Consider the following 576,716-nt stretch of genomic DNA (forward strand, 5'->3'; position numbering starts at 1 on the left):
AAAGTAGCATCTGTAACAATGGGAACCGTTTGGTCTGTCTTCCTTTGTAACAATAGATGCTGCCATAAATAATAAGTCGCTGTCACTTTTTTAATACTGATCTCTGTAGTGGGAACCCAAAGCGTATAAAGTATTGCCTGATAGATTCCTAGTGTTCAGGGAGAAAGAAAGATGAACTTCTAATGCTTTGGATGGGTGAGTGCTCGGTTTTTAGCTTTTGGTTTATTTGTTTTTAATGAATGAAAGAAAGAGGACCAGAGTCTGAACGAGTCTAAAAATCAAGTGGCCGTAGGCAAGTATGTCTTCCCTCACATGAAGAACCAGTAATACAACAGTGCCTTGCTCAGGAGTTTCAATGGCCAAGGGATGAATATGAAAGTACTTGAGAGTTTGGGGAGATCTCTTAGTGGTCCAGTGCTTGACTTGGTCTCCAGCACCCACCTATAAAGCTACGCATGACAGCATGTACTTGCAATCCTAGTGCTAAGAGGTGAGAACAAAGGGTTCCCTGGGGCTGGATGGCCAACTGCTAGCCTAATCACTGAAATCCAAGTCCCAGTGATAGGCCCATCTCAAGCACTAAGGAGGATGCTCAGAAAGAGCTCTATCCAGGACTGATTTCTGACTTCCACACAGACCCTAACACACATATCTAGACAGTCACCCACACATACAAAGGAGGTAGTTTGGAAGGTCTCAAAGTAAAACACATGAATTTGGAAGTATTATCGCTCTTCCACATTGCTTTTTCTTTTTGTTGAAAGGTATAGCTTAGGTTGGCCCCAACCTCACACTCCTCTGCTTCAGCCTCTGAATTCCAGCCTTGCAGCCACATACCACATGCCATAGCATCATTTCCTTTTAAAATAGAACTGAACAACAGAACCTTAGAAATCTAGACTTTGAAAAATCCAATCTTCGGAAAATAAAGCCAAATTGAGGAGTGTTGAAGACAAAGAGATCAGATCTGAATGTACAAGCTAGAACCAAGTCTAGCCTCAGCTTTTGAAAGGAACAGTCCTACTTCATCAGATCATCATGGAGAGACATGTCTGATGTGCACAGACAAAAATTCACTGGAGTAGTAAAGAGTACCAGGGTCTGACTCAGAGTGGTATCTATTGGAATGAAGAGGGAGACTTGTCGTCAAGAGGTATTCAAAAGATGAAATTGTCTGGAGATGAGACCAAAGGGACACAGGGGTGAAGACAAGGAACTGAGCTAGATTCTGAAATGAGAAACTAAGTTGTACCAGTTGTTTTGTAGAGCACTGAATAGCAGGCTAGAGTAGGAAGTAAGCAGGCGTGCTTTGGGACCACCTGAGCTTGAGATGCTCAAGACACAAATAGAGAAGCCAGTAGGATGCAGGGTGCACCTCTGAAGGTCAAAGGTGAAATAAGGGGAGGTGTGAAGATTTCAACATGGTGTTCAGCCATTTTGAGTGGTGGATGATGCAAGAATATGCTGCTCATGTAGACCAAAGTCAGGAGACTGTACTGTGTGGGTGTGTTGGCTGCAGACTACAGTAGTTTCTCTGCCCTTGTGAACAGAAAGTAGCAAAGACGAGGCATCATGAGTGGAGGTGGCTGGGTCCTACTCTGTGCACAAAACCAAGCAACTTCCTGAACTGACTGGATTGCTTGCCCATTTATGGAGATCCCACCCAGTGTTTCTAGAATCCCTCAATGGGAGCAATCGTGGTACCTCTCTCCTACTGATACCAAAATATAAAGACTGTTGACATCACTCAATTCGTTATTTAGTTTTTGTTTTGTGTTGTTGTTGTTATGAATTTGACAAGAAAGAAACAGATATTTGCTAAAATTATAGACTTGCTGGAGAATCTACCCTGGGACTCAGTACAGACTGAGCAACTGAGCAGCAGTCCAGCAGGACCGAGGACTTGGATTTTAGCAACATCCTGATTTAGTGAATGCATGATAAGAGGCAGATGACTTGACCTCTGACCTTTGATTGTCCTATCTGCAACACAATTTTTAATCACAGGTTCATGCAGTTGTGACATCTTAGAACCCTTTAATTTGCCCAAGTTCACTCAGCTACAGCAAAGAAGAACCAAGCTTCAAATAATATCTCCCAACAGCTCCTCCTTTTCAGGCAAACCTTAGTCCCAGCTAACCAAGAAGACAGAATCCCTGAATTATGGAAAGTTTTTTCAGAAATCCTGAAAATAGCTTGAGGTCTCCATCATGACCTTGCCAGAGCCAGGGTAGAAATTTCTGGGTCAAATGACTTCTTAGTTCACCTCCAGCTTCTGCAGCCGGTGCTTCTGTAACAAGAAGGTAAATCTATTGCCCAATATATAATGCATCACAGTGTCAGACTTTGGGATTATCTGCTGCTTGGGGTTTTCCACACCACTGCTCCCCTTCATTAGTGGGGATAATTGAGAGCTGACTGCAGTTGTTGCCACTGTTGTGATGGGTATTTGAAGCTAGATTCCGGCGAGCAGGAGCTGTGGGCATATTTATCTCCGCTGCAGAAAGTTAATGCAGCACAGCATTAATTACCCTGTCTGAACCTGCTGTTGTCTTCTGTTTTTCTGTGTCATTCTCAGTTGGATAAATTAGTTTCCAAAATTGGAATAGAGCTAATTGTAGGGTGAGTTTAAGGCAGGCTGACTTCTTAGGGACCCAGGAAGAATTGGGTGAGTGAAGAAGTCTACTCAGGAAGCATTGGGGTGACCGAATGGGGGATGGCAAATGTTTCTTCTCTGTTGTTTCCTACCCCATTCTTGCTTACTCAGTGTGCCTCATGCCTAGAAAACATGCACACACATACATGTGTGCATACACATACATGTGTGCATACACACGGGTTTGAGGGGGCACAGAACACAAAGTCTCTGTCTAGTCCAACAGCAGATACTCATGGTAATTCAGATGATGGGAAAACATGGACTAGGGCTTAACAGATTACCCTGCTACAGATTTTGACAAGTTCAGCCTTAGGAGAGGAATGCCAAATTGAAGTGTGTTGAAGACAGCTCAAAATATCAAAGGCATTAGAAATCTTGTCGTAGTCATACACTAATTCACCAGACACCTACTATGTCACATTTCTATGGTAAAAGTTAGGGGAAGTGGCAGTTGGGACGCAATAGGAAATGGGGGGCTTTCTCTAGGCAGGCATCTCATCAGATTATACTTAGTTCTGCATTTCCTTCAGTGGGGTGAATTCCATGGGTGGGGGACAAACATTTTTGCTGTATTATGGAGCAGGATGTCTAGAAGGGCAAAAGTTTCTTCTCCCAAGAGAGCATGTCTGTGTGTATGTAGCCATTCTTGGAGGAGAGTGCTCTGACTTCAGTGTGATTACCCAGTAGTCCTGTTCCACTGGGGAAACACAGAGGCACTTTGTACAGCTCTGCAGATCCCTCATCTATAAACTGATGGGTGCGCGGGCATCTTTCAGACATTATCTTCTGAGCCATTCTCAGTATAAAACATGGAGCAAACCGTGTGCTAGATCATAGGGAAGAGGAAGCACTTGACTGAACAATCTCTTTCAACTTACAAGTTTGAGGGTTTTGTTTTTATTGTCTGAGAATTTTGCACACAGATAATGTTCACCCCTCCCTCATTCGATCCACTCCCAGTTCCTCTCAAACTTCATGGGTTTTGGGTTTTTTTTTGGGGGGGGTCTTTTTTTAGTCTACTGAGTCCTCTCAGCAATGCCAGTATGTGCCTGGATATAGGACCATCTACTGGAGCTTGGGTAGCCTCTGGGGGTGGGGGTTACATCCTTGAAAAACTCTGACTCTCTTCCAGTAGCCATCACTTGCTAATAGCTCCACAGCTAGGGGGTGAGACTGCACACCCACCACCCTGCTCCATGCTGGTATTTTGTCTGGCTTGAGCTTGTGCAAGTCTTGTGTATGCTGCCACACCAGTGTGAGTTCCTGTGTGCAACTGCCTGTTGTGTCCTGGAAGTAACGCTTCATTGTAGTCCCCACCACCCCTGGCTCTTAGATCTTTCTGCCCCCACCCCCTTCTGAGATGATCCTTGAGCTTTGGGAGGAGGGGCTGTCATGTAGGTGCCCCATTTAGAGCTGAGCATCCCACGGTCTCCTGTCCTCTGCACATGAACTTAAGCTTTTTGTCTCTAAAATGAGGCCAGAAGGAGTAGGAGCTGCTTCCAGGGCTGTTGGGTAGATAAAGGTAAGACATGAAGGTGCTTCAAAAAGTCTAAGCATTCTGTGGAATTCTCTTCTCTTAACCCCTTTTTTCTCCAGTACTACCAAGTACTGTGCGAAATACTGTCTGTGAATTATCTCTACTTATCTCAAGAACTTTTTAGGATTAAACAATACTGTACCCGTGATGTGGTTGGAGAAACTGAGGTTCAGCAAGGATAAGTGTCTTGCAACACAGAGCTTACCGAGCTTGCTTTATTGTACCATGCTATTACCCTACAAGGAAATCAGCTTCAAAACCAAGGATGGAGCCACCTCAAGGAATTGAGGCAATTGTTCACACAAGTCTAAGTTCAATTCCCTGCAACTACATAAAAACCTAAGCATGGTGGTTCAAGCCTATAATCACAGAACTGGGGAGGTAGAGATGGGCAGATATCTGAAGCTTTCTGGCCAGCCAATTTGATCTACCCGAAGAGTTCCAGGCCAAGGAGAAATCCCATCTCAAAAACAAAGTGGATTTTACCTGTAGAACAATACTTAAGGTTGACTCGGCCTCCACTGCATGCACACGTATGCACATACACAAAAACAGCATCAACACACACACACACACACACACACACACACAGAAACAACAAAATCTGGTTGTATTCTTATGGGTGTTTAAATTGTCGCCAAAATAATAATAGCCATGAGGAGACAAATGAAAAAAGGAATAACCTAAGGTCATCCATCATGATCTGTCACCTTTCTGTTTCACTCCTGAGCTCTCCTTCCTAAAAGTGTCTCCCAAGCCTGCTGCTAGCCAGGCAGGCCTGACTGTTGTGTCTCTGTCCACAGGAGCCGGAGCCTCTCTATGCGCAGATCAACAGACCTAAGAAATAGCATCAATGTGAGCTCATGGTGGGTGCTTCACGACTGGCTTGGGAATCCACAGTGCAACAGGCTCTCTTGGGCTCTCACCTCACCTCATCCCACAGAAAAAAAAACTCACAATCGCCCAGTGAAACGGCCCGAAGAGGGAACAAAGTGTTTTTTGGCAACCAATGGCAGATACCTATGGCAGCACAACAAAACACAACACAACACAACACCCAACAAAAGTATTTTTAAAAAACCTGAACAAACAGAACGGAACGTTAATTACCAGTCAGGCCGATGCTTAACCAACAAATACCTTGAGCTCTCTCAGCCAGGCCTAAGATGCCCCTGGATTTGAAACTGTTACTGTGTTTTCCTTTTTGCTACCTGTTGGCCACTGTAGAGACCACAGATTGGGAGTGGCAGGCATTGGAGAATCGCAACAAGGTTGGCACTGACTCATTTTAGGCCAAAGCAAGGTATCCTCAGTGACCACAGTGTCATCATTCATAGGCCTTCTGGCTGTGGCAACGTGTGTGTGTGTGTGTGGCATCTCTCCACAGGGCCTGGTCTGCCATCCTGTTTCCCTGTCCTTTCTTTGTCATGTTTGAGAATTAATGGGTGTACAAATTTTTGTATTGCTTTTGACTTTTTTAGGACTGGGTGAAGAAGTCTAAATTGGGGAGGGAAAGCCTCTTATGAAGAGAATTAACTTGAAATCACAAGGCAAGTAAGTGATTGGTGATTTATTATGATCAAGAATGTTGCCAAAATAACTCTTTAGTTGTCCTGCGTGCTGGTGAAGAAAGAAGGCTTTTGGATAGAACCTTCATTCTGGGGGTAGCAAAGGACATCAGATCCCATTGATGAGAAAGATGGAAAATGCATCCGGTTTCCTCAGAAATTCTGAACTCTTGAGTACAATAAAATGATGTCTTTATTTTTCTGATACTTTGCTGCTGGATACTATGCAGACAAGTGTCTTCTCCATGCGCCATTTTCAAAGAAAAGTCATTTGCCAAATAATTCTGGTACAATTCTGGTAATGTGGTTTTGGATCTTAGAATCCAACTTTCTAATGGAAACATAAATGCTCCATGTAACAAACTGATTCTGTGGTCAAATGGTTCATCTCTGTCTCTTTTTGTACATCAGAAAATTCAAATGGGATTTTTTTTTTTTCTAACTTGAAAAGGAAAACCTTACCATTAAACTCTTTAACTATTTAAGGAAAATGGCTTTAAGGAGTTCTAATAAAAAAACCTTTTTTGTAAATATAACTGTCAATAAAGATGCTTTCTAATAATGCCATTACACTGTAGAGAAGGTAGCAGAGGGAGCGTAAGGTGCAGTGGACATGATGGGCGGGACTTGCTTTCTGGTAGGAAGCTAGAGTTCAGAGACAGGCAGGAGCCCTAGCCAATAGCAGCTAGTGAACAGGAGGAGGTGGAGCTCCATAGTCAGTTTTTTGTTTGTTTTGTTTTGTTTTTTTTTGTTTTTTTTTTTTTTTTTTTTGAGAGTCTTCACCCTCCTCTCCTCCCAGCAGAAGGGAAAGGAAGCTCACACGTGAAAGGTCTGACCTTCAGATTTGGGAAGTCGCTCACTTCTCCCACTCCCACGTACTCGCCCATAAGTCACGGGACTGGTTGTACATGAACCAGAAGAATTTTACTTCCTGGTTTTACACATATGGGACAAAGTTCTAGTGTTCATTCCTATGTTTAGCACACAGCTTTCATAAAGAATCTATATATTTTTACCCTATAGAGAATTGTTATACAGGTCAGATGTGTTTTCCTGATTCTCCTATGCAGTTACATGTTGGGTTTAGTGGTTTAAGAAGGAAACCCATAAGAATCATGTGATTGGATCTGGGAGTAATACTCTTATTAAGTTTTAAATTTTGAAAAGTCAAACTTACCCTTATATGGCTGATTGAAATTGGCTGGTAAGCTTTGGCGTTTTCCTATCAATAGGAACTAAACTGAATTTGAAGATGATTGTAAAGTGACTCCTCACACAAAACTCACTCTACAGTGTCAAGTGTTTGTTGTTATTTAGAGTTAACATTTTACACTGGAATATAATTTTCCCATGAACCATATGTCTGTCCCTTAGAAATGACTACCCTCCTGTGGAAATGCTACCCTACTGTAGAAAGTCCCAAGAACTAGACAACAAGAAGGGTTGTCCATTGCCCTCTGAAGCTGCTACCTGCTTATATACAATGCCTCCAGAAACATGGATCCATGCTATGATGAGGGGACACTCTTGTGTGAAGCAGAAATGGGGAGGTATAATGGCCACAACTGGTCCTGAAAGCAGCCCTGCTTCTCTGAAGTGTTGGCAAGATAGGAAACAGCTTCAATGGCTATGGTGTCATGGTGCTGGGTCTGTGTGAGTGGTGTTGTCGCCTCCCTCAGTATGGCTGTCTGACTTTGTCCATCAGTGTCACACCTTTATCCCCATCCTTTGGGTTACCATGACACGAAGGGGACTCTGATGTTGCTGTTTTCAGGTGTCCCAACTGCAGTCATTTTTCTAGCAGGTGGTGACAGCTGAGCCGATTTCCATCCCTCAGTGAGCACGACTGAAGTCACACTGGATCAGAACTTAAGCAAGATGCCCAGATGACACATTAAAATGAGGGTGATAAAGTCAAGATTTTTAAACAGCCATCTATTCATTGGCAGAATGCTGGGTTTTTATCACCTTCCCAAGCACCATTTGGTACCACAGTACCCAGTATCCCAGAAATATAGTGACATGTCTAAACAGGAGCTGAGGTATCAATACCAAAAGAGCACGGGGAGTCTACACAGTTCTGCTTAGATCGATAGGAAGATTCACATGTACAACGCTTACTTCCTCATCTTCCTACTAGCATTAAATTCATCACTTTACATTTTGAAACCAGGGAATCGCCACCTGTCATTCTGTCCCCATTTCCCATAGCTCTTTGATCTTTACATACCACAAGACTTTTTTGATGACTCGTATCCACCCCAGTGTCTACGGAAACCCCATCATGTAATGTACCGGGCACCTTCTTTTAAGAAAATGTTTACTCAGTGGGTTTGGTTCCTTTCAACTTCTGCGTTCTGACACATATTTTTTTAATAAAGATGAGAAAGAGAAAATGACTGTTGCAGTACGTTTCTAGACCTACTTTACCTCAGATGACAGTTTGTTAACATATATGGACACATTATTTTTAACTTTATGTACAATGCATTCAACAGAACAGCAAAATTTTTAGAAATTTTCCATTAATTTCTGTAACACACCATGTAAAACGGTTACAAATAAACACGTTTGAGAACAACAGCTTAGCCTGGTTTTGTTCCACGAGTTTCTAACTAGTCAAGCAAGGGATTCAAAGAGGAACTGGTTTCTGGTATAAAATTTCACCCCACCAAAAAACAACCTCAGTTTACCTGGCTCTGAGTTGGAAAGAGCATGTTTCCCTGATGGTTCATGGTCAGTGGAGTGCTCTGACTTATTCGGATTGATAAAACATAGACTATTTCGAAGAGGCAGGTCTTGTGGGGCTTGAAAAGGGAAAGAAGTCTACGTAAGTGGGGACTGAAAATCTATAGTTACTGGTGCTGCCAAGGAGTTTCCTGTCTTCATCAAAAGTTGCTTGCTCCTAGGGTCTTAAAGAAGGAAGCATTCTTTTCTCTTTTGAGTATTTTACACATGCACATTATTAGAAAATACGAGTCTGAGGAAATGGACAATTTATGTATATTTAAGAACCCAAAAATGCATCTACATATTAATGTGGTAGGTGTGTGTGTGTGTGTGTGCGTGTGTGTGCGTGTGTGTGACTGAATCAGTTTACATATCCAGTAATGAACTAGATTTCAAGTTAGGTGATTGAGATGCCAAACCCCACTTCTGTCTAACAGCGTTTGTGTTGATGATTGCATAAACACAAACCTTCAATCTGTCCTTGTTACACTGGAGGGACTAAACAGATGTTATCACCCACTTTGAGAAAAGGAGAGGGATGGCTTCTATTCCAGCAGAGGAAATTCGGAGGAGACAGAGAAATAGTTTCCACATAGGAAGAAATACTAAATCCTAGGGGAGGAGCTCTAAGGCGTTCCAGCAGTTTCCCTTGGTACTAATACCCATGTACCCTGCTGAGCACCTGGTGTATCAGAGTGGTTTCAAGTGATCACCAAAGCCTTAGGCAAAGAAATTAAGACAAAGAAATTCACAGCTGTGTGGTTGGAAGTGACAGCCTAGAGAGTTTGATGATCGAGTTCCTCTCTATAGCTGATTTCTATTTTTAAAAATACTTGGATAGCCAGTGAATTGATAGCCTTCCACAGGACTTGAAAACACTGGCTTCTGTGTCTCACTGCAAACCTCTAGTTGAGATTTGATAGTAAGCTTGATTTCTAAACATCTCCAGGTTAAAGTAAAAACAAAAGACCATTAAGTGTGCCTATCTAAAGTTGTTAAATAAACACTTGCTTCTTTAATTAGCACCTTAGAAGAGGTGGATGCGCAAAGGGTAGGGTATAAACCTTTCTGCCCAACTAGTTCAAATTGAGCTGAATCCGAGCCCTGAGGACTTACTTTGCCAGCCTAAGTGAATCTTTAAGAAGTGACAAATTAAAAGGTGCCCTATTTAACTGTGAGGCATCTGCCAAAATAAATCAAGCAGACATACCTTCTTTCATTCTGTGCTTGAGAGCAAACCCTTGTTGTTTTGACAGTGAATGTTTTTTGTTTTACCCGAGAGTGACAGTTGGAAAAACGCAAAGAATAAAAATGGGTTTCATTGAAATCAACCTTCAGAGCTTTGAAAGACTTTAAAAGGTGTTTGAATTCAAGGGAAATGTAAGCAATGATGCCTGAAAGATGGGGTGTGTAAGGGCAGTGGCGACAGGTGTGATCAGCTCCAGAACACCCCTGGACCAGTTCTCCTTTTCTGAGCTGCGGTGTGAGTAGTGGGTGACACTGTCTGCTCCTGCTTTCTTCAGGCTTCCCCAATCTCACAGTCTCCTCCTGGACTGAAGCTCAGGTTCTAGAACAGATCTCCATTGGTGGCCCAGGGCCTAGCCAAATAGGCCACACTCTGGGAGGTCTCTTCAGGCAGCTTCAAGCCACCGTGTCCTTCTATAAAATGCTTCCAAGGTGTGGCTATTATATCAGAAAAATCACAGCACGCATTCCTCTTTCTGATTGATACAGAGATTTATTCTATAGTAAAATGCTTGTAGTTTCTTTTAAACAAAGCAGGAAACTCAGTTTTATTTTATTTATTCCTGGTTAGAGCAGTAAGAGCTCTAACCCAGTCCAATGAATATTTAATTCCAAAAGAAAACCCTTGAGCTCTCTTTATCTTCCAAGGTACAGAGATCTGAAGAGGAATCTTTTTGAGCAGGTTTCCTGCTCATCCTCTGCCTGCCAAATGGAATATGTCTAAATGGTCTTGTGCGAAAACAGACACTGGTGACTTGGATCTTTAATCCTCTGAACAGCCTCTTACTACGTCTGTCATTCAATCACCGGTCACCACCTAGAGTGTAGAACCCATTGTGTGGCTGAGAGGCAGAATAAGCAGAGCAGGAGCTGGCATATTGTCAACAGTGAGATGTCAAGCCATCTCTCTTGGTACTGTGCCAGTAACAGCTCTACTGCACCTAGGCTTTGGTGTGGGTAAGGTGATGTCTCTCTCATCTCAGAGAATGGGATCACAACTCAACTAAGAGCTGAGGGTCTTGAGCACAAGTGTCTCAGACAGTGGGTCTCAATCTTCCCAATGCTGCAGCCCTTTAGTAGTTTCTCGGGTTGGGATTCCCCATCCCCAGGGATGATTTTGTTGCTAGTTCATAACTATGTTTGCTACAGTTATAATGTAATTTTTCTGACATGGAGGACCTCACAGGGGTCATGACCCACAAGTTGAAAACCACTAGTCTAGGAAGTTGCTGAGTGGCTGAAACCCTGTTACCTTGTATCTGTCTTGTGCCCTTTGGGATTTTGTGGAAAGAGTAAGAAAGCACCCAAGTGTCCCACAACCATGTTTATCCCTTCAGGATAGAGCACATTATAGCACAAACTAAATAAAGTGGTTAGCCTGTCTTCGGACAGAGGAGAGAAGGCAAAGACATACAAGTTTGTTATCTTCCTATTGGACACCAAGAGGAAGGAAAACCTGAGAAACTGTATCTGAGCAAGCTGTTGTTCTCTGTGGATCATCTCTCTTTTCTCGTCTACGTGGAGGGCGTTGTTGTTACTGCTGAGTCCAGGAGAGTTGTATTCAGATGGTGGGCTCTGAATCCAGAAAACTCTTGCCTTCAATTTTGGCTCCCTGGTCTGCCAAGATGTTCAAGCTCAGACAAGTCACTTAAGCTCTCTAGAATGCACATATAAATTTGAGTGCAGTTATGAAACATAACTTTGATAATTCCACACCTTCAGTAATGCTTAATGTGTGTTTCTTTTGCTGTTATCAAAGAAAGGGTATAAGCGGTGGTGTGCATTTGTACTTAATTCTCCACTTTAAACTCAGGTTCCCCTTTATGCCCATCATCTTAGCACCATAACTGCAAAGGTGCGGAACACAGAGGGATTACTATTTCTCTTTTCTAATCAAAGAAAAAAAAAGAAGTATACACACAAATCTCTGAAATTTTTCACTACCAAAATGTGTCAAGGATTTATTTCCACAGCAAAGAATTATTAAGTGTAAGCTGTTTGCCAGTTCCTGAGATGAGCTCTGAAGATTTAGAATTTTAAAGCAAATGCATACACGACTATCCTAGCCTCAGGACGTTCCAAGCCTGGTAAGAAGAGAATATGTTAGGAGAATCATAACCTAGTCTAAGATTGGTTCTCCCATGAGGGTGTGTGCTAATATCATGGAACTGGTTGAGCTAGGTGCTCATGTATGAGTAGTTGAGTAGGAGGGGATCAGGGGTAGTGGGTAGAAGAGCTTCAACAGAGATGGCAGACCCAGGGTGCATGGAGTGCCTACAGTAGCTAAAAATGAAGCCCCACTTGTGCTGTTGAACAACATGAAGGTTCTCAATTCATATTTCTAAGCTAGGACATCAGAGCATCGATAGAGAGTACACATTACAGCCTTGGCATCTAATCATCAGAAATGCCTTGATTAAACCCAAATCAAACACCTTGGTAAACCATGACTAAACAAAGGTGATTCTTGGGGATGTGATAAGTAAGTCTAAAAAAGTCTGACTGTCAAAGACATCAGAACAATTCACTAACTTCTTCAAGACATTAGAGTCAGGCCTGGCAGTGGCATGCTCATAATCCCAAGTTCTCCAGGGTCAGCCTAGGCTCCAGAGTGAGTTAAATAACTCAGTAACTTCGGAGACTGTGTTTTATCATTGCCAAAAGGAGGGCAAGCTCTGGGGAATAACTCGGTGGTAGAGTGCTTATCTACTTGGTTACCGTGTGCAAGGACCTGAGTTAAATCCTGGGGCTAGAAAAGGTACTAGAAAGTTGAATTATAGTAACATGCTATTAGTCCACTGTCTTATGCTTACTAATGCTGTGATGGAACACCATAATCAAAAGCAAGTTGAAAAGGCTTGATTAGCTTACACTTGCATATCATTGTCCATAATTGAAGGAAGTCAGGACAGGAACTCAAACAGGGCAGGAGTCTTAAGGTAGGAGTTGGTGCAGAGACCATGGAGGGGTGCGGCTTACTGCCTTGTTCTACCTAGGTATACCTACACACAATGAGCTGGGTCCACCCTCATCAGTCACTGATTATTTCTTACAGGGTTATCTACAGCCTCATCTCATAAAGCACTTACTTATTTGAGATTCCCTATTCCTCAGTTGACCTAAAACTAGCCAGTACACACATAAAATATTTACCTCAAACCAGTAGCTAATATGAAAAACCTCTCCAGTGGACAACGGTAAGGATCTCCATTGAAATTAAAGGTCAGAGATTTGTGTGGTGAAGTATACCTTTCATCCAAGTACTTGGGTTTACAAAGGTAGGTGGATCTCTATGAGTTCTGGGCCAGCCTGGGCTACATAGTAAGATCCTGTCTCCAAAACAAAAATTAGAGATCAAAGATGTCGGCTATTATACTATTCATTGGCATTATTCTACAGTTTAAGGTGGTGCAAAAAATATTAACATGGTTAAATAGTATCAACCTATGAAAATTGTAGGTAAAGAACAGCCAAAAGAGTCTCACTGAAGGATGCTGATCTTCACTGGGCTGTAAACAAGCAGTGTGGCACAGCAGAGTATGTAGTCATGGACACCAGGAATGAATCCAGCCTGGGTGGAGTGAAGGGAAACTTGGAAAAAGAAATAAGGAGACATATATGAGCTGAGAGATAATAATTCTTGGTCATAAATGAATGTCACAAGAGTGTTGAAAGATCAGTAGCAGGCCTAAGATGGAACAAATGACCATGCAGTTTATAACACAGTCTCAGATCTCAGCCACAGTGTTCAGACACTGTGTGTTGGAGCTGAGTGGTGTGATAGCACACACAGGAGTATACACACTATGTGCAGCACCAAGGCTGGAGTGAGATCCCAGGACATAGCACAGATGTGCTACATCAGAAGTATACAGCATGAAGCATTTTGGGATCTAGTACATGTTTGAGAATAAATTCTGTTGTAACCCACAATTTAAGAAGCCCGGGTAGTGTGGAGCTGCTGCATTACCTCTGCTTAGTGTGCATTGCTTTGTCTTAGTAAACATAAATGCTAAAGTATTTCAAGCTATAAAATACATGAGTATTAAATATTCATAAATCTGCTCCTGGTTTCTTCACAGGAAACCCACTAATTCACATAGCCCCCCCTTCATTCTTCCAAGTCTACATTTGTGAATGTTTACTTCAGAAATTCTTAGCTCTGTCTCAGGGGTTTACTTTTTAAATAAGTAGCTTTCATGTACTTTGTGCAATCTGATTTTCCTCACTGAGCCATAGATTTTGGGGTGTGTTGGGGAACTCACCTTATATATACACAGTGTGGAGGTGCTACCATGGTCAAGTGCGTCTATCTTCCAGTTTTATTCCTTGTGTGTGAAGTGTCTAGCCTGTGGTAAAGGTAAGTTCTAAATTCCTGCCTGAAAGTTTGAGGCCCATAGACGGTGCACATCAAAGCTGTATCTTTCTTCCATCTGTGCGCCAGGCTGCTGCTGCTTGTTCTACTTACAGTGCTGTTTCCAAAGCAGGAACCATCACTGACCCCACCCCTCTTTTGAGCATCTGTGGACAACCATACAAGTGGCTGGAAACTTCACTAAGGAATAGGTAGTTGAGTCTCTCTCTTCCGACCGGTTTCTCAGCCTCATCCTTTGTTAGTATACTAAATGCCCTGGGCTTTGCCATTGCATGTGAGGTTGGGGTAGCACTAAGTGTAGAGTAGTTCTGCCTTCCTTCTTATAGATATGGGCATGCTTAGTGGTGAGGGCAGAAATGGACCCTGATATCTTTGGGGCCTCTTCCTATCCAAGCTTCCTCTCAGTCTTTACAGATGAGTTCTCATCATTCCACCTTGACCACACCTGTCAAGTGAACATCTCTAGCACACCCTACCATTGGGAAACTAATCTTTTAGGTTGTTGTCTTTGTCTTTTAAATAATGCCTGGTAAAGGATTCCTAACTTCTCTGCTGATTTACTCTGATATCCTAAGGCTTTCCATCTTCTCTGTTTCCTAGACAACAGAGAATTGGGAGTCTAGAATTGCTTCCCAGGCACTCAAACCAGACTGTGGGGAGGGGCAAGAACTAAAATTGCAAGTGGCAGAGCTCCTGAAGCTTCAGAACTAAGATATGACCTGGGCAGGTTCAGATTCACCTAGTCATCCCATGAGACTTGGTGGAATAACTTGTCCAAATGGGGAACTAGCTAGACCGGGGAACGTTTCTCAGGTTTCTTCTCCCTCTGCCGTATGTTCATTGCTTTCAGCACTCTGCTCGGAACTGAGTAGGTTGTGACCACCGGGGTCAGGTTTAGCAACTCTACTCAACCAGCAGGTAGATTTGGAGATGCTGAGTCATCCCAAACTTAGAATGGATCTCCAAAGAGCCAGGGCCTTTATTTCATACCTGGCTGTGACTACCCATCCCTAATAATCAAGTTTTAATTCTACTGAGTAATATCTATTGAGACCAGTGTTTCCTACAACATCAAGCTTGTCTACCCGGAGCTCCAACACAGTTTCTGCAGCAGGGTCTTTTTGTCCCCAGAAGACTTTCCCTATCTTACTGTTCTAAGGGTCTGCATCCCCTGCCTTGTAAATCCACTTGGCTACTTGATGGGAGATACCAAACTCTTTCATCTATTCTGTCGAGCTATGGTTGCTTGCCTATTTACCAGGCCCTGGCATCCCCAAATGCCTACTTCAAGTATCTGTACCTTAGTTAGCTCATAAGTCACTTCTATCATTCAAATTACTCTCTTTCCACAAGGTTCCTCCTTCCCTATCCCTTTTAAATTTGTGTGTGTGTGTGTGTGTGTGTGTGTATGTGTGTTTGGAGTCTGGAGTTACCATAGCTGCATCCTTGGTTTGCTGTTCTCACAGGAAATATGTATATTGTAACGCTGGTTTTATGAAGGTAGAAATTGAAGCTCAAGGGAAACAAACACCATGCTTAGATACATGTGACAGCCAGCCTTTGACCTCTGACTCACAGATTCCAAAGCCCTTGCTCTTTAACTACCCGTGCTTCCAGGAGAAAGAGAGGAATCAAAATACTTTCAGGAAGCTTGGAGTCTCTGTTCTGCCCAGTGAGATTCTTGGCTCATTCCAGATCTGCCTAACCCGAATAGAGAGAGCTGATCTGAGGAGGTGTATTTATGGATAGGATTCACTGTTAATCATGCTACATTATCTCTGTGAAAACATTGGGTTTATACGTGAATAGATAGGTTTCTGATCAAACCCCAAATAGACATTTTTATTTTTTTAAATATCTAAAGATGTATTTTATCCTTCTCTGTACAGAATTCTTATAACTCAATAACAAATAACAGTCAAATATAGTCTTCTAAAACATACTAGATGAAATATACAGACTGCAGAATGTTTGAATGTTGTATTAAGTAACAACAACAGTAAATTGTGGCAAAAGAAAACAAGTACATACATATGCTTGTCCTCTTTCCTTCTCATGACAATACCCATTTTTGACAAATAATTACTTTTCTATAGTAATGTTTTATTTAGTAGTAGTAGTCATAGTAGTATATTTATTATTAATTTTTGTCTCAAAGAAAGGTCAAGAATTTGAAAGCACTAGCTACTCTTGCAGAGGAAAGTTTCCAGTACCATATGATTGCTAATTATTATCTATAATTCCAGTTCTAGGGAATACATCACCAATTTTGGAATAAGTTTTATCAAAACCCAAATAGGCATCCTTAAAAATAAATAGTGGCAAGAAAGCTATGTGTTCTGAGGATGCATCGGGAACAGCAAGGATGTGTTATTCCAAATAATGATGTAATTTTGCTGCACCTTCATCATCTCAAGAAAAAAAGAATGTCTTTACCAGATTCTTCAACAAAAAGATCAACATACCAGATGTGTAAAAAACGTTGGCCCAAGGAGGGGTCTTTAAATGTGCCAGATCCTGTTTATCTGTATGTGTGTTAGCTTCACCAGAGCATGGACAGTGATTGGCCGTGGGGCTGGGCACCTTTGTCAAGGACAATGATTGGCCGTGGGGTTGGGCAACTTCATCAAGGACAATGATTGGCCGTGGGGTTGGGCAACTTCATCAAGGACAATGATTGGCCGTGGGGTTGGGCACCTTTGTCAAGGACAATGATTGGCCGTGGGGTTGGGCAACTTCATCAAGGACAATGATTGGCCGTGGGGTTGGGCACCTTCATCAAGACAGGGAGCTTGGAGCCTCAGAAATATAAAGGAGCCTGGGGATAAAAATGCCAAAAAAATAAATCAGATAAAGTACTACCCCAGCATAAACAGAGAGAGGAAGTGGACAGAAACTATTATCAAGAATACAGAGAGAAGGGTTCAGTGCCAGGGTAAGAGAAGACAGAACAGGGCTCCTGAGAGACCACCGGTGTCTCCATGACGCCCCTCTTTCAAGCTGTTCATCCCACTGGTCCTTGTGTGAGGAATAATAGTATGGTTGACTTCACTACAAAGTTTTGGTGAAGAAACATGACCTATCACTGCACAAAGCACCCCGTTTACCATGAAGGGGGTGAGTTCCACAGGGAGGCACTTGGCTAACCAGGTAGGGCTGAGAGAAAGCCTGGACCAGCTCAGAGAATCTAAAGTTTGCTTGTATGTTTGCTTTTACATACCTGGGCAGCCTTGGAAAAAGTTATCTTCCTCTAAAGAGCCTCAGTTTCTGACAGCAGTGAAGATTCTGGGGATGGGTGTTATGATCTTACAGTGTTATAAAATAGTCCGAGCCTGGGAATAAACGCATTAGTGAATGTGGAATTGGTGTCAGTGGGGCTGTTAACCTCCATCTGAGCAGGAGTGTGTCATACCGGAAAGACACCGATAAAGGGGCTGATCGTGTCCAGATGAACGAGGACAAGGTCTCATTATGGAGGAACGCAGAGGCCGAGGGACACCGGCGACAAGAGCTCAGAATCACATTATAATGGAACATGTCAAAACCATCCCAAAGAGTCCAATGGTGCCAAAGCAGGATGCTGAGGGGCTGTGTCTCAAAGGAGGAGGAAGTTCGAGCACTTGGGTATAAAGAGAGAACGTGGGTTCAGAGAAGAAATGCCATCAAGCAGAGAAGAATGCACACCAACTATCACAGGCCAGAGAATGAAAGAGGATCCACTGGCTTATGGCAAGGAGGGAGATGCCTAGAGGGAAGGGCCAGGGGCGCTGATCCACTACATTCAAGAACAAAAGAAACCTGAAAATGGGCTCCAATCTGGAGAGCTGAAGCTGTAGAGTGAGTCCCAGGGGGATGTAGACACCATCCCTCAGGGTTTCCCAGCCTGAGTATCTGAGTCTCACATCTCCTCATTCATCACCATCCACAAATTCTGCTATTTGACTGTCCTTTCAATAGAAAGACAGCTCTGCCTTATGCTCGTGCCTCAGTTACAGCCCATTGCTGGCTAACTCTCATTTAGGGAACACGGGTTACAAGTAAATCTGTGCACTTTTTAAATGATAGCTTGTGGGAAGAAGTGACTTTCCTAAGACCCCAGAGCTATAGGGTCACAGAGATGGCATCAAGGAAGGCCCAGTCCCTCTATTTATCTGGCTCAAATCTATGATCTTTGTATCTTCTGTGCCTCTGATGCCCCTATGATAAAATGGGAACACCTGCATGTCCCACCTTTCCGTAATATAAGGCTCAGGTTAAATAGCATGCTTCCAGGGCTGTGTGTACCCCAAGACACAGCTGGGAGCTACTCAAGAGGGGAAGTTTCCCAAATATTTCTTCCTCACCATACCCTGGGACTTCATTACCAGCGTCAACTGAGACCTTTATGTTCACCTAAAGAGGCCTTGGCTGAATGTTGCTGGTGAAAGGAGGGATTCTAATTTGTTACCAGTAAAAAGAAGGGAATGCGGAGGTTTGACATAAAGTTCTCATCTTGCCATTATCAAATAATATAATTACTATTTTAATACCATATCTGACTTGTGCTGATTCTTTTCTGGGTACCAGGTATCATAGAGATGGCTCCCACACATCATCCTTAATCCTGACAAAAATCTCAGAGAGGAAGCCTTCCTGTTGCATGAATGAAGAAATGCACCTTGGAGAGTCTGTGGCTCACATCCAAGGTGACACAGGGACCCTCTGCGGCACCCGAGGGCTGATCACCCTGACTTCATACTTTGTCTCTCAGAGCTATGTGACCTTGGGCAGTGCAGACCCCTCATCTGTGACATGGCAGATAATGATAATAATTCATGTTGTGGAAGGACTCTGGGAATAAATAAATCAAAATGAATAAAATAATTCTAACCCAGCTGGACTGCTGTCAGGATTGAATAAGTTGATATGGGAGAGTGCTCGGTAAACGGCAGTGCACCCTACAAATGTTATCATCATCATTATTATTATTCCAAAAAATATGGCTTCTCTCATACAATAAAGCCAACTGTGGCATGTATGTATGGCAACACGCCTCAGAAACAATTTCCATTGTGACAGGTTGCCTCCCTATCATGTTATTAAAAGGTTAAGGAAAATGAACAGTGGAGGATTAAGATTAGATCTTTCACACATGAAACCACAAAATCAATAGAGCCCCCTTAATCTATCTCGTGATATGAAGAAATATACTGAGGTGCCTGGAACAATTACTCAGGAAAATGTCAACAGGTATTGACAGGACGCCTGGCAGGGAGATGACGGCCAAGGTTCGGCCGCTGACTCCCTCGCCTCCTGGCCAAAAGAGACTAGTAATGTTCCAAGAACTTCAGAGGGATGGGAGCTCTGGGAACAGACACTCTGCATTCCACCAAAGTTCTGCATCTGCTTTGTCTGTTTCTGCAACTGGGTCAGAGCTGCATGGGGAAAAAATGAGGCTCCCAGCAGCACCATGGGGAGCAAGTGATGACACTTATTTGTGGTCACTATGGGGCCTTGTTAAAACCTGCTATTAGTGTCCTGATACTGTGATGGTCATTATCACTGTCACTGAGAATTATTTAGCATTTAGAGAATGCTAGCTATTTTCCAGCCACCTGTGGGACTGGAGACTAAGGCTGGAAATAAATATGTGGAGACAGCACAGTAAGGAGGATTGTGGTAAGTGTTTAAGCCAAGTAAGTTCTTAAGTCAATAGTTTAAGATTTAACTAAATCCCAGACTCAAGTCTGGCACTAGGAGACCCTGAGAGAGAATAGCCTTTCATCAACCTTGACAGCCCCATGGTGCACTGTATGTGTGACCTTCTTCCTACACTTGCATATACAGAACAAAAAGCAGCTTCACATGTGGGAAATCTTTCCAAGACCCATAACTTTACATACATTATCTCCAATCCTTATAGCCCCACACAATTCTCCTCCCTTTACAGAGAAAGATCTGAGGATCTGAGAAGTATAGCACCTTGCCTAGAGTCACACACTGGTGGGTGACTAACTTGGTGCAGGTCAGGCTGCTGTGCCTCAGAAGTCCAGTGAGCCACTCTTCAATGTTGCTTATTATAAGCACCAGTCCCCACTGGGAGTGATGTGCACCCATTTCTTTGGAGGCTAAGTCAGAAGGATCGCAAGTCCAAGGCTAGCCTGACTACATAGTGAATTTGAGACCAGCCTAATCTACATAGCAGATCCTTTGTCTTGAGGCAAAGGAGAAGGAGATGGAGATGGAGGAGGAAGTGGAGGAGGAAGAGGATGATGAAGAGGAGGAGGAGGAAGAGGAGGGGAAGGAGGAGGAGGAGGAGAAGAAGAAAGAGAAGGAGAAGGAGAAGAAGAAGAAGAAGAAAAAGAAGAAGAAGAAGAAGAAGAAGAAGAAGAAGAAGAAGAAGAAGAAGAAGAAGAAGAAGAAGAAGAAGAAGAAGAAGAAGAAAAGTAGTAGTAGTAGGAGGAGGAGGAGGAGTAGGAGTAGTAGTAGTAGGAGGAGTAGGAGTAGTAGTAGTAGTAGTAAAGGGAAAATTGCACATCAGAAACTGTAGCTTAGCCAGAAGTACAGGACAGAATTAATTACACAGCTTCTTCCAAATACAGCCAAATAGTGGGACTCTCAGATGTGGAGTGTATCAGCAGCAAGAACTCTAAAAGTAATACAGAAAATGAGCAACTCCTGGAGCTGGCCAGGAAGGACTGGATTTAAAGCTCAAGGTATACACACACACACACACACACACACACACACACACACACACATATGCCTTACTGTCACGGGCCTCAACAGCTCTCTTCCCATTCTCAAGGGCTCAGAGTGTGAGATTTGGAGACGTAGCAACCCAAGCCTTCCGTCTATAAGCTGATTATAATAAGCCAGTGTGGTGTCCAGGCTCTAGCATCTTTGCCCCATGTCGAGAAGGTAGATTCTGATTATCACATACTTTCCAGCTTCTGAAAGAACCCCAGTGATGCTGGCATCAGCACCACAAAACTTTAGCTCATAGAGCCTGGCTCTGAAATGTCCAGGTAATCCTATCAGGACTGATGTTTTGTTACAGAGGTGGAAACCTGTGGTTCAGATGAGATATTGCATTCTTGAAGGTACACACAAGTGGGAGAAACAAGTCTAAACCTAGCCTCTGGGTAAATCCTATGACTCTTCCTCCTACTTACCCCGTGACCCATTTCAACAAATGGAATGTGAGCGATGAGAAAAATCAGTTCAAGTGCATCAAGATACAACTGCTTCTGCTTTGAGCTCTTGGGAGCCCCTGTATTTCTAGGTAAGTTGCCCAACTCGCCTGATGTCCAGAGGGACCTGCAGGGTGGGCTGGCTCCTTGACAAGGGAAAGCCTTGAGAGAACCCAGACTCCATGTGAGCTGTCCTAGCCAACCCTTGACCATCAAGCAGCCAAACCAAGTCAAATGCCCTGTGAGTAGAGAGACATTTGCTTCACTGCAGCCTGGCAGCCATCACACAGAATGGGTGAGGATTCCCACTGTGCTCAGCCTGGAAGCTAGACCAGCAGAACTGTGGCAATAGTGATAAGGTTGAATTTCAAGTCTTTCTGGTTTAGGGTAATTTCATCTGATAACAGGAGCCCTACATAACATCATGACTGCAACCAAAAAGCTTGACCTTTGAACCTTTGTGTTCCTTTGCTCAAGGCTTCGCAAGAACAGACTCTTCATATTTCCCTACCATAGTCCCCAACCAGAAATTGATTTAGAGCTACTAATTTATCATTATAGATATATGCAATATTTTCTCTCCAAAAAAATAAAAAATGAAGGCTCTTTGAATTTAGTGTGAGCCAGGTACAATAGTTCCCGATGTACCTTCCACCTTAGCGTAGAGCTTGGTCCACTGCACAGTGCACATTGAAAAATAATTACTTTTGAATATATAAATGAATCAATGGGAAATCTAGATTTCTATGAAGTTGGGAGCATTTGAAGCACGCAGATTGAAAACTTGTTCATTTGCTGGGCTAAGGAGTTTGAACTTGGTCCTGTAATGAGCGAATGAGCAGATGAACAAAGTGGATTAGGTTTCCCCGTTTACTGCAGCTAATCCACAAAATCAATGCAAATACATAAGCCATCCAGTTGTTTAAAGTCCCCCAGGTAATTAGTTCCATGGCACATTGCCAACTACTGTCCCGGTTTTTTCCTTCTCCCACAGTTGAGCGTTCCTGGAAATATCTGGAATAGAAAATGAGTACTATGAATATTTCTATTGTCTTTAAGTTCGGATGCCTGCACTTACATCGTTCATTTTTATTTACTATTGGTATTATTATCATTAGCGTGTGTGTGTGTGCATGTGTGTGTCTGTGTGTATGTGTGTTTTTGTGTGTGTGCATGTGTGTGTCTGTGTGTATGTGTGTTTGTGTGTGTCTGTGTGTCTGTGTCTGTGTGTATGTGTTTGTGTGTATGTGTGTGTGTATGTGCGTGTGTATGTGTGTGTCTGTGTGTGTGTGTGTGTGTGTGTGTGTGTGTGTGTGTGTGTGTGTACATGCCAGAGGCCAGAAATCAACTCTGTGGAGTCAGTTCTCTCCTTGTACTTTTACATGATTTCCAAAATTTAAACTTGGATTACCAGGCTTGTCTTCCAAAAACTCGCCAGGCTTGCCTTCCAAGACCAGTTCAATTCTCCCATGGTTCCCTACTACCCCTACCTAAAAACAGCACTACTCCACCGCCACTAATGTGATAGTGACTGGGATTCTGGCACACACACCATGGGGGCTGAGTCACACACTGAAGCCATGTTTAAACCTTAGCATTTGCTATCCATGTTAGGGAGAACAGCCATTAATACTTGTGCACACGCAAGAAACCTGTGCACATCAGCACAGAACCAACTACCTATTCTCCTCGTGAGGAGATATACAAAGACAGGACACACAATCCCTCTGTCTATCAACACAGGACAAACAGAACCCTTGGGTGGAAGTGAACCTCTCTAGTAAACAGACACCACCTTTGTGCCCCCCCCCCCCAGAGCTGTCAGGACAGAGATGGCTGTTTCTCAACCAGGGCTTTTCCAGTGAATATTTGCCATGCTGTGAAATGGGAAATGAGAATTAGGGAGGTATGGACTATTGGTTTAGGTGATGCTAGTCAATATAGAAAAATAGAATAAAATGCTCCACAGCCTTGTCTATAGCCTGTTACTATAGGTACATTTCCTTCATTGAAGGCCCCTCCTCTTACATAACTTTCGCTGGTGTCAAGTTAACATAAAACTATCCAGGACATGGCTTACACCAAAACGGGGGAGGGACCATTCCACTGTGGATGGTGCCAGCTCTGGGTTGATGGTCCCGAGCTCTATGAGAAAGCAGTAGAAGTGAACCACAAGAGCAAGCCAGCAAGCAGCACCCGTCCATGGCTTCTGCATCAGTTCCTGCCTCCAGGTTCCTGCCCTGCTTGAGTTCCTGTCCTGACTTTCTTCAGTGATGAACAGTGATGTAGAAGCATAAGCCAAATAAACCCTGTTCTCACAAAAATAAATAAATAAATAAATAAAAATAGATGAAATGGAACCTATCACTTCTCCCTGTTTCTCTGAACAAACTTTGAAGCCAAGGTCGCCCATAACGAACACTAATGGGGGCTGGGAAATGTAGTGGAGCTTGACCGGAAGGGGATGTGGCCTCCACAAACAGCTGTTCTCTTGCCCACACAGGGATGAGACTCTCCTGTACTACCAGGGCTACGATTAGTTTTCCTTTTATTTTTCTCCTTCTTTCTCATTTGGATCTTGTTTTCCCCAGAGTGTCCTCCAGTGAACTTGCTGCGTACTCATCCCACCAACACGTCTTCCAGGAACAATTTTAAGCTACAGAAATGATAATACTCATGCCATGCCTAAGGAGTTGCAATATGCACAGCCACCTCCAGGGATGTAGTTAGCACAGCCAGCCATCTGCTCAGGGCTCTTTAAAAGCAGGTGCCCTGGACCTCAAGGAAAGTCCGTCAGTCAGTCTTGCAGAAATCAGGGTTTTCTCAGACTCAGGCTGAGACTCTGCTGCCCACAGGTTCTGTGTGTGTGTGTGTGTGTGTGTGTGTGTGTTGAAGAAGCAAGCTCATACTGCCCACAACAATACTACTATGACCAGCTGCCCCTCTCAGCCTCTGGGAGTTAATACACCTTCCTTAACAGAGCTACTGTCTCTGTCACAGCGCTTCTGCCTTTGTGCAGAGCTGTGCAGCATCCGAAGCCACTCACAGACAGCATGACATTGCCTCTTTCAGAAACTCACTCAATGCTTATACTCTGTCCTATCTCTGCAGTGCCTCGGGGCTCTGTGCTCCAGTGCTTTTCCCTAATCCATTCTCTGCACTGCAGCAGAAAGACTCTCTATCACAAAGCAAGCTGCCCCTCCCCTCACCGCCCCCCATGTGCAGATGCTCTCCCGGCGCTTAGAATAAAGTCCCTGTCAGCAGTACTACCCATGGGGCCCTGGTGACGATCCCAGCCAACCTTCCCATTTTCATTCCTTTCTACTGATAGCCATGCTGACTCCCCTATGTGGGAGACCTTTGTGTCTCTACCCTGATAACCTCTGTCCCTCCCTGGCTACATGCCCTCCCTCTGGTTTTCTGACTTCTCCTTAACCCTTAAAACCAGCTACCTTCTGAGAATACACTCCCACCCCCAACTACATACATGTTTAGGCACTTGCCCTATGCACAGACTACACCAAGCAGACCTCTGTCTCAGTGCAGCCGCCACAGTCATGGACAAGGCCTATTGCATCTTGAGACCTAGTGACTTGGCACTGTACCCATTGTCTAGTTGGTGCTCAATACGTGACCACTGCTGCCTTATTGCAAGAAGCCTGCATTTGCAACTCAGGTAAGTATTGTTCAGAGGCCATAAGAGATGTGTTCAGGATTTAAATTAATAAATAAATTATAGTGATTAGTCTTGATCAGATTAAGGACAGCCTGGGAGTTTAATAAAACATGCCCTTTGAGTATGTGAGAAGAGGCCTGCCTAGTGATGGTGAGATGGTAAGGGTCATCTGTAGAGATGGTTATGGAGTAGGGGGCATCTCTAGAGATGTCTAGATGCACAGCATCCCATGAGAGGGACTGCCACCAGTGGCCGGATGAAGACATCTCAAAAGTCTGAGGCAGCTCCTTGTGAAAAAGGATGGTGTCTAGGATCCTGAGAAGCAGGAGACACATGCCTCCAGGGGACCAGCCATCTGAACTAAGAGCCTGCCTGCTGTAGGCTGGGAAGGAGACCTCTCAGTAACCTGGAACAGCTCTTTGTAAAAAAACAAAAAAAACAAAAACAAAAACAAAACATAGTTGTTCCCATTTCTCCTGACCTTAGCCCTGGACAATGGTTGCATAGATTTGTGACAACTTTTCAGTTGGGCTTGGTGTGCATAATTATTCTACTATATCTGATTTTCCTACTTTCTCCTTTTGTTCTGGTGGATTCTGTAAAACTAAATTTTCCTTGATGTAATGATTCTTAAACAATTGGAAATTGAGGCACAGGGACACAGCACAACACAGTCCTAATGGCCCAGGTGCGTGCTGTGTGTTCTTCTCTTGGAAACAATGTAATAACTGCACAGTGGTAGTCCCAGATCAATGCTTGACTTGCAAAGAAACTTTGAAGAAGTTATTAGAAAATGAATTAGAGCCAACATTGGCACCCCAAGAAAGAAAAAAAGTTATTGAAGTCATGAAATAAGTTTTGCATAACATTTGAGAGTGGTTCTTGGATAAGAAAATATAGAGTACATGAAATATTATACTAGTAAAACTAAGTCAAAATACTAGAATTCTTAGGAGAGTCATTGTGTGCAATGTACAGGAACAGAAAACTGGAGGAACTACTGAGTTAAGGGTTAACTTGATTCTCTCTGGCCACTGCCTGGCGGATTTGCCCATGTCATTTATCATTAGAGCTTCTGAGGAAAATGCAAGTAGCTGACCTCGGAGCTCTGATCCCTGAAGTACAATAAGTTAAAAGTTAAAGTTTAAATAATTATACATTTACAATTATTATTATCTTGGCTGCAGGTCTAGAAATAAGAGAAGCTTGAAACTTTGGGGAGTAATTGTAATTCTTATTTCTTTATGGAATGTGGTTATTCTTTTGAATTTGATTTGACAATGATTATACAATGTCTTTTTTTTCTACCTGATTTTGGAGTATCAATAAGAGTAGAGCAAGAAAAGGCTAGTGAGTGAGTGAGTGAGCGAGTGAGTGAGCAAGTGAGCGAGAGAGCAAGCAAATGACTGTGTGTGTGTGTGTGTGTATGTGTGTGTGTGTGTGAGAGAGAGAGAGAGAGAAAGAGAGAGAGAGAGAGAGAGAGAGAGAGAGAGAGAGAGAGAGAGAGAGAGCATGAGAAGAGCACGTGAAGAGTGAGTGAAGAGAGAATTCAAGGTGTGTATGGAGAGTGTGTGTATGAGTGAAAGGTGAGTGCATGTGGTGTGTGCAAGATTTGTGTGAGGTGTGTATGAATGCGTGTGAGAGTGAAAGGGGAACGAACAGAGATGTGCATGAGTGTGGGAGTTCCAGAAAAGAATAGCACAAAGAAGAAAGCAGAGTGTGCAAGAGAAGGCAGAGTGTGTGCAGCCTCAAGATGTGGGCGAGAGAGAGAGAGAGAGAGAGAGAGAGAGAGAGAGAGAGAGAGAGACAGAGACAGAGACAGAGACAGAGACAGAGAGAGCAGAGAGAAGAGAGAGTAACTTCCACCCTGTCAGCTTGTACCCAAAAAGTAGTCTGTGTTTATTTAGTATATGCCTTCCAGATATCCCTGCTTCCAGTTGAGAACTCCGACGCTGTGTGGAGGCTGGACCCCGACAGCTAGATGATGAGAGCACTCATGAATTGAGTGTACCACTGGCTTGTTTCACCCATCACAGGATGGCATTAGTTGCAGGTGTTGAAAGATAGGGCTTGGAGTCTTGTTGTGGAAAGTATGTCTTTAGGGGTCTTCCTTGGGGGACGTTATCTTGTTGTGAACTCTTCCTGTATGCTGCATGATCAATCCTCAACTTTCAACAGGTGAAGAATCTTCATCACATGCTTCTGCCAACATTATGTTCTACCCAAATACATGGGACTAGAATATTTAGAAACCATGAGGCAAACTAACTCTCCCTCCTATGACTTCTGTCAGCTGTTTTGGTCACATGGACAAATGAAGCAAGTTGCTGTTGATCGTGTCTTTACCACAGCAATAGAAAACAAAGACACAAACCCAGAAGCTGATTGAACCAACACAATTACCAGCTTTGCCCAAACGTGGTGAGTGGCCCACAGAATCCGGAGCTGACAGCTGGTTCTTGTTTTAAGCTACATGGAGCAGTCGTGTGTTGTGCATTAAAAGATAACAAATGCAAAGTATGTACCAGGAATGCAGCGCTTTTGTGGCAAAACCATAAAACATGGAGTTGACAGTGGACCTGAGTGAAGACTGCAAATATCCATCAGTAGAGGTTGGCAAATGGATTCAGATAGCAATGAATTTTTACGAAGAGTTTTAAGGTTTAGGGACACATGACCCATTTTAAAACTCCTTCCTGATCCGAAATAATAGGTACAGCCCTTAGGACAGCAGCTGGACCAGAGGACTGATGAAGTCTTACCTTTGCACCAGACCTGAAGCAATGTTGACACTCTCTAAGAGCAGAGAGTCTCTGAACATGAAAAGACAGAGTCTGGATGGGGGAAGGGGTCAGAAAAAACCCCTTAGACCTTGTTACAGTGAATATTAAAATATGGGTTATCCCTTTATCGGCCCTTGTGGTCTCACTCCGGGGGCGCTGCTTAGTATGGAGCTGAATGCACAAACTCTGTCACTCAAGAGTTCACCAAGTCACCATCCACCTAGCACAAATTAAGTCCACGGGATCCAGATCACCCTTCTCAAGCTCCATCTTCAATTTTCTCCCCAATCCCTGCTCCTCTTCTGTTTCCCTACCTTTTTCTCGGCCTACCTTTCCACTGTCCAATCATGTATCAACTTAACATAAATCCACACAGCCTAGCAATGAATTTGCTGCCATCCAGCTGTGGAAGCAGCTGTGGAGCTCCAACCTCCAGGCATAGGAGGAATCTCGTGTTTGTTGATTTACTGTTGATTTCAAACAGGATGCTGACTGGGAAGACAATGACATTGCTAAAGATCTAGCAATGGGAATGTTGGCTGTTATCTTTGCAACTGCAGGCTACCTCCCACATGACCTGTATGGAAAGGTATGGGGTGCTATGAGGTTAAAATTCCGGGGGATGTTTTTAGAGGCCAAAGGACATGGGAGGCAGGGATAGGTCAGCTGGGAGGGCCTACTTATCCAAACGATATTGGCATAAAACAACAAGTATTTAACCCCCTGTGGTACCTATTCTGGGCAAGCATAGAGTTGAGAACGCATGATTCATTGCTGTAACTGTAACTTTTAGGTTCCTTCATGGGTGATTGACAGTGAGGAGGTCCAAAGGAGACCTTACTATATAAGGACTTGATCCCTCCCCTTAGTCCTCTTACATGTGCTGTGGTGGGTTTGTTGTTGTTGTTGTTGTTGTTGTTGTTGTTGTTTGTTGTTGTTTGTTGTTGTTTTGTTTTAAGAAAATGCCTGATTGGTCTGTGGGCAAATCTGTGGGGTATTTTCTCATTTAATGATTGGGGGGTACAGCCTACTGTGTTTGGTGCAACTACTGGGCAGGTGGGCTGGGAAGTATGAAAAAAACAAGCTGAGGATTTGGAGTCAAGCCAAGAAGCAATCTAACTCCACAGTGTTTGTTTCTGTCTCTGCCTCCAGGCTCCTGTGTTGAGTTCCTTCCCTGACTTCCCTTCAGGATGGACTGGGATCAGGCTGATTAAGCCAAATAAACCTGTTCCTCCCTCAGTTGCTTTTGGTCATGGTTTCTTTATCGTGGCAATAAAAAACAAACTAATACACGCATGGATGAGAACAGGGATAGTTCTTGGAACTCAATTTTCTGCCTGTTTACCAATGATTAACTATGGTAATCAATTGTGCCAAAGTTCAGGTCAACTGCATCCTTTGGGGATGTTGGGGAGACAGTGCCTTGTGCTTGAGTTAATGATGACTGTAATATAAACAGGTTGGTCTGTGGGAGAGCATGTGCTGCCGAGCTGTGGGCACAGTGAATTTGATCGGACCACTATCTTCTCAAGATGTCCCTCTACCCCTTCTCTAGAACCCCAGTCCAGCCACTGCATCAGACACAGAGAGGTGGCGGGCTGAGAGAGCGCTCCAACATGTATTCAAAAGTAGATGAAGGGTCTCATATTTTAAATATTCAAACATGGAGACAACCTAAAGAATGAATGTCAATGAATGATCTCTGTTTTACAGATAAGACAGCTTTGGAGAAATACGTGATGGTAAAGAACAGCAAATGTTTTTTTCTGTCCCACACTCATGTGTTACAAAGTCACCCCTCCCTCTGAGATTCTTCACCATGTTCCCAGCTCTCACGGCCTCTACCCTTTAAAAAGTTGCAGGTTGACATTGTTGGATGAGTATAATTTGTGATCTGATTTTAAATTTGATTTTCACTTTGCTGAGCCTCCAGTATTCACATTCTATCTTAGCTTTGCACAGACCATGTGGTTATCCTATAGCACTGTGCTCTTTGCCACTGTCTCAAGGTTGTAAAAGATTGGACTGAAATGTGTAAATGCCCACCTCACATCTGGTCACAAACTATCTGGCAGGTTCTTCTTTTCCCTCCTTCCCTCCCTCCCTCTCTTCCTCCCTTCTTTCCTTTGAATGTCATGTGTATACAACCACATATATGCAGAGGTCAGAGGAGGACCCTGGGCACCTCTCCTATCTTTCTTTATCTTATTCCTTCAAGACTGGGTCTCCTGGTCTTGAAGACTGTGCTCCCTAAAGATGCTTGTGACCAAACAGTGGGGTTTTGTTTTGGGATTTCTTTTAAACATGAGTACTGAAGGTTTGAGTTTAGTCTTCCCATTTACACATGTGTCCTTACATACCTAGCCATCTCCCTGGACTATACGAAGCATTTGTAGATGTTTTAAGAAAAGTGGCTGAGTAGATTGTGCTATTTCTAGAATACTTGTGTCTGGTCTTTAAGTTGACTGAACAGGGAGGGTTGGCAGGTTACCTCAGAGCCATCCTGAGCAACAGAAGCTGTGAATGGGGATGCCTATCCTAGGCACAAATAGCAGACTGATGGTGTTCAGCCTGAGAGAAGCAATCAGGGTTTCTACAAACTGGAAAGCAAGGGAAGTGGTGGGTGAAGAGTCTGCTAGCTACTCAGGTATATTATCTGTGGCTCTCAACTGTCTCCAGCATATATTAGAGACAAATGTTGGATTTGCATGAACCAATGTCTGCGAATCTTTACTTCCCAGCAAGGTCAGGGCTGGTCACCCCATCAATAAGACACTATAGAGGTTGTGTCAATGCCCCAATACCTATTTGGATGTTTCCTTAAAAATTACAATCTTTATAACACCTCCTTGCATGACATTGACACACTTAGTATCTCATTTAATCTTCCATCTCCGAGGCATTTGACCAAGAGCAAACAGAGAATATCAGCTGTGTATGGAGAGTATATGCTACCTGGCTGGCAATGTTCAATGTGTTGTGTATAGTTAGATTTACTTATGTTTTATTAACATATACTAATCATGATAATAATGGCTTTCATTACGACATTTTCATGTATATTTTTAATGTATCTCCTATTACATCACCCCCCACTGACTCCTTCAGCTCAGCCCTGGGAGACAGGCACTGTTGTTATCTGTTTTATAGTACATGTTCTGGTAACACAGCTGAGAATTATATAAAAAGAACTTGAACTCAGGTGAAAATTATATAGAAAGAATTCTACCTCAGGTAGATGGGCTCTGGAGCCCTTTTCAGGATTCCTATAAAGCTGGGACTTGGACACAGTCCCATTTGACCTCAGCCCCTTTGCTGAGAACAGAACCTGAGTCTGCATAGCCAGCATGCGCCTGTGCTGACTACTGTACCTATATTAACTTATCTAATCCTGGGCATTTTGGAGAGGCTGTGGTATGGGGCTACCCGAGGTAGGTAAGGCTGCTTGCATAGTTAGCAGTCTCCTCACTGTCCTAGGTTTGCAGAATCACAAGTGAGTACATTCCTGTGTGCAAAGTCGATGGTCCAGGCACTGGCATCTGTTTGCTTTGCTGAGCTGTTTGCCCTGTGGCAACAGAACCAAAAGCAGCAAGAGTGAGCAGGCATTTCATCCATCCTCCAACCACACTGGGTCTCCTGCCACACAAAGAGTATGAAGACAGGGTCTCAGGTTTGGAGGGCACTGGCAAAATTATGTCTTCTTTGTGCTGCCCTGGGAGGTCTCCATTTCCCTGGTTCCAGGTAAGTGGTGGATTCCCCAATCGATCACATGGCAGAAGGCAGAAAGCCACACAATTCTCACCAACTTTTCCACAAGCCTGTGGGCAGAGGAACATCTTTTAAAGCAATTTGTCGGGTGGGGGGAAGGTCTGCCAAAATAAGATCAACAGTTCCTTTTGAACTATATGGAGATACGTGACTGGCCTCAACAAAAGTGCCTGTTAAAGAACTGACATGTTTTAATGTATTCTGTCATGCTGAGAAGAATAGGATACAAGTTTCATAATCGAATAAAGCTTTGGTCTGGCTCCTTATGCAAAAGAAGGGTTGTTATATTCAGCCAGTTTGTGTGAATGATCTTAATCAGTGAGACTACCTTGCTCTACCTGCTCATCAGCCCAAGATCTAGGGTAACTGAGTGAGTAGGTCTCTCAAACTCTCACTTTCTCTTTCTTTCTTTCCCCTGCCCCCTCTGTCACAAATGTTAGTTCCCAAAGAGGGGGAAAAAGAGGATTTATTTCATCAAAGTTTCCGATTACAGGAAGCGAAACAGCTAAAGAAAATAATCTTAGACTAGACTCAAACTTGAGTTCCAAAGAAAGATGTGCCAGAGAGAGTGATCTGCAGACCTTCCTTAAACGGGAGCAGTTCCCACCATGAGACGTTGAAGTGCTCAGGCACCTGGTGCTCATGAGCACTGCTGTGGAAAGAGGGCAAACCGTCTCCACCCCCCCCCCCAAACTGCTCACTCATTAGTGTAAGCAGCACCAGTGTTCCACATGCCTCCTGTTCTGAGCTCTGCACCACACTATTCAGCCTCTGTTGAGCTCCTTCCCTGGGACCAGGATTCTGAGCCTTCACCAGACACTTCAATACTCATCTTTAGAACTAGCATGACCCTCCACTTGGTGAAGAGACTAATTGTGCTGCGGAGAATTCCGATGCATTTGCTTCTGGGCACATAGAACTCTGAAGTACCCAGTGAATTGTACCTGAAGGGGAGGGGCTCATACACCCCTTGCCCCAGAGGGTACAGAGCTGAACAAGCCCCAAACACACACATTCTCGGTGAGTGTGGCCATGTGGGAGCAAATACAGAGACTTGTAAAAGTTGGTGCAGGAACAAATAGCAATCAAGGGAAAGAGGGAGAGAGGGGCCTGTCCTCCCGAGCAGGGGCCCTGGTAAAGGACCAAGGGTGCACCAGGCAGAGGCAACAGTGTGTGCTGATGTAGGAGTTGTAAGAGAGGGGCCTAGCTTGTTCTCCTGGCTCCAGGTACATCTCACTATCATTGAGTAGATAACAACGTGGAGCTGTGAGGAGGAAGATGGTAGGAACAAGTAGCTAGGGGATGCAAACCATATCCTTCAGGCATAGATCTGAAGAGGAGGCGTGACGCAATGGGACATTCGTATTGGCAAGTTCCCTTCAAGGTAGGAGGGGGAGCTCTACCTGGTAAGAAGAGTACAGGCTATGAAACTCATAGTTGTGTCATGTGAGGAAGGGGTAGTCCCTCGTTCCCATTCTTCAGAAGAGCAAACTGATCCCCGGAGGGGAGAAGAGACTGCCTCAGGCTCCATGATCCTCCAGCCCTCCCTGGACTCCTGGTTGGATATTCTAATCTCCACCCATGCTTTCTTTTTCGTTTTTTTTTTTTAATTTAATTTTTTATAGGATAGTCTCTGTATTTACTAAATACAAATATTATTCCCTTTCCCCCCATTCCCATACCCCCTCCCCCTTCACTATCTTTCATGAAGGTGCTCCCTCTCCCAGTCACCCTCTCTACCTCAGTGCCTTGTCATTCCCCTACACTGGGAAAACGTGCCTTCACTGGACCTCTCCTCCCACTGATGACAGACAGTGCTGTCCTCTGCTACATATGCAACTGGAGCCATAGGTCTCTCCATGTGTGCTCAATGGTTGGTGCTTTAGTCCTTGGGAGTTCTGGTCCACCCATGACTTCTATGTACCAATGCTGACCACATGTCTTTGAGGATCACACACAAACATCAAAAAAAAAAAAAAAAAAAAAAATCCTGCTCAGGGGACAAAAAGAGCTGCAACCTCCTTCCTATCACAATGGCTGCCATTCATTCCACTTGCTCGAGTCACACTACCATGGGACCTACTGGCCATTATTGACTGTCACTCTTTTCCAGGCATGGGCCCTCATCCTCACAGTCACTCTATCACTTACAGGTGTAGAGAGAAGGAGACTAAAGACTCTGTGACTCTCATGGCTATTCCAGCCATATGTGTGCAGTGGAGTGATAGTGGGGTGGGGGTGAGGAACTCAAACACCCTCTCTACCTTCTTCCTCTTATTACTGCACCTCTCCTTCCCCCCAACTTGCTGGATATCTAGGATGATTCTCTGAGACACACGTTTGCTACTTTGCGATGTTGCTTAACATTCCATGTCTGCCACAGCAAATGACAGAGAGAAATGGGAAACCTTCCCCCACCCCAGAAACCACCTCCCCGCCAGCAAAGTGGATGTTTCTGTTTGCACGGGGATGCAGCTGCTAAACAAATTGTGTGTGACAGGAAAGTTGTTGTGTCAGGGTATTTCCAGAGAAAACCAAAATATATTGATGTGCCCCGTCCACACAAGCTGAGGACTGGAAATTTACTGCTGACCCAATCCTGCAGTGAGTGATGGGCCCATCTTTATTTTGATCAAAGAAAAGAGAGTAGGAGACCTGGCCCCATAGCGATGTGTCCTAAGGCTGCCACCAACATTCTGTTCACACACACACACACACACACACACACACACACACACGGCATGTCTGTGCCAGCCAGCACTTCCTCAGAAGGGGCATAAAAGGCAGATAGACTAACTTTTTAAAATATTGCTAAGTGTTAGAATATAACGATGCCACAAAGAATCAGTGCCATGAATGCCATGCAAGAGATATTCCAGAAGAGAACATCCAGACGGAAGGAGAGAACTGGGTCCCTTTAGGAATTGATGTGGATGTGGAAGACATGGCTGAGCGGGAGGCAGGTGCAGAACAATAAATACACAAGGTTTCAGAAAGCCCAGGGACATGGAGCTGCACACTGCGAGCATGTATGAAAGCATTTACAGGACACTGGCTGGACACACAACATGCCTGTGATGGCAAACAGACAGAACTGGGGCTGATATAAAACTCCGATGCCCAACTCCTGGAGATAGCTTTTACTTAAAGACCAATTGAGAATGACAAAAGATAGACAGCGGTGGGGGGGGGCAGGGGAGGGTGACAGGGGGAGGGAGAGGGTGGGGAGTGCTGATCAGTTTGAGTCTGAGGCCCTGAGTGATTAACTTTCAGTACTTCCTGTGGCAGTCTTATGGCATGGAGAATCTTGGCTTTGCATTCGTGTCTGTTAATTGCATGTTGGGCTTTCATTATGCAATGTCCATACATGTTCGTAATATACTATGACCGTATGCCCTGCCTCTATTACTCTCTCTTATCTACTCTCCCCATATGGAGGCAGCTCCGCAGAAGCTAAGCCAGCGGGTATGTCCCTGTAGGAATTCCTCAGGGTAGAAGGTACACATAGTGACACGGAAGATGCCCCAGTTGGACCTGTCATCTGTGCAGCTCCATGCCGCTCTCCAATTCAAGTTGGGACTTGACGCTAGTTTTTCTTTTAGATTTGCATTTTGCAGCAGTAATGAGCCCCGCTCACCCAATGTCATTTACAAACATACTGTTTGGTTGGCTGATTATTCTATTATATTGCCACCTCCATAATGGAAATTGGGTGTAAAAATAAGAGATCTGGTGGTTATAGCTACTTCTCTCAAGTCCCTTCTATAAGCTGTCATCTTGTCCATTACTGGGCTCTCAATTTTCAGAGAGGAAAATAATTGTGACTCTTAACAGAGACTGTACACATTACTTATCCACTTGGTCTCTACTGTGGCCCTAAATTGGGTTGATACTTGGGGGAAAAAACAAAACAATACTGTGTAACTGCTTTGTAGTTGAAATAGGAAGAGGGTGCCCCACAGAGCTGTCAAATACACACTTAGGAGAAGCCAAATCACAGACAGGATTGCTTTGTCAAACCCGGGCAAATTAGTAGAGAGGAGCCCATCGGAGGGCTCCTGCTGGTGTGCGGCATCCGGCCTCAGTAACCACTTTCAAGTACCCACCTGAGGTTTCCAGTAGAGTCTCTGACCTTTTGTTAAAGATCCAACTTTACTAGGCAATTGATTTTTGCCAGTCTCCAGGGCAGTCATGGAAATGGTGCTCACAAGTAGTTAATACTGTGCTCCTTTTAGGACTGTTGCCAAGTGAGAATGTGTTGTTAATGACCTTGTTTGGGGTGACATCCTGTGTGCTTGACAGGTAGAAGCTTTGTGATGTTCCCCCTAATGACTTAATCGGAGTGACAGGGATGAAGCATGTCTTGCAGACACTTACGGAGATACTGGTGGGAGGTGACGAGAGTGGATGCAGGATGGTTCTGCTTCCAGACCCCGTGGGGCAAGAGCCAGAGTGCCTACATGCTGCGGATCAGACGGGCCTAACACTTAGGTCCTGGGGCAGGTGTACCCAGCTTCACTACAGTAGGCGTGACATGTCTCTCTGAGCCATTCCAGCATCTGTCCAGCTGACAACACCCAGTGGTTACCTTCTTATCTGTGGGATGTGACGAAAGCGTAAGACAACAGATTGCACAGTGCTTATGACTGACATCCAAGTCCCTCCATACATCTCCATTCCTTTCTTCCCCTCACCTCCTTTATAGATTCAAAAAGGAAGTGCAAGCTACAAGGGATCTTACCATGATGTACACACTCGTGGGAAGGGATAAAAAAGAATCGAGGTGTATCTGCCGTGTCCTAGGTAGGGAAACTGGGGCTTATGCAGATAAAATAACAAGCCCACTCATTCACTTGGCCCTGCTGTGTGTCAGGGACTCAAGGAATAGCCTGCCTTACACTTTAGACGTTTCTGCTGTTGCTTGTCTGCTCTGAAGGTGTGGCTCCTCTGCCCTCCGCCCCATTCCTAAGCTTCACTCACCACCACAGACCCTTCACACCCTGCCCCTCCCCCACTCTGCATCCCTGATTTCCCCTAAAGCGCTTTTCCTTGGTGTGATGGTTTGAAGAAGAATGACCCCATAGGCTTGAAAGTTTGATTGCTTGGCCCCCAGTTGGTGGTGATGTCTGGGTAGTCTTAGGAGGTGTGGCACTGATGGGGCCCAGCTCTGAGCCTCTACTCCAGCTGCCTCATGTCTGCTGCTACCACACTTCCCTACCATAATGGTTTCTTAGTCCTCCAGGAATGTCAGCCATATAAACCCTCCTATACATTGCCTTGACCATGGTGTTTTCTCACAAGAAAAGAAAAGAGCTAATACACTCGGCCTGCTTCTCTCAAAGAAGCATTTCCCTCCCTGGCATGCCCTAACCAGGTCTGTGTCTCTAGCACAGACATTCCTTCTGGGCTTTAGACCAGGGTGAGAACTGTGTCCAACTGACTTTATATAGACATCCCACAGGCACCTGCAGTTTGCCCTGCTTCCACCATCTTCCCCACACCTCTGCCCCCCACGATGTCTGTCCTCCTGTGCCCCACCCCCTTAGCATTCAAGGATACAGCATCAACCTAAATTCTTTCCTTCCTCCCCAGCCCTTCCAGGCATCGACTTGCCAAGCACTTCCCATCTCTTCCATTAAAACACACTCAGTCCGCTACCCTGCCCATGCTACCCTGCCCATGCTACCCTGCCCCTGCTGTAGTTCAGGTTCACATCACACATCACGTGCTAGGACTCCTGCCCCAGCCTCTTTCCTTCTCCCCAATCTCAACCAACTCTACATATCCTCAACCTCAGCCGCGGCCATTGGAACATTGGAACCCACACGAATTAAAATATCGCCTACTGGGAAAAGTTCCCTAGAGCTAAGGTGCAAGACAGTTTCTCTTCTAAGTAGACCCTGTGCCATACCCCCTGAGTACCCTCAGTACTGATATCCTCAGTATCAGTTGTTCTTGGCAAATGTTTCATGGACTTTTAATATAAAGAAGCATCGTCTAGTCCAAACCCTTCCATTTCCAGAGGATTAAAAAAAGAGGCCCTGAGAGGTAGGGAATGAGGTGCTGGGGTTGGATTTCCTGCATATCCAAAGTCCATAAGGATTTGGGGAAGGATCATTTATTGACTATCATTTTTAATTTAGAAACAGCTGCATAAAGGAATGTATCTCAGCCACTATGTGGAAGAGAAAAGGGAAGCTCAGCCAGACTGGAAATCAGAGTTCACAAGCTGCTGAGACACTGTCTTCTAGCTGGAGTTACCACAAGTCCTAATGCCAGGCACTTCCCAGAGACTCAGTACATATTTTTTTTAGATGAATTGACTAGTACTGAAATGATCAACAACTTCCTTGTGCTCCTGTTCTGATCTACATTAATTTGGTGGGTGATGGGGAATGAATGTGATTTTTTTATGATTCTCAACTCTCTTTCTGTGATTTTTCAGAGGTGTGAAGCCAGATTTCTTTGAGACAAATGCAGTCAACGGGAGCCTTGTCAGGAGCAGACCAGTACGGAGTGTGGATGTTATCCCAGCGCCTATTGACTGTGAACTATCCACCTGGTCGTCCTGGACTGCATGTGACCCCTGTCAGAAGAAAAGGGTAAGATACCAGGGTGAGCATTAAATTCATGGGCAGGGGTGGGAGGTAGAGATGACAAGGAAGGTAGAGGTCAACAAGCCTGGCAGAGGTGGTTCCTGGCCACAGTCTGTCCTTTAAGACTCTCCTGTCTCTATGCTTTCAGACAGCAAGCAGGCTTGGTATTACAGTGTTTCCCACACAGATGTCTTAGCAGCTTCCTCTCTGACCTGCTCTTTGCACCCATCACACACAGTATAGCCACATCTCCACTGTCCCAGTATTTCCCCACATGTGCCCTCAGGATCAAGGGCAGACTTCTGTGTCACCTAACCTGGCCCTATCTCTAGGATATGTCAGCTTTTGTATTCGTCCAGATCTTTCACCCCCCTCTCCACCTGTTTGCATTGTTTTCTCAGGTGGCAATGACAGTTCCCAACACATTCACTTTCTACCAGGACTCAGAACCTGAAACCCTGCTCAGGGCAACCTCTTCTGTGAAGCCTTCCCTGACTGCTCATCAGCCCTAGCTCCAGTTAGACAAAGCAACATTTACATGCTTATCTTAGCTGCCCCTACCCTACAACTAGCATACACCATGCTCTGATTTTTGTCACTTACTACCCTCAACAGACAACTTGTAAAGACCTGCAGTTCTGCCTTCAGTGGACACACATGTCACGGGTGCCTCTTACAACTGTCACGATTGATCTCATTCTGCTTCCTGACATCTTTGCAAGGAAAAAGAACATGACTGTCACATATTCTGTTAGGTGGGTAAATGGAGGCTTAGAGAAGTTAAGTAGCTTATTGGAGCCTTCTAGTATCAGAGACAAGCCTTAGATCAGGCTGCAGGGTCCTTACTGACATTTCTGCCTATAGAACTAACTAGTCGCCATGTTGTTTATGCTTCAGTTCCTTGTGGGGAGGGCTGACCCGGGACCCCAGCTCTGAACAAAGCAGATGTGCTGAAAGAGAAAGAGACAGAGAGACAGAGAAACTGAGATAGACAGAGAGACAGAGAGAGACAAAGAGAGAGACAGAGAGACAGAGAGAGACTTAGAGAGAGAGAGAGACAGAGAGAGAGACAGAGAGACAGAGAGAGACAGAGAGAGACTTAGAGAGACAGAGAGTCAGAGAGAGAGAGAAAGAGAGAGAGAGAGAGAGAGAGATAGAGAGAACACAGCTGTCATTCCCTTGGCTCCTTCAGAACCCAGACCTATCATAGCAAAGACTCTGAAGAGGCTGAAGAAGTTGGCCCAGGACAATTACACAGTTAATTGGATCAATGGGGAGATCCAAGCGCTATCATTCTGTTCCCAGAGTAGGCTTTCTTGCTAAAGTTGTCAACATTGATCCAATTATCTGGATAATTGCCTCATCTACACCATAAACCAGAAGGACTGAGCATGAGCCAGCCAGACTGCTCGCTGCAGCTTGCTGTGGACTTCCTCAGCGGGCACCAGCCCTGTCTGCAGGGTGCATGCCTAGGGCTCAGTGAAACCTCTGAACAAAGACCAGGTGTATTTCCTTCAATATGTCCATCCTCCTCAACCCTAGTTTGTCTTGAGAGCCTGGAGCTAGTCTGGGAGACTCTGTGTGTGTATGTGTGTGTGCATGCATACACACACAAACACACACACACACACACACACACACACACACACACACACGGCCTTATTTTTATCCCTTAATTGACTTACAGAATTTGCTTATTTATGGAGTATAGTTTTATAATGTGATACATATATTCACTGTGTAATGATAAAGCCAAGGCAGTTAGCTTTCTCATCATGCAAACATAATTGTTATCTTGTGCTGACATGTAGAGAAGCTTCAACAGAACCCCAACTAGCTACTTTGAACTGGACAATTATTGTGAGCTTATATCTTCTGAATTATAGAGCAATAGAATTCCCCACATATAATGTTTTGATAATCAATACCTGCCTGGGCCCCTTGCCCTGATTAGTCTCTAGTGGCCTCTAGTCGATTCTCCACTTCTGTGATGAACTGTTTCTGCATCTACAAATGAATGAGAACCTCTGATTGGCTTTTTCTACCAAGCTTATTTCCTTAACCCAATGTCCAAAGATCCCATCTTTGTTGCCACAAATAGCTTGTTCACCCTTGATAGATGATCAGAATTCCATTGTCAATCATACCGTTTAAATCTACTCATCTCTTGGTGAACATGTTTGTTGATTCTTATTTTGGCTACGGTGACTCTTATAACTCTACCTGTTACAAAATGTCACCATTTCCTTTGAATCTATGCTCGGTATTAAGACTGCTGGCTCATGTGGTAGATCTATTTCCAGGATTTTTAATTGTTTTATTCTTCCTTCCTTCTCCTCTTCCTCCTGCTTTCGTAGAGTCTGCAGTACTGCCCCTGATGGTTATATTAACCTGCACTCCTATCTGCAGGGTATAAACCTTCCTTCTTTCTACATTTCTGCCATTTGAATATTATCATTGAGACATATTTGTAGAGAACACTTACCTGTCTAAACTCAGATTATTAGAAATTTTCTTTGCTCTTTGAATTTTTTTTATATATCCTGAGGATTAGCCTCTTGACAGATGAATAGTTTGTACATATTATCCTTATTCTTCAGTTTGTTCTTAACACTGTTGACCATTTCCTTGGTTAGACAGAAACTCCCCGATACAATCCAACCGTGTTTGTCTAGCTTGGCTCTTGTTACCTCTACTATTTAAAAATCTTGTTCTCTCTGTGCTTGGGGCTTGAAGTGTTTCCCCAGCGGCTCCTTCCAATAGCCGCATATCTTAAATCTGGGATCTTAAATTAGGCCTTTGACGTATTTTATGTTTTTCCTTTCTTTTCTTTTTTCTTCCTTTCTTTCTTTTTTCTTGGGTGGGTAGGTGGGTTCTTTCTGCATAGATCTGGCTGTCCTGGAACTCACTTTGTAAACTAGGCTGGTCTCCAACTCAAAGATCTGCCTCCCTCTCTTTCCTGAGTGCCAGGATTAAAGCTGTGAGCCATCGCAACCAGAAAGTGGTCTTTTTATATACAGGCCTGTCTAGTGTCAGTCTCCTATACTTGTATGTATATCCAGTGCTCATTTATTTGGGTTCTCTCTCTCTCTCTCTCTCTCTCTTTCTCTCCCACTCTACTCCCCCATGTATGTTCATGTATGTATTAGTGTGTGATATTCAAATGAACTTTATGTGTGCATTCACACAGGAGGAGGCCATTCACCATGCTTCTACCTTTTTGAGATAGGGTTATTTGAAATCACCAAGTGGGCTAGACTGTCTGGCCAGGGATTCCCAGGGTTGTACCTGTTTCTGCCTCCCCAGCCTTGGCACTACAAGCACATACCATCTCACCTGGCTTTTTAAAAGGTTGGTTTCAGGGATTGATCCCAGGTCCTTATGCTTGCAAGATGATCATGGTACTTCCCATATCATCCCCTTGTATACCCAGTTCCCAGCACCACTTCTTTTGAAGTGATGGTCCATACCCAAGTACATGCTTTTTGTGCCTTAGAAAAATCTCCTGGCCATAAGTGTGTGGATTCATCCTGGATTTTCTCTCTGTTCCATTGCTCTGTGTGCATGTGCTCATGTCTACCCCATTCTTTCGTGATCCCACCAGCTCTGTAGCATGCTTGCTTTGCTTTTCTTGCTCAGGATTGTCTCCACTATTCTAGATCTTTTAGGGTTCTATATGAATTTTGTGATCTCCCCATCTATCTTTCACCACTAGCTTCATAAACACGGCACCTCATGCTTTGACAGGGACCATATCAAGTCTCAGGCTACCTTGAGTATGTGAACATTTTAACAATACTTTGTTTAACCAGTGAAAATAAAATAGCTCCTGTCTTCTTAATTTTTCATTAAGATTGAGCCTGTCCCTTTCTACATTAAACTTATTTCTACCTCTCTTATTATTTTGAGGATATTGTAAGTAAGCTTATTTTAAAGCTCTTTTTGACCTGTTCATTTGAAATATACAAAATGCTATTTGATTTTGTATATTCTGCAACCTTACTGTATTTATCAACTCCAGCAGTGTTTTGGTAGAGTCTCTAGAGATATTACATACGTGATCATGCTATTGACAAACAGAATCCTTTTAGCTCTCCTTTCAATTTATCTGCCTTTAGTTTTTCCTCTGCCTTATTACTTTCTCATACACTTCCAGTTCTGAGTCGAATAAACATTCTGCTTTGTCCTAGATTTTTTTTGAATATATACCTCCAGCCATTCCCCATTTAACATGACATTCTCTGTGGGTTTGTCATACATTGTGTGGAGGTTATGTTTCTTCTGTACTTAATTTGCTGGCAGTTTTCTGGTTTAATTTTGGTTTGTTTGTTCCTCAAGGTCTTATTTGCAGGCATGTCTACCTCCTAGGAACAATGAGTCTCCAAGGCCAAGAGGCACAGATGATGGCTGTCTATACTCTTTTTCATGGTTTCCAGAGCCACAGTACAGATGTCACATAAGGAGTAACTGTGTCTTTTGTCACTCTGAAGTGGGGCTACTCTCCTCATTTGCCACAGTCTGTGTACCCAAACTGACTACTAACGTTTGAAAACCACACAAATACAATCACTCCCTTCTGTTACTGCCTCCCTTACCCACCAGCATGGGGCTCCTGGCTGCCTACCTCACTCTGACTCTCTCCACATCTCCACCCTCTCCCTCAAACACTGCTCTCCACCCAGGACAAAGTCATCTCTAGTTTCTGGGGTACAAAGATGCATCCTCCAGTCTCTCTTGGTTTAACTCAAAACCTTCCTCTGCCCAGGCTGCCCTTTTCCTGCCCTGCGTATCTGCCTGATACTCCTCCTCAATGTTTAGGTCTTGGCCTTGATATCCTTACGTGAAGCCAGTTTCTGTCTCTTGCTTTTGCAATGGAGATTTCGCCATGAGCTTACAGAGCACTTTGCACTTGCCCTGCCTTGCTCCGGCTCACCGTGTTGTCACTGCCTGGTGCCTCCTACCATGGGCAACTGCCCTCTGCTTTTGAAGGCGGGATAGGAGAATTGATGATGATTAGAAAACCTACCAACAGGCAAACAAGCAAAAATACCTACCCTTTTAAATATATGATAGATTAATCAATATTTTCAGAATAAATGAACAAGAAGAGAGAAATAGCAATATTGATTCCCAAAACAGTGGGTAATAAAAAAGAAAATACTGACAAGAAATTGGGTACCTACTTTATGTCAGAAAAAAGAACGTGAGCTTGAGATACTATGATGATATATAAGTTAATATGTAATTCATAGTATATAAGTAATATTAACAAATCTATAACATAATTTAAATTCTAAACTGTCCATCTAAGTACTTCATTGCCCCCAGTTCACACATGAGTAAATTTGGATTCCGAAGACTGAGCTACTTGACCAACATACAGTAGGAAGTACCAGCATCAGTTGGAGCTTCAGAGTACATAGTCCTTTATTTATATCACACTGATGCCTTCAGCAATCTGTGACAACATATGAATCACCTACTGGAATAATTAAGCCAAGAGTTAGTTCATTGTTGAACTGACTATCTGAGCTCCTTTATTAATTTTTGATTCCAAGGCCCATGCCTCACACTCAACAAATCTTGGCAGACCGCAGCAGAAACAAAGTAAAGACCCAAGACAAGGCCCCCAACTTCAGGAAACATAAAGCATAATTGGAGAAACATTCAGAAAGCTGCCAGCCTTGCACAGAAACTCAGCGTGTGCTGAAGGAAGCACAAGAACCGGACAAATAGCAATCAGCCAACTGTATGCCTTCTCAGCGCTTACAGCTTGGTTGGTGACCATTTGTATACAGTACCCTTGGCTCCTGCAGACCCAGAGGTCATCATTGGCTTCCTCTGTTTCTGTCTGCTACAGTACAGACATGCCTACTTGCTCCGGCCCTCTCAGTTTTATGGGGACTTGTGTGACGTCTCCGACAAGGAAGTTGAAGACTGTGTTACCAACCGACCCTGCAGAAGTCAAGTACGATGTGAAGGCTTTGTGTGTGCACAGACAGGTATGGATGGGTGTGGGAATGGGAAGAGAAGCTTGAAAGGCAGAATGCAACATGTGGTGCTGGAGGGATAGATATATAGGGTTCATGAAGATTAGGGTTGTAGGACAGGTCAAGAGGATAACTTACTACAAACCTGTGTGATATATATCATGTTTATATATATATATATATATGTATATATATATATATGTGTGTGTGTGTGTGTGTGTGTGTGTGTGTGTGTGTGTGTGTGCATATAGAAAGGAAGTATTATTGTTATTCCTATTTTGCCTTCTAAGAAATTGAAGCTTGTAGAGGTTACATGCCGCAAACCATCCAGCATGTCAGGGGAGGAAATGCTGTGAGGATCTGGAAGGTCAGCTGCAGTTAGTGACATAAGTTAGAGATGTTGGAATCAGAAGTCCCGGGTCAGGTCTAGCCCTGTGCATGATCTAGAACATCTGATTTAACCTTTGGGGATTTTAATTGCATCCACAGAAACTGGGTGCTGCATTAGGTACTTTTCTATTGCTAAGATACCATAACCAAAGCAACTGATAGCAAAAAGAATATAATTGGACTTACAGTGTCAGAGAGTTAGAGTCCATGATGGCAGAGCAGAAACAAAGCAACAGAAACAGCTCACACCTTGATCTGAGAGCAAAAGACATATCTAACTTAAAATGTCAGGAGTCTTTGGAAACCTCAAAGCTGTCCCTCGTGACACACCTTCCCCAACAATGCCACATCTCCTAATCTTTCCTAAACAGTTCCACCAACAGGAGACTAATTTGTCAAGTATCTGAGCTTGGGGAGGGGGGAGCATCCTTATTCAAACACAGCAAGGGTAACGTTAATGACTTACAAGTCAGTCACAAGCATTAGGTAATACCAGAGGTAACGCCTCTCTGTCACGCCTTAGCTCTGCACACAGAGCCCTCGGGTGGAGTGGAGAGGCGTGAACACCATCACTTACCAACATTTACATTTCTGCATCAGCATATCTACCATAAGCTCAACTGTGATGTCGTCAGCTAAGATTGTTGATTTTTTTTTTTTTTTTTTTTTTTTTTTTTTTTTTTTTTTTTTGCAAAGAAAGAAAGTGAATTATGGAAGACAGATGGGAAAATGGGCAGAAGGAAGGGAACAGCAAACAAACAAATGATTATCTACAGCAGAAACAAGTAAAAGCGTGTTTCCCCAACTTACACACTCAGCTCATCCTGGAAAATCTCTGTGTCTCCATTCCTTCACATGTCTGGCATACACAGGGACACTTAGCCCGAAAGGATCTGCTGGGGTGTTCCATTCACCGTACCTGTATGGATTATGGTTCAGAGCTTCCAAAAGATAGACAAGGATTATTAGGGCAATTTCTAGGGCTTATTGCAAATGTAAAATTCCAACCAATAAATCTGAGAGACTTTTTAACAATATACCCAAGGACTCATTATGGCCAGCGTTCCATGGTTTCTCCCAGAGCCGTAATGGCTATTCATGCAGGCTTTAGTTTAAATGCCTTTGTAGGAAACATTTGAAGACCAGGTTGTTATTTTTCTGCCTCTAATAATGGAAGGACATTGGTTAAAACTGACCCGATATGTCTAAGGAGTAGGATCTGTTTTGTGGACTTTATTGCCCCAAGAATTCGCAAATAAGGCAGAAAGTGAAGCCAGTGAGACAAAGCTGTAGAGGAAATAACAGTGATACAGATGATGGTGCTGAAGGTGATGCGGGTTAGGGGAAGGATTCAGGATTAGGCAGGTAAGGTCCCAACTGTGCTGCAAATATATCCTTGCAATGGCTGCTTGGCTCTCAGACACACTAGCCCCAGCCATGACAGGCTTTGCAGAACTTTGCCTGAGTAGGTTCTATTTATATGCCTGTGTCATGTGTCATGGCTGTGATGATGTCTGCACTTCACTGATGAAGGAACTGGGGTCAGGAACTTGGATCACAGCTACAATGCTGGCTCTACTTGGAGAAGCTGTCCACTACCTCTCCCTATGCTCTGCAACAGGAAGAGGGGCCATTCCAGACCATTGTCCTGGCTGTCTATCTGTTCCCTGCTTTTTTTTTGGCATATTGCCTCCCCCCTTCATAGACTGTTCTAGACAATCTTTTCTCGGTGCTTTCAATACTGCTGCACTGAACTCCTAGGGTGTAGGGTGAGAAAATGGGGGTTAACTCTTAGTGTCCTCAGTCAGGCCTGATGCATGAAGGTGTCAGAACAGGCACTGTGGGCCATACGCAAGGCACTAGCCGTGTGCATCCCATCTGCACAGCTGTTGAGTGTGGTCCCCTCTGTCCCAGGGAGGTGTGTGAACCGCAGACTCCTCTGCAATGGAGACAATGACTGTGGAGACCAATCAGACGAAGCCAACTGTAGGAGGATTTACAAAAAATGCCAACAGGAAATGGAGCAGTACTGGGCAATTGGCAGCCTGGCCAGCGGGTGAGTTGCTACAGTCTTGCTGGGTTGATAGGAACCCACAGTGGTAAATGGAATTCGGGAAAATGGACAAGGGGCAGAAAAGGGACAGATGCTTATTCTCCTTTCTGGAAGAGAAAGGCTGTACTGGAAGTAGGTGTCTCCATGTGTTCCCTGAGGTCAGTTCTGTGTTGTTCCAGAAGCACATACTATGAACAGACATGGGCCACAGGAGGGTTGACACTATTATTGTTCAGGGGCTGGGGTGGGCCTTATTCGTAACTCTCACCATTTTCTGTGTCAGTGTATTTCTAAGCATACATCTTGAATCCCATAGACAATTTATGTCATAGGTTCTGGTTGGTTCTATGTCCCTCGTTCCTAGCATCTACAATATTGAAAATAAGGGACTTCTGAGCACTATGTGAAGAGATAGTTCTGTCATTCATGTGTGTCCCAGCTCCTAGGTATGTAAGCACTGGGTCACTCTTCTATGTGGTCAAAGGAGAGAGGTCAGAAATTGTCAAACAGGCCCAATCATTCATCCCAATTTCTTTCCACATTTTGCAGCATCTAAGCCTGCAGAAGGATGAGTGGGTCCATTTCTTTCAGCACGATATGAATCACTGTAAAGAATGCCACTGGAAAGAAATGTGAATAGAATTTGCCTCCTCCCTAGATAAGTGCTAGTCTGTAAAAGTAGCTCATCAGAGAGAGAGACTCTTCATTTGGATGGGAGCTCCTCTCAGGGCCTCCCTAGTAGCCAATTGTACCCACTTCCAGGATAGGAAAACCAAGGCCCTCAACACTTAAATGAGCTCCAGGAATATCACAGTTGAAAAGACACAGAGAGGACATTCAAAGTCAGTAATAGATTCCAAGTAAGCACAGGGAGAGCCACTTGTCTGGAAGAAACAAAGCACACTCACTGGCCGAAGAAGCAGGGGCTAGAGACAGGGTTGTGCAAGTACGTTGGAAATTGTCTGAGATGAAAGAGCTGAGCTGAAGGCACTGGAGAAATGAATCCACGGTTAAGAGCTGCGACTGCTCTTCCAAAAAAAGACCTGGCAACAATTCCCAGCACCCACAAGGTGTCTGAGGGGATCTGATGCCCTCTTCTGGCCTCTGTGCACTGTTCCAGGCATGGGGATGGTACACAGATATACATGTGGGCAAAACATCCATACATATAAAAAATAATAACACACAAGTTTTAAAATGAGGATGTTGTGTTGGTATGAACCAAATTCCCATGCCCTTTGCATGTAGAACCAGGAGTTTTGGGTTTCATTCCATGGGATCTGGTAATTTCCAACGGAGAGGACAAAACTCCAAACCCTAAGCTTCCCACCCTGTCTGTACCTTTTTTTCCAGGATAAATCTGTTCACAAACACGTTTGAGGGCCCAGTTCTCGATCACCGGTATTACGCTGGTGGATGCTCCCCCCACTATATCCTGAACACCAGGTTTAGGAAACCATACAATGTAGAAGGCTACACCCCACAGGTAAGGGACATCTAGGTAAGCTGCAGCAGGTTACGAGGGACCCCTGGCTGGGTACTCTGTAGCCTGCAAGCTGTGCAGCTTTTACACAGCTCTTTCTCTCGGATCCCCAGTGTCTTCTGGTATCAAGTGGGTGGACCCTAACTCAAGACCCTGTACTGATGGTAGGCTGCGTACAGCAATGGAGCAGGAGCTATTGCAGAAGTGATGTTAGCAGATGTCGTTATAGCTAGGCCAGAGACAGAGCTGAGGATCTGGCATCACACAGATGTGCTGACTTGTCTGCTTGCAGTCCTAAATGCTCAGAACCGCTGTTGTCCTGTCTTTATGTTGAAAGTTATAGGCTTCTTCCCTGAAGTAAACCAAGCAGTGAGATAAGGAGGCTAAGTGACATCACAGTACCTGAGGCCACAGGGAGTCCTCTGCTCACTTTAACTGTTGTTCCCATCACTGCCACACCCTTGCTGATCAGGCCAGGCATTGACCTAAATATTTAAGGCTATGAAATGAAGTACCACTGGGGCTGAGAGATGGCTTGATGATTAAGAGTTGCTGCTCTTCCAGATGGCCCAGGTTCAGTTCCCATTCCACATCAGGAGTTCACAGCCATTTCAAGAGGATCTGAAATCTTCTGGGCTTCATGGCTACCTTCCTGTTCAGGGACACATATATACACACTCAAGTGTGCACACGCAGACACACACACCAACATGCACACAAATAAACCTTTAAAAGAAATAAAATGCTACACCCTTATAAGTCTGTACTATGACTCAAATATACTCCCAGACACAACAATTGCAGCGTAAAACATAGAATATACCATTCCACTCTTCCTTCAGGTTCCTCATGCAAAGTAAGGAGAGGTTGACTGAGAAATTCATGGAGATGGTGGTTTCCATCACCAAAGATGCATAGTTCTGAAGGCTGGACAACTGCCTTTCTCCACTTCCCCCTTTTCTGGTCCTTTCTGCAACACTTACTTGCCATCAGCAGGAAGAAACAGCCTAGCTAGGACTAAACAGACCTTCCATCAAGGATCCAGTCCAACCTCTCAACCTCTGCTTCTCAAGGAACCGTTACAGGCGCCAGATCCCAGCACAGGCATCACGTGCAGCTTCCTCTCCTCTTAGCAAAGGCATTTACTGCAGGCTCTGACAGCCTCCTATGTGACAGGGACAACTGCCATCTTCATTTTATACATGGGGAAACTGAGGCCTAGAGAAATCAGTTGTCCCAAGTCATCCACCCAGAAGGAAACAGTACCATTGCACAAGAAGTCTACTCAGGCCAAGTCTCCAATGCCCCCATCCTGTGCTTCGTGACTTTATACAAATTACAAGTGCCCAGATGCTCATGGGAATGGAGGTAGCAATAACTGGTCACAAGGTCCTGCCTCTGACAGGTCACCTATGCGAGGACAATGAGCACTAATGACTCAGCATATACCTCTTCTAAGTTCCCTAAGACAAGTGTGCAAAGCAGTGTGCCTCAGTCTTCACTCTCTTCCTGCCGCCTTGCCCTTTCTTTAGTGTTGCACACACGTCATAGCACCTCCTTCTTGGGTTGATTTGTTCTTTCCATTCTAACTGCCATGTTGTCCCAGAATGTCCACCCCACTCCTTCCTCTCTTGGCTCATGTTAGCAGTGTGCCACAGTTCAGATCAGGAGATAACCCAGTGCCAGAAGGTTCTCTTTCCACACATTCCCAATGTCCTCACTCTTACCTCTTCTGATCCTCCCACTTCTACTCAAACCTCAGTTCCAGACCAATCCACAGCGCTAGACATCCCCATCTCCTGCTTTCCTGCCGACTAGGACCCAAATAAAATCCAGACTCTGAACACGAGTATTGAGTATGTCTGTCTGTCTTCCTGAAACAGTGATCCTAAAGATATAAGCTGTCCCTGATATTTCTGTGTTTCCCGTGTCACTGGCTCAGCTCGTCCATATAATAAGAGCACAGGGAATGTCTGATGATAAGAATTTGAATCAAAACATATTAAAAGCACATTTTTTTCTTTCTATAGACCCAAGGCAAATATGAATTTGCATTTACAGAATACGAGTCATATTTGGATTTCGAACATAATGTGACAGAAAAAGCAACCAGCATGTTTAGCTTCAAGTTTGGTTTTAAAGTGAATGGGATTGCTGAGTTTGGAGTGAAACGAGAAAGCAACGAAGGCAGACATTACATTAGCAGAACCAAACGATTCTCCCACACTGTAAGTACCCGTTTGATGCTTTTATTTATCCATTTAAAAATGATGTCTTCATTGATTCTCTGAGAGTTTCATAAACATATACATTCCCCTTCCCCAACTTTTCCCAGATCCTCCTACCAACCCCTACCCACCCAACTTCAGGTTTTTTCTTGCTCTTGAAAAATAAAATCAGTTCATTGCTTTTCAATGTATGTGTATTATTTTATGCTCATAGCTGAGTCTATATTCCACTTGGTCCAAGTAAACAATAACGTTTTCATAAATCACATCTTAGTTTTACATTGATTTACTTGCCTGTGGAGTGGTATTTTCTTGTTTTTTGGGTTTTGTTGTTGTTGTTGTTGTTGTTGTTTTCTGTTTTTTTTTTTTTTTTTTTTTTTGATAAGCCTTTTCCTTTGGTTTTCAATATACTTATTATGTAGACATGCCTAAATGAAACCTATGAATGTGGAGAGTTTGCAACTCACTGCAACTTGACCTTTGTTTGAGATCAGTGTCTGGAATATAACCCAACTCTTCTTAAGCATCTGGTGGGATTCTTTTTACTTCCCCAACACCTTATCCTGCTTTCTTTGTACCTCTGACCAGTTTCCCATGTGGTTACTAGCCCAGGCTGCCCTGCCTTGTGCTGCCCTGACACACTGTGTGACTCCCATCCTGCCCTTCACATACATGTGCTGCCTCAGGGATGTTCCCCAAAGCTAATCTAACCATTGTGTATTCCTTAGTGACCACGTGGTAAGCACAAAACGATAGGAGCAGTAAGTGATTGGGGTCCTGCGTTCAAGAAATAAGTGATGGGCAGCTTTGAGACTGAATTCTGTGGTAAAGAAGGTGTGTGTGTTTTTTACTAGTTACAAGAATTTTCAACTCAGGAGTGATGTGATAGGAAATTAAGGGGTTATAAGAGAAAAGAGACCAAGACCTAAAGTTTATAATGATTTATATGAAACAAAAAGAAATCTCAAGGGGCTCCAACAGTCCCCCACTACAGATATAGTTACCAGCAGAGAACAGGTGCTCAGCATTAAGTAGTCTGTAACTATCTTCCATCTGTTGAATTTTCTTATGGGCTGGGGCTTGTTGGGGACAGATTTGTTTCCTTCCTCCCTAGACCAGGATGGCACATAACAGGGACTCACCAGCAAGCTGCAGAAATGAAGGACAGAACCAACCACTGGAACATTATAAGGGAAAACAGTGGGCACCATCACATACTGCCTTCTTTCTCCTGGCATTGCCTCCCCAATACAAACAGCCAATTCTACAAAGCTAACATGTGTCATCGAACCTTGGGTCCTAAGACAAACTCTACAAGTTTTTTTTTTTTTTGTACAATTAAATTCATTATCTGAAAAGAATCGGATATCTTTATGGATTACAGTGTAATAATTTACTTCATGTATGTAATATATAATGACCAAATCAGAGTAATTAGCATTTCTGTCTCCTTAAACATCTGTAAGTTTTTGTGTTGGACATCTTCAACTTGTCTCTTGAAGCTCATTTTAAAATATATAACAAATTGTCTTCCCTTCATATTCTCAGCCCAGTGGGAGATGTAAGCCTGTAAGCAATAAATCACTGTTAATCATTTATATCAGCAGCAATGTAACATAACATATATCATGAAGGAAATAGATGAGATGTGTTATACAAGCTTTAAGAAGGAGTGCATACCTGGGACTCCCAGGGTGTGTGTTAAATAAGCAAGAGCTAAATAGGGATTTAAAAGGTAGGTACACTCATGCCCAGAAGAACTCAGAGTCAGAGGATGCACAACCACCACATGCAGGTTAGGGTTGATACACTGTGTGGTTGATGAAGGTGGACAGGCATGAAAAGGAGCACTTCAGTGTCAGGGAAGGGGAAGCTGACACCTCTCAGAGCAGCGGTAGATAGGATGTGAAGGGTATGTGTTTAAAGTAAGAGAGTAGATTGCTTCTGAAGGCAACAGTGGGCACATGCACCCATGTTTGCTTGGTTTGGTTTTGCCTGAAGACCTATTATTATATTATTATTAGAGGTTTAGGATCTTGACTCTGACTAGGGCACCAAAAACAGATTAGCAAGGAAAGGGAGAACACGGGGGAAGTTTTGTAATAATATGTCAACTTGAACAACAGTCAGAGCAAGATGCCCAGAGAATGTCGTTGTGTATTTGTGAGCTGTGGAATACTGTGATGGGAGTGAGTACACTATATATGTCTCAAGGGGATTGACGCAAGGGAAGTTTCTAAAGGTAAACATGAGGAGATTCCAAAAAGAGATCCTTGTCCACAAGGTACCAACAGCATGGTGACTGCATTCTGAATCCAGGCAGTGGCTGGACAAAGGCCCTCAAAGTAGCGTGTTTTAGTGTATGTTTGCTGTGGCTGCCTTCCATGGCAGCCCCTACTGTTAGACAACAGTGAACAAGCACACATTCTTCCTAACTTCCAGGCCTGATGCATTTTTTGCTCACTTACTTTTTTGTTAGGGCTGATACAGCCAACTCCATTTTAATTCTGACAACTTACATAAAGCTGCAGGGAAGAGATAGAACCTAGGAAGTTTGGAAAAGCTGTGAACCAAGTACCCAGTAACTACCTAGGCCATTGCAGTGGGAGGAAAGGAGCTCTGTGCCACTGGACAGGACAGGAATGAAGTGACAGCAGGCCAGGATGCACACTGCAGGATTTTAGTGACAGCGCAATCAAGGCTGCATAGCTCTTCAGCTACAGGACTCGGTTCGAATAGACTGTACCCTCATTTCCTCCATCCTTGCTTCCTCCCATACAAGGACCCCCTTATCTCATGGGTTCTGATACCTAGCTCTCATCTGACAACGCCAGCATCCGGTCTAAACTTCAGGGGACACCAGACTCTGACTGAAAAGGACCAGAGCAAATAAAAAGAGGCTTTACACAATGTTGAGGGAAGGGCCTCTGTTTCAGCCTCACCTCTCTGCCACTGCTGTGTGGCAAAAACTGCAGACGATGTGTAAGTGAATGGGAATGTGTAAGTAGATACGTTCTGCAGGTCATAGTTTGCTGGCTCCTGCCAAGAGTCACCTTCCAAAACACTTTCGGACTTGAACTGTTTGGGATGTCGTTTACAAAGGACACAGGCAAATGGTTAAGGCTTGCAAGTTAGCAAATTGTGCCCCCATCTGAGTGGCCTCTAGTCATCACCTTCATCCTATAGTGCAGGTCTCTGATCCTCTTTCGCTGTCAGCATTTGCTTCTGTAACAAGGTCAGTGCCCATCCAAGCTATGAAGGATGCTGGAATGTTAACGAGCATTGAACTCTTCCCTCAGATATCCTGAAGGAGTCATAAGCGTGATGACTCTAGGCAAAAACAGTGGCTGTAAAGTTCATCTTCCCACTCATAATGGCTAACTGTAAAAGTCTGGTTGTTTTCCATGTTGGTATCTCATTTAGAGAAGCAAGTTTCTGCACGCGCGCTCTGTCCTTGAAGTGGCACGTTACAAGCTGAAGTCCAGAAACCTCATGCTCCATTACGAATTCCTTCAGAGGGTCAAGAGCTTGCCCCTGGAGTATAGCTATGGAGAATACCGAGACCTCCTTCGTGACTTTGGGACCCATTTCATCACTGAAGCCGTGCTTGGGGGCATCTACGAGTACACGCTTATCATGAACAAAGACGCCATGGAGCGAGGAGGTGCGCTACCTGACTGACATGTCTTTCCTGGCTAGAACAGCCGGGATGAATGATAGGAGAGCCTCACACTAATGCTTGGGGGAAGAGTCTTGAACTGTGCTCCCATCCCCCACCCCACTGACCTTGCCGTACCTCCACAGAGGCCCTGGCAGAATCATTATCCTCCACCCTTTGACTAGGCTGTGTCAGTCCTCTCAGCCCAGCTCTCTCTTTGGGTGATACCCCCTCTCCAAATTAACCATATCCAGTTAGATCCAAGCTCATGCGCTAAGTCAGATATGCATCCTGAATCATGGGTTCCCACTATAGTTTTCACATCTCAGAAATGGTTCCACCATCCAGCCAGAAATACAAGCCAAAAGCTTAGGCATGAACTTCAATTACTTCTGTTTCTTTTCTATTCATCAACTTTCTTCAGGCATACCTCAATATTATACTCTGTTTCATTTTTTGAGTATTTGTATATGTATGTATGTATATTATGGTTGGGTTTTTAATTTTTGTACATGTGTGAGTACATGCATGTGTGGACTCATGTACATAATTACACATGTACATGGAAGACTGGAGTTGATGCCAACATCTTGATTGGAGCAGAGTCTCTCAGTCACTCACAGAGCATGTTGATGTAACTAGTTTCCCTACCCAGCTTGCTGTGGGGATTGTCTCTACCATCATGACCTGTGATTGCACACAGGACACCGTGCCCACCTGACCTTCACATGGATTTCTGGGAATCTGAAGTCTGCTCTTAATTTTATAGGACAAGCAGTTTGCCTGCTGAGCCATCTCCCTGGTCCTTATACTATTTTTTACACTTAATCATAAGCTCGTCCTGGGACCAGAGCCCCATTTACTCTGATGAATGTAAATTACAGACAAATCTTGATCTGATTTGATCTTGAGGCAATTGGTCTGATCCAGGAGTATCAAGGTTATGTCCAAATGCTGTCTTTCAACTAGCCCTGGAGCTGACACTCAAGGTGCTGGTCCACAGATGACAGTTTCTATAGTGAGGGGTTACGTTACTGCAGTTCACAGACTAGGTCAATCCCAAACCTCCTCTCCATCTCTCCATCTTGCCTCCAGGCATTCCTGTCTTTTTAAAGGTCTTCAACTACTCATCTAGAGTGTGAATCCTGCTTTTCAGTCCAGTTTTCGGTCTCAGGACCAGGCACTTGTCTAGTTACATGAACTGGTCTGGATCAGTAGATAGGACTTGGGAAAGATTCCAATGTACTTGCAATCGGACATACAATGTAAATGCATGTGTTTAGGACTTGAGTCTACCAAGATCAAAGGCACCTTTCTCCAAAAGAGTTGTTCCAAGGGTTCTTTCTATGATTTCTAAAACTTCTCCCTATAAGCAGCCTAGAGAATCACACAATTAAGAAAAAAATTAATTGATGCCACTATAAAAAGTTTTCCAGAGGACTGCTAAAGAAAGAGAAAATATATACAATTTCCCACATTTTGAACAGTTAGCAAATTTGCATAATCACAGGGGATTTTTTTTCTTTTTTGTAACACTTATTATTTCAGTGAGATTTGTGTTTCAAGGGTTTGGAATTCTCTTGGGGAGGTTATGGTCTATGTTAATAATGCTAGGAAGCCTAGTAGCTAACAACACCTCTTTTCCTCAGCCAGACTTTAGTCAAGATTCAGTTGCTTTTTGGTTGTGGTAGTTTATCACAGCAAAAGTAACCCTAAGAGAATACTGAATAAAGTGTCTGGCTTTTAGAGGATAGCCCTGAACATGTGACACATTTGAAAGATGCAAATGTCTTCATAGGCTTGCAGAAGGAGGCTAGAACAAAATCTTGTGACTGATCTTCACCGGTCTCTGTAATTCCCACTATGTGTCTTGTCTTCAGACTAATGACATGTTCATTTGAACCTCTGATGCCAGGAAGGTTTAAAATTAGAGTCAATCATAGGAAAATGGACAGAGTGAGTTACCTAGTAGGTCATGAGCATCTTTTTTTCTTTCTCCAGATTACACTCTTGACCAGGTTTCGGCCTGTGCTGGAGTAGATTTCCAGATTGGTGGCACCATCTCTAAAGTATACCTCAAATTGGGTGTGTCTGACAAGAAATGCAATGACATTCTGAATGAAATCAAAGGTGAGACAGCTTCCTGTGACTTCCACACTTTCAGTTGCTGTCTCCTCAGCACCAATGGTCCCAGGCTTTCTTTAAGTGTGGGATGTTTCTAGGCATTTCAATGACCATAATAATCTGTTCAGTACATCCACCTACTTCCTACTAGTATAATGAATACATAAGAATGGATGAACTTGAATTCCCATTTTTGCAATGACCACATAGAGTAGATAAAAGGCCAAAAGGCCAATATCAAGTCTGAAACCATAGGACAGAGTGTCCACAGCTACAAATTACATCCTGGGTACTACAGCATCATTGTGCAAATAGTATCACTTTGCTCTAGGGGCTGAGAGTTGGACTGGCTGGATATAGAATGATAGGGGTTAAGGCAAGATAGCAGAAGTTGGGCTTTACCTGAGATAAGGCATGACAAAGAGATTGGGAAATGTGAGTGACATACTACCAGCCACATGGCAGAGGAAACATGGCAGGACAAGATATGGTGGCCTTAGTGCAGACTCAGGGTCTGGGAGCAAAGGTCTGTATGGAGTCTAGTATATGTTGGATAGGAATGAGGCTGGATGGTACTGCTCTGGCCGCAGCTCTTCTGCTCCCTCCCAGTTCCTGCCATGTGAGGTATCCCACAGTAGAAACAGCATCCAGTAAAACACACACACAGGAAGTAGCTGCCGCCCCTAGAGCACACACACTCAAGACTAAGTTGTCTACATTTTTGATTATTTGTTCCTTATGGTGGAAATGAATATATAAAACATAGGTGTTCTTTTAAGATGGCTCGTAGCTTAATCCCCATCCAGGTCCCTGAACAGGACATTGCCAGAATCCACAAAGCTCCACTAATTACAATGCCTCTCTCCATGTCTGCTCAGCTGTTTATGAATCTGTTCTCTCTCACCTATTTACCATCATTTAAATGTCCATCAGGAACCTTCCTTCCTTGTTCTCCTGATTTGTGCTATGCATAACTGGTAAGTTTCCAGTTGCCCCAGACCCTATCACTTCCCGATGGCCAGGACCATGTCTTGTTCTCCTCTGTCTCCCAGACACGTTCACTACAGATCCTCAAGTCACGGTGTCTTAGTTGTTTAGCTGCAGTAAATTCCAAGGCATAAAGAGAGATCCCTCTGATTCCGTGCTCCCCTTTCTGCCCATTCCAGACAGAAATAAGAGGAGCACCATGGTAGAAGACTTGGTCGTTCTTGTGCGAGGAGGGACAAGTGAGTACATCAGCACCTTGGCATACAGGGAGCTGCCAACAGCTGAACTGATGAAGGAATGGGGCGACTCTGTGCAGTACAGCCCAGCAATCATCAAGCTCAAGGTACATGCAGCCATTATACCCACTCCACCTCTGAGCAGAACATGGATTCAGAGGGTCTGCAATAAGCTGTGTATGGGATGGTAGCTCACCAAGGCACAGGTCCCATGCTTCACTTACTTTCATTGTAATAGAAAATAGATGTAAGGTGAACAGGTTAGAATACAGCACCTCGTGCCCCCTAAAGATCCCAAGTTCCTTCCTTGGTCCCCAAGCTACTAAGGGGACCATCTGCTACACTACAAAACGGTACCAGAGGAAAACAAAGAGACTCCTAGGTGAGAGAGGCACTTAGGGAGGGCAGTAGCCAGCAGCATGCATACCCATCTCTTAGAGTAGTGCAAAACATGATGATTACAGTAGCTAACGTTGTTTGGAGTGCCTGCTAAGTTCCCGGCACTCTGCTAGGGCATTAGCAATGTTATCTACAGGGATGCTTTCAGTGGTCTGCAAGTGTAATGTGCTAGACTTCTTTTGTGACAAGTCAAGGGTCAGGAAGGTCATGCCCATCTGTGACTGTTCAAGGAATCTCTTAGGTCTAGACAAGAGAATCTGACCTCTTCCCCCCACCCCCACCCACCGTGGCCTTGGTGAATAGAAAAATAACGATTCTAGCCTCCTGACTCCCACACAAGAAACTTGCAGCTGTAAATAAACTAAACAGATGCTTGTTAAAACAGGACTGTCACACACATCAGCCATGGTAGATCCTTGCCTGTGGGGAAGTCTGCACCGTACCCATAGCATGCCTTACATCACTCTCTTCTTGTTGCTGTCTGGGCTGCCATTGATGGACCAATGTCCAACCCCTGAGAGTTCTATTTGCAGTCAAGAAGGTAAAAATGAGAGGCTGGACCTTAACAGGAGACTCTGCAGTCCCGGACCTGACGATTTTCCAACAGGACCTGTGTTTTGCATCAGATGCATAGCTTCACAGAACAAGGAGGCTGCCATTCAATTCCTGCCACTGTATTTAGTCACTGGTAACAGAGAGCATAGGTACCAACAATCACAGTAGAGATACAGCCAGCCACAGGTTGCAGGCAGCCCCAGAGAAATCCAAGCTTGATTGATACCATGGTGACACCAGATGGCATCACAGCCAGGCGTGAGAGATAACAGGGACTTTAGAGGAAAATAGGTATCTGAATTTTAGCTCTATACTACAGTAACCTATCTGCCATCTGTTAAAACTGAGCCCTAGAAAGGATGGCTTGGTTACCCAGTGAGGAAAAATGTGACTGTCTGGGCTACGGATTGTCACATGAGGCCAAACCACTGGTGTCAAGAAGGGCATGATAGAGGAGTGTATTTTGAGGAGCACAGCAGAAAAGAGGCAGAAGTGCGGGAAGACCTCTGTACACCTCTGTGCATCTGTCACCTGCACAGCAAACACGTCCACCCATCCCTCTGCTTCACGGACTCTCTCTGGTCTCAGAAACAGCTGGCTGCATCCCATTATCTCAGAATAAGGCCTCGCTACAGCGGTAGCTTTCCAGGAGGCTGGAGTGATGGCTGATTTTTCAGGAGAGGAAAGCCCAGTGGATAAACAATTTCTGTGCCACTGCCGGAGTATAATAATGTGTCCTTTGAGAGGAGCGGAGCTGAGATTTCTGCAGATGCAAGGTATGCAACAAGGACCAGCTCGTGCCTTTTCCAGGTAAGCGCAGACAGGAAGAGGTGGTGCCTTGTTAGAAGAAGAGTTAGAGATGACAATGGCTAAATAAAGAGATTTGTTTTAACACAAAAGATGGGAATTATGTTCAAGCTGCAGAAAATGAGCACATGTCTATAAAGCAGAAAAATGGGAGTAAATCTGAGAATGCATTTGCTTTGTGACAGCAATAAAATTCAAGAAAACGAGGAATTTATGAAACAAGAATAGAAGCTGAGCTGTTTAGACACTAATCAGATGAGGGGAAAGTAGCTGGCTGTGGAAGCCGAGAGCTCAGTGGCAGAATTAAAACCCACACTGGAAACCAGAAAGAACAGAATTAACACCGCAGAAAATCGACTCAGTGAGGTGGAAGGTACGATAAAAAATACTCTTATAACACGGAAACAAAAGACAAAGAGATTAAAACGCCGGCAGGAAAGAAACGTGATAGATAGGGTGCAGAAGTGGACATCTAAGATACAAAGACTCCTTCCTCAGCAAACAGTGAGATGAAGTGTGCCCACACATCCATCAGGCGTGGAGTAGAAAATCTGCCCTGTGCCCACAACGCCCAGAGAAGCATGGTGCTGAAACCTAAGCAGAAACAAAAGAGCCGAAAACAAAACAAAACAAGATTGCAACACATCCTGCTGACATGTTTTCCTTTTAGAAACAAATGTATCCCCCAGGAGTAAAAATCAAACACCTAAGTCATTTCGGCATGCAATGTACCAGTGACCCTAGGTCTTTAAAGGAAAAAGCTCCTGGCCTGGTGAAATGTTCCTCAGTGGGTGAACTCCCGAGGGATTTGGAAACAAACAAACAAACAAACAAACAAAAAAAAAAGAGTTGTCATGTTTAGCAGATGAAAATACAGAGTATCCAGTTTTGAAATTCAGATAAGGAAGGAATAATTCTCTTGGTTTAAAGTATCTCCTGTGTATTGCACAGAGCATACTGATGGTTTAATTGCTCCTTATCTGGCATTTGGGTGTACCTGGGTGTCCAGTGTGTAAATGGTAGTCCTAATCACTGGTCTATCATCTTCCTATGTTTCTGATGGGTCAAGGTAGCTAGATGGGACACTTGGACTGAAGCTGATGAAGAAGACATTGGATTGCCAAGGGTAGAAAAAAACTATGAATGTGCTCACAGAGAGGTTAGGAGAACCAAGGTCATGCTGCAGAGAAACAACCAAACCTTAGCATCTTAGTTCAATATGAGTCAATTTCCCAATTACACATGTCCAAGAAGTATTGGGAAGAGAGCTCTGCCCAATATTGTCCTCCCAACATTCAGATAACAGCCGATAACGGCTCTGAAGGTTGCCAGAAGAATTGAGTCAGTCCCTCCATGCTCCTGCTCATCTGTCAGTAGTTGGAATAAGATGCATGGGAAGCCTGAGAACCTGCAGCCCTATCATGCACAAATCTACCTTTGAACACTGTAGCCCTCCATATGAAGACCTGCCTCTGGAGACCTGTGGCCCTACTATCTGCAAACTTTCCTCTAAAAAGATGTATCCCTACCCTGTGCAAGCCTGAGTTTTGAGAAGCTAGAGTTCTGTCACATGTTCCTCTGCCGAGCTGCAGCCCTAGTATGTGTGACCCGGCTTTGGAGTGTCTGCTGCCCTTTCACGTGTAAGCCCACCTTTGAGAGGATATGTCTGAAAGGAGAGTTTAAGTCTTTTGATTTTCTCAAAGCAGAAGAAGTTATAAAATGTGATGTGTTAGCACTGTTCTAGTAAAACCCTGTCAGCAAACTTCTCACTGTACATCCATAACGACTAGAGTTCAAGTCCCTAGAACCCCTACTTTAAAAAGCCATGTGTGATGGGCTGCATTTGTAATCCCAGTGCTGAGAAGGCAGAGACAGGAAGACATCTGGAGCTCTCTAGCCAGCCAGCCAAGCCTAATTAGTGATCTCCAGGCCACTGGGAGACTGCCTCAAAACAACACAAGGCACATGGGTGCTAAACATCACCTAAGGTTGAGCACTGGCCTCCGTGTGCACCAACATGAACACACACACATACACCAGAAAAACAAATATTAGTCAGTAGGTAGATGTCAACATAGCAGAGAGACAGATAGTTCACTACTGATGATAATGATGATGATGATGATGATGATGATGATTTATCACAAATAAGCCCCTTATTGTGTGGGAATATGGCATAATTTAGAAGAAAGATACAATCTCTAAAGAAATGGACACCTGTCAGTTGACTAATAAATTTCCAAACTTTTAAACTCTTTACATACCAATAAAAATAATATCATAACAGTATTATTTTCACCAATGAAATTGACAGTGATTTAAAATCTGTAATGCCCAAAGCATTTTGAGTGCTGAGAGAGACCTTCTGTGAGGTAAGAAGGCTGTGTAGTCTAGGGAGACAGTTTAAATTCAGTATCCCCATACTGTTAAAACTGATAATACCTATTGATCTGGTTTTAATTTTTGTAAATAAATATGTATAGTGACCCATTGGATTGGATACTTGTAGTAGCAAAGGCTGGAAGGGCAGAGGTATCAATCAGAGACTAGACAGTGAACAGAAGCATGAATAAACCCGTCTCCTTGTATCTGAAGCTGCTGTAGTTGTTTTATTGCTGCGGGCTAAGCCACACAGGGAGAGCCTCACATCGTGAGAAGTAAAAGGAGAGATATAAAATTACATTTATAAGCCCACGCGGTATGATTATCCGACTATTCATAAGTCTAAAAATACATACAAATTAATGAACAAGAAAGCACAGTATTAACAATCAAAGCCCACCCTTGGTGGAGGTGAGACCGTCACTAGTTTACTTAACTTCTCTATGCCCCAGTCTTTTCAACTGTAGCAGGAGAAGATGGAGAACCCAGTTCTCAAACTGCTGCCAAGAGCTGGGGGCTGGGGGGCGGGGGGTGGATGTGCAGCACGTACTTTGTCTCCTTGTGGTGGCTAGCTCTCCTAACAATTGTTCGACACACTTAAGAACAACAGGGTGCACAGCAGAGATTTGCCTGCACGATAGATACTCTCCAGCATCCTCTCAAAAATGATGTGGTAAGAAAAAAATTTTCCCAAGGGCAAGTGTGTTAAAGAAGACCCAGTGACCGTTATATTCAAGACTGGGTATCTAAGAGAGAGGTGCAGAAGAGAGAGGTAGAAGAAATGAAGGGAAAGAAGAGGAAGGGGGAAGGAAAAGGGAGAGAGAAAAACAGAGCCATATTAGCATAAGCATATGGGGATGTCCTGAAGCCATGGGGTTTCTGCTTCGCCTAAGAAAGCCATCATCGCATGCAAACTCTGGAGAACATAGGGGTGAAGCTAGTGATGGGAACTCCTGAGACTCTGGTATCAGTAGCCATCCTAAACTAGGCTTTGGACTCCAAAACTGATAGTATCCAGATTTTCATCTTGGAGTTCTTGTTTGTTTGTGCTTTATGGAGTCATGTGACCACCTGGAGCTTTTTCTCACCTGACAGTTATACTAACCATCACCATGTTGTGAGAACAGGCAGAAGCTCCTCAGCTTCCGAGGTGTAGTGTATGTGGAAAGTTTATTCAGATTTGGCTGCCAGCTACCGCTATGTCTTGGTAGAAAACCACCAAGGTGATTAAAGGGGGTCTTTCAAGGAGCTGGGAGCAAAAGCCAAAAGCTGACTATTGAGAAATAGTAACCAAGTGGTGTAAACCAAGCTCCCCACCTCTTACCCTCCCCCATGTGGGACCAGCAGGCTGGTCTCTCTGAAAACAGCCTCTGGATCAATTTCATTGACCACAGACCGGTGAGACAATGGGACCTCCAAGGGGCCTTGCTTTGCCCACTGGAGCGAAGGTCAGCATCAGATGCATTAAGAAATGGAAGCAATTTTCTTCCCACTGGAGGCTTCTATTAGGCATGATTGCCTGCATTTAGACAGACCCTAAACTCTCCAGGGCTGAATTAGGACAGGATCACAAACAAAATCTGGAGAGGAACCAGGCCCTGGAGCTGCATCCCGAAGAGGAACAGAACACAGCAAAGCAGCAGGCGGGCCCTGGTTCTCCTCACTCACAGACCAGAGGGCATCACCACTGTTGCGCATGTGCAGAGTGACCAGCACCTGCAGTTTCCGCTTGTACTTTTCTTTCTTTTCTTTTCTTTCTTTCTTTGTTTGGGTGGGGGAGGTAATTAATTTTTTTCTTTTCATTTTTATTCGATATTCTCTGTATTTACATTTCAAATGTTATCCCCTTTCCCTCCACGCCTATCCCCTCCCCCTCCACTTGCTTCCATGAAGATGCTCCCTCTCTCAACCACCCTCTCCCCCCTCAGCCCCTTGGCATCCCCCTACACTGGGAAAACGAGCCTTCACTGGACCAAAGACCTTTCCTCCCATTGATGCCAGACAATGCTGTCCTCTGCAACATATGCAACTGGAGCCATGGGTCTCTCAATGCAAACTCATTGGTGGTATTTTAGTCCCTGGGAGTTCTGAAGGGTTTGGTTGGTTGATAATATTGTTTTTCCCATTGGGTTGCAAACCCTTTTAGCTCCTTCAGTCCTCTCTCTAGCTCCGTTATTGGGGTCCCCGTGTTTAGTCCGATGGTTAGCTGCAAGCATCCTCAACTGTATCAATATGCCTCTGCCAGAGCCTCTGAGGAGGCATCCATATCTGGCTCCTGCCAGTAAGAACTACTTGGCATCAGCAATAGTGACTGGGTTTAGTGGCTGCATATGGGGTGGATCCCCAGGTGAGGCAGTCTCTGAATGATCTTTTCTTCAATCCTTGCTCCCATATTTTTCCCTGTATTTCCTCCTGTGAGTGTTTTGTTCTCCCTTCTAAGAGGACTGAGGCATACACATTCTGGCCTTCCTTCTTTTGAGCTTTATATGGTCCACTTGTACTTTTCTAACCCCTGCCTGGTCTCCCATACCCACTGCCTCACTCCAACCCTCTTCAGCCAGACATTCTCTTTACCCTTAATGGGAGGCTGTGCCCAAGGCAGAGTGGTCAGATCCAAGCCTCTCTCCCTGCCAGCTTGCTATCAAATCAAAAAAGAAAATGGCAACTTTGTGTGGAAAAGTTTAAGGATTGTAAAGGGATACTTAGAAAGCAGAATATTTTTTAAATGAATAGTGCAGAGACCTCTGAAGGAAGGGACTGTGAGCCATAGGGTGAAACTTCCTGGAGTGAGCTTTTGGATAGATAACATGAGTAACTCCCATAAAACTGGAAGACGACGATTCAGGAACAACAGTCCTAAAATAAGCCAAAGAGCTGCCACAAGATCACCTTAAAGGCACATCAAGACAGATGAGCCCCTTCCTGCCCTGCTCCTCTCTGCTGGTTTGATTGTTACTCTGTGAAACCACACTCCTTGACGCACTGTGGGGCTGGGTCCAGATAAACCTATCATGAATTTAAAATATCAAGGCAGAAATGCATTGGACCCACCCGACCTGTGGAACACAACTTGGCAAAATTGTACAATGGGATTTTAAGCTTCTCATGACCCAGGAGCTGACTGGGCCAGATCCCCTGACACTGGCTGTAGTACAGTACTCTTGACAGAACTTATCACTAGCCTGGGGAGTTCACAATACACTTCAACTAAAAAGGGATCACTTTCTTGCCTTCCTAAGGTTGAGAGATCTCAAGTCTAACCTCAAGTCAGAGACTATCCATAAGCCACTAATTTACACTAGTGTCTGCCTCTGGCTTTGGAAGTCCCTAGGAATAGATTCTCACACCACAGTTATTTTACATTTATGTCTAGTGCTTAGTAGGTATTCCTCGTTAACTGATTTGAGCTTGAGCAGATTAACTTGTGTCATCCAGGTAGGGGAGGCAGAGGGGCGAGCATCTAGCTGCATATTGTATGTAGCATTTTCCCTGTGCTGGGGGTACCTTCCTGCATTCTCCATGCACTGTCCTCTCTGACTGTCCTTGCCCTGTAGCTTTGCTTTGGCCTCTAGGTGATGTGTGTTTTGTCTCCTCTGTCCCAGGCTGAGCCCCTGTATGAGCTTGTGACAGCCACAGACTTTGCATACTCCAGCACAGTGAAACAGAACATAAAGAAAGCACTAGAAGAATTCCAGATGGAAGTCAGCACCTGCCGCTGTGCTCCGTGCAGAGGCAATGGAGTCCCTGTCCTGAAAGGTACCACTTTTCAAAGCCTTGGGGTTCTTTGTGGAAGGCATCATCTGCAGGGATGCTGACTCTGGGGCAACCATTTGCCTACTTTTCCTTCCCAAGAAGTCAGAAAGCTGGCAACAAGGGGAATTCTGCTCTGGTTGTCAGGGTTCCTAGAGCCCAGCCTCAGAGGGCCTCTTGGGTTATAGTAACATTTAGCTGAAGCTTGGAGCTATGGCCATGACTGTCACAGGAAGTAGGGTAGCTCAGCAGCTCAGAGTTTGAGTCTAGGATTGTTGTAGTTTTTCTTGCTTTGCAAGAAATTTAGAGCTAGCAGCTAATGTCTACCAGCTTGTGGAATAGAGGCATGGATAATGTGGAGTCAGATGAGGACATTCTCAAAGTCTGCCCTGAGGAGATATTCTTCACAATAAGATGAGAGATACTCCAAGAGGGCAGATTCCTGACCAGTATAGAGAAGCACTTGCAAAAGTTCAGATCTTACCAAAGGTAGGTGGGGCATGATTCAAATAGTGTGGACCTCCCTAGAGGAACTGAAGCATAGACTAGACTATTACTCGTGACAAGAGATGACTGTCCTCAGGGACTGCTAATGCAGAATCTGATCCTGAACACATATAAGTGTGAGTCAAAGATCAACTGTGGAGCAGTGTTCTCAGTGCTACTATCTAATTCTTATGATGGCAATGAACACTCCTTCATGACGACCCTTCCAGCCCAGGAAAGAAGTAAATCTTGGCCCTGCACCTGCACATTATGTAATACCCACTCACTGTTTCGTTCCCATGTCTACTGATGGAAATTCGGGTGCTTGGGGTTGAGCTCTTGGGTCCTGGTTTCACTCTCTGTCTGTTTTCCTCAGGATCCCGCTGTGAGTGTATCTGCCCTGCTGGCTTCCAAGGTGTAGCCTGTGAGATCACCAATCGAAAAGGTAATGAGTCTTCCAGAGTTGGTTGGGTACATACACTCTGGAAAAATGTCTGAAAAGAACAAGAGCAAGGTAGGGCATGGACTAGGAGCTGTCATGGTGGTGCTCAGGATCTTGCCTGGCTTCTTATCATTTTTACCTTTGAGAATGCAGTATGGTATAGGACTGTTAAGGTGTGATATTCCCAAGCCCTTCCTACATTCTGGTGGAAAGCTTATGTCCTTTTTGTATTATCCAGTCAAAATTCAGAATGTGTATGTGTGTATTTGTGTGCATGCACGTTTGTGCGCATGTACATGCACGTGTGCCCTATGTAGAAATTCCCATAACAGTCACTATCCCCCAGTGGAATTAATCAGTTCCTGTTGAAGATGCTCATAAGATTTTGAAGATACATACACATAATGTTTTTCATGTTTTTTTTTTCTCTCCTCATTCTATAAGTAATGCCATATCCTATTGATTTTGGCACCTTCAGGTGTAGTTGTCTCTCAGTGATAGATAGATAGATAATAGATAGATGATAGATAGATAGATAGATAGATAGATGATAGGTAGATAGATAGATAGATAAGTAGATAGATAGATAGATGATAGACAGACAGTTAGGTAACAAATGAAAGACTAATAAAACTTTAATTCCCACTCTCAAATCCTTTGCCCACTTTGTCATCTAAGAATTGTCAAACTCACGTTTCTCTCTCATCTTTATTCCTTCCCATAACTTTTTTGTGACTTCCTTTAAAAGCAGACTTAACACATCTGATAAAGCCTTAGGCATTCTCTATGTACCTAGTGTACACTGGGCCACTTGGCTGGGTTCTTGAACTCAGCTTGAATTCAGATCTCATTACTGTCATTTAATAGCTCTGACTTGAACAAGACCCTTGACCTCTCTCGTATGTGGAATAGACATGATCCTGTTGACTACTGCACAAACCTGAGTTTATAATGAGGCATATAAATCATTTAAAATGATGGCTGATATACCGGGAAAGAAAAATAAGCACTAATTGTTTTGTTTTGGGTATATTACTAATATTTTATATGTAGAAAATAATTTATTCTTTACAACAATTCCATGAAGACAATACTAGTGATATCCTCACTAAATATAGATGAAGAAGCTGAAGATCAGCCGGTCACCATCGACAGTGAAAGCAGGAAGCCAGGTCCAGGTTAGCAGACATGGCTGACTGCATAGCCTTTAAGCATGCCCTTCTACATCATAGCTGGCTTTGTTATCTCCTCTTTCACCTCACCCAGATCTTGTAAAGTGGCCTCCTCAGAGTGTAGGATCACAAGACCACACTGTTTCCAGTATTTTTGTTTGGAGGAGACCTTAGAAACTGTCCACTTTAGCTATTTAATTGTGAACATATTTATCATGGGGAAACAAATGGTTATTCAGCAGCCTCATCTATGACCAAAGCCAATCCTCAGTAGATAACAAGCATCAAGGAGCAGAGAAGCAATGACAGCCACCTCATTTAAAATACACCACTCTCACAGTAGATAACATAGCTCTCAGGCATGAGAGCCTCTTCAGTATCTTAATGTGTCTAATCGGTAAACCATCCATTCCCCTCCTACACACTCATCATTCTTCCATCCATCTGTCCATGCCTCTGTCCACCCACATACCAATTCACCATCTACCAACCCATCTATCCACCAACATGTTTACCCATCCATCCATCTATACACCTACCCACTCACCCATCTAGTCACATTCATTTATTCATCTAACCACCCTCCCACACACTCTCTTACCACTCATACATGCATCTCTGTGCCCACTCACCTACCCATCTACCCACCCACCCATTCATCCTTCTGCCAGCTGTTGCTTATTTGCAGGAGGCCTTCTGTATTCCAGCCTAGGTGTTGCCATTCAGTGTGGGCAAATCAGATGTAGTTCATGTCATTACAAAGATTGCAATGTAAGAAGAAAGACTGATGCAATGTGAATTACTCCATAAACACATTTAACATTTCTATGCAACAATTGCTGTAAATGCTCTGAGAGCTTAAAATACAGGAAACTGATGAAGAGGTAAGAATCCCAGGCTTCTGTGAAGAAATACAAGTTTACTAAGGTCTGAAGGGCTAGTAGGATTGATGTTACCAATAGAAAGGAAGAAGCACCCTGGGCAAAGTAATTGTAGCATATGAAGATATTCTGTGGTAGGGGAGAATGGAGGAAACACTGACCAGAGGAAAAAACCCTTCTTTAAAAGTGAGACATCAGAGACTCAGATTCCAAAAGCCTGTTGGCTTATTCACCCAATCCTACTCCACCTCCTAGCACAAGAGAGTATAACAAGAACCAATTCACACGCCACTATCCTTCTTTCTTACAGACATCCCCACAGATGGGAAATGGAGTTGCTGGTCTGACTGGTCTCCGTGCTCTGGAGGACACAAAACAAGACAAAGGCAGTGCAACAATCCAGCCCCTCAGAGAGGAGGCAACCCCTGTTCCGGTCCTGCTTCAGAAACACTGAACTGCTGAAGGAGGGAACACACCCAGCAGGTGACCCAGCATGAGCTCTCACACTCAGACTTAGCCAGCTCCCATCCAGGGCCACCACAAAAAGCAATGCCACTCTGCATTAAAGACTTTAATTTGTTCAGTGCATGTTAATTCCAATAAACAGTGTGTTGAGCAAAACCCTAAGTCCTTGCATGGAGAACCTCTCTTTGGCCACGGTGCACTTTTGTTACCCTCACATGGTCCGGGAGCCAAAAACTTTCTTGGTCACCACGTAGTGACAAAGGTACATAATAGGTATTGAATAATGAAGAAGCAAACTGATAAGAAGTTGTTCATCCCTTGGTAAGAACAAAGTCTTCTTCAGTAATAAAGACAGCCAACCTCTGTGCAATGATCTTTATGTGCCACCAAGATATCCCCATGACAACCTTGCAAGACAAATATCTTGAAAACAGGCTGGCAGGGGAGATATTATGACTTGTTCCTGGCCATACAATTAGGAAAGGCCAGAACTTCACTGCAAACAAGGCACTGGAATCTAGGAGGCTCATCTCCTTTTCTGAATGAGCATGTGGTTGGCAAAAACTGTTCATGAAATAAAATGCAGCAAAAGGTTTCATGCATTTGTGTGAGGGTGTGGGAGTGCAGATACGTGTGCATTTGTACATATGTATGTGTTCTTGTACTTTTCATGTTACTGTTCAGCCTCTTCCAGCTGCCTAGTCAGGAGGGTGGCTTTGGGTCCCTTAGCTTCTTTGATGCTGAGTAGAGGAAGCAATGCCTATGGGAAGAGAAATCAAGGAACCAACCTGGACGGTGATCAATAACAGAACATGACTGGGAGCCAAGGAAAAGTAATCAGTCCAGGAGAAAAGATTTACAATGGAAAGAGAAGGCCATAGTGGCTGGAAAACAGGAAGGGGCTCTTGGCTGTGTGGTAGTGTGCACTGCCGTCCCACGTTCCCTCCTCTGAGAGATTGCCTCATTCCACTCAGCTCACTGGGCTTTTGTGTAAATGCTATTTTCGGGGATGAGAACTTGAAGAGGTCAACTGGATGGCTACTGATGTCCAGGCTATCAATATCTCTTATTATTACTTTTTCAAATACTAAGTGGTCAAGCTCCACATTTCCTTATACATTCCTTCTTCGCATTGTTCTGTTTGCCCATGGGCACATCTCCCTGATGGAGGAACTTCCGGTGAGTTTATTCTTGGAATAAATCAAATGTGGAAAAGTAGTTTGCTATGGGTAATTTCGGGGTTATCAGATGTATTTGCATGTTTTTTTTTCAGCCAAGACATCTGCTTTGCATCTGTAGCAACTGGATTTGGTACTGGGTGGGCCCTGAGAGCTGAACACATCCATGGTATTGAAGATTTGCTCTAGCCTGGCCTGGCCAGCTCTCTCCAGCAGAGTCAATGAGAAACTGGGAAGTAGCCGAGGATTCACTGCCGGGGGCAGTGGAAGACAGCAGCACAGCAGCTCTGCCTCTCTGCCTCCCCTGTCCCCTGCAATCCAACTGACGGGTCTGGACCCTTGTTTAGCTTAATATTATTGCTTTGCTGTCTGCTGTTATTTCAACAGGATAATGCAATAATGTTTTATCTCTTTCATTATACGGAGGCAGTATAATTTTCTTGAGTTATAATCTATCTTCTTTTAAGATTCCCCGGAGACAAGGAAGAGCCACTCTGTCTTTGGTTGACGGGAGAGGCTCCCAGGAAGCTGATAGGAACACACTGAAGCGAGCGCCCGCCAAATTAAATTCTGAATCTCAATCACAGCCACCACTTCTAATGGGAAATTTGAGTTGATTGTGGAGATGACAGCCCAGGTTCACATTTATTGCGTTTAGCAGAAATTGTTTATCCTATTAAATGTGGTCTTGAAGGAGAGACAATTGAATTGTGAAGCACCACCGAGTACCCGGGTGCCGCCCAGGCACTGCTAAACTGTGTAATAATTATATTCTTATTTGTGGGCTGAACTTCCCCACGTGGCTCTTTCTGCAAACAAATGCACTTAGGAGGAGGTGAAAACACAGTGTAAGAATTAAACAAAACAAATGCAAACTGTGCTCTTGAAGTCTTGGCAAATGTGGCTCACCCCGGTGTACCTCTGCTGAGCTGGAGTATTTATTCTGCATGCAGAGTTCAAGCAATGTGGTTTAGCAGTGGCCCTGAATTGTGAGTACACGTTCAGCCCAAGGTACTTGTGTGGGAGGGATGTTCACATCCAAGAGGAGGATCTTTAAAATGTCATGAGCGCCTCTTTATGGATAGGAAGCTTTTCAGAGTGACCTTGGGCTAACAGTATCACTTCTGTGGGGATGAAAACTGTTATAATTACATTAACAATAGTAATAATAATAATAGCTGCCAATTAGAGTGTTTGTTTGTGTAGTCTTTGACATGAATTATCCCGTTTAGTTTTTGTATGAGTTTGATGGGGTAGAATTTATGCAAGCAGTAGGTGACAGAGGACGTTTCGGGTGGAAGCCAGATTTCTCACCAAGAGCTGGTGAACTGCAGCAAGAAAGAGGGGATGCAGGCCCAGGACAGAGCTGCTGCTGTCCAGACTACAGAATGCTGGGTGCTGACGGTGCGCACCTTTAATTCCAGCACTCAGGAGGCAGAGGCAGGCAGATCTCTGAGTTCCAGGACATCCGGGGTTACACAGAGAAGTGATATTGTCACTCTCAAGCATTTATAGAGAATCTTTGGGAGAGACTGTGCCTGGTGCAGAAAGCAGCACCCTAGGGGACCTAAGTGCTTTCATGAACTTCTCCCACTTGTCTCACCCTCCACGTGTCAACTGTCTCTCCCTTCAGGCAGTTGTTCCTGTGAGGTACACTACAGTGTCTGTGTAGAATGATTCCAAAGACCTGGAATAAAGCTACAGTCCTCCTCGAAATATTGGAAGGTATCAGAAAGCTTCATGTGGTAGAACATGATGGGAATTTGTAGGTCACTGGGGCCCTCAAAGCACCACCAATCATGACTGGGAACCAAGACAATCCTCTTCTTTAACTTTACAATCTCAGCTGTTTTGGTTACAGTAACAGAAAGCTGGCCCATGAAGAATAGGTGTTTTTCTTTATTGCTGCATCAGCCTATACTTTGCTCACAGTAGCATTCAGCATAGTACTCTTCTATAGACTAAAGACAGTGTCTGGCACTAGGGGGTTGTCAATAAATATCACATATAGTAATGGACTAGTGAAAAGGAATGAGTTGAACCAAGGGAAGGACTGCCCTGTGCTGGTGACTAACTTTCTAGCCTTAGTGACCTGGTGCTAGACAAGACTTCAGGCCCGGAAACCCCAAAGTCAGACAGTTAAGCATAAGTGAAAAGGTCCCTCTCCCTCTCCCCCTCTTCCTCTTCCTCTCCCCCCTCCCCCTCATCCTCTTCCTCCCCACCCCCAGACAGACAGGGTAGCTCAGCTACCTTTAAACTTACTGTGCAGACAAAGATGACCTTGAGTTCTTCCTTGTACCCCCACCTGGAATTACATGTGTGCTCTATCAGACTCCACTCTAGACGAATCTTTTTTAATCTGTGCTGCTGGTGGTGGTGTTCACGTGTTTGTCAGTTTTCGAATCTCTATCGCTCTATTTTTTTTTAATTTTGATAAACTCTGTCATTTTTATCTAGAGCTCCAGTTTTGGCTACACTGGCTGATCATCAAGTCTCTAGAATCCTCCTGTCTCTGTCTCCTTCTGACCAGTGCCAGTGGGTACAGCTGTGTACTGCCATACCCAGCTTTTCTGTGGGTGCTTGTAGTTCAAGTTCACAGTATCTACTAAGCCATCTCTATTTTTCATAGCTGAACTGCCCACATACGACATAACAGCAGCATGTCGGTCTTTAAGGCACCCTGCTCAGTGTTTCCTTTTTGAATAACCTGTCTTCAGTGTTGGCTGGATTCTTACCCTGAGGCTTTCAAATGCTTAGGTGTATGTTCATAGAGACAGAGGCATCATACCTCTTAGGTAAAGACAGAGACATCGAGGAGAGGCTGCATAGTAGAATACTTCTCCGACATGCTCTGAAGGCAGTGCTGATATCTGAGGCTGGTTCCATGGCTGACTGCTCTCTGGTCCTGAGCAAGCTTTGGACAGTAAGAGCCTCTGTCTCCTCACTTGTAAGAAGGGCCTGATTCATTCTCCTTTGGGGCAATGTAGACATCATGTGGAGCTCTAGACCTAGAAGAAACCCTGGGCCCAGTAGGCCCTCTTTACTTAGATAAATCGCTGCCAGGATCATTTTCAAGGATTCTCCAAACACCACAGAGAAACCCATGTTGCTGGTTCTCATTTAAAACTACCTTAAAAACATCTCAGTGTAAAGCCCACTACAACATATGAGAATAAAAGGATATGAAATTGCTTAGCTCTTAGGGAGACCTTAATAAAGGACAAGGAAGGCTTTTCTCTCTCAAGCTCTGCATTATTAAGGGAAATGTAACACCATAATAGCTAATATTTGCAGAGACCATTACCAGTGACAAAGACCTACACATACCTAATCCAGGCCTAATCCTCTCAGTGCCTGCAAGAGACAGATTCATCGTCTGCGTGTGACAGGTGAGAGAACAGCCTCAGAGAGACCGAGTGACTTCCCTGAGACCACAGTGAAGTGGAAACTTAGGGGTTCTTTGGAAGTCGATTGGATGGTGTTTGGCTGGGGCAAACTCATGAAGGAATGTTACTTTAAAGTGGACACAGTGAAAGTCTAAGGCAGACTTATGAAGGGACATTTTGCTGAAGCAGACACAGGAGAGAGGAGAGTCTGCTAAACCAAGAACATGAAAGGACACATGACGAAAGATTCTTTGCTAATGACACACACATACTGGTCTGTCTTACATTGTACAGTTGAGCTGCATTTGTTGGGATACCATACAGAGAACAGAAACAAAACAAAGCAACAACAACAACAACAAAAAAAAAAAACTTCTGGTGGTGTGCTGTAGTTTCTTGCCATTTTCTTGTGCTGAGGTAAGACAGGTATAAATAGGTCTCCACCAAGTGAGGGAGACAGAGCTTGGCTTGCTGGCACAGCTAGCTGTGTAACGCTTGTGGGTTTCTCATCTTTGCTTATCTTTGTTCCCTGAAAGAAGCACAGCCAAGAAGTTCTCCTAGTCTCTCTTGCTGACTCCTGCTGAGGCCGAGGCCTGGCTGTTTCTGCTAGGTCATGTCACCGCTGCTGCTAATCCAACTCTACCAAATTGGACTACTGGTATGTTGGTGAGGCATTTGCGAATGGATTGAGCTGCTGCTTGCTAACCTATGAACTGACCTGACGATCCAGGAAGCACATACAGGAGTTGCTCCAAAGAACCTTACTAATTAGGTTCATATCCTTTCTTCCACTACCTCTGGTGGGTGGTGGGCTCCAAAGCAGCCCGTGCAGTCCAAGTCTGCTGTGGCTGTCCTTCCAGTACATGCGAAGCAGACCCAGATTAGTCTCAGGGAGGTTGCTGATACCCACAGAACAAGGGTGCTTGCTGGCCTGCCATCCCTGCAGCACGGAGATCAAATGGGGGTCTTTGTAATGATCAGAGCATGGAGACTGAAGACCCAAGTTACGTACCTTCTCCTCCCCAGAGTCCCCCATGCATGTGACACAGATGTGACAATTTTATGAGATGGCACATAGAAAGGGAAGGCATCACCCATGAATGCTTGGCATGAGGCAGATACTAAATTGACATCCTATGCTTGGGTGCTATACAAAAAGCACCCTGTCCATTTCCTGCCTCACTTTCCTGCCAACTGCTTTCTTGAGCATGCGTTCCATATCGAGGAAAGAGAGAGGGAAACAGGGTCATGTGTGCAGAGTGGAATTCTTGGAGGATTTTCAGCAGAAGTCAAGTGTCTGGCCTGACACTGAACTGGAAGCAGGAGTAGGCACGGAGCCCGGGCACTCCCATTATCACCCCAGCAGTGGCTACCAGTTATCTGCAGTCCACACCTTGCAGCCCCAGGTGCCCCTCCATCCATCACTGGCCATTGTCTGAGAGCCACTCAGCTTCCCGCAGCGCCTCCTGCCCAGTGACTCCTTGTTAATAATCCGGTTGTTCACATCCTGAAAACGATCTGATTCCAGGCCCCTTTTCATCCCAAACACCACCCATCCATCAACTGCTGGTTGCACATGCCTGGTTAGGAAAATGAGAGTGGGGGAGGGGGGCCAAAGAACAGATAAAACTTCTCAGTGTTATCGCTGAAGAAATAGAATGGATAAATAGATCTGTCAGCCATGTATCATGCCACCTGACAGCCAAGTCTATTTGTTAAAAACAGGTTAGGATGGGAGGATTTATCTCACGCTTTAAGCTGTTAGTACAGGAAGGAGACATATTTTTCTTTATCTCTTCAGGGGAAGGGGGAAATCCCGAGGCCTTGAAAAAGGGAGTTTTCATTTGATTTGATGGACTTTCTTGTACTAAGGTGGAAAAGGGTGAGCGTGCTCTTCAATTTGTGCCTCTGGGATGCTATGGGCTTGGTTGTCCTCTAATGCTTCGTGAAGGTCATGGGAGCCAGGAATCCTGCTCAGTGTCTTACTTTGAAGCTCTTTGTTACAAGTTGTGACAGCCAAACATGAAGGTCATGTTGGTATTGGTCTTTGGTACCATCGAACAAGAGAAAAATGAAGAGGTGCATCTTAGCTGTTGGGGTTCTAAAAAGCAAGAGGACATAAAAGTCCCCATCTTCCATGGCAGTCAATAGATGGGACAGACAGTCAGGTTATAGTGACAGGACTTGGAGCATGTAGAAAGACAGCCACTCCGGGTCATCCTGGAGTCATAGGACTAGCTGGACTGGCTTTCTGGAAAAGGAACCTAAGCCATGCCCAAAGAATGACAGGAGGAGAGGGGATGAGAGGGGACCAGAAGGGAGCTAGAGTCAGAGAAGGACTTGGGAACTAGCCACAGAAGGTTTTGTTCGTTATGTTGAGGAAAGTAGTAGGCTTTGGAAACAATGATTTTAATGGTATCTGAGTACAATGAAGGCACGGGGTGGATGTGGGGGTTATAGGCCTTGGATTAGAGAGCATGATAAGGATGCGGCCATTACAGAGCACAGAAACCCCAGAAAGGCAGCCTGCAAAAGCTATGAGATGCTGTACCCACAACTACCAGAAAGGACCACGACCACACCGAGGCTCACACTCACTCTCACCCGCTTGAGAAGAACACACACCAGCCCAGAGTTAATAGAACACCCGTGAGTGCTAGTTCTGTGGCTTCTAGGTCATTGTGCCTCTGCCGTCCCCCTCCTGTGATAATGTTGCTTTTCTGACTTTCACTGTTTCCCCAGGGCTCAGCTGTCTGTCCAGCTTCCAGCCATCTCCCCTGATTCTTGACTAGACTTTCATAATGCCCCTCTGGGCTTCTTCCCAGTTAGGGACCCACTGCAATGGGTCTCCTCTCTCAGACCCCAAGGCCTTGTACTGATGGGCCTGTGGCTCAGACCCCCAGCATCCAGCAGTGTCCTGTATGCCAGGGATCACTGGAAGTTAGCCTGACATTGGTTTTTCTTTTTTTCTATTTCTCTTTTCTATTAAATTTTCTTTTTATTACCATTTTTTGTTATCATTGGTGTTGTTGTTGCTATTGTTAGACTTGCTGGGGGAAAGGACCACTAGCCAAGGAATTCGGTCATCTCCAATAGCTGGAGGACGCTCTAAACAGATTGCTCTCTGAGTCTTATAGGAGAAATGTAGCCTTGGTGGTTTTATCTATATGTTTAGGTATGAATGTATTGATTACCTTTTTTTTCTTAAAATATTTGATGTGGGTGGTACTGTATTATAAACCATTTTCATATATGCATAGTATATTAAGCATACTCTGACATACCCTCTGCCCTTTCTTACCCTCCCCTGTTTCCTTGGTCCTCATTGTCTCCTAGACAATTTTACTTCTCCACTTACAAAAATTATTGTTTTAATTTGCGTGTATGACCAGCACATGCATGCGGTGTTCACAGAAGTCAGAAGAGAGCCTTAGATCCCTGTGGTGGAGTTAACTCTCTGTAGGTAGATGCTGGGACCCAAACCCCAGTCCTCTGGAAGAGCAGTAAGTACTCCTAACCACTCCAGGCCCTCACGTCTACATTTCTGTCATATATACAAACATGATTTTATGTATCTACGTAAAATCCAGTAACTATCAGTGAGAGGAAAGAACTTGAGACAGACTGAATTTACTTAATATGATTATCTGCTGCCCCATCCACCTTCCCCCCTCCCCCACCAAACCACATAATTTTGTTCTTTAGGGCTCGAAAGTTATTTTCTTCATGTATCCTGCGTTTAGAAACCTAGGTGTGTTCTACAACCCAGCCATTGTAATAACAGCTATAATAACCAATTAGCTTTATTTATATCAAGGAGACCTCTTTCAAGCTTTAGGTCCTTGCAGTATTAAGACAATAAATTTGTATTACTATAAAAAATAAATTTTCTTTGAGGTGATAATAGCTTCTAGTCTAGGCTGGTCTTGAACTTACTATATAGTTGAGCTTTTGTTTCTCCTGCCCCTACCTACCTCCTTATGAGCATTCATGCTCAGTTTATATTATAGTGTAGTGGTATGAGTAAGAGTGGTCGTAATAGCTCCAATATTTGAATGTTTTGGGAGTGGTACTATTTGAAAGGACCAGGAGGTGTGTCCTTGTTAGAGTGGGTGTGGCCTTCTTGGGGTAGGTGTGTCCTTGTTGGAGGCAGTGTATCACTGTGAGTGGGCTTCGGGGTTTCAAAAGCCCTAGCCAAGGCCAGTGACTCTTACTTCCTGTTCCCTGTGGATCCAGATATAGAACTCTCAGCTACCATGCTACCATGCTTCCAGGCTTCCCACCATGGCAATAATGAACTAAACCCTTGAAACTGTAAACAAGCCTCTTTTTTTTTTTTTTTTTTTTTTTTTTTTTGAGTTGCCATGGTCATAGTGCCTCTTCACAGCAATAGAAAACTGACTAAGACATGTAGTATTAAAGATTGAATTTATTACTCCATATGTGCTAGCTTAGCATTCTATTAACTGAGCCCCATTCGCAGCCTAGCCTGCTTGTTTCTGAAGTGATGGGTGGCAGCAGAGCTTGCCTTCCTGGCAGTGAAATGCTGGTTGGTTACTCCAGCATCATCTTCCCATCCCTGTAAGGCACAGAGGCTTTGCTGAGGCATCCCTCACTTCAGCAGTGTGGCTTTTGAAGCCTGCCCTTTCTCCTCGTCTATTTTCTCCCCCTAAAGGTCTGCCGCTCAGGCGAGATCCACTGAATGCGGGATTCTTTAGATCTTCCTTGCAGAGAAGGAAAAGAAGAAAGCCTCTCTCCTTACTGCCTTTCTCTCTGTTGTTAATTTATTTTTCAAAAGACACATCGTCAAGCTAAAGAGTATAACTTTAAGCCATGTGTTTACACCCCACTCCCTATAAAGCCAGAGATTATAGATCTTCTTAACAGACCTAGGGTAACTGTACTGGGGGGGGGGAGATGTTTTGTGTGGGTGAACCACTGCTGATGAAGAAGTAGTAAAAGGTTGCCACAGCTGCTTTAATAGCTAATGCTGCTGGGAAAAGAGTTTTGTGTTTTGCTGGTGGTCTGGACTCACGTGTGACCCTTTAGTGGTTCTCAACCTTTCTCAGGCTCTGACTTTTAACACAATCCCTCCCATTATGGTGACCCCCAACCATATGAATCATAATGTAAATATAATATGCTGGATGATCTGTTATACAATCCCCTAAAGGGGTTGCAGCCCACTGGTTGAGAATTGCTGCTTTAGCCTCTTCCTCCAAACTTCCCATCTTGTTCCCTGCTTTCCAGACCCCTGACAAGGATCCTATGTCATCACATCCTCCCTGCCCTGAGCACCACACACTACCATGTAGAACCCTGCAGTGACAGACAGAATAGAGCGGGGTGGGCTGGGGTGTGGGTTTAGGAGTGGTGAGCAAGAGCTTGAAGTGGTGCATGGAATATCTGGTCCACAACTCTGACCCATGAGACTTGTTTTGCTTAACGGTGGAGTAAACCTCACAAGACAAATCTTTAGAGGTCCTCAGTAAGCCTACATGAAATAGCAAAGATCAAGCTTTCTGCCCCTGGCCCTCAGCGTGCTATACAGCCTTGTGAGCATACAACTCTTTCACTCTGGTGATGTGCAACCTTGCCTGTGCTTGGAATTGCCAAGGGAGTGGTAAGAACTGCTGACGGCTGACTCCAGCCCCTAGTGACTCAGATTTAATTGGTCTGGGATGCAGCTCCTGGACAGGAGGTCTGTGAGATTCCCCGGGTTACTCTCATGTGCAGCCAAGGTTGGGAGCTGTAGAACTTCTCTTTAGAGCAAGAGAGAAAGTCCTTGCTGATTGCCTGCTTACCCTCCCCCACCCAGCCTCCAGTCACATGCTAGCAAGTCGCTGTTAATAATTACCAGCTCATGAATGTAAGCAAAGTATTAACGTAAACAAATTTTAAAGGGGAAAAAGGTATATTCACAAGATAGAAGGCAAAAATGAAGTCTATTCATTCTTTCAGACAGAAGAGCCAAGTTTATTTAGACAAACCTCTGAGCCCCCTTTTAACAATGGAAATAACAATGATGATGATGATAATAATTTGCCATATGAGAGGTACAGGGATGGGTCTCATCAACCCGACTGACATTCTTTGCTTTGTTGCTATTTGGGTTGTTTGTTTGTTTGTTTGTTTGTTTGCTGTTTTTCTCAGTCCCATGCAAGCTCCCCTTTCCCGATGTTCTTTCTCACCATTAAGCTTTGTATCACTCTGAATTTCTTTCTCAAAAGTCTCCTCCGTGTTGATCTGTTAAAAAATCCCTCCAGGTCCAGATAGACGCCGTGCGTGCTGCCCCGATAAATATATAATGTGCGGAGACTGCACTCTCTGACTTGTTCTCCCTCATCAGCATTTGTTGACATTAATAATTTATTCCCAGTGACCCAAGAGCCTCCTCTTTTTCATGTACACAGTTGGCTGTTTCAGCCTTGGTAAATCTGAAGCCAGGGGTAAATCTGGGTTGTTGATTTAGCTTAGTTGTATTAGGTCAACTTGACACATTTTAAAGAGAGAACTTAAAAAAAAAAAAAAAAAAAAACACTAGACTGGCCTCAGAACAAGTCTACAATGTGTGTTTTTTTTTTTAAATTAGTGATTGATGTGGGAGGGCTCAGGTCACTCTGGGTGTTGCCATCCCTGGACAGGTGGTACTGGGTGATACAAGAGAGCAGACTGAGAAAATCATGAGGAGAAAGTCAGTAGGCAGCACCCCTCCATGATCTCTGCTTCAATTCCTGCCTGTAGGTTCCTGCCTTGACTTCCTGCACTGACTTCCCATCATCATAGACTGTGAGAGGGGGCATGCAAGCTGAAATTATCCCCTTTCTCTCCAGTTGCTCTTACTTGTGACGTTTTCTCATATCAATAGAAACCCTGCTTAAGTCACCTGGCAACTGTACCGAACAGGCACATGGTTTAGAGTATGTGGGAACACTAGGCTGGCTCTTCTCAGGAAAGTTAGGGAATGAAGATTGATCTTTACTGATTGACCCTTCCAAGTCCGTCCACAGCTCTGTGAGGCTCACCAGTACAGACCTCACTTATAAACTGGCTCTTGGCCTGTCTGTTTGTCCAGCAACCATTGCTGATGATTCCCTCCAGCAATGCACAGCCTTGGCATCTGAAGATACTGTGCCGAATAAAACCAGCCCAGTTTCTGCTATCAGATATGATTGCTTACCAGGAGAGAGTCATAGGAGATGTTCTGGGGTCTGAATGTTGGGGTCTCTCTAAGTTCTCCACATGGAAGTCCTCACCCAGTGTGGAAAGAGAAAGCTGGATTTTGAGAGATGACAAAGTCATAACGGCAAAGTTCTTGTGAGTAGGACTAGTGTCCTTACTGAAGATGCCCTAGAGACTGCCCCTCTGCCATGTGATAACACAACCAAAGGACACATATAAAATGGAACACAGCCTTTCCAGACCCTAGACATGCTGGAACCTTCATCTTGCAGTTTATGCCTCCAGAATTGTGAGGACCACAGCCAGTTTATTGTTAAGCATCACGAATGGAACATGATAGAAAGGTGGTGCTGAGAGGTAAAGGGTTAAAAACCCTGCCAAGGAGGCAGCTTTGGAGCCAGGCTATTGGTAGAGGCTAAGAATTATGAGGTCAGTCTTAGGAAAAAAAAAAAAAACTATGAGTGTGTGAAGAGAATAATAGCCTTTGTGGGTTTGCATTTACTCTGAGCAGCAATCAGTCCTAATGAGCGCAGGACAGGTAGCAGCATCTACAGATCCTTTCCCAGGCTGCATCCAGAGCTACTTAGCAGACGCGGGTCTGCAGGCTCTTCCCTAGGCACGGGGCACCTCCATTCTGGGGAGCTGGGTTGTTGCACTGTCTCCTCCTCTCCTGGGTACCTCCTCTACACTCTGACCAGGAACTCCAGCAGCTCCAGCGGCCATCAGCTTTGGCTCCTGCAGGAAAACATGCCAGGGGAGGAGGTTAGTGTAAGAGATGGAGATGCAGGGCCAGAGGCCACCTTGTTGCTCCAGAATGATCTACAGTCTTTTCTTGGGGAAATGTCCTGGGAAGCAAACCAAGACCTCTGTGCTTGCAGCCTCATGATGAATTTGAAACTCTGGACAGAGTGAAAATAAGTCACTTGGGAGAGTTCATCTCATGAAATTGGAATCCATGGTTGCATGGAAGATGGACGGCAGAGCAAGGCAAGACGCATACGCTTCTGGGAGAACAATCCCAAGTCATTGGAGGCTGTAAGGAACAGAACCATGGCCATCCTGCATATCTGAGGCTGTAAGGAACAGAACCATGGCCATCCTGCATATCTGAGGCTGTAAGGAACAGGACCATGGCCATCCTGCATATCTGAGGCTGTAAGGAACAGGACCATGGCCATCCTGCATATCTGAGGCTGTAAGGAACAGAACCATGGCCATCCTGCATATCTGAGGCTGTAAGGAACAGAACCATGGCCATCCTGCATATCTGAGGCTGTAAGGAACAGAACTATGGCCATCCTGCATATCTGAGGCTGTAAGGAACAGAACTATAACCATCCTGCATATCTGAGGCTGTAAGGAACAGAGCCATGGCCATCCTGCATATCTGAGGCAGAGGTCTAGTTAGAGATCTCTGTAGCAGATTTCAGAGGTTCTGCTTGTAAGTTTCTAATCCAAACTCTTCAGAGCCTGACAGATTGTCTGTATAGAACTTCCAAATGCTTGCACTGAGTGTGGAGTCTAGACACCAAGTACACAGAACCCCACCCAAGGGCTGCTGGCTCACTTCCCTAGCTGTGCCTCTCCAAGTCCCTCTTACCCCAGGAAAGTTAAGGTTTGGCTGTATGAGAAGCATGAGCTAGTCCAATGGGGACTGTTCATCACTTCCTATCACCATTTCCTTGTCCTAATTAAATCCTCCATGAACTCCACATCTAATTCAGATGAAAGCGGAGCAATTCCATTGAAGCTAGGGTGACTACTGAGCTCACCCTCCTCCCCTGGGGGCGAGTCCTAGCACCCTAGGGCGCCTCAGATCTCACTGTGAACATCATTGGATTAGATTATCTCCAAGTCCCTTCCAGCACTGTAATTATACTCCCTGATGGGGCAGCCACAGCAGGATCCTTAGTCTCTATTTCTCCCACCTCTGCGACTCTGTCCCTGATGGCAAAGGTTTGCTAGGAAAACTCCCAGGGATCCTAATGGGTTTTGGTGGAAGCTGACAGATTTCTCTGCCTTAGATGTCCTTGCCAGTTTAATCGCTGTCAGGCTGAACGTTCCGTAAGGTGGTCACAAGGCCACCTGATGTCCACACACGGCTGGGGCTCCTGGCAATGCTGGCAGTAGCTGAATATAAGGAACTGGATACGGAAGGATTGAGACTTTGAATAAATACAGCTTTTAGACCCCTACTTTCACTCAGATCACTGGAGTCTTGCTCCTCCTCCACAGCCTATAGTATATGCATATGGCTCAGCATGATTCTCATGGAGTCTGGCCTCCACCCTGAGAGGATGTTTAGGTGACCCCTTCTCTCTGCTGTGTGGACTAAGCCTTAGAAAGGGAAATAATTAGAATGGCCAAGCCAAGAATTACACCTGTGTCAGGCCTTGTAGATGGTCCTGCAGACGTTTGTATTTCGATATTCATTCCACGTCCCCAAGGAGGGCTGCCTAGTCACACATACTCAGGTGACTTCATCTGAGCCTTCCCATTTTAATTAGTAAAATAAAGGCGAGAGCTGGTGATTGGGCAGGGGAAGGGAAGGTGGAGAGAGGGTCAGAGGTGAGGGGAAGGGAAAGCAGAAGGGATGGGGAGGAGCACCAAGATGGAGATCGAGAAGGATGAATTAGATCCAGGTGGACTTAATTGGCGTTAAGTAGCTATGAACATTTAAGGATTTTTATAGGTCTTATTTCTTATATACAAAGACAGTTTGTATCCTTGCCTATTGATGTAATCTTATTGTGTAGAGGGTTTGTGGATTGAGAGTTTGGTATATAAACCTGTATGAAAAACTATCCGGCCTTAGAGTCCTGGTTGTGCTGGGTGGGGTGGTAATTCCACCCGGGACAGAGGTAGTAGGGCAGGCAGAGGAAACGGCCAGAGAAGGGAACCGTGCTGAGAATAAGGAATGCACACCTACTGCATGGTAGAAGCTGTGCCCTCGGAGGGAGACTGCAGGGCTGATAAAGAGATAAGCCTTTCCATTTTTAATAATTACTGCAACAGGCCTGACCGAAGTCACGAAGTGGTTATCCCATCCCCACTCCTGTAAGTGATTGTCACTGAGATTGTCTCAGAGTCTCTCTGCTCATTCAGAACAGCCTAACACGGGACAGGCTCAGTAGGGATAGGTAGGTCAAGGCCTTGGGTCCTTGCTTCGGGCTTCCTGGGCTCAGCTCCCTGCTCCTCCATTTTTTAGCCACAAGACCTTTGGCAAATTATCTCACATTGCTCCTGCCTCAGCCTCCTCATTTGTAAAAAGATATGAACAAGAGCGTTTCTCTCATACAGCTCTGTGGGAATAGTTAAGCTCACACACAAGAATGTGCTGCTACGATGCTGGCTTGGAATGAAGAACCATTATTTCTGTCAAGTGGCCTTTGGTCTTGGCAGGAAAGTTGCCTGGCTGCGGGGCCTGCAACCTAGCGTATACCCTGCTGGAGAGCCAAAAGAATCTGTGAGCTCTAGAGCTGGGCTATCTTGGCCCAGAGCATCTTTTCCTCCTCACCCCATGCTGTAATTCACCAATTCCCAAGTAGTTAGACAGTTGCTTCTCCAGCTCCCAAGAGAACTGTACAACAGCATTGAGCCTGGTAGTTGGTGATGTGGTTTTTATTCTCGGTACCAGCATTTCTCAAATTTGGGCCTTCCTTCTCTTTCCTACATCTCTCAGAATTTCTCCCCTGGATAGCAGACAGCTGTCTGAGACTTACACTGTCTGTTCTTGAGCAGAGGAAAAATGGAGAAGTGACCAACCCAGGTACACCCTGTCCATTGCGCATCGAGCATAGAACAGCCTCTTCCTTCTGCTTGGTGGCATGGAATCTGTCATACACCTTCGCTGGCTTAATGCTCAACCCAGCCTATGAGCAGTATACCACTATAATTTCATTTTGCAGCAAGTGCTTACATGAGACTCGGAGACACTGGGCTTCAAAGGCATGTTTGACCTCAGAGCTGTGCTGCCCTGCCTCCTGATTTGAGATGCTCTCTCAGTGAGGGAATGATAACCCGCCATTATCTCATCTTAAAACCAGATCACCAAGGAGATCACCCCCGAATGCTAAGGAAACTGCTGTCTGGGGTTCCTCCCTGTCAAGCCGGGTTACTTTCGGATTCCGACCAACAAGTCTTCATTATGTTGTCCTTCCCTAGTCCAAATCTGTGGCACAGAGACTTTTTGGTGGAACTTCCCTGAGACAATCTTACCATCATCCCACTGTGACTTCCTATAGGTTCATCAGCTTCACTCTATACACGTCATAACAGATCTGAAAGAAAGTCCTTCCTCGTGAAGCCAACATCCTCTGCTCTACTAATCTTAAACTTTGATCTCAGTGGCCATGCAAAGCAAGGCTCAGCCCTTCCCGCACGTCCATTCCCAAGAATCTCATCCTTCCCGTGTGTTCTTAATGCCAACAGTTCGCAGTCGTCCTCGTATAATGTCCCAACTTTGCTTCAGCGACATCTGATGGAGCGCATGGGAGTGAAGGCCCTGGCATGTCTGCCAACCTAGTCCTTTTCTCCAGAGACAGCTGTGTCAGGCTTTGACTCCACTGAGGAGGGCTGCATGCTTTATTTTCTACGTATGGCTGTTTAGCCAGTTGCTCCTACTCCCCCACTCTGTGCTTCCCTGGGAGGTTGCCATGGACACTGTACCTCTGATTGGTCCATCCAGACTTTCCTTGTTCTGTGTACATGCTCTTCCATACAATAGCCAAGTGAAACTGGTTGATGCACTGATTTTACAACCCGTATACTCTGCCTTCATCCTGTGTATCATGTCAAAGTAGCTTTGTATGTCTGGTAATCTGAATGCTTAGGTATTGGGATGTGTATCGATACAGTGGGAGCTTGCCAGGCCTGGCAGCATAGACCTGTAGGTCAGCCTTTTTTGAGAAGCTGAGATGGCAAGTCCCAGGTTCAAGGCCTGCCTAGGCAGCTTAGTGAATGTCCATCTCAAATGAAAAGTAAAAAGAGAGCTGGAGTGTAAATCTGTCATTGAGCAAAGTGTCATAGAGCACTTTGTCCAGGATGCATAAAGCCCCAAGAGGCAGGGAAGGAAGGAGGAAGGGAGGGATAGAGGAAGGGAGGAAGAGAATGTGTATGAGAGAAACTTAAATGGAACTAGTTGAACCCCCCCCCCAAAGAAGTGTTTAAACAGAATTTCCCAGGTGGGTTCATGAAATACCTGGGATTCATATCCAGGGTCCCCCAGTTCATCCTAAAGAAAGAAAGTCTTTATTCTTCATAATAAATTTCTTCCAAAGTGCTGATTAGTAAGTTCATGCCCAAACTATACACTCTCAGATCTTCTTTGCCCCAACTTTGTTTTGAGTAGTAGTTATAATGGTATCCACTGCATACCTCCAACAAAACATCTTCAACTCCCAATTCCCACTTTCTATGAACCAAACCTTATCTAAAAGTTTGGTCTCTCCTGTGAGGCCACAGTAAGATAAAGCCATGTGCATTCACCTGGGGCCTAACCCAATGACTTGTATTTGTTCAAAGAGAGGAAAACAGAGAGAAGGAGGGGAGGGGAGGCGTGTGACTGTGGAGGCAGAGATTGGAGTGATATGTCTACAAACCAAGCAACTCCAAGGTCTGTTGGCAACTACTAGAAGCCAAGGGGGGCACATCCCTAATCTAGAGGCTCCAGAAACAATCTTTGCCATGCTTCTGGAGTGCATTTCAGTCTACAAGTAGATCTGGAAAATGAAGGGTCTTCATATCAGGAAGAAAAATGGAGGAACAATTAAGCATGCAACATGACTATAACACTCTTGGCTGTGGATTTCTAGAACAGCCAATGAGAGTACCAGGAAGAGGTTAGGAACCCCAAAGGTACCTCTGTGTACTGGCCCCTTGAATCCATGTCAGGCTAGGGCAGAGTGGACTGCCTGAGTCTTACCCTCTGTCACCTCCATCACCATGCGCTCACAGGCAGGGCCCTGCCGGCCCATGCTACACTGGCACCGGCAGCTGGTGCCCTCGAGTATGGCTTCCCCATTGTTGAAGCAGGGCCCGCAACGGCAAGCATTAAATTCCATCAGATACTGGTCCAAAGCCCTGCGCAGGTTCTGACGTTTAGCCTCCAGAGGCCCCAGGCTTGTGTGCCGCAGCAGCTGATAGATGGGCTGCATCTGTAGGTACAAGAGAAGCACAGGTTCCCCATGTTGACTCTGCCCACTTTCTCATAGCCCCACAACTAGCCACGAAGCTTCTGGAAGGCTTGCTGTAGAGTGTAGATGCCCAGGTTTCCCTTGTCCTTCAGGATCCTCAGAGCCATTCTATGAATGGGCTCTAAGCATCCCACTCCTAGATGAGTATCCATGTGATACTCATGGGGGATCAAAGTATCCATGTGACTAGCTCAGAACCACACAAGTGTTCAGTGCAAGTACCATTCTGAACATGGTTTCCAATACCTCTGAAATTGATGCTGTCCTAACTTCAGAGAAAGAAGAGCACCTAGAAGCTACCCTAGCTAACTTGCTTGTTTCCTCCAGAACTTGAGGAAGCCAGACGCATGTAATGGGTCGAGTTCTATGCATTCAGGCGTGTTTTCTGGTTTTATCTGCCACCCTTTAACAGAGGCACTGACTAAGGGAGTTCCATTGCCTTTGGTATGTTGGTATGTGGGCGGAGGGGAGTCATTTCCACATGGTGTACTCAGGGTTTCCCAGCCCTGTTCACTGAAATGAATGGCGTGCTGACAGGAGCATGGGGCAGTGTGTATGACAGGCTGTGTGGCAGCACTGTATTCTGCCAGAAACGTCCTTGTGCCGAAAACCAAACCTGTCCAAGCCATTGCTAATAAACGCCCTAGGGGCAAAACAACCTTGGGCTGAGAAGCGGTAGGAAGAGAAGAGGACATTGTTCTCCTGATTCTTTCTGGCTGTGGGATCTTTGTCATGGGACCTATGTACCTCCCTTCTTCATCTGAAAATGGATACCAACACCCACCTTCTGCTTTCTGGTTTTGCTGTGAGGACCCCGGAAGATGAAATGTGGCAAAGCCTCATCACATAGATAAAGAAGTGAAGTGAATACGGATTGCTGCCTAGCAGTGTGGCTGAGAGACTCCTGATCCACCAAACCGGCGCCTGATACCGACTCTAGAATCCTCAGGACCCAAAGTGAGTGTCAGGTAAGAGTGTAAGAGACAGAATAATATACAACACACCATTCTCATTAGAAACACTATTAACAAAAACAGAGAAGAACACTGGGAAGATGGCTGTGTGGGTAAAGGGTTTGCTGAGTAAGCATGAAGATCCAGGTTTGAATCCCTAACACCCAAGCAAAAAGCCAGGCACAGCAGCCAGTTCCTGTAACCCCAGCAGTGACAAGATTATTCTGGGAACTTGTTGGCCAGTTGTCACAAAGATCCAAGTTCTGTGACAGACCCTACCTCAAAAAAATAGGACAAAAACAGTTGGCATTGACCTTTGACCTCCAAACACATTTTTCTGGGATGAGTGTACACACTCATACACACACACACACACACACACACTCACACACACACACGAGGAGGGGGCAGGGATGGAGGGAAGGAGGGATAGAGGAAAGGGGAGAGGGAGAGAGGAGGAGGGAGAGAGGGACAGACTGTTCTTCCTGTCTCATTACTTCTGATTATCTTTGGAACCAGAAAATCATACAATGAAAGTTTTCATCGGTGCTCTCATTTTCCAGGGGAAGAACCTGAGGGCTCAAAGGAGAAGCAATTTGCATATGTCTGATTGAGCCACCATGGGTCAGGCAGAATTCAAGGGCAGGCACTTCACAGAACTTTGACAGGTTCCTGGAAATGTGGATAGAAAGACTCATAGCAAACAGACCTTGGTTACTGGTCAGAGGCCAATTTACAGGCCTTCAGACATGGGAAGCAAGGATTGGTGGAACCTGGGCCAAAAGACATCACTTACTGGAAGGTCAGGAAGTTGGGCCCATTGTTAGGAGATGAGTATGGAACTGGACTGCCAGGGTCCTGTTTAAAGAAGACCCTTATTTTCAGGTAAGGCCAGCCTCACAGGGCACCTTCCTCTTAACTTTAAAGCAGGTGCAACTCAAGTCCCTCCCCTGCCCTCATGACCCTCAGGAAGTGCTCCTGGGGAGGGCTGGCTGTTTGTAGAAGAAGGAAGGATAGAGAAACTGAAATCTTAGAACCTTAGAGCTTAAAATTCATTGGCAATGATTTTATGCCAATTTATAGATAAGTCAGCAGAGTCAGGCAAGGAATGAAGCAGTTTGTCTATGCATGTATAGCTCATACATACTTAACACAGGTATAAAATAAAAAAATAAAACAATATGGCCCATGGATTCACTCACTCTAAGTACCTGCTAGAAATAAATACTTACTGCTGACATCATTTCTACTTTGGATCTTAAATAATTTCTAACTGGCATGCTCATCTGTGTTCTCTCTCTCTCTCTCTCTCTCTCTCTCTCTCTCTCTCCCTCCCTCCCTCCCTCCCTCCCTCCCAGACCCTTCCCCTCCATCCCTCCCTCCCTCTATCCCTCCCTCCCTCTCCCCCCCTCTCTCTCTCCCTCCCTCCCCCTCTCTCTCTCCCTCTCGCTCTCCCTCCCTCCCTCTCCCTCCTTCCATCCCTCCCTCCCTCCCTCCCTCTCCCTCCTTCCATCCCTCCCTCCCTCCCTCTCCCTCCCTCCCTCCTTCTCCCCCCTTTCTCTCTCTCTCTCTCTCTCTCTCTCTCTCTCTCTCTCTCTCTCTCTCTCTCTCTCTCTCTCCATTCTCCTTTTAAAGCATAAGAAAAGCTTCATGATTTAGTGTATTCATTCCTCAGAGGGCTACACCTCTCAGAGTGTGGTGCAGGTTGTGAAGCAATGGCGGATATTAGAGAGTTAATGGTACATTGCTGTCTTTTGCTTTCTTCAGGCTTCTATGCTGGTCCCTTACTGTGGATCTGTTTCCTCATCTAAGACCTCCTGAGTATCTCCTCTCTAACTTTACAGCCTGTCATTCTTTGTTATGTTACACACGGTGAGCTGAAAGTGAAGAAATTGACCCAGATTGCACAAAGACAGGGTGAATAAACCACGTTCCAAACTCTTCCTCTTCTCTCCTTCCCAAACCCCAATCTTTTTGTTCCAACAAGAGTATTAGTCTTTGCATTTCCAACCCTGCCTTCCCCTTGGTACTTTTGCTCAAAGCAAACACAAAGTTCTTATCTTGACTATGAAATTGTGTGTGTGTGTGTGTGTGTATGTGTGTATGTGTGTGTGTGTGTGTGTTCCTGATACCAATTTTACAGTTTTTGCCCAAATCACTAATAGCTTGAATGATAGTGATTTTCAAACCCTATGTGAATTACAGGCGCGTGAAAGTGGTCCCTTACTTATTGGAGAAGAAATAAAATCAAGGTTAATCCATCTGACCTTTGTTTTTCCTCACAGAAAGCACAGTGTTAAAATCCAGTTTTATTTTAGATGTTTTAGGAATATTTATCAGTTTAAATATACAATATCTCTATGCTCACAGACATGTAAAAATGGGCACAGATATGGTATTAATAGGACAGCAATATTATTTTTCTTAAAAGTTTCAAAAACAGCTGTTTTTAAAGAACCATCTTGTATATTAACAAACATAGTTTGACAGATAAAATAATCCAGTTTGTGAGGTTAGGAACAAAGCCAGAGGTTTGTTTGTTTGCTTGCTTGTTTGCTTGTTTTGTTTTTTCCTGACTTCATTGACATGTCAAGTCAGAGGATTCTTACCTGGCGGGGCGGTGGGGAGGTGTGTGCCATGTGGATTACTCAGTGAGATCCCTGGTTTATTCCTCTAGATTCCACTGACCTGGGCCATTGCCTTATTTCTCCTGGGCCACAAAAATACCCTACCCTGTGGCTATGAGTCAGTGTTTTAAGGAAGGTGCTAGGGCAGAGACAAATAAGAACTGAACACATGGTCCAGGAAGCTGAAATCTAGACACTGTTACCTGAAGACTATCTAGACCTAAGCAACTCATTTGTTGTCTCTGGGCTTGATTCCTAATTGGTTCAGTATTTATTGTTTGCTCCTTTAATGAAAACATGGTACTCTGCACAATGGACTATTATTCGGCCATTAAAAAATAAGTTTGCAGGGAGATGGATGAATATGGAAATGGTGATAGTAAGAGAGGTCATTTGTTCCAGAAAGCATGTGCTCCCTCCCATGCAGATTTTAGGCATTAATATAGATATATGTGTATGTGAATAGCTGAGAAGGTGGGTAAAATACAAATGTCTTTAAGGGGATCAAGAGATGTAACACTAGATGTAAGAAAGGGTAATGACAAAAGATACAAAGCTAACTTTAATCTAGTTTTCATGGTGGATGTGTGGATTCAACTCCTATGGATTAAAGGAGCACAAACCACTCTTGTATCACAATAGAATCCACCGTGTGTTCTTCCTTTGAGGGAGCAATTGTGAGCCTCCAGTGTTCTTTTACATTCTGGTGACCATGATCACTATAAGAATTAAACATGATTAGACACTGAGTACATTTGTCACATCGATGCACATAGAAAAAGTGATTTTCCCCCACATTTATTCTGGGGGAGAGGTGTTACAACTTGATATTTTTCTCTTTTCTTCTGTTTAAAACTATATCAAATCATTCTGTCACAGCGTTATTTAACGTGCGAATTATATTGCTGTTCATAAACTTCAGCTTTTAAAGAAATTATAACCTCCTAATTTACCAGATCGATCTTTCAATTAGTTCATGCAAAAGTGTAAGTTGTTGTCTCGTGCCTAATCCTGCAAAGGGTCTGGGCTAGCTGTGGTCAACCAGACCCTGACCAGACAAAAGTTTCTGACCCCAGCTGTCCTGTGAGTCTGGATTAAAGTCATATCTTCTCTGTAGGCAGGTTTGGGCAAGGGCACCAGTTCAGTGTGCCGTTACATTTAATCTTGTTCTTTGATGGTCTCATAATAAGAAATATGAAATGATCTGCTCGGCTTCACTTTCATTTCTTATGGACATAGGGTTTCTTCAACTGCGAAAAGACTTACCTCAAAATCGATAACAACTGGGTTATACTTTAATGATCTCCCCCAGGACCGGTATGCAATGGTACTGCTGCTGTGTGTCAAGACACCGCCCGAGTCAGAACTTCCACCTTGCACCCGAGAAATGATGTCCTCCACTGCCAAGGCCTTCTTAAGTTTGTCTATCAAAAGAATGACAGTATTAGCTTCCCCCCACCCCCAAACCAAAGGGCCAGATGGTAAGTTCTACTGAGGAGATGTTTAGTAGTGTTTATCCGTTCTCCTTAGAGCTACCCTTCTTCTACTGTAGCTGATAACCAGCAGGATGGAATGGTCAGAAACTTCACCTCCTGTGTGTAGAGCAGACATAGAGAGGCCAGCCCAACCCAACATGTATAGTAAATGGTTGGGAAGGTCAATGGTGGTTCATCTACTCATTCATTCATGGGTCAGGGATATACGTGGTACATACTTGCTCTTGTGCTCTCTCCCTCTACCTCTTTACTCTCTCCTTTACTCCCTCTCTCCTTTTCTCTCTTGCTCTTGCTCTATCCCTGCCAAACATTGCAGATTCTCTGACAGATGTTACCATGGTTCTCAGTTCAGATAATGAGAAGAAAGCAGTTTGATGGACTAGTCAGGAAGAATAATTAGTTGCTGACAAAGTAAGCATTTGCCAGGTCAAGGAGAGAGGCTGAGAGGTCATCAGAAATGGGTGATTTGGCTAAATACTGGAGACATAAAAAACCAAATCCATGTGTATAACTTAAGCCAATTCAATATTCACTTTGCTTACTATATTATAAGCTGCTTCCATAATCCTTTCTCTGTCCCTCACCTGAAAAAAAAAACTTGATTTGTATTTGACAGGTGAGTGAGTAAGTGAATGAATGAATGAATAAATGAACACCCAGACTGACATGTTCAAGAAATGCTGACTACTCATGTAAATTCTCACTGGTCATTATTCCTTGAGCTTAACTTGGGAGTCATAATGTCTTCTCCTGAGGGACTTGCCTACTCTCTCTGCACCATATCCTGATGAGATAAGAAGAGATGCTATCCACACTTCCCATTGCACGCCATGTCTTGCTGGGATACTTGTCTAGCCCTTGGAATCTAGGAAGCCTCCTTAGACTGCTGAATGTTTTGAAGATGACTTCAGTGTGGGCAGGCGGACCCAAAATGGACATTATACACAAGTCATGGCTTGGGGGACTTGAAATGGAATCAGCTGGAGGAAGAGGAATATTGTATGAATAGTTTGTCTCAGAACAAGTCTGGCTTCACTCTTGGGAAGACCCAGTAATAAGCACTTGCCAGAGTCGCCATCTCCAGACGCATCACAAGACTCTCCTGATAAACCTCCTTCGACAATTAATTTATTCTCAAACTCCAGGCCAATGGCACCTCCAATGCATTTTTTGACATCTTCCACAGTAATATCTGTAGCAGAAAGACAGAATCAAAGTGCTGGGGTTAGAAAGGACAGCTGCCATGGTGCGATCAGCTCAGGCTAGGAAAAGCTTACTTAGACTTTGCCAGAGGGCTCCCTTGAAATTGTAACGTTTTCTCCTGTGGATGGCCATCCCAACACCTGTAGAAATGGGGTGGGAGAGGGGTGCAGATGGGCACAAGCAGCTCTAGATTCTCCTTGATTTTCCTTTGCCATTCTCCTCTGAGCCTCCATGAAGAATTGTTCTAGTTCATCCGTCTCCGTTCAGCCCTGGCCTTCATCCCATTTTGCACAGAATATCCTTCAGAGTAAATGCCATCTTCCCTCCCTTCACTCTTTCTGAAGTTTATCCAAGCTCCTGTTCAGATAGCATTTACTCCAGGACGTGATTGTGGAACAGAACACTCCCCGCTCTCTTTAGTTGTACGTTACTGGTCATCTTTGTCACTGTTCTCTTTAATCAGTTCAGTCATGTTTTTTTTTTTTTTTTCCCCCAGAAGAAATGGCTGATAAATGAAAGACATTCAAGGAATGAATGTTGTGCTCCTGTGGGAAGGGAATGGAAGGAACCTGACAATTTCCAATCCCAGCCATTGACACCTGGGAACTCTGCAAAAGGCCATGATTGCACTGGCCTCAGTTTCTCATTTGTGGAAAAGAAGGGGGTTGTTCCCCCCCCCCAGGCACGTATCAGTGGAAGCCCTCTGAGACACTAGAAGTAGCAGCTTCTGCACACCTCTGGGGCTGGCAGTGAGTGCCTGGAGGAAAAGATGCTCTGAGTAACCCACTCTGCACCATGTAAAGGACTTCTGCTATTTTTACAGAAGCATTATTTTATTTTTAGTGCATAACTAATTGAGGAAGATTTAATATTTAATTGTTTTAATTTAAGGGGAAAAAGTTTCAAGGGTGATAAACAACAGTGGATGAAAAGAATTCACAGGCAGAAGGCAGAGCGAGTTCTCCAGTGAACAGTGGAGTGCTACCACCCCAGAGTACAGCCCGATGGATCTGGGCCACAGAATTCACAGGCAGAAGGCAGAGCGACTTCTCCAGTGAACAGTGGAGTGCTACCATCCCAGAGTACAGCCCGATGGATCTGGGCCACAGAGAGCAACTGTGCTCCCAAATGGTCTGTAGACCGAGTGCCAGGAAGTGCTTGTTTGCAGGAAAGAATTCTAGCTTGGTTTGAGCCGTGAGATTTGTCTGCAGTAGCTTTGCTTTCTGAGGACCCCAAAATAAGATGCCAGCCAAGACCGTGACTCAGAATCATAGAACCTGAGAGCTAAAGAGCCTCCAGACACCCAGCACACACTTCTAATTTACAGTCAAGATGCCATACTGTCCATGAAGGTTAATTGTCTCGCCTAAGGCCATCCAGCTGAAGTCAGAGAAGCTAGGATTCACATGAATGAGTGAGTGTCTGCCTCAGAAGGCTGTGGCTTCGTCACCATCCCCAGTTGTTGTATCAGACTAAGGCATCCTGTCCTCTGAGAGAAAAATTTAGTAGGCACCTGCTATGTACCGTGCTGGCACTCCGAGTACTGGTAATGTAGCTATCTTGTGTTAAAAGTCTGTGCGTCAGCTGTGAATCTGATTAACCTTATAAGGCTAGTGTGTGTAATGCATGTACCAGCTGAAGCACATCTACATCAGAGAGTTGCTTGTTGGGATGCAGCAGAGCTGATGAGAAGGGTCTCAACAGAAGCTATTGGAGATGCTACAAACAGAGGTCGCCACACGGAGCCCACTGAGGCATCCGAAACAATGAGCTCAGTGCCAGAGAGGAGCTCAAACCTGTATCCAAATGCAGGACCTGAGACTAGTATTGGAAGAAGGGACTCAGATCCAGAGGGATGGGTGTAAAGAGGTAGAGTGGTATAGAGGAGAGAAGAGAGTAGGCTGTGGCGCTGCTGTTGAGAGCCAGTGTGGCTTAGGCTGACAGCCTGATCTATAGACGCCTCTGCCAATGTTCTACATCCATCCCACCGGTTCATGTTCCACAGGAGGCCTGGGTGTGGGGCAGATCAAACTACAATGAGCTTGAAGCGTTTGAATTCTAAGCTTTTGAGCTCACGTCACCTCAGCACACTCAACTGTGGATTAAAAAGGTAGACTCCTGGGCCCCATTTCCTTTCATTCTGAGTGTATATTTATGTGAAATTGGATTTTTTTTTTAAATGCAAGGACCGCAGATGATTCTCAGGTGGTGAACCTGGAACAGGATGGTTCTACAGAAGGTGTCTGGTAGTTTATTCAGTGCACTGAGCCACACACCATCTCAGCCGGTGCCTCTGCTAAGGCCTTAGATGTGGAAACAGTGATCAACCTCATTGTGTCTACTTAGAATCAGACCTGGAAAGGCTGGGGTGGGGCAGGGCGAGGAGGGACTTTCTGGTTAATCATCAGGACTCAGAAACCCTTCAGGTAAATGAATGAACTCTCAGTCTGACAAAACAATGAGACTCCCTTGGAAAAGTTGTGACAGGTTATCCTAGGGACAAAATACCAACCTCACAAGCACCAAGGGAAATGTGGAGAGCTGAGCAGACAGGACCTAAGGTTCTGGGTTACTCCCAGTTTACCAGGGCAATGAAGCCAGAAGAAAACAATAATCAGAAAACAGGTGAGGTTAGCCCATGGTCCTCTCCCAGGTTAGCGGGATCTAGAATCCGATGACAACCCTGAGTAATGGATTTACCCTGGAAACACTGCTTAGCTGTTAATGTTCCTTAGGGAGGAAGGAAATCCTGCAGCTGAAGACACCAGATGGCCCCTAGGACAGTAGGTTGCCTGAAAGAGGCCAGGCTCAGAAGGATGCTTCCCCTTCATGAGGTATCTAAAGCAGTACAACCTGCTCAGTTAAAAGGGCTCTTAAAGGTTTCAGTGTCTGGGAGGATAGGGAAGGGGGAGTTGCTAACCAATAAACATAAAATTCCAGTTATGATATCTCTATACAGCACTGTTCCTGTCATTAATCACACTGCGGTATATAAAACATGCTAAGGGGTGGATGTTCTTGTAACAATAAAGGATTTGTCGTGCATATGTGTGTGTTTGAGTGTGAGTGTATTTATGTGCTATTTCATGTATGTACATAGAGACGATATCAAGGAATTCAGGGAGTCTTCCTAAATCTGTCTTTGAGGGTAGATCTGTCAATCAAACCCAAAGCTGTTTTTTTTTTTTTTTTTTTTGTCCACTTGACACAAGCTAGGGTCATCTAGGAAGAGAGGAAACCTCATTTTTCCTCTTTTTTTCTTTTTAAAATAAATTGAATAAGCAAGTAATTTTTGAGACAGTGTCCTGAAAGTCCCGGTGTAAACCAAGCTATCCCCAGACTCACAGATATACACCAGACTCTGCTTCAGAGTGCTGGGATCAAAGGCATGGCCGCCATGCCTGGCCTAGGAAAGGGAACCTCAGTTGAGCTGTTGCTACCATCAGATGGCCTACAGGCATATCCACAGGTGTTTCCATGATAAACGATTGTAGTGGGAGGGCTCAGCCCACTTTGAGTGGCACCACCACAGGGAAGGTGTTCCTGGGTTATGTAAGAATTCAACCCAGTAGGCAATGGTAAGAGAGTGCTATCCCGCCACAGGCTCCACTTCAGTTCCTGCCTCCAGATTCTCGCCCTGAGCTCCTTCCCTATGGACTGTGATGGAGAAGCGTAAGTCAGGTTGAGTTTGATAGTGGTCAATATCATGCTCAGAACGGCTGACAGACTCCAGAGTGGAAAAGAGGGAATTTCCCCCAGGGCTGCATCTCACTCTAGGCTGGTGAAAAGAAAGGCGGCTTTAAGGAAGGTCTGCTGGGCAGTCCAGGATCTCAAAAAGTATGTCTCTGGCCACCAAGCCTACCATCTGCTTTCCTGTTGGGCACCGCAGCGGCGCAGGTGTGAGAGCTGTCCTCATTCCACAGGGTTCTGCAGTAAAAGTTGGCGGCTTGACTTCTGAGGTTCGAGAACAGAGGCTCTGTCGTTCTTCAGATTAAAGGTATCAAGTGGAAAACAGGTGTGATCCATTATTTATCTCTGCCTGACAAACACCACGTGGGCGACTGTGATCTATCTGCTGTGTTTCTCTGCTACACTGGTTTCCTGCCCAAATGCTCTCTCCAAAGGGAAAAGAGAGTCTTAGTGTCACAGTGGGGAAGACCACTGCTCAGCTTGTGACTGGATTGGCTGAGACACATTGGATAACTCACCTGCCCTAGTCTTGCTTCCATTCGTCTGTTTAAATTCATGTTTGTTGCCAACCGCTGGTGAGTAAGAGGGTGTGCCTTTGCCTCTTTGACTCCTGGTGGCAGATATCCCTCTTCCTTTTCACTGAGCCTCTTCCTGCTCTTCTCTAGCTTTTCCCTACTACCTGGGGATCTCCACGGAACCTCTGTGTTTCTCTCCAGAACTGTATTTAGCACACTCTTGACATTTGTTTTATTTCTTGGTCCATTTGTTTTCTATTAGACCGGAAGTTAGTGTTTGGCTAGGCAAGGTCCAGCATGGAGTGTGGTGTGTTCAACACCCTCAGGAGTGGTCAGGTACCAGCTAGCTCTGCCATTTCTAGACAATACCACTAAAGCATTTGAGGGGCCATATGTATTCTTGAGGAGTTGTGTGTGTCTGGGGGGAGTTGTGTGTACTCCTTTAAAAGGAGATACAAACTAGTGCTTTGTAACGTCATGGGTAAATCTTGGTGTTTTGTGAAGTGTTTTCATTTACCTTATATTATCTCATTCCAACTGTCTTCAGGGAATGGAGGATTCGACCTTAGTATTGAGCTTACTGGAGGAGCGTGAGTCTGGTGCTGAGAAGGTAAAGTCTGAAGCCATTAGCTGGCAGGGTACCTCTAATTCACTTGACCTCTTGGTGCCCCAGTTCTCCTGCCTTGAAGATAACAATAAGAGATTCACTTAACGAGTCTCTGAAAAGATGAATTAGCTGGCGTGCCTTGGCTACTATCGGTGCCTGACTCACTCTGGATTTCATGACTAGCAACCCAAGAATCAGGTTTCTGAAACCTAAGATGTGCTGAGCACATCCACATGTGCCTGTGTCATCATGCCAGTGGTGCTGGGCAGAGAAGCACTCATCGCATGTCATTAGGATCAATGGTGGTCCCCAAATCTAAAACCTAAAAAGGCTGCCCTCCAGTGATGTCCTTATTACACAGGAAACTCAGAGAGTGACGGCCATGCTCTATACTCATAGTGGCAATATTAGGGCTGCATCCCAGCCGTCTGCCTACCTGATGAGAGCTGATCTCTAGAGTCTTTGATTTTGCAATTTAATACTGGCCATGAGAAGGAGCAACATGTGGGAGGCCAGGCTCTGAAGTAGAGACTCCATTACCTGGAATCCCATATTTGTTCAACTTCTGTCTGGACAAGTGCTTGACCTCACCGTGCTTCAGTTTGTCTCCCTAGAAGGTGACTAGAGTACAGTCCCTTCATGAGGCTATGGTGAGATGTTAACAGCTCACAGAAATGTTACTAAAGGCCAAACACTACCTCTTAGTGCTGGTTTGGGAAATGCTGCAGGTTACACTGAGGCTCTGGGTTCCCGAGTCTCAAGATGGAAGATCTTAGGCTGGAGGAGGCAGGTGAATTTGTGATGGATAATGGGTTCTCTGCATCAACAGTTGAGTGGTATAATCTGCTAGGACACAGGTGAGTGAAGACTGTACAAGTAACACCCAGATTACAGATAAGTAAATACCCAGGGAGGATAAACCAAGGTACTCCAAGCCTATGTCTTCGTGTTACATTGCCTGCAAAGCTAAGGGTGTGAAGAATTATGATACCTTATCATTTTTCCCTTTAAGTATGAAGCTACTTTCAATGATATTAGAAGTGGAAATTCAAAAATCAGGACAAAGTCAGAAGGATGGCACTGAGTGACTCTCAATTCCATGTGTATGCAAATGACCTAAGGGGAATGGGGATGGAGCCAAGACACCAGGAATCTGTCAGTCAATCAATACCATCCATCACTGTGAAGTCTGGTTGTCATGGTAACTGGGGATAAAGCCTGGAGCTTGTTAGAATCCAGCTACTGTCTGTTCAGGGTGACTGGTTGGTTAGCCGGCGAGGCAAAAGACCTGCCGGGCCATTCCAGACTGCTTAGCCATGAATATAGAACTCTTCAATATTCTCACCCTCACCCTCCTCACAGTCCAAAGGAGCTGAGACCACCCTTTAGGAAAACACTACAGAGTACAAGGAAAGCTCCAAAGAATGTGTGTCAAGTATAGGATTCTGACCCACCCACCAGTAGCCTTTAACCTCCATTCTTGAGCAGGATTCTGCAGATTTACCAGGAATGGAATCCATCAGGAAAGGGGTACATGCTGTAGAGTGATACATATATATCTATGTCTAAAGGCCGTAGAAACTCTTAATGACAGGCATCCAGCCCAGAAATTGAGAGACAGAATGATTTCTTAGAAGTCCTATATATGCTAGGCAAAACATAAGGTTGAGGATGCATCAGATAGGCAAGGAAGGAATGAAAGGGACTGTAGACTCCCACAGAGAATGTGAGACTGTTCAGGGATGAATGTACATAGCATTACAACCTAGATGGAGATCAAATGGAGTATGGACAAGGCCAATGCTCCGTTATGTGGATGCTGACCATCTTGCCCAGCACCAGGGACCCTCCAGGTGAGTGTCCATCTTCTTATGTCTCTTGCAGCTGGCTATCTTCTCTGGCTTTTGAAGCCAATGATGACTTTATTCCTGATCACTCTTGTCATAACTCTTCCTAACATAACCCAGACACAGGGACAAGGCCTCCTCAACTGAATGTAACATTGAAGTGAGACTGAACACTGGCCTGCTAACATTAACCCTACCATATTTGTTGCCTCGGACACTCACATGGGACTCCATGAAGGTTTGAATGTCTTCAGAGACTGAAAACTGGAAAAAGTTAAAATAAAATGGGTTGGCCGCTCCTTTGTGCTTTGCTTGTGTATGTTTCTACTCCACAATCATGTTATAGGGACCTCAAGATAGCTGCACATTGCTCTAGAGCAGGGATCTGTACCCGTCATCTCTGGGTACCAGAAATCATGGTTACTCAGTGCAGATTTTCAGTCATTGTGGCTGTCCTGGGCCTCCAGATTGCTAACAAGATATTTGGAGATGGCTTAATTTTGGTTTATTCCTCATAGTAAATCCCACTAATAATATATATTTTGTACAAAGTTCTGGATAAATATATACTACTGATTCGGTTTCTTTGGAGAACTCCCAACTAATATACTTCCTGGAGCCTCTCTTATGGCTATTGGTGATTTTCCCTTATTAGTATGGTTTGGTATATATTCATAATCAATAGAGCACAACATATTAAGGCATACTTTTTAATAGTCTTTTGACTGTCCCCAAAAGTAAGAAATACATTTTACATTGGGATCCAGCCTCCACACATTCAAGTAAATAAAGTTTCAGTATTTCGTTATATTTTGAGTGACACATATATTCTCTGCATCCTATCAAACTTAATATGTTGGTTATAATTTAACGCTGATCATGATCATGGTCTACTAAATTTATTTGACAAATTTTTGAATATAGTAGGTTATATTCTGAAGTTTGAAAAACCCGAGGATCCAACATCCTTGAGACACTATAGAATTACTGGTTAAAATCAGTTTTCAAGACTGACACCTGATTCCAATGATACATAAATGTGCATCCTTTGTGATAAATGTAAAACACTGGGGAAATTATTTGGCATACCTGAATATTGGTGCTTTGTAAACTGTATATTTTACTTTACTTTTCACAAATGACTTCCCATTAAGTGAAACAATGAATTTTAAGTTATTAGCCCAATGTCAACCTCTCAGCTGATGCCCAGTAACTGCTGGCTGGCCTTACCATAATGGTGACTGTCTATCAGGATGAATGGAAGACTCTATGGGAAAAAGGATACATATTTGGAAAATATACAAACTCTAACTCAGAAGACCTTGGATCTGCACTGAGTCAAGTTACAGTGTTTACTTAAGCTCTTTGGGCCTCAGCTTTCTCTCTAACAAAAAAAAAAAAAAAAATTAGAGGAAATAATAACACAATTCCTCATGAAACTATTACAGAGATTAATTTGAATACCAGATGTGATTGTATATTTGCTTTACAAATATTAGGTGTTACCACATGTAAATATATTTTATTAAAATCAAATACTTTGGTTGATTCTAGGTACAGTGAATGAAAATTTAAATCATTAGTCACTTTGGGTGGCAACTCATTTGGCTGCCCACAAAGTAAATGATCCATGACTATAATCAGGTGATTATAACAAAGAGAAACCCACTGCCTTCCATGAGCCCCCTGATGAGCGGGAACACTTATTAATCATGTTGGTATCTGGACAGTGCCTCCCATGTTAAGTGTGTTTAACAAATGTTTATTTAATAGAGAGCTAAAGGAATGAATGAATAAGGAAGACAGGAGGGTGGGAGGAAGAGCAAGAGAAGCAATAATTAATTCTACCCTTGTGGCTTGTTCTAAGTTGTATGTTAGTGGTGGTCAGCTGGCCCAAGAACCCTGATGAAAGAGGATGATCAATGAAGGGTCAGATGAACTACACTCTTGCTGGAAGGGCCTTTCCAGGGTCACTGTTATCTGGCATCCATCAGGGGCAGGGATGATGGAGAACACACACTGATTCAGACAGAGTTGTTAACACTTTGAAAGATAGTGATGAGAATCCAAAGTGACCTTGACAAATGGGGAAAACAGACCCTCCCAAACTTGATGAAGCTCTGGAGACAGAAATGAATGACCTTGATTGAAAAACTGGGCAGGTGGGGGAGGAGGCATGATGGCTGAGGCTTCGGGTCTACAGCAGAAACATCAGCCACTATGGGCAGGACATGATGTTAATGATTTCCCTTCTGTTTGAGCAATGTTTCAGTGCTGGCCTGCTGCGGAACCCTGTGATATAGGTCTTCTCGTTATCCCCACTTTACAGATGAGAGAACAGTTAAGATTGCATTCAGAAGCTGGGAGGCTGGGAAGGCTGGGAAGTTGAACGCACATAGTAACAAGGCCACTGCCATGCTCTGACTGTAGTTCATTCCCTGAAGATGAACTCATGGTGAAATTCTATTCTTAGTGTTATCGTGTTGGAATGGGCAGAGGGGGGTCATAAGTGACAGTGGGTGGGTTCATTCTCACTAAAACCAGGTCCTGTCCCTTCTGCATAGCAAGTGACAGTGCAGTGTGAAGACTTACTTATTCCAGGTATTTAAACTCCCGACCTTTAGACCCAGGAGTTCTAAATCGATCTCCAATGAAAGTAACCTTGTCAGATATTCAGTCACAGAACCAGAAAATGGACCAAGACAAACAACAATTCATAACACAAGATAAACATCTGAATTACCCTATTGCAGGTTCTGTGTAAGGTGCTCCACATAGATAATTTTGTTTCGTTTTTAAAACAAATCTGTAGTGCTGGAAAGATGGCTCAGCAGTTCATAGCACTAGCTGCTCTTCTCAGGAACCCACATTCAATTCCCAGCACCCACATGGTGGTTCGCAACCATTTGCAACTCTAGTTCTAGGGGACCTGGAACCCTCACACAGACATACATGCAAGGAAAACAAGAATGCATATAAAATAAAATAAATTATTTTTAGAAAATCTATAAAGTGCACCTGTCATTGTCTTATTTGGAAGTAAAGGGAACCGGGTACAGAAACATTAATGAATTTGTGAGACATGGGGCTGATAAATGGTGAAGACACACACAGCCTGGCAGTCTGACTCAGAGCTGACTTTATTGGAGGAGTTGGTGGTCTAGCTGTTGGTATAGCTGCCTTCCAGATCTGACTTCAAAGCTTTCTGAGTGCTTTCTGGAGTCTGAGCACTACACTAAGTGTTCTCTGCAAATAAGTTCATCATCTTAACCATGAGGGAAAGAATAATATATCCAGATTATAGGTGTAATTGGATTTCAAATGATTAAGTAATCTACCCAGAATGGCATAATTAATGAGTAACTGGTCTCATGATCTTAATGGCTCAATTAAATAATCATATCAGTATCTTGCTGTAAAGGGGGGCACATCTACTGAATGTTTACCATGTTATCATGTACATGAAACCCTTCTTTACTATCATCCCTATTTAGGCTTTGATACTAAGAAAGTCCAGGGAAATCTCGTAGTAATTTTGTCAGAGTCACCTGGAATGGAGATTTCCCATCTGTGTGTTTGACTTCATGTTTAGACTCCTTGCTACCACAGCAGTTCTGTTTCTTAATTCAGATGTCTTCAGTACCTGACTGAGCCCACTTGAAATCACAATCCACAACAGTAACTACTGTTTGGACGATGCTTTACTTATCATAGTGTTTTAGTAACTGTTTGTTGTATTGGTTAATTTTCACATTGTCTACCCTCTCTCTCTTCCTTATTCTTGAGATAGACTCTTGGGATAGATCCATGTGGATCCAAACCTGGCAAAACTTTTGCATCAGTCTTCTGAGTGTCTCTACCACCCACACAAAACTGCATAATAACTTTTTAAAATTACGATGGCATTAATATAATATCTTGGCAAACTGAGCTCAGAGAAGTGGCACTGCTGTTTCTAAGCAGCAGACTCTAGGCAAAAGGTGATGGTGCCCAAAAGTGAGAATTTCATGTTACCACATGTGCTGGCTTTGATGGGCCATGGGAGGCTTTTGCCTTCCTTCTCAGCAAAGCATCACTAGTAATCATTCTCTTTAAGATCCTTGCAAAGCCTTCTTAATATACCCCAAACCCACAGAACTGTCAGTTTGGGAGGCCATTGGTGTGTTAGTTTAACTTCCTACTATATACATAATTTTTCTTATAGACCTCTATCAGCTCCTTAATTGATGAAAAACAGTATGCTTCAAGCTGTATCTGATGGACCACGGTCTCCAAAGCTAAAACAAATGTCATAAGTCCTATCTTCATTAGCTAAAAAGAAGGACTAAATCAGACTTCAGCCACATTGTTCATTCCCAATATCATTTATGGGATATCCATCCACCATAGAACATTCCTCATCTAAGTGTACCTGGGGAGACTGACAGAGCAGAAGCAGGCTAATCAGTAGTAGAAGTAGATACCCAGGGGTGGTGGAGAGAGATTGTGAATACAGGAGAGGTAACCAGGGATGGGTGGGGAAATAGAGAGGAGGCCAAAGGTATTTACAGACCGGGAGTCCTAATATAGGCAACTGTCATGGAAAGGTAAGTGTGGGTTTTAACTCAGTATACCTTGTGTACTTTTCACCAACTAGAACTAAGGAAACCCCTTTCCCAGGATCACTGATGAGCGAGAAAACTCGAAGTTGCCTGAGATGACAACATAATAAATGTTGATCACTTTCTACTTGTCTGTTCTTGGAAGTTGGGGAGTTGATGGAATCTCTGAGTTCAGACGATTGCACAGGGTGATAGGACAAGCTGGAAACACCATGAAAGACTAATACCCTAAGCACGGCTTAATCCAATCAAGATTCATCATCACATGACCCAGATCTGTCATGTTCTGCCTGGACTTAGGAAGAACATCTAAGTGTTCTCCCTGAGTCCACCTTCACTGCTTTCTATCTGTGATCTACACATCAGCAAAACACTCTGTAGTCATATGGGTCAGACATATTGCACCCAGTTGGACACCCATGTCAATACAGATATGCTCCATCCTTCTTTCTATGGTCATGGGGTCTTTGAGGGACTTTCTAGACTCTTAAATGCTTGTTTATTGGTTTTAAATTATATGTATGCATGACTGTATGTGAGGATGTGTGCATAAATACAGGTGCCCAGAGAAGCCGGACATGTCAGATCTCCCTGAAGCAGGACTTATGGGAAGGTTTGAGCTGCCCAACATGGATGTTGAGAAATGGACTCGGGTCTTCTGCAAGAGCAGTATATACTCCTTGGCTTGGCTATCTCTCCTGGCCCCACCTATAAAACCTAAGTCCTTTCCTGTTATTCTTCCCTTTGCTTAAAAGCTTCAGCACACATGCCTTCTTTCTCTCTGAAGCTGCTTATACACCTTCTATTTGCAAGATCTTTCTCAAAGCCACCCACTTAGCCCAGGATACCCTCTCATACTCTAATGTCTCCTCATTATCCTTTACCTCTTAGCATGGTTTGAATTTTATCTCCTTAAAGAGACTATCTCTGAACACCCAGCGCTAAGTGAGTGTTCCTTCAATCCCATCACTCTCGGTTTCTACACTTTCTTGTTGTTATTTTACATTTGGTCCTTATCATAATTTGCAATTTTGTCAGTGTCTTGTTTTTGAGCTTTATGAATTGAACTTATGTTCTATTCAGTGACCCTTCTATTAGACATTCTGGGTAGGGCACATTCATATCTCAAGTAGATGACTTCCATATGGAAATTTTTACTGGGGATGATCAGATAGATAGATAGATAGATAGATAGATAGATAGATAGATAGATAGATAGATAGACAAACAGATCATATATACATACATACATACATACATACATACATACATACATACATGACAGGTAGTAGGAAGATGTGTTGACACATAGAAGATGAATTCAGCACCAGTCATTAAATCCCTGCTATGGTCCATGTACTGTGCTGGGAAATAAATCTGCAGAAAAAAAATGACAAAACAGGAGTACCTACCTATTCTCACATTTCAGAAAGAGGGAGACCATAACCAAGTATACCCATGTGGTAGTGTGTTTGTTAACCCAAACTAGAGTCACTTGGGAAGAGGGAACCTCAAATGAGGACTTGCCTACATAAAGTTAGCATATCTGTGGGGCATTTTCTTAGTTGCTAATTGCCCACTGTGGGCAGTGTCATTCCTGAGCAGGGGGCCTGGGCTGCATAGGGGTAGTTGAGAAAGCCAAGAAGAGCAAGCCCATTAAGCAGTGTTCTTTGTTGGGTATGATTCAGTTCCTGTGTTGGCTTCCCTCAGTGAGAGACTGTGATGTGGAACTGTATGTCGAGTAAGTCCTTTCTCACCACACTACTTTTGGTTATGGCATTTAACACAACAACACAGAAGCTGGCTAGCACAAGGCAACTAAGGAGTAAATAGTGATTTCCAAAATTTAAGATAGGGATACATATCAAAGAGGGTCTTACCTCCCTGGTCAAGATAGGCCTCTCAGAAGTGTTGGCTTTGACACTGAGGCCTAAATAGTAGAAACACTTCTTTGAAAACCTCAGACAAGGGGCAGTTGAGACAAAGGGACAACCAATAAAAAGACCCTGGCTTAAAATGAGCCTTCTACATAGGATTCCATAGAACAGAATAACCAGAAGGCAAGAGAATAAATAAAAGGGGTAAAAAGCCCATTGAACTCCTTCAGGAGGCAGGTCAGAGATTGCAGGAGGTGGCAACAGAGCTGGGAGGTCAGATGTCCACATGTACTTTGGAAGAAAGCCACGAGATCTCACTAGGAGGGAAAGGAATTTTGGATTCACATTAATAAAGACCACCTGGCATACCATACAGACACAGTCAATATATAAATAAAGTCCGTGAGGAAAAGGCAAAGACAGGCCAGGGTAGGAGGCACCTACACAAGGGCTCCAAAAGTGAGCTTATGTCTGTCCAGGAAGGAAGCATCGGAAGGATCGGCCTTACAGAATACGAGAGCATGAATGCAGAGGAAGCAGAAACCCATCAGAGCAGGGTCTGTGAAGTATGCCCTATCTCACGGGAACTGTCTGCAGCAAGAGCACATTCCAGATAAACCAGAATGGAAACCATCTCACTCCTTCTCAAAACCCAGCCCAGTGACAAATGCTGTAAGTGTCAAAGAAGGAAAGAAAAACATATCCAGACCATAAATTCAGGCCACAGCCACAATGATTCCTGCAGTTGGTAGAAAGCTGGCATGTGAAGCCTTTAAGGAAGGTTTAGGATCACAATGGAGTCTTATGTTGCCTCCCCCAAATGCAGTCTTTTCTCAATTTTTTTTTTTTGAAGCATGGTGCCATGCTGTCTTTGGGGAAGAAAGCATTTGATCTAAAGGACATATTAGAGGAAAACAGCCTTGTGCATCCTCTGGGACAAACCCAGAAAGGATCTGAGGCAAGCCCAAGGACAAAGAAGTCCCCATTGCAGAGCAGTATGTTTACTGAAATCTTCCCAAGCCAAGGTCAGTCGTGAGTGTGCACCACCTAGGATGTCTAATGGAAACTGCACTTACTAGAATATAAATTAAAGTTGTTGAGATCAAGAAGGTGAAAAGGGCAGGGACAAAGAAGAAGTAGAGAGAGAAAAAAAGATATACCTAGAGAGAAAGGGAATGTGGGGGCAGGGGGCAGGGTGGGTGGAAGGGAAGGTAGAGGAAAACAGCCAGACATCAGATAGGAGAAAGAGCATTTATGCTGCTGTTTGTCAAAGAGAAAGGAGGTAGAGATGGTTTTGTTCTTTGTAGGTTAATATGTAAATGACATTCTGATTTATTAGCGGTCTCCAGCAGATGAGGTGATGATTAGCACATTTCCATATTTATAGAAAAGCAACACTAACTTTTTGGATTTATAGAAAATCAGCCCTTCACAAATAGCAAATTGTGCTATTATCAACATATGGTTTTCTATAAACAGAGCTGAGGTAATTATCCCGGGACAATTTGTCGGTGGGCTCCTTTTGAATATTAACCACTTTGGAAGCCCATTTCTGTCCTATATTAGTTTAAAGAGGAGGGGGCACCAGATACCCCAGGCAACTCATTAGTAATCCAACACTACAGATAGGAGTCTCAATCACAACAGAAACACTGATGGACCAAGGCCCTGAGGTCAAATCCCTGTAGCCTTGGGCAAAGTAATTCACCTCCCAGGTGAGCCTTGGTGCTCTTGTGGCTAACATTTGTACAACACCATCCTCTATGTGTTGTTACAAAATTAAGTGAGAAGATACACAGCTATGCGGGGAATTTAATACGTGCTCAATAATGCTGATTCTTTGTCATTCCTCTCCCCCTTTTTTTGAATTACTTTAAAAAAAGACTCACATAGATGCTGAAGTTCTTTTTACAACAATCTTATGTGGCTTATTTTGTATTTCAGTATGACAGTGCACATATATTCATCCTTATTTAACTGGAAAAGGTTTCTCAAATCAATGAGTTACCTTTGGTTCCTAACATCTATGATTCTGTTTTATGTTCTCTCTTTTGTTATTGATGTTGTTCGAAGATGTCCTTGTAATCCATGCGCTCATTTTGAGACATGTTACTGCATTGCAACCCACAGTTTTCAAAATAATGGGTAATGGGTACCATTATATCCTGGGCACCAGTATAATAAACATTCAGAAGCATGCCATGCATTATTACCCCAAGAAAGAGCACAAACACAGATGAACAAATTCAAAATGAGCTAGGTTAGACAAGAGTCTGAGTTAATACTCCCTGTCTTGCTTCCTGCCTCGGCTTTGTCTTAGGCCTGTGTGAGCATTAAAGAAGTAAAAGAGCATGAGGCACAAATTCCTTGATTCCACTGATGCTGCTATCTAGAGGGGAAAGAAACACTAATAGATGAAAAATTATTTCAATACTAGAGTTGAAGAAGAGGAGCGGACATCTTAAAACTGGGCATTTAAACTTGGTTTTGCGATAGGGGTGGATCTTACAACCTGTGATCGTTCATGGATAAGGTCAGTGGTTCTGTGTAGGGAGTAGCAGAGTCACATGGGGGGGGCAGCCATGTGAGAATACAGACTACTGAGTAGGGTTTCCTTCAGGGTTGGGTGAGAGCTTGAGAAGCCATCTTTCTGATGTGGTGTGGGTACAGCTGGCTTTGAGCTCACACTGAGAGCCACTGTCATACGGGTTAAATGAAAGTCATGAACTCTGTTGATGGCATGCGAAGGGTTTCAGACAGTATTCTTCACCTTTCAGAATGTTGATCACTTGATCTGTGAAGTATTTATCTGTTGGTGGCAACTGCTAAGGACATTTGGAAGGGCCAATCTAAATTGGTGTCATAAGTAAAACATGAACGTTCAGCCTATCACAGAATGAGGGTGATGGGGAGCGAGGGTAGAAGAGAGAAAGACAAAGTGAGATGACTTTAGGTTATCACTGACTAACCACAAAGCTTTTCACCAAAAACTCCATGGACAAAGCATGTTTTCACATTTTAAATAACAAAACTTCCCAAATGCTTTACTTATGAAGTAATTGTGAGGGTCTGGGAAGAACACAGTTTAGGGAACCAAGCCAGTCTGAGTTCAAGGCACACCCCCCCCCCCCCCCGTGCACTACTTAGTAAGTCATTCTAATGAACCTTGCCTCCCTGGAAAAGGATAACACACTGCCTCAGAGTCAGAATCAGTAGACACTGTAAAAGCAAGCTGTAGTGGTTCGTTTTAACGGTCAACATGACACAGTGTAGAATTACTGGTGAAGTCAAAATAAGAGCTTGTCCAGATCAAGCTAGCCTGAGGGCATGTCTATGAAGAGTCATCGAGATCATTTTAATTGAAAATCGAACACCTGCCCAATGTGGGAAAAACTCTTCCCTTGGCAGGATCTGGAGTTCTCTCTGGGTATATATAAACATTGACTGCATTCATTTCTCCTGACCTTTGACTACACATACAATTTGTCTCATGGTCTCAAGTTCCAGCCACTGTCATTCTCCAGAGTAGACTAGAACCTGAAACTGTGAGATAAATCCTCTGTCACCTGAGTTTCTTTTATTGAGGTCCGGTATCCCAGCAACGACAAATGAAACTAGACACATGTCTTTCTGTGTGTGCTGCCCACTGTGCATGTAGCTCTGGATCTACTTACCATTTTGTTCCATTTTCTCTTTGTCAAGCACCAGAACATATTCATAAATGCCACCCATGGTTCCAGAGGTGATGTAGTGGGTACCGTAATCATTGATGAACTTGGCATACATGCCATAGTTAAACTGCTCTGGGAGCTCCATTAGTGACTGCAGCATTCCTTCATCCAGCACAATATTGTGCCTCCTCATCTTAAAATGTGCAGTCTGAACCTTTGTAGAAACTCTCATAAAGCCATATTTCTTCCAATAGCATCCAAATGAGGCAAAAAAAAAAAAAAAAAAAGAATGCCAAAGGTCAGCGGGTAGTAGTTGAGGGAGACACAAGCTCATCAACACAGGCAATAATATAGTGTTAGGTTTGACAAGCACATCTTAGATACAATGAAAGACTTCTCCCATACATTTCCCTCTGTTCTCTGCCCCACTTGGGTCTTGTTTGTAGTAATTGCACGTGGGTCAGGTACTGAATGGCAAATGTCTGCTAGACAGATGAGCATACGAACCTTCTTATCCATTTTAGTGAGGGGGTATCTTGTTTTAGAAACCTTGTAAGTCAAGTTAAGGGGGTCTGGCTGGTTTTCTTTAACCATTCTATGTGTTTTCCTGTATGTTCTAGATAAGCATGCAAAGACTGGGGGAGGGGCAGAGTGATAGGCATTCTAGTCTCACAGAGCAGCTCTATTCCATTTGTGATGATGAGTCTGTACAAAGGCATAATAAAAAACAAACACGATCACCACTGATCAGACGGTTCCAATTACACAAGCAAATTAAGGTTCAATTACTACTGTACTTTTTAATGCAATTAAGGTAATACGTGTTCGGTGTAGATTACGGGATACTGTGAGACACAGGCTTTATGTTTTAATACCTTTTCATTATACTTGGTTAAATCCTTCATGAATGAAGATGCGTCGGACCAGGATACTGTCGCCTGCACCGTGACAGGACTTTTTGCTGGGCTTATGCCAAAGGTTACGCTATTTGACTGGGACTTGTCCCTCTTTATTTTAGAAAGAAGATCATTTGCATCATCATAAAACTCTGAGGAGATTAAAGTATCTGCCAGGGCCTGAAAAGAGAAAACTAGATATTAGCTTTGTGTGTGATTCTTAACTCATATGCGCCATCAGGATCTTTGCTTTGTAAGATACCTGAAGATTCCTTTCAAAAGCTAATCCATGCATAAGATTGCTCCTCACTGAAATAGATAAAACCCAGCAATTTGTGTTAAGTGGAACTTCTGAAATATTTATTCTCATTCTACACACACACCTGCTTGTTCCTGCATGTAGACAGTTATGTTAAAACATTAATTACGTTCAAAGCACAGATTTTCTTGGGAGCGAGAGGTTGCTCAGTTTTGGTGGGCTGCTTGCTTATACTACAAAGAAATGCAGACATTCAGAGGACTGGGCATTGACTTGGGTGAAAATGGGTCAAAAGCGTCAGGTGGAAAAACCCCAGTAAGTGGGGTTTGGTGCTTCCCACAGTTGCCTGGTTATTTCTCTCCAGGCACTCGACAAGGTTGCATTTCCCAGATGACTTAAGCCAGGCCAGTGTATTACTCTATATATGAGCAATAGAAATATAACTTCAGAGCTTGTGATCCTGAGAGCATGGTCAGAGTGCATCCCCGAGGGTCTGTGATGTTCAGACAGAGGAACAGATACATTAGCCATAAAGACTTCAGAGCCCTGACTACAACTAAACTATCCCATCATGCCTAGCACACGGACCCCAGATCTCTCTTGAAAGTAGAAAAGTGGCATTATCAGTGTCTTTCAGCTTAGCTCCTCAGAGGCCTGATACCCAACAGAGGTGGACCACAGAACTAGAGAAGTAAATATCTTAAAAACAGACCCGAGTCAGCGCCTCCTGTCGGCGCTTTGCTCTTAAGCATCTTGGAATGGGGAATTATGTCTAGAGAACTGCTTATTGCATCTGCCCCTGTAGAAGTGTGCAGATCTATGATCACAACTCAATACACACTGGTGCCAGACAGCTTTAGGACTGAGATTGTATTCCTTTGCGTTTTCTTCCCAATATCTGAAAGGGACACTGTACTGGCTGGTTTTGTGTCAACTTGACACAAGCTGGAGTTATCACAGAGACAGGAGCCTCAGTTGAGGAAATGCCTCCATGAGATCCAGCTGTAAGGCATTTTCTCAACTAGTGATCAAGTGGGAAGGGCCCAGCCCATTGTGGATGGTGCCATCCCTGGGCTGGTAGACCTGGGTTCTATACGAAAGCAGGCTGAGCAAGCCAGGGGAAGCACAGAGAGCAAGCTTTCGGTGAGACTGCAGTATAAACACTTCCCCATGGGTTGAAGGTCAGAAAATGTGTGGTTGAACTGGCTCTGAAACTCAACCATGAGCACTCAATGTTCTGCATGGCTGGGAAGCACAGAGACTGAGAAATGGGGGGGGGACCATGAGCAAAGTGACAGCAGTTCTGATTTGGGGTGTGTGTGTGGGGGGGAACAGGGCTTCTTTGTATAACCCTGGCCATCCTGAACTATCTTGACCTCATAGAGATCCCACGGCCTCTGCCTCCCAAGTGCTAGGATTAATGGTGTGTACCACCACTGCCCAGCTGCAAGAGCACTTTGCAAAAAGCAAAATCATAGTTTAAAAAAAAAATGAAAATGATAGCTATAAACCACTTCTGGTGAAGCATGCAGAGGGGACATATGTCAAAACTCCACCCATCTGTGTCCCACTCCCCACCTCACAGGGAAAAATGGAAGATTAGTTGTTCACAAACTTTTGTCATTAGAATTTGGGGCTGGAGAGATGGCTTGGCAGTTCAGAGCACTGACTGCTCTTCCAGAGGTCCGGAGTTCAATTCCCAGCAACCAGATGGTGGCTCACAACCATCTGTAATGGGATCTGATGTATTCCTCTGGTGTGTCTGAAGACAGCTACAGTGTACTCGTATACATAAGTCTTTTTTTTTTTTAAAGAATTTAACAGAGCCTCATCGTGGAATGATCTGGCTCACTGGTTTGAAAATGGGGCCATGACTGAGCAGGTGGGTTGATGTGTTTGTGCTGCGCCTCTCCTAAACTCACATCTCAATACCCTCAACGCTGAGCCTACATGTGTGCGACAGTGTGGAAGAGTTTGCGGTCATCTCAAGCCCTGTGGGAAATAAAAGCCTTCAGCGCAAGCTATCTCCCCTGACAGGCTGCTTCTGCCATCCCACCCTACACCATCCCCATCAGACTTACTTCAAAGTGGTACTTAAGGAAGTTGTAGGGCTTCCGAAAGTATTTCTCATCATCCCCAAAGTAGAGGCGCTCACAGGCGGGGTCGTATTGGAGCCTTCTCCAGTCTCCATTGTACACAGTTTCACACTGACCTCCATAATACCTAGCATCGTACACACTCTGGGCTTCTTCCTGAGTCAGGATATTGTACCTAAGTGGGAAAGGCAGTCTCCTGGAAAAATCTTTGCAAAGGCAAACAAAATGCAGCATGCCATCCTGTTGATCCATTGGTTTCCAACCCACCTAATGCTGCAACCTTCCTCATGTTGTATGACCCCCCCACCACCATACAATTATCCCTTCGCTACTTCATAACTGTAATTTGCTACTTCCATAAACCGTCGTGAAAATATCTGATATGCAGGACATCTCCTATGCAGCCTCTCTCGACCTACAGATCGAGAACCACATTGCTCTAGAACATAGTCAGCTTGTAGGATGAGAGGTGGTTTTCACCAAGTGTGTTTGGTGGAACCCTCTGGTTCCTTCAAAAAAGCAATGCTAAGTGGGCCTGGGGCCCCAGGTAGCCATTAGCCAAAGTATCTGGGCCAATGTCCTTAGGAGGCAGTTCTTATTAGCTGTTAAGTGAGGAGAAAATATGCACAAATTATTAAGAATCCAAGCACCGGAGCCGGTTAAATTATTGCCAGAGACAGCTGTGTGAGCGCAGGCAAATTATCTCAGCTCTCTGTCCGTCTTTAGTCACTTGTTAAAAGCAGTAAGGAACAGTACTTCCCTCCTAGAATTAGCTATACATAATCCACGTAAAAGTAATATAGACAGGCTTGGCATATATTAGACTGAATAGATATGGTCAGGCCTTGAGGGAGAATGGCCGATTGGCTCATACATATGATTGTTTGGTTCCCAGTTTGTTGAACTGTTTGAGGAAATATTAGGAGGTGTGGCCTTGTTGGAGGAGCTGTGTTACTATTCCAGTCTAGTTCAATCCCCTTCTTGTGGCTCAAGTGTAAGTTCCCAGCTACCACTCCAGCACCATGCCTGCCAGCCTGTTGCTGTGCTCACTGCCATGAGTGGTCATGGCTCTAACCCTCTAAAGCATGAGCCCCAAATGAGACACTTTGTTTTATAAGTGCTTTAGTCATGCTGTTTTAATCATAGATATATAAAATTAACTATGATAGATACCCTCTGCTGCTAATTTTAGTATTATTTCAGAAAAAGGTTCTTATAGTAAAAAGTGAATTTAAATAGCCATATGTGGGTAGAGCTCTAATCCTCAGAACATTCACTGTCTTTGAGGCAGCCTGGAATGACAAATGTGCACAGTATGACTATCAGGGAGACCCCTGGGTAATTTCCAGCTCTGACACTCTAACTAACTGTAACTTTGTCACCAGAGTGTAGACACCAGGGATGATTAAGAGTTCTAAGACTAGACAGAGAAGCCTCTTGTGTAATAAAATAATAAAAGTATTGTTTCTACCTCCCAAATTCTTAAGTAGCCTCTGAGACTCAACTCAAAAGTCATCTTTTGAGTTGCTCTAGATGGTGCTTCTCCCCAACCCCTGAGTTCCTGGCACTCACCTTTGGCACAGCTCATGCACTCTGTGACAGGCACAAAGGCCAAAGAGGAACAAAAGATTAACTGTGGCTGCAATCTGCCACAAAGAATAAGCAGATAATTACATCTTGTCTGACATACCTCATCAATTCAAAGTATGTGACGTCCATCTCCATTTCCTTTCTAAGTCTCTTTCTTATTAATAAAAGTGATGTAATAATAGCCATGGTAAATACCTACTAAACTAGACATTAACACACATTATTGTGACAACTTGGCAAATGCAGGCATTGAAACAAAAGAAGAAAAGAAAGAAAGAAAAAGAGAGAGAAAGAAAGGAAGAAAGAGAGAGAGAGAGAGAGAGAGAGAGAGAGAGAGAGAGAGAGAGAGAGAGAATAGAAGGAATGTGGGAGGGAGAATAATTTGCCTATATATAGTCACAATGGATTTCTCCCCAAGTTGTTTTTGACACTAAATTCGAGATTCTGTGCCTTTATCTCCATCCTGCAGTTTCGATCTGCCTATCCACTGAGCTTGTTTCTGTATGTAGTTTAAAAGTGCAGCCTCTAATACACACCAAATAAGAACTCAGAGCAACAGTGGACCTCAAAATTGTATGTGAACATTAAGCTTACTACATTTGGAAAAGCTCCAGTGGAAATGAAAAAGGATAGTAAGAATTCTACCCTACTGGTATTCATTGCACCACCATTTATAAGAGGGACAATGGCAGTTACGGTTTGAATGGGAAATGTTCTCCACAGATTTGTGTTTGAACACTTATTCCTCAGTTGAAAGAACCTTTTTGAGAGACTGTGAAACTTTTTATGTGGGGAGGTGGCTGGAGAAGTGAGTTGCGGGGTGCAGACTTGGCGGTATGTGGTTCCTCTTCTTGTTTCCCGATCCATCAAGAGATGAGCAAGCAGCCTCGTGGCGTTGCCATCACATCTGTAAGATACTCTCATTGCCCTGGCTCCCCACCATGATGGGCTGTACCATGAACCATGAGCTAAAATTAGTGGCTCCTCCTCTAAGATGGTTCTTGAAAGAATTTGGTCGAAGCTATGAGAAAAAGTAGCTAACACTCCAGGAAAAGATCTTTCAGTGAAAGATAGTTAAATTAAATATTCTATGATTATATTACAAAAGCCAGCAAACATATTTTTATAATGATAGTAAATACATTGATTGGGCTTTGCAGGATATGGGCCTTAACTGCTGTTATTTAACTCTACCATTTTAAGGTAAAAGCTCTGTTCTACTAAAACTTTATTTATAAAGACAACAGGATTTTTGCCTTCACACTGCTGTTAACCCTTATTGCACTACTCCATTGTGTTTTTAAAATGAGATACATAATATATGTTTGAAGAGGAAATCTTCAAATGTTATGTTACAAGTGTTCAACACAACCCATTATTTTTCTTGTTTTTGAAAGGGACAGAACATAAAGTAGAATGGGTAGGAAGTTGGGGGGTCTTGGATGAGTTGGCAGAGGAGAAAGAAACATGATCAAAACATGCCATATGAAAAACATTTAACTAAAAACAGAGAGGTTTTAACAGTATGCATGCACAATCAAATTTACATAACTGCTACCTGCATCTACAAGGCACAATCACAGAGGTTTGTTTCCTAGACAGTATGTGGAATCCATTTTCAAAAGTAATCTGGAAATGCCTGCACTGTATCTTATCAAGGTCAGCTCTAGGGATGGAAGGGACAAAGGATGGAAGGGTGTGGTTCTAGCATAAAGATAGAGCATATGAAGACAACTTCTGCCTCAAATAAACATATATATAGATGCATACATACATATGTATATATAGTATATTTAACAATAAATTAAAAATTGAACTAGAGAATTCTTAAATTAGATTATCAAAAAAAAATCCCTAAGAAATTGAAGAGTACAAAAATTATGTCAAAATGTGAACTGTTTTGAAAATGGCGCCATTTCACTGTTTTTCTGCATTCGGTGTGAGAGACCCACACTATTCAGGAAGTGGATCAGAACTGCTTCCGATCCAGTCACAAGAGTCTGCACTGCAGTCTGCAATGATTTTTGTCAATTGGAGATATTTCTTGCTTCAACATTCCCTGCTTCTACTCTGTTCACCACAGTCACTTTCTAAATCAACAAGAATCCTCTTTGATTGTGTTGTGGCCTAAATTTGTCTCTAAATGCTCATAGGTTGGTGTTCTAAGTCTCAGAATCACACAATGTGACTTCAGCTGAAGACAGATCCCTTAAAGAAGCAATTGAGTTAAAGACACTACAATAAGGCCTTATCCCAGGGAAAGAAGTTAAAGTTAGACATGAATGAGACTCTGAAAACCCAGCCAGATGACAGCTCCTGTGAGCCCAGGAGAATGCCATCAGAAAAAACAGCCCTGCTGTCTTGTATTCTCAGACTTCTAGTTTCTAACGCTGTATGTCACAAAGTACATTTGTTGTTTCAGCCACCCAGGCTAGGGTATTTTGCTATGGCTATCCTAATGAGAAGAAAACAACTGGTTTGAAGAAAAGCACTGGGCTTGGCATTGCACATGTGAGTCTACAGGAACATACAGGATCCAAACCCATCTCGTGAGTGGACTGTGATCTCAAAAACAACTAAGCCTCATGAATAAGAGCTGCCTGACAGAGAGCTCACAATGTCCTGGGGTGGACTGCAACCTGGCAAGGTCATATTGATGTGCTTCAAGACAACCTGGAGTCAGTGAGATGCAAAGACAGGACATACTCTGACAAAGAGCAGAGGATATGGAAAATATGCATCCTAAGCAATCTCTGTCTTCAAGGAGCTGATATTTAAGTTAGAGGACATGGCCAAAAGGCAAAGACAGAGAAGCAGAAAACTAGCAACATCAGACTATTGTTGAGAGCTGGCCTTGAACTGGGACATTGGGAGGCTGAGCTGACTAAGAATTCTGTAAATCCACAGATGGTCCCAATAGTCGTCTCCATCTCTGATGGTTGCTGTGGTGGTCCATATGAAAATGGCTCCCGTTGACTCATAGGAAGTTGCATTATTATAGTGTGGTCTTGTTGGAGTAGGTGTAGCCTTGTTGGAGGAAGTATGCCATTGGGGGTGGGCTTTGAGGTTTCAGAGGCTCAAGCAAGTCCTAGTAACTCCCTCCCTCTCTCTCTCTCTCTCTCTCTCTCTCTCTCTCTCTCTCTCTCTCTCTCTCTCTCTCTCTCTCTCTCCTCTACCTGCAGATCCATGAAGAGTTCTCAGCTATCTCTCCAGCACCATGCCTCCTTGCATGCTGCCATGCTTTTTGTCATGATGATAATGGACTAAACCTCTGAAACTATAAGCCAGCCCAGTTAAATCTTTTCCTTTGTAAGAGTTGCTCTGGTCATGGTGTCTCTTCATAGTAATAAAACACTAAGACAGTTGCAAGTTGGGATAGCAACAGAGGATTTCTGTGAACTGTAGGAGAGGCTATGGTTGTCCAGGCATGTACTATCATCCTATTAGTGATATATTTGGGGTGCTTTAAAATTATCAGATTGATGCCTTAAATATCAGAAATCAATTTTTTTCTAGAGACAAAATCAAGGGCAATTGTTTGGTTTATTGGTTGATTGGTTGGTAAAATTAAGGGTGCTTGTTTGTTTGTTTGGTTGTTTTGGTGTTTGTGTTTTTGAGGTTGGTATCCAGTGAGAGTTTTTGGGCATGCAAGCAGATGCTCTTTTAGTGTCCTTATGTAGATTTTTGTCTGTACAGTTGTGAAAATAGAATATAGTATCTCTTTTTCTGTTGCTATGTATGCCAGTCCTTATAGATAATTCAACCTGAATCACTCCCTCAAATCTCTGTCTACAAGTGTAATCACTTTAGGGTTCTGACATAACTGGAGAGAACCACAGTTCAGTCCACAGCACTAGACAAGAGGCCAACCATATTAGAATATGAATGAAGACATTCCAGAAAGAAGAAACAAAATTGATAAATGCTCAGGAAGACCACATGTAAGGCACATGGACAATTAAGCCTAGATGTAAGGTATATGGTGAAGATATATTAGAATGGAGGCTAATTTCAGTTCAACAGAAGAACTGTGCTCTGGGAAGTAAATCAAACAACAAGGTCAAGAGTCAAGGTTCTGTCTCACCCCAAAGCCCATTTCCTTCACTGTTAACTTGTGTAGAGTACATCATGACCAAGTCTGTTGGACAGGTCAGGTGTATCTGGGGAAAGCTGCCCTTGGAGACATGTAGGGTGACTTCATGGAAGACAATAGCCTTGAAAATGAAAGAAATTGGACTGAGAGGAGAGGGACTGAAGATAGGGATGGAGAACCCTCAGGTACAAAAAGATAGACAGTGTGGGTTATGTCACATTACCAGGACCATGTATGCTCTCCCAGGAGACAAGGGCTACTACTTCCAGGAACCCTTCAGAGGGACCTTCCAGAACAGATTTATTTTGCCTTGTGTCCATATTGAGTGAGGAACCATTTGCCACTCTTAAAACAACCTTAAGATGGCCACTTACCCCAAGGCTGCCCTTTCTGATCCTGGGATTGGTTCATACTGATGGCAGTCATCTTCAGCAACCCTGACGTCATCACAGTCATCCTCATCTGAGCCATCGAGGCAGTCCATATCTCCATTGCATACCAGGTGGCGTTTCAGGCAGCGACCTGAGCGATATGAGGCTGAGGGTGCTTCCTAGACCATATTCCTCAACTCTGTTTGTTAGTCATGGGGCTGGCCTACTTTTGTCCTCCTCGTGTCCTGTCTCTCTGCTTGCACTGATTTTCCGTCCCCCCCAGTTCTCCAATTGTGTGCTGTATCCCTCAGCTCAGGCCCACCCATCTCTCCTTCTCAAATCCACCAATCATCTGAAATGTCAGTCTGCCCACTCCACACTTTTTCTCTGTATCTGTCAAGGGTTCTCATTCTTCCAACTGTCACAGTCTGAATCCTGTAGCCCACCTTGTTCCAGGTTTTCCTGGGGGTTCATTGCTCAACCTCTTTGTTTCTAAAGCCTTCATGTTACAAAGATTCTGGGAAGACTATACGTCCCCAGATTATCATTTTTTTGAACATGCATTTTCCAAATCTCAACCCAAATGCCATTTTAAGGACTGTCCTGAGTCCCCAAAGCATATTTGGGTACTCCCTGCTAGAGAATTACACACAACCCAATGGATATCCCATGATACTAAAATTGACCTCCTGTAGGTCTCTCTTCCAAGTAGATTAGGACTACCTTAAGGTCATGTACATTGTTTTTAATTTGCATGTTAGCAGATGGCACACTGCCTGCGGCATAATATGTACCTAGCAAATGTTTGTTTAATATATGTAATCTATTAATTACTATGAATTACACTTTTCCTAAATTAATAAAAAATATATGTATAAATTAATCAAAACTGCAAGGGCTAGCTCAGCAGTTAAAAATGTGTGTGTTACTCTTGCATAAGACCTAAATTCAATTCTGACCACCCATATCATGTGGTGGCATTTATCATAGAGGCTGTAACTCCAACACCAGAGGATCTGATGCCTTTTTCTGGCCTATATGGGTACGTGTACTAACACATACATGTAGCACTCAATACCACCCTCCTACACATACATACATACACATAGCTTAAAAAATATGATTACTTTTAAATTAATTGACTTAAGATGCAAATTGCTGGGCTCTTTCCTGAACCTCCAGCAGTTAGCAGTTGACATTGTAATCAACTCCCAAGTACTTACTTTGCATAGTATGTTTGCCTAGCGCAGCTGTTGTATTGGCATGCTACTCACCTGTCTCTCTACACTGGAAATCCTGTCCACACTGTGCTTGCTGTAGACAAGGTGTGGGGCTGGAACAGCTGGCCTCATCCCAGATATCACCACTGCAGATGCTTCCTCCATACTTGCTTGGCTGCAAGAGGCTCCGGTATCGGTACTAAAATCAGATTGTGAACCAGACATAGTCATGTCAATCAATCAAGCAAGATCCGTGTAGGCAGGTCTCAGCTCAACATAAGGAACAACTGTTTGATGACTGAAAGCTGCCTTCAGGGCTGTCTTAGAAGGGGACACATGAGCATGCACCGTGGTGTTCAGACAGAGGTGGCACAGTCATCATCTGGAATTCTAAATAGGGATGCAAATGAATGAAAGGCTGGGATAATCACATTCTAAAGGTCTTCTTACATGTCTTCCCATTTTCAACTAGTAGTCAGATGTGTTTATCTTCTCAAGTTCATGAATTTCCCCCTCTGAACAGTCTTCCATGACTTGATCTTGTACCCTTTAATTCCTTTCCCTTCCTTAGCAAGTGCCAAATAAGATGATGACTTAGCATCTGCCTATTTGCCTGCCTTGCCTCCCATCTCTGTGAGGAAATCACAGACTGAGATGTAGCAGTGATAAGAAATGAAGGAAGGACAACCTTAGGTAGCTTCGCATGTTCAGATACACTGATAGAGGCCATTGCTGTTTTGCCTTTGTATGTTTCTTTCTGCAATGGCATCTCCTTTTTTCTTGGTATACATCTATATGATCCAGATAGGGATAGTGTCCTTCCTCCCACCAGTCACAGAGGAAGATGGATAGAGGTGCTCATTTGCAATAACTGTTTCAGGGATTGTTCTTGACAACCTCAGCCAATAATAGTTATCTCTATTGATTCTGCTTTGGGGAAAGTGACAGTTCTAGAAATTATGGGCATCAAATAACTACATACCTACTATGTAGAAAATTATGGAGATTAAAGAGGAGACATCTTTTCAATCCCTGACTCCAGCCTTGACTACATATGAGAAAGTATTTGTTGATATACAGTCAGAAAGGATTTAAAAAAATGCCAGTTTGGAGGTCAGGGGCTTCATGATAAAGTCTTTGTGGAAAATGTACAGAGGTCAGATAATGGTGTAGAAGCAAGAGGCCAAACACTAGGACATTAAGAGAAATGTGAAATCTCATTGCTGCCTTCTAGAAGTTTAGAGTCCATTTGAGATAAAATATGTAACAATACAACTTGTGAAATATGGTAGCATGAAAAGCATCTATGGACTGACTGGCAATGAAATGCTAAGCCCTGTATCATATGTCCTTGACCTTGACTCAGCAAAAGTCCTTCCTCCAAGAATGTTAATAAGTCAGAAAGCAAGTATTTGAGCATCTATGACTTGCTTCCTGAATCTGTGAGTTTGCCCAGATTTAAGTCCCAGCTCTACCTTTCTCAGTGTTCAGCCTCCTGACAGTGGACAATGGTGCCCACCCTCTGCTTGTCTGTGGGAGCCAAACTAAGTACCGTATTCATATAAAGCATTGCTGTGGTAATGCAGGCATTTCTGCAGTGCTTGGGACATGAAAAGCACTTGATTCATGGTGACTCTTAATGCTGTCACCATCCTTTCTGTAGAGTCTGCTCTTGGAGCAATGGTTCGTTTCTGTTCCTCCCGTTTACTATGCCAACATCAAATAATGGAAGCCGTGGGTTGTAGGAAGGTGAGTGTCAATACTCCCTGGGGGACGTCTCTGTGCTGTTGCCTGTGGCTTGTGTCATGAAAACATAGTTTTCTGTTCCATGTAGTAGATAATGTTTCTTTCCATAAATTGGTATCTTTGTTTGGATGACTTTTAAGAGGGTGAGGTTAATAAATGAAACAAAAAATGGTCTTTTAGTTAAATAATTAACAGGATCTAATTTCTTAATGATTACTTCATAGACACATATATCTGTTTAAGGAAATAATTCAATTTTTATATAAACTGTAAGAGGGCCTTCCATGCTACCTAAACAAAACCAAATGGAAAAAAAGGTTTAGTAGGTTATGTAACTGCCACCAAAGGGCATAAGTCTAAATCTGTAAAAAAAAAAAAAAAAAAAAAAATTAACTTCTCTATATTTGTAGAACATTTTGCTGAAAATATTAAAGGTTTTGTGATTACTCTGAGTTTTTTTTTTTTCAGTAGTCCAAAATGTTGTCATACTTTTTAAAAAGAAGGATGTACAAGGAGATCAAAGGCAGACACAAGAAAGGAAGCAATGTGTCTAGAGAGACAGAGGGGAGAGATGCATCCTAAGGCCAAGGACTGTTGGCAACCAGCCGCCATAGCTGAGGAGAAGCATGCGTTCTCCGTTGGAGTCTCCAGAAGGAGGTTGACACTGCACACCTCTGTTGCTTTCCTCTGGCCTCCAGGACCTAGAGGACACATGTCTGATGTGCAAAGCCACCATGTTTGTAGAAATGTATTACTGTTGACTCAGGAGAGTAATACATATCAAGAGACATCTTGGCTCTTTATTTCTAAGCCATCTAGAAATCCTTCCAGATGACCCTCATTAGAGGACAAATGCTGCCTAGGACCCAGAGAAATCCATTGAGCTTCAGTGTATCTGTGTCATAGTGGCTATTTTCCTGTGTTACGATGCAGACCTTTTAATTAGAGAGGCAAAAAAACAAGAGAGGCAGACATAAGACTCATTGCCACCCAGGTACCTGAGGCTTCTAAACACCTATATTCAGATCTAGCTCTGTCTAGAGCCCTAGGTTTATAGTCCTCACTATTTATTTCCCATTGATGCCTAACACACAAATCAGATGGGTGGTTTCCTGAGATGCCCCCAGGTGGCTTACCTTTTTGTCCTGACATGGAAAACAATCTGTCCATTCTGACCAGGTGCTCAACTGACAGGCAACTGCTTCCGGGGTCACAGCTCGCGTGACCCGCCTTAAAGGAGATGTAAGACTGCATCAATTTTAAGATTCAAAACTACAGCAAAAGAGAAACTTGTACACACGTTCCTTCTGGTTAGAGACTTTGTCAGACACGAACAAAGAATATGTGTCATACCCCTATTAAAGGTTGCTATGGTACTGGAGGGGCTAAATAAAGGACTGAGGCAGGCAGTTCACAAGGATGACTAGCCCAGCATGGCTGGAGCTGAACACACCCCTTTCCCAGCAAAGCACTTAGTCTCTCTGCCCTAGCAATACATCCTGGAACTAGAAATGAGCCAAATGTGATTTAGTTATAGACACAGTCAGGAAAACTGTATTCTCAGGATGAACTTTTAGGGAATTATGCATGATTGAAGTTGTGGGATGCAAGACCCACGTCTGTACACAAGATCGAAACTTCTACCTGTCAATCAACAGTTATGAGAATAGAAACCACCAAACCTGCCTCTAGAAAACTGCCTTCCTGAACTTGTAAAAGAAACCATGAGAAGTAACCAACCGGGGGCCCTTGAGCAGTCATGCTGGGCCTGCTACTCCCATGCACTATACCTTCACCGTGCTTATGAATAAAACCCATTGCTACATTGCTAGTTGTGTGCACTTCTGTTCTTTGAACAGGATGCCACGAGCCTAAGATACAGCCAGTCCATACAACAAGCCCTATTGACATGATTCCTTTACAGCTTTATCAATGTCAAATAACTCAAATGATTATCATTTTAGAGTATGAGTCCTCAGACTGACTGAGAAAAAAATTGTATTTCATGAGCCAAAGAAACAGAAACTTCAGTGGTTAGACACAAATTGAGGCCAGGTTCTGTCTTCAAAGACTTAAGGTACTTATCAACAACTCTAAGCTGTTGTCTCATTGGTAGAACACATTAAAAATAGCGTTACCCAGCATAGTCACTGAAAGTACATAAAAATATTTATAAAATGCTTGCTAAAAGTACTGTGTATTGCAGTATTACCTAGACCATTTCATTTGATCTTTATCCAGGAGGTAAATACCAAGTCTATTTTACCAGAGACAGAATCTATGGTTGTATCTAAAATTGAACTTCTCGGCTTCCTAAACTATAAAAACAAAAACAATTGACCTTAAAGTCATGGGGCCCACCTGAGGATGCAGTTTGGTGGCAGTGTTTACCTCTCATGCCCAATCTCTGGCATGCAGAAAAAGCTGCCAGCTCAGGGAACTTGTGATAGCTTCCTGTACTAAATGAGGGCCAGCCTTGATTTACAACTCAGACAACAGCTCTTCCTCCAATCAGCCACCATGCGGCACTGTGAGTTCTTTGTGTTCATTTTCCATTTCCCATAGGATCTGCTCCGATCTATGCTGAGCCCACTGCCCCTGTCCTTGCCCACTGCCCCTGTTCACTGCCTCTGCCCACTGCCCTTGTCCCTGCCCACTGCCCACTGCCCCTGCCCACTGCCCTTGTCCCTGCCCACTGCCCCTGCCTACTGCCCTTGTCCCTGCCCACTGCCCACTGCCCCTGCCCACTGCCCTTGTCCCTGCCCACTGCCCCTGCTACTGCCCACTGCCCCTGCCCACTGCCCACTGCCCCTGCCCACTGCCCACTGCCCACTGCCCCTGCTCCTGCCCAGCCACAGCTTGTAGCTCAGTGATTCCCACTCACTCATCTTGACACCAAATCTTCTGCTCGTTCAATAAGAAGCTCACTGTCATCCCTTTGCTTTCTGTCCAGACTTTATTCTGTGGAGGTCTCTCTGAACTCTCCCCAGAGAACCTGGCTGCTGTCCCTGTCCTCAGCGCTTAGCTATCCTTCAGTGTCATCAGTTCTGGGGGGAGAGGTTTACTGACAACCATACAATTCTCCTGATTTTCAAAATATATGTTCTCAGTGTTTAATTAGCATACTTGCAATATTGGTGAGATTCTTGTGTTCACCAGAGTCTAAGCCCTTGTAATTCAGGTCCCATCTCTACTGCTACTGAATTCCTCTGCCAAGGATAATCCATGGTAGATGTTCAGAAAATACTGAAATGGGAAATAAAAAAGAAAGAGTAGAAGGAAGATGAGGTGGGTAGAGGGATGGAGGGAGGAGGCAGAGAGAGAAGGAGGAGGAAAAAGGCCAGAGAGGGAAGGATAAAAAAAAAAAAGCCAATTTCTGGGTAATGGGCAGTGACATTTTTAGAGATTTGTTTGAACCTGATTCCTAGTTAGAACTAAATTAAATAATCTTGACATCTAGAAATGCTGACAGCTCAAAGTTTGGGCTATGAACCTCTTTTTTTTTTCCTGATATAGTCTCCTAAAATAAAATAATTTTTTTGGAGGAACATGGAGAGGATTTACAGGCCAAAGATTTGGAGGTTGAAGAGGGCTTGCATTAGCCATGCACCTCACTATGAAATTGTCAGGATAATGTCACTGTAAGTCCCCCAGCCTGAGCTGTGATGTCACAATAGATGGAAACAGTAAAACCAGGCAGAGCTGAAAGCAGGATCCCAGACAGCAATGCCACACTGCTGCAGCTTCCAAAGCTTGTGACATGATGTCTAGACAGAGGCACACGGTAATGCTATCACAGAGGCCAGACACTGAAGGAACACCAGGGCCACCATTAAATCACCTCCAGCCAACATGAACAACACTCTCCTGTCATTTTAAGGAATTTTTAAATGTAGTTCATTTTTGATGATTATACAAGTAATGCGGTCACATTAAAGAAAATATAATGACAATTATAAAAATATTATCTCAAATGTTACCACCATTAATATTTTATTATATTTCTTTTCATTCTATTTTCATAATGTAGTTCAGGGCATACTGTATATCATGCTGTATATCTTGATTTTTTTTGCACTTAATGCGGAAGAGATATAAAGTATTTATGATATTATATTGCTTTACTACCTTACAATAATAGGTACTTGAGCCCCATGTTTTTCTGAATTGCAGGTTATTTACTGGCGATATGTCCCATACAATGGAGTGGATGATTTGAAAGTTTGTGACACATATTGCCAAATCCCTTTCCCAGGGAGTTGCATACATTTTTAAATGATGTAATGCTTATGGTTTGGTGTGGTTTGTGCGTCGAAGTTTTCCTCTGGTGGAGACTCCAGTAATGTACTGTTGGGATAATAGGCTGTCCGTGAGACGGGATCTACCGGACAGTGTTACATCACGAAATGCCATCCTTATTAATGGATCACTGCTGGTCTCTCAGTGGCTAGCCCTGTGAACTTGGGTTGCTATGAGTAGCCTAGCCATTCATTCTTCAGCCTCTTGCTTTCTGCTTTAGCATGTGTTCTCTTCCACAATATGTTTCTCCCATGATGCCATCTGCCACGTTGTGGCTGAGCCAGAGGCCATCACCAGAGCCAAGAGATGCCAGCAGTATGCTCTCAAACCTCCAAAAGTGCAAGTGACGCCCTCTTTATTAAGTGCCCAGACACACATCTCTGGCTACAGCAGTGCAAACTGAACCAGTGACAGCTAAGGAGGTTCCAAGAATTCTGTGGCCTATGAAATCTTGGCAAATAGCTTCCACATATCTCTCCCAACTAGCAAGGTTGCTACTCAGTCAGTAAGCAACCTAATCTGGAGTACCAGAACTCAGGAGCACATGAGTGTAGTTTGAGTTTGTTTCTAAGTTGCTTGCTGTTATTATCAAGTTACTCTGAATGACTTAGTTTTCTTCTTCTGTTGAAATGGTGCAAGTCGGATAGCGTTGCTGCACATCTCTCCAAAGTTAATTCTCAGGTGTGCTGGTTTTTAAACTGTGTACCGGGGACAGTGCAGGGGAGAAAAAGTTCCACAGTATACTTCTTCTGAATAAAGTGCCTGCAATGTGCCATCCATGCACATTTTAAACGCCAGATAGTGTTTGGGTTCTGCATCTTGCTTTGTTCATTCCATTATTTTCCCCAAATATTTTGAACTCTGACCATTTACTGGACACATCTGTAAGATTATTATTGAACACACTTGAAGAAACACTAAGATGACAGAAGTTTAGAGTTCAACACCCACACATTTGATCCCAGGGTTCTGCCACTCACAACTGAAAACAGAAAGAACAACTCAGTGAACTTCTGACTGTGGACTGATTATGGATGGAACCCTGCACAGCAACAAAGGACACATAGGTCATATGCCAGTGTCTTCTGTCCTCTCAACTCAGCCATGTATAGACCTCTCCATCCTCATCAGAAACCTGCCCTGTATGGGGCTGTGGACTGAGATACTGTGTGTGTATGTGTGTATGCATGTATGTATACATGTACATAAGTGTGCTTGTAGGTCTGCGAGTATGTACATGTGTATGTAAGGGTGTACATGTGTGTCTGTGTAATTACATGCACATGTGTGTATGTGTGTATATACATGTGTACATAAGTGTGTGCATGTGTGGGGGGTGTGAATGGTTAGTGTGGGTATGTTGTATATGTGTGTCTGTGTATATATGCACACATGTGTGTATGCATATATATATGTGCGTGTGTGTGTGTGTGTATGTACGTAAGTTTGTGCATGTCAGTATGTGTGTGAGGGTGGGAGTGTGGTGTATATGTGTGTGCAGCTGGGTGTATGTGAAGAGTGTGGGTGTGTACATGCACAAGGCAGAGTAAGTATTAGATGTCTTCCCGAGTTGCCATGGACCTAAGTTTTTATTCAAAGTTTCTCACTGAACTTGGCACTCATTGATAGCCTAGCCTGGCTGCCCAGCCAGCCCAGGGATCCACCCATTGTGGCTTAGGGATCACAGTCAAGTTCTGCTGTGCTCTTTTTCACAGGAGGTGCCGGGGATCCAAATGCAGAGCCCCATGCTGTGTGGCAGGCACTTCTCTGACTGAGCTATCTCCCCAGCTCTCCCTTTTGAAAGAAAGTTGGTATGTTAAACAAAATGTTTAAGATTCAGGTGAATATACAACTGGAACGGCTAATGCTTGACCCCAAAATGTAGTCACCTCAGCAACTTAACAAACTAACTAATTAGCTACTAACGAATCATAGGCTAGTAGGTTGGAAAGCCTATCTGATCATAACAAGGGGGTCATCATAATACACAGTAATACACAGCTTCTAGTCAAAGCTTAAAGTCAAAGTCACTGATGATATAATCTTGAGCTAATCCATTCAATTACACAGGAATTATATTGTGAGATGAAGATGTTTTAAATGTGGCTTTGAAACACCTCCATCGCCAACACGCTCTTCACTGCTAAGCCCACTAGAGAGTTTTCCGACTTCACCTGACTCTCTGTGTTAGCCTCTGGAGCTTCCTTCTCCTGACCTGCTCAGTGACACCTTTACTTGCTCCCTCGCTCAATGACCAGTCCTTTGGGCGTCTCTAAGAATAAGAACTCTTCAGGACAAAGCCTTGCCTTTTTTTCCCCTTGATTTTCTTATCCTGAGCTGAGATTTGCATCAGATGCCATCCACGGGAATGCTTTCTAAGTTTAGAGCTCCACCCTGGACTGACTTTTACCCTTCCTCTCTGTTACCAGGTTCCTCCATTGCACATCCCTCTCCTGAACCCAGTACAGAGAACATAATGGTTCTAAGTTTAACATCATCATTTTGACTTTTAACCAACTTCTTTCTTAATTTAACTCCATAATTAGTGGAACCACCAATACATCCAGGTTCTCTGACTGGATTCCTGGCGCTGGCCTTTAATTCCCTTCCTTCTCTCAGCTTCCATTTCTGTCAGTTTTGCCATTAAAATATATCTCACGTTTCCCTCTTCCACCCACCTCAGTACCCACCATGATAATGTAACATCCCCATAATGTCACCAGATCCTTTTATGGCTTTATTTTTCTAATTTCTGTATAGCAAACAGAGTTTTTAAAATGAGAAACCATGCAACATTTCTCATAAGGTTTATTTTACTAGACTAAAATCTAATGCACCTTACCACCATGTCCATGACTCTGTGATACAGCCTCTTCCTACCATTTTCACATTGAATCATGGCACAATTCTCTGCATTCTGGCCTACCTCCTTCAGTCCATGTTCATCACAAACTACTTCCCATGACAGGAGCATAGCACCTGCTGATCTGTCCACATTGCCTTTCTCACATAGCTTCTCCGAACCTTTACATCTCAGTGACATCTCTACAAAAAATGCTACCCAACAAATTTCTCTCTTTCTCTCTGTAAACACATTCTGTTGATTCTTTCATAGAATTCGTCACAATTCTAAGTGAAACCTTGTGCTTACAAGTTTACTGTCTGAGTCCATGACTTGCTTTTCTATTGCTGTGCTAAGACACCGTGACCCACACAATTCCTAGAAGAAAGAGTGTATTAGGCTCACAGTTTCAGTGGGTAAGCCATAGGAATAATGGCAAAGGCCAGGAGCATAGCAGGAGGCAGGCAGGCATAGTGCTGGAGCAGTAGCTCGGTGCTTAACATCATAATCCACAGACATGATGCAGAGATGGAGAACGTCAATGGGAATAAAGTGGGCTTTGAAAAATCTCCAAGCCTGCCGTCAGTGACACAGCTCCTCCCACGGGGCCATACCTTCTAATATTTCCAAGCAGTCTACCAACAGGAGACCAAGTATTCAAATACATGAGCCTAGGGGAACCATTATCACTCACACAACAGCCTGTAAACTACAAGAGGATCCGAATATCATTTGCTTATTTTACTACCTAGCAACTACTATATCTAGGCTATTTATTTACTGAGTAAAGAACAAATGAACGATACAAGTCACATAGAATGCCACACACACTTTCAGTCCTGAGCATGGACCAGGCTTTTCTGCATAATTCATGCCAGTGCTATTGGATGCATTGCTTAGGATTAGTTACTCTGAATATCAGTCTCTGTATTACTGTGACTCACCTTTGAGTCACAGCCACCCAATTATGTATGCTAATTAGAAGACCATATTAATCCCAGTCATCTTGATGACTGTTGAGAACATTCACATGACTCTGGCCCAGACACTTGGGCAAACACATTTTGATACCCATAATGGCAAAATAAAATAAAAAGGAGAATCATGATTGACACTTCCTTGGCATCTACAACATAAGGGGTCTATTAAAGAAGTGATGGTTCCACTGGATGCTTAGGGGAGGTTTGTGCTCCCTCTGGGATTGAGGTCTTCATTAATATTTCTCCAGTCCCCATGACAAATTCTGGTTTTTAAAGGATAGGAGAGAACTCTTTGAATTATCTTAACTCCAACTTAAACTTGCCTACTAAAGCAAGGGCTTATTTTTGAAGAGGTATTTGTTTTATTTTTTATTTTTTTGATGCAAGAGACTGGTGATCTTTCTGGTGGTAATGTTGGTCCAGAGACTAGAAGGCTGACTGTGCTACCCACACATCACTGTGGAATGAGCCAGATTGCTCTGTTCTTCCCTGGTCTTCAATTCAAAGAATAATTTTAAAAAGCAAGTTTAGAAGGATGCAGTGATAACTAAATTCGCCAAAGTTCATGAAATGCCTGGTGAGAAATCTTGTTGCCAAAAATCTGCACCTTTCTCCCTGGCACTTGGGTTTTCTCTGTAACATGAGTTGATTAAACTAAATGTTAAGTCTTGTGTAATTCCATCATCTTCAGAACAAGAATTAAAAAAAATAATTGACAAAAATGCATTATAATAAATGTCAAAGAAAGTTTTACAGATGAAATAATATTAGAAGTCATATACTGAACTGAAGAGATGGCTCAGGGGTTAAGAGCACTGACGGTTCTACCAGAGGTCTGGAGTTCAAATCCCAGCAACCACATGGTGGCTCACAACCACCTGTAATGGGATCCGATGCCCTCTTCTGGCGTGTCTGAAGACAGCTACAGTGTACTCATATACATAAAGTAAATAAATCTTTTTTAAAAGTGATATGCTATCATTTGAACATAGGCTGTGATAAGTTTGTGTTATACATTATAAACCTTACTGAGAAACAACAAAAATAAAGTAGACTAGTTACTCTACCCATTTAAAATTATAAGAAGCTAAATTTAAAAGATGATATCAAAAAGAGAAATGGAAAGAAGATGTAGGACAAATAAGAAATAGAAAAATAACGAACTCAAAACCACCCTCCATCAATAATCACATTCAATGTAAGTAAACTAGTTATTATGACTAAAAGATAGAGATTGAGGATAGAGTAGTAGCTCATTTGAAACAGTGCCTGACTGTCTGTAAAATACCCCAAGTTCAATACATAACTACCAAATAAAAATAAAATAAAGAAATAATGATGATGATGATGATAATTTATAATCAACTAACTCCTTTAAAAAAACAGAAATCATAATTAGGTTAAATCAATAAAGCAAAGTCATCTTTGTCTACATGGTGATACATTTTAAAAATATGGTCATAAAAATTAAAATAAATTATTAGACAGTCATTTGCATTGCAAACACAAGCACTAAGCAAACAAGAATGACTACATTACCATTAAGCAACATAAACTACAAATTAAAAATAATCATCTAAGATAATGAAAGCATTTCTCAGTGCTGAAAGGGATGATCATCAACAAGAGGGTCCTGTGAGGTGGCCCATCTTAATTGTCTGTGGGACTGGGTTCAGGATCACTGAAGACATTGCTGACGCTCACCCTCTGGGTACATCTATGGACATCTTTCCGGGGAGACCCAAGTGAGGAGCAAAGGCTGATCAAAAATGTGTATTAAACCATCCTTATGGGCTAAGGGCCCTGAAAGAATTAAAGGTATAAAAAAAAGAAGCCAGACAAGAGCAGTCATGGTCCTCTCAGCATCCTCTCTGCCCTGCAGTGAACCTCCGCTTCACATACAGCCCTCTCTGAGATGTACTGACACACACCCTACCCCATCCATGTGTGTGAGCTACTAACACACACCCTACCCCATCCATGAGTGAGTGTGTGAGAATGTGCATGCGTGGGTGTATCTGTGTCTGAGTGTGTACATGTGCTTAATGATAGCTTCGAAAGACACATACTTATGGAATTAAAATGGAGATATGCAAAGCCACAAGAACAGTTAAATATTGTCCCCGTCTCTTAGTGATAGAAGAAAGAGCTGAACATTCCACCACAGGCTGCCCGAGTGAACTTGATTTATATGTGTACTGAGCAACATGGAATAGCCAAGAAATCTCAGTAAATAGAAAAATTTCAAATTTTAAATAAGCTTTGAATAAGTTCATAAATAGCACATACCAAAAAAAATGAGTACTTGTATAAAACACGTACTAGAAAATTACTGATCTTACCGCTAATTATAACAGCCTTCCATGGCTTTAAGATTTTATACTTATACAACCCGTTTCTATCAAGATATATAAAAAGCAAATGTTAATCATAAACTTACAAAGTAAACGTGTACCGTTAAACACTTACATGCACATGTGCAGGCACTACACACACACACACACACACACACATACACACACACACACACACACACACACACACACACACACACACACACACACCTTCCATATTAAGGCTCTTGTGGAATTTTATTTGGGGGAAAAACAAGTGCTGTTGCTAAAAATACAACAAAAATTTGAAGTCTCTAATTGATCTGGATAAATCTAGAAGAGCCATGCCAATTGGCACATTATAAATTTCTTCTTTCTGATGGCTGTCAACCATCCAAACCCTGGAGAAACCAACAGTATCAATGGTCCCAGCACCATCCCTGGGAGCAGCTCATGATGAATGCTCACTAAGTGGGGGGCATTGTTCAATTGTTCTAGGAGCTTGCAGGCATTTAATTCCTGCTCTGATTTCCCTTCCCATTTCACAAGTGAGTAAAATGAAGCCCTGAACAGTTACATAATTTGCTCACGATCAAATAACTATTAATAGTAAGTTCCAGCACCGGGATTTGAACCCAGGGGAATGATTTTGTTCTGTAACTTTCTATTTTGAAAACCAACGTCAGATGCACTGGCAGTGAGCTGAATGGTGCCATGATTTCTCCCTCAGCTCTTTGTAAAGCACTGAACTGGATCTCTTCTGCCTTAATGTGAAATTTGCCTCTTCACTGAACTGTCTTGTTTGATAAGTTCATCAAACATCACGACTCTGTTCGTTTTCAGAAAGGATTACAATGATAAGCTTCTATAATTGAGAGTATCTCAGCTGAGATTTTCTTCACCACAGACCTCTTGCCCGTGTCTCCTAATTATTATTAGCAAAGAATTCTATGATGTTTAAAAACTGTATTTGTTTTAAATACAAGCCACAGATTATCTGCTTGTAAAACATGTCTCCCTCTTCTGAACGGTTACTTAAAGGGAATCTCTCTTACTGTAGCATTTAATCCAGGGGCTCTCAACGTTCCTAATGCTTCACCCCTTTAATACAGTTCCTTATGTTGTGGTGACCCCCACTGAAAAAATTTTTGTTTCTATTTCATAACTGTAATTTCACTGCAGTTATAAATCATAATGTTACTCTCTGACATACAGGATATCTAATATGTATCCCCTGTGAAAGGGTCACTTAACCTCTGCAAAGGGGTCAGGACTCACAGGTCCTAATTTAACCACTGATTTAAGCAATAGTGATTCAAAATTAAATCAACTAATAAGAATTTGAATAAAATAACTCTATTCTAAACCTCCGATGTTTGAAAGGCAGAGTGTGCCTAAAGGCTGTCCCAAAGGTTAGAGTAAGGTTCTGCAGAAGTACAATAAAATATTCAGTAGTGAGGTATAGATATATGAAGTCAGGTTGGAAATCTCGGAAAAATAGAATAGGCAAAATGTAAGACCCAGGAGCATGTTACCTCTGCTGTCTCCACAAAGCAAAGGTTTAGAATGACATGACCGCATCTCTTTACAGTGTCTTGCTTTTACACCCAAAAATATTTGCACATATTATCTAAAAATAGCCCCCTCCCAACTAGTGTAAGGTGAAATTTTTTTTTACCATTTTCTCTTTCAGGTAACAAGGAAGAGGTTAACTGTCTCACATCGCTTGAGAAAAATGCTACCTAGTAAATGCCTACTATATGCAGAGGAATTTATTACATCTGCATCAGCTGTTGTAGAAGAGGTATTATGAGTTTCAGTAAAACTGAGAATCGGAGAGATTAAACAACGTTGTCTGCATTACCCAACTGTTGAGTGATAATTGATCAGATTGTTACTAACTGGCTTTTCCTCTGTTCCACTCCTCCACTGAATTAGTAACAATATGAAAAGAGGTTATCTTCCATACCAACACAGCCCACTGCCAACACCACCAGGTCTTAGATCCCCAGCAAAGAACCCTACTTTTGTGAGGACTCGAAGCCCACTTACTGGTTCACCTTCTCTTGTGCAGTTACCCCGGAGTGCCATGCCATCAAAGACAAACCAAAGAAAGCAACTACAAACATCTCATCCAAAAGTCACCATCTAACATCTATGTAAATAAAAGAGAATAGACTACTTTAGAAGCCATAGGCATCTTCAAACTGGAGCCGAAAATGTCTACCAGATGTTTAAAATGGTCAGAAGTCCCTTAGTTTCCATTAAATGTGATTAACTAATAACCAAGGTATTGATTAGCCAAACACCTTCGAAATGGCCCCAAGCCCTTTAACCTTTTTGAAAAATGTCCACATGACTAGGAAAAGGTAATGTTTAACTAAAATCAGTTTCATGAAGAATTTTGTTTTCATAGACACAGGTGCTGTTGCAGGAATCTCAGTGTTTTGTAGTGGATCCTGGTGCTTCTAAAGTCAGATGTGTCTGTTGTTGAAGACAGCAGCAAACCATAAGGCTCATTTGGTACAGAAGCTCAGATAAGGGCATCCAGGGAGGTGCAGAGACGCTAACAGTTACATAGACATTCTGCCATAGATCACCAAACATCTGGAGCCTGAGAATGCATGTGATTCACTGGACTTTCTATTTTCAATACAAACACTGAGTATCATTAAGATCCAGCCTACGTAGGTCTCCAGGGAACCAGATGTTTAAATATACATCTTCAAAACTTCTCTCTGGAATTATAATGGCATATCATAGCCAACACATCTGCACTGAAGATGCCATACCTGGATATAATCTTCCGCTCTTCCAGACATAAAGTAAATCAATTAGAGATGGACAGAAAATAGATGAACAAATAGCCAAATCCATTAAGTACGACTGTGTGATAGGTACTTCGTATGTCTCTTTGTATTTAATCTTCAATCAAGACATCTGCCACGTGAAAATTACTAAGTCCATACTGCCAGGGATGAAGTGAGAGCTCAGATCAGTGAACTAACATCTCAAGGATGTGCAGCTGCCTTTCTATGCTTGGGGAGGGGTAGCTTTGCCTTAGGAGGATTAGCCAGTTGTATCATTACTGATCTCAGTGGGGAAACACACTGACTAGCTTGAATGCCTGAGAAACACACTTCTGATTTGCATGTGGAAACTTCAGAGAGGCATCAAGTAGCAGCTCCTTTCCTCTCCTCGGATGTGTAGGCAAAACTTGGCAGATGTGAGCGCCAGTTCTGAATGCTGGAAGAATCCTAAGACTGCCTCTGCTTCCCACTTCTCTCCAGTTTTGATTCCTAGGTCTTCTCAGCCTCAGTTTTCCCTGTGTATACATCATTTGAAAACATTGTTTTTCTAGAAAAAGAAATCAAGTTGGCCTGTTCTGTGATACAGAGATGGGGATGTCACATCTGGACACCCTTGGATTGCCCAGGGAACGGTATCTGGACCTCACCTTTCTCCCAACTCATGACATCCAATGTATGACAAAGTTCCTATCTCAGACCCCTAGGACTGGAACTCAGGGTCCCCAATCATGTCCATAGATTTCTTTATGGGGAACAGACTCCCGAGCACTGTCTTCTCAAGTAGGGATAACATTAGCCTCCAAAGACCACTTGGAAATTCCCAAGGATGCCTGTGATTGCCCCATGGGGTAGGCATGTGCTACTGGCATCCAGTAGATAGAGCAAGGCTCTTACTAAACATCCCACAATGCATAGAGGTCCCCACTACAGAGAAGCATACATAACCCAAGTGTCAATAATGCCTATGTGAGGTACTACAAGGGTCTGGCCTGCCCTCTTCTTCCCTGAACCTCTGGGTCTCTCTTCTTTTTACATGTATGATGATGGCATGTTCTTTTTAGACCCTCTTCCTCCTGAAGTCTCCCTGGTGACTATTCTCCTTACCACAAATCTCGGTGACCTTCAAATTCCCAGTTGGCCTTTAGTCACCTCTCCCCCAACATCTTCCAACGTTGTCATTTAAATTATATTGTTTTCTCTGTAACGTTCCCTCCTTGCTTTGTCTTCAGTACCATAAACCATTCCAGCCTCTCACTCACACACACTCTGAGTCTCTCAGTGGACTCCTGGTGGGCTTCATTTCCCCTTCCATTCCTTGGCTGAGCTCATCTTCCCTCATTATCTCATTGTTCCCTCAATATAACCTACAAACCCCTTGCCTTCCTCCCACTTTGTCACAGTGGTGACTTTGCTCATCTTGACTCTTCCAATCACAACCACCTTAGCCATCACCCCATCTGCATGACAGGTGGGTCCATCACGGATATCTGTCATATGGATTAAGTTCGAAGTCGTTGCCTTGTTATATCAAACATGGCAACGGTACTCTTAATTTTTCTCCTATCGTTCCCTCTAGTGTGAAGGCTTTCTGAAAAATCAGCCTTACATTAGTGTAAGTTCTGTTTCTGATTCTTCCTTATAATCCCTCCCGTCACTCAGTATTGGATTTTCAACAAGAGCTATTGATCCATGGCTAATCAAGTGATCCATGAAAATAGATGGCTTTTACAATACTTGCATTTATCATTTTTATCTTCAAAATGATTTTATTGTTTTTTTCTGTGTGTGTCTGCATGTGTGAACATGGAGACATGCCACATCACATGTGTGGAGATCAAAGAACAACTTTCATTCTATCTTTCTACCATGGATCCTGGATAGTCAATTCAGGCCTTTCATGGCAAGCTCTTTCACGTACTGAACCATCTTGCCAACTCCTTCTACAGGATTTCGAGTGCTCTCTGAAAGTCAGAATTATAAAGTACATTCTCTATGGCTGCCACCCTCTGGAAGCACAATCCTCACAGAAACCTTCCAATGCCAAGAATATTGACGCAATACTAATTAGTATTAATTCAATTGATGACGAAGACCCCAAGCTTTAGAGGGGGTAAACAGATTGCCTACCATCTCTCACAGAATGAGTCTGAGTCATGGATGTATAATCTTTCTCATTACCAAACCTGAGATTGTTTGGATCTGGCTGTGCAGCTACCACAGGCCATGTCAGGCTGAGGCACCAAGTCAGGAGTCTCACCTCTTACACATTAGCAGAAATGAATATCATTTCTAAGGACAAAAGGGCCAATATAAAACAAATGCAGGTGAAATCAAACAATAGATTCTGGACTGGGTATGGGGGCAAAGTCCTGTAATCCAGGCACTCAAGAAGCTGAGGCAGGAGATTAAAAGTCCAAAGCAAGCCTTGAATATGTAAAGAGATCATACCTTAAAGAAGAAAGCTGAAGGAGATAATGGCATTGTGCTATACCTCCATGAGAAAGTGTGTGTAGAACTCTGGGGTAGTGACACCCATCTGCTCCAAAATTTTCTAAGATAAGTGGAAAATAAAAAACAACGACAACAACAGCAAAACCTGTTAGGTTTGCATATTCAGATTTCACCCTAATTATAGCATCCTGCTGTCAGTGATCGTTGTAAACTGCTATGCTGAGGCAACAGTAAGATGGTAATTCATTTTGAAAATGCATTGCCGCCTGTCTGGTAGAAACACTCTTCACTATAGAAATCAGCCTGTGAGTTATGGCCTCGGAATAGAGCATCCAATGCCCCGTGCTAGCTCATGCACCACCATGACATCTGGGCTTGTGCTTTCTAGGTAACGCTTTAAGAAGTTCTTCACAATTCTAGTGCTGGACCTACAGTTTGCACAATCACATAGGAGATCTGACTCTGCAAACCTAATGTGAAAGGAAGCAGTTCCCTGAGGGTAGAAAGAAAGCAGTATTAGGCCAGAAAGTGCCGCTAACCGGTTACAATCTCCTAGCCTTGGTTTCGTCATTCGGAAAACAGATAAAATAACGCTTTTCTAATAGGACAAGCTTAAACACCAAACAAGGGTATCTGTTTACAACTAGGCAGCTGTTTCTGCTTTGTTGAAACAGTGATTCCCATTCTCGAGTTTTCTTCATTTATATGCATGGGAGATTTTCTTCAAGGGCTCAGTACAGGGAAGACAGCAGAAAGCTCAGGTCTGGTGAGGAAACCATCAGAGGAAGATAGAATGTGAGAAGTTCACACCTACACACCTTGGACTGAGTGTGAGTCTCCTTGGAGGGCAGATGCTACCAGCAAGAGCTGAACTAATGATTCCAAATACAAAACAGGCAGAGAGAGTGAGTTTTCCCCATCTCTGCCTAAGTTCCAACAGCACCATAAGGATTTAAAACTGGGAAGAACTCAGGATGATGAGATCAACTTGGATGTGGCAATCTCCTGATGGCGTCAGCAAATATGCATCTTTGCAGAAACTTACTACTAGGTATTAACATGGATCATCAAGCACACAGCTTTATGTGGGGGTTCACTGGTACAACTGGATTGGGCTCTGTGTGTGTGTGTGTGTGTGTGTGTCTGTCTGTCTGTCTGTCTGTCTTTCTGTCTGTCTGTCTCTCTGTCTGCATGTGTGTGTGTGTGTGTGTGTGTGTGTGTGTGTGTGTGTGTGTGTGTATGTATACCACAGTATTCTAATTTCTCGGTGCAAAAGTCTAAAAGACACCCAACACAGTATCTGGCACAGTCTGCAGATAGAGAATGAACATTGCCTTCCCTACTTCCTCTCCTACCCTTTGTGAGATCCCTTGTCTATTATATCTGTTTTCCTGATTGCCTCATCAGTTCCTGACTGTAGCCAAAGGCATTAGTGGTAGGTTTTCCACTAGAAATGAAGTGGGGCTGGGTTGAGTAATTGGTCTCAATCAAAGGCTGTACAGTGGATGGGCTAATTCGAGCCTACTGCTATCTACCTCCAAGTGAGCTCTGTATTTGCATTTAAGGACGTGGGATGAGGAGTCAATGTCTGGCTCATTACAGTAGAAATTAAAGACCTATTCTCCAGGAAGAGATTCAGCATTCTAAGTGGCTCTGGCCAAATCTGGGTGGTCCTTTGGGAAATCCTCATTGGAAATGAGCAGCAATAAAAAGCCAAGTCAGCTCTGCAGCTGAGCAAATTCTCCCACCCTTGGTCAGATGTCTCCTGTACAGTGCTTCCTCTAAGGATGATGCAGATTGCCTCCTCCCCCTTGTTTGCTCAGAGCCTAGCCACACTTCCTCTCTAAAAGACCCCCAAGGTGGTGGCTTGTCATTTATTCTGCCTGTGGTATTGGTGAGGCAGAGCTGTTCCTGGGTCAGTATGTGACACTCAGTGAGTAAACCAGCTCTACAAATCAAGAGCAGCTTCATCTGTCTCTAATGCAGGCAGAGTGTGTGTGGGAGGGGGCGTGATTAAAACCTATACAGGCTAGAAATGAGTGGTCTGTATGAAGTCACCAAAGGCAGCCAATTGTAAACAATGCCCATCACTCTCTGCCCTCTCTTCCCTCTCACAACGACATGGAATGTGGAGGTGTGGGACATGTGTGCCCACACACAGGTAAATATGCATATTTATGTACATGCACAGCACACGTATTTTACATGTGCAAAAAGGTAAGTTCTGGGCCAATAGTGACAAATGGACTGATCAAAATATGAGGCTTGGAAGACCTGGCCAAGCCAGTTGCCTTCAACTGTCCTGTCATGTTCAGTGCTGCACTACAAGTGACAATTAGTCAGCTACTGCCTTGTCTCCAGCCAGGCTGGAGTTAAACACTGGTGGGCACTAGAGATGAGGAACATAGCTCCTCCTTATCACAAATGTGCCATGGCTGGGAACAACGGCCAAGCTTAGGGTATCTCTGATCAAAGGCATATGTGTAAGTGGGCTTTAGGGGAAACATTGGAAGGGGACTAGGAAATTATTTGGTGTAGCTTTATTCTTTAGACAAAGAAAGAAGATAGAACATTCTAGGCTTATCTCTACACTTTGCTTGTCTACATTTTCAGGATTCTATAATCCTGATCTAATAAAAAAAAATCTCTTTTAAAACTGTTAAACTTGCAGAAGGAATGTATCTATTTCTATCTAATATCACAACACACACACATTTCTAAGCCTTTCAAGTCTCTCTGAATAACTTTATTCAACATTTGTCTTCTCATGAGACACTCTGGACCATCTATAATTTGGCCTTCTTCCCACTCATAAGTCAGGCCGTGTGAAGTGAGAAACAACATCAGATTTGCCCACTGCAAAAAAAAAAAAAAAAAATTGGTCAGTCCCCTTCTTGCCAGTAATGGTTCTGGTTGAATGAATTTCAGCAGCTCCTGGGCAAGTGTTAACGCCATCTACATATGCAATTGCAAGAAGAACAATAACTTGCTGGACTCCCTTTTTGGGCGATGCTCTGGATTTTACATTTTACATCAGCAGCTTCTTTGTAAGATGCTGTGAATCTCTAAGAGAGGGTATAGCAGGAAGGCAGTGTTCAGAACTAAAGACACAAGTATATAGTACCACACTTACAAGGTAAAGCATGCTATACCATACTTGCAAAGTAAAGCATGCTATATCACACTTGCAAAGTAAAGCATGCTATACCATACTTGCAAAGTAAAGCATGCTATATCACCCTTGCAAAGCAAAGGCTACTAGGCTACTAATTTTCTTTGTAACCTTGTGTAAGTCCCTCTTGGAGTCTTGGATATCTTGACTGTAAAATGAGACTAAGGACACCTGCCTCATAGGCCAGGATAACTGAGGAAATGACAGGACAACCCTTGGAAAAGTTCATGACTCAGCCTTCCAAAGGAAAGGATCAGGAAATCAGAACAGGCACAGAGGACTCAGTATAAGTAGATCCACCTCTAAGTCCTGGAGAGTGAGAAAAGGTTCAGATCAGATGTCCATTGCCCTAGTTAGCTTTAACTGTTAACTTGATGCAGCTTGAGGAGGGAGCTGAGGGACTTCCCAGAGCACACCAGCCTGTGGACATGTCTATGGTGGATTGTCTTGATTGTTACTTGATGCATGAAGTCCCAGACCACTGTGGGCAGCACCATTCCCTGGGCAGGGAGTCTGGGGCTGTATAAGGAAACTGCTGAGCGTAACCCTGAATAAACTAGAAAGCATGATTTCTTCATGGTTTCTGCTTCAAGTTCCTGCCCTGATTTCTGTCAACAACTGGACTGTGATGTGGACGGATAAGCCAAATGAACCTTGTCCTTCCCAATGTTGCTTTTTTGTCAGAGTGTTATCACAGCAACAGAATAATACTAGGCCACCCATGAAGTGCTTGCTGATGAAAATCGTCAGGAATTAGTTGTAGAAATCCAGTGTACAAGGGCAGAAAGAAATGTGCAGATATTATCAAGTACTCGTGGTCTTCCTGTAACCTTTGTGATACCTTTAGACAGGAATTCTTAAACCCAATCCAAAGACGAGAAAACTGAGGTTCAAAGCAGTAAAGAAGAAAGAGAATTTAAGACCAGGTTAGACTGACTTCAAAGTCTACCTAAGACTGACCCCTGTTCAGATCATTTCAAAAGTAGGGACATCAGATTTAGATGAAGATACACAGTAAAGACTAAAACAAGAAATTATACATTATACAATTATACGATTATACATCTTGTCAATGCTGCATCAAGGAGGATGAACTTTAGTCATAAATTACAAAGTATCATGTTTCCCCCTTGCAGTGTCCCTACACTGAGAACACAGACTCTGGGAAAGCAAACAGTCAAAGCTGTCAGAGGAAACGAAATCCACAGGTTCAAGGTCCTGATGGAAACTTGAGCTTTTCACACTAATCATAAATAATAAAAGTTCTCACTAAGCTGTTCAAGGAGTTTGCACACTTTGGTCGAAACAACTATTTCTGTTTCATTACCATTTACAAAGATTTAACAAAGGTTGCTAACAGGCTTCATTTCATAAGAAGTCCAACTGAGATTAAAACATTCAAAATGCCCCACTGCTCTTGCGCCGGTCTCTTTGCATGTGGACTCTCTTCACTTGGGCATGTAGCCGGGGCTTCTTTACTGCATGGCAGGTTACCCGCGAAGATGATTCTTCTTCTTTTTTTAATTGGATATATTTTATTTACATTTCAAATGTTCTCTGCTTTCCCGGATTTCCCTCCACATCCCCTATCCCATCACCCCTCCCTTGCTTCACTTCTATGAGAGTGTTCACCCATTCACCTGCCCCCTTCCACCACCACATTCCCCTACACTGCAGCATCCAGCCTTGGCAAGACCAAGGGCTTCTCCTCCCATCGATGCCCAACAAGGCCGTCTGTTGTACTTGAGTCTGGAGGGAGGAGGTATGCCTCTCTCTGCTCCTCCGGGGGAAGGTAGCTCCTCACTGCTGGTTCCAGGGAAGGCTGCCTCTGGTGTGACTCTGCCTGGCCCACAGGAGTTCAGGCTGGGAGGTGTGGGAACGAATCCCAGCGGGGTGCCGCCAGGCCTGTGAACTCTGGCAGGCCAAGACTCAGTCTGGTGCTCAGATTATAGCCCTGCTGGCCAGGGCCATAAACCCCTGCCTGACTGTTAGAAAAGTGCAGAGCCTACGATAAGGCTCTGGGATAAAGCGTTCACAGAGGACAAAGGAGTCAGGACCACAAAGGAGCCAGGACCTAGGAGAAGGTTTCAACGTGTGTCTTTTTTTTCTCGCACCTCTCCCCTTTATTCTGTTCTTTTTAAACAGTCCAGAATCCAGCCACCAGATTCCCATACGTTTGCCTCTAAGATTGGCTATTGTTGTTTTTCTAATGCTACGTGTGTGTGTGTGTGTGTGTGTGTGTGTGTGTGTGTGTGTGTGTGTGTTCGTGCGTGTGTGTGCACGCGCGCAAGGGAGAAACTTAGGGAGTGGCTGATTTGGCTAGAGTCTACGTCACTCTCTCTTGTGGAGGTGGGGTTTGGGGCTTGCCTAGAACCTTGTATATCTGCCCCATGGTGGTGCATCCGGGCAAAGTGGATTTGCAATTGGGAGTTCAGGAAGCACCTGCCGGTTGACAGTCACCTGTCCTCAGGGCTTCAATTGAATTTGACCTTTCACATTTCCAACTTTAGCCATTCAGTCCCACAGCCATCCTCTGTTACATGTGCAGCTGGAGCCATGGGTCCGTCCATGTGTACTCTTTGGGTAGTGGTTTAACCTCCGGGAGCTCTGGTTGGTTGGTATTGTTGTTCTTAAGGTGTTGCAAACCCCTTCAGCTCCTTCAGTTTTTTCTCAAACTCCTCCGTTAAGACCCCGTTCTCAGTTCTAGGGTTGTCTGCAAGCATTTGCTCTGGCAGAACATCAGGCTCCTATCAGCACGCACTTCTTGACATCAGCAATATTGTTTGGTTTGGTGGCTAAAAATGGGCTGGACCTCAGGTGTGGCAGTCTCTGGATGACCTTTCCTTCAGTCTCTGCTCCACATTTTGTCTCTGTTTTTCCTCCGGAGGATATTTTTCCCCTTCTAAGAAGGACTGAAGCATCCACACTTTGGTCTTCTTTCTTTGAACTTCATGTGGTCTGTGAATTATTTCTTGGGTATTCCAAGCTTTTGGGCTAATATTTGCATATCAGTGAGTGTATACCATGGGTGTATTTTTGTGATTGGGTTACCTCCCTCAGGATGATATTTTTCAGATTTTCTATTTGCCTAATTTCATAAACTCATTATTTTTAATAGCTGAGTAGTACTCCATTGTGTAAATGCATTACATTTTCTCTATCCATTCTTCTGTTGAAGGACATTTGGGTTGTTTACAGCTCCTGACTATAAGGCTGCTATAAACATGTGAGAGTATGTGTCCTTGTTCTATGTTCTATCTTTTGGATACATGCCCAGGAGTGGTTTATCTGGGTCCTCACATAGTACTATGTCCAATTTTCTAAGAAACTGCCAGACTGATTTCTAGAGTGGTTGTACCAGCTTGCAATCCCACCAATAATGGCTAAGTGTTCCTCTTTCTTCACATCCTCACCAGCATCTGCTGTCACCTGAGTTTTTTATCTTGTCCATTCTGACTGGTGTGAGATAGAATCGCAGGGTTGTTTTTGATTTGTATTTCCCTGATGACTAAGGATGATGAACATTTCTTTAGGTGCTTCTCAACTATTCTATATTCCTCAGTTGAGAATCATTTATTTAGTTCTGTACTCCATTTTTAATAGTTATTTGATTCTCTAGAGTCTAACTTCTTGAGTTCTTTGTATATATTGAATATTAGCTCTCTATCAAATGTAGGATTGGTAAAGATATTTTTTACAGTCTGTTGGTTTCCCTTTTGTCCTATGGACATTCTCCTTTGCCTTACAGAAGGTTGGCAATTTTAGGATTTTGTCGATTCTTGATATTAGAGCATAAGCCATTAATGTTCTGTTCAGGAAATTTTCTTAAGTGCCGATGTGTTCAAGGCTCTTCCCCACTTTCTCTTCTACTAATTTGAGTGTATCTGGTTTTTATGTCGAGGTCCTAGATTCATTTGGACTTGAGCTTTGTATAGGGTGATAAGTAAGACCAGCACTGTTCATTGAAAAATACTTTTCCCCCCACTGGATGGTTTTAGCTTCTTTGTCAAAGATGAAGTGACCATAGGTGTGTGGGTTCATTTTTGGATCTTCTGTTTCTATTTTGTGAAATAGTTTGGAGAGTATTGGTATTAGGTCTTCTCTAAAGGTCTGATAGAATTCAGCACTAAGGCAGAGCGGTTTGGTTGTTTGTTGGAGGAGCCATCTTACCGTTCTGCTCAATGACTGTAGCGCTTGTTTGAGCATGTACAGCAACGTGTCGGTCCCGGCAAGGGCCTCAAACTTCAACTTTGGCTGAAAGAAAATGGCCCAAATCAAGCAGACTACTAGGAAGTCCACCAATGGGAAAGCCCCACCCTCCACCCCATGCAAACAGCTGGCAACCAAGGCAGCCCAGAAAAGTGTACCCTCTACCAGCAGTGGTGAAGGAACCTCATTGCTACAGGCCCTGGACCATGGCTTTGAGAGAAATTCATCATCATCGACTGAGCTGCTCATTCGGAAGCTGCCTTTCCAGAGGTTGGTGAGGGAGATCGCCCAGGATTTCAAAACAGACTTGAGGTTTCAAAGTGCAGCCATCGATGCCCTTCAGAAGGCTAGCGAAGCATACCTTGTGAAGTTGTTTGAAGATACCAATCTGGGTGCCATCCATGCCAAGAGAGTCACCATCATACCCAAAGACGTCAGTTGGCTCGCCAGATACAGGGGGAGAAAGCTTAAATTGAGGCAGTTTTTACAGCATTTTGTAGTAAATTCTATAAAAGACTTGGGTTTAATTTGTGATTTTTTATAATAAATTGTTTATAATATATTGCATTTGTACATAAGTCATGCCATCTTTCACTCAGGATGAATGGGAAGAGTGATTGTTCACAGACCTTAGTGATGTGAGCACTGTGGCTCAGGAGTGACAAGTTGCTAATATGCAGGGATGGGTGATACTTCCTACTTCTCACACATGTTTCTGTATGTTAATGACTTGTTGGGTAGCTATTAAGATACTAGAATTGATAAATGTGTACAGGGTCCTTTTGCAATAAAACTGGTTATAACTTGAAAATAAAAAAGAATTCTGCACTAAACCTATCTGGTCCTGGGCTCTTTTTTTGTCAGAAGACTTTTGATATCTGCTTCTACTTCTTTAGGGGTTGTGGCACTGTTTACATAGTTTATCTGATCCTGTTTTAACTTTGTTACCTGTTATCTGTCTAGAAAATTGTCCATTTCATCCAGATTTTTCAGGTTTGTTGAGTATAGACTTTTGTAGTAGGATCTAATGTTTTCTTGTATTTCCTCAGTTTCTATTGTTACGTCTCCATTTTCATTTCTGATTTTACTAATTTGAATACTATCTATGTACCCTCTTGTTACTCTGACTAGGGGTTTATCTATCTTGTTGATTTTTCTTCAAAGAACTAACTCCTGGCTTTGTTGATCCTTTGTATAGTTCTTTTTGTTTCTACTTGGTTGATTTCAGCCCTAAGTTTAATTATTTCCTGCCATCTACTGCTCTTGGATGCATTTTGCTTCTCTTTGTTCTCGAGGTTTTAGGTGAACTGTCAAGCTGCTAGTGTGTGCTCTCTCTCCAGTTTCTTATTGAAGGAACTTAGATTTTTGAGTTTTCCTCTTAGCACTGCTTTCATTGTGTCCCATAAATTTGGGTATGTTGTGCCTTCATTTTCATTAAATTCTAAAAAGTCTTTAATTTCTTTCTTTATTTCTTCCTTGAGGAAGTTATCATTGAGTAGAGCATCATTCAGCTTCCATGTGTATGTGGGCTTTTTGTTGTTTTTGTTGTTATTGAAAACCAGTCTTAGTCTATGGTGATCTGATAGGATGCATGAGAGTATTTCAATCTTCTTGTATCTGTTGAGGCCTGTTTTGTGAATGATTATATGGTCAGTTTTGGAGAAGGTACCATGAGGTGCTGAAAAGAAGGTATATTCTTTTGTTTTTGGGTGAAATATTCTATAGATACCTGTTAAACCATTTGGTTCGTAACTTCTGTTAGTTTCACTGTGTCTCTGTTTAGTTTCTATTTTCACGATTTGCCCATTGATGAGAATGGGGTGTTGAAGTCTGTAACTATTATTGTATGAGGTGCAATGTGTGCTTTGAGCTTTAATAAGTTTTCTTTTATGAATGTAGGTACCCTTGCATTTGGAGCATAGATATTCAGAATTGAAATTTCATCTTGGTAGAGTTAAAAAGTGTCCTTCCTTATCTTTTTTGATAACTTTGGTTGAAAATCAATTTTATTCGATATTAGAATGGCTACTCCAGCTTGTTTCTTAGGACCATTTGCTTGGAAAATTGTTTTTTAGCCTTTTATTCTAAGGTAGTGTCTTTGTCACTGAGGCATGTTTCCTGTATGCAGCAAAGTGCTGGGTCCTCCTTACGTATCCAGTCTGTTAGTCTGTGTGTTTTCATTGGGGAATTGAATCTATTGATGTTGAGAAATATTAGAGCCCAGTGATTGTTGTTTCCTGTTTTCTTTTGTTGTTGTTGTTGTTAGAGGTGGAATTATGTTTTTGTGGCTGTCTTCTTTTGGGTTAGCTGAAATAAAATTACTTTCTTGCTTTTTCTAGGGTGTAGTTTCCCTTTTTGTGTTGGAGTTTTCCATCTATCATCCTTTTTAGGGCTGGATTTATGAAAAAATATTGTGTAAATTTGGTTTTGTCATGGAATATCTTGGTTTCTCCATCTATGTTAATTGAGAATTTTGCTGGATACAGTAGCCTGGGCTGGCATTTGTGTTCTCTTAGGATCTGAATGACATCTACTCAGGATCTTCTAGCTTTCATAGTTTCTGTTGAGAAATCTGGTGTGATTCTGATAGGCCTACCTTTGCATGTTATTTGACCTTTTTCCTCACTGCTTTTAATATTATTTCTTTGTTTTATGCATTTCCTATTTTGACTATTATGTGACATGAGAAATTTCTTTTCTGGCCCAAACTATTTGGAGTTTTGTAGGCTTCTTGTATGTTTATGGGCATATCTTTCTTTAGGTTAGGGAAGTTTTCTTCAATAATTTTGTTGAAGATATTTACTGGTCCTTTAAGCTGGGGATCTCCTGGATGATTTGCGTTAAGACCTTTTTGCATTTTTCATTCTTTGACTGTTGTGTCAATGTTTTCTATGGTATCTTCTTTCCCTGAGATTCTCTCTTCCATCTCTTGTATTCTGTTGGTGATGCTTGCATCTATGACTCCTGCCCTCTTTCCTAGGTTTTCTATCTCCAGGGTTGTCTTCCTTTGTGATTTCTTTATTGTTTCTATTTCCATTTTTAGATCCTAGATGGTTTTGTTCAATTCATTCACCTGTTTGCTCCTGTTTTCCTGACATTCTTTAAGGGTTTCGACGTGTTTACCTGTGTTGTTTTGTATTTCCTTAAGGGAGTTATTTATAACCTTCTTAAAGTCCTATAACTCATCATGAGTTGTGATTTTAAATCAGAATTTTGCTTTTCCAGTGTGTTGGGGTATCCAGGACTTGCAGTGTTCTGGTGATGCCATGTGGCCTTGATTTCTGTTGCTTAGGTTTTTGGTCTTGCCTCTTGACATCTGCTTATCTCTGGTGTTAGCTGGTCTTGCTGCTTTTGACAGTGGATTGACTCTCCTGTAAGCCTGTGTGTCAGCACTAGTGGGGGACAAGTTCTCCCCCAGCAGTGTCTGGGTAGCAATAGCTGTGGCATAGGGTCAGCACAGGAAACAGACAGAAACTTGAAGACTTCTGTCCCAGACTGTTCCTCTGTCCCTGTGTCCTGAGGGCTCTGGTTTGGATTCACAGAGCAGAAATGGTGGCCTACCTGTGCTGTCAGGTATTTCAACACTTCTGGGGGACCAGCTCTCTCCCAGCAGGGTCTGGGTATAGAGAGCTGTAGCACAGAGTTAGCTCTGGACACAGGCAAAAACAGGAAGAATCCTGTTCTAGACTGCTCCTCGGTTCCAGTGTCCCGAGTACTCTGGGCAGGTTCCTCTTGGGACAGGAATCTGAGCAGGGGTGGTGGTCTCTCTTGTGCTCTCAGATATGTCAGTGCTTCTGTGAGACCAGCTCTCTCCCAGTGGGGTCTGGATCCAGAGTCGAGAATTCTTCATGTTGTCAACACAGTGGCCAAGCCTGGGGAAAATGTAGATAATACAAGGCATGAGTATATTATTGCTACAAAAGGTGGCTTGGCAGTTAAGAGTATTGGCTGCTCTTCCAGTGGACAGGAGTTCCAGTCCCAGAACCCATATGGTAGCTTACAACTATCTGTAACTCCAGTTCCAGTGGACTCTGGCTTCTGAGGACATTATGTACATGTGATACAGAGACATACATAAAGACAAAAATACACATAAGATAAAAATAAGTAAATCTTTACAAAGGCATGAATACCAAAATGTCGTCTGCATTCACCTTAATGAGCAGTGGATGATAATGATTCAGTGTGTTTAAGGCACTCAGAAAGGTGCCTGGCACTTAGTGTGCTCTGCCTGAATATTAGTAATAGCCAATTACCAATAGTAATTATAGCATGCTGTTAACGGCATTGTGAAATTCCTTGCTGCAAATGCTTTTAATTTACTGACTACAGTTCTGACTCAATCCCAGCACTCACTGTATTATGTAAAATATGCAATTGTGTTTGAGGAACTGAGTTAACCAGAAAATACAAAGATGGATCCTTTTTCCCTCTCTTCCCCTCGTCACATCTTTTTGTTGAATTACTCAACCTGAGTGTCTTCCTTGCTTCTTACTAGAAGTGATATTAGAACCCAAAGAAGAATTACTCATTTTTATAAGAAGAATTGCACTGGGACTCATTTGGAGGGGGACATATGACCTAGCTCTGGCTGGTAAGAAGCCGCAGGAATTTTGCTAGGTATTTTTTTTTAAGATTTATTTATTTAAAATTTTATTTATATCAGTACACTGTGGCTGTCTCCAGACACAACAGAAGGAAACATCGGATCCCATTATAAATGGTTGTGAGCCACCATGTGGTTGCTAAGAATTGAACTCAGGACCTCTGGAAGAGCAGTCACTGCTCTTAACTGCTGAGCCGTCTCTCCGGCCCGCTGGTTACTTCTTAAGAAGATCGCTTTGATGAAACAGACGAGGGGGCAATCTGTGTCTGCTCTCATGCTTCTGGACACTGTTGGATGGAACCTGACATGTGGCAGTGCCCCTCACATACTCTATGACACGGATAGTTCGCTAATCCCAGATAAGAAGAAACAGAACAGTGTAGCCCCGCAAGCCTGTACACTTAAATAAATGTCTGACCCTTCACATGCTTTGAAAGTTGTGATAGTTTGTATATATGCTCAGCCCAGGGAGTGGCACTCTTAGGAGGTGTGGCCCTGTGGGAGCAGATGTGTCACTGTGAATGTGGGCTTTAAGACCTTCATCCTAGCTGCCTAAAAGCCAGTATTCTGCTAGCAGCCTTCAGATGAAGATTAAAAAACAAAGATTCAGCCTGATCACCTCCTAGATTGAGTCCTAATAATGGCTTTGCTTCCGCAGTTTATGCCACAGACACGAGCTCTCCACAACTCAGTGCAGGAGGTCCCTGCACTGGTGTTGGGGCATGATTAGGAGGCAGCCAGTGTTAACAAAAGACCCAAACTTATGCATTATTTTTACCCAGACTGTACAGCTCACAGATCTCCTTTGTGTATTTTTACTCAATTTATTCATAAACTAGAGATGTCATTCATACCTTGCACTTTGCTGAACAATCTCAAATATAATACTTCAGCATCACAAGTCCTACAAAGTAAAAATTATTATTTTATCTTAAGGAGAAGGAAACAGTCTCCTGAGTTACACTCCTACTGTCCCTTGCACTCAAGGACAAGGGTGAGGTTTGAATGAGAACCATGTCCTAGAGCAAAACTCCTACTCGGTCCATGGGCAGTCCGAGGCTCCTATAAGGAAGTCTTGTTGAGCCTCTGCCCTGGACTCTCACAGACAAGCCAGACCCTATTGCTGTCCTCCTGTGAGTATTTCTGCTGTCATTGGCTCTGGATGCAAATGAGCTGTCTTTCTAGTTCACAAGACTGCTGATCCAGAAAGAGCTTTGTCTCGGACACTGTGCTCAAGGAGCCTTATTGGCAGCCCGACCTGATTAATGGCAGGATCCTGCACCTTGAACCCGCATCTTCCAGCAAGCTAGGGTGAGGCTTTGTGGTTTCTGGGAAGTGGTAGAGATGGGAGGCCTATGGAACAAAGGCAAAGGAATTGTGGTTGGAGGGCAGACCACCATGGTACTCTTAAAGCATGATTGCTGAACCCGTTCATTTTCCTCCCTGACATGCCCTCTCCCTCAATCTCGGAGGCTAAAGGCTTAATAAACTAGCTTCTTTCATCTCCTGTCTTTGGGATATCTCAGTTGCCCATCCCAGCCACAGTTGTCAGAAGGGAGCCCTCAGTCGCCCCATATGGAAAGGAAGTGACCGTAGCTTTTGCTGGCCATGTAAGTAGATCCCCAGAGACGCCTCCAGCTAATGCTGTCTAGAGCAGGGATCAGACTGTACGGCTGAGCCTGACAAATCAGAGCTTTATGAGCAAAATAGTTGGGTCTCGTCTTAAATTATGATGTTGTGGCTTGGTTAGATATGCCATAATAAATAATGGGAGGAGTGGCCATCTTGAAATTTCTGCAGTCTGTTCTGCATGGCAAGGTTATGAGACTGACAGCCCTCCCCAGACACATGGCGAGACATTACACTGACAGCTAGCCCCGTGTTTCTATAACAATCTCTTGAACACATGAAGAAATCGAGGCTCAGAAAGAATAGAGTCTGCTTCGCCAGTGGACTGGCCTAGATTTCAATTCAGTTTGATTAAAATCATCACTTCCTAGCTCTATTGTCTATGCTATGGGCAGTGTGGTAGATTCGATCCTTTCTCAGCTCCCCGTGAACCTGTGTCTAGTCTGATCCTATAGAGTCCTTAAGTGCCAAGCAATCACACTGGTTCGTTTCCTTCTCAGTGGTAGGTGTTTGGAAAGAAACACATCTGGTATCAGTGCCAGAGGGATCCGGACAGTGGGATGTCACTGGCTGAGTCAGTTAGATAACTCTCCCTCTGTCTCTGCCTCTGCCTCCTTAGACTTCACTGAGCCTCAGTTTCCTCATCTGTACCTGGGGCATAACAATACTTACTTCTTAGAGGCATTGTAGAGATTGGGGGGAATGAATTCTTAGGAAAATGGCAACATAGTACACAGCCCATAATAAGTCTCGAGTAAACTGGGTATCCTTTTCATGGTGGGTTTAGCCTGAGGAGTTTTCTTCACACACACACACATCTCCTGATGACAAGAGAGAGAGAGAGAGAGAGAGAGAGAGAGAGAGAGAGAGAGAGACTCTGAGGGTCACAGTGGAGCAGCTGCATCCCAACCCCCAAAAGATTCCGTTCCTTTGGCTTCCACTGTGCTAGCCCCTCCATAGGAGAGCAGGCTCTAACAGCTGCTAAGCTTTGCTCACACATTCCCCCTTCACGACTGACTGAACCCTGACACAGGAAAGAAACATTCCGTTGAATCATGTAAATCCCCACTCATCTCCAAATTGGGTGCCGGAGTGCCTCAGGGAAGTGATTTTACAACCTCACTGACTCCAGCCAAGGTAGGCTTCAATTGCTCTTGCAAGATAATTCAGCATCACCCTCTGCCTGGCAACAGAACTGAGCAGGGGCTCCCTCCCTCCTGCCAGAGAGATGCCCCCTTAGGCTCAAGGGGAACAGTGTCTTCCCCCAGCAAGCAGAAAGACCGGACTTAAGCTGCCTTCTGTAGCCTCCGAAGACAGTGCAGGTAGAATCCTCTCCTGAACAAAGGCTCTCAGACAAGCATGGGAGGGGTAGGAACCAGTAGACTGGACTAAGAGGTCAAGATTGCCTGAGATCCCCCCTCACCCCCCAGGATTTCAGAGGTGGGGTTATGCTATGATGGACTGAGTCATCCCCCTGCCTTCGAGCAAGAAAACACTTTCCAGCCTGCAGTGCCCCTGGGGAGAGCCGTTAGTTATCTGTTCTTGTATGGCTGCCTATTTAAAAAATTTATTTTCAAATCTGGGCCTCACAATAGATATTCGAGCCACAGCCAACAGAGCCGCAAGAAACACATAGCCCTGGCCTCTGCTTTGGCTAACACAGCCCTGTCTTCCAGAGCCACCCTGGCTGCCTACTCAGAGGCGGCTTGGGTTCCCAGGATTGCTACGAAAAATCCCTTTTCTCTCACGGTGTTAGAAGCCCAAGTCCCAGGGCAGATATTAGCAAACAGGTCAGGAGTCCTCGAACAAGTGCTGCCATTACACTGTGTCAATTCGTCGGCACGAGGACTTAATAACCAACCACCCGACCTTGATTTCATACCAACATCTCTTATGGCAGATCTTACTGCCCATGTTCCATATTTGCAGAAACAAGTTCAGTCATCAGGAGATTAGTCCAAGGGCACACACGGCTATGTGGAGGAACTGGAACTTTTTGGTTCAGCCATCAGGAATTGTCACTGAAGTTTCTAGGAAAGCCCTCCCCAGCGGAGTTTACTGACGGACTGCCAGCCGTATTAAGGTATCCTTTCCGGGTTCCTTTTGTAGCTCACCTCATGCAGATCCTGAGCCTGGTGGTCCTCTCTTGTTACCAGGTGCTGTGCTGTGTGTGCTGTGTGTGCTGTGTGCTGTGTGTGCTGTGTGTGCTGTGTGCTGTGTGTGCTGTGTGTGCTGTGTGCTGTGTGTGCTGTGCTGTGCTGTGTGTGTTGTGTGTGCTGTGTGTGCTGTGTGTGCTGTGTGTGCTGTGCTGTGCTGTGTGTGCTGTGTGTGCTGTGCTGTGCTGTGTGTGCTGTGTGTGCTGTTCTGTGTGTGCTGTGTGTGCTGTGTGTGCTGTGTGCTGTGTGCTGTGTATGCTGTGCTGTGCTGTGTGTGTTGTGTGTGCTGTGTGTGCTGTGTGTGCTGTGTGTGCTGTGTGTGCTGTGTGTGCTGTGCTGTGCTGTGTGTGCTGTGTGTGCTGTGTGTGCTGTGTGCTGTGTGCTGTGTATGCTGTGCTGTGCTGTGTGTGTTGTGTGTGCTGTGTGTGCTGTGTGTGCTGTGTGTGCTGTGTGTGCTGTGTGTGCTGTGTGTGCTGTGCTGTGCTGTGTGTGCTGTGTGTGCTGTGCTGTGTGTGCTGTGCTGTGTGTGCTGTGCTGTGTGTGCTGTGCTGTGTGTGCTGTGCTGTGTGTGCTGTGCTGTGTGTGATGTTCTGCACTGTGATGTGCTGTGTGTGCTGTGTGTGCTGTGTGTGCTGTGTGTGCTGTGTGTGCTGTGTGTGCTGTGTGTGCTGTGTGTGCTGTGCTGTGTGTGCTGTGTGTGCTGTGCTGTTCTGCACTGTGCTGTGCTGTGTGTGCTGTGCTGTGCTGTGCTGTGCTGTGTGTGCTGTGTGTGCTGTGTGTGTTGTGTGTGCTGTGCTGCGCTGAGCTGAGCTATGGGGCTAACTTTTCTCTTTCCCAGCCTTTGCTTTACACACCCCACTGACACTTCCGGTGTGTTTTGGGATGAATAGTTTCACTAAATTCAAACTCCTACTCCTTGGGTCCTTGCCATATTTCCCTTCCTGTCTGGGTCCTGGTATCTAGACTGGACTGAGCAGACTTTGCAGAGAACTGAGCTATGGGGAGACGTCTAGGGAACGCCGGTCAAGCAAACTGAGCACATATGTTTCCAATTATGCCGCCATCTTTATGAAAAGAATAAAGCTGTGGGTTTGCTCCTTGTCCACTGTGAAGTCCAAATGCATGGCCTACGTGGATCTGTTCCTTCACCAGAGAGAACTCTGTATCCTAACACAGCCCCTGAGCCATCATGAGTAGCAGGTAGCGCCTCTGTCCTGCTAGAGGCTAGGCAACCTTATGATATTGCCACTATCATATAAGTTCTACCCAAAGATGGGCAGCTAGTCAATCTATACGCTGAGGACCCAGGAGAACTCAGTTACTGGTTGCAGAGGGGAGGCTGGCTGTTCAGAAAGTGGCTATTAGGCAGGATGGAGACCCTCAATGACCTGATGTTGGATGCAAACAAAATCAGGCAAAGCAAAAGGCTGAGTAACTGAGGCTCTGAGAAGGACCAAAGGCATCGAAGGAAGCTGATCATGGCCAGCAAAGAGGCAGAGATGTGCCAGTGATAAGCTTCTGGTGAGTTATGCCGACGACTGTGGGCGCTGGGTGCAGATCCAGAAAGCATGGAAGCTGATACCTCTGGAATCCCTGCATGCAGATCCTGGATGGCAGGTCTGGCTACATGTGATACTATTTTAGGACTCCCAGGAGCACCTTCTGTCCCTTATGTCAAGATCATCTGCACCGCCATCCCCTCCAGTGTGCCTCTTCCTGGTGCTACCTGCATAAAACCCTTCATTATAACCAAGGGAATGCTGCCAATGCTCCGGGCTCCATACAGGTGAATGTGTGTAAGGCAGTTGGGTTAGTCGTATCTTATAGACTCTAAACTGAGTTGATGCTATGCGTTTTCTGGGCATTGTCAAAGCAGGGGGACCTGTTTATGTCTTGCTAATGATCAGTTGGAGAGGCTATGAAGCCAGGCTTCACCTTCACTTCCCATGTGTGCCTTTTCTGCCTGTCTTTTCATTGTTTTAACTTACAAGGTTTCACACTTAACACACTGCTCATGAGCTAGAATTTCCTTCTCAAACAAGACAATAGATAAGCATGTACAAAGAAGTAATATAAAAGTTGGAAAATAATTTGTGGAAAATAATTCACCCACAAGGTTCAAAAGGGAGAATGGATAAGAACTGAACCTCCCAGGGAAGTGTGGACAGGAAGTGAGAAAACCAGAGAGATGAGGCCAAACTAGGAAGAACTGGTACCCTTACCACCAGAGGGGGTCCTATCACACCCCAAAGCCAAGGCATGAGGAAGACAAAGACACAGAGACTGCCATGACCAACAGCACAGTAGGAGGAGGCAGGAGAGATGCTGTGACTATTTACCTCACCTTGGAACCTCACAGTGAAGCTTCCCAACTAGAACCAGCCAGACAGCATCCTCCAGGCCCTGCTTCTCCGTAACTCAGCCTTCCTGAACACAGAGAAAGGCGAAGGAAGGTAGAAAGGTAGGGGAGGAAGTTGAAAATATGCTGCTGAGATGAATGTGATGTCTGAGGATTGAACATGGTCAGACACGACGCGAAACCTCACAGCAAACCTGTGTCAGGGCCTTCTCGTTCAACTAGCCCCCTTCCTTCATTCCGGACCTCTGCCTTGACACCCTTGGCCTCTGGACATTTGCAACACGTCTGTCAACTATGCCTAATGCTTCTGTGCTCTGAGTTCCTCAGATTCGAGCTTGTTTAGTCTCTCTGGGCTTCTGTGACAGAAAACCATAGACAAGATGGCTTAAATAAAAACAAAACCATTCTAGAGACCGAGAAATCTACAGTCAAGACACGCCTGTGTCTGAGCAAAAACCAGGTTCTAGATCACAGTCAGCTGGCTTCTCACTGCTGTCATTTAGGACGGGAGGTAGACAGGAGTTGGATCCAGGATGGCCCTATTCTCCTGACCTTACCAAAGCTTGTCCTTCCAGACACAAGCACACTGAGGATTAGACCCAGTATAAGGATTTGAGGTGGGCACTAACAGTGAGATTGATCTAGCAGCTCATCTTTCTCTGCCCATACTATCTGCTCATCACAGGGCCAAGGGCAGCCGCTCGGCCGGCCCATGCGGCTGGGTGAGAGATCTCTGCATGGCCTCATGTCTCTGTCTGGACCTTTCTTCATCATTCATGAGAAAAAGTACTTCTCAGTTCAGCTAAGCATCCAAATTCTCATACCTCTAACTAACAGCAGGCCTTCTTTAGAGCTGAGGGATTTAGGAACAGAACCCCATGCCCAGGTGGGACCACTGTCTATTTGGGACTGCAACGCAAATTCTTAGGCCCCCTAAGCCACAGACTCGGAATCTGTGAAAACGCAGAGGTCTGATATATTTGTAACTATCTTTAGGAAAATGCAAGACCTTCTCCAGGAAGAAAGTTGGTGTTTGTTGAGCTGTGATGGCTACACACACACACACACACACACACACACACACACACACACACACAGACACACTTAGTGGATCTCAGACATATGCTCAATCTGTGAGAGCTGTTGTGCACAGCCTAAAAATCATCTGCCCAGAGTCTCAGTTTAACTGCCTCAGAAGGACAAGGTTCAAGTGACTTTTGCAGTACTCTCCTTACTGCGTGGCTTTGCAGCAGACCCTGTGTCGGGCTTAGGGCCTTCCCGGTAGAACTGACATCTTGTCCTTGATTCTGGACCCCTAATTTGACCCCTAGAATCCTGGAAGTTTGTTACATGTCTTCACCCCCCCCACACACACACACACCCAGGCTTCAAGTCTCTAAGTTCCTCAGAGGCTGTTTACACTGCTGTGGACAGAGGAGGCCACAGACTGGGTTTTGTCTCCAGTGTCCGATTACGTCATGCCCCCACCTAGCAAGGGCATAGCTTGTCCGAGTGACTTGGAAGAAGAGAGGGGAACTTTGAAGACAGTGGCTCCTTGCGTTATAGCAAGCACTCTCCTAAGCATCTGATTTGGGTTTTGAAGGCAGATTTACACAGAAGAACAGTCTTGGTGCAGTTGCCTCCAATTTTCTGTCATCTGAATCATAGCCAAGGAATAAATTGAATCTTTTTCTAACATAGAATATATTACTCTTGAAATAGTAGGAAATGTTGATAATTGCCTTTTATTGGACTCACAAATAATTTATAAGTTGGTCCGATTTAAAAAAAAAAAAAAAAAAAAAAGTATTATAGTTTTATTTCTTTGGTTTCTTCCTTGAGGCAAGTATCAGCCTCTAAAAATAGAACCCGTGTAGAGATGGGCCTAGCGCTCCCCCTGGTGGTCACTATTTAGGATTGCAGGCTCCGTAAATGGACCTGAGGCTGTAAGCTACATTTGAATAATTCCTTTTCCCCTAAGTACACAGAAAGATTTGATTTATTCTTCCCAGCCATGTCTGCGTTGTGGAGTACTTCTCCTTATAAAGTTCATCTGCTTTGAGCGTAAGGAAATGATCTATTCCTCCTATACATTATCAGGCTGAACGTCTCTGAGAGAGTAAGAGCTTCCCTGGTTCTATCAAATGTCGGGGAAGCTGGGAGTTTCTTCTTTGCTATAGAGGATACAGAGGAGTGAAATGCAAGTTGGCTGCCAGAGGATCACGGAGACAAGATATTGAAGGGATGACTCCGTGCTTGTGGGAGGACTGCTGTGGAGAGATGGAGAAAGAGAGAACACTACGGGACCGGAAGCTTAGCGTGGCCGGGGGCAGGATCCCGGGACGCCTTCCCCTGTGGTATCTGCCTTTTTCTAGAGAGATTGATTCCTTGCCTTTCTTGCAGGTAACTAGGTAGGTAACTGACCCACGTGGCAGCTGCAGACAGTGGGCAGAGGCACGAGCTGCAGCACTTCCTGGCCCAACCCTTAAACACCTGCTGATGGCTCCCTCTGTTTCTGTGTCCACACAAATGGCAACGGAATACTCCAAAACATCACAGGGGGAAAGTGGACCCATCTCTTGTTTGGAAAATATTTCTTTTTCATTTTTGAGATTATGATATCGTTTATATCTTCCTCTCTGTATCTTTCTTCCCTCCAAACCCTCCCATATACCCGTCCTTGCTCCTTCAAATTCACAGTATCTTTTTGAAAAATTAATTGTCATACAAACACACACAGGTATGCATACATATGCATATGTATATGTTTATGTGAACGTACATATTCATATAAATGCATAGATACATTCTATAAATGTTACTTTTATATATGTTTTCAGGGCTGACCATTTGGAATTACATAACCAATCAGTGTGTTCTTCCCTGGGGAAGACTGTTTCTTCCTCTCTCAGCATTGTGGAGTTGCTGTGGCTCTTTCTTTAAGGTTCTCCCATCTTTCTCCTGTCTACTTTGACATGTCCATTGTGTCAAATTACGTATCATTACGTGTCTAAGCTCATGCTTAGGCAGTTGTGTTGGTGAGACTTCATGGGTGTGGTTTCTGATATTGCTGGGAGACACAATATCACAGCAAACGCCCCGTTCCCCTGGCTCTTAGACCTTTGGGCCCCCTCTTCCTCAATGATCTCTGAGCCTTGGGGGTGGGAGTTATATCATAGACGTATCCTCTGGGACTAGGTTCCACAACAGCATGGTCTGACAGGTTGTGGTTTTTTGAATTGTTCTCCATTTATCTCGAAGAGACATTTCCTCGGTGAGAGATGAATGTGAAGATAAGGACCAATATGTGTAATGTAGTTAAATTGTGCTAGTTGAGTAAAGTAGCAGTTATGGCCTTTCCTCCAAGACCCATGACTTCACTAGCGCTGGGTGGTTGCAGAGGTTTCTAGTACTAGGCAAAATTTCCTTCTTGTTGGGTAGATCTTAAGTCCAATTAGAGTGTCACTGGTTACTACCTAGGTATACATATCACTCCTGCACTCTTAGGGATAGGACCGTTGTTCTTGTGGCTCTTAAGTGTCATCGCTGGGTGAGACCGTTGGTTTGACTCCTTTTGTAGAAGCTTGCATGGCAGCTTCCAGTATCATGAAAGATAGTCAGGGAGAACTCTCTGAGCTCAGGACTCTTTTAGCACTACCTCGTCTGAAATGCATGGTGGGTTTAGCCATGGGGACTTACCTTCCACCTCTGGGGGTGCAACTAAGGGTAATATCAATAGCCTGTAATGTTCTGAAAGTTTCTCAAACAACTCTGACCGGCACCCCAGAAGAGGGCTTCTCAGGCCTGGTGCTAGGATTTTGTTACATGGTCTCTGACTCCAGGAAGAATTGTCAGCAGAGCAAGAAATCTTCTTTTAAACTGTATAGGTATATTTGCACATGGACTTACTTGTATTGCAGGGACTCTTTGATAGATAGCTAATAGCCTGGTGACTTTTTCTGACATCCTCATAGCTGTTTTACTCTTTATCTTCTATATTTATCTTCCTCCCCTTCCGTAATTAGAGTCCCCATTTTCCCATAAGATTACTTGTACCCTGATAGCTTCCCCCAACTCAACAATGGTCCCTTTCTTCTTTACTAATTTCTACAGTTACTCCAGGAGAATGAGTTCCTCTCTTTCTGAACATTGACCTGGAAGAGCCACCTGGTTCTCAGAAACTGACCTATGGGAGAGCATACTCAAAAGTGTGGTAAGTCTCCAACGGAGACAAGAGCTCTGAGTGGCATTGGAGGAGTCAGATATCCCCACCATCAAAGTGAGTCAAGCCATTCCAGCCCTTGTTTTCTCCACCGAAACTTTCAATGGTGTAGGAAATTCAATGAAACAATGTATGAAAAACATGTATAATGTATTCAAGTTCAGGAAATGTGAGTGTATGTTCTATTGTGTCTTGTGTTGACCATAAAGAATTCTGAAATCATGTTTTGGTTTTAATACAGGGTTTCGGTTGCAAGAAAAGGGATTTCTTGTTTCAATAAGTAAACAAAACAGCTTCTCAAAGCCAGGCAGGCCCAGTGTAGATTAAGCCTTGGGACAGTTTAATCCACTCAAAGTGTCTTCCTAAATTGACTCCCTAAAAGCTGTTACATAGTCTTAACCTGTTTTAAGAGCAGGAGAAACCTTGCCCAGGTGACTTGAATCCAGAGATTCCTCCAATTAGGCTGGCTTAGATGATCCGCTTACTTCTGAACCAATTAGGACTCAAATCAGAAGCCAGGGGCAGAATCGAGTTCTCAAGAAGAATGAGATTACACATTTTTAGAAAGAAGAATTTTTAAAAGATGCTTTTTTAATAGAAGAAACGATAATGTCTTAGTTACTCTTCTATTGGTGACCAAAGCGACTCTTACAAAAGAAAGCATTTACTTGGGAGCTTGCTTCAGTTTCAGAGGTTAGTCCATTGCTATAGTGGCAGAAATCATGGCAACACGCAAGCAGACATGGTGCAAAAGAATCAAATGAGAGTTCTTTGTCCTGATCCATAGGCAAAGAGAGGGAAGGAGAGAGAGAGAGAGAGAGAGAGAGAGAGAGAGAGAGAGAGAGAGAGAGAGAGAGACTTTTGAACTCTCAAAGCCCACTCCAGTGACACACTTCCCCCAAGAAGGCCACACTTCTTAATCCTTCTAATCCTTTAAAATACTGTCACTCCCTGGTGACTAATGAGCCTTTGGGTCCATTATGCAAACCACCTCAGATAAGTAAAAGAAAGGATACTAGAAACAGCTTGGGAGGGCAAGTTGTGGTTTCTTCCAGAAATCTTTTAGTTAACTGGATGGTGTGGTTTACAATGTCCTAACCTCTGACAGTGAGTTTTCAAAAATACCCTCAGGTATTGACTTCTTGAAATATGCTCAGATATTGACTCCCTATCTTGTTTGACAGTGTTGGGCTTTTGAAAAAATTTTTCATAAGAGTAGATTGCTCTTATATTCTGCTTACCTTCCCTCTTGATTTGTGTGTCCTTTGATTTTAGAAGGTATGTGGTGCTTGGTAGACATGAAGGACTGGTGTGCTCTTCCAGGCAAGGATAATCACATGGTACTCAATCACTAGGTAACCAGACCAAATTTTAAGGAGATTCTTTAGATACTCCCAAGAGTATCCTAAATAATTGCACCTGTGAGCAGTCACCTAGAGAGGTGACCTTCATATGCTTCCCAACTGTCTTTGAGACATAGCTCAGATTTTATTTCCTTAGTTTCAACCCCAACGTCAGACTACACTATGCATCTGACTGGGTTCCTGACTCATGTAAGGCTTTCCAAAAGACATTCTAACTCCAAACAAAGGTTTGTCCTCTTGGATAGCATAACTCAGGATAGGAATACGATTGTCTGTGGAGAGGTAGAATGATACTTTGGAATCTGGTATTCAGGATCAATGACAAAAATGTGAATATTCTCAAGAAAGTGTAGACTTTGTTGTTGTTGTTGTTGTTGTTGTTGTTGGATGGGTAATACAGTCATGCCCTGCACTCCTCTCCCACAGCCAGCATGCTCTGAAAACCACCCACTTCCTTTTACCCCCTGCAGGAGAATTTTTCCAACCTAGATGCTTTGAACTCTGAGTACCATTCAAAATCCTACTCAAACACAGACATAAACACACACACACACACACACACACACACACACCAGAAAGCTGTGGCCCAGTCTTCCTCTTTTCTCCATTTCCCCTGGACTCTTCCAAACTGTTTTTCTTTGTGTTCATATGAGCTCCTCTTGAACCTTCTCTCCTGCTTTTCAATCTTGTGTGGGACTATTGTCCCTTTCAATGCTTCCTCAGATGTGCCTGCACTCCAGTCAGACATGCTCAGAACAGTTCTTCATCCCTGCCCAGATCCCTTCAGTCCAGCAGAATGCCTGGTCAGTCACTCCAGGCTCTTTTATCAGATGAGCCTGTCTCTACTTGTTGAGTAGGAGGTACTGCCAAGAGACTGAAAGAGAAGACAAGGGAAAATCTAGGGTATCCTTCTCTGATAAGCCTCAGGAGATACACATGCTAACAGTCATGTGTTTCTGGCTCCCCATGGGTGTTTCCAGATCTCAGACTGATGATACCCCATCCTGTACTGACATCCCCAGGCTAGTGACTTCTTTCAGCCTTTGGTTTTCATGCAGCTCTCAGGGTAGGACCAGTTCTATGTATGAAATTCCCTCTGTCCGATATTAAGAAAACTCTCAGTTCTTGTAATTGCACACTGATGAATAGCTACTCTCCACAGCATCTAGCAGTACCCTAAGAAGTCTGGCTTGATTATAAAGCCAATGAAAGGATAAATCACTATGGTGTTTACCTATAACAGATAAAATTTATATTCCCACCCTCTGAGACCTTTATGGCTGCTCCAAAAATAGCTTTTCTAACTCACTTTTAGAAAAGGTTCCACTTTTTCTAGCTCAGTGCTCTATTCCCAGACCCCTTGTTCAAGTTAACCAGGACTGTGTGGCATCTGCATCCCTGACAGATGGTCAAGACACCGAGTGCAGAGTGGGACCATCAGATTGGAAATGCTTCAGGTCCGCGGAGCCGGGGCTGCTGGCTGGGCTGCAGCCCAGTGTGAAGGGCTGAGTATCCTTCCACTTCCCAGGTCTGATCTGTGACTTTAGCCAGAATGAGGCCAATTTACTGTTATTCCCAGAGCCCAGGGCAATTTTCACATGAAGGGAAGATGCACATTTGTGGCCAAATAAGCAGATTTGGACATTGGACTGGATGCTAAAATGTCCCCCCTGTGCTTGAGGTGGGCATACAGCCAGATGACTGTTTCCATGGTCTGGGCTGATTAAAAGTCAAGCATTTGGAAAGGATCTGGGAATAGCTGGGGGTTTGCATCCCAGCCACTTGAAAACAACCGATGTTTCCTACAGACCTCAAGCTACATTGCCTTTCCTGAGCATGACTGTCAGGGTGGGTGGTGGGCACACCAGAAACAGCGTTCTAGGTAGAGAAGGGAAAGTCAGGCAAATATCTGGAACACAGTGAATCACTGTGAGACTGGGAATGAAGAAATCAACTGCAAAGGCATCTGTAGCCAAGGATGGAACAGCCCCAGAATCCAGTTATGAAGTTATAAAGAGCCTTTGTATGTGTAAAACGCTTTGGACTTCATCCCTTGTATGTGGGGTGATGTACAGAGTCACTATCAGATTTACCTATGGGAAGATCAATCTGGAAAACCCCAGAAAACTTGCTTGATGTGGAATGGGAGACTAGAGGCAGGGGCATCCTGGGTCTAAACACACATCTCCCTGCAGAGGAGACTCACTAAAAAATTGTCTAGTGCAGTGGTCCTCAGCCTTCCTAATGCTGTGACTCTAATACAGTTTTTCATGTTGTGGTGATCCCGCACAATGAAGTTACTTTTATTGCTACTTCATATCTATAATTGTGCTACTTTATAAAATCATAATGTTAATTTCTGATAAGTAGGGTATCTGATACTCCTGTGAAAAGATTGTTTGACCCCCAAAGGGGTCTAGACCCATTTATTGAGAACCGCTGGGGTATTGAGATCTTCTAGAAGCCTAATATCTTCTGAGGTGGATCCTAACTGTAAGTCTCTTGATGACAAGAATTGTATTGACTTTCGGTGGGTAAGAACCAAGTACCAAATACAGGAGTGTGCACAGAGATAGAGCCTTTGTCAGTTACTGCCAAATGGTACACAAAAAATGGCGTTTGGGAAGGTCCAAAGTATCTTCAAGGAAGGTGCATGATCTCTGTGTTGCCTAGAAGCAGGTCAAGGGGTCAGATTTTGGGTTAGATCATGGCCTTGTTGGATTTGACATGTTGGGAATCTGGATACAGGTCACTCACTGTGTCTTCAATACATAGAACAGTACCTACCTAACTCAATACCATGAGCAGGTACCCAAAAATAGGTGTTGAAAAAAACAAACAAGTCAGGAATTCAGGAATGGCCTGAACTTCTTGACCACCTTCTGTGTGGCAGAGGCTGTCAGTCCTCTGTCCCCACCATTCTCCTCTGTCATGCTTGAGGATGCAAGTGGCCTGGAAAGATCTACCCATGGCCTGATGCTGGCTCATTGTCATAAACGGTATCGGTTTGTTCTCGTTCGCATTTCTTGACCTACTCTAGCCCACAGAGAAAATTAGATTAATATTTGTGGAATGCATGAGAACCTGGGGACATTTGGTGTAGGCATGGTCAGGATGTAAGGAGGAGCCAAGAGCAGGGGGGTACCCAGCAAGCAGGCAGATCATGTGCATCAGGGAACTTTCAAGCTTGTTGCTCTTCTGAAGCCTTCCCAATTTCCTCTTCCTCCCCAAGTCCAATCAAACCCTGCTGTTCTTTCATCTGTAAAATGGGGGTTTAGAACATAGCCTACCTAGGTGCTTGCAAACTCTGCATAAGGTAATTCAATGCAACCAATGTTCATATGGGTGATTCAATGCCACGCTGGTTAAAAAAAAACGCCTCTGAATAAGTCACTGGTTTGCACACTGAGTTCCACCTGGCTAATGTCCATGCGGATTGTGCTACCATGGCTAGAAGAAGCAACCCCTGCTCCAGAGACAGTGGAAAACATATCTTAGTGACAGAAGCATACCTGCCATCCAGGGACCCCTTCCTTCCAATAACGAAAGATTTGGAAGAAGAAAAATTTCGTCTTACAATCTAAATAAAGGCCGGCCAATCTGCCTCCTTCAACCTCTCCATTGAGATGGCCAAATCTCAGACAGGCCATGGTGGTGAGGCCTGGCCCCACTGCCCCTCCTCACAAGCCATTGCACTGACTCCTCTCTATGGGGGTCTGGGCTTATGACCACGCTGCTAACACCACTAATAAGTGGAGGCGGGAGGGACATGAACAGAGAAAGGTCACATGATAAATGCCCGGACCACAACTTCTGAAGGCAGAAACCCTGCCTTGCGCCTTTAACTCTCTTAAGGTTTGCTCAGGAGAACTGCTTGTTAATTGCTGTCTTAGAGCTCTTCTTTCTTTAGACTGCCCCATCCTCAGTCCTGTTAGGACTAAGAGTCAAATCTTGTTGGCTTTGTGAAGCCTGCCTCCCTCTCTGGGCAGAGACATAGGTCTCCCCCTGTAAAGTGAGAGGCTGGAGAAATACTGTGTTCCTGCAGGAGTCACCTACTGTGAATGCTTCTTCCTATACCCTTGTAGAATGTCACAGTTGCCACCATGTGGAAGTACAATGTGACTCCATTTTACAGATCAGAAAGCTGAGGAGCAGATAAGATCTCTTGGTCAAAGATGGAGCTTTCCAGTAGTTGAATCTGAAGTGGCCAGAAATCAAATCCATGACAGCAAGACTTTGTCCATGTTACCCACAGAGCCCAGATTGTGTAGCTTTGATTCTGTGCTGTCTAGGGCAAGAATCTCTCCTCTTCTACATTAATGCCCAGACACACTGGGTAGGTCTAGAGACCTTGATCATAGAGCAAGATCTCTGTGAAGATGGGGGCATCCCCCTAACAGGACAATAATGTCATACTTCCTCTAGTCTGATGCACATTAAGCAGTCTTTTGTCACTAGGGTGTCATTATATCTGGCCTTGTCCCCAGCCTCCACTGTATGTCCCTGGCTCTGCCAGCTGGGTGTCTGCTCCTAGTCTTCATGTCCATGTACCTTCTGTAGGAGGCCTTAATGCTTGTCTGCTTATATGATGCCCTGGCACCTTTCCTGGACACAGCAGGCTCTCTCCCTTGGGCACTGAAATCCTTCTCAAAGATGCTGCCAGTGGCTCTCTAAGTGTTTGACACCATCTCCTCCTCAGATCACTGTGAGCTTCTGTGGGGTCATCAGCTGGTTATGCAGTGCCTATGCGCATCTGATGGTATCTCACTGATCAGTCTGCTTCTTAGTGGCCATGTAAAGTAGAGATCTCTTTGTTCTCCAGTTTATATAATAAGATTAAGAACACTGACAAAGACTGAGAAACTGAGTAGCAGGATACATGTAAAGTAACAACCACTGTTATTCAGAGTAGCTCAGATCATGTATGTTAGCATTGCAATCTGATCTTCAATTGATGCCCTGCTCACAGAGTTGGCTAACCCTACCCAAGTCAGGAAATTTTTTCCATTTAGCCTGTGCTAACTCTTGCCACTGACTTGGTTTTCCTACCTGCCCCCTTTCAAAGTTACCATGATTTTATAATGAATATAGGAAAACTGTATCAGTCAGGATAAGAGAGGCTTTGCCACAGTAACAAATTACTCCAGATCCACAGATACACTTAAAACAACACAATTTCATTCACAGCCCAAGCTGGTGCTTAGTTAGCAGATGCCATATCAGGTCTCTTGGCAGCTGATGCTCAGGAATACAGACCCCTCTGGTTCTGTGTCTCCTCCGTCATAACCAGCATGTTACATGATTGCTGCAAAAAGAAAGGAAGGTGGACAATTTAACAGTTCCACAAGTCATATTCACTTCCTTTTACTACACACTATTCCCAAACCTGGTCACATTCTTAAATCTGCTTCCAAGGATGGTTAGAAATACACTCTTCTTCTGGGCCTAAGGCCAGGAGATAAACGTTAGATATGATGAGAACAAAGTGTCCTGTCTCCCCTCCTTATCTGTATTTATAGAATAACCTCCATAGCCCCGATGTGTGAAGAAGACTGGTTGTATCTCAGCATCCTTCATCCAGACTCCTTAGCCCTGGAAAATGACTCACTAATCAGCATTGCAGCCCTGCCAACCTCAAAGGACACGACCCCTTTTATTTAACACTTCATCCCAAATGTGGTGGACCAAAAGCATCTGCTTTTCCACTATCGCAGAGCTGAAGTTAAAATGAAATATCTAACAATAATGGGTTTCATAACACGGTTGCCGGTGACGCATAAAGAACAAATAAAAAAATGCTCCTTTTTTTTTTTCTCGAAATAACTTTTATAGATCTTTAACTCGGATGTTCTTAAACCCCTTCCCTGCACCCACAGTCCAGAAGCCATCTTGCTTCTGCAGCCCAGGGATGCCTGCATGGTCCCGCTACCCATAAAACCTAGGCACAACATTTAAAGTAGAATAACCAGAGGAAAGGGGGTGCGTACGTGCATGCTAGAGAAAAGCCACCCCTACTGTCCCCTCAAAGGGAAAAGCAATGCCACCGCTCAGACAGAATTTTCTAATGCATATGAAGTCAGCTTGCTCTTCAAACCCTGATTTATGAGAACCATTCCAATTTTGATGATTTGAATGCTTGTGTTCTTCCCCAAATTCATGTTGAAGTTTAATATATCTCATGTGGAGACTTTCAGAGGACCTTCTAAAAGAGCTAGCAGGAAACGTGGCTAGGCCTTTTTGCCCTTCTGTCTCCCACCCTATGAGGAGCCAGAGGCATTCATCCTGTGCAAAGCATGCTGTGCTAAAAGCATCATCCTGAAAGCAAAGACTGGGCTCTGAGCAGAAACCTGCTACTGTCTTGATCTCGGAGTTCCCAGCCCCCATGACTATGATCATTAAAGTTGCTCTATTCCTAGATCAGACAGTCTAAGGATTTTTGTTTTAACAGCACAAATGGGCTGAGATATCAATTGACCTATGGATTTTGTGGCAAGACCTGCCATGCCTACATCCTAATAACTCCTGGCTTTTATACATTGCAGTCATGCGGCATGGCTATGCCTTGAAGTCTTGATCTAAGTAAACGAGACCCAAAGAGAGAGAAAGAGAAATTCCCAGCTTGAGTTTTCTAACTAGGGACCCACTTTTCTGGGTGATGGAACATGGGGGTGATTGATATCGGTAATGATTTCATACTTGCCTAGAAGTCAAGTATTCCCCATCTCCTGGCCACAGGGGAATACTCTTTCTTTGATCTCAACAAGACAAGCATATCAGAAAACATCTTAATAATTCATCTGAGCGGCGCATACATAATGTAACTGACATTAGCAGAGGAAGGAAGTTTCTGTAGTAGAAACCAAGGACTACCACATCCCTAGCTCCAGGCAGGACACCTGGTACAAAACAGCTGCTAAAATTCTCCTTAAGTGATCATTAAAAGGAAAGCGTGGGCTGACAATGCATCACCGCAGTGGAGAGCATTCGCTGCTCTTGCAGAGGACCTAGGATCAGGTCTCAGCACCCACACCACCTGTAACTCCAGCTCCCGGGGATCCATTACCCTCTGGCTACCACGGGTACCAGGGTGACAGTGGTTCAAATCCACATATGCAAGAAAAATACTTAGACATACAACATAAGAATAAACAAAGCTTTTAAAAGAGGTTATTTAAAGGAGAGCAGTTTGGCTTGGTCATGCTTGCTTAACATTCTTCTTCAAGGTAAACATTTAAAAGGTATGAATTTGCAGGGGTATGTTGGGAGGACCATGGGTGGAATTGGGAGAGAAATGGAGCAGTAGATACAGTTATATGTCATTGTATATGATGTTTCTCAAAATTAAGGAGAAAGTATATTTTACTGAGCCTTTGAGAATTCCATACAATGTATTCTATACCCTCTCTCTCCCAAAGCTCTTCTGAGGTCTACTCCCAAACCACCCTACCAACCCATCCTCATGTCCTCCTTAAAACAATCACAACAACAATAATCATTGAGTTCTGTCTTAGTCTTACTATTGCTGTGATCTGTGATGACACACAGTGATCAGAAGCAACTTGGAGAGGAAAGGGTTTATTTGGCTTATCCTTCCTCATAATAGTCCATCATTGAAGGGAGCCAGGACTAGAACTCAAACAGGACAGAGAACCTGGAGGCATAAGCTGATACACGGGAGTGCTGATTACTGGCCCCCTATGGCTTTCTTACCCTACTTTTTTTTTTAATTTTACATTTCAGGTATTATCCTCTTTCCCTGTTCCCCCTCTCCTGCCTCCACCCCCTCCTCCTACTTCTATGAGGATGTTCCCCAACCCACCCACCCACACCTCACCATCCTGGCATCCCCCTACACAGGGGAAACAAGCCTTTACAGGACCAAGGGCTTCTCCTCCTATTGATGCCAGACAGTGCCATCCTCTGCTATATATGCAGCTGGAGCCATGGGTCCCTCCATGTGTGCTCTTTGATTAGTCCCCTCTAGGGGGTAGAACCCAAGGTCACCAGACTTGGCTTGGTAACACCCAAAATGGGGTAGGACCTCCCACTTCAATAACTAATTAAGAAAATACCCCACAACTAGATCGTTTTCTCAGTTGAGATCCTTTGTGGCAGATGACTCTAGCCTGAGTCAGGTGCTTTGGATATGAGACCTGCCCCGGAGTATGGTTAACATACAAGAGGTTACATCCTTAAAGAAAATGGTTTTCTTTTCTCAGTGGATGTCAAATTTCAAAAGCTCCTCATCTATGGTTGGGACTTTGTGCCACCCCCATGCTGGGATTTGTCTAGCTTGAGTTTATACAGCTCTTGTGCAGCCCATCATGATCGCCATGGGTTCACATATGTGATTGTCCTGTGGCGTCAAGAAAATAGGTTTTTCAAAGTCATTTATGATCTCTGCCCCTCTTCACAGAGCCCTGGGCTTTGTGGATAAAGGTGTGCTATAGATACCCATTTAGGGCTGAACATTCCACCGTTTCTTCTTATTCTCTGTGCATTGACCATTCTCTTTATTGCCATCTATTAGGAATAATTTTAGTGGGGGAGTAGATGTGACCATATACATTATACACTATGAAATTCTCAAAACTAATGAAAAAAATCATCTTGTTAAATCACACATTATATCATATTAACTAACATAAGTAGAAAATGGGAACACTAAATACTGGACCTTTCTCAAGCAAAGAACAAGCAAGACTTTTATAGGTCTACAGACTTCCAAGATGGTTCTAGGCATTTTATCATTATATATAATTTACAACTAGGCATGTATTGTGTAGTAATCCATTCCACACTTCCGATTGGTTGTCCATTCCTTCCTACGCACCTACCTGCCTGTTCTCTGTAGAACCCTAACCTTCCTTTTTAACCATCTTATTTTATTTGACATCACTCAAGTCTTTTGAGGCCACCATGGAGGGAAGGAAAAACAATTCAGAGGGAGAGGGATATCTGGGAAGAGATGGCTCAGGGGAGTATGGAGACCTGAGTCCGGATCCTTCCTGCTCATGGGAAAAGTCTAATGGTCAAGTGCATGTCTGTGATCCAGTGCTTGCAGGCAGAGACAGGCATATGACAGAGGCTGGCAGGGGCTCCAAGTTCAGTGTGAGTCCCTGTCTCATAAATAAGATAGATAATGACAGATAAAGACACCTGATGTCAACCTCTGGCCTCCACATGCAACTGTTCTCTCACACACGCATACACATGCATGCACACACATACACACACACATGCATGCACATGCACACACATGCATGAACACACACACACACACACACACACACACACACACACACAAGGTAGGGGTCAGCTCATAGAGAAAATGAAAAGGAAGAATCAAACCTGTTTGTTTGTGATCTCACTATCTCGGGGAGAAGAAGGGAAACAACCCTGAAACCCCTGTCATGGAAAATAGAATACAATAGATGTGTGTCACTTGTTATGAGATAGACTTCCAATAAATTTAACTTCCTCTCCTCTTCCCTTCTTTCCCCTTTGAAAGTAGTCGGGACATAAATTATACATAAACAAATTACACGTTCTGCTGAAAGTCCTCAGACATGATTAATGTAACCAATAATAGCGTTAATATTAATAGCAGGCTACTCCGGCAGCAGCATCCTGAATGACAATCAATCTGTGCACCCCAGCCTTGTCGCCACATGACAGATAGCGCTCAAGGCTTACCCAGGGAAGTGGAGAATGCACAGGCTTTCTTCTCACTTTTCCATTAAAAAAAAAAAATCCTCTTTTTACGTTAGGGTATTGTGGATAAGCCATTACTTACAGTACAAAGTGTAAGTAATAGATTTGCCAAGAAGTGAAAACAACAGCGTGATAGGAAACACTAAGATGCTTCAAGTAATATCTGAGGTGGAAAGGTTTGGAACAATCTAGAATGTGCCAGAATACAGTTGTCTGATGCTCACTGCCTGTTGCGTTATTTTTTTCCTGGAAATTCACAAATGAAGGTTTGTTCACTCCAGATAAGCTGAAATCAGGGACCAACGTTATGACTGTGCTCAAGTCTGCCTCAGTGATCCAATGAGTCTGTTGAGCCTACTAACAGGCATAAGCAAGAGGTTCTCTGAAGGATGTAGGTGGCTCCCAAAGAGCTTCACACTGAAAAGTCCCACTATAGTCTGAGTGTGACTCCCCCAAACTGCAAATCTGGAGTCCCGACTTTCATTAACTCTCCTCCTCCTATAGACCTCACAAGCCCACAGGCAGTCTGGACAGAAGGCAGGGAAGAGCTAGAATGTTAGGTAAGGGTCTAAAGACCCTTCCAAATCCCTCTTTCTATGAGGGAAGGTAAACAGGTCTGATATTTTTGTTGCATATTTTTTATTTACATTTCAAATATTATCTTCTTTCTCAGATTCCCCTCCAGAAACCCCCTATCCCACCCCTCCCCTGCTTCTATGAGGGTGCTCCTCCCACCCATTCCTACCACCTCTCACCCTGACATTCCCCTACACTGGGCCATCGAGTTTTGGCAGGACTAAGGGCTTCTTCTTCTACTGATGTCCAACAAGGCCATCCTCTGCTACATATGCAGCTGGAGACATGGATCTGTCCATGTCTACTCTTTGGTTGGTGGTTTAGTCTCTAGAAGCTTTGGTGGGTTGATATTGTTGTTCCTAAGTGGTTGTAAACCACTTCAACTCCTTCAGTTCTTCCTCCAACTCCTCCATTGGGGACCCTGTTCTCAGTTCAGTGGTTGGTTTCGAGCATCTGCCTCTAGATTTGTCAGGCTCTGGCAGAGCCTCTCGGGAGACAGCTATATCAGGGTCAACAGGTCTGATTTTGTCTTTTGTAGATAGTCATCAGCTCTCTGGAGAAGATGGTAATGACCGTTATGCTTCGAGGACAGTGGCCCAAAGAATAGATGGGCCCTTAATGAGGGGAGGTGTGGTGGTTTGAATAAAAATGGCTTCCCCAGACTTGTAGGGAGTGTATTAGGTGTACCCTTGTTGGAGTAGGTGTAGCTTTGTGGAAGAAGTGTTCCACTAGCAGGTGGGCTTTGAGGTCTCAGATGCTCAAGCCAGGTCTAATGGCTGACAGTCTCTTCCTGCTACCTGCAGATCAAGATGTAGAACTCTCAGCTCCTTCTCCAGGACCATGTCTGCCTATGTGTCACCATGCTGCCCACCGTGACAATAAAGCACTGAACCCCTGAACTGTAAGCCAGCCCCAATTAAATGTTTTCCTTTGTAAGCACTCCATGGCCAGGGTGTCTCGTCACTGGAACTGAATTCTGAACTAAGAGAGAGGGCACATCATCGCCCCTATAGGAAAAGCAAACCAAAGATACGAAAAGAAATGTCTAGAAGATTTTGAGCCCAACTTCAGTCTATCTGTGAAGTCCTCTGACCTCCCACTCTCAGAACCTAATTTGGGGAAAACTACTTCAAACTTTTAAGCTCTCAGATCCTGGGGGCTTATTGTTGGTATTTCTTGAAAGTTGAAAGAAAAGACAAACAGGCTGGCTGTGAGGACGGAGTCTGGAGCCAGGCGGTCTGGACTGGAATTTCTGTTCTTCCATTCGCTAAATGTTGCCCAGAGGAGGCAACTTAACTCTTGTGTGTCTCAGTTCTTGGCTAGAGAGTAGAGCTCTTGATAAAGGTAATTACGGAGTGGTCTGCAAGGTCTATGATCCTATTCTCCACAGGCAATAGTCTGAGACATGCATCCAGCCATTTTCCTGCCCCTGATTAACTGGAACTCTGGGGCCATTCCTCCTGGCCCCAGGGCAGATTCTCAGTGCACCAGGTACTTGGTCAGATCACATCTTTCTTGCTTGAATAGTGTTCATTCCTAAGGTACTGTGAGATCTAGTTTTCCTCAGGTCAAAGTTCAAACTTCGCCTCTCCAGTTCCTCACAGTGACTGTACTTGCTCCCTTCCCACTCCCGTGTGAACTGTGCGATTTGCCTTCTGGTAGAGCTGGGCGCCCACTCACTGGGATCTGCTCCCTCACAGGACCGGGGCTCATGAGAATTTGAGATCACTGTGGGTGGGTGTGAGGCATCATTCCCGAAGCTAGGTGGGCGTGGCCTGTGACGTCGCAGCAATTGAAGGTAAGAGGAGAAAGGACAAGAGGAAGGTATATGGGCACTTGCAAAGTCAGCGCCATCCCAGGGTTCAAATGGCCATTAGTCCTGAAGTTGACCTTGTCAACCTTCATTTTAAAGATAAAGAACATCACAGAGGGACTTGCGGACCCTCTCCAGGCAGGCCGTTAGTGGGAAACGTATTTCCCCTCTTATGATAATAGGACAATACATAGTGCCCAGCATAAGTCTCCTTTTGTCTGTTTACCTTGTAATGTTTTTATTATTTATAATATCTAATGCAATGTAAATGGTAGATGACACATTATTAAAGAAATAATGCCAAAAAAAAAAAGTCCATACACATTTTGTTCAGACGGAACCCTCCGGTCCTATTTCCACAGCCCCTTTCCCACTAGACCCTTCTGTCCCTGTAATGTCCTCCCCTATCATCGACCAAATGTTCCTTTGGCCTCACTGAAGTCATAGTGTTTACCATCAAGAGATCAGTGAGTGGGGCAAGTGCCATGCCCCTGTGGTTAAAAGCACTTGCTTCTACAAAGGACCCGGGTTTGGTTGCCAGCACCCACATGGTGGCTTCCGATGGTCTGTAACTGCAGTTCCAGTGGATAAAACAAACAAACCAGCACCCTCTTCTGGCTCTGCAGGCACTGCAGACATGTACTGCACACAAATACATGGAGGCAAGATGCACACAGAAGGATTAATTAATTTAAAAGTTATACAATATATTGTTATAGTCTTTCCCCTCCCCCACTCCTCCCGGTTCCCGCCATTTCTACTTGCCCAACGTCATATTCTTTCTCTCTCTTAAAACCCAAATCAACAGATGAGCTGGTAATGAAATGGGATACACATACATGGTGGAAATGTATTCAGTTTTAAAGCAAAACCAAGTTATACAATTCACAGGAAAACGGGTAGAACAAAAAAACAAAACAAAACAAAAAAAAAAAAAAAAAACAAAAAAAAACATTATATCGGTAACCCAGGCTTAGAAAGAAAAACACCACCTCCTTGCTCAGATGCAGATCCTAGCTTTTAAATGTTAACAACAATTAGACAGTAGTTAGTACAGAAAAGGTCAGGAAATTCAAAAGGAGGCCAAGGGATGAAGGAGGCCAAGCCTAATTCTTACACCTACTGGCAAAATAGTCCCCACTCCCAAGAGTTACCAATGAAGGTGCCTAGTATACGCTAGGACTCACCAGTCTGACTAGCTCAGAGCCAAACCAAAGGAAACTAAGGGACTCAGGATCTAGGTGGGTTGTTGAGGAATCCTGAAGCCCTGCTTAATCCTCTGCTGTGTGGACTGTCCTGACGCCACCAGGGGGCGCCCCTGCGTTGGGACCAATGAGATGTTGGAGTCCCAAAGGCCCCTCGGGCTCAGAGCACTGAATTATACCTGAATATAGAGGACCAGAGTGCAGAGAAAAAAACATCATAAGCGACCCTTGGCCTTGAGGAAAGACAAGATGCTGACTGTGAGCAGTGCTGAGCAAAACGAAAGTCCTGCAGTCGGTCACCTGTTAGGGGATAAACAAGCAGGTACATCCTAGCTACTCTCCTCAGCTCCTGTCAACACAGGGGAATCATGTTTTTAAGACTTTGAAAGCATGGTGGTGCATGCCTTAAATCACAGCACTAGAAGGCATAGGCAAGTGGATCTCTGAGTTTGAGTCCAACCTGGTCTACACAGTGAGTCCACGGTACATAGAGAGAAAACAACAACAATAATGATTTGGTTGGAGGCCACTCCAAGTTGTATGGTGAGTTTGAAGGCAGCTTGTGTGGGAGACCCTGCACCAAACACCAAACAAACAAACAAAACCAGATTTTTTTAGTCCATAAATGCAATAAAACTAAGCAGGCTGTATATAAATCAGAGGACAAGTCATTCACCCAGCCCACCTCCAATCTCCATGACAGCTGGGAGATCCGCCCCCTCCCCAAATCTAGGAACTGAAGTTTGGGTTTCCAGCTAGGACCAGCTCTGGCAGGAAACAGGCAAAGAAATCAGAACCCGAAGTCATCCTCAGTCAATCAGAGCGTCTTTCCTTCAGCATCCTACCAGAGTCACCCCCAAGCTAGATAAAGCCACCTCTCTCCAAGCTCCAGTTCGTGCCCAGATAAAAGGAGGAGTATGCCAGGGCTACGTGTACGAGTTAAAGGGATTCACGCATCCAAACACCGGGACCACACCCGTCTTTAAAACAGGTGTCGTTTATTTCTGCTTCCTCTCACAACCCCATTAAACGCACCGGCCTGCTTAGCCACGCAGAAGAGCTTTCTTTTCTTGGGAGCCCTGAGCAGCTTTTGTGAAATTAAGTAGCCATCAGCATGGGGCGGAGTTGGACGAGGGTATCACTAACGAAGTTCACAGTGTCCTACGCCGTTCAGTTTAATTTTAGGGATAAGATGTACTCGGCTCCCAGAAACTCCCCCCAGATGGGATATGATGGGAGGCGCAAAGCGGAAACCCTTGCAAAGGGAGTGATGGCAAGGAAGCCTTGGGAGCAGCCGGCAAAGGCACACCATCCCCCTACCCCAGCGAGGCCGGTCCAGCCTGGAGGATGGAGGCCCGCCCACTCCCAGCCCCGAGGGAGGGAGGAGCCACAGTCCAGGTGGAGCAGGTGAAGAGCCCGCTCTCCAGCTTGTCCGGGACAGGGGAAGTGACTGCAAGCTGGCGGGCGGAGGTGAGAGCACTGTTGGCCCCAGGATCCAGCTCTGGGAAGCTGGCATTGTGTCCCAGTCGCTGCCTCGGATGACTACAATGGAAGAGGTAAGGCACCCGTTTGCCTGTGGGCTGTCACTTTGCAAACTTTAGTTCCTTCCGAAGGAGGAAGCCCTAGGGAAAGAGCTGCCGGACCAAGCGTGTGTCAGGTGTCCGGCTATGAAACTGGCAGTTGGCCTTGCTCCGGCAGCCTGTGTCCTGTGACTCTACAGAACCCCAGGCGCTCTCTGTATAACCCAGGCCACAGTTCAAGTGCCTGTCACTTCGTTGTTGACTTTCTTTCTCTATCGGGCCTCTGTGGTGGCAGATGGGTGTCCAGGTTCAAGGACAGAGCATGACTCCGGGAAAAGGTGGCCTCGTGGTTAAGTGGTACGCCCTGTGGCGGTTTTACATCGCTGTTCCCCATTAACTCTGTGGGCTGGGGCAAAAGGGCTAGTGCCCTCGAACCTTAGGGATCTCACTTCTGTGAGACTGAAGATACTGAAACAAACAGTGCAGGCTTAGGATGGCCCCAGAGACAGAGGCTGGAGCGTTGAAAGCCAGTCTGAGTCGCACAGGGGGACCCTGGCGATTTTGGGGTTTGACAAAGCAATACTTTGAATGGCTGAATGCTGTTGGCCTATTTTCAGATTTTTCCTGGCTAACCCCATCTTCTCTAGTCCTCGCCCTGCTGTTCTGTTAGTGGCTTGCATCTCACAGATGCATATAAGCATGTTGTACCATGTCTCTATTAAATGTTTGGAAGCAAGTTATTTACTCCTGAAATTGTGTTACTTCCCACCCAGATGTTTGGTTTACAGTCAGGTTGGCCCACTTCTCTGTGGCTAGGCAAGGACGGCTCTGGAGTCTTAAAGGAACACTTGTATCTGGGGCATTACTCCATTCCCTTAGTTGTGTTTTGGACAAGGGGAGCCAAGGAGCTTATTGTGCTACTGTGTTTAGAAACGTGTTCTTTTAGTGGGATGGGGGAAATTGTTTTTATTTAGAAAAAGTCTTACTTTACAGCCTAGGCTGGCCTCAACCTTTCAAATGCTTAAATTATAGGCATGTATCACCATGTATCACTCTGTTGGTCAACTTTTGGGACCATCTTCCAGGTTGGTAACTTGCCAGGCTGAACTGATCCTTATGGATTCAGAAAAAAAAAAGGAAAACCATTTACATTCTTCCCTCTCTGGCTGTCCAGGATCCGAACTGCCCATCTCTATTTCTGCTTATCAACCTGATGGAACAAAGACCTGGAGGTCGTTGTCCCTGGGGTTTTTAGGTGAGGAAGCTGAAGGACAGTCCATTACTACTACATGGTACGGTACCATCAGTGAGAGCAGGGCTAGGGCCTAGGCTCAGGCTGGGAAATCATAGCTCCTGGGTGCCAGCTCCAAGCCAGGCAGCATGAGCAAGGATTAATTACTCCAGAAGACAGACAGAACGGACAAAAAGTACAAAGGGACATATTTGCTTCCTAGTAACATTTTACAGGACAAGGAAAAACACAGTCTTTCTCTGCTCAGAAAGATGGGGGGAGGAAGAAAATTGGATAGTTTCTCATCCGGAAAGGGTCTGTCTATTGTTTTAAAAAGCCTACCAAATATTCTTTTATATAATAGAGACATTTTGAGCACGTCCTTTGTATGGTCAATTCCTTTTTGGTGTGCATGCATACAGCTAAGAACCAAATAGTCCAAAATCTCTGTGTTAGCCAGGCACACTGGCACGTGTGTGTAATTGCAGCACCAGGAAGGCTGAGGCAGATCAAAAGTTCGAGGCCAGACTAGGCCATGTAGCTGTAGAAAACACATTCATGAAGCTTTGTATACCAGTAAGAAGGAGAAGGAAACAAATGCCAAGGGGTAAATGGCAGCTAATGCAAGGCAGACATTCAGAGCAGACAAGGGTCTAAGGCCGTGAGGCAGCAGAGGACACTACCATTTTAAGGTGCACTGTCAAAGGTCGCTTTAAGGAGGAAACTGAACACACAGAAACTTTAGGTTAGAGAGTGGTTGTGTGGATGCTTTGAGGGAAAGGTTCTGTTGCAAGGACCTAAGCTGCTCTGATGAAAAGCTAACAGCCAAGTGTAAACTAAAGAAGCAGAGGAAGCCAGGGGGTGAATGCTCACATCAGAAAGGGTGCAGAGTCCTCAGAACAAAGCTGGCTTTGCCTAATGATGGTGAGTAGCTACATGGTACCATCTGGCTTTCATTTCCTAAGAATCAGGTGACTATAGTGTGGAAACTGGGTGGCCAGAAGTGTGAGAGCATCAGCTGGCTGCCCTGGTACAGGGAAGGTACGTGGGTCTACAGAGACGTGGCGCAGACCAGGTTTAGCAGGGATGGTGGTTAGAAGAGTCAGATTCTGGGTCTTTGACTTTGGATGATTGGACTAACAATGTTTTGGCTTTATGAGGCTCTCATTTGGTAAAAACTACTTTGAGCTGTGAATTTCCATCTTTTCCTGGATCAGCCATGTGCGATGCTATACAGGTAAATGAATATTCTGTGTTCTCTGTTGCTAAGCAATGAGTTTTAGTAGGTTGGGTGTATCAACTGCATTTTTAGCTTACAATATGGTATTCTCTATTTACCATGGAATTGTTATGCCATTATCCTGTGATAAGTCAAGGTGCATCTGTTTGTTAAGGGTAGAGTCATCATGGTCTACCAACTAGAGCAGGGAGGAAGGGAGGAAGAGGACTGCTGATGACCCAAAGGCATAAAGGCTGAATTTAAGGAAGGATGGAGCCAGCGATCTTTAGAGATGACTTAATGCTGAGCAGGTTAGAAGGAGACCAGGAGTCAGTTTTAGACATGGGATGATTGAAGGACTAATTCTACAGAGGAATACTCAGCTTCTGAGTTCACTGGGGAGGTTGGAGCAGAGAATAATCAGAATAATATCTACATAAAAACAGTGCTGACAATGTGTAGGTGTTTACAACGGTGTTAAAACTGACCTCACATTCTCCAACATTCTCCTCAAGAGGTGAAAGCAGACTCCCTATACTGTATCTGGGCGAAACTGCAGGCTGCCTTGAACATTGCAGGTTGCCACATTTAGCACTGTGGGACATCACAGACCCCCTAAGAAGCATGCTATTCCCAACTTGTTTTGAGAACTGATCTTAAAGCCCCGAGCTAGGTCAGCAGCCTTTGCCCCTGCAGCTCTCAAGCTGAAAATAACCTCATGCACACTCTGACCTAGTTCTGGATGAGCCTAGCTTGCTAGCTTACCTGAGAGGCTACTCTGGGACCCCGAAGGCCACACCAGCACCAGGCAAACCCCACAGACTGGCTTTCATTAACACCCTGTGGAGAGGAAACTCACCCACTGAGCCATGTCAACATTCTCCTCCTTCACAGTTGGGAGATGCAGAAGGTGGGCTTTATGCTCATTTTGGTCCTTCTCCTTTCTGTTGGTTTTGGTTCTGCATTAGTAGGTATAAAAACAACTGAATACCTTTAGTTTTTTCCAATTATTAAAAGAAAAGTTATTTTTATCTAGGCATAGTCGTACACGCCTCTAATCCTAGCCTTTAGAAAGCTGAGGCAGGAGGACTGTAAATTTAAGACCAGCCTGTACTACATAGTGAGATTCTGTCTTAAAAAAAAAAAAAAAAGTTAGGGCTGAACATGCTGCCCCACGACTTTAATCTCAGAACTCTGCAGACCAAGAATGGAGATCTCTGAGCTCAAGGCCAGCCTTTCTACATAGCAGTTCCAGACCATTCAGGGTTACATAGTAAGACCCCAACAACAGCCAAAGTTCTTTCTTATAGATATTGTTTGGAGGACTTCTGTGAGAGTGCGTTTTGAGCTGGCTCAGGTAAAGGGCTTGCTGGGCAGGCATGGGAACCTAAACTCAGCCCGCAGCGCCCTTGTCAAAACGGCAGGCATTGTATACTTACAATTCTCAAACCGGAAAGGTGGAGGCTGGAGGATCCCTGGGCTGGATGGACAGTATTCTGGCAGAATCAGTGAGCTCCAGGTTCAGTGAGGGAGCCCGCCTCAAAAACCAAGATGGTGGCTCCTCAGAGGCCACACCTGAGGCTGACCTCTGTCTCCACACACATATGCAAATATGTACACATACACACAAACATGTGCATATACATGCATCTCTCACACACACACACACACACACACACACACACACACACACACATGCACACACACACACAAACGCACTCCAGAGTGCATGTTGGGGACTTCTTTACAGATCCTTATACTGTAAGGCTGCTAAGTCCTTTTTCAAATGCAGAGTTAAGTGGTATCCCAGCCTGTGCTCTTGGCCAGGTGTGTTTTTACTTCGGTCCAGTCTTGGAAAGAAAGAATCAGAGCATTTTTTAGTTAGAGCTTACCAGTCAAGGTGTCACCAAACGGGGCTTAAATGTTTGATGGATAAGTCTGAACCATATTAAGAACCAAACCACACTGAGTTCACCTCTGCCCATTGGCAGCCAAGTGATTTGAGCAAGTGCTGGAGTTGAGAAATCTCTCAAAGTCCAACCAGTTCAACAGCTCCCGTTTTACAAGGAAATTTGAGTCCTGGGGGCAGAAAAGTGGCAGTGGTTTTGAAACTAACCATCCAGTCTCTGCAGCCTGGATATCCCGCTGTTACTCATGTTGAGTTGGGAGATCTGCTTCTTAGGCCCAGCTGTCGTCATCTCATGGGCCTTGAACAGGCATCTTCCATGGGCCAGGCCCCGCATTAGCATCTGAGAGGGACCTGCCTTACATGATGTCTAGTGTCTCAGCCTTTCAGAAGAATGTTAAAAAAAACAAATGGTAGAAAGCAGGATAATGAAGAATGTCCCAGCCTCAATGACAACAGTGCGGCTGGCACCTAGCCCAGCATGGGGACTCATCTGGGGGGCTGCTGTCTGTGCAGAGTGTCAAAGGACTGGGTAGCAATGTATCATAGGAAGGGGAAATGAAGAGTGGGGGAGGGGTGGAGGGCAGAAGACCAAGGCTCAGAGATACACAATATGATAGGTTGAGTCGGGGGACACTCTTGAAGCTGTTACTGGAGTGGAAATATTTTCTAATATTATAAGTTGCCATAATGTAATACTAAGATTTAGAAAGGACAGGGGTTAAAACGCCCTTGGCAATAACCATGGTTTACTCTGAAAACTGAAGGAGCCACTGGGTTGGAGTAGGGGAGCTTTTATTTTAAAATTCCTGGTTGAGCTGCGTGTCCTGTGGTGGTCCTGAAACTGTGAGCTATTGCCAAGATCACCTTTGGCTAATTTGAATAGAACTGAGGCATGAATGCCTATGAAACACAGCTTAGCAGTGCTTCAAGAGAAGTTCTTGGGTTTCTTACCTAAATAATCTTACGTGTAAGGAAAAAGTCCTAAGGGAGCATCTGTTGTTACATCACAGAGGTGCCAGATGTTTTCTGTCTGCATTTTTTCTCCAGTCACAATGATTCATCCATCTGCAATGATAGACTCTGGTCCATGATTTTTAAGTTTGGCAACTCCATGGATGTGTTATGAGGGAAAAGAAACCACCCAGTAAAACACCAAATAAAAGGCTGGGCAGCTCACGTCTGTCTTGGCTAAAGGCTGCAGGAAGCATCCTCTTGGACTGTTTTGCTTGGGCCTTGCTGGTGAAACAGGAAGTGACCTGCCTCAGTGCCTCATATCCATCCCCCACCCTTATTACTGCTTCAAAGAGAAGAGTCAAATCCCCCTCCTCCACATCATTCACCTACATTTCTCCTGAGAGAAATGCTCCCAGCAGGCAATGTGGGCCACTCGGCTGCTGCATGCCAGCCGCCCTTGATGCCTGTGATGGGCACGGAGCCCATGACTGTGAGCCCAGCAGACAAGGCTGCAGTCTTAGTGCCCACACAGTATCCTCCTACTTCACCCACTGTCCCAGGGCTATCCCTGTTTCAGCCTAGTGTTTCTGTGAGCATCCACAGCCAGAGGCATGACCTCTTGCTGGTGTGACTCAAATCAGACCCTGCTTTGCCAAGAACTGGTCCTCCTCTCCTTGCAAGACCCCAAGCTCTTTGTAGTAGTCGACTATGTGTATCCAAGTGTAGACTATGAGGTCTCATTGACCAAGGCACTGTCTTGTAAGAGACAGGAAAGCTTGCCTCTTAAAGGCACAGCTCCTGAGGCAGCCTGACTGTTTTGTCCCTAGCTCTGACAAATGCCAGTTTCTCCGTTTTGGGTAAGATATTTAATTTCTCAGGGCCTCAGGTGCTCCATTTGTAAAGGAGAGGAAAATAATACCTGCTGCTTGGCATTCCACAGAGGCTTAAATATATTCATTTGAATAAGAAACTTAGACCAGCCCTCTGGCCTCAAAGGGCAGATAATGCTATGTCTGACATAACAGTAACTTACAGGAGGAATACGTGGCAGCTGTGGTTGGATTGTGTCTGTCTTACACCAAAGGCCCTGCCCGAGATGCTTGGAGACCATAGGTGTTATTCGGAGGGTCTTTACAGAATAATCAAGTTGAATTGAGGCCATAAGAGTCAGTTTTAATCCAGCATGAATGATATCCTCAGAAAAGAGGGCTTAAAAAGGGGGTGTGCAGAGGATAGAAAGTGAGGTGGGAACACCCTGTGAACACCAAGACCACCATCAGGCTCCAAGCTGAGTGAAAGACCTACAATCTCCAAGAGGGAACTGACCCTACCTGCATCTTGAACATGAACATTTACCTTCCAGAACCATCAGATAACAAATTTCTCTTGTTTAAGCCACAACTTAGAGGCATTTAATCATGGATGCCCCAGTGAAGGTCTGCAAGAACCCATAGGCACATGTTTACAAGAAAGTTGATGTTAATATTCAAGGAGATTTGGTTTTTTGTTTTGTTTTTGTTTTACTTGGGGTGATGTTTCATTTCACTGTTTGGACCCACTCCAAAACAGCAGCTATGCTTAGCTCTTCAGAAGGGACTTGAAGGGACTGGACAGACACACGGTTGGCATCAAAGTTGGTGTTCCGCCCAGTCAACAAATCCCTGGAAAGGTTTTCAAAGATTAGTTAAACTAGCACTCCATTTGGTAGGACTCACTAAATACAGACATGTTGTATGGACTGTACTTTAGAAATATGGAGCAACTTTGCAACCTGACTATGGGAAGACTTCAAATGTCTCCTTTCTCTCGTAGCTTGACTATTTTACTATTATTTTTCCATTCCACGGATAGGGCAAGATCCTGGTGCAAACTAAAACTGTTTAACTCATTGTGATTCTTCTGTGGTGTTTACATTTAATTTATACACTCTCTCTCTCTCTCTCTTTCTCTCTCTCTCTCTCTCTCACACACACACACACACACACACACACAGAGAGAGAGAGAGAGAGAGAGAGAGAGAGAGAGAGAGAGAGAGAGAGAGACTGTTCCATGCTACAAGAGTGTGGAGGTCAGAGGACAATTAACTAGGAAGAGTTAACTCTCTTCTACAACTAACTAGGAAGAGTTAACTCTCTTCTACAACTAACTAGGAAGAGTTAACTCTCTTCTACGATGTGGATCCTAGGAATCAAAGGCAGGTGATCAAGCTGGACAGAACTTGCCTCTCCCACTAAGCCTTCCTAATCCTGCAGCCTTTTAACACAGTTCCTTGTGTTGTGGTCACCTCCCATTATAAAATTATGTCATTGCTACTTCGTAATCATAATTGCTACTGTTATGACTCATAATGTAAATATCTGAAATGTGACACCGAGGGGTCACGACCCACGGGTTGAGAACCACTGCACAAAGACATCTTGCTGGCCTTCTGGTTGCAATTCTTGTTGTCCCTTTCATCATGATGATAGTGGGTGCTTATGGGACAGAGGACTAAAATGTTAGGTTGGGACCCACTATGCACTTGCTATTTGTCCCCAGACAAGTGGGTTCTCTTCTCTGACTTTAATTTTTCTCACCCGTTTGGGTGTATAGTAACGTCTGTCAATATTGTAAAGATTACATTCTGAACAGTATATTTCAATAAACAGGAAAATTAAGATGTTCTACTTATAGTTGTTGAGATTGTCCAGCTCTCCAGCCGTAGAATTGTAGGAGAACCACCACTTACCAGTGGTACAATCTGTTTCCAAGTCCTGCATGCCCCACCCCCACATCTTTGGTGAAGTAGTCCGTAAAAATAGTCAAAAATCAACCATGGCTGGAGGCAAGAGGGGAGAAAGGAGCTGAGAGGCGAGGGTTGTTTCTAAACTATTTTGAGGACTGGATTTTTATTAATCCAGTATCATTTATAAAGTTTTAAAGGACAAATAGAGGGAGACATGCCAGCTTCAAATGTCCTTTAAAACCAAAGTACCCACAGTTGTGCTCTTTCCTGTTTGGTGGGTGGTTGTTATGGTTCATTATTGTTGTTTTGAGTGATAAGGATTGAACCTAGTACTTTGTGTTTGCTACTCCACCAACCCATTCTGTTTTCTCTTCTCTTCTTTCCTTTTCTTTTCCTTTCTTTTCTCTTTTCAAAGACAGAATCTCATCAATGTTTCATTGCCCAGGCTGGCCTTGAACTTACTCTGTCGTCCTCCTGCCATAGTCTCCCAAGGAGCTGGTCTCATAGGCCTGTGCCACCAGAGTGAGCAATGATGCTGTTCTGAGTGTGTGGACTCCATGAACTGGGACTTTCCTGTCTTGTATGGTATGAGTAAAGAGCATGAGGCTGGTAGTCTCAGGACTTTTCCAATTTGATGTCTTCCTTTCATGCCTGGATACATGACAGTGAATTACTTGATGCTTTCCCCTCTGTGGCCTTTGGCTTCATTGCTTGTGAGAGAGGAGTTGAACGTGGAGAGCAGACAGCTAAGAGCATGTAGCAGCGGAACTGTCTGTAACATCTGAGTGATGTTGGGGGCTGCTGAAGAGTCTGGTACATGAGATATAGCACTGACCTAAAGACTTTAAATAAGAAGTATTCTCCCATGCAGCTGATGTGGTGTCACAGAGATTTTCACACCATCACCTTTGGTTCATACAAAGAATTATTTAGATTACCTTCAGGCTATGTGTATAAGTTACATATGATATATACATAAATCTCATATTTAGATTTAATATTATAATACATATATAGAAGATTCCAAACTTAAAAAGAAGTATAAGATCCAATGCACTACTGGGCCTACACATTTTGAATAAAGGATATTTATGTCTTCTGCCTTTGATCTTCAGGTCATAGACCAAGAACCCCAAGGTCTGGGGCTCTGCCCCTCATAAACTGATTACCCCAGTAGACGTGTGTTCTGTATTCTTGATTCTCCTCGCCACTCACCACAATTCCGTGCTTAGTGACTATTTTAATGAGTAATGTCCTGGGAAGGATGGAAGACATTTATAGAGCACCGTCTGGTCCTTTCGGACACGATTTAATTCAAACTTCACCAACCCTACAAGAAAGACTCTGTCTCCATTTTGCAGACAAGAAAATGGTTCACTGGGTTGCTTGGTTTGGTTCAAAGTCTCATGGACAAAGATCCAGGGAGCCAACCTTTGAACCATGGGCCCTACTTAAAGTCTGGATGCTCGGCAGACTAGGTCACCACTTTTTGAGTTTATTATCTGGAAAAGCACAGCGACATTAGCTTATGTACTGCAGTTTTAATTTTCCATTTGGAGTAGAATCTGATGTTTACTATGATGCTTGGACTTAGTCATGGGCTAAACTGAATCTAGAATCAACCTACTGGGCATGCCTGTGAGTGTTGCTTTAAATGTGAATTTCCTTCTATCAGTTTTGTTCCTCTAGAGAACACCAATTAGCACATTTACCAAGAAATTAAATAGCCATCACTGTCAGCTTCTCCACGAGCCAGAAATTCTTCCATGCAGTCAGGTGTACAGTTTCTGAGTGTCAATCATTAGTCACAGAGGAAATAGAGACTCTGACCTGTCCATCCTTTCAGAGAGAAGTTTCTGGAAAATCCTAGGACCAAACCTGTCTCTTTAAGGTTCCCATATCTGTCTGGATAGGCATACTCAATCAAAGACATGTGTGGCCTGTAAATCTTTAATATGTTCTAAATGTCCAGGTATCACTACTCCTAACTTTTAATAAAAAAAGAAAGGCTCTGAGGATTAAGAGACATCTTGAGGCATGGAACTTCAACTTGAAGTTCTGGGGACCTCACTTATGCTCCCAGCCTACACTGTAGCATCTCTAGGTAGCACTGGGTCTTTTTCACCCCATTGTGGCAGCAGGGAATGGCAGTCAGTAGGGTTCCTTCTTATGCACCCTGTTCTTTATCACATTTCTTAGTTATGATAGAACATGGGATTTCATGGTCAATGTCCCCAGTGGTGACTCTTGAAGTTAAATATTCTCTCCTAAACAGGATCTGATGAAACTATATCAACTGGGAAGATGGGAATCAGCTGGGAAGAGTGTGGGAGAATCATACACCACCAGGTAGTGATGAACATCTACATCCATTCATGGTCCAAGGACTTAGCTGGAACGTGCTCAGACAGCTATGGCTATACATTCAGTTCAACTCTTTTAGGTAGAAACTGTTAATGGGCCAATATTCTGTGAGATCTATTGTTGTCCTGTTACTGTGAAGACACATCTTTTCTGAAAGAAATTTGAGAAACAGTGGGACTTTCTTGGCCATTTCCCTGCTTGTGTGTAGTCAACACTGCTTTTATTTTTCCGTAGAGACTCACAGGCAAGTTGTGCCCTTGTATTTATATGTTAGTGTGTTGAGATGTTTCTCCTTCAGATATGACTGTCCTTTCTGCATTGTTGCAGGGACTATGGAAAAAAGGAACCTTTGTAGGATGCCTCCAAGTGTCTTCTCTTCGGGATGGGCTGTAACTCAGTGGTAGATAGAGCATTTGTCAAGCATTGTTTTTAAAGATTTATTTATTTATTACATATGAGTACACTGTAGCTATCTTCAGACACACCAGAAGAGAGCATCAGATCCCATTACAGATGGTTGTGAGCCACCATGTGGTTGCTGGGACTTGAACTCAGGACCTCTGGAAGAGCAGTCGGTGCTCTAAACCACCAAGCCATCTCTCTAGCACTTGTCAAGCATTTTTGAGGCCCCGTTTTTCATCCCCAGCTCCACAAAAGTGAACACCCCTCAGTCCCTGTGTCTGATCGCCAGTTCAATATCCCACTGGCTGTGCGGTCTTCAGCCTACTATTCAACTTCTCTGAGCTTCTCTACCCAGTTCTTGACACTGCCCCGACTCTCCTGAGCTCATAGGTTTCTATAGAACACTTAAAATGGTACCTGATGCCATGAACGGGATGGTGGCATTAGCTGATTATGACTGCACACTGTGAAGGAAGGCGCTCACAGATTACAGGAAAGCAGCCGTGGTGAATAAAGGGATAAACACACATGATATTGAAGACCTTGTAGGATCAAACAGGGTCAAGAGACGGAGAGAATAGAAGAAGACTTTAAGTGGAAACCTAAAAGAGCAAATGAATGAGACAGCCAGAGACCTGTATGATGTCCTAGTTGTGGTAGACGGGTCACTGGGCATAGTTAAAAATGGGATAGGGAGTTCCTTAGAGGCTAAACAGTTGCTTAACATATACAGGACCATGAGTTGGGATGGGAGAAGGGAAGAGATGGGAATCGTTCTCTTTTTTTAATGCAGACTGTGAGCTGGATCCACTGGATACAAATCTTCCCCTGGCTGCTTGCCCTTGGAGGCCCCATCCATTGCTTTATGCTTTACTTGCTTTATCTATATATATTACAAAATCTACGTCATAATAATGGAGCTCACTGTATAGATATTTTTTAAAAAGAAAACTGATCTTTAGATAGAAAGATCTTAGCATATTATCTAACACCTGTTATTGCTTTGATGCTGGCTGTTAGTAATAAAGTGCATGTGACCCCTACATTTTCTGGAGTAGGGTGTGGTAGAACTTGTTGGCTTGAAGCATCACAGAAGAAGGCACAACAATGGTGTTCTTGACTGTGATTGACTATGGGAGGGATCCAAAGGAACTATATTACAGAAAGAGCATAAACTACAGCCACAGAGCAGAGCCACATGGCCAAGCTGCTTGAGGCTTTTCAGGTTAAGCTTCTCTTCTGTTGAATGAAATTGATAACATGTCACATGCCTTCTTTTAGATGGAGATCAAATAACATCAGTGAGGAAAGGGTTTTATGAATTATGACACAAGATATAAACAGAAGGAAATTATGGCAAGACATGATGTGTAGACTAGATAAATACCTGGGGTAGGTTGAAGGCAAGACCTATCTCCAGCTCTCTCCTACTCCATTACATCTTAGAATATTAGTTATTTATCTCGTTGCCTTGACAAGTACCTGACAAAAGTAACTAAAAAGAAAGCTGTCTTTTGTCTTTGGGCTTACACTTCCAGAGAACAGAATACAGTCTAAGATGAAGGTGTGATAGGAACTGGGAAGGGACAAGAGGCTGCTAGACACATTGTGTTCAAACAGCATTAAACATAGTAACCAATACTTGTATTCTGCTTTCTTTCCTCCTTTGTTTTGGCCCAGGACCACAGTGCATGTAATGGTACCTCTCACATCTAATATATATCCTGCCTAGCTTCTGTCAACAAGACATGGTCTAGTCATCTGAGAAGGAAGTCCATTGAGGAACTGCCTAGATTCTTCAGTGAATTGGAGAAAAGAGGATTGGACTATGGACATGTCTATAAGGAGTTGTCTGGATTTTTGATTGATGTAGAATGGCCCAGCCCAATGTGCATAACACTGTGCATGGTCAGAACAGGCAGCCTTGGGCTATGTAAAGAAGTGAATTAATCATGGACTTGCTAGTGTGCCAGAAAAGTGTTCCTCCATGTTTCCTACTTCAAATTCCTGTTGCATTCCTTCCCAGAAGTCCTTCGATGACCTGTAACCTGTAAACTGAAGGAAACCATTGCTTCCCCTACATAGCTTTTGGTCAGAGTACTTTATCAAAGCAACAGAGATAAAGTAGCCAAGGGTGTATCTTCCTACCTCAGTTAACTTAATCTAGATAATCCCCCAGAGACCTGCCTGGAGATATGTTCCTCAGGTGACTCTGCATTCTATCAAGGTGATAATCTTAGCCCTCACTCTCGGTACTGAATCTGGCTGGGCTCATAAAGGCCTGTTTTCAAGTTAGTGAGCCCAAGTATAAGTTAAGTAGGGACATTTAAGGGTCAATGTGAAACGTCTATAGAGGAAATTTTATCATATAACCTAGCCTCCAACTAGGAAGATTTTTGAAAGGAAGAAGACAACTATCCCTAATTAATCTCAGGACCCTGTAGGAATCCTTTTGGAAAGAAATGGGGAAAGATAGCAACAGCCTTTCCATCAAGCAACTAGAGATTTTATGAAAAGTTGCAAAAGTAGTTTTGAGTGCCTCTGTGGCTTGTGGAGTTTGAGCAAGCACACGTTAAATTCCGTGTGACTGTCTGACCTTAGAGTGATTAAACAGGTTTTCCTCTTTCCTCCTTCATTTTTTCCCTTCTCGCCACAAGTTTGTCCAAAGTTGCCCTGTGTTCATCTCTTTAGCACACCTCTCATGATCTCTAGTTGCCATTTTAACAGCCCCTGTCCTGGGAAAGTCTTGTTACTCTGTCAATTTTTTAGTGCTATGGCCAGTGATGCTCAGTACCGGATGTCCCTTTGGTCTCTCAGCAACACCCATCTTCTCTTCAAATTCTATCGGAGTCATGTGACAAGTGCTGCCAATGGGATGTGAGTGGCAGTGACATTCTGGACACCAGCAGGTGGCTATGAGTCTCTTTGCCCTTCTGAACCTGCCCTAGGTGCTGAGATGTAACCTACTGAGTGGCAGATCCCTGAGTGAGTGTAAAGATACGTTGGGCATGTAAAGAATAGTTCTTCTACATATGTTGGGCATGTAAATAATAGTCCTTTAACATATGTTGGGCATGTAGAAGAGAGAGGGCTGGAGTGGAGGAACCTTGGGTTAATCCAGTGAGATCTGGAATCTGCTTGATTATAACAAACCTATCCTAACCACTGACCACCACGTTTTCAAAAACGCAAGAGGATTTGTTTCCTATTGATGGTGTGACAAGTGGGGTCACAGGGCTACACACCTGCTGTCGATAGAGACAAATCTGTTCCCCTGCCTTTTTCATCTTAGAAACCACTTGCTGTCATTGTTTGGTGGCTCCTTCATCGTCACCGGCAGCAGGGTGGACTCTTTTTTTCTCTCTGATCTCGGCTTTCAGTCTTAATATCTTTTAAAACAATGAATTTCTTACCTCTGTTCTTCAAGGGACCTAAGAATATGTTGAGGCCACCTGGGTGAGCCAAGACCTCATTTCCAAACTTCCGTTGGCCATGTAAAACACCATACTAAAGCATTCACAGGTGCTCAGAGTTAGCACATGGGCATCTTCAGGTATTGTAGTCTACTTCTTTCCTACCCTATCCTGACCAGTTGTTTTTGGAGTACTCATCCAGTTGTTTTTTGTTAGTTAGTTTTGTTTTTGTTTGTGCTTTTATGGGCAAATAGCTATTCATTTTCTACATAAGTTATTTCCCATATTGTGAGTTTCATTCTGAAAAAAAAAAAAATCAGAGGTTATTTCTTCTTGTTATCTTGTCCACTAATTTATTTGACCAATAAGAATGACAACTACAATAACAAGCATATCTGGAGGCATCAGCACTGTCTCCCTTTGGTGAAGAATGTAACTATGTCACCTGGCATCCTAATAAGGATCACTGTACCCATCTCAAGTAGAAGGGCTGAACACCCGTGAGTTTAAATCATTAGATTCTGAGACCACAAAGTAACTAGTCATGAGTCCAGGGCTTGGAACACTCTCTGTGATCCCAGAGATCTCTCATGTAATAAGCAGGGTGCCAAGAGCCCAGAAAATGAAACAATTTAGGCCTTTTTCAAATGGTTTGGAGCTTAATAAGGAAGACATACAACAGCAATTGCAGTGGGGACAATAACACAACATCATTGCAGTGGGGACAATAACACCACACTCAAGTGACAGGACTCACTTGGTGACTCAAAGAAGGAGAGACTATCTGTGACTCAGGTTTTAAGGGATGACAAGCTATTGCAGGAAGGCTTTCTCTAGCCAGGAGTAAACACACGTCTGCCTGTACTCACCTTCTGCAACACTAATAAAGTATAATTCTACCAAAGTCTAACTTGGGGAGCCAGTGCCTTGATTGGGCTCACGAAGGTAAGAGGCTCTCAGCTGTGCAGGTGATCCAAAGAAGCCACACTGTCAGAGTCTGACCCAGCATGAATAATGATGTCCCCACAGCGGCATTGATGGAGTCAACCTTCTACACACTGTATAGTCTAGCACCTCCTGAGATCACAAGACCTTATGGAATTAAGGCAGAATTACATATGATAGGTAGGAGAGTGTGGGAGGAAGAAACTGAATCTTAAGTGAGAATCCACTTTCTCCCTTCCCCACCCCCTTCTTCTGTGAAAGAACATCAACATCCTACAGGCTAGATCTTGAGGACTCTTGGGAGTAGCCATAGCTAATCTGATAAAAGTAGTGGCCATTATGCTAGATGGACAGCATGCCATAGTTCAAGCAGTGGAGGAAGACCGGTGTGGAAAATACATTGTAGCCACAGAGGACAGTGTCCTCATGGACCTGTATCAGAAAAGAGTGTGCCTTGAGGGGCACTGTGTGCATAGCAGGGTGAGGGACTATACGTAGTAGAACCATGGGGACTTGTGCACCTCTGTTGAGGGCTGAGTAGGCTCTTGGGTGAAGAGTACCAGGGGCAGATGATGATCATAGCAGATCCTTAGGCACTTTGTTCTTCTCTGGGCTGTTCGCGAGCCTGTAATTACATGGTTAGAAACTGGTCTTGAGATTTGAAACAGTTTTGCAGAATCATTATGGGCCCTGCGTTCATCTGTCTCTTGTTCTCCAGACTTCAGTGGGTGTTTAGTCATCTTCTCATCAGGCCACAGTTATTTTTGAGCTTCCACAGGTAGAGTGCTGCTCTGGACACCAGTGTCCTCAGCTAGCTGTACCTGTCTCTGCTACCCCAGGTATAGGAACTCATCTCTTTCTACCCAGACCACCCTCTCATGCATTGCACACATTTAAAAAGAATGCCTTTAACCTGGGTTGCATTTTATACTATTCAAAACATCTTTGTACTTCATTTGACTTGATATTTATAAGAACCTTAGTTATGGGAAAGAATAGACACAATTATTTCCATTTTAGATGTGACTGAAATAAAGAGATATATATCTTTAATTAGACAACAAATATTTTAGCTAACCTCCTCAAGCTGTGACATATTTGATGAGAACTAATTAACACGGACCTATTAACTTTTACTTCAGTGACATGGTAGACCCTGGGTCTCTGATCGCTACCACAAACTTCCAAAACCAGAAGAGAGCTCCTGTTATAGACCAGCAGCTCTCAGCCTGGGGGTTGAACAACCTTTTCACAGGGCTCACCTAAGACCATGGGGAAACATAGGTATTTACATTATGATTCATAACAGTAGCAAAATTACAGTTATGAAGTATAAACGAAAACCAACTTTATCTTTTGGGATCACTACAATATGAGAAGCTGAATTAATGGGTCTAGAAAAAGGGTTGAGAACCCCTGCTTTAGATGAACAGACTGAGACTCTGAGATATGACTACCCTAGTGTCATTTCCCTCCTTTCAGTCTGGCCTCCAGGGAGTCAGATCCTCTTGAGGAACCAAAGCTTACACAGGATCAGAAAGTCAACACAGCAGGCCTTCTATTCTCTCAAAGCTAAATGATTGCCTGTGATTTTTATTTGTGGAATATCTTGAGACTTTAAATGTCTTAATTCATTCATCTTGTCTATTAACACACAGACATTCCAGCCATCACTCTTAAAACCATGCACACTACATAGATTGCCTGTGTCACCCCACCCTCACCATATTCTCATGGTTAACTTCCATCTGGTTTCTGAGCCATGTCCCAGATATAACCAGCACCCATGAGAAAATTCAAGGCCAGCTCAAGCTGGTGGCTTCACCATATTCTTTACTCATCAGGGCTCCCTTTGCTAGTCCCCACTTTTCCCTGTCTACACTTGAAGAGAGACCCACAGGATTGCATAGTAATAGGTAGAATAAAGGTTTGGAATGGGGGTGTGGTGCCATTGTTCTGAGTGAACAGCATTGGCAGAGCCGGGTATAAGTTGGAAGTAGAAAGGAAGAGAAGAGAGTGAAGTCATAGGGTTTGTTAAGTTATGTGGATCAGCAACACGAGTGCCTAAGCATGAGATGAGAAAGATAACAATAGATGTGCTTAACATGGACTGGGTCATAGGAGCCCATGAGATCTCAACCCTAAATAAAGAACTATACACCACCAATGAATGCCCCAAACAGAGAACTAGTCCTCCTCAGGGAAGGGTTCTTAGAATCTATTTTGCTTCTCTAAATAGGTTCTCAAGAACCACATTACCCAGTACCAAATGGTCAGCCCTGAGAACATACAGACAAATAACATTATGTGGACTGAACAGGTTGTATTTATTTGTCTAGGAATATATATGTGTGCATATATGTATATGTATAACGAGTAATGAAAAAGAGGCCATGACTTTAAAAGAGAACAAGGAAGGATATGTGGGAGGTTTGGGACAGGGGAACAAAACAGGGTAAATGATATAGTCTCAAAACTTAGAAGAAATAATAAAAGAATTCTGACCTAGAATATAAGTCAGATGGCCTGGAGACATGGTTCAACAGCTAAGACCACATGTTGCTCTTGTAGAGACTAGAGTTTAGTTCCCAACACTGACATGGTAGCTCACAACCATCTATAACTCTATCCCCAAGAGATCTGAAACCCTCCTCGGGTCTCCATGGACATCTTTAGGCAGACACGTATGTATATACATCTGCACACACACACACATAAAATAAAATAATCATTTTTATAAAATAAGTCTTTAAGAAATTATACTTTGAAAACTCTTACAACATAATTGCTGCATATTTCCAGTGAATCATCAATAAACACTAGTCTTCTTTTTTCCTGTGGATCATAATTCATTTTTAATTATGAATATATTTTAAACACATCACACAATAGGCTAAGTGTCATTACTTTTTGAATCTAGGTTGTGTATATTATTGCATTGCTTTTGAAATTTGTTATATTGGAATTTGATTTCAAAATAGATTTTTTATTCCTATATCATGGCACATCAATTAATTAGCAAAGTATTAGGAATCCAGAAGAACATGAGTGCCTCGGGCTAGGAAACTAAAAGGAAACACTTTGGGATTTTATGTTTTGTTCTGTGATGAACGTTGTATCTTAACAAGTTGCCTTTGTTTTCCATTTTGTTACCCCCATGGCCATGTGAGCTCTAACTCCTAGTCTAACCATTGTTTTAGTGATAAAATAGAGTTTACTTTATATTGTTCAATGCTAATAAAAGAAGTAAAAGTATATTTCTACTAGAACATTAAAATTGAAGAGGAGGAGGAGGGTTGGGGATGATGAGTGCAGAAAAAAGAGGGGCCAAGACGGAATCGTCTCTGTTACTGGAAAGTAAAAATGCCACCTATCAAAACTGATAAATGATCTTTCCACATGAAAACACCAGGCTGGTTAACTTCGGCACGCGTTTTTTTGCCACAAAATGATCACCCTGCCAGCATTCCCATGATAATCACATGTGGATCAGCATTACCCCCACTATTAACACTCTCAGTGCAACTGTCTATTCCAACACCATTGCTGAAGGGCCTCCTTTGTGCCAGGTACCAGGCCAACATTATTGCCCATGATAGCAGTGCTTGGTGCCCCATCTCATGTGTCAGAAGACAGAAAACAGAACAGAAACAGCTTTGTTAAGGTAAACACATCAGGATGCCAACCTAAGGCATCCCTAAGACCCATGCTCTTAGCCCTGCTCCTATTATTGAAAGTAAGTTTCACCTGGGAAGAGAGAAGAAAACTGGACCACAGTAACAGCATAGTAAGAACGTGGCCGAGGGAGGCATGGGGCTCCCATGAGCACAGGGAATTCACCACCTCTCACTTAGGGAGGCTTACCAGATAAGCAAGAAGTATAGTAACCATTGAAGCTTGCACATTGAGTGGGGCAAAGGCCATCTTGGAGTGTTCTGGCATGGCATAGGGTGTCTTTTGAAAGCCATCAGCAAGTGTCCTCCAAAAGGCCAAGGATGCATCTTTCCTGGGAAACAGCTGAATGGAAGGTGGAATTGATCCCACATAGTTGGCCACCTCTAAAGGTGAAGGACCTTGTGAGCTGGTGCTAGGAGTGTTCATTAGGGGCTGATGTGTGACTGATGTCTTAGTTAGGGCTTCTATTGCTGTAAAGAGACATCATGAGCACAGCCACTCTTACGAAGAAAAGCATTTAACTGGAGATGGCTTAAAGGCCCAGAGGTTTACTCTTTTATTATCACGGTGGGAAGTATGATGGTACCCGGAAGACATGGTACTGGAAAGGAACAGACACTTCTGCATCTGCATCAACAGGCAGCAGAGAGAGAGTGTGACAGTGGGCCTCAAAGCCCACTCCCAGTCACACACTTCCTCCAACATGCCCATACTTCCCAATAGCACCATTCCCTCATTCAGATCTAGGGGCCATTATTATACAAATACTGCTGTTACGGTTCGCTTCTCTTATGGGACCCTTAGGACTTGGATGCTCCTTCAAGTGAAGATGACGAGGTGGCTTGACTAGGTGATGTAACAGGGTGCACGTGAACACAGCACAAACTGTTGAGCACTAGTTCTCATTGGCTGATCTTCTTCAGGATGAAGGACTTTCAAAGACCCATCATTTTTCATTTGTGCTCCTTATCTGTTCAAAGCCAAACCCAAGGCTGTGTTAGTGAGTAGCAAAAAACCTAGGAGATGATGTTCAGGAGGTCTGCCACATATTAGCTCTTCCATCTTAAGCCAGGACCATGACCCCTCCAGCTATAGTCTCCTCTCTTGTAAAATGGGATTAATTACTTCTCCATGACACCCTGGAGTCAGAGTAAAAGAAATAATTTTGAAAAAGTGATAGTGAATATCATTTATCTCACTAGTGATACTGGGATAGTGAAAACATCTGGAATTTGGAACCCAGACCTTGTGTTGATTGCTGTGGTGTGACTGTAATAAATGGCATAAAGCTGAGTACATTTCTAAGAAGAGAATGTCAAGTCTTAAGTTCTAGAAGCATGGAGTATGAGATCATGGCACTGGTCTCATCTCGGTGCTGGCGAAGGCCATTTTAGTGCATATAATATAGCAAGTAAGAGCATGTGTGCTTGGGTCTCCTGTCCTCATTTTACAAACTCCAGGAGACCACACCCTCATGACTTCATCCAATCCAGTCTAATCCAAGGGCTTTCTCAAACCCTACCCTTAAATCCCATTAATATATACATTCTGTAATTAAGTTTCAGATACACGAAGTTTGGGAGCACACATTCAAACTCTAGAAGAGTTTCTCGTTAAATCAAAACTGCCTTTTAGTAACAGTACAAACTGAGAAACCCAGTGAGGATCAGCTAGTCTTCCCAGGCATAGTTAGTACTGGATAATGTAATAAACACCACGGATTGTCCTAGTTATTGGCTATTGAATACTATTATCGACCCCACTTTATTGATGGGAACAGGGGTGACAAAGATTCAACTGAAGGTCACCCAAACACGGTCCCTCTACTTCCCACAGCATGGAGTTTTAACCCTTGACTACATTGTTCTCTTTCTAAGCCATATCCTAGCACTGTAAGATGACAGAAATGACACATACCATGCCATATTGCTCACGGGTTCAAAGGTTGTGTCTATAGGCAGCTATACACACCAATGTCAGCAGTTTTGTAGTGGGGTAGAGGAGGAGGGGGAGGAGGTGGGGAGCAGGAAAGGAAGGAGATAACGGAGGAGATATGTTCAAGGCCCTTCATATCTTAAAAGCAAGTTTTCTGAGATTATTGCAGGAGTGTGGAGCAGACAGAAAACCTGGGGGAGCTTTATTTGTTCCTTCTTTAAAATGCACTAACACCCCTAAGCTAGAATGGGGTCCAATTTCTCTCAAGCTTTCTTCATTTGGCTGGGCTTTCAGTAAACATAACAATCTAAGAAATTTAAATGGCCCCATTGGCTGAGGCATTTACGTTGTACAGTGGAGGGCAAAGCCATAAAGTGACTCAAAAGCTATTTAGCCCTTCCCCTTTAGGTGTTGGCACTTTATGTAAAACTGCCTGTCATAACCCTGGTGGAGAGTGACTGGCCCTCCTGTCTGGAGAGGACATCCGAGATGCAGAGAGCCCTGCCAAATAAACAGCCTGTGTGGCCTGCCTCCCTGCCTCCCTGCCTCCCTGCCTCCCTGCCTCTATGCCTCTTTACCTCTGCCTTCCTGCCTCCCTGCCTCCCCTGCTTCCCAGTTTTCCAGTAGGCAGCTTCTGCTGAAGCCTCCTTTCCCCTCCTTTCTCTCCTCCTCCTCTTTCTCCTTCCCCTTCTTCTTCCGCTCCTCTCCCTCCTTCTTCCCCTCATTTGCCTCCTCTCCTCCCTCCTCCCCTTCCTCCTCCTCCTCCTGAATTGTATATCTGTGTATAGAGATATACATGTTGAAAGGCAACTCTCAGGAGGGATTCAGTTGTTTCCTTCCACTGTGAATTCTGAGGCTCTAGCAAAGGGTTTTCCCCAAAGCATCCTGTTGGCCCAGAAACTCCATTCTTGCCCCTAAACCCCCATACCAGATAATGAAGAACAGCTAGTAGTTGGGCAGTGGGCAGGTTGTGGCACATTTGCCCAGATCATAAATTCTGATGTAAGGCCCCATCTCCTGTCTGCAGATGTAATTAAAACCTAGGCTGCTTTGCTGGAATCTTCAGTTTGAAACTGGCCTCAGAAGCATGTGGTCCAAATTCCCTCAGAGACCCTCAACACCAACACAGAGCCACTGCTTAGCAACATTTTCATGTCTGGAAACAATGCTGTTTCGACTGTTACCACTGCTCAGCTGACTTCCTGAGGCACTGTAAATCCTGTGTCTGCAAGCTGGGGTTTGCTTGGCAGGCTGATCATACTTGGTCAATCTACAGAGCTGTGCCTTAAGGAGGGGCTCTGGTGACTCTGGATAAAATGCTGGCTGCACTGCTGTAAAATCTGGGAATTTAGATTCCCCAGTACTCACAGAGAGGCAGGCAGGCTTAGCGCCTGCTTCTTGCTAACCAGAAGGCACAGATAAGGGTGCCTTTCTTACACATAGAGAGAACACCGCATTCTTACACACACAGAGAACACCACTTTCTTACACACAGAGAGAACACCACTTTCTTGTTCCCAGATCTCAATCCATCTCTGAAGACATTTTGAACCACGAAACTGAAAATGTGCTGCCTGCTCATTTAATGGCATGCAGGCCTGGAGGTTACAGCCACCCCATTTTTCTCATGTCACACTTGAGCCATAGGTGTGAAAAACTGTCCCAGGCCAGGAATCTCTGCCTGTTGGGTTCTCTAGGCATCAGGCCTTTTAAAGCTTTCTCTCCTTGCTCCACAACTGGTAAATAACTGCGATTTCCACTTCCTAAGGGCAGCAGCTTCCTTTTCTCTAAGAAATCACTTGTTATTCAAGCTCGGTTAGGTCTGTCCTGCCCTGACTGTCTTCCTGCCGTTCTGTCCTAGTAGTGTCCTTGGGGACTGTCAGTGTCTTCCATAAAACAATGAAAAGGCTGTGTGTGGGTGGGGTGGGGGTGTGTCAACCCCATGCAGCCTTGGATACTTAGGGGAAAGATAGCAGCTTTTACCATTAAGGAAAAGAACTGCATAACACTGTTCTTTCAAAACCCTACAGGCTTCAGACCTTAGCTCCAGTGTTCACTTTCGACCTGAAAACACTTCAGAAAGCAATGATCCTCAGCTCTGTCCTTCTCTCAGAAGCCTGTTGGTGGAAGTACAGAAATTCCGAAGCAGAAACATATTGCTACGCACACCAGAGAGGCAGTAACCTAAAGAAATGTAAGGGAATAGGAATCCAGAGCACTCTTTACCTACCTATCTAGAATGAAGCCTCATTGTTCTCAGTCCACACACACACACACACACACACACGAATGCATAATTAAAGGGACATGTGTCATCTTTGTATTCTCTGTATGCCTAAGCACAGGGACAGAAACATGAGCTGGAAAAAAATGCACCCCTGGCCTCTGCAGACCTCAGTGTGAAGCAGGGTGAGGTCAGAGCAGACACATGCACACAGACAGGACTGGGATAAAGCTAGGAAACTGGAAACTGGGTGAGCAGAGGCTGCTGGAGCAGCAGGGGTCAAGCATGCTTTGCCCAGCCCCAGAGCTAGACGACACTTCTGGGAACTGACACCTCAGCTCTATGTCAAATGATGAATAGGAGCCAAGGAAATAACTAGGGTGTATTCCAGGCAGCGGGCGTGCACTGTGGACAAATGCGTATAGACAACTCGGTTTTCTTGTGTGCGGAGGGAGCAGAGGATGAGTCTAATGGAATAGGAAGTACTAGAGAAAGAAGATGGAGGTGGAGGCAGACAGGGCCTTGTGTGTGCAGCTCAGGAACGCGTAATTTAGCATCAGGCCATGGGGGACTCCTGAAGGATTTTAATAAGAGTGCCATGATTAGAAGAGCAATTTAGAAGCACTGTTGGCAGCAGATTAATTGGTAGTTCTCTGAGAAAGCCCTTTTTGAAATGAGAATCCCCTCTAGGCCACTATCTGAAATCTGCTCATCCATTCTGTTCTGGGTTGCTTTGGTAAATATTTATCGAGTATTTGGAGCCACTCGTGGAGAATCCATGGGCTCTGAGAAAATGAGTGTCTCTACCTGCCACCAAGGAGGTCTTGGAATCCAGGGGAAACAATGTGCTCACTTGGGTCATTACAGTAGGACACAGGAAGTGATGAACAAATCCGGCAGAGAATGGCAGCTGGAGAGCTCTGCACCCAGACAGGTTGTTGGATAGAATGCTGAGACAGCCATACAAAAAGCATTATGGTCACCCAGATATTCTGTTCAGTGGGGGCATGTTTAGAGGTCCTGAGGGCCAATCTGGAACACATCCAAGACTGAGAGCCATTGCCAGAAGAGGTCTGATGAGAGAGACTTTGAGGGGAGGTGATAACAGCTTCATGGGAGTTTCTAAGCCACATGGAAAAGGAGTGTGATTCTAGCAAAGACACTCCACACATCTCAGATGACAGATGAAGGACAGGCCAGGAGAATGAAGGAAACCCCGGAGCACAGAGAGTCCATTAGATCACAGAATAAAGAGATGAGCAGTAGGGGCTCAGTGGTAGAATGCTTGTCTAGCATTATGTAAACTCTTGGATTAGAGACTCGGTATGAGGGAACGTGGGAGGAAAGAGGATAACAGTGGCTTGAGATCCAGGAGCTGAAGGAGTTGGCGTTTGTGCTGGCTGGCTTTATGTCAACCTGACACAAGCTAAAGTCATTTGAGAGGCAGATGCCTCCGTTAAAAATATACCTCCAACAGAGCAAGCTGTAGGCAGGCTTGTAGGGTCTTTTTAAAATTAGTGATTGATGTTGGAAGGCCCAACCCATTGTGGGTTGTACACCCCTGGGCTGGTGGCCGTGAATGCTATAAGGAAGCAGGCTGAGCAAACCTTGAGGAGCCAACCAGTAAGCAGCATGCCCCCATGGTTCAGCTCCTGCCCCCAGCTTCCTGCCACTGCCGTGTTTGAGTCCCTACCTGATTTTCTTTGCCAGTGGACTATACTATGGAAGCAAGATAAACCCTCTGCAAGTTACTTTTGGTCATGGTGTTTCTTCACAGCAATAGAAACCCTAACTAACAACGGCATATCATCTGATTAATAGTTCAGGGGGAGATGCCAAACTTTTGAAAAGGAGGTGAAAAATTGTTAGGGAAATGTATTTTAGAGCCATTGAGTCACCAGAGCGTTGTTTGAGTGAGGCTAATTGCCAGTGAGAAAGTAGTTGCAAAAATACCAGCTGAAGCCGAAGGCCTGCCGGACTTTCTGCTAGGGATCAGCTACAGCCATGGCTGCCATTTTCTGTACCTGGCACAGTCTGACCGCCTTGCTCTCCTTGAAGAATTCTCCAGCCTTGAAGAATTTTCTGGGAAATGGATAGAAACTCATCCATAATGCCCCACCCATGTCTCCCAAGTGCAGCATGCTTTTAAGATGTCTAATTTGTCATAACTTGGTATCAAAACCCTACCCGAATCATCCCAAGACAGTTTCTGGTCAACACGTATGGTACCTTCAGCAAGCACTCATTGTTTTCCTAGGGAAACAGTAGCAGGCCTGAGTATATGGCATGCTGCTGCAGGAGAAACCCTATCTAAGACAGGATTCGGGAAAGTTAGTCATTAGTACTCATTTGGGGCACTAGAGATATGATTATTTATATTGGTATCAAGGTACTATTAGAAACTATGAATTCCAGTTCCAGTGTTTTTCTGGTGTATGTAGATGTAGACTAAACATTGTCATCTCTGTCCTCTGAAAGACTTTGCATCAAAGCATTGTCTCTTTCTCATTGCCCTGAAAGAAACCAAGAGCATGTCTTCCTCCAAGGCTCAGAAGACCCTCAGTGAGCATGGCTTTCTTCTTCCATCACCTCTGCAACGTTCTGGTTGCTCTGATCTGCTTCCCTTGAAATGCAAAGGACCTGCTGCCCCCTGCTTTCATTTATGCTGTCCCATCCTCATAAACAGAATGGCTTCAGAGCCTCCCTTCTCCAGTCAAAACACAACATCTCACTTCCTGTGGGCTTCACCAAACAAAGTAGTTGTGTGTGTGTGTGTGTGTGTGTGTGTGTGTGTGTTTGTTTGTGTGTGTGTGTGTGTGTGTGTGTTTGTGTGTCTATGTGTCTGTGTATGTCTGTCTGCCTGTCTATCTGTGTATCTGTGTCTGTGTCTCTACCTGCCTGCCTCTCTGTTTATGTGTATTCATGCTTGTCTGTCTGCCTGCCTTCCTGCCTGTGTGCAAACACACAGAGATGTGGAGGTCAGAAGACAAGTCACAGGAATCAGTCCCCCACCACCACCTTGTAATTCTGTCGCTTGGCAAACTTCATGCTAGCCAGTGTGGGGGAGTCTCCTGTCTCTGCTTCCTGCCTTGCTGAAGGAGTGTTGTGATTATGGATTCAAGCCAGCACTCCTGACTTTGCATGTGCAGCAGGTTGAACTCAGGCAATTGGACTTGTAAGGCCAGTACTTTTACCCACCGAGCCATCTCAGGGCCCCAAACCGATCCATGATGCCACTGCATATTTATTGTCAAAACATTCAGCCTTGTGGTTAGATGGCTGTTTCCATAACTGCCTCTCCTGAACGAACGGTCACTGGATGTTTAGGGTTGCTCTACTTAGCTGGCCCAGCTCTCAGCTGAATATAGCAGAGATGAACAGAGCCCCTCTGAAAACATCGAGAGGCTTGTGGAGCCAGTAGGCAGTGGACACAAGTCAGGTGACAAGCAGAACTGGCCCAGGTGAGTGCCCGGAGGCACATGACCACCCTGGACACTGGGCCTGCCTTCCTGTCTTTATGAGTGGAGACATGACAAGAAAGGAGTTTGACCTGTAGCTCCAGAAGATCCAGACTCCCTCCTTAAAGTATTTGGGGAGCATTCCTTAGGATGCAGATATCTGAGGACACAGAATGTACTTGTCAGCCCTTATACTGATGTCAGGGGCTTTAGCTTTCAGGTTGGACCTATTCCCAGGGCAGGTGAGGGGGCATCAGACTGCTCTGTGCGATTTTTAACCTTTCCTGGTGGTCTTAGTATTAATCCCCGGTGCCAGGAAAACAGGCAGCCGTCCCACTGTCCAGCTCTTGGAGTGGTGGAGCCTGTAGTCATGAAAGATAACTGTCTACATGCTATTCTGAAGATGTTTCCTTCTTTCCATGTTAGCATCCGGCAGCTGTGACTGCCCCTTTTACCAGAGCATCATTTCTTGGCTTCTGCAGCCTTCCCTGGGCCTTGGAATTTTAGCTTGCCTGTTCCTTAGGGTTCTTGCATTTGCTTACTAGGAGGGACGATTTCAGGTTCAGGATAAACCTTTGTCAATGATGTTGCTCTGTGATGAACAGTAATACTCAGCAATGTACAGAAACTTGGAAACTTACAGAGTTTGGGTGACTTAGCCAGCACTTTCTTTTTTTCTTGGTCAGTGTCCATATGAAGTCACTGCTAATTCCTTGGAAACCCATAGTTTTTTTCTTCTCATGTGGAGCTGTGGTGTGACATGATATAGGCACCACAGAAAGACATCTAGAGTACCATGTCATTGTGCCCAGCAAAGACGTGAGGCCAAGTAGCCTCCACCCCCACACTGTATAAACTCCAGAGTGACGCATGATTTGACACCAGACTTGTCTCATTTGTGTAGATTTACTTTAAAAACATCACATCACCTAGTTACATTTTGTTCTTTTAGTTTTGCACTTCTATATTTTAAAAATTGCATCAAATCAGAGCTGTTTTGAAAACCCAAGGGGGGGCGGGCATATTTTGCTATGTCTTTTATTAATAAAATTTTTATTCATTAATAAAATAGAATGTGTTCCAATTTCATTAAGAAAAATGTTGTGTTCTTGTCAATATAAACAACAGAAAAAGCAAATCTATGTTGGTCTTCTGAGAGTTGCAGAGATGGGTCGGTGGTTAAGAGCAATGGCTACTTGCTCAGAAATCAGTGGTTCAGTTTCCAGGACCAACAGGGCAGTTTACGGCCACACCTCCAGATCCAGGGGATTCAAGTGTTTTCAGACCTCTTCAGTCCCAGGCATACAGTGTACATACAGATACACAGGTAGAACACTCATATACATAAAATATGCATTTTAAAAGATTTTTGTTTTGTTGTTGTTGGGACACAGTTTTCTGCGTAGACCTGGCTGTCCTGTAGACCAGGCTGGCCTCAAAATCAGAGCTCCGTCTGCCTCTGCCTCCGGAGCCCTGGGATTAAGGTGTGTGCCACCACTACCCACCTGATAGGTTATTTTGTTTGTTTTTAGAAGGTGGTTTTTCTGTGACCCTGTGATCCTGGAGGGATGTACTTAGGCTTTCTGTGCTTGGTATCTACCAGCGCCTGGGAACCCAACAGAGGTGAGCAGATGCTCAGATCGGTGTATGGAGAAGTATTTGCCTCTTGTGTTACCACTGCCACTAAGTCTTCATGGATCTAGAAAATAAAAAGTGAATGAGAGACACCTGTGGTTCTCCGAGTTTGGCTAAATGGAGACATCATAATATCTTACTTGGGGAACCGGTCTTAGAAGGGCCTGACCCTGGCAGCCTCATCCTTCTGAAGTGGCGCTTACTTTGTTTATGGTGTCTGCTTGACCATCCTCTCTGTAGTGGAGATAAGCCTCTTCTGTTTAGGAGACACTACACCTTTCATCTTTGATTGCTCCCACAATAGCTCAGGCATGGTTTGTCATGTGCTTCCCAAATGGCACTCTTGCAGCTCACCTGGTCCATCCCGGACAAAAGTTCCCAGGATTGTTTCAGAGTGATCTGCTGACATTAGAAGGGACTGGTTGTTTCTGGGGATATTCAAAGCTGACCTCACAAAGTTGATGCAAGGAAACTTTAGAATTCCAAGTTCCCGTTCATGTATCATAAGGACCTGTTAACTTTTCCAAGCGTGCATTCTATGGTTCATCACAGACTTTGTGAACCACGGGGCTAGAGGTAGGCAGAGATAAGGAAGACTCTGTGTCTGTAACATCTGGATTCTGAAAGGCTTGCAAATCTTCATCGACTCACCAAATTTTTATTGAGCAGCTGTTGTGAGACAAATATTCTTCCAGGCTCTGACAGTACAAGAGTGATCAAAATCTAAAAGACCAGTAGGGGCTGTCTTCTCAGAGTGTCCACTCCAACTAGGGAGATGGACAGCATGCTGGGTGCTCAGTGGTGCTGTGAAGAGAAAAGCATAGAGTGTGGCTGTCAGTCCTTCTTACTGTGGATGACCTGTTCTGTTGTTCCTGGTCTAACACAAAAGGTTTATTATACATTCCATTGGGAATTACCAAGAGCACTAGGAAGAATGCTATTATATACTATACTGGGAAACCCATTGACATTACCACCCACTGCACAGCAGGGCAACCTCTGCCATACTTGGCTCCCAAAAGATAGGCTCTGGTACTCATCTCCCTTGAAAATGTGCATGCCTCTGCTTGGAAAATTTCAGCATAGAGACTGCCTGGAGATGGAAGTCTGACCTTTCCAGCCTCAGCCTGAAGGGCAGGTTCATTGCACCATGCTGGATGAGTCAAGCTTTATTCGGGAGAGGACAGGCAGAGAGGGTGAAGGTGATGCTGCTGGTTTGCAGAGAGATGTGGACAGTGTGTTTGTTGTGAACTGTGTTTGGCTCCTCAGTGGGAGTACCATCCATCTGCTCCCTACGGTTAAGAGGACTGCCTCAGGCACTCTGAGAACACTGACTTTATTATAGCCTCCATCTCTGACACTGGGAGCAACCGTGGATTGTTTGCTCTCCCATCTGCAACAGGCTGCTCCACACTCTAGGCCTGTGGTCCTTGTTCTCTGGATACCATTTTCCTGTTCATGCTTGGTTGCTGTCGCATCTCCATTACAGCAGAAGCCTCTATTCCTGTGTGTTCGACAGTCCACTGTATTACACTCGTGTGATCCCCAGGTGACTGTTTGTCTTAATTACCAAGTCTGAAAAGGGAGTAGTCTATGCATCACCATAACTTCAGTGTCTGGCTCTCTGAAGGCAAGGCAATACATATTTAAAGCAACGTGAATCAGATTTGCTAACTCAAGGAATGGGGAGAAGGATGGGCATTCCAGGCAGAGGAACATTTGAAAGCTGAGCACTGTGGGAGAGCAACGCATGCAATTTGATTTGGTGAGAAGCTGGGCAGTCTGCTGCGGAGGGGCCCACAGTGATGTCAGACTAGCAGGATAGGGCTTGGCAGTGTCTTAGCTGATCAGAAAATGCTGGTTTGAGAGCTCAAGAAAGCCAATTTGAAGGATTTTCAGCATGTGAGGGACTTGCATGGTCAGATTTGTGTTGTTAGACAGATTTGTCTAACAGCTGGGTAAATGAAGGATTAGAAGAGCCCAGAGTCAAAGCAAAGAGACCACAAAGAAGTCATTTCAAAATAATGAGAAAGGCAGTAGCAAGAGTGGGAAGACAGGAAACACTTGCTGAAGAAGACAAGATTACAAGGATGTGCGGTCTGTAAAAATGGACGGTGGTTTTGGTCAGAGGGCTTTAGCTCACTGTCAGCTTCCAGCCCATCCCCATGATGCCCTCAACTCTGATTTTCAGAGGGTGAGAAACTACAAAGCCCAAATCACACCTATTTCCCATGCATACCAGGAAGAAGAAAGCAGTACAGTGCTGGAAGAGACTTTGGGGACCAGCGAGGTGACACCTCTCTGGTACCTCTGAAGACCAGACATTGCATTGTGCCTACCCCATTCTACATCTAGCTCCTGCCTCTAAGCTTTTCTTGTATGTTGTATTTACAGGTTATGTCTCCCTAATATTAAGCCACAATATCCAAGAGAAGAGCCTTTCAGAGTTGAAAACTGTATCTCATCCACATAGTAGGCACCTAATGGACATTTATTGGAAGAGAAAATGAGCCAAGCATAATCAGGTTTATCCCATGCAGAAGCAGTGATTTTTACACAGGCCCTTGGCTTAAAGGTTATCAAATGTACAATTCTGTTTCCTAATTTTTGCAAAATTATTTCTACAGAGATCAAATTCTACCACATAATAGCTTTTTGTCTCACATAGATCCAGATAGTAAAGAAAAGCATTGTTATTACATTACTTTAAAACCACCAACCACTGTCTAGCTCACACTCATTTGGATGGCAGATACAAAAACTGAAGATCTGATGAGTATGTTGATAAATAAGAATCTTTATGTACCATTGTTGGGAATGTAAAAATGACGTGATTGCCATGGAAACCAGTACAAAGGTTTTTAACACCTTAAAAACAGAATTGCCATATGAGCCAGCAGTTTAACATCTGAGAGCATCCCTATGAGAACTGAAAGTCTCGTCTCAAATCAAAATAATGTTTTTACAGCGATTTATAGAAGCCTAATAGTAACTAAGACATGCAAAGAACCTATGTGTATGACCCAGGCTAACCTTGAGAGAGGATCCTCCTGCTTTGACCCACCAAGTGTGATCCAGCTTGCCTGGCTGTGGAAGAAAGGAAATTCTAGCACCATATAGCTAAACCTTAAGGGTACCATACTACATTAAATATCCAGCCACTTAACCATACTACATTAAATAACCGGACAAATGCTTTTTTTTTTTTTCATTTGTTTAAATACCCAGAAGAGTCAGACTCAGAGTCAGAAAGTGACATGGTCAGGGGACCTGGAGCTATTGTTTCAGGGGTGTAGAGTGTTGTTTGTAAGATGAAGAGCACTGGAAATTAGTTTCACACTAGTGCCAATGTTTCTCATGGTGCTAAACTGAAATCTTTCGGTAGCTAAGGTCATGTCTTCCATGTTAAAAATATTAACCATGAAGTACGTTCATCTGCTGTTTTATTTGATCCTGAACAGGTATGAGAAGTACTTGTCTATCCCCCTGCTCCCGGCCCATATTATTTATGAGAACAGGTCTCCTTGAGTAGCCCAGGCTGGCCCTTCTGTCTGTCCTTCTGTCTCACCTAAATAAGTACTGCTCTATAGTAAGGAAAACAGGTTAGAGTCATAAAAAGGATTTCATAAGGTACCCGGCTGGAGAAGGGCTAGCCTGAGACATCACTCTCAGGATCCCCGGCTTCACTCCCAGTACAGGCTTCTGCCACATCAGGAGAGAGGACACTTAGATGTTTTAGCTGGTCCGTTGACTAAAGTGTAAAAAATGGACCATTGGAGATCTGCAGAGAAAACTATAAGCGAGTGCTGGGGAGGAGATGTGTAGTGGGGGTGAGAGGAAGAGAAACAGCCTTGGATAGAGCATGAAATCCAGCTTGCAATCCCCTGCCTTCTGCAGGTGTCAGCTTCCCTCCCTCCCTAAACCCATGGAGGGCAGGTGTGAGTCAACTGTAAACATGGTGAGGAAAGGTCACACAGAGTTCCTGCAGCTAGCAGAATCCAAAGTCACTGTCATGGCAATGCCTGTTTACATGCAAGTTAAAAAGAAAAGAAGGGAGGAGGGAGGGAAGGAAGGGAGGAAGGATGGAGGGAGGGAAGGGGAAGTGAGAAAGGGAAGGATAGAAGGAAGGGAAGAAGGAAAGGAGGGAGGGAGGGGAGGAAGGAAGGGGAAAGTGAGGAAGGGAGGGAGGGGAAAGGGAGGAAGGGAGGGAGGAAGGGGGACAAAAGAAAACAAAGAAAACTTGAGACACAATCAGGAGAGAATAATGCTCTTACTTTTTGAAATGATTCCATTAAATGTCCCCCTACCTCCCATGCAGGCAGAAGATGCCAGGATGTATTTATCTAGCCAAATAAGATACTGTTCCCATCTTGTCCTCTTAAAGCCTCTAAAGTATCTTATTTGGCTAGATGAACGGCTAGTTCACTAGTCCTGAACACTCTCTCACTGTCCCCGCCTCTACCTTCTGGCTTCCCTAGACCTGGGCCACCATTACCAAGTGTTATGGTAGCTCTTCATTTGCTTGATTTGACCTGTTCTCCAAAGGGAACCACTAACACAATATTATCTAGCCTCTTGAAGCTTTTATTTATCACAGCCCTACTATGTGTCAGGCCCTGTACTGGACACTTACTGTATAGTGACCCCAATCCTTCTAGTGTTTGTAATATTAAATGACTACATGTGATGTTGAGACAAGGTTGCCCATAGTATTTGCCTGGATGAGAAAAGGCAGAGTCGGAACTTGGACAGAAGCCTTCTGAAGTTTGCTTTTAACATAGTGTGGAATTCAGCAGCCAAGTTATAATGAGAGATAAGGGCATCAAGGAAGCAGTGAGGCAGCTGGTCCTACCTGGTCTTCCGAGAGGCAAGCTCGGTGGAGAATGAGCAATGAGCGTGAAACCAATCAGGAAGTAAAAGGAAACATCATGGAGATGGGTGTGTAGGGCAGGATAGCAAGCAGAGCAAGGTCTTCAGGTCGATTGTAAACCACTTATTTGGTGTCCATCTTTTAATTGTTTTATGTGGAGATAAAATTTCATTATCTTTTGAGCAAACAGAAAAGCTATCATAAAGACATTTGCTCTATGCTGAAGCAGATCTTAACCTTTTTTTAAAAAAAAGAAAGAAGCTATCCAAAGGCTTATCAGCCAGACATAGTGGTGCGAGCTTTAATCCCAGTACTCTGGAGGACCTCTGATCCTGGCTCACATAAGAGTTTCAGGCCAGGCAGGGCTGCATAGTAAGGCCCTGTTTTAACAAAACACCAAAAGGTTTTACAACCGATTACTATTATTATCTCTACTTGGTCCTTCCATGCCGTGAGAGCATCCAATATAGCCAAATTTAAGAGGGAGAAAATCATTATGCTCATCTCACGTAGACGTCAGTAGTACAGAATAATGTGGCTCACCTGGGGGGCAATGCTGTCACATTAGACACTGGAGACATATAACATGAACGATGACGCCAACTGATCATGCTTGATGTTTCTCTGGGGTAACTAGACTCTCTGGTTCTCCTTTGTGCTTTAGGAAGGAGTAAGAAACTTCAAGGAACTTCGAGCCAAATTTCAAAAGCTCAATGCTACACCTCTTCCAGGACCTATCAAGTTACCAGCTGGTGCTTCTCGAAAGGATGATAGAGGACACACTAGAGGACACACACAGCCAGCCCAGGATCTGGCTAACAGGAAGGGCCTCTCATCCTACCACCCTCCAACCCTGTCTCATTCATCTGCTGGACTGCTCCAGCCTGTTAAAAACCAGAAAACGAGGTTGACTCAGAGAGACGAAATTCAGAAGAATTCAAGTTCCTCGGGAGCTCCAGGAAAATCTACTGCGTGTCCTGAAAGAAATTTCCAGAAAGCTGACATGCCATTGGATGTGAATAAATCAAGAGCGGAGACATTCAGTGATGAGAAAGGAATGACCCTCAGCAGCTTCAGATACAAGCTTTGGAACTGGGAGAAAGTTTCATCTCAGAAGAATGAAATGTCCCGAGCCCCACTCCTTACCAATGGTGGGATGAAGACCTTCCATCTCGAAGGGCAGAAAACTATGGGTAAGAGCCTGAAGGCAACAGGAGCCCAGGCTCTCCCTCCCCAGAGCCATTTGATTGCCCAGAGAGAGTTACCCATGGCCTCCAAAGCCTCCGGTTTATCACTTCCTTGGCACAGCAGGAAGGACACAGAAAGCCCTGGCAATGAGGGGAGTCACAAAAGCAGCTCGGACCAACCCGTCTATGAGTGTGAACTTGACAGCCTGGTTCCAGGTAAGACACTGACTCTCCTTGGGAGACTCCAAGCCTGCAGACTTGAAGTGTATGTGGCCTGTGCAATAGAAATAGAGCTCGGCTGTGGTTAGCCTGTCCGGTACAGTCTTGGGTTTGGATGAGCGTTTAATTCTGAATTACACTATGGCAGAGTTTGGCTGAACCTGGACTTGAACCCCAGCTCTACCTGCCACAAGCTGTGTGAGTCTGACGTATAAGCTTCTTAAAGCTTAGCATGTTCCGTGAACCAAATTCATCACCAACCTTCTCTGTGTGAAAAACACACAGCACAGAACTCATTTTTTCAGGATTGTCACCTAGGAGGGATACCCCAGCCTTCTGTCCTTATTGTTGGCACTGAACCCACCAAATGGCTCTTTGACTCTACCTTGAAAGTATGTTCAGAACCCCTCAACCTCTGTCTTTGCCCCGGGCTGTGGTCTCCACCACACCTTTCTCTTATGGGGCCATTGCTACATCCACACGCTTACTCCTTTGTGTTCTGCGTTCCTCCCCACAGACATGGTGATCCTCAAAAATAACATGAATCAGACCTCATCATCACCCTGTGCTCAAATTCTGCTCAACCTTCCAGCAGTGCCTCAAATAGTGGTGTTTGCTGGCTTCTCTGTCCTTGTCTCTTATCCTTGCCTGCTCAGACTTTAGATCTAAGACGTTGGCTCCACCCCAGCTCTGAGCACTGTCAGTCATCTGTCAGAATAATTCTTCTACCACCTTCAGGATGGCCAGGTGATATCTTGCTCCCTTGTAGTTAGTCTCTGTTGTAGTGTCCCCTGTTCTGTCATCTCTGCTGTCCCTGTTACCCTTAGGCTTTGGGCAGTTCTTTAGTTTTTCTCAGGTCACTTGCTTCAGCCCAGGAAACTGTCATATACTAGTTTGCATTTATAAGAAGGAGATTTTCAAAGGCTAAAACGTACTGCAAGACCTCCGAAGGGAGACCCTCACTCAGATCTCAGGAGAGGCGCGCACCCAGTGAGGCACCGAGACCAGACTTGCTGCAATCGCACGAGGAAGTTTATTGAAAGTGAAACAGAGTGAGATCTCAGGCCAGCATGCTGGGGTCGAGACTCATACACCACGCAGGGGTAGAGGAGTTCGACAACGGCCTGAACTTGTAACGGGCTTATAAAGGCAAAAACCACAAAAGGGGGAGGACAGGGGGAATGAGGAAATTCAAAGGGGAAGAATCATACATTTTTTAGCCGTACACCCTGGCACACCTAGGGCGTAGAAACATTCCACAGAGGTCATCCGGACCTTCTGCGGTTATCTTAGGAACTCAGATCTCAAGAAAGTGGGATTTCCTGGGAGCGATTTCCTGCAGAGGAAATCCCTAGGGCAAGGAATCAGTGTCCTTTGACAACCTTTTACTCTTCAGTACCTCTTCACCCCCTTACTCCCACAAAACAAGACCAGATTGATGAGGTTTTCAACAAATATTTAGTGATTGGATAGATGGATGAATGGGTAGGTGGATGGGTGGGTGGATGAATGAATGGGTAGATGAGTGGGTGGGTGGGTGGATGGGTGGGGGGCAGGTGGATGGATGGATGGAAGGTTGAGTGGGTAGATGGGTAGGTGGGTGGATGGGTGGGGGCAGGTGGATGGATGGATGGAAGGTTGAGTGGGTAGATGGGTAGGTGGGTGGATAGATCAGTCAGATGTCTTGAATATTAAATCAGCTACGTACAATCTTATGGCCTTTTCTTTTACTTAGAACAGAAACTAAATTACCTACTATAATCTTAACAATGCTTTTGCATGTTAGTCTTTGCATCTATGACTTTTCTTCCCTAACTCCCCTGCCTCCAGAACTCTCTTCTTTGTTCCTTCTTTATTATTAATCTCCTCTTGCAATAATGAAAATTTCTGAAAAGGAACTATATTTGTTTCTGTTCTTGGTTCTAGCTCTAGCTCCCGCAATAATGCCCAGAATACAGTAAGATAGGTATGAAGAAGGATGGGAAACAAGATGAATGAAAAGAAAGGTGTATGGGGTAAAGCAAAGAGTGGGTCATCTCCAGATGAAGCTATGGAGAGAACTTAATGAGATAAACATGTAAATTAGATTCACACAATGCTGGGAGTTGGGAGAGACCAAGAATCTAGTCAGTAAGTGATGTTTCATTTTCACTGTGTCTCCTCCTTGGTGTGATTAAGACTGAAATTTCCAACACTACAACAAACTTACAGTGGACTCCTAAAGAGAGAGTATTTGGGCTGAAGAGATTGCTCAGTGGTTAAGAACACTAACTGCTCTTCAAGAGGTCCTGAGTTCAAATCCCAGCAACCACATGGTGGCTCACAGCCATCTGTAATGAGATCTGATGCTCTCCTATGGTGTGACTCAAGACAGTGACAGTATGTATATATGTATGCATGCATGTATGCATGCATATGTGTGTGTGTGTGTGTGTGTGTGTGTGTGTGTGTAATGAATATCTCTTTAAAAAAAGAGAGAGTATTTGGCTGTGAGCTTCTGGAGCTATGGCATGTAGTAGAAAGGCAGGAAGGAATCATTGTCTTCCATCTCAGCTTGCAAAGGACACAACCTTCCCAGACGTACATGTGTAACCCAGTCTACTTGTTTAGTCTTAGCATGGATGGCCTATATAAACAACTACTGTATTGTGTTAGCCAAGCATGAAGATGCCCTATTTATTAAAAACTTTGTGTCCTTTTCTGTCAAGAGAAATCACATATGATTTTCACATATAACGGAATGCTGGAATTGCATTTACGAACACAGAAAGCAGAAATACACACCATTGGGACTATCTAGAAAATTCTAAGACACTGAACTTATATAGTCTAAGAGCCTTGAAGCCAGAGCCCTGGAAGTTTAGCAGTTAATTTCTAGATCAGTTCAGAATCTGCTTTATAGTCCTGTGCTGTTTGCTCATCCAGTACTGGAGGAGTCTTTCAGTGGGAAATCATAGTCCTTTGCCTCTAACATAGGCTCAGTGCTAGGACAACGTATCATAGAATCTTAAGAAGCCCATGAGTCACCAGTTACTTATTAGATTCTTAGTTTCCCCCCCCAAATATGCAGCAACCTGATCAATACAGTAGAGTATGCAGACTGGAGGGTGGTAAGTCCTACCCTTGATTCCAGGAAAACTCAAGAGCGTTGTAGGGGATCTGTCATTGAAGCTCAGCCTTAAAATAAGACATGGAAATTAGTAGGAAAAGAATCAGCATCCCATAGTTAGGAGGAGCTCACACAAAGTCTCAGAGATTAAAGACGAATAGAAATCTTTAACGTCAATAATGGTGGGAGTAGAAGATGTGTGTGCTAAAGGTTGGAACGTGGGGCAGTGCCGCTTGCTGAGGAAAGGATCTGCAAATTCGAATCCAAGTTGTGCTGAAATAGCAGGTCAGTGACTGGGCCACGTCGAAGATCAAAAAGATGGTGATGCTAGCAGGTGTGTGTTGGAGTCAGAGTGTTCTCACAGCTGCATAGAGACTAGTCAAGAGGCCAGCAAGCTGGTCAGTTTTACCCAACAAACGTAAATAATACCTTCCATGTTTTCCCATTTGTACTCAGAAAAAGCAGAGAGCAGGCATCGACAGCTTCCCAAAACTAAGCCACTGCCTTCCATTGAGACCCTTGGTCCACCTCCCCCGAAGCCTTCTAAGCCCCCATTTGTGAACCTCTCTGCCTTCCACAGGCAGCCAGCTGCTGTCTCCAAGACCCGGAAAGAAGGTAAGAAGATGGCCAGGGCCCACCCTCACTGGCCAGAGTCGTAAGTGTCTGGACCACACATCCATTCTGTCTTCAGCCTCCTATGTAGCAAACTGCTCTTCCGAGGGGGTTGGACATTCTTACTGCTGTTTGCATGCACAGACTGTGGCCGCTTGCCCGAAATATGACACACGTATAGGAATGTGCCCCGTAACGCTCCTGAGCCAGCGCAGTTCCCCGGAGAGAACTGTATTGCATCACTGGGAATCTGGCCAAGAGGAAGAAAACGAAAAATCTCCAAGTGAGGAAGCAGTGAACCTTTGGGTGTACCACACAGCCTGTGCTGTAAAGAGAAAATGCAGGAGGAAGAGGAAGGGAAGGGGGGAGTCGGTGTCAGCTTGACCTGACGTATTTGCTGATCCCCCTCAGGTGCCCATGACCTGTATCCTCTGTGGGATATTAAGTATCCTTGGAAGACATTTTCCATGTTCTTTTGTCTCTTCTTCTGCTACTTTAAGAAACGGCTCTGTCTGTTTCCATCCCCAGTGTTATCCTCCTGATTTCTCAAACACCTTTTCTTGTTCCTCCAATGAGCAAGAGAGGAGTGCGCACTTCGAGGCTCAGCGCAGTGGGTGGGTGATGTGCTGTTTGTTTTCCCCACGCTGTCAGTGCCAGCAGATGGTGCGATGGCACAGCTAATACAGGCTTTGGCTGTTCATTTCTCTGCTTGGGGCAACCTCAGAGTTGAATTTCCCCAACTCAGCCATAGAGAGAATCTTTACATAATGTATGGAAGCATCGCCTGTCAATAAAAAAGTCTCTGGCCAATGAGCGGAGGCAGGAACTAGGAGGTGGGAATTCTGGCAGAAAGAATGAGAGGGGGGCGGAATTCTGAGAAATTGATACAGGAGGTTTGCCCCGAATGCTCATGGGCACAATCGCATGAACCCGAGGAGAGGTAACTATCCCTGTGGCATGCGTAGAATAGAATAAGTGGGTAATTAAGTGGAGAGCTAGCAAGGGAGCAGACCCAAGCTTTTGGCCTACGCATTCATACTTAACTCAGTCCCAGGGTCTTTATTTCTGGAAACAAAGAGGTCGTGTGGAGAAACACAAGGTTACAGATGGCTTAACTACACTCTGTGGCTCTCATGATGAAGCCAGTGTCAGAATCACCTGGGTTGAAAGACCTCATTCCTAGAGTTTCTCATCCTGAGGGACACTGAGCACCTGCGAGCAGGCAGTGGCAGGCTGGCACAGGGAACCACATACACTGAGAACCTGCACTGCAGGTCACTATCAGCTTTACTGTTTAAGCAAAGTCCACGTGCAGAGACAGAACTTTCCTAAGTGTGCACTGGTAACTCGGCAGCTCCTGGCCGGAGAAGACTAAGTGTGACACCCTCCCCCCCCCCCCCACACACACCTTGTTGTTTTGAGACAGGATTTCTCTGTGTAGCTCAGGCTGTCTCTGAACTCGGATGTCTGCTTCCTGTGTGCTGGAATGAAAGGTTTCTTCCAGGATTAAACCATGCCTGGCTGTGATTTTATATATATACATTCATACATACATACATACATACATACATACATATATATACATATATATATATATATATATACATATATATAACTATTAAAGAACTCAGGCTTCAGACTATTGCCACAAAAGGGAAGATGGTGGTATAGAACAGGCTTTGTAGATCTCAGCTCCATACCAGCAGCTGTTTCAGGTTGAGCATGGTGGTCTGTGAGCCTCACTTCCTGTTCTGTGAAGCGGGGATAGTGGTACCTCTAATCTTGTGGATTTATTGTGAGAAAGTATTTTGACCATGCTTGGCACACTGCGCATGCTCAGTGTTTCTGAGTGTCATTTAGAACGCATGGCGAGTCGTTCTCTCTGCCGATCCATGTGGTAAAAAATGAGCAATTAAGAGATTAAACCCACACAGGGGTCCCTGCCCTTGTGGAGGTCAAAATGCCCATAAATAACATCAGAATATATAGGTATGTGCTGCTGTTTAGCAATAGGCAGTCCTCTGGGTACCGGAGTGGGAGCATCATTCACTTTAACCAGACTGCTACCAACACCTCCTTTTCCTCTGCCCCTTGCTCTTGCAGTGGCTGTGAAGGAGGATCCAATGTCTCCAGACAGGTGAGTACCTGTTCCTCTCCTGTGGATGAATGCAGCCTACTGGGGGAAATTCATGGGCCTTCTCAAGCACAGGTAAGATGCTCAAAACCAGAATGTATAGCCCCCAGAAAGGCTGTGGTAAAAAAAACAGGCTTACAAAGCAAACAGGAACTTCTGGTTTCAAATAAATAAAATAAGATGCATTTAACTTCTGTGCTGATGTTAAGTTGGAAACATCATCCTCTGAGGCACTTGGTACTTCTTCATTGTACATACAAGTGGATTCAGTACATTAAAACATTGGCCTTCTTAGTTATAAGTCAAATAAGAGGCTAAAGTGTGCTCTGGGCAGCTCTGGCATTAGGCGTTGGAAATGGGATAAAAGATGTTCTATTTCTGGTGCCCCCCTCCTGAGAATTTCACTATGGAGAGGTCAGATCATTAATTCACTTAGCCAAATAACATCTCTTGAGCCCTCTGAAGTGGCCCGGCCTGAGCGGCCTAGTTTTTGTGTGTTTGCTCTTTTGCCTGGGAGCTGCAAAGTTGCTTCTGCAGCCCTCATTTTATGGCCTCAGATGTCCAGCTTTAGAAACGTTCTACTCTCTAGTGCCAAGATTCCTGTCCTGATGTGCCCAAACCATTCTGACTAAGCCTCCCTCCCTCCCAGAGATGTTCTTGGCAAGGACAGATGGTCACAAGCCTATTGTGATCCAGCCATCAGATGTTCACAGTGCTCAAGCATGCTGTTGGTAATAGAGGAAGCATATGAGCCAGAGACTGTACCAGTGAGAGAACAGTGCTTTTTCCTCAGTGGGGACCAGGAAATCTTTAGAGAAGTATCCCCCATTGCTACATTAGTAATCCTTAGTAAAAGCAGAGTTTTAGTAGCGCAAGTCCTCAGAGACAGCCGTTATAGCCTCTAGACTAATTCATGTGTTTGCAGACCATTAGTGATGCTGGCTGTCGTTGCTCAGTGTTTGCAGCTCTAGAAGCTGGTGGCTGGTGGAAAATTGTTTTTAGGACTGGATACTTGGACTGAAAACTGACCATCATCACAAGACAGAAATGGCCTCCTCTTGGGGGCAGCAGACAAGCAAGACAGTGGTGTAAACACTCATATTTTCCTGGCCTTTACCAGGTCTCTTTCACTAAGGATAAAAAAAAAATTGCTCAAAACACCTCACTGGCCAAGTCCAGAGTCAGACTGGAGGAGCACTGAAGACTCACAGTCCGAAGGATGAGGATTGGAGGGAGGGCGGTAATAGAGATGTCGGTCCAATCAACCCATCAGTGCCTAGTGTTGAGGATGAATATTTGCTCGATATAGTGATAGTGAAGACATGCTACAGGAAGAGCCAGGACATGTGACATAAACAGTTTTGTGTGTGGAACAAGAGAGGTGAGTGAAATCAGAATGTGGACAGTATAAAATTTCCACATGGGACTATAGAGCAGAGAGGAGCATTGTGAAGCATCTTGTACACCAAGGATTGAGGGGCTGGTCCTGTTCAACCAGGTTCTGCCTGGGTTGTGCTAGACACAATTTGTGTGCTCAGGAAATTTCTAGTTGAATGTCCGTTTGAGAGTTGTGCATCAGATGGGCCGGTGCAGCTGCATTCAACATACGATTGTGTGAAAGAAACGATACTGTGGATGACAGTAGCTGTGGCTCACACTGGCCACTCTGTGATCACAGGCCCAGAGTGACAGCTGAGAGGGCAGTAAACCTCTGCAGTGCTCAGAGTCAGTTTGGTCTCATGGCTGTCATTCTGGAAGCCTGGCATATTGGCACTAAGTAAAGACGTCTCTGGCATTTTAACCATAGCATTAGCAAGTCATTTCCCACTGAAAGCTATGAGGGGACCAACTGTTTCCTGTGTGGCACTATCTTCCTGTAGGATTTGTGAAGGCAGGTTTGACTATTCTGCCCTGTCTCACTGACTTTAGAATACACCTCCCATCTGAGCTGGGGTTTTGTTATATGTGAATTATAATGTAGACACATATGTAAGAAAGAGATAAAACATGGCTACTCAGGTGGCTTCATGGAAGAGGAACTGATCTGAGGAATAGTTTACACAGTAAGCAGGAGGTAGGTAGGTCTACATTTCATTCCCTTTGATGATACTGTAAGATAGAGATATAGCAGGGTATTCCTCCTGGGACTAACTACGTATGAAACACACTGATGGATAGATAGATGGCTTGATGAACAGTCAAGATAGAAGTACAATTAGGTATCATAGCATATGCTTGGAATCCAAATACTAAGAAGGCTGAGGCAGGAGAACTGACACACATTTGGGGACAGCCTGGGCTACATAGTAAGACTTTCTCAGAAACATGAAAAAAAACTAACAAGAAAGAAAAACAAAAATGGAAAAAATGTGCTGAATATAGGCAGTAGAAATAAAGAGGAATAAGCAGAGAAAACCATCCTGACATAGAAGAGTAACTGATATGTTTAGATCATAAAATACAACCAGCCATCTGTGCCTTTTAGTTCTGATCTATAAATTCAAATAAATCTTAGGTGAAAAAAAATTCTGTGTGCTGAGCATCTAAAGACATTGTTGTCCTCTCTCACTGAGCATATGGTGTGACAGTTATCTGCACAGGACTGGAGCCACACTAGGCATGCTAATAGACGAGAGGTGAAGTGATTATGTGGGAGGTGAGTGTAGTTTCTATGTACGTACTAAGCATTTTATGAAGCAACGTGGGTATCTGCAGCCTTTCTTGTTTGCATGTGTACTAGAAGCAATTCCCTATAGATACTAGGGGTCAGGCAATCGTACACTAAATACCATGCTAAGAAGTTTGGACTTTGTCTTGTCAGTGACAAGTCAGATGGAGCTTGAACACATAATTGTCACGATGCCCAAAAGCCTTAGATACAATTTCCATGGAAACTGGTGCTTGCTAGAGAAGAATCTCTCCCTTGTTCAAGTGCTAACATTCAATATAGTTATTAGATTTAGGCACAGATTTATCATAATGGAGAGAATACCTTGAAATTTCCTGATACAGCCAGGCATGAAATTAATGAGAGCCCGGGTTTTGGATCCCAACACTAACACTTAGTATTTGGAATACTGAGCGTGCCTTTACATCTGCAAACCTGATTCTGTTCTTCTACAATGGTTAAATGGGATGAGAAGTGTTTACTACAGTGTCTGGGAGAGTAGCTTACTTAGCTATTACACCAAGGAGAACAATGCAAGAACCGTATTTTCCAAACATCTATCACTGGAGAACTCAGTAGCTAGGATACTCACTACCTGTTTTTCTTTGTTAGATCAGATTTTGATCCACTTAACGTGTGTTTCTCCAGCACATTAGGCATACTGAGCACTCTTTAAGTCTTTCAAATTACTCTGGGGGCAAATTGGCCTTCATACCCCAAGTTTCAACCATTTCTACCATCTAAACTTGATTCTTAAATGCAATAGACAGGAGCTTTAACCCCCACCACCTTCTCAAGACAGTGCTTCAAGGACAGAATAACAGTTTTTGTCTAAGTAATAACACTTCTTGTCTTCAGTCTCTGTTGATGAAGTTTTGTGGTTTTGCTATATGGAGGGCATAGAAAACACACTGTAATGATTTTGCTAAGAACCCAATCAAAGGCAGCCATCTTTGGTTTTGGTACCTCTTCCCACTGTTAAGCCTAAGACACAATGCTGTATAACACAAGTTCTTCTGGAGTCAGAGAAATCAATATAAGACCAGGTCCCTCCCCACAGATGAGAAAAGCACCAACATGGCAGAGCTTTGACATTCATAACTGCAAATGATAGTATTTCGTTCATTGTGTTGTGGAGACCAGGGAGTGTAGACCAAGCCGGGCACAGATGATGCCCGGTGAGTCTCAGCTACGTCTTGACCTCACCATCCTTGCTGTTTCTGAAACATTAATATCTCATTAGCTCCCAACAGTGATGGAGGTCTTTAGACAATGTTCCTTCCCATCACTCTTTCATGCAGACTAAGCTGGCTGGCATCCCTCTCGAGTCAGCAGTTAGAGTTTGTGTGAACAAAGCAGGTTGGTCCCTGGGTAACATTTAGCTTTGGGTTGCTGTCAGTACTTAGCAGGGCTGGTTAATGTTTTATTCATGAGCTATAAATATGGCTTCTCCCATTAAAAAGTGGCAGAGGGTAATCCTGATTCAGGGAATGTCTGAGTAGATGAGAAGGAATAGAGATGCTATTTGCTTCAGAAGTAGAGAAAAATGCCCACATATAGGGCCTCAGAAGAACCTGCAGGTGTGTCTACCACTTGAATCTGTGTGTGTGTATGTGTGTGTGTATGTGTGTGTGTGTTAGAGAAAGTCTTACTGCCCTGTCCAAACTAGCCTTGAACATATAGTCCCTTTGCCTTTACCTCCAAAGAGAACTTTTTAAAAAGTTTTTAAAATTTATTTTTCTTATATTTATTCTGTATATGTATGTTTCTGTGCATATGTATGTGCCACTGTGTATAGGTATCCTCTGAAGCCAGAGGTGTCAGATCACCCTGGAGTTGGTTGTAATCTGCTGACACAGCTGCTGGAAACTGGCCTCGGTCCTTCACAAGAGCAGTGTGTGCTCTTAACCACTGGCCCGCTAAGAGAACTTTTTTTATGTCTCTGTTTCACAAAAAGTCTTAAAACATTGGCATCAGCTTATTTCAAGTCATATGGCTGGTCTCTTTTATATTAGTGTTTTGAAAAAGACTTGTGTATTTATGCTCTGGGTATGTTTACCTCATGTGAAACAAAACCTTCAAAGGCTGGAAGGGTGTTTGACTGTGTCTAGGGCATTGTGCACTCGGAACAGGGAATGGCTGGTCCCATTGGAATGGGGGCAGGTTACTTACATAGGGTCAGAAAAGAATGACAATAGCAATGCTGAGAACAGCCAAATTCACTCGCAGACCTTCTCTGAAACAGCCATAGAGAAAACTTTTTAGGGGGGTATTAGCATAAAGCTGGGAATTGGGAGGACCCAAAAAAGTTTAGAATGACCAAGAAAGGCCTAGAGATAATATTTGGCTTAACGCCTGAGTAAGAACCCATTATACTCATAGAAAGGTCTAGGAAAAGAACATGCCCAGAAAGGGGGCGGGCTCAAAGGAGACCCAGCCCCCACCTGTTAGAAGAACCAGACAGGAGGCAATCATAGCCCACTTAGCAAGAGGGCAGGAGAATCTCTCCAGTCCGGGGATAAGTTTGGCCATTTGTCCTAAACAAACTAGGAAACCATGGGAGAGTTTCAAGCTAAGGAGGGGTGTGAGCTGGCATTTGTTTGTAAAGTTCACTATTAATGTTGTATAAATAATATATTAAGAGAGGAAATAGGAAGATTGCCTAAGAAGTCACTAAAGCAACAAAAGTAGGAACACTCTTAGAGTATTTCAAGAATGTCACTTCTGTTTCCTATTACTCCTGTACTAGCTGGGTGATGCCCCTTTTCAGAGGTAAGAAAACTGAGTCCCAGAGAGGTTAAATTCACCAGACCTGGACCAGGAGATAAAAGTGAGATTAAAGAAATTACTTGGTCTATACTGGGAGAAAACAAAACAAAACAGCAGTTGCTGGCCCAGGTGAGGACAGACAAGGGAGGGGGCATCTGGGATGGCTTCTGGTTCTTTTCTGTTTCCTTCCTGGTTGCTGATAACACAGATGAACACTTGGCACCTATCCCTAGCTCAGCACAAGACAAGAATGGTTCTTCCAGAAGTTTCTTGGGCTGTTGCTACTTTGTAGCAAGAAAAGCACAAAGCATATGAATCCCCTTTGTCAGTGTGACAGACCTCTCAAGGCCATGTTTTAATCACTTAGTTTCTTCCCTGAGAAGTTGTGCTGCAGGAAATCAAGATGAGTGAACAGCAAAGGAAGCTCTACTTGTCCTGTTCTGATGGTTGGGGGTGCAGAGCACCTGGAAACCCCAGTCTGCTAAATTAGAGTGCTTGGGGGTGCGAAGAGCAAATGTGGAGAAAAACTTTTTTTGAAATATGTATCCTGTAGAGCTTTAAATTCAGAACATTCTAAAGCTTCAGTTTAAGTTACTTCAGAAACTCCTCGTCTTTTAAAATTGGACTCACAATCACGATGTGCCCTGCTCTTCACAAGGGCAGTGGTTTTAGGAGCCATGGATGTACTAGACGGTGCTTCTCTTATTTTATGTTTTCAGAATTCTTCCTATGGGGAAAAAAAACCACTCTAGCCACAAAGCTTGAGTCTCATTTTCAAGCTCCCAGCCCCTGTCACCCTGGAAAAGAAGTGGTTTTGAGCGACTCCTAGGTATCTGGCCTGGAGAGTCAGGTCAACCAGTTTACAACCATGTAGCTGGATTAGGAGTTACCTGGGTCTGCCCTGGTCAGCGAGGTTCTGGAACATGGGCACAAAGGTGCCCTGAAAGCTCTTTTTTACAACAGAGGAATCCAAGGAGGAATACTCAGGTCCACTCCAAAAGTTCCTTAAGGTTTCATTTAAGAGCAGGCCAGGGCAGAACTAGGATATAAAAGGGTTTGGAGGCAGGCAATAATTGTCAGTGGCATTCAGATGCTAAGTTAGAAAATGCCAGAACCGAGGAGAATAGACGGTTCATGGGTTGCAGGCTATTTTTGTACATAGGTCTATTCTTTAAGGGGGACTAGAGGCTAAGTTTTAAATACGGCCACATGCCTGGCCCTGCTCATACTTCCCATAGCTGTTAGATTCCTGTAAGGAAGCCAGCATTTAGTCTTGTTTCATATCAGAAATAGTGATGTTGCTCACAAGTGTGAGTCATACAGATTTCCCCAGGATATGAACTCAGGACTTCAGTGAGGGTTTTCAACTGCACTGTAGTCTCTCAGACTTTATAACAGGGAGGGGTGTGGAGGAATATATTGTACATAGACCATGAATAAAGGGATCGTGTGTGGTTTTCAGCTCTTTCCCAGCACCTGTCATAATTCCCGGGTGGCTGAGCATTGGGATGTCCGATCAACTGAATGAAAGGATGGTTGAGTGAACTAAACAATAAACTTTCCACTGTCTTTTAGGCAAATGACGACAGACTTCCTTTCTATATCTTGCACTGGTTTGCATATATGGTGCCATGTTCTTCTGTTGTTCAAGCTCAGTGAACGGGCTAAGCTGAGCTCTTCACTTTTGCTTGGGAGCCGTGTGACAAGGGGACTCACACGAAGCCTTTCCTCCTCTCAGGCTAGAGCCCAGTGCCAGCTGGCTTGCCAAGACATTGTCCTGATTCTTTCAGCATTCATTAAATACATGTTTCTCTTTTTCCCGAAGTCACTGGCCTGTAGATTAAATACACCATGAAGTTAGTCATCAGACATTTCCCATCTATTTCGAACTTAGAATAGACACTTATAAAAAACTAAACCAGAGTCCACGAGGTCCTCTTGTGTGTTCTGGCCATTGTTTCTCCAGGCTTTTCTCCTAGTGCCCCTTTCTCGTGATTGCTGACTTTCATCCGGTGGAGCAGCCTACTGGCCATTCAAGCAGGCTTGATACAGCTATGCAGAAATACTAGTGCCTTCCATGTGCGCAGGAGTCTTCTCCCATGCCATCTCCAGTTAGTTCCTACTCGACATACATGATTTGTTTATATTATGTAATTTGGTAATTATCAAACCAAATTATGTTCAAGCCATTGTTTACTCTGCCTTCTTACAGATATTTTCAGTAAGACAAACAGCCAATTATGACACATGCTATAAGACAGTGTCAAATGGGTCAACTTACCCACCTTTAGCTCAGCTTCCTCATCCCAAGGTACTGAGTTCACAGATAGAAAGGAGTCGGTCTGTTCCTAACAATTTATTATTGCTTCTTATTTAACTCCTGTGCTGCTCAGATCCTGAGGCTCCTGAGTACAGGCTTCTGTGATAAACACCCTCATGCTCTAGAACAGTGAATGTATGACAAACACCCTCATGCTCTAGAACAGTGAATGTATGACAAACACCCTCATGCTCTAGAACAGTGAATGTATGACAAACACCCTCATGCTCTAGAACAGTGAATGTATGACAAACATCCTCATGTTCTAGAACAGTGAATGTATGATAAACACCCACATGTTCTAGAACAGCGGATGTATGATAAACACCCACATGTTCTAGAACAGTGAATGTAGGACAAGCACCCTCGTGTTCTAGAACAATGAATGTAGGACAAACACCCTTGTGTTCTAGATCAGTGAATTAAATTAGGAAACATATACAAAACTTATACAAGAGTTGTTTGTGCCAAAAGTAAGAGCCAGGTGCTGTGCTGTGAGCCTGTGATCTCAGTGACTTGGCATACTGAAGCAAGAGAATTATTTGAGCTGGAGAATTTGACAGCAGCCCAGGAAACACATTGTTCTAAACAGAATGTGAGTGAGAGAGTTTATGGCTTAGCTGATGAGAGTTATAGAGGTTCTCCACATTTGTATCTGTGGCAAACATAACGTTTTCTCCTTATGGCTTTGGATAATTGGGTACTCCCCCAAGGGTCCTCTTTGCTTTATGTTTTAATAACATCCCTTTTTACTCTCCCATCCTCTCCCTCCCTCCTCCTAAGTCCTCCCCCTTCACTCCTTCTTAAATTCCTTTATCTTTGTTATCATTACATATATGTACAAATATGCAAATACAACCATTGAATCTACCTAGTATTGCTTGTATGTTTAAGATTTCAAGGTTGAACTTTTATATGGAATAATAACTGGGTGCTCATCCCTAGGAAAGACTAATCCCCCTCTCTCAATAGCCATTAGTTGCCTATACCCCTTTGTCTAGGGATGGGCTCCCCACTTCCACTTTAGCATTGCCTATTGGCAACATTCTTGTTTAGGTTATTTTAGGCAGCTATATTGTTCAGGCATCTGGGTTTAACTTTATTGTAACTTAAAACAGATACAGTCTCACAATAGATGCCCTGGTCCTGTGCCTCTTAAAATCTTTCCCCTCAAGCTCTCACTGAAGCACCCCCTCAGTTGGTTTCAAAATTTTGACAAGTTGTGTGTCTGTGTGGCATTTGTTTTTATGATCTACATTGTGAAGAGAAGATCTTTTGATAAAGGGTGAGAACTATACTTACACATGAAGATTTAGAACTAGAAAACACAGATGAGAGAGAACATGCCAGTGTGTCTCTTTCTGGGTCTACATTATCTCACTCAATATCATCTTTTCTGGTTCTACCTATTTATCTCTAAACAACATGGTTTCATTCTTCTTTACAGCTGAATAGTATTCCATTGTGTATGTGCACCGCATATTCCTTATCTTTGTCAGGTCAAGGGTACGTAGGTTGTTTCCATCTTCCAGCCTTTGTGAATAGAGCAGCCATGAACTTGACTAAGCCAGTGTGTGTGATGTAGGATATCAAGTCCTTTGGACATACACCTAGGAATGGTTGAGTGGGGTCGTATAATAGATCTACTTACAGCAGTTTGAGAATTCCCCAAACATTTTCACAGAGATGCTATACCAGTTTCACTCCCAGCAACTCTAAATAAGGTTCCCCTCTCCCTACTTTCCCTGTTAGTTTTGCTGACTTGTCTTTCAATTTTGACTAGGGTAAATCTGAAACTTGGGTTATCTGTTTTTTGATATCTAGGGTTTTTTTTTTTTCAGTTCTCTATATATTTTGAATATTAACCCTCTATAGGATGTGTAGTTTTATAAAATCTTTCCATTTGTGGGACATCACATAGTTTACATGATGGTGTTCTTTGCTGTGCAGATTTTCAATTTCATGAGGTCCCATTTATTAGTTTTTGATCTAATGGTATTGCTCAGAAAGTCTTTGTGTGTGTGTATGTGTGTTTGTGTCTGTGTGTATGTGTCTGTGTGTATGCGCCAATGAGTTTAAGGATATTCCCACTTTCTCTTCTATCAGAGGCAGTGTATCTGGCTTTACATTGAGGTCTTTGATAAATTTGAACTGAATTGAGTTGGCTCTATTTGCATTCTTCTGTATGTAATCATCCATTTATTGAAGATGCTGTCTTTTTCCTGTGCATATTCCTGCCTTCTTTATTAAAACCATGGCTCCATATGCATGTGTGTGTTTTTGTCTGGGTCTTCAATTCCAGTGATCAGCTTGTCTGGTTTTGTGCCAAGCACATGCTGTTTTTCTTACTATATATTGATGTATAACTAGAAGTCAGGGAGACTGATGCCTCCAGCAGCTCTTGTATTGGTCAGGATTGTTTTAGCTATTCCTGGATTCTATGATGAAGTGGACAGTAGTCCTTGCAAGATCTACGGGGAATTCTGTTAGAATTTTGATGGGGATCGCATTGAATCTGTAGACTGCATTTGGTAGGATGGCCATTTTTACTGTTATTCCTACTGATACGCAGTCATGGGAGATCCTTCATCTTCCAATATTTTCTTCAGTATCCAGAAGTTTTTTTTTTTTTTTAATCAAACAAGTCTTTGCTTAGTTAGAGTTATCCCCAGGTATTTTATAATATTTGAGGCTATTATAAAATGTGGTTTGATTTTATTTCTCAATCTGTCATTTGTATATAGGAGGGCTATTGATTTTTATGATTTTATATCCAGCTAATTTGCTGAAGGTGTTTATCAGCTGTTGGAGTTTCCCAGTGGAAAATTTTAAGGTCACTTGTATATACTACCATATCTGCAAATAAAATAAAACCCGACTTCTTTTTTTTTTCCAAGTTGTATCCTCTTGATATCCTTTAAGTGTCTTACTGATCCAGCTAAGGCTTCAAGTAATATTCTGAGTAGGTATAAATAGAGAAAATACCTTTGTTCCTAATTTTACTGTAATTGTTCTACATTTCTGTCCATTTAAGTTGATGTTGGCTATGCATTTACTATAAGCTGCCTTTATTATGTTGAGGTATGTCTGTTGTATTCCTAATCTCTCCAGGACTTATATCATAAAGGAGTATTAAATTTTGTCAAAGGCCTTTTATGCATCTAATGAGAAATTCATGTGACTTTTGTCTTTCAGTTGGTTTATCTGGTGGATTATATTTATCAGTTTATATATGTTGAACTATCCCTGCATCTCTGAGATGAAGCCTACTTGATCATGGTAGATAATCTTTTTTGAGGTGTTCTTAGATTCTATTTGTAAGAATTTTGTTGAGAATTTTTGCATCTATGTTCATAAGGAAAATTGGTCTGTAATTATCTTTCCTTTTGCAACTTTATGTGGTTTTGGCATCTGGGTAACTGGCCTCATAAAATGAAGTGGGCAGTGTTCCTGCTGTTTCTGTTTTGTGTAATAACTTGAGGAGTATTAGCATTGACTCTTCTTTTGAAAGTCTTGTAGAAATCTGCACTAAAAATATCTGAGCCTAAGCTCTTTTGGGGTGGGGATGTCTGGAAGATTTTTAATAACTGGCTTTATTTCACTAGGGGTTATAAGTCTCTTTAAACTAACTTATCCAAACTTGATTGAACGTTGGTAAGGGGTATGTATCAATACAATTACCCATTTCTTTTAGATTCTCCAATTTGGTGGATTACAGTTTTATTTTGTTTGTTTTAAATATGTCCTTGTGATTCTCTGGGTTGCCTTAATGTCTGTAGTTATCCCCCCTTTTCCTTTATAAATGTGTTCATTTATATCTTTTTTTTAGTTAATTTGCCTAGGAATTTGTCAATCATATTGGGTTTCCCCCAAGAACCAAATATTTGTTTCATTGATTATTTGGATTGATTTTTTTTTTTTTTTGTTTCTATGTTATTCTCTGTTGAGACTTGCTTTGTCTTTGAGTATGTGGTCAAGTTCAGAGAAAGTTCCATTAAATGCTGAAAAGGTATATTCTTTTATATTTTTTTAGACTTTTAATTTTTTTCATTATTTTATTTACATTTTAAATGTTATCCTTCTTGCCAGTTTCTCCCTACAACTGCCTTATCCCCTCCTCCTCTCACCTGCCTCTAAGAATATTTATTCCTTCACCCACCCACCCAATCCTGCCTCAGGACCCTAGCATTTCTCTACATTGGGTCATCAAGCCTTCACAGGACCAATGGGCTCCCTTCCCATTGATGCCAGATAAAGCCATTCTCCCCTACATGTGCAGCTGGAGCCATGCCCCCCATGTGTATTCTTTGGTTGGTGGTTTAGTCTCTGGGAGCTCTGGGGGGTCTGGTTGGTTGATATTATTGTTCTTCCTATGGGGTTGCAAACCCCTTCAGCTCCTTCGGTTCTTTCTCTAACTCCTTTACTGGGGACCCCTTCTCAGTCCAATGTTTGGCTGAGAGCACCTGCCTCTATATTCACCAGGCTCTGGCAGAGCCTCTCAGGAGACAGAGATATCAGACTTTTGTCAGCATGCACTTCTTGCATCTACAATAGTGTCTGGGTTTGGTGACTATAGGATGGATCCCCAGGTAGGGCAGTCGTCCCTGGATGGCCTTTCCTTCTGTCTCTGCTCCACACTTTGTCTCCATATTTCCTCCTGGGAGTATTTTGTTCCCCCTTCTAAGAAGGACTAAAGCTCAACTTTTGGTCTTCCTTCTTCTTGAGCTTCATGAGTACTACCTACTATACCACTCCTGGGCATAGACCCAAAAGATGCTCCAACCTATAGCAAGGATACATGCTCCACTATGTTCATAGCAACCTTATTTATAATAGCCAGAAGCTGGATAGAACCCAGATTCCTTTCAATAGAGGAATGGATACAGAAAATGTATTTCATTTACACAATGGAATACTACTCAGCTATTAAAAACAATGACTTCATGAAATTCTTAGGCAAATGGATGGAACTAGAAAATATCATCCTGAGTGAGGTAACCTAATCACAAAAGAACACACAAAAGAATCACAGAAGACTCACTGAGAAGTGGATATTAGCCCAAAAGCTTGGAATGCCCAAGATACAATCCACACCACATTTTACGTTTAAGTGAAACGATTACAGTAAATCATAATGTCCATTTGGTTTATAACTTTAGCTCCAGCATTTCTTGGTTTTTGTTTGATGACCTGTCTGTTGTTTAGAGTTGGATATTGAAGTCTCTCACTATCAGTGTGTGAGAGTCAATTTGTGATTTAAAATTTAGTAGTGTTTTCTTATGAACCTGGGTGCTATTGTATTTGGAGTATAGGTGTTAAGAATCACAAATGCTGTTCTGTTCAGAAAGTCCTTTGCTATATCTCGTTCCAGCAGGGCACTGCCCTGGTTTTCTTCTGGCATTTGCAGTGTTTTGGTTTCATGTTGAGGTCTTTGATCCATTTTGAGTTAGCTTGTGTGCATAGACATGACTTCGTTCTTCTGCATGTGGCCATCTACCTACCCCTCACTGTTTGTCAAAGATGCTGTCTTTTCTGCAGTGTGTATTTTTGGCATTGTTGTCAAGTATCAGATAGATGTAGCTATGTGTACTCTGCATGTGTGGGTCTTTTCTTTTGCTCCATTTGTCTACATGTCTGCATTGTGTCACTACCACACTGTTTTTCTTACTATAGTTCTAGAATCTACCTTGAGATCTGGGGTGCTAATCCCTCTAGCATTGTTATTTTTGGCTCATAACTGTTCTGTCTTTCCAGATTTATTTTGTGTTTCCAAATGAATTTTAAGATAGTTTTTTTTTTCCTATTTCTTTAAGGAATGAGATAGAATTTTGATTGGGAAGTCTTTGGAGCTGAAAGTAGATTTTAGTACTTCCACAATGCTAACTCTACCAATCCATGAGCACAGAAATGAAAGCCTTTGATGGCTTCCGCTGCAGCATGAGCTACTCACTTGCACCTAGCACATGCTTCATGTGTGTGTGCATCAGAGATGTGATCAGCAACTCTGGAAGACGCTGGAGTCAAAGGCTTGGCTCCTGTTCTCTGCTGTACCACTTACCCTCTGGGAAGTTCAATTATACCTCAATTTCCTCATCTGCATATGCAAAGAATTATAGTGTTCACTTCATAGGGATAAATAATTTGACACATATAATTAAAACAGTGCCCCGAGCATACAGTAGTGATCAGTAACCATTCATTAGCTAGTACTTACCTGTCCTTATGAATATAAAGTTTGATACTTAACATTAGAGTTAGCCATGTTAATTTTGAAATTTAGAACAGAGGAGGTGAGAGGCCTGGGGACACAGTCCTGGTAAGATTGAATTTCATAAAGTCATTGTTTCTAATAGCTGAGTGGTATTGCATTGTGTAAATATACCACAATTTTTGTATCCATTCATCTACCAAAGAACATCTGGGTTCTTTCCAATTTCGGGCTATTATAAATAGGGCTGCTATAAACATTGTGATGCATGTGTCCTTATTGTAAGTTAGAGCATCTCTGGGGTAAATCATTTTACTTACCCAGAAGTAAAATAACTGGGTCTGCAGGTAGGACAATGTCCAGTTTTCTGAGGAACCATTAGACTGATTTCCAGAGTGGATGTACCAGCTTCCAACCCCACCAAGAGTGGAGAAGTGATCCTCTTTCTCCGCAACCTCGCCAGCATCTGTTGTCATCTGAGTTTTTGATCTTAGCCATTCTGACTGGTGTGAGTTGGAATCTCAGAGTTGTTTTGATTTGCATTTCCCTGATGACTAAGGATGCCGAGCACTTCCTTAGATGCTTCTCAACCATTCGATATTCCTCAACTGAGAACTTTTTGTTTAGATCTGTACCCCATTTTTTAATAGGATTGTATGATTCTCTGGCATCTATCTTCTTGAGTTCTTTGTATATATTAGACCTCTATCAGATGTGGTATTGGTAAAGATCTTTCCCCAATCTGTTGGCTGCCATTTTGTTTTCTTGACAGTGTCCTTACCCTTACAGAAACTTTGCAATCTCATTAAGTCCCATTTATCAATTCTTGATCTTAGAGCAAAAGCCATTGCTGTTCTGTTCAGGAAAATTTCCCCTATGCCTATGTGTTCTAAGGTTTTCCCTACTTTCTCTTCTAATAGTTTCAGTGTGCCTGGTTTAATGTGGAGATCTTTGATCCACTTGTACTTGAGCTTTGTACAAGGAGATAAGAAAGGGTCTATTTTCATTCTTCTGCATGCTGAGTGCCAGTTGGACCAACACTATTTGTTGAATAGGCTGTCCTTTTTCCAATGAATATTTTCAGCTCCTTTGTCAAAGATCAAGTGACCATATGTGGGAGAGTTTATTTCTGAATCTTCTATTTTGTTCCATCTACCTGCCTATCTCTGTACCAGTACCATGCAGTTTTTAACACAATTGCCTTGTAATATAGCTTGAAGTCAGGGATGGTGATTTCCGCAGATGTTTTCTTGTTGTTGAGGACAGATTTAGATATTCTAGGTTTTTGTTATTCCAGGTGAATTTGCAAATTGCTCTTTCCAACTCTATGAAAAATTGAGTTGAAATTTTGATGGGGATTGCATTGAATCTGTAGATTGCTTTTGGTAAGATGGCCAGTTTTACAATGTTGATTCTGCCAATCCATGAGTATGGGAGATCTTTCAATCTTCTGAGATCTTTAATTTCCTTCTTCAGAGATTTGAAGTTCTTGTCATACAGGTCCTTCACTTGCTTGGTTAGGGTCACACCAAGGTATTTCATATTGTTTGTGACTATTGAAAAGGGTATCTTTCCCCTAATTTCTTTCATACCATGTTTGTCCTTTGAGTAGAGGAAGGCTGCTGATTTCTTTAAGTTAATTTTATTTCCAGCCACATTGCTGAAGTTGTTTATCAGCTGTAAAAGTTCTCTGGTGAAATTTTTAGGGCCACTTAAGTATACTATCATATCATCTGCAAATAGTGATAATTTTACTTCTTCCTTTCCAATTTGTATCCCTTTGGTTTCCTTTCACTGTCTAATTGCTCCAGCCAGGACTTCCAGTACTGTGTTGAATAGGTAGGGGGAGAGTGGGCAGCCTTGTCTAGTCCCTGATTTTAGTGAGATTGCTTCAAGTTTCTCACCATTTAGTTTGATGTTGGCTATTGGTTTGCTGTGTATTGCTTTTATTATATTTAGTTATGGGCCTTGGATTCCTGTTCTTTCCAAGACTTTTAACATGAAGGGGTGTTGAATTTTGTCAAATGCTTTCTCAACATCTAATGAGAAGACCACGTAGATTTTTTTGAGTTAATTTATATGGTGGATTACATTGATAGATTTCCATATATTAAATCGTCCCCCCATCCCAGGGATGAAGCCTACTTGATCATGGTGAATGATTGTTTTGATGTGTTCTTGGATTCGGTTTGCAAAGATTTTGTTGAGTATTTTTGCATCAATGTTCATACGGAAGATTGGTCTGAAATTCTCTTTCCTTGTAGGGTCTTTTGTGGTTTAGGAATGAGGATTTTTGTGGCTTCAAAGAATGAGTTGGGTAGTATTCCATCTAACTCTATTTTGTGGAATAGTTTGGAGAGTATTGGTATTATGTCATCTTTAAATGTCTGATAGAATTTTGCACTGAACCATCTGGACCTGGGCTTTTTTTTGGTTGGGAGGCTTTTGATGACTGGTTCTATTTCTTTAGGTGTTATGGGATTATTTAGATGGTTTACCTGGTCCTGGTTTAACTTTGGTATCTGGGATCTGTCTAGGAATTCATCCATTTCCTCCAGATTTTCCAGTTTTGTTGAGTATAGACTTTTTTAGTAGGATCAGATGATTTCTTGAATTTTCTCAGTTTCAGTTGTTATGTCTCCACTTTTATTTCTGATTTTGTTAATTTGGATACTTTTTCTTTGCCCTCTAGTTAATCTGACTAAGGGTTTATCAATCTTGTTAATTTTCTCAGAGTACCAGCTTTTGGTTTTGTTTATTCTTTGAATGGTTCTTTTTGTTTCTACTTGGTTAATTTCTGCTCTAAGTTGGATTATTTTCTGCCCTCTACTCCTCCTGGGTATATCTGCTCATTTTGTTCTAGAGCTTTCAACTGTGCTAGTAAGTTGCTAGTGTATGCTCTCTCCAGCTTCTTTTTGGAGGCACTCAGAGCTATGAGTTTTCTTCCTAGTTCTGCTTTCATTGCATCCCATAGGTTTGAGTATGTTGTATTTTCATTTTCATTAAATTCTAGAAAATCCTTAATTCCTTTCTTTATTTCTTCTTTTTTTATTTTTTATTGAAGAACTTTATTTTAAAAAACAAAGATAAATGTACAAATTTTAAGCATTTTTGCATAAAAGTATATGAATACATTTTTGTCATTGCTTGGCTTTTTTATTCTTAAGGTTTGATAGTGTGCATTAAGATCTTACTAGTTACAATGAGCATAAAGTACATGTAAAACAGGATGTAACCTGGAATTAGTCAAAGTTTTCTTGGTGTGTAAGGAGTAAACATAATGGTTTTTTCTTTTCTTTTCTTGAACTTCACACAGTCGGTTAGTTGTTTCTGGGGTGTTCAGAGCTTTCTGGGGTTAGTATCCAATTATCAGTGACTGCATATTGTGTCTGTTCTTTTGTGACTGGGTTATCTCACTCAGGATGATATTCTCTAGATGCATCCATTTTCTTAAGAATTTTATAAAGTCATTGTTTCTGATGGCTCCATTGTGTAAATGTATCACAATTTTTTGTATCCATTCATTTACTGAAGGACATCTGGGTTCTTTCCAGCTTCTGGCTATTATAAATAGAGCTGCTATGAACATTGTGGTGTATGTGTCTTTGTTGTATGTTGGAGCGTCTCTGGGGTAAATGCCCAGAAGTAGAATAACTGGGTCTTCAGATAGTACTATGTCTAATTTTCTGAGGAATCGCCGGACTGATTTCCAGAGTGGTTGTACCAGTTTACAACCCCACCAACAGTGAAGAAGTGTCCCTCTTTCTCCACATCCTCGCCAGCATCTGAATTTTTGATCTTGGCCAATCTGACTGGTGTGAGGTGAAATCTCAGGGTTGTTTTGATTTGCATTTCCCTGATGGCTAATGATGTTGAGCACTTCCTTAGATGCTTCTCAGCCATTTGATATTCCTCAATTGAAAACTTTTTGTTCAGCTCTGTACCCCATTTTAAAAATAGGGTTGTTTAATTCTCTGGTGTCTAGCTTCTTGAGTTCTTTGTATACCTTGCATTCTTTATTTCTTCTTTGACAATGCTATTGTTGAGTAGAGCATTGTTCAGCTTCCAAGTGTATATGGGCTTTTATTGTCTTTGTTGTTATTAAAGACCAGTCTTAGTCCATGGTGATCTGACAAGAAGCATGGGAGTATTTCAATCTTCTTATATCTATTGAGGCTGTTTTGTGACCGACTATATGGACAATTTTGGAAAAGGTACTGCAAGGTGCTGAGAAGAAGGTATATTCTTTCGGTTTAGAATAAAATGTTCTATAGATGTCTGTTAATTCCAATTGGTTCATAATCTCTGCTAGTTTCTCCTTCCATGATCTGTCTATTGATGAGAGTGGGGTGTTGAAGTCTCCCACTATTATTTTGTGTGGTTCAATGTATGTTTTGAGCTTTAATAGGCTATCTTTTATGAATATGGGTGCTCTTGTATTTGGATCATATATGTTAAGGATTGAGGATTCCTCCTGATAAATTTTCCCTGTAATGAGTAAAAAGTGTCCTTTCTTGTCTTTTTTGATAACTTTTGGATGAAAATCTACTTTATTCAATATTAGAATGGCTACCCCAGCTTGTTTCTTGGGGCCGTTTACTTGGAAGGTTTTGTTTTGTTTTGTTTTCCCAGCCTTTTACTCTGAGATAGTAGCTGTCCTTGTCTCTGAGATGAGTTTCCTATATGCAGCAAAATGCTGGATTCTGTTTATGTATCCAGTCTGATAGTCTATGTCTCTTTATTAGGGAATTGAGTCCACTTATGTTAACAGATATTAAGGAATAGTGGTTGCTGTGTCTATGTTGTCTATGTTGTCTTTGGCCCCTAAGATTCTCTCTTCCTTCTCTTGTAGTTTGTTGGTAATGCTTGCATCTGTGACTCCTGATTTCTTTTTTAAATTTTCTATCTCCAGGGTTATCTCTTTTTGTGTTTTCTTTATTGTTTCTATTTCCATTTTCAATTCCTTCATCTGTTTGGTTATGTTTTCCTGTATTTCTTTGAGTGATTTTTGTGTATCCCCTTTAAAAGCTTCTATTTGTTTCTGTGTGTCCTCCTGTGCTTGTTTAAAGGAGTTATTCACATGCTTCTTGAAGATCTCCATCATCACTGTGAGGTATGATTTCAAGTCTGAGTCTTCTTTTTCTGGAGTGTTTGGCAATCCACTGCTTGCTGTGGTGGAAGAGCTGGGTTCTGATGTTGCCAGGTTGTCTTGGCTTCCATTGCTTAAGTACTTTTTTCTCTTGCCTACTAGTTATCTGTAATTATACATGGTCTTGTTGTCAGTGACTGGCACCTGTCTCTCCTGTGGATCTGAAGGCCCGTGGGCTCTGGAAGAAAAATGCTTCTGAGTGTTAGGCTTTTAGTGGGCAAGCTGTGAGTTCTGATGGCAGTGACTCAGCTCTGTCTTTGTGGGCTCGGGTGTGGGAGCTCTTGTGAGGCTGTTCTGGGAACTCAGCCCTCTGCCCACAGGTCCTGAGTCCTACTGGCAGGGACCTGGCTCTTTCTCTAGGCCAAGTACTCTCTGTTCTCTGAGATTTACTGGTGTGCTCTCCCTGGGCCTATGTGCCAGGCTCCCCTCTGGTTGAGGTGTAAGAGGGCCTGTGGAGCTGATCTTCAAGCACTGCCTTTCCTGGGCAGACCCCGGTTCTCACTGACAAAGGCCTGAGCCTTATTGTGGGCTGGAAAAAACCTTTTTCTCGAGCACCGCCTAGCCCTCTCTGCACTCTGGTTACTCACAATGCAGTCTCACCAGGCCTGTGACCCGGATCTCTGCTGGTCCAGGTGGAAAAGAGCCTGTGCATTTAGTCCATGAGCATGGGCTTTCAGAGTGGATCCCGAGTCCTTCTGACAGAGTCCTGGCTCTTACTGTGGGCTGAAGGGGCACCTTTTCCGTGAGCACCACCTAGCCTTCTCTGTGCTACGGTTACTCACAAAGCAAACTCCCCAGGCCTGTGCCCCCAGATCTCTGCTGGTCTAAAATTTCTTATTTAAGTAAAAATAAAAGAGGAGGTGGGCTCAGTGGTGGGAGGGGGTGGGTTCTATGCTGAATATTATAATAAACACATACTTTACGTTATCTCAGCATCATCAGAAATAGATAAAGGGGCTGGAGAAATGTTCAGAGGTTAAGGATACTTTTTCTTCCTGCAGTAGACCTAGGTTTAGTTCCCATAACCCACATAGTGTCCCACACCATCTCTCTAACTGAATATTCTCTTCAGATCTCTACCAGGAAGAGATGTACGGTAACATACACATACAGGCAAACACTGATACACATAAATTAAAATCAATCTAAATATCTTTTTTAAAATAAGAAGTTTATTTAAACAACAAAATGCTTGACTTGAAGGGAAACTCATCTAGGATCATTGTGTTCAAGAGTAAGTTATCCCTACTTAAAAAAAAGATTGCTCTACATGTAACATCTACATACCAAAAAAGCTGTAAAATTGTCCTTGGTTTTACAATGATACATGGCAAACATTAAAATTCTCCAATCAAACAAGGTATGCAAACAAAAATGTTATGCTGTTGGGTTCTTTTGTTAAAACAATGAAAGCAAAATAACTTACTGGAATATAAAGGGAAGGGTTGAAAGAGCATGCCACTAATGGAGAAGGGGGTATTTTCACAGAACCAGTACTTTCCCCAGACAGTTTCCATCTGATGTAAACCAAAAGAAAACATTGTCCATTTAGTTTTAAAAAGGAAAAGCAGAAATAAAAGAGCAATATTCTTGTGCACATACACCAGTTACTTTATGTACAATAAAGAAATGGGGACAGGGAGATGGAAGAAGAGAGAAAACTATACTATAGTAGTCAGGATGTGGAGGCACCAAATTGCAGCTTTCTAATTGAGAATGTGTTCTTGGTAAAGTATTCTGGGGTAAAGTAGCAGGCTCCCTTTATAGTAGACACCCCCTGTCTGCTACTGGAGCACACCAACTGTATTTTCATCCTCCATTTCCAACTGTGCAGGTGTGTCTGTTTCCTTCATTGGTTGCTCATCAAACCAGAATCTGCCTCATTGACGAACCCTGCCATTCACAATAGGCTTTCATAGGTTTACTAAGTGGTGTGCTCCTCTTAATCTTCAACTTCACCACAGAACCATCCTGTCCCGCCCCTTCAGATTAACATGATCGTTGTTCTCAGTCTTGACTCCTTTCTTGGGTTTCTGTCGACTGTGGTGAGTACTGGAGTCTCCTCGGTGGCTGCTTCACAAAAGAGGCACCAGGTCCGCACTGAAGGAGCTCACAAGCAGTACCAGGAGCAGCAGAAGGAGGAGGAGGTGCCAGTGGATGAGGAAGAGGGTACACACATCCTGAATATCTTTTAACATTTATAGAAGGATAATAAACCTTGGATCAAACTCCCTATTCAAGGTCTCAACCAAGGACAGCTGATAACACCTATATCTTTTCTGAAGCCTCTGCCCTTCTCTAACCATTTGCTTTGTTGTTCAGTGGGTTGTCACATTTAACCATTATCTTAAGTGGAGAAGGAAACAATTCTCATGGCTTATAAAAGGAAAACCCCCTTTGACCATATAATTCTGTGACTCTGGCATAATTACACTTTGCAATTCTTCTTAGCTATATTAGATGTCAAGGTTTTATTTTAATTAGTGTGTGTATGCATGTGCGTGTGCATGTGTGTGTATGTGTGTGTGTGTGTGTGTGTGTGTGTGTGTGTGTGTGTGTACTGTTTGTGTAGAAGTCTAAGAACAAATTGTTGGACTCATTGCTCTCCTTTCACTGTGAGTTCTGGGACAAACTTGGGTCATCAAGCTTCTACAGCAAGCTCCTTTATACACTGAGACATCTCACTGGTGACCTTAAATGACACTATTGAAATTAGGAGAGGATTTCTTAGGGTTAAGAGCTTTGGAGTGGTGGCCTTGCTCAAAGTATTTGTTAGTGGACATTTGCCAAGTTTGGGACTTCACAAAAATGTGAAATTAGATACTCTCATATTGCTTCACACCCACAGACTGTCATAAGGGGCAGTGGCTCCTCAGTGGCTCCTGTTCTTTTTTATCTTTAAAGGCCATGTCCTATTGGAACCAAAAGTGGGTGTGAAGCTCCATCCTAGTAAATATAAGAGCACCTGTGTGGGCCTTGATATTAAAGTTTCAACCTTTTCAATTCTTTAGAGCTTCTGGAACTTCCTCTCAGTCCCATTTTTTTAACCTGCCAAATTATGTGTGCGGCTCCAGAAAAATCTAGAAGAAAATTTTATTTTTTTCTGTCTGGTAATACGCAAAATCCCCATCACAAAGAAGTGAAGGTCCTAAGAATCTGAATGGTTCTTCAGACCCTGCGGCGAGGGATGAATATGGGGAACCCTCAAGAAATATTAATCATTATTGTGATTAGTAAGTTTACTGTTGGAGCGCATAGTTTGTTGAATAAACCAGAGGAATCCCTTCTGTGGAAAGCACGACAGAGTATGGGAGCTGACAGACTTCTCTAAATGACACAGGGGTTGTACCAGGGTCCCAGATTAATAGCTCCAATGTAGATGGGCCAGTAGAAGCCACAGGAAGTCCCTTGTCCGTGCTTCAGCCAGAGGTCTCACTTGCTCAAATCCTCATTTTGAAGATAAGATTCCAGGAGTTCAAATAAAATTCAGAAAATTCTAGTTTCTTAAGCTATCTTCAACATTCCCATTGTAGGTAAAAGGGTTGCTTCTTGAAAATGAAGTTTTATTAAACAAAGTTTTATAATGCTGAATTTGAATTATGAGAGGCTCCCCATAGGAAAGTAAGAAACTTGTGTCATATCTGTAATAAAGGATCTTTATAAGATTCCACATAACATCCTTTTAATATTGCCAATGTACTATTATTACCAGTATGCTTTTGTGGCACCATTATGCAGAGGAGAAATGTTTCATTCAATATCCCCACTATATATGAAAAGGAGATTCTGTTACTGGTATTTTATGGAGTGGAAAATGCAAGCTGAAATCCAGTGTTTTCAAACTGGCATCTAAAGAGAGCTAGGATTATGGTTTTCCTCTGTCTGCAGCCATATTTCTGGCCTGACTTCTATGCTGCCTCTCCATGGTTCCAGCATTCTGTACACATTTTCATAAATGTGGAGATAAGTATATTGAATCACATAGCTCTTATTTACCTATGCTCTCTATATTGATCCACACTGTTTAAAATTGAGTTGGATCTTAGATCTAGCTCCAATGTCTTGAAAAAGGCAGTAAGAAAGAAAGTTTAATTACAACCCACACTATTTCTTTCCTAATGATAGACCTGAAAAATAATCCTTGTAAACTGATCTAAAGAAGCTGCTGCTTCTCACCCTTCCTCTTTCTCCTCCTCCTCCTCCTTCTCTTCCTTGTCCTTCCTCCTTGTCTTCTCTTCTCCTCCTCCTCTTAGAATAACACCTTTATAATCATCTAAAATCAGATACTTATTCATTTTTGACAAAGCTTATACAAGAAATTGATGATATATCCTCTTTCAATTCCCCCAAAGCTGTTTCTTATTAATAAGGCTAATTTCCACAGATCTGATGAGATCATTAAGTCATTAAAGCATGAGACACACAGCAAGCCTCTAATTTAGCAACATTTCTCTCAGTAATCTTCTGTAGGGGGTGAAAATATGAAAGGAAAACGTTACTGAAGTATTAGAATTCATGTTATCTTTCTCAGCAAAAGGGAACTAGCCCTGTATCTTTTCAAACACTGTAGAGAATATGCAGACAAAGACTAGAGAAAAAGAGATGGCTCGGAGGTGAAGAGTGCTTGCTGCTGTCCTAGAGAACTCGAGTGCTGCTCCTAGTACACATGTCAGTCAACTGACAACTACCTGCAAATCCGCTCCAGGGCATCTGATGCTGTCATCTATCCTCTACACACACACATGCACACATACACACGCACACTCACACCCTTATACACACATGCACATACACAAAATAAAATTAATTAATTAATATAATTTCTAAAGACATAATGAGGGAAAATGAGTGACTAGAATGTGCTTATGGAGGAAACATGGGGCGATAAATGTCCACCTTCTCATTTTCTGTGATGTAAATGAACCCACTCATAGATGGGCACAGTAAGCATTTATTTATTGTGGATTCAGGAGTGTGTCCAGACCTTTCCTATATTAGCACTACAGACTCACTTGCCTGTTAAAATAGGACTTTGAGCTTTTGTATAAAGAGCAGGTTGGTCTACCTTGTACAGCTCGTGATTTAGAAAAGCAGTTCTCTAAGCAGACGTGGGCGAGTGTGGTCTGTGAAGCTGGATTACCATGCTGTGACGTATGGAATGCTTGTGTGTTCCTCACTGGGGAGCAGCTAAGCTGCTTGAAAATTTCACACACATGGTTAATGCAAGTGAGTTTTCCAAAGCTATTCGTTTACCAATGAATAGATTTGCAAAATAAAAGCAATTAAACAACTTCAACTTTACAAGATTTTGACATATTATCCCCAATATTGGTTGTGCCAAGTCTCTCCCAGACAATATAAAGATTTATGACTTCTCAGTTTCCCCACTGAACATGGAGTCCTCCTCAAGCCGGGATTCCTGCAGATCCGACGGGTGAAGTGAATTGTTCTCTTCGTTTTCCTGTTCACTGTGAGTTTTAGGATCCAATTTTGTGTGTGTTTCCACTTGACTTTTTTCTGGTGATTGTGACAATCACGGCCTATCCCTGTTTCTATTGATGACGTTTCTAATTGAAGTTATACAGATATTAACACTCATTTTGGCACTTCATCATTGACTATGGTATTTGTTGGAGATCAATCTAGTTAAGAAAATTTAACCCCACAAAATACATTTTTGCATTTATTAACATCTGATTTTTTTTCATTAAAACTGTGATTGGTTGGAGTGATATAATCTCTAAGACTGAGATGTCTTTGTGCTTGTGGAATACACTCTTCTGTTCTGGAGGTAACTTTTCATACGTATTTATCTTTTTCTGGAAATTCACAAGCAGGGCTGAGTTGGATCTCTGTAAAGTGAACTTTGAACTCTTTCAATTTTCTTTTACTATTTGATTATACTGTTTTTTCATGTGAAAATAATACACATTAAGAAAACAATTCCTAAAAGTAGTAAATTCACCTTGTTTCTACTTTGAGACTGTCTCCTCACCTGTCAGCAGGGGTTGGGAGGTGGCTGAGTGTTAAGGTCCTGGCTGCACACATGTGGGGACTGAGTTTGGACTTCTTGCTATGTTGGTGTTGAACCTGTGCTGGCCAAGTGTCTGCCTTCTGCTGGTGCTGATTCCTTTAGGGGTTTCCCTGTTTTGTGCACAGGGACCTCTGCTGGCCACACCTGGCTTTGGAGCTGTGACTAGGACAGGTTCTCCCTCTCTTGTTTTGATTTGTTTTTCAAGGCAGTGATATTTAATCTCAATCAGGGGTTCCTACCCCACCTTTGCTCATCCAGTTCCCAGATGAAAGGCGCAAAACCTTTACATTTATAATAAACCTTAAAGCACTAGAGCTGGGCAGACATCTACCCTCTAAGTTATCAGTGTCGACTTGACCATCAATAACCCCACATTATAACTTGCCATGTTTCATCTGGATTACTCAACTCAAATTGGTCAGCCCTCACGGCCATGTTTTTATAATTCACCTACCCCATGGCAGTTTCTCCTCTCTCCACCTTCTTCTCTTCTCCCTTGGGGTCCGTCCTCAGACTCCAAGCTCAGGAACTCAAACCTCACCTACCTCTCTTCTGCCCAGCTATAGACTGCAGGCACCTTTAATTAATTGAGGAGCAAGGTGCATCACTTAGTATATGTGAAGATATCTGATCCCTTGGGAGCCAGTACTGAGCATAGCTACAGACCAAACCTCAACAAGACATGGTTCTTTTAGTGTGGCTTTGGCTGTCCTGGAACCTGATCTGTAGGCCAGGCTGAACTCAAACTCACAGTGATCCACCTGCCTCAGCTTTCGGAGTGCTGGAATTAAAGGTGTGTGCCACCATTGCCCCACTCCCAGAGTCTCTGAGTCCTTTGGGTGGCTGATGTTCTAAATGGAATTATGTCACAAGTTCAGTGGGGATGTGGAAGCAAGCATAGTGTAGAGATCTCTGCAAGTTAAAGTGTTGCTCAGAACACACACTTGCTCTGTGTGTGTGTGTGTGTGTGTGTGTGTGTGTGTGTGTGTGTGTGTAACTGCACCAGCTTAAATGCAGTCTCCCTAGCTTGTAGTTGTTCCCTGTTTTCGGGCATCCATGATAGCTCAGTTTTATTTATTATCTTATAATTATTATATATTATTAATTATTTGTTAATAATTAAAATAATTAATTTTGCCTGCATGTGTGTCTGTGTACCACATACATGCCTGGTGCCCATAGAGGTCATTGAATCCCCTAGAACTGGAGTCAACATGTGGTGCTGAAACCCAGGTCCTCTGGAAGAACACCCAGTGCTCTTAACCACTAAGCCACCACCATTTTAGCCAGGTAGCTCAGCTCTGAACAATAGACTCTCTCTCAAGATGGCACCCAGCCACTGCCGTCCTACTCTCACCGGCTAACAATGACATTCTTTTCTACTGATGACCTACTACCAGAGGAACTGCTGCCTGATCAAAGTCTACAACCAGATTTGAGGCATTTGGCAAGTATGGCTTGTCCTGTAGGGTAAGGCTGTTGTTCTCTTTGCACGACCACCACCTGTCTTATCACTGGATGGGGCTTTTGCAGCCCTTTCCCTGACCAGGAAGCCATATTGTCCTTGGCTTCTGATTGGCCAGCTGCAAGTCTTTTTGTTCTGCTTTTCAACTGTTTCCTCTGGGAATTTCCAACACTCTTCCCTGTTTGATATAGAGTCTTCTTTCTTAAGCTACTTCTCATCCTTAACCAAGTCACACAGAGGCAGCATCTAGCCTTGAGTTTGACCCCCACATTAATTGTCTTTATTAATCTCTGGAATTATATTTATGGGCTAGAGAAATGGCTCCACCAGCCAAGTACTTGCCTTGTAAACAAAGAGACAAACTCAAGCCCCCAAAACCTTATGAAATGGCCAAGCATGGTGATGATACACAGGCAAATCTTGGGTCAGCCAGCCTAGCTGTCCCCAGCCAAGTGAAAGTCTCTGTCTCAGAAAGCAATGTAGGTGGCACCTAAAGAATGATGCCCAAGGTTGAACTCTGGCTTTTATATTCAGGAACATACAAGTGCACCAACACACACACACACATGAACACATGTGCACACATGTAACTGTCTTTATGATTTCTTTATCTCTTTTATCTTCAAATATGAAATCTTCTTTTTCTGGGATCTCTTATTTTTACCTAATAGTTACTAACATTCGTGTAATTTCTTTGAATCCTTCAATCACACTGTAGTGAGTTTATCGTCTCCACTGTTCACTTCTTCCCTCTGTTCTGCGATGGCTCACATTATCCCATGCTTTTTCAATTTTGTCAATAAGCTAGTTTTAAGTTAGGACGGTTTCCTTTGGAAGCTTAGATGCCGTGAACATGAGAACACTTCCATCCAAGTTGGATGTTGTTTTATAGTGCAATGCAAGCTTGGCTCTCACTCCCACCTTATTAAGAGATAGTTTACATGCGAACCATGAACGAGGATGGCCTAAGGATGTGGGTTTAAGTTTCCCCAGATGCATTCTTCCCAGAGGAATTGGTTATGGGAAACTTTTATAGACACAGAACAAAAGAAAGCCACAAATCAGTAGATTTGCCAAGTACATTGAGGGGGCACCGTGGATTGAAGCAAAGCAGGAGTAGCTTTGGGGATGGGGTGCTAGTGGTCTGCTCAGTTAATGCTTCCAACATTTGTACCTGATAAATCAAAGTGGTGTTAGATCACTCCCAGAGTGGGTGGCAATTGGCTATTTAGAGAATTACGGGGCTGATGAGGTGACTCCACAGGTCATGTAGAAGCCTGACAAGAGCTTGATCCCTGAGTCCAATATGATAGGAGATAACCAACTCCTGTAAGTTGTCCTCTGATGGCCAACCATGTGGTGTTAATGTATGTGTGCTCTCTCACACAAACACAAATGTGAAAGTTAAGTCTGGATTTGTACCTGCAGCCTCCCAGCTCTTGACAATCACAACAGTATCTGCACAGCCTTCAGTATTGGCGCAGCCCTCTTAGGAAATCATTAGTTTATACAAGGAGGATCTCCAGTTCCAGTTGCAGGTTCAGGGTCAGAGTTCTGCAGCACAGAATGGATTCTGACTCCACCCCTGTTCTTGGTCCTGGGTTTTGAGCTTCTGTTTTGTTCTGGCCAAGTATTCCAGCTCTGTAGCTGAAGAGAGAAAGGTTTTCTGCTCATCCCCTTGGAAGAGTGCAAATATTTTCTAGAAACCATCATAGGTCAGGCAACACCTGTTGCTGTAGATTTTATGCTGGTAGCATAGTTTTGGCTTCCCAGTCAGATGTGTCTCTGCTTGGCCTTCTGACTCAGACATTAACCTCCTGGCTCACCTGAGTTTCTTATTTGTGGGTTTCCTCATTACATCTGGCACCTGGGATTCTGCTTTATTGATTACCATGTGAACTGCAATACTTTTGCGATTATATGTCATTGTGAATTCCTGTACTTTGGGGGAGGGGGTGCCTTCCATATCTGCGTACATCACTAAATGGGCCAGGTGCTATTTCTTTATTGAGAAAAACATACAAAAAGCTTTAAAATATGTTTAAAGATACATATTATTTTTAATTTTTATTGAAAATAGATTTTTTTCACACATAGTATATCCTGATACAGTTTCCGCTCTCTCTACTCTCCTTAGGTCTTCTCCCCTCCATCCCCTCCAGATCCACCCTACTTCTGACTCACTTAAAAGATATGCTTCCAAGGGATAATAATATAAGAAGATAAAGCAAAGACTAACATATCAGAACGGGACAAAACAAACACACAGAAGGAAAAAAAAAAAAACAAAGAGAAGGCACAAAAAACAGAGAGCCACTCATTTGTGCTCGAGATCCTATAAAAACACTGAACTGGAAGCCATAATATATGCACAGAGAAGCTGTATTGAAAAAGAGAAATATGTGTGTGTGTGTGTGTGTGTGTGTGTGTGTGTGTGTGTGTGTGTGTGTAAAATAAAAATAATAAGAAAATTAAGGAACAAAAAAAAAAAAAAAACCACCAAACAGACATTAGAAAAACCCCTGATTCAACATTGTAAGACACAGAGCCTCCAAAGATGCTGTTGAGTTCATTTTCTGTTGACCATTGACTATGGAATGTGAGGCCTGCCCTTAAGAGTAGTTTGTTTGTGCAGTGAGACTCCCTTGGAGAAAACTAAATTTTCATTTGCTAGTGGTTATCGATTAGAGATTGCTTCTGGGTTAGGGATGGGTATACTTAAAAGATCTTTCAAACATTTATTTATTTATTTATTTATTTATTTATTTGTTTGTTTGTTTATTTATTTATTATACTTAGTGTTATGAACTTGACTCTTAGAACTTCTTTTATTGTGTCCACTGAGTTTGGGTATGTTGTGTACTCATTTTCATTGAACTCTAGAAGGTCTTTTATTTCTTAATTTTGACTTTGACCCATTTTTTTTTATTCAATAGTAAGTTGTGCAGTTTCCATGTGTATGCAGGCTTTCTGTTATTTTTGTTGTTGATATCCAGCTTTAATTGATGGTAATCACATAGGATGCAGGGTGTTATTTTAATTTTCTTGTATCTGTTGAGATTTGCTTTCTATCTGAGTATGTGATTAACTTTGAAGAAAGATCCACAAGGTGTTGAAAAGAAAGTGTATTTTTTTGTGCTTGGGTGAAATGTTCTGTAAATATATGTCAGATCTATTTTTTTTTACATCAGTTAGCTCCAGAATTTCTCTGTGTAGGTTTTGTCTAGATATCCTGTCTATTGGCAAGAGTAGAGTATTGAAGTCTCCCACTATTGGTATGTAAGATTCACTTTGTAAATTAAGCTATAGTAGTTCTTTATGAACTTGGGTGTTCTTGTGTTAAGAATTGCAATGTCCTTTTGGTGTGTTTTTCATTGATGAGTATATGTGTCCTTCCTTATCTCTTCTGATTATTTTTTATTTTATTTAGTTTATTAGTCTATTTTGTCAAATATTAAAATGGCTACACCAGCTTGCTTTGTAGGTCTATTTATTTGGAATATCTTTTCCCATCCCTTTACCCTGAGATGATGTCTATCCTTGATGTTAAGATGCATTTCTTAGATGGAGCTGAAGAATAGTTCCAATTTTCAGACCTAGACTGTTGTTATTGGGGAATTAAGACCATTGATGTTGAAAGATATCAATGGACATCTTCTAGTCCTGCTATTTGGTAGTGGGAAAGAGAAAAAGAGGGGGAGAGGGAGACTGTTTCCCCTCTTTTGATTTGCTGGTCTGTGCTTATTTATTTGATGTTTTTTTTGTGGTGTGTTAACCTCCTTTGGCTAGAGTTTTCCTTCTGGCACCTTCCTTAGGGCTGGATTTGTAGATGGATATTGCTTAAATTTGGTCTTACCATAGAATATCTTATTTTCTCCTTCTATGGTGATTGAAAGTTTTGCTGGGTATAGTAGTCTGAGCTGTCATCTGTGGTCTCTTAGAGTCTGTAGATCATCTACTCAGACCCTTCTGGCTTTTAGTCTCATTGAAAAGTCTGGTGTTGTTCTAATGCATCTACCTTTATGTGTTAGTTGTTTTTCTTGAAGCCTACAGTATTCTTTGTGGTTGTTGTTGTTCTGTACTTTCAGTGTTTGTATTATTTTGCGACAAAAGGACTTACTTTTCTGGTCTCATCTATTTGGTGTTCTGTATGTTTCTTGTACCATAATTTGCATCTCCTTTAATTTAGGAAATTTTTTTCTTCTATGATTTTTGCTAAAAACATTTTTGTGCCTTTGACCTGGGTTTATTTTCCTTCCTTTATTCCTATTATTCTTAGATTTGGTTTTCTCATGTTGTTCCCTGTTTCCTGGGTGTTTTGAATCAGAATCTTTTTGGAGTTAATATTGTTTTCTTTGACAGAGATATTCATTTTTTTTATTGTGTCTTCACTGTGTGAGACTCTCTGTTGCATCCCTGGATTGTGTTGGTGAGGTTTCCTTCCAAGGTTCCCATTCAAGTTTCTAAACTTCATCTCCAGATTTCCCCCGGGTTTCTCTATAAATTCTATTTCCACTTTCAGGTCTTGAATTGTTTTATTCACTTTCTCCTATTGCTTATGTTTCTCTGTCTTTCTTTAATAGATTTATTAATTTCCTCTTTAAGTACCCCTATCAGATTCATAAAGGCTATTTTAGTGGCTTTCAGATATTTTACAGTACCATAACCTACTGTAGTGGGGTTGCTGGGCTTTAGTGGAGGCATATTGCCCTGGTTAGATTTGTTGTTTTGTTTTTCTGGGTCTGGAAAGATTATAATTCTTGAGAGTGATACCTGGTTATGTTTTAGTTGGGTGGGTGTTTTGTTCCTCAGTTTCTGCTGCCTTCTCTGGTTCTTAGGAAGGTTGGGTGGCTGTGATCCCTGGTAAGAAATTCTTTGGTATCCTGCTAGATATGGCCACTGGGGCTTCCAGGTAAACTGTGTTTCTAGGTATTGGAAGGTGACTCTTAGGAATTGGAATGGGCTGGGAGGATCTGCAGGAATCTACAGGAAGAAAGAGAAATCACCACGTTCTACCAGGATCTGCTTAGTCCCCTGGGAATTGGGGACAGAGAAGGAAATAGAGGCTGTAGTAGGTGGTATGCTACAGGGCTGGATATGAGATCTGGGGATTGAATTCGAGGAGTAAAGGAGGGGTGAAGATTTGCAGTTAGCCTGCCTGCTTTTCGTGTTGGAACAAGAAACATGTGATTTCAATGAACCCCTTTTCTTCCATTCTTCTCAGTGCAGAGTTGGAAGAAGCACACAATTATGACACAACAATTTCATATCTGAGACACCCTGGCAACTCCAATAACTTGTGTGCTTCAAGAGAAAGTGCTGAAGGTAAGTCTGCTAAGGCCAACTGATATTATAACCTGTGTGAGTAAAGGTGTGGAAGATGCCATTTCCCCTATAGCCAATGAAACATTAAGGTTGTCACATTCATTCCTCTCTGCTATCTTACTTCCTTTTTATCTCTCCCATATGTCATCTCTTAAAAATATACATATATCAGTCTAGTTGGGCATCTAATCTAGAGCCTTAATACCTGACTCCTCTATGTACCTCTCCTTTCTCCTATTTCTTTCCATTTCCAATCATTTTAACTGCTTTGCTCTTTGTATGTGTGTAGGAGAAAAACTCAAGACACTGTGATTCACTTGTCTTATGGAAACCTCACCTCTCATATCTTCTTGAAAGTACTTAGTGTATGTGGATGGAGATGGCACATGATGACAATTAGGCTTTGTAGTCAGTATAATTAAAAAGGGGACGTTATCTAGTAACTCTTAGAGTCCCAAGCTAAGTCCTCCAGCCATTCATGATGTTCAGAAGGTTTTGTACAAAGGAGACTCCCAGGGAAAAGAATGAGAGGCAAAGACCCATAATATTACTGCAAGTTTCAATGTCTTTGTTTTACCAACAGAATCATCCATTTTTTGTAGAAGCCATAAGTATCAGCTCTAGAATCAATACTAGGACTTTCAAAGCTGGCACTGTATACTGCATTTCTCTGCTAGGCCCTCTGTGCAGATGTTTGCAGATTGAATGATTCCATCCCCTCACTGCTAGAGACAGGAGACTGAAGATCAGTGAGGTTGAGCTGTACATGGTGACCCAAGTATGGTGTGGTAGAGCAGGAGTGTAAAACAGGCTCAGCCTGTCTGGACACTCCATGCTTTGTCCATAAATCTAAGCTTATCTCACTTGCTCTAGAAGGATCTTCTGGCTCAATTATTGCTGTACCAGCAAGACTAGGTTCTAGGAAAGAAGTCATTGTCCTGGAATATGTACATAGAAAGTTTGTGACATAAAACATGAAGACATACTAACATTTCACTGTCCTTTCCCAGGAGTGAGAAGTTGAATACCTACTAGAAAATTCTACTGTGGTTTAGTTCCCAGGGCATGTGTGAAAGCCAGGAAGTATGGCTACTACCCATAATCCCAGTTTTTGGGAAGCAGAGATGGAAATCACTGGAGAATCAGTGAGTTCTGGGTTCAGTGAGACAGCCTGCCTCAGAAAGTAAAATGAAGAGGAGTTAAGGATACCCAACACTAAGCTCCAACCTCCAAGTACACAAGCATACCCCCAACACACATGGGTGTTCACATACATGTGAACATATCTTTATGCACATTCCCATCATACCTGGGTATCTGCACATATGATATATGCATATATGCATGAATACACACACCACATAAACAAGTTCCCCAAAGAGCATCTACACCTAGTTGATTTTACTGAAGCATGCTTCCAAATGCTCAAAAGAGAGCTAACACTGATGTTTTGTGGTATCTTCAAGAAAAACAGAGGCAAACGGTTCCTGTCTTATCTCATGAAGTTAGCATAAGCCTGGTATTAAAACTAAACAGACAGCAAATGTCCTATTTGAGAGTGGCCACAAAGATACTTAATTATTATAAAGAAGATTAACAATAGTATTCAGCAAGCATAATTGCCTGCGGTTTGTTTTAGAGGTGCAACACCAGCTCAGTATCTATATGTCAATCAATGAAACCCACCATAATGATGGATTAAAGCAGTTAAATCACAGAGTGTACTCAGAAAGGATATTGGGCATATTTTTACCCTGACATATATCATACATATATCAAAAGTAAGGGAAGAGACACTCCCCCATGTTGGAAAGTGACAGCTCTAAGAAGCCGCAGGATGTGCTTCTTGGTAAAGACTCAGCGCTTTCTCTCCAAAATCTGAAACAAAGCAATGTCTTCACCTACTGTGCCTAATGGCATAGAGCTAGTTCTAACCAGTAAGAGGCAAACAAGGAAATGAAAGGGCAAAGAGAGATAGCATCTTAATCTGCAGAAATCCCTAAGAGTTTACAAGAACCTACCAGAACTACACCCCAATCCAGCCCTCACTACCCCACCCCCACCAAGAACTACAACATGATTGTGTTTGTATGTTCTGTCAATGGGCACGTGGATGCTGACTTTGTACAATACCTTTTTAAGTTTTCTCCCCAAAAGATAAATACATAGATTTAAATTTGTCACAGCATATAAGACTTAAAAGTTAAAGAGTATAAAATTTGGATTAAAGAAATTTAAATCTAACCCAAATGAATGAAGAGACATATTGTGTTTCTGGATCAGAAGATGCAATGGGTAAAACCGACAGTAAAAACAGAGAACATCAGTTCTCCGCAAATGGCACACAGGCTTAGGGCAGTTCCTATAGGAATCCCAGCAAAGCGTTCTGCAGCTTTAGACAGGATTATTCCAAGGTTATTCCAAGGTGCATGTGGAAATGCAGAGGGACTTACAATAGCTGCAGACAAGTTTGAGACAAAAAACAAACAAACAAACAAAAAAACAGAAGGATCGGGCTCTTGACTTCAACACAGTGATCAAGATCATGTGGCTTTGGTGGAGACAAAGTATAGAAGAATGACATTGAGAAACCAGAAACAGGAGGATGCAAACACATGAAAAAGTTATTTATAAAGATGAAAAGCAACTCAATGGCTACAGCCTTTTAACAAGTGATAGTAGGGCAGATAAGTGTCTATAGGTTATCCACAGAGGCCATCAAGACCAGTGCGCTCTGACCAGCCTCCTGGTGTCCAGGAGTTCTTGAGGGGTCTTGAAGAGCTGAGGGCCACCTTCAGACCCTAACGTTGTAAGCTACAAAGCTGTTCCTCTTGAGTGGCCTTGGGCAAGCTTCTTCACTCCCTGGAGTATTGGTCTCCATATTGCTAAGTGTGACTATCAACAGGAAGTGTGACTATCAAAAGGAAGTGTGACTTCATAGTGTATTGTCTACACTATAAAGTTGTTGGCTGCTTTTAGCATGGAGTTATTTAATATTAATGATAGTCATCTCACCTGATGTGAAGTGACTTGTGTGAGATCACATACAGTACATGGAGAAGTGGAGGGTCTCCAGGGCATAAATCTCTGCAGTTGGAAAGTGGCCGAGGAAACTCTTCTGGGTTTCTATTTCCCCACCACCCTGGAAAGCTAAGTCAGAGAAGGAAAGTTACAAAACCCTGCATAGAAACAGAGTGAGACTCCAGAGCTGAGGATCAAAGCCTGCTTGCCATTCCTAGTCCCTTGCTGATTCTTTTGGAGTACAGTGCCCCCAACCCTTCCTTTTCCTTTTGAGATTAGAATCATCTCTCCCTGCCCTTTCCTCCCTCCTAACCCTCTTGCTCATTGCCAGGTCTTATATTCTTCCCTTGGAGTAAGTCTGGATGCCAGAGCCTCCTATTGGAGAAATTTCACTTTGATAAAGCATTGGTGCTGTGAGGACATTTGTTAGCTGAATATGAATTCTTTGCCTACTGGCTGGAGCAAGCATCCTCAGAGCATCTGCAAGACTTGGTTTTGTAGTTTTTAGACATAAAATGCACTGATATACTTCATAGTTACTAAAAAGAAGCTAGTGCAATTATAATTTGTTAATTCCATGAAAGACAGACACATACGTGAAAGAGAATATTATCTTTTTTTAAAGTGGAAACAAGTTAATGTCTGCGTGCTATGTGTGTGCCTGATACCCAAGGAGGTTAGAAGAGGCTCTTAGATCCCCTGAAACTGGAGATGCAGGTGAATCTGGGCTACCATGTGGGTGCTGGGACTCGAACCTATGTCTTCCACAAAACCACAAGTGTTCTTCTTCACTGCTAAGTCATCTCTCCAGACCCATAAACACATTTTTTATTTTTTTTAAAAAGTGGTGGATGTTTAAACAAAAAATTAAAACAAAGGGCATAAAATATTTCTCCTAAACAGTCACTAAAGATGAACATCTGCAGTTACCTAAACAGAACTACATTATTATTCATGCATGTAAAATATCGGGTCTAAGAAAAACTAGATCTTAGGGCAAATTAGAATTACATTTATTTTGTCAGTGGACTATATGTTTACATTAAGGGCTGATCAGTGGGGGCATATTTGATTGATTTCAGGCCCATAGTAGAAGAAACAAAACAGAAGCCCTGCCTGATCCACACCTCCATCCACAGTTCAAAACATTCATGGATGTTTGCTAAGCGAAAAGCAGTAAGAAACAAATTTCTAGAAAATCTGACACTTTTCATAAATGTCCAGTGTCTTGTAGACATTTCTAATCGCTCTCTGGGAGCTTCACAGATAAATAGGCTTCTGGGAATTCATCTGAAACCCCCAGGAAGAAAGTGTCAGGATTCATCCCTGAAGCAAATTCTTTATATTTTTAATAAACTACTACTTACATTTTTAAGTAACTAAGGAAGCCATGATCTTATTAAGCATCAGGAAAGTCAGAATATTTATGTTCTCTCAGGCTCCTCTTTCAAGCCGAGTTTAGGAAAAGGCATCTGAGTCAGAACTGGGCAAATATCTGTTGAGTTGGACTCAGGTTCCGGTTAGTCTATCTCCACAGCCTCACTACACACACACACACACACACACACACACCATACACCCCACACACATACTCACACCTTTCATATTTGTCTTCTAAGTGCTGCTACTGATTTTCAATGCTTTCTTTTAAGCAGGATGTAGCTATCTATTTACTAAAGCAGGAAACTCAAGGTATGGTTTCTTATGCTTTCATCGGTTATCAATTCCACCCTGGAAATCCCCATCGAATTCAAACCTTGACCCTTTCCTCCCCTGCAGAGCAGGTCACAGATCAATGCTCTGAGGGGGGAGAAAACTGGACTCTGTAACGGTGCGAATTGAGCTAGTCCTGAATACTGTGAGCGATGAGTGGATAAACTGACTTGAAATATCTTTTGTTTATTTTAGCCACCTATGAAATTGAGATTGAAGAACTCCAAAAGGTATTGCTTCTCCTGTCCTTACTGATGTGTGACTAAGAGTACTACACTCCCACAGACGTGAGTCTAGGGTACTCTCCAGCAAGATGAAAGATCTGTACTTGTAGCAGGCTTTTCCAGGCTCCTAGTCATCAGGGCTCTGAACCCTGAACCTTTCTGTAGTTAGGAGGTGTGTACTGAGATGAGCAGACTTGTCTGAATTGATTCTTGGACCCTCCCTCATCTCCTGTGGTCTGTGCTAATAGCCTTAATAACTGTCTCTTTCAGAGAGATATCTCCTTTAGGATAACCCAACTTTAGATATTTTATGCTTTCCAGAAAACAACTAGAGCCTATAAGGCATACTTCCTGAGCTCCTGCTGGTGGTGTTAAGTGCCACTTGGGGGATGATGGAACAATTCAGTTGTGACCCCCAAGTAGAGTCTTACAGGCAGGCCTCAGTCAGATTCTGCCTGTGACCTTGAATGTTGGTCAATATCCTCACCTGTTCAATGGATAAAATAGAACACCCATATCTAGAGTCCTTGTGAAGATTCGTAAGGCAAGACCTGAAGGAACAGTATGTTCAGAAGGACCTGGGACTCAGCATTCAGCTCTCTGAACCACTCTTCTGTCAATGAGCATCTTTTACCACTGTGTCTGCCATAGCAAATGTTAAATAAAGAGTCCAGTACTTCTTCAAATTGTAAAGAGCAGTAAATTATAAGAACTCTTATTACAATGTCTGACACATAGTAGGCGCTTCCTGAGCACTTTTGTGGAACCAGTGAAGGGATCTAGTCCGTGCTCAGTGGGCACATTTTGTATTTCTAAGACAGGTGAGTGGAACCCAGTTTCATCCTCAGTTATGCCTAAGCTGGCCATAGAGCTGTGTGAGCATAATTCATATTCTTACAAGATGCCCTTGGATCCTTAGAGAAGGGCTACTTACCTCACCTCAGAACTCAGAGTCCTGATTTCTGTGGTGGTTGTCTTTCCTGCCAGTTACCCTGTCTGCCTCCTGTGGGCACATGGATTTCTAGGAGTGAGCCCTTGACTTGACCAGGTATTAGACAGCAACATCCAATCATCAAGATGACCCTGGGAGTCAGAACCCCTGCTCACAACTATAAATAATAACTCAAGAGCTCAGAGGTATTAAATAGGCAGCAACGAATCTATCAGAGATATTAAAAAGGGCCCATCTGACTTGTCTTCTGGTGCTGATTTCCTAGAATTCTATGAAAAACCACCAGCCACTGGATGAAGGTCTGTGGGGTTCTCTTCCAAACACTGCATGGGAACTGGTGTGCTTGGCTTTCAGGCAGCCTTTCAGATTCTTATTTTCTGTCTTCTTGGAAGTTCTTGGCTAGATTCCAAACAATTACTGACATCAGATGTGGGTTCGGTGATGAAGGGGGAAGGGGGTCGTATTATGATGTTATCACTGGGACATAATCTTAACGAAACCAAATCTCTGCCACATAGCAGTGGGGTTTTGATCAGACAGCATGAAGCTAGGATGCAGCCTAAGCAAGATTCACACCCTGATCTAAGTCAGTTTTGGAAATCGAAAATGCCCAGATGCCACACACTGTGCCCTCTTAGGACCTGGATGCTCTTCTCCTTCACAGGCATGCCTGAGAAGAGATGCAGAGAAAACAGTCCAAGGCATTTCACGTGCTATAACTTACACACACGGAACATTCAGAAATGCTGGTTCCTTTTCTGCTTTGGCTTCAGTCCCACCAGAAAAGTTCATGGAACTTTCTGTGGCTGTTGCCTGATTTCACCATGTCCCAAGACTCACCTCCCATTGGGATCAAGTCACCTCACAGTCTATAACCAACAATAGAGCCTGCTTTGGGTAAACTCCCAAAAAATGACTGCTTTCCTCTTTGTTTTCAGCCTTGGAGGGGTTTTCTCCTGCCAGAACTGGGGTAAGTTTTATCTGCAAAATGAAAGCACAGTCTAGTCACCGATGACTCATGGCTGAACTCATTTTCTTGCTGTGGGCTGGCCATGGTCCCAGTGCATGAACTGGTTCTGTTCCCTGGCACCTTGTAAGGTACACAGTGCACAGCAGGTTCTCAGTGACCCCCCCCCCCCCAGGCCTTCCTTGCTCTTGTCATCTTAGCTCATACTGTACCCAGGCAGCAAACTCTAGGTGATAAAACAGCGAGGAGGTGATAAGATAGATCCATACGCAACATGCAGTGATCTAAAACACACCGGAAACAACATGGCTGCTTGAGGGTATCAGTGGAGGACTCTTGAATATCGTGACTTAGACAAAAAGAGATCTTGGGTTTGTTAGCAATGTAAGATGCCAATGGGATGTCTGGAACAAACTAAGTAGCTAATAAAAAGGGAGAAGCACTCGAGTAAGCTGGTGTGTTGGGAGAAACTGAGACGCTAAACCCAAACAGAAGTGGAAGAAAGGAACAAAGAGAGATGGAATTGGAAAGGAAGAAACCTGGCATACCACAAGAGGACTTAGATTGCATCCTAGAGGTACCAGAGAACAAAAAGATTTAAGAAAGAGTTGGCACTCATACTGGTTGGAATAGGCAGAAGCTCGTGCAAGGCTCTCTGTCTGACTCGTTTGGTCCTAGCTCTTCATCTTAAAGGAAAATTTACTGTTCTCAGTCATCTCATTAGGACTGGGCTAATCTACCATCTACAGTCAAGACCTTACTTTTCCTTGGTATCCTCATATTTTAGTCCTACATCTAAAGATGAAGAAAACACCATGAGGGAAAAAGAGCCATGTGCATCAGAACCTCTGAAGCCAGGGAAGGAGGCACACCATAACCATTCTCCCAAGGTATGTGTCCTCGGGCTCCCGATGTGGTTCCCATGTGATCTTCCTTAGATATGTATCCAAGCAGTACCACCCACTGCTTGTCTGTCAAAACTAAAATAAAATCCAAACTCCTTGATCTGTATGTAAGAGCACTTGGTGTTCAGCCACAGCCTATCCTGTTTTTAGCCTCACCATGTCTTCCTCATCTATTTCTTCTCCCTTTCCCTTGAGCTTAGCTCTCCCCACAGCATCCACACTGCCTCATGCTACTAGGCCACTAACCCTTCTCCAAATACCCCGTATCTTTGCTCATTCTAATTAATCTGCCAGACGTTCCTTTCCCCTTCCATCCATCTCCTACCTACATTTTACAAGATAGACTTTGACAAATTCTGCTTTGGGGAGATTTCCCAAACTCAATCTCCCTGTGAAAAGGATGGATCTCTCCATCCTCTGTTTCCAGGGCTGTCCATAAGTAATATCACATTAACCCCAATTGCTTGTGAATGTGCACTGTGACTAGTGTTTGAGATGTTCTGCCAACTTCCTGGGCTACTCCCAAAGCCTCTCATGCTATCTTATACTCAGTATAGGTCTCGTAGATCAGAAGATGGAGTCTTGGGAAGGAACACAGGAGGTGGATAGAAAGAGAAACGTCAGGTAAATGGTAGGGAAGGAGGAGTCGCCAGCAGCCTCCTTATAGGTGAGGAGAACAGGGCTGGAGGGCTGAGCCCTCCCTCGGTAGATTACTAATAGTGTGACCCACCATTGGTTATATGGATGCTTTATCAAGAGGACTAACGGCATTTTTTCTCGTGGCCTGCCATGATGATGGAGATAAAATGAAGAGCCTGACGTAGGGTCAGCTCTCACGGCCCTGCCTCTGTGCAGCTCATCAGCACACAGAGATAAATGGCGGCCATGGTATGTACTCTGGTAAGACGTGGGGCCTCGTAAGAGAGCACTCACCCGCCAGTAATAATAAGACGTGTTCTCACTAAGGAGCACATCCTGAAGACCAGGATGCGTGAGCAAGGAACTGAGTTGGCAGCCAGCCCCGGCAGTGCTCTCCCTCTTGTGTGTGTTTAGGTGGTTGTCTGCGAAGGGACTCCAGGAAAAAGCCAGATGACTGGAGTCCATGATGACAGAAGGAGTATGCCAGCTGGAAACCAGGAGGCCATGACTGACATCATTCAGAACAAGCTTTTCCCAGAGGATACGGCACTCACTAGGCATTCCCAGGATAAGAGTAAGTTGGACTCTCTTCACTACCAAACTGTTTCAAAGGGAATTATGACTGAGACAATAATTTATTTACAGACATATAAAGGATATATATCTTGTACCTACTAACTCACCTGGAAAGGCTATTTCCCTAGAGCAATGGAAAGATCAGTGGATTTGTAGGCAGCGGGCTTGAGTTCAAGTTTACACACGTATGAACTGAACAGTCGTGTGGTTAGTTTGTAGTCCAGTAGTTCAAAAAATGTCTCTTCTAAAAAGCGAATCTGAATATGAACTTTACTGAAATGTGATGAGGACCAGAGCCAACGGCATGTCATGGGACAGTCTTGCTCTTGTCTACCCACAGTCCCCTGCTCTCGCCACTGACAAGCTGAGGTGTCATACAGCATCGCTAAGTGACCATTTCAGCTGCATGTCAAAACTCTTGATTCTAAATAACAATAATTAATCCATACTCGGCTAAACCATACACTTAAAAGGGCCTTACTTGGAAGAAATTCTAGGCATGGCTTGATCCAGGAACACAGATAATACCACAAGGACACATATCCTAAGTTCTCCTCTGAGGCAACTCGATTTTTCAGGCAGAGTCGGTTTCTGTTCAGTCATGCCGGCAGCAAGCAGTGAGAGTTACAACCTGTTCTCTGAGAGTTACAGTCTTCAAAGGAAAACTAGTCATTTCTGTCTCTGAGGTTAAAAAAATGACTCTCACATTGAGATTTGATCGGGTCACAGTGCCATCTCAGTTTTAAAAATAGGATGTTCTGATGGGACCTGGCTGTGTCATACATTGAGCTAGGAGTGGGTAGATTAATTTCTACCAAAGAACGTACCATCTGTCTTGGTTACTGTTCTGTTGTTGTGAAGAGACACCATGATAAAGATACTTAGAGCTCCTGACCATCTTGTCAGGAGACATGGCAGCAGACAGGCAGGTATGGAGCTGGAGCAGCATCTGAGAGCTTGTGTCTCATCCCTAAGCACAAGTCATGTGAGAGAGAACTAATGGGAACTAGTATGAGCTTCATCAAAGTCCACCCAGTGACACACCTCCTAATTCTTCTCAAAGAGTTCTACCAACGTGGGACCAAGTATTCAAATATATGCGTTTATGTGGGCCATTCTTATTCAAACCAAGATTTCATCACATGGAAGGAAAACAGGACAGCTGTCGTCAGGAGAATGAGAGTAGACATCACATAGATAAGTAAATGCCCACTGAAGCACGTTGGTCCACAGAAATCCATGGCTGTCATGTATTACTGCCAGACTAGAAAGAATCCAGTGATCAAAAGGATGAAGTCAAAGTCCTCAACATCTATTCTAGGTTTATGGGCTTTACCTATGCCACACGTATGCCCCTGAATACTCTGCACTTCAGGAATGATTTCACAGCAGCTCATGTGCTTCGATGGCCTTACATTTTGACTTGATCTCTTTCCTCCATCTGGAATGCTTTGATGTCTGCTCTCCCTTATTGTGTCCTACCCACCTCTACAAATGTGTCCTTAAAGTCAGTTTCGGAGTTTGCCTTACGTTCAGCTTGTTTTCCCCTTACTTCAGATATTAATTTATTTTATCCTGAAAAGACTCAGACAAACTAGGATCTATTTTTTTTAAGATTTATTTTTTTTGTTTTGTTTTAATGTATGAGTGCTCTATCTGCATATACACCTGCATGCTAGAAGAGGGCATCAGGTCTAAGCTATAGATGGTTATGAGCGACATGTGGTTGCTGGGAATTGAACTCGGGACCTCTGGAAGAAGAGACAGTGCCCCTAACCGCTGAGCCATCTCCCTAGTCCCTGGGATCTATTTCTGACATGATACTAATAAAAGCGGTAGCTGTAAATCACACAGCAAAGACATCCTGCGTATACGCATTGCACTGGTTACTTTGTTGTTGGGATAAAGTACTATGGCTCCAGTGACTTAAAGATGGGGTTCACTTGAGTTAATACTTCCTGAGGGATGACCGTTCTTCATGGCTAGAAGACAATAGCCAGTAGCAAGCATGGCGACAGAAAATGCAGAAACTCACATCTTCAATGGCAAGCAGAAACTGTCAAGTAGGGCAAGGCTGTTTTTAATCTCAAAGTAACATGTTTCCTCCTGTAAGTCGGCACCACCTGACTGTGCCCAAACAGTGCTAACTGGGAACCCAGTGTTCAAGTGCATGAGCCTGTGGGGGGCCATTTCTCATCTAAACCACCGTACATGTTCACAAGTTTGACAAAGAACTCATAAAAGAAATAAATAAATCTTTTATATAGACATCTTTACACTCACAAAATATAAAACAGAAAGTAACCGTGCACAAAAGGATGATAGATAGTAAGTTGAAAAATAATGTTTGAACTAGCGGTTGATCATAGGGGAAAGGGGGCCTCCAAAAGGTGACTGCCATGAGAGCCCAAGATCACTGACTCACCATTGCAAGAGGGACATCATAGCACTCCAACGGGAAAGACCCAAAACATTCATATGGACCAGGTAGGATGCTCCTATTCTGAGGAGATTGTCATCATCCTCTTGGAAACAACTGTGAGTGTTGGAAGCAAACGTGTGTACTTTCAGTGTCTAGATGTCCCAGGATACATATATCCCCAGTAGAAATATGCATTTTAATTCACAAAAATATGTAAATGGTTTGCACCAGAACATTTGATAGTAGCCTCAGACTAGAACTTGTCCATGAGGAGTGGAACGGAGGGCTGGAAAGGACAGCATCCTGAAGGCCAGGCACTCAGGACATGGAGGTAGAAGGATGAGGGTTGGAAGCAGCTTGACCACATAGTGAGGGTTGTGCTTTTCTTCTTAAATGATCTACTTTTTAATTGATGTGCATTAGTGGTTTGCCTGCATGTTGTCTGTCAGGTTCTCCGGAACTGGAGTTCCAGGCAGTTGTGAGCTGCCATGTGTAGGTGCTGAGAATTAAACCTGGAAGAGCAGCCAGTGCTCCCAACTGCTGAGCCATCTCTCCAGCCTCAGGGCTGTGTCTCATGGGGTAAAATGAAACAAACAAACAGATAAACAAAAACAAAGTAGACAAATACATCATATTCTGTTCACACAACAGAACAGAAAACGTAGTGGTCACATTGCAACTATCAGCAACAACCTGGAAGTCTCTCTCAACATAACGCTGAATGCAAGTGGGCAGCACCCAGGAGTGCAAACGGTATTGCTGTGTTAATGCAAGGTCAATACAAGCAGGCATGTGTACCTAATGGTTTGGGGGTTAGAACCTCTGTGACCCAGAGGTAGGGAATGGGGTAGATGCAGCTGACTCTTCATCTGTGTCTGTGAAGATGCCCGGGTTGAGGCAATCCTCAGTCTGTACTTTGGGGACATATTTCCCCTGTATCACAGCTGTCATTAAATCAGGACTAGGGATGCAGTTCGGTTGTAGTGTGCTTACCCAGCATGTACAGCACGGGAATAAAAAGACCAACAAACAAGCAAAGAATCATGAAAGTAAAAAATATGAAAAGGTTTTGAAAATACAAGCATAACACATACACCTTCTAAAATGAGAAAGTGAAAAATACCGGAGAAGAAAACCTTGGGTAATGAAGAAAGAGAAAGATTTAAAAAGCAGAGAAATAGTTTATAATATGTTATAATATGTTATAGGGGTACAAACTTTTCAATATTAATACAGGCTGGGCATGTTAAAGTTACAGCCTTGAAAATGCATTGGAATTGTTCAAAATTCAAATACCTGAGTGCCCTTTACAGGTCCTATACTCTAGGTGTGGGGATTTAGCAGTAAAAGGAACAAAAATCTCTTCTCCATGCACATAGGACTGAAGAGCCTATCTTTCATACTGTACAAAAATCAATGCAAAATTGGTCAAAGATCTGATGGTAACAACTAAAACCCAGGAAGTGGTGAGAAGGGCACCTGGAGGAAACCTTAAAATATACAGGTGAAAGCAGCTAGTTACATAAAATAATTGCAACAACAACAAATCAGACTATGTAAATGTAAAAGCTTTCAACAGTAAAGAAAACAGCAGACCTCACAGGCGGCTGCAAAGCAAGGGGAAATCATTGCCAGCTATCATGGCCTATTAATATTGAGAATGTATAAATGCTTAAAATTCGACATTGAAAAAATCAAATAATCCAATCAATAAAAGGCACATGAACACAACAGGTCTGCTCAAAAGACATATAAAAATATTACATGGAAAACATCCAACGTCCTCAGCCTTCAAAGAAATGTAGATCAAATTCATGCTGAGATCCCATCTTAGCCAATCGGAATGGCCATCGCAACTCAACAGACTCCAGAGATTGTTGGAGGAGAGGGCTTAGGCACTGCTGGTAAGAGTGTGAATTAGGGCAGCTGCTATACAAAGTGATTTGGCAAAAACTTTCAATAAACTAAGATGGAACAGCAACATGGCACAGCTACACAAGGGATGACTGTGTGCAGATGGGGGTCTAAGTCAGCACACCCTTGTTTATCAGAGCACTGCTTAAAACAGGCAAGTTATAGAGTCAGCAGCAACAAATGAGTGGCTAAAGAAAGTGGAACAGAATGGGGTGGGGGTATTGGAGAAGGGGGTTGGAAGAGAGTGTATTATGAGTTATGAAGAATGAGGAGGCTAGGGGATAGGGAGGTGGCTCCATGAGTAAATATCTTGCCTTGGTGTGCATGAGAACATGAGTTTGGATGTCATAACCTGTGTATGAACAAGCAAACAGAAACCGCAACAGGCATGGAGGTGTGCTTTAGAATTCCAGCCCTGCAGAGACGGAAGCAGGCAAGATCCCTGGGGCTCACCAGCCAGCTCAGTGAGTTCCAGGCCAGTGAGAAAGCCTGTCTCAAAATAACAACACCCAAATCTGACTGCTGGCTTTCACACACACATACACGCTAACACATGGAAGAATGACGTTTTCATTAGTACGAAAATGGATGTAACTGGAGAGAGACTGAGGACAGGCTCGGAATGATTTAATCATGTTTTTTTTCTCTCATGTGTAAAGATACAAGGAAGACAAAAGGGTCTGTGTGGAGGGAGAAGTGGGTAGAACAAGATAATAAATGGGGTAAATAAGATCAAAGTGTATAAACTGAATGTATGAACATGCCACGATGAAGTTCATTCTTACTGCAATTAATGTAGATTAATAAAGAATCCCTGTCCCCACAGGGATTACCTTCTGATGAAACACTGCAGACACATAAACAATTAAATACTCTTCACTTTTTTAGAGGCAGGGTAGATTCAAAGACTAGCAAGTTCTTTAAAAGAAATCATGACCTTGGTTTGAGATCCATTATACCCAGGACAACCAAATGGAAGTAACATGAAGGATTGGGGGTAGATCCAGAATTCACTGATGTATTCGTTGAAGACAAACAACTATGTTTTGTTTCTAAGATGATTCCATGATGCTTTTCATAAGCCAATAAGAAAAATTAAAGGCCAAAAGGGAGTTGGAGAGACCCGTCAGTGGTTAAGAGCATTTGATATTTTAGAGGGTCTGTGTTTGGATCCCAGAAGCCACACGGTAGTTCATAGTCATTCATAACTCCAAGTCTATGGAATACAGTACCCTCCTCCTCTGAAGGCACCTGGCGTACATGTGATATACTCACATACATGCAGACAAAGAACCCATACCCATAAAGTAGAGGAAGTACGTTTCTTAAAAAGAAAGAAAACACACCCGACTATGTGCTTAGCATCTTTATTTTCACTGGAACCATTCTGATAACTTCTTCAGGAAAAGTAAGGCTTCTTCCTCTGGGGACTGACACTCTTTGAAACAGTTTGGGGGTCACATACTTCTTGCAGTAGGATAAAATCTTCTCATTTAGTTCATTTAATTAATAGATACAAGTCACTTCACTTAGTGCATATCTTTAGATACACTTCTTATGATAAGTAGCTCATGTCTGAAATGAAAACAGCTCTGAATCGCCCACGGCCTAAATATGAAGCTACACTAGCTGATGAGGAGGTGAGACCTGTGGCTGTTTTACAAGTTTACAGCTGAGAAAGCCTTGATCAGGCTGGCTACCTGTACAATCTCTACAGACTTCAGATAGCGTGTTTCCTTGTGGTTAATTCTGTCTTTAACCATACACATTGACGTGTGTTCAATTAGCTTACTTAAGAATCTTTAAGAAAGGAAAAAAAAAAAAAAAAAAAAAAAAAAAACTACCAAAAGACTAGAAGCAGCCATTTTGATGGTAGAGAAAAATCTCCAGGGCTGAAGGACTGATGGTCAGAAGAAACATTCCACTGGGAAAGAGCTTTGCTTTGCCAGGCAATTAGCACTCATTGTGCAGACACTCTGGACTCTTGCACAGTCACACGGTGGGAGCTGTTCTTATCACCCCAGCTTCCAGGAGTTGGAACAGACTCAGCAAGTGGCTATTCTGAGACCATGCAGACCATGGTGTTAATTTTACTGCACAGTGACAGACAACAGAAGAAAGGAAGGCTGGGTTTGACTCAGTTTTACTCCATAGTCTTTGGCTCTGCTACTTTTAGGTCTGTGGAAGGACAGAGCATTGTAGTGTGGAAGCATGTGTAGGAGGAAGTGGGTCATGGTAGACAGGAAAAAGAGAGGAAAGAAGGGATAAGAGATAACCATTAAAGGGTGCCCCTTGCAGACCTAATTCCTCTAACCAGGCTCTGCCTCTTAGTCAGGGTTTCTATTCCTGCACAAACATGACTAAGGAGCAAGTTGGGGAGCAAAGGGTTTATTCAGCTTACACTTCCATATCACTGCTCATCACTAAAGTAAGTCAGGACTGGAAGCCAAGCAGGTCAGGAAGCAGAAGCTGATGCAGAGGCCATGGAGGGACGTCACTTACTGGCTTGCTTCTCCTGGCTTGCTCATCTTGCTTTATTATAGAACCCAGGTGTACTAGCCCAGGGATGGCACCACCCACAATGGTCTGGGCCCTCCCTCCTTGATCACTAGTTGAGAAAATGCCTTACTGTTGGATCTCATGGAGACATTTCCTCAGCTGAGGCTCCTTTTTCTGTGATAACTCCAGCATGTGTCAAGTTGACACATAACCAGCCAGTACATTAGCAAAACTACCTCTTTTGAGAACAGAACATTACATACTTGAACCTCTGAAGCATCTCTTGCTCAAATCAACACATGCCAAGATGGCAATCCAGTTTCATCATCTTCATTCTGCCTTTTCCTGCTGTTGCTCCATGCCCTGGTGTTGCCAGGGATGAGTGCAGATGTGTCCCTAAGAGCCAAGGACAACTCTCTAAGGGATTTCCTTATTTCCCTTACAGGTGGGTATGTGGAAGCTTTGGAAGTGACGAAAGAAACTCCAAGTCCAAGCACCATTAGGTCAAGCTCCTCTTCAGAGAAGACTTATGATGACGTGGAGTGCTCTAGAGAGGACATGTAAGTATATTCTGCCCTTCCAGGAGGATGAATTCCATGAGACATGGAGCCTCAGTAGGCTAATGATCTTTATATCTTTCTCCACAGACGAAAATGGGACTTCTCCAGCTCATTCACCTCAGACAGCGGTAGGTGCTGGCTGGAAGAGCTGAGTGCCTCTGAGGCCGAGCAGTGACCACAGCCTTCTATTGTTTTTTCATTTGGGTACATTTTCAGTGATTAGAAACTGGATGGCAGGACTGTAAGCTAAGAGCAGTGATCCTGAGAATCACTTAGAGAAGGGAATAGTATTTTTGTGGCTGAAAACATTTTCACATGAAACTGCTCTCTTTGGGGTGTCCTCATAGCACATGTCTAATAAGTGGTGCGTGTGTTGATGTATTTCATCAGGGATTCCTAAAAGTAAAACATTTTAATGAAGTGTATGCGGGGGCTGGGGGTATGTGCCTCTGTGTACAAGTGCCTACAAAGGTACCTGTCCTATTGGATTCTTCAAAGCTAAAGTTTCTGGCACCTTATTAGCCAACTGGTAGGTGTGTGGGAACCAAACTTGGGTCCTCTGCAATCAAAGTATGTAGCCCCAGCTTCCTCGTGTTTTTAATAGCAATATCGACATGGCATATCAGCTTCGAATTACCTGGTGTCTCCACAGATCCATACGACTCCTTCTATGCTCCACAGTATGTCCAGTTTTCCCTTTGAGAGGCTTCCATGTTGACTCTTCTCGGCTTCTGTAAATGTCAACCAAAATGTGCTTGCTGATGCCCATACCCAATGCGGGGACACTGGCCTTCCTGGGATACCTTAAGTGGCTCTTATCACCCTTGTTTCATCTTTATTCTTGACACTTTGGCTCATTTCCATGAAGAATTTTAGTTGTCTTCACACTTTTATCCTCCCCCCTCCCCCACTGAGACTTTTCTTCCCTTCAAGTCCCTTTTACTTCCAAGCCTTCTGTTTGTGTGTGCACCACTGGATTTGGGTTGCTTGCCAGAGTGTAAGTGGGAGGTTACTCACTAGAGCAAGGTCATCCCCCCCTGCAAAACTGGCTAGTGGCCATCAGGGAAGTGGAGTGTCCTGTGGGTCCTCCGTCCTAGATGAGATACCACGGGTCCAGTCTTATGCAGATGTGCAGCAATAACCACAGCTGTAGCTGCTTGTGCAATGGCCAGGTCACATCCTGAAGATGTCTTGGGGTGGGATAGGGGGCATCTCTTACGGTATTTCAGTTCTCTTATCCAGTGTTCCCTAAGCCTTGTAGGTAGTGATCCATCCGTCTCCTTTAGAGCCAAGCCCTCCACTACCACTAAATGTTGGTGCTTTGGCCAGTTATGGGGCTTTGAGCTATGAGCTAACTATTCCTATAAGAAGTTTCTCTGATGATGGCTGAGTGCCGGTCTAATCTGCACATCTAAGCTCAAGTGTCTAGACGGCAGTTTGAGGACTGATCACTTAGCAGTAACAACAACAACAACAGCCAGTAGGGCTGGAGATGATGGTTCAGCGGTTAAGAGAATTTGTTACACTTCCAAAGAACCCAAGTTCAATTCCCAACACCCATCCGGCAGCTCACAGCCATCTGTAACTCTAATTCTAGGCTATCTCACGCCCTCTTCTGGTCATCATGTGCACTAGCACACATGTAGTACACAGTAACACATAAAGGAAAAATACACATACAACAATATTTAAAAAACAATAACAGCAGTTTCCCTTAGGGTTTATGACCCCCCCCCAGCCCCATTGCATCTGCTCTTTACTAAGTTGACAGAACCAGGCAGGGCATATTACAGCTTACGGAATCACAGCTGGAGAACACTATCGATGACTTCCCCATCAGCAGAGCATCTCCTGGCACTACAAAGCTAGACAGTGATGGGGAAGTATCTCTCCCTGCTTTAGCTTGATTTCTCTCTCATGAAATGGTGCAGTGTGGTGTCTTCGGTAATAGAGTCTTACCATCAAGTTCCTTTGGGCAACCTAGAAAAATGAATGCTGAGGTATCTCATATCTGCTACTGGTATTTTTGTTTAATAACCACGGCTTCTGGGAAAAAGCATTACTTACCTACCCATGCAGGGTTTTTTAGTTACTGTTCTATTGCTTTGAAGAGACACCAAGACCAAGACAACTCTCATATAAGAAAGCATTTAATTGGGGACTTGCTTACAGTTTCAGAGAGTTAGTCCTTGACCATCATGACAGGAAGCACACAGGAATGGCACTGAAGCTGTAGCATTGCATCCTGAATCCAAAGGCAGTGGGAAGAAGGAAGGAGGGAAGGAGGGGGAGAGTAAAGGCAGAGAAAAAAGCTGACACAGAGACAGCGACTGGGGATGGGGAGGCACTGAGACTGGCATGGTATTTTGAAACCTCAAAGTTCACTCCAAGTGACACATGTCCTCCAACAAGGCTATGCCTCCTTCCCAAACAGTTCCACTCCTCGATAACTAAGCATTCAAATAAATGAGCCTCTGGGGACTATTCTAAAACCTCTGCAGAGATACCTCCATTCCAATTTTGTTTTTAGGCAGTATTTTCTAGTAACATAAAATGGCAGGTTTTCATATCTTTCTAAAAATAATCATAGTTTTAATTACCCATTCCTCCTTTCCCCCTCTTTTCTCCTGTCTTCTTTCCCATTTCCTGCTTTGACCTACTCAGGGAGTTCCAGGATAACCTGGGCTAGTGAATAAGAATAAGAAGGAGGAGGAAGGGAGGAAGGGAGAAAGGGAGGGAGAGATTAATCAAATACTATTCCAGGCTCCCTCCTTAGAATCCAGAAATTTGACATGTAGAAACAACCTCAGAGAACATTAAATCTAATACCTTTTAATGAGGGGACAGAGGTACAAAGAAGCTGAAGAACCCTGCATGCCCACTGTGTCCCAGTCAAGTTTAAAACCTTTAACATTTATCCCTTGAATCCAATACTATTTCATTTAGACTTGGTTTCCAGGCTACACTCAGCATCCTGCTATGTGTATTAAGCTTATGAGTTATACTGGTGCAAAGGAAGACATGCTTCACCATACATGGGCATCCTTTCTTTCTCAGCATTTAACATGCTGTTCCTCACTAACCATGGAAAGGAGGAAGAATAGAAGGGATCTGTTGAGAAATAGCTTTCTTTGGCTGAACCAGATCCCATATGAAATCAGAGGCAGAAGGTAGATCTAATTCTAATCATTTGTACAAACCTTTATGTAAGTTTATTAATTTTTACCACATACTTATGAGACTTGGATAATTTCAACAAAGCCACTTAAATAAATAAAGTTGAAAGTACTTGGCAGCTCATAGGCATTCATCCATTTTTGTGTGTTTTAATTTCAGAAGAAAATAGTGAAGAAATGTATGAAGATATCTACAAAGCAAAGAACAATGACCCCAAAACAGAGTGAGTGTCTTTCTTGGATAGTAGGCTGAAGGTGTGTCCTGTTTATCTAGTAAGCCAGGATTTAAGACACAGCCCCTTCTCCTGCCACCATTGCTGAGGGAAGATAAGCTATTGAAATACTACACTGTCCGTCGGCAGCATATTCATTACTGTGTACAACCACACGCCATAGTATTGAAGATTCATTGCTTTCTCCTTTGAACAAAATGTCCACTTCTAGAGTAGAAAACTTTTATATTATGTGTTAAGAAGTAGTTGAGACGGGGAAAATAAATAAAAACAGACTTTGCCTTGACTTTATAGTTGGTTTCCCAGGAACAAAGCAATAAGTTTAACTAAGCCCTTGTCTTTGTGAGTTAGTCAGACAGACTCTGGGATTTACCCACGAGTGTTGCAAATGATGTTTGTTTGTTCAAATGAGCAACACTGGTCAAGTTTAATTATAAACAGCAAGAAAAAGAAAATAGTGTTGTCAACGGTGATGAGTCTGGGGATGAAGGGCACAGTGATCCTGGCTGGTTATGTGCATGTGCGTGAACTCACTTTTGTCTCCAACCCCTTAAACCTCATCAGATGGCCCGTGAGCATGTACACTCAGTTACTGAAGAGTATGTTAAAAATCAGTGATGGCAGTTTCAGGAGTCATTAATTCCTCTGATTTGTCTCCAGTACCACTTAGAAGGAGCATTTCCCTAAGTTATTTTCTCCCTGGGAAAGCAAGATTTTTGCTTCATAATCTCTGCAGAAATGCGCACTATTTGTGGTAGAGGAGTGTTTGTACACTATAATCACTCTATTCGTGGTTGCCTCGGATATGCTTCAGAGCTTAGCAGGGTCTCAGCAGACTTCACTCCTAGTTGCTGAGGCCCTTCCTTATGTTTCCTTGCTTCTGACATGAGGCTGAAGTCTCTGCTCCTTGATAATCCAACAGCATTGCCTCCCACTTCTAGTATTCTCTCAAACGCTCTGTGTGTATTCTTAGTGTAGCTGGGAGGGCAGCACTGAGAAGATTGCAGCAGCTCTTCAGGAGAGAAAATGGTGTGCTTGGAATGAAGAAAACCAAGTCAAAAACAATTGTCAGGTAAACTGTCCCCTTCACCCTTTCACCCTTGATGCCATCAGTAACACTGGCCTTGCAGAGACACAGAGTACTGTTTTCCATCCAATTCTCAGCACCAGTGATGAGAGAATCAGAACCTATAACCATAAAGGCCCTGATTACACGTTAGCCCTAAGAAACCAGTGAGGAGAAAAAAGTTACCAGAATAGGCAAGCAAGATCCAGAATGGAGAATGTGTTGTCATCTTTGGCATTAGCAATACACATATTGTTAGTGGTTAGAAGGTTTCAGGTTCTCTTGGCCTCACAGTCTCCAGGGGTCTGACTTGTGTGCCTGTCCTTATTCACTTTGTCTCCCTTGAAAGCAGTGATGTGCTCGTGATGCGGACATGGTTATCCGAATGGTTTAATGTATCTCAAGATCTTGGACTTAGAGCTCCCCTTCCCCCTCTCTCATGTAACCTCCACTATTAGAAGGTTCCAGATTCAGCAGCAGTGAAAGAGAGAGGAGTTTCTCTCATTTGTGCTCACAGGACTTTGTTCCCCATGGATGCAGTGGAAGGAGGACTGTGCAGCCTCTGGAGACATTTCTCTCTGCAACATCAATGCAGATAGACAGGTCTAGATCTGAACTTTGTGAGGGAAATGTGCCAAGTAAACCATCTGCATTCAGATAGTATGAAGCTGTTCCCCTCTCAAGCTCTTCCCAATTATAAAACAATGCACTGTTGGTGATTTTAAGCTCAGTGGTCTGCTGGAGCTAGATCTCCCAAGAGATTCAACCAGACATGAGTGTGGGTACTCTGTCACTTTATTTTCTATCTCCCTTCAGGACAAAAGCTGTGTCCAATCATCTTATTCATCCAGCATAAGTGCCTGGCTCGTGGCTAATACAAAAAAACACTAATTTTTAAAAAAAGTAGTACTGACTTGGAAATCAGAGATGCAAAGGCATGGGTCTGTCTGTGTCTCTCTTCCTTCCTCTGTCCCTTTTCCTTTTCCTATCACCCATCTGTCTTCATGTGACTTCCTTAGCAATGAGAGAAGAGAACCAAATGTAGCTAGCTGGACTCCATGTCCTCTCCCAGGTCGTCACCTCACATTTCCACCCGAAATGTTTCTCTGTGCAAGTCTTCCTTCAGCTTAGAAAACAGAGAGGATGCAATAGATGCAGAATCCCTGTGAATTTGTCTGTGCACTGTTCCTTTTCATCCCTCATGCTCGTTTGGTATATCTGACTGTCTCTTAGAAGGCTAACATAGTTGTGCATTCTATGGCTGCAGGTCTAGGCCGTGAGGCAGCCTAGGAGGTTAGGAAGGTAGGTAGGAATTGAGTTACTTGCAGTCCACGGGGAAAAGCGAGCTCATTTGGAAGGAAGTAGGGACAATCAAAACAGAGCTGCAAGGGTCTCACTTGACAGCCTTGCCTAGAAGTACCATCTGGACCAGGCAGGCACCTGTCATCAGGATGGCATCTGGGGTATATCTGCTCATGCGCATGACTTTTTTCCTTGACCATCTTTGTCTTTTCCTCATTAGCAATGGATTTTCCATGTCACTGCCTGACTTAGGTAAGTGTCACTGACTTGCTTGTTGCTCACCAGTATCGCTATTTTCAGGATTGGTGTATTAAGGGGCAAGGGAAGAACACTGGTTTCCCAATGGGGAAAAAAATGGACTCATTAGAATGAAAGAGGATATCTCAAACCGAGGTACTTCTGCTTTGGAGAGAAACCTTTTTTCCTGCATTTCCGTAAATAGATGTTACTCTCTTTCAGTGGCTTCTAGGACCCACATCCATACTTTGTGATTGGAATTTGTACCCAAGTGTCTCTGACTATGAAGTCTAGGCATTCTGCACTAATGGGCACAACTCTGATGGATTTGCTAGCCAGATTAGGACAGAGTAAATTGAGAATGAGCATGCTTCAATCCACACACTATCTGATTAAAATGGGTCACTGGATGTATAGTTATCCCAGTACCTGTCACACAGGATGCTCTCAATACAGATGCAGTACATGGATTGCCAATAAACCAGAGTTGTGTGATGTTTGTTCATTGGTTTTTGTTCATGGGCACTAGAATATAGTTACTTTCATTAACAACTGTGACTCAGATGATTCAAACGTATTTCAGAATTATAAGCTGCCAAATTAAATAACAAAGATTATATAGACCTGATAAAATATTGTCATCAAAAGGCAACTTGGAATAAGGAATTCATCTTATGGATGGATTACCTCTAATCCCCAAAACCACAAATCAAAACTTAAATCTGAAGGTTTTTTTTTTTTTAAAGAATTGAAAAATTTCTACATCAGACTCCATGTGACATGTGGGTCACATGGCAAGCATGGTAAAATATTATATGAGGTTACCATTGGGATATGTGTAGTGAGTTCATATGGAATACTAATTTCGTTTGTATTTGACTTCTATTTCCAAGATACAGTGTGTATATTTCCCACTGTGTATATGCAAATACTCTAAAATCCAAAAGGATTTGATGTCTGAAACTTTCTGTCCTAAAGCACTCACATAAGGGATATTGAATCTATACCCAGCCCGAAGCTTAAAGGAACTGAGGGAAATCAGTAAAGCTAAAAGTAGTTATGAATTCTGGAAAATGAATTGTGAATATATTAAAATGTCCCAGAGTTTTTCAAATAGTGAATCATTTAAAAAAATCATAGAAGTCTATATTGTATGGTAGCATGAAAATTATGAGCTAGAAATTACTAATTATCATTATACACTAACTTAGATTTGATGTAATACCATAGTATTCTAAGGAAAGAATGATTTCAAACCATTGGTGTGAAATAAGGAAACAATTGTGTGTGTGTGTGTGTGTGGTAGGTGGAGACCAGCAAATGCATTCCCATTTCTCCTCCACTGGGTATTAAGTAAAGTTCCCTCAATGTTGTAGCAATATAAATTTCACTCCAGGAAATGGGACAACTTATGATTTGACAAAATCAGATTGATGTGAATGTATATGCAGGTTAGGTGCTCAGGGAGCTCACTGCTTTTCATTCCCTTTGTTGAGCTTCTTCTCCAAAGAGACTTATTTTGTTCCAGCCTGTCTATGTAATCAAATAAAAGGCTTGAGGATACGTTTGGATGATTAGGTCATTGTGTATAATGTGGAGAGCCAGAGGTGTGTGATGCATAGCTAATGATTTTTTTATCCTGTCTGTGCTCTAGGACTCCAGTCACATGATGGTATGATCTATGACGATGTGGATACATGTGAGAAAGCATCAAAGTAAGTCAGTTTACTTCACTAGTCCTCCCCGGGAGCACCAACCACTGTTTGATGCTTTGCTCAACACAGTCAGAGAGGCAGATGCTGACAGACTGGACAAAGGTTCCAGTACCTGTCTTCTGGAGGGAAAATAATGAACACACTCACTGGTAATCCAACAGTAGTACCAAGCCACAGGCATTGCAGCTTTGAGTCTCGAAAATTTCAACATATTCAAATAGTAATCTTTGTGTACACAGAAAAATGCCAGATAGCAAGGGCTGTTTGATAGAAGTTTTCTAGGGCTAAATCACAATCACTATTATCTGCAGAAAGGAAGCCATCCTGAGACTCAGTGTCCCTCCCAGTTTATGGCAGTCTTCTGTTTAATCACCACCAAGCAGCTGGTGATGGGGGCTTCTCATTTTTAGTCATCTGCCCCTGTTCACTGTACTGGGACTCAGGCTGGGTCTTGGCAAAGCTACTAATAAGCCTCTGTTAAACCAAGAGATATTCTTAAGATCATACCGTAATTGAATTTTTTCTGCAGTGTTTTAAAATTCTGGTCACACCATCCTTACAGTGAAGAAGTGTCCTGTTCTCCCTGTGTTTCCATGGAACGGTTTCCCATTCCTTCTCTTGGCTTGGCTTTTTCACCTCATCTTGCTTCTATGAGAGTGTTCACCCACTCCTTCCCTCCTCCCCCCCCCCGACATTCCCCTACACTGGGGCATCAAGCCTTTGCAGGACTGTCTTAGTTACGGTTTTATTACTGTGAACAGACACCATGACCAAGGCAAGTCTTATAAATAAAAACATTTAATTGAGGCTGGCTTACAGGTTCAGAGGTTCAGTCCAGTATCAGGGCAGAAGCATGGTAGCATCTAGGTAGGCATGGTGCAGGAGAAGCTGAGAGTTCTACATCTTCATCCAAAGGCAGCCAGAAACAGACAGAGCATCCTCAGGCAGCTAGAATGAGTATCTCCAAGCCCATCCCCAGAGTGACACACTTCCTCCAACAAGGCCACACCTTCTACCAGTGCCACTCCCTGGGCCAAGCATATGCAAACCATCACAGGGACCAAGGTCTTCTCCTCCCGTTGATGCCCAAAAAGGCCATCCTCTGCTACATATGCAGCTGGAGTCATGGGTCCATCCATGTGTACTCTTTGGATAGTCAGTCCCTGGGAACACTGGTTGGTTGGTATTGTTGTTCATATGGGGTTGCAGACCTCTTCAGCTCTTTCAATTCTTTCTCTCACTCCTCCATTAAGGACTACGTTCTCAGTTCTATGACTGGCTGTGAGCATCTGCCTCTGTATTTGTCAGGCTCTGTCAGAGCCTCTCAGGAGACAGCTATATCAGGCTCCTGTCAATATGCACTTCTTGGCATCCACAACAGTGTCTGGGTTTGGTGGCTACATATGGAATGGATCTCCAGGTGGGGCAGTCTCTAGATAGCCTTTCCTTTCCTTCTCTGCTCCAAACTTTGTCTAAGCTGTGTGTGTGAGATTTCTTCTCCCACCCATGCCTTAAGTATCAACCGTAACAAACAGTTCTATTATCCCTTCAAACATCCTTGTTTTCCTTTTTGCAGGGCTGGGGATTGTGAGGCCTCCTGTATGCCAGGCAGGCACTGCACACTTCCCCCTGTAGGCAGGCACAGCACACTGTTGGCATCTATATAAAGCAGTGAAGAAAACATTTGACAGGTGGGAGCTGGGGGCAAGAGGAAAGCTGAGAAACAGGGCAGCAGGTAGACAGCCATTTACATGCAACGCACTGTGTTTAAGAAGTTTCTTGGAGCCAGGTGTTGGTGGCACCTCTTGGAAGGCAGGTAGAACTCTTGAGTTTGAAGCAACCTGTTCTATACAGCAAGTTTCAGGATAACCAGGACTGAAGCCCTGTCTTAACAAACAAACAAAACCATGAAGATCGGAGGAGGAGGAAGAGGAAGGGAAGAGGAGGACAGTAGTAATAGTAGTTGCTTCTTGGATGAGCGTGATTGTGCATGCTTGGAGGCAAGTAGATCTCTGTGAGTGAGTTTGAGGCCAGCCTGATCTATACAGTGAATTCCAGACCAGCCAGGGTAAGACTCTGTCTGTGGAAAAACAAATAAACTAACTAACTAACTAACTAAACTAAAAGCAAGTTTGTTGGAGCATAAGGCATATAATCATAAGCATATATAGCATGATATGAGATTGGAAGGCAGCCCTAAGATTTTCAACTGCCCAGTAATACCAAGTTAAAAAATAAAGCAGTTTCCTTGAAAAATAAATTCTATTTGTAACAGTACAGTATAGAGCACAATAAAACCAGCTGGTTATCTCTATTAAATAAGAACTAGAACATAGCCAATTCTAGCCTCATCTGCTTACCCTCCACCTGTGCAGGCCCGACCTGCACACTCCTCACCTGCTCACCCCTCACCTGCACCCCTCACTTGCTCACCCCTCACCTGCACATCCCTCACCTGCTCACCCCTCACCTGCACATCCCTCCCCTACTCACCCCTCACCTGCTCACCCCTCACCTGCACACTCCTCACCTGCATACCCCTCACCTGCACATCCCTCACCTGCATACCCCTCACCTGCACATCCCTCACCTGCACATCCCTCACCTACTCACCCCTCACCTACTCACCCCTCACCTACTCACCCCTCACCTGCACATCCCTCACCTGCTCACCCCTCACCTGCACATCCCTCACCTACTCACCCCTCACCTGCTCACCCCTCACCTGCACATCCCTCACCTACTCACCCCTCACCTGCTCACCCCTCACCTGCTCATCCCTCACCTGCTCACTCCTCACCTGCACACCCCTCACCTGCACATCCCTCACCTGCATACCCCTCACCTGCACATCCCTCACCTACTCACCCCTCACCTGCTCACCCCTCACCTGCACATCCCTCACCTGTTCACCCCTCACCTGCTCACCCCTCACCTGCATACCCCTCACCTGCTCACCCCTCACCTGCACACTCACCTGCTCACCCCTCAACTGCACATCCCTCACCTACATACCCCTCACCTGCTCACCCCTCACCTGCTCACCCCTCACCGGCACACCCCTCACCGGCATACCCCTCACCTGCACACCCCTCACCTGCTCACCCCTCACCTGCACACCCCTCACCTGCTTATCCATCACCTGCACACCCATCCCCTGCTCACTGGTTTCCTCCAGGGTAAGTGGATTTTCTGCTTTTCTTGTTCAAAACTATATATATATATCAAATTATAGATGACAAAATTAGTTTCATTGTAAAAATGACTTTATCCTTTATATTGAATTCTGCAACTTCTGGTTTTACTCACATGTATTGTTTTGCTGCCACAGTTCCTTCATTTGGTTAGTATTCCAGTATGCATATGCTACATTAATCCATTCTCTTGTTGGTAGGGATTTAGTTCCTGAGGGACTTTTCGATCAGAACTTCCACAGATAGTGATTCCTGTTACCCTGTGTGTACTTGGAAGAGGAAATACAGACCAAACATGGAATACAAATTCACAAGTGCCATCCCAGCACGTAAGGGTTGGCCCTAGTTCCCACATTAACACACAGAACAGTCATTTTGTCAGGCTGGTGTCTGGAAATAGTATCCCGTCGTGGTAATCTGTATCACTAACAAGCTTCAGTGCAGTTCCGCACAGCTCGGGTCTTGCTCCTGTACTGTTCATATCCTTGGGCTGCTTTTCTGTGGTGTTGCCGGTACTTTTTGTCCTCTTGGGCTTTGAAACAATTCATTTTGGATACAACTCTTTTCCTCTCTCATGCCAATTACTATTACATCTTCTCCACCAGTTGGCTAGCAGCCTCAACTTCCTTTCTAGTCTTCCAAAGAATAGAAATTCGAATTCTTTATCTTTAAATGATCACTTTTTGTTATTACTTTCTATACCTTTTAGAGAACTTTCTCCAGGCTCGTCCAACATTCTATATTCTCTTCTAAAAGTTGAAGCTCTGCCTTTTAAACTCAATCCTGAGGCTCACCTAAACTGAGGGGCTTTTTGTTTATTTTCAAAAGTGGGTTTCTTCCCTGACTGGGAATCAAATCAGAGCCTCTGTGGTGAGAGGGTTGAATCCTAACCCCTAGACCACAAGGGCAATCAAGTATATCTCGTGAATTGTGTTTTAACAAGTGACAGCCAGTTGTTTTCTTCTACACAGATAAATGTCTATTTTCCCTAGCAACTTGCAGTGGCATTGTGTCGAATCAAGTATCCCGGCACCTGAAGGTCTGTTTCCAGGCTTTCCCTTCTCTTCTGTGGTTGGCATTGTGGAAGAAGCTGTGTTTTCTGTTTCTTCCTTTCTACTGCTTCGAAAACTTTGCAGACTTGGGCATATTGCTTTAGTAAGGAAGATAAACATGGCGAGGGTGTGTGCCCCGCCCGTAGCTGCTCTCACTCTGGAGCTTCCTTCAAATTTCATGCACAAACCCACACTGAACCCTGTTCTGTGCCTGGTGTCGTACAGCCTGTAGCAGATCCACTGGGGCTAGGTCAGCAATCCACCTTCTGGGAGATAATACAGAAACCAAAAATGAGTGAACATGAAGCCATTAGAAAAGAAGGTCGTTTCTAGGGCTGGAGAGATGGCTCAGTGGTTAAGAATAATAACTGCTCTTCCAGAGGTCCTGAGTTCAATTCCCCAGAAACCACACTGTGGCTCACAACCATCTGGAATGGGATCCAATGCCCTCTTCTGGTGTGTCTGAAGACAGAGGCAGTGTACTCATATAAATAAAAATACAGCTTTTAAAAAAAGAAAGTTTCTAGAGCATTCTTCCAGGCTTCAAAGGTAACATGATGAAAAAGAAAGGTATGTGAGATCCCCAGCAAGCTAGGGCCTCACAAAAGCCTTCTCAGGTGACCTCCGAGTCCAGAGGTGTTGGATCCCCTGGAGCTGAAGTTACATGAAACTGTGACCTGGGAACTGCCCTAGGTTCTTTGGAAGAGCAGCACATGCTCTTTATTACTTAGCTGTTCCTCCAGTCCCCATGCCATATTTTGATTATCCATTCATCTGTTGATATCTGTCTGGTTCTAATTCCTTGTTATCATGAATACCACAGCAATGAATGTGGATGTACAAATGTAACTGCAGTAGACAGGGAGTCTTTGGGTATATGCCCAAGAGTGCTAGAGTTGGGTCATGTGGTAATTTTATTTTGAATTCCTCGAAAACTTCCATACTTATTTTTATAATGGTTATGCTAATTTGCACTCTTACAGCCATTCACTGTTGGGACGTTAGCCATTCCTACCAGAATGAGATGTATCCTTAGTGAGTTGCTAGTTTTGCTTGTAGGATTCACATTTTAGAGAAAAGGCAAACAAACAGACACCAAAACCAGAGGCTCAGAAAGGATAGGTGTGACTTTAAGCTGGCTAATTTTGTTTCTGGTTTCAAATCTGGGCCACTGAGAGGTCAACAGATTTTGTCCTGTGGGCCAATGTAACCTAGTTGCTTTTGTACTGAAGTCTCAAGAGTAGAGCCAATAGGATGCTCACTGTGAGTGTGGATATGGTTCCTAGGTGGTGTTTAGACTTTGGTCACTGACCTAGAAAACACTAGTGGTTCGATAAATGTTTACTAGTTGAATCTTAATGTACTTGATCAAAACATTTTTCTCCACAGAGACGAAGACAGAGTAAAAACTTGGAAGGCTAAGTTTTTGACACCGAAAAGGAAAAATGGGGAAAAGGGCAGCGATGGATCTAAAAGGTAAAAACACAAATGCATGTACAACTCCGCTGCTGCAGCCTCTACTCTTGCTAGCCATGAGACCTCAGGCAAATCCTTAACTTTGACTTTCAGGCTCCTCGCCTGCAACTGAGAACTAGCAACGCTTCCCTCACAGTACAACTGAGGGGATAAAATAGACAAAGGTATAAGTACACAGTTCCTGACACCCATCCCCAACATCCTCCGTACTCTCCATCCACGAGGAATAAGAAAACAAGGGAGGATGCCCCTTAGCCAACAACGAAGGACATACACTCTTCTTGCCTATTAGACCATAGGAGCGTCCCTACAGGATACAGCTTAAATAGAAATTTAGAAAGAGGTGTCTAGACTAGAAAAGTTGATTTTTGTTTTACATTAAACATCTTGCTTGTTTGCATAAGACAGCTGAAAAGAAATCCAAATGCAATGTTAGGAAGGTTAACGACTTCTTGTCCAACACAGTGTTATCCATCATCAACACACATCTGTTGGGGAAACAATTTTCTAGTACTTGTTTCTTAAACTGACTTAATATATTCTCAATTTGAAAAAATAATGAGACTATCATTGTTTCTGAAGAGCAATGAATCAATTTCTTGGATCCTTTTATAATGGTTTCCGGAACAACTATTCTACCAATAATTAAAGCGTTTTCCATATTAGTTAACTGACAGCTTGTTCTACCAGTAAGCACAAAATTTGGGTGAATATTCAAATACAAAGGCATGCATGGCCTAAATAGACACTGTGTGTAGAGGGAATGTGTATGATTCTAATGGAACTGGTGTTTGCTGGTGGATATTATCTGAAAGATATCTCTGTAATGGCTATGCAGATAGATTTTTTTTTTTACAAGAATGGACATGAAGAATGGCATTGTTACCAGTTGTCAGGGCCTAAGTGATATTTCCAGGTTCTTAGCTTCTTCTTCAACAAAGAAATAAAAACCAACACATGCTGCAAAGAATTTGGGGAAATTCATTCAAAGCAAAAAGACAGAATAGGTCAGAATACACTGTAAGAGAGCAGCAGACCTCGAGGTCCCCCAGGATGTTTGAAACTCTTTTATTAAATCCAATACAGGGGTGCGTTTGCCCATAGATGGTTACTTTGAGTGATTTTTCTTAGACTGGGCAATATAATCATGTATTTCCTATGCATTTCCATCCCATAACACATCTGCTTTGAATCACATGTGTGCCCAGTTAAGGGATGAGTATAAAATAGTAAATAAAGGCGTCTCTCTAAAAGTTCACATAGGGACACGGTTGTCTTCATCACATGTACCTAAAGTTGGTTCAGGCCAGATCTTCCTTTCCATTTCTGTAGCAGGATATAAGTGAGCAACACATAACTGAATACAATCTAAGTGTGATGGTCATTCACAGTAGGAGGTATATGCGGGATGATGCAGACTTGTCCAGAGATGTGCGTGTGTGGTAAGAGTCTCTGTTGCAGTAAATATTAAAAACACTGTGATGACCGGTTCCAGCATGTGTCACCGCTTCACGCTGCCCCCCCCCCGGTTCCCTCTAACACAGCGGTCTGCTTCCACGCTAGTTCCAGCACCAGTGGGCTATACAGAACTAACATTAATTCATGCTGCCTCTGGTACTCTCTGACCCAGGCAGTCTGCGAGCCCTTTTAGCATGGTACCTCACCACGCCAATGCTCCCTGGCTTTAGTTCCAGTGGCTATATGGAACTCATTTATATTTATCTCATAAGCTGTCACCCTCTTGTTAGTCTCTCTCCTGGCTGCCTCTCTGCTAGCCAAGGAGCCCTGCTCACATTCTCTAACCCTAGTCCCAGCAGTGGCTGTTCTCTCACAGTTCCCTTGGCATTGAGTTGCCACATAAAGGAAAATACCACACAATAAATTCTGATCCAATTGGCATGATATAATCTGCCAACCTAGACAGGTCATATCATCCTGTACAATTCCATCCCTTATAAAATATTCCTAACAACCTGTATCTATGCAGAGATACTTGGAGAGGATTGTCTGTGTCTTCCTCCATGTTGCCTCTCCTTCCTCCTAACTTCTCCCTCTTTCTAAAACTTTGTTTCCACCTCCCTCCCCACTTGTCCAAATGACAGGCCTCATTTTATCTTGTACCTGCCTTCCTACATAAAGACATGAACTTACAAGTCTCAAGCTGTCGAGTGCATTGTAGCTGATGGTACTAAGTAGGGTCTCAGGTTGTTAAACTATGCCATAGGATTCCGCAGTAATCTGCAAAGAATGTGGCTGTGACTAGAATCTTGGAAAGACATACCCCAACACAGGAGACACTTCTCACTAAAACTGACAGCACTCAGTTGACGTTACCCTGTCTGTCTATGTATGAAACTGCTAAGTAGAGCCAAACTCCATTTGTGAAACAGTACAAGGTAGGGGTCTCCAGTCAGCTTCTGCTGTCAATTTCTGTCTGTTTTATTTGCTTAAAGTCTCACCCATGTTTGCCACATCTTGCCATATATTCTTAATTCTGTTCATGTATTCCTTATGTTTCCTATTGCTATAATAAATATTCCCTAAACAGAAGAGTTTATTTTGACCCATAGTTCAAAGGCATAGTCCATCATCCCAGCTCTTGTTTCTTTACATTAAAAGCACGCAAAGTCTATAGGTAAATGTTGTCAAAACCTTATTGTGATGTTTTATGATGAATGCGCCCCCCCATAGTCTCAGGCATTTGAATACTTTGTTCCAACTGGTGGGACTGTTTGGGTACATTTAGGAAATGTGGCCTTCCTCAAGGAAGTAAGACATTTGGAAGTGGCCTTTAAGAATTTAAAGACTCAGGTTATTTCTAGTTCTCTGCTTGGTGCTTGCTGTTCCAGCTACTGTGCCTACCAGTTCCCTGCCATGATGAACTCTAATCCCCCAGGAACTGTAAGCCCAAATAAACACTTCCTTCCTATAAGGTGCCTTAGTCATGGTGTTTTCTCACTGCAAAAAAAAAAAAAAAAAAAAAAAAAAAAGATGAAGAAGAAGAAAACTAAACGATATGCCTACTATTCTATAAAACTCATTATTTCTCCTATTCCATTGCTCCTCGTGCACTCAACCATTCTCAAGATAATCTTACTCCATGCTTGCTTGCTATAAAAACATTTGTAGAGAAGAAAGTTTAGTAGTAGGATGTTCACTTAGTATATATGAAGCACTGGGTTTGATCTTCAGTACTAGGAAAAGTACATATTTATGTATTAAACAGAAAAGTTATTACCTTTTTCAAAAGTTATGACAATGTGTTCTAGTGGAGGAATTTGTACAGATAGGTGTGTGTGTAGATATATATAAAATTATACAAGCACGAAGCTGTGAGTTTATCCTGAAACAGGGTGAGTTCATAGACTCGCGAATCTTTGTCATGCCGCACTTACCTCTACCTACCTTATTTCTTGCCAGCTTTTCTCCCAGAAAATTCTTCAGAACTAAGAAGCAAAAATTAGAAAAGAATAGACTGGAAAAAGAAGAAAAACTTTTTAGGGAAAGATTTCAGGTATGTTCTCTTCTGAAAAGTAAAAATTAGCAGAAAGTGAGTGCCTCTGACAATCACCCCTTCCACACCTGAAGGCTCCACTCTGAGATAAAGACACGATCTTTTTATAACAGTTCCATACATTCCTATATTAGCTGCTTCTGTCCCGGGTGGTTCACGACCACCCCAGGGTGTTGTCACACCTTGCACACACACATCCCAACTCTGTGGCAGGCTTTGTGTGTCCCACCACTTTTATCAATATAGAGATGCATCAAGAGAAACATCCACGTCTGATTCCATGTTGCCTCCTCCTGAATCTCCTGCTTTCTCCTCCTCCTCTCCCTTCCTAGACTTTTCCCCGCCTACCTTTCCTTCTCATCCAATGATAGGCTCAACCCACCTTGTTGTATGACATCATCCTACATTGTATATTTCTAGTTAATCTGATAAACCGTCTAAAGTGTTGTTTAAGGCTCTATTCAAACCTTACTCCCTCAGCTCATTTGTACAGCATTGTTTGAAAGGAGAGCCTTTCATATTTCATAATGTGCTGGACATGTGTTCAAGCAATACTGTAGCAGCATTTCAAACTCACATCTTTCATTAAGTATAAAGTGGTCTTTCTATGGACCATTTTACACTGCTCACAAGTTGAAGTGGTCCTTCCCAACTCCATATTATGCTGAAGTGAGAACTTCTGAATTCAGGAAACATTTTTATCATTTTATCACCATCCACGTGCTAGACAGCAGATGAGAGATGACTCAGTGGTTAAGGGCACTGACTGCTCTTCCAGAGGTCCTGAGTTCAATTCCCAGCAACCACATGGTGGCTCACAACCATCTGTAATGAGATCTGATGCCCTCTTCTGGTGTGTTTGACGACAGCTATGGTGTCTCAAAAAAAAAAAAAAGAAAAAAGAAAAGAAAGAAAGAAAAATGAAAAAAAGCCAGTGTTTGCTAAATTCTACCATACAAATATGTTTAGTAAATTGTTTGTGACAGTCACAAGGGTCTGAGAGGTCCTTGGCAGATGAGTATTTCAAGTAGAAAAAAAGGGGGGTACTTGGGGAGATGGCTCACGGAGCTTCCTGAGGGTTCAATGAGGACAGAGATAAAGGGACAAGGGACGACAGTGTGCAAAGGACCTCTAATAGCAAGCTAAAAACATGTGGATCTTATCCTGAAGGCATCAGAGTTGTCAGAACTTTGTAAGTAGGTGACCTATGTCGGTCTGTATTTGAAGACTCCATTGAGGATTCCTAGTAAATACAGTGGGTTTCTGGAGGTAGCCGGACCACTTGTAGCCAGCTGAGGAAGCTGTGCACGAAGGCATTCCATTCTAATCTCGCAACATGGACATCTATGACCTAAGCTACCTTTCCTAGTTTGTGTTTTCCAGGTCAGTGCTTAACAAGGTGAATTGGTTGTAGAGGCTAGCTCGTCAGGAGGAAAATATCCTCTGGGTTTAGGAACCAAATTTCCAATCAGAGACTGCTCCTTCTCAAATGCTTGTCCATCACCAGACGTGGGGAGTGGGTCTTTTCCCCTTATACCCAACTACTGCCATCTTAAAGTACATGTACTCTAAAAAGCAACTCTACAGCTTTGTTAGAGCTTTCCTCTCCGGAGTTGGGAGGCACCTTGCTTATTGCTACAGAATACCAACTATGGTATATTCTAACCCACCAGGACTTGTTCTAATATGTATTAGTGGATGTGAAAACAGTTTCACAATATAATCAATTAGACAAATGTTTTATTTTTGATTTTACTATTATTTTAAGGGAGCTCCACTGTAATATCCTCATCATTTATTTTGTCCATGTAGCTAGCTAGCATCCTAAATTTTGAGGTTACTATATTATACCCTTCATTAATTCTGATATAATAACCATGCAAGCGTGCCCTGACTAGTGATTTCTCATTTTAGTATGTTAAGGAAATCGTGGTCATTAACAGAGCTGTAGCGTGTTCCAGTAACTCACGAAATGGAATATTTGATCTGCCTATAACTCCTGGAGAACAGCTGGAAGTCATCGACACCACTGAGCAAAACTTAGTGATATGTCGCAATTCCAAAGGCAAATGTGAGTTTATATCGATTTTTTCTGCATATTCAAAATTTTTCTCTAGAACTCTTAGGTTAGTAATGTGAGTTTTGTTTCTACAGATGGATACGTGCTCATTGAACATCTAGATTTCAAGTAAGTTGCTTAATTTTATATCCAGTCATGAGTTCCAGGTACTTAATGTGGTATATATTCTAGCCCTTAGGGACCAGAGTTTATTTGGAAACCAGCTATGTAGTGCACTGTCTGGGACTGCAACTGAGGAGGCCATGTCACTGTACTTACCAAACAATTCTTAGAAATCACCATTGATCTACTAACTGTTCTGACCCCAGCATATGTTCCTTTCTGTCCCAGGCATCAGGGCTGATCTCAATAGAAAGGTCTGCGTGATGTGAGGATGTGTGAGCTCGGCCCCATAGCAGTTTCAGATCCTGCCTCAAAAGGAGATGGGCAGTGGAAACTTCTGTCGGAAACTCAGAAGAAAACCCTCAACAAGTCAATGTTGGTTTTACTCCATAAAAGTTTGTCTTTCAGTGTCCCCGTTCCTGCTGGCTCAAGAGAGTGTAACAGTACGTTAGTGTGTGAGCACTTGCCTAATGAGCCACAGCCCAAGTTAGAAACCCTGCCTTCTGGCAGCAGGGAATTGGGCAGATGGTGAGTGAACTTCTAACATTAGTATACCACATGTGCAACATCTTGGTGCATATCTATCTACATTTCATAGGAATTCTACATAGTAAATAGTGTGACCATGTTCCTTTAAATAACACTGCCGCCTGTGCCATAATCACTTGGTTTGGTTTTTCACCAAGGTAAGAGACTAGAAGACAAGTCCTGTTGAAGGAACAGTTTGCCGGGGGGTGGGGGAGATTCTTAACCAGAACTATCCTTTAGAAGTGTTTATATTTAACAAAACTGTGAAAATATATAAAATATGTACAAGTTGTATCATGTTAAAATTGGGGGAAATTATTAGTCTCTCTGTGGCTAAAACACATCCAAATGTATTTCACTTACATGACAGTAAGAAGAAATTGCAGAGTTGTAAGTAACATTCTGGTTCTGCCTGATAGGCACCGTATGTTAATAAAGTCGACATATGCTTTCAACTAGTACATTTGAAGTTCATTTCCTAATCTTCCAGAGGACCCTAGTTCAGCAGCCAGGAGGTGATGCACCATCCTCAGCCCTCCAGGACATCTACATTCATGTGGCATAGGTTCACACATAAAGAATGTACTTTATCAGAAGGTACAAAGGACCAGACCCCTCCTTCTTCCTACTCTTTAGGCTTCCATGTTCCTTTACATGGTCCAGTGGCACTGGCCAATAAAGGGCATTTCATCCTAAAACAGATGAATCCAAGTTATTCACAGAGTTCTAAGTTTACAGAATAAAACAGGTACATTACCAACCAGTAGAAAAACAAAACACATTATAAATGGAATGAATTAAGGAAGGTGTTACAGCCAAAGTGGCACAAAGTTTGGTCTGAAAGAAAGGCAGAAACTAGAAAAATCTCTAATCTTCCTGGAGACTGTCAAGAAATTCAGAGTTTTCTGGGAAGTGCTGCTTGGAGTCTTCTAAAGACTGGGCCATTCGAGGACTAGGCTAAGAGAAAATGCCAATTTTTGGGATTAGGGGAGTCAGGGTTAATGGGGTTACAGATTACAGAGAAAGACTTCTTTGCAATATTCAATAAGGGGAATTTCACAAGGCCCCCACACCTAGATGAAGAGCTATAGGCCATCAATGGCTGCAGAGAGAAAGGAACTCTCTCCTATAGGATTCAACCCTAAACAAATGTACAGAGAAGAACACTAAAATGAGCCAGTACGTTGTGTGTGTGTGTGTGTGTGTGTGTGTGGCTCATCTGTTTGTTGTGTTTGGAAGTGAACTTAAATGGGCAAAGGACAAATGCAGCCTTAACATGTCAGCACAAGTAAACGGAACAAGCAGGCACAGCCACACTGATGCCTAACACGGAAGACTGAAAGCTGAAGTCAGGCACAAGAGGTAACCAACGCCACTTCGTTTTTATTCCAGGAACAAATCTAAGCATATGCTCAGCAGATACCAGTGCATCTAAGTTCATTAGACTGACCCAGCTGGATAGAAAGGCATAGAGTGACCTCCATATAGAAATACTGGTAGGTGGCTTCAACACCCTGCTCTCACCCAGACACATAAACAAGTAAACTTCAAATGAATGGAACAGACATCTGCATAATATTTCACTTGCAGAGTGCACATTATTTTCAGCAGTTTTACAAAGACAGTCCTAGCAAGTCTTAAAAAAAAAAAAAAACAACTAGAATTCAATAGCAGAAAAATTAGAGTATTTTTCATGAAAACAGAACAACACACTACTGTAGAATGACTGGGTCATTGTTATAAAAGAGGGTAATTTCAGGACTTTAGAACCCAATCATAAAAAACAGATGGCAGAACCTGTGTTATATTCTGTCTACAGTGGGAAGAATGCAGCTAGAATTTAGCCCAACGTGGCAGTCACACCCGTCATGCGTGGGCATCCCACAGCTTTGCCGAGATCACCCTAGCAGTTCATAGACATTTCCCAAGGCTTTGGCGCTTGTCAGTCACCCTGGAAGTCATTGCCCTCACCAAAGTTTTAGCCATGCCCACAGTCCTGCTGTCACCTAAGCAAGGCCAGATCAACACACAGTTACCCCACATGTGCATAAGCACCTGTCCTCTAGATTCTACAGCTGAATTTCATGCAGGTGCAGTGTTGGCAATGAAGGAGACAACCCTCAGCAGCTATGACCCAAATATGGACTAGAAAGGTTTAAGAGTTATCCTCCTTTTGTTCATTTTGCTTTGTTGGTTTGTACAAGTTTTGTCAATATTTTAGGGGTGTGTGTGTGTTTGTGTGTGTGTATAATAACTCACAATTTTGTACATTAACTCACTGTATTCTTAGGGTTTTACTGCTGCGAACAGACACCATGACCAAGGCAAGTCTCATAAAGGAGAACATTTGATTGGAGCTGGCTTACAGGTTCAGAGGGTCAGTCTATTATCATCATGGTAGAAACATGGCAGCATCCAGACAGGCATGGTACAGGAAGAGCTGAGAGTTCTATAGCTTCATCTGAAGGCTGCTAGCAGAATACTCACTCCCAGGAAGCTACGATGAGGGTCTTAAAGCCAACACCCAAAAGGGCACACCTACTTCAACAAGGCCTCACCTCTCAACAGTGCCACTTCCTGGGCCAAGCATATATAAACCATGACATTCTACTCGCTGGCCCCCATAGGCTTGTTCAAACACATGAATCTATTGGGGAGAGACATATCTAGATATAGCATAACTTTTAAAAGTACATTTAATCCAACTTCCAAATAGTCTATAGCAGTATCAACAATAAAAGAAATCAAACTATCCATTTCCAGATGACATAATTCTATACCATTTTTATATTTTGAAAACCTTTTAGAGTATATCAGAAAGTCAGTTAATAAGAATTTTCAGCAACTTTGCAGTATACAAATCAATATACAAAAAGTAGTTCCTTTCTTATATACCAGCAATGAAATTTCAGAGAAAGAAATTAGAAAAACATCCTAGTCACAACAGCTCCAGAAAAAGAAAAAAAAAAAAGTACCCAGGAATAAACTTAAGCAAGGACGTGAAAGTCTTCTAAATGAGGTTGTTAAGACACTGAGAGAAAATGTTAGACAACAGAAAGGTCTTCCCTGCTCCCAGAATGGCAGAATATTATAAAAAGCCATTGTATTACTAAAAGTAATCAGCAGATTCAATGCAAGTCCCATCAAAATTCTAATGCCACTCTTCACAGAACTAGAAAGAAGAATACAAGAATCCATATGGAACAGAAACAGCCATAAGAAGCCTGAAGAGAGAGAACACAGTGACAGGCATCATGCTACCTGGGTTCCAACCATGTTACCGAACTGTAAGGACAAAGACAGCCTAGGAACAGCATAAAAACAGACATAGGCCAGAGGAACAGAATAGTGGTCCCAGAAATAATCCCAATAATGTTGCCCACCTAATTATTAACAAGGGTTTTAAAAACATTGTGAGAGGGGAGAAAAAGGTCAGCCTGTTCAAAAAGGGTGAGGGAAAAACCTGTCATCTACCTGCAGATAAAAGTAAATCCACATAATTTCACCCAGTACAAAAAGGATTTTAAAGTGGTTCAAGCTCAAAAAGAAAATAGACCAGAATGTGGATGCCTTAGTCCTTCTAGGAAGGAAGAACAAAACACGGGAGGAAATACAAAGTCAAATAGAGGAGCAGGAATTGAAGAAAAGATCTAGAGACTGCCTCACCTGGAGAACCACCCCATATACAGCCACCAAACCCACGCACTATTGCTAATGCCAAGAAGTGTTTACTGGCAGGAACCAGACATGGATGTCTCCTCAGAGGCTCTGCCAGAGTCATACAGATACAGATGAGGATGCTTGCAGCCAAACATCAGACTGAACACGGGGACCCCAATGAAAGGGCTAGAGAAAGGACTGAAAGAGCTGAAAGGTTTGTACCCTCATGGGAAGAACAACATCATTAACCAGCCAAGGCACTGAGGTGAAGAGGGTGTTTGGGAGAGGGAGCACCTTCATGGAAGCAACTTGAGGGGGAGAAGGGAAGGTGTGGGGCATGAAGCATATAACATATGAAATGTAAATACAGAGAATATCCAATAAAATTGAAAAATAAAAAAAGAAGTCTATATAAATAGTTTCTGTTCCAAAAAAAAAAAAAAAAAAAAGTGGTTCAAACAAAGCCTTAATATAAAAACTAAAATGCTGAATCTGCTAGGAGAAACCACTTCAAAATATAGGTATAGGAAAGAACTCTCAAAACAAATTTCCACTACCAAAAGAAACATACCCCCCAAACTATGTGGAATTAATTTTTCTGCAGAGTAAAAAACAATCACACAGGGTGAACAGTATATTCATTATTCACTGTATTGACCAAGCACCTGACTCTGTGTGTGTGTGTGTGTGTGTGTGTGTGTGTGTGTAATTTATTTCTTAAGAGAAAAACATAAGGCCCCTTTTGAGTTTATACATTGCTGTGTCCACTTTATAGATAAGTAAACTAAATTCTAAGAGAACTCTTAGATCACTCACTTAGTGTATCCTATAAGTAATCACTGGGAATTTATCAATGAATATTTTTTAAAGTATTCAACATCCCCAGCCACCAGGGTAGCAATAACTAATGCTTTGTATGCTAATTAAAATAAAATTTAAAAAGGGAACATTACAACAGAGTCTAAGGAAATTCAGATCATTAGAATAAACTCTGACAACTCATATACCAAAAGGTTTGGAAAAGCTAGGGGAAACTGCTAGATTACCATGCCGCTAAGGCTACCAAAGGGAAACCAAAAAGAATCAACAACTATCCTTGCTACATGACAAGCAGTGAGGCTACACAGGTAATAGTCTTTCATATACAAAAACAAAAACCAAACAACAACAAACAGGACTGAAGGAGTCCTTACTGAGTTCTACTAACCTTTAAAGAACGCATGTGCTCCTCAAACCATTCTGGCAAGCAGAATGGTGTCAAACTCATTTTATGAAGCTAGTATTACCCTGATACCAAAAGATAAAAACACAACAAAATAATTATAGGCCAATCTCCTTAATGAAGGTAAATGCAAATTTTTTCAATAAAATACTGGCAAACCAAATTCAGCACATATAAAAAAGGTAATTTACCATGATGAAATTGATTTAATTCCACAGTTCATAAAGTATGCAGATCAGTAAGTGTAATACATTATCATATAAATAAGAATTAAGGACAAAAACCATATGATCATCTCAATCGGTGGAGGATTTGTGGAACTCAACATCCTATATATGTAAAATCCTGAAGAAACTAGGAATAGGTAGAACATATTTAAACACAATAAAGAATACGTACATCAAACCGATAGCCAATATTATACTAGCTGAGGAAAAACATTTTCTCTAAAATCAGGAACACAATAAAGGGGGCCTACTTTTGTGACTATCATTTAGTTTGGTGTTTAAAATCTTACCCAGAGTAATAAAGCAATAGAAAGAAATTAAAGGTATACAACTCAGAAAGGAAGAGTAAAGTATCCCACTTTGTAGATGTATGACCTTATGCTTAAAGATGAGATGGCTCAGAGGATACAGACACTTGGTACCAAGACTGACATCCTGAGTTCAACTGCCATAACCCACATGGTGGAAGGAGAGAGCCCACACCCGAAACTGTCTGCTGACATCCATGTCAGAAGCACTATGGTAGGAGCACATGGGAGCACTGTGGCAAGCGTGCAACTCTCACACATATTAAGTAAATAGTGTAAAATGTGCTCACTCAGTAAAGTATTCAAAGATAAAATCAATAACCTTCGTATATACCAATAACAAACATGCTGAGAAAGAAATCAAGGAAATAATTTTGTTACTAGATCTGCATATACATACACACATACATACATACATACATACATACATACATACATACGTGTGCGTGCGTGCGTGTGTGTGTGTGTGTGTGTGTGTGTGTGTGTGTGGACTGAAGAGACCTCAGCAGTTAAGAGCACTGGCTGCTCTTTCAGAACACCCACATGGCAGCTCACAACTATTTATAACTCCAGTTCCAGGGGATCAACTACCTCACATAGACATACATGCAGGGAAAACATCAATGCACATAAAGTCTTTTTAAAAAAGCAAAATATATTGGAGAAAATCCTATCAAAGGAAATAAAAGAACTTCACAATGAAAAATTAAACACCAAAAGAAAAACTGGAAAAGATACCAGTAGATTAATAATATCTACCTTGCCCATGGATTACCGGAATTCATATTTTTAATGTATCTGATTTTGACAAGGATGTCAAAAATCAGTGTTTGGAGCAAAAGCCAGTTCTTCAACAAATGGTAATATTAAAAAAAAAAAAAAAAAAAAAAAAAAAAGGCCAGATCTTTATGAGCAAAAGAATGAAAACTAATCCATCTGTCTCACTCTATAGAAACCAATTGAAAAAAGGATCAAACACCTTAACACAGGAACTCTGAAACTGAGAGAACAGCATGAGTTAATGATAAAGACACAGGCAAGGTCTTTCTGAAAAGACATGAGTCTCCTATGACTCAAGAGAAAAACCTACTAATTGGCAAACAGAGTTGCAGGAAACCAAAAAACATCTGCATAGCCCTCCTTTACAGAGCACTATAGGCTATTGCTACTGCCACTGGTAGCCCACAAAGGTAGACAGTAAGTTCCTGTTTGTTGAAGGCGCTATGCATTTCACAGTTTGAGTGTCTCCTGAGCTAGAACTGACCCAAAAGCCTCTTCCCCGAGGACTGGCTTTTATGGTATCAGAAGGCACCATGAAAGCTTCCAAAAGAAGGAAGCAACAGTCCCACCTAGCAATCATGTCTGTGCACCCCAACAACTACCTGCATGGCCCGATAATCCTAAGGGCGCAGTAGTGGCACACACATCTTGATGGTAACCAACAGCTCTCTAACTGGATTTAAAACCCAGTCAGCAAGAAGGAAATTATGCCTGGTACTGGAAAAGTAGCCAACTTCCTAGGACTAGTGAAACCATGGATCCTGGAAGAGCACTCTACTAAACCAGCATGATCCCTAACTTCTAAATACTTGTCCTCATACCCACACATAAAAGTAGTCCATACTCCTCATCAAGGGAATTATTCTTCAGAACAGATGGAGACCATTACAGAAAACCACAACTAACCAAAACACAGTTGTAGACCTAGTCCTAAAATAGATACATTAATGATACAACTCCTGAACCTAAGACACCCATAAAACATTGAGGAAGAAATGGAAAGATTCCAAGAGCCAAAGGAATAAGGAGTTTGCTCCGAGTTTGTGTTTTCTAGGAATGTCAGAAGCTATAACCATGAAGTCTCATCAACAGGAGCTAAACAAAGACAACAGACATGCTAGTGAGACAGGGTCAGGAGCTTCCATTCTACACAGAGGACTACAAGCCAGCAAGGAGGAAAGTGGGAGAAAGTCTTCCCCAAGGAAGAGCAAAGCAAAGAGCTAACAAGTGGGATACAGAGCCCTGCACACCGCTGATGCCGTCTGATGCTGCTGAACATCTCATGAAGCCACTAGGGGAATCTGGAAGAAGATTCCTAGAAAGACTGAAAAACAGAATTGTGATTTGATCCAGCTATGACTCCTGACGGATCCTAAGTCAACACCCCACAGAAGTACTTGCCATCCATGTTTAGGCAGCACTACACACACACACACACACACACACACACGCATAAAAACATACACACACAGGGTGGGGGGGGGAGGGAGGGAGGAACAGTTTTATTCAGCCATAAAAAGCTAGACTATGGGGGATGGAAAAAAACGATTCCACAGTTGGAGTACTTGCTCTTCCAGAGAATCCAGGTTCTATTCCCAGCACCCTTGTGCCCCAAATCATCATGGGATCTGAAGTATTTTTCTAGCTTCAATGGGCCCATAAAAATACATGACACACACATGGCACAAACATACACATACACATACCTGTAAGAACAAAATTATGCTATTTTCAGGAAAATGGCTTACAACTTCATATCACATTAAGCAAAATAAGTCAGACGTTGACAACTATCAAGTTTCCTCACATGGATTCCAGATTTCACAAAGACACATAAAATTATATGTGTATGTATATATAAATGCATATGCCTTGAAAGTAAAGGCGAGACTGTATGAAGAACAAACACAGCAGGAAGAAGAAACGTGGTCAAAGCACATGTTACACTTACATTAAAAAACTTCGGATCAATCATTATGTACAATTAGTATATCAGCAAAGTATTTGTATTTTAAAAGTAAACAGAGGAGCTGAGGATATCACTTGGGTGGTACACTCCTTACCTTGCATGCATGAGACTCTGGGTTTAATATCCACCACAGCATAAAATGGAAATAGTGGTGCATGCTTCTTATCCCAACGCTTGGGAGGTAGACATGGGAGAATCAGAAACTTAAGGTCACCCCTCAGCTTCACAGCAAGTCCAAGGTAAGATTAGTTACATGAGATCCTGTCTCAAAAACAAACAGAACAGAAGTGGAGAAGAGGGGAGGAGAAAAAGAGGGGTCTAGAGAAGAAGGACCAACAAGAGGAAAAAAATAATAACAATAATAACAACAATAACAAATTAGTAGTCGTATATTTGGTGTTTAGTCGCCTGAGCGAATCCAATGCCTGAAAAATCTGAAAAGTAAAATGATAAATCTGTGCTAAGTCCTTAAGATTGTGGCAGTGTGTTATAAAAATGGAACACCCAGACACGGCTCAGGTTAAAGACTATCCTGTACAGTAACAAAGACAAATATGAACGACCATGGTGTGTAATAGCCAGTGAGTCCCAAGCAGTTTCTTTCTAAGAAAGCTCTCTCTTAGCTGGAACATGGAGTATTAGCTTAATTACTGAACAAAAACAAAAACAGCTTTCAAATTAACCAGACTTTAATTTGATTGTGTGGAAAATGCAGACACACAATTAGATAGGCCATTTCTCTCTTGTGTTTGTTGCCAAGGAGTTCCTTACAAGTGCAAACATTAATTGGAGAGAACCTGCACATAGGAAATGCTGCCCCGTTCACTAATCTTTTCTATATGGTTACTGAAGAGAAGTCCTTTCCACTGATCAATGAACTCACAAGGATGTATAACAAATAAAACTCAAGTTATAATCTATAGTTATTTAAACAAAATCACTGTGAGTCTGTTGGTTTCTATTCTGAAACTGATTACAAAAAGTAGTCCCAATTTCAATAGTTCAACAATGGTTTTAAATAGAGATGTACTCTCGCACTGCTCCATATATTATGGGATCATGTTACAGACTAACAATGAATGCATGGTGTCCCTGAAAAACAAACCAAATTATTACTACCCATTAATACACTCTGTTATGATCACTACCTCATTTCTTCCAACTCTCAGGGGTTTTTTTGCACTCAAACATCACTGTATAATAGTAAAATGTGATAAAAAACCAACATTCCTACCAGAAAAATATCAAAGTACAATCCTTCATGGTCATAGTTCATAACAACTTCACAATGAACACTCGGAACAGTAAAGCCATGCGCAGTTCTGAACAGTCTTGACAGCTGTATTTTCGTACATTAAGGCAGCTTCAGACAACATTTTGAATAACGGTATTTATTGAAACAAAGGACAGTTTTGATATTTAAACATTTGAGGTTTTCAAGAAATTTTGAAGTGTATTACAGTAAGAACATTATGATCTGTGAAACTGTTTCTTAGACATTCTCAGCACTACGCCCTTATTACACACGACGCCTACAAACAAGAAGCTCAGTCTATCGTTATCAAAAGTGTCTAGTAAAACAGGAAAGATTGACAGTGAGGGCGGGACTCTAAACCCCTACTTCGGCTTGCAAACGGCTTCTCACACACATCTGTGAGGTAGGTTATTATCCACAGTTTGTACAAGAGAAAACTACACAAGGCTACATAACTTGTGCTGCCGTAGTAGCAAACAGGGAATTAGATCCAATTAGATCCGGTCCTTAGCTTCGCATTTCTTTCCTTTAGAAACTTTAAACTATAAAGACCGCTAGTAATTGTATTCATTTTAAAAGCATAAGAAAGCAGCCAAATATTTTCCCAAGTGGCTTTAAAAAGTGAAATAAATGAGACAGAAAATGTACCCAGTGAAGAACTTCCAATGCTGATGCTGTGAGGTCTGGTCAAGTGGAACTGAAAAGTCAGAAACAAACCATGTGACTGTCTGTGGGACAGGTCACAGGAAAACAGAAGAAGGGGGGGAGGGACTTTGAACATGTTTACTTTTACTCTGCAATTATTTGAGAAGGCACCAGGTACTCGTTCTTTGTGTAGAAAGTGGGTCTATGTCTCTTTGATTCTGGGAAAATGTTCTCTATTTAGAAAAAAAAAAATGGACTTCAAATTTGGTAATAAGCCTTATTTACAAGAGACTTTTAGCTGTGAAAATGCATACTCAGACTAGCAGGAAAAAATAAAAATGTAATTCTTTCCTAGAAGGCTTCGGTTTCTCTTTGAAATTTTAAATTAACACAAAGTAGCAAACGTTGAATTAAAAAAACATCACTGTATAAACCTTACTTTTTAAAAAGTCTGTTCAAAATTGTTTTTCATTCTAGGACATTCTACAAATCCTTAACTTTTTTTTTAAACTGGAGAGACTATTATACCCTAGAATTTCCTTAATTGCACTTTAAATATACTTAAATTTACCCACCCTGCTTGTCCAAATAATCATGAATTACCTCTATAAAACTTGAATAAAACTACAGTTACGAAAAGCCGCACGCAGTCACAAATGACATTGCCACGCAAGGCTGGCAGTAAACATTAATGTTGGCTCACAAAACACAGCCTGCAGTCTGAGAACTTCTGGATGGGACCTGATTCCAATCAGGTTATGGCTGAAGAAGTTTAATCAAAACTCAATCCAGTCTACACCGTGGGCCTGTTTCCCATGCTCTTACTGTTTATGGCATCAACTGCATCATAAATATTTAAGGAAAGGCTAGTAAAGATGCTGCCACCTTGTTCACATAATGCATATGCATAGATACACATACATATATGCATGATTTAAAGTTCGTTAAGTTACATTTCCAAGTTTCAAAGGGCTTAGAGAATTTCTATCACACCAATAGTGATTAGGTAGTTCATAGAGACACACACTATAAAACAGTGTCATCTCATTTATGCACAAAATAAAAATTTACCAAAATGAAATTTAGATAAGCCTGATCAGCTAACAGTCACAAACTGTGATCATTTAGATAGGACCGGGGCTAATTTTCCTTTACAAAAAGAGACTGTGTTTTAAGAATCACGTAAATAAGGTTGGGGATTTAGGTCAGCAGTTAAGCACTTACTTCATACATGTGAGGCCCTGGGTTCAATCCCCAGTATAAAACTCCCTACACCAAAATCATATAAATAAAATTGCAGGAAAAAAATATGTTCTAGAGATTTTTCTGGATTTTAAGCACCCTCAAAAACTTATAAATACTTATAATAAAAACCAATATAATCATAAATACTTCACAAAATTACATCTAGTTAGTGCAATCAACTAGCTTTTATAACTAGACTAACTGTATTCAGTTATAATTACTATGTCATTCCAGAACGTAGAAACAATACACCAGTGTTTATTTTTATTACTTGACTATCAGATGTTTCACAAGCTCTTTACTGTTCAGCCCAGAAGATGGTCAACTGCAATAAACAACTGGTCACCACTGCACAAATGCATGTATGGCACTGTGACCTATGGGGAGGTCGCTGAGCCCGCTGAGTGGACTGGTTACTGCAAGGGTGCATTAGCAGACGTGGAAATGCATCAGCACCACCACTGCTACATGTCAGTCATTTTCTAATGAATGCTAACTCCCACGCCATGTTTTGATTTTTGCATTCCATTAGTCCAAGTCGTTATGGTTACTATACCTTTAAAATGCCTCAGACTAAGACAGAATACTCATACTAGTATAAAGATACAGATACATAAAACATGAACACTAACACTGATGCTCTGAAGAACTAAACAAGGCAGAACTTTAGAGCTCAATGGGATGATAGCTCTTTGTTCACCCCTTTCATTTACTATACACATAGCCTTCATCCAGCGTTCTCAACAGAGTTGCCAAGAACTATTTACTGGGTCACAATCCCTACTTAACAAGTTCCACAGAGGAACTGAAGGGCAAGTTGCCAAACTGAAGAGTTTTGGATCTTTAAAACCAAACAAAGCAGATAGGTCTATGGGCCGATCTCACATTTAGGTATGAGACTTTAACTTAGTAACCAGTGGCCACACAGAGCTGTAGTGTCTGTGGTAGGTACGTTCCAGGCTGTTAAGTCCCACATGAACTAAGCATGCTTACATGTTAGTAAAGACTCTGATAAAGCACTATAAAAATATGATTTGGTTGCTTATGATTATTTTCCAAATTGTGTTTCACTTCATCTTAAGTATTAAATTTGTGTTCCCTGAGTACAAACTAGCTAAGGAAAAAGTATACCCAGAATTCGGCAAGTGTCCTTGGAAAATTACTTGTATAAAGTAGAGAATTACTGTGCTGCATATGGCCAATTTCCTGGCACAGAAAGACTTAATGTTTCTGCTTCACTTAGGTTCCCGGGTTCTCTCTGCAGATGACCAGATGTTGCAAGGGTCTCTTACAAGGTTTCTTGATCAAAACAAAACCCTAACTTGTAAATGGTTTGGTTTTCTCTCTTCTAGTAGATTTAATTTGAGACAGCTTTAATTTTGGTTTCCTAAATAAAAGGACTTAGGAAATGTTCAGTGAGCATTGAAGAATGAATAAAAGTGATTTGCTCTCCATGAAGCCACACCAGAAAGTCACTGGTCTTTTTACTCTTCTGGTTTTCCATAAGTAACCTTGTCTAAGACTTCAGTCATCCTCTAAGGAAAAAAGGGGAAAAGATGTTCTACCTAAAAACCATCAGTATGATTAGAAAAACCAGCATGTGGCACAAGCCACAGACTCAGGATGAACCTGTGTGCATAGTCAATGGAGTAGTTCTGAATTAGCATCAGGCTCTGGGGAAGAGGTGCTACTCAGAGTCACTACTGACCACACTAGCACTCAAAGATTCCTCATATTGTCTCATGGGATGCTAAGGTTTCTTTAGTGTCATAATTTGAAGCAATGTCTTGCTATCTATCTAGTCATTAGGCTTCGATGTATCTTCCTGCCTCATGTTCCCTGATCATAGTACAGGTAAGCAACCAAACTCAGCAGAAGTTCTAAAAGAGGAAACTAGATTGGGCAAAGTAGGGTTTTGCACGGTTAAGTGGTTTGTTTTCTTCGGAAAGTCTGCACGTCTTTTATGCTAATAGTAACTGTCCTCTGCAAGGTACAGAGCAGAACACAACGTATCCCAAAATTATTCCATGGGCTTTCTTTTTTTAGGAAATACTATTTTGGAAACAGATAGACTTCATTTCCAGGACATAAATAAGACCCACATCTATAACCTAACAGTAATTCTCCCTAGGATCCAAGAGGATAGACTGCTCTAAACTAGGTACCTACCATACCCACAGCATTGACTGAAATGTGGGAACTGTAAATTGCAAAGAATTCTTTCCTTCTCTGTTGCCAGAAGCAACAAACCCCTGTGCTGTGACTAAATTCCAGCCTCTGCTTTTCAAGACGAGTCACTGAGTACTTTCTGCAAATCAAATTACTCTATCACCTACATTCATTAAATAATTATGTCTTAAAATGTTAAAAGAAACAAAATGACCTTCAGTTCTCCTAAAATTCAACAGGTAACTGTCAACCTGGGTATTCATAAATACTGGAATGAATAAGACAACAGTAAATAACTTTTAGCTCATGAATAGCATCATAATCATTCATATAAAGTAATTCTGGTTTAAATTCACTAGACTAAGAAAGCATTCTGCATCCTTCCTGCCTTCATAACTGTTGTAGATGCTGTGATTAGAAGTAAGGAATCCAATCAGTTCCTGATTTCAAGGTCTTCCATGTCATAACTAAGCAAACACTATGAGGTGGTCTCCCCTACCCCACAAAAAAGGTTACATGCACATTTGGAGAAGCCAAAATTATGCCACATTCATAAAACACATTAGACAAACTAGGATTCAGTATTAAAAGAACTACTAAAATTACCATCTAGTGCCACAAGATGGCACTCTTTCAAAGACTTAAACCTTAAGGTACCTTGAATTGTACAGTGGCCTTTCTCCATCGGTGAGCAAAGGTTCTTCTTTCCTTTTATTATGGAGAAGTTGGAGTGGTAAATATTGGCCATCATTTTAAAAAGAACTCCAAAGTTATCTGATGTGATATGATGCAAATTCCTGATTCAAAAAGCCATTTAAAGATAGACAAACTTGCCTTCTGTAGTCACATGAGAAACTTAGTCTAACAGTCTCATTTGCTTCTTGGTGAATGGAAAATATACAATTTTTGGAGACAAGAAACCTGTCAAGGCAATGCTAGTTTTTTTTTTCAAGAGCTTAATATTTTCTAGGGTGAATCAGATCAATGATTTTGTTAATTACAACATAAATACAATAAATGAATAAATAATTATTATATAAATTACACATAATTTAAAATACTTTTACCAAAACAACATATAATCAATTAACTTTATCTATCCTGCTATATAGTGTTTTTTAATCTTAAATTAACAAAAATGCACAAAATAGTTTGGTTTTTTTTTTTTTGATTGAAAGCACTGATGTGTCAATACATATGTATATATATATATATATATGTAAACAACACATATAGTTATTCCAGGAGAATATACTTTTGAATATTTAAGGCTTCCCTGTCCAATCAGGTTAACAGTGAAGGTCACAGCAGACTGAGCTTTGGAAGTGTATAAAGACCCTATGGCCAAAGCAAGGTTTGGAACTGAAGGATTAAAGAAAGGACAAACAAGGAGCAGACAGTGCTGCTGAGGAAGAGGGAGGAAGGATGGCATCAATAACAGGAGTCAAGTGCGTCAGCAAAGATGTCAGAGGGCCATGACTCCCCCCACCCCCAGCTCCACAGTCTCATAAACACAAAACAAGATCAAAGAGCAGAGTTTTCTCTTAAGAAACTGTTGGTATTTTGTTCGTTTCATTTAACTGTGTACTAATTTTGCATGATTTTGTATTGCTTGGTGGTACTTAACTAGGGGCCTCGCACAAACGTCAGGAAGCTGGGAGACTAGGCTCCTATTATCAGAAACACAGTCTTTATGGCTAATACTAGGCAGTACTTGCAGAATCTATTAAAAAGACTTTGGTTTCTGATATTTAGGGGGACAGGATTTTCAGATTTCTACATTTAAATGATATTTCACTAACAGTTATTCTATTTCTTAATCTTCTTGTGCAAGAGTGCCTAGACAGCCTGACACCTGCTGAAATTTAGGAGGCAAACTGATTTACATGAACTAAACATGAAGGAAGGAGGTCGCACCTAAGCACCCCTAGATCAGCTGGTTCGTCAGTGAGGTGTGCTCGTCATGGGTCGTGAGTTCCCAGGTATAAGTCAACAGGTTTCCCCAGCACTCATCTGTTACTACCTATGCAGTCACAGGCACAGGAGAGTTACAGAGATCTAAAAGTAAACAGAATGCCAGATCTTTGTGTCTCCGGTGATTTCAGTAACGCAGCATGTCACCTGGGAATGTCCACCTCAGCTTGTATTGCAGAGCATGTACTACCAGAGAGTGTGATAACGATCTGAAGAGAGTGTGTGATTTCACAGTGCAGTGACAGAAAGACTGAGACCAGTGGTGGGTTATCAACGAGCTAACGCAGTGATAAGACTGGCGCACATCTCAAAAAAATCCATGGTGTGACTGCCCAGGCGCGGGGAAGCTGAGGACGAAGTGCTGCCAGTCAACGAACCAGTGAGAGAGCCAGAAAGTGAGTGGTTCTCAGCTGTGCTGGAGTCAAAACTTGACCGTGGTCTGTGGAGGCCGGCAGCAGAACAGGAGCGCTGAGGGGTTGAAGAACCAGACCTCTGCTCCACCACCTCATCTGAAATGACCAAAGAACAGTAACCATAGCAACAGCCATGCTGAGTGCTTGCCCAAGTCCTCCCAGGGAAGCTGCTGCAGGAGAATGGGACATAAAACAGAACTGAGCAAGGAGTTTAGGAAGGACTGTGATGCTGATGTTTCAAAAGAGGCATTAACACACCCATCCCACAGTCACAGCACTTCACAGACAATGGGTCCCTAAGTCCTTCTCCACATAGGATGCATCATTTATAAGGAGACAAAAGGGAATATGCTTACATCTGAAAATACCTTACATCCTGGGCCATTTATTTTCTGCTAAAACTGTATGTTTAATTTTATTTAGATCTGCTTTAAGAGTAAAGGACCCACCCACCATGTCTTTGTGATGATTTTAACACTAGGTCACACAGAGCCAAGTTCTTTTTCTCAGGACTCATCCTGTTGGCCTCCTTACCGTCGATGCTTTTAAAGTCTAGAAGATAGCTCCGATTGTCAACCAGGTAAAGCTGTAAGCTCATTTTCACATAATTGCCAGTCACTGGATTTTTTCTTCTTACTCGAAGATGGTATGCATTCACTACCTAAAACCAGAAAGAAAGAAATATTTAAAACTACACAATGTCTCCCATCTTATCAAAGAACATCGAAAGCAAATATGGGTGAGGGAGAGTAGAATTTATGGTTGACTCCTCTATGTTACAAACACCTTGGTATATTTAATTCCACTAACAACAGCATTTGTTAAAAACTCAGGTCCTATGGTCTAGCCTTTAGCTCAGATATGGATCCTTTCTAGAGTACTAATAATACTCTTAGTTGCCTTTTCCTCAATCGTTTTGAAGGAATGACTGAGAACTAAATGTTAGTGGTTACATCAGGTAGAGCAATAAAATCCAAATACCTCAATGGTGTTACTATTACCTTTCAGAGACAGAAAACCATAGCTCAGATAAAAAGGATGGTGGGTCTTCAGAACATTGGTCAAGTTAGTTTCTAAATATTTCCATGGATATTTGAAAAATATTGGCATCTCCTTTTATTTACATATTTATACAGTGAGACGGGGTACCACGTTGGTCTTAGGTCTATAAATTCCCCTGCCTCAGGTTTTATTTCTGAAGTGCTGTACTACGGTCATGAGCCACCGTGTCCAGCAAAATTGTTTTAAGTAAATAAAATGGCTTCAGAAAAAGGAGATAGGGTTAAGTTGAAGTAAGTGTTAGTTTATTTAATCATGGAAGATAATAAATGAAAGCGTACAAACTGGTGTTTTAAAATTTATTGAATATTTATATGATAAATTTGAAATTTTTTCTCCTTAATGACTCCTACAACGGAACCATATGTCATGAATCTGGAAGGGGACAAGTAGGGGAGAGCTGGGGTACTAGGGCTTGGGGAATAAGAGAGACTTAGGAGAATAACAAGATTTCATTTTATACATACATGAAGCTGCTAAAGAACTATCTTAATTTTTAAAAAAAATTAAAATAGGCCAGTGGTGGCACATGCCTTTAATCCCAGCACTTGGAGGCAGAGGCAGATGGATCGCCATGAGTTCAAGGCCAAATTGGACAGTCGCAATGACATAGTGGGACCTGTCCTAACTTGGGGGAGATAGATAGACAGACAGACAGACAGACAGATAGGTAGAGTTAGACTGAACAAACACACATCACCCTTAAAAAGAGAACAACAGTTAAAGAAATACCTTATTTTTAAAATGTCCCATTTATATTCGAATATAGTTAAACTTCAATGAAATGCTAAAGTGAGAAGAAAGTAAAACTTTGTGCTGATAGTAATAAAAATATTCCATAATGAACTAGGATAGTTAATACTGAGCAGTGTTGGCACTGTTAAAGACCGTCAGGACCTCTGATGTTGTACTGAACGCCCTTTCTATCAGGAGATGGTTATGATTCTACAGGAAGAAGAGATTGAAAGGCCATGGCTTTGAAATGACATGATCAGGTATGCAGGTGACAAAGGTAGACTTGTGGCGGTTCATACTGTCAAGGTGACAAGGTCTACAATTACCTCAGGGACACACCTCTGGGCATGTCTGTGAGAGATTGTCTAGATGACATAACCTGAAGTGGGAAGGTGTAGACTAAACGTGGGCAGCACCAGTCCATATGCTAGAGTTCTGGACTGAGTGAGAGAAAGTGAGCTGCAGCAGCATTGCTTTCTGCTTCCTGACTGAACATAGTGTGATCTTCTGCCTCACGCCTGCCTCCATGATGTCCTGCTGGGATGGCCTGTGTCCTAGAACACACCTTCCCTCACTCCTACCCTTCCTCCCCTCCCTCTGTCCTGTGAGTCTGAATACACCTTCCCTCCCTCCCTCCCCCTCCGCCTTCCTTCTGTCAGGTACTTTATTACAGTATGAGTCAAGCAACCAACATGTCAAGGGTTTAAAGTCCAGATAAGAGAATTCCTCGACTTGGAGAAGGATTTGCTGACTGAATGAACACGTCTGGACAGCATAATATATACCGAACACTAGCTGCCCTAGCCTTCAACCATCTGCGCCAAAACAACATGGAGAGAAAACAAACTTCCTGAAAAAAGAAAAGTTAAAAGAAATTGCCTTTCACGATTTCAGACATTTTGTTACTCTGAACCATGATGAAAGAGGTGAGCTGTTTTCACAGATAATTTCAACTGCATGGTCAAGGATGCTATTCTGTAAATTGAAATATGTTCCCAGCATCAATAGCTCTTTGTCCTTTATTATGTTTTGACTGCTTGTGTTATATAATTTTAAAAAATGAACCATGTCAACCAAAAGCATGAAGCCTGCTACAGTTATTTCTAAATTAAACCTGACTCTGTATGGATCTCAATGCTCAACTGCTTTGACAACTTATATAAGAAAAAGGTTTTTGTGATTTCCTACCTTCCACTCAAAATCCAGCTGCTTCATGGCTCGGTACACTTCAGCCATAATGTCATACGGTTTGCTCTGGCTTCGGATTCCAAGATGCCACTTGGCTTTTTTCACAGCTAAAGATTTCGGTTTGGTTGTATTCAGCGCATCCAGTGGACAGCGTGCTTTGGGGCTGTCTGCTATGAGAGGTGGCATCCTTTCGGGGTGTGGTTTCAGGCCCGGTGGAATATGCATGGCACTGTCATCCATAAAAGAGCCCGTTGGAGGACTTGAGGCGAGGTAGAACTCACTGGCTTGGTTCATTATTCTCCGATTGTCAATGATAAGATGATAAGCCACTGCAAGCTGGTCTTGAGGGTCACCGCTGTATAAACTGTTCATCACTTCTGACTCTGTACACTCAAATTTTTCACATACTTCTTTCACAGCCTCGTCGTCAATGACATTAGCATCATAGGAGGGGTCTTCAGGAAATAGGTAACTGGGCAAATCCTGTTTAAACCATTCATGTTCTCTAGGAAAAACACCAATCACACTATTATAAGAACGTGCTTTGGTAGGTCCCACATAATTTAGACATGTGGTAATATAACATAAAGACTCTAAAATACTGGTCTGTAGTCCCAGTTCTGCCTATTAACTATGTGACTCAACATCAGTTAATTAATCTCTATGCCACAATGGGCTATGTGCCCTTATTCCAGTTAGTTAATCTCTATCCCTCAATAAATACAGATATTTCCCTGAAAATGAACAAAGTGGGTCTGTCACTTTGAGAAAAATGAGTGGCAGTTTTGTGGCCAATGTTAGAATCTAAATTTCCTAGCAAATCCAGATGCTGTATAGTAATTTGTTCCTGCCTCCTAGAGGTCGATGGCTTTTCAAGATCTAAAGATGTTCTGATCATTAGTATTGATAATATGAACCTGATTTTTATAGTGTAAAATGAAATGTTGAAAATCTGTATATACAAGATTTTCCAATTATGTGATAAAATTATACATGTGTGAGAAGGTCACTTAAAATTTAAAACATATTATACTACTATAATGTGGTAAAATACAAAACTTTGTTTTTTTCTCATTGGTACTGAAAACTGTAAGCTAGTATGTTAAGCTTTGGTGTAGTATCAAAGAATACCACTATTGTATGGATAGCTATTAAAATACCCCTTTATTTTCCAACCACTTAGCTAAGTCCACATTTTCCTCAGTAACTTCAGTGAATATAAAATATTGCATGATTAAATAAAGAATTAGATTGAGAATCTAGATGCTTTTGGTTAAACTATACATTTAGGAGATTTATAAAAATGTAAGATGATGCTTTTCACAATGTTTTCTAAGAGTTTTCCCAATACACTTATTATCCTAGCTATTCAGTCTCATTCAGGAGAGCCTCAAGTTCAAGGCTTGCTTCAGCTACAAAAGAAAGTAGAGGCCGCTCTGGGTAATTTAGTAAGAGCTTAGGAGAGCAGAGATGTAACTCAGTGGTAGAATGCCTGCCTAGAAAGCACAGAGCTCTCGGTCCAATTCGTAGTTGTTTGTTTCTAAAAAAGGCATTCAAATGAATAGATTTTAAGTAATTTTAATTATTATATGCTAACTACTGGTATATTATTCATTAAAAATTTCTGTGAGGTTCTCAATAACTTTTTGGAGTGTAAAGAGATACCAAGACTAAGATGCTTACACACTGCTCTCTTAATCTTGTTTTCCCTTACTTCTGGACTTTTATTGTCTAATATTATAACCGCTAAAAATTGTCTTCAGAGATTACATACCAGATGAATATAAACAAATGTTAAAAATAAATGGTTACAGATACACAAATACTCTGATAAAACCTGGGAGTGGAAAAACAGTAAATGAAAGCCAATAAAATTCAAAATGAGAGTCTGAGTAGGGAAGCCATTCAAACTAACATTTGAGCATACACCAGAGTGATCAGCAGTCAGCTAACCATAAACAGAACTCAGTTATTGCATCAAAAGACATAATATCTGAAAATATCTTGAGACAACAAAGGTTTTTGTCATGTTATAAGAACCACTCTGATCCAACATCATAAGAGTAATGAGACATAGAAGAAAATGGTAAAAGAAATCAGGAGCCTTAAAATCCAATAGCCTCGCATCCCCATGGCTGGGGAAAATCACTGGAATAACAAGGATGGAGAAGTGGAATATCAGAGTTCCCTACAAGTCCCACCCCATTAAGAACCACACTTTTATGTACTGAGTGTGCTGGTTGCTCTTTGTCAAGTTGACACAAATCTAGACATAGCAACATAGAGGGAAGTCAACTGAAAAGATGGGTGGATAAGACTGGCCCAGAGGCAAGTCTGTTGAGCATTTTCTTGACTAATGCTTGATGTGAGATGGCCCAGCCCAGCGTAGGTAGGACCACCTCTGGGCAGGTGGCCGTAAATTGTATAAGAAGGCAGGCTGAGCAAGTCATTAGGAGCAAGTCAATAACCAGCACTACTCTGTGGCCTCTACTTCAGTTCCTGCCTCCAGGTTCCTGCCTGGAGTTCCCACCCTGACTTCCTTTAGTGATGGAAAATCACCTGGAAGTATAAGAAGAAATGAATCCTTTTCTCTCCAAGTTTCTTTTGGGCATGGTGTTTATCACAGAAATAGAAAGCCTACAAAACCTAGCAATTCCCTGAATACTTCCACATATGGCTTTGTCTTTGGTATGACTTAAAACTCTATTACTGAAAGTCAGCAGAGAACGTGTTTTAAAAAACAAACATGGGTGCCTATTGTTTAATGTTCTAACTATCTGGAATGGCAACCAAAGTTGGGTAACAAGAAACTCACCAATAAATGTACGTTAGTAAACAAGAGGACAAAAGAGTCTGAGAAGTTTTCCCTTATTCCTGGGACTCACAAAGGCCAGATGTGTGCCCAGAAAAGACTGGCCAACAAGGCCCTAATTTCTCATCACTGGCTAACTTTGAGGCTCTTTAAAAGCAGGAAATAAAAGCAAAGGCAGAGTTAATCACCCTCCTATTAAAGAACTATAGATACACCCCAACACAAACACAAAACCACTTTCAAAATCTGCAGGACTTACTACATTGTAGCATTTTTTAAAAATCTCTGCAGCTCATCATTTAGCTAAGCAAAGAGAATTTTTGGTTGAAATATATAACAAGAGTATAGACTTTATTGAATTAATTTAAAAAATTACTAAGCACATAGGAATATCAATAACTAACAGTATATGATAACTATAAAATCTAGGTACATACACGAGAAATAAAACCATATGACTCTATTAAATATGAATATAAATGGTCATACAAAATTACTTATTGAAGTCACAAGACAGAAACATCCCAATGCCATCAAGAGAAGAACAAACAAAACTGTAGTGTATCTGCACAATAGAATGTTTTTCAATCTAAAAACAATGAAGTAAAACTACATCTGGAGACTGTCAGAGCCAGAGGATCAGGGAGTCTGCTGTGAGATGGTGTCTCCCAGTAGTATCAGAAGCTACACCCAGAAGTTTCAGCCTCACCAACATGACTGACTAAGCTGAAGAAGGGCAACAATTTACAGGGGAAAGCCCACAAGGCCTCAACCATATGCAAAGAACTTTTCCTTGGTTAAGTAAGGAAAGCTGAGAGCTAGGGAGGTTGTTAACCCAGGGAGGAACACACCAACTAGTCACACAGTGCCAAACTCATTAGCCCTAAAAACATGCACAAAAGTTACATTATATGAACCAGACGGTCCATATTTAGGAATACATATGTACATACATATACAACTGCACTAACAATTAGTGAAAAGAGGCCATGAATCTGAAGAACTGGGAAAATTGTATGGTAAGGTGTGAAGGGAGGACAGGGATGGAAGAAATGCTGTAATTAACGTGTAATCTCATGACTAAGCAGGCACAGTGTGCACATCTTTACTCTTAACACTCAAATCCCTGAGCTTGAGGCTAGACCATTTTATATAGAGTGTTCCAAGCCACGGCTACATAGAAAGACTTTGTCCCAATCAATAACTTCATAAATAAGAGAAAGATAAATAAATAAAGACAATGAAGTACAGATAAATACTACACATGCAAGTTTCTTCAAAGCATTATGCTAAATTAAAGACACTAGATATTAAAGGTCATATACTGGAAAGTGTTCGGCAAAGACAGAAAGTAGATTACTGGCTGCCAAACTTAGGACAGAAAGAAACTTGGTGTAACTAGTTGGTGCAGAGTCTGCATACTACCAAAAATTCTGAAATAAATAATGGTAAAAATGTAAAATTATTAAGAACCACTGAAATAATTTTAAAATGTAATTTTTTTAAAAAGTATACAAATACATTTTTAAAAAGCAGTATAGAGACGAAACTTAAATTTTATTTCTAATTCTCTAAGTGAAATGACCATAATTCTTTGCAATATGGGACCTGCCAACGTGCAAAGCTGTACTTGTAGCTTTTCATTTTTATCAGTCAGCTTCTAAATTCACATACAAAGGTGAGCAGTGTCTATGAAGCTTTTAGTGAAGGGTCACCAAAAACAAAACTCAATTCCTTTCAAAGGTGTTACCTGAGTAGCAAAATTGATCTCTACCTAACACTCGACCTTGACATAGGACTATGGCCACACCCATTGTATTAATATAAAAATTTAAAATCTCATAATGTTATCAAATATTTTAAAGTGCCACCTAAAATTTTATATATTCACTTATAACACGATATTGATAAGTTTATGTTCCAGATACTGTTTTAAGAACTTCAATTACACCACACACACACACACACACACACACACACACACAAACACACACGTGTGTGTGTAGATGTACACACTTAAGATAGAGTCTTATTCCTCTAGTCAAGGTGAGCTCAGGCCAGACAAAAGCCTAGTATGAGGAAGGGAAGAGGGCATGAGTTCTCGAAGCTATTGTTAGCTTTCTTTATGGAATGTGAACCCTGGTGGCTCTAAAAAGCTCCACACGTTAGACTACATGGGCAGCAGTACCTGGACTCCGAAGCTAAAATTAATTAATTAATAAAAAGTAAATAGAACAAGGACACAAAGTTGGGTGGGTGTGGTATAAGGAAGGAGATGGGGAAGGGAAATGAATACAATAAAAATACATCAAAATAAAAAGTAATAAATTTTTAAAGAAGCAAAAGTATTTAAGACAATATCTTATTACATTGCCTAAGTTAGCCCCAAGCTTACAATCACCCTGCCTTTTAGCTTCCCAAATGCTAGAAGGTACATATAGCTCAGCACACTTAGCTATGTTTGAATTTAATTTGATTCCAAGAGATGGGGAAACAGGTCCCTTGGAATCAGTGGCTGGCCTTCCTGTCCAACTTGGTGAGTTCCAGGAAGATTAGATACCACCTAAGTAACAACACAAATGCATGAAAGGCTGTCCTTTGGTTACCACGCACATGGGCACCCATGTAAATATATATCTGCACACATAAATATACACATACAAATGAAGTTGGAGTTTCTAATATTCAATTAATTTTAGACCTACAAAAAGAGCAATCTCACCTGGCTCAATCTGGAATTACCTTCTCAGTGATTTCACTATAAATGGGGAGTAGGGAACAAATTTGTTAAGGAATAAGCTCACTATTAGTTACAAGGAAAAACCAGTATCCATAGCCACAGTTAAGCTTCAGATGCACTGCTTTCAAGGACAGTAATTCTAACACTACTATTAATGCAACTGTTGGGTCTAAAGAAGCTGAAGGAAACAAATCCCAGATTTCCAAGAGCACATGTCTCTCATGTTTATCACTCCACTTCTGGCACTCAACTTAGGACCTCTCACCCAGCAGATGTTAAACACGTATTGGAAGAAAAGCAAAAACAATTAAATAAGCAATAAGTGGAGGCATTTTTCTAACATGACAGCTTAAGAGAATGTTGTGCAGACAAGTTGAGCATCTCCAACCAGAAAATCCAAACTCTTAATGCTCTCAAATCTCAAATCTTTTTTAGGCTCTAAAACTTCTGAATTTAAAACATTTCTGGGTTTTGGATAAAGATAGTTAACTGGAAAAAAATCTATGCAAATATTCCAAAACCAGAAAAACTCTGATATGTAAAACACTCCTGTCTCAAGCACGTCAGATAATCATGCTCAATTTCCACAATAATAGTAAGCCACTAAGTATCATAGTATGTAAGAAAGACAAAGTATTATGAGAGAATTAAGGAGACATGAATGTCACATAACTCATGTAACAATCTAGAATAGTAAAAGTAACATCAGTTTTAATTCAAAAAGGTTCTGAATTCTAAGTTTTTCCTTTATAGGTAGCACAGGCTGGCCTTAAACTTTCTATGTAGCCAAAGGTGACCCTAAATCTCTAATCTTTCAGCCTCAGCCTCCCCCCCCCCCCGACCCCAGTGCTATATTACAGGTGTGCACCATCACACCATTTGTGCAGTGCTAGAGAGCAAACCCAGAGCTCTGTGCATGCTGTACAAGGAGTGTGCCAACTGAGCTACATTCACAGCCCGTGGCTGTGTAACTTAGAACAGGATAATTCACATTATAAACAGATGCCACACATGCACGTGATATATTTTCGTATAAAAATGTGGTCATTAATTTAAAGTGACTTATACTTAGAAACACATGGATATGTAAACGAGTCATGACACAACCTCAATTTCAGTTTTATTGTTATAAAATGAAATTAATAACAGCTACCTCTGAAAAAGTCAGTGCAACAAAATAGGTTAAATGCTTTCTGTCCACCAATTGTCAAAACTTTTAACTTTTCCTTTTGAAATATATTTTAGCAAATAAAAATTTCTCATATTGAAATACTGAACATAAAATAGTGAGCATGATAAATCCAAGTTATTACTTTAAGTATAGAAGTGTTGTCATTACTTTGTCCTTTGGCTGTGAACTTTATCCTGTAATAGTTAAGCCATCTCTCTAGCCTAGAATATCACCATTTTATAACATTTCCTATGGGTCAATTAATTCATCTCAATAGATTCATTAACATTTTTCTTCTAAAGTCTATAAAAACATGAATAATTGTTTTGAAATAACAGAATTAGCTCTTTTACTATTCTAAATTTACGAGTGCTTATATTAGCAAGTACATATATATTAGCATGCCTAATTTTTCTTCTGAGAAAAGCCCAATTGGAAGAACTACTTATTCCAAAGAACTTTGAAGAGTTTTTCCCCTTGTTGGGTCATTTCCATAACAAAATCTGGAACAATTTTACAGCTGTACATTCTTATGCAGGAGGCCTGGAACACTGGAACAGGACAGAGAAAGAAAACAATGTTGTGGTTTGAACAGGGAATGTCCCATCCCCTACAGGCGCCTGTGTTAGGACGAGTAGTTCCCAGCTGGTGATGCTGTTAGGAAGTGGAGGTCAGTTGACAACACAGGCTACTGGGGGTGGGGCTCTTAGCCTAGCAACCCTATCTATTCACTTTGCTTCCTAACCACAGATGATACAGTGTAACAGCCCCTCAGGCTCCTGTCTTTCCCACTCCAATGAACTACAACCCCCTCAAGCACTGAACCAAAATAAGTCCTTCCTCCCTTAAGTTGCTTCTTGCCAGGTATTTAGTCACAGCAATAAGAATGTGAAAAGAATTCCATCCTGCTTACAAGAGACCTGCAGCAGTCAGCAGGAACCACCACCTCTGCCATCCTCTGAATGTTCTACAAGACACACATGTCAAAACACTTACTCTGGCTTTAGGGGAAAGGGAGAAAGGTTCTGAAAGATGTCAGAAGAGTGTGCTTCTAAGCAACCCCTTAGATAAGACAAAAGCCTTCTAAACACATAAAAAACATGTAGAAGGCATTTTGTCATTCCTGCCATTACACAAGTTAATTCCTCAACAATCAAGTGATTCCCCACAGCAAATCCACTAGTGGCTACTGGATTAGAAATGTAACATAGCATATTTTCTTAAATATACTAAGATAACCACAGTAGGGCTCAGGAAGACAAATATTCCATGTTCTCTCCTATTAGGATTCTAGCTTCTAAATGACAGTATGGATAGAAGGCCAGGAAACTAGAAAGGAGCCAATGAGACAGGCAATATGAGGCTTTAATGGAGAAAGGTAGGGATGGAAACCAAACATATGGGGCAAAAAGGTATAAAGGAAATACAGGAAGCAGAGGTCAGGAGGAAAGGGAAGGCGGGGACATGAAAAGTGCAGTGGGGACAACGCAGGCATCTGAGTTGAATTTGGACTGACATGTGCTATGCTTATTCCCTTAGTACTGTGTTTATGTAGCATTTGCACTGTATTAGATACTATAAATAAAAAGGGTAAGCCAGTTACAACATGGTGGAAAGGCTTCAAAAACGACAATGCATTGCATTGTCAGTCTAAAACACAAAGTTCTCCACTCTTCACATCTGAAATGCCTCCAGATTCCTTCTCAACTTCCACTTTCAGGATGGCAAAGGAGCGGGAAAGTAAACAGGAAGGTTCTTAAGACAGCTTGTTCCCTGACAGTTAGAATATAAGAGAGGAGAGGCTCACTGAGAAAGAGCAGACACTGTATAAAAGAGAAATAACAAGGCCTGTGCTGAAGGCTGCCTTGCCACCATCACAGCGTGAGGGGACCAGAAATGATTCCACAAAGCTGGTGGCATTTGAGCAGAATGCAAAAGAATGACTCAAATGCTGTCAGATGAGAGGGTTCAGAAGACAATGAGTGTCAGAATAATATAATCAAGGGTACAGAACCTAAAATCTAAGATGAAAGATGTGGTGGGGAAGGGACTCTGGAGACTGGACCCTCCTCACACAGGCCTCAGATGCTGCGCTACTTACACCAATAACCATACAAGCAGTGTAAGACATTTGAAAGGTGAGTTATGTAACCAGGTTTGCAAAAGTCCAAATGTTAAAATTCTTTGTCAACGAGACAGTCATATTATAGTCCATGCTGGCCTTGAACTGGAGATCCTCTTGCCTCAGCCTCCTGGGTGAGCACAAGATGTACCACACACTTGGCCTTAAAATTCTCATAAAGTGTTATAAAGCACAGATGTGGCAAATATCCTAGTATCACTATTACTACTACAATGAGAAAATGTGCAAACGCCAAAAACTATAATCACCGTATGTCTTTGATAGTTGCTCGCTTCAAGGGGTCCACCTGCAGCATGTGCATCAGCAGAGTGGCGATGGAACGGTTGAGATACTCCGGGATGTAAAACACACCCCCTCGGATCTTCTTAAAGAGCGTAGGCACGTGCTCATCGTCAAAGGGAAGGGTACCACAGAGGAGGGCATACAGGATAACACCACAGCTCCAGATATCAACTTCAGGACCTGCATACAGCCTGAGAAAGGAAGGCACAAGCCCAGGTATAGGCATCATTTCCCCTCGTTGTTAGCACCCTGCTTATGTGCATGATAAATGCAAAACCAACCTGGTTATATTGCTATTTCAGGTCTTCACTGAAATACACAGCTATTTCCAAGCCTCAATAATTACTCTTTATAGGAAATTGTCAGCCCAACTAATTACACAAATTTGTCAAAAGACTTATTTTTATTTGTTAAAAAATAATTATAAGTGCTAGTTAAAATTTATTATAGTTTCTAGCCAGGCAGATGGTGGAGGCCTTTAATCCACCAGCATTTGGAAGGCAGAGGCAGACAAGTCTCTCTGAGTTCTAGGTGAGCCTGATCTAGACAGCCCCAAGCCATCCAGTGTGATAGGGTAAGACCCGTCTCAAAAACAAACAACTAACAAACAAAGAAAATAGTTTACACTTTCTGTCTTATTCTTTAAGGAAACATTAAAGTAGATAAGGGCAACTAAAAAACAAAACAAAACAAACAAAAAAACTATAATAGACAGTGCTTCCCCCACCAGAACTAGTACAAGAAAGAAAATGAATATATAACACAAATTTTGCCCTTTGGCACACATTTTAAGCAAAAACTGAAATATTAACTAGTACCATATAAACAATGTTTAATTTGTATAACATCTTTTCTAAAACATTATTTATTTTAAAAAATGTATCTTATATGTATGAGTATTTTAACTGCATGTATGTCTGTGTGCTACTTGTGTGTATGATACCTAGAGAGGCCCGAAGACAGTTTGAGATTCCCTGGGAGTTGTGAACCCTTGTGTGGGTACTGGGAATTGAACCTGGGTTCTCTGAAGAGCAGCAAGTGCTCTTAATCACAGCCCTTGTGTGACAGATTTCCTACTACTTTCCTTCAAAATAATTGGTTAATTATTTGGACTAAGACAGCACCAATCTGGGCAGCTCAGCTCTGCACCACGAGCCTCTCACTATTTTTGTCTGACCCTTCTACTTACTCTATTAACATTCCTAACAGCATATTTCCAAAACCAAACTCTGGCCTGAGTTAAAGGATTTCTACAGCTCCAGTGGAAAGAACATAATCTGTTTCACCACTGTGCTGCCCCTAATCATCATCATTTGCTGTATCACCCAAGCTCCTTCCTAAATAAATGTGTTCCCTAAAACCGATCACCTGAAATTCTAACCTCAAACTGATGGTATAAGGGAGTGGCTATTTTGGGGAGATCTGAGGTGAAGTTCTCATAAAGAAGGATAACGCCCTTATAAAACACTACCCCAGAGAGATCCCATTACCTTTGAGCACACACAGTAAGAGACAGTGGGCTTCGAGAAATGGGCCTTATACACACACCAAATCCTTGCAGAGCTACAGAGCTAGGACAAGCAGGCGCTATTGCTCATTAGAACGGCTTACGGTGCTCTTCAGCAGCACAGATGAACTAAGACTCTCACAATCTCTGTATCTAAGCACCTGCTCAGTACTTTTCTCAGCACATTCTGTCAACTTGTAAAGCCAGACACTAGTCACTGTGAAATGTCTTCACTTATTTCTGCGGCCTCTGTAAATATTTACTAATGTACCATTGAGCTAATGACAGAAGGGACCTCACAGTGCGTAGATTAACCTCATAAAATAGTAGTCACCCAAATTTCACGCTTCCAGAGACAGACCATAAAACAACTGCCTGGAGTCTGTGTGAAGCACTAGTCAGTAGCTATGTCAGATAAGCAAAGACAAACAGACGTTACACAAGGTCTGGCTCTGCCTTCAGCAATAAACAAAACGCACGAGCATATGTATTACAATCAAAATGCATAAACATATATTACAATGCCTACATGGAGTTTAAAACATTAACTATTCTGCCTACAATAAAAATAAGTGGAAAATTGTTTCTATTATGTTAAAAAAATAATCTCTTCCCAAAGGAAATACAATTAAATGTTACTAGAATGGATGGGAGGTCACAGAAAGCCTACTTATCACTGAATCACTTATTACCTTCCTGAGATGACCTCAGGGGCTGCATAGTTGGGCGATCCACAGCTTGTTCGTAGAAATTCACCATCTGACATCATATTAGATAGTCCTGAAAATGAAAGCAATTCATGAGATGCTGAATACGGAAGATACAGGTAAAACTATGATGAAAATTCTCAATTATCTCATGCCTCAGAAATCATATTATTTATGTTTACATGTAATGGTGGGTGGCAAAATAGCTCAGTAGGCAAAACTGACAACCTGAACTCAACCATGGAGCATATAAGGAGGCAGGAGGGATCTGACATGGAGTCTTGTCCTCTGACCACACACATCTGTACTCTCTCACATATATCCGCACACACACACACACACACACACATCTTTAAATTACTGTGTTACTAATTAAAAAGTTACTGTTAAACTAGAAAGAAATCATTTTATGGAATGTACATCATCAAATAGAATGCTTAAAGAGTACCACATGTATAGATAAAATGAACATCACTACATGAAAATTTTGACTCAACACACACACACACACACACACACACACACATACACACACACAAGGTTATTTAAGATTATATTGCTGTTTTCAAAATAGAAGCATGAAATATCTACTTCTGTATATGAGGAAATAAGATATAGATCACAACTTAAGAAACAAACAAGTTGGAGGTTAGAGAGATGGCTCAGTGGTTAAGAGCACTGACTGCTCTTCCAGAGGTCCTGAGTTCAATTCCCAGCTACCACATGGTGGCTCACAACCATCTGTAATGGAATCAGATGCCCTCTTCTGGTGGGTCTGAAGATAGCTACAGTGTACTTTTATGTAATAAATAAATAAATCTTTAAAAAAAAAAAAAAAAAAAAAAAAAAAAAAAACAAGCAAAAACTTCTTTTAAAATTCTTTCTTAAAAGATTGTAATTGGGTATTACATCTCTAATGCCAACACTCAGGAGATAGAAAGGAGGATCTCTGCAAGTCTGAGGCCAGCCTGTTCTACATAGCAAGTTGCAGACTAGCCAGGGCTACATAGTAAAAGTCTATCTTCTCCTTTTAATTGTAGTTAGACAGCAGACCAGCTCTAGCTGGTAAGCAGGATGGTTTCCTTGAAGATGGGGTCTTATTGCTATCTAGGTGAAGCCTCCTGTTTGAACTTCCTGGGAAAGGTTTCTAATTAGAGAGCTTGGACTCAATATAGTAAAAGTAATCTTCTAAGCCAAAAAGCCAACTAAACTAGTTGCTAGAAGAGTTTAAGCAGAAACAGTAAAGCTAATCTAAAGACAGGTACAAAACAAAGAGACAAAACCCTGCAGCACGCAGCCCTGAACTGCACACCTCCCATGATTATCTCCTGAGGGCCACGTCCTGTCTTTTCCTCAAACATCCACTGTGACAGCCTTCCATGTGTGTTTAGGCCAGGAAGTGTATGCTGACTAAAAATGCACATTTGACATGGTCTCTTACCAAGGAATAACGTCCCATTTACTCACAAGTTATTAAATACTGCCCAGATCAGATCAGAAGCAGCACAAAGCTTTAATGCTGAGAACAAACGTTCACACTTGTCTGTTTACATTTATCAGGAAAAGCATCTTCGTATAGACAAATTTTTCAAAGGAGTTTGGGATTCTTTCTCTTCCCAGCAACTCCCCCCCCCAAAAAAATAAAATAAAATAAAATAAAAACAGGTACCATTTCCTTAGGAGGAAAGGCATGTTGAGTGGATCTGTCTTGATGTGGCCTTCTATCATGTTTTTTAGAAACCTCAGCCCTAGTTAAGTGTGAACTGCAATCGATCCTTTCGTGGTGCAGGACTTGTGAGGATGAACGGGATGTTCTTAGTTCTGAAAGAGGAGAGACCCTGGTCTGTTTTAAAGGTTCACTCTGAGCAGCCCTGGAGAGGCTTACCGAAGTCAGCTATCTTAGCATTCATCTGAGCATCCAGCAGCACGTTCTCTGGCTTCAGGTCCCTATGGACAACCATATGCCTGTGACAGTAATCCACAGCAGACAGAATCTGCTGAAAGAGCCGGCGAGCTTCCACCTCTTCAACCTAGCATGCAGAAAAAGAAGCTGTGTCAGGACTATCTGGGGCATCACTTATTAAGGCATTTAGTTTTGTAACCAGTCTAAAGATAACTGATCAGGCTAATTAAAATCAACTAATTAGAAATCCAACAAGTCTGACAAAGCAGAGCAGCTAAAACCTGGTCAACACTCAAAATAGTATTCGGTGGGTTTTTTGTTTTGCTTCATGGCAATAATATTTAATTTTCAACCAATATTAAATATCCACAATGTTTTTGAGGAGTCAGTAAAAACCAACTAAAACAGAACTTATAAGAAAATGCTAAGAAAAGAATATAATTGAAGCTTCAAGGTAATTTTATACAAAACAGATTGTGAAAAGCACAAGAATCACTTGTGTTTAAGTGTGATAAAGTTTCTACTTCAGAAGGCAAACTTCTCAAGAGAGGAAATGTGTCCTGAGTGTGCAGCTGATGCTACAGAAACAATTAAAGCACTGAATATCTGTGTGGAATTACCAATTCTTTCCACTTTGTTAGCTTGGGGCTGAGAGATACACTAGAAAATATGTCACTCACCCGCCCATGTTTACAGATGTAGTCGAACAGTTCACCTCCAGACACATATTCCATTACCATAAAAAAGTCTGTTGGAGTGCTGATCACCTGGTAGCTTGTTCAGAAATAAAAAGGCAGATTAATGCAAAATGGTGCTCCTCCAAATAATCAACCTCATCTGCTATTGTTGTTCTGAGTTCATCTTCTACTATCTGTATAATATTGTAGGACCGCAACAGATTTTACAATGTCATCAAACTAATTGCAGTGCCACACGCACGGAAGGAGATCACACACGTACCCCACTTACTGAGACTTAGAGGCTCGCCTTCAGATTTCTGCTTTTCAGATTCTTGTTATCTTTAAAAAATCTTCAAACTAAGTTAAGCATTTTTCCATTTCAACAAAAATTCGTTTCATCAATAAAGACAGGTATTATGTGCTTAGAATATTCTTAGACATATAAAAATATATCACAAAAATATATGCTCAGGAGAAATGCGCACAAGAAAGAGCTGACACCAGTCTCCAGGCAATCCACCTTGACTGAGACTTCGTTAGAGAAAGGAACCTTTCGCTGTTTTGTCTACCAATGGGCCACCTTTTTATTAACAAAGCAAGTATGTCCTAGCTGGTGGCCATCAAGTAGACGTATTACATTCTATCTATACTAAGAGAAAACACATCATGTGTAAACACATGAAAAGACCATCTGTAGAAATAAATATTTCGCTCTTAGATTTTTTTTTTTTTTTTTTTTTTTTTTTTTTTTTTTTTGTCCTTGAGATAGATGTTACAGAGTCCAGGCTTGCCTTAAACTCACGGTCCTCCCTCTTTGGCTCCCACATTCTAAAATTGCAAATGAAGTGACAGGGCTAGCCTGGAGAGATACTTGAGATGGTAACCTTTGGTCTTTGGAGGACACGAAGGGCAGGTAAAACAATGGCTATAAGAGAAGTAAAGTTGAGACTATTCCACGTGAACTGTGGAAAGGTAATTTTATTTAGAGTTCTTGACAGAAATCTGAGGAAAACTATCTGACATGAACTAAGCACTGCATCAAACTAGCTGAACACAGCAGGCAGAAGCATCTACTGCTACCGACTCAGAAGAACTCAGACTTCACTGGGGATCCTTCGGAATACACCTCAAGTCTTCATAGGATAGTGCTGGGATGAACTGTCTCAGGAAACCTCTAACTCCGCAGCATATGCTTTGTACACCAAAGGCCGTTCACAGCAATGAAAACTGTAACCACCATGAGTGAGCCAGGCATAACTAATCAAATAAGAAATCTTAATACTTACTGAATTCCTTCTTGCATTGCCTGTGTGTGAGGATAGAAGTTGGATCCTCTATGGGGGAACTTGCAGTCTAGCTATAATTAGGCACTGAACAAGGATTCTTTTCAGACACATAATCTGAGTTTCAGGGCCAGAAGGTTTCTATTAACCCTAAAGCTCCAGATTAATCAGGTCCTGTTATTTCTGTCATTTCTCAAATATGAAAGCTACAGTTACAGTCTCACTACTTTTTATTAATTATGCTTAATTTTCATCTGCTGCAGCTTCTTCCTACAGGCTGTTTCCGCTGACATGTGTACCTTTGACAGGGTATTAGCCATCCCTTAGAAATTAGCTTACAGGCAACCTCCCAAGTGTGAATGAGGCACCTTGCATGCATAGACACATTTACCTGGGCTTTACAACTCATCTCTCTCACTCTGTAATTACATGTCTCATGATGATGATATTTTGATTAATGAGTTTGCATCTGAAAAAGTACTTAAAACATACTATTTAAATTAATGTAGAAATTACCACTTTAAAACATGTAAATAGCTTGAATCAATACCAGAGTGACCTGAAAGTTAAAAGAAAAAAATAGCTAAATTTCAACCATTAAAATTTCAGTTAATAAAGGGAAACAATTTTTGGAAACAAAAGAGTCCTAGGAACCAGCTTCATATTAGAGACTTGGTGGAAAAGGCAAGCTCCTGGGTCATTAAAAGGTAACTTCTGGTAATTACATGGAAATATGAGAAATATAATGAAAAATAATCATCACATAACAGCATTCTTTTAATGTGACAGAAATGGAAAATAATATGCATTAGAAAACTTTTAAGAAACATTTTTAATTAAGAAAAAAAAAGCAATTAGCCAGACAATCCCTAAGCAATGTCTAGCTGGTAAGGTTATAATTAATTTTTATGCAATAAACACACAAAGTAATATATACAACTCAAGGAAAAAAAGAAATCTTTCTGAAGTGTGCCAGAAATTAACATTTATACACATCCATGTCCAGTGGTAATGTGATGAGGGTTATAAAATGTTATTTATATTGTCAAGTACATAGAGTCAGATTTTTCTTTAATTATAACTCAGCTGTATAAAATATAATAATTATTCTCCTGATCTTTTCTTTAGTTGATTGCTGTTTTTAGTAATACCCTAATAGGTAAATACAAACTATTACCTACAGGGCAGTAAGGCAGGGCCGTCCAGCCCCCATGTAGCCACACAGAGACCTGCACTTTGCTGAGGCCCCTGACCCTCACCCAAGGCCACTGTCCTGAGGCCCTCTCAGCCTTTTCTTTCTTTTGTTTTAGCTTTATTTTAATATATAAAAATATATACACACATTTATATATTTAACAGTGATTCACATACCTAGCGTAGTGTTTTAGGTTGAACATGGTGTATATCATTCGTAATATTGAAGAGCTTTGAAAATCAGTCAATAGCCGTGTGCTGCAGTCACGATATGACCATTATATAAGATGGCTCACTGTATTTGCTTGGTTATTCCCAGAGCCTATTTATTCATTTCTCCGGCACACAAGGTGCTAAGCTTACTTCCACGGTTCGGCTATTATGTGCTACTTGGCCATTTTTGTACATAGTAGGATATTTCTCTTGATACTGATGAGCTGAACTGCCAAGTTACAGTACATGGGAAAGCTCCATTTCGGGTGCCGGTTGTTCTCTGAAGAGAGTTTAGTGATGCTAAAATGACTAGAAAGCTTGCAGAATTGTACAGTATCTAGTATCTGCAAAATATCATACACATTTCTTCTCCAAGAAATGCTGTGTCTTTTGGCAAATTTCATTGGATTGGTCATGTTTTCCTAATTTATGCATGGATATACAAATCAATTGTTTCCATAATAGTCTAGAAAATAGGATAAATATGTACTGGTTACTAAGTCTATAAAGCATACCTTCTGGCTACCATGTTACACTAAATTTGCTTTCATTTTTCTCTATAAACAGATTAAATATACTGTAATGGGCATCTCCTTAAAATATAACTATACATGTATATCACTATCAGATACATATTTAAAAAACCATGAGTATCTTCAAATATCCAATCAGAAAGTTTATCAATTACAATGCTTCTCCTTTATTTTTTGTTCCTCGTTTTAAGAATTAGATCCAAATACCATCCATACATTTAAATTGGTTGTTCTGCCTCTTTTAAATTATAGGTTGCTGATTGTTTTTTCCAGAGGACATAAGGTGGTTTGTCCTTCAGAGGATAAATTCAATTTCTCAACCCATCCTTTAGGGCGTCATGATGTACAATGAGTAATTCTTATTATAGCTGGAGAACTGATCAGATTTCCATCTTGTTAGTTTATTTTAACGACTAAACTACATGGTACTGTGCACTTCTGGCCAAAGAAACAATGTCTCTCCTTCTGAAATACAATTAGCCATTGCTATTTAGTCTAGATTCATCAATGCATTAACTAAATGTTAAATTACCTTTTATGTAAATGGGCATTTTGTATGCATGTATATCTGCACACCAGAAGAGGGCAGCAGAGCCACAGCACTGCAGTTACAGATGGTTGCCAGCTGCCCTGTGAGTACTAGGAGTTGAACCCAGGACCTCTGGAAGAACAACCAGTGCTCTTAACCACTGAGCCATCTCTCCAGCCCCTTTAATTAATAAAATTTATGTGGTTTAATATTTGAACAATCTAGCAGTAAAATGTGGTGCAAAGAAAAATTTCACTCCTATCTTCCTCAAAATTAGTTCAAGATTACTACCTAGCAAGTTCAAAGACATTATTGGCTACATAGTAAGACCCTATCTCAAAACAAATGAGCAAAGAATATCAAAAAAAAAAAAAAAAAAAAAAAAAAAAAAAAAAAAAACCCACTGCCTCTGTAACATGCACCATGTAACACAGTAATGATTCCTCTTCCTCTCTCTATCTTCCCTCTCCCTCTCCCCTCCCCCATCTCTCATGTCTTTCTCCTCACTGCTATTGTTTATATTTGGAACATGGACACTAACCATTTATGATACCTGCCTAGCAGATAACCTCTAGGTTCCTAGACATCTGCATTTCTAACCATGTTTCCTCCCACTTCATCTAGCAAAACTCCATGGTCATAGATTTTTCTAAGATTAACTCTTCAAATAATCTACTGAATTCTGTCCCTATACATGCTAAGGAACGTATCTTTTACAATTAGCCCCTTTCTCCTGCATCTATTGTCTGGTTTTGATCTAATTCTTCTCCATGGTGGCAGACAACATTTACAACTTTACCCACTCTAAAAGACACCCTCTTATAATTACTACTGTCTTCTTTCCCCTCTCCTGCTAAACTATTGTTTCTCTTCGTCACGTATTCTTTCTTTGAGTAAGATTTTTGCCTTTAGAGGTGGCTATGAGGGGCCCGAGTTTGTAGCTCTCCAGATTTTAAAGCCTCAGGTTTATTCGAGGGAGGAGAATCTGCTGCAGCCAATCCTGAGACACTCCTGACCTCTATGTGACGTGTCCACCACTGCTGTTGGTTGGAGCATTTGACATTGTGCAACAAAGAAATGGTCATGGAAAAGCCCAGTCCGCTGGTTGTGGGGCGGGAGTTTGTGAGACAGTATTAGACTTTGCTGAATAAAGCTCCCGAATATTTGCACAGGTTTTATGGCAGGAATTCCTCCTATGTTCATGGTGGAGTGGATGCCAGTGGAAAGCCCCAGGAAGCAGTTTATGGCCAAAATGATATACATCAAAAAGCGTTATCTCTGAACTTCAGTGACTGGACGCTCATGCAACCTTGAGTGATGGGGTAGTGGTACAGGTCGTGGGCTTATTGACTAACAGTGGACAGCCTGAAAGGAAATTTATGCAAACCTTTGTTCTGGCTCCAGAAGAATCTGTTCCAAATAAATTTTATGTTCACAATGATATGTTTCATTATGAAGATAAAGTATTTGGTGATTCTGAACCAGAACCTAATGAAGAGTCAGAAGATAAAGTGGAGCTGGTTTCCCTCCTGGAGGACCAAAGCCAGGCAGAGGAGATATGGAACAGAATGACTCTGACAACCGGAGGATAATTCCTTATCCAGACAGTCATCAGCTTTTCGTTGGTAACTTGCCTCATGATATTGATGAAAATGAACTGACAAAATGCTTTATGAGTTTTGGAAATGTTGTGGAACTTCAATACCAGTTCAGAGAATATTAATTGCAAAACCAATTATGTTTTGAGGAGAAGTATGTTTAAATGTGGAAGAGAAAAAAATAAAAGAGCTGCCAGAGAGCGAGAAACCAGAGGTGGTGGCGATGACCGCAGGGATGTCAGACGCAATGATCAGGGTCCTGGTGGTCCACGTGGAATTGTAGGTGGTGGAATAATTCGTGACCGAGAAGGAAGAGGGCCACCTCCACGGGGTGGCAGGACATAAAACGTGGTTCTGGAAGAGGAACTGGGCAAATGGAAGGCCACTTCACAGGACAGCGTCACTGAAGCTCCCCTGTTGGCCAAGTTTTGGCACCTAACTCATCGTGTTTGCGCTCTTGTTAGGGTTGGCTTTGGAATGTGACACAGGCTTTTTGACCATTTCTTTGATGTGAAAAGAATCTTTTGGTTATCAGTTAAATTGAGGCAGACATTATTTCCCCAGTTTCACAACAGGATTCATACTGTTAATTTATATAGCTAGACTTGGAGAATTAAGGACTGAGAAATGACCATATCTTAAACTGTCTACAACAAAATGAACTTTTAAAAAAGAACATGCCCATTGAGTTCAGGTCATTTGAGTTTAAAAAAAAAAAGAAAGAAAGAAAGAAAAACCCTCTGCTGCACATTTTGTTTAAGTGTTAGTGTTTCTGCTATTAATGTTAGAAACACAAATAGTGCAATTTGTGCAATTGGAGAATCTTGCCTTTTTTCTTGGCTCCCCACTCCCCCACCCAACACAAACAGAAACTTGTTACCTATTCATCAGATGCACTATTGGGTACATTGAAGTCTGCACCAGGAGGCAACAGGGGAAAGAAAGTTTGATCTTCTTTTCCAGGAGAGAATAGTTTATGAAATGAGGAGGGCATTCTATCTGCTGCTGTGACCAGCAAGTGCACACAGACCTTAACAACTCTGCAAATATTCCAGAAGGAAGGCATTTAGTTATGAGAAAAATAACAAAAACGAGAGCTTGAATAGCTATGGTCTTGAAAACTAGAGCAGGTTTAGGAGCTCCGTTTTGTCAGTGTTCTAGCTGCCCATGAGTACAGGGATGGCTGCTCAACACACTCCTCCCTTTTCCTTTAAGCTGTGCACAGTGAAAACTGTCTTTCCTGTATGTTGTGCTCTGGTAATGTAATAAGCATGATGGTGCCGTCTCTAACATCATTCCAGTCCTGCTGGTGATTCTGTGCGGTGTGGTTTATGAACTGCTGTGCCGCACAGCCGCACAGCTGCAACACACTCAGGAAAATCACTGAGGTGTAAAAACTGCAGTAGATTTAAATCAGTAAAATGGATGCTTTTAAAAAAAAAAAAAAAAGATTTGCCTTTAGTGTTCTAATAAAAATTTGAAAACGAACAAGCAGAAATAGTACCCTCCACTCACCAAATCTAGTAAGTCTATTCTCGGCTCATCTTACTCAACAGCAGCGGCAAGAACAGCCGACGACTCGTTGAGATCAAGCTGTTTCCATGGTGTATTAAAAAGTGGTTTGAGAGAGGGAAAGATGGCTCAGCAGTTCAAAAGCTCCACCCAGTGGCCCTAAGTTCCCAGCAGCACATATGGTGGTGTCTCACAACTGCTTGAACCTCCAACTGTAGGAGATCCAACACCCTTTTCTGAACTCCAAAGGCACCTACATATGTACACATGCACAAACACACAAAATTAAAAATTAAATAGGAGGAGTAAGAGGAAGAATTTAGGGGACACAACAGAGCACAGTGCTTGACTCCCTCACCTGGATTCTATAAAGTGGTAGCGCCTAGCACGGCTATGCCACAGCCCCAAAACTGGTAACCAAAATCTGATTACCAACATGCACATCAAGGATGACTGTCCCTGGCACTTCAGCTCAACCTGGTCCCCTGCTGTGGATGAGGTCTACGGAACTAATCTTAGTCACTGATTTACCTTCTAGAATATTGAAACCTAGATTTGCTGTTCGGGCCTCAGCCTCCATATAGTTGATTAAATCTTAGATTTCAACCCTGACTCTTCTATGGCTTCAGCAACAGCTTCATCTGGGCAGCTGGTTTGGATTTCTTTATCTTATCAATATAGACTCCATTTGCATTTCTATCAGCCCAATCTTAGGGTATGCTATCTCTATATAACATGCCCCTGAATTCTGGACTCAGCTATTCAAAAATATCTCTACTGGGTACCTCCTTTCGGCTTCATAAAGCCAAGTCAAATGCTTGATACTAGCTCCTATACCCCATCCAAACCTGGTCTTCATGCTGCCTTTCCCATTCAGTCTTTGGCAACGACATTCTTTTATCACTGTATCACGCCTTCCTAGGCTCAAGGAACATGATAGAAGAGGGACAGAAAGAATCTAAAATGCCCACGATGGGAAAGCATGTCGTGGAATACTCCCTTCTGCTCCTGACAGAGCTTCACTAATTGCACAGCGGTCCTCTCTGCACACGTCTACACCTGACAACATTTCATCATGCACAGGATGGGGCTCCTGAGGCCCTACCCTTCTACGAGGAGCTACAGACAGGTGACTGAAGGGGAAAGATAGTCACACTCCTCTGTGATTTGTCACTTCTACACTGCCCTTGCTCAAGTAACACCCTCCAGGCTCATGCAAGCAATCTCAATTAAATAGAATAGGGTACCCCAAAAAATATGAAAGCAGAAAAAGTTGAGGAGCAGGAGAGGGACTTACTGAGAAGAAAATATTTAGAGCAGGGTTTGGATAAGAGAGAGTAGATATGACCAAAATATATTTTATATATGTATATATAAAAATATATAAAGAATAAAAATTTGTTCTGTCTGTAGTACCTACTAACCACAAAAATTAAACCATTAATTACAATTAATTTTGTTAAAATAAAATACTTGTGGCTAGTGGTTGTTATATTAGACAGCACAGAGCTTATCCACCACCATGGTTAAAGCTACCATAGTCTCTCGGCTAGCCAACAGCAACGGCTTTCTTGCTGGTCTTTCTGCTTTCATCTCTTCCTCCATACCATAGTCAAGTCAGTCCTCTAGCTCTCCCAAAGTCCCCAACCTAGACCAAGACCCAAACCTGTCCACTCTGTGACCTTATGACCTTATCTGATTCTGCTCTTCCCTTCCCCAGGATGCTCACACTTGGTTTCACCCTCGGAGAGTGAGAGCTCTTCTCCTTTATTACAACTATGCTCAGGACAGTAAAGCAAATGGGAAACCTTACAGAGATCACAAGCGACGCTCTGGCACTAAGGAAATCCCTGAAGTGTGCACTCCGAAGGCGACATGAGCTCAGCAAGGTGAAGTGCCCTATTTAATGTATTTACTGAGGACAAGGATAAAGAGAAAGTTTTAAGATTAGGCAGAGAACAAAAAGGGAAAACCAAAAGATTATGTCACAACATTCAAGATGGTGAACACTGATTAAAAGCTGAAGATGAGCTTAAAGAAGTAGATTAAAATAATTAACCAGAAAAAAAAAATCTTTTCTTAAATAAGACGTATTCACCTTTTGAATGTAACTCAAATTTCTCTAAGAACTACAGAGGAAAGAAAAAAAAAAAAAAAAAAAAAAAAAAACAAAGATCAATCCCACAACTTCTAGAGCTTTGGAAAGTTTCAACTTTTCCTTTTCATCTCATTTGTTACTTTTAAACTTTTGCCAGTAGTTCTCAGGATAAACAAATACAGCTTTTTTTTTTAAGTTAATAGAGAAATCACTCAGTAAATATCAGTCAGTCTTGGTAGTCAGTACTCATTTTTCTGACTGATTTTTCAATAATGAAACAAACTATCCTTGGCAGAAAGTTAAGACAGAACAAAAGAGTGAATCATACTTCTTTGTGCTTGTCTCTGTCTCTCCATGTGTGTGTGTGTGTGTGTGTGTGTGTGTGTGTGTGTGTGTGTGTTTAATACTAACATTACTAGAGGCTATGTCAATAAACTTTCTCAGAAGGGAGAGAACATGAGTGTTTTTCTTTTTAAAAATTCAAATTCACAATTCAAGAGATAATATGGATGAATGAGCTTTAAGGTCATGACTGAAAATGTAAGAGATTCATCTCTGATAACTACTTGCTTACCAACTCTCAGGCTGCTCTGTAGCTACTTTAGTACAATGCAACACTAACTCTAAACCAGAATGAGACAAAAACTGTTAATAAATAACAGAAACAAGAACGAGAAAACAATGTGAGAAATCAGATTGCAAACTCCACGATAAGCTATGTATTGACTGTGCTGTTAGTTTTACTTGTCAATTTGTCATAACCCAGAGTCACCTGAGAAGGAAGGACCAATTGAGGAATTATCTCGATCAGACTGGACTATGAACATGTCTGCTGAAGACTGGGGTTGTCATAGTGGTTAATTGTTGTAGGAAAACTCGGCCTGCTGTGGGTGGTACCATCTTATGGTCTGGTTCCTGAACTGTGTTAGAGGGAAAAGGCTGACTGAGTAAATATAAGCAGGCAGCAGGCAGCCAACAGGAGGAGGACACACATTTCTCTCTGCTCCTGCCCTGGAAGTGGTGTGTGTGATTAGCTTATGTTCCTGACCTGACCTGCTCTCAGCAATAGACTGTAACTGTAATTACATGTCAAGTAAGCCCCTTTCTTCCCTAAACTGCTTGTTGTCAGGGTATTTTCTCACGCCAACAGAATTAAACTAGAACAGTGACAAAATGCAATTTATGTTTTCAAGAGCAGAACAAATCTAGATCACACTCCAAATGTGTGTGGAGCTTCCAGGGCCAGCATGTTAAAAGTCCAATCAACGTCTGCTCATTCAGAGGCATCTTTTCCTTCTCTACCCTCACTCTGGTACAAGATACTTTTAGTATGGCCATGGTTTCTCTCATACATAATTGCTAGTAAGTGGCAAAACCCAAAGAAATTTAGCTTACAAGCCATTGAAGCCATTACCAATATGGAATCAAATCAGATGTGAGAAGAACAGTGTTACTGTCCTAGAATCTCAGCATGAGGGAAGTGAATACAGAATTGTGAGTTTGCTTGGGTTACACCATATTGTGGGTTTGATGGGGAACTCAGACAAGGCTACACAGTAATTCTAGGTCAGCCGAGGTTACACAACAAGACTGTATTCTTAAAGAAAAAAAATTATGAACTGCTTCAATTTACTAAAAACTACTTGAGTCAGCTCAAGGAAGACTAGAATCAGCTCACAGAAGGCCAATGCCTGCTTTCGTGTTGGCATTCTACCAATGCCAACAGTAGCTTCTTATATGACACTATGGGGCACGCTGCTGGACGTTAGGGAACAAATGTGAAGAGAAGTGCATTGTCCTTGACAGGTGTATTTCATACTAATCTTTCAAAATTTTTACATACGCCCTCTAGCACTTGGTACTGGAGACAGTCTTAAAATCAAATACTGCCATATGATTCTATGTTTATGATGGAATGAACGAACCTAAAGTAAGTATCATATAGCATTGAAGCTTACTGTAAAACTGAAAGTTTCATGGCAATTGTGTCACCCAATGGCACACCAAACCAAGTATTAGTCAACTAGGAACAGCCGATGGCATATTCTTGATGTTGGCAAGATAGTATTATGTGGGCTCTATCTTCCAATATTTTAATTTGCACTGAAAAGAAATACAAAGCCTGTAAAATTGTACCTACCACACTTTTTAGGGATTTCACAAGCTGGTACCTCTCTCTTTAATTCTGTCACTTGGGAGTAAGAGGCAGGAATAGCTTTGTGAGTTTGTGGCTATCCTGGCTTACACACAGTAGTTCCAGGTCAGAGAGGGCTCTCCTATCGTGGGAGGAGAAATCATAATAGTCGTTTGCTCTAGCTTGATTTTCTGTTGCTGTAATAATACTGACCTAAAGCAACAGGGGGAGGAAAAGACTGATTTCATCTTACAGACTACAGTTCAGCTTAAGGACAAGTAAGGGCAGGAACTCAAGCTGAGACAGTAAAGAACGCTGCTTCCTGGATCCCTCTCTGACGCTTTTTCAGTTTTATTTTTTTCCTAGGACTATCTGCCCAGGCTTGGCACTGCCCACAGTAGGCTAGACCCTCTAATACAAGTCATTAACCAAGAAAATGCCTCACAGACATACCTACAGGCCAAACTGAGAGGCAATGCCTTAATTGAGGTTCCTTCTTCCCAGAAAACTCTACTTTGTGCCAAGTTGACAATAACCATCACAGTGTTACTGTTTCTATTGCCTCCTTCCTTCAAACTTAAAAGGCTAAAAAGATCAGGCATGCATTATCTTATAGTTCTATAGATTAGTAGCCTGACACTAAACTAAGGTGTTGGCAAGGTTTGGATGCCTCTGGAGACTCCAGGAGCAACGTCCACTTTGCAGATTTGGCTTTTGGAGTCTGTCCTGTGTTGTTACATAGTCCTTTCCCCATCGTGTAAGCCTCCACTGGCCAGCATATCTGCTCATGATGGCCCTGCTCGGATCTCTTTCTGACTCCTCCTTATACCCCTGTCTGCTACTTGAGGCCCAGAACTCTCTCTTTCAGTGTAAGATGACTTGTACCCTTGGTCTGTCTTTCCAGCGTAACAGACAACATGCGCAGGCGCTTGAGGTGAGAAGACATTTGGGGGACCACTATCCTGCTGACTATCATCAGATAATCCAAAGAACTCCACAGGATTACCAAGTTGCTCCCCATTAACACTGACATTCAAAAATTGATTATTGGGGTCTTAAAAGAGCTTAGAAGTTGGACTTGGAAAGTGGGTAAGGGGGACTGTACGGAAAAGAATATGGTAGATTTGATCAAAACACATGAAATTCTTAAATGATAAAATAATGTTTTTAAAGAAGATTGTTCACCATCTGGGCGGGGTGGTGCATACCTTTAATCCCAGCACTTAGGAGGCAGAGGCAGGTGGATATCTAAGTTCAAGGCTAGCCTGGTCCACAGTACAAGTTCTAGAGAATCTAGGGCTATACAGGGAACCTTTTTCATACAGAGAAAAAAGAAAAGGAAGAAAGAAAGAGATTGTTTACTGACTAATTTTAGGCTAAATATAATTTGTTCTGATCTTAATACACTAGGAAAAACTCTAAAAGACACTAATATCTTTATACTGATCTTAAATAGGCTTTTTAAAGCAGCAATCTTATTTGAATCAAAATATACATTAACTATCTTTCTACTATTTCTACTACTACTGCATTCACTAATTTGGCATTTATAAAACTACATTGTTCTGTGTTTTACATAATTGAGTAACAATATATAATTATAACAAGATCAAAACCCTGGATCCACAACTAACTTTTTCAGTTGCTTATCCCTGTTGGGTGTGCTGTCTTCTTATCAATAATTAAGCCAGTAAAGTAAGACAAGTCATGATGATACTGTGGGATTATAAAACCTGAATGCCCCACACAGTTTGATTGCCCTTGGGTGCTCCCTGAGGACAGTTAAATTAACATCTACTTTATAAAAACTGCAGCCAAGCTCTAAAGTACCATAGAGGTAATTTTCTGTATCTAGAATGTTATATGTTATTCTTTATAGAACTTTAAACAACATAACAGACTATTACTTCATCCTTAATATCTAGATTTTCTATATGTAATTAAATTAGCTAAATTATCTTTGAATTTAACTAGCTTATAGCTCTCCCAGTATTTACTTTTTTAGACCAGTTTTACTATGTATCCCAGGTTGAATTCAAAGTGATGATCATCTTGCTCTGGTCACCAAATAGCATTATAGTAATGTACTATTACACCACAATGTAGGAATGGCAAGTGCTGAGTGATCTTTAGAATGACTTTTAAAGAATCAACTTCCAAGGCTGCACTCATCACCTGACTAGTACCAGTTTTGAAGCAAAGCTTTCATTTTAAACCAGGCATGTGCAGAACTGACAGAGGGGTGATGATTTCAGATTAAAACTGAGTATGAACATGGTGACTGCTGTTTGCTAGAATTAACCCCAGGTATCTAGAACGTTTCACTTAACTATTGCAGACAGTTCTTTTACGTTTTCAAGCACAGAAATACTTACAGTTTGATAATATGAGGATGACGAAAGAGTTTAAGATTTTGAATTTCTCGTTTTATTTTTCCAACAACATCTAAACTGCGAATCTTCTGTCTATTTAAGATCTTAACTGCCACCTTATGGCCTGTCAATTGATGTTCTCCAACTAAAGAAAAGAGAAAGAGAAATATTGGCTGTCAAAAGAACAGAATCACTCCTCGTGCACCTTCCCCCATGCCCTAAGCTTATTTCCTTGGATGTACTTCAGTGCTGGGGACGCACGGACCTGCAGTCCTCCTCTTTCACCTCAGCCTCTTCCCTTGAAAAAGCATGGCTTCAGCACAGAAGCTGTGCCTCCATCATCTCAGCATCCTCAGCAACCTCAACAATGTTCCTTCCAACTGTGTGCAAAGGATTACTTAATTCTATATTCCTTCACACGAATACTATGGAACATCTTTTAAAGAGAAGACAAGTCATTATATTTTCCTTATTTTTCACTGTTCAAAATTCAAGGTAACACAGTATTTGCTACTTCCCACACCACGTCTTGCTCCCTTTGTTCCGGACCCACGCTCATCTCACTGGACTGGCCCAGCGTTAACGGCTCCACTAAGGAGGCAGTGTTCTCTGGGGTTAGCACCACTGTCTTCTATTAACTCCTAGGTGCTCTCCTTTCCGCTCTCTCCTGGCTATTTAAAGATTAACGTCCGAAGGCTTCTCACCTAGATCCACAGCAGAGACCTGAATCACCTCACTCATCACCCAAGGCTTATAATTAATTAACAACCCTGATCCCTCTTCATGTTCACATAGAGAATTTCAAGATGGGTATTCCATAGGCACCTCAAGTTTAAAACATTAGATTCAGCATTCCTGTCCTCTTCCTCTGCCAAATGCATGTCCTTTACTAATAGAGCACAGCTTGTATGCTAGAAATAAAGACTCCAGCTAGTGCTAACTACTGAGTATTTATTTAAGAAACATTAAAGAAATATCATGTAAACACTATAGTGAAAGTAGTAATAATAGAAGTGACTGGGTGTTTGTTATTGTGTACTAAGCAGTATTCTAAGTGCTAGCTGGCTTGCTCGCCCATCCTTATAACAACTCCATGAAGTATTACTATTCTCCAGGGAGAACCTATCACTATAGCAGGCAAGATTCAGTCCTCCTTTCCTACTAACCAAAAGTACTGAAACACAGGTAACTTTTTCAAATCAAAGACGACCATGGACTCTGTGAATGAACGCCTTAGAGGTTAGTGAAGTACAATTCTGGGTGTGACTTTGAAGGCACTTTTGGGATAATTAAAACCACTAGACACTGAGCCACTCAATGGGCAAATGCCTTGCTATTCACTAGCCCAGGCCAGCTGACAGGTGGAGGTACAAGGCGGCCCATGGAAGAGGAAGTCATGGGAACCGTCTTTAAGGCTGCAAGTGCTTCTTGTCTCTCCTTCCTTTCTGGCTGAGAAAATCTAAACAGCTCTGCTCCAACCTGCCCTTCCAGTCACGATGGGCTGGCACCTCTGAAGCTGGGAGCCAAAATAAATAATTCCTCCCTACATGTTGTTCCCAAGTACTCTGGTCACATGATATAAACATATCGAACATAACATCAGCCAAGTAGTTAGGCCGTTTGTTTTAATATCACTAGAGTAATCTGAAAACGAAAAGTGCAAGTTAATGACTCAGAAAAGAATAAAATGACAAAGTATTGCTTTGCCTCTTCTGCATAAAATACTAAAAAAGAAATGGCATTTTTCCTACAAATGGTTACAGTACTGATAAATGAAGTAAATGCCTGAAGTTAAAACCATCAAATGTATTGGCAATTCCTCCTTTTTGTTAACCACACTAGCTTTTGCCCTAATGATTCCTGAAGTAACTTGGTGCCTAACTACAATTAATTACATACAATAATTTGTCACACTTTCCCTGAAAGTTCTAAAACTCTTTCACAGCCAGGCAGTAGTGGCACTTCCTTCAATCCCAGAATGCTGGGAGGCAAACACAGCCGGGTCTCTGAGTTTAGGCCAGTCTGGTCTACTGGGTGACTTCCAAGACAGCCAGGGCTACACAGAGAAACCTTGTCTCAAAAAAGAAAAACAAATCTTTTAATAAGTACACATACAAAACCAAAAGACATCTTCTATGTATGTGGCAGACATAAACTTTGCTTTATGGAAATCAAATGTTTCCATTCATCCAAGTTTTATTTCCATTTACTTAATCAATTTAAACATTTAATAAATCTAAAACATTTGCTAAGCATCTTTTATGTGCAATGACTTGTCGATTGTATGCACATAAAAAGACTTATATTGGGTTTCAGAGTATCAATGGAGAAACAATGCAACAACAGAGTAACTGAAGTAAGTTTTATGTGGAATTTAATGTACCTTGTCTGGAAAGGCTGGTGAAAACAGGATGGACAAACCATGTACAAGAGCAAGGACTCCGATCAACATAAGCTTGTCAGATACAACAGGAACCCCATGCACTGAACAAGTTTCCAATGAGTGCCTGCTGTGATGAAGCCTGTGCTAATCACACTAACACTCCACTTGGGTCAAGTAGTTTAAAGGTGGCTCTGTTGCACTGCCAGGAGCCCAGCAATGCCTACAGTACTTTTATTCCCAGGTATAAATCCCAAATTACACCTACACACATGACCTCCAAACAGAAAGACTGCAACCCACACCTGTGGCTAGGCGTAACCTTATAAATATCTCAGCAGCTTCTCCATCTCAAGGTCTGGATTTAAAAGCAACTGTTCTTAACCCAAAGGTTAGAGTTCCCATAACCAGAACAGGGAAGAGAAGACCACATGAGAATAGTTTGAATCATCTGCCAGAGTTTGACAAGAGAGTTAAATATTACTATTTTAAGTCCCTCTAATTTTTTGTTTTTATTATTTGAAAATTTAATACATATGTTCAGTGCGGAAGTTACAGGCAGTTGTGATCCCCCAGACATGGGAACTGGGAACTGAACTGAGGTTCTCTACAAGAACAGTCTGCATTGTTAACCACTGAGCCATCTCTCCAACAACAGATGCAGTGTGTTTTGAGCAAACCCATCCCAACCCATACTCCATTTCTCTATCTTAAATCCTCTGCTGGGGACTAAACCACTATCCAAAGAGTACACATGGATGGACCCATGTCTCCAGCTGCACAGATAGCAGAGGATGGCCTTGTTGAGCGTCAATGGGAAGAGAAGCCCTTGATCTTGCCAAAGCTCAATGCTCCAGTGTAGGGGAATGTCAGGGCAGGGAGGTAGGAGGGGGTAGGTGGGAAGGGGTACACTCCCATAGAAGTAGGGGAAGGGGGGATGGGATAGGAGCTTTATGGAGGGGAAACCAAGAAAGGGGATAACATTTGAAATATAAATAAAATATATCCATTTAAAAAAAAACAAGAAAAAACAAAACAAGTTCCTGTGGTCATAGTCTGATCACAGCAATAAAGCTCTAAGGTAGGGCCATCTTAGTAGGAACTAGAAGACAGCAGTTCTGAGAGCAGTGCAGACTATGGAGGCCCCGCCCAAAAGGTTTAAGAGGTAAACAATATCAGCAACTGATCTAGATACTATTGTGATATATGACAAAGAATATTGTTGCTTTGGGCCCTTGTCCTAGGAATCTGCATGAGGGTAAATCTTTTAAAAGGCAGAGAATGAGAGAATTAATATGAATGAAAAAATAAATCCCAAGTACTGGTAAGAATATCATCACACCTGAACCCTTGGCTACAGGTGAGGATATAGTTAGTGTGAACGTGTAGAGAAATCTTAACTCATGCATAATAACTGCTAAAATGGAAAGTGTATTACTAAAAACCAGTAATGCTAAGCCTTAGTATTAACCAGCAGAAGGTCACAAGTGCTCAGGTATCTTTAGAGCTGTATAAGGACTTTTCCAAACTATTCACGTAGTCTTAAATTTCAGCTATCAAAGATGAAGGTGGAGGGAGGAGAGTATAGTATATTATAGAAAGGAGGTGGTCAGAGTGAATCTTCAAAGCAGGATGAAATAACCAGATACTATAGGGTTCCAGGAAGTAAAGATACTATAGAATTCTAGAAAGTAAAGATACCATAGGGTTCCAGGAAGTAAAGCCATCTGGGGAGGGCAGTTATGATATTAATAGTGGGAAAGGTATTCTTCTCAAGGTCAGGTAATAATTATAACAGTTTGTTTACCAAACCACACACTTTATGGACATGCAACTCTACATATACACACACACATAAACCTATTTTATTACATCAGTATTTTATACACATTTTTCTAAAATTTAAACTAAGAGTTCTTAAAGAGTAAAAAAACTGAGATTCACATAGTTTCAGAAACCAATCAAAATTCACACTGACATTTAATAATAAAACTTCCATTTAAAGCCACATCTTGGTACCTTCAAAGCTATTCTCGGGGAAAATTAAGTCCACTTGCTTCCCACTTCCCAGGAGACCTATGGACCCTAGTAAATATGACTGGAAACAATACTGAGACAAAAAAAAGCAAATGCAACAGAACTGCTCCTTATGTGAACATATCTGTGTGTTGGCACATACATGTTTATGTTCTTGTAGAGCTTAGGTCAAATGTCTTCTCCAATCACCCACACCTACCTACTTTTCTTTCTCCCTCCTTCCTTCAACTGAGCCTATAAAAGCTAGAGTGGCTGTTATCAGTGAAGATGTCCCTATCTCCATCGCCCTAGTCTACGATTGAGGGCTACACTGATTTAATATATGCATAGCTCGGCCTCTTGCTCTCCAGGTCTCACTCCCCCCACATGCCCCTCCTCTCATTTCCTTCCCCCCCCCACATGCTCATGGCCAGCCTCTACTCTTCTACTCCTCTCTCTTTCTCTCTCTCTCTCTCTCTCTCTCTCTCTCTCTCTCTCTCTCTCTCTCTCTCTGCCCCTACCACCCTCATAACTTCCCTCCCCATGCCCTGAATAAACTCTATTCAATACTAAATAAATAAATAAATAAATAAATAAATAAATAAATAAATAAATAAATAGGTAGAGAGATAAATAAATAAATGAATAAAACATAAGTGCTAAGGATAAAACTCAAGACTCCAGGCTTGCAGGGCAGCTTTTTCCTAAGCCATCACCCTCATCCTCCAAACAAAGCTCTTTATAAAAATGCATTTTATACTCCCAAATATAATCTGATGGATTTATTAATTTATCCATTTGCATAGCCCCCTACACAAATAGAACTGATGGTATTTTTTAATCAAAAGCAATGCATCCAGAAAAAAAAAAGATTTGCTTACATTTAAATTTTGGAAGTCTTTATATTAAGAAGGTACTTTGAAAAAAATTTTAACAACAAATGACTGTGAGTTTAAGACATATTTGCTGAGAAATGTATTATTAGCTGCTGAAAGAAAACATCTGATATAATCAATATTTTAAATGTTTATGTTCCCAATTTTCTGAGAAACTACCAACTTGATTTCCAAAGTGGTTGTACTCCCACCAGCAATGAAGGAGTTCCCTGTGCCCCACATCCTTGCCTGAGTGATCTGTCCCTTGAGTTTTTGATCTTAGCCATTCTGGTGGTTGTAAGATGGAATCTCAGAGTCATTTTGATTTGTATTTCTCTGAGGACTAAGGATATTGAACATTCCTTTAAGTGCTGCTCATCAATTAGAAATCCCTCTGTCCAGAATTCTGTTTAGATCTATACCCCATTTTTAATTGGGTTATTTGGTTTTTTAATGCCTAATTTCTTGAATTCTTTGTATCTTTAGATATCTGCCCTCTGTCATATGCAGGGTTGGTGAAGATCTTTTCCCATTCTGTAGTCTGCCATTTTGTCCCATTAACAGTGTCCTTTGCTTTTTAGTTTCATGAGGTCCCATTTACTAATTGTTGATCTTAGAGCCTGAGCTGCTGGTGCTCTGTTCAGATAGCTTCTCCTGTACCAACAAATTCAAGACTATTGCCCAGGATTTTTTCTATCAGGTTTATGTAGCGGTCTTTGATCCACTTGGACTTGAGTTCTGTTCAGGGTAACAGATAGGGATCTATTTGCCTTCCTCAAAATGCAGACATTGAGTTAGACCAGCACTATTTGTTGAAGATGCTTTCTTTTTTCCATTATATACTTTGGGCCTCTCTGTCAAAAATTAGGTGTCCACAGGTGTGTGGGTTTACTTCTGGGTCTTCAATTCAATTCCATTGGCCAATCTATTTTTTGTGCCAATACCATGAACTTTTTATTACTATTGCTCTACAGTACAACTTGAAAACAGGATTGGTGACACCTCCAGAAATTCTCTTAATGTACAGGACTGTTTTAGCTATCCTGAGGTTTTGTTTCTCCTTATGAAGTTGAGTACTAAAGAAATGCTATGACAAATACAGAGGCAGTGATGTGAACTGAGAACGGGGTCCCCAGTGGAGGAGTTAGAGAAAGGATTGAAGGAGCTGAAGGGGGTTGCAACCCCATAAGAACAACAATACCAACCAACCAGAGCTTCCAGGAATTAAACCACTATCCAGAGAGTACACATGGATAGACCCATGGCTTCAGCTGCACATGTAGCAGAGGATGTCTTTGTTGAGCATTAATGGTAAGTGAAGCCCTTGGTCCTGCCAAGTGTAGGGGAATGTCAGGGTGGGGAGGTGGGGGAGTTGGTGGATAGGGAAGCACTCCCATAGAAGCAGGGGGAGGGGGAATGGGATGGGGGTTTGTGGAGGGGAAACTGAGAAAGAGGATAACATTTGAAATGTAAATAAAATATATCCAATTTAAAAAAAGAAGAAGAAGAAATGCTTATCATCCTAAGCTATCAAGGACAAAAAGATGTTCTACCAAACCACAAGGACACTTGTTCACCTATGTTCATAGCAGCTTTATTCATAATAGCCAGAAACCGGAAACAATCTAGATGTCCCTTAACCGAAGAATGGATAAAGAACATGTGGTACATTTACACAATGGAATATTATTCACCTATTAAAAATAATGACATCATAAAATTTGCAGGCAAATGAATGGCACTAGAAAAGATCATCCTGGGTGAGGTAACCCAGAACCATAAAGACAAACATGGTATGTATTTATAAGTGCATATTAGCCATAAAGTACAGGATACCCATGCTACAACCCATAGACACAAAAAAAGCTAAGTAACAAGAAGGGTCCAAGAAAGGATGTGTGGATCTCACTCAAATGAGGATATAAAATAGACATGGGAGGGATGGAGAGAGGAAGTTGGGTGGGAAGGGTTGGAGAGAGAAACGGAAGGGGGGATCAAGTGTGGGGAGGACAAGAAGGAGAGAGATCTGGGAAAGGGAACTGGAATTGGTGGGTGGGTGGGATATCCCTGGGATGAACTAGAAACCTAGGACAATGCTATCTCCCAGGAATCTATGAGGGTCACCCTAGCTAAGACTCTTAGCAGTAAAGGATATGGAAGCTGAAATGCTCACCTCATGTAACCAGGCACAGCTTATAGAGGGCTGAGACACTAACCCAGCCACAAAGCTTAGACCCACAATTCATCCTACCCACAAGTTGTACAGGTATAAAGTTAAAGTAAACATTGAGGTAATGGCCAACCAATGACTGGCCAAACTTGAGACCCATGCCATGAGAGTGAGCCCAGCCTGAAACTATTCATAATATTCTGCTATACTTACAGACAGGAACCTAGCATAACCGTCATCTTCACCCAGCAGCCAATGGAAACAGAGACCCATAGCCAAACATTAGGCAGAGCTTGGGGAACCTTGTGGAAGATGGGGAGGAAAGATTGAAACATTCAGAGACACTACAATAAAACCTACAGAATCAATTAACCTAACCCCTACCATCACCAGACTCCTGCCAAAATAACTCAAGGCTCCTTTCTTCTTTGCCCATGATAAGACAAAATGGTCTCGCTGATTGTCTCCAAATTTCCTTTTCACGAAGTCCTTAAATTCCCTGAAGATACTTCTAACATGGAAGCAAAAGACTTTTTACTTTTGACCTCTAAGTATCACACTAAGCAGCATGGCATATTTAATTCTCCAAGCTCCATAGGGTAGATAGCATCATCTAGCCTGTAGGTGAGGACAGCAGGAATCTGGAGAAGACCTGAATAGGGCAGCACACCCATTACCTTCATCACTGCAGTGGCAAAACACCCAAATGAAAGCAACCTCGGAAGCAGGGTTCATTTCAGCTCACAATTCAGGGACGCAGTCCAGCACCGTAGAGACTGCAGGACTGCACTCACAGTGACAAAGTGGAGAAGTTAATGCTATGGCTCCACGATCTTTTTTATTCCGTCTAGGAGCCTAGGCTATCAAATGGTGCTGCCCACATTTAGTGTATGTTTTCTCGCCTCATTTAATCTAATCTAGAAAATGCCTCACTGACATTTTCATAAATTTGCTTTCATGGTGATTCTAAATCCTGTTACACTGATAAACAAGATTAACCATCACAACTCTGCTCATTGTTAACATGACTCATATACATACCATTTAAAGCCATAACCTTCCGCCCTATCCTCATAGATTTATGGACATCTGATAATGCAAAATGTATTTCATCTAATATCAAAAGTCCCTATAATCTTTAGCAATTACCACATAGTTTAAGGTTCCAAAGTCTAAGCTTCTGTTGAGATTTAAGGTAATCTCTTAATTGGGAGACACTATAAATTTTTGTAAGTTACATTCTTGCCATATACAAAGGCACAGAATAAATTTGCTCTGGGGTATAGGAAGAAATGTGTGGACCACAGGGAGACTGACATTCATTAAAGAAAACACCAAATCCTACAGTTCCACTGCAGCTTCTGGTGATCATGGCAGAATCACTTGGACTCCAAGAGTTGGATGGCCCATCCCTCAGCTGTGCTGCCGGAGGACACAGCCCCTCTTCTGAGCCAATCCTCCTCCATGCCTATAGCTTTCTTCAGCAGGAATTCATCAACATGCTGGGGTCTCTACTACAACCTCATTTTTACAACCAGCTTCACACACTGACCTCTGGATGTCCTAGCAAGACTGCAACCCTGGCATGTATCACCTGGCCTCAGTGGCTCTCCAGAACTGTGGTACAGACCTCACGACCTCCTCAATCTTGCAGCTTTTACGCCTGTGAAACCACTGTCATGTGAATGACTTGAGCCTGACCTCCTGGACAACAGCTATAGTGGTTTGTGTATGCTCATTCTGGGAAAACCCTTTCCTAGGAAATGGTCTTTGAGCTGGGAACCCCAACAGTAGCATTCTTAGTTGAGGTTTCCTCCTTTCAAACGCATCTGAATCTCCATCAGATGAAGCCTTCCATGAGTGAGGTCTTGTCGTCAGAGCACCTTTCCTGTTCTTGTGCTGAGTGCCAAATTCCAGTTGCAGGGCACTAATCTCTTTAACAAGCACAGAGTTTGTTCCTTCATCAACACTCCCCTTGTCCGAAACCTGACACTTAATTTACACACACTTCCTCCCCAATGTCAGTTTCCTTGTAACTCTGCTCGACTTTTTGCTCTTTCTCACTATAGACTTGGATTATACCAATGAGAATTGAGCAGCAGCCATGACTGGATGATATTCCATCTGAAACTTCCCCTGCAAAACAAACTGGTCCATTACGTTTAGCCTCACTCAAGTTTTCAGGAAATCAGCAGAATATAGCCAGACAGATTCTTTTACCAGAATACTGCATGGAGGGACCCTAACCCAGTTTCAGAGAACCTTGTTCACCTCTGATATCTCACAATGGAGTCCTCCTCTTTCCACAGGTCTCTCAACATTTTTGTCTTCCAATATCCCAACAGAATGTTCCATTAAGTTCTGCTTATTCCAGGGCTTTTGTAGCCAAAGGGTGTAAACTCTCCATAATCCTTCTGCAAACCAGTTCCAAAGGCCAAAAAACCAAATGTTTCTGGGTAATGGTTATCTGTATAAATTAGCTTTCCTCACTGCTATGACCAAATTCCCAACAAAAGCAACGTAAGAAACAAAGGCCTTATTTGGGTTTATAGTTCATCATGATGGGGAAGTCATGGCAGGGGGTTGAGTAAGAAATGGCCCCCATAGGCCCATAGGGCGTGGCACTATTGGGAGGTATGGCCTTATTGGAGTAGATGTGGCCTTGTTAGAGGAAGTGTGTCACGGGGGTGGGCTTTGGGGTTTCAGATGCTCAAGACAAGTCTAGTGTCATTCTCTCTTCCTGCTGCCTGCCAAACCAGATGCAGAACTTTCAGCTACCTCTCCAGCATTATGTCTGCCTGCACACATGCTTCCTACCATGACAATAATAGACTAAACCTCCAAACTGTAAGCCAGCCCCAGCTAAATGTTTTCTTTTATAAGAGCTGCCATGGCTCTTCTTTCTTCTCCATAGTGAGCCATACACCTGATTTGGCTTCTCCACAGTCTTCTCACAAGACTTTCAGAATCAAGTGATTCCTGGCCAAGAAACAAAACCAAATTCATCCTATTCCTCGATGGATTCAGATGAAAACTGGTAACAAAATCAGGCACAACTCCAAGAGAAGACACTGGAGGAGAATAAAGCTGAATCTATAAGGACTCACACAATTACGAGACTAAGGGCTTATACTAAATCATGGTCATCAATCAATCCTACCAGACAGAGTTCAACATTCTTAACCTGGAGACTTGGTCATGTCTAAACTGGAGAGTGTGGTTTGTCCAGTAATAAAATGTAGAATCTTAAAAAAAGAGAGAGAGAGAGAGAGTTGCCATGGTCACATAGTCATGGTATCTCTTCACAGCTGCTCTTATTTGAAATTAATTTCTTGCTTGCTCCATTCATATGGCAAAAGCTGGGGAATTTATTTCTTTCACTTATCTTCAAATTCACTCCTGTCCACTTTCTCCCTCCCTCCAAGAATATGCAATGCCCACTCTGTAACTATCAATGGTCTTGAATCCAAAGTAGTGTTTTAAGATAGTAAATGTTCTAACTTCACTTCAGTTTACTTAGCTTTCAAAGATTTAGGACATAGATGATCCAGAATGTCAATATAGCATAATCATAAATAGTCCTTAAAACCCAGAGCTGTTATGGCCCAGCACAGATTTCACATAGGTCATAGTAGGTTAAGAGACCCACATGAGAGGATGCTGTCAACTGTAGTAAAGACTCAAGCAAGAGTTATGTGTATGCATCTGAACATATACCTTAAATGGAAGCTAGAAGTCTATTTCTGTTTCCTTACAACTATGTAAAAACAGTAACCTTACACTTCTTCCATAGACCCTTCAGCCCAAAGTCGACTAACCATTTACAGGAGTTTTCATTGAAATGATCTTTATGGGCTGGCCGGATGTCTCAGTGGATATGGACTCTGTGCACAGGCCAAATGACCTGAATCCCATGTCTCACAGGTGGCAAGGTAGAACTGATTCTCAAGAATTAGGCGTCCCCTGACCTCCAGACTCCCACAGTGGCACAAGCGCACTGAATACACACACATACACACACACAAGCACAATGGCACTTGTACACATACACAATGGCACATGGGCACTTGTATATACACACATACACAATGGCACTTGTACACACACACAATGGCATTTGTACACAGACAAACACAATGGTACTTATACACACACATACACACAATGACACTTGTACACACACACATACAATAGCACATGAGCACTTGTATGTATACACACATACACAATGGCACTTGTACACACACTAATAGTAATAATAATAAACAATAATAATGTTTTAAATGTTTGGTAGACAAACTACATAATCATATTTATCTTTTACATTCAGAAAAAGTTCATTTAAAGAAGGAAAACCCCAGGAATGAAGAGATGCCTAAGAAGGAAGACCACGTACTGCTCTTACAGAGAACCTGGATTCCATTCCGAGCACTCTCAATGTATGGTTCACAATTGCCTGTAACTCCAGACCCAGGAAATCTTACATCCTCTACTGGCCTCTGTGGATACTGTGTGTGTGTGTGTGTGTGTGTGTGTGTGTGTGTGTGTGTGTGTGCCACAGCCCCCACACACAGTGACACACACATATATACAATTATTTTTTAAATATCACTAAATAAAGGAAAACCTAAGGTTATGTTTCCATTCTCTCATACCCACACACCCTATAACTAACTTGTTCTGTGGAGGTTCTGATAACAAACAGACTTGACGTTCACTCTGCTCCAGTCTGTGACTTGTGTATTCTTTCTACCCCTCACCCCCTATGGTTCAGTCTGGGTATTTACTTTTGACCTATGTCATTCCCTACACTAATCTTTGCAGTAGAATCTTATCTGTTAAGACATCTACAAACTTCTGCTTTGATGACTGCAGTTTTCATCTCTGCTACTTTCCTTTGCTTATTTGTATGGATTGCAAACCCGATAATAAAAGGCCCTATCTTAAATATATTAGTAAGTTAAAGTTCATGTCTGATAACTTTAAAATCTGAATCACGTTCATGCTTTTCCTACAGACGTCTCCTGGAATGCTGAACACTGTGTGAACATCTGTATAAACCCCACCTGATTGTAGGGGTTTTGGTTGTTGTTCTTCCTTTAGAGAAGATAGAAAGTAGACATTCTTAGTCTGGGATTAAGCTGATCATAAACAGAATTTTTAATCTTCCAAGTGTTGTAACTAATAAAAAATGCACATGTTTATCAAGGACTGGCTCTGTAAAACTTAATTTTATTTTCTCCTCAGAATTCAAGCTGCTCAGTCCTTCTCTCTTCTGGCCACTGCTCTCTGCTTAGCTTCTCACATTTATCATCCTCACAAATTAGCAAACTCAAACTGTTTGGCTCTTTCCAACAGATTTCTCTTCTCAGAACTCCTTGAAATAGGAACTCAGCTGCCATTCTCTCCAGTTCTTTTAGTTGTTCTTAACTATATATGAAAGTTAATTCCATACAGGTCATAGTCAGGGGACATGTTCATAACACAAAGAAGCAATGTATATGCAGTAACAGAACGATAAAGCTGGCAGAAGCCTACACATCACAGAGAAGCCACACCTACCTTCCATGAAGCCAGGTCGTCTGCAGTGGCAATCCTGCTAGTCACCACCTACACCAGTAAATGAGTCACAGAAACCTCATGGGTGGATGGTACTGGTGCCTGGAAGCAAATCTAATTCTGAACTACGCTGTGCTTCCTTGGAAACTTTTCTTAAAATGCATTTTTAGCTGCATCAGACAGTTACACTGTTTTCTCACAGTGAGAAAAAATTACATTTCCTCTATGAGGTCACACAGCACACTTTCGGATTTCTCCTAATATAAAGCTTATTGTCAGAATGAATCACAATTGGCTATATTTTTCCAAGCTGTAATACCCATTATTCCAAATTTGACTTAAAGTATAATAAAACACAACTACTCCTACAACTGCCAACTAATGTCTCTGCACATCTATTTTCCACCTGTCGACAATTTTATCACTTAAGCATTCATAATGTGTAGTTCTTAAGCTTGTGGTCACCTAAAACTTCAAGTCTGAAATTCCTATCAACTGTTCCATTCTTTAAGAAGCACCTGTGTTTTGGTTTGGGCTTACCTTAAGGGCTAGATTTGACACATGTCCCTATTGAATTTCACTTTTCTGACTTTTATATAGCAACCTAAACAGTTTATTCTGTTTAAATTCTGGTCCTATGGTCTGTCTTCTAGTCATCTCAAATAGCTTTTTAACACCCTAAACAGCAACTCACACTGGATCTGAGTCCATGTCAAAATCATTTTATTAAAAGCTCGGTGGTACGGTCAGGAGAGGCAGCTCTGTGGTTGAGAGCACCTATTGCTCTTCCAGAGGACTGGAGTTCAATTCCCAGAATCCCCATCAAGCAAGTCCCAACTGCCTGTAACCCCAGCTCCAGGGGTTCCAAAACCTTTGACCTCTGCAGGCACATACACACACCTAGACACAGACGCATGGTTAAAATTAAAAGTAAATCTTGAAGACAATTCAAGTGTACACAGAATATCCCGTTCTGATGATACCTAACTTCTTTAAGGATCGTTGTTCAGCAGTGATAAACCATCCAGAGCACATTTCATTTTCATCACAAAGCTGCTATGAAAACAAAGTCAATTTTTCTAGCTGCAATCTATTGATAGAACGCAATATAGCCAGGAGATTATCTAGCAGGTCAGAGAGCACTGAACCTGGAGATGAAGAGAGGACTTGGAATGACTCTGAGAGAAGACAGGCTTATCATATGACAGTAACTTAAGACATTAACTATGCAACAGAATCATTTAAGCCAGTTCTGTAACATTCTCACTTCAATTAAATTAGTAAGTCAGCTGTGTATACTTGTGTCTGTAGCCACATTAATAACATTAATAGCAAGTTATTTGTACTTGAAATTCAATATAATTAAAGACAGCAAATATGTACTGCTGGCATTATTGTATTAGCTGGTTGGAAGAAATGAAATCATTTCTGGAATCCCACACAGCACAAACTCAAACACAGTAAAGAGCGGAAACAGAAACAATGTATACCCATAGAATAGTACAAGTAAAGTAAGAATAAAGAAGAACACCTGGGGATATGTGTAAACATTTCATTATTTTCAGTTATGGAAACCATAATTAATTGGCTACAGCTAATTTATAAGTTAGAAAAAAATCAACAGTACTACATGAAAACATACTGTTCACTGGGTTTTAATAATATATGAAATGTCAAAAAAATCACAAGGAGCAAAATATTTTAATAACTAAGCACATTAACATTTCGAATAAAAATGCAACTTTTGCTGATGTTTTTAATTACACAAAAGGCTGGTTTTAAAATCCTAATAACAGATTGGCTGAAAAAGTTAATACCTGGAAAACAAAGACACCAGCAGAAAAAAAAAAAAAAAAAAAAAAAAAAGCCAAAGTGAAAATCCATCAGAGGCCAGCACCACCAAACAAGTCCCCACTTAAGCAACCTTGAAGGGGCAAAGAAAGATTCTATTATTAGCAGAGATAAAACCTGCCTGGAATTCCTTCCTCACTAGCACTGTGCTAAAAATAAGCTGGTTCGCCACACATCAGAACAAACACTGCTTTGCATATTCATCTCATCTGCTTAAGTAGAAAAAATTCAGACCTAATTCACAAACTTTCTCTAATATTTGGGTCTACCTATGGTAAGAGTTGTTCACTGTTACTGAACACTCAACACTGGTACCCACTTGCTAATTATCTCCAAGGACTTGAGATTAGATCTTTCTTCTAATTAAATTAGCTACTTGACTTCAAAAAATTAACTAATTTTTCTGCAAAATATTTTCCCAACTGTTAAGGAGACCGCAGGAATCTCGGGATAATTGGGGTGGTATTGCATTACAGAGCACGACCAAAGCTGGCGTGAACCACAAGACAGCGAACTCTTTGGCCTGATTTCATAGAAGCAGTGACAGCAACACAAATGAGGAAAAACAGTGCAGTGCCAGCATGAGAGGTGACAAAGCCCGTGGTCAGAGCTCTTTCAGGGAACTTGGGCACAAGTCCTTCACATAGGATGTACACAATACTTGCCTGGGGGCAGTGAATGGGGGGGGGGGGTGGAAGTAAGCAGTGTTTACGAAATGAGAGATTTCTGAACACATCTATCCACAGATTCCTTTCATCAAATAAAGTTCTCAGAACTAGATCACAGGTAATGGTCACAGTGTAGTTAACTGTGTGTGTAAGTAGACCTCTTGAGCATGTGCTTTCTTACGCTGTGTAAGGGACATGAGTTTGGCATAGGCCACACAAGGGAGCTTATGACAGTTCCACTCTAGGTTATCCCAATCCAATGCTCTGTACACTAAAAGATATGCAAATGTCATGTCCCCATGGGAGTTTGGGACATATCTGTCTACCACTTGCAACAGAAGGTTACTCTGGACAGTACCAATAATAAATTAAAGTGCATAGAGTGTAATAATTAGAATATGGTCTTGAAAAAACTTAAAAGTATAACTTTCATCACTGAAGAGTACTGCCCTTTTCTGTTTTATTTTTGGGGCAGGTACTGACTGTATGACCAAGGCGGAGTGGCGGCCATGATCCTCTGGTCTTAGCACCTGGAATGCTGGGATAGATGCCTATGTGCTGCCATGACTAGCTGTGCCCCTCTTTCTCATGTCTGGCATGTCTGCATTCCTGCTCTGTTCTCAAGAAATTCAAAGTTCTGTTAAACCAAGGTCAGCAATTAAATACAAACATGCTTAAATCTATTTCCTTTCTTAATCCGCTTAATAACCAGCATGTCAAGGTCTTTATAAGTCACAAGTGTTCTCTTTCAGGACAGAGATACAATAAGGGCAGAGATCTAACTGTTCCAGGCCTTTAGACTGGCAGAAATAGAACATAAATCTCAAGGAAAGCATAGCATACCTTTTAATCTTCCAACTGGCCACATAATTTTTCATCTCAAAACTAAACGGGGAACTAATGACATATTTAATGTCTCGAAATCCACATGTCACACATAACTACTTAAAAAAAAAAAAAAAAAGAAAACCTAATGTTCTTGGTGACCTTTGCTGACTAGAAGGCGATTGATTGCCAAGTATTTGCTGGTGCACAGATATTAAGAACAGTTCTCTCAAAAGCACATCTGGAGGGATGCACTTTAAAAACAAGGGATCCTTTTGGAATGAATAATTGACAATATAATAGAGTGTCCTCCAACCAGTCTTTGTAAATCACATACAGACGATCTATTCTAGTTACACCGCCTTTCCATAAGTTAGAAGACTAGAGAGGTCTAACTACAAGACTCCCACACAGTAGGTCTACCCTTCCAGAATGGGTGAAGCTTTACACTTAGAGGAAATCTTTTAAGAGATTAAAAATGGACTACTCTTTCAACATTGTTGCTGTTTAGAAACAGCAGTATGATAGCCCAGTGGAAGGAAAATTCAATTTAGTCCATTCTGAATACGTTTTTAATTACTTACTAGCAAATAAGGTCTCATGTTTTTTTAAGTAATTTGAAGCTATGCTATTACATAAAAGCTATACTACTATTTATGTTTTTGCTTATTAATCTTAACTTAGATCAATAAATTTATATACTAACAATTGAAATTAAATTTAAATAGCATAACAGTTAAAAGAGTAAGTACATAAGTGTTCCTCACTCCTCTATTCCATGTGGTTATTGCCACATAAAATTAAACCATCCACTATTAAGGTTTATAGTAGATATTAATTTTATAAAATCTAAATCTGTAACAATTAAGAATATATGAGCTTCTAACAAAACATGCTGAGACAAGTGGATAATCACATGGAAGAGATCAACCTTTAACCTCACCTCCTATCATGTTTAGGAATGAATGCAAAAATCGATCTCAGAGTTAAATGTAGAAGCCAGAACAATCAAATACTCTTAAGAACAGACAGTAAGCCAAACCTTTCAAATCTCCTAGGTATGACGTCAAATATTTGATCCCCCACCCCCAGGGATTCACCACGTAGACTAGGCTGGCCTTAAACTCACAGATATGATCCATTTTTTAAAATAACTCTGAGCTCAAAACTTTATATTTCAAAGACAAACTAAGAAAAATGACAAATCAGACTAAGATCTGATCACATCAGCTCTGTTGGTGAAGTGTTTGCCTAGCATACCTATGAACCTCATAAACGGGGCTTGGCCGTGCAGGCCTGTAGCTCAGTCATTTGAGAAGTAGAAACAAGAGCATCAGAAAATCTAAGACAGGCTTGGCAATGTATTCACTTTGATGCCACTCTGGGATACAAAAGATCCTATAATGAAAAAAAGAAAGGAAGGAAGATAGAGAAGGAGGGATGGAGAGAGGGAGTCCAACAAAGCAAGAATTTTATTTGGAATACATATTCAGCAAGAGACTTGTAACAAAAATTTATTTCAAAAAATCTTGTTAATTCAGCTTAAAAGCTGAAGAGCAACTTGTCTTAGCCTGTCTTCTACTGGTATGCAGCAGATGTGAGAGCAGGTAATTTATTAAGTAAGGCGGTTTATTTTGGCAGTGGTGACAGAGGTTGGGAAGTCTACAAGCATGGTGCCAGCATCTATGTACTCAGCTTCTGGGAACAGCTCCACGGTGCTTGCTCTTCGAGCAGGAAAAAGCAGGACTAGACCAGCAAGTGCATGGGAAAGCCACAGACCACAAAGGGCGAACTTGCTTTATAACAATAGTTTATTTATCCCACCATTACGGACACACTAAAGAAAGGCTCTGATTCCACTAAAGACCAAGATGCCTCATAAAAGTCCTAGCGCCTTTCAGTGTGGTATGGGAATCAAATTCCAATATAAGTTGTCACACAAGGCAAACCCGATTCAAGCCATGTTATTGCACACCCCAACTAAACACTAGCAAATAGCCAGGTGTCAGGTTGCACACCTTTAATCTCAGTACTCAGAAGACAGAGTTCTAAATTTCAAGCCAGCCTGGTGCACATAACAAGTTCTAGGTCAGTCATATCTACATAGTGACACCTTATCTCAAGAGGCAAACCAAAAAGTACATACATACATACATATATATGTATATATATATTAAAATATATATATGTATGATAGAATAAATGAAAACATGGTGAAGAGTAAAATACTGTCATTACTAAAATGCAAAGTTAAAACTTCATGCCCAGTAGAATAACTGTAACAAGTCAAATAATAACCACTGTTAATAAAGAAATGAAGAGAAATGTTGGTGGTCTATAAAACAGTATGACCATTTTGGAAAACAGTTTGTCAGCATCTCCTTAGTTAAAGATAAAACTATGCTAGGAACCAGCAATTCCACTGCTAAGTACCCATCCAAAGCGTGAGAAGATGTGTGTCCCCAGTGTTAAGGTTTGCATAAGAGTTGTTCCTCAAAAGGCTGTGTGTTGAAGCCCAGCATACCTAAGTACCTCATAAACGGGTCATGGTGGTACAGGCCTGTAAGCCAGTCATTTGGGAAGTAGAAACAGGAGGATCAGAAACTCTAGGCCAGGCTTGGCAATGTATTCACTTTGATGCCACTCTGGGATACAAAAGAGAGGGAGGTAGAGAAGGAGTCTCTAGTTACTGAGGGGACTGGATTCCACCTCAACAAGGGACTAGTCCCTGCTGTGTCCACTGCATGATGGCCACACTGGGTGGAAGTAGAAAGGAGGCGGTGAGCCAATCTTTAATGAGGTAAGCTTCTTTGCTTCACATATTTCCTACCACAGCATTCTGCCTCGTTACAGCACAGAGCAAAATGATCAAGTAACTGTTGGGATAATACTATTGTGCACTGAGTAAAGATTGTCTTTTATTATTTAAATGCTGAATTCTGTGCCAAGGGAGAGCTGAATGCAGACTGAACTTTGATATTGTTATTCAGACAGATGCTTCATAGTTTGTAAGCACTCCCTCTCTCACCTTCCAGCTGGTTTAATTAAAAGGCTGAAGGGCTATACTGAAGCAAGCAAGGATGGACAGGACTATGGAGAGAGAGAGAAGTCTGGGGAAGGAGAGTCAGGCCAGGGAGAATTCTACAGCCAGATACTGAGGAAGACAGGACTAGAGACTGAGACATGATAACAAGCCACACAACAGAACTTAGGTTAGAATAAATGGGCTAATTTACAAGCTAGATGGGAATAAGCCCTTAAGTATTCATAATAAATATGTCTCCATGTTGTTACTCGGGAGCTGGTGGTCCCAAAGAAAGTCCCCTTACAAGTAACCACAGACTAAAACCTCTTAAACATGGCTGAACTATATCTGTCTTCCCTTTGAGTTAGTTTTCCAAGTACTCTCTCAGGGAAACTACAGACATCCATACACAGGGCTTTGCATGTGAATATTCATGGAGGCATTCTTTGTAAGAGCTTGTATAGCAAGACATTCAGCAGCTAAGAGTGGGGGGAGGGGACACGTACATACAACAGAAGATCATGCAACAATAAAAAGAAAAAAAATCAGTGACATGTTATGCTAGATATGAACGTCAGAAACAAAATGCTAGACATAGAGACACCATACTCCACAATCCCAACTCATCTTTTTCCAGAGAAGACATTCCTTCTACATATTCGGCACAAACAGTGGTATCCAAGGCTCGTGGGTAGGAATGGGATTAACTACAGTTAAAATAAAGGATAAAGCAAATGTTCTACAGCTAAAGTACAAGGCTGATTGTGGTACTTGGTAAACTTACTAAAAACTGTTAACTGTATACTTAAAATCGGTGACTTTTATAGTATGTAAAGCATACCTCAATCTATATTTTTAAAACTACATGTACCTTGGATAGGGGAGGAGCTCAGGAAGGCCCACTCTTAGATGAGAAGCTACTTAGGCAGTTCACAGTTGTTCATGGGGCTGGGGGGAGTGGGGCTGGTTTTCTTCTGAGATGGGACCCCGTAGTAGGTTGCCTATGTTCCAGTGGTTGGCCCATATCTATGCCCATATCTGCACATATGTGTGTGTGTGTGTATATATATATATATATATATATATATATACATATATATATATACATACATACATACATACATACATACATACATACATACAGTCTCACACATACATATATGACACTAGAATGGACATTTGGTGGGAGGGTATGAAAGGAGTTGGAGAGGAAGAGAGTGCAGTGACTCTAACTAAAGCACACTGTATGAAACTATCAAATAACAGAGTAAAATGTATTCTCACAATGCATATGCTCTGTTTCACCAGTCCATGACTTCACTGAACAGCTACAGCTGTACTAATTACAAACCCACATGACCTCGTCTAATTTCTGTCATTAAAACACCCTGAGTAAAAGTGACTTAGGGAAGAAAGGCTTTATTTGAACTCAGATGTCCAGGATACAGGCCCATTGAGGGAAGTCGAGGCAGGACGTTGAAGTGGTCAATCACCCTCAGAGAAAGAGAACACATGCATGCATGCTTGTTCATGCTCAGCCATCCCTCTATACCAACACAGTACATGACCCAACCTCGGGGAACAGTGCCGCCAAGAAGGGGGTGGGGGGTCTTCCCACTTTAACATGCGCACAAGCTAACTAGATCTAAGTAATTCTTCATCAGGATTCCCTTCCTAGGTGACTCTTCCTTGTCTTCGAGTGCATTTGACATGTATAGTAGCTATTTTTAGGGACGATCGAACAATGTCAGGAAAACCCCAAACAGGTCGTTCCACCAGGGCTCTCCAGGAGAAAAGATTTTTCTCATAAATCAAAGTTTCCTTCTGTTCCGTTTATATTTTAGAAAGCTGGTGTTTAGAAGCAGACAGAGAATATAACCAAATGGTTTTAGATTAGCCCTTGACAATGGCCTGAGGAATCAGAGTAGGTACTCCCCTCTACATCAAGAGAACAATGGAAAAACAAAAAACAAAAACCTGTCAAGAGCAAACAAAAGCACTTAGCTGAACACGAAAGCAGATGCGGCTAAGTTATATAACTTACCCTAGATGGCAAAGCAGCCTTCCGCACTACTTTGCAATGCCACACAGCAAAGCAGTTCTCAGCAAAGATAGAGTTTGATTTCCGGATCATCTCCCACCTAGCCACAATTCTTACAAGACTTCAAAGAACTTTACATTTTCGTTCTTTACAAAAACACCCACGCGGTGAGGCCACATGTGACCACCTGCATATAACCTGCCAACCTCACAAAAGTCCTCATCTTTCCTTCCCCTGTCGTCCTTTCGCAACGGGACGGAGCACATACTTTTCACATGTATTCTGCCAGCCTTTCCCTCATAGAGAAAGCCCCAAGAAAGCTCAGGTTTTGCTTTCCTACAACTCCCGTTGTCTGGAACAGTTCCTCGAATGTGGTAAGAGCATTCAGTACGTGTTTTCACTTTGTACAAATGGTATTAGATATACCAAGAGGAGTTAATCCTCACAGGAATGATGAGTCTCTCCCTTGTATTCACAAGTCTTCACTGGAGGTTAAAACGTGAAAAATAAACCTCAGCATAAAATCCCCAGACTGCTTACCCAATATTTATTCAACAACAACAAAAAGCTAACGTTTCACTTTTAATTCTCAACTCGCTACCAAGTATTTTTTTAACAAGAGCTGTAGCTCTGTTAAAAAGGACGGTTGATCAAACCCCATGTGACTCTAATTAACTAATAAGAAAGCAAAGCAAAGTTTAATACTTAACTAGTAAGTGCACTTGAAATTTCAAAAGCAACCTGTTTTTTCCAAAACCCCTAAAGCAATCCCTCCCTCCGCCAACAAACAAACCCCTTGCCTAAGCAAGTCTGACCTCTTGGGGACCCAAATTCCATTACCAAGGAACATTTTCTCCCAGACCTTAACCCCAAAAGCCTTCCTAGAACCAACTTACACACACCAATCAGCCAGCAGAGCTGGGGGATCCCCTAAAGCCTCTGCCCAACCAGCTGCACTCCAGCGTTTTCACGCACCCAGCAGAGACTCCACACCTCTGGCTCTAAGCATGCCCTTAGTCAACTCCACCATCAAAGGCCCAGGACAGGGAAGAATCTGATGGAAGACAGGGGCCTCATCAGCAAGGCCAAAATTGGAGGACCTCTTAGACCTCACCCTGAATCTGCCAATTCTCGGTGACCTTGGGCGTGTCGCTGGAGCCTGGGAGCTCGCGTTTTCTCACCTTTAAGGTGAGGACCGCACCCTGACCGTGCTAGCTACGTTAAGGATTAAGTCGGACGACAGATGCGGCTCCACGCAGAGCACTTGGCACCAGTGGGAGACCCACTCCCAATCCGCGGCGCCGTGGCTCCCCCATCCTCCCCACGCTCCGGGGCCCTTCGGGCTGGGCCAGTCGCCCAATTCTGCAGACAAGTGGGCTGAGGGGTAGAGAAAAGACTAAGGGCCCGCAGGCATCCCCGCCATGGCACAGCCCATACGGCGGGTCCCCAGGACCCACGCCCGAGCTGCCGCGCCAGGTGCCGGTGCCCCGGGCTCGTCCGCGGGCGCTCCACCTGCCACCCGGCCTCGCGCCCGCGCCGCGGCACTCACTCTTCACTTTGCCGAAGGTGCCGACGCCCAGGGTGTCCCCCAGCACGTAGTGGCCGATCTTCACACGCCCGTCGTGCTTCTGCTTCTCAGCCATGTTCGGCGCGCGGCCTCCTCCCCCCCGGGCCGCGGGCTCTGAGCGCCGCCGCCGCCGCTGCCGCCGCCTACCCACAGTGCAGCGGGCCCGGGGGGCGGGACGGGGACGCCGGGGGCGCCGTGGGGCGAGCGCAGCCCGGCGCGAGTGGACGCAGGCTGGGGGCGCAGAGCCGAGGCGTCCTGAGGGAATTCCCCCCACGGCGGTGAGGATGGAAAGGATGAATATGGGCGCGACCGAGGTGGAAGGAGGATCTGAAGAGAAGTGGGGGGCTGTGGGGGTGTAGACTGGGAGACGTGCCTCAGGGCAGGAGGGCCAGGCACTATGGAGGGCAGTCCTCCCCTCCCCAATGGCACGCCCCCCACCCCCCAGTCAAGGTTTATTTGACTGGGAACGTTCTAGTCCCTTCCCTCTTCAGGGAGCGACCCATTGTTTTAGAGCTCACGCCCGTTTTGTAGTTCCTTGTCGTGTTATTGTTCGGTCTCAAACCCCGGACAAACTGCCCACAGAGACGCCTATTACTAACATAGCAAAGGTGACGCTGGCCTCCAAGTTCTCTCAGAAGCCCCTAGTCCCCACCTGGTTTAGGGTCCACCCGCCTGGCATACCTCGACCCCTACCCTGAAGTCTCCAGCCCAGGGACTGAGCTGCCCCTTCCCTCAGGTCCTCTGATCCTAGATAATTCAGCCATTTTGGCTGTGCCACTCTCCTGGCCCAAGCCACCCCCCACCCCTTAGTCCTGGCTCCTCTCTTGCTCCCCTTCCCCCTCTCTCCTCACATGGCCCTGCTCAGTCTGTCCGCGTTCAATCTGGACTCTCCCAGATCCCTCTGCTGCTGCCTGTGTGTTCATTTTATCTACAATAACCCTTCATCATTGTGTTAGTTACGGTTTTTGCTGTGATAAACACCAAGCAAGTTGAGGAAGACGGGGATTATGGTTTACATTTCCACAGCACTGTTCGGTCATTGAAAGAAGTCAGGAACTCAAACAGTGCATGAACCTGGAAGCAGGAGCTGATGCAGTGGGCATGGGGGGAGGGGGGGTTAGGGGCAGGTAACTTACTGGCAGGCTTATCACGGAGAACAGCCCAGGGATGGCACCACCTACAATGGGCCCTCCGCATGAATCACTAATTAAGAAAATGCCTTACAGCTGCATCTTATGAAGGCAGTTTTTCAATTAAGGCTCCCTTCCTTCACATAACCCTAGCTTGTGTCAAGTTGACAAATGACAAACCAGCACATCCACCATAGCCAGGGGCAATCACGTCCTTCCTTTTATTTCTCTTCTCCATTCAGTTATATAGACAATCGTGTTATAGAGATAAAAGACACCCTCTCCAGGGCTCTTGATTCTAACTAATTTAAACAAAATTTCCCAATCACAGACACAGCCCTAAGTATATTTCAGCCCTTGCATATATGTGCATATATATATACACACTATATATGGGTACATATATATGCACATACATATGGGAGACTAGACAAGGGACAAAACACAAAGCACAAAAGGGATCAAAAACTGTGGGAAACAAAAACGATGTAAAAGCACAAATTAAAGAAATGAATCTACTAAGGGTGGAAGTAAGGAAAAAATAATAAGAGCTGGAGAGATGGCTCAGCGGTCAAGAGCACTGACTGCTCTTCCAGAGGTCCTGAGTTCAATCCCAGCAACCACATGGTGGCTCACAACCATCTGTAATGGGATCTGATGCCCCTTTCTGGTGTGTCTAAAGACAGCTACAGCATACTTATATAGAATAAATAAATAAATCTTTTAAAAATGTCAGAAGTAAATTTTTAAAAATTAGTAAAAGGAAATCCAAAATATGACCAGAGCATTAGCAATGAATAAATAATGCATGACCAAGCATCTCTTCCTCCCTGCCTCCCCTCCTCTCCTTGCTTTATTTAATGTTGGCTCATCCTTCCATAACTGAAGATTACTTGCTTCCTATTACAGAAATATAACATCCCTTCCACTTAGCAGTTCCCTGAACACATTTCAAAACATTATAAATACTTGCCGTTTTTCACATGAAAAAATATTTTAGAAACACAAAGAAGGTTGGTTATCTGACGTTTGGGGACAAATCACTAAAGGTTAGTCAAACATCTGTGACGCTGTACATGGCGATAGAGTTTCATCCTCACAGTCCTCGAACATGAAGTCTCAAGCCTAAAGAGCCAACCAAGAAACGGGCATAACCAAACTTCGTTTTCCGAGACTTCGAGAACATACAACTGACCAACTCCTTGTGTGCACACCATGGCAATCTGATGAGACATGATCTCAGCGTATAAATTATAGACATCACAGCTGTTGGACACGGGCTATTTTTGCTCATTCTTCAGATCACCTTTCCTGCTGACAAGAAGTCTCACTTGCGAATCTCAACCTAGCTGGTAAATTTGAGAACGCTTCCCGGCTATTTTTAAGACTGAGCTTTTGTCTGGTTAAAGACTATTCCTTTGCTGGTCATTCTGATGAGGACATGAGATAGCCGGTTCTGCTGAGAGTCACATATGTGTGTCTGCGTCCTAATAATCTAGTAAGTGATGTCGAAGAGTCTTTAAATTGCGAAGCTACACGAAGAAAAGCTATAAACTGAGATCTTAAAGCAGTGAATTGTCTATTCATTGATAATTAAGGTTTTAATGTTATTACACAAACCTTGTAGTTTTATGCTAAACATAATACTTTCTTGATTAAGAAGTTCATCTAAACTCACTTATTTGGCATCAAGTCAAATCCCCATTTTATAGGTGATAAAACTCAATTTTCCCTCCGTTATTTTTTTCAAGGCTATAAAGCTGAAGAAGGCAAAGCCGGCCAGACTCAGAAGCCGTTCTAGCCTGCCCCTCTGCCTTCCTTTTCATTACAGCCGGGATCACGTGATACTCCGCGGTCCAGCAGATTCATTGCCGAGATCCATCCTCACACTTTATTTCTAAAGCAGAGCAAGTCTCAACCCTGTTGGTACTTTATTTAGTGAGAGATGGGATGCTGCGTGGGTGGGGCAAACGGAAAGGTCTGTGATGGCAGTACACCCTCCCGGTGCCCCGGGTCCATCATGTGTAATGCCATAGCTGCCTCGCCCTTCTCGGCAATGCAGACCTCTATAGTAAACTCACCTGAAGACGCTGCAGCTGCAGTCTATCCTGTTTTATCATTGTGCAGTGGCATTTCAGTGTCGATGTTGCTTAGATTCATATCCTAGGAAACTGTTCAGTTCTGACCACCAGTCTAGCTGTTACTGCTTTAACCCTCTACAACTGGACCGCTGCCATTTTTTTCCTTCAAATACTCTAAAGCCGGACCTGAACGGATGACAGGAATACTCCTAGACCAGTGGTTCTCAACCTTCCTAATGCTGTGACCCTTTATACAGTTCCTCCTCGTGTTGTGACCCCCCAACCATAAAATTATTTTTGTCACTACCCATTACTGTAACTTTGCTGAATCATAATGTAAATATCTGTGTTTTACAATGATCTTAAATGACCCCTGTGAAAGGGGTCATGATCCACAGGTTGAGAAACACACTACTAGACTTACATTGCTACATTAGATTGTACTGGTGTCGTCAAATACAGCGAGGTATCTCCAAGTTCAGGACACTTTAAAAAATAAATAACTATCCAACCAGTACTAGAATTATAGGTACCCACTCTTGCACTCAGGTTTTTGTTGTTGTTGTTTTGGTTTTAATTAATTAATTCATTGATTCACTTTACATTTCATTGCTGTCCCCTTTCCAGTCCCCTTCTCACACAGGCCCTTCCACTCTTCCTTCTCCCCTTCTCTGAGAGGGTGGAGGCCCCTCTGGGTATCCCCCACCCTGGCACATCCCGTCTCTGCAGGTCTAGGTGCGCCCTCTCCTACCAGGGGCCAGTTAGGGGAGCATATTCTACAGACAGGCAGCTTTCGGGACAGCCCCTGCTCCAGTTGTTGGAGATCCACATGCAGGCTGAGCTGCACATCTGCTGCATGATTGCACCCTGGATGTTACTTGGATGTTGGAGAGCTGCAGTCTCCAACCTTGACCAAGGAGTTTTTTCTGCTTGTCTTGATGGACCTCGCTGCGCATGCTTTGTACTTCGAGTATTTCTTTTTCTTTTTCTTCTTCCTTTTCTGTTGTTTGTTGTTGGGTTTTTTTTTTTTTTTTTTTTTTTTTTTTTTTTTTTTTTTTTTTTTGTTTTGTTTTGTTTTTTGTTTTTGTTTTTTTTTTTTTTTGGTGTTTGTGTGTTTGTTTTAAGACAGGGTTTTTCTATGTAGCCCAGACAATCCTGGAATTCATTTTGTAGACTAAGTTGGCCTCAAACTCAGAGATCTCCCCACCTCTGCCTCCCAAGCATTAGGATTAAAGGCATGCACCACCACCACCCAGCTGTGGACAGAAATACCAAACAAGGGGATGACATATCCTGAATATGGTAGCACCATCCCAGAGGCTAAAGCCGGGGTAGAATAAAAGGGGGAAAGAAGAACCAGCAGGTATAGGCATTCTCTCTGCTTGCTGACAGACAGGATATGAGCTGCTGGGCCCTACTGTTACCTCCTCACATGGACAGACTTTGAAACTGGACCTCCTCTTCAGCCATTCTGACAGACATCTTGTAACAGCCATGCCAGACAGTTAAGATTCCCAGGTTAAATATGAGGCATAACTTTACATATCTCAGCATCCCAGACAGAGGTTGGAGAGAAGCAGGAGTCAAAAGCTACCACATCCTATAGATTTGTGGTAAAGCATTTTATTTTTCTTCAATTTAAAAGAAAAAGGAAATTAAACATTTAACAACCATGTTGGTGGTATCTTGTCTGTAATACAGTTTCAAAATTTACATCCAAAACCCATTCTATGAGAAAATAAGTTCAAAGATGGGCATAATGGTATCTGCCTGTACTCCCAGCATGGATGGGGCCAGACATGGGAATATCATGCCCAGGATAGCCTGGGCTACAAATAGCAAGATGCCATAAAAGAAGGAAATCTCAACATCAAAAAGTAGACTGCAGGACTGCTGACATTGTATACATTTGCCAGCCTATTCCTCTATGTTTTCACTAATTGTTTCCTGGGATATTCAATAGCAACCAGATAGATTGTCTCATTAGAAAATATTTCATTGCAAAGCTTTAGCAAACTAGGAACTTATTTTAGAGTAGTTGTACTATGATTTCTAACAAAATTAACAATTTCCTAACAGCATGGGATATTCTATGTTCAATTTCTCTCAATTGTCTTAACATACTTTTACATCTTGTTTATTCTAAACCAGATCCAAAAGTAAAGTCATGACAAGTATTTTTTGATGTATCACTTAAGTTTCTTGTCTACAATAGCTCCCACCTGTTCTTTGAGGTGAAATTTGCTTTTAAAAAAAATAGTTATTTTAACTGTCTCAGATGTTAAAACCATGTTAGACATTATTCATCTTAATAATTTTTTATAATCATAGAATGTAACAGAGAAAGCACTATGTTTATAATAAAAATAGTTCTGTATTTCCAGTTTAGCCCCCAGACAGTTTGCCCTTAAGCCCATTCACTGGTTAAACTACTGATGTCAGTCTAGACTTTCGAGGAGTCTCATCCCAAAGTCTCACTCCTCATTTTAGAATGAGATTGTTAAAAGAAAAGCGAGCCAGTCCTGGAAGAGCAGACCTATGTCCTAAGCTCCTCGAGAGGCTGAGGCAGAAGCTTCATTAGAGCTTGCATGGGTTACAGACTAAGTTTAGGACTAGCCTGAGTGAAAGTACATTCAAAGCAAGCCTGAGAAATTTACCAAAACCCTACTCAAAAAAAAAAAAATAAATAAATAAAAAGGCAAGGAGAACTGGAGATCTAGCCTGGCATTAAGTCATTTGCCTCGTGTATGGAAAGTCCTAGATTCAGTCCTAGATAGATGACATACAAATAGAAGATAGATAGATAAATGATTCATACATGATAAATGATAGAGAGGGGGAAGGAGGGAGAGAGAATGGGAAAACTATAAAGTATAGTAATTCACAGTTCGAGGTTTCTCAACACTTTGACACTGGCGGACTATAATTTTACCCTTTGACATTTATTATCACTGACTTTTAAGGCTAAAGAATACTACTAAGGCTAGACTCTTAAAGAGAAGCAGACACACATGACAATACCTAAAACTCTTTGAAAGAAATGTAATGAGTTTGAGATGTTGTTTTTAGCAAGAATCCCAGTAAGAAATGTCATAGTTAACATAATCTATTTTCATTTTGTAGCTGCATACATTTCTAAATTACCTCAATATGAGTCAACATTATAATACTGAATGTATCTAAGGAAAAACTGAACAGTTTGGATCAGGCTTTCTTCACAAGCAGATGAATTAATTGGAATAACAAAGGCTGTTTGCTTTGCTGTGTAAACATTATGGGTCTTGCCAGCATTTGGGGAATCTTGCTTTCATGTGCGTGTTGAAAGCTCATGTGGAATAGACCTCAAGCGCCCCTCTGAAGCTAACTCACAACCCCTCGTGGGTTCTGCGGCTGTCTTCGAACACTCTGAAGCTGCTGAGGCTTGAGTAAGTGGATACCACCCGCACCTTGAAGTGATTATCATCTCTGCTACAGCTGTCCTTTGGAATTAAAACAATCCCCAACAAAACCAACAGCGTGTGTATTATTTGAAGCTTTTTCGAACACACTTTTGATGACCTCGGATGGGTAGTAACGCTTTGGCTGTTAGCTCAATCCTGTTAGCCTTAAGCACGAAGCTTTGACATGATGAATTACTGCAAACAAGATAAATTAGGTAATTCCGAGTGTTTTTATAAATAACAAATATTTCTCCATCTAAGGAAAAAGACTTTAAAGTATTGCCAGAGAACTCATTTTCAAACTGAACTCTGGCGCTTGAAGGTTCTTAGTTCTCAAGACTCAGGCTCCATATCAGCAGGTGTCCTGTCGCTTCGCTGATGAATGTTGAACAGCTGTTTTAAACGCCCATGGGCTTAACTAGCCATCGAACCAGTTTAAGTCCCCTATTTAAGTTCTGTGGGTACGATGCTTCCTCTGTTCTAGACGAATTCCTTCTTTAGTGACATTGAGTGACAGCGTGCATCTCAGTGTCTTCACTGGACACTGGTGATGAAGTAAAGAGGAAGCCAGGAGCTGCACTCCTCCTTCTATCCCTCAGAATGGTAGCATCTGCTGAAGAAAGCCCAGGTCTTCACTGGAGACAGGAAGCCTTCCTTATTCAGTACACTCACAATAGGTGCAGGGGTGGTTACCAGGAGGGTTAACGGGAGACAAGAGATTGGAATCAACTCCAAAAGAGGGTCTTTGTCTACACAGGTGGGGTATACTATTGGATGGAGTACTGCTAACCAACTAGGGAAATTCCTTGTTAAACTCATGTAAGATCTTCTGCTCAAGGCATGGAATATCTTCAGACTTTACATGGAAGAGAGGGAGTGGAGGGTAAGGAATTTGATAAGATATCAGAACTGAGCTTTCTTTTAACAATTGGCCTCTTGAGGACAGGCTCGAAATGGTGAGGCCCAGCTAGACTCTGATAAGCAGGTCTTTGTCACACTCTAGCAGGAGACTCTGGCAACCACATAAGACAATGTAATGCTAGTAGTGGGTGCGGCCTGGAAAACTGAAGCCAACTCACGAACCCAGAGAGAAAAGAGACTGAACAAGCATTTGGATTTAGGTTGTGAGGGAAAGTCCAGGAATGCAGTATTTGAGAATCATGTAAAGAAAGACTTATATGCACAAAGGCACTTCTGAAATCAGGGATACATCCATCTTGGAAGTGCTCAGCACACATGGTGTACTAGAGGACCAGGAAGAAAGCTCATCCAGAGCCTTGATATGATTAATTAGTGCAAACAAGAAAAAGTGGAGATGTTCACGGTTAGAGGTGATGCTTCCAGAGACTTTCAAACAGGAGACCAATATGATAGAATGGCTAATGTAAAGGGTCCTTTGGTGTGTTTGTGTGGAAAGTTGTCTAAGCAGTCAGAGCAATGCACAAGATGAGACTAAATGAGAGCCGATGTAGGTTTACTGGGATAGTCTAGTGCCAGTGAAGAAAGACATTAAAATACAGTAGAAAGACTGAAGATGGTACCATAAGGTTGCTGGTGGTTGGATGAAAGGTATGAAGAATACAAAGAGAAGCAGCAAAGACTTAGATAGATCTCAGGGGCTTGAACCTAAGGCCTGCCGTGTTCTGGGCAAACTCTCTACCATAGGTCAACCGAATGATTTTCCTTTTGATTTTACGAAAGGATTATAAATTATTTGTTTCCTGAAAAAAAAAATGTGGGTAGGGATTGTTGAATGAGAAACTTTTGCTTGAACTGTGGTAAGTTTATAGTGCCTTATAGGAATCCAGCAAGCCTTGTCAACTGAGCGGCCAACTACAAACGGGAGAAATGGGGAGGACAGGCTTAGTCTCAAAATGTGAGCACATGGGCGCTTTCCTCACTGCTGTGACAAGGTAGCTGGTGACAGAAGAGGTTTGTCTTAGCTACAGTTGAGGGTGTGGTTCATTATTCTGCAGAAAGGTGAGGCAACTCATTACATCCCCTCTCAGGAGGCATGGGGGAGGGAGAGGAGGGAGGTAGCCTCCCCTTTTCCTTTTCCAGGACACCAGGTCCATGGAACAGTGCTACCCACATTTAGGGCAAGTCTTCACACTTTAGTTAACGTGATCTAGAAATCCATTCACAAATAAGTCTAGCATCTGTCTCCTTGGTGATTCTAGACCCTGTCCAGTGGGCAATAGTAACCATGACATTGTTTCAGAACCACCCTCCTTCGTCTGCAGGACATACTTGAATTCAACCACGAAGACAGTAGCAATGGCAAATGAATACACGGAGTTTGTTTATTTTCGTTTTCCGGATGAAGCTAACTATAGCACGTTGGTGTGCTGATGGGTTCGCCCAAGCAGAAACGGGAAGCCTGCTAATGTACCAAAGAATGAGTAACTGGAGAGCACGTAGCAATCATCTCAGTTTGACAGCCCTCCGGGACTTCATCTTTCTGCTTTCCAGAAAATTACACTCCAGTGAAAGCCATGAGTAGGCAGTAAATTTAAAAACTGAACTAAGCGCTATGCTACGTGGATGGGGAGGACCAGCCGCGCAGTGCAGAACTGTGCGTTAGAGGCTTTTGCTTTCTGTCAGGGATCAGACGATGAAGACCCATGTCAGTGGAAGCCCCTGTAGGGAAGGGGAGGTAAAGAGGACGGGACCGAGAAATAAAGAGAGTGAACAGGACCTGATGACTACTTCTGGGTAAGGGGCATGGCTTTCTGGCTCAACAGTGCAAAAGGATTGGTCACATTGTAGCTTATCTCTGCCTTCCCCAAAAGTGTTCAAAGACTTTCCATTATATAAAAATTAACATGTAAAGCTAGACAGCCAAGTCCAGGCACCTCTTTGGGTGCCATCTTTATATTATTTTATTTTCCTCAGACTTCCTTGAAACTCAAACCCATGGCGGATGGAATTCAGCTCGAAGAAAATCACTACAAAGTAATTTCCCGTCTTACGTCTAAATATATGTTTTCTAATGATGCGCGGTCCCTGCCAGTTCTCATATTCCAACAATATGTTGTTTAATAATTAACCCTGTGTCAAACTTCCTTCAGTTCTGTGTGCATATCCTCTGAAGCCTGCTTTTCCCTACCCTTGCCATCACAGTTAAACTCCCTTCATCTTTGGTACTCTTCCCAGTCTACTTCCCAAATATCTCTCAAAAGTCACCTCCCTCATGAATCCGTCCCTCACACTCCCACATATAGCCAATCAGCCTGTCTTCAGCAACACCATCTGCCTTGGGTATGTTTAATTAAACCCACCATTGAATATGCCTGTCCCACGTCCAGTCCAGCCGCCATCTGTTCATACCTTGAGAACAAGCACAACAAACGTGGTCCTTAATCCTTAGGAGGGGAATAAAGGAGTAAGAGTGAAATCTCAGCTCAGGTAGAGTTTTATCTTCAGTTTCCTGTCCTTTTCATCAAGAATTCCAGCAACAAAAAGTGCTATGGCATCGTATTCATTCCATGGCTTCCCCCACCCCTTCCCTCCTCCTCCTCCTCTTCTTTTTCAGGTGTGTATCCTCTGCCCAAAATACCTAAGGGTATGACTTGTGTCCTGGTCATTTTCTGTCTCTAGCATCTAGCTACTCAATAAATGTTCTAGAAATGTGTTGTTTCACAATGATCAGGTAGCTTTCCCTTTTTAGGTCATCATGCAATCATGTTCACCCTTTCTCCCATCACAGAGAACTTCTTAGTTATCCCGGCAGAGATCCACCTTGGTGCTGTGAAGAAACATTGTATCACTTCTGTCTTTATCCTTTTCTAGACCAGCTCTTGACTGTGACTGACTAAAAAGTCTCTCTCTGTCTCTCTGCCTCTGTCTCTGTCTGTCTCTCTCTGTGTCTGTCTGTCTGTCTGTCTGTCTCTCTCTCTCTCTCTCTCTCTCTCTCTCTCTCTCTCTCTCCTTCTCTCTCTCTCTCTTGTGTGCGCACACACACCACAAGCCCAACTCTTCTCATCGTATACCTATGCACTTGGCACAATTCTACCCTTCCCTACCGACAGAGTTATAATTTTTATATGTTTTTCTGTTAAACAACGAATAAGCCTCTTTCCCTGCTGAGAATGATTACATTATATTCGTTCTTTAAATATTTGATATATGAATAAAGGAAGGAATGTTATTTCCACTGTCAAGTGAAAGGCTGTGCCTCTTATGCAAAATTCATTTGTAACTGTTTACATCCAAGAATAATTTGTATAGACGAGGAAATTAGGTCCTTCGTGAACTAAGTTCTAAGTCAAAGGATAACTTTATATTGTAAACTATTCTTGTACCCAAAGCCTAGGCTAGCTTGTCAACAAACAGAAATGTGGCAGGTGCTGAGTTTCCCCTGCAGTTTGATAAAGTTCTACTCTGCATACTGCAGAACCCAAGTGACTCATGCTTGCGTTAGAAAGTCCTTGATGCAACTTGTCCATCTGGCGCCCTCTGCTGGCCTCGTGAGCTTTGATGGCCCAGTTTTCTCCGCCTGGGGGTATCTGGAACAGTAACAATTAAAAGGCCATCTTTTACTCGACAGCCCTTTACGACGCAGAATCCTTAACAAAATTTCCACGCAAAGCTCCACTGTGCTCAGGGGTCATTTGCAAGTGGCCACAGCAGTCATGCTTGCAAGCCACTGCGTGGCTCCAGTCTAATGCATGGGCCCTCTCTTGTAGCCTGGGTCTCTAGGAACATCCTCTAATTCCCTAGAGACTGGAGGGAGCCTTTCTCCTACGCTGTTTTTCAAAGATGTTATCACTCCAACGCCTCAGAAAGGTTCTCCCGTTGTAGAAGGAGAAGTGGGGAGAAGCGGGGAGAAGGAGGTATGGTGGGAGGAAGTCCTTGTGCAAATGTGACATTTGGTGTTTCAACCTTAGTTCACCATAAGAACTGTGGATGGCTCTATGCCGCAACCCTGCTTTGTTTTTGTTTTAAAGTTTTTCTATTTTCATATTGAATCTACCTGTTAGTTCAAAGAGATTATTAACAATTATAACATCTCCAGCACTCTAGATTTGGGGGGAGTCAAGGAAAATGCTCAAAAATTACTGTATAAAGAGAAAGTCACCTGCGGTGGTAACACACACTTTAATCTCAATGCTTGGGAGGCAGAGGCAGGCATGTCTCTTGGAGTTTGTGGCCAGCCTGGTCCATAGTTCCAGGAGAGCTAGGGCTACACAGAAAAACTTTGTCTCAGAAATAAATAACTCTTTTTAAAATAAAGTTGTAAGAAAAAAAGAAATAAATTAGTAATAGATAGATGATGGATGGATGGATGGATGGATGGATGGATGGATGGATGGATAGATGGACGGACGGATGGATAGATGGATGGACATTATGTATTCTCAGGGCATTTCCCCAAACAAGTATGTTCCTGTGAAATAATTTTAAAACAAACTACTGCTGCTTTCGCAAACCCCTTTAGTTATCCAGAAAGAACTTTTTTTTGCTCCCCAGTTTCACTAAATATGACATAAATTCCTTTTATTAACAGGCATGCAAAAAATGAACATATATACACCATTCTTCTGGATACTCTCCCATTTTAAAATCTAATAGTAACTTCATGATACAAACAGGGCAAACGCTAATTAATGTTGTAACTGCCCAATGAAATCTACCTGGAAGACAGACTGGTTTTTGAGTCAGAACTATCCAAACCTGCCCTGAACAAAGGGTACATTTTAACTGCTGTGTACTTCAAACTCAGGCTCCTTTTCCAGGCTGAGTGCTGGCCACAAGGGTCCTCTGCACGGGCCTCCTCTTTATTCCCAGCCCCTTACTTTGCCTCCTAGTTAACCACTGAAACCTCTGGAGTTTTGAAGGCTGCCTATTTCCCATTGCATCTCAATCCAAACTCTAAAAAACAAACAAACATTTTTTTAAAAAAACACCTCTTAGTTAACCACTGAAACCTCTGGAGTTTTGAAGGCTGCCTATTTCCCATTGCATCTCAATCCAAACTCTAAAAAACAAACAAACATTTTTTTAAAAAAACACCTCTTGCTCATTTCACAGGTTTAAAATTCATTTTCCAAAGTTTGGATTCATTCAGAAAACCCCAGGGCTTTCTCATGAAAGGGTTGCCCAAGTGTCTAAGGAAGAGGAACACACCATTCTGGCAGCTCCAACCAGCGACCGTGTTTTCCAACACTGAATAGAGAGAGCTCTTTCCCTGCATCATGGAAAAGAGTGGTGTAAACATTTATTTGTGGATTTGCGTTGAAGAATCCCAGGTATTGAGCGGCATCAGATGAGGAGCTTTTTTCCACCGGCTGTGGAGAAATGAGCAGCTTTTATGAATTGGAGAAATGAATTCCAAGTCTGGTCAATAGCACATTCTACACCTTGTTTCCTGCTCAATCAATTGGGGCATTATTTTTCGGAACTACGCCAAAGCATTTTTATGAATAGTTCTTTACTTTTCTCCATCTGTTAGGAATATTTTTTTCAAATGTAAGTTAAAAAATAAATCCCTTACAAAAATGTGTGTGTTCTCAGTCTGCTGCTGGGAGCTCAGTGCTGGAAGACACGGCTTTTCCGAGTGTGTCTTAGTTGAGTCTGCATCTGCTAGAATACTCCTAATAGAGACGATCTGTACACAGAAGCACAGATCTTATTGTATTGCAAATACTTCTGAGGCTTAAGCCAAGACTTCCAAGATTTCAGCTGGTCACTATTTGGGGAAGGGTTGAGATAGGGTTTTGCTATATACTCTTGTCTAGCCCAGAGATCACTGTGCAGCCCAGGTTGGACTAGAGTTCCTAGCAATCTTCCTTCCTTATCCTTTTGAGCACTGAGATTATAGGACAGACCACCATGCCTCCTATGTAAGCCAGGCCCAATACTGGGAAGGCAAAGATAGGAAGGCCCTTGAGGCCTGATGGCTGGCTGCTCTTGGCTGACTGATGAACTCCAAGCCAAGAGAAACTGTCTCAAAAGAGGTAGGCAGCATTCCCAAAGATGATACCCAGGGTGTCTCTGTGCCTCCCCATGTAAGCCCATGAGTGCACATAGAACACACATAGCAACTCATACACACGCACTCACATGAAAATACTCATCACAAGCCGTTACTTCATGAGACAAGCCATGTGGGTTTTGGATAATCAACTCAGTCTACACTGTTACCACATTTTTATGAATAATAAAAAATAAAAAGCAAAGTCACTTGAACAAATCCTTGACTTGACATCCATCTGAATATTCAAAAGTTATCATGAACAATTAAGTTTCCTGTATTGAGATAACTCAGCATGTAAAAGCCATAAGCAAAATCTGTTTTCCTTGAGAGCAGACACATTAAAATAATATTCGCTATGTCATCTACCTAAAACCAGCAACAGAATTGGAAGGCTGTAGTCTGGGAGAGAAGGGGAATTGCAGAAAGGATGCTTTCATATTATTTCTGGATGACTTGTAAAGATGCAATTTTGTATAAACCACTTCCTTGCTTCACTGTGAAGTTCAGATTATGAAAATACACAATTGAGCCAAGTGAGTTCAACAATCATTTTGTAGATATTGAAATGTTTATTGTATGCTGAATGGTAATAGAAACCATTTTTCGGCCCACCATTTCCATTTTCGTGTTTGGGGTGGGGGAATTATGTCAGCTTTCTCAATCCTTCATACTAGTATTGGCTCTTTACAATAAAGGCACTGCATTACGCAGCCTATTTGAAATCTTTTGAATAGCCTACTAGAATAACAGTTCTCCTGACCAGTTCACAAATACCTAATGCCAATCTCCACAGCTTTTCACAATAAGCAAGTCACAAAGGATAAATGTATGAAGAATCTGACTCAACAACCGATGTTCATCAGTAGCATAGTAAATGGACAGTGGATATACCCCTGAGATATTTCCAAACATAGAAAAAGTCTCTTCACAGATTGCATGCTTTCTTCTCTGCATTTATCAGCAAGAAAATAGTGTATATCAAACAAAAAGTATTCATTTTCCTTTATTTAAAATTAAATAACTTCACTGGTATTTTAAAACTACTTAACAGAGAGGAGGCTTCAAGTTTAAAATCAGCTGATTTCTTCAAGTCCTGTGACCAATGTGTATGGTGTCCTCAGTAATAGGACCTTGCCATCAAGTTCTGATGGGCAACCAAGATAATGACAGTAGCCTTCCTTTTTCTCTGGGATTTCTTCCTGTACCGTGCCCAAACTACATCTTGAGGGGAGGTTTCAGAAACCTGGAACTGGGCTTTTTCTTTGTTGACCTATGGCTTCTACAAAGATCATTATACCACATACAAGGGAATTCTATTTAGCTTGGTGTGAGTGTGTGCTGAGAAGAAAACTCATCCACAGTCTTACCTGTGACGGGTGGCTGCTACAATATCCCTTAGATATCCCCATGGCTACAATAATAGCACAAATATCATGAAGTCAACCGACCACTTTCTGATTGGATTTGAGGCCGTGCTACAGGAGGAAACTCATGCATGGTGCTGTAAATCTGGCCAAGACCCCAAGGATTGAGTATTATTTTGCAAGACAGACACAAAACTCTTGTAAATATGAATCTTTATACTCACAGATTAGTGCAACTCCCAGAGAAGCATGATGGTTAATACAAAGACTCACACTCACAGAAGACAAGTGTCTGTGGACTGCTCCGCCACAAACGAGACATCACAAGCTCTCTCATGATTCTGAGAACATTAGCAAAGGGGGAGGCAGAAAGACTGTGATAATAAGAGGTCGGAGGTCACTGAGGTGAAACAGCATCTTCTGGACACACAGGACTATGACACTCATGAACTCATAGCACCTGAGGTTGTGACCCCTGAAAGATGACAGTGTTCATGGTTCTGTCTCAGAGGAGAGAGAGTTCCTACCTTTGATGGTGAGCTATTGACAGGTGATCACTGCCTGGGAAGAGAAAGTCACTTTTCTTTAGGGATGTGATCTCTGGTAGATTGATCACGCCCCAATGGATGGCCCTGCATGCATGTATGTATGGACACAGTAGGTTATATTATAAAATAAAATTATTTTTATATAATAAAAAAGACATTAAGTTGAAAGGGGGCTACCTGAGAGGCATTCAGGAAAAAGTGGAGACAGAGAGTCTGGGTAGTTATCACAATATTAGATACATGTATGAAGTTCTCAAAATAAAATTATAGTCATAGATAACCAAGAGAAGCAAAAGATAAAACGTCTCAGGTAGAAGAAGATGGGGAAGGAAATGGGAAGTAAGTTGGTTTTCCTGTGTTACAGAATGTGAATAAACTTATTTAAGCAAATACTAACAATTTAGCTCTAAAACATAGCACCATGCTTTGTATTATCCATGAGTTTATTAAACCATTTAATCAGTGACTGTCAGTGCCACAGATTTTCCTAGGTTCCAAATATATACCAATAAAAGAAAGTACCTCTTTAATACTTTCTGGTTAATAAATAACCAGAAAGAATAATGGCAAATTAAATGGTAGGAGACAATAAAAAACAGCTTCTAAAAGGATGACTACATTTTCATTTTATGCTTGGCTAAGTATAGAATTAATGCATTCAATTGCTTTCTATAAACTTCCATTATGGTTGCTAAATTGTTATTTCTTTTATAAGTTAATAAAGATATTTTTGCTTCCGTGTGTGTGTGTGTGTGTGTGTGTGTGTGTGTGTGTGTGTGTGTGTGTACATATATAAAATTTAATTCTTGTTAGTTTGGGATATGGTCGTGCAAGCATGCATACTTTTTCAGCTACTATTTACTCTCCTATCCTGTTCCCCACACCATTTGAGATAAATATTTTCACATTAAAGAAGAGCTCGTTCGTGTGACTTTCTTTGGCCAATGAAATGTGAATGGAACCTTACACAGATTTTAATGTTTCCCTGAGTTGACATGAACTAGACCCCCAGACCTCTGCCCAGAGAATGGCTGTCTCCAGACACCTCTTCATTTGTATTTACTTCTGCTGCGCTCACTGCACGGTGCATAGAGCACATATTTGGCTTGTTCAGCGTGCACCAGTGTGATTGGGACTTCCCTCCCCAAAGATGAATCTTTGCTCACACTTGAACTATTTGATGTTTGTCATTTTAGTCAATTTGTTTTTACAGCGAATTTTTGCAATAGTTTTTTATTGTACCCTGTAGATGTACTAATGTGTTTTTATTAAGTTGACAATTTATTATAAACAAGCCTATTTCATGTCAGACTTACTTTCCCCATAAGAGGAAGTGGGGATTAATTTCAATTAAAGGAGACATATGTAATAGTCCCTGCAGGAGCCCATGTAGCCTGACACCGGGGGATATGAGCCCCCTAAAATACAAACAAAAATATGTTCACCAAGTTTTCTGAATAGAAAAGGAAAAATATGTTTGGGATACACTGCATGGATTTTCTTTTCTTTTTAATTTCCTGACCTGTTCCAAGAAAACCTGAAGCCTAACAAACGCAATTGATGACCCTGCAGCTGGAGACATTGCTTTTTCTGCTTTATAAAAAGGAAAGTGCAGGTGGCTGAAGCGGTGGGACTGACTTTTCACTTAGAGTAAACAGGTAATGAATTGCTTCCTTTCTCTCTCTAGCTCTGAATAGAAGCATTGTCGGAATCCAGCAAATACTGAATGTCTGAGGCGGAAGACTGAGGCCGAAAATGCCTTTTTGAGAGGTTATTTTATCCACCCATGCCTTGGCTCATTCTTAAGCCCTTTCCTTCCCTTATTTATTTATTCAGTTAATGATAAATATTTATTGAGCGCTTCCCAGGAAGCAGGCCTGTGCTAAGGTCTGAGAGTCCCCGGTAAATAAACAGACACGGGAGGGGCTCCAAAGGCAAACCTCCATTCTCCTTAAACCCCACCAATCTATGTCTATGTTTATTTCCAATACAAAGTACAATGAACAGACTCCCACCGACCGGACAGCTGAAAGATCTTGGGGCCAGTTACTTAAACCCTCTGAGCCTCAATTTTCAGTTTTCCTCTCGGTCTCAAAACAATGGAAAGCATTTACAAAGACCAGTGTCAAACTTCCTGACACTTTGTTCTCCAGCTGACAGCTCACTTTCTCGGAGCCTGGAGGTGTAGAGTGGGCAGGAGATACTTTCTAGCATTTTCTTAGTTAAGACTAAAGAGTGAGCAGGAGATACTTTCTAGCGTTTTACTTAGTTGAGACAAAGAATATAGAGTAGTAGAAAATGTTGCCCCTGCCCTCTGGAAAATTACATTTTGAATGGTAATGGCTATCATTTAACCTCCAGCAAGCAACAAAGGCTGTGCAGGCACCGGCTCATCCTCCAGACAATCTCTGAGGCATACAAACATCTCTCCTCCTGGCTGCTCAGGAAATGGGTACAAAAGATGGAGTTGGTCTGCCAAAGCCAGAGAAAACAGGGGGTAATGAGGACGAACTCAAACCCACTGTCACATGAAAATTAAATGTGTGTTTGGGGGGGAAGGGGGACCAGGATGGGGAGGGGGAGGGAGAGGGAGAGGGAAAAGTGGAAGGGGAGAGGGAGGGGGAGGGGGAAGGGGGGCTCAGAGGACTACTCTGTGTAGTCTGTTTTTTTCTTCCACCTGGATCTGGGTTCCAAGGATCAAACTCATGTCATCTGGCTTGTGCAACAAGCTCCTTTACCTGCTGAGTCATCTCATTGCCTGGGAAGCTGTGATTTTAACCACAGCCACACTGAAAAGCCCTGTCTGAGCCCTGCATTCTGTGCTTTCTCTCTCGTTGTCTTTGCTGTGCTGAGGAACTTCCTAGTGAAGCTTATTTTAGGAAATGCATTTTCAGGGAGAAAATAGATTCTGTACAAACTGTCATATAAAAAGTCACTAGCTGTTCTAAGGTTACTTGAAGGCACCTGTTTTCCTACCATGTGACCTATCATTAAGGATTCCCTATGCCCTGTTTACTGTGTGTGAACGGGGGTGGATGGGGTCAGGTCCCTCTGAAGCTGGTTAGTGGATGTTCAGGGAGAGGGGCAAATATTAAAAGGTGTAGGAGGAATGGAGAGAAAGCAGTGTAGAGTATCCTAGGTAAATACCTAGTCCAGTCTGCACACCTAAAACCCCATCCTGCTATTGGGACCTAAGTAAAGCAACCCTTCTTAAAGTGTGGAACAAGATATCAGGACAGGGGACTTTATAATACTTCTCTTTTAAGCCAGCATGCAAAATCCATAAGACTCCTTTGCCCTGCTCTAATGTCATATTTGTTCCCTGCATATGCCTAGAATAGTCCTTTGGGCCTGTAGGTGTATGTGGCAAAGGTAGCTTGTTAGCCTGGCTGGGGCAGATGGCAGTGTCCCACAATCCTCCTCGAGGCCCCATTGCCAGCCTCTCACTAGGCTGTGTAAGGCTTCCTACCACCCTGCACTGGAGCAGTATCTTCCTCCCCCAGACGCCCTGACCAAAGCTCATATAGTTCCCGGTTGGAATCATCTCACTTCCCACCTCTGCCTTCTACCTGTCTCCTCCCCACCCCAGGGTTTCATTTGTGCCTCAGCCCCTTCTGAACCCTACTAGGAGTTGACACTAAGTCACGTGCAACTGAAAAACACAGGGGGCCAACAAATAATATTTCCTGTTGTTTGTCTTGCGAAGCAGGATCCCAGTATATTACCCAAGCTGGCCTGGAACTTGGTCGACACACGGTCTTCTAACTTAATCTCTAGAGCCACAATTCCCAGTCGCTCTGTGGCTATAGATGATTGATAAAACCATCATGTCTAGCGCCTCCACACAGAGAACAATCCTGAGATTCGATGGGTTCTGATGCTTAGAAATGCTGTCTTGGACTGCAACAATGTGTCACTTTGCAGTGCCTCTCTTTGACTCTCAGTCCATTCTTCTTACTAAACCATCTTGATCCCTTAACTCTTCTTCCCTGGAGTTACACTCTAATAACACAGCATAAGCTGTCAGCTTTAGGCTCTGCTTTCAGGAGATCCAGCCCAGGATACAGGGAAAGTAGAGGGCTGAAGCCAGCATCCAGTTAATTCAGTCCTATCTCTTTCAGAGATCGGTTGGGATTGACTTACAACAGAATGTTAAGTTCAGAGCAATCTACTACCACCTGGCATCTCTCTTAGAGCTCACATTCTTCCTCTGAGCTATTGATTTCACAGTTTCTCTTCCCTCAACACTTTCTTTCTCCAGTCCCCATCATGTTCAAATGATAACCTCTCGTCAAATTTAATTGAGAAAGTAGAAGCCAGAAGCTGGACCTTCCCTCACAGTCTTGTCACTAGATCAACAGATGTACCTGCACCTGCTGAGTCCCCTACTCTCTGGTTTCATCTGGTACGTGCCCTTGCTTATTTATCTATTTTTGTGACTCTGTAGCAAACCTCTAGGTGCCCAACATCTGAAGCAATGTCCCCCACAGTTTGTGGCTGGGTGCAGTGCACACAAAGCCTCTTAGAAGCAATAACCTTGCCTTGTGGTGCTTTCTCTATGGGGAGACCTGTTCGTCTCTTCCTGTTAGACTTGTAGCCTATCACTAGAAGCCTGACTTATGCACCCCTTGGTTCCACGAACAGACTAAGCCTTAACCAAGGTCAGACCACCCAGAGCACATTTAGCATGAAGACCACAGTGTGGACAGGCCTGGTGCTGGCTCCTGAACAGATGGCATGAAACAAGCTAGTGGTCACGCTAGATACATTCTAGAAATATGGAAAATCCCATAACTCTTTTCCTCAGATGTGAGGGGGGTCTCCTGCCCCTTGGCTTCTCCAGTCTAGGAACCCAGACAGTAAGAAGGCAGGGAAGATATGCTTTCAGCTTGATCTTGACTAGTTCCAATGACCTTGGACCTTCTTCTAGATATCCATGTGGATGATCCCCCCTGTTCTTTTTTTTTTTTTTTAAGAGTTATTATATAAGTACACTGTATCTGTCTTCAGACACACCAGAAGAGGACATCAGATCTTATTACAGATGGTTGTGAGCCACCCTGTGGTTGCTGGGAATTGAACTCAGGACCTTCGGAAGAGCAGTCAGTGTTCTTAACTGAGCCATCTCTCCAGCCCCAGATACTGTCTGTTCTAAGAGTGGTGCTATGAGATTGGCTGGGAGGCACAGGGACCCCAACTCTGCTAAGTTGGTAAGGAGACTGGCATAAGTCACTGAAGTCTGATCCTTGTTCTTTTCACATGCAAGACAGGAGCTTTGGGATCTGCTGGAGGGTGAGACTCATACCTTTTGCACCTTTTTTTTTATAGTGCTAGGATGGAACCCAGAATCGCACCCATGCTAGGCAAGTGTCCCAACACTCAGCTACAATACCTTCAGGTAAGTTATAAACTTTAATTTGGGGACAGGTTCCCACCAAGTTGCCAGAATAGCCTCAAACTTACTCTATAGTCCAGGCTGGTCTCGACCTTATAATCTCCTGGCTTAACTTTCCAGAAGTTGGGAGTTATAGGTGGTATGTACCACCATGCTTTGTTAATGAACATATTTACTCATTCAATAAATATTGATCATCTAGCCAGTATTAGATGACCTTGTGGCCTTGTCAGTATTTTACACATATAACAACTTGGCAATCCCTTACAAACACCCTATGGGGGGATGCTCACTCCTGCATTACAGAACAAGCAGAACTCTATGCATCATGGGCTATACACAGCAGGGGTGAGGAACAGCTATGCTCTTGCTGGGGCATCATGTGGACTCTACCCTGAGAGAGAGCTGGTGTCACTAAGGTTCCTGGTACATTGGAGGAATTTACTGCTGTGACCAGAACAACATTTGCTATTAATTGGATTTTAGCCACCAGTCACTCCTTTCCTACTGTGTGTCCCAGGCTACATCCATACCCCTCTGGCCCTTGACCATCCCAGGGGACAGTTGCACTGTTTCTACTTTAGGGGTCAAGGAACTAGGCACAGCTGAGAGCCCAGGGAACATCTGATCTTCTCCCAGGACAGTTGGAGCAGCTGTCCCACAGTGAGGAGTCTGGGGCTTGAGCCATCGCACTGAACTCTCCCTAGGCTAACGGGTAAGAGACCAGCCTGGATAGTACATGGCAGAAAGGCGTGATCCAAGCACCCAAGAATCCCCTAGAGACGTGCAATGGCTCAGCAGCTAGGCCACTCTGCCAACAAGAGCCTTGCTGTCCTGCTCAGCCCTGCCTGCCCATGCTGGGAGATGGCTTTGTTTATCATGGCAGGACAGCAAAGGTGGAGTTTATGGTCTGTACTTGTGGTTGGAACATCTTACACCTTAGTTAACCAGGAAGCAGGGAAAAGGAGCAGGCCAACATTTTGTGTTCTTGCTTTTGTTGGAGCCAACTCTTTGATGGGGATCAGACTCACCCAGGCCCTCTCTAGCTGAGCTCTTTGTCCTACCTTGCTTTCTTTCCGCTATAGTGTCTCTCTTGACAACCATCCCATGTGCATGTGAAACAGCCTTCCACCTTACCCTCACCTCAGCCTCCAGAGAGTTCTTAACCTCTGACTTCCCTTTTCTGTCACACTTGTCTGAGGAGGGAACTGCCCCAACTTTCTCCCTATCATTCACTCAACTTATTCTTGGGCTTTTGCTTCCGCGGTATCACTGAGTCTCCCGACTGAAGACTGTTGCACAGTGTGCAGGTGAGTCGTATGTCAGCTGACACACAATCTAGATGTATCTGAAAAGAAGGGACCTCAGCTGAGAGAATATCTCAGTAAGATTTGGCTATAACCATTTTCTTCTTATTGATCAGGGGAGGACGGACCAGCCCTTTGTGGGTGGTGCCATCCCTGGGCAGGTGGTTCTGGGTTCTAGAAGAAAGTGGGCTGAGCAAGCCATGAGGAGCAAGCCAGTACGCAACACCCTAACTAAAACACACATTCTGATAGCCATCTTTATGGCTTCCTTTGAACTCAATCTCAGGTAACAACTCAAACTCAGCAACAAATACAAGAAAATAGTTTCCCTCTCTTCACTACCTTCTTCCTCTGCTTCCCCCTTTAGTTTTGCCCCAAGGCTGTTATCTCCCTGGTTCTATGCACTCCTCCTCTTCTGGCTATGTGGACTGTCAACACTCAGGGCCCAGGCTAGACCCCTCCTCCCTTATTAAATAATGAGGCATTCTTGTGTCTGCCCATGAATTCAAATTAAACCACCTGGTGGAGACTCAGCTGCATGCCATCATCAACAGACGCCTCTTCCCTGCCCCAGTTTTCCATCTGGTACTAACTTATCCTAGAATTTAAATAAACCTTGTCTTAGCCTACCTAGCCCCGAAATCAGCACATTGTTTCCATTCCACTCCTCCATACTCCTGGACCTAAGTTACTTCTTCGGTCTCCTGGGCTGGTGACTGTAATAACACCCATCAATCACAGAAGCAGAAGGAGGAAAACAAGAGCACCCCTGTAATGACCCCTTCATTAAGAGGCACTCTAAATAGTTTTAAATATTTAAATTTAAATATTTTTAATTAAAAATTTATTTTTTAGCATTTTTCATTGTGAAGAATAGATTTCATAATTTAATATTAACCCTAAGGCATGTCTTCAGGTTATCTCCTTTGCTATATCACTGCAGCCAGTGTACACCAGTATCAATACATTTTGCTTGGGCTGCCCATATTTTTGTTCAGACTACAGCTAGCATCATGTTTCCTTTCCCCAAATCTGCTTGTATTATCTTGTTGCTTAGCCGTTTCCAGTGGACTCTCTGTAATAGAATGCAATGAAGCATGCTTTACCTTACCTTCAAACACTGCCCACTGTAAACTCTTCCTACCCAAACCACTCTTTCCCCACCACTATGACAGAATACCCAGCCAAAACAACTCAACATGAAAAGGATTTAGCCTTTGGCTCAGCATTCAGAGGGATTGCCAGGCTCCTGTAGCAGGAACTGGGGCAGTGGCTTGTATCATATGGGCAGTCATCAGGAAACAGAGAGGTCACACCAGCATAACACAGGCTGCAACCGTACGCTCAGCTCCATGGAGATCCACTTCCTCCAGCTAGGCCCCACCTCTGAGAGGTAACATTGGGAGGCCCCCAGCCTCCTAGGACAGTGCTATGAGCTGGGGACTAATTGTTCAAATACTTGGCAAAATAGGGCGCATTTCACACCAACCAACACCAACTCTACAGTTTGTCTTCTTTAACTTGGTGCTCTTTCAACTCACTGAGTTTTTGGTCTGTTTTTGTCTGTTCTTTTGGTTGGTTTTGGTTGTTGTTGTTGTAATATTGTGTAGGAGTGTCCCATCCTTCCCACATATTCATATAACCATACTTTAGGATATCTTTGCCTCTTCAGTAGAATATTCTTGGTCTAGTTAGTGTGTCTTTAGCCCTTAAAGACAAGCTTAGGAATATGTCCGGGGGGGGGGGGGGGCGGGGAGATAGAATTTCCAAAGCAAATTCCTATTTCATATTCTCTCCTGTGCACTAAAATACTGATAAGTGTAAGATAAATACAACTGAAAATGGTTCACAAGGCTGTGACTTAATGTAGCGATTTTAGGGATTAAAAGTCAGAAGTCAATTTGAAACATAATTAGGAGATAAATGTAATTATGAGATAAAAGTATTTTAATTTTGTCTGCATCAGGAGAGGCAAAGAATAAAAGAAAAAAAGGAGAGAGAGAGAAGGAGGAAATTAAATTCCTAAATGTCTAACTTGTTTGGATAGACAGAAGTCCAAAGAGAAAGGGGACAGATTAAAGCAAAGAAATCCATTAAAAGGGTCCATCCCAGTTAATATTTACCAAAGTTGCTAAGTTTGACTTAGCAATTATATATTTAAGACTACCTTAAAATAAACGAGGTGACAGGAAAACGGACAAGAGTCCAATGTCACTAACAGCAGACCAGGTGGGCGTCTCATTCTACAGTATATCTATTTAACAGGACATCAAGCAAAGGGGGAAGAATGAGTTGCTGGAGAGATTTAGAGCATTTGCTGCTCTTGCAGAATACCTGGATTCAGTTCCTAACACCTAAATGGCAGCTGACAACCATCTGTGACTCCTGTTCCAAGGGATCTAATGCCCTCTTCCAACTTGCGTGGGCATCAGGTGCTTGTATAGTATGCATAGATACATGCAGACAAAACTCTAATTGTTGTGTTAACAGTTTTCTCTGAGCTCGAGACATTCTATCCAGAAGGGAAACTCCTTAAGTAGGAAAGCAAACAATTCAAAATCGCTTCCGGAAGTCCCTGAAACTGACCAGATTCGCTAGACTCCTTCTTGACAGAGTAAACAATAAAAACTGAGGCTTAGATGGAAGGAAGCTGAACTGCAAAGAAGACTCAAAGAGGAGGAAAGACTGCAAAGAATGTCCTGAGATCAGACCAGCTGCCTGGAAGAGGTTTAGACAACTGAGACAACCTGGAAAGGACATCCTCCGACCTGCTGAGCTGCCTGCAGGCTGGGCAGTGTGCTCAGGTTCCCAGCTTCGTGATCTGTCAACTCATGCTTTAGTGATGCAGCTGGAGTTATTTCTGTTCCTGTCAGTAACCTCAGTAAAACTCACTGGTTCCCCAGGTTGGATTTTAGTAGTGTCTGTTTTTTGGTCTGTTGTAGGGTTTCCATCTGGGGTGATTAGATGTGTGTACTGCATCTCACCAGGGAAAGTTTGGTCAGATGACACTAATATTCATAAAATAAGTAAATGGAATTTAAAGAACAAAAGTTTCTGCAAATTACCATTAAGAACATATTATTTGGTACATAATAAGTTTGAAAAGCAAAGTGCTGAGTGTATGTATATTATATTAATGTATATCAAACAAAGAGAGGTGAGGATTCAAATATATATATTAATAAGTATATGACTTTAAAAAAATAGGTTTATTTCCATTCAACCCAACAAGTAACAATAACAACAACAATCTAAACTGTAGGTTGATGTCAAGGCAATTCATGATTGGACAGTAGAGAGTGGGGTGGGGACAAAGATTTGATAAGACTGTAAAGAAGGAGAGAGAGGAGATTCAAAATGGAAGACGAAGATGGTCCATCTACATGGCTCTGAGTAGCCATCGGTAGTTATGTGTACTTTCTAACTTGCTGTTGTTAAATTACATGTACTTATTATTTCATGGGGTGGAAGTGGGGGCTCAGGCCACAGTATGCATATGGAGGTCAGAGTACAACTTGTGGGTGTGGATTCTCTCCTTCTGCTATGCAGGTCCTGAGGATAGAATTGAGGTTATCCGTCACTATAGAAGCCATCACGGTGTTCATGAGCTGGCTCAGCATGTAAAGTTGTTGTCATGAAGCCTGATGACCTTTCTCACAGTAATAGAAAGAAAACCAGCTCACAGGAGTCCATGACACTGACCCCAACATATCACTATTTGCCAATAGGATATGTGGTGTGTGAGTGTGTGTGTGTGTGTGTGTGTGTGTGTGTGTGTGTGTACACATGTGGAGAGAAAGAAATTTAGGAGGTTGCATAGCCTGGCAATTAAAAAGACACTATGTAAAATTTATATTGTATCTCAAGACCCCAGGCAATCTGAAGATCTACCTTTTACATTAAATCCTTCAACTGATGAGGCCCATTTTTTAAGGAGGGTAGTTTGCTTTGCCAAATGTCTACTAACCCAAATTTTATTCATATCTAAACTGCTTTCACAGCAACATCTGGATTTCACTTTGACCAGACACCCCACACTCCATAACCTGACCAAAGTTGGCACAAAGTTAACCACCAAAGAATGAATGTCAAATGCCAGACCCTGCATTACAGGTGTAGGTATTTTCTTTTCCCAGTAGGTAGTTATCCATGGGAAACAACTGAAAATCCTGAGTGTATTTGCTGTAGTGGTGCAGTGTCCTTTTTTTTTTTTTTTTTTTTTTTTTTTTCTTTTTTTCTTTTTTCTTTTTGGAAAAACACTGCCTCTACCTATTCAATAGTAATGAACTTATTACCTTTCAGTTCTGAATGCACCCATCAATACTCCCTGCATGATGGTGCATGGAATGTCATAAACTATTCCATAGTGAGAAAATACTGAGCTTTCCCAGCAGAAAATGCTAGAAGAATGCTCTGGGTAGTTGTGCTGTTGTTGCATGGCAACAAATTTGGTTGTGTTTCACCCCGCTCAGCCTGATAAGCATCAGTCGAAGGCCTTTCGGTGCAGGCCCCATGCCCTCTGGGCTTCTTGTCCATACTATGCCAGCACACCTCCTCTCTCTGCATGATGAGTTCTGAGCTCTGCCCCTCAGGAGATAATGTAACTTTGCTTGGGGTCTCCCTTACTGCTGGGGTAGTCTTGTATTTTATAGTTACTCCTCATGGCAGCATAATTATTCTTCATATTGAGCTTCCCATGTTTATGTTCTTGCATGGTAGATGTCCTGACTAGACCTGAGCTGATAGAGAACAGGAACTGTCCCAGCATGTGTGCTGTCATGATTTGGATGAGAGCCACATAGGCTTGGTCCTAGTTGGTGGCACTGTTGGAATGGGAGTTATAGAAATGTTAGAAGGTACAACCTCGCTGTAAGAAGTAATGACCATAGGAGCAGGTATCGAAAGTTTACTTCCTGTTCTTTCTCTCAGCCTCCTGTGTGTGGATGAAATATAACCAGCCAGCGCTCTGCTTAGACTAGCCTGCTTTTCTCACAGTTATGGACTCTAGTCCTCTGGAACCATAAACTAGATAAACTCTTTCTTCTCTAAGTTGCTTTTGGTCATGGTACTTCATGAGCTGCAGGAAAATAACTACTATCCAATGCCTAGGAAGTCATGATTTAGGGATGGGTGTGGCCATACCCTTGGCTTGCATGCAGTGGTGTGAGTTATTGGCAGGAAGTGGGATGCTAGCAACCTGGGCATATGACGGCATCATAACTAGTCAATTTGTGGTTGACTATGATAAAGTACAAGGAGAAACACATGTCTTAGAAACTCCGTTGTCTTTAGTTTGAGCAGTATGGAGGCACAATAGGTATCAAGGCCATGATCCAGAATAAAGTAAGAGAGTGAAATTTTTCCATAACTTTCAGCATTCTTCTCCACAAAAGTAGCTTCCTCCTCTGCCCTTTGCATAATACCCTAAGCATACTTAGCTGTGGCTGTGCCTGGCCTGGGTCCCAAGTAATCACTTCCTTCTTGCCCCGTGGCTGTGAGCCAGCTCTGTCCTGGACCACAGTGTCTCTGATGGTCCAGTTGGCTCTGCTGTAACTTCACCAGTGAGGGCTTTAGCCTACTTGCTCGTCATTCAGGAGGGCATGCCTACAGTTCTCTGCACTCATCTTTCTCTCTGCTCAGACCATCGCTCATTCTGTACAGTGAACTTTTCTGTCTAAATCACCTTGTATTTTCTGGGGCCTGGTTAGACGTCGGCTAAAACACAACCCAGGTCTGACATTTGGCCCAGGGAGATGCTTATGAAAACTAGCAGTGAGAGTTGTGGTACTTAGGTCAGATGGGGAAAAAAGCAGAATATAATGTTTGTATACATATTGTGAAAGGATATTAGAAGGGAAAGCATAAAACATACAATTGAGCTAATATATGAAGTTGTAGGAAATGAATAATGACTCATCTTTTATGTTTCAGATAACGTATACTTGGATGCTTCTTTAAAAATGGTTTTAAGAAATAAGTTAATAGCACAGTACCTTTTCTCCTACCCTGCAAAGTGTAGATGTTTATCTCCTCAGTCTTTACTGTGAGAATAAACTGGTATGCAGAAGATGTGTGCCTTTAGGAAAACAATGTCTGGACTGTGGTCAAGTGTGTCAGTTCTTTGCCTGAAGGACCATTTGCGCATGATCATTTATTATGCTATGTTATGTGACACTCCTATGTCCTGGTCAACCTCCAGTCATAGCAGGTGACCACACACACATACAGCCACACATTGACAGTTTGGGGGCATGGAAAACCACATGTGAAGGTTAGAAGGACCTGGAGTGGGTCTTTAGAGCCATGTTTGCCTTTCCGTATACTGTTGTTGAAGCAGTCTTCACCAGAATCAGAACCAACAGTGTGGTGTGCTGGAACGTGGAGCGGACTGGGAATGAGATTAGAGAGTTTGGTTTTTTCTCTACTTTAATCAAACCCCTCAGATTCTCTGGACTACTCTCCTGCTTATAATATAAGATGGTCTAAGATGCCATCACAGTCTTGCCAGTACTATGAGTTGATGGGTTTTATGTATTAAAGAGATAGTTTGGGGAGCTTGAGAGATGGCTCAGTGGTTAAGAGCACTGACTGTTCTTCCAGAGGTCCTGAGTTCAAATCCCAGCAACCACATGGTGGCTCACAACCATCTGTAATGAGATCTGATGCCCTCTTCTGGTGTGTCCGAAGACAGCAACAGTGTATAAATAAATAAGTCTTTAAAAAAGAAAGGAAGGAAGAAAGGAAGGAAGGAAGGAAGGAAGAAATAGTTTAGGGGCTTCAGAAGTGGCTCAGTAGTTAAGAGCTCTAGCCACTTTTCTGAGAGACCCTGGTTCAGTTCCCAGCACCCACATGTCAGGCTCACAATTATCCATAGTTCCATTCCCAAGGAAGCTAAATCACGAGTGCCCCTGTGGACACTAAACATATGGTGTGCATGCACACATGCAGGCAAGATACTCACACGCATTTAAGAAATAAAATATAAAGGAATAATCTTGCTGAGGTGTCTTCTTTCTGTGCCCAAGGTGATTCTTCCAACTAGTTTGGCAGCCTGTGAATTACAGAGGGAGTTCGGATTCTCCCTGCCGTCCTTCACTACCGAGGCAATCGAGTAATCCGGAGTCAGAGTACCAGAGCCCGGGATTTACACAGCAGCCTGGCTTCCCAAATGGAGATCATTCGTTGCTGTTGTTGGCTGACGGGAACTCTGAATCACACTGGAAACTCTAGGCCATGACTGTACATATGCTTGCCTGATTTAAAATACCATCCCATACCTCCCCTCTTCTGTCTGCAGCCTAGAAATCTGAGCGTTTCGATTAGCTCACGTGAAGACTTTATGTCCATTTCAGAAGGTAAGTTCCATTGTGATGCTGAGTTGGAAGATGTTTACCTTAGTTGGCATGTGGCACTGCAGGACCTACTCTACCTCCGGAGTGAGAGAGAAAATGAGCAATGGGAAGGTGACTTAACCCACCCATGGCGGCAGCTGTGAGCAGGTCGGGAAGTCTGACCTCATCTCCGAGCTGAGGCAACATGAAGGTGGATCAAGTCAGTCCTTTAGTTAGCCACGGACACGCACCCTCTTCCAGAGAGAAATCAGAGACATGCCCAATGAAAGTGATTTATCCTCAACACTGGCCTTGGAATTATTTCCTCTGATTCCTGTCATAAGCTAGAGGAAGTGGGACAGGTATTGAAGCCTATCTAATTACTGTTTATTCCTGAAGAACACTCTAGAAAGAATGGTCCAGGGCAGGATAAGACTTTTAACGTGAACTTTGAAATACGTATTTCCACTTCCATGCCAGTCTACAGACAAAATATTTTCCCATGTTCAATTCTAAAACAGTCACACACTGCAGTGACTTATACTCAACCAATAAATGAATAAAATGAATTTACATATTGTAATAAAGACACCTCCCCTTTCATTTCGTAAAGGATAAAGCAGCTTTTCATTCCTCTAAGAGACTGAAGGGTGTCTGGGTCAGTTTGTATGACCTTTCATTTTTATTCCTGCCTTTAACACTGTGAATCTCTCCCAGCTGACTCGTCAGGTAAGCCAAGTGCAGTATTTCCCATTAGGTGCTGAATGGGGTTTCCTTCTCTCCTGCTGTTGCCCCATGTGTTTCTTGTCTCTATACCCTTGCTGGCCTCTTCTGCCCCTGGCATAAAGGACAGAGAAAGGGTCTTCTCCTGCAGCTCTCAGATATTTGTTTTTAGCTCCTCCCATTCCCCCTTGATGAAACAAGGGTTTTCTATCTAGCCCTGGCTGTCCTGGAATTTGCTTTGCAGACCAGGCTGGCCTCGAACCCACGGCTCCACCTCCCTCTGCCTCTTGAGTGATGGAATTAAAGGCTTGGGCCAGGGCCACCACTGCCTTGCTTGCTCTCCCCCCCCCCCCCCACTCAAAGAACAGAGTTTATTTGAGGCATGGAGAAGGGAGTTAAGGGGGTAGTAGAGACAGAGAAAGGCAGAGAGAGAAAAACTAGAATTGAGGCCGGCTATGAGCACATGGAGAGAGGAGGGGGAAGGGATGGGAGAGATGGAGGAAGGGGTGAGAGGACATATCAGGAGGAAGAAGGCAAGAGAGCAAGAGCGCCTGGCTTGTTTTCATTACTGTCAGGAATAAAACACATTTGATAGTGATTCAGTGTCCTACTTGGGACAGATGATCCCCTTAGGTTGGAAGCTGACTCATGTGCCTTCTCATCTTTCCCTCCAGGTGTGAACGGCCCTTTGCTTATCTCCTCTTGTTTAAACAACATTCTGCTATATTCTACATAGTCACATTTAAAATTGACTTCCTTTTTTTCTAACAGCTCTAAAACCCATAAAAAATATTGGCGAGTCTTTCACTGGACAAATTTTTGTTCTCAAGACTTAACATAGAACACACATCCAAAAGGTAATTATATTTGAGTGGCTATATCAATGAAACTCAGTTTTAAAGAATGCATTGTGGCTGGCTGGGCATGACACATGACTGTATTCCCAGTTACTAAGGAGGCTTAGGTAGAAGGATGAGAAGTTCAAGATCAGCACTGACAACTTAGAAAAACCTTATCTCAAAATTAATTAAAAGAGGTCAAGAAATGTGGCCTGGTAGTAGACTGCTTTCCTAGCAACCATAAAAACAGACAGCAAATACCTCATACTTAAAAAGAGCAGAATGCAGCTGGGCTTTGGCTATCTTGTGGGTTCTTGTTTTCTTCCACCTTTTTCTACCCTTTTTCTTCCTTTTCAACCCCCAGCACTAGATAGGAGATAAAAAAAAGGATAGAGGGAAAGAGGGTGACATTGTTTGATTATGTCTTGTTGATGAGGTATGGAATAGAGTTCCTTCTCCACTGTCAGGATTGCTAATTTCTTCTTTTGTTTCTTCTTTGCACACAATTACTTAACAAACCTCTACAAAAGGCAATAACCGAACAACAACAACCCACCTATCTGGACTCTAGCATTCCAAACACTGCACAATTGAAGAAACTATCTGCAACTGACAAAATCACACACCTGCTAGAGCACAAGGCAAATCATAGTCAGCTGCTGTGGGCAATGTGAAACAGCCCCATATCCCATATCTGGGGTTAAAGTGAGGACATATTCCCATAACACTTGTGTGCTTTTCAAAGAAACCAACAGTCTCACTACAATAGAAATCCACATATTTGAATATGTCAATGTAAATATTTACATGCCCCTTTAATCATTGTATTTGTTGGGATGTGTCACTTTTCACCTTATCTGTTTTAAAACACTTGGGTTCTGGGGATATGTCTGCTATTGACAATACAGTGACTGAACTCTTACAACATGTAAAGATGTGTGTGATACAATCACCATCCTCAGGAAAACACAACCTCAGAGTCCACACATGACCATAATCAGCAGACAGACATTAGAAATCCACATCAGGTGTGGATGCTCTGTTGTGAAGGACTTGGAGAGAAAGGCAGTGGCAATGTAATATAAACTTTTGTTTACCTTGAATAGTACATATGTAGTAAGAAGATAAAGAATTGTTTGCTGTTTAAAGGAAAGAGATTTTAAACTCATTAGTACAATAGTCTCCAGAGTCCAGATTTTTATCTTTGCTTATAACTAGCCTACTCAAAAACCAAAGAGGGATTCTTATAAAGCAAGTCAGAACAGCTCCCCTTTGACTCATCTAAAGTAGACTTGCATTTCACCTTAGAAAAAGGCAGCGTTGTTTATAATACTCAAGACGTGGAAACAATATAAAAAAATTTCCATATGAATGTGCAAATAAACATATATCATGTTTGTTTGGCTAAATAACATATAGCGTGGAGGAAAGAGGAGTGTGCTGATGTACACACACTATACTTGGAGTGGCAACAGACCACAAACAATATAACCCCAGTTACAGGCGTCCAGCACAGGTGGGTCCACACGGAAGGTACAGAAAAGTGCCCAAGAATTAGAGATGAGAGGAAAGGCCAGTGAAGTTTGCCTGAGGAGGGGAAAGAGGGTGTAGAGAAAAGAGGGAAAGAAGTGGGGGAGGAAAGGGGAGAAGGGAGGAGAAGAGAGAAAACACAGAATAGAAGATATGAAACTTCGTGTAGACACAAGGCAAAGAACATAATCCATGGGGGAAATGGACCGTTCTAGAACACAGTACATTGTGAGATAAATGTCTCAGGTCATGGCTGGGCGCTTTAATCAGTTTCCCTAAGTGAAAACACACATTCAGCAGATTTAAAGTATGACCTCTCCCTGAAGGCTTTGCGCATGGGGATACAGGTCCTTCATATATTCACATATACATTTGTTTATCTTCTATTCATTTATCATTTACTGAGTGGCAAGTATTAGTAAAAGATAAGCATGGGTCGGGGAGGGAGGAGGAAGGGAGTGGGAAGAGGGAACCCCCTCTTAGAGGCAAAGGAGAGGGGGGAGAGAGTGAAGAACTCTTGAAATGGGAATTGGGAAGGGGACAATATTTAGAATGTAAACAAATAAAACAATTTTTAAAAAAAGAAATTACCATTGTGGCATTTTGTAAAGCAAGATATGAATAAGTACTATTAGAATTTTTGGTAAAAAGGTCAAGGGAATGTGTGCCAAGGTTAAAATTTTTTGTTGTGACAATAAAGATTTTCAAGAAAAAATAAAGGATAACCAAGGAGTTGGGGGTGTTTAGGGGGAGAATTCCTCTATCCCAGGAGAGTTTGATGTCTAGTAGAGGAAGACATGTTTTAAAATTCAATAAAAATGCAGGGTTGGCTAACTTCTATGAGAACATAGACTAGGGAGGCTTTGTGAACTGTGATCTGGTCACAGAGTGGACACCCAGGGCATAGCCCCCTTGATGTGTTCCTGTCATCCTGCAACCCACTTTCACTCATCCAAGATTTAAGGGAACTTTTATTCCCTTAAATGAAAGTGGACTAGGAAAGATAATTATGTTTAGTTTCCCAATGGCTTAGGCTTAGAGTTGCAGTCAGTGGCTTAGGACATGAGAAATGTGTGGCCTTCCTGTTGTCCTCAATTCCGTCAAGGGTCTTCAGAAGACCCCATTGCTTATCTCTTCCAGCATCCCAAATCTGGGTCTACACTGCTGGCCACACTCCTCCATTTCTGCCTCTGTCATATGAGCTTTCCAGTGTCCCCAAATCTTTACTTTACTGCTATCTTTCTCCCCCCCCCCCCCAGTACTCAAGAATCAAACCCAAGGCCTTGCTCATCCCAGGGAAGTGGTCCATTGTTGGGCTACATCCCCATCTCTTTTCAGTCTCTTGTAAGAACACAATCAGATTTAGGGCTTACCAGGGTCATGAAAAATACATTTACCACAAGATCCTTGGTGCAATTGTATCAGAGACAATCACACTTGTGGGTTGATGTTTACAAGCAGGTGAGGGCAGGCACAAGATAAGGCAAGGCCTGTGACTGGGCAGTGAAAAAGAAAGGCAGGCATAGAGTTTTTGAGAGGTAAGAGAGATAGGAGAGAAGGAGAAGTAGGGAGAAGAACCAAGCTGGAGGAAGAGAGGGACGACACAGATTTCTGTGGCTTTAAATAGCCACAGGTAGCTGTGAATATCTTATAAGGAATGGATTATTACAGGACAATTTGTCTTATTTAGGTGGGCAGTTTATAGCAATATTTTTTTCCTCTCAGGGTAAAAGATTGCCTTTCAGGAGAGAGAGAGAGAGAGAGAGAGAGAGAGAGAGAGAGAGAAAGAGAGAGAGAGTCTCTCTTTGTGTGTTTCTGTGTGTGTGTCTTTGTCTGCATGTGTGTGTGTGTGTGTGTGTAAATTCAGGATCTGTGTAGAACTAAATAAGTGAAAAGGATGAGTTACCCATGGTAGAGATGCTCATGTGACCATAGCAATTATTAATATGATCCAAGTCCATGGTTACTTTGACTTTTTATTGTGGACTTATGATGATCAACCAGGTTAATTTTTTAGAATAATTATTTTCTGTTGATCATACATCAAATTGGTGGATGTAATCGATGTTAACACTCTGGGAAATTGGGAAAGTTTTCCCACTTAGCCCTTCCCCATATGTAGCATGAATAGCTAGGTTGCATGCACAATAAGGCGCAGTGAGTAGCTGTGGAGCCAATGAATAGAAGAAATTTGATTCAACACAGAAGCCTAGAGAAAAGGACCAAAGCACACACATGTCATAGTTGCACAAGGTGTGTGATTGCCTGGTACCAAGAGATGAAAATACTGACCTCTGACCCGAATCCCACTCAACACTCCATGTCAGAGGGAGTAGAGACAGCACAAGAGGGATAAGATACAACTAGTATGGTGAGATGAAGGGATAAGGTCAGAACATCCTGTTAGGTACAAAACATACACAAAATAGACGATAAACTGGTACTCATTAGAATAAAGAAACTAGACTCATAAAATATGCTGGAGCTTGGCAAGTTATGGACCAGCAGCTAAAGCAGGCCTGCCACATCCCATCGAGCAGCTTGTGAAGTAAGAATATTTTTTTTCTATTTTTATATAGGTGAAGAAATCAGAAGATGGAATTTTGTAATATGTGAGACATGCATGAAATTCCATTTTAGTGTCCATAAATAAATCGGATTGAAGCATGGCCCGCCCAACTCACACATCAAGCTTCCCCAATAGAAGTTCTCTGAGTGCCACAGTAGCACCATGGGAGAGTTGGCTAGTTGCCATGGAGATCACACACCCTGCAAAGCCTAAAATAGCTACTATTTGGCACCGTTTAGAAAAATTCTGCTGACTTCTAAAATATAGAATCAAGAAAGTACAAGGGTAAGTTACAGATAGGGGAAATATATTCTTCAGAGAGAAGACATATCATCCCTAAGAAAACATTCAAGGGAGGGACAAACACCTTGAATATGTATTCTCACTAAAAAATACATACAAATGCCTACTGAGCACACAACACAGTGCTCATTAGAGAAATGCCTATTAACACCACAATGAAATACCCATGTATACCCCCCTCAGCCTGACTAAACCCCAAAAGCCTGACAATATCGTGTGCCAATATAATGACACAGCCAGTCAGAGTAGGAATGGTGTAGCTATTTTGAAATACTCTTGAATAGTATTTACTACATGGAAACATAACCATCCTGTGGGGGGGGGGTGCCTAACAAAACAAGAATATCCCACTGAAAGATGTGTACACAGGGAGGCTCATTAGCAGCTTTATCCGTGACAGATCATAACTAAAAACAACATAATTTAGAACAACTAAGTTATGACCCAAAAGTGAAGTAAGTTAAAAAGAATAATGCATAGCTTCCTAAAGGAGTTTGGATGGTCCTTTCAGACATCATATGGGATAAGGTAACCTAGGGACGCTATCCTCATGCATATTGGATACTGGCTGTAAGAGGTTCAACAATGAACAATTCAACTTTGGTCAACTTTGGTGAAGGATCATTAATTGGGAAGTGACTGGGGAAGCCATTGAGGTGTCTGATGTGAATGTGTTCATGGCCAAACACATATTTATATAAAAGTTAATAGTGTAAGATTGACAAGTGAACATAAAGGCTCACAACTCATCACACACACAGCATAGTGCATGTGCATTGTTCTACAATCAAGCGCTTAAAATCATGAAAAGACGAACTAGGATGTTCGAGGTAGAAGCTTGGTGTGTCTGTTTCTGTGCACCTACGTTGTCACACCCCTTCCCAGCTGTATAATCACAGCTGGCGTGTACTGTGGGCCTCTTCTTGTGGGCCCTGTGGGGAATCATGAATCTCTTCTTATCATGACTGCTGCTTGAATCCTTGTCATATTACATGTGAGGCACATATTTTGGGTTGTGTCCGAGACTGTAGTCTTTCCAAAGGAAACAACTAACGCCTGTGAAGGAAGCAACCCCAAGCTCTAACACGTCTGTCCCCCAGTCCTACAGGGATTCCTAACATAGCATGGGTGCTCAGAAAAACTTGGTGGGTGATTACGCAGTGGATAAATACATGTATGTATACAATGAGTGATTCTGCACACAGAAATGCAGGGAATGTGTCTGTTTGTGTTCATGGATCCTAATGGACACACATTTGCACACAATCATCCACCACTCCCTCTCAGACAAACACAAATAAGCAGCCACTTCGGAAACACTTATCTTTCTCCTTATAAGTTTGACAGGCAGTAAAGTTTATTCGGTGTTGATTAATGATTAAAATCTTGATGTCGCCTCTCTTCCTGGGTTCAAGTCTGGGACTCAGCCCTTGGCAGTCTTCAGAAGGTTTCACCTCTCAGTGCTTAGCAATCTCATCTTTAACATAGAACAGATTTGCTCCTGTGGTTGTTTAAAATCTAAGATGTATTCATGTATATAATAGCCAGATACTTAAAGGTGCCATCAGGGTAGGAATCAATCTGTTCGTTTGCTTGTTTAGTCTGTTTGACTTCTAGAAACCCTAGTTCCTAGAAGTGTTCGGAGCATGCATAGCAGACATCCAGTAACTATCTACCAAATAAAGGACCAACATCACGATCTTCAAAATCTACCTACTTGCGCTTTTCTATTGTTTATTCATTCCAGCCATTCCTCAGCCTCCAATTGCAGTTTCCCCCCAATATGGCATGAGCATTTTTCTGCAACGCCACAAGGTGGCAGCATGAGTCTCCTTTTGAGCGAGCCGAGGGCTGCTTTTACCCTGACTAGAACAAAGCTTGGCAGTGTCTTTATTTGCTAGTTTCTTAAGTCGGCCTGCACCTCTGGCTTTTGTTTTTACCCCATCAGTACTGACTGCATGAAGTACCGCAACGTTTTCTCTTCGCAGATCTAACTTTGAGCTAAAGAAAAGTACTGTTTGTACAGAGGTAAGAAGGCTGATGTGATTCCAAAGTTGCCTCACAGCAAGTCTGTTTGATATTCCTAAAGCTCTTCTCCTGTAACCACAACCTGCATGACAAATGATGAACACAGATCTCTTGTCTCGGAGACATGATGTCAAACGACATTGTGATCTTACCATCTGGTAAGAAACAACAGGCCAATTAAAGCCTGGCTTCCTAACAAAAACAAAGGAAGGCCAGTTCTGCAAGGGAGCTCGCAAGGCCTTCTGGGGGAACCGCTGGGCAGAAGTGGAAGCCTCTGAGCATCTTCCAGAAAGAGGCCTGGTGGGATGAAGACAGTCTTGACTTAGAAATGAACAAATCTGGCTTCAGAAATCTCCTCATCTCCAACCTAAGGCAAGCATAACACTCTCTCCTGCGTTCTTGAGAAAGGAGAGGGATTTTCTGTAGATTGTGCAGCATGGCCGACTTTGTACTGCATGAGCTAATGTCAGAATTGCTTTCACTTTATCTGGAAGAAAACTGGCTTCATCCCGTTGAATAGGCTTGCCTAGATTTTCTCATCAGTAAAATAGCACTGTTGAGTATTGAAGTCACTTGTTAATGCATCGTTCACTGTTTTGTAGCGCTGGGACCAACTGGGACCAACTTCCTAGCATTCATTTGTTTATTGTATATCACATGATTTCAGGTGTATTCTTTCATTTTTAAAACTTCTTGGAATTTTCCACAGAATTAAAAAAGGCCAACCTCATTGAAAAGTTGTGAGTAAGGACTGGGCTGGTTCCTCTGTATCAGGTCAGTCAGCAGAGACCAGATTTTCTGACCCAAATCCCTGCTCCTTCCTGCTTTGGCTACGGAGGGTAAGTATGGAGTGACTCAAGATATCAAGTTCAGTGCTCACAGTAGCAAGCTTTGATTAGTACATACGGAGGTGGAGTGGATCGGCTTTGAAGAACCTGGATAAATGGGCAGTTTCTAGCCAAACCGATGTCTTCCTAATTCTCACAACTAGCTCCAGAGCCAATTCATTTCTGTCTTCCACAAAATAAAAATGATTAATTAAATATCAGGGATTAAACTGATTAAATAGATATTAGGGAATTTGGGGAAAGTGTGTGTGTGTGTGTGTGTGTGTGTGTGTGAGACAGACAGAGAGAGAGAGAGAGAGAGAGAGAGAGAGAGAGAGAGAGAGAGAGAGAGAGAGAGAGAGAGAGAATGAGTTATGAGGTAATTGAGAGACCCTAGAAATGAAAGCTATTAAACCTCTTGGGAGGGATCGGAGGGATCGGTTATTTGAAAACATGTTGCCACACTTAGTAAGTTACTCTTAAAAAGGCGTTTATCCCTGCTGATGTGATAGTTTTTACACAGCCATGTTAGTGGACTGGCTGTCATTTTAATGTGTGAGTTTTGGTAAGCTATGTTTACCAGGAATTTTAATTACTTAATGACTCTGAAATGACACCATTGTAAACTATCATCAGACTGGCTTCACTGAGGTTTATTTGCTGGTAAAAATGGTTCAGGGGCAGGTGTAAAGCCGAGGAAAGGGAGGACAAGGAGGAACAAACTAGAATAAGGAAAAAGAGTCAAAAGGTTTTCAGATGTCATGGGCCTCACCTGGGAGGCCGCTTCTGATTGGTAGCTGACATGTCCACTCCTTGCCAGTTTCACTGTTAGGCAGCTCCAATGTGAGTTTGGGCTGCTTTGTATCTGATCACTTAAAGAATTAGGTTGACACTGTATTTGATGACTTGTTCAAGTCAGTTTTAATGAATATTTCAAATATTCTGTCCCCTTGAATGCTTTCAAATATGGTCTTGTTTGCAGAGTACCTATCACTTAACACCACGATCTGACCCTTTTGTCAGGAAAGGCCTCCAGGTAGACATAGAAAGCTTTGATTTAAATATTTATTTATCATCTTTTTTTTTTTTAAAACTGATTTTGGGATAACAGAGTTTTATCTTTCTTAATAAGTGATTGAGGTTAAGCCAGAGAACCTTAACATAAAATCGGTACCTTGAACCGAAGCTAGTTTGGGCTAAAGTTAGCAATCTCAGTGATTTGTAAAAACAGCAATGGTGGCTCCGCTAGTGTTGGGTAGCAAGAGAGGTCTAGCTTTTAAAAGTGCATTTGTTGTTAATGTAAGTCTTCTTCCAGATGTGAAGCAGGATGGACTAAATGAGCTCCGTTCAGTTGTTTCTCGGGCAGTGGTCTTCAGATTCCAAGACAGACTTCAGGGGTCAGGCCTTGGAGAAGCAAGTGTGAAAGGCACCTGTGAAAACGAAATAAGGTAGAGTTGGAAATGGAAGCCCAGATGCTTTGAGGATCCAAGGTGGGGGGCACGCTAGAGAGGAGTGCAGAAGCTGCCTTTCTTTTCAGATGGGAATTCTAAAGATTTGGCAACTGTGAATTTCAAGGAGGTTTATGCTTGCGAAGAGGACTGTGACCGTGGAAAAGCCTCTGGTACCCAGAATCCCTTTTAGAATGCTTTTAATGATAACATTAGCTTCGCATTGTTGCTGCTGCTGTACCAGGTGAGGCTGCCATGCTTCTCCTGAAGGGGATTTAAAGGAACTTCTCTTAGATGATTTCATTTGGACAGGGATGCTGCCTCTGATTGGCTGCTGACATGTCCATTCCAAAGCTCCTTTGGTGCATCTTGCTGTCAGAAGACAGGACTTTGCCTTTTCTTGCCAGTCTCATTGCTAATTAGTTCCAGTGTGAGTTTAATTCAGCATACCTCAAACCCTGAGCACTAAAGAGTCCCATTGAAGATAATCAATGGCCCCTAATCAAAGGCCATTTATACAAATGACTCGTTTTTGTTAACCGACACCAAATTAGACTGTTACAAGAGTGGCCTAGACAAAATATTGAAGGTGAAATTAACTCTGCACAGGAATCAAGCAGGGGCTGAGAAGGGGTGAAAGGTCAGGGTGCATCGGAGGAGAAACAGTTCGCTAGTTGGGAGGAAGGGTTATAATGTAGGCAGAGGGGTGGGAGGCGGCGGTGTGCTGACAGTGGGATGCCGAGTTATGGAATGGTCCAATAGGCAGTGATTTGCACTATGTATCCAAAAGCTAGAACTTGGAGCTGGGGAGATGGCTCAGTAGTTAAGAGCAACTGGTGTTCTTGCAGAGGACCCAGATTGGGTCCCAGCATCCACACAGCGGCTCCCTATCACCTGTAACTCCTGTTCTAGGGATCCAACAGCCCTATGGCCTATGGTGCTTCAGGCACATGGTGCACAGACATAACACTAATCTGTACAGATTGACATAGAGTAATATATGGAATATTATTAAATATTAATATATTAAATATTATTTTTAAAAGGATAATCTTTTTGTAATTTCTAAAAGCTAGAACCAGTTGCCTTTCATTCCAGCGCTTGAAAGGCAGAGGCAGGAAGATCTCTGAGTTTAAAGGCCAGCCTGGTCTACATAGTGAGTTCTGAGACAGCCAGGGTTACGTAGAGATAGAGAGAGACCCTGTCTCAAACAAACAAACAATGAAATGCTAGAACTATTGGACTGCTTCCCTCGGTATTATAACGACCCTTGGAAGAAAGGTGCCTTGTACGCTGCACTAATGCTCCATGCTTGATGCCTTGAGGTGTAAGGGAGCAACCTGACCTTTCAAGTGTTGATGATTCTCTTTCTCGAAGGGGGGGGGGGGGGGAATCAACTCACACAAAAGTAATCAGCATTATGAGATGGAGCATTCAAGGGGAAACATCTGATTTCCTGAAAGTCAAGGCCAATGACACTCAGGTATGCTGGAGGCCCTCTGCACTGGCAAAGGGGTGGGCAGGCTTGCTTTTGGTTTCCCCACATTCAGAAATCCAAGTATTGGCTCAACGGTGGAACTCTTCGGCTGTTATACAAGTCCTGTTCTAGAAGCTCATGGGAAATGATCAATTATATCTCCGCCAGGACTGCCTGGGGAGTCGTGGTGTTTGCAGTTTACTGCTGGGGAAACTAAGGCAGAGAGAGATAGTTAAGATTCTAGGGTAAAGAGGTCTGACTCTGGAGTCTTCTCGCCACAGGATCTTCTGAATCTAACACAGCTGTCCGGTGCGGAGCGTTAAAACCAAAACAACAAGCCCAGGTTTCCTTGAAAATTGTATTTTTAGGATAATCCAACTCAAGGCCGAAATTTGTTAATTAATTAATTAATTAAGCATTTTAGTATGATAGACCTCCCATCGACCCTCTCCCCATACCTAATCAAAAGCCAGCAAGAAAATGCTTCTTTTCATTTATATGTTTGGTTTTTTTGGTTTTTTTGTTTGCCATCTTTTGTGATGCTTTGGAGTTTCTGAACGCTAGGGGCTCCCGGATTCTCTGGTTTGAGAGCAACTTTTTCTTTTAGGATTTTTTTTTTTTTGAAAGGGGGTGGGGGAAATGTGGCCTTAATTATCCTACGTTTTAGGCAGCTTAAGGAAGGGGCTGTGCTTTCAGAACCCTGTTGGAGCCAAGTGAGGAGGTCCTTCTCTCTCCCCCACCTCACCCCCCTCGCTTTTTAAAAGCGCTCGTGAAATATAAGCTCAGAAAACAAACCGAGCGATCACAGCGGCAGCCGGGGCGGCAGCAGCTAGAGGAGGAGGAGCAGGAGGAGGAGGCAGAGTTGGAGTTGGGCAGACGCTGTGGAGATCTAGCTGCAGGACGCAGCGGAGCTGTAGGGCTCCGCGCTGCTCCATTCATTAAGTAGCTGCGGAGGATCGTGGCGGGACGCCGACGCTGCCCACTCGCAAACTCCAGCACGCAGACGCACGCCAGCCGGGCGCGTCCGGGGCCGCACGGTCCTGCAAAAGTTCCTGCTCGGGATTTGGCTCTCTTCCCCTTGGACTAGCGAACAGTTTGGGGTTGAGAGGAAAGCAGAGGCGCCCAGAGGGGAAACCTACCCGCGTCTGCAGTTGGAACGACTCGGCCGGGCTGCACACTAGCCGCCGCGTCCTGAGCCCGCAGACCCGCTCCTGAGCAGCGGCGACCCGCAGCGTCCCGGGAGGCTCCCCGCAGCCAGCGCCATGCAAAGCTACAAGTACGACAAGGCGATCGTCCCCGAGAGTAAGAACGGCGGCAGCCCGGCGCTCAACAACAACCCGAGGAAGGGCGGCAGCAAGCGGGTGCTGCTCATCTGCCTCGACCTCTTCTGCCTCTTCATGGGTGAGCGCAGCCCCTATCCAGCCCCTTCCGCACCCCCGACCCCTGGCCCCGCCGCGCTGTCAGCTCCCAGGGTCCCGCAGCCATCTCCCCCACCACCGGGCGCCGTGCTGGCCCCGAGTTCCCCGCCCTCCCAGACCCCCAATCCCCGGCCTGCGATTTCAAGTTGGGGCGTGCTTGTGCTTTCGCGGTAGCTGGAACCACCTCCTTAGGGGGTGACTGACTCCCAGCTGAAGATCACCCCTAAGGAGGTGTGAGCTCGAGCTCCAAGATCTGGAGGAAACCTGTGGCTCTCCGCCCTGTATCCGAGTAGATGCGAGCGAGACTCCTCTCGGGCAAAGCGGGCTCCTACCGGAGTGGCGCTGCTGGTCCGGGCTGCATGTAAACATCCACCCCTTCCGTCGCGCTGCCTTGCAGGGCCAGTCGCGCTAGCTGGCCTTGTCACTCGCTACTCGCTTGGCTGAAAGCCCCAGAGGGTGGAACGCGGCTCTACCGGGCCAGGTGCTAGGCAGCAAGGAGCACATCACTCGTTGAGCGCCTACTGTGTGCCAGACGATAGGCCGCTTCGCCGGCATCAGTTTTAGACTAGCTTACTCCTGACTCGTGCCGGGAGGCCACTGAAAGAAAGGCAGCCGCCACAGTCTTGCTTGGGGGCCACAGTTGAGCTACACTCCCTCAAAGTTGAGGCGCTAAGCGCACGTTTGTTGATCAGATGCAAGCGTCTGCTGAAAGGGCGGTCGGAGGCACGGGAATTAAGAGTGGGAGAGAGAAACATTTACTGAACCAGGCTAAGGGGGAAGAGAGAAGCAATTGACGTAAATCCACCGTAGTTCCAGGGTTGACGTTAAAAATAGGACGTTTTCCTTTAAAGTGACTTTTGATGTAAAGGTGTGCAAAACTTGTCACCAGAGCACTCATTGCCCGTCTGCCACCAGCTGGGTGTACCACCTAACTCTACCCCTTTGGCCTCAGTTTCCTTCTCAGTTGAATGAGTGAATTCAAGTAGTTGGTCTATGAGGCCCCTTCCTGCATTAAGAACTCGGATGCCGTCCAGGAGCTGTTCTGCCAACACGGCTAACGGAAGAAACATCTGTGTTCCCAGTTCAGTTCCCCCAAAATAGAACTCCTGCACGGAGGCTTCATCCCTTTGGAAGGGGTTGATGGGGCAGACTGTGGCAACCTGGCTTAGCTTCCTTTATTGCCTCCTGTTCTTGGCCGACTACCCTAGTAGAATTTTGTGAGCCGGTGGGTTTCTTAGAGTTTAAAATTAAGAACGGCTCTCTTCTGATAGACACAGAGGGGGGCCAAGGGAAGATTTCAGTCTGTGAAAGGCAAGGGAGTTTTACTGAAGTTTTGTAGATCCCTTCCTTTCTCTGCCCAGTTCCACCTTAGGATGCTATTCAGAGGCAATGTCACTGGGGGGTGGGGGGTGTCTTCTTGGTGACAGCAGGCTTATTATCATGCATAGTAACCAGACGGGTACTTAAGGTCTTATAATCTAGTTGTTGAAGTTTTTTAAAGATCCTTCCAGGTCCTGGGGTGAGGTGAGTAGACCACTACTGGAGTAGAACTGTGTTCTAACTGCCTTGGCTGAGGCCTCCCTGGGTTTCAGCGGCTCCTGGGTGGGTGGGATCAGCGCTTACCCTGATGCCTGTGCTGGCAAGCCCCAGCCTCCTGTTTTAACCTCAGGAAAGCCGAGCTGGATTTCCACAACCTTCTCAGCCATTGCTCTCCCTTCTAGACATTCTTCTGATGGGGGTGGGGGTGCACTCAGAAATTTGCATTCTTATTAGAAGAAAGCAGTGTTAAGCAATTGCAGAGAGTAATACCTGTTAACTATGTAGTGTAAGCAGGGACAGTGACGCCCCAAGATGTTTTCCTGTGTGTTCAGGGTGAAATGTAGGGGTGTGGGGTGTGGCACGAGTTCACGCACTTCAACTCTATCTGCAGCAAGTGCCTCCCGGAGTGAACCTTCTAGACCAGTTGTCAAACTTCAGCCTAAGCACAAACTATAGGACAGTATTACTGATTAAATGCCCCCTAATACCTTTAATTGGAAAGACTATCTGTAAGATTAACGTGTATCTTGAGATGGTTATGCAACATAACTCTGCTTGGCTCCCAAAAGAAGATTTAATAATACAACATGTGATTTTAATATTCTACACACTGCCGTCCTAAAAAAAAAAATGTTTCTACTTGGTTCAGTTTTTGCCTGAGACTGTCAGTATGATTTAATTTTTCTACAGTTTATTGATCATATGGTCTGCATTACAGGGTACTAATATATTAGGAAGAGAGACAGTTTTCAGCTTTATTCTCCCATAGGAATATAGACCAAGCTTCATCTCCTAGTATCTGGGAGAACTAAAAGCTGATGTTTCGATGTGCCTGTTAGGTAAGTGGGAATACCTGAGCAGTGTAACTTGCTTCACGTGCTTTTTGGAATGTTAAATTCTGGGTGAAGAACAAAAGCTCCACTCTGCACAGCACTGATTGCTTTGAAGTACCATCACCAAGTCTTTGCCTGGCGGGTTTTCTGAACCCCCTTTGCTCTTGTTTCAGTGGGGTGCCCCTTCTCCCTTCCACACATTAGTTCTGGTGTGGGGAGTGCCATGGGAACCACCGAGAGCCCCACTTGTTTAAGTTCTGTTAGTTTCTTTTGAAAGCATAAGTCAATCCATCGACTTTCCACTGTTCCGCTTATAAAGCCATCTGTATTGCACAGGAAAGAATCCTCTCCAGGAAGTCGGTTTCAGCCTTCGGTGACTCTCAACATCAGCGGAGTCCTTTAGCCCATTTGGAGACTCCTGAAACTCATGACAAATCCCTCTGGCTGCCTGCCTCTTCACTTTCCCCAGGCATCATCCATTTGGACCAAATTGGGAGAATAAACAAGTTCTGATTCTTATCAGCAGTACAGGATGTAGGTGGTTAATAACCACACCATCCGATCTGGTTGTTCTGAAGTGTTGACTGTTTTTTATTTTCAGTTATATAGTCATGATGATGTCCTTACGTCTGGTTTCATACGTGGCACATGAAGGGTCATGGTCATTCTGCATGCATTATTCTTCATAGCTATTGTACTATTGTACTATTGATGACAAGAGGGGCAGTGGGCTATAGAGAACGGAATGGAACCCTTACACATGGGAACTAAGGTTTGTTAGCTGGTGGCTGGCTAACTCCAAATCCGGCTACAGGTTTGTGGACACATTGGTTCCCCCCCTCCATGGGTTTTAATTTCTTTCCACTGCAAAATGGCTTACGGAGTGAGATTATGTCTAAAATTCCAGGCCACTGTCCAATACACTGGGACCTAAATCTCATAGAGAGGAAGAAAAGCATTCCTGTATTTTTGTTTTCTAGGAACTAATGCAAAAATGAGGAACCCAGAGGTCTGAGTTCTGATCTTATACTGACGACTTGCTGTGTGATTTGGGCAAATATACTTTCTGGACCTAGATTTCTTACTGTGGCAGCAAATGGGAGGGGCTGCATCATCTTGAGCTCCTAGCTCTTCACAATTTTGTGAATATCCTGGAAGATGTGCCGTAGACACTCAGATTTGACCAAAGACATAATGATGAAAATTAGCCTAAGTTGGTGGTGACTGGTTAGCCCCCACCCCTTGGCTGAATGTTCCCTTTGATTTTTCTCTCTGAAAGTTATAGTAATCAAATGCAAACAAGTATACACACAGCAGGTGCCTCCCATGTTCCTGTTGCTTGGTTATTGCATTTATGAGTGTTAAGTAGCTCAGTGAAGCAGTGTTGGTTTTGACAACTTGATGTACTGCTTTGAGACCCACAATATAGGAGCAGATTTTCATGAATCAGCTGTTGAATGACCCAGCCAACTCTCCTGCGTGCATCGTAACAAACAGGAAGGCAGCCTGCACTTAGGCTTTGTTCTAGGATGGTAGAAAAAACTCTTTCCTTGCTGTCCAGAATTGCTGTTCCACTCATCCATCCTCTTTCTCTCCCCCTCCCCTTAAAATCCTAAAAGATATCTTGGAGTTGGCTACCTGGGTGGGAGACTTCTAGAATTAGAGTTGGTGGCCCTTCCATTTTTAGCCCCTTGAGTGCCTGTCCATTTAAGATTCTTCACCCCTTCCTGTGCAGTTGTCTGGCTGGCAAAGCCCAGCTGGTCACAGCATGGTGCTGATTCAGTGGAGTTAAGGGCTTCTTCCTCCTGTGGGTAGTGATATTTTTGGAGAAACCCCACCTCGTGTGTCAGGTCAGTTCTACCATTTGAGCAGCAACCTTTAATGTGGCGAGTGTCTCTCTTGTCCACATGTAACAAACGCACCTGATGACACATCCTTCCGGTGTAAAATACAAATTCTAAATCTCCCTCAGATCCTGGGGTTTTGTATTTTCATAAAACCTTTGGTTGATTTTTATCAGGCCTGTTTCAGACTCACTATATTGTGTAGCACTTGATGTCTTGGGGCAACTGAATTAATTATGTAGTGGGCCTTTTGTCCCTGGACTGAATGTCCCAGCACTTGTTGCCTGGTTAGGCTGTAGGTGTTTGCACTCGGAGACGTGGAGCTTGTGTGAGTGAGAGGTGAGACAGGAGTGCACTGGAGTGCTAAGTAGGGGCTTGAGCAGATCAAAGTTAACGTGACAACATCTTGGGGAACCGATCCAGGTTGTGGAGTCTCTTCAGGTTGGGGCTGCAGGGAACATGAAGCTAACACCCGTAGGTGTGATTTGGACAAATGGCATGTGACCTCTCCAGGCTTGAGCTTCCTCATTTGTAAAATCAGGGAAGTAGTGACAGGCTGTGGCCTGTGGCCTGCAGCTGAGGTGAGAGATTGAATGTGCAAAGTTCACAAGTGTGTTCTAGCTGTCAGGGGCCAGTTGCCACTGTCTTTATTAGTAATGGCAGAGGCTGCAACTCCTCCTCTCTCCTTATCCCTCCAGGGTTCTGTGACAAAGGCCTTCTTTTTTTTCTTTTCCTTCCCTCCTTCCTTCCTTCCTTCCTTCTTTCCTTCTTTCCTCCCTTCCTCCCTCCCTCCCTCCCTCCCTCCCTCCCTCCCTTCTTTCCTTCTTTCTTGCCTTTCCCTCCCCTACCCCAAAGTATCCTGAAACTTATTAAAGGGAAAACATCTGAGGAAGAGAAGCTTGCAGAGTGGACATGAATGGCTTCCATTTGGTGGCCGATGTTCTCTTCCTTTGGAAAAGAGGTGCTCCGTATCATCAGAGGGGGAAGAAATCAACAACACCCCCCCCACCACACACACACACACACACACACACACACACACAGCTGTTCTAGGAAGAATTTGGACAAGTGACCCATTTTAGATCTTACACTCCGGATGAAGCCTGACTGGACAGAGTGCCAGTCCTTGGAAATAAGCAAAATGCTTGTTTCCTGGATGCTCTTTGCTTGTTAAGGAAGGGTACCCTGTGCTATTTATCCAGGCTGGCTCATGGGTGAGACAGTGATGATGCTCAGCTGGGGAAGCTGTGACCCAGGGCAGTTCCTGTTGCTCAGCACACTGTCCTGGGGCTGCTCCTCTTCCCTCACTGCCCCCTCTTCAGTGCACCCTTTACCTCTCTTTCATTTGTATCAATTAAAGTCTGAACATGTGGGACACGTCTGTCCTACAGGACTCCATTCAAAGCACAGGGGCCTTAAAGGCCATACTTGGCAGTAGAGTAGGCAGTTGAACTGTATCAGTTCGAGGTGGGCTCAGCCTCTCTGTGCATGGTTAATGAAACAATTCTTCATTGTGTAGCAGGGTTCATGGAATCTTTAGGATTTTGTTTTGAACAGTACCAATGTTATTATACTTTTAATCTCAATTAGAAAAACAGCTCCTCCTGAAGGAGTAAATGAATTGTGGAGAGTCTGAAAAGAGAGCCCAAGCTTCCCTGTAAGGCTGGGATGCAGGGTTACCTCCCTCCCCCTCCGTCTCTCCCTCCCCTTACTCCTTCCTAGTGATAAGAGCTATGTGATCTAACCCCACTGAGGCCTCTCTTCTCATCCATAGAAGCTGGGATAGTGAGAACATGGGGGCCCAGTGTCCTGTTCTCCTGTGGCCACCAGAGGCCCGGACTGGCTAGTAATTGCCAAGAGGTTGTGAAAAAGCAGGAGGAGAAACCAGGTCTTGCCTTTCTGATATTGGTGTGTGAAACTGGATACCTTTCATGTGGCACGGCCTCTGAGAGAGAGTCTTCCATTATTTCTCTTGCATATGTCAGCCAAAAGAGGAACAAGACAAACAGGTTTCACCTTTAGCACAAATCACTGTGAGGCCGCAGACTCCTGGTGTGCGTTTGGAGGGCTAGGCTGATTTTGATCTATTCCCACTCTTAAGACTGATACTGGGTCTAGAAGGTGTAGCTCTTACGTCATCTCACTGCTGAGTGACTTGAGTTTGGACAGATGTCACCTTTTACAACGCACCCAGGAGAACAGAAAAGGAGCTCATGCCTTCAAAGCTTAGGCTTTTTAAAAGGCTCAGAACAGTTCTTGAGGTAGAAGTTACTCTCCTCAGCTGATGGATGAAATGGAGACCAGGACTAAATAATTTTTGGAAGTTCGTACACTGACTAGAAGTGTTAACACTCAAACCAAGGGAGGCCATCTCTTTGAATGCTCTCTTGGTACTGTTTTTCACTTAGGTCCAAGTGAATGTATAAGTTATGATCTGCTCTGATATCTCCACAAGTAAAACACAGTAAACAGTGTGAGTAAGGGCAGTGCCCATGGGCAGGCCTTTGAAAGATACCGTTGATTTTTGGATGCTTTCAAAGTACATATTGTAATCAGGGTATTGACGGTGTGATTTTGAGGTTTGTCACAAATTAACAAAATTATATGTCTGGAGAGTTTTGCAGAGAAATGCAAATCAGCATTAGTGCCTTGTCATAACAGGCAGAGTGTGCTGTTCCTGAGTATGTACCCCTGAAGTGCAGACTGTGCAATTATACAGCACTAAGGAAGCCATCTCACTGATGTTGTCTTTATAGCAGCCCCCCAATTTGTTTGCAGAGTAAATATGTATAATTTCTAGAGAGGACAATTGATCAAGTATGTGTTTGCACCTGCCTTTCAAATCTTGTCTTCTATAGATGTTCCTTGAGCAACTACTATGGGCACTAGGTTTGCCCAAAAGGAATTCTCCGGATAAGTAAAGGGAAAACAGCCTTTGGTTAATGATGGCATGGGACCCTTAAAGGAGGGCTAATGTAAACGCAGTGGGGTGTGATGGAGGTAAAGGTATCAAACTGGGTCCCAGGGGAGACATAATAGCCCAGAAGCCAAAAGGGGGACAAGGGCTGTGGAGGGCAGGGAACTGCAGATACACCAGGTCCGGGGAATAGAAATGTGTTTGTGAAGTTCTTTGGGGGAAGCTGGGGTATGATGTGGTGCACTTCCATTGTGAGGGCCAGGGAGAGAGAAGGCCAGAGAGGAGGCGGGAAACAGGGTTTATACCAGACTGAGAAAAGGAGCTGAAAAATGGCAGACAGCTGGGGACCTTGGACATTATTATAGAGGGCCAATAGAACCAAGGGAGTTTTAGCTACTCTTTATTATGGAAATCTTCATATAGCTAGCAACTGTAATCTTGAGGAACTGCTAGGCTCTAGAGTAAACTCCAAATGTGGGGGAAGAATTTCTACTTTGTTTTGTGGTAGTGACACTGTTTTACAAATGTAAGGTCCCTTTAGGGTTGAAGGAAAAGTTAGAAGAGTTCTACAGAGGTCTTTAAAATTAGTATAAATTTTAACTTTATATTCTATATTAAATTTATAGCTAAAATAAAGTAAGCTACTATTAATTAATTATGAATAATAATTAATCGGATTCAGGCTGGAGGGTTGGGGGAACTGAGGCAAGTGAGAGTTCGGAACCTAGGGCCCTTGGGGACAAGGGAGAAGGACATGGCGAAGCTAGCACAGTATCTTCTGGCCTTCTGGCTGGGAGCCTAGGAACTGTGGTGAGGTCAGACCCCTGTTCAACATTCAACATGGCACCTGTAGAAGGAAGTCTGGGGTATGACTAGTAGGGGCTTCTAGGTGTGTATCACCCACAGTAAAACCGAGATGTAAGTCTTCAAATGTCCTTAAGAGGAGTAAACTGCACATTGTCTTGATTTTGTGTAAAGGTATTTCTTGTGCTATAAAAACATTTTAGAAACAACCTCGTTGAGATTGAAATTTACAACACCATGTGAGGCAGCCATTTAAGGCACCCAATTCACTGGGTTTTATTGTAGTCACAAAATTAGACAATGATTACCATAACGAATTTTAGAACTTACCTCTATTATAAAAGGAAACCGATCTTTACTTATTCCCCATCCCAGATCTTAATGATCACCAATCCCTTTTCTTCTCCCATAGAGAATCTAGTCACATTACATGAATCAACAGTATGCTGCATGGTCATTTGTAGCTGTGTCTTCGTAAAGTTTTAAAGTCCCATCCATATTGTAGCATATCAGAAGTACATTTATTTTTATTGCCAGATAATACCCCACTGTATGGATAGTCCGAATTTTGTTCATATGCTTCTTATTTAACGGCTCTCTGGGTCATCCCTATTTTGAGCTAAAATAGGAAGACGGCCCTTGTGTTTTCAGTTCTCTTGGATCTCTACATTGAAGAGTGAAATCACTTCCTATATCAGATGTTTAACTTTTTGAGGACCTGCCAAATTGTTTCCCTCTTGCCTGTGCCACATTATTTACAACATAAGAAAATAGAATACAGTGTCCTAGGAATTAGGAAATTCGTGAACACACTGAAGGATTCATTTGTTCCTAAGAACATTTTTAACAAAGAAACAGATTTTTGATCTTTTAAGTGGTGTCACTGGGTTTAAGGTGAGAGCAGAGAGCAGTATTCTGACTGAGAAATAGAGGCTGGGTGGTCAGCTAGACCCAAGTGCTGAGTAACACCTACAGGGCTGGGCGGGGTTTACAGAACGTGAACTTTCTAAGTAGAAACGAACAAACACCCAGTGTATCCTAAAAACTGTTTAGAAGTACAAATATTAAGACCTTTATGTTCCTGGGACTTAGTCATTTTGAGGCCACATCATATAAATGTGTTTAGTTCCTGGTAAGTTTAAATTACCATCTCAGAATTTAAATGATTTCCCATCTCTTAGACTGTCAGGCTGGACATCAGCAAAATATTAAAATTAAAGGGGGTAAGATAATTGCAAGGCTTTATAAATTAGGTGGAGCATCATGCTAAAATGCACGAAGCCTTGAGTGGTCAGTGCGTGGGACGTGTAAGCACAGATGTTTTATGAGGGCGAAGGGGAGAGAATCCTCACCGTTAGGCACTTTCCACGGTGCCACTGTGTTTCCATACACAGAAGAAAGAGATGCTGGGTCCTCAGCTCAGAGAGGCGGAGCTGATGCACAGAACACTCAGCTACTATTTATGGGGATTTGCACAAAAGCCTGACGAAGTGGTGATACTTGCTTACGTGCTTTGAGCATTAGCTGTGGGCCTCTCACGGGCTGAACGCTGTACGTGCGGTCCCATTAGGTTCTCTGCTCTATAGAGCTGAAGTTAAGAGAGGTTGAAGATCACCCCCCTCAGATGGGGCAGTGAGAGATCATCGTCTCATCCAAACTGGGATCAGAGTCTGACTGGTGAGGCTGGTTCTCACTCAGCGTTCCTGCTTATGTGTTGGTGAAGCCCTGTCTCCCCTCTCCTACCAGGCCTGCTCTTCCATCAGTTCAGCAGTCCGGGGAGACCAGTTGTCCAAAGCAAGTTAGATTTGTGATTCTCATCCTAAACCCATTAAGGTCAGTACAGGCCATACTGTACTTTTACTAACAACAGACTCGCCAAGACTAGCTTATACAGTTCATTGGTTAAGAGCACTGGCTGCTCTAGCAGAGATCTCAGTTCCTAGCACAAACATGGTGGCTCTCTGTGACTCCAGTTCTGGGGGCGGGGTGGGGGGTGGGATTTAAATTGGTTTGTTTTTAAGCCTCAGCATCCACCATCCACCATCAGCATCCACCATCCACCATCAGAGTGACACCTCTCTCTGTTCCCTATGGGCTTGCTCCTTACGTCTGCTAGGAGATGCAATTGATACATTACATGCTTAGCCTAACAAATGTAGAGGATGACTGAAATTATTTCTAGACCTTATGGCGGAGAGGATAAGAAGGAGCATCCAGGGATCTGCCAGAAATGCATACCTTAAAGGGAGGCAAAAGCCCTTCCCTGAGAAGGGAAGGATACTGGATCCTGGAGTCAGTCCAATGGGGAGGCTTAGTAAGGGGTGGGAGGGCCTTGAACTAGAACCCCTGTGTAGCTCTCACCAGGCAGCAATAATGGCCGCTCTGTTAGTGACCCTTTTTGTGCCTGGGTTCAATCTGATGAGGTGGTAAATTTTGAGCTTCTCTGGTTAGTGTCTGCGGATGCAGCTCCTTCATTAAACATAGTAAATAGAACTTCTTCGCTTGGCCTCTTCCCCACAAATGACCCACATTGTTACAAAGTTAGCAACCACCGACAGGAAGTGGCAGAAATGTTTCTCAGCCGCACAGCCCATTTCATTAGACACTTGCCCAAAGGGGCTGTTTTGGTCAATTTGGCCTCTGTAGGCTTCTGGGGAGGAACAGCCTAACACATCATTTCTCATCTTTGCATTTGCTGACATCTTGCCCTTAGCGGCTGTTTTGATTAAATGCGTGGCGCTTTGTTCAGTACCAACTGCACACACTGTGCGCAGGAGGAGGAACTTCTAGGAAGCTGAGACTTTAAAAATATCTCCAAAGGTGTTACCAACTTACTAGAGAGTCTTTTGTTCAGGGGCTTCTCATTGAAATCTATTTAGAGAGAAATTCCAACAGCACGGCAGGGGGGCTGGTGGGCTCCTAGCACCTTAGTGAAGGACTCCTTTGAAAGGCTTGAACTTGAGGCAGTGTAAGTGTGCGGAGCTCCTAGGGACTGGCTGGGAAAATAAAATATACATCTTGGGTCAAAGCATTCAAAGGACAGGGCTTTCCATCCCTGGGGGAAATAAGCTGTCATGAATTTTAGATTTAATTTTCCTACGTCCATTGATGGAGTTAAGAAACTCCATTATGAGTTTGCCTTAAAGCTGATTGTTTGCAGCTGTGCTTGTCTCTACTGTGAAATTGAGGATTTATTATCAATTAGCAATCGTTCACTGACAGATTCTTCCAGAGGACAATATGTATGTCCGAGAGTCTATATTTACATATTCAGACCGTTTCTCTCACTGTAAAGCTCTATCGCTCGGACCCATCACCCACCCCCCACCCCCACCCCCCCCCCCCATCCCCTAAGCCAACAAGGAAATCCAGCCAGGACACCTGGAGTAGCATTGTCTTCTGTCAGCTGGAAGAGGCTCCAACCGCAGATGTTTTTGAATACTTACCCTGTGGTCAGGCACCTCCCCATCCCATCCTATCTTACAGCCCGAAGGTGCCACAATCCTCTAACTGACGCTGTGTATCAGTGAAGCGGCTTGTTGTTCAGAGAGATTTGAGTGACAGGCCCTGGGATAGAGGACCAACCGACACCCTACCGTTTTGTTTTTGTTTTTTTTTTCCCTCGAATTTAGATTTTCACTAACGAACGTCTGAGTAAAGCGAACCAGTCAGAATGGCTTAAAATTATCAGGCCCTATAAAGTATTTAAGTTTGATTTGGGGTTTAAAGCCTTCTCCCCAGGTCAGTATTTCCTGTTCCTGTGTAAATTCTTGAGAGAATAGAGGTGGGATTCTGGACCCCGGGCTGGAAGGGCATGGACTTGACTCAGTCCTCATTATGTGGCAAGCTGTACGCTCAGGCACTTCATGCATTATTAACTTGAATTTCACAACAACCCTGTGGAGGAAAAGGCTGGGGCTCATTTCAGTGCGTTGGTTTTTTTTTTTTTTTTTTTTTTCCCCAGCAAGCAGGGCCAGTCTCAAATCTTACTGGAGGCTGGTGACATGCTGCATTAATAATTCAACCAGTTAATCTCTAGCAGAAATCATTTACTAAGATTCCCAGGAAAATGTCGTTTTGGAATCTCCCTTTGGCTGGCCGATGGCCCCTGTGGAATGACCTCCATTACACGTATACCGAGGAGAGCAGCAGCTTCGGGTGCCTTAGAAGAAACGGTCGGAGAAACCACCTGACAAGTGTCACACAGAAGTGAGGTGACTTTTCTGCACAGGAATAGCAGTTTCTGATCCCTGTGTTAATTCCCCTTCTTATCCATCTTCTCCAAAGGAGTTAAAAAGCTAGGGAGCAAAATGCTTTGACTGAGGCAGCCTGCACTTTGGAAAGACCACCTCGAGTTTCCCAGGCTATTGTAGGCTCCTATTCAGCTGGGATTTCAATGGTACCCTGATTAGCATGAGACCTAGAGTATAAAGTAGGTCTTTTTACCCTCCCTAAAAGAAGTTTTGTGGCATTTCTCTCTGAGGGGGTTGGCACAAAGCTTTGACAAACACAGACCATTGGAAAAGACCCGCTGTGAGTGTTCCTATTTGCACACATCTCTCACACTTAACAAGCAGAGCAGCAAGCATCCCCAGTGATGGGCTTCTCGTATCAGGGTTCTTCCTGCACCACTCATGGGCGAGCCGGAAATATCCACAAGGCCACTGGGAAAGGGAATCCCAGCCTCAGCCACCATTGTTCATTGTCAGAAAGCCACCGCAGAGATCCTGAGTTTGGCCAGCTATCTTCTCTTTTCCCTTTGTTTATGAGTACCTTGTGTGGTGGAAGATCCAGGGGAATCCAGGAGCCTGCCTGGAAGGAGCACACTTGACTAGGAGACTGGCACACAGCAGTTGGTAGAGAAGCTCAGCCAGATGTTTTGGTGTGATCCTTTAATGAAACAGTAAGAATAAAGGTCTGTGGGGCTGGAGAGATGATTCAGTGGTTAAGAACACTGACTGTTCTTCCAGAGGGCATGAGTTAAATTCCCAGCAACCACACGGTGGCTCACAACCATCTGTAATGGGATCAGATGCCCTCTTCTGGTGTGTCTGAAGACAGTTACAGTGTACTATCTAATAAATATCTAATAAATAAATACATCTTTTAAAAAAGAGAAGAAGAAAGGTATGAGAGGCAGCTTTTTGCTGTTTGGGCTCAGTACTTGTGGTATTTGCTGGCGAACCTTGAACAAATTGCTGTCATTTGGTGAACGGGTAAAATGAGGATCAATTGTGACAACAGATGGTGGGCCATGTGAGCAGGAAATACTTTGAAACTTTTAATTAATAGTTGTGATGTGAATGCAGTTTCATCTGAAATGTGCTCTTTTCTCTCTACTGTCTCCATTTCTAAATTTTCACATTGCTATTACCAGATAAGGGGAAATGTCCCTGCAAATTATATCTCCAGGTAGCAATCTTTAGCTGTCCTTGGGCAGTTTGTACCCAAGAGTTGTTCTTCTGAATGACAGTTCTGAACACCCAGGCCCTTTTCCTTAGAGCACCGTTCCCATGTCTGCAGGGTACAGGCATGCTTGAGATGCTTTGAGATTTGGTTCTACCTTGCCCTTTATCTTTCCTTCTTCCTCCTGTTCCCTTCCTTCCCATCTCTGGCCCCCTTTGTTGCACACTTGGACCTCAGCCACATGCATTCGATGGCTTTCCCAGCCTTCCCCAAACCACGTCACTCTTCCTCCTAAGTAGTGAAGATCTCGGGCATTCCTTGACTTCTCTCTGCGCAGAGTCCACCCCCATAACACTTTGGGTGGGTCTTTCTAATGATATAAGATAAAATTTTAAAAATGGGTTCACCTTGTACCACCATACCATCTTATTAGATTTGGAGTTTCTTTTATAATACTGCTTACCAATTTTATTGAAAAATATATAAGTAAAAAAGATATTCTAGATAGTAAAGACATAAAGCCAAAGGGAACAATAAAAAACATATATATATATAATTCCCCATTCTCAAGATATATTTTTTCACTTCCATTGCTCTTGATTCACCTGTATGAGGCATCCTATGGTTTCTTTTCTACATCTGGGTACTTTCTCTGGAAACCGTTTTATTAAACAATGCAAGATAAGTGAATGTGCCTGGAGCTACACTAGCTTTGGAGATTTAATGATCTGATGATGAACTGAATGTGGCCCCTGCCTGTTGTATCTTCTGGAGCAGATGCTGGGCAGGGGTGGTGGCAGCAATACACCATGCCCTCTGTGTAAAAGTATTAGACACAAAGGGCTTATTAACTCTTATGTTGGAAAGAGGGGTTGGAGAAAGAATGCTAGAGACAGTAAGTAACATTGCTACTGTGTTATCAAGGAGAGGACCACACTGATGAAGCCATCTTAACACAGTACAGCCTCTCATCATCCGAGTATCGGTGGCCACTCTTTAGGATAGTCTTAGAATGTCTAAGATAGAGGACTAAGGCATCACCAATTCTCCTTTTCCCTACCCTTACTTCATAGACGGGAAGACTATACTCTGAGGAGTTAGGTCTCAGAAAATGGGTAGACTCTAGAGGAAAAAAAATTCTTATACAGATTCAACGTCAAATCCATTGGGGGGAACATCGTTTTAAACATCTCTTTAAACTCTAGATTTGGTTATTTTGTAAATTACATGCTGTCATTGGTTTACAAAGCCCTGGAAACCTTAATATAGCACCCCAAACACACAGTAATACTGTTTAAGAAATTCCCCGAATAAAATTCTTTCGGAAGAGGAATGTCCCCAATTTACCATCTTCTCACACACTGCTTCCCAGACACACCCAAGAGTCTGGGCTCTTGTCAGCCTTGTTTTGACTGCACAGTTGTTCGAGTTGAGGTCTGCTCTCTGCATCTGACCCTTGTTCCCATGCCTTTTCCTTCCCATCAGCCTGTAGACGGAGAGCCCATTCTGAAAGCTGCTCTCTACCCACACCCGATCCGCCATCATTGAACTCGGCCACTTCAGTAAGCATCATGACCCCAAGCCATGCCAGCCCTTGTGCTAGTTAGTGACCTTAAGCAAATCATTCACAGTCACGTCTACGTGTCCTTGCCGTGTAGTCTCTGATATATGTAGAAGCCCTCGGGGACAAAAAGGCTTGTATCCCCAAGACACTGTTTGTAACTAGAGGTCTTGATGGCTGAATCTTTAGACGTTTTCTCCCACGAGGACACGATTTTCTATCATAACCCCTATTCGGGAAGTTCTAAGCCTTAAGAGGCTGTGTGCCACAGTAGAAAGATATGTCTTAGAGTCAGGCTGCTCTGGGTCCTAGTCTTGGACCTGTCAATTACTAGCTTATATATAATAACCTCTCCAAACTACTGTTTTCACCTGTGAAATGGGACAGTAATGTCTACTTCGAAGGCTGTCGGGAGATTGGAAGGAGCCTAGAGACTGTATTTGTGTTCCCTGACCCCGGAAGTGTTTGGGTACTGCTGGGTGTCACTGATGACTGGCAAGCTTTAGAAGACGTACATGTGGCTGCTGAATTTGCAGCATATGCACCTAGAGCTTGCATGGGCTTCAACCTGTCTGACCCTTGCAGCTCTGGAACCTCCCAGAGAGTTGAGTGGCAGCTGTGCAGATGTGGCTCCGTTCCATCCATTCTAGCTGAAGGTGTCGTCCAGATGGGGACACCATATTGGAAATTTGTCTTTAATGCATTCCAGTGTCCTGATGCAAAACCTGCTTGAGAGATTGAGCAGAGCATATTAACCAATATCATTTAAAGCTGATTAAAACTATCATCTTAATTAAGTATGAGAGAACAAGAAGTTCTCAGTCTTCTGGTAGCAATTAAAGACTAAAGAGTCGATTTGAAGTTGTTTTTGCAGCTCTTAAAATAACACTCCCTCCCCTCCCTCCCATGAAAAGCATTTCTTAGCTAGAGACATTCCCTCACATTGAGGCTGTGAGAGCTGCTAAGGGCCGAAAACCTGCTGGCAAGTCCACTACTGCCAAGGCTTCGGAGTTCTCAAAAGCTAGGGGTTCAAGCTCAGGATACGCTGATTGGGAAAGAGAGTCTAAACAAAAGGCCCTTTGAGGCTGGAAACTGGGGCTTGGCTTCAGCACAGAGCACTGTGGGATTGGAACAGTGCCCTGGGACTTGCCGAGAAGAGGGACTCGGGCGATCTCGGGAGGAAGTATAAAGTTTCCCCATACAGTGAGGGGTTCTGCTGAAACCCTGGAAAGTTGGTTTCAGAGGCTACCTGTCGTCTGCCAGCCAAGTCTGGACAGCCTGGAAAACCCGGACTTGACAACGCTCTCTGTCTTTGACCATAAAGGCCTGTGAATATTGCCTGCTCAGTAAGGGTATCTCACCGTGAGATCAGAGATTTCCTCACAAGGCCCAAGGCCATCACTGTGATCAGTGCATTCACCCCAACACCGTATCACTCAGGAGTTACTGGCTGCCTGCTTTATGCTAGGCTGATGTGGCTGCAAAACTTAGAAAGCACAATTCCCACTCGTGGGCAGCCGTGGGGGTGGGGAGTAGAGTGGGGAGGACGAGAAGGCATGGAGACAGAGTTCTGGAATAGCACTCCCCAGTTCAAGTATCCACATCCCACCCAGCCAGCTCCTGTGTCCTGACTGGGTTTTACATCTAGTCTTCCTGAAAATAAGACTCCTAATGTTCATCATCACAATACGTGCTTCCTAACAGGCAGCAAGCCAACCAACAAATATACTAGCAGGGAAAATACTAGTTCAGTGAGATAAACTCCCCTCTCGTGTCTGTGTGCAGGCGTGAGGCACACATCTATGAACTTTACTTATTATAAAGCTGAAGCTTCTTTGACCAGAGAAGAACCACTTGCTGTCAACTGTGTCGTCTGATGCTGGCTGAAAGGAACAAACAATAGGAATAACTAAGAAATAACTAAAGGTGGGTTTGTCTGAAGCACTGGCCACAGGTTACATGCCTAGAGGACCTGACTCGGCTTTCTTTGCTTACACATTTTTGAAAACCCATTCTGCTGAACAGACGGGACCCAGCCAAGAAGGTACATTTTCTTAAGAATTCTCATGTGTTTCCTCTGTTCTCCAGATGTGTGTAAGAGCGCTCAGATTGAAAGCATCTTAGGATGGAGGTCCAGGATGCAAACAGGTGCCCAGAATGAGATAGGCATTGCTGTGAGACACAGGAATGCATTGTTCCACAGTGGGGATTGGTACCACAGGAAGCACATGGACCTTTGCACCTGACCGGAGATGCTGAAGATGCTGGTTGACTGAAGGACATTCACAGAGGGATTTCTACTGTGTTGTGTATAAATAGAGAAGCATTGATAAGAAGCATAGGGTTCTATAGAACCCTGACAGGCAAGTCTGAGGGAAGCAGCAACTCACTACATTCCTAATACAAGGTCTCACATACATGAGTTGCTCCATTAAAAGTTGACCAGAATTGAAACTGTTTTTTTTTTTTTCTGCCACCAACATGTATTTTTAACCTCTCATCTAAACTTATTTTCCATTATTGATGCTTTAAATGACATCAGCCAAAATCTAGAAAAGATCACACATAGTCTGCCATTCAGTACAATCCTGGCATTTTGGCATGTTTCTTTTCCATGAAGCACACGTGCATTTGTTTTTCTATGCTGACGATCACAAAGCTCTTTACTTCATCAAATCACTTGACAGCGTCGCAGCTGAGCGCCACCATTAACTGTACGCAGGTCTTTCCCCTGCCGTGCTCAGCTGTTTCCTGTGCTCCCCAGACCAACTCCTGGGTGGATTCTTTGCTCCCTCTGTGGATGGCTAAGGCTGCTGTACTGAAGAACAGATCAGGCAGTTTGAGTGACAGAAATGTGTTGTCTCTCAGCTCTGGATGTGAGGGAAGTGGTTCATTCTGAGGTTGACAGGGAGGAGTCTGTTGTCCTCGGCATATTGTGTTGTCTTGTCTTTGCTGTTCTCATTTCGTGTGAGCCTTCCTTCATGACCTGTAAGCATTGTCCCCTGTGCACATTTCTCATTGCTAAGGAGACTGACTTTCCTGGATCACGACTCACCCCAGTGATGTCAGATTAACTTGACTGTCTAAAGAAACTCTATCTGAATTAGTTCAGACTAAGCACTGTAGGAATTCTGGGCGAGGATACACTTTAACCTATAACCTCCCCTCATATACACGTAAGGAAGTTGGAGCCAGGGAAGTAGCCTCTGATCCGACTTCAGGTGTGTCTGCCTCTGATGTGGCATTTTTATCCTGTGTCCTGGTCATGAATTGAAATGCCAAGAGCCAGGGGAAACTGGTGTCTCTTGATTCTAATTTGATTGATGTGAGATAGGGTTTGACGGTAATTCATTTAAATGTAACTGATCTTGACCTGCACTGTGATGCTACTTAAAAACCAGGTTAAATGCAGTGATCTAGGCATAACACAGCAGAAACTTAATTACAGTCATACATTTCGAAGCCTGTTGGCGAGCTAGATCCATTTCTTTGAAAGTTCCAGTGAATAGACCTATAGACTATCTGGCATAGTAACTTGCTATAGATTGGACCACATTTCAAGGATAAACTTATTACCAACAGGCCTTTCCTTCTCTCTACTCCCCCTCCTCCCCTCCCTCCTCCTCCTGTCATCTTTTTCCCTCCTCCCTTCTTTCTCTTTCTCCAGCTTTTTCTTTTTTCTTGAGTAATGGATTTTAGTAGACTTTGTACATGCTGTAGGTAGTCACAGGTCTGTTCCAGCAGTCCAAGGGAAGGCTGGAAAACCTTAGAGCAATAAGCCATGAGTGTTCCCAGCTAACCCTGGTTCTTGGGGCCTCCAGTTCACAGGAGGTGGAAACTCCTGCCAGAGCTGGTGAGCAGAAGGTGCTGATTGTGCTGCCTAGCCAGCTCCCTACTGGAGGAGCAGCAGTGACACCATCTTAGTTTCAACCCCAAGTAAAATGGAAGCTTTTTGAGTGGTGTCTCCCGGAGTGCAGTGCACCTACATTCTTTTCTGCTGACAGCTCTAGAGTATTCCATTGAAATCAGCATCAAGTATTAAGCCCCCTCCCCATCTTCCCTTGTCATTGAAATGAAAGCCTGTATGTTTTGTTTTTTCATTTTGTATATACTATTGCTTGCTTTAAAGGTTGTATTTAAGTCATAGGGACAAAGAGCCTTTTTGGTCATCTTTGCTCTTCCTACTGTATTTTGTGGTGAAAACCATGTGAAGCAGCAGCGGTCACTATGGATTAAGGGTGTACGTGTACACTCAGACCACCTTAGCATCTCGGGATTCCATAGTGACCTTTGGCAATTCTTGAGATTAGTCATATTGTCCTTATTTTACAGTTAGACTGGAGGTTTATACAACTCAATGGCGGATCAAACCACCAAACTCAAATTTATCTTACCCCCCCCCCCCAAGCCTATACTTTGTTTAGACATCTTCAGTCACTCAGATTTCATTAAACAAGAAAAAAAAACAACCAAAAAGCTTGTGGGCTTCCTTATGCATATTGAGACTCCACTTGTGTAATAAACAATGGTCCAACCTCTGTGCTAACACTTGTTTGTCTATGGGAGGTTCATTACCCCTCCTTTTCAGAAGAAACAGTTTCTGAACCTTCTGTGAGCCAGGCTGTCAGACTGTTCCCACATGTCCTCTTATTCCTCCCATCACCAAGAGGCCAAGGGACCTGTTAAAGGTGAAGGCTAGACCCAGGTGTGTGACTGCAGAATTTACCCAGTGTTTGCCTTTCTGGATTCCTTGCCAGCAGATAGATTTGTCTGTTTCGTCTAACGTAGACCCCGGTGTACTGTGGACGACATCGGACTATGTGCTAAAGTCACCTGAAGGTCTTTATATATGAGCAGTCAGTGTAGAGAGGTGTGTGGGGTGAAGATAGAGCAGGCCACAGATGCCCGTGGAGAGCAAAGCAGGTTTATTTGAGTTCTACTGTCTGGCAATGGGGTGACATAGCCGTTACATATCTCATTCTGTGTGGATGAGGATGCGTGCGAAATGCCCAGGCTGTTCACGGATGGCTAGTCACGCCTCCATTGGTCGACTCTACCTCTTGTTACAGAGCATTGCCCACCAGAGTGACTTTTTTAAACACAGCCTGCCTAACCACACCCTTCCCTAGATGTGTTTGCCTAGTAGCCAGCATTGTAGAGAAGACATGGAGTAAGTAAACACGAGGCCTGAAGGGGAGAATTCGGTCTTGTTTGAAAACTGCATGCATCAAACAGCTTAGAAGGATGGGTGAGAGATGGCCGAGGTCGGCATTTCTTAGGAAATCTTTAGATAGCCCATGTAGTTCTGGGTTGTACAGTGTAACAGTGAACTTGACTGAAGGCGCTGAGTGACAGGCTCCTGTTGAACTTGGATGGGAACAAGCAGCTAGTCCAGCCTCCTCTTCACTAGATAAAGAGGCTCAGGGAGGAAAAGGAACTTCCTTAAATCACCAAAGACTTTGGGCCTCCAAGTCCTGGCTCTGGCTCTTCCTACCACAGATACCTTCTAACTCCGTGCCCCACTCTGTCTGGACATCAGGCCATGAAAGCCACCTGCTTTCTCCTGTGTCTTGTAACCATGTGTTTCTCAGGGTTTTCCTTCTCTTCAAAATCAGTCTCTGATGTCTGGGTCTGGAGTCATTCTGCTTCTTCCTGGAAGATATTTTAGCAAAGCGTTTGAAAACTTAACTCCTACCTAAGCAGAAGGGAGAAAAAAGATGGGGAGACTGCAGGTTTGAGTCCTGGGGGGGGGTCCTTCCAGGTGATCGGATGCAGAAGGCAGATCGTGAAGGCTAAAGCACCTGTTTTAACTCCTCTGCTCCAGCATAGAACAGCTGCTCAGTAAATAATTTGCTATTCAATGCAGTCTAAAATTGTATATAATATATTCGTACTGTTATTTACATTGTGTGTGTGTGTGTGTGTGTGTGTGTGTGTGTGTGTGGTTTTAGATAGCTTTTCTAGTCACAGGTGACATCATATTTTAGAAGCAGGTATTGCCAAGTCACCTGGAGATGAAATTACATTAAAAAGAAGAATTCTTGGTCTGAGATGCAGCTCAGTGGCAGAGCACTTGTTTACCTGGATTTGTTCCCGGAGGGAGGGAGGGAGGGTATGGGAGAGAATATTAATTTATTCTCATATTGTTGCTATTTTAAATGCTTGAGAAGGTCTAAGCAGATCACAGAATCTCACTATTAAGTGTCCCTGATAGTGACTGTCTGCCTCTGAGAAACACTGCCCAGTTATAGCCTTCTTCAGTCCCACCTCTGCTATCTACATGCAGACAGGAACAGGAACACCAGCTCCCAGGTCTGAAGTCTTAACACAAACCAAACACAGCGTGCTCTGGGGCTACAGAGAGGTTCTATCTGGAACAATCGCCTAGTATAGCTTGTGTCAGATCGTGAGAGGCAATGGAGAGAAATGGTTTGCAAGCCTAATTAGGCCCCTCCCCAGTTCTCTAAGCCCCCTGCTAATTGGCAGTCCCTTAATAGATTAGGACTTGGCTGCAGGCTTGCATGCATTATAAACCACACACAGAAAACCCAGTGGCCGAGGAACCCCTGCCAAGGCCAGGCCTGGGTTTCTGTGAGGTTTTTGAAGTGTACTGGACTTTCAGTATTTTGTATAGTCAGTGTACTGAAAGGAATCAAGCCATTCGTTTGGACGGGATTTGTGAAGGGCAAGTTTGTTGAATAATTAATTCCCTAAGTCCCATTCTATCACTTTGATGGACAAGCAGCTAGCCGCCTATGCAGCTAGTTCTGAGCACCAGCAGGCTCAGGATGGATGATTTCTCACGGACCTGCCCCCTTCCTAGCCTTAGCTCTCTTCCCCTTTGTGCTTCTGAGGGGAAGGGAAGGAAGAAGCCTCAGCAGCGCACCTGCTCTCTGGCTGGCTGCTCAGCTCGGCAGCTCAGGAAATCCCCACTACAGCCTTTCAAGACTGCAGGACCTGTTTTGCAGCTGACGATGCTTACGGTCCAGTCTGGTATCACATTGCCTTGACTTGTCCAAATCAACATCTCCTCCTGTTTTTTTTTTTTTTTTTTTTTTTTTTTTTTTTTATTAGGTGACTTACAATGGCTGTGACACAGTATTCTTTGATTAGGTGATACAAAGGGGGTTACCCTTTGTACTATAAGCTCCCCCCCCCCCCCCCCCCCCGCTTCTCACTGCATGGGGTGGCATCCTCATTCTGAGCTGGGCTAGGTAGAATGTAACATCAGTCTTAGGGGACAAAGAGAGAGGCTGGAGTTTGTGACTTTGTAGGCATTTACATGAGTATGTTGGCTCCCAGAAGCCCAGTAGCATCCCCCAGTCTCATACAATCCCTGTAGCTCCCTCTTGTCTCACCAATTAGATTCCATTTGGGAATCCTTTCCCTTCTTTTCAAGTCAGTTTCCAACAAAGGGAGGAACAGTAGTGGAGGATGGTATCTCCACAAAACCTTCCATTTCTCCGGCAAACATGCTAGGCTGCTCTCATGGCAATACCATGGTGAAGGGGAATAATGTTATTTGGCGTTTTGCCCTTCAAAAAAAGTGTATGTGTGTGTGTGTGTTTGGGGAGGGAGGTTTTGTGGGAGGGGAAAGATAGGCAGAAAGAACAGTGGGTGCTTTGTAACTTCAGCAGGTCAGGTGGGTAGGGTCATAAGAGAGGAGGGGGTTAGAGAAGCCTGGAACCTTCCCTCCCCTGGGCTTTGCTATCCCCTTCCCCTCTCTGCTCAAGAGAGGTTGTAAAGGAGAAAATAGGGAATTGTTCTGTCTTTATTTGCAAGAAAGACTGTAGACGTTATTGTGTCCCTCCGAGGGAAGCTGGCTCCATGCTGCTTTGCAAGGATTAAGGGCCTGGCTTCCAGAACCACTGAAGAAGAAACATCCCAGGAAGAACCCTTTCTCTCCGCTGCAGAAAAAATGCATCCCAGGGTCTTGGCCTCCTGGAGAGTCTTGGCTGAGCCCCCTTCTTGGAACAATGGGGTTCCTATAGCAAGCCACCTTTCAGTTAGAGACTACAGCCAGCTCTCCCTAGGATGCCTCCATTTTGTTGACCCCATGCTGGAGGGGGTGGGGAGGAGGCCACTAAGGGCGGGGCCCCAGGGTACCTGGATTTCTTTCTAAGGGAGACACACTCTGACAGTTCCAGTCTAAGAGACAGACGTGAGAGCTGTCCTGTCCTGCAGACAGTCAGGTGACCTCTGCTGTCCCCTGTTGTGCTGCCCTGGGACCTTGCTCCTGAGCATCAGTTGTGGCCCTTTTAAGAAGGATTATTTGGAAAGAGAACAGGCACAGCCCCTCCCGCCCCAAAAAAAACCCACCTGGCTGCCCCCAACACCATTTGGGCACAACTGAGCTGAGAACTATCAACTGTTGCACTCCCGTCTAAAGACCTGAAGAGTTGGGCGTGCTTTTGGAGCTGTTGTGAACCACCTGCCTGGCATCTTCCTTCACACACTAAAGGGCAGCAGGAACCTTGGCTTCCTCAATTGAGGTTAGAGTCACTAGTTAAGCCCATGTGTCCCCAAAAGGGACCCTGGAGACAAAGCTTTCTTGTTTGGAAATGGCTCTATACTTTTTCGGTGATGAGACCCTTAGTCTAGAGCACCTCCTACTCACCTCTTACTCATGCTGCACGTGAAGAAAAGGAACCAGAGGACAGAGAAAAATCGAGCTCCAGTGTCTGTCCTGTCATTTCCCTGAAGAACCAAGACTACGAAACACATGGCAGTGACTGCTATCTACTTGGGATTTTTAAAAATCATATTGGCAACAGAAACGTAGCTAACTCTCCCAAACTCACTTGTGGCATCTTAAGGATATGGGTTATTTCTGAGCCAAAAACTAGTAATGAATTTATTTTGCTTTCTAGATTGGCTCAGGACCCCCCCCCCCCCAAAGAAGGCCAAAGATAAACTAGTTTGCTGGACCAGGTGCAGAACTGAACAAATGTCTTCCATGGTTCTACCTGGTTTCAACTTATTTCATTGCACAATTATCCCAGGGACGATTCAACTAGAAACCTCTTCCCCAAATAAGATACTTCTGGGTTGAAGACATTTTAAATGGTGGTTTCTTCAAAATCTGGATTTTTAGGGAAAGATTGGTTCCCCTCTTTCTTTTCTTGTGTGTGTTTTTTGTTTTTTTTTTTCTTCAGGACAAAGGTTAGGGAAGGAAATAGGCATGTAACAACAATTTAGGTATATTCATTCTCCTGTGGTTGGCTGTTTGCTTTACTGCAGCCTTGAATACATCTTTGGAGTTGAGGATATCAAGGAGTCTCTGTGCATTTTGAGGGCTGGTCAGTAGACAGGAGCTCCATGCCTCCTGTGTGCAAGCCTGTGCTGGCAGGTGTCCCCATGCTTCAAGTTACCAATGCCACCATGGACCTTCCTATCACTGGCATTCTTACAGGGCAGGGGCCATATCTTATTCATTTCTGTAGCCTATAATTTTCTCTGTAAGGCGTATCCTTCTTTTCTTCCCTATTTTTCTGCCTACCCAGGGCCATTTTGCAGACTCAGTGAGGCATGGGCCAAGCTCAGATGCCTGGAGAAGTTGGGGTTGTATTTTAATCAGGTGTTTGGTGATGCCCTTAACTCCCTGGATACTTCCAAATTACAGTCTAACCTGTAAAGACAGCACACAGAGAGGAAATCAACTGTAAATTAATGTGCGATTAGTGGGCATTTAGGCAGAAGGTCAAAGGGATCACTTTTGACTTCAGACTTTTTACTTTTTGGGGCCTGTATTTGGTTACAAAATTACATCCGTGAATTATTTGTGCAGGTGGCAGCTGTCAGATTTGAAGGTTTCTGCCTTTTACAAAAAGAACCTTGACAGGCCTGGGAACAGGGAGTATGCTCCTGGAGGGAGAGTTGTCTTATCCACAGCACCCTGGAACGGCTCCAGTCTTGCTCAGTGCAAGTGGGAGTCCTAGTTCAAGGCAACAGAGCCCCTGTCCCTGTTAGTACAGCTGCTTTAGTGAGGAAACCATTCAATCTACTTGACTGGCATCTTGTAAACAGAGCTAGGAGATTATCAGGTACAGGAGGGAAGAGAACTAATTGTTAAATGCCTACCATACCTACCGTATTTCCTCCTCTGACTAGTATTGGCATCCTCCTTTTCCTGGGGCAGCTCAGGGAATTAAGCAACAATAGTTTGTTAAGTGGCAAAGCTAGTTTCAAGCCTGGTCTGGCCTCCCTTCTGGAGATCCATGAGCTTCCTCTCCCTTGATTCCCTAAGAGGATCTTATGGGTGTACCGAATGAAAGTGATCCCTTTGCCCTTGGGATGGCCAGTGTGGGGTGGGGCGTGGCAGCTGAATCATTGGAGAAAGCCTGAAGAACTGCAGATTGAGTTTAAAGTAATGCTGGCTGTACACCATGCCCATCCCACACCCGAAGCTGGTTAGGTTCCTCATGAATAATACTCTTAATGGAATCGAGTCTTCTCTTCACTGTGGAAATGTGTTGTTTGAGGTAACTGGGTTCAGAGAACTGGGTTTGGCCGTGATCCATACGAGATTAAAGTTTGGAAGGAAGGTAAAGGATCTTCAAGTCATAGGGTGTATTTGTTGACGAGTCAGCTCTTCCAAACTTTGGTTAGGAGTGTTCTCAGTTCCAAGGGATACTGAAATGGATTCTCTTCTGAAGTGATTCTTGGCTAATACAGGAGAATAATTAATTCCTATGTCAGTGTGAAGGGCTCAGTCTGGCAAGTAGAATGATGTTCTGTAAGACTGCTGTGCTTTTAGCATTCTGTTGTATTGCTGGTATGTACCTAACTCTATTTTGAGCAAGATTAGTGATACCAAAGTATCTGATGGGTCTCTTCTCACTTGGTTTTTTTTTTTTTTTTTTTTTGTTACTTTCTAGGGCTAGTGAACTTCTATCAGATGAGGGCTGGTTTGTTTTTACTTCAGATAACTACAGCCTTTAAGAATAGTACTCTGTGATAACACCATTTAGTCAGGTATGGGTTAGATTAGCTCCCATCTTCTGCTGCATAGCCATACGGCTTATTACAGCACACCTCCTTTACCTGGCCAACGAGGGAGGTGCCCCTGCATGCTGCACCCACAAACTTACTGAAGAAATCTTGCTGATGGTTTCAGAGTTCAAAAAGGCTTGCCTTTCACTGGCCCTCAGTTTTCTTTCGCCAAAACTACAAAACTACCTGCCTTGTGCTGTACTTTACCTAATCCTAAAGAGGGCAACTTAAAACATAGGAAGGTCATCTCATCTGAAAGCTGAGATGTGTACACATGTCCCCAGTGCCTACCTTCACATGTGGGCTGTGGCCAGTGCTCACTCTGGAAGACACTGTTGAATCGGGGCTGTTTCTGTTTGGGGAGGTTCAGTATTGAAAGAACATCTTTATTCTTTAATGCAGAGATAGGAAAGGCAGGATTTTACAGAGCTAGCCAGTTAACTTAGGTCACTAAAGAGAACGAGTAAGCATAAGAAAATCCACAGTGAGATGAATGTGGCAGGCAACACACAGCCTCAGTGTCAGGGATATGGTGAGGGCCAGTAGACCCTGCAGAATACAGGCTTATGAATCTCGATGTTATTTGAGACTGCCCGTTACTAAATGGTAACACGAATTTTAAGCATTGGGTGGGCCAAATAGAATAGTCTCTGCCAAGCAGATGTGGTGTGACTGCCAAAGAGTGGCCTTAAATTTATACCCTCTAACTTGAAGTGTCTAGGAGTCCACTGCTGATTTGGTTTGCCGACTAGCACAGCGTTGCTCCTGTAGGGCTCCAGGGATGCTTCTGTCCCAACTTTCTTCCCTTACATTTGCCTGTGGGCATGCCTTTTAACTTTTGACTATTGATGCCTTCCAGGTGTGTCTGATGTCCTGCCAGTCCACGATATTTATTTTAGCGCCACGTGAGCACCATGTTTTTGTACACCTGGGCATCAGGGCTTAGATGGACACACACATGCTGACGAGAGCATGTTTCACTGCCAGATAAATAAGAAGCCGTGTTTTCTCTTTACTTTTAGTTTGGACTTCCTGACCTTAAGCCCTGTGTGATCCTTTGAGAATGGATGGCAGGGCTCCAGCCGTGGCCCTGACATTAGGGGAGCAGGTCCCGCTAACCACTGTCAATGGCCCATCTGTTTGTCCACTTTTCAGAAATCCCTAGAATTTGGAGGTTTTACAAGCAGGTCTTTCTTTCTCTTGGGGTCAGACTACCTTTGGCAAGTGGCTGGATGAGCCACTTGTTATGTTTAGCAAGAAAGTCTATCTGGCCCCATCTTCAAATGGACTTTGGGCTGGATGGTTCTGTTTTGTGTCCTGCTTATTTCTCTTATCAGTCAAGTGGACAGGGACAAATTGCAAATCCCTGTGACCCTTGACTGTGATGACTATGTGCTAGCAATAGAAGCAATTGTTTTGAAACATAAAACATGAAGCTCCTGGAATATAACAGATTCCCAGTGGATACAGATTTATCCTTGTCTATATTTAAAAGGAGCTAAAAGGGAAGAAAGGGGTCTTGGGAAATGACTGTTTCACCCAAGGTGAACAGATGTTAAAACCTCTAGGTGCTGGCTGTTGCATTTTACCTCAGAGAAGCATCTTGTTTGTGAGATATATAAGCTTGGCAGAAGCTCTCCAGCTCTTTCAATGAAAGGTACAAGCTATGGCTGCTGGTTTGTTTTATTTCTAGGTGAATGTGGCAGCTTTTTGAAGGAGCTCGTGAGGTGGCATTTACCTTATAAGCCTGATGATTTGAGTTCTTTCTATCCCCATAACTTACAGCGAAAGGAGGGACCTGACTCATGTTTGTCCTCTGTCACGCATGCTGTGGCACCAGAATATCTATTTGTGCAACAGATACTCTAAAAAATAAATAATAATAATAATGATAATGATAAAAGTTTTGTAAATCCAACAAGAAAGGCCAAACAGCTGGAGTTGAATCTTTGAAGACTGATATTAATTATTCTATAGTGTGAGGCTTGAAACTTGTAGCTAGCACTTGTTTACCATGTTTGAGACCCTGAGTTTCATCTGGAGCACTGAAAACTAGTAAGGATTTCACTGTCAGCACTTTCGAATAAGAGCACCCAAAGTTCTCTTTAATACCCAGGATTAGACCACAGACAGGTTTCTCTTTGCCATGGGACCCCAGACTTCCTGAGGGTGGGAAACTGAAATACAGTGCAAGCTGTCACCACAGTAGCCCCAGTTCCAAACACAGTGCCCAATTCTTGGGGACGTCCTTTCTTTTCTGTTTACCTAAGCAAGAGACCTTGGACTTAGGCTCAGGAAACACAAGCAGCAGGACTTTACCTGTCGTTAGTTTCTCCATTTAGGCCTGAACTTTCCATCCCCAAAGAATGAGTATTTGTCAGGGAAAGTTTCTGAACCCGGAATACTGCCTGTTCACACAGCCAACTGAGAGTGTTTTCTATGGAGCTTGTTTCAAAGCTGAAGAAATGCCTTCACAGTAAACTTAGATTCTGCTTGTCTGGATTGTGTCCAGTCTAAAAATCTGGACAAACATTATAAACCAAAGAAAGTTTGTGCACTTCTAAGACCAGTAGCAATTAATTACTTTAAATAGAAATACTGTCACTTACTGGCAACATAAATATTTGTATTTTGAACCTCTAAGTAGTTGTTGGGTTGACCATTCTGACCTTAAGTGATTTTACTTTAGTCATATTTTAACAGGAAGTACATTTATAAAGAAGGGTCAGGTCAGGAAGGAAGAAAATATAAACCAAAAGAGAGAGAGCTGGGTTCTAATCCCAGTGACCCATTGATGAGACCTTGGAGAATAGAAAACTTCTGTCTTCAATTTTCTGTTGAGTACAAAGGAAAACAACAACAACAATAACAATAACACACATTTTCACAGTTATTGTAGACATTAAATAAATTGCAAACTGGACTCTAAACCCTCAGGGGAATTCTGTGTCTTCTAGCTGTACCTCTGATGTCCAAGTTCTTTGCTCTGCGCTCGGGTGAGGCTACTTGGCTTTTCTGATCCTCGGTGTTTTTATTTGTAAATGGTTTGAACAGCACCCACCAGTAATTCTATCCGATCAGTAATGCTCACAAAACTCCCACCAGAGTCCTGGTAACTGCCTGGCCTCAGCAGTGATGCTTTGCCAATGCCTGTGCCTGTGTTGTGTGTCCTGTATCATTTTGCTGGTAAGCATGTAGGCGCTCAGCGGATGTTGCTTTAATTATTATTCCCACAGATCCTAGACTTTGCTTATTTGAAGATAACTCCAACTGCTTCTTAGCGTTTTGACTAAGATCAAGTACAGATGGGGTCAAGTGGAAAACTGGTGAGTCTCGGGAGAAGCATCTCAAGGACATCTTGTTTGGGACAAAAGAGGAGTGTCCTCAGATTTTCTAGGTTTTGGTCCTGCAGAGAAGTGTGGTCACTTCACCTTTATCCTCCTTCTCCCTTCACCCTTCCTCACTAAGGGCTTCTAAAAAGCACTTTGAGAGAAGTGGCTGTGTTTAATTTTGTGCAGATATGAGGCCATGGCTGCGGGGAGTTGGCTTTGGGGCTGGGTCACTCTGGTAACACTTCCCACATGATTTGATCAATGGGTGGGCCATGAAAACTTACCCTGTGTTTTTTTACACCCCACCCCCAAACCACCCAACCTGACCAAGTGTTAGTTTTTCAAAGCCAGTGAAGTTTCAAAGGCCTGAACCCAACACAGCGGCCTTTCTTCGTGCTTTTATTTTCTGCCCATTAAGTGTTTGTCACTGAGTTCAGATTTCGCCTCCTCTGCAGCCTACACATCCCACGAAGCCCCTAGAGGTAGGGGAAGTTAATTGATCCTTGATTAAAAGGAGAGAGGCTTGAGCCTGCCTGGCTCTTACACTTTAGGTTATTCTCTCTTCTGGCTCTGAGTTGCTGCAGAGAGCTCATACTACACATTTTATTATCAATAAATCTAAATTCTGGGACAGGTCTTTGATTGAGTTAGCCGTGTGCATCTAATTAGTGTGTGTGTGGCATGAGGTAGCTTAGGGAAACTTAGCTAGCATGGCTATCTTGACTTCTCTAAGGCGTTTCTTCTTCTTTTCCCTTCAGAGGCATGGGAATTACTGAGAGAGCTCTGGTTCATTTGTCCACACACATGGGTGCTTCTGTTTTAAGTGACTCACTCTAGAAAGCACCCAAGATTTAGGTAGGTCATTTGAACCCCATCCAGCTTCACCATTAACTTCCAGAGTGACTCCGCTAAATCACTTTAATCTCTTTGAACCGTAAGGTGGCTTTCTTGCTCCTTTTCCGTGATTGGCCTTTGGGCTCCTTGGAGGTTGAGACTTAGCCTCTTTCATCTTCAGAGCTCAGTCAGTAAGTAACTAGGTTGTTAGACCACAATAGTGTGTGTGGGAATCCTCAAGTGTGGGCACATAATGCTTGCTCAGGAAATGTTAACTCGCATTAGTGTTTGTGCTGTGTTTCTCTTTCTTCTGTTCATTGTTTGGCTATCTTTTCCTGACTATAGCAAAGTTGGAAATTGTATTCTGTACTAATTGTAATTGTCAGGTTGTGTAATTGCAGTACACCTTTATAAGTGTACATGGACCGTAGGACCAAAAGCTTCTCCAACTCATGCAGGGTCAGCTCCAGGCTCCATCCCTATCAGGACACTTCTGATGCTCAGTAGAGGCATTTTTTTCCTCTCTCAGTGTCTTTCTACACAAGCCTCAGCCATGGCCCTCCTAATATTTTGTCACTCTTGGGTTCGGGACTCCTTAACCACGTGAACTTCGCCCCAGGGCAAAGGCCAAGTCTAGCACCTTGTCCTCTGGCGCTGGGACTTTGTTTTCTTGAGACTAAATGAAGACAATAGAAGTTAATAAAAACAGTGGCTACAGTGGGAACAGACTTGGGAAAGGACACCTCCTTCTCTTCCTCATTGCTCTCCTGCAGCTAAGCATAGTCTCTTGACTCAAGAACTAGCTGTCCAGTTACGGGAATATTCTTCGGTGTCCATCAGCTCTTTCTGGATTGAAGTCAAGATTTGACTGGCATCACCCTCAGTAAATACCACAAGTTTGTAAGGGAGATAGAAAAGGCCGATGGGTTTTCTAAATGATATCTCCACGCCTTTCAAGAAAATAAACAGAATCTAAACGTCTTGTCTATTTCTAGTCAGCACCCGTATAATCAGAACCGGAAACCTTCCACAAGCCACAGGCAAATAAAGCATCTGTCTGTGTTGTTCCCAGCCAAACAGAGGTCAAAAGAACTAGTCAGACGTTTTCTTCCTGAGCCATCTCCTCGGGCCCCTTTCTCCTTTTGACATCATTTGGCCACAGTGTGTTACTTAGACTCTGTGTTGTTACTGACCAGTGTACTACCTTGAATCTCTTTCAACTAAATCTTCCTAGACGGATACACTTGTGCACACCTTCCCTAACTGGATTGGATACTCCTTGAGGGCAGTGTCTGGATATTCTTGTATTTCTAGACCAAACAAACATAGTTAAAAATCAATACATACTTGTTGAGTGAATGAATGAACACATCAGTTTATTCCATCATCCCAGTAAAACTGAAGTTAGATTTCATCCTTTTCATTTAGCAGATAAGAAAGGGAATTTTGAAGATGTTAAAACCAAAAAACCAAAAAAAAAAAAAAAAAAAAAAAAAAAAAAAAAAAAAAACCCTGCTCACATAGAACAGCAACCCTGAGATCATGAGTCTAACTCTAACTCCAGAGCTCTTTTACACATGTCTTGTTCTCAGAAATATATGTTTTACAGGCCTATCATGTGAAAACTATTGAATATAGATGCTAGAAGTCTTAAGTGTGAGCTACAAATGTCAGACACCCAGAGTCTGTTCCTATCCTGACGGGTTTTCTTAGCAACACTTTAGCTCCTAAAGCATCTCAGAGGCCCAGCTCAGCCTAGCAGCATCTCATCATCACAACACACAGTTCTAAAATTATGCCACAATATCAGTTTCTTGCTTCTCAGCCTCTCTTCATAGCCAATTTGATCCTATTTCAAAGTCTCTAGGCCATAGAGTTAAAAATGGGCGGAGCCCCAGATGATATCTCTCCCAGGCCCAACCCCAGAACATCAGCTGAGTTCACTACTGCTTCTGCGCTCTTATCCCCTGCCTCCCCACCCCTCCACTCCAAGGCAGGGAGAGTTTAACGTTAATGGTTATTGCCTTTCAGGGCCCCTCTGTGTTTACTTTGAGAAGGTCACTGATACTGCCGTGTGTTTCTGTTCTTTTCAAAGCACTAGTATGGTTTTGATAAAGTAAATTGTTGTTCTAGCAGGAAGCAGTTAGGGGTCACAAAATAAATAGCTGTAGAATTCAAATAAATCCAAAGAATAAAACCAAATAAATCCATGTGTGTATGCACTGTGATACATAAATACACTTTTTTTGGGGGGGAAGCTGGTGTTTTTACCGCTGCTGGTCGGGAACCAAAGTCATTGAAAAGTTGTGCAGTTCATGGTACCTTTTTTTTCTTTTTCAGAGACAGTCTGGGGCTTTGAACAATGTGACATGAATATTTTTTTAAATGAAAAGAGAATTTTACTTTTTAAACAACTGCTTATTTTGGTCTCCACCCATATCCCCCCACAAATGAATTTCACATTTCGATGAAACCAATTTGCAGTGTTAAATGAAGGATTTAGGCACTTAGAGAGGTTGACCTCAAGCTCTTCTCGAGGGAAAGAGAGCTCTTGATTTTCCCCTTGAGGAAGGGAGGGAGTAGTGCTAAAGGGTGCTTTAGAGTGACCTCTCTAGTTTACTATAATGTTCAGTACATAAACCCAGAGACGGATCTGTGTGAGCCAGACCCTGTACACCAACCACTTCTTGGTGTGCAGAGGACTGGCGGAGCTGGAGGTGGAGAAGAAAGGTTCTGATCTGGGGCATGCCTTGGGTCAGGGTTAGTAGCTTTACATTATGGGAAGAGCCACTAGCGGCATTTAGCAAGGCAATAACATGCCAATAGTGAGAGCCTTTCAAGAAGTAAATCAGCCAGGTGTAATAAATAGCATGTGCCTTTGATCCCAGCACTCGGGAGGCAGAGGCATGAGAATCTCTGTGAGTTCCAGGATAGCCAGGGCTACATAATTGAGACTGGAAACAACAAGCTCCCTAGTAGGAGGTGATGACAGTTTCCATTGAAGACCTACCTACCGTCGGCATTTGCTCTCTATGCTTTCAGACTTTTGGGGACAGGTGGTAAGATCTAATAATAATGACTTCTGAGAGAATCACTGCTAACCAGCCACTGCTTTAAGAACAGCCTGGTGCTTACTGTGCCGGGCTCCCGCCTGGGATATCAGATGAAAGGGCTGAGCTCAACTCTCTGAATAGCGAAGGAAAAGACTTGGCGTTGGCATCTATTGATCCAGAGCCTTTGGAAGAGGCTTTATGTGTGGGGAAGTACTGCTCGGCACTCGCATTTCCTGTGAGGTGCCTGGGATGCGGGAGTTGGTCTGAGAACGGGAGCCATGACTCCATGGCTATGGGCTGGTGGATCTGGGATTCAACTCCAGGTTATCTGACTCTGATGGCCGAGAGACTGCATGGAGCAAGGTCAGATGAGCTCCTCAGAGCAGAGATAAGGGCCCCAGAGCGGTCACTCTGGATACCCAACTGACTATTATTAGCCTGGTGTTTCTTAAAAATCTGCTATTAATTTTTATGAGGGTATGGTGAAGACCCTGTTCCCTACTCTTCCACGACCTCTTTGAGTGCTTTGGTAAAAACAAACAGACCAGAGGACAGTGCTGTTTTCTCTGGGGCAGTGAAAGGGTCGGTAGATAGGACTCTTGGTGAAAGTGCCACAGACACTGCAGAATACCTCAGACAATACCACAAATGTTGGAATTTCACTGGTATTTCCATCGGATACTCGGGCTAGCCTCTGCTGGAACGCGTGGCTCTTCGGCTTCTTTGCACTGACGTTTTCCCTTTTCTCTCCCCCTCCCCCATGTGTGTACTCCCAGCGGCTCTGCCCTTCCTCATCATCGAGACCAGCACCATTAAGCCTTATCGCCGAGGGTTTTACTGCAATGACGAGAGCATCAAGTATCCCCTGAAAGTCAGTGAGACCATAAACGACGCCGTGCTCTGTGCGGTGGGGATTGTCATCGCCATCCTGGCGGTAAGTGTCTCCTTACCTCTGCCATGCCGATCTGACTTTCTCCTCACTGGACAGCAAAATATCTAAGCCAACTGACGTCTGCGGGCAGCCAAAAGACATTGCCACCAGAGAGAACTTCAGTCTTGTTTTGTCTTTTGCAGTTTAATACTGTTTCCAGAAGTCAACATCTACTGGGAGATAAATGTATGAACATTTAGCAAACTCTTTCTATGCTAGTTAATATGCACTATCTTCACAACAATCCTGTGGAGTTTAAATACGTCCATAAAATGGCAGAGTTGAGATGAACACTGAGACATCTCTTACGTCACTGCCTGGTCTCTGAGACGCTGTGCTAGAAGGCTGAGTCCTATCCTTGTCCACTAGCCAAGGTGTTTTCTGTGGTCTTGCCTCACCTCTGCTGAGCTGCAGTAGTAGTGACCATGTCCTTGCAACGCTGTAGCCTACTGTTTAGTTTTCCGGCCCCTTGGCTGTGGTGGAAAGATAAATAGGATTTGGAATTCCGAGCATCCAATCCAGACCCCACCCTCCACTAGCAAGCCCGTATCTCCAACACTGAGGGTGGGTGTTGTGTCTCGGTGTCACGGTAGAGTATGAAAGATCAAGGGTGTCTATTGCTGAACAAAAGCAACTTGGGGAGGAAAGGGTCTACTTCGGTTTACATTTCCAGGTAGCAGTCCAATACTGAGGAAAGTCAGGGCAGAAACCTGGAGGAAGAAGCCGAAGCAGAGGCCATGAAGAAATGCTGCTTGCTGACATGTCACTCCATGTCTTGTTCAGCTTGCTTTCTTTAAGCACCTAGGACCACCAGCCCAGGGGTGGCATTGCCCACAGTTATCATCAATTTAAAAGGTACCCCACAGAAGTACCCACAGGCACATTGAGGTTTCCTTTTCTCAAATGACTCTAGCTTGTGTCAAGTTAACATAGAACTAGCAGCACGGTGAGTATTAAAATACTTAATTGATGAGTTACCAAAAACTGTATTAAAACTCTTGATTGCTGAACAGGTTAGTGGGGTGTAAGTAAAAAGTCCAGCCTTCCATGTGCTTCCCTTAAAGGATAGCTCCCCATGGACAACACTGCAGAAAGGTGCCACACACGGACTATGACAAGGTCCAGAATTCTTTTGAGCAGTACTAGCTAGCTCCTGAGAATGTGGGTGTGGCCCACCTGGGCCCTACCCTCTTTTAGTGTGTCCATTTGAGACTGCAGATGGGGAAGGTCATTCTTTGAAAGCCAGTAGTATGATTTGTGAGGTTTATATTTTTATAACTGCCTGTGCCTCCAGGATTTTCCATGTTTGTCCTCTGCCCTTGAACTCCTGCGGTGTGGGTGAAAAGGAGAGACAACCCATCAGCTACGTACAGATCCTGTAGATCCTTGAATTGCTCTTCTGTGGAGCTTAGCTTGGAAATAGAGCCTTGGGCTGCTTTAGCCTATAGCCAGTGCGACCTGGGGTTCACTGCGCCTGGCTGATTTCAACACCCCTTTCCCAACGTTCAGACATGTGTTTCAGGATAGCTAACCTTTCCAGATGAACTGCTCCAGGGGATAGGCAGTTAGCTTATCTGGCCTGGTCTGGGTTGTGACGGGGAAGATACTGGTAACACAAGTTTTTCTTGTCACTTGCTAATCTGGTTGTAAACTCTGAGATCCCCCTCTTCTCTCTCTCTCTCTCTATCTCTCTCTCTCTCTCTCTCATAAGCCAGACACACAATCAACAGTTTGAATTTAGGCAATAACAAAGAGAGCTTGTAGAATTCTTTCCAATCTTTACAAGAAAAACAACCCATTTGGCAGACTAGTAGCTTGGGGAGGGTGCATTAAGGAGCTCTGTTCAAAAGCTGAAAAATAAAAGGTCCAATTTACTATTGCTCCAAATTGATGGTTGTGGGAGTGAGTTCTCCTGGAAGAATGGCTTTTCCTGAAAAGGGCATTTGTTGTGGAAGGCAGATAATTATAGAGTATTGCATGCCGAGGTTTGAACAGGTGTTCTTGACAACCAGGGGATTGGCTAATTGAATGCTTTCAGAGAGCCCATTATAATCTAGGAGTCTTGTGATAAGAACAGGTCCAGGACAGGTACATCACATGCTGTTCCCGAATTCTACCAGGTGCTATTCCCAGCATGCCATGGGGCTGTTGGCAGACACACAGTGGAAAGTGAATTAAACACCAGTGCGAATCAAGTGAGAGATTGGCATCAGAAACCCTCCGTTTTCTCATCTGTAAAATCAGAACAGTGTTCACAGTTTCTCAGAAGGAAGTCACACAAGCACCTGTAAAGTTTGCTAGATGAAGTGTGCACAGCCTTATACACAGGCTTCTCTCAGGCCCCAGGGTAGGCAAAGGAAATGTTAAGGCAAGAGGCTTGTCTGGAGGCTGTTCTCTCCTTCCTAAGTCCCTGGTCAGCAGTTCTGCTCCTGCTGAATGCCTCCCCCAGAGCTTCTAACATTCCTAGTTTCTTTTCACACCTGCTCTTGGTTGCTTCATGGTCCTGTCCCTTGATCAGTGTCACCTTGATGTGTCTCCTAGGTACCCAGATTTTCCTGAAACAGTCCTGTGCTGGACTCTTCCGTATAGGATAAGCAATAATGTGAGCAAAACAGATTTCAGTCAAGCCTTTGTATGGTTCAGAGACACACCAAGAAAGATACACAGCAGGGTTAATGAGATATAGGTCAGCAGGTGGGAGGGCTTGCTATACAATATGAATTTGACTCCTGGAACCCACCTAAAAGAGGAAGGAAAGAATCAACCCCAGAAAGTTTTCCTTTGGCCTGACCTCCACTGGTCAATATGATACACGTGCCAACCTCCTCTGCCAATAGTAAAGGAATAATTTAAAAATTTCTGGAAGAAAAAAAAAATACATAGCAATAGCAGCTGCCCTGGTCAAGAGCTACTGTGTTCTGGGGGAAACATGGGGACTGTGTTGATAAAGTTCACCCTTAAAGAAACACCAAGATCTAGACAAAGGTCTAAGCTCTGGATCACATCCAAGCTCCTCTGCTGTGGGGCGGGTTGCAAGTTGATGAGCCTCACTCAGTAGGTTCATCTGTTAAATGAAAAGAGTGTGTAAGTAGTCATGTTTGCTAAGGTTTTTGAAATGAGATCAGCACACATAAACACACACACACACACACATGCACACACACACACATGCACACACACACAAATGCACATACAGTAGTAACTCAGTGCAAGACACAGTAAAATTTACTCAATAAAATTTGGCTGCCTTTATTACAAACAAGGACACTGTGTCAAAGTGTGGTGACATAACTGAGCCAAAATGGGGGTCACTAATCTTTTTTTTTTTCACTAGTTAGTTTTTGTGTCACTAGTTAGTTAGATCCGAGGCCTCCTGCTTCTCTTTGCTAGAGGACCACTACCTCCTGCTGCAGCCTCCAATGCATTCCAGCCAGAGGCACATGTCACCTGTGCGCTCCTGTCACCTGCAGTGCTCCACTAGCCTGCCTGCTTGCTTCTTGTAGTGCCAAGAGTGCTCCTGGAGAAAAGTTCAGTGAAGGCCTCAGAAGCAGATGAGTAACTCGCTTTGGTAGGATCAGTTCTGGAAAAGCTGCATGAGCTACAGACAACAGCAGCAGGCTACACTTCCCACTCCCCCATCTTGACTGCCCCATGAGCTCGGCTGCCTTCACCAATAATCGGGCTTCTGACCAGAGAGCCGGAGGGGACAGGCAGGCAAGTTTGCAGAAGTGGAAATCAGCTCGCTACTGAATTGGCCTGAACCTTCTGCTCACTGTCAGGCTTGTTGCAGACCATGAGAGGAGCGTTGGCTGATTTGGATGCCCTTGATCCAGTTTGCCCAGATGCCACACAAAGGGGTGGAATGGTGGTGGGTGGAGGAGATCGGGTAATTTCGAGATGCAGGCTGTCAGAGAGAGGTTATGGAGAAAGCAGACACCTTTCTGAGGCGGAACCTATGGAAAAACTCTCGTCATTTTGACCTCTTTTTCAGATGTGTGTCGGATTCTGGAATTATAGCATAAGAAGAATTCCTTCCTTCCAGGTCCACACAGCAACAGTCGCTACCCTGCCTTGAAAAGGCTTAATGACCTAGCAGCAGCCAGGCAGGGTAGGAGCAACCAGTAAAATCCCATGACCGATCTGGCACCTTGCGTCTCCCCATCAAGTGTGATATGGGAAAAGGTCTTAATATGGCTCCAAAATGCTCACTGTTCTGTTCAATAAACAGGGGCCCGGTGCTTCCCAAGCTCACATCCCAAGATGGGTTCACATAGATTGCTGCTATCCAGAAATGGATGCACGGGGATGTCACAGGTCATCCTCCCTCCCTGCTGGAGGGAGGATGCTACCTCCCCTCAGAGACCCAGCTGTGCAGAGTACTCCTCCCAAAGAAACCCACGCTTTGGCACCACCTGACTGTAAAGGTAAGGTGAGCGGTCATTAACTCCCTGGGCTTATTTTGGCCTTTCCATCCAGGGCTCTCCCATGTGTGATCATTGCCCTGTACACTTTCTTTTCTGCAGTGAGACCTTGTCCGTGGGGTAGATCGTCTGTCTGTGCATCCTCTTACTGGTCCCTGGTAGTCATCCTGGGGGAATGAATATAAGAACCGAGGCTCAAGGATAGTAATGGCTTCTATATAACCGGCGAAGTCTTTATCCTACAACCAAGGCTTTCAGAGTCTAACACCTCTGCAGTCTGCCCCTCCCTCACAGCTCTTTAGCAGGTCTCTAGTGTCCCAGGTGTGGGGTGTTGATGGCAAAAGGCACATTGTTTCGGGGACAACCAGCCAATGCCCCATCTCACACAAGCCAACAGTGCCTTGTCATGGGTTCCTGACTAGCTTTGGTCCCTCCTGCTGGGTGACACGTTTCTGGGAGACAGAGGCCAGGTCTTCTGATGGAACATGATAGGCACTGAGTAAACTTCAGGCAGGTATCGTCAGGAAGCAACCTTTTGACTGCCTCCTCCCCCACCTTCCAAAAATCCCCCGAGAACTGCCTTGAGTAGAGGTGGGAGCCTGCCTGCCTCTAGTCCTGTAGTTAGTGTGCTGGTTTCTCTTATTGATAAGTCCGTGTTCTGTCAGCTCCACAAGGTGGGGATAGATCCAGTATGATCTGATGTTGTTAGTTCAAGATGCGCACTGTGGCACTTTGTATAAGTGTATAAAAATGACCACCTATACTTTCAGTCGTGGACAAAAAAAAAAAAAAAAATCAAAAGCACTGGTCCTGAGATGCTGAAGGATTCTGTTTGTTTCCCAAAAGCCTCAAATATGCTCCGTGTGGAATACGGGGGCATGCCCTGTGCCACATGCAAATTTCTTACTGAAGACACAAGAAGAAGAGCTCAATACCTCCAGGACTTGTTTGTTCAGGATCAGGCTTCATTTGGCCCACATCTGGACTTCATTAGGTCCCCACCCCACCCCAACCTCCCTTTATCTGTAAGAGTTCTGCCAAGAAAACAAGGTTCCCCAACATTGCTCCTCATTAAAGGTTAGTTGAGGCTTTTTCTTTTTAAGGTGAGGCTGTGCTGGTCCAGCAGTGAGTTAGTGGGAGACCCAGTCCCCCAGTTTACAATCCACTCCATCTGTGCAATTACCAAGACCACCAACAGAGAGAGAGGCCACATTAATCAGTTATGCTGTCCCCTGATCAGATGGCTGCAGAGTTCTTCAGAGACCCTCATCCCTGGGGGCTTGTGGGAGGGGGCATCTATTTGCGATTTACCAAACAAGCATTGACTGCCCCTGTCTAGGGTTCCATTTGTTCCCTCACCACCTCCCGAGTCACTCCGCTGCCTGGAAAAGAGAAAAGGCTGGCAGCCCTTCCCTTCCAGCCACACAGTCCTTGGGGTTCATGACTATTTGAAATCGGTATCTAGGATGAAGCTGACGAGTCTCCGTTTTAAATAACAGTTCTGTGAGACTAAGGGATAGATTCTGTGTGAGTCAGTATAGCAGGCGGGGATAGAGTCAGATCCTTTTATAAGCTAGCTGAGGACTAGAAACTCATTTGCCTTATCTTAAATGCTCTTCAGTGGCTTTGTGAAGTAGGCATTATTTTCCCTATTTTCTGAGTAAGTGTAGACATTGAAGCCTACTCTGGAAAGTGATTTAGTCCAAGGTTACTATGCTGAATAAAAGTGAAAGTAGGAATTAAAACTTGGGTCTGGCCTGCTTAAAAAGCCCAAGTAGTATAATGGGGAAAAAAAAAGATTTAAAAAAAAAAATCTGCAGTGTATTTAGGGCTATGTAAAATGTTCTTTGTCTTTCTTTAGTCAACTATAAAAATGTATAGTTCTTAGTATTGGAAAGTTACATGTATGTGAGATGGCCTAAGCAGAGGAGACAAGCTAAGTGCAAGGCCCTAGACTCAGTAGGCCAGTACAGGAGAAAAAGAAGAAGGGCAGGAAGAGAAGGATGACCACCACCTACTGTGTGAAGGAAGATGCTTAGTGGGTTTTTTTTTCTCATACCACACAGTCATTGTGGTAGACACTGGGGCCCATAAGCTGAGGTCTAGGGTGTGATTTTGCCCTTGAAGCGTGTGGTCTAACAGAAAGGCAAGAGTACACTCGCTGTGCTGTTGAAGCTTAAGGAGGAAAAGAATTAGGGATGAAAGCGCTTTAAGGAAATTGTACGCCAAGTTTTCCTTCTACTTGGGACTAAGAAATAAACTGAGAAAATCTACTGTTCTCCCCTCCTGCTACTCAGTCACCAAGTGTAAAGACTGAGGTATGCAGTCCCAGAGGTCTCCGAGAAAGAGGACTTTGGGATATTTTCACACAAAAAGACTTGGTCATCGTTTTTAATGGGCAAGTATCCTATCTATCTGCTGGCTGTCTAGCTGCTGATACTAGCACCACCCTTCTGTCTGGATAAGGAGCCAGGTGTAGCACGCCTGTGACTCCAGGTGCAGAGGTGAAAATGTCTGCATTTGGTGCCAAAGCCAGCTGGCACTTGAACGCCTCCTCCAAGGGGAAGGATGGGATTTTCATCAGCGATCCTGACTTGCTGTAGAGGGGGTTTCTGTAACAATGGGGGAGATTTTGCAACTCTAGGGCGCTTTCCGGAACTGCAAAGCAGACCTGTTTGGCTAGAGAAACAGGGTAGAGGGCAGCGGACTAAGTTCAGGTAGACAAAAGACCAGGGCAAGACTGTCAAGGTCTCTGGTGGTGAGAAATTTTCACTCCAGTTAATTGCTAGAGAACAGCAACAGGAATATTGTTCTAAGTTAGCAGGGTTGCTTTTTTTTAACCACGAAGCCTGAACCTTCATGGTGGCCAGAGGAACCAGAGAAAAAAGATGACACCAGGGACCTGTGAATAGAGAAGCCAATGGCTGTGGGAAAGGGAAAAAGAAGGGGTCTCAGGTTCTAGGTTTTTGTAGTTAGGTTTAGGGACACATGGAGTGGAAATACAAGGATCGTGGAAGTAGTTTGGCAGAGGAGGGTGGGGCTGGGTTTAATCTTAAATTTTGCTGGTGTTGGTTTTGTGTTCATTTGGATGAATTATCAGAAGCCAGGAACAGGATTGATGGGAGGAGCCGTTTGCCCTTAGGTCATCTTTACCGAGCTATTGAAGCAGCTAACAGCTCAGCAGAGAGCCAGGGTCCCACGCTACCGAAGACTTACATGTGTTGAGTAGAAGCGATGTGGAGACACTGGAAACTGAGACTGTAACTTGGAAATAGGAAGAAATGCCTGGTGGTGCAATCTAAAGGAAACCTGACACATTCAACATGAAAGAGGACCGTGAAGTTGGCAGCACGAAACACTCTGGAGAGAGTTGCCAGAAGACTGGCAATGTGTCTCTTCAAGGAGGCCTTTGGCTGCGAATGCTTACTATTTGGGAAAATAACGGTACTTCAAACCGTCTTCTTCAGGAGACCTGTGGGCACAGGGCAGCCACTCATGGTTGCAGCCATAATGGGCTTCTGAGGTTTCCCTGGCCTCTTCATCCTCCATGTGTTAGAGGTCAGAGTTGTCACACCCATGAAGCCCAGAGTTGCCACTGTAGCCTTACAAATGTCTGTGACGTTATCGCCTTTCCCAGGCAGCAATGCCACAGAAGTGCCAAAATGCTGGAGACAGTTGAGTGGGAATTTTCCAGTCCCTTACTTCTACTTAAGTAATGACCTGGCAGCTTCCTTCTAGCAGATGGAACATTTGGCTGCCGAGAAAACCCGGCTCCATTCTTGCTTCCATCTCGAAAGGCAGAACCCAAGTGTATTATATTTTCCCTTAGCCTCGAGACTGAGAAGGAAAAGAAAAAGATTCTCCATCATCTCCTGGCACAAAGATGTTTGTTAATGCACATACACACACATGAGGTATGGGGTTAGGGTAGAGCTGACAAGAAAGTAAACATACAGACCAGCTATGAGAAATCAAGACCTGTAGGGAGGTTGGTCTGGGGCTACTTGTATTTAAATGCTAAATACTGGCTCCCAAGATCTGGTTGCAACCAACCCACTACAAAGACTTTACCTGTGTGTCTTTGGACCAGCTGTCTTGGTACCATTAGGAAGAGCCCAAGAGTGAAGGAGAAAGGCAGGTATCAGCGGTGGAGCTGCAAGGCCGTCCTGCCCACCTCTCCCTTTAATTCAGAGTGACTCGCTGGTCTCTCTGGCCTTGAGTGACCCACAGGGCGCTGTGAAAGACGGACAACCTGGGGAGGGAAAAGCACTTTGTAAGCTGGAGAGTGCTATGTAAATATCTTTAAAGCATCAGAGAAGGAACATTAGCCCTTCCGAGTCAACTGGGGAACATGTCTCCGTTTCTAGATGGGGAATTGTTAGGACACACTGTGTAAAAATATGGCTTTTCTCGGGGTGATTTATAAATAGAGCAAAATGTTTGATATAACAGAGCACAGAGTAGTGGGGTGGGTCCTTCTGCAGTGGCCTCCTCTTCTGTCTTGTTTCCTGGAAAGATCAAAATGACCACACATGAATTTTCCGCTTCTGACCTGGCAGGGCATCCTCCCCACATCCAGTTTGGATTGTTCTCTTCCAGACAACGCTTAGAAATAAATAGTGCTTTTAGGTTGTTTTGTTTGTTTGTTTGGTTGGTTGGTTGGTTTGGTTTGGTTTGGCTTTCCCTCTCAACCCCCTCCTAATCATGTAAGAAGAAAAAAGGAAAACAAACACACAAACAAAAACCCCAACCAAAACCAAAATGAGCTTCTGGAAGTGCCTGGCATTTGACGTATCACCTATTTATTGAATTCCTGCCGGGCTCGCCAGGTGGATATTATTAATGCCATTTTCTATAAGGGGACACGAAGCCCAGACAGGTGAAGTCATGAAGTCAAGTAGTAGACGGATCAGACTGAGACTTTCTGGCTCCAAGGTTGGTGCCCCTTTCTCCACACCATGCCCTTTCCTACCCACTGAGGCTAGCCTAAAGACCCTTCCCTTTTCCCCTCCGGAATGGTTAACATCCGTAAAGATGTGGGTAGCTGGCCTCTTTTTCACCACAAAAGGCAGGAAGAGGCTCTCTCTTACACTTGGAGACAACTTCCCAGCCACTGGCTTGCCAGCCAGGACCCGTCCCTTTCTGTCCCTTCTAGCTTAATTGCCATGCCTTCCTCTGTGTGAGTTTCCAGACTCTGGGCCAAGCTCCTTAAAAGGCAGGTAGGGGAGCGTTCTTCTCGGCTGGCAGCCAGCCATCACCCCTAGATCTGCTGCTAGCTGCTTCAGAGAGATCAACATAGAAGGCATTTTTCCCCCAAAGTGAAACTTATCAGAACTTTGCTGACTGAGGCAGGAATGAGAGCCCTGGGGGTGGGGTCCAAGCCTTTGGAGGAGGGGGGTAAGGTGGGGGTGGGGGAGTGCTCATTTTATGAGCCAGGAATGAAAACATTGTGAATAATGAATAAAGTCCGAAAGTAGTAAATCTGAGACTCCAGAGAAGGCGAGTAACATGTCAGGGAGCGGTTTAAGCCCTCACCTCTCCTGCAGAGGTGCGGCCCAAGTTTCATTAAATAGTCTTTAAGGGTTAGGATTACAAGAAGCCGAGTCCCCTGGTTCATAATGATGATTTATGGCTGTGTTGTCGACTCCGAGACCCTTCTGTACAAGGGATGGGGAAAATACATAATTTGCTGCTCATTAACTGTGCAATCTGTCAGGGCGGCTCCAGGAGCCATGTGGTCCCAGAGCCGTGTGTCTGCTAAATGGCTTCAGCCGGGCTGTCCTGGAGACACAACTGTTCCTCCAGCATAGAAAATGATTTCGATAACAATAGAGCTAACGGGATGAACCCTGGGTAGCCTGTCCATATCTTGGAACCGAGGGACGGGGATTTTACTCCTTGGTCATCTCCCAGACCCCATTCGTCAGAGAGCCCCAGAATCCCTATCTGTACAATGGGCTTGTCTGTGGACAGCTGCAGACCAAATGAAACTAGAGTTGAAAAGAACTGTGAGAACTTACATCATCAGGAGTTCGAGGGAACATGCACCCCCCTCCCTCCCTCTCCCCCTTGGTCTTCCCTCCATTACCAGAATCATCACTTAGAGTCTTCTGAGAAGGCCATACCGTAGGAGTTTCAGAATGTTGGGAAGTTAGGGCTGAAGAAGGTCCTCAATTTGTCATAAAACCTTTTCTCCCTAAAGTGTCCTACACAGCAGTGACTCTTGCCTGAAACTAACCAGTAAATCTATGTAAAAAGATGCTAATTTGCAGTAGAAACCCACAAGTTCTTTGTCACCGGGAACAGAAAGTCACACAACATAATGCTTGCGCCAGGGTTTCTTTGTCTAAGTCAGTGGTCTGGTTCTGGAAACTCAGGAGCAATCCAAAGGCATTGCGTCGGGACCTCGGTTCTGCTCCTGGCTTATAGGTGGTTTTTACAAGTGACCTTCCTCTACTGATGTCTGGTACCTGTTGCCTCTGCTTCGTTAGGAAGCTAGCTCAGAAGCTGGAGAGTTAATGCCATTGCTCTTAGGAAGTCATGAGTCATGATTCTGCAGTTAGAATGTGGCCTGCACCACATTCACCCGGTGTGTGAGGACTCCCACCATGGTTACTTGATACTCATACAGGGGCCACCCCCTTCCCCTGCACATAAACACACCTGATTGTGATTTGTAATTAAAGAATCAGGAGTCAGCGGGCGAGGCTTTGGCAATGAACATCTGGAATGTGTTAGCCCGTAAGATGCCATGGGGTAAAAGTGTAAACAGGTTGAAGCGGGAAGTAATGGATCATGGATAGGGGAAGAATGAGTGTCCCCCGTTCATCTTTGGGCACACATTTATTTGGGTCCCCTTCTCTTCAGCACAGAATGGTTGCCTTCATTTCTGAACTGCCATGGCACTTAGATTTCATCTGTTATCTGTAATCAGAGGGACCTTCGCAAGGACTGGGGGACATTTCCAAGTCATGCTTTGCCAAGGATTGATTCCTTTCCCGCTCCGAGACATTTGTCTGTTCCTTCAGTGAGCATTTCTGAGCACCTGTTAAAAAACAAACAAAGAAAACTAAACACTCTGCTTTCTCAGGAAATAGCTAGACAAGTGTGCTGACTGGACCAGCCCTGACCATTCCTGTAGCATCATCCTCAGTGTGATCTGGAGAAGTGTGGCACTTACAAACACAGCACATTTGTTGACGGGGCTCTTGTGTCAGTGAGGGTTGCTCCCTCTCCTGCCCCTGTTTGTGCCTGGGCCCAGCTGCTGTGTTTATCCTACACACCATCCTTCTCCACACCTTGGGGCCTTTGAGGACCCGAATTAGACCCATGCCTTGAAGCCTTGCCCCACTGTGAAGGAATAAGGGAACCACTGCAAAGGACTGTCCCGGATGTGCTAGTCTACGGCTTCCCTTGTGGTTGTGAACATATCTTCTCGCTGAAAGAGCAAGTGTGACCCATAATCCTTCGTGGGAGGAAGTGTAAAAGGGACTTTTGTGGTGAGTGATGAGCTGACCATCACTGCCCCTGGCCTGGGGTTGCGACCAGGAAGTGGCCACAGCTGTGCTGTGGAGTTAAGAGAGGGGGCGCGGCACGGCACGGTTCTACACTCTGAGCAATTTGGTCTGGTGACAGAGGGACATTACCCACATGTGCATCACCAAAGGCAGTTTGGTCTAATGACAAAAAGATGCTGTCCACAGTTACCTTACAGAGCGACAGCTGGCCCTTGCTTACTGGAAAGCCAGGCAGTTTGAGCAGCAGGAAGCCATTGTGAGAAGAGCATGGGAACCAGCCTCCTTCTTTGGCTCTCAAACCTAAGGAGAAACCCCAGCCTGGTTGAGGAACTCCTGACTCCTAAAGGCACCATGATGTGTCTTGGCTTTTATTTAGGTGTTTCTGTTTGATTTTAAGAGTCTCACTGTGGAGCCCCAGTCTGTCCTTGAATTCTTGATCTTCCTGCCTAGTCTTTCCAGTGCTGGGATTGTAGGTGTGTGCCACTGTGCCCAGGTTAGACCAGTGTTTTGTTTTTTTCAATCATACTACGTATGTGAAAAATAAAATAGGGCTAGAGATGTCAGTCAGTGTGGGGCCTTAGGTTCAATCCTCAGTATAGAAAAGTAAGTAAGTAAATAGATAAGTAAATGTTAAATAATAAAAATAAAAAAGCCTCTCTTTCCATGACTCAGCACATTTCCACCACCATTATCTCCTATAGACCAGTGACTTTGCAAAGGCAAGCTTTTATGGGGAAGGCGGCTGAAACTTGAGCTGTAGAGCCCGTGTGTGGAGTGGGTGGCAGAGGCTGGAGTCACTCGGGACCTCACTGTGGTGTCCCCTGTGGACTGTGGAAACACCCATCAATGCAGACTCAGTGGTCTTACTATACCTTCACCACATCCCAGAACCCTAAGATTTGCCTCTGTGGGTCCCCTGACATGTAATAGTGCCCTTGAGGCTTAATTTTCTTCTGTTTTCTGTAGCTGCGCCCTTTTTTGATGAACATATATATATACATACAGGTTAGTCTCAAATGTGTACATGCATACACTTATTTTGTGGGTGGGCTTTATTGTTGCTATGGAGATACTATGGGGACATAAGGATGTTTATGTGTATATACACACTTATGTGGGAAATTAGGATTCTATAGATTGTACTTTGTAGTTAAATACTGAATCTATTCTCCTGTGTCACTGAATGTGGTCTTTGAGGATACCTCAGGTCTTCCTAACTCCCTCTTGTTTTCCTTTCAGATCATCACAGGGGAATTCTACCGGATCTATTACCTCAAGGAGAAGTCCCGATCCACCATTCAGAACCCTTATGTGGCCGCTCTCTATAAGCAAGTGGGATGCTTCCTTTTCGGCTGTGCCATTAGCCAGTCCTTCACAGACATCGCCAAAGTGTCCATCGGACGCCTGAGGCCTCACTTCCTGAGCGTCTGCAACCCTGATTTCAGTCAGATCAATTGCTCTGAGGGCTACATTCAGAACTACAGGTGCAGAGGAGAAGACAGCAAAGTACAGGAGGCCAGGTAGGGTGCCACCCCCACAGAAACAGTAGGTACCCATCTTGACACAGTGGTTTGGAGACTGCCTACTGAACACCCCAGGTGCTGGGCTCTGGCGTAGATGAGGGAGAAGGCATAGTACCTACTCTTGAAGAACTCACAGCCATTGATTGAGACAGATGTGTAATTAGGTCATTATGATACAGCGGTGGTAAATTCATTCATTCATTCTATGTATTTATGTGTGCCTGCTATGTTCCAGGCATGTATCCAAAGCACTACCAAGGATGCAAAAGTGAATGAGATTCAGTGTCTGCTGTCAAGGTCAGAGTCTAGGAAAGGAAGACAGACGAGCGAACGCTGGGGTTGTCAATCCCAGTGAATACGGTCCTTTCATGGCCTTCTCTTTTGCTTGCAGGAAGTCCTTCTTCTCAGGCCACGCCTCCTTCTCCATGTTCACTATGCTGTATCTGGTGGTAAGTTTCTATCCTCCAACAGAAGCAGCGCTCAATCCAGCTTATCTCCATCCCTAAGGATGTAGTTCATGTGAAATCCTTGGGGGTGGGGGGGATGAGCCAGGAACATTTAAGTTTAATTTTTAAGGAACATCTCAGTGCTGCCTCAGCAGAAGTCACCTTGCTGTGAGGTAGGGACTGTGTGTTCATTTTTAATCTACAGAGTGCTAGAAGTGCTTGTTTATGGTGCAAGCAAGCATTGCTTTCTGGAAGGCCTCGGACACCTTTGTTAGAGGTAGCACACTGTATACAGATAGCAGGAGGAGGTTATTAGACCCAGAGGATCAGGGTGAACCGTCAAGTTTACAAGAAGCACCAGCTGTACCGTTCAGATTCAAGGGTTCTGATCCCAGTGATCCCTCGCATTGGTCAGCGCACGGGTTTGTGTCCGTACCGTGTGAATAGCGTGCACACTGTGGCGTGCCTTATGGGGGTCAGAATCAGCTCTCTTCTACCTTCACCCAGCTTTCAGGGCCTGAACCCTCTGACCTGTCTCACTGGCTTTCCTTATCTCTATTGCTGAGAGTGATTTGGCTTTTACCAAGTATTTCTGTGTCCAGGAGGATATGTGGGAAAGGCACAACGCATATTCCCATTTCCTGGATCCAGAGACTGTAAGAAGTGTGTCTGAGTTCACTTGCCTTGGGGGTAGAGCTGTGATTTGGGTTCACACGATGCTCTTCCTGGGCAGCTGGCTTCCTTGGACGTGCCTGGACAGTGTAGGTGGACAGCCTCCTCTACTCCAGTTGCCTGGTGGAGCACAGGCTGTTCCGCTTCCCAGTTACACATGGCCTTCCCTGCCTTTTCTCACTCTGTGAACGAGGTCCTGAGCAAAAGCACTTCCTGCTTTCAGCTGTTCCTGTGGAGTTCGGAGGGAGAAGGTGCAGAGAGGTCAGACATAGCCCCGGAGAGTGTAAGCTGTTTGGAAAAAGAACATTTTGATTTCAGCTTACTTAAGAAACATAATTAGGAATTGGAAAAAACAACAGAGTTTGTTTTGTTTTGCTTTCCCCCCCTCTCCCTTCCAAGTTCAGAGGCCTCTGGCTTCCCATTACCCAGGATGCAGTGCTGCAGGGTGGGCCCCAACCTATAAAATCATCCAACCTGGATCTCGCTTGTTCATGCAGGGCACTCCCCTCTGCTCTTCCTTTGCTTGTTTTTGTTTTGCTCTTAGAAAGGATAATTTAGCAGATATTTGGGGTTTCTGTTCCATGTGTGTATTTTACCAGGGCTGGAAGCAATTTCACAAATGTAATTTCAGTATTTTGTAAAAGTGCTTAGGAGAATTGTATGTGTTCATTTGCCCCTTGATGTCCCTTCATTTTATTCCAAGAGAAAAATAAGGAATTCTTTTGAAGCCAGTACTGGATAGGGCGTCCTTTGCAGTGACCCAGAAGGTGCGTGCTGACATGTTTAGAGGGTAGGTTTGAGGGTCCTGCTGTGTGCCAGGCACTGTCTGTAGCCCACAGTGAAGCATTTGCTTCTCTTTGTAGCTTAGGGGCTTGGCTTTGATTTTTCTTGTTTGTGAAAACAGACTTGAATCTGAGAAGTTAATAAGGACACTGTGTAGTCAGTAAAACATAGATAAGGCACTCGAAGGATGGCCATCCCTAGTGGGCACTGTGACCCCTTCTCATTGTGTTAGCCACAGAACACTGGGAGGGAAAAGAAACCTTTCCAGAAAGTAGCATGAGGCATGCAAGCACTGGACCTAATTTCAACCCCACCTGAAGCCTTCTTGTCCTCTTTAATGTCCTTACTTCACTCCTTGGTCCCTCAGTAGCCATGGTCACAGAAGGGAGTCTATACAGAGAATGACTGAGGTCATTGAAGATTTATCTCTGTGGAAAGGGAAACCATACCTTCAAACTGCTGGGGAAAAAAGGAGGGGCTGAAAATGAGAAAAGGAGACAGAGAAAGGAGAGTGGGGGATGGATGGATGAATGGACAGATGGACTGATGCTAAGCCCTTGTCTCCTGGTATATTTTTATAGGCACACACACACACATGCATATTTGAGCCCCATCTGATTACATACAATACCACAGGATTTTAGGAACATGTGCAAGAATGCACACATACAATGTTCATTCACACCACACATGCAGAAACACACATGGACATAGATCAGACACCCTACCCACAAAGTGTATGCCTTAAAGCAACCTCAGGAACAGAAGGTTGAAATGACAGCTGTGTTCTCCAGAACCAGGTTCTGTGTGGTATTTCAAGGAAATCAATACCCGAGGGAGGCTGGAAATCCTGTGATCGGCCATACAAGTCCTTCAGCCCCCCAACAAACCCCCTGTGCTTTTCTGTTGGACTTCAGGGAATGCCAGAGTTGGGCATGCATCCTGGCCTACCCCCGTCCACCCTGAACTTTTCTAGCAGCCTGTGATCCATTTTTCTGAAATATTGGGGAGAGTCATTTGTGAACCAGCTCAGTGCTGGCTGCTTGTGCCTCTAGAATCAGACAGATGCGGATTCTCTCCCGCTGTGCCCATCACTAGTTTAGGACTATGAGGGAGATGCTGACCTCAGTGTATTCATCTGGAAAACGGAGACTGGTTACCACCATTCTGCCCTGGCCCTTCTTTCCCCATCTGACAAATAAAAAGAAATAAAAGATAAGGGGTCAGATCTGTTTACCACTCAGTCTGCCTGTTTGTATTCTAAAGAAATTTAAAGTTGTCTATGTTCTAAAAAAGAGGAAGGGAAGTCATAGGGGCCAAACTTCTGTCCGTGGAACCATGGTGTTCGAAGACAGGGTCTGACTAAAACACCAGGCGTCACTCCCTGTGGGCCTGTCAGCTTCAGCCATCTGCAGCAGCTTCCTCGGCTTTGAAGGGCACTCCAAATTGGGTTTGGATTTGCAAAATAAATGGCTTAGAAAAAACCATGGCCCAAACCCCAAATTATCTGTGGGCATAGAAGCTTAAGGGTGAGGTTAAGGGCTGCTGGAGATCGATGCAGATGTTAATAAAACAAAGCAACAGCATATAGAAGCATACACTATACTTCCTACCTCTGGGCCTTGGCCTGTGTCCCAAGGGACCACATCTGGACTGGCCCTTTGCCTCCATCGTCAGGGTATGAGGACAGTGTAGTTATCTGGATAAAATGGCAACACCAGGGCAGACACCAATTTTTGTAGCTCACCTGGTAGCTCCACTGTGGTACCAGATTTTTGAATCCCCTCTAGGGCTCCTGAGGTGCATCAGACTTGGGCCTCACCCATTCAGCATTTGGCACATATTTAGTGGGTGCCTGTTGGGCACCAAGTGTCAGGATGGAAGTAGGAAGATGGAGCTCTGTAAGGCTTGTCAGATGATCCAGACAGACTGGCCAGGAAGACAGAAATAATAGCATGGCCCCTTGGGCGAGGGCTGGGGAGATGAGAGGTTTATTATGGCCGTTTGGAATCATGATGGGGTTGATCATGTGAAAACAGGAGGAACCTGAGAAACCCACAGTACGTGAAACACACACTGTGCCTCCTGCATCCGGTGTCAGGTGTAGCGGGAATTCGAGAGTGGTGTTAGCTGATCACTAACCTCTGGGACCAGGAGCCCCACCTCTTCCTTCTGTGGTGCCTATAGTCTGCAGCAGGTTTATATCCAGGCTCCTCCCTACAAGGCGACACCTTGCCCTTTGCCTTTTTCAGGCCCCCTCTCAGAGAAACCCTTCCTGACTACCCTGTTTAAAACAGATAGCCTCACCACCATTTCTAGCCCTTGCTGTGCCCCTTCACAGCCTTAATAAGTGTTCGGTGAATAGTTGATTAATGAACGAGTGTCGGATGACCCTCATTTGACACTCATAGTTCAATAATCTTTTCTATCCCTATGAATCCTATTTAATAGACTTGTTAGATTATCAAGAGCCCATGTGGCTCAGGGGCAAGGCTTCAACCCCTTTGCTGAACTCTTTACCCATTGGCTTTTTCTGTGCTGCCCCATGAGAACTGTTTATATGTCATAGGATCTGTTGGGTACCAAGGAAACAGGGAAGTGGCTGACCTCTGATGGCCACATTCTCCAGGCTGTGGCTGTTAGTCATTGAGGTTTTGTTCAGTGTTTGGAATCCCAGAGCATAGGGTCTGGGGTGCCCATGAGGCATTCCCACAGATCCTGCGAGAATATGTTCCAACCTCTCATTGGAACATGATGGTTGTTTCCAGGGGGAAAAGGGGACATAAACCACTGTGCCAGATGTTTTTACTTTCTTCCCCATTCCATCTGTCTATTCATCCACCCATTTGTGAGCACTTGTGAGCCAGAACCTGTGTGAGCACCTGGAAACACCAAAAGTGCTCAGTTATTTTGTGGAGAAAAACCATATAGTTGTGACAGAGTCGGCAAAGCTCCCTGATTCAGGCTGGGGGCGGACGGGGCACAGAGGAAAAGGCTGTTAGTTCAGCTCTGCTGGTTAAGTGAGCTCAGAGACTCCCAGGCCTGGGCCTTCCACTCACTTATACAGACAGTGTGTCTGCCTTTGGGACATGAGTGTTTATAAGCATGAAACAGGCACAGTAGACCAACCTGGAGCTCCTAGAGCTTGTCCCAGGTAACTACTGTATCACTCCTTGGGATGTTTTTATTTTTCTCTCTGAAGACTGAAGAGATAAGTTTAAGAAAACCAAGACTTGGTGTAAAGGTGTAATTTCCTATAGAGACTAGCAGCCCTTGGGTTAGATCACAGATTTAGAAAGGCTCTCTCTCTCTCTCTCTCTCTCTCTCTCTCTCTCTCTCTCTCTCTCTCTTTAATTCAAAGTTCCCTGTTGCCTTGAGCAACATGGCCTCTTCTGCCTCTGTGTCATAGCAACCCTGGTACCCACCTGTCATGTTGATTGTGGCAGCTGCAGGTAACTGAGCATCTAGCTTCCATTCTAATTCAGCGCTTGGCAGACAGAATGGTCACTTCCTTTCCTTCCCCTTGATGGAAAATGAGATTTGATTTCCTGGAAAGGAAGAAAGTATGAGGTAAAAGAATTCTTTTGTCTTCCAGGCAGTTAAATAATAACTCTACAGAGGGAAACTCTGGTTTACATACATCATGTGGCCTTCTGCCAAGCACAGAAGCCAGGGCCAGGGAGTAGCCAAGGAGGAGACTGGAGACCAAGAAAGTTTCTCACTCTGGGTGTGGCTTACCTGTCCTGCCTCCCAGAAAGAGCACAGTAAGGGACCAGAGGAGGGCAAACTACCTTTTCTCTCTTAAGCCACCTGTCCCAAGAGCAATGGAAAGGGAGGGAGAGAACTGTACGGACCTGTTTCTCCAGGATGCAAATCACAGTGTGGAACACAAATGACTTGGCAAGAATTAGACTGAGAGCGAGGCTCACACCCTGGAAGCTCACACCCAGGTAGACAGCACCAGGCTGGAACTCACTATAAGGAGGTCTTGTGGGAATTCCAACTCTGTAGGACCCCAGTTTTGAAGCTAGGACCAGGGAGAGCGCACCATTTATGGAGTGTGAAATGGGTGCCAAGGCTCTATGTGTATTCCCCTGGGGAGGGGAGGCAGACACACACCTTTTACTGTCCTCCTCCTCACACCCCCAGCCAGCAGTTCGGTTTTAGCAACCAGAAGCACAGTCTTAGCACCAGCAAGAAAAGTTGTTAGGACGCAGGGATCTCATTCTTTCTGTTACTTCTAGCAACAGAGCGGAAGTCATTGATAGTGCCTTTCCCGTTTTTGAACACGATGCACGCTTGCAGCATTTTTAAAAATGATCAGTTCTCAGGCTATACACAAGGAATGGGACTTCAGGAAAGCAGAGTGACTCAACGGGCTCACATGTGAATTTCATTCTCACTGCAGAGCTCACTTACATTCTCACTGTAAAGCCTACACACCATTCATCAGTGTCCCGGCAGCGCTTAGCCAGCCCATGGGTTCTGAGCACCAGATGCTTCAGCTCAGAATCCTTCACGCAGAGAAGCAAACACAGGCAGGACCCAATGTGGTGGATGTGGTCAAGGTAACTAACTGGCTTTGTCCGGCTCTCCCCATTCCTTTCCTAAGCAGCATTTGTTGTTGTTGCCTTCAGTGTTGTTTTGGAGTGCTGAGGTCCTTGCTGAAGCTTCTTTGGGTTCTCCCTATACTGAGAAAGTCTCTTTTGGTTCAGGATCATTAGGCTTGGCAGCAATATGCCAGCAAGTTTACCGTCCTCTTCTTGGGTAGCCTGGACCTGTACCATGAACTGGGAACGAGTGTAGCCTCCAGAATTACTTGCTGTCCCTAAGCTCCAGAAGAGAGCCTCTCAAGGCCAGAACCACAGTCCTGGGCTGGCTCTTGTGAACTGGGCTAGGCACCAAGAAGATCCCGTCTATTTAGTGGTAGAGCCAGTAGGTGTGCCACAAAGCCTACTGCCTACTGCCATTGCCTAACTAACTTCAGATCAAAAGCAGCCACTGGGGAAAGGTCACTGCACAAGGTCTTTCTTTAGTAATTTATTGGTTTTGGAAAGATTGTCACGGTCGTTGAATAACACGTATGTCAAGGCAAAGGAGTGTCTTCATTGTGGACATCAGGATCATTCCTGACCATGAACACATTGCTCTACAGTGCTCTAGTCTCTGGTAGCTGTAAAGGCAGCGCTGGCTGTCATTCCCAGTCCCTGTGAGGAATTCTTTTCCCATGGCCAATACTCTGGTCTCATTCACAAGCACTCCCTTCCTCTCTTCCTGGAGCTATTCTGATGCCTGTCTCCTCCCTGAGTTCCGCTCCTGTGTGAGATTTTTCTTTTCTGGAGCCCCGGCCTGAAGTCTCTGAGTCAGTGGCAGGGGAGATGTAGCCTTGTCCGGTTGGGAAGCCCACCCTTCCTCTGCCCCACCCTGGCCTCCAAGGCCTGTGACCTAAGTGGGCAGGCAGCAAGCAAGGGAAGGGTGGGATTCGGCACAAGCACTTTCCAAGGTCTATAGATCTTTTTTTTTTTCCATTGAAGGAAACTGAAAAATCTTAGAGCTACTTAAAGAAAAGGGTTAAGAAAATAAATATCTTTTTTTCGCATTCTAAATATTCTCTCTTAATTTATTATTTTATTTGTAAGAATAAAAGCTTATACTCACTGTGCTATGCCCTCTGTGCAGCCCACCCACTACATGGCCTCTCAGACAATGATTTCTATTCTCCATCATCTGAGAGAAAATGGAGGCTCCCGGGGGCTTTCTGATTAAACCCTGTGCTCTTTCTGTTGTTAAACCCTTCTGTCCATCACCAAGAGTAGCTGAGGAAGGCAAACCTGAGTGGGCACATGGGATGCCCATTCTTCCTTGAACTTGTCTTGGGTTGCTGAGAGACCATTCCCGGGCCCAGAGTGAGACACTGTAGTCCAGGTAGGGCTCAAGGGCTGTCTGCTTGGATTATAGATACCATACTGGGCTAAGGACAGGATCATTTCGTTTATCATATCAAAGTATTGCAGCATAAACAGGGAGTTGCCTGTGGCCAAAGGCTTTAGAGTCACTGTGACATTTACGCAGCCTATGGTAACCCAGTCCTGCCTATATTCCTCACAAAGCACATAGTTTATTATTTCATCAAACTGAGTGCTTTACTTAAAACCGATTTTCCTGGTTTCCAATGCTTTATTTTCTTCAGTAGGTATTCTCTAAAATAAGTTATTTCAGGTCTTTCCCCCTGAAGTACTCAGAGCCTTTAATAATTTTATATTAAGGACTTGGTGTAGTGCATTCTCTAATCTTGTCAGACCCCTTAGTATTGCATAGGATGCAGCTCAAGAGAAAGTGGTCTGCCTAACGAAAGGCAGGGTCCTCTGCAATCGTATTTCTCCTTATACCTCATGTCACAGCCTGTGCCAGTCTTCCTAAGTTCTACTAAAAATGTCTTCTATCTTGATAGAGTCCAGAATCGTTTGCCTTTGGCAATGACCCTAGCCACCCTCTACGTTCTTTAAGGGCGTCTATTTAACACATCAGTACACTTACTGCACCCATAACTGTACACTGTAGAGACTGCTTCTCATTTCTTTGTCATTAGCACCTGCCGTGGCATCTGCCAGTCCGTGGATCTGGGTTTTTTTTTTTGGGGGGGGGGGGTTCTTGAGAATGAAATTTCTAGTTTTATTCTCCCAAGCATTTTAGCATGTGAATCTAATTCTAATTGAACTTACACATTCATTGTTCTTCTAGATAAAGATTCTAGCTCTCTATTTTAAAGTGTCCTTTCTGCCCTTATTTCATGAGGAAATTTTGAGTACATTCATTTCTATTAATTGTCTTCACCTTTGGGATGGTGCTATGTGCAGTTTGTTGTTGTTTGCTCTTTCTTTCTTTCTTTCTTTCTTTTAGATTTTAACTGGTTATTGCCAATAGATGAGAAAGCCATTGGTTTTTTAAAAAGAAGAATTAGCACTCAACAATAGGGTGGCCTCTTCTAGCTTTTCTCTCGACACTTTTAGATTTTTCTCCTTTTGTACTCATTGGGTTGAAATAATGGTAGAGCTACCTGCTATTCTCTGTGGGTAGTTTTGCATTTTCCCAGTAGTTAAGGGTTCTGTCCTAGACACAGTTCCTGCACAGCCCACGTGCCTCAGGGATGGTCCCTTCTCTATCCCCTCAACTTGGCTCCCTGGCTCTTGGCATGCTCCTTCCTGACCACCAGAAGGAAAGTGCCCCATTGTCTCTGGAAGGAAGGTCAGGCCTTTGCCCTCACCTCAAGTCTGTCTTGTGCCTAGCAACCCCTCCTTTTGCTCTTCCTTGTCCTGGCCTCTCCCCTGCTTTGATTTGTAGTCGGAAGTTCCCCCTTGTTCCTCTTGATTCTTCCCCCTCATTTCCCAAGTTCCCACAGGAACCTGGGAAGTAGGTTGTGCCCAGAGGTTAAAGCGGAAACTCTAGCAAGATAACTCCAGAGGGGACAATACCTAGTTGACGTCATTTCAGTTTTCCTTGGGCCAGAGGTGGTGTTTGAGTTGTTTTTTTTTTTTCCCCCTTGTCTTTTTTTTCCATTTCTCTTCAGGATTACTCTTCTTCCCTACCTAATGCAGTATCCGTCAACCTTCCCTGGGAAGTTCTCTGGCATTATCTGGCTGGTTTACATTTACTCCTTTTGATAATTCAAAAGCCAGGTTCCTAGGGGTGGTTTGGAAACTTCTCTTGGATAGAGATGCTTTCTTTCAAAGCAGAAACACCCCCTTGTTGAGTGTCAGAGCAGCATACTCAAAGCCTCATTGCTGTGTCCTCGCTGTTGCAGTGACCTACTTGGTCCCTACAGACTAGGCAGCTGTAATCCCTGAGAAAACTCAGAAATGTGTAAATTGTGACCAATCCCACAATAAAGGCTTTGCTGGCCTTGGTTACTGTTTTCTAAGTCGTATAGAGCCACAAGATAAGAGGAAAGTCACGTTGTTTAAACACTTACTGTGTGCTTAGCAGTAGGTAAAAAACAGTCCTGGGCCCTTATAGCTTACTTGGATCTCCTTAGCTTATCTCTTGAAAGAAAATAAAAATGTTATGCTATGAAAACTTTAAGATCAGCGTTTACCTGTGGGGGCGTCGTGTCTAGTGCTCTGTACACTGTATATCACACCACGTCCATTTGGCAGAAGTGTAGGGCACGTTAGCCTGGTGTTCCGGTGTCTGTGAATGAGAAGTCATTTAGCGTGTCTTCTGTCTCCTTCCTGCAGCTATACCTGCAGGCCCGCTTCACCTGGCGAGGGGCCCGGCTGCTCCGCCCCCTCCTGCAGTTCACTTTGCTCATGATGGCGTTCTACACCGGATTGTCACGAGTCTCTGACTACAAACATCATCCTAGCGATGTCCTGGCAGGATTTGCCCAAGGAGCTTTGGTGGCCTGCTGCATAGTAAGTAACCCTTTGTCCTTGGCATGCAGAACCCTGAACTGACGCTTGTTAAATGTTTCCAGCCCAGTAACTAAAGTCATTGAATTTATTTTCATTTTGCAAGTCTCTACTTAGTGTCCTAAGAGCCTCAGGCTCCAGGACCCCATCAGTAGATTACAATCGTTTTTTGATAGGTTATGTGAATCCCCTTCTCCGTAAGCACAATGTTTGGGCTTGTAGAATGCTGTAATCAGAAGACAGCTTAGATATTGTCCACTTATTCTGCGTATGACCACAGCAGACTAGAAAGTTGCACAAGCACACATGTGAGCGCCTAGCAGAATGACAGCCCCCTGACAGGGCCTGCATTGGTGGGACACTAGTCAGTGGCTGTTCTCTTTCCTGAGAATCTCTACACTCTTCTGTGATCTCCAGGAACTGCCTAAACTGTAGAACCGGAGGTTTGCTGAAAGAGGAGCCCTCCCCTGGCCCAGGACCTTGCATATCATCAACACTCCATAGAGAATGAACTTGGAGTGGGCACATGTGGGTTCCCCCCAAAACAGATAGATTGCTTTTTCACATGCCTCATCCTGATTCCCAATGAAGGTGGGATCAGGTTTTCCACGTCCCTGGGCCTCCATCTCTCTACCTTTCCTGCCTCTTTCCTGTGTTCCAGAGGCTGCTGCGCACAAACTTTGGTATTGAGCTTTCTTGAGCCCTTCTTCAAGGTGCTCTCCCCATCCCATAGGGAGTCTCCAGGGCAGTGTAGAACTACGATGGACACATGGGTGGGGCCTCAGCAGGTCGGCAAAGGTCAGACAAGGTATTGTCAGCAGCACACGGAGAAGTAGTGAGGGTGCTCAAAGTAGACACCCGAAAGAACCTGACCTTTCTCCCTCCCCTCCTCCCCTCTGTGTGTGTGTGTGTGTGTGTGTGTGTGTGTGTGTGTGTGTGTGTGTCTTCAGAAGAGAAAGCAAATTAGGGGAGCCAATTGTTACCCATAACAGCTGTCACCCTCCAGCTTGTCCCCCTGGTGCCTGGCCCTTTAATATGTGATGGCAGTGGGGGATGGGTATTTGCAGGAAGGGTAACTCTCTGCTGCCTGTACCCTCTTGGGCTTTGCTCTCAGCAGGAGGCCAGCCCTAGGGGACTGCTGCTGCACATCTTGTAAGAGAGCCCTGCTGCCTTAATTGAAGTCTCCTTTAACCCCTATTTAAAAAATGAAAAAGTGTAGGGAATCATTCTTAGCCTTCCTCTCTCTCATACTACTATCCAGAGCTCTGGCCATGAGCAATTAGAAGGGAGAAAGAAAGCCTATTTTTCCAGGAGGAAATCTGAGTTTTCTGTGAGATTGGCTCTGGCACCGCAGGCTGAGAGGTTGAACCCAGAGTCTGTAGAGCGCCTACTGTTTGCTGACACCTCCCTGGATACTTTGCCGTGTGACTTATTTTAGGCACATGGTGCCACTGCACACATGAGGCAGCTCAGGAGATGACTTGGTCACCCAAGGCCAGAGAGCTGCTCTGAGATTGACTCACAGCCAATGCCTTCTGCGCTTAGCACTGGGGGAAGGGCACCAGACACCAGGCCAGCCAGATCTACCTCAGGCAGAAATTGTGTAGACAGCTGTTTTTTAAAGAGTGTCATTTAAGTGATTTGTAGAGGCCCTCCCAAGCCTTGGGCTGAGCAGTTAGCCTTTTGAGTCTGGAATTTTCTTTTCACCAAGGAGACAATTTGGGAAGAGGTAACAGAACCCTTACCCTGTCTTTTGCCCTTCTACCTGTCAACGTGGGGTGACGGGGACTCATTGGTCGTTTCTCTTTAGATACTAAACTCCACTGGGTACCTAGCCAGGACCTCCTGGTCCCACTAGCTTGGAAGCACAGCACTGAGGAATTTTGTTTTGCTTACACCATCTGACAGGCCCGGACAGAGAAGTCTCTGGAAGCTGTGGCTGGCTGCTCAGTGTGAGAGTTTGGGAATCCTCAGCAGGGAGAAAGGAAGCCAGTGTGTTCTTTCCCACTGAGAGATGCCCAAGTGTGTGGTCCTGGTTTTGATTACAAGGAAAGATAGACATGAAGCTCCAGCTACTGCACTGAGTCAGAGATGCTGGACCCCAAGGACGTGTGTGCTGAGGACACTGAGTGTCCAGGCCCCAGACTGGCTTGAGAGGGCATTGTTTGCCTTGTAGGGTTTTAGCTCTATCCGCTCTCTTGTGCAATGGAGCCTTAATGTTCTGGGCTGTCTCCGACCTCTGCTTTGCTTATGCCGTGTGAAATGTCCCATAAGATGAGCGAGTCCTGAGGAAAACAAGTGTTTTCTCACTTACATTTGTGCTGTTCAGTTCTTTAATACTATTGTAGTTTTGAGACAAGGCTCCACTATGTGACCATGGCTGGCTTGGAACTTATTATGTAGACCAGGCTTGCCTCATACTCACATGCCCCTGTCTCCTGAGTGCAGAGGTTAAAGGTGGGTGCCACATGTAGTCAACATACAGTGACATCTTCCTGGGTAAGAAGGTTCCAGAGAGATACAGCACATAACACTTACACCGCAGGATTCCAAGATGCTCAGAATCCATTTCCCCCTGTCAGGAAACCCCTATTTCCAAGCCTCTGTGGCCTCTGGTTGCCCGGAGGTGTGGGTTCAATAATGCCTGTGTAATATTCACTCTTTGTGACGACTGTTTTCATTGAAGATGAGAGCATAGGACAGGGTTCAAGGACTGAGGCACAGAGAGAAAATGTAGAGAAGCCAGAGCTGATTCTTAACATTCTGAACCAAAGCCAACACTCTGAGACCTCCCATCCCCTTCCTCTTACCTGCAGACGTGCCAAGCTTCTTATTTTAAGACACTGAGTCCTTGCCCTAGATCGTTTCCTTTGATAGCTCACAGTCCAGTTCATCACTGGTGAACCCTCTTGTATGAGTCACCCATGGCTGCTGTAACAAGTAAGCCTAATCTATGGTACAGATGTTTTCTTTAAGTTCCAGGAGTCAGGAGTCGAAATCGAGTCTCTTTGGACTATAATCAGGGTGTGAAAAAGGCTATATTCCATGAAGAGGCCAAAGGGAGAATTTTCTTGTCTTTTATGGCTACTTGTGTTTCTTGGTGGACGGCTTCTCCCTCTGCCTGCTCCTCCTTAGGTGTTTGATTTACATTTATAACACGTGTCCATTTCTATGGCCATCCCTTAATCTCAGGTGTGAGGTGGTGAGTGACATTACAGGCTGGAGAGTGGCTTCTGGATACCTTTGAGGGACCAGTGTTCATCTTGCCATACTTCCCCAGTCCCTAAAGCTCAGACTGCCCAGCTTCTTTTCAGTGTTCCCCCAGGCCCCGGTGCTTTGCTCTGCCATGTCTTTGGCCTCTTCACTCATTACCTGCCCATGCGTGTGTCTGTTCGACTGGATTGTTGGTGGCCTAATACCAGAATCCATAGCTTAATCTTGTGGTTATTCTGGGTGCCTGCTGCCGTAACTGACATTCATCGGTGGTTGGTCACCACTGGGGCAGTCATGCGTGTTGAGTTGACTGTGGTCTTGGGTGGGATTTCCCCCCAGAACCTAGGCTTTTTATCTGCCAGTTAAGCATCGTCCATCTTTTTGCACAGAGGATATTCTGTGGGACAGTGTCTGTGTACCTAAGCTGGGCCTACTCTTTCAGGTGGAGCAATCTCCCCCAACCATGCCCTAAATTTGGGGCTCACCCTTAAGCCTCCCCTCCCCCAGTGGTTCAGTATGTTACCCTAGCCTGTATGGCTTTGGAGAGCAAGCTGACAGCCAGCACATTCATCCCAGTCTGAGGAGATTGGTTCTGTCACAGTGAGCAGATTCGTCTAGACAAATGTGGCATGCCCAGGGTGAGTGAGTTTAGTTTGCTCACTAACTGAATGCTTTCCAGAAATGGGAGACTCTGGAACCTGATGAAATTTAGTTCACATACTGCCTTGGACTCAGCACAGATACTAGAACTCAGGCAGGACAGAACACCTTTGTAGGGTGGGAACAGAGGAACAAAGCTGCCAGACATACCCAGAGCACAGAAGAGGAGACATTCTCAGGTACACATGCGTTATCTTTCATTTGCAGAGACTAGACCCCAGGTGCACCGAACAGACAAATAGCCAAATGGCGATTCCCAAACCCTTGTTCTTCCTACCTGCACAGCTCTGCAGCTCCCCTTACCAAAGATTCAAACCTATACCTGGATTCAACCAGGCAGTGGGACAGAGGGACAGTGGGACATCGGTTCATTTCCTGTCTGGTGACAACTTGCATATTTGGTCACCTCCTAACTGACCCTTTGACAGATGGTAAATTAGGGGGACATTGGGAGGGGTCAGAAGAGGGCCAGGCCCCCATGGCTATGGATTCAGCAGAGGAAGCAGCTGCTCCCAAGTTTTATAAACACACAGCAGTCTTTCCTGGTTTTCTCTTCCTGGGGGTGTGGCCCCCACTAGCAGTTGCTCTTTTGTGCCTGCTGTCTTCCTCCAGGATGCAGGGAAGGGCGAGGGCATTCTTTGTCTCTGCCCCAGAGCAGTGACCTTGGGAAGAGTGAGGGGCAAGAATGCTCACGTGAGGAAGAGCTAGGCCATGATAGCCTTGTGAGAGGAAGCTCAGTGAGGAGAACCCAGCACACGCCCAAGTCCACACAGAGTCAGAGCCCATTCCAGGGTCCCCTGTGTTGTTTCATGGGCTAAAACAGCAGTACCAAGCATGCATTCTATCCCTGGAAGTTGGACTTTTTTCTCCTCTAATAGGGAGACCTGTGCCTGTTCCCTCTGGATGTATTCCAGTGTTGCCAGAGTCCAGAGGAATGAAACAAATGACACCCATGTCCCCTAAACTAATGTCTCATCTTCCTGCTAAAGTCTAACAGTGATGCCCAAAACTGACCTTGTTACCATTGGTACTAGGTACTTTGGTACCTTGCTACCTTTGGAACAAGGGTTCCCCACGGTCAGGTAGGCAGGAAAGGAAAGGAAGCCAATGCATAGATCGGGAAATGGTAACAGCGTCTTTACAGCACTCCATAGTTTGCAAAGTGCATTAAGAATCTCCTTTTTTGTGCCTTTGCTGAGAGGGCAGAGGTGAAGAGAGGACCGTTATATCTTGCTGCTCGCTAGCTGGCACATTGGCAGATCCTGTCTAACATTGTCTAGTTTATCTTTTTAAATGCTGGGGTGACCCACTAGCTGCTCTTGTAACTTACTGACGGCTTACAGTGGTATGGTAGGAGCAGACATGGACAAGAGCAAGTCCAGTAGATGGGTACGGGTGTGAGGGTTGAGAACCAGATCCTGCTCTTTTGCAGGATCTGAGAGTGCTCTTCCCCCCCCCCCAACTTTTAAGTTTTATTTCATGTGTATGAGTATTTTGCCCACATGTATGTTGTATACTACACGGATTCTTGGTACCCTGAGAGGACAAGAGGTGTTAGATCCCTGGAACTGGAAGGCAGTTGTGGGTGCCGAGCACTGAACCTGGGTCCCCAGAAAGACAGCAAGTGCTCCTAACTGCTGAGCCATCTCTCTAGTCCTGTTTTTATTGTTATTTTTGTTCTTGAAGTACCAGTTGTACACAAATACAGGGCAAGTAGGTGATTAGAAAGCGTCATTCGATTCTGGACTGTAGCATGAGAAACAAGGTTGGAATTGCCTGCTGAGCATCACACAGTAGCATGTTCCTAGCCTATCACTGTCTCTCACATGCACCAGGCTAACACTCAACACAGACACTGGCAAATTCCTGGTTCCAGCAGCCACCAAAAGCCTTTTATTGAGATCAAAAAGCTATGACTACGAATGAGTAACTCCCCTGGAGTCAAAAGACTAGGCTGCTAGAGTTATTTTGTCATTCATTATAGAGTACTTACTGTTGTTAGGGGCCATGAGGATGCAGTCAGTCTCTGGGACTTTCTTCTCCGGAGAAGGGACTCTACTCAGTCTGAGAGACCCCTCTGTGTGGTACACCAGAAACCTGAAAGGAAACCCTAGGCCAAGGCACATTTCTGCAAGTGTAGGCAGCAGAGGGGCAGTCACCGGGGAGGTGGCCAGCTTCTGTGGAGGGGGGGTGCTACTTCTGGGTGCTAATCACTCAGTGCAATCCTTGCCCTGGAGCAGCTCAGAATGACAGAGCATTTAAAGGCCCACACATCAAAGCCTGTGTTGTAACAGCAAAATGGAAGGTTATTAACAGTGCAGTATGAGAGACAAATGGAAGGTGGGCAGCTCTGGTAGGAGGCTTTCTGGTGGTCCCCACCCAGCATGGACATGAAGGAGCTCCTGTCACGGATCTAAGCTGCAAGGCCCTGAGCAGGGCGGGGGGAGGGTTTGAACCCCCTTCCATCCCACTCTCATACTGTCCACTGCCGTTCTCTTAGCTTTAGTCTATACCACAAATCACCAGGTAAAGTGTGCATTCCAGACCCCCAGCAGATCCTGAGACATCTGCTCTCTTGAGCTGCTTCAGGGTGATTCTGAAATAGGAGGGTTAAAGGACTGCACTTGGCAGAATCCCAGACCAGCCAGACAACTCTTGTTTTCCTTTGCATCTGAGATTCTAAAATTCTCCTGCTCTTATGTCCTCTGTCCCTTGCTGGTTTAGAGACCCAGTGGGGTTTCTCAAAGTCTCAATGTGTAGTTGCTGTGGTTCCTATCTTCATGGGGCTTGCTTACATAGTCTCGGGATTCCTGAGCACTCTTAAGTTTGCTGTCACTATGAGCTCAGAGCCAAGTGCCTTTGCAGAGTTTGCTGACTAAGCCTCCCACTGCAGTGGGAGCAGAAGCTGGGCTGATGAGAGGCTTCTGGTTTCTGGTCTGCGTGGGTCTTTGTGAACTCGTGCTGGGCAACATCCTAGCAGGATGGGGCTGTGTGCCTTAGAGGTGGCTGGCATCCCCCAGCAGGTGAAGATTCATGATGAGACAACAAAAACAGACTTCTACCAGAGCTGACTCACTCCTCAAGACAGCTCTGGAAATTGTAGGCCTTTGCAAGTAGATCCTATCTACCTTACAGATAGTTCCCGTCTACTCGGCTCCACAACTGGCTTGAGTCTGCACCTGCCTCGCGTGTGAGCAACTTCTCTCATATATATATATTTATGTACATATGCATATATGTGTATATGAGTCTCATATGTGTCTGTATACACACACACACACACACACACACACAAGTCATTGTTTTATTACATACATAGCATAAACTGGCTTTAAACTTGATCCTCCTGCCTCGGTCTTCTGAGTGTTGGGTTTGAAGACATGGATCGCTGCCTACCTTTCTTCTTTTCCCAGTTCTTTTTAGGCCTTCCCACTTAAGGAACAGAGAAAATAAGTAATTTGTATATAACTAGGCGCTGAATACACCAGCTATTGATGATGGCTGCCACTTAGTTTCTCCCTTATCATCAGCCACTGCCCCACATTTGTACCCTGTATAGTATCCCTGAGATAGGTATTGTGTCCCTAATAATGACAAGGCTTGGATTTGAAAAACAAGCCCATTAATTTTAAAGAGTGACGATTTTGACCAGTACCTCGGGTTCGGGAGGCAAAGGCCAGAGAGCAGTACAGAGAAGGCATTTCAAGGGGCCTCACACTGTGAGCTTATCTCTCCATCGGCAGTGGGATGCGTAGAGCCTCCTTGTTTGTGTGTAGTCTTGCTGCTGAAGGAAGGGCGACATTGTCCAGGGTGTTTGTGTAAGTAAACCATCTTCCGCCCTTGCATCCGATCGCAGAATGGCCAAGCATTGGAACTTAGCAGTAGGCCAGAATCACTTCCCTGAGACAATACCTTGGGGAGCCAAGATATTAGAAGGCTGAAGAAAGCAGCCCAACAGAATCACCCCGATTTTAAGAGTTCTCGTGATAAGCAGTGCTGAGGTTTGCAGAGTTGAACCAGAACTGAAAGAAAGCCAGTGCTACTCCCTAAGTCCACACCCAACATCTGTCAGCCGGAATCCCATCTTCAGCATCTTAGACTCCACCTCCTTGTCTTCACTGCCTCTCCTGGACACGGCAACCCCCTTTCATCCGCACTGCCCACCATGGCTCCTTCTCCTATTTAGATATGACATACTAGCATCTTAGATGCTCTTTCTTCACTTCATAATGATTTCTGGGTCAAAAGATGTCTTGATATGCCCGAAGATCAGACCATCTTCTCTCCAGCCTCACTGACCCCTCTCTGCCTTAGCCCTACTGAGCTTCCTTCAGTTTCTAAGCATTCTGGCTTTAACTTCTGAGCCTTTTCAGGCTGAGATCTCATCCTATAATAGCTTTTTCTACCCATCACCACCTGCCCACCACCCTTCAAAGCCAAACTCAAATATCCATCCTTGGAGCTGGCCTTTGAAGGCCCGTTCTCAACCCATTGTGTTTGGGTTAAATGTCGCATTCTTTGTGCTTCCTTTTATGGACCTTACAACGGAGTATTGTTGGAGCCAGTGAGCTCCTCAGCTGATAACGGAACCTGCTGCCTGGTCTAACAAGCTCAGTTTTATACCTGGGACCCACTAGTAGGGGAGAACCAACTCCTTCGAGTTCTCTATTGCCCTCAGCATGTATGCTGTAGTGTGAACATGCTTGTACATATGGACACAGAATAAATAAAGTATATTCTAAGTTTTTTTTTTAACCCACAGTATTATATAGTCAGCTATTTACCCGGCTCTTCCCCCACTCCCACCCCCACCCCCATCCCACCCCATTGATCTCTGAGTTCCTGCAGAGCAAAGAGCTGTCTTATTAATGCTCTGGGACTTAACAAACTAGGAGTTTAATGAGTGTTTATTGATTGTATTCACTCACTCTTTCCTCTCAAAATTGGTAGTTTGTAAAATTCCAAGAATCAGAATAAAATTGAAGGCAGGTGATCTGGGCAGTGTGATCTAAACCTTTTCTTTGGGGACTGGTCTTTGGGGGAATCTCATTTTTTCACTTGAGACTTTATTCCTTGTTCATTCTTTGAGGCAGCAGAGGAGCTGTGGAGCAGCAGGGCTCAGCTGGAAATGGGTTTTTCTTGTGGTCCAGCCACAGATCTGAATCTGGGCAGAGCCTTCCCAAGATGGGACGCTGGCTTCCCTTTCTGGGTAGGGAATCATCTTCACTAGGAAGTGGATGCTCTGCCACAGCCATACTGATGCAGATGAGGATGCTTGCAGCTAACCATGGAACTGAACATGGGGGGTCCCAATGAAGGAGCTAGAGAAAGGACTGAAGGAGCTGAAAGGGTCCTGCAACTCCATGAGAAGAACAACAATATTAACCAACCAAACCCTCCAGAGTTTCCAGGAACTAAAACACTAACCAATGAGCACACATGGAGAGACCCATGGCCCCAGGTGCATATGCAGCAGAGGATAGCATTGTCTGGCATCAATGGGAGGAGAGGCCTTTGGTCCAGTGAAGGTTTTCCCAGTGTAGGGGAACCCCAAGACCCTGAGTTGGGAGAGGGTGATTGGGAGAGGAAGCACCTTCATGGAATCAAGGGGTGGAGGAGAGAGGATGAGAGTGGAGGGAAAGGAGATAGCATTTGAAATGTAAATACAGAGAATATCCAATAAAAATGAGAAAAACAAAAAAACAAACAAAATAAAAGAAGCGGATGCTCCAAGCCAAGGGTCTTCTAATGGTTGGTTCTCTTTGGGTTCCACTGTTTAAGTGACAAGAAGATTGAACCCTGTATGAACCTTGACAAGATTCTGAAAATCAAAGTGCAGCTATAGGCAGGATGCAGCCAGGTCTGGCTCAAGTTTTCATGGTGTCACTTGGCTGGGTGCATGTGGCATTTGAGTGTGTGCCCTCACTGCCACCTCTCACTGTGTTCAGTTATATATGCACACAATACTTGCTTCCCAGAAAGCAGAGAGCATTTGATAAATTCAACAACAAACACATAGTGAGTATCTGACGTCTACAGAGATAAACTGTTCTCTTTGGGTTTTGCCCCATGGTAGGCAGAAATAAAGAAAGGAACCTGGGCCAAAGTCAGGACTCTGAGAATAATCTCACAGTGAAGTAAGTGGAGGTGAGAGCCACAGACAGAGACATGGATCTCTTCCTGAATACAAAGCCGAGATGAAAGGAGCCTAATTTTCAGCTGGGGAATTGGGTACCGCCTCCTGTGTCTGCCTGGTGGTCACATCATGCTGAGATACAGATACAGATGGGGGGAGGGCTTGAGGTAGGAAAGAGATGAAAATCTCAGACACCGAACAGATGGAACTTTGGTCTCCTGTGTTAACATCTACTAGGGATGCTTGCAGACTCCTTCCCACATGTGTAGGGGACCCCAGTAGAGGAGCCTCGAGCCTCCAGCAGGTGGTAAGCAGGTGGTTTTTAATACCCACTCCGCCTTGACTCTGCCTAGAAGACAAAACTTCTTGTACCATAGAAAAGTGCAAGGTGTTAGCTTTTTCCTTGGCTCGTTCAGTGACACCAAAGCTGTGCCTTTATTAAGGAGTTACATTTTGGGGCTAATACTTCACATTTTCTTCTAGTAGCATAGAAATAGCATATATCCCTCTCTCTAACAAAAACCATTTGAAATGGTTGATTTGGTAGTATATGTACAAAATGGTACATAGGATTTGGTAACGACTTGCAGGACTGACACATTTCTCTTGAGGTGAGTCATCCTGTCCTCTCTTAAAAAGTAGCAGCAGTGCCTGCCTCTTCCTACAATTTTTACAGCTCTCTGATGATGTGTATGCTAATGCACAATGAACACTGTGAACTCATGAAACTAGTTCAGCAAATAGTCTCAGGCCTAACTCTAGCCAGGGCTTGGCTGCCAGAGACTTTAGTTTAGCAAATTCTAATCAAGAACCGTATTTTCCTAGTAAGTGGTCAGAACGAAGTCACAGTGCCTGGTAGGTAATGCAAAAACAGTTGCAGGCTCAGAAAGCTGAAAAGACACAGAAAAGGTGTGTGTGTGTGTCTGTCTGTCTGTGTCTGTCTGTCTGTCTATGGCAGATCAATCTAATAGACTTCATGTCTGCTAGATAGGCACCATTGAGCTGTGTCCCCAGCCAGGATCTTTATGTATTTCAATCCCAGTTTGAACCCAGTTGTGTATTTCCTATTAAACTACTGACAGCTGCCAATCACAATGGATTATTTCATACAAATCTCTGGGGCAGATTCTGCATATTTACTTTGCTACCTGCTGGGAAGCCAACTCTTCTTACTCCAGTAGCTCCTCGGGTTCTCGACTCTTTCATCAATTCTCTCCTATGGCAACCGCGGGCTGAGCCATCTTGCAAATCGGTGTTTTGTAAACGTTTCCCAATCATGAGAAAGACTCAGGAAGGTCACATGCTGGGGAGGGGGAAGAATGCTGGGAATGAAGGCCGGAGGCTTGTCCACTGATCTTTCTTCCCAGTAAGTTGCTGAATCTCAGTGTCAAGACCCAGGCTTCTTGGCTCCCCCACCCCACCCCCACCCCTTCTCAAACGGTTGATATCATGGGGCTTTCGGGAAGATGAAATCACTGTGACTCTTTTCCTTGCTCCAGCTCCCGCTGATCAGAGTTTGTATTGGCTCATCTCACTTTTGGTCCCATTCTGGATCCCTTTATATAAAAAAAAAGGAAAGTAGTGTGGATTAATAACTAAGCAACTTAACTGTCATGACGCACTGGCCTTGAGAAATCGGGAATGTTAAGTTGCAGATTCAGAGCGCTGACTAAAAGTCTATAAATGTAGGGTTTGCCCTTTTGAAACCCTGGCTAGTCATTGCCTTAGTTTCCTGTCTGCACAGCGATTGCTGTGTGACCTTCGTGTGCCGCCTCCCCGAGTAAAAAAGCTGTGATTCGGGCCCTCTTCACCCACTGCCTGTGTTGGCTGCACCTCCTGCCTGTTCCTAGACCATCCCAGGCATTTGCTGATTTGGATCTTCTGCTTCGTGCCCTAGGTGTTCTTCGTGTCCGACCTCTTCAAGACTAAGACGAACCTCTCCCTGCCCACCCCTGCGATCAGGAGAGAGATCCTGTCTCCCGTGGACATTATCGACAGGAACAATCACCATAACATGGTCTAGGTGCTGCGGCCTCCGGAGCCTGTCTCTGAAGCGACGGCTTGACGGCGTGTTCCTGCTGCTCTCTAATCTCATCAGACAGTAGAATGTAGGGAAAAGCTTTTTGCCCGATGGATTTTGAAAACATTTAAAGAAAAAAAAAAAAAGCCTTATCTTGTGGCCTTCCAAAATAGGTTGTTTGCCTGTGTGGGAACAACAGTGCTGGAGTCCCGAGTGCTGGCTGTGCAGCTGGCTAAGTGTTCATGTTCTAGTGAGCACAGGCTTGTCGGGAGCAAAACACTAGAATAATTGAGCAGAGGCTGTGGTCACCTTTTGTGACCTGAAAAATCCCAGACCAGAACAGCTGGAGATCTTACGTAGCACACAAGGCTCGAACCAGCGCCAAAGCAGCCCCTCTGCCCGCCCCACTACTGTGACTTTGATTCAAGAAAGTTTTTGCTCTTCGAAATACCAGGAGTGAGCACACAATTTTTCAGTCGAGTGATCAGATCCTGAATCTGAACCCCAAGTCCTGAGGCCTCTGTCTTCTCCCCATCCCCAGGCTAACAACCACAGCCCCTCACTCTTAGAGATTAGGAGACCCTTTGTGGAAGAGTGAACTTCACAAATAGCACAAGTTCAGAAGACATGTAGGGTGTCTTCTTACACAGCACACTGTGACACGGAACCGCCATCACAGGGTCAATCACCGGGCACTTGCCGTGTAGAAACCTGTAGACTTTGGTTACTGCTATGTCCCCTTGAGATCATTGCTGGGTGCCTACCAGGATTTCATGTGAGGGCCAGGGATGTATAGGCATGGCCAACCTTTGGATCAAAAGAGCCTCAGTAAAGAGACAGGGAGGGAGAGGGCAGAAGGAAAAAATGAACCAACTCTTTTGGCTCCTTGGGATCAGAGCCAGAGTAGCAGACAGTCTCATGCCCAAACGGTTACCCTTGGAGATAAGGGAGCCCTGGGGTCTTTGCAGGACTTGATCTTGCTGTGTAAAGCACTATTGTCTCGGGGTTGACCCTTGAGACAGTTGTTGGTGGGTTCTGCTGGGCAGAACACATGGGTTAAATCTGTGTAGAGTTTCCCTCATCTTCTATCTGAAAGTGTCCTTCCAAGCAAGGTCCCACTCTAGACAGTAGACAAGAACCCTTCTACTGAACCTCCAAGGAAAAGAAGAAGGAAAAGAAAAAGTGCTTTTTAAATCTTTCAAAGGGCTACATGTAACCATATGGATCAACCACGTGCACATCTCCCAGCCTCCGTCCTTTCATTTCAACATATAGCAAGCTATGATTTTATATATAAATATTATATAAATAATGTATAAAACATTAAAAGTTAACTATGTAAGATATTATTTCTGAAACAGTTTTAGTTATATCCACTATGATTATAAACTGCGTCTCGACCTGTGTTATTTACTTTAGCTGCTTAAAGGAGCATTGAGGTTTTTGTTTTTTGGATTTTTTTTAATCTCAACTAAAGATATAGTTCTGTGGTAGCCATTGTTTTACAATGAAATAACTGCAACTAGAGAAAAACTGTATAAAAAAAAAAAACATTAAATTGTCAGTATTTTTGTAAGGTTCCGTTTTGTAAAGAGAATAATATTCAGACACTTTTGTGGCATACAAAGTGAGAAATGTGTATCTGAGAAACTAAACATGTATTAAATGTGCTTTTGAAATAAAAGCTCATAACATGACTAACCAAGGCGTTGATGCCTGGCCTGTGTAAGGGATGTTTCTCTGGAGTCTGTGGAAGGAGGATGGGCTACTGCAGCAAGGCTTCTCTCTAGTGGGCTCATCTTAATGGGCACCAGCTCCTGATTGTTCAGTGGCCATGACAGAGGCAGGAAGTAGAGGCTGTTCTTTTCGTCTCCGAAGCCTGTTTGCAGAGGGAGGCTGGGGGCTCACTCTCTTCACCAGCCCCTTAAAGGGATCTTTTGTGCTCTGCAGAGTTTCCATGGGGGAAGTGGGAGCTGTGGGTCCCCAAAGATAGATATGGAGACTTCTCTGTGGGCTTGGGGAGCTTGAGGGAGAGACATTCCCACAGCCCATATCAAAGGAAGGGCACTGTTCCTGGTCCCTGCTGTTGGGCCTTGTGTCACACCCCCTCTCCTCATCACCTAGAAGGGATAGGGGAGCTGTAAACTCAGGCGCACTGTGCACCTGGGTGCCAGGCCCCTCTACCAGGATGTCCCTTTGCATCCCAAACTTTCCTAAGGGCCTGTCAGTAGGTTGCAGGACAGGTCTTGCATTAGTTTATTTTTGCTGCTGTAAAAGTAATTACAGATTACTGCAACTGGGTGACTTGAAACAACACAAATCTGTTACCTTCCTGAACAGTCGGCCCTAAGCAGCGCTTGCCTTCTGCACCTGCAATTCCTTGGCTATGGGCCTCTCTTCTTCTCACTTGACCTTCTTCTCTCCTGTTCCTCTTCCATGGGTGGCATCTTGGTAATTGCCTGAACCCCAGACAATCTTAAATAACCTCCCTATGTTAAAGTCAGCTGATTAGAAAACTCAATTCCATCCGCTACTCACTTCCCCTGTGCTGTGTGACAGAGCATTCCGAATCCAGGGAGGGACCTGTGCAACCTGGGACCCAATGCAACTTACGAAGTGTGCTCTCAAAACTCAGGGACGGGGACAGGCATAGGATAGCAGTTCAGGAATTTAGATTAAAGGGGGAGAGGGGTCTAGAGATGGCTTGGGAGCACAACACGTAGCTGGCATGCATCGTTTTAATCCCTGGTGTTATCGTCTTCTTCTTCCTCTCCCTCTCTCTCCCTCTCACACACATGCACCTTGCAGCTCCTACCTTGCTTTGCCTCCAAGATGTTTACCATTTGCTACCCTCAACCGCCACCTCCACTACCCCGCCGTATTTGGCAGCCTTATATCTAAGATTCAGTACAAATTTTCACTTCAAGTCTGAAGAACAAAGGTTCAGAGAGACAAGAGGACTTGCTGGTGTGGGAGAGGAGAAGTGTTGGTGCTTCCGGAATCTAAGACATCTGAGATGATGACTCTTGTTTTTTTTCTCCCAAAGCGCTGAACAGCACTAAAAATAATAGCCCACACTTTGACCCTGATTCTCAGGGTATGATCCGTAGAGCAACAGTGTCTGCATCCCCAAGGAACATGGTAGAAGCACTGAGGTAGAGATGCCCCTTAACCTTAACCTACAGAATAGGACTCTTCCTATAGGTAAAATCTCCAGGGGACTCATCTGCACAACAAGCTTTGTCCCATAAACCAGCTTCTGCTGTGTATACTGTGTCTTTCTGAAGCTCACTTCAGTGCATGCCAGGTCAGACATCAGTAACCTCAAAGCTTTGTGAGCCAATTACACGAGAGACTCTGTAACAAGTGTGAGATTCTTCGGGTCAAAAGCATGCCTCACCGTGCCTGCATCCTCCCTGTCTGGGATAACATAGTCTCTGTTGAACCAGTTAACCAGCATCCAGGTAACAAAGCCATGTGACCATTAGTAACCACCAGTTAAACGGGTTTCAGATTTAGAAAAGCTTAAAACACTGTCCTTGGCTTTAGGAATTGTGGAAGATATCATGTTTTTATGAAGTACAGACAAGCCTTGCCAGCCCCAAGTCTGAATGCCCATTCTCCTGATTCAAGTGAACTTCTGTATTCCTTAGCTTAGTCCTACACACTTCCTACAGCCAGAGTGACCACAGTATTCAGTTGATTAGCTCCACGGAGTTAAAGTTACTCTGGTGCACTTTACTAAGAGAGAAACTGAGGCTCAGTTCATCTTTTCTTAGCTGACACCTCAAACATGGGATAAAACTGGAATTCAGACTCAAACTATTGCAGTTAGTCATTGACTAAGTATTTACTAATTCTTCCTAAGTCCCAGATAAAGACATCAATGTGGCCCAGGAGCAATAAAGGCCCATTAGGAAAAACTAGTTCCTTCTGGGCAAGAGAATGAATGTCTGGCCTGAGCAGAGAGCTAACTAACACTCTAAGCTGCTCAGAACAGAAAAGAGTTAATCTAGTTGGGCTAAGGAGCCACCTCTAGGAGTGCAGGCTCATCTTAAGCCTTGCTAAAGAGAGACTCGGGATTACCCCCTTAAATGAGATGCTATACTTTTCCTTCCCAAATTCAAGGTCCTTAGCACCCTTCCAACAAGCTGTCCTGAGGGTCAGTTTGCTCTGCTTGCCTTTCTGTCCTGAGTCAGAAACTTTTATTTGTTTATTTATTTATTTATTTATTTATTTATTTATTTACTTTTCTTGTTTTTTTTTTTTGTTTTTGTTTTTGTTTTGTTTTTGTTGTTGGGTTTGTCCTCCTATGTCTCTTTCAGATGCTGGCCGGAACTGAAGTATGATTTATCTAGGACTTTGGGCTCCCTTACTCTTTTTCTAAAGCTCTATCCCATGTGGCTGGACTCCATGCATGCTGGCTTACCTTAAACAGCAGACCTTCTCCATTTTCTTTCTTCAGACAGATAAATAATACTGTCCTCTGAATAAACTTTGGCTGTGCTTGACTTTCAACTTCCAAACTCATCCCCCACCTTCAGTTTGAAAACTATGCATGCCACAGGCTGGGTGGCTTTGCCTCCTTTCTCTATAGGTGACTACTTATGTGTCTACCATCTCTCTATTGATAGTAAGCCTCCTAGAGGGTGATGTTCATTCTTTCTCTTAGGAAAGGGCTGCAGACATTATTTGATAAACATTGATTAAACGGAGGATAAGGGCATCCCTCCCCCAGATGATGTATTAATGTGTGTACATTATATATATGTATGTAGGTTTATGTATTTTCACATATATTATTGAATGTGTCATTAGATATGGGCCTGCTCATTCTATTTTCTGAGCCTGGGTACCACAAACCTTTAGGTGGCATTTGTAAAGATGTTGTTGTGTTCACAGTTGAGAGTAGTCAGGAGAAAGAAAAGACAAACTGGTACAGAATATTTGGTTATTGTATAAAAAACCCACCAGTTAGCAAAATATAAAAACTTAGGTAGATAATGCCTTTGTCAGATGCAGTTAGGTGTGTCCAGAAGAGATTTGGTTTGGGTGTGCCTCTAAAACCCTCCATAGATAAGAATGCTAAAGAATGGAAAGTCCCTTAAGGCAAGTTGCTTGGGAGTGGTCTTTGCTGTATGGCCCAAGGTCATCTGGGTGAACTCATTGACCCCACCACAAAGGTGAAATGCTTCAGGCCCTACTGACTTGGCTGGGAGTCCCCCACCATGATGGTGACATAGTTCCTGGGGACCTTTGATAGAGCACCCCCCCCATCTTGGAATTTTCTTTTTGGGCTTGCAGGAAAAGCAGCTGGCAGGAGACAGTATCTAGTGAGAGAGCTAAGGAGCCCCCTTGGGTTTGGAGGATCTCAAGAGGAAGGTGGACTAGCTCAATAGAGGGACAAGAACAGCCTTCTAAAGAGCTAGCAGTTTAGTTGTAGAGTTGGGCTTGTAAAAAGATAGTTTGTATATAGTTAAGAAAACAAAGTTACCTTGCTGAGCTAGCTGGTTTTTACCTCAGTTTATGACTCCCAAGTCTTTATTAGTATAAATATTAGGTAATTTAAATGGTTATAACAAACAACTAGTATTTTGATGAGCAGATTGTGGAATATGTGGTCCAGGAAGTTCTCAATCAGAACTTCTTGCCAGGGAAGGTGCCTCTTATGTGTTGAGGCTTACGTGATGGCCATGAGGCAGCCCAGAACATCATCCCTGTATCCACTGGTGCTGCCAAGGCTGTGGACAAGGTCATCCCAGAGCTGAATGGGAAGCTCACTGGCATGGCCTTCCGTGTTCCCACCCCCAGTGTATCTGCTGTAGATCTGACATGCCGCCTGAAGAAGCCTGCCAAGTATGGTGACATCAAGAAGGTGGTGAAGCAGGCAGCTGAGGGCCCACTAAAGGGCATCCTGGGGTACACTGACGACCAGGTTGTCTCCTGCGACTTCAACAGCAGCTCCCACTCTTCCACCTTTGATGCTGGAGCTGAGCTGGCATTGCTCTCAATGACAACTTTGTGAAGCTCATTTCCTGGTATGACAATGAATACAGCTACAGCAACAGGGTGGTGGACCTCATGGCCTACATGGTCTCCAAGGAGTAAGAAACCCTGGACCCCCCCCCCCCAGCAAGGACACTGAGAGCAAGAAAGAGGCCCTCAGTTGCTGAGGAGTCCCATCCCAACTTGGCCCCCAACACTGAGCATCTCCCTCACAATTTCCATCCCAGACCCCCATAATAATAGGAGGAGTCTAGGGAGCCCTCCCTACTCTCTTTACCACCAATAAAGTTTCACTGCACACACCCCCCCCCCAAAGAATGTGGGCTTAGAATTAAAACAGAGCAGAATACATTGGCCTTAAATCTCCATGTAAGCTCCTCATTAATTAGCATTTTTCTATCAGCCAGCTATCAGGTGTGGCATGCCTTAGGCAGAAACATTATAGTTAAAAATGACATGATTTTTAAAGCCAAGTCTGGCTCCTATGAAGCACTCAAGTGGAAGACATATTATAATTTATATGAATGATGCTTACTGCTAAATTTCAAGACAAATAGAGTCAGCTAGATTTTGGGAAAGAAAGCACAATTTCTAGACAAATCCAAAGCACCAGCACAGCCTGTCAACTTTCTGTTTTATATGGTTAAGGAAGGGGCTCACATACAGAAGAGGAACCGAAGTCAGGTAAGCTGAGAATAAATCCACAGCATGCCCCACCTCAGACATCTGAACTGTGTCTATAATCTATCTTCAGAGGTTCTTTAGAAAGAGAACGACACGATTTGACAAGCTTTTCTGTTTGGTTTGGGTTTGGGTTGTTGTTTTGGTTTTGGTTTGGTTGTTCAGGACAAGAGTTTCTCCACGTAGCCCTGGCTGTCCTGGAACTTTCTGTAGACCAGGTTTACCCTGAACTCACAGAGATCAGACTGCCTCCGCCTTCAGAATGCTAAGATTAAAGTCGTGTAGCACCACTGCGAGGCTTGATTAATGTTTTTAAATAAATAGTGTTGACGCAGCTTGGCAAGCACATCAAGGGTCCTATAGAGTTTGAACTAATAATTTTAAGCGTAGAAATTTTTAAAGGGGATAATCAGAGACAAAATTATGTATGTGCAAGAATAAACATTGAAGTGTGTTCACGATGACAAAACGACATGCTAAGTAATTAACGATGATTAGATAAATTATGATATGCTCAGCAGCTAGATTTTTAAACAATTAATGCATCCAATAATGCTTTTAAAAAGTAAAATATTTAAATAATATTTAAAGTGCTTTCCATGGAAATCTGACTCCCTAAGTTCAAGCCTAGAGCCCAGCTGTAGTGGCCCTCCTCTGTGAGGTCAGCACTGGAGTCCTCAGCACTGACTGCAGTGGAAAGGAAAGATCCTGCTTCCTCAACCAAGTGAGGAAGAACCAACTCTCAAAAGCTGTACTCTGACCTCCATGCCCACGAAGGCTGTGTCAGCCCTCCCCAAAATATATACAGTTTTTCAAAGTATCTTTAAAGATACACAAGAGCCTTCACAATGAAGCTCAACTGAAAATAATTCACAATTTAAAAACTGTGATTTGCCTGGACATGTGATGCACGTCTATAATTAATTCTAGGACTTGGGAGATGGTGACTAGACAACCAGGAGATCAAGGCTAGCCTTAACTCTATACTTGGAGGCCAGCCTGGGCTACATGAGATTCTGTCTCAAACAAAACAAACAACAATAACAAAAAGACGTAAATAGCAATGCAGTGAATTGATTCTTTTTTAAAAGTAAGGGAGAACTATGCAGACTAAATAGTGGAAATTGAACCCTGACCTCTCAAATTTAAACTGTACTGACCTTTGTGTAGCGGGTATTAATGATTTCCTTTTTTCCAAGTTCTCTTTTTTAATGATACAGTTGCTTAGTTGTAAAATTTCTAGATATTTATCATTTATTTTACTAATAGCAAAAAAAAAAAAATCAAAACAAAATTTATTAAAAGCTTTTCTCCTCTATTTTAGATTTGTTTTTCAGTTTTGAGACAGCCTCTCACAAAGCCTGACATGGCTTCAAATTTACTGTGTAGCTGAGGCAGTCTGTCTTTTTTTTTTTTTTTTTTTTTTTTAATAGTCTCCATAAATGTAGAATGAATTCATAGCTGTGCTGGCTGGTTTTATGTCAACATGGCAAAAGTTAGAGTCATCTGAAAAGTAAAAATTTCAAGTCAGAAAAAGGCCTTCATAAGACTCAACTGTTAGGACATTTTCTTAATTTGTTACTGATGGAGAAGGGTCCAGCCCATTGTTGGTACTGTCTTCCCTGGGCTGGTGGTCTTGGGGTTCTATAAGAGAGCTGGCTGAACAAACTATTATGCAGCACCCCTCCATGGCCTCTGCATCAGCTCCTGCCTCCAGGTTCTATTCCTGCTTGAGTTCCTGTTAATTCTTTCGTAATAAACTACTACGGGGTGGGACTAGAAGCCAAACAAATGAACCCTTCCCCCAGCTCCCACCCCTAACTTGTTTGGCCATGTGTTTTATCACAGTAATAGCAATCTTAACCGGGACAATAGCTTTGACAACTTAGAAATCTTTTTTTAAAATGATCACTCTGGGAGGCACTGCGCAGAGCAGATTGAAAAGAGGCTGATGTGGGAGCGAGATGACACCATTCTCACTGCCCAAACAAAAGGTGATGAGGTTTCAAACGTGATGGAGGGCAAACTTGATACGGATTCTAGAAATGGGAAGGATTAGAACTGGAAAGACTTCTTCCTCTGTGGGTGAGGAGGAACCCAGAGGCAAGCACGGTGCCTGCATTTCCCACCAACAGTCCTCCAGAGAGTGTCCTGATCTTAGAGGGAGGGAGGGATCATAGGGTAAAGGCAGTTTGGAGAAGACAGCTGTGGCTTAAGTCCTGCTTTGGACATGATTGGAGCTACTCATGGGACATTAAGATGGACAAGTCAAATGAAAGCTGCACCTGCAATTGCATAGTCCACTGATACCTATTTACTGAGCATCTACAGTGTTCTTCCAAATGCTGCGCACACACAGCAACGCACACAAGAGAGCAGAGCGTTTGTTCTGGTTGGGGACTGGATGCTCTCTAGCTCAGTATAGACATCTGGGCTGGAGGCAAACTTCCAGATTCAACAGGCAGGGGATGGTTACAATAGGACATCTGTGCCCGAGATAAACATTAAGACTCAACACCTGGAGATGGTGGGTGGAAACCCTGGGAGATGTGGGCGAGACATGCTCCGAGTGAGACGGTAAGGGGGAGAAGGGTGTGCTGGTTTAGGGTCATGTTCAGTAAGGCTGTTGTTTTTCTGTAGAGCAGAGGACCTCACTACTCTGACACTTCTCAGAAAATGCCCTTACCAATGATAACTACTTTCTAACTCTGTTCAAGCCCCTGGGAGGCTGGCAGATCCCTGTATCTCTCCTGGACTTGGTTTTCTGAAACAGTGATGATGAAGTTTTAACCTGCTTTGATCTCTTTCCTTCCTCGGGGATTGGAATGCCCTTCCCTATGTCCTTCCAGCCCTTGATCCTCCTTGTCCTTAAGACCCCAGCTCGCCTCACCCTTCTGAAGGAGGAATTCTTTGATCGTCTGGTATAAAGCTGTGTTAGTTTTCAGCCAACTTGACATAAGGTAGGGTCATCTAAGAAGCAGAAACTTCAATTGAGAAAACACCATCAGATTACTCCCAGGTAAACCTGTGAGAGAATTATCCTGGTTAATGAGGGGTAGAGGGGAGCACACTGTAGGCAGTACCATTCCTAGGTAAGTGATACTGGGTTGTGTAAGAAAGCAGGCTGAGTAAGCCATGGGACGCAAGCCTGTGAGAAAGGCTCCTCCGTAGTCTTTCCTTCAGTTCCTGCCTCCAGGCTGCTCGGCTGCCTGAGCTCTACCTGGCTTTCCCTAATGGCAGACTACAACATGTAAGAAGAATAAACCCTTTCCTCCTCCCCAAGCGGCTTTTGATCATGGTGGTGTTTAGTTTTATTTTCACAACAGAAAGCAAACTAGATAGGACTTAGAGTTCAAATCTCCAGCACTGAGGTAAAAGGCTAGGTGACGCAGCGTGTGCAGCCCTAGTGCAGAGCGCAGAGACCAGAGAGTACCTGGAGCTCTCTGGCTATCCGGTCTAGCCACTCAGCAAGTTACAGGTTAAGTGAGAGACTCTACTTCAAAAAAAGATTGCAGTGTTTCAGCAAAACACTGGAAATATGAACTCTATGGGTATGAGGACATGCATGCACATCCACTGTGGTTTGTATGTGCTCAGCCCAGGGAGTGGCACTATTAGAAGGTGTGGCCCTGTTGGAGTAGGTGTGTTACTGTGGGTGTGGACTTTAAGACCCTCACCTTAGCTGCTTGGAATCAAGTCTTCCATTAGCAGCCTTCAGATGAAGATGTAGAACTCTCAGTTCTGCCTGTACCATGCCTGTCTGGACAATTCCATGTTCCCATCTTAATGATAATGGACAGAACCTTTGAACTTATAAGCCAACCCCAATTAAATGTTGTCCTTTATAAGACTTGCCTTGGTCATGGTGTCTGTTCACAAGGGTAACACACTAAGACACCCACCTAATGTGGCAATAGCTCATAAGGCCTTCCCTCCTCAACTTATATCAGCCTTTCTCAAACTTTGGGTCTTGACCCCTTTGGGGGTTGGAATAACCCTTTCACAGGGGTTGTCTAAGACCATCAGAAAATGCAGATATTTATATTACGATTCATAACATTAGCAAAATTACAGTTATAAAGTAATAATGAAAATAATTTTAAGGTTGGGTAGGTCACCACAACATGAAGAACTGTATTAAGGTGTCTCAGCTTTAGGAAGGTTGAGGTCCACACTGCCCTAGGTAGATTCTACACTAAATTCTTAAAGGAGAAAATGCAACACAAGGCCCAGAAGATTGCTCCGGCAGCAAGGTCATGCTGGGTCTCCTTCCTCTGCTGGTTACTTTTAGATGGTGTTCACGTCCAGTCACATCTGGACTAGGCTGTCTGGGCTTCTGCCACACCTGTGCAATAAGGCCTCCATAAAACAAACCAAAGGACATGCCTGAAGGCATTTCGATTGCTGTCAGGGAGGGCAGCCTGCTGCAAGTGTTATCCCTAGCTCTGGGCCATTTGATGAGTTAATCCAAGAATAGGGATTCTGCATAACTGCTCATCAGGAGGTCTGGAAGCCTGGGCTTGGGGCTGGGGCTTTAGGCCGATAATCTTTGGGACTGAGTCCTCCATTTGTAGGATCTGGCACTGTGAGCTGATTGACAGCGACTAGACAATGACAGGACTCCCGGTGGCGCTTCAGGCTTCTTGTTTGCTTACAGGTGGAGAGAAATCCTTACCACTGATAAGGTCCTGAGATCTTTGATTCTGGCGCTGGGCAGGGAAGTGTAGATTGTGTTCCAACACAGTGTGCGACCAAGACTTGTCCTATGGTCACCCCACCATTTCTTCTACTGGTCTTCAGTCGCTCCTTCTACCCTCCAGATAAGGTGCCTAGAAACACAGAACACACTCTCTCGTTCTTTGTTATTGCCTCGTGTCCTAGAATGGTGTCCACCACATAGTGGACAAGCAGTATCGTGAACACTAGTCTGCTTTAAATTCTAGTGCTCACAGTTGGCACTAATGTCATTATCTGCGATAACCTAAACTAATAATGAAGGTTTTGGACAATTTAAGAATGGGTTAAGAGTGCACCATTTCTACAGAACTTTCCTCTGCAGGTAGATGAAGATTATTGGCATGGTTATCCAAAACACAGGAATTGAGAGCTGTGTAGTCACTGGGGAGGGGGGACATCATGAGTCAAAGAGATGATTCAGCTGGGTTTTCTTCTTGTTTCAATTTATTCTTAAAGATGGAGGAAATGAGAGAATATTTGTCGGCCGAGCAAACTGACTCGGAGACGAGAGGGTAATGCTTAAAAGCCCTATGGCTATTCCACACATGAAAATAATGCTGAGATTGCTCCAGAGGAAAGCAAGGGGCCCCAGGCATGTAGGGGGGCCATGGGGTGGGAGGGCAGGTGTAGACTGGGCGAGGAAGATTTCCTGAAGCTCTGGCCTAATTTGCATCTATTGCTGCAATCAAACAAGAGCAAGATGGACAATGGCAGAGAAGAGGGTTTCGGAGGTTGAGAACAAAGACCTTGTTACACAGTAGCTCAGAGGAGCAAGAGAGAAAAGTCTGCGAAGTTGGAATATTAGGTGGTATGAGGACCCCACTCTGCCATGGTGTGGAGAATTTGTTGGATAGCCGGCAAATCCACGTGCTTTCTGCTTGCGTTGTCCTTCCGGTTCAGGTGGGGGTGGATGGAGGAAGCTTTCTGCCTGCTTCGCAGGTTTACCTAGAGAACCCCTCCTCCCCTAGGAGGTCCACTGGGATTCCTGGGCGGCAGGGCTCCTCCTGCCGCCCCGAGTGCCTGTCTGTCCTAGGCCTGTGTCCCGCCAGGCTGCCAGGTGGACAGAGAAGCCTTCATTGTCCTCGGCTACTTGGACCTCATTCTGGGCTTCTGAGCTTGGGGCCGCGTGACTTTAGAATGCAAATGTAGTCTGCTTTTGTAGCTGTGTCTTTGTCTGGGATGCAATCACAGCTGATGGGGGCGGGGGCGGGGAGGCATAGCACAGAGAAAGGACAAGGCGCAGAGACTGCCCAGTGGGTGGGCGGAATAGGCTCCGCCCAATGCAGTGGGGACAGCTAGTGGCATCCCTCAGCCCAGGCTGCCACAAGAGTGGTTGAAGCTTAATATCTTTGTGCCTGATAGTTTATCGCTGGGGCATGCCTGGTTCGTGGAATTTGGCATTTCCAAGCGGATCGACCCCATAGCATGCACTTTACCAACGTGGAATTTCCTTCTTTCTTTCAGCTACACCTCACGTTTCTGGAAAGACAGGCAATTTCCAGCCCTGTGTCTGTTCCAGCAACAGGATTAATGTTCATCCTCAGATGCCTGTAGTTCACATGTTGCTCTTTTTTTTTTTTTAGACAAAACAATCGAGACTTGGAGGCTTAAAAGGACTCATCCAACATCACCAAAATAGGAGCCAAAGGTCAAAATGGACACTGTCTGCCTTCCTTACTCTTGACCTTTTCCATCAATCTATCCATGCCATGCCCTCTAGAGATGCCTCCAGTGTGGAGGATTAGGGAGACAGCAAGACAAACGAGGGACAGTTCAGAGTAGGAAGGTGTGCATCTTTCACATACATGATTCACAGAAATCCCTGGCCAAGGTGGTTCAGCCCCAGAAGAAACAGGTGCAAAGGGGCAGAGGTCCCGGTACCCACAGAATGTAGGAACTAGAAGGCCCTTGGGGAGTGCTCACCCCTTTATTTTACTAAGAAATAAGTGGAGACCAGTGAGGCTTACTAATTATTTAAGATCACAGTGTAAGAAGGTCATGAGACTGGGGCTGAAGCTCCGGGGTCAGGTGCTCTGCCCTTTGAACTCTATCTGGTGGTGTTTGCTTCTTTGTTTGTTGACTTCGTTAAGACTTGACTTTCTCTATTTTTAAAGTTGTCTTTGCTTAAGTAAATAACCCCCTCCAACTATTGCAGGCAACCCTAATTAAATGCTTGATCTCCCTCTCTCCCTCCTCTCCCTGCCCCCCACTTGCCAAACTTGTTGAGAAGTTTAATAGGAGGTAGAAAGAGAGAAAAATGAGAGTGAATATGCTCCTAGTACATTATATATACACGTATGTGCGAAATTGTGAGAAAATTAGGAATACAGAGGTTTCTTTTTTCTTACTAATAATGGTCACCCCTGTGAAAGTGATTTTTGCTTAGTACTTAAAAATGGGCCTTCGAGTATTTTAGAATCCTTTGTCCTTTGTGGTAAGAAGTCTGTGGTAATAAGCAGACACTTTACAGAGGAGAAAGCAGAGACACAGAGAAGCAACTTTCCTAAGCCAGAGAAGTGAAGAAAGGGTTTAAAATCACAAAGCAAGGGACTGTTGAACACTTGGTACAGAAGTCTGGGTTCCTGTGTTCACCTGAGGAGCTGGGTGCAGATGACCAGAGACAGTCAAAGTAAGAGGATGATAGGCCTGGTGTTAGAGACCAGGTTTCTCTGTTGAACACAGATAATCTATGGAGAGAGAGACACACATACAGACAGCCCACCACCCTCTTATTCCCTACAGATACTCCCTTCCCTGCACCACACATATACATATAACATTACACACACACAACATCACACATACATGCACATACATAACATCACACATCACACATAATATCACACACACACATCACGTATACACATACCACACACATCACACATAACATCACACACACATCACATAGATACATATACCATGCATACATCACACACACAACATCACACACTACACATAACATCACACACACACAAATACACACACACACACACACACACACACACTATACTCCTTGATAGTCTTTCAAATACTCCAAGACAACCCTGTCTTTGGAGTTTTGACCTTTGTGTGCCAAGTCCAATGTGGGTCAAACAGATCTTATTTCTGTGACGGGGAATAACCTGCTGTGTGTGTGTGTGTGTGTGTGTGTGTGTGTGTGTGTGTGTGTGTGTGTGCCTTAGTGCATAGCAAGGCAGGGATTAGAACCCAAGTCTCCTTATTGCCCATGTGGTCATTTCCTACCCCCATCCCCACCCCCATTTTTCCTCCTGTGGAGCATGTCCTGAGAGAGTCCAGGCATCATCTCAAAAGGCTGTAGGCTGAAGCACTTGAAGGGGCAGAATGGGAGGGGCGACTCCCAGTAAGGAACTGCTGTGAAAATCTAGGGCTACATGAACTTGGTTAACACCTCCTAAATCTGAGGAAGAGCGAGCGGTGAGTAGGCAGAAATATAAATTGAGGGTGCAAAAAGAGAATCTCTCCAGATCTTTCTGTGTGCCAGAAACCCTCAGTGACCTGGCAAATAAGGTGCCTGAGAGTGATCAGAATGAATGAAATCTGTCTGGCTTGTCTTCACCACTGACACTGAGTGGTTGTGTTTGGCCTCTAGAAAGCACATTTGGGAGGAGACCTACTCCTGGGGCCCTGATGAGATTCCTTGAGGTCAAGGGTCAAGCCAGGCTGGCCACTGACTGGCCTTTGACTAAAGAAGTTGTATCTCTTCAGGCTTTAGCCACCATTTACTTTGTTATTCAATAAACAGTTGTTGACTCCCAGAAGCCAGAGGGATGAGAGACTTCTGACAAGAGGGCCCCTGCTGGGGAAGAACTCAGCCTCCACAGAGAAACAGTCAAACCAAAGGATTGTGTGTGTAGACACACTAGACTATATGCTGGGGTCTAAACAAAGATTCCCTCCCCAGGATCGTGATTAGCCCTTACGGAGTCATTATGAACACTTACAGAGTTACACAGAGGTTGAGCACCACAGTGGCTACCTTTAATGCCTGCATTCAAAAGTCAGAGGCCAGCTGACCCCTGTGTGTTCAAGGCCAATCAGGACACGAGTTCCAGGCCAACCAGGGGATGGTGGCTGGAAGAAAACAGACAAAGCAGTCTCTGCTTTTTCTGGGTCATTTGCAGCCCGAGTTCTAGCTTGATAAACACAGATGGATTATTCACCCTGAAGTTTCCCAGGCTAATCAATCCCTGTCTACTGCACAAGCCATAGCCTCGAAGGTCAAGGATGAGGTGTAAAGGGACGATACAAGGCCAAGGGGGAAGAACACACCCTGGCTGCTGGAAGAGAGTATACAGTCTTCCCCGGGTTAGTTTCCTACAGGGGCACATTTGTGCTTCTTCCAAGGTGACCAGAAAGCAGGCTGGGACATGTATTAAAGACTGTGAAAAGACCCTGCAAAGGTTAGTGTGTGAAAACAACCTCAGCTTCGTGTTAATGGTATCCGTGGCTTTGTAAGAAGAGGAGCAGAGCCCTGAGCTGGCAGGCTCAACCTGTCTCCCCAGTGTGACATCCTTCATTATGTTAAAATGCAGCATGGGACCCTCACCACGCGCCATCACCCTGAGCTTCCCTCACCAGCTACCACCACAGTGAGCCAAATAAATTTCTGTTCTTTAGAAAGAACCCAGTCTGGGATCTTTTACTGATAGTAATCAAAAGCAGGCTAAGTCAGGCGAGGTTAGGAGAGTTGGTACGTACCGTTTCTTAGTCACTTATTAGGCAAGGATTTATTGGGCACCATTCCAAGTGAAGTATTATAAGTAACAAGGAATCCTAGGACAGCAAACTAGTAAAAATCCCTTTCCTTAAGGAGGTCCCCATCCACTGTGATTCTAATGTGCCTGCAGCCTCATGTTAATATGCCAGAAAAGCATGTTAGTTTCTGTCCCCTTTTCTTCTGATGTCAAGTGAGCCTTTAAATGACTATGTGTGCAAATGCCCCATAGACATTGAGAAGGGATGGTTTATTTCCATAATCATCTTAATTTTAAGTAAGTAGCCAACCTCTGTGTTTTGGAATTCCGGTCACCAGATACCTGCCTGACCCTGCTTGTTGATGCAAAAAGATGATTGTTTAAGGTTAGTTAAAAAGGCTGTTGGGTCATGACTTCATGGGCCCTGATTACGAGTTTATCACATCATCCCCGGGCATGTGATGCTGTGGTCCACTCCTCTGGCTAATATGAGTAGATAGGAGAGTTCCCTAGAACCACGAGCAAAGGGCAAGCTCTGTCTAGAGCACAAAACCTCCTGCAGTTTCAGGGGTACCTCTCACATGGGTCCCAGGCAGAAACTGGGTTTGCCAGATCAGTAGGTCTAATGTAGTGAAAGAAGGCTTGGGGGACTTGCTACCCCTGCCTACAGGACTTTGGATTGTTGATCTTTGTTAATTAGAAGACTGATCAATTAGAACAGCAGAGTTCTTTACAATCCTCAACCTAAACTATAAACTATATCAAGATTGCTACTGTGGTGGAGAGAAGATTGGGAACTTGGGTGTGGCTTCTTCTATCTTCCTGCCCTTCCTCAGTCTCTCTAGGCTTCAGACATTGCCAGTACTATCCCAGACACATAGAGGAATTCAGTTTGAAATGACTGGATGTCATTTTTTTCTTCTTCAACTTAGCACTTCTGACTCCAAGTTCAGGGGGAGGGGGCAAAGAAAAAAAATGAAAAATTTGGTGATATTTTAAAGCTTTTGTTTATGTTGAAATGATGGACTGCCCTCTTCCCATTCATCCGGAACATATTCTGGATTATCTGTCTAGTCAACACTCACCCTCTTCACCCCACCATAAAGTTTCTGTGGCCCCACTTGAATCCCCATGCATGTCTGTGGAAGTACAGTGGAAACATGCAGACTATTAGCATTAAAATTTCTATATTGTGTGTTTCCCAAACTGGAAAGACCTGTGAATTATTTTTTTCCTTAAAAGAGGTAGTTTTTGTTTGTTTGTTTGTTTTGTTTTGTTTTCTAGAGACAGGACATGAACAACTTAGGAGCTTGCTTCTCCTCACCTCAGGTGGATCCTAGCTGAAATGACAGTGCCACAATTATCTAGAGCTCTACACTTTTCTGTGACACTGCATGCTTTTTGTTTGTTTGGTTTTGGGTTTTTTTTTTTTTTTTTATTGTTGTTGTTGTTTATAAGATAAGGTTTCTCTGTGTAGCCCTGAATGTACTGGAATTCATTCTGTAGACCAGGCTGGCCTCGAACTCACAGACATCTGCTTACCTATGCCTCCTGGGTGCTCTACCACAAGGCTCGCTGTAGGCACTCCTGCCAGTGAATCTATATTCTATCCACTACAAACAAAAAAGGGAAGAACTCACCATTTTCTTTTAGGTTAGAGACAAGTGGCATACATTATTTTCAAATCTTATAAACTGGTCTATAGCCACACCTACCTATCTCTAAGGGAAGCCCCAAGCTCTCTGCCCCACCAATCTCTTTAGTAGGCTAGTCTCATGACCTGTTAGAAATTCCTGTTAAACATTTACAGAAGAGACCAACAGGAATTCTACCGCTGAGATCTAGTTTCCTCTCGGGCTTGGGAGACCTGCTTTCCTAGAGAGCAGTCCAGGTAGAAGATGATGTGATGTGACTAGAATCGAAAATGTGAAAGCTCAGCAGCAGCTCAAAGGTCTAGATAACCCCACCTCCTTTACTTGGTGAAAATATTATGGGCCCATTTGGCAGAAAAAGCAACTCGGGACACAGAGGCAGCATGTGATTTGTCCATGGTAACATGGACAATAGTGACAGAAGTTAGTCTAGTACAGATAACCCCACAGACACTTGGGACTCACTGGGCACCTGGAAAGACTCTTGACTCTTTATGCTCCCATGATGCCCAGCTGCTGCTGAGATCTGGAAAGAGCACCATTGTAGTCACACACAGCAGCCTGTAGGTCCTGATGCTGCATCTTATTCTGTCCCATTGGGCAGGCATTCCATCCTCTAGCTATTTACCATCCTTGAGAGTATCTTCCCTCCTTCTCCCTTCCCTTGTCTTCACCGCTGCTCCATCTCTCCTTGCCTGCCCCCTCTCCTTCCTTTTGTCTGCATGCTGCTGCCTTTCTCTCTTCTCCCTTCCCCTCTTTTCTTTTTTGGAATATTCTCAGTGAAGGAACCCAGACTGGGATTTACAAGTCTAAACTGGAGGCAGTTTCTTCAATTCTTTCCAGATATTTCTTTCTCTCTGTTCCCTCCTTTTTTTTCTACCCCTTTCCTCTTTCTTGTCCTCCCCCAACACCCCAATTTCATAAGATATTTTTTCCTAACAAAGTTACTGATTCCAAAGCCTAGAGTAAACCAACAGTTGCTACACAAGAGAGTCTTTGAAGAACTCAACCCCCAGAATTTATATGCCCTAACCAAAATTTGACTTACTTTTAACATTTTTGTTTGTTTGAATCAAGAACTACAGAGGGCCCAGGGTTTTCCCCCTCTAAATCTCTTGTTGCTGGCCCCTGATGTAGGCATAGTCCCCTTTTTTATCTGAGTTCTGAATGCTTTATTTATATATATTTCATGCTTGCTGTGGGTGTTTTCCCCCTTGCCTTTACAGCAGATTTCTGCAGGTCCCTGGGGACAGAAGAGTACATCTGTGTAGCAGGCAGGGTTGCTGTGGACCTGACCTAGAGAGGGTGCTTAATAATCTGTACTAGCAAGACCTGTGACTACAGAGAAATGAATGGATCTGGGTACAACTGGAGAAATCCTCTGTTCCCACCTCCTTGTTTCATAGACAAGAAAGTTCCTGAAGCCTACTTGAAGATTAGCTTTCTCTGGGCAAGATCTTTGGCCATGCTTGTTTCTTCTCATTGCCAGAGTCCCTATTCAGTATTTAGGAAGGAAAGAAGTGGGGAAGGAAGGAGGAAAGGGAGGGAGGAAGAGAGGAAGAAGGGAGGAAAAGATGATTAAATATTAAAAGTGGCAACTTAAAGTCAGAACCATCTTACTTTATGTTAGGGACACGCAGAGATGTGAATGTCATCACAAAGGTAGAATCTTGCCCAAAGAGCTGAGACTTAGGAAGATGAAGTCATTAGTCACACAGCTGATATGAAGTGAAATTGAAGCTGGTCAAGCTCCTGCTGAACCCCAGCAGTCAACCACCAACACTGTTGCAGTGCTGTGTAGTGAGCCAGAGCAGCACCAAGGATGCTTCTAAACAGTATAAGAACAAAGTCAGGATCCTGAGACCAATCCTTCTGAACCTTGGTTTCCTCCTCCGTCCTGTCTGTTGGACTCTGAGTGCTGAGCTCCGTCTGGCCTTTCAGGGCTGTGATACAACCCAACTCTGAATTCCTCTGTCCCGGTGTGAGCCATTAAAACATGATAGATCCTTTCGAGAGGAGCGATGTTTCTTTAACTAGATTGCCAAGGTCAGGCCAAGTAAACTTATTTGGGGGTTGTGATGGGAGTGCCCTTAATTGATTGGGGTGAACAGTTCAAGCTAAGCTGGAGGACTGTCTCTTCAGTTTTAGGCTGGAGGGGATTGAAGCTTGACATGATTTGAGGTTGTTTAGTGACAGTGTTTGGTGATAGGATCACTCTTTAACAGCTGACCAGGGCCCCTCAGAGCCCAGCAGCTCCCTACTCCCTGGAGGAGGAGAAGAGAGTATCAAGCAGTAGATAAATATGCTGCCTTTGTCATTGGGAAGTCATCTCAAGTGTCTGGGACTTTCCTGTGTTCTACTCTCTCATTGCCAGGAGGTATTTCAGTCTCTGTCTGTCTCTTTGTCTCGCTGTTTCTCTCTCTGTCTCTCTCTCTGTCTCTCTCTCTCTTTCTCTCTCCCTGTTTGTCATTTGTCTATTCGCCTTTCTGTCTCTTTCTGTCTTTCTCCCCCTCCCTGTCTCTCTTTCTCCCTGTCTGTCCATGTCTCTGTCTATGTATTTATATTTACTACTACTACTACTACTACTACTACTATTATTATTTACTTAAAACGTTTAAGATGGCAGAAAATGTTGGGTTGCTTTTTTTGACTCCCGACTTTGCATTTCCTTTGCCTTCTGTGCTCTTTTGGCAAAGATTCATTAATAGGGCACTGGAGCTCTCTGAACCACCACAGATGCCAACACCATGCTTTTGGTTTCTAGAAGCTTTGTTCTTCTACACACAAATTGTAGAGTCCCAAGGCCCTTGCCTGGCTACCAGGGTTCAGATTGCTGTAGAGAACGCTAAGAAACAAATGTTGGATATATTTCCAGGTCACCTGGTGACATTTTGCAGACCGCTGGAACCTTGCAGGCAGGTAGCATGAGCCCTGAAGTACAGATATTGGAACCTAAAGCCATCTCACCTGCTCTCAGTGCGGGAACCGGATTCAGATCCAATCTGCAGACATCTGAGTTTCTTACTGCGTTACATCTTTTCTGAGCCTGTCACTATGAAAGATCAGGTCCCACTGCTGCTGGGTGAAGCCAGAGAGCCCAAGTTCCATGTGAAGGAAGAGCTGAAGAGCGAGGAGGTGGGTGGAAGGCTACTACCCCAGCTCCAGCTTGCTGGGGTCATCTCACAAGGCTTACCTCTAGTTTCTAGGGATCTGGATGTTAGTCATAGCCAAATGGGCCCTGAAATGATCATTAATTCTTACAGTCATTGATTCTTTTGATACGATTGTTGTTTTGATGTTGTCCACTAGGCACAAAAGTTCCCAGGTGATCCTGATTCCTGTAAACCTACAGAACAATTCTCAATTAGCAGGGTACAGGCCTCTAATATTGTTCCATAATTGTAGATTGCCCTGAAGCTGTTTGTATCTTAATGTTAATTCCATTTCCCCAAGAAAGACTGCCTAGTACTCAGGTGATGACTTCATCTGAACCTTCCCATCTTAATTAGTAAAATAAAGGAAAGCCAGTAACTGGGTGGGGTGAGGGAGGTGCAGAGAAGAGAGGTCAGGGAGGTCAGAGGATGAGGATATAGGTGGCCACGTGGAGGTTCCCAAGGACCAGCTAGATCCAGGTGGGATTAATTGGTGTTAAATAGCCATGAACTGTTAAGGATTGTATAGGTCTAATAGCTCATATAGAAGGGCAGTTTGTACCTTTGTCTATTTGATGTAATCTTTTTGTGTAGAGGGTTTGTGGATTGAGAATTAAACTCATAAACTTGTATGAAAAGCTATCGGGCTGTAGAGTTGTATTTATGTGGGATTTTGGGGTAGAGAAACACCCCAGGACAGAGGCGGAGAACAGGCAGTAGAAAACTGCCAGGGAAGGGAGTTGTGCAAACAGAGTGAGATTCGGGTGGGGGCTCGGACCGGACAACAGAGGTGCATGCATGCAGCTCCAAACTAAAACCGGGCCTGAGGAGTGAGACCCTAGGGCTGTTAAAGAGATAAATCACTATTTTTTTTTTGAAAATATGTACTACAACACATAATGTTTTCTTTTATTCTTTTTTTTTTTTTTTTTTTTAAGATAAGACTTACTATACTGGTTAAATCACTTGGAGAGAGAGGGAAAACAGAAACTACAGGCTGCCAATGCTGGGGAGTTTTACTCTTTCATGAGCCTGAAGCCAAGAGGCAGAACCATGAGGATCTGAAACCGAAAGTCCAAGTCCCCTTACTTGCACGGGTCCCCTTTTTCACAATAAAAATTTTCCCTATCATTTCATTCCATACTTAATTTTTAAATAATTTTCTTAATGGGGACCCAACATATATTCCGACTTTGGGGTCTCACAAAACCTGGAGTATTGCTTAGTGAACTTTGGGGACAGAGGTAGCTCAAGGCCTTCGGAAACCAGTAGAGGAAAATGGGAATAAGAAGACAGAACCTTAACACAGAGAGTGAAGAGCTACGGCAGAGGAGTGATGACTTAGATCCTGCCAGCATCACCTGCCCAGTTCACAGTGCGATTCTATTTTGCAATAGAAGTTTTAGATAAAGTGAAATGAGATTTTGAAGTGTGACCCTTCATCCTACTAAAAGGAAAAAGGAAGAAGCCCCAAAGATGTTGTCCTAGAGAGAAAAGACCATGGAAAGATGCAGAGGAAGCAGCTGCTGCAAGCTGGTACAGAATGCTCACAAGGAACCAAGTTCGCCCTGGTGGAGCTCATGAGAAAATAAAGGTCTGCCTCTAGACTGGGGATTTGTTATGGCCAGTCAAGTAGAAATCCAAAAGGATGTGCCGGGTAGCTGGATTTGAGGATGGAGGAGTGTTCATCCAAGAGAAAACGACCCTAGCCAGGGTATGTGGGCCTGAGGGAGGGCAATGCGTTTATCCAACCGTGAATAACAGTTCTTGTGATGTGTGAGCTCCTATGAAGAGTCTAGGCTGTATCAGACATGTGTGACGTGCCCTGGGCAGGGAAGGCTCAAAGTCAAGGAGCTATAGCGTGGCAGGAAGGAGATGGATGACTAATAGTTACCAGGTGAGAAGGCGTGTGGCCCTAAAGCAGAGAGAAGGACATGCTTTGCTGTTTGTTTTCTAAGCTGGGATAAGAGAAAGGCAGAAAGAGGCAGGGGAAATAGAGTTACATGTGGTTTGCTCACTTAGGTGCCTTGGGGACTGGGTGGTACCCTGCATATTCTGGCTATGTTTAAAGTGATTTGACTACATCCAGGGGTTTAACCTGCTTATGTGGGAAAATGCTTAGGCTGTCATATTTCAAAAAGGCAGCAGTCTTTTATTCACAGGCTTGTAACGATTTGGTGGCCAGCCTTTGGGAAACAGGATGGTCTCAGTCAAGGAAAGGCTTCATCAGCATCAAACTCCACAGAGAGATGTTGAACCTTCCTCCTACCTGTCTTTGTTCATAGTCTTGAGACTTTACGCCCCTGAGCCTATAGTGCCTCAGAAGGGACATTTCCAATTGGTAACTACTTGATTGTGGGGAAAGAACACCTTTTAATTTTTGAATACAGGGTCTTGTTATGTAGCTGATGTGGAACTTGCAACATACAACCGGCTGCCTTTGAACTCCAAAGATCCACTTGTTTCTGCCTCCCAAATGCTGACATCAGAGGTGTATCCCATACCTGTCAAGAAAAGAACAGTTTGGTCTTGACTCTTGTCTGGGTCTTCAGTTGACTTGTATACCTTTGAGCAAATTGTTTACTCTTTCTGGGCCTCAACTTCTGCTTATGAAAAATTAATCACTTGAATCAGACAGTTCTTTTAATGCCAATGTTCTATGCATTGGATACAATTGACCATCTGATGGAAAAAAGGAAGTATGGAAATCAAGTATAGGTGGAAGATTTAAGGTCTCATTGCTAGTTCATGGAATACCTAATTTAAACCACAAGTCGTTCATCTCATACTAGACTCGTAGACTCTAGAGGGAAGCGTGTATCTGGGAAATATCCAGCCTTGATTCTTTACACTTGAGGAAATGAGAGATGAGAGGAGTTTGGTTCAGGTTATACAGCTAGTTAGGAAGCACAATCAGGAGGAGAACCCAGAACTCCCAATGAGCACTGCAAACATCTAAAATCACACATGAGTAGTGTCCCTGGGATTGTGCAGGTAGAAACTTCCAGCATGCCTCAAACTCTGTCGTATGGGTTCCACCAGCCTCTCATAGATGGCATGGGTTTCTTTCCTTGTACCTGACTGTCTTGTTAGGGTTTCCATTGCTATGAAGAGACACCGTGAGCAAAGCAATTCTTATAAGAGATAACATTTAATTGGGGCTGGCCCTCAGGTTCTGAGTTTCAGTTCATTATCATGGTGGGAAGCATGACAAGGTCCAGGCAGACATGGTACTGGAGGGGCTGAGAGTTCTACATCTTCATCCAAAGGAAGCCAGGAGCAGACTGTCTCAAGGGCAGCTAGGAGAAGGGTCTCCAAGCCCACCCACAAGGTGACACACTTCCTCCAACAAGGCCACACCCACTTTAACAAGGCCACACCTCCTAATAGTGCCACTGTCTGGACCAAGCATATTCAAACATCCTTACTGCCTGATGGGATTCTTTCAAAACTGTGCAAATGTGCCTCTGGTCACCTGCTCTTTATCTTTTGTATGCCTCTAATATTTATATACATGTGTGTGTGTGTGTGTGTATACACATATATGTATAAATGTATGTATCTCTATATCTGTATGTATATGTGTATTTGTGCATGTGCGTATATATGTATATATATATGTATATACTTAGCATATTACAAAGAATGCCTACTTCTCTATTATCGATCCAGTAAAAGTGGAATCTATTTCTTATTGACCTTTATACACCTAGCATCCAGCACAAGTGCTCAATTAATGGCCAGAGAATAAATAAATGCTATGGGTAAGTGTGAAATGAATATATACCCAGGACCCAGAGAATACAGACTCCTGTGTAAAGCGCCTAGGAAGCCTCATCCTGAGAGGTAAATAAGATAAGGCTCTTTTCTCATTTGGTTGCTTCTTGGATTTAGAGGTCATCACCTTCACTCAGGACAACTTCCCTAAGCTGTGAGCAGGAAATGCCTCAGTATCAGGTCCAATGGCCCAGACTGAAGACATAATCTTTTGGCCCATGACTCACCAATAGATTCCAGAAGGCACGGTGTGGGTGGCCTTCCACTATCAATCAATGGTTGGGCGTCTCTGTTTGTGATTGGAGTGCCTTCTTGCCACCCAAGCTTATAGGCCTTTCAGATGCAACCTCTGGCCATCAGGCCTACACAGTTTCTAACCACCCACCAGGAGACTCGGGAAGGATCCATAAAAACTTGCTTTTATGGCTACTGACACCCCCTTGAGTATGGTCATTATGATTATTTAGCATTTATGAGACACCCTTCACGTAGCAAGGGCAAGGGGAAGGCAATTTGGCAGCCTCAACACAAACGGATGTTTCTACGAAACCCCACTCTGAGGCTGATCCCTCCCAGTGAGATTAGTTCATTTCCACCTCAATGAGGAGCTCATGGACTAGAACTCAGTTTTCCTCTCTTCCTGTATGTTAACCCAGGCATCTCCAAAGGAACTTTAATCAGAACCCAGGAGAAGAGAAACTTCCACTGACCTTTGTAAGACGTATTCTTGTGTTGACTCATGCTCTGAGTGACATCGCTGAGCAAAGTCCTTCATCCTTTCTGTGTCACTGAGTGACGCATACACCTGACTTGATGCCAGATCTTGCGTCTGGTCTCAGCACTGTGGCAGTAAATAAGCCTGCTTGTGCCCATAGAGCTCACATGTGACTGGAAGGTAGGAGGGAATAGAAATGTAATAAAGATGATGCCCAAGAGCCAAGTCCACCAAAGTGTGGAGTCCCAGTGAGCAAGACAGGGCAGGAAGGGCTTCCAGGAGGGTAAGCCCTAGATGTCACTGAATGAATAGTGAGTTTGGCCGTGAAGTGGTGTGTGACATGAAGACCTAAGATCTTTAGACAGGCTTGCATCTTCTATTGGTAGGAAGGGGATAGGTGACCAAGGTGACTGCCACCTTTAGAGAAACTAGTAGCTCATCTCAAAATGTAGTTCCTTTGGCATGGCGCTGCCTGTGGGAGCTGCTCCTGTCACTCATGTGGCCTGGCCTTCAGCCCCAGTGTTCTCCCCTGCTGCCCGCCACTCTTTTCCTCAACCCCCGTCTTCAGTTTCTCCTTTGGATGATACCCCAAATAACATCCCATCCATAACTCTGTTCCAAGTACATAGAGACTCAGGATTTCCCGAATGTCTCCACCTGTTCAAGGCAGCCAGCCTCCTGCTCCTGCATCCTTTCTTATGCATTTTTTTATATTTGCAAAAGGCATCTACATCTAGCCACTCACTGTGTCTCCAAACCTGAAGTCCTCCTTGGCTCTTCAGTTTTCCCCAAAAGTCCATAAGATATACCAGGGCATCCATCATCCATTCACCCACCCATCCATCCATCCACCTACCCACCCACCCACCCATCCATCCATCCACCTACCCATCCATCCATCATCCATCATCCATCCATCCATCCATCCACCCATCCATCCATCCATCCACCTACCCACCCACTCATCCATCCACCCACCCATCCATCCACCCACCCACCCATCCATCCACCCACCCATTCATCCATCATCCATCCATCCATCCATCCATCCATCCACCCATCCATCCATCCATCTAATATTTATTCAGTTCTTTCTGTCCCACTAGAGCTGGCTTTGACTAATAGTGGGTAATTCAGTGATGAAGCAGTCTTAGTCCTTAAGACAAGAACCAAATGAGAAGACTGTCACATGCTCAGGTGATTGCCACTCTGGCTACGTGTGCAACAATATATGGCTGTGGAAGCCGGGGGAAGGGTTGGGTGAGGCAGGTCAGACAAAACTTCCTCAGGAAGACGGAGGGAGCGGTGAGGGAAGGAGTTTCAGGAGCAGAGGGGAATGTGCGGAAGCGACTGGGCTGACGGGTGGTTACGTGTATAGTTTAGGTATCAGCCGTCAGAGCAGCTAGGGAGAGAAATGGGGGGCAGACAGGTGAGTCAGGGTCTCGTGCTTCCTGATAAAAAGCATGGACCAGTTGGAAGGAAGGAAAAGAGGACTGACAGAAGGACTACTTAGGCAGGTGAGTTTGCAGGAAGATCATGTCCATAGTTAGTAGGGAGGTGGGCAGGGGCGAGCAGACCACAGCATGATGGTCAAGGGAGAGGTGAAGAGGTCTAAGCATGTACTCTCGGTCTAGAAGTGGTGCTGGGGAGACATCTTGGCACAGTCATTTGCCTTTCATCATCGCTGGTGTGTGGAAAGGACTGAGGTGGAATGAAGGCCTGACTTTTTTTCCCTAGCTGAAGGGTTGGGCGATTGTTACCGCCATTTACTGAGAACACTAAATGGAAAAGACTGAGGAGGTGAAGCAAGTACCTTCCATGTCAGAGCCATTCGCTTGTATGTTTGTTTTTGATGCCAGGCTGGCCTTGAACTCTGCATGAAGGCAAAGGTGACCTCGTGCTTCTGATCCTTCTGCCTCCACGTCCTATGCACTGGGATTATGAGTGTGTACCGCACCTGATTTTTACGCTGTTTGAGATATTGAACTCAGGGTTCCACACATGCTAAGTAAGCACTTCACCATGTGAACTGTACACCCAGCCTTCAGTCTATAGAGATAGTGTACCCGTGAAATGATCTGTAAACATGACAGGTCCTGCAGGCAGCGGTCACAAACTGCGTGCTGGGGCACCCAGAGCAGGGAAAACACCAGACTGTGGCTTTTCCTCACAGGAGGCCTTTGTTATCTTTGCTGACCCGCATCTGCCAGCTGTAGTGGGACTTCTGCTATCTGTCACCTCCCCCTAGGAATGCTGGGAGGTTTGAAATATACCACAAATCCCCATGTACACCAGAAGTGGGTGGGGCTTCCTGAACTCTGCCCACCCCACCCTCTGTCCCCTCCGCCTCCATGTGTTTCTCATTAAAGTGTTGATGGAAGGGGCTCCTTCGCTGGGTAGATTTATCATAGTCCTGCCTTCCTCCAGCTCAGAGAGTCTGTGGTCTTAAAGGGAAAGTGGCTTTGACAAAGAAAGTTCAGTTCCTAGGCAAAAATGACATTTAAGGCTATGTCTAAGTATCGGTCACCTTACGCTATTGCTTTGCTTTATTAATAATGTTTTCAGTGGCGGGTGCATTCTGCTTTTGTGAGGACAGAATAGCACTGAAGGCATTTCTTTGGGGCAGATGAAATTGGTGAAATAGGACGAGTTTGGGGACAAGGATAGTGACTCGGGAGTCCAAAACCATGACTAGCCCCTCCCTTATCTGTAGAGAACAGTAGCTCCTGCAGTTTTATTTTTTTGGCTCACTGTCTCTGTGCCCCTGCCTGTCAGCAGCTTGGCCTGACCCCTCCTGTTTATGGTAGGCTGTGTGTACACAGCTTACTGAGCAGCTCCCTGAGACTTGCATATTATAGGCCTTCTAACCTAGTCATTTTCCTTTCCTCTTCCCACAAGAGGCTGTCTTCTGCCCCAGGATAAGCACTCTATCATTCATGACTGAAATCAGTCATGGGACATGTCGCTGGAGGTTCTGAATGTTCTGGGAACTTTTAGGGTCATAACCACTGAGACATAATTTCTGATGAATCAACTCTTGTGATATGGTATCAGCAAGGTAACAGACCATAAATAGCAGAAGGAAACAGAGATTGATGTGGCTATGTCCCCGAGGTATCTGGGTAGGAAGGAGCCAAGGAACTCCTTGGGGAAGTATCTGGAAGCCAGGGGTGATAAGCTCACAATGGGTGAAAGGGGGGTTCAGATGCTGACTGCCTTGACACTAACCCCGCCTCTGTCACTAACTAGCTGTGGGATTTGAGGCAATTCATCTTCTCTCTGTGTCGCATTCTCCCAGCTCAGGGGTGGTGGTGATGGTGGAGGTTATGCGTGTCATACTACTGTGAATGACAGAGAGAATGCAGGGACTTTAGCACAGAGACCGACATGTGGGAAAACCCAGGGCATGCCAATGGAACAATCATAATAGCTCACAGAAACTGCCTGCTCATAAGGGGCAAGGATTATTTTAAGTGACTTAACCCATGAGGTCACTATGTTCTTAAAACTCACTTTGAGTTGAAGAAAGAAGACAAAGTTACATAGCAATTAGTGGTAGTGCTGGGACTGCCCTGGAAGCTCACAGCTTCTCTTAGTTCTATATGTAATTATATGTTTAATTATAATGACGCAACTTTAATAATACATAAATATGGTAGCAATACAGAACACATAAATAAAATACAAAATTGTCATAACAGAAGTTATCTTAAAACTTTTAGGTACCAGGGGACAGAACTTCTATACTGAAACTGTTTAATTAAGCATTTGGCTTGAGGAAAATTTATTGAGTATCACATGGATGTTGGGAGAAGGAAGGAGGAGCTTCTGCAAGGATGCTCAGCTTATTCTTTCTCTGAATCTCACTGCCTCTAAGAAATTCACTCAAGGTCAGGTTGTACAGGTCTCAAGCTATTCCAGAGTCCAAACATCAGGGGCAGGTAAAACCCTGTGAAGCATCTTTGAATGTGCATCAGGGAAGAACATCTACGAGACGGCGGATCCAAGTTGAGTAACAAGTAAGTTTCTCAAAGGAAGTCGTGATGGGCAGTAGGAAAAGTACGGCTGGGTCTGATGGCCTGTGAAGTTCGAGGAAATCGGGGACACGCAAGACGGATAGGAGAGCCTATATTTAAAACTGGCTCAAGGTAGGGAAGGAAGCGAGCGGCTTAATTTTAGAAAGTCCCAGACATTGAGGCTCCTGGGGTAAGAAATGTGGAAACTTGGGTGAGGGCTGTCCATCATTTATCTGCCTCTGTTCTCCAGAGGAGGGGCTGGGGCTGAGTCTGCTGGAAGACTTTGCCCAGGAGAGTGGAGAATGCTGAGGTTGGGAAGCAATGGTAAATGGAGGGCTGTTCACTGACTGACTCTCCAGGACGAGGGGATAAAATGTTTATAAGAGACAGTTCTTAGCAAGTCAGGGGGAGAAGACTTTGGCTCACTCTGATTTCTTTAGATCTAAACAGGTTTCACATGTCCACAAGGCTGCCCTTTTCCTTAGGCAGTGCGAGGAATGCTCTGCAGATTCAGAGCAAGTTCGCTAGCTGTAGGCGACTACATTAGTATACTCAGTCCCTGGCCTCACATACTGTTGGCAATAACAGAACAGACTCTGAAGTGTGGCACCTTAAGGCTTTAGCACTGCCATCCCTTTAAAATTAACATAGCCTTTGCCCTGGCTTTTCAGATAATACAAGCTGGGTTGGCTGAAAATAACCATTTTCTTCTCTTTGTTTTCTCTCTTCCCTTTTCGCCTTTTCTCTTTCTCACCTTCTTTCCCTCTCCTGCCCCCGCCCCCGCCCCCTCTCTCAAGCCTGGTCTCAAACTCTGGAGAGTTTGGTCTCAAAACCTTGCTACCTCACTCTTCCTAATGCTGGGATTATGCACTACACCTCACCTGACTGTGGTAGCTTTATTAATTCACTGTGATATGAAGTCGAAAGTGAAAGACTGCATTCTAACTCCCCTTTGCAGGCAGAACTATTCTTGTGTGCACATTACTCTAGACTTGACTCTTTGCTCAATAGGAAACACGCCTATTGGGCTCTGTAGCAATCACAAATACGCCATGACCCTTTCGGGGGCCTCAGGAGCATTGTGGGCTCTATCTCAATACCCACCATTTGAACAAAGAGGGTAAAGCTTTCCCTGCCCCACTCAAGTGCCCTGCAGGTCCCACCCATTGCCTCCTTCCACCCTCCTGACCAGACTCCAGTTTCACTTCTGCCCTTTCAACAACTATGTGGTAACTGGGATTTCTTCATTAACTATGACAGACCACGAGATAGCCCATGCTCTGTGAAGGAATGAGTCAATTCACATGGTTTCAATGCCTGGGGTAGGACGGGGTGGGGGACGGTATGGGGGATTGGTGCTCTGGAATGTCATCCTGTACCCTACCTGCCCCTCCTGTTAGACCCCTTTCTCCCACGATGGCTTCCTTCAGAATATCCATATCATGGCAAGATGGTGCCCACTAGCTGTAGACCTACACCCTGTCACCTCACGTCCAAGAGAAACAAATCATACATCTTCCCAGTAGCTCCCCGAATAGACCTTTGACTAAATGAGCTGGTAGCATGCCAAACCTTTTCCTATGTCATCTGGGATCTATGGAAACCCTTCTGACACAGCGTTCCCTGTGTTAGGATAACAGCTCCCAGGGGTGAAGTCCCTTTTTTCTAATGTAGTCCCTGGCAGGAGGGAGGTAAGGATAACTTCCAGTGACATACACTGAGAGTTGTAGTGTGCTAGGTTCCTTAGTTGTGTGACACCCATGTTATGCGCAAGGAACAGAGGCTTGGAGACAGGAGGCAGCAGTGAGCTCAAACGGTTTGTGTGTGCTGGGACCAGAGCTGGCTCTGGGATTCTTTCACTGTGGTAAGGGAAACAACATTATCTGGTCAAATAGCATCACAGCTAAATGACCTGGCCTCTCCCACAGGCGTGACTTTACTTCACAGTGCTCTTGTCAAACGTAATGGAAAATATTCTGTGGACTGACACAATTCACAAATGCCAGCTCACTGAACCTACCAGCTCATAAAAGCTTTTTGTCCTAAACATGTCCTAAACATCCAAGGTGAAGGAGAAAGCTAGATTTGACCATGGCATTCGGAGGAAAACAGATTTAAGTGGTAAAACAGATTAAGTAATGAAGGAAGTGGGCATGTAATTCTCCACTGTACTTTTTTTTTAATTTTAATTTCTACAGATGCGTTTTGAAAGGACATCTACAGTTATTTAGAATTTGTTTTAAACTTTAATCATTATTATTGTTATGTTTGTGCATGTATCCACGAATGTGTGTGTGCATGCATGCGTGTGTGTTCAGGCACACATGTGTGACTGCACATATGTGGGGGCCAGAAGACAACTCCATGGAGTTGGGTTGGTTTTCTCCTTTCTACTTTAGGCTCCAGGGTTTGAACACAAGTCACCAGGCTTGTAAAAGGAAACTTTCAACCTCGAGCCATCTCAAGGCCCCATGTGCTCGGAATCCTGAGAATAATATGAAACACTATTGGAAGGATATTTAGCCAGGATAAATAAAGTGTAACGTGTGCTAGAACTAGAGCTCACTGGACAGGCCTGGCTTCCAGCCTGTCCGTGGTGACCTCTGACCTTCCCTACTGCTCAGCTTGGAGCAGAGCTTGCTTCCCTTTCCCCGGTTCAAGGAATGGTTTGAAAACGTCTGTCCTAATCGCTTCTCAGCCTTTCGGCTAAAATCAAGTGTGGAAAGGTCTGTCCCCTTTGGGATGCAGAAGTAACCCAGTTGCAAGAGTTCCTTGCATAGCATGTATGAACCCTGGGCTTGATCTCCAGCACAGGTAAACTGCACATAGTGGCCCACACCTGAGCAGCACTCAGGTGGTGGAGGAGGGGGATTAGACGTTTGAAGTTACTCCCACCTCTTATTTAGCTAGTTCTACTCTGCCTCCCCAACACAAAATTTCTCATCCCAAACCATTGTTAAACTTGATAAATAAAATAAAGGTAGCGTTGATTGGGAGGCAGCCATAACCCTAGACTTGCCAGGGGTCATACCGAGGGTCTCAGGGAAGAAGAGAGTTTTCATTGGCTTTAGAGCAAACTTCTTGTGGGCTGAAGGGAACTAGGGAATGGGACCCTTGGGGGCTTTCCTGCCTCTGGAAATGGGGTTGGCTTTGCTTGTTTCCCGGCCAAAGCTTTGAGACTCCGATGAGAAGCTGCTTGCAATGTGGCCGAGCTCCAGTTTGGATTCGAAGAACATAGGTCAACAGCAAGACACATTAAGGGCCTGCAAAACTGGCCTCCTGAAGTGTAATGCTCACCCCAGCATGCTGGAGCCGTGAGTGAGAAACTCAGGCTGTGGGCAGAGTTGGATGGGTGGGAGGGAGACTTGGGCTGTCGGGAGTTGGGCCCTGTTGTGCCTTCAGCTCTACAACCTCACCTCTGTTTCTGACAGGCCACCTCTCCCTCAGGTTTAAAATGAGGGCAGTACTGGATGTGTTTGGGGGCTTTCCAGTACAGACAAAGAGCGTCTGAGGAGGTTAAACCACACTGGGGCTGTTGCCCAGCCCCGGGCTCACTTAGGGGGTGGGTGCTAATAGTCATTAAGTTGTGGGGTTGGTGACAGTTCTGCCGACTGAGATTAAGGCAGAGGCTGGCAGAAAGGTCAGTCTAAGCCATTTTGGTCACTGCATGATGACAGCTGGCTCTGAGGGTGACCATTCCACAGTAGACTGTGTTCCCCAGAGAAGAAGCACAGGCTCCCTGGCTCCAGAAGTGCCCCACCTTCCTGTAGTATAAAGGTGCCTTAATGCCCAGCCTGGCTTGGGGAAGATCCACGGGACAGGTCTTAGCTCAGGAAACTGGTCTAGGGTTGTTCAAAATCTAAGATTAAGAAGCTTTGGTGGCAGGGAAGAGAGTTGCTTAACAAAAGAAGAGAGAGAGAGAGAGAGAGAGAGAGAGAGAGAGAGAGAGAGAGAGAGAGAGAGAGAGAGAGAGAGACAGAGAAACAGAGCGGGGGGAAGGAGGGAGGAGGGAGGGAGGACGGGAGGGAGGATGGGAGGGAGGAAGAGAGGATGTGGCCAGCTTCACACACACCGAAGATGCCATTAAGAACCGATAGGGCCTGCAGACCTGAAAACGCTTGCTTGTAGGGTTGGAATGTGAACCTATGAGTCCTCAGCGTGGTTGACTTCATTGGAAGGTGATTTGGTCCTTTGGGATGTCACCCTCTGCAGGATCTAGAGTTCACACAAGACCCTGGTTAGTCCTCAAGAAAAGTTTGGTATAAAAAGAACAGACCAGCCCCGCACCAGTCCCAGAATTCTATGCCCAGTTTTACATATGGCTCCATTGCAAAGCCATTTGCCTAGATGTAACACAGATAAGGAAGCTTTTGTCACAGTCAGCACCATGTTCTGTAGATTCTCCACCTCCAACATTGAGCTATGTGAACTACTTCTCTTATAAACTATGCCCAATCTCAGGTATTTTGATATAGCAACAGAAAATGGAGTAACACTGGCTAGGTTGCCTCCTTGCCATAGGAGCACTGGATAAGCCTCTTAATTCATCTGACTTACACATTATTTCTGGGAAAGATGGAAATACAATGTCCAGGTGTCTTAATTAGGTTATTATTGCTATGATCAAATCAAAACACCATGATCAAAATCAAAAGCAAGTTGTGAGAGGAGAGGTTTTGTTTGGCTTGTAGTTCTACATCGAAGTCCATCATTAAAGGAAGTCAGGACAGGAACTCAAACAGGGCAGAAATCTGAAGACAGGAGCCATGTAGAAGCCATGGAGGGTGCTACTTACTGGCTTGCTCTTCCTGTTTTCTTTTAGAACCCAGGATCATCATTCCAGGGATGGTGTCACCCACAATGGTCTGGGTTGGCGCCTACCAATCATTAATTAAGAAAGTGCTTGATAGCCAGGTTTTATGGAGGCATTTTTTCAATTAAGGTTTCTTTCTCTCAGATGACTCTAGCCTGTGTCAAGCGGACATAAAACTAGCCAGTGCACCAGATCCCAGATCTAGGCAGAATGTGAGTGAAATTACACCTGTCTCCATGACAGCACTCAGGAGCAGTGAGCTGGGGCAGAATCACAACAATGGAACCTGTGACAGCCCAGGGTAGTCAGGTCAGCTGGTCAGCCATTGCTGTTACTATATTGGGGGTAATGGTGATGGTATCAGTTTAATTCTCTCTCTCTCTCTCTCTCTCTCTCTCTCTCTCTCTCTCTCTCTCTCTCACACACACACACACATACACTCTGTATGTGTGTGTATGTGTGTGTTTGTGTATAACTGTCTCTCTGTGTATGTTCATGTACCTGTCTCTGTCTGTCTGTGTTACCAGTCTCTAGCTGTCTCTCTGTGTGTACTTGTATGTGTGTGTACCTGTCTCTTTGTATGTGTATTTGTGTACCTGTTTCTCTGTGTGTGTATGTGTGTGTACCTGTCTGTGTCTGTATGTGTTTACCCATCTCTGTGTGTGTGTACCTCTCTGTATGTGTGTGTATCTGTCTGTGTGTATATGTGTGTATGTGTAGTTCTTTGTGTGTGTACCTGTCTCTGTGTGTGTATGTGAGTGTACCTGTCCCTCTGTGTGTGTACCTCTCTGTATGTGTATCTGTCTGTGTGTATATGTATGTATAGTTCTGTGTGTGTGTACCTGTCTCTCTGTGTGTGTACCTCTCTGTATGCGTATCCGTCTGTGTGTATATGTGTATATGTGTAGTTCTCTCTGTGTGTACCTGTCTCTCTGTGTGTATGTCTGTGTGTACCCATCTTTCTGTGTGTGTACCTGTCTCTCTGTATGTGTGTGCTTGCCTTCTGTTCCCATGCTCTCATTTCCTCCATGTTGTGCTCAGGGCACCCTTCTAAGGCAGAGAGCATTACCATAGTGCCTTGCACTTGTGAGCCCACCATCCTCCCTCCTCATCCAGATCTCTGTCCTACGACCTAATCCATACCTAGTGTGTTTTTCTGGGGCCCTTTGTATTAGCATTTCCTGCACTAGTGTCTTAGTTTGTGTTCTATTGCTGTGAAGAGACGCCATGACCATGGTAACTCTATAAAGGGAAACATTAAATTGGGGCTAGTTTACAGTTTCAGAGGTTTAGTCCATGATCATCATGGTGAGGGGTGAGCATGGAAGAAATGGAGAGAGAGAGAGAGAGAGAGAGAGAGAGAGAGAGAGAGAGAGAGAACTGGGTTTTGCATGAGCTTTGGGAACCTCAAAACTCACCCTCAGTTACGCATTTGCTCCTAATTCCTCTTAAATAGTGCTAATCCCTGATAGCTAAGCATGCAAACATTTGATCCTATGGGGGTCATCCTCTTTCAAGCCACCACAACCAGGGTGGGACTTGGGAGGACCATAGCAGGCCTCCCACTTATATTTCCCTGTTACTACAAAAATCTGTGCTCTTCTGCCCGAGGCCACAACTCCCATCACAGGCCTCTCCATACTGCTCTGTCCACCTGCCCTCAAAGGCTTCATTGGTAATAATCACCTATATATTAAATATATATATTTATAGATACCTAAATTTGTTTACATATGTACCTAAGTGTATATGCATTATATCTATTTAAATTTAAGTAGTGGTAATTTGTTGTTATTACTGTGTGTGTGTGTGTGTGTGTGTGTGTGTGTGTGTGTGTGTGTGCGAGTGCATGAAGTGCAAGTGGGTGCCTACCTGCCATGGTGTGCGTGTGGAGGCCAGAGGATAACTCTGTGGGTCCCTTGCCTCCTTTCTGCTTTGTGTAAGCTTAACATTGTCAGGCTTTCTTAGCAGGGGCTTTACACCTGCTGAGCTATCTCACCAACACAGCCGAGGTAGTTTTTTATACAAAGCAAACAGTTGATGGAGAATGAATAACTTCTGTTATGTAGGTAATGCTTGTCAAAGCTGCACTTCCCTTTTTCTGTGTTTAGAGTAGCCTTGGCAGGGAGCAAGGGGAAAAATTCTACCCACACTTCAAACACAAGGCCATCAAAGCTGAAGAGAGCCCTCCCGGGCTAACTCTTTCCCAAGGGCAAATAGCCACTGAGAGCCAGGACCCCTCACTAGGCTCCCTGTGACTCAGCTGTAGCTCCTGTTTATGAGAGGCTGCAGCTTATCGACCCCGGAGACTCAATGGTCTCAGCTTTGGTCACTTTCCCTGACAATCTGAGTCACCTTTGGGATTTTCCAAGGCTAACACGCCTGCAGGCTTAAAAGAAGAAGAAAGTCCAATGTGTTGCAAGTTGAGAAAGCAATGGTATGTATAGTTCCCATTGGCCCAGGCATCCTTGTAAGGAATGAGGGAAAGGAGGGGGGACATCAGGAAGTGAGTGTCCCAAGGGAAATGAGCCCTTCGCGTTGCACACAGTAGCCCTAATGACCATTTACACAAGGTTTGTAAAAACCGCAAGGGTTTCTGGGTACATCACAGACATGCCCTGGAGACCTCTCATGGAACATCCCCACCTTTTGTCCTGGTCAGTGCAAGAGTTTCACTTAGCTCTGGGCCTGACACATCAAAGGACTCTTACCCAGCTCTGAAATGACTGCCCGCCGACATGAATGGCTCTAGCATCTGCTTTGGTCCTCGCACAGCTCGACTTTGGAAACGAGGATGAGAAATTTCAAGGTGTCTAAGCACCTTGACCAAGATGATGCTCGAGGGTCCAGTCCCCCTAGAGGCTTCCTATTTTAAAGATGAAGACCAAACTGTTCGAGTCAAACAGACCCAGGTTCACATGCCCAATCTGCAAGCTACTTGCTGTGTGGTTTCTTGTGTGTTACTCCACTACTCTGTGCCCAAGGGAATGCACTGTACAGATACAGAAATAGCAAATGTCTTATGCAGGTGTAACAATCACCACAATGAAGACAAGACTCCAGGGCACCAACCATAACATTTTCATGTGGGGCTACTTTGGCCTTAGTCTTGTTTTCTTTTTCTCTTTCTTCTCCCTCCCCCTCCCTTCCTTTCTGTTTGTTTAAGACAGAGTTTATTTGTGTAACTTTAGCTGTCCTAGAACTTAATCTCTAGACCAGGCTGGCTTCAAACTTACAGAGATCCTCCAGGATCTGCTTCCCAAGGGCTGGGATTAAAGGTGTATGCCACCGCCACTGCTGCTGCCACCACCACCATCACCATCACCTGGCTGCTTTCTTATTATTGTGTACAAAACTAGACTGTGGTGTGTTTCTTTATTGCATATATGCCATGCACATAGTGGAGCAGCCACACAGATGTCCCCCTTTCTCCTGGTGCTTAGTCTAGTCTGATCTCTGCTCTCACTGGTACACCAGGATTAAGTTCCGCAAAGGGTTTACAGAGCTGGGCCTCTTGCCAATGGGAGGGACATGAAGAAAGAAAAGGGGCACCGGAGGCTGTAACTCAGCAGTAGAAATCCTCGATACTCCCACCCCCACCCCCAGCTGCAAAACCTTGGGTCCATCCCTGACAGGGAGGAGAAAGAGATGAAAAAACAGAGGGTGGAGATGGTGGAGGTGAGATCCGGGGACACTTGTTACAGGCAGTGGAGAGGAAATGACGTGCTCTGTAAGGAAGCCCAGAACCAACCCCATGCCCTGGCTCCCTACGCCCTAACTGCTCCATTGCTGTGCTTCAGGGCTGGTTCAAGGATTTCTCTAGACTTCTTTCTCCAGTTCCATAAACCCCCATTTCTGCAACCCTCTCTCAAATGTTCTTGATGATGCTAACTCCCTGGTGTCTGTTAGGATGTGTTTCTCTACAGCTGGCAATGGGATATTTACTTCAAGACGAGCAGGAGGAAGACGGGCTTCCGGAGGTCACTGGAAACCTTTGGTAATATAGGAGAAGCTGGAGTTGAAGGAGACAACAAATTTGTTTCAGATCACACAGGGAAAAGTGGTACAGCAAGGGAAAGACCCAGACAGTGGGATGTGGTTTTCACGAGGCTTCCGGAGGAGTGGTGCCCACATACTGGAAGGGACTGCAGTCTGAGTCTGCCACTTATTACCTAAGTGAAGCAGGGCAAGCCACTGATGATCTGGACCTCAGTTTTCTTACCTGTGCAATGGCTATTAACGGTACCTTCTCCATAGGAAGCAGAACAGATAAAGGCATTGGAGAAGAGGAGGAGCTTAGGCCAGGTCTGGGCTAAATCCAAGCCTCCTTCCTTTGTCCCCAACCTTTCATGGCATGAACTGAACCAGATAGGTTTGGACCCAAATCTTCTAAGAACCTGGGAGGATTCATTAACTTCATCCTAGTTTTTATATTTATAAAGTCATGATGACTGGACAGGCTGGCACATTCCTGTAATTTCAGCATTCAGAGGAATGAAGCAAGGAGGGTCATAAGTTCAAGGCCAGTTCAGGATACAGAGCAAGAGTATGTTTCAGACAAAAAAAGAAAACTCATGGTCTCGATACAAGAAAAGAGCACATCAAGGGTGTCTTGAAGAAGCCAAAGAGATCACAGACATGATGCTGTAGATCCTCTGGATGTTTCTGACTTTCTCTCCTCTAGGGCTCACCCTTCCCACTAAGCAACCATGAATGAGAATCTGTGCACAGCCCCAGAACCGAGACTCCCTCCAAGGTCGAGTCTGAAGAGCTAAGGACTTCAGGGGTAGAGACACGCCCTCTCAGCCCTCAGGCCACTTGAGGACACAGATCCCTCGGGCTACGTGAAAGTCATAGCTAGTCCAGATGGACCCACAACAACGCCATCCTGGGCAGGAGTGACCATGTTATTCAGAAAGACACGGAGGTTTAAGCCCCTTTCTTCAAACTGGCCTCCCAACAGCCCTTCCAGGAAAAACACATCCGTTTTTAAGAAGAAATGAAGCTTTTGGAAAGCATGTTGCACACTCAGAGTTTGGGCCTCCAGAGACATCCAGCACCCTGTTTGGAGTCAGAGGCTGAAACTATCTGAGGGTAGAGATGGCTGAGATGACACACACTTGTCCTGTCTCCCACTAAGGGACAGAGCTGATCACTTGATTTCAAATGATCTGTTTCTTAATATGCGCGTATCCCACACAAGCAGCCTAAGCCCTGGAAACCTTGTCCTCTTACTGTAAAATACAAACTATCATATCACCTCAAAGGTGGGGATGAGGTTCAAAGGAAGCACATTGATGAATTAGGTTGAGCCACATGCAGTCTCTCTTATGGAGGCCCAAAGGTTAGATTACTAGAAATCTTACGTGATTCTTTGTGCCGCTAGGGGCCTAGCATAGTTGGAGAGGCTCTAAACTGAGCTGTTTGTTAGTGTCTCTCAAACACTGTGAAACATAGGGAATGGTTGGGATGTTGAGGGCTGTGTAAAAGGTCTCACTCAGGAGCTTTTGTGGATGTCTATCTGCTTTGTCAACTTGACACAACCTAGAGTCATCTCAGACAAAAGACTCAGTTAAAGAATTGCCTAAATCAGATTGGTTGGCCTATGGAAGGGTTATTGACTATTAATTGATATAGGAGGGGCCCAGACTATGCTACCATCCCTCAGTGGTGGACCTGAGCTATGTAAGGACTAACCAAAGTCCTGAAGCAATGGCTTAGCTGTAAAGAGTATTTTCTGTTCTTGCAGAGGACCTAAGTCCAGATCTGAGCTCCTACATGATGGCCAACAACTGTCTAAGTCCACCTCCAGGAAATATGATGCCCTTTTATGACTTCTGTAGGCACCAGGTATGAGCATACACAGAGTCTAAACATTTCTATGCATAAAATAAATATAAATCTAAAAACAAGCAAGCTAGCTAGCTGAGTATCAGCATGCCAGTCACTAACAAGTAGGATTTGTCATGAGTCCTGCTTACCTTTGTTAGCTTTTTGCCAATTTTAAACAAGCTAGAGTCAGCTAAGAAAAAGTAGCTCAACTGGAAAAAAAAAGTCTCTATTACATTGTTTGCATGAAATGTCTTTTAGGTGTCTTCTTGATTAATGATTGATGTGGGAGGGTCCAGCCCACTGTGGGCGGTGTCACCCCTGAATAGGTGATCAGCATCATATAAGAAAGCAGATCACAAAGAAATACTTAATTAAAGTAAAAAAAAAAAAAAAAAAAAAAAAAAAAAAAAAACACACAAAGAAAAAGAAAGAAGAAAGCAGGTTGAAGAGGCCATGGGAATCAAGCCTGTGAACAGCATTCCTCAGGTTCCTGCCGTGGCTTCCACTCAAGATGGACTGCAACCTGTGAGACAAATAAACCTTTTTCCTCCACAGCTTGCTTGTGGTCACTTGTGGTCATGGTGTTTAACACAGCAATAAAAGCAAAGCAGGAAGGATACTCTATACTTCCTTGGCTATGTGGAACAGCAACCAGGGTAGTCTTGATGTTTTTTCCTTGACTGTGACCTGGAGTTGTAAGCTAAATGAATCTTTCATTCTCCGAGTCAGGCTATTTTATCATAGCATCCAAAATGGGAGTAGAGCAATGGGGCATCTAGAAAATGTGCATGTAACAGACCTCTTATGGTTGATCCCTCTAGTGAGTTTGATGAAGCCATGTTTTATACTTAGGTGGTCCATGCTGGAACAAAGAAGCATCCAGCATCCAGAGAGCAGGCATTAGATCTGATAGTGAGTGACTTGATATGTGAATGAATGATAGAGCCTTGCCTTCTAACCTGCTCCCTATCAGGGCTTCTTTCCTTCTCTGACCAGATAAATGATCTCATTGGCTTGTGACACTCCAGAAGATGATCGCTTCCTGTAAGACCAGACAAAGTGAGCTGGGATAGAGTTGGAACTTGAACTCAGACCTTTGAAGATTAGACCGTTGCCTCCTCTCTGGAGAGCATACCTAATCTTATCCTAGGTTTGTTGTTACTTGACTTGATAAATTCTGGCCAGCAGGTCCTGAGTTCAACCATGTGTACCAAGCGAATGTTTCTCAGTTGCTCTTTTTGACTGGGAGTCACGTGTGTGTACACTGCTGCCAGGCAATGTGGCATTAGTCATTTTTCTATTCCCTCAGAGAATGTAGAGGAGCTAGTGATGAGCTAAGGAGATATGCTATTTACCATCATGACTTTATTTATATTTTTAACAGTCTTCCCCCTTCACCCCCTAACCTGTGTTAATATGGAGTTGAGAAACAAATGCATCTGGGGAATAAGGAAGGTCCTGTCCATGACTGCCCTGTGATGAATTCATCTATTTATTTTATCATCATAAGGAAATACTTGTGGCTGATGAACATCAGAGAGGAAAAACAATGTTCATCCAGCTCGTACTTTAGTGGAAGGGACTCTTGTTTTCACCTGGTGAATGATGCCATAGTCGTGTGGGAAGAGGAGCTCACACGAGAGCGATGGGAGGGTGGGGGTGTGGGTGTCCTGCAATCCCTTCTGAGAGCATACCCCAGTGACCTAGAGACCTTAAGTCCCTACTCATATGAGGGCACCCAGTTTCCCAACATTCCGCATCAGAGACTGACCCTCCAATCTAGGAGCTATTAGGTAAATGACCAAGCCGTGTTTCAACCAGAACCAATGGGACTCTGCTGTGATGTGACTGTTGCCAGCCCCGATGCTGGTCTCTATGGCTTTCCTGTAAGAAAACATGAAGAGACAGACTGCTTGTAGTAACACCCACTACTGAAGCTTTGGTGATCGGGGAAAACCTTGGACCTCACAGTAGGAGAGGTCCTCACACTTCTGGGGGAGCCTGCTCAGCATCCCCAGTGAGCATGCAGGAAGGCAGCCCAGAGACTGCCAGGGTTGCTCCATCCTGGCTCTGTTTCTCTCCTACAGAGCACAGATGAGAAGAGTCTCGCCTTCAGGGAGGTTGCTGTGCGGAGGAACTTAGATGACTCGGATGTGCCCAGCGCCATGCTCTGTGCTACTGTGCCTAAGGATGAAAAAGAATTATTATGACCTAATTGTGTGTGTGTGTGTGTGTGTGTGTGTGTGTGTGTGCATATGCCATGGAGGTCAAAGCATAACACTTTTCTCTACTCTCACCATGTGGGTCCTGAGAACCAAACTTCAGGTGTCACCCTTGGTAGCAAACATCTTTACCCACTAAGCCATCTCTCTTCCTTTTTCTTGGAGATTTTCTCTGTACTCCTGAGTCAGGTAGTATGGAGCAGGCTTGAACGAGAGCGTATGAGACCCAGTCTGTTCTGGAGGCCCCAGCTCCTTCTTCGCGATGATTGCTTATCAGGATGAACTGTGGAGAATGCTAGAAGACCTCATGATATGCTTTGAAGATTAGAAATGTGTTGTGCACTTTGGGCAGCAAGAGTAATCGGCACAGAAGAAGCCGAGAGGCAGGGAGGGGTAGAAACCTAGAGCAGGGAGTCTAGCTATGAACTCCACTTGAGAGGGATAGTAGACCCTGAGCCACGGTGGGGAGCAGGCATGCTTGGGAGGGTAGAAGGCAGCGTTTGAAGAGTGTGTAGTGTTGCTTCTGGGGATGGAATCAGATTCTGACCTCACTAGTGAAGCGCAATGCTCGCCTCAGGCAGGGACAGAGTCGGGGAGTGATGATCTATGTCACCCTGGGAAGAGGGTGACATCTTTTGCTAATAATGTATCCTGCTGCCTTGGAAACTTAAGGTGGTGATCGCTGTGTCAGTGAAGGTCACACTGCTTTTCATGCTAGGCACCCTCTGGCTGTTATCTTTATTTTACCGAATACCTTGGACGATGGATATTTTTATTTGAAAATGTTAGCTCTATGCTGGGCAACAATTAAATAACACACTAAGGAGGCATAGCTTATAGGGTGAAAGAAGGAAGGCCTGAGCCCAGCCTACTGTGAGCAGAAAGGCATTTTGCTTCCTTCCCAAGCACCTTTTATAGCTGTCTCCTCTTCCAGATGAGAAAACAGTTCCAGAGAGGCAAAGGGAACTTGCCCAAAGTCATGTGGTTATTCAGACAGCTAACTTTAGCAGAGCATTCATTCAGTTGTGGGCATGTGACAAGGGTTTGACATATCATGGCTTTTATGTTATATAATAATAAATGCCGGATCTGGGCTATTTGGCTTCAGAGCTTTTATTTGCCTGGTCCTGCTTACAGGGGACTCAAGTCAGAAATGTTCAGTGGAGGAAAAGGAAAGTTGGCTGAGACGTACCCAAGTCAGAATTTATGAGGTGAAGTGCTTCAAGCCACCCCTCCTCCCGAAAGCAATTCTGTCCTTTCTTTGGTGCCGGATGGAGCCTGTTCAGTGAGGACCAGGAATGTGTGACCTGTTGTAACTGGCATTCAAGTGAAGGGCACTAGTCAGAGTTGAGATCAATGAAGAGATAAGTCCCTAAGATGCTGGGCTGAGGAGGTCAAATGCGGAGGGCTGGCTGCCTTTCTGGGATCTTTCTTTTCAAGGAAATTGATGGAAGATGTGTCAAGCTGCACTCCTAACATTCCAATCGCGATGGCCACTCTCTGAAACCCATGAAGGTTCCTTAGCTGGAGGTGAGGGGCCAGGGAAGGGCCCTCCTAGCTCATGAACCATCCTGGAGACAAGGCAGTCTACTCTGTAAATACTGCAGACATTCCTGGGGAGAGCTCATTCCACAGAGGGTATCCTAAGCCCTGAGAGCTGCAGGAATGCCCTGCCATCCCAGGTGCCTCTCTTCTCAAACACCAGAAACTCCAGGGACTGTTGTTAAGGGCAGCGGAGGCTGATGACAGCCATTTTATCAGAAGCACCATTTGTTTTGTATATGTGCTCCCAGGAGAGCCATCTCACTGAGGAGCTGAATGAGAAGCCAAATTAATGAATCAAGGTGGATAAAGCAGACGGCTGTTCAAAGCAGCTCTGCTGATAACAGCTCTGATGATAAGCAAGAGGGCAAAGTCTTCTGCAACCTCGAACTCTGCCTTCTCTCTTTCCTCAGATCATCAGGGATCTTAGTTTGTTCTCAGTCTGCCTCCTCCACTTATTGGTCACGAGAGCCTTCCAGCCTAGTCCATGCAGACAGGGTCGGACAGCTATAATCTAGTACTAAAACAAAAACCCCAAACAAACAAACTACCCACAAGGATCTTCTGTGAGCTCTCTGGAAAACTGACTTATTCATATGCTAAGTGGTCACAGGTCACAGCCACAGCAGATTATCAGGTCGACTAGGAATAGTTTGAATTTGTAGAAAATGAATTCTGGAGGGTACATGTGATTTTACCAAGGTCACACAGCCAGCAAGCAATAGGGAACGGATCAAACTCTAGTCTGTGGAACGTCGGACTCTCTGTGCTCACTGAGCACATAGTAGGTGCTCTTTGTGTCGAGTGGGAATCCGTTTGAGTTTGTGTGCAGGTGTTACGATTCTCCCCTTCTGTTTCGAAAGGTACAGCATTTCTAACTTTGTCCAGTGGGTGAGTTCCCAGCTGAAGAATGGTGCTAGCTCCTGTCACCTGCCTCCCAACTCAGAGCACAGATGGAAAGGAAGAGCAAGGGCCTCAGAGCCGGAAGGAGTGGGTCCATGTAAGGTTCCATCTCAAAAATAAATGAATCAAGAAGAGGGCTGGAGACGTGGCTCAGCGGTAGAGCACTTAGCACCCAGAGAACCCCAGGTCTAACTGTGAGTGCCCCAGACAAACAGGCAAAGAGGAGCAGACTGCTTCAGCTCTTTATGGCGGTGGCTCATGTCAGTCCTTGCTTCTCGCGACAAGCGACTACTCTCAGTTGTTTTACGACGATAGCACCTGAAATTAAGGATGTGATTTCAAAAGGTGGGTAAAGTAGCTGCGTGTCAGAAATGGCTTTGCTGAGGACTCAGGCTAGACTGTGTAAATTAAAGAAGGCAAATAAAAAAGATACCAACAGTAAGAGGGAAAACAGAAGCAGCAGACATCTGAGACGGGAGGCTGGCTCAGTTAACAGTGGCAGAATGGCTAAGTTAATGGAGGCACATCAGTTTAACAGAATGCTATGCTGACATTTCAGAAAAAAAAAAAGAAAGAAAGAAAAAGAAAAGCAATAAAGATATAAAACTTTAACTCTAGCATGCACCCAGTTTCCCAAGAAGAGACTAGAAGAAAGCAAGGCAGCACCAGTAGCAATGATCAGATATGGCCTGCGCATCTGCAAATGCACAGTTTGTCTTTTCATTTCCCAATTCTGTAATTAGCAAGAGTTGTTTTCAAAAATCAATGCAAAAATGTGGCGCTCATAAAGGGGCACAAGGAACCCCTCACTGGCCTAAAGAGCAGTTAATGCCCTTTAAAATCCTTTATTTATGTATTTATGCATTACTGGGGGAGTCAAAGTACCATCTCAGCTCTATCACACATCTCTTTCAATAGAAAGGGGCGGCAGCGGTGGCGGCAGCAGCTCAAGTAAGGGAGTACCTGGTGCCAGGGTGTCCCCCTGAGAAATCACACCACGGACAGACCTGAGATAAGGAAGTTTATTGTGGGGGAAGAAATTGGAAGGGAGCAGGGGCCTGGGAAAAGAGTAGAGGCAGAGTGGGGGAGGGGACAGAGGAGGGAGAGAGAGAGAGAGAGAGAGAGAGAGAGATAGAGAGAGAGAGAGTCCTTTGGGGAATGCATGGGAACAAAGAAAGTGTGTGTGTGAGTGTGTGTGTGTGTGTGTGTATGTGTGTGTGTGTGTGTTGGGGGTAGAGAGAAAGAGAGAGAGAGTGGGGGAGTAGGGAGAAAGAGAACAAGGGAAAGGAGAGGTGGGGTAGTGAGCTGTCCTCTTCATTCTCTATGCTGCCATACCTGGCTGGCACTGGTGGTGTAATGTCAGCAGGTGATGGCTGTAAGCTGTTGCTGGGCCACTGTCAGGAGGAGCCGAGTGCAACTGTCTGTAAGCCAACAGTTACTGTCTGGATTTGACTGGGTTCAAAGAACAAGACACAGAGTAGACTAAAGCTGGTCTTTAAGAATTGTCTGGGCCCAAGCTAAAACTTGGATGTGCTGATATGATCTTAAAAAACAAAGCCAAACCCAAAACAAAACAAGAAACCCCAAACAAACAAAAGTACCTCAAACAAACCAAACCACCCAACATACTTTTTAACATGTCACCCGGGGAAGCAGGACAATGAGAAAGTGACCTCAAGGAAAAAGACTTCACTAGTTCAGGGAATTTAGCTGTCCTTAGCATACCAGAACAGGGCAGGTGGCCAGAGGAATGCTTGTGGCCTAAAATACCAGTGGGTGATCTGGGGACAAATGAAATCTCATGGGCACAGTTTCCAAAGTTAGGCCTTTGATAGCACTGCCCCTGATTTCCTCTCAGACAGCTGCTGGCACCCTTTCTGAAGGACAGTAGGGGAAGGCTGGGGAGGAGGGTGTCCTAGAGTTGTCCTGATTACCTCTCAGCAGCAATGGCAGGAAGCTAAGCGCTGGTGAGCAAATGGTTCTAAAATGTCAGGTTCTTTGCTCCCTTCTCAAGCTGTTCCAGGCATAGCCGATTTAAGCAACTCACATTAGGACTTGGTGAGAACAAAAAGAGCAAGGGTATTTACAGTGTGAAACGAGCCTTTTGTTATCATGGAGAACACACCAAGATCTGGACAAGGGCACTGAGTGAGCAAGGCAGGCTTAAAACCAAGGGAACTTCAGCCTAGGGCAAGAGCTGCTGGCTGCTGAGCCCCATACCTCCCATGGTATCCTGCCAAAGACATGGTCCATAGATTTGCTCAGGGTGTGTTGTGTGCCAGCCTCTGCAGAAACTTTGATATCCTATCCTATCTACTAGGGTAAGATGATGTTTTGTCTAAATTAGTGGCTTTCAGCCTGTGGGTGGCAACCACTTTGGGGATCGACTGACCCTTTCACAAAGGTCAAATATCAGCTATCCTGCCTATCCTACCTATTTCACTTTTGTCTTAGGGTTTGATTGCTGTGAACAGACACCATGACCAATACAAGTCTTATAAAGGACAACATTTCATTGGGGGTGGCTTACAGGTTCAGAGGTTCAGTCTATTATCATCAAGGTGTGACTGGTGTTTTGTAAGAAAGGACAACTGTCTCATGCTATTAGTTCCAGCATTCAGGAAGAAGAGGCAAGATCTCTGTAAATTCAATGACAGTCTGGTGTACTAGCAAATTCTAAGCCAACCAGAGCTATACAAGGAGACCCTGTCTCAAAAATCAAACCAAACCATAAACAAATCAATAACAACAACAAATAAACAAGCCAAACAAAAACCAGTATGTGCGTGTTCTGTCTTGACCACTTCTAGCCTCAGCAATTGCGAGAGTGTGTATTTCTGTGACTAAAGTCATGAGGCCATGGAGCATGGCTATGGCAACCTTAGAATACACTGTTCTACCTGTAGCCTTGGTGACAAGGAACTGGCTTCAAGTGACAAAGAAAAAACATTGATCAGGCATGGTAAAAAAGCTCGGCCCAGAGGTAACAGTTAAAGAAGGCTGATTAGAAGCCAGTTCTCCTTGGCTCTGAAACCTGGGGCTTGAACTTTGTTCTGAGAAGTTTAAATGAATGTGCTTGGCAAATGGCAAATACTTGTTGAATGAACATGAACATGATGTGCCTTGTGTTTGCTGTGGCAGATGTCAGTCCCTTCATAGGGAGCTACAGACAAAGCCTGTCCTCAGAGAGAGCATCTTGCAATCCCTATCTTCCAGCTAGAAAAAGGTGGTTGTTTGTTTGTTTGTTTGTTTTTCTGTGTAACCTTGGCTGTCCTGAAACTCTCTCTTTAGACCAGGCTGGCCTCCAACTCCGGGATCTGGCTGCCTCTGCCTCCCAAGTGTTGGAATTAAAGGTGTGCATGCACCATGATTGCCCAGCTTTGAGAAGGATTTTTTTTAAAAATTTTATCTTACAGGACACTGTGGGACTGAAACCAGGACAGCAAACAAACATGCTTATTTCCACTTACCTCAAGGATGGGTATGACTGTCGGCAAAGGACTAAGTGTCTCCCAGCCTTTGAATGCTAGGTCACACATCCTGGAGGCTCCTGGTACCTCTGCTCTCAGGTTCCAGGCGACATCACATCTCGGTGAGTTTCCTTGTTTGCTTACAGCAATCTGATTTCATTCAACACCACCTCCCAATCCTTATCTACGTTCAGCCTTCCTACACTGTCTCCATCCTCCCTAAAGGGTGGAGAACACCACCTCCGGAAGGTGTTCTCAGCCTGGGCCGGCTTCTTCCATTACAGGATAGGTCAGCTGCATGGAAGCTGTTTCATCCCCAGTTCCAAACACTGCTCTGTACTTGGTGAGTGCTCAGCTTGTATGGGCATAAATACTGATTAATACTCTTTTTAATTTTTAAAAAGGCTTTAATTAATTAATTAATTAGTGGTGTGTGTGTGTGTGTGTGTGTGTGCCTTCTGAGGCTAGAGGTGACTGGTTTCTATGGAACTGGGATCACACACGGTTGTCGGCTCCCCAACATCGTGCTGAGAACCAAACTTGGATTCTCTGGAGGAGGAGCTAACCCACCTCTCAGCACAGGGATGAGCTCTCTGACTGCACCGCCACCTGCTTTTACCTCACGGTGTGTACCACAACTTTAAACCATACAGTTGATTAGGATCTGCGTGCCCACCCCTGATCAGCAAAACTCATCCCATGGTGACTGTCAGTACATCCCGGTACCTGGCAGTAGCATCTTAAAAGTACGAGTGCAGTAAACGAAAAGCCAAAGACATGGAGAGACCAGGCACTTTGAGTTCGTACAGAGGAAGTGATGTCCAAGTGCATGTCCAGCCTCCGAAAGCCTCCCTGCCATCCATTGCTCTGTCACTCAGCATCTAGACCTAGGCAGTGCGATTATCAGATTGTGACTGTCTTAGCCTGTGTGGTCACTCCAGGTGAATGGAAGGCGTTCAGCCCAGTAGCGATGGGTTGGTGTGATTAGCGCTGTAGTCAGGGGAGGAGACAGTTCCATGCGTGGACACAGTGGGCTGTGATGAAACCCAGTTAAAAGAGGACAGGGTGCAACTTTGAGACTGAAATGCTGAAGCCCGAGTAGTAGAGGAAGAGAGTGGGGGAGGGGCGGCAACCTAGAATGCAAAAGGAGGAGGACCAGGCACGCAGGCCCGGTTGGCTGGTTCTCTGGGTGCACTGCAGCATGGGAAAGGAGCTCGGACTGGGAGGTGCACTTAGAAGGTGGGGTAGGCCTCCAGTGAGTCCTGCTGGACTCTCCCTAGACCGCCTTGAAAGGAGGGGCAGGCCAGGTTGTCATTCCAATCAAGCTAAGCTTTTGTCCGAAGCCTGGGCCCAGCTCCTTTGATCCGCAGCAAGGCCATTGTTTCTCCAGCAGCGGCCTCTCTACTTGGACGGGAAAATGTGGGCTTTGTTCTGAGACTTGTAACCAAGTATTGCTCTAGAGCGGACAGGCAGGGAGGGGCTCGGTGGAGGAGCCAGTGGGACTCAGCAGAAGGACAAGGGCAGCCCCTGTCTCCATCCTGTTGCCTTGCGTGGGTTGCACATAGCTCTCGGAATCCTCACCCTCAGCATAGAGCAGGCTATGTTGGGGGTGGGGAAGGAGTTGTGGGCTGACACATTCCATTTCTTCATTTGCCTTTGTCAACGGTGTTCCCAGCCTGACCCTAAAATAAATCAAAGACAGCGGGGGGGGGGGGGGGCCCAGTGATAACCTGGGTTCAAATCTTACTTCGACCACTTGTTGGGTTGCCTTGGTAAATGCATTTTATGCTTCAGAGTCTTGTGCAAGGCAATCCAGAAAGTGGTCATCTTTTCCACATCGAAAAATCTTGAGATGGATCATTTTATGCATTCATAAGTTCATTCATTCATTCATTCATTCATTCATTCATTCATTCATTCACCCATTCACCCACCAAGTGCCTTGTCTGTGGCAATGTGTGAAAGGGTGCTCAGAACGTATTACAAAATTACATACTTGATTGCAACCGCTCCTTTCCCGTGAAATCTATCAGAGAAGAAAGACACTAAACACCTCTGAGGGACTGGGGACACAGTCAGGGAAGGGCCCCAGGAAAGTGGCCCTCATAATGACATTTGTAACCCCTGCCTATTAGGAGCTGGAGAGGGAGACAGACTGCAAATGTTAGTTTCTGCTCCTTTGACCTGGTCAGAATTCTCACTAATACCTACTGGATCACACTAGGGTGTGAAGCTCCTCCCCCTCCCTAGGGAACTTAATTGGGAAGAAATGGAAGCAGGAACTGGCCTCTGGACACGTGGAAATTGGTGAAGACACATACCAGGAAATAAACCTGGGGACACAGGTGACACTTTCCTATGTCTGACTGAGGAGTTCTGGGGAGAACTTACAGGCCTTAGGAAAAAAGAGGAGGCTGCCTTGTCTTCGACTTGCAAAGGGGAAGGCAGATAGGTTTGCATCTTGACAGAGGGCTCAAGCAACACTTGACAGAGACGTGAGACCAAAGGGCTCACGGACTGTCTTGGTGGGATGAGGCAGCTCCAAAAACAGGGGAAAAAGCAGAGTAGGGCTGACCTGGGTTCCACAGCCTAGGTGGGTGGGCAGGGCTATTGTGTCTGTTTTTCTCTGTTTACCGAGGATATTTGAAGAACTTCAAAATTGGCCTTTGCCTCATCTCATGGAGGTACTTTTGTCTCTCTGTTGCAGATGAGGAAACAAACTTTCAGAGAAGTCCATGTGATTTACATGAGGCCACAGAGCCAGGAAGAGGTGAAGGTGGTGCTTTATAGCCAATCTCTTGACATTGTAAATCCATATTCTTCCTAGTGTGTGATGCTGCTAGATTATTTCTGAGCAGTATTTCCCTCTGACTTGTCTGCATATACAAAGTTTCTCTCTTCTCTAGGATGCTTTACCAGATACACGGGGCCACCATTTCCCTGTGTGTGTCTAGAGCTTGCCCGCTGAGGTAGATAGCTGTTATTTTGGAGTTGAGGATGAGACATGAAGCTCTGTGTGGCAGGCAGGTCCCTTCATGTCACACAGCAGGGACACTAGGGAGCAGCTGAGGTGGTGTACCTCCTACCATTGTCTTGAGTCCCAGGTGGGCTCCTCAGGATCTTCCTGCCCTCTCTATAGACTTAGAGTTAAAATCCCAAACACAAAGTTTGTTTTCTTAAGAAGCACAGTCTTTCCTTTGTTTCTGACTTCTGATAAAGCCAGCAGTCCCAGATCTCCTTTCCGCAGGCTCTTCCTTCTGAGAAGGGTGATTGGCCATGTCATTTTTAAAAAACTGTAGCTCCCATGAAGGATGCTGCATATAATATAAAACACGTGTGCTTATTGCTGGAGCACCCCAGCCTGTGCCATTCCCAGGATCCTCTAGCAGAGGTGGGAGCTATGCACCCCGAGAGAGGGCCTATGGACCACCACCTCCTGTAGTCAGAGCTGGGCCCTGGGATTCTCTGCTATTTTCTTCCTTTGCCTAAAGTTTTGCCAACCTTTGTTTTCATTCTTGCAAAGAACAAATCAGCCTACATATTCAAACTCAGGTGGGTTTGGAGTGAGCCCCGAAATACACACAGCATAGGCTCCGCTTTTCAGTCATGTAAGTTAAAGAGATGAATAATTGATAAGTCATCCTGCCTCCCAACTCTACTAAGCCGGTGCAATATGATTGTTGCTGGAGGGAAAAATACATATATCATGATGTGAGGCCCTCACAGTGGGTGTGTTTCTAGAGAATTCTGGAGCTAAAGGAAGCACTTTGCCACCCATCCTTTCTATTCTAAGGACATGCATGGGATTGTCTCTCTCTGTGGTCCTTGAACTTGAAAGTGCATTAGCATTATATAGAAGACTTGTCCAAGCACAGATTGCTAGCCTCACCTTCTGTATTCCAGTGGGCCAGGCATCATAGGATGCATAGTAGCAATGAAGAAATACTGTGGACCCAATGTGTTGAAGACGGCACTTGTTAATCATCTGTTAGGAGCTGGTTCTTGGTGAATCAGTGAAAATAGCATGATCTGTGAGCCACTGTGACCTCTGAAAGGGCAGCCAGTGCTCTTAACTGCTGAGCCAACTCTCCAGCCCAGGATAGACCTGTGATAGGCTGTTGGGAGCACATAAAGTCTGGAGTGAATGTGTATTGTGGTGAATATTGATAGTACAGAAAACGTCCACTGCAGCTTTCTCATCCCAGATGGTTCACAGACTGAAGACTGAGATTAGCTAAGCCTGCCTCCTTGATTCTGCATACCATAAACCCTGCATTTTCAGCTTTATGCTACAAACCTGCCTTCCTGTTCAACTGCATATAACAAACATGCTGAGTTTCTGGGGTGCTGTGACTTCTGCATTGGAAAGCCCAGTCTACCCTATCCTGGCCTCTCTCTCTGTGTGTCTGTCTTATCTGTATTCCCTTGTCACCCCTAGTAAGGATCCTGGGACCGAAGCCATACAAGCAGCAGAAGTAGATCATTCATATGCCAGCCCTGGGCAACACTAAGCTGGGGTGATGTGTAGAACTCTGAAAGTTGAGAGACAAGCCCTGGCTTTCTACACTTTACTGAGAGGGAGAGAAAGGCACAGACCAACTGATTTCAGTGATGATTTGAGCTGGAACTGGGGGTTGGGGGAGCCACAGGCCATAGAAGCATAGACACTGGTGAACTGAACCTGAATGGAGTTCGAGGCAAAAGCCAAAGAGGGAGTGACACAACTGAGGCCCGAAGAACGAAGAAAAAGGAAGGTACAGCGTGGCACATTGAGGAACCGAAATCGTCATGGCTGAGTGCACCATCCAGGTGGCCTTGACTGTTACATGAGAGTTAAGCCAGATTTGAGATAGGTGGGGGGTCGGGGGCAGAGGCTTCCCTGTGAGAATAAGGGCACAGGGGAAGTGGTAGACCAGATAGCCCTTGCTGAGAGGTGAGAAAGGACAGGACAAGAGAATGATCCCATGATGTGGCTTAGTCTTAAAAGAACTCCAGGGCCTAACTGCACACTAGTATCTTCAAGAGTGCCTTCTGGGAAACATTAAGGATGGGAGGCAAGAGAAAAAAAAAAAAGCCTGTTGCAAGGGGCCCAGCAGCCTGGCCTAGCAAAACTGTGCAATCGGTGACATATGACCTGCTCAGAGCACCTCCCCATTATCCTTCTCAACCCCCTGTGAGTTCCAGTACAGCCTCAACACTCAGCAGATGAGGGTTATTTCTTCATTTTACAAAAGAGTGCACCAGCACAACCAGTCAGGGCAACTACAAGAGGCAGGTCACAGCATGCCTGGCACAATCGTCTGTTCTCTCTGAAGAGTGACCTTTCTCCTGACTTAAGAGCTCCCAGGGACCAGGCCCTGCACTTCTCTCTCACCTAGTTTTTCCTCTCCCCTACTTATCTCCTAAAAAAAAAAAAAAAAAAAAAAAAAAAAAAAAACCTCTATCAACATAGAAAGCTTCCCTTTTCCTTCTTGTGCAGTCACTAGCCATGTTGGGGATGTTGGCACACACATCTTGCCGAGTCTTTGCCACCAGTGACCAGGGATGGTGACAGGTTAGAGGCTGGAGAGAAGGGAGACAAAGCCTCTGGCCTCAGTTATCACTGTGAGATGGTGGAGCTGGAACCTCAGCCCAGATCTGCCTGATTTCAAATGTGTAGAGTAAACAATAGGCAGGAAAGGCTTAGAAACCAGATCCTCTGCTGAGGGTCAGTATTCTGTGGGAAAGATTTCCGGAACATATACACTTCCTTGGATTCCTACCTGCTCACATGCTGGCTTCTCTGTGCACAAGCATCTGTCCATCTTTAAGATCTTGACTGTCTTGCTGAGAACCTTTGCCTGTGTCAGTGTCTAGGTCCTGTTTGTTTGTACTCAACTTTTAACAGAATTTAACAATCTTCCCCTCTTTTTCTTTGAGACGGGGCCTCATAATGTTGGCTGGCCTAGAGTTTGCTATGTGGTTTAGGCTGGACTTGAACTCACAAGGATCCACCAGACTCTGCCTCCCGAGTGTTGTGTTAAAGGTATGGGCACCATTATGCCTAGCCAACAGCATTATTCTTAAAAGATGTCTTTCCGGGTATTTTGAAAATCTCTCTGAATATGAAGAAACAGTTCTTTAATGGATCTCTGCCCACTCAATGCTAGGCACAGAACATCATACACAAGGCTCTGTGATCAATTGTTATTACTGGCTATATGAGCAAATAAAGGAGCCATGTCTTCAGATAGGTTTTCCCACTGTTAGCCAAGGTCCCACCCTCAGTATTGCTCCTGAGGACAGTGTGAGGATGAGATGAGGCCCATAGCTAGCCGCCTGGGAGCTCACCACTCAGCCCTGTCCTACAAGGCTGCAGTTACCAACAGTCAGGGCTTTTGTACAGGGTTTACCCTGTTCCCTTCTAGAGCACTCCCGGAATTGTGTAGGTTTCGAGCTTCTCATCAAGATTCACAATCCATACCCCCAAATCCCCTCAGGATTCAATCTCTTCTTACTAGTTTAAATTTTGTGCATGTGTGTGTGTTTCTGTCTTCTCCTGTGCATGTGGTGTGTCTGTCTGTCTCTGTCTCCCCTTGTGTGTGTGTGTGTGTGTGTGTGTGTGTGTGTGTGTGCATGTGTATATGTGTGATGCTATTACTTATCTCTTAGCCACCTTAGCAATCACCACATCTGACCAATAAGACATCTATAAGAAGGTCTGAGAGAAGGGGTAGACAGGAAGATAACAAATCCAAGTATTGTCCTCTGCTCTTCATATTTTTCTTCTTTGTTTTTCTCCCTTTCATCTTCTTTCTTTAAAAATTGGAATAAGACACAGTGGCAGATCTTGGACTATGAAGAAACCTTGAGGGTTGTTATATGCTGAGGATGAATAAAAAGACAGAAGGAATTTGGCTTTCCAGAAGCCATTGAGACCTAGACTGCTTACTTCTCACATGAGGATAGAGAGAGAGAGAGAAAGAGAGAGAGAGAGAGAGAGAGAGAGAGAGAGAGAGAGAGAGAGAGAGAGAGAAACAGAGAGAGAGAAACAGAGAGAGAAACAGAGACAGAGAGAGAAGATCCTAACCCCAAGTCACATTTATTGTATTTAAATTTTTTATTTTACTTATTTACTTAAATTTTTTTATTAATTCTTTGTGGATTTTAGAGAGTATATTTTGATTATGATCACCCATATTTCTTCCCAGACACATTATGTGTACACATGCGTGTTGTTTGTCTGTGCCCATGAGTATAGATACCTATAGAGGCCAGAAAAGCTGGAGGTTCAGGTGGCACTTGGAACTGAGCTCAACACCTTTGCAAGAGCAGCACATACTTTTAAGCCTAAACCATCTCTTCATCCCAAATAATTCTTTTTTCCCCTCTTTTCTCTTTTATTCTCTGTTCTCTCTCTCCTCCCTCCCTACCCCCTTCCCCTTTCTCCATGGTTTTGTTATAGCCTAAAACTTGACCTTCCTGCCTCTGCCTTTCAAGTACATAGATTACAGGTATATGCCTCTGTGCATGACTTTAGGTCACGATTACTGGTTTCTGCTTATTAGAAGATACAGGGAGGCACCGAGCGTGAACCTTAGGCTAGATGGGCTGGGCTGCTTTTAGAAAGATGCCAGGTGCCTACCACCTGGCTAAGGAGGCTTCCTGAAGGTCCCTCAGTCTCTCTCTCTCTCTCTCTCTCTCTCTCTCTCTCTCTGTGTGTGTGTGTGTGTGTGTGTGTGTGCTCGAAAACTCTGAGTAAACACTGCATGGCCTGTAGCGGGGAGGGCCACAGACTTGCCTCAGTTTATTCCTCTTTCAGACTTGAGGGGGCTGTGGAGAGCCCACATCTGTGTTATACTGTGAGGTTATCTCAACTTTCCCTCTTCATGCACGAGTTCTTAGTGGCAATTTTTTTCCTTTTCGGTATTTATCTAGGACATCGCCTCTGCCACACCCTCCATGAAACACCAGCTGCCAAATTCAGGAGCGTTTTTTCTTACTCTTTTCTGAAGACTGCCCGCCTCCTGCCCATGGGCATCACCGAGGGATGGCATGAGGTTTTCGAAGGGAAACATTTTACAGCATTGGAATCATTCACACTGGCTGACACCTTTTAGCCACTTTTATAGCCAAGTTGGGCCCCTCTGGCTGTGCCACTTCCTGTTGATGGGATGTTGCTTCCTTTCTTAAGCATCCTAACCAAAACAGAATCTAACCTCACATTAGGCTGGGACAGTAACTGTGTAAGTAGACTCCCCCTTTCCCAATCTTCTCTCATAATGAAAAGAAAAAAAAATACATTTTTTCCTTCTACAATACACCGGTTTGTCTGGGGAATGAAGTGAGACTCAGCATGTAATTGGAATAAGTGGAGGCAGCGCTGTGAGGTTCAGAATAAACACTTGTGCCATATGGCTTACTCCCAGTCTATTGCTTCATTCTGTTTATCTGTATATCATTCACTGACTTATTCACTTAGGCAGCAGATAGGCCTAGCATCAGGCCATGGGAATACTTATAGAGCTCCTGCCTACAAGTTGCGACATTCTTAGTGAGGTCACATGCAGCACACAGATGTGAGACACTGAGATAAATGGCAACTAAAGGAGTAAGCACCTGGTGCCACAGGATGGGGAGGGGCTCTGACAACCCAGACACAAGGCAGCTGTCACTGGTTCTGCGCTCAAGTGACAGTTCTCACCCTTCCCACCCATTCTACAGCTGAGCAAACAGAGGCCAAGAGATAAAAGGGGACTTTCCGAAGGTCAGAGGGTCACTGATGCTCTTGTATGGGCTCTTGGACCTCCTCTGCATGAATGCTGGAGACTGTAAGTTTTGTTAGAGAGGTGACACTCAGAGCTGCATTTCCTGAGAAACTGTTTGCATCAAGCATAGCGGTGGTTGGAATAACTGAGAATGGTTTGGAGGCTGGGAAAAGGTATTTCCGAGAGAGGGAACAGCCTGGGCAAAGACAGAGAAGCTAAAACCAGCAGATTGTGTCTAAAGTAAAGTAATGGTGGCGGGTTTTTCTCATCGGCCATAAAGAAGCAGTCATAGAGAGAGTCTCTATCCCCTTCTTACATGTACTCTTCTTGTTGCTGAGACAACGTTTCTCACAGAAACAGCCTAAGGGGGTGAGTTTCATTTCAGGTCATGACTTCCTAGGGATTTGTATCCGTCATGGTGGGGGAGGAAAGGTGGTGCTTATGACAACAGAGCCCTGTGTTGGAGGGAGGGCTCCTCTCTTGGCCCAGACTGGCACTAGAGGTAGGTATGACTTCACAAATCCACACCTAGTGACGACTCTGCCAGCTAGCTCTATCTACGATTATCTTTCTGGCCTTCAAGCCAGTATTCCAAGTAGATGTTCAACCTTCCAAAATAGGAGGCTGTGAGAGACAGTTTAAATTCACATCATGGCGTCTCATAACCTATGTCCCAGAACCATGATCCAAATTAATATCTATTATTTATTAATTGAACGGCTTGCGTCATTCCGTTGCAAGAATAGAAAACAGACTAAAACATGAGAGAGCAAAGTGGGCGGGAGATTGAGTGGAATGGCTGTGGACAGCTGCTGCTGCTGCTGGGGACAGTTAGTTCTACTTCATTCCCTCCCTTTGCAATCTTTGTTCCCACTTTCTATGTACGCTCACCGAACACCCCCCCCACAGGAGCTTGGAAAGCTGGGTAGATGCATGGTGGCAACAGACCCCATCAACCAAATGTCTGCATAAAGGAGAGGAGGTGGGACAGGCTGGTGGACAGTCTGTCAATCATCCCAGTAGCCATACCGGTCACAAAGTGATTGAGGGCTGATGTGTCTCTCTAGGAACACAGGGGTGGCCAAGTGTGGAAGAGCAAAGATAGACATTAGCAGCCCCTGTTTCTGAGAAGTCACAGATGACTTAGTGAGAGAAAGCTGTGAGGTGATGTTAACACCAAGTAAGCCAGGACACTCAGGAGGGAGAAAACACTATGGGTTTGACATGACATTTGAGCCTAGCCTTCATTCTAGTCAGAATGGTCACATTTGTGTGTGCCATGTACAGGGTCTTTGAGAATATACCTTAAAAATGTATATATGTATTATGTGTGTATATGTTTAAATTCAGAATATATTCATGTGTATATTAATAGATTTAATTTATATATAATTAATATATAATTTGTATGCACATAATACATATGTGTGTCTCCAAATATATACACATTGGACATACAAATATATATATATACACACACACACACATACTCACACACACACACAAATATATATATATATATATATATATATATATATATATATATATATATATATAATTTCAGAATCTCTCATGGCTGTGTGTGATCCATATATGGAGCCCTAATTTTTTTTTGATAGGACTGAGATCCAGAGAAGTAAAATGACCTACCCAAGGTCATATAGCTGGCACAACCTGAGGACAATTCAGCTTTTAAGACCCATGTTCTTTCCGAGAGAGCTCACTGCCTCTACAAATAGCACAAGGCAGAGGGAGCGACAAATTCCATGCACCTGTGCACCGTCTACTCTTAGCTACTTCCTTGGACCACAGCCCGGAAAGTGCCCCGTCCTGCTGTACCCTTTCAGCCTGGCGGGGGATCTACGGGCTCTGGACTAATCCCATAGGAAGATTTCCTTCCCTGGGTTGGCTGGCTTCTCTGTAGGAGAACTGCTTAATCCTCTGAGCTGCCTGTCCCATCTTAGCCTTGCTGATCAGAGCCGGGCTCTGACCCCTGCTCAGGGGTCTTTGAAAAGTGAGTTGCAGCAGTTGACCAGAAGCTTTCTCTGTGGTGTTGGTGTTCTGGGCTTAGGTAGGAAGTGGGACTAAACTGCTGGCCCCGGGCAGTGAGGTATGCAAAAGTGTGTGGGGAGCTTCAAGCACTTAAAAAAAAAAAAAAAAAAGGAAGGAAGGAAAGGGCATGGTCGTTGACTGAGTGTGCACACTGTGTTTGGGGCATCTGAGAGCAAACATTTCCCAAAGGATCCGACACTGTGATGCCAAAGACTACACGACCAGTCACCCCTCTGTCATTTCTCTTGCTGTAATACAAATCTCTTTCAAAGGACCCCAAGGCGAGGGGTGGGGTGGTATCCTGCCTAACCCCCTACAATCCTATTACTCCTGGCTTACACACAGAAAGGAAGTTGCTCAGAGGTCAAGCAAGGTCACTAGTTAGTCACTAGTTCAGTAGAACTTAAATTTAGGTCTTGGACTCCAGGGAAGTATATGGTGGAGGAGGGGAGGGGCACAGTAGAGAAGAACACTTCTAAAGCCACGGAACTCCTAAGAGGAAGCTGGAGTTGATGGGGGGCGGGTCTAAGCTTGACATATGGTGATGTTTACTGCCTATGTCCAGTTCAGATGGGGTGGCAGGGAGCAGAGGGGCTCCTTACCCCACATGGGTTCTGAAAGCAGCTCTCTCAGAGATACCTGCTGTTCTCACTTCTTCCCCAGGAGTCTGTTTATTGCTGGCGCTGGAGGGCAGAGACCACCCCTCAGAGAAAGGCCTCTTGCTCTCGGAAGCAGAGCTTGCAGAACTGCTGTCTGTCTCCTTGACCCTGGCCATTGGGCAGAACTACACCAAGAGATCAGTGGCCTCTCAGCCAGCTAGCAGCTTCTGCATAGCTTCATTTAAAATAATTGTAATTATAATAACAATAATAATTATAGTCATAATTGTAACTTCTCCCTATATATTTTATTGAGTGCATTGTTGTTTTAGTAAAAAGTTTTTAGGTATAGAGTTTTATAATTTAAAGAAATAGTGACTTAACTGCCCCCTTCCCCCAGCCTGCCCTAGGTTTTTATGCTCCTTAGAGTGGGTTCCTTCCAACACTCATAAGCTTCAGTAATGGATCCAGTGAGGGACATGTCCTGGGACCCAGTGAGGGACATGTCCTGGGATCTAAATTACATGGTAGATGCTGAAGTTGTGGAGCTTGAGGAAGAGAAGTTGCAAAGAAAAGAGAGAGCTATCTCTTTAAATGGGGATGACATTAGCATTCTCAGCATGGGGCTGCCTTTGCTAAGGGCTCGGGCACCTGCACTGAGACTCCTAACTTCTCTGGGTCACTGGCTACAGAGTCCCTCATTCCTGGTGAATCCTGGTACTTGCTAGCTCCATGACACTGGTGAGGCACTGAAGCTTGACGTTCCTTGCAGATGGTCAAGTTTACTTTCCAAACTGAGGTATGAAATTTCCTGCTGAAGTACGTAACTGTGCCGGCTGAAGTGACATCAACCAATTAAAAACAAGAGACATTTGTTAACAAAGCACCTGCTTTATCAGAGCACTAGTGGTGTGTGTGTGTGTGTGTGTGTGAGTGAGTGTGCGTGTGTGGGTGTGTGTTCTGATGGTGGCAGTGGTGGTGCTTGGGGGAAATGCTGGTAGTGTGATGGTATTGGTAAGTCATAGGGCTGAGTGTGTACTTCAGAAATGACAACTTTATAGTCTCATTACAGCAAACACAGCTATGGAGAAAGATGCTCTTGGATAGTCAGGCTCTGTCTTAGGCTCTGATGACTACCTGCTTTCATCTGGCACCTTTTGCATGTTTAAAGATACTTGAGAGGAAAAAATGTGGTAGACAACTTTCCCCTATAAAAAGGAGATAATATCCTCCCCATTTAAGAGCTGTGATACACTGGTTGTGTAAGAGGCCATATTTAGAGCCCCTCAAGGTTTGGTGATGAGCTCTTAGGTAGATCAAAGGCATCACCTGTGGGAGGAGAGTTTGCTCACTACAATTAAGCCTCCTCTCTGAAAGTTGCTATTAAGATGGCCAGAAGACTAGTCACAGGACAGGAGAAAATATTTACAAAACACATGTCTGATAAGGGAGTTATATCCAAAGTATACACAGAGCCTGTGAACTCAATGATAATAAAACAATTTAATCCAAATAGAGGCCTTATCAAATAAGATACCAGAAAGGCAAACACTTCTGTGGGTAGAGGAACAAAGTAATTTCTGATTGAAAGTTGTGTTTCTAATGTTTAGCTCTGAAGAAAAGTATGGGTATTTCTTACCAAACTATTTAAATACGTGATCATGTGATTGTATTCATGGACAATTGTATTCAAATAGCAATTGTATTCATGGACATGTCTCAATTGGTTTAAACCATGTCTGAAGAAAACCACACACTGGCATCTTACTTTCATAACCAAGCCATGAGAAAACAGCCACACAATGTCCTGCAATAAACAAACAACGAGACAAATTGTGACATGTATGTAAGATGAATTATTATCTCATGATTTTCTCCTCCAAGACAAGGTTTCCTCATTTTAGTCTTGGCTGTCCTGGAACTTGCTCTACAGACAAAGTCGTTCTTGAACTCAAGAGCTCCTCCTGCCTCTGCCTCCCATCTGCTGAAATTAAAGACAGGTGTGCTGCCATCATCCAGTGTATTTCATGATTTTTTAAGAAGAAACGTCAAGTTATGAAGAGACAAAGCTAGATTATAGTGCACATTGCTAAATAAGGGAATCTTATATAAAATGGCCACATACTATATAACCCCCCATACACATGTTGCTTGAGAAACAGGAGTACTATAGCCACAAAAAAAAAAAAAAAAAAAAAAAAAAAAAAAAAAAAAAGGGTCAGTAGTTCCCAGGGTTACCAAAGACTGAACAGAAGGTAATTTAGTAGCAAAATCATTATGTATAGCTGTAAGTTTGTATACATGATAGTAGGCACTTAGTAAGCTAAGTAATACACAGCTAGCCTTAAAGTATCACATTTTATGTTTTAATTTAAAAAATATTTATTATATATAAGTACACTGTAGCTGTCTTCAGACACACCAGAAGAGGCATCAGATCTCATTACATATGGTTGTGAGTCACCATGTGGTTGCTGGGATTTGAACTCTGAACCTCTGAAAGAGCAGTCAGTGAGCCATCTAACCACTGGGCCATCTCTCCAGCCCAAAGTATCACATTTTAAACATCATTCAAATGATCAAGTTTTCCAGAATAGAGTATACTTGACAAAACAACACAGCCCTTAAGATTTTTTTAACATTTTATTTGTGTGTTTGAGCATTTTGCCTGCATATACAAAGTGCTTGCCTGGTGTCCCAAAGGTCATAACAAAGCCTCAGGTCTCCTTGAACTGGTGTTAAGGATGGTTGTGAGCTTCCTGTGTGTGTTGGCACCAACCTGGCTTCTCTGGAAGAGCAGCCAGTAGTTTTAGCTACTGAGTCATCTCTCCAACACCATTCCTCCCAGCCTCACAAATGTATGTGAAAAGCACAAGTGAAGGTTTGTGGCAGGGAATAAAGCATTGCTGTCTTAAGTAACATTGCTAATGAATGAGGTCTACAAAATTAAAGGCAAAATAAATTCTGTTCAAGTCCTTGTTACGCTTTGACTCTGGAATGTCCAGAACAGGTTCATGTCTAGAATAGCTTCTTGGCTCTGGATGCTGTTTTGAAGAAGTCAGATCTAGCTGGCAGAATAGGTTACTAGGAGTAGGTCTTTAAAGGTTATTCCTGCCCCCTTGTTCTGACCTGCTTTTCTGCTTCCTGGTCTATACCATATGACAGTTTCCACAAGCTCCCACAGGTGTGGATTGAACTGTTCCCCTGTGATATGCCCTCCCCACACTGATGGACTGTCGCTGAAACTGAGCCAAAATAAATTCTTCATACGTTATGTTGGTTCTGTCTGGTTATCAGAGTAGTAGGAAAGAAAAAGAACCACTACAGAGATTTAGCATAGGATCAATATTCTGGTACTGTGTTAAGCTCTAGGAAAAATAATTGTAGTAAAGTATGGAGATACAGGCTAGAGAAGGCCCGTGATGTTATTAGCTGAAATGGATAGGCAATTCTGATGGGAATTTGAGGACCAGAATGCGGACAGAAATGTGAACAGTAAAAATTATGCTTGGGAGATTCTAGCTGGGAACAAAGTTTATTGGGAACTGGCTAAAGACTATTCATGGTATATTATGGCAAAGAATATGATTAAGTTTTCTCTGTGTCCTGAAAATATGGGTGAAAATGAGTTAAAAAGTAATGGACTAACTTATTTGGTGGAGGGAATTTCAAGATAGCGTAACCCGCAGGCTGTGGCATGGTTATTGCTCATTACTTTTAGTCATCTTTGTAGTAAGAGTAGAGAGCAAAGAGCAGAGCAGGGGAATCAAAAAATAATGTAGGAAAGAGCCTGCAAATGGCCAAAGTCAGATGATGCAAGTGACAATATGATGGACACAGTTGCTAAAGAGATTAAGGTCGTTAGAAGAGCCATGTACTTTGTACGAAGACAAAAGGAAAACATACACTGAAGGTGATCAAAGGCTCTAGGGTATAAATATGCTGACCCAAAGCAGTGCCCTGCTAGAAATGGACTGCCCAGAGACATGTTTTCCTATGTCCAGAAGCCAGGCTATATCTCAAGCTCACAGGAGAACACAGTGTTGTCCAAAGGATGTTAGTGTTGCAGGCTTGAAAAACACAAGAGACATGAGAAAAGCCATTGAAATCAGGAAATGTGTCAGGCCAGATTTTCTTCATAAAATTCCTGAGTGGGGAGTGCCTAAGTTGCACTGGAGATACTAGAATGCACATATACACAATTATATATGTATACTTATCTCATATGGATATGAGACAAAGAAAAATAATGATTAATATGTCAAATAAACACTTAGAGAGGCATCAATGGCCGAAGCCGGAGTAATTTGGACAGCAAAATAAATAAAGTAGCACTGAATGATAATGCAAAATATGAAAATTATTTCTGTGCTTATACTGATATAATTAGAAAACAGAGGGAACACACCAGTAAGAGGATATATACAAATTTCCATACTACTGAGTTCTAAGCAATCTGTAGCTCTTCTGCCCCCAAGGAATTGGAAAGTTATGTGGACTGTGTACAGTGACTTCCTTCTGGAGACTATAGCATAGGAAGAAAGAAAGAAAAGAAAGAAAGGAAGAAAGAAAGAAAAAAGGAAGAATGAAGAAAGAAAGCAAGGAAGAAAGGAAGGAAGAAAGAAAGGAAGGAAGAAGGAAGGAAAGAAAGAAAGACATTTCAGTCAGGCTACCTTGAGAATACAACCTCATCCACAATGAGGGTCAGTGTGACAGTGACAGGACAGTGGACAGTATTTTCCCCGCTGTTTTTCCATTGCTTAGCTTTTCTCTTTTTAATGCAGGTTATGTTATCTCTATAGCTTAGGTGGACTTAAGACTATACCCTTCCTATCTTGGCCTTCTGAGTTTAAGACATGTGTTAACGTGTCTGGTGATAGCATATATTCTTTTTTGTGTACTGGTGTTTTGAGTCAAGGTTCTGTGAACTCATTATGTTGCCTAGGCTGACCTTCAACTCACTGTGATCCTTCAGTCTCAGCTTCTCAGGTTGCTGGGGTTGCAAACATGCACCACCATGCCTGGCTGACAGTATGCACTCTTGATAGGATACTGGTGACACCCCATGATGTTTCTCCTTCAAGCCCCAGGGCCCAGCTTATATCACCATGTTAAGAGACTATGCTTAATTAAGTGGCAGTCTGCAAAAGATGTGACCAATACTCTGTAAATCTCACAAGGCCATAAAAAAGTAAGAACAGCTTGAAAAATAGTCACAGACTAGAGGAACCCTAGGGACAGGACAACCCAGTGTAAGGTGATATCATAATGGTATATTGTAACATAAAAATAATAATTAGATTAAACACAAACAACTAAGGTATAGACTTTAGCTAATAAAGACACACTAGTATTCAGTCATTAACTTAGATGTGGCACATCACTGTGTATTGTCAATATTTAGAAAAAGTGGATTTAAACTATCTGGGAATTTTCTTTTACTATCCTTGAAATTTTTCTTCTGTAATGTAAAAAAAAAGTTAAATAAAAAATGAAATAATGCCATAAAAATTGTTTGGCAAGTAGTTCATATTAAATTATTATAAATGATAACTAGATTGAGTTTTTATTCAAACCAATTGCCCACAAGGAGACCATTCAAAGAAAGACCCTCATAAGGCCTGTCTCTATGGAGGCTGAAATTCCAAGGGCATGGGTGCTAGCTGGTGCCAAGGTCTCAGAGAAGGGCAACCATTATTCATCAAGAGACAGGGAAAGACACTCCCCTTCTGAAAGGGCAGAGGAAGACAATAATGACCATTTATTGAGTCCTGAACTATAGGAAAGTGCTTCATCTACTCCAAGTGCTCTGTCTCATGAAATCTAACAATTCTAAAGAGGGTTGGGGGAGCAGATATGCCATTCTCCACCTAAAAGCTGAGGCTCAGAGAGTTTAGCAAATTCACCTACCAGGTCATTAATTGTACATTTGTGTGGGTAAAGTATGCTTTTTGACGTGTGTGTGTGTGTGTGTGTGTGTGTGTGTGTAGAGGAAAAGAGAGGGAGAGAGAAGAAGGAGGAGGAGGAAGATAAGGGGGAGATGAAGAAGAGGAGGAAGAGGAGAGAAAAGAAAAGAGGAAGAAGAAGAGGTGAAAGAAGAAGGAGGAGAAGGAAAGGAGAAGAAGAAGATAATGAAGAAGAAGAGGAAGAGGAAGAAGAAGATGATAATGAAGAAGAAGAGGAAGAAGAAGAAGAAGAAGAAGAAGAAGAAGAAGAGGAGGAGGAGGAGGAGGAGGAGGAGGAGGAGGAGGAGGAGGAGGAGAAGAAGAAGAAGAAAGAAGAAGAAGATGAAGAAGAAGAAGAAGAGGAGGAGGAGGAGGAGGAGGAGGAGGAGGAGGAGGTGGAGGAGGAGAAGAAAGAAGAAGATGATGAAGAAGAAGAGGAAGAGGAAGAAGAAGAAGAAGAAGAAGAAGAAGAAGAAGAAGAGGAGGAGGAGGAGGAGGAGGAGGAGGAGGAGGAGGAGAAGGAGGAAGAAAAAGAAGAAAGGAATTGAAGCCAGGGGCCTCCCCTCTGTCCTGAGATAGTCAGTGATGAACAATGCCTCCTTCCCATCATCCCAGACCCCCTTCTTTCCCTCCTTCCTCCTTCAGTTTGAACCCAGGGTTTTGTTCATGCTAGATAAGTGGTTTAGCCCTTAACTATAGCATCAGCCTTCTGCCTAGCAGCGTTCTTAACTCCTGAAGTCTGTAGGGACAAGCATAGAAGAGGGATTAAGCTTTTTAAGTTAATTAACTAATTAATTGATAAATATTTTAATGCATGTGAGTATTTTGCCTGGATGTGTCTGTGAACCATGTGAATGTCTGATGCCCATGGAGGCCAGAAGAGGGCATCAGATTCCTTGGGATTGGAGTTAACAATTGGTTGTGAGCCACCATGTGAATGCTAGGAACTGAACCTGGGTCCTTTGCAGTAGGCAACATGTGCTTTTAACAGTGAAGCCATCTTTCCAGCCCCTGGAATTAAGTTTTTGGATTGGGGGAACTGGTAGAGGAGACAGATACAGAAACAGAAACATTGTTGAAAGGAAAGATCACCGGATATTGGAAGTCTAGTTAGCTAGAAAGAATAAATTCTGGTGTTTCACAACACTGTAGGGTGACTACAATTCACAACCACCTTATACTGGTAGACCTTATTTAAAAGATAGAGAAGTGTGGGATCTGTAAGCTTCAAACACAAGGAAATGGTAACTGTGCCAGGAGGAGAGGATAACTACCTGAACTGGATTATTATAGAAGACGTACATGCATCAGACAGGCACAATCACAATATATTTCATAAACATATACACACAGATAAAAAACACAAATGGAGGTATCAGATAGACCTGGCTTCTAAAGCCGTGAGAACTTTTGGCAGGTTTGCTGAGATCTCTGGGGTCAGGACAAAGGAGTGGGTGGGGCTTCTTCTTATTGGATAGCATTATTAGCATCATCCCTCCCTGTCAATCCCTTCCTGCTGTGCTACCTACTCTCACCCACTCAAATGCCCTGGTAGCTGTCCCAATCTGGGCCACTTCCTCAGGGAAACAGGATGTCTTTTGCATGCTGGAGCCAGGTCCCTGGGGGGGGGGGGGGTTGGGGTGGGAAGAGACGGTCTAATGGGTGAACCCTGAGCTAGGCACCAGAGAGGAAGCCACATTTCCGGGACTTGAGGAAACTGCCATTTCCTCCTCTAGCAGGAAGTGGCCTTGGCTATTCTCAGCACCAAGTCTTGGAGCAATGGAAATCACAGCCTGGCACTGGCTCTGGCTTGCCTCCTGCAGTTTAACAATGTACCAGTCAAAATAAACGGTCTCCTTAGGTCTCCCGGGCATGGTTAAGGTAATAATCGAGAGAGAAGCCAGAGGTTTGCTTCAGCACAAAGGTACAGAGAATCTTTTAAAATGCCAGGCTGGTCTCGGCTGCTGGGGCCTCAGTAAACTGTGTAATTGAAGCACCAAGAAGACAAACAAACCTGCAGGTTCAGTGATGGCTTCTCAGATTCCCTGTTGATTTGGAGAATGAAACTGTCAATACTTTAAAAACCTGCTGGTAAGCGCCGGGAAGCCACATTGTTCTGGAAACTGGAAACTGGAGAAGGGGTGAGAGGGACGGAAGATCAGATACAGAGTACACCAAAAAAGCTTCGTCCCCGAAATGGCCCCTTTTACACGGGAGTTTCTCTGAGTTGTTACCTTCCTCATGCCTACTGTTTTCAGAGATTCAGTCTCCCCTTTCCTCTTCCAGTACCACGTACTGGAACGCCTGGACATGGTCACCCTGGAGACTGAGCGAAGTTACACTCTGCTAACCGACATGCAACCACAGACAAACACAGTTGGTCCTCCTGTTTTGATAAGGAAAATGAAGGGCAGAACTAACTGTGTGCTGGGCAGAAAGCTACTTGTGGGAGAGGGGAATGAGTCTGCCTGAGGGGCTCAGCCTGGGGGGTTCAGCTTGCTGCTGAGGCTGCATTTTAATGTTCCTTTGCTAAGGAGGATACCAGTTCACCCAAAATATGGCATGGACCTCTTAAGTGTGTGTGTGTGTGTGTGTGTGTGTGTGTGTGTGTGTGTACACGTGTACCAGAATGCAGTGCCCACTGAAGCCGGAAGTGGATGCTTGATCACTTGGAGCTGGAGCGTCAATGCTGGTCCTTTGCAAGGGCAGTGCAGAGCCCTCTCTCCAGCCCCATGGGATCCTTGACAGAAGATGTGATCAATGAGACAAAGTTCTCATTCTCACGGAGAGCTCATATTTTGGAGAAGGAAGTAGAGAAAAAAATTTCACTTTGCAGAGAAGTAAGACAAAGTTGGTTAAAGAGTGGAGTGCCTCGGGATCAGGTAGAAGAGAGGGTCGTGGGAAGAGCTGCAGGCTGTACTGGGGAGAAGGCCGAAGTGCAGAAGGAATAAAGAAGGATCTCAATAGCTCAGAGGTCCTCTCCAATTCTGTGGGAACTTTCAACTTGTTATCCAGGCTTGTTCCTGGGAGGGCTCATATGTTCTCTGCCGTGGTCCTTTTTGGCCACTGTCCTTGGAAGCCCTGGTTGTCAGGCATACCGTTGGACATAGCCAGCTTCCTGGTTAGACCTTCTGGCCCTTCTCTGATGATGGGATCTGTGAGGATGGGAAGCTGCCTCCATCAGAAATCTGGAGTCTAGGAAAACACAGCTCATGTGTAGAGCTGCTTCTGGAAGAAAAAGCAGAGAGACCCAGGGCCCGCCTGCCTTGAGGAGACAGGTAACATGCTAGAGGGAGACCCCAGTCACTTGTTCAAACCAAAAAACTCAGAGTGCCCTCTGTGTGCTGGAGTGATGTTTAACAGGGACTTGCACTACCAGGGCCAATGAAAACCCAGCCCTGGCCCTGAGCACTCACTGATCTTAGAGTTTAGCGGGCATTTAATAGCAAGGTAGGCGTCTGGATGCCATTCCAAGAGCTCTAGGAGGCATTTGAGTCACCCAGGAGGCCCTTTGCGATGAGTTACAGCAAACCTTGCCCACGCCAGCTTGTGCAGTAAAGAGTTTATGAACGCCCTATAACTAGGATCCAAAGATGGGGCAGCTTCTGATGTTGCACCCTTGAGGGCTCCTGCTGTGAGCCAAGGATCCTCTTGGCTCTAGGCTCCTGCAGACAGACACATTCCATCCCTTATTCCAGGTTATCTGCAGATGACAACATGAATGCCAACAGGCCCGGAAGCCCTGCTTTTTACTCACACAGTCATGTGAATGAGAGCAAGAACATCACCCCGTCCACCTGAAAAGTCAAGCCGGGTCCCATCTGAGGGCCTCTCGTCACATCCACCTAACCTCAGTGACCAAGAGCATGAAAAAAATCTGAATGCCAATCCCAGGAACAGAGCCAAGGGCATCAGCAGAGTTTGTGACCTTGGCTCACCTCCAAAGGTGGTGACAGGCTTGGTGGAAAATGAGGGGATGAACCCTAGAACACAGCAGTAATGCCCACCGCAGATAAAGGATGGGTATGACCAGGATTCTATATTTCAAGAAGTTTCCCTTAGAGAGACGATTGCATGAGGCATACAAGGAGAAGGACTCCCTCGTTACTCAGGGAAAGGCACTAGTGGCTGGGCTGCAGGGTAGGGTTGAGGGTCCTGGATAACAAAACCAAAAAGAGTTGGATGTAAACCCATCTTTGACGTCAGCTCCCTGACCAGCGGTGGTAATTCTTTGATTCCTCTGTGGATTGCTTTTGAAATTGAAAATTGATGGTAGAAATTCTTAAGACTCAGAAGTTGAGGGGAGCCATTAGATATCCCATTAGCACAAGGTTATCACTGCCCCCCATAGCACTGAAGGACTCCCATCTCTCATGTCCCCGTGGTGCTAGATGGCAAATTTCTACTCATCCAACAGAGAACTCTTTTCATCATGGGCACAGCTCTCTAGAACCAGAAGTTCATTATTCTACAGCTGGTCTTGAAATCTTTGGCTTTCTTTATTTTATTTATTTATTTTTTTTGGTTGTTGTTCCCAGGGAATTTTGTCCCTGGTCCCATCAGTCAATGCCTAGACTTTGAACAGTACAGGGGACGTTTGTCGTATTTCCAGTTCACAAATATTGACAGAAGAATGGTTAGCTCAATGCATTTGTATGACTAAGGAAAAAAAAAAAACACACACACACACATTTGCTCAAAATTCCAGGAACTCTCTGTCGAACTGAGGTGTTTCCCACTCTCCAACCCCTCTTGCTGACCAAAGCCCTGGACCCAGGAAAGCCCCCTGCTTATCACTGTCACGAAAAGTAATGTCAACTGAGTCAGAGAAGCCAATGTTTTCTCAAACAATAATGATTTTGTACAAGGCAAGGAGTTCTTCAGTCCTCAGGAGACGTAATTTCCTCACCCAAAGCAGTTCATATCAAACAGAGATGTCGTAGAAGATGTGTGTGTGTGGGAGGCCCGGAAGGAGAGGATGTTCGGGGGCTGTGGTTCTTCTACTTCAGGATTTAATGAGAGAAGTTGGAGTTTGACCATTGCTTTGACTTTAGTTTTAATCTCATCTCTACAGTCACTAGGTGGAGATTGGGAAAACATTCGTTTGTTCCATCTGTCCATCTTCCCCTCTCTCTCGTACAGAGGATCGAACTTGGGGCCTTACTCATGTGAGGCAGTCACTCTGTTACTGATCTATACTCTCAGCCCTCCTTTGCTTTTTTTTTCCGGAGACAATGTTTCCTTAAGTTACTAGCCTTGAATTTACAATCTGCCTGCCTCAGCCTCACTACATAGCTGTGATTACAGGCACATGCCACCAGGCTCATCTGTGCATTCCTTCAAATAGTCCAGACAATGAATAAAAGCTGTAAGACGTACTCCTAAAAGGTCTCTATCTTGTGGTGGAGACATGGGGGGTAGATGGTAATAGCACATGCTTCATGGAGGAATTGCAAGGAGAGGGTTCTGAGAGCACAGATCGGGGGGCACTGAACCCACCTCTGCTTGAGGTGAGGAAGGGAAGAGAATCGTAGCTTGCTTCTAGGAGCAGCTTCGAAGTCTAACACTTTGGAATGAATCAGGAGGAAGAGGTATTATCCTGTAGGAGAAAAGTATGGTTAGTGGGGAATGTGGTTATCTAAGGTAGAGGAAGGACCTTCCGAGTCCCAGAGGCAAACATGATCAAGGGCAGGACAGGACGACAGGCATCTGAGGGCTGCATACTGAAGACCTGAAGCCTGTCAGATGACTATGAAGACAGGGGAGCCAAGCAAGGAGCTGGAGCAGGAGAAAGGCACGAGTCCCCACAGGGATTTCAAAGCAAGTTTAGTTAGAGAAGGACAGGGGTAAAGCAGTTTCAGAGCAGAGACAACATCCAGTGTCTTCCCATAATGCAGGCAAGAGACGGCAGCAGCTCCGACCAAGGCTTGGTGGTTCAGAGAAGTACAAGCTGAGGAAACTGAAGATGAGAGACACCCTGTTTGATCTCGGAGAAGGAAGAGAATGTTCTGTGCCTGGTGCTCTGGTAGCTTTATTTTCTCTCTCACAACCTCCCTCACCCCGAGGCAAGATTGTGTGTGTGTGTGTGTGTGTGTATGTGTGTGTGTGTGTGTGTGTGTGTGTGTGTGTGCATATGTTTTATTTTATTTGAGAATTCCATACATGAGCATTGTATTTACATAATTTCCACTCCTCTCTGTCCCCCTTCCAACTCCCCAGTTCTAACTCACTCTCAAGTTCATGACCTCTTTTTTAGTTGTGCCACACACACACACACACACACACACTCATATATAATATGCCACCTGATGCATCTGTGTAGTGTTTCTGGTGTGTATACAGGAAGAGACTGACTACTTGGAACTAGATATCTTGCCAGCGAGCTTGTCTCTGGAGAAAGCTGATTCTCTCAGTAGCCATGACAGTCTGTAGTGCCTCAGCTAGGGTCAGGGCCTTGAGAGGTGTGCCCTGTTGATGTTTGCATGTCAACGGGTCTTATCATGATTTAGGATTTGTTTGGGTAGCCATATTGGTGAGTTTTCCTGGATACAGCTGATCCTGAGATGTCAAGTAACTTGTCCAAATGGCAACAGCAGTCAGTTTCAAGTCAATTCCAACAAGCTTCTCCATCTCATGTTTAATTCAAGCCATGCGTGTTTTACCTGTGCTGAAGCGCTGATTTATCTTGTATTTTGAAACTGAGAGTCACTCACTATGTAGCCCTTGGTGACAAGGCTGGCATTGAACTTGCAGAGATGCCTCTTCCTCCCCAGTGCTGGGATGAAAGATATGGGCTGCCATGGCCAGAAATTCTGAAGGTTCTAAGTGAAGCAATAAACACAGACAGAAGTGGGAAACTGGGTTTATCGTCAACGTCTGCCTCATCTGTCAAAACCCCAGCCTCCTCCTCTCTGGGTTTTTTTTTTTAATAGGGTCGCTTCACATTTGTTCTTTTAGCATCTTAAATCTTTATTTATTTATATATTTATTTACTGTGAAGGCATGTGTGCAGTGAACTGTGGCACGTGTTTGGTGGTTAGAAGGCAACTTGTAGGGGTCAGTTCTTTCCTTCCATTATGTGCATTCCAGAGGTCAAACTCAGGTTGTCAGTGCCTTTGCCCACTGAACCATCTTGCTGGCCCTATTACGGTCAAAGCCTTTCTCAATACCTCTTTCCCCACCCGACTGTTTAATAGCTTTAGTTTACCATTATATCTCCCACTAGCTAGAAAGCAACTTAAGAAAGCATCTAGTTTCTTATCACTGTAATAGTCTCTGTACTTAGTTGGGGGATAATAAACATTAATTACATTTTGGTTAGATGAATGAAGAATGCCGGTTTACATTAATCACAATGATAGGTCTGTTTGATTTGCTCTCAAGTGCTCACGGAGACGAGGCTTAATGTATGAGTATTCTCTTACTCCAACTTCATTTTTGTTTATTTTGACAATGGAATCCAGAGTCCTGCACATGCTAAGCACATGCCCTGCCCTTCAGCCAAATGCACAGCAGTCCCGTACTTTGTCCCTTTCTGCAACAGCGCTCTTTCTCCTTTCATCCGGTGAGATCACAAAGAAGAACCTCCCTTCTATCCCTGTGGAGACAAGGATACCCAGCAGACCCTGTGTGACCCAATAGAGGTCTCCTTAGCCAACCCTCTCCAGGCCCCTTGGCACAAATTATATGCTCCCTCCATCCTGTTTTAATCAACAGAGCCTCCAGGCCTCATCAGACTCTGTGCCCTGCCTCAAATGACACCCTGTCCTCGGAAGAAACAATGTAATTTTTCTAAACCTGGCCCATTCTTACCTTTACAAATATCAGATACTTGGGCTAGTACTAAACAAGATATATCAGAAGATGGAACCACACAACAAAGGCTGTGGACAATAGTGTCCCTGCCTCCCCGCCTTTCTTGTTCTTTTTTTTTTTTTTTTAGCTTTGTGGAATCGCTCTCACAAAATATTTCCAGTGCTTTATTTACTTTGACTTCAGGTTTATTTTGAGCGTAACTTTCCTGAAGCTGAGTCTTAGGATGTGATTCTCATCCTGCTTGTATCCTGCTGCATTGCCATGTGACTTCAGCTCTTCCAGGGAAGACGCAGGGCCCAGAGGATGTCAGCCTCCTCTCCGTGCAGCCCAGACAGAGATGACCAACTTACAGCTCAGCTGGAAATGTGCCCCAGAGGAAAGCCTGTGTGTCCTAGTCACCAAAACTATGCACAATAGCAGATGCAAACCTTGTCAACTTTATCAGCTAGTGTGTGCCAGGGACTCTGACGTGGCGCAGGGTTTCCAAAGTCTTAGTGATCTGTGACCGTTAGCAACTCAGACGCTGAGAGATTCAAGTGGCCAGCCAGTGCTGGGAATTTTCTCATTTCAGGAGATTTTGGCTGTGAGGCATGCTAGAACCTCAGCAACTGGAGCACTGGGGATGGGGGGGGGCAGGGAGAAAGTCAGCCAGGCAGGAAGGGAGTGTGGGACCAGACAGGAAGATGACATGCGGCATGGGCTTTCATGCTGGGGGAGCTCGATGTGGAGTCTCTCCTCCCCAGCCTCAGTTTCCTAACTGGCAGATAGAGGTGACAAGAACTGGGCACACAGCCTGGACCCTGGATGGCCAGTCAAATCCTCTTCCCAACCTGTGTCTAAGGGAAGTAAACTGAGGCTTACCACACTGCGTCCGCTTTGATGGACCTGAGGTTGTTAGTGAACATGAACAGCAGGGACTTGGAAATCAAGGGCTCTGAGAAGTATGGAAAAGGACTGGTCAGGGTTAGCAGCTTGTAGGAACGTTCTAGATTTAGACTGGGTCATCACGTGATGTAGAATAGCAAAGTATGGCTGGTGATCTCCAGAAGAGTCCAGAGTATGCCCATGAGTCCATTACTGAACAGCAATTTTACAAACCCTAAGGTGCTGTTTGCACTTTTGGGGGGGGCAGGAGGTGGGGAAGCATTTGGGGAAAGAGGTTAGGGGAACAGAGATTGAGAAGAAAAAGGTTAGGGGAGCAGGGGTGGGAGAAGGTGGTGGGGGAAAGGAGGGACAGGGGTTTTTGTTTGAAGTAACTATAAAGAAAAAAAAAACAATTAAAGACAAAACCAATGTTTTACTCTGAATCAAAGTAATGGTCCCGTCCTGGAGAGATGGTTTAAGGATGCTCTGCCCCAGTATGGTTCCTAGCACCCATGTAGAACCACTCCCAAATATCTGTACTCTAATTCAAGGAGCTCTGGTTCCCTCTACCAGACTCTGTGGGCACCTGTAGTCACCAGTGCCCAAACCCACATGCATACAGAGATTTCAAATAAATTCTTAAAAAAAAATTGTAGTGATAGAAAAATGTCTCCAGAAAGAGACAGTTCATATATTATCACTGCCTTTCAACCTCTGAACTGTGTAATGATCTTTGTGACAAAATGGCTACTACATGGAAAGCGTCCCCCCCCCCTTTTTAAATTTATTTATTTCATGTATGTGACTGCCACCTTTCTTCAGACACACCAGAAGAGGGCTCGAATCCCATTACAAATAGTTGTGAGCCACCATGTGGTTGCTGGGAACTGAGCTCAGAACCTCTGGTAGAGAAGTCTTAACAACTAAGCCATCTCTCCAGCCCCCGGAAAGTGTCCCTTGAAGGACAGTGACAGTCTGATGACAAAAGCTGGACAGAATGCTTGAGGTGGAAGCTGAACCACGTGTCTTTATCTGAGTGTCATTTTCCCTAGGTAGAATGGCTTAGAGCCACAGTTTGCTTATTGATCCGTGGGTAGTTGGCAGATAGATAGATAGATAGATGAGAGAGAGAGAGAGAGAGAGAGAGAGAGAGAGAGAGAGAGAGAGAGAGAGAGAGAGAGAGAGAAAGGGAAGGAGGGAGGAGAGAGGGGAGGGGGAGGGAGAGAGAGAGGGGGAGACTCTTCTGAAGACTCACATGTTAAAGGCTTGGTCCCCAGCCTGTGGCACTATTGGAAGGCAGTGGTACCTTCAAGAGGTGGGTCTTAGTGGGGGTCTTACAGTCATTGTACGCCCTTGAAGAAGATGTAAGACCCCAAGTCCTCTTCTTCCCCTCATTTCTTGGTTGGGGTACATGTCTCTACTCTGTCACGCCCTCTCCACCATGATAATGCCGTCTTGCCACAGGCCTAAAGGCAGTGGGACTCTCAGATTCTAGACTAAAACTTGCAAAATTTTGTGTTAAAACAATCATTTTGTTACTGCATAATGCTTTATAGCAAATTCTCACCATAGTGATGGAAAGTTACCATAAAAGTCCAAAACAGGGCTGAGTGCCTTTTCCCCAGCTCTTTTATAAGATTGTTGATGCCTTCGAAAGGCCTAGCTGCTTAATGCTGCAGCATCCGGAGGCTAAGTCTCAACACGAAGTTTGGAAGGGACACAAGCATTCAAACCACAGCTATCAGTTTCAGATTCCACTCTGCAGCCAGCTTTTAAGAAACCAGCACTTGTCACAATTTGGCAGACCATCCAAGGGGAGAATTTGCATGGATGAGTAGTCTGTTCAGACATCCCTCCCTTTCCTTCTCCAGTTCTGTGTGGTGCCCCAACTTTCACACAGCTCAACCAAATAACAAATTCCAATGGAGAGAATTAAAATGAGGTACCTATTTTGCTTGCTAGGTAGTCAGATCCTGGGCTGGGGATAGATATACTTTAGTGATAGAGCGCTTGCCTAGAATGTGCAGGGCCCTGAATTCAATCTGTATTACTATAAAAAAGAAAAAGAAAATAGACACTGAAGATATCTGTAAACATGTGAGACTTGTCATCTTTCTCAAGAATTTTTATGTAGCTTTTAAATGTATGAATGTCACTTAGATCAGAATATAATAGACTAGTTATGTATAATTTAATTCAGATATGTAATCTTTCTAAATTATAATTTATGATATGATAAACATTACTAGATTTGACCCATATGGCTCTATGGAATAATCAGGGTTTGTTTCATTATGTTTTTAATTATTATTACCTGTATGTATATATGTATGTATGTATGAATGAGTGTTCTTCAAATCATGTGTGGAGGCCAGAAGACAGATTACAGGACTTGGTTCTCTCCTTCCATTCTGTGGGTCCTGGGAACAAACTCAAGTCATGAGGCTGGGTGACAAGCACCTTTACTCCCCGAGCATCTTGAAAACTCACTTTTAAAAAAGGTTTGGTTTTACTTTATGTGTATGACTACTTTTCTTGCATATATGTGAGTACATTTTGTGTGTGCCTGACACTCATGAGGCCTCAAGGTGCCACCAGATCCCCAGACCTGGAGTTAGGTATGGTGTTAAAACACTGGGAACTGACCTCTTGTCCTCTGCAAGAGAAGCACAGGCCCTAAACCACGAAGCCACCTCTCCAGCTCCATTCTTTTTAGATTCTGTCTCATGTAGCCTAGGCTGGCTTTGAACTCACCATGTATCTAAGACTTGCCTTAAACTTCCAGCCTCACTCTGAAGTGTTGGGATTGCAGGTGTGCACACCCTCATTGGGCTAGGTTATTTTTAAGAGTGTAAAATTTCCTTTCCAATATAGTTTTGGTTATTTGTAGCCCGGGCTTAGACAAAGTACCTTTTCTGTGCCTCACGTCCTTTCTGTGTTAAACAGGTGATTTTACTCAAGCTCATGGGACAGGTTATGAGGACCAAATGGAGATTCATGTCTATGAAGTGTTGAGAAATGCTGGCTTCTTGCAGGCCTGTATTACATGTACAGGGAGGTACAATACTTATACTTAGTACAGTGTAATAGTTAAAACACAGCAGTATCACTTGATGGCCTGTTTCCTTCGGGATGAGAGGCTCTCAGTGCAGTCCCTGTGTGTTTCCTGCTTCCTAACACAGCACAAAACACTTACTAGGTGCTAAGAAAACTGGGTGAATGAGTTAGAAGCTGGGGCAAACACAGTGTCTTCCAGCTGGGTGTCTGATAGAGAATCAGATTTGTGGATGAAGAGGTCTAATTCCAAAGACTGAGTCCGTAAGGTGGGGCCCAGTGGTGATGGAGGTGTGGAAGCTTTGGGCAGGAAGTGGTTTGAGGTAGTATGTGGGGATGAGAGAAGAGAGCCCTGGATGTTTGCAGTAAGTTTTGGTGAGGGTGTGTCCCATCAATGTTGTGATATCCAGTGTCTGACTGTTTGGTGTAACAGGCTGTGTGGGCACAAGGGTAGAGACAGGCTCCACCTACTGGTGGGGCTGGATAATAAAAGTGGCCTTTTTACCTTGACTTATAGTGGGGGGTGTCTGTCTGCCTCTCTGCTGGGTAAGATTAACATCTGATCTAAAGTTACTAAGACGGGTGTTTAACACAAGTCTCTGCTAATTGTTTTTACTGTTGGATATTAAAACTAGAGGCATTGTGTATGCTAGAAAGTGCTCTACCCCTGAGCTACACCTCTAGCTCCTCTACAGATTGTTCAAACCTACATTTTAAAGGATTAGGGTTGGATTCAACCATCACGTTTGTGAACTCTAACACTGATGTGATTTTGAACATGTAGGAAGGGAGGAAAACTATTATTCAGGGTGTGCTCTGGGCCACGATTTGATTACCCCACCCTTTCAACCTCCCAACCACCTTGTAAGAAAAGCAATATCTCAATCCTGCATAGGAGGAAACCTGGGCTTGGAAATCCATAGTATCTGAAGGATCAGTGGCCTATCTGGATTCGAATTCATATCTGGGCAAATACCACACAGGCAGCCTTTGGAAAAACAAACTATTTTATTTGTTATTATTCACATAATGTATACTTAGTGTGCACAAATGAGAAAATACTGAGGAGCAAGTAAAAAGGGAAAAGTACCCACAATTCAAGCACTTAGATATAAGAGCACATTTACAATGTCTGGCTTTTTGCAGCATTCCCTTCAGAATTTTCTAGGCATGTTTTTGCAGCCAACCTTTCTGTTGAACCATGTATCAGAAACCATTTTAAACCTGTAGATATATTTCTATATAATTTACAAAAAATGCATGTATTTTGTTATATAAACCATACTGTTTATTTGGCCAATTTTCTGTTTTAAATATTTTGCTTACATACAGCTTTTCACTAATATAAAAAATTACAACAAATATTTTTGAAGTTTGATTTTTTGAGTAATGTCTTACTTCCTTAGGAGAAATTCCTACAAGTTGGATTGATGATAAAGTGCAGTGTGACTCTAAAGAAATTTCAAATGAATACATTGTCCAACTGTCACTGCCCGCTAGAGTTGCTGCACATTACTTTTGAAATGCTCGATTCAACCCAAGCCCACACCAGGTGAATGCGCTACCACTGAGCTACATCCAAGCCAAGTTATAACATTTTAAACTCTTACCAGCAGTGCAAATAATCCTGATTTTGTATTCCTGCCAGCCTGTTTATTGTTAACTCAATGCACATTGTTTTTCACCTTTTTTCTTGGATCCAGTTCAAGTAATGGATTGTGTTGGTATATAGGTACTCAGGACCTGTTGTCCTCCAAGGTGACCATCTGCCTTTCCAGTCTGAGTTGGGCTAGAAACCTGGCCAGTGGGCCTGTTGGGTCTGGGTTTGACTAGGCATGGGTACTCACCCACAGGTTCTGGTTAGAATGGCCCAACTGAGGGCCATGTGTCAGGCTATACCTGATAAAGTGTCTTCTAGGGCCTGTGCTGAGAAGGCTAATCAGAAAGCTGGTGCCGGCAGACCCACCAGCACTTGTCCTGCCTTCTGTGGTAGCAGCTTCAGGAAGAATTGTGAGAGAAACAGAGTTGAAAGGTCAGAAAAAGCACTCCTAGTGACTTATGTTAGATCCAGAGATCTTAAGCAGCTCAGCTGCCAGCGTCTCCTGTTTTGATGTGTCTCCCCTGCTGAACTCTTCATAATCCCATGGACTGCAGTCTCACATGACTTTGTGGGTAGCTGTATTTAGCAGGGGGACTCGGGTTGACTATGCAACAAGATTGACGGCAGAAGCTACCTCATTAGCTTGCGAACCAAGTTTGCAGGGACTCTTTCGCAAGCACACACTTAATCTTTCCCTGACAGTAGACGGACCTACTGAAACCAAGAGCTAGACTGTATGCTGAGCACGGGACAATGTAAATGAAGAGAGATGGACAGAAAACATTATAAATAAAAAGAACATAAAAGACATCTCAAGTGCTAGACATCTCAAGTACCATGTGACAGGGACAGTTCTGAAAGTAGCTGGATAGGCTACAAGGTATTGAGCGATATCTTCTATACACCCTTCTATACATCTGTGTTTGGATTTGTGACCTGTTCTTCCAAAGACAATGATTAGCCAACTCCTGGGTAGAAAGAAGCATCTTTCTCTAGAAATACTTACAGTCACTAGAAAAAAAATACAGGTTTTTCTGCCTGGAAGTTCCTCTTTGTCCCCCAAGGTGATTGGTTTACATCTGTTCTAATCCACTGATCTGAAAGGGCAGGTGAGATGCAGCCCTAGCACTTTGGAGTTATTTCTGATGTCTTCCATTTGCCTCTTAGCATCCCCTCCCAGCCAAGGGCTTTTGGGGTAGAGCTGAGAGTTTAGGTTTAATAAGATCTAAAGCCTAATCCAAGAAGAGCTGGAGACATGACAGGAGGCCTCAGTACTTCTGATAGAGCACCATGTATACTTGTGTTGAAGCTGGGGCATCACTGGGTGGCCCAGCATCTCAACCGACCCTTTCTCCAGATTCCAGTGACTTACTGTCAGGGTTTCTCCATACCCTACATCCAAATATAGATGGAGTGAGAGAAGGTCCCACTTACAGAATGAGAAGGCTCTTGTGGAGTGAAGCTGAGCTGTGTCCATGGTTTCCTGTCTGCCGGATGGCCTCTCCTCTGTGACTTTCTAATGCATCATCTACCTGGTTTATGAGATACCTGCAGGTAGCTAACTTTCAAAACAACACGATGGGAGTGCATTTCCAGCAAACCATGTGGAAAAGAGAAACTAGGAAAGAAGGAGAACAGCCATGGACACGCCAGGAAAGCATTTCAAACATGTTATCAGTCTTCACTCTAGCTTCCAAGGGGTCACAGGTTTGAGACTCGTTGGGCTGGAGACATTAGTTAAGAGCACTGACTGCTTTTCCAGAGGTCTTGGGTTCAATTCTCAGCAACCACATGGTATCTCACAATTGATGTCCTCTTCTGGTGTGTCTGAAGATAGTGGCAGTATACTCATATTAAAAACGACAACAATAACAACAAAACCCAAACAGATGTGTTGTGTGAAAACTACTCTTCAAAACCCACTCCACCAAACTCTTCTTCCCTGAACTGACTCTCTTCATTACTGAAATCATACAACTCCATCCCTCAAAACTTGAGGTCACTGGAGGGAGAGACTGGAGTATTTTGATAGTTTATATTGGAAGCATGAGACTTCAGGGGATGCTTGGGAATCAGAGATAGCTGGGTTCTGCTTGTGACCTGTATGGTAGCTGTAAGGTCTTGGAAAGTTGTGAAGCTTCTAGACCTCAGTAAGTTGCTGAGAAGATTCAAGGGGCAATTGTGGCTTTTATGGGAGAGGAACCTGCCAGGGAAGGTACAACCTATCTGGTTTTTTACTTGTTAAACATACCTGACAGACCTATTATCTGCTTAATTATATAGACTCTTGGCAAAGAAGGCTCAGGAGAAAGACTTGCCAAATATCCACAGTCTTGCAAAGGCCTGATACTCTATTCTCTCCCTGGCTTGCTTCTTTGACTCAACACACCACTCAAGTTGCTGCTAGACATATTTGTTTTCATAAAGGGTTAAGTGAATGGAGATGTCATCTGGTGAACAAGGCAAGCGAGTACCTGTTTGTCCACAGGGTAGATCTGACTTTTGCTTCCTGGGTCCCCTCTGGGCTGTTTTGAGCCCAGATGTCATGTTGTAGTGAATCTTAAAAGGACTTTGCAGTCAAAGTTGAGCAGTGGAGGGTTTCTCATTCTTAGAAGAAAACTTAGCATCTTTTCTATGGAACCTTCTGGAAGGGAGGCAAGTAGAAGGGAAGCTGTAGCCTGCAGGAGAGCTCGTTGTGGAACAGGGGGAAGAAGTGTGTGTCAGTGTACCCAGAGTGAGAAACACTGAGAAGGGTAGGTTTGGTGCTAGGGTGGCTTCTAGGGTAAGTGAAGTTCCTTTGAAACTAGATACACACTTGAGCTCAGGATCTCTCCAGCTGGTGGGTATGTGGGTTCAAATTAGGGAAGTGTTGAGGCTTTGGGTTCTCAATAGCTACTAGCTATTTTCTGCTTGGATCCAGTACAGGCTGGATTTTCAGGAATGTGCCTGGTACTGTGTCCTGTCACATGGTGGTGAGGGGGAACTGAAAGCCCGATTTTAATACAAGAAGACCCAGGACAGAGCTGATGGAGCAGGTTTTGTAAAGAGGTATAAATTTAAACTATCCACCTTGGAACTTCTAAAAGCCTTTTAAAATCCCCTTCCTTGTGCAGAACTTTCCAGCTATACGCTTTAGTGTAGGCCATTTGTGAATTTCCTCTGCATTTTCTCTGAAGCAAGGGTGGGTGGAGCTCACTTTGGCTCACTGTATCTTCTTTGGGACAACTGGCTTTTTAGCCTTGACTATTCTCCGTGCCTCTTGCTATCAGCAAGGCCGATTAATATCATCCCCAAGTCTCTGTGACAGATTCATTTTACACTCTTTCTTCTTGTAGTGACGAGGAGCAAACTCAGGCCTTTGTAGATGCCAGGCGGCTCCTTGTTAACATCTGCCCTCTGGCTATACACTAACTCTGCCTCTTATTCTGATGAGGGGGCACTGTTATCTAGGGGTTACCACAGACCAATTCATATATTTAATTCATTCATATATTTAAATGAGAGTTCTTTAGACTTAGGGGGCTGATGTGCTCTGGGTTCTACGGAAACAAACTGGAAGCCTAACTCAGAATTGAAATTAAGTGAATCTTGAACTCAGCCAGTCTCTAACGGCTGGCTGGGTATTTGCTACACTGTCTTGAACTTCCTTCTGTGAAGCTCAAATACAGCGAATATTTGAAGTTTAATGGAATCGTTCTTTGTTCTGCCTTTTTGCTTACCCTATCAAACCCCCTCTCCTCTCATTAATGAAACATTAATGAGAGCTGGGAAGCTGGGGCTATCTGGTTCACGAACTGCTGCTCCCTACTCAAATGGTCTCCTCAGTTTCTCGTGTGCCTCTATGCAGGGAGGAGGAAGAGAGGGCTCAGTCGGTTAAGGGCTTGCCGCAATTGAGGACTGAAGCTTGGATTCTCAGGACCCACATGAAAAGTCAGGTGTAGCTCATACTTGTAATATCAGCACTGGGAAGACAGAGACCAGAGGACCCCCCGGGGTTCAATGACCAGACATCCTGATAGATTCAGTGAGGTCCAGTTTCAGGAAGAAGCTTGGCGCACAGTGTAAGGTGGAGAGTGGCTCAGGAAATATGGTGTTGACCACTGAGCTCAACATGTATGTGTACAATATGCACACGGGCCTGCAAACACACCAACTTGTACACGCACAGATACGGAAAAACTATGGGAAGGTGAAGCCTAGGTGTGGTGGTGAAATCTTCACTGAGCCAAGAATCCTGACAGCAGGAAGAAACATCTCTTACTGGAGACACAATTTATACCAGTGGTGGACTTGTCCCTGTGGATCTAATCTCATGAATAATATTCCCAGCTGCTGATGTTAGCAACTGAAAGCAGCTGAATGGATCAGAGAGACCTAGATAATTCACAGCGCACCCCGCTGCCATCAGTTTAGGTGACTTAGTGGTCTCTCAGTTTGCCAGGTCCAGCCCAGTCCCCCCAAGGCTTGATCATGCTTCAAATCTCCTCGTCATAGCCTGGTGTTCCCCGTAACATACCCGACAGTACTTTTTCCTCTCATGACTCCAATTACAAGAATTCCGGTAAGCAAACCTGTAGCTCAGAGCATTGGTCTAACTTTTATTTCAGGATAGCTCAAAGAAAGGAAGCATTAACGTAGCAATGATTGGAGCAGTATCTCTGGGAAAACACTTCCGTCTCAGAAATGCAGCCCTGCCCCCCCGAGGATCGCTGGTGCTGACTGGTCAGCATCAACTTCAGTCTGAATCAGGCTACAGCAACCTCGGGCTTTTCTTCCTGTCCTGTGGACGGGCGAGGAGGTGGGTGGATGGGGTGGGTTGCAAAAGCACCAATGAATGTGATCTGTGCCTGTTCTCTGACCCAGCCTGGCCAGCTGCATTGGACTGACATTCCACATTCTGTTGTTCTTCTAAGAAAACAGAACTGGCTCTATTTAGCCCCAGGAATCTTCTGTGTAGGCTTCTTTAGGGGAGAATTTGCAAACCAGATGGACTGACTGTTTACTGTGTCTCCTCTAGTTTGAGGGAAATAATGTTATTTCTGAAGGCCATTAGCACCAAGATGGGTTATGCTTTTTTGGCCATTTATGGTCTGTATGCTTGTTCAACAGAGCATTTCTCAGTTCTTACCTATCTGTATGCACATTTCAGGCATACCAGCGGTAGAATGCTCAGTGGTGGGGCTGGCCTTTGAATTGTGTTTCCTACAGCTGCCCTTCTATGGCAACCTCTATGGTACCGGTGACTATGGTACTTTGTAGTCGGCATCACTATGCTGATCACAGTTGTAAGACCAAGACCAAGAGCCTGCATCCCACGATGTTCAGTCTCGGGATGTTTGGGATCAGTGGGAGGGTGGGATCATTTTTCCTTTGGGCCATTGACTTAAAATAATATAGTGCTAGTAAATGCTTCTAGTCATGTTGCTGGCAAGGGGCAGAAAGGGAGGTTCAGAAACATGTTAAAACAAATAGAGAAGGGAACAAATTGCAGAGAGACGCAGATAGAAGATGTGATTAAAACGTTGACTTTGGGGCTTCAGAGATTGTTCTGTGGTTATGACACTTACCACTCTTGCAGAAGATCCATGTTCAGCTTCCAGTATCCACATCCGATGTCTCACAGTTGTCTATAATTCCAGTTCCAGGGCATCGGAAGCCCCCTGACCTTCTAGGGCAGCTGCCTGCATGTGGTACACATACACTCATGCAGGCACACATACACACACACACACACAAATAAATCTCCATTCTCCGGATTGAGTGAGAATTTGTACTTCTCATAAGTCTGCAAAGAGGATGATAATGCAGAAAGTCACGCTTGGAGAAGTATTTGGCTAACTCTCGGGACATTTTATCATAGGCTGGGCATGTCCTAAACATAAACATATCTGGTCTTGTTGGTGGGACTCCGTTATGTTTCCCTTTTCTGTGTTTCAGGTCAAATGCCAACATTCTTATGGTAAAAGGTTCTGTCTTCTCTGCCCCCAGCAAATAATCCTGTTGGTGTCTATTAACTGCAGTTGGCAGTCCTCAGTCAGCTATGTCAAACCTGGGGTGCAAAAGTCAGTGTTCTGGGCACAGAGCACTGGGGACTGAGCTTGCTCAGTGGGGAAATGGAGAATAGCTGTGCTCATTATTACGGGAAATGTAAGAAGTGGGCACTTGAAAACATTAGTTTTGTTTTCACTTCTGTGGGATTTTTTTCTGACTTAAGGGAAGTGTCCTTCATATAGGTTAATAGAAACACAGCCTGAGATGAAAAACAAAATAACAAAAAGCCTCCCCAAACCCAAAACAACAACAACGAGGAGGCCAGGGTTCAATCCACATTGCTGGCCTTACTTAACTCATGGCCTACCTAGTCAATCCACCAATACCTAAGCCCTGGGGCTGCTTGGGTATGTGCATGTCTGGGAATGTGACCTGAAATATCTGAAGCTCACTTTGATCCCTCTGGTCTTGCCAACTTTAGAAACAATGGAACTGGGTTCATCCTGGAAGAGAAGGGGTGAGTCAATGGATACAACTCTAAGAAGGGAAAAACCACAGGCTTTCATTTGCCAATCTATAAAGTCACAGCGTCAGCCATCCATCCACACAATACCAATGAGCTTTGACTTTCTCTATATGCCATGCTCAATGCTATGCATTTATATGTAAGGCCCGGTGTCCCTTTTCATCTACCTAAACTCTTAACTGGCAACAATTTTGAGCATAAATGGATGGAAAACAGTCTGAGCATGACAGCCAAGTCAAGAGGTCTGTGTTGTTGAAGCAAAGGGAGGGCATTAGAAAGTCTACAGCATGGCATTTGCTTTGGTTCCCACAGCATACCACCCCATGATGGACAGTGGGAGGTTTGTCAGGCCTTCTCAGTTCTTTGGGCCACATTTGAGCCATTTGTGGATGGACGACCTCTAGTGAATTGATCCATTTGCCCATGCCGTTCCCACTCTTCATTACCATCAAGGGGTGGGTTGCTTAGCTCTCTGTGTCTGCAAGGAGTTCAGTGTCTGTAACTACTCCCTAATGGAATCCCTCCTACCTCAAGTGACCTCCTTCTGGTACCCAGAAGGCCTGGCGAGCTTCTGGGTGGAACTCTCACATCACAGGAACTTCCAGCAAGATGGAACAAAACCAACCGGATCTTGCCCCCTTTTAGGAAGCTCATGCAATCAGATGCTTCCTCAGACAGAGCCTTAGGGGAATTTGGGACTAGTGGTTCAGATGCAGAAGAGACATGAATGTTCTAGAAGAGTTGACAGCCAAGTAGTATGGTTGTGTTAAATCCTGCATCATATTTGAAGGGTGTTTTTATTTTTCCTGTTTGCGTCAATTACAAAGTGCTTTAATGAAAGACACATTGTTTTTCTTATTCGCAGACCTTATATAAGAATAACAAAAATAATGACAGACATGTTGTATGAGTTAGAGACATTGGAACCTAGTCTGACCCTTGCCACTACCCCGTGTGGTTTTTATTAAAGTTTCATTCACATTTAATAGATAAGGATAGATCCGAGAAGGAATGAAGGGTTTCTCATCACTGAGTTTGTTTATGCCCCAGTTCCTCAACTTTAGATTTGAGGCTTGCTCTTGGGGAAGTAAGGACAATCGAGGGACGGAGGAACAGGAACACTTTGGTGCTTGTCCATGCTGCATATTAGGGATCACATGAAGCTACTAGCTTTCTGGGTTTTTGGTTTTTTTGGTGTGGGGGAACAGTCTTACTAAGGAGCTCAAGTTGGAATCAAATTTATGCTTCTATTACATCTCTCAGGTGCTGGGATTACAGTCACATGTCACTATGCCTGAACCACAAGCTCTCTTACTTAGGTTCTTAGATAGGCTTTATTCAGATAACTCTCTTCATGCTGACACTTGGTCACTTGGAGGTCTTTAGGTTGTTACATAATATCCCAAGCCAAGCAGCCCCACAGAGATGCTGTGCTGCCTGAGGCAACATGAGAACTTCATGCCTATGACAAGGTGGGTCCTCATTCTCAGTATGTAATACTGTACAGAAAAAACTGCTTGCCTTGATCCATAGAAAAGAAGGGTCAAGTCTTGGGATCACAAAACCAGGCTTCTGAGTCTGTGGGAGGGCAGAGAAAGTCCATTTTAGTAAAGGATCGAGGGAAATGCCCTCCTGGGTGGTCCCGAGGAGAGAGGACCATCTGCTGTTTTCATCTGGTGATGCTTTTTCCACTTCATGGACCCAAGTCTGAATCAGAGCCATGGACATTCCTGGTCTTGTCTTAATTCTTACTAGAGGCTGGTGGTATCAATACACCCAGGAACTTTGGACAATTGTCTAAAGGTATTTGCTCTTCATCTGGTCACCTTGGCATCACCTGGGGAGATGCAGACAAGAATGTGGAAGACACCATTTCTCCATCCAAGTGCCTAATATTGTACGAGAGACAGATTGAAGTTATATTAGCAATTTTATAGGCTTGTGTGTATGTGTGTGTATGTGTGTGCTTTTCAAATGTATCAGTCAACATGTAAAACACATATGCACACATGTGTATATATACACACATGGATATATACATACATAAATATATATATCTTTTGCAATTTATCTGTGACAATATAAAACCATGGAATTTTGATAAGTTAGGTGAGGTTCTGGATAGCACAGAGTTAGAAAATATCAGAATATGTATTTGAATTCCTGAGACAGAAAGTGCTGGTGGAAAGGCTACCAGCAAAATCCTAAATAGACATGAATATATACCAAGGGGAATATATACCAATATATTACCATTGTTCCACTGGTAATTTAGTAATTTCTATTTATTTCTCAGTTATGTTTTGGGAGCTCATTAGATGAGGACTGCCATCTATGGCCGCACCATTTGATTGTGTCTCCTAATGAAGGTCTCGAGGCAGTTAGAATAACAGTAGCTTTCTCATTGGTGGAAGAGTGAGTTAGACAAATTAATGAATTTCAATATAGAATCCTGGTCTAAAATAAATTAATAAGGAGCTATGAATTAATAAAGAGTTATAAGAACCATTTCTAGTAGAAATATTATAATGGAAATTGTGTCTCTCTGTCTCAGATAAAGCTGCAGACATCGACTGAACTGTTTTGGCTGGAATTTTATCAGCTCAAGACTAGTTACACTGGCTGTCTCTTTAATCTTTATGAGCTATAATTAATCGGTAACTACCAGAATACAGAACTTCTTCTCAGAAGTGCTGGGGATTAAATCTAAGGCATCAGCAAGCCATCTACCACAGATTCAGATCATCTTTAGCCCGGTTCATTGAACTTTCAGCAATCAAGTCTTGGGCAATTACCACTGTGTGGGCTGTGTTCTGGGGCAGTAGAGACAAACTAAACTAAAAAAAAAAAAAAAAAAAAAAAAAAACGTGTTTTAGAACATTTAGAGTAAACGGAAACAGTTTCATTGTGCACCACTCTTAAGAGTTAGAGGAGTTATCACTCAATCTTCAGATACTAGAACTGTTGAAGACACTCAGGGTGGGCCTCCTGTTTGGTGACTGATGTTTGGGAAGGTCCTAGCATATGCAAAGCTCTTCTCAATGCAGTTAAGAGGGCTGTCTTAGACCTGGGTCCTGGGGAATCAGGAAGCCTTGGAGGCCAACAAGAAAGAGATGGGAAACTTGACCCAGCTGTGGGGAAGAGGGAGAGATTATTGGAAAGAAAAATCTATGTTGGGTTACTGAGAGAACACAGTAACTTTGACTTAAGAAACAGGCCCCGCTAGATAAACCTCTTCTCTGGCCAGTCTCCTGGAAAGGACTCTGAAGGCACAGCTAACCAAACAACCATGGCTCCTGGCAAGGGCCTTCCACCAGGTGAATGGTTTGCCATATTTCCGATTCCAGGAACTGGCTGCAATAACACTTAGGCAATGACAGAATGCACAGGGCCCACCTCCAGGCGCCTGGCCGAGGGACGACTTGGCAAGCCTGGTATCCTCTGCTGAGTGGAAAGTCCTGCTTTCCTGCTTCGCTTGAACTTCCCTTGGATGGCTGACGCTAGGGGAAGTCAGAGCAAGTCAACTTTAGGAGAAGTCAGAGAAGGCTGTGTGGGCTGAGTCTGAGCCTTGGCAGGGAAGAGCAGGGGGGTATGCAAGAAGGGAGAGGGTCAACCTCCCCAGACTTATTAGTATTAATATTAGTAGAATTAGCATTAGACAAGTAGGAGACAGTATTTGTGGAAAATTCAGCTGCCTTCTCAAGGCCATGGGTAGAGTGAAGACTTGGGGAGTAAAACAGTCTTCACAAAGACCGTGGGCAGGTCACCCAATATCTCTGAGCCTCCATGTCTTTGTGTGCAAACTGGGAACCACACCTTCCCAATCTGCTGGGGAATGAAGGAGAGCAGCTGGAACTTTGCTCAGCAGCGCAGAAATTGTTAGTTGGTGGCTAAAAGCAACACAACTCTTTAATACCTGTCAGGTGGTCGGGGACAAAGGAAGGCAGAAGGCCATTCATCATCCCCAAAGACAAGTAAGGAGGACATCTGTTTCAGTAGAGGCCCATACTTTATAGGCTGGGATGAGTCTTAGTTTCTGAAATTTTTGCAGACCAAGTATATGTAAATCATCTCATTCTCAGAACACATAGGGCTTTCTGGTGTAAGGTATCCATCCAGTTGCTTAATGTGAATTTGCTTCTGCTGATGCCTCTAATTCAGTGCTGGTGCCTTGACAGGACCTCCTAAAGGAAAGAGATGCTTCACCTGATTTTCTTCAGAACCTTGGGCATCTTCCTGTGATTTGTAAATTATGTTCCTAGCAGATCTACTCATGTCTTTTTAACACTGGAAGAAGCATAAACCACCCTTGACAGACAGAAGTACTGTTCAGTATGATTTGTAACAATACTCAGTACTAAACGGTATGAATTCTCAAATTCATGCAGCGAGAAAGAATCAAAAATACACATAGATGCACTTTTAAATGCCAAACATTGTTGAGGGAAGTGAGATGAAGGTCAATTCAGTCTATATACAGTCAAAGTCAGAAGGTCAAAGCTCCAGTACCTGAACACTCAGGTTGATGGCTGAGACCAGAACACCGAAGGCAGAAGCTCACAGGATGTCGTCAGTGATTCTAGAAGCATTTTGAAATTGAGTGACATCATGATTCTGGGCCTTAGGTTCCTACATGTATTAAAACTTCTCAGGTAATTTGTTTAAATCCTGTTCATTTTAATGTATGCACACTGTAACCTCAGCGATGTGCTCTTCAATGCAACTTAAAGTATGTTCACATAATGAAATATTTATCAGACAGAAAAACAAGTTACCTTCTGACAGATTCATGCAACGCCCACCATTGATAAGTCTGAACACTACCGAACTAAACCCCTTATCAAGAGCAGCCAGTGGTTCGAAGCATTTGCATAAATTTGTTTAATGAGTAAAATCAAGCAAAGGTGCTGAAGTCTGAGCAGTGACTGCTCTTGGACAGTGTGAGAACACTTAACAGAAAAGAGAGTGGCATATATTCCTAGGACTGTGGATACTTTTCTCAGTCTTAAACTGAACTGTTTGTAGGCTCCCGTGTCTGTGTACTGCTGTGTAGATTATACGTTTGTTCTTGAGGAAACTAGAATTGTAGATTATGCCCTTGGCTTCTTTTAACTTTATTTTTTCATGATCTTATGTGTATGAGGGTATAGCCTGCATGTGCGTATGTGTACCACACGCAAGCCCCCTCCTTGTTTTATAGGTTAGGGAACTGAGGCTAGGGGGGAATCACATGGTTCACAAAAGTTGTATACCTTGGGACCCCAATCTAGTTGCTCAGATCTTCGGGCTTTTGGTCACTTACTGCTCTCTCTGGGGAGGTGAGGAGTGCCCCTTCTTGCATATGTGTAGGAAATGCACAGTGGAGGACCCCTGCGGGCTGGGTAATAGATAGAATTTTGCCACTAACTGTGACCATCATGTGACCAGGAGTGGATGTTTTTGTGCCTGGGTGCAACTGTGTGGGATAAATGCTCAGACGAGGAGGCTCCCTTGTTCTCCACCCTGGCTGTGTGGGAAGGAATTCTGGGTTACAACCACAGCCAGTAGAATACCAACAACATGTTCTTCAGAGATGATGTGAACCCACACAATCTACCACCAAGTCTTAGACAAAGGGTTCTAGCTAGAATCAGCCAGAGACTTCCTCAAGGCTGTCCCGTGGCCTCTCCTTGTCCTCCAGCCCCTTCAATAGTGCCCTGCACTACTAGGTAGGAACATTTGAGGGCCTAAGCACAAATGCTACTCTCATCAGAAATGGCCCTATCTTACTATCTAGCTGGTATGCGAGCTGATTTAGGTCATCCTGAATGATCATTTTCCAGGCTGTTGTGTGGGATAATGGGGAACTTCATTCACATCTTATTTCTATTAAGGTAAAGCAGGCGTCTCCCTTTATAAAGCAAGAAGTGATTTCCCCATTGTTCTCCTAGGGGGGTGGTGTAGCTTTAAAACCTCACTCTGTTTGTCTCAGACTGGTGTGCTGCTTGTTACATGATGAGCTGAGGGGGCTCTGAGGTGTAGGGAGTATTCAAGGGTCAGGGCAAGACAATGTGGCTGGGGTGAGTGGATGGAGGTGGCAGAGAGTCGGGGACTTGATTTTGTTTGTGATTGTAGACTATGGATGAGTAAGAAGCCATATGAAGCAGGGCTAGAGCTCCCAAGTTGTGATCTCATGGGAATGGGTCTCCCGGGACCAGTGCGAGACAGACTGTGCACTTTCACATTTTCCTGGTTTCCCTGTAGCCCAGCAGGCAAGTGAGCACAGAGCAAGCCCACAAGCTCCAGTCTGGCTAGAACGGCTTTGTTGTGGCTATTCAGATTATCCAGTGCAGCCTGTGTGAGGATCACAGAGGAGACACTTCTCTCAGCCCCATTGTCCTGGAGGAAAGAGAAAAAGAGACGAAACAAGAGAGTTCAACCTTGCTGGGTATTCACCAGATACCACCAGACATGGATTTAAGCCCACAGAAAGTTGGACATGGATTTAAGCCAATAGAAAGCCATTCTTAGCTAGCTGGTGACGACACTGGGTGTTCTGGATCCCAGCATAGCACTACATCTTCTCAGGGTGAACTTTAAAGTACAAAAACCATGTTCTGGATTGACATACTTCAGTAAGCAAGAACAGTCAGCCAGAAGCGGAACTACAGAGGCTGGAAAAGTAAGGTGAGTACATTTTGAGACTTTCCCGGAACCATGGATTTGATGGGTTAGGCATTTGTTTTAGCTTTGGCAGGTGGTGCAGTCTATGTGCTGAGTTTTACAGCCTGAATGGTCCTTCCATCATGGAGTCGGTTATGCTAAGGTCTGGGGTCCTGTTACAAACCTCATTGGAGCCTATCCTGTGTGCTCGGCCCTGTGTCGCAGATTTCTGCAGCTCACCCTTTCCAGTGTTGTCACGCACAGTCTATTTCTGACCACCTTACAGCAACTCAGCTTGATCCTGTCTTTCAAGGACAATTTTGGCTTCTTTGCCAGCATGTAGCCTTCAGGGAAGGCAGAAGGGCAGGCATAAACCCTATTTCCTTTGTCATTATTTTTCATTATTTGTCATAATTTTTCAGCTCTGGTCCAAGGGCTTGTGTGCATAACTTACTTAAAAATGAAAGGTGTGTCCCCTGTGGTTGCTAAGAGCAGCCATATCCTGAGCACTGTTTTAAAGTGGGGACTTATGGTGTGCCTTCTGTTTCTGTACAGACACTGAGTCCTTGGTGTGGCTCATTTGGCGCTGCTTTCTATACTGTGTTTGGTTCACACTGCTTTCAAGTCCTTTGCTTTGGTTGCCCAACCAAGTGGCCCTGACCATCAACTTTATTTTGTCTACTACCACTGGGACTCTGTCTCAGTTCTGAATTCTGCTGTCTCTTCTCCAGCCCCTGTGGGTGACTTTCCAATCAATGGGAGGGTGTGTGGGGTTGGGGAAGAAGCCAGAAAGAACAGTTCTCTTAGTTTAAAGGTCTCTAGACTCATCCATGTTGGTACAAACAAAAGAATTTTACATCCCGAGGGATAACAAGTGTGTGCCACTCCATCTGGTTGGGGTAAAACTTTTGAGGGATGAAAACTATGTGCACATAAACCACATTTCCTTTATCCAATCATCATTGATGAGCACCTAAATGACGTTTCTGTCTCTGCTATTGTGAATTATGCTGCATATTAAAGGGTAGAGTTTTAAGTTCTTACTACTTGAAAGAATAAATATAGGAGGTGATGATAATTAGCGGGATATAATCATAATGCATGTCTGTATCACAATGTGTTATATCTTTGAAAATATGCATTTATCGTATTGTTTATTATATCTTACCGGTTGAAAAATAAAAAGAAATGATTAAAAGAACACTATAGCAAAGTCGTTTATACAGTCTGTCCCATTCATGTCCCATGGCGTGATGTGTGATGTGTTCACCCAGCATCCACACAAGCTACCTCTCAGGGTACCCGGCACTGTGTAGGCTAGGATGAGGAAAGGGGAAAGGGCTATTCAAGCAGCAAGGCAGTGAAGCTGTTTAGAGCTAGAGAAACTTGGGTTCAAAAACCAGTTGCAGGCTGGGGTTTTAGCTCTGTTTAGTGAAGTGCTTGCTCAGAAAGCATGGAGCTCTGGACTCAGTTCTTAGACTGAAGAAACTTGGCCTGGTACTGCAGGCTTGGCCTGGTACTGCAGGGCTGCCATCCTGTCAGTTGAAAGGGTCAGGTGGAAAGACGAAGTTCAAAATCATGCAGGGCTAAGAAAGAAAATTAGCATTAACCTGTCACAACACAGTTTGCAAAGGAAAAAAAAAATCTTTATCTCCAAGCATTAAGAGACCGATCTATTATTTTTTATAAAAGAAAGCATTTATGTAGCATTATATTTTTTCCCAACCCTTTTTATAATAATGGTTCTGAAATGTTTTAACCTCCCTTCTACCCACTAGAGGTAGTAGAAAAGAAAGGTTATTAGGATACAGGGGAAGTGGACCTGTTTAGAAATTGTTCTTTGGAGCAACTCCCATCTGCTCTGTCAGGAAGTGAGCAGTTCAGTTCACAGGATTTAGCAGTGGCAGCTCCCTCAACGCACAAACACTTCACAAACACACCAGCAGTCCAGCTCAGTAGTGTTGAGATAGCAAATACGAATCAGCAGCACTGGCACAAGCTAGCAGAGACAGCCAGGCCTCAGCTGAATCTTCACAAGTAAGCAGAGTGACCAAGACCACCAAGGACTCCAGAAGTTCTCTGCCATGCCTCTCTCAATGAAGCAGAGATCAGCGAAGGTTTGAGACCTGGAAATGTTGCAAGGCTGGCTCATGCAAGTAGCCTTCTATCTCTGTCTGTTTAGTACTATTTATAGTCCCTGCAAACATCACATGTTCTCCACAGGTTTTGCCTCACACATGAGCCTGTCTTAACAACACTCCATGGGAGTCTGTATCAGCTGACACAACTCTACCAGTTGGCCAAAGTCCTTGGAAGTGGCAAGAAACCACCAGACCACCACCAGTTTTTTTTTTTTTTTTTTTTTTTTTTTTTTTTTTTGGTACATTTCTCTCCATAGAGTCATGGCAAACGGAGCTCAGCTTTGCAATGTAAGGCGAACCAATACATGTTTGTAGTTAGTGAGGAGTCCTTTATCACATGTTCTTTTTACATGCTTGCTTTTGCAAACATCCTTTCACCTGTGTCTGCTTCAGAAACACACTCCTTCACATGGTTGATCCAGCAAGACACTGTCGGACACAACTAACTTTTCAATTAAACCATAGTTTCTACTTAGCATGTTTAATGGGGGCTTGCTTATCCATTTTAGTTATAGTCCATTATCATGGCAGCATGTGGGCAGACATGGTGCTGGAGAAGTAGCTGAGAATTCTACATTGAGATCTGCAGGCAGGAGAGAGAGAGAGAGAGAGAGAGAGAGAGAGAGAGAGAGAGACAGAGAGAGAGAGAGAGACAGAGACAGAGACAGAGACAGACAGAGACAGGGAGAGAGAGACAGAGAGAGATAGACAGAGAGAGAGAGAGGAGTGGAAGAGAGAGAGGGGAGAGAGGGAGTCTGATCTATTATTCTTTAAGTTCTCTTCTTTTTGGCATCTAGTAGCTCTTAACTCTCACACTTATCAGATGAAGCAGCTAAAATGAGATTATTACAGACAGATGTCTGAGAATAAGGTACTGGTGTGGTCCATGCTGAATACTATAAGTAGCCATGGGTTGCAGTTTGTGTGCATGTGTGCACTCCTGAGTGTGCAGTAACATTAAAGAATGCTTATGCAAAACTTGCAGGTTTCCCTTTTATGTATATTTTCAGGTTTCATCTTTATAGCCACCCTGTGAGATAGGATTAGTCCCACCTGATGAACAAGGAAATAGAATCTCAAAGGCATTAAGGGACCTTAATGTGTCACCAAAGTCACACAGTTAGGTGATTCAAACTTACTTCCCATTGTCCCATATTGCCATTTGTCTACAGACACATATGCTGAAGTATGTGATAAACATCTTACAGACAAGACTAGGCCTGTCAACACTTAATCAGGGACAGGGGAGGGGTTCACTGAGTAGGGACTCTTCCTATTAGCTGTTGATAAATCCTGGGGAAAGGAGAGTGAGTACATTCAGTTGTCTATCCATTTCGGAGCCCACTAAGTTCCAGCGGGTAGTTCTATCAAACAGATAGCCCTGGTTAAACTCTCAGTGGGTCACAAAACAAAAAGACAAAGGCTTGCTTAGGGCTATGGCAGGAAGGGTGAGTTGGGTGGGAGGGCAAAAATTGGCCAGAATACATACTTACTTACATACGCACATACATACATACATACATACATATGTAAATTTCCATATCTCCATGAATATTCATTTGTAGACAAGCAATTCTATTAGCTTCATCTTAAAAAGGCAAGAACTGTTTGGCTTTGTGTCTGTCTTGTGTGGTAGTTGAGAGACTAGGAAATCATAAGTATTAGAATGTCCCTGACAGCCACTGTATTTTATAGTCTATTTGGTGAAAGCTGTGTAGTCATGGGCAGAGAAAATACTTGGGAGTAAGAGAAATGACTTCAACATTTCCTAGATGGGAACTCAGTTCTCTGCAAGGCGGGCTCTGTTTCTCAAGTTCATACTGTGCAGATGACAATCCAGACTCCTCAGGTCTTGGATGTTCCAGTCCAAGGGCGTGAGAGTGGAGCGCTGTCTCTACCTGTCTCTGTCACCCCACCATACCACGGGGGGAGGGGGGACTCCTTCTTGCTTTGTTTTTATTGGGTCTCAACACAGGAGAGTCTTCCTCCTTTCCTTTGTCCTTTTCTTCTGTTCTTTCCTCCCTTTCTCCTTTCCTCCCTTCTTGCTTCTCTCCCTCCTTCCCCTCCCTCTTTCCTTCTTCTTCCCTCTCTCCCCTTCTTTCTTCCTTTTTTCTTCCTCTACCCCTTTCTTCCATCCTTCCCTTCCTCCCCTTCCTCCCTAACTTCTTTATCTTCTCTCCTGTGTTTTCTTTTATTCTAAACCTAAACTGTCTTTAAGTCAGAAGCTTGTGCCCACAATGGATTTCAGTAAGAAACTAAATTGCTTCATTCCTACTGCTGTCAGGTCTTTAATGAGGAACGAATTTGAAGCTAATACTCCATGTTAAGTAAAGACCTGGCTGGTTTGTTCACACTATCCAGCTGAGCATGGGGACTCAGAGAAATAATTAAAAGCTCTGCATTTAAGATTAGTTACAGGTTTCAGGGAAAACCTGGCCTGAATTTTATGGGAAAAGGAGCAAAGGTTCTCAACCTGTGGGTCATGACCCCTTTGAGGGGCCAAATGACTTACTTTTCACATGGATTGCACATCAAATATCCTGCATATCAGACATTTACACTACAATTCATAACATCAGCAAAATTATAAAGTAGCAACAAAATAATGTTTTGGTTGGGGTGTGGGGTTCACCACAACATGAGGAATTGCAGCATTAGAAAGGTTGAGAACCACTGCCCTTGAAGAATCATTTACTGCTTGTTTAGAGCTGGTGGGTCCTTCCCCACCAACAGAACACTTCCACCCACTCTCCAGCATCTGGACCTTGTCCTACAGTTGCTCGCAGGCCATCAGAGTTCACCTTCTCTATCTGGAAGCATCGACTGAGCACACATCACGTCCCACAAGTGGGGTGGGGATGAGGGTGGTCAGATGTCCATCTCATTGGTACCATTTTGATTCCAGTTAGACTAAGGCCCAGAGGAAAGTTTGGTTAAGTCAGGATGTGGGCCTGACTCCTACCAAATGCTTCCTCTGAGCCAAGCCAGGCTATCTTCCTGCTTCCTCCAACCTCGCCAGATGACATATTCCAGTGCAAGCCTTTGAAGGTAGAAGGGTAGTGTCAGCCCGTGGCTTGTGGACTTCTAGTCACATACCTTAGTACTTGATATCCTGCCTCACCTGCTTCATTTAAAGATTCCCAAATAAATATTTAATTATGAACTTGAGTTTGAGGTCATGCTACCTTGAGATAAGGAGTTTGAATAATTCATAGTGTAATTCTCATTCACGTTCTCGATTGAGAGACATTTTCACACACAGGACATGCTCAGATACTCTCACGAAAGTGCAAGCAGTAAAGAGGATGCTGCTATATGTTCTTTCATCCCTTTTCTCTCTTCAAAGAGTATTTGTTATTCTCTGTGTGTACATGTGTATGGTGTGTGCTTTGTATGTGTGGACACACCTGTGGAGGTCAGAGGACAATTTGGGGGACTTGGTTTTCTCTTTTCACTTTCATGTGGGATCCAGGATTGGACTTAGGTGTTCAGGCTTGGGTAGCAAGGGCTTTTGCCTGCTGAGCCATCTCATTGTCCTTCCCTACCTCTTTTGGACACTGGGTCAAGTATGTAGCCATGGCTGGTCTGAAACTCACTTTGTAGATTAGGCTGGCGTAAAACCCACCTAGATCTACCTGCCTGACTGCCATGTGCAAGGACTAAGGGGTGTGTGGCACACTCAGCCTTGGACACTTAGAAGGAACTTTTTAAATGTTTCAGCAAATACTAAGTATCAAGTCTGTGGTTATTTGTCTCTATTGTACAGTTCCCACGAGTGAAAACCAGACTGTGACACAGGGGGAAGGTGTGGATGTGGCAGGGTAAGGGGAGCTGTGAGTGTGCATGGCTGCAGAGGAGAGGAATGTGTAGGCCGTTCCGGAAGGAGGCCATAACTGAACTTGGAGGAAGCTGAATACGGGTGCACACCAGTGAGTCTGAAGGCGGAACATGGAGGGTGCACCCATGAGGCAGGCAGATAAGGTGGAAGGAGGTGGGGCCTGGGGTTGACACAGGTATTAAAGCTTTATTCTATAAATCTTGACTTAGATGATTTAGGGTAATCTTAGCCTGGTTAAGTCACACATCCTCGCCCGCTCTCCTGTCCTCTCTACACTGACTAGATTACTTCCGTGCAGTTTAAGAACTGGGTGTAACTACAGATATCACCTACAGTCCCCATCCCACGGTTATTTTAGGGGTTCGGAATCAATTCACATTCACTTTTTCTTATATTTTTATCGCTGGACCCCAGAGATTCATTCATGCTAGACAAATGTTCTACCGTTGAGCTGCATCTCCAGCCCAGTGGTTAACCATGACAAGGGCTGCATGGTGAGCGGGCAACCTAACCTAAAGGAAGCTTGAAGCACATGGCACTTGTGAAATGATGGGCCGAAGAATGCTGAAGTTTGTCCCTGGCCAAGTACAGGCTGGCAGAGGATGTGAGGTGAGCAGGCCAGTTTTTTTGCTTATTTGGTTTGTTTTTAGAAAATTATAGTCAGGGTGGAGGGAAACTGGAGTCTAGAGGCTGATGAGGTAAGAGGTGGTTTATGGAACCTAAGAAAGAAGGAGAAGTTGGTATTAAAAATTATTTCTTTTATATTTTTGAGATTACAATATAACTATATTATTTTCTACCTTCCAATCCTGCCATGTACCCTTCTTGCTCTCTTTCAAATTCAAAGCCTCTTCATTATCGTTACACGCACATACATCAATCAGCCCATGTATACACAGACTCACAGGCACACACAGACACACACACAGACACATGCTCACAGATCCCCCTCCAAGTACACACAGATGCATACACAGAGACACACAGAGAAACACACACATACACAGCACACACACAGCACACACACACACACACACACACACAGAGAGAGAGAGAGAGACACACACAGACACATGCTCACAGATCCCCCCTCCAAGTACACACAGATGCATACACAGAGACACACAGAGAAACACACACATACACAGCACACACACAGCACACACACACACACACACACACAGAGAGAGAGAGAGAGAGAGAGAGAGACACAGACACACGCTCACAGATCCCCCCTCCAAGTACACACAGATGCATACACAGAGACACACAGAGAAACACACACATACACAGCACACACACACACACACACACACACACACACACACACACACAGAGAGAGAGAGAGAGAGAGAGAGAGAGAGAGAGAGAGAGAGAGAGACACACACACACACTTCTAAGTAAGTAAGTACAACCTAGCTTTTATAATGTTACATATATATGTTTCCGGGACTGACCATTTGGTATTGTATAATCAACTGGTGTGCTCTTCTCTGGGAAGACAAACTCTGCTCTTTAGCATTCTTTCACTGCCTGTGGTGCTCTGTGTATGGCAGAGGCTCCCAGGAGTTTCCCCTGTGCATGTTAGCATATCTATGGCTGATGTCCTGGCTCAGCTCCGGTTTAGGCAGTCATGTTGCTGAGATTGTGGGTGTGGCTTCTGACATTCCGAGGAGACACAGTCTCACAGGAAACTCCCTGTTCCTCTGGCTCTTACAGTGGCCCTGTCCCTTCTTTTGCAATTCTCCTTGAACTTGAGTTTCAGGAGTTTTGTTGATGTATCCACTGGGACTAGGCTCCATGACTTTGCTTTTTGACTGTTTGTGGTTTCCTGTAATGGTCTCCATTTGTTGCAAATAGAAGTTTCCTTGAAGGGTGAGGCCACACTTATCTGTGGGCATAAAGACAAATATTTAGAATACAATTAGGGATTATCCTGTCTTAGGAAAGGAAAGGTTGTAGGTTCTCCTCCAAGATCCATGTTGTAACTAGCCCTAGGTAGCTGGCTAAGGTTCTGGTACCATGTATGATTTCTCTCTTGTTGAGAGAGTCTTAAGTCCAATTAGGGAGCTGTTGGTTACTGCTAATGTATGTGTATCACAACTGTACCCTTAGAGTTTTAGTGCCATGTTGGTTGATACAGTTCATAGGTACCATAGCTGGGTGGGATTATTCTTTGTTGCCCTCCTTTGAAAGCTTGCATGGCACCTTCTGGTACCAGAAAAGGTAGTTTTCAGGGGTGAGGCGTTTAGGTTGGTTCCAGCTCAGGGGCCTCTGGGCCCTGTGTCTGAAGCACATGGTGCCTTCAGCAATAGAGACATAACTTCCACTGCTTGGGAGCAGTGAAGGGCAATGGAGTTAGGCTGTACATGTTGGGAGTTTCCTGGACAACCCTATGACAGATATTCTTTACCAACAAAACAAACCAATTCAAGTGAAGTTGCCATGGAGATGAGAAGAAAGAAAGGCTGGGGACTGGGGATTGAGGGGAGAGAGAGAGAGAGAGAGAGAGAGAGAGAGAGAGAGAGAGAGAGAGAGAGAGAGAGCCAGAGAGGTGGGGGAGAGAACCAAAATGTCTAGATTATATAGGGAATAGCTTCTGGCTGAGAGAAAGCCCTAGACTGGAAAGTTCAGACTGTAGTATGGGGTATTTCAGCCATGTTCTGTAGCAAGTAGAGACTAAGGGATGCTGGGAGAACCTAGAGGTCTGCATAGGTGAAGTCTGTTTTCATCCATATTTGAAAGTGAGGAAACTGAGGTCATTCATTTGCTAATTTATTCATTTGTTTTCATTCTTCGGGAATTCACCGACAGTTCAATACCGATACTTGTCTCTACTAGTCTTTTACGTCCAGTGCTGCGTATGCTTCCAAGAAGAATGTTTTAGGTGACTCTATCAACTGTTTAGATGCAATTGCAATCGCAGTGTGTATTTATTTATCTATATATCTGTGTGTTTGTGTGTGTTTGCAGACATGTGTGCACAAACTTGTGTGAGTCTGGAGTCTAGAGGTCAACCTTGAGTGTAGCTTTTCCTTGTGATTTTTGAGAGAACATCTTGTAATTGTCCTGGAAACTGCAGAGTACGGAGAGCTGACCTGCAGGTTCTGGGTATCTACCTGTCTCTACCTCCCCCGTGCTGGAATAAGTACACGACCACACATGGCCTTTAAACATTAAAACAACAGCAACACAACACAAAGCAAAACAAACCCATGGTTCCTGGAGATTGAAACCGGATCCTCATGTGTGCAGGGCACTTGACTGACTGAGCAATCTTCCCAGCCATAAAATACATTGAGCATATCACAAGCACATTGTCCTTCTGGTCAGTTTTAAACAGGGGCTTAAACATCTTACTGACTGGGCACACAAACACTACGCTCTCTTTGCTAAGAGGAATATCTTAGATATCTCAACAGAGATGCCCTTGCTTCTTTCTACCTTTGCTCTCTGTACCAGCATAAGGCGATGCAGCCATAGGACAACTGCTGGGACTTTCCTATCCTGCTTTTACTCCAGCCTCTTCTCTTTATATGAATCTGACTGGGACAGCACACAGTAATGTTTTCAGCATCATCTCTTTGACTGTCTCAGGGATGTAACTGTAGTTATATGAAACTGACCAGAACAGCACATAAATACTGTTTCAAAAGTCACCAAAGAATTCATATAGACAGAAATGTGCACAGGATCCAAACCCACTAGAATTTTAAAGTGGCCCAGGAAAGATGAATCTATATTGCTGTGCCAGGCTGTTTGCTTCATGGTCAGAGTCAATATAGAAACATAAACTCCATGGGCCTGACTCTGACCTCGAGGGTCTGACTCATCAACCACTTAGAAGTCCTTCAAGTGCTGGAGGACAGAGGTCTTTTCCTGGAGACATAAAACATGAGTGCCTTGATGGAGTCTTCTCTCCAGATGCACTGAGCCAGCAAGCTCAGCCCTTGAGTTTGAACAAACCAGATGCTTCTTTGGCTGGTAGAACCAGGCTACACGCCATGAGACCTGCCTGGTGTGGCACTCAAGGATCTCAAGGGAGCAAGAAAGGTCTGATAATTAAGAAAGATTTCTTTCTTGAGCTACAGCGGGGCACAGTGACTGTCAGGGTTAAAAGATGGATGGCTTCATTAAGACCACCCGGACAGGCACTTGGCCTGGGAAGGAGAAATCGCTAATGCCACCCACCCACTACCCATGCTGTCCCCACCAGCCAGAGCTGGTGAGGAAGCTAAGCTGCTCCGAACACCAGTTGGCCTTTACAATGATGAACAATCCTAGGACAGCCAGATGATGCATCCCTTTCTTCAGAGGCACGCTCAGCCCAGTTCCTCAACAGGCAGATGTAGAGATGAAGAAGACATGCCTAGTCTCAAGAAGGTAGAGGATTAGAGCTTCTGTGACTACTCAAAGTTCAGAGCCAGCCAAGCCTTCACACATGCCTGCTGCAATCTTTCAAACATTCCTTTCAATCCTGGGCTGATGATTCAGAGCTCAGTGTATACTAAAGGCTCAGTAAGCTCATCACGACTTGATAGCTTAAGTGTATAAGTATTGGGGTGGGGGGTGTCACAGAGAAAGTACCACAGATCAAGAACAAGTACACCAGATTTGTATCTACAGCTTTGCCAAAACCAGCTTTGTAAGGCCAAACAGGTTTTTGTCATCTCTGAATCTTAGTTTGTACTGAAAAGGGGGTTGGATTATGTCATGCTTGGAGGTGGTTCAGACCTGAGATTAGGGTTTTGAAAATGGTCTACAAGAACTCCAAAATAAATCTCCTCCCTAAAATGTTACCAACTGCCTCAGTTTGCTTTTCTTGAATGAGCATCATAGAGGATTTAGGGGCAGGACGAGGGGTAAGGGCCATAGCTCAGTGGCAGAGTGCTGGCCTAGCATGTACCAGGTTCTGGGTTTTTCAGCCCTGAAAATAAAAGGCAAAGAGATTCGTGTCTGCTGTGTTCGCTCTTCCACCTCACTAAAACTGACTGGCTCTTTAAGAGTTTTGTACATGGTTTGATACATTCACTCACACACCCCAACTCTTCCCACCCCATCTAATTTTACGTTCTCTCTCTTTTTTAAACCTGTCAAGACCAATTTGTATTGCTCAAGTATTCTTGCTTGTGTGGTCTTCCACTGGAGTATGTCAACTTACCGGGGGCTACTTGAGAAAACTGTCTCTTTCTCCACAACAGGGAACCATTGCCAAAAGTTCTGGCGCTAGGCTAGGACTTCATGCCCACCTTGGATCTTCATGCTGGGATTTGGCCTGGTTTAGTCTTACACGGGGACTTGTGCTTGTTGTCTCAGGCTGCAGAGCTCATATGACGAGCTTCCCAACTCTGTGCAGAAGAGATTGTTTCCTTGTGGTCACCCACCACCTCTGCCTCTTAGACTCTCTCTGTCCTGTTTTTTTAGTGATCCCTGAGATTTTCAGGTGTGTGTGTGTGTGTGTGTGTGTGTGTGTGTGTGTGTGTATGTGGGGTGATGTTCAGCATATATGTTCCATTTAGGGTGGAGCATTCTACAGTCTTTTATTCTTTGGACCTTGGCCAGCTGTGGGTCTCTATGTTAATCACCATCTACTGCAAAAAGAAGCTTCTTAGTTGAAGACTGAGCAATGCCCTAATCATCTGTGACATGTATAGTCACTTTTTTGATGTGTATGTGTGTGTGTGTGTGGCACATTTCTTCCCAGGATTCAACAAATCCAAATTTATCTGAAGCTTAGCTTGATGAGAAATTTGGTCTGTTGGCAGTTTTTTTGTTTGTTTGTTTGCTTGTTTTTAATTACTTATTCCCAGTAATGGCCCAACACTGGCCCAACAGGGGCAAGGTAGAAAATGCCTACATTCTTCTTAACAGTTTCAGTGCATAGAGCAGACTGTGTACACACTAGCACGAAAAGCTACCAGAAAGTTCCTCATGCTTTGAGCCAAACAGATGATGGGGCTGGGGGTCTATCCGAGAAGTCATTAGATGGCATGCATGTGCCACAGATGAAAGGCTCTGCATTTTCTGGTCACCTCCTCAAGGAGTTCTGTCTTGGGTGTACACATCATTTACATATGGACCATTTCTGGTTGGGCACTTCTGGTGCAGAATTTTCCAGAGCAAGGTACTCTTGCAGCTGCTCCATCCATCCCTCTACAACCACAGTGGCCTTGACTTTCTCTCAACAGATAACTTCATAGTCTCCATAGATCAGGGTCTATCTTTCTTTCAACTCCTTCAGAGTCATCATTCTGAGAATGAAAAATAAAAGAGGGAAAACAACCACCCCAACTTGTCCTTTGCTTATGAGCTTTTCAGAGGTGTCTGCTGTCACCATGGTCCAGGAGTTTTTTAACAAAGTACATCTCTGTTTTTATGGATTCTATTCATAGTGGGCTTCTCAAGCTTTTGGAATCCTGCCTGGCCCCAAGAGTCCACCCAGTGCTTTCTCTCATCTCAGGATACTCTTTTCTCTCCCTCTTCTCTCTCTTTCATTAATTATGCTCAACTCTGACAGTTCTTCCTTGTTCATTGGAAAGTTAAAGCTCTAATTAATTTTCTGGTATTCACTTTCTTATTTATTATAGTGTATGGATTTTTAAAAAAATCTATTTGGATTCTTGTTTTGGTTTGCTTATATTTTCTCCACTAACCTCTTTAATGAAAACTGGGAACTTCAGGAAAGCAGGAGTAATTGCTGTGTTATATGTTTTCATCTCTATGTTCAGTACCTACCTTGGTGTCAGCACATAATAGATGGTCCATTAATACTCTCTAAATACCTGGCTTGGTTCTGCTCAGCTTCCTCTATGGACCTTGTGTCCCGCCATTGTATGTCCAATGTGAAATTAAAAGGGGAAATCACAATAAGAGTATCACATCTTCACTTTCGGCCCAAAGGACCTTAAAGGATCAGGATTCACGTTCACCTCAAGTGCTGTCCTAGTGAATATCAGTCACCCCTGTTTTGAAGCAAACACCAAGAATGGTCAAAATGACTGGACCATTATATTGTACTCAGAGGCCATAAAATGATCATCACAAGATCATTAAACTCTTGCTTCACGAACATTGCTCTTCAGTTCATGCATTTTCCCCTACCATTTGTTACGTAGCCGGTGACAAGCAGCCTTTGCATTCTTTACAAAGCTAATAGAAATGTCTCTTCAAATAATTTTAATTGCTTTGGAATGGTTTAAGAGCATTTTGCCTACATACGCACGACTCTCTCTCTCTCTCTCTCTCTCTCTCTCTCAGCCATACCAGTGTGGTTGCAAGTGAAGTCATTTTATATTTAGTTTCTGTGTGGGATCGACCCCCACCAGTTATTCCAGATTCTTCCCATCCCCAAATGTGCAACATTCCTCCTCACTGTTGCCTTCTTCTGAAACAGGAAGCAAGCACACACACACACACACACACACACACACACACACACACACACACATTAAATTTCATGACTTGTCCTTTTACTTTGCTCTTTCCTGTTTGTTTCCATACCTATCTCGTTGGGGATCAAGGAAGATGCTGATTCACCTTCTATCAGCCCCTTACTGCATTTGTCAGAATGTCAGCATCGGTTAAGAATGAAGAACCCATATGCCAAAAAGGAAACTTTGTAAAATGGGTGGTGGTGGGGTCTTCCTGTCTGAGAAATATACCTATGCACCCTTGATGTTTGGATATTGCCTCTTGGAAAGTCCTGATGATGTTTCTGGCTCAGGGAGAGCATCTCTGTATGGTGTCTTCCAGAATTAAAAGTTGGTTTGTCTTAGAAAACAGTTTGCTAATTAATGCCTGCTGTAAAAGCAACCTATCAGTTAACAAGGGGCTCCTGGGAGAAATGGGAGTGTTGGTGAGGGTGCACCTCTGCTTGTACATATTTCATCCCCTTGCTTTCCCCTCCAAGAAGTAGTTGAATATTTACTCACTGATGAACTATCTATGGTTCAGCTATAAGCCAGGCACTATGTTGTTGGTTTGAGTACAGAGTCACTGGAGGGAGAGACAGGCAGATGGGACACTCCTGTAATCCTAACACTCCGGAAACCGGCACAGGAGGATCATGAATCCATGTCCAACTATAAATCATGATCCATATAAAAAACAAACAACCACCAAAAAATAAAACAGAAAAAAAATACCCACACGCAAGTGTGGTGATTGCCTTATCCCTCTATGGCGAGGAGGCAGGAGAAGAGAGACAGACAGACAAATGTTTAGTGCCATCTCTCACACAGGGTGTGTGTGCTGAGTTACAGGGAGGTAAAGGGACAGAAGGCTCTCATCTAGCTGTGGAGGCTGAGACTTTTCCTGTCATATTGGCTCTTGACTGACTTTAGATGAGTCAAATTGTCCAGCCAAGAAGGAAGGGAAGGAAAGAAGGAAAAGAAAAAGGAAGGGGGCGGTACCAGCATCCACAAAGGTTCGAAGCAAGTAGTGTTAAGTAGACATACTACAGAATGGCCAGGAATCTGCCACCTACAGTTGTGCCTGTCCCAAGGGGCAGCAGCGCTGACATGGCAGAGAACTTCATGGAGCTCTTCCTGAACCAAAGGAATCAGAACCCATATTTTAACAAGACATTCAAAGTCAAGGTGGATTCGTGCACTCGGAAGTATGAGAAGGGTGGGCATAGAAATAGTTTCCAACATTGGCATGCAGTGGATCCCTTGAAGCTTTATTCTGACCAAGGGCCCCTGGCCGCACTGCATTCTAAAGCCGTAGCGTTTGTTGGAAGGGCCCACAGAAACACTTTGAGAGGCACTAGGAAGATGACTCTCAAGGCTCATTTCTACAGTTCACTAACCTCCAAGGAGAAAGAGGGTGGCTGGGTAAGGGAAGTCCCAAAGGACCTTTACTTGAGGGGTTTGGACTTTCTTCTGGAGTATCAGGGACCATAGCTGGGCCTTTAGACAGGAGTATGAAAGCCTGTATCTCTGTCTGTCTTTTCCTCTAAGTGTGTGGGGTGTCTGTCTGGCCTTATGCAATTTGAATGCTCTCTTCACTGTGTTCTAGACAGACAAGTAAATTATCAAATAAGTGTTGGTAGAGATGACTTTAGATAAACTTGGGGGTGGGGACTGAACCCCATAGGAACCAGTGAGTGACTCTCAGCCTCCTTTTGGGGATCTGGGAGGAAGCTTGCTGCTCACTTGCTTCTGGTGGCTGCCAGCTTTTCCTGCTCAGAAAGCAGCCACACTTTGTCTTCTCTTTGAAAGTCTGCCTCTGGCCCTGAGGACAGGTTTTGGCCTGCTGTGTGCTGAGGAATCGGGGAGTGAAGCACTCACGAACAGGAGAACAGGATTTATGAACGGGAGCTGTGTAATTACCTCCAGACATAGCAACCTGAAGACTTGATGGCCGAAGTGTTTGGTGTCATCCATTAAAGCAAAGTGGGCTCTTGGCATAGATGCTGTCACCTTATGACCAGGCCTGGCTCTCTATGCGAAAGTCCATCCCTCCAGGTCTGAAAGCACAGCCTAGTTGAAGACACAGATAAATCACCAGAGTTCAGGGCCCAGACCTTACCAGGGCCCATTGAAGGCAGAGCAGGACTCCTAAGGGGACTGGAGTTTCTCGCTCCAGTTGCTGAGTGCACACTAACATCTGGACAGACCCTTTCATAAGAACACCTTCCTGCATTGCTGACTTCCCCAAGGCCTCCCCCTTTCTATGTTGTAGCTCACCAGCATCTTGCAGAGGCCTGGACACAGGCAGCAGAGGCAAATGAGAACCTGAAGCTCAGGGAGGCTTAGTGAGCTTCCCGAAGTCATATAATGAAGGACCACAGGAGCCCTGAGCATCTACAAAGCTGTTCTTATCTGTCCATGGGCAGATAGGCTCTCCTGGTTTGGGGAGGAGAGCAAGAGCTTGTTCTGATTATAGGCCTGTCTGACAGAGGCTCTGGTTGCTCTTAGAATACAGGGTAAGCTCTGGGTTTCTCTGGAGTCATGCTGGGAATTTGAGAGCACAGCCACAGTCTTTGGATCTCTAAGGAAGAAATGAGTCGAGGAATCAGACCCCCTCATTCACAGGAGGTAACAGGGCTAAATAGCCTTTTGCAGAGTCTGGCACTGGTCTTCTTGTCCTGTGACCCCCTCGGGCTTCTCAGAAAACCCTTCGGAATTAGAGTTTGATGCTCAGATGAGACAATGGAGGGAATCTGATTTGGAAAACCCTTGTACTCTATTCAACTGTGAGGTAATAATAGGAAAATGAATCTGCCACCTCACTGCCAAGAAAACAGCAGCATTTGAGAGGAAAAGCAGACCCGGAGTCTAGGATCTTCATCACCATGATTGTTTTTGAGCTGAGGAGTTTCCTTGGGTTTTAAAGCATCTCTCTGGATGTTCTTCTGAGGTCCGAAGAGAGTATCAGTATGTAAAGTGTAGTATGGAAGCCAGTGAAGGGGTCATGGACAATTGTCCGGCTAAATATTTGTGTGTTGGGGTACTGTTCCACCCACCCAGCTCTTTTAGAGGACTGTTATCTTTGTCTCTGTACCTCCACACCCCTGTCCGTGTCTACCATAGGATCTGGCACAATGTAGGTGACCCTTCACTTGAACTGAATCAGGTTTTTTCTTATTCCATGGGTTCAAAGTTTAAGGTTCACTCATGTCCATTTCCCGAGCCAAGTCCATGACTGACACAGGAGAGGTGCTTAGTAAATTTAGCTTAGACTTAGATCAAGCTGCTTATCTAATGTCTGCCCTGACGCACAGGGGACCCAAAGTTGAAGGTAGCGTTGGAGTATGGAGCCGAACTAGGAAGCAGCCAGATGACAGGCACACTTCAAAGGTAAATGGTGGTGGTGGGGAGACACGCATTTCCAGATGCTGTTTTGGCTGGGTAGGAGCCTCAGTTGGCAGAAAGGGTAGGGTGGGGGAGACTGGCAATATCCCAGATGCTTCTGCCAGGGCTACAGGGCAAGAATGCCCTGCAAGAAGAGTGGAAGCAACTCAGATGGAGACAAAATGCATTTAAAATCTCCATCCCTTCTGTCTATGGCATGACAGCCCTGTGTGTGTGTGTATGTTGGAAGGAAAATGGGCTCTGCAGTCAAGTAAATCCATGTGTGGACCCTATCACAGCAGGCCATTGCTGGAACTTGAACGTGGTTTTTCCCCCTCTTATATCTCTGTTTCCTCATCTAGAAAAGTGGTTCGGTGCTTCCCCTTCCACAGTTGCTATGTAAGCATTTTGTAAGCAGGGCTTTATTAAGCACATGCTTCTTGGTAGGCATTGCTGAGTAGCTACATGGATTTAATTTGAAGTCCCCTATCCATGAAACAAATATAGTTATTACTATTTCCAGTCTCCCTTGCAGAATCAGGAAACCTGCAAGTTCAGAGTTGACGAGCAATTTGCTCAAGCATTCAAGCCAGAATTCCAACTGGGATCATTCTGTAAAGGCTACACTATAGATGTGCTAGCAAGGGGCACGTTCTGTGAGTTTCAGTCAAGCTTGAAGCATTCGTAATGGAGTTTTCCTTCACTCTCAGCACTCCCTATACCCTGTTACCTCGTTTTCTTTTCAAAACGGAACCTTTGGCTAACCCAGGTGTCTATAGCAGAAGGCATAGTACCATGAAGTGATTTAATGATGCTCCTCCCCTTGTCCAGGTGCTCTGGACCTTCAATGGGATGTGAGTCAGGAAGTCATTAGTGGGTGTTTATAGAAGGGAAGAGGAGAAATTGCTGAAAGTCAGACATTTGGATGATCCAATACCTGAAATATCAAAAACTGCCCTTCCTAAAACAAACAAACAAGCAGACAAACAACAACCCCGAAAACCCAAAAAAACCCGCTCCTTACATACACACACACACACACACACACACACACACACACACACACACACACACACACTTCTTCTTTGAAGTATCAGCTGTGTAGGAGATGCATGTAAGTCAAGGAATGCAAATGTGTTTCCAATGATGTCTCCCATGTGCCTGGCTCTAGATGTGTTGTCTGCTCTATTTTTCACAGTAACTCTGTAAGAGAGCAGGTCTATTTTTCACAGAGAGATGCTCTGACAGGTAAGAGGTCTTGGCCATCACATCATGGTTAGGCATCAAGGCCAAGATTCAAACCTTACCTTGTCTGGACTCCAAATTTAGGCTTTCTTCCCTTCCTTCTTTCCTTCCTTCCTTCCTTCCTTCCTTCCTTCCTCCCTTCCTTCCTTCCTTCCTTCTTTCCTTCCTTCCTTCCTTCCTTCCTTCCTTCCCTACTTCCTTCCTTCCCTACTTCCTTCCTTCCCTACTTCCTCCTTCCTTCCCTCCTTCCTTCCTCCTTCCTTCCTTCCCTCCTTCCTCCTTCCTTCTTTCCCTCCTTCCTCCTTCCTTTCTTTTCTTTCATCCATCTATTTCTTCTCCTTCTCTTTTCCTGGGTCAGTCTTCTTAGGTTGTCCAAGACTGTGCCACCATGCCCAGGTAGGTTTGTTTTTCTATTATATTCTTTTCTAC

The 576,716-nt window shown here is 43.6% G+C and overlaps 6 protein-coding genes and 2 pseudogenes across 9 annotated transcripts; 4 read left to right on the top strand and 4 right to left on the bottom strand.

Annotated features, from left to right (window-relative positions):
* Positions 1 to 31,397: 31,397 nt before the first annotated feature.
* On the top strand, positions 31,398 to 68,594 carry C8B (complement C8 beta chain; the record flags this gene model as incomplete). Of its 2 annotated transcripts, XM_080920705.1 has the most annotated exons (12): positions 31,398 to 31,486; positions 37,959 to 38,115; positions 43,970 to 44,111; positions 46,404 to 46,545; positions 47,896 to 48,028; positions 50,056 to 50,253; positions 53,677 to 53,917; positions 55,913 to 56,041; positions 57,202 to 57,365; positions 65,004 to 65,157; positions 66,014 to 66,082; positions 68,443 to 68,594. In XM_080920705.1, 12 exons carry the CDS (start codon positions 31,398 to 31,400, stop codon positions 68,592 to 68,594), a joined length of 1,770 nt encoding a protein of 589 aa, XP_080776831.1. The 2 variants fall into 2 exon arrangements, with proteins under 2 accessions (XP_080776831.1, XP_080776832.1); XM_080920706.1 differs by lacking the exon at positions 50,056 to 50,253.
* A 12,332-nt stretch (positions 68,595 to 80,926) lies between these two features.
* C8A (complement C8 alpha chain) lies at positions 80,927 to 134,478 on the bottom strand (the record flags this gene model as incomplete). The annotated part of the gene is made up of 11 exons (XM_080922137.1): positions 80,927 to 81,078; positions 86,267 to 86,498; positions 91,384 to 91,541; positions 92,680 to 92,805; positions 109,628 to 109,868; positions 110,500 to 110,700; positions 112,861 to 113,050; positions 118,933 to 119,080; positions 120,204 to 120,348; positions 123,032 to 123,125; positions 134,402 to 134,478. 11 exons carry the CDS (start codon positions 134,476 to 134,478, stop codon positions 80,927 to 80,929), a joined length of 1,764 nt encoding a protein of 587 aa, XP_080778263.1.
* A 10,568-nt stretch (positions 134,479 to 145,046) lies between these two features.
* FYB2 (FYN binding protein 2) lies at positions 145,047 to 283,862 on the top strand (the record flags this gene model as incomplete). The annotated part of the gene is given in 20 exon segments (XM_080922138.1): positions 145,047 to 145,424; positions 175,961 to 176,191; positions 209,779 to 210,517; positions 214,086 to 214,244; positions 216,345 to 216,378; positions 248,213 to 248,313; positions 253,243 to 253,277; positions 255,162 to 255,193; positions 255,978 to 256,080; positions 257,149 to 257,308; positions 264,591 to 264,705; positions 264,793 to 264,833; positions 268,042 to 268,105; positions 269,088 to 269,186; positions 270,703 to 270,739; positions 272,376 to 272,434; positions 278,070 to 278,156; positions 281,577 to 281,670; positions 283,585 to 283,741; positions 283,825 to 283,862. Coding segments are annotated over 20 exon segments (2,763 nt in total).
* LOC308424895 (small ubiquitin-related modifier 2-like) lies at positions 237,196 to 244,954 on the bottom strand (annotated as a pseudogene). Its single transcript has 2 exons — positions 244,815 to 244,954; positions 237,196 to 237,559 (listed from the first exon to the last, which is right to left on the bottom strand). The product of its transcript is annotated as a small ubiquitin-related modifier 2-like (transcript).
* A 10,750-nt stretch (positions 283,863 to 294,612) lies between the features above and the next one.
* Positions 294,613 to 353,738, bottom strand: PRKAA2 (protein kinase AMP-activated catalytic subunit alpha 2). The gene is made up of 9 exons (XM_080921574.1): positions 353,600 to 353,738; positions 330,644 to 330,785; positions 317,175 to 317,268; positions 316,477 to 316,621; positions 314,577 to 314,664; positions 312,344 to 312,568; positions 303,230 to 303,734; positions 300,782 to 300,908; positions 294,613 to 300,343 (listed from the first exon to the last, which is right to left on the bottom strand). Exons 1-9 carry the CDS (start codon positions 353,691 to 353,693, stop codon positions 300,105 to 300,107), a joined length of 1,659 nt encoding a protein of 552 aa, XP_080777700.1. The 5' UTR covers positions 353,694 to 353,738; the 3' UTR covers positions 294,613 to 300,104.
* Positions 321,974 to 322,931, top strand: LOC308424896 (ras GTPase-activating protein-binding protein 2-like; annotated as a pseudogene). Its single transcript has one exon. The product of its transcript is annotated as a ras GTPase-activating protein-binding protein 2-like (transcript).
* A 39,391-nt stretch (positions 353,739 to 393,129) lies between the features above and the next one.
* LOC308423817 (uncharacterized protein) lies at positions 393,130 to 396,720 on the bottom strand. Its single transcript, XM_080920589.1, has 4 exons — positions 396,687 to 396,720; positions 396,076 to 396,206; positions 395,732 to 395,976; positions 393,130 to 393,441 (listed from the first exon to the last, which is right to left on the bottom strand). Exons 1-4 carry the CDS (start codon positions 396,713 to 396,715, stop codon positions 393,403 to 393,405), a joined length of 444 nt encoding a protein of 147 aa, XP_080776715.1. The 5' UTR covers positions 396,716 to 396,720; the 3' UTR covers positions 393,130 to 393,402.
* On the top strand, positions 395,975 to 467,877 carry PLPP3 (phospholipid phosphatase 3). Its single transcript, XM_080920588.1, has 6 exons — positions 395,975 to 396,337; positions 430,246 to 430,403; positions 443,578 to 443,858; positions 444,253 to 444,310; positions 453,997 to 454,173; positions 466,077 to 467,877. The coding sequence occupies exons 1-6, from the start codon at positions 396,199 to 396,201 to the stop codon at positions 466,200 to 466,202; spliced, it is 939 nt and encodes a 312-aa protein (XP_080776714.1). The 5' UTR covers positions 395,975 to 396,198; the 3' UTR covers positions 466,203 to 467,877.
* The last annotated feature ends 108,839 nt before the right edge of the window (positions 467,878 to 576,716 follow it).

Source organism: Micromys minutus, assembly GCF_963924665.1.
Source record: "Micromys minutus genome assembly, chromosome: 9".
NCBI lineage: Eukaryota > Metazoa > Chordata > Mammalia > Rodentia > Muridae > Micromys > Micromys minutus.

Coding starts and splice junctions, on each gene's coding strand:
- PRKAA2 (XM_080921574.1), bottom strand. CDS start 353,693: ATGGCTGAGAAGCAGAAGCACGACGGGCGTGTGAAGATCGGCCACTAC. Junction 330,786..353,599: donor CACCTTCGGCAAAGTGAAGA/GTGAGTGCCGCG, acceptor TCTTTTCTTTAG/TTGGAGAACATCAATTGACA. Junction 300,344..300,781: donor AGACTTTAAAAGCATCGACG/GTAAGGAGGCCA, acceptor TGGTCATTTCAG/ATGAGGTGGTGGAGCAGAGG.
- PLPP3 (XM_080920588.1), top strand. CDS start 396,199: ATGCAAAGCTACAAGTACGACAAGGCGATCGTCCCCGAGAGTAAGAAC. Junction 443,859..444,252: donor AGCAAAGTACAGGAGGCCAG/GTAGGGTGCCAC, acceptor TTTTGCTTGCAG/GAAGTCCTTCTTCTCAGGCC. Junction 454,174..466,076: donor CTTTGGTGGCCTGCTGCATA/GTAAGTAACCCT, acceptor TTCGTGCCCTAG/GTGTTCTTCGTGTCCGACCT.
- LOC308423817 (XM_080920589.1), bottom strand. CDS start 396,715: ATGCAGCCCGGACCAGCAGCGCCACTCCG. Junction 396,207..396,686: donor GGACCAGCAGCGCCACTCCG/GTAGGAGCCCGC, acceptor TCGTACTTGTAG/CTTTGCATGGCGCTGGCTGC. Junction 393,442..395,731: donor GCTGCCGCTGTGATCGCTCG/GTTTGTTTTCTG, acceptor TCGTTTTCACAG/GTGCCTTTCACACTTGCTTC.